This window comes from Panthera onca, chromosome D4 (assembly GCF_046562875.1).
Source record: "Panthera onca isolate mPanOnc1 chromosome D4, mPanOnc1 haplotype 2, whole genome shotgun sequence".
Lineage (NCBI taxonomy): Eukaryota > Metazoa > Chordata > Mammalia > Carnivora > Felidae > Panthera > Panthera onca.
The window spans coordinates 12055192-12571910 of NC_138351.1; the positions used below are offsets into that span (position 1 = coordinate 12055192).

The following is a 516719-nucleotide window of genomic DNA, read 5'->3' on the forward strand; positions in this document are numbered from 1 at the left end:
CAGCCCGGTCCCCTCCATTTCTACATAACCGCTCTCTGGGATGACGTCCATCTTGAATTTGGTGTTTATCGTTCCTGCGCACTTTATAAATACATCTTTTATTCAGAAATAGTAGCTACTATTTTTCAGTGGTTCTGAGGCACACTTTTTTTCACATTTTAATATCCCTGACAGCAGGATGCTCTTATAATTAACGACATTCTGTCGGCCAGGTGACCGCTGCAACACGGCCATACTGCCTGCACATTCTCCAACATCCAAGGTGTCAGGAAAGTGCTTGCAGAAAATTCTGGAGACAGTAAGAGGGCACTTAGTTTACCCTTAGGAACAAAATGGTCGTGAGGAGAGGGTGCGGGAGGTGGCGAGTCAGAGATGTTGAGCCATGTTCCAGGAGCAGGAATCTGAAGGTTAGCTATACGTAGCTGCAAAGATAGTTTAAGAACTCCGTGCCAATGACTGTTCGTTCTTCTATGGATTCTTTTCAGAAATGTTGTATCCCCAATCCTCGGGCCGGACGGAGGATTTATTGCACGGCAGAAACACAGATGTCAGTAACAGTCAAAAAGACGCAGAAGAGGGGACGTCTGGCTGGGGCATCTGACACTTGATCTCGGGGTCGTGAGTTTGGACCCTACATTGGGCATGGAGGCTACTTAACGAAAACAGTTTTTTTAAGAAGATGCACAAGAGTCAGACTTTAAATATGGAAAAGTTTCAGGAATCCCTTAAATTGAGTCCACTTACATTTTCCTTTCTTAACGCATGCAAAAAAAAATATCTGGTAAAAAAAAAAACAAAACCCTCAGATATAATGAAATCACAAGAGATAAGAAAGCATTTTTTGTCCGTTTCATTTTTGGCATTTTTTTTGTCTTAACGGTGCACAAAACAATGGCATCTCTTAGAAACTTTAGCTACAGGGTGTCCAGTTGAACCTGTATTTCTGCTAACCAGATTGTTTGCTCAACATTAGGCTTCTGAGATTTTTCAGTTTGATAAACGTAGCCTCCATTCATTCATCTTAACTGCTCTATAAAGTTCCCTTGTGTAAGTATGGCATGTTCTATATGTCCATTTTACCCATTCTCCTGTTGATGGGACTTTAGATTGCTTCTAGTTTTTGTTTTTTTTTTGTTTTTGGTTTTTGGTTTTTTAATTTCAGACAATGCAGCTATAAGCATCTTGTTCATACTTTCCTGGGATCAGAATTTCTGGATCCTGGGGCAGACACATCTTCCACTTTACTAGACATTCCCTAATTGGTCTCCAAAGTGTTTGTCTGATTCATCTCACTAGTACTGTTTGCGAGGTCCCAGTGCAAGAAAGCCTTGACTGGGTTCCCAGTCGCCTCTCTGAATCCTTACAACTCGTCCCCCCTACATAGTCCAAGCAACCCCTAACACCACAGCAGATCAAGCCACGAGTCTGCTCCAAACCCTCCAGTGGATTTTCACTGCGCTTCCCGACAAGATCACACGGCTTCCCTGGCCCTAACTTAGCTCTGCAGCCTCTTCTTACCCCTGTGTCATACCAGACCCGTCCCTCACACTACAATCCAGCAACTTCATGATGTTTTTAGTTCCTCACGCAAGACCTGCCTCTTCTCTCCCCCCAACATCTGCACATGCCATTTCCTCTCTGGAATGTTCTCTCCGGTAAAACCACACCTGCTCCACCCACCTCCCACTTTGGCTAATTCTACTCAAACTTCCCCAACTCTTCCTCCTCAGAGCCGCTAGTCCGTCCCCGTCTCTTCCCCCTTCTAGAGCATGTGCCTTTCCAGTGTACAATGTAGCATATTTTACAGGAGTTTCCCCGATGTGACATCCTCGCACAATGCTGAAATCACCTCTCATTTTGACCTCCCACTAGACTTTCAGCCCCCCAAAACGGTGATGGAGGGGACAGTGTCTACCTCGTTTACCGCTGTCTTCTCACCTAGTAGATAGTTTACATAGCGTTCAACGAATACCGTATTTGTTGAATAAAAGCATGAATCAAGTCAGCTCTGGAATACCCAAGTCATTTGGCCCCTGGTTGCTTGCATAGCCTCCCCTATAGGTTTCCTTCCCATCCTAGAAATTTCTTCCTAAATCTTCAGATTACTAGCGGAGAGCCAGGTGGGTTGCCCCAAGCCACTAGGAGGGGGAAATAGCAGAGAAGAAATTTGGAATCTGGGTGTCAAATTACGGAAGTTCCTTTAGCCTCATGGCAGCTGACAGCCAGTTCTAAGCAGGCTCTTGCGTCGAGGCATGTGCGCGTACAAATCTGTAATGCGTGACGGGGGAGGGAAGCAAGGAGTCCTCTGGGACAGTCCTGTGTGCCGTCACCTACAATGCACAGCTTGGGTGATGGAAGGCACATCTGGATTTGTCTGAGAAGCAATTAGCCCTGCTATAAATAGGATGGAAACAGAATGGAGAAGGTTGAAGTTAATATAGAGATACTAAAAATAGTCTGCGATGATTCTGAACCAACGTGCTCTAGTTTTTCGGTGTTTTCTAAGGCAAGAAAGGAGTTTGACAGATCCCGACAGCCCTCTCCTACAACTCAAGGAAAAGGGGAAAAAAATTAGCTTTAAAGATGTCTATACTGACTGTGGGTTTTTGGCAGAATAACACAATCCTGAATTTAGGAACCCGGCATCTTCCTTCTGAGTGAGGCAACAGAGGCTGACATCTCCTAGCTCAGCGGCTCTTACTCTCTGGGATGAGTCCAAAAAAACCAAAAAACAAAAAAACAAAAAAAAGAGACACATGTGGCTGGGCTCCACACGCACAGTTTTCTGATTCACTCGGCCCAAGTGCGGCAAGGAATGTATGTTTGTAAAAAGTTGCTGGAATAATAGACAGGAATGAAGTCCTGATACTTGCTACGACCTGAGGGACCCTCAGAATGGGCAAATCCATACAGACAGCAGATTCATGGTTGTCAGGGGCTGGGGGGAGGGGTAGTGGAGAGTGGCTGTTGCATGGGTGTGGGATTTCCTTTTGGGGTGATGAAAACAGTTTGGGGCTAGATAGGGGGGATAGTAGCACAACACCAACAGTGGAACTAAGTGACAAAGAACCGCGTGCTTTAAAATGGGGGGCGCCCGGGTGGCTCAGTCAGTTAAGCATCCGACTTTGGCTCAGGTCACGATCTCATGGTTCGTGAGTTCAAGCCCTGTGTCGGGTTCTGTGCTGACGGCTCAGAGCCTGGAGCCTGCTTCGGATTCCGTGTCTCCCTCTCTCTGTGCCCTTCCCTCACTCGTGCTCTCTTTCTCTCTCACACAAATAAATAAAAATAAAAAACTAAAATTCCTAGGTGATGTTGAGACTGCTGGGTCAGGGACCACACTTTGAGAACCACCGACCCAAGCTACAGGCACAGAGAGGGGAAGAGACTGAAGGAGGGCTGAATTCTGAAGTGAATGGCAGCATCTATGCTTTCCCCCAAGCAGGTCTGTGACAGAGAACTCCAGAAGTCTGAAGCGCGTTGTGACCTTGAAATCTTTGTTCTCGGTTTGGGCGTGGACCCAGAGGTGTTGGCGTCTTCCACACTCCCAGTTCAAGCCCCGGGCCACCTAAGCAAAGGAGGTGGCTGAAAACCACTGTTGCCCTTGTTAGCTGCTTACTTACCTTGGGCTGCAAAGAGGAATTTATAGTGTGAGGGAACGTTGCCCAGTAGAGAAGCAAAACGTTTGGATGTGGTCACCAGCGTTCTGTGAGGCTGACCTCACGTGCTGGGGAAGGAGAGGGAACCATTCTGGTCCTTCTGATGGTCCTTGTGGCCCCGTATGTTCTGTGCCCAAGAAATATAGACAAAGACCATAGCTGCTCACCACGCCGAGCGATAACTACAGCTTTGGCGAAGTGTCCTTTCTCCTTGTTTCTTCGAAGGGGCAAACGTGTGTTGTTGTCTGTAGACCCTTGATCTCCCAATCTCCCTTGCTGGAACATCTACTCTGGTCCATGTACCCATACTATGGGGAGTAACGGTTGCCAGGAGCTAGGGGTTGCTGGGGGTGGGGTGACTACACCAGAGTGGGGCAAAGAATTTGGGCGAGGGAATGTAATTAATTGTTCTACGTTTTGATTCCGGTGATAGTTTCATGATGGCATTCACTGGCCGAAATTCCCCAAATCGTACACGGAAAAGGATGAATTTTATGGCATGTAAAGTATACCTTCATCAAAAAATAAACTCCCCTCCCCCCCCCCCCCCCCAGTATTACAATTCACTTGTTCTGGGTTGGAGCCCAGGGATTGTTTCATAAAAGCTCCCCAGGTGGGGAATATCTGCTTCTGTCCAATATGGAGTGACAGGGACCGGATTTTTCCTTCCCACCTGAGACAGCTTAAAAAAAAAACCTAACAGACAAAATACATGAAACAGTAGTTTTCAAGTCATTGGACACCAACAACCAAGGACAACGATCCCTGCAGTGGAAGGGAGATAAATTATTTATTGTCTTGATTTTAGTGATGGCTTCATGGATGTATACATATATTTAAATTTACCAAGTTGCTCATTATTCATATGTGCAGTTTATTGTACATCAGTTATACCTCAATGAGGGTTGTGGGTTTTTTTGTTTGTTTTTTTGGGTTTTTTTGTTTTTTTTTTTTTTTGAGTTCCTGAGGAGATTCCAAGAGTATTTATAGGTAAAGTCAAGAGCCATCAGCCCAAACATATGACCTTACTTGGCCCTGGGATCTAACCTCCTTTGTCCTAATCATTTGAGTCCAACGTAATGTAGTAAAAGAATATGAAGTATTAAAGTTCATGAGAAGACATGCTTTGCTTCAATGGAACTCATCTTGGAACATAAGTTGGCATTTGCAGGATTTTTTTTTTTGCTAATATTTTTTGCTAATGATTCTTCTGAGAGCTCCCTGGAAAGAAAGAGGAGCTCAACCTTCTCTAACGAATTTTTAAAGATTAGGACAAAACACGTTAATAATGACTCCTAGGCAATTACAATGTGTATTAAAAGCCGTAAAACTATTCAGAACATTTGACTCAGAATTTAAGCAAGTAGGAAACGGGTTCAGTTAATAATATAATACTATAGTATAGTATTATACTATACTATAATAGCGAAACACTATAATACCATACTCTAATACTATAATAGCGAAACACGTGAATGAACTCTGTGTCCACACAAAGGAAGTTGCCTGGATTATGCTGTGCCGGTCAGAATAGAGTTGGTCCGGTTCAAACGATGCTGTGAAAGAACACCTGATGACAAGAAAAAGTCTGTCCGATAGGATGCTTTTGGTTCCAAGTAGCAGAAGGTTTTAAACAGCATGAACCGCAAAGCTCTTTATCTTACCCTGGAACAAGATGCCCAGTTTGGGGATGGTTGCAAGGTTGGTGAACTCAGAAGCTTGGCAAGGAGCAGCCGTGCTGCTTCTGACGATCTTTCTTTGCCCTGGCTGAACCTCTCGGGCCGCTCCCTCACCTCTTACACCTGCAAAATGGGCTGCCCTGGGTTCAAATATCTCCAGCCGTGAAAGGGAGAAGTTTCTTTTTGCAGGGCAGTTTTTTTTTTAATTTTTTTTAATGTTTATTTATTTTTGAAAGAGGAGAGAGAGAATGAGAAACACAGCGTGAGTGGGGGAGGGACAGACAGAGAGGGAGACACAGAATCCGAAGCAGGTTCCGGGTTCCGAGCTGTCAGCACAGAGCCGATGCGGGGCTCGAACTCGGGAACTGTGAGATCATGACCTGAGCCGAAGTGGAACGCCTAACCGACTGAGCCACCCAGGCTCCCCTGTTTTTTTGTTTTTAAGAACGTTTTCCAGGAGCTCCCCGAAGATTTCCCTCATGTCTCTTTGGCCAAAATAATGTCACACTTATTCCCAAGCCAATCACTGACAAGACCAGGGGAATGATCAGGAGTGGCCTAGACCATTAAGTTTCATTCCCTCAGGCTGGAGAAGATCCCAGCCTTCCCTCGGGCACAGGGCTACCCTATATCTGACCAAAATCGGGGCTGGCTGGCAAAGCAGAAAGGAGAGAAATGGCTATTAGCTAGGCTAACGGCAGGTAACACAAACAGTGAATGTTGATAGAGTTCCATTTTTAGAAATAAAAGTGAATATAGATAGGCCCAGAAAAAGAGAAATGCTATCCATTTTTAAATGTTATCATCTCCAGTTGGTGTGATTACAGAGAATATTTGTTTTTCTTATGTCTGCTTTTCCTTTTGTCCCCTAAATTTTCTGTAATGAATACGTAAGGCACTTGAGCAACAACAAAAACCCTTCAGAAATGTTCTTGTAAAGTATTTACAGCCGTCACCGGGGCTTTTTGAAAAGTAAATAGGAAGAGCAGTTATGTAAGATCAAACCCAGGGAATTCAGTTGAGGTTGGGCTCTGTCTGGTGCAGCCTCCAATGCCTGGGACCTCTTGCACCCACGGGCATCTGTAGGACCCTGAGGCCCCGCAGAGAGGTCAGCAGGTCTACTTGAGGGGGCGCCCCCTGCTGGCTGGAAGACTGTCACCAACCAGTTCTCTTCACCAGCACAGACCAGATTCTTTTTTTTTTTTTAATTTTTTAAAATCTTTATTTATTTTTGAGAGAGAGAGAGAGAGAAATAGAGCAAGAGGGAGACACAGAATCCTAAGCAGGATCCCGGCTTCCAGCTGTCAGCACAGAGCCCTACACGGAACTCGAACTCACAAACTGCCAGATCATGACCTGAGCCGAAGTCGGATGCTTAACCAACTGAGCCACCCAGGCACCCTGCACAGACCAGATTCTAAGCCAGTCCTCAGAGGCTGCGGGGCAGAAGAGTTACTGTAGACCAGACTAGAGAACGGAGTTACCCAGGGACTCCCGTCCCGGCCACAGCAGGAAGACAGGACCGGAAGTTTGGAAATGGAATGCATGAAAAAGAAGACGAAAAAGCAGCGAGGTCACTCTCTGCCCCCCGAGCACACTTCCAGTGACTTCACACGTAAGCACATGCATGTTATGGCCATGTCAGACTGGAATCGTATCCCGGTCTATCCTAAGCATCACCAATGGTCACTTCTCAGTTCAGACCTGGGACTCCAAGGATTGAAGGAGACCAAGAATGACCAAAGTTGGCCAATACTGAGAAAAGGCATTCAACGGCCAAGACGTCCCATGACATTCTACATTTAGTCACCAAACCTCTGAGCCTCTCTCTCCAACCCAGCCAAACCTGGCATCTGCATCCAGCCCACCGCTGGGGGAGTTAACAGCGGTGGCCCCAGGGGCAACCAAAGACACCAGCTCTAGAGTAACTCAGACCTCCGCTCCTGTCAGACTCTGCCACCTCCTAGTTGTGCAAATTTGGAGCAGCTCCTTCACCTCCCTGTGCCTGTTTCTTCACCTGTAAAATGGGGATGGGGCGCTTAAGGCATTAAATGAGCTGGCTCATGCAAGGTGTGGCAAACCTCAGCTCTGCGTAAGCCAGTGAGGACGCCAGAAGGGTAGCAGTTGCCTGCCGTTCACCTCTTCCAGCTACAAGGAATCCCCTCCCGCCTCCTCACCTTGGGCCCTGAACACAGAGATTAATCAAGTGCTCTGGGGCCGGGACTCGGGGGCTGTCAGATTCACGTTTCTGAATCGAGGTTTTAATGGACGAAGATCCCAGGGGCTTGCTCTTGCCGAAAAGGAAATGGTTCTTTGAAAATTATACCCAGCTACCTTCACCTGCTCACAGCCGGACCACCTGAGGCTGGGGAAGTGAGCTCTGGCTGTGGGGAAAAAACAAATCGTGCGGAAAGGAGAACGTAGGTTTAAGGGCAAGTCTGTCTGGAAGGATTATGTGGGCGGTGGGAGGGATAAAACCAGACAAGGAAGAAACAGAAAGCAGCTAGGGCTAGACAGTAGAGTGAATCCTCTCTCTGGGAGAAGCTATAACTTGGATTTCTTTCCTTCAGAAACGTTGATTTCTTGGCTGTTCCCCATGTGAGGGGTTAGCCCAGCTCGGGGAATGGTGCACAGGAGCTTGGGGTGAGGTGGATAATAAGTTCTCTGCGGTGAAATTTCTGGACTGTGCTGCATTCATTCCACATAAAACCTCTCAGTCCTGCAGTAGACGCACAGGAATCTCTCTCCAGTGGGGAGAGTATTCGTGGGTGCTTCTCTGGACACCGAATTCTGGTTCAACAGCTCTTGAAACTGTCCTGATTGGGGATGGGCGGGGTGTGGGGGGGAGATGTGGAGCATGTGAAGGTGAGAACTCTCAAGGTCATGTTTACTTACCTGCATTGCAAAAACTAAAATTGGGCCCCCCCCCCCCGCCCCCAGAGCTCGCCAAGCTGTTACGAAATACTCCATGACAAAATGTGGCCAATGTGTCAGAGCCTTGTACTTGCCCCCTTTTCAACCTAAAGTATTTTGATGCGTTTCCGGATTTCACTCCTCAGGAAGAGCCACCTCCTAACCTGTCACCTGCTTCCCCTGGCTTGTGCCTCCACGTGTTTAAATAATCTGCTACCACCGAATTTCTTGAGTCATCAAGCTAAGGCATAATCTGATCTCCTACTTTGCAAGGCGAAGATTTAACCCTTGGCTAATTCCCCCTCACCCCTGGCCCACCTCTATGTGGCAGTTAGTTTAAAATTTCTGATTAAATGGAGAACGGCAAAAAAAAAAAAAAAAAAAAAAATTCTTACAGGCATGTTAATATTCTTCCTGCGGAGTCAAATAATATACTATGATTTTATTTCCTTGCCGTTTGCAAAATTTTCTTGTTCTTGGAGTTAATAATTACCTTATATTTTAAAATTTCCTTTGTTTTTGGTTTTTGGGTTTTTAAAATTTTTTTTTTAATGTTTACTTATTTGTGGGAGAGAGGGACAGAACATGAACAGGGGAGGGGCAGAAAGAGAGGGAGACACAGAACCTGAAGCAGGCTCCAAATTCTGAGCTGTCAGCACAGAGCCCATTGTGAGGCTCAAACTCCCAAACCATGAGGTCATAACCTGAGCTGAAGTCCGACACTTAACTGACTGAGCCACCCAGGCGCCCTTAAGTTTCCTTTGTTATCCAGCTACTGTTGTTAATTCTTAAACTTGCCAACAGAATGTACTTTCCCACCAGCCCTATTTTCCACATACATCAGGTTTCCTTCCAGTTAAATATTGTTCCTGGCTAGGTTCCCCTGGAGCCCTATCTTCCTGCTCCAGGCCAGCCAGAGGCTCCCTTGGCTCTGCCCGGACATCAAACTGGGGCTGCCCTTCTCACGAAGTCCTACTATCTTGAGTTGGGGTCCCCTGTTTCCTAACACAGTCATTTTGGTAGAGTACTTTCAGAGAAGGGATACAGAAGATGTAAAAGTTTTGTGAAAATGACTGTATTCTATCTTCATACTTGGTTGCTAGTTTGGCTGGGTATAGACTTTTCCTTCAGAATGCTGAAGGCATTGCTCCTTTGACATATGGCTTCCCATGTTCACGTTTGGAAAGTCTCATGCTACTCTGATTTCCAATTTTGATCTATTTCTAGGGATGTTCTCTTGATCCCTCCGAAGGGGAAGAATATATTGAGCATTTGTCATACATTAGACACTGTGTTAGAAGCTTTACATACTCTCGCCTTGCTTAGTCCTCACCAAAAATAAACAAACCTGAGATAGAAATTACTTTTTCTCCTCTCACATAGGGTAACTGAGACTCAGAGAAAGTAAGTGTATTGCCCAACACATGGGGCCAGTCATTACAGGGTATACTATAATGAGGACTGCAAAATCTCAAAAAAAGTTTCTCCTGTCACGCATCCTCCATGATTGTCGGGGAGCTCTGCCTGTCACAGGCACTCACGGACCCCATTTCCGGAAGCTCTGACTACACACGTGCTTCCCTAATTGATGCAGCAGCAGGAAGGGAATGTGGCAAATCTCATAATGGTTCTTACAGTTTGTGCCTGGAAGTAACACGTTTCATTGGCCAAAGCCTGTCACATGCTATACTGTACGTTCAAAGGCTGTGAGAGTATTTCCAGAAGAGAATTCTTTCCTGGCAATTTTTTCCGAAATGCTTCCCCCTGCCCCAATTCCAAAGTCCCAGTAACATTTAGCCAAGAAATTGGGAAAACAGGAAAAAGCTGTGATTCTCCTGTAAGAATTAAAATATAAGAATCAACCTAGAGATGTTACTGGTCCAAAGCACTCACTCGTGGCAAGGTGAAAGCAAGACCAAGAAACGCTAATGTGTGGAATCAGAGGTTAAGGGTAACTTTTCCAGGAACCAGGCCAGGAGCACCCCAGAAGCCAAGAGCATCTCATGAGTCAGTCTTTCTAGCTGCTCTTGCTGTGGTATAAGTGAATCTTCATGGCTCTGTCTGCTACGTGAGCCATTCTTACACATAAAATAAATATCAGTAAGTTTGTATGCATAATATACTTCGCATGAGTCCTATGAGTTATGTTCTAAGAAATCAGTTTTGGAAACAAAATATATCCTTAAATTGGCAATTTCAACACATGATTCTACTTAGTGCTGTTAACTTTGGTAGGAGATCTGAATGTTATGTTGTTGGAACACAACCCAGCAACATGCACTGGTGTTTTCCAGTGTTTGAATATTCCCTCCAGGCACAGGTCTTTGTAAACACTTAAATGGAAGAAATGCAAAGAGCAGATGATGTGAATATTGTGGAAAACTCTGACAGGAAATCAGAAACTGAACAAAGATCTGCGTTAGTCAAGCAGTATCTATTTCAACAGCAAAATCAAAACCAGGGCAAGAAGATAAGAAAAATAAATATTTTTAATTTTCATCATTAAAAAAGGAAATAAACTTATATGAAGAAGTAGGTACTCTAGAACTTGACTCAAAAGTACTTTTGGATGTACTCCTAACAGTTAAACAAATGTGAAGGCCAAAAAGGAAATTGGTCAGGCAATTAATGCCTGTGTCTTCTAAATTTTCCTTTTAATAGTCATACTTTACAGAATTATATGTTGCGTTGTATTCAATTTTTATAGCAGTTTTCATCTGACATTTATCGTGTGTATCTTTCCCTTCTTTTAATATGTTCTATTGTCAAATTTCTGTATAAGGAAAAGACTGTTTTTGCTTGTTATTGAAATACCCAATCTTATCACAAGAAATCAATTCATAATAATAAACCATGCATTTATTATATACTTTTTAGTGGAAACTTCCAGCAGCATGATTCTATTAAAAAAATTGATCCAGTGGTTATTATGATTGCACATTATTATTTAAACAAGTAAATAGTCTCACGAAAAATAGAGAATAATTTATGATTTCAGAATTCTTGGGAATTCTGATTTCTTATTCCCAAATCCCAAAGACTGATGCCTCTCAGGACTCTGGAAGTATTAAGCAGTGGAAGATAGAACCTGTCGAGAGCCTGAGATTACCATAGTCAGAGATTTTTGGTGGGGCGCCTGGGTGGCTCAGTCGGTTAAGCATCCGACTTTGGTTCAGGTCATGATCCGTGGTCCACGAGTTCGAGCCCCACGTCAGGCTCTGTGCCAACAGCTCGGACCCTGGAGCCTGCTTTGGATTCTGTGTGTCCCTCTCTCTCTTCCCCTCCCCCACTCATGCTCTGTCTCTCTCTCTGTCAAAAATAAATAAACATTAAAAAAAAAATTTTTTTTTAATTTGGTGACTCGTACTAAGTTTCACTTAAATGGTAGGCTGGAACCCAAATCTTTCTTATTCCAAAACTCATGTTTTGTCCTCTACCTGAAACTTCCTCTATTGTCACTGTGTACTAGTATTCATTCATTCATTCATTCATTCATCCAACAAGAACTTATTGGACCTCATGTATGCAGGAATCATACAGGTCTAGCCTGGAGATATATCAGTCAGTATTTGTTGACTGCCCGATTACCAGTCCCTAAAAAGTGCTCTAGCAAGAAACATTGGTTCTGAAGGAATGAGACATAGGATAGCCCCCCTTTTGATGGGGAATAGAAGGTAAAGTCAAGAGAAGGACAGGGCAGTTGGAATGGAATGTTTGGTAGATGGCTGCTGGAGCCTCCTCTTTGCTCTGTGCATTCTCACGAGCGCAAGGGAGGAAAGGAGGAAAGTCCCAGAGACGGTGGGCTTCTGAAAGAAAGATGAGAGGTCTTCAAGACAGTGAGGGGGAGTGCCGACTTTGGCATCTCACAGTCCCGAATTCAAATCCTAAGTCCGTGGTCTCGTCAAATCGCTGAAGTGCTCAGAGCTCTGGTTTTCTCATTGGAAAATAGGAACAACAATTCCTAACCTCAAAGCGTATCATTTGAGTTAAATATATTTACTTACAACACATCAGGCTCTTGGTACAGCATTTGGAACATAGCAAATGCTCAGTGAGAGCTATTCATCATATTTGATTATCATTTTGCCTGATCCTCAATAGTCTTGAGAATTTTCGAGTATTTATGAGTAATGTGCCATACAGAGCTTTAGAAATTTCCTCAATGAATCAAGAGTTCTTGCCTAAGGGGAGACTATTTAAAATGCAGCCTGACTTTCTAGAGGGAGAAAAAAAAAAAAAAAGACCTGAGCTTTCATATTTCCTTTTCCATTCAGTGGTGGGAAAGGTTTTTCTTAGCTTGTTTGTCCTGAAACCATGGATACCGCATAAAAATAAAAGAACGTGACTGCCCTGGGATATGAGATGCATGTGGTAGTCAGAAAGCATAAATAAATATATCTGATATGTTTCCAATATCTTTTCTTCTAAGGTAAATGTGGAACCCATCTCTCCCCAAGCCTTTTGCGGGGTCATGGCACGCCCTCTGGTGGCCCATCTCTTTCAATGGCTTTACCTGCCCCGATGAGCAATCTTTCAGAAGCCGTCTCCTGGTGAGTACTTCTCTTGTCAACTGAAAAGCAGGATCCACAGGGTAGGGGCCACTCTCTACAGTCAGAATCCTAGAAACGGTCAAGTCAGCGCTGTTTGCATGGTTTTCTAAGGGAAGATTGCCTTGTGGGTGGACACTGATGAGTTGTATATGTTTTTTCAAGAACACATTCCATATATATGTCACCTTGTGCCTGTCTTGATCTGTCTGGCCAGAGTCGAGGCTAGTAAGAGGTGGCACCACGATGACAAATCCCCCTGGTGAACTGGGCCAATTCTAGGCTGGGGGGGGCCTCATATGCCATGGCGGGGAGTTAAGACATATCACTTTAACCAAGTGATCCTTACTGCAGTGGGGAGCTACCCAAAGGTTTAAGGGGAAAGGAGAAGGGGCGTGATCAAATTTCTATGGCAGAAAGGTCACTCTGGCTAAAGTGAGAAGAACAGATTGTAGGTCACAAGATCTCGAAGGCCCGTGGACAGTCAGGAGGAAATGGCAGAAGAGCAGGTGTGGGATGATGGTAGCCTGGCCCAGGTGGTACAACAGGAGACAAGAGGCTGAATTCCTGGCGATGTTCGGAAGGTATCGTCATGTTAACCTTGGCTGTCAACTAGATGTGGACAGTAAGGAAGAATCAGGGGTAGAGAATGCTGCTCAGATTTTTGGCGGGGACAACTGGGTAGAAGGTGGCGGTATTTAATGACATTAGAACTCTGGAGGAGGCCCAGGTTGGAGGGGGTGACCCCCTCAGAGGAGTTCAGGTTAGGACATGTTCACGTAGAACACGTGGAATCTCCAGGTCGGGAATGCCAGGTCGTCTGCTCATCTGACTCTCGACCCGAGGCCCTTTCCACTGTGTATGGCCGCCCCATCCTCCAGACATAGATCATTCTATGGAATGGTGGGGAGGAGGTGCTGTCAGGGACTTTAAGTCCCACTGGCCCAAATGATTTGCCTTAAGTATCTCTTTTGGTCTTAGGGAAGGAATAGTGGAGAAGTGCACAGAGAAAACCTCAACGTGACAGTCTTCCTTTTTTCAATAGCATCTCCCTGCCATAGCAATACTGTAATTGACTCAGGAAAGGGCCATCAAGAGATGCTAAAGCCAGTTTGTTTGTAAACCAATTATCTACACCGTCTAAAAGTGTCTCTCTACAGATTTATTATGACAAAGGGAAAAAAGTTACCCTAAGAGTGAAGAAATGTGGTAGCACCACCAAATGTCCGTTCATTGATTATTTATCAATTATAAAGAGGGAAAGATTCCTCTAAAGTAGAGAACTCACGGGGCACCTGGGTGGCTCAGTTGGTTAAGCGTCCAACTTCAGCTCAGGTCATGATCTCACAGTTTGTGAGTTCGAGACCCACGTCAGACTCTGTGCTGACCGCTCAGAGCCTGGAGCCTGCTTCGGATTCTGCGTCTCCCTCTCTCTCTGCTCTTTCCCTGCTCGTGCTCTGTCTCTCTCTTTCCTTCAAAAATAAATAAACATTAAAAAATGTTTAAACAAAATAGAGAACTCACTTTGACCCCATGACTGACAGTTAACCATGGACAGACTGACAGCAGGTGCTTCCTAACATGATGTCCTGAGAAGGACATATCATGTGCAGAATTTAAACTCATTCAAGGGACATGCCACACAAACCCACCTCAAAGGGCATGCCAGAAAACCACAGGCCTGTACTCTTTAAGAATATCATACGATAAGGGGCGCCTGGGTGGCTCAGTCGGTTGGGCGGCCGACTTTGGCTCGGGTCATGATCTTGCGGTCTGTGAGTTCGAGCCCCGAATCGGGCTCTGTGCTGACAGCTCAGAACCTGGAGCCTGTTTCGGATTCTGTGTCTCCCTCTCTCTGACCCTCCCCTGTTCATGCTCTGTCTCCCCCTGTCTCAAAAATGGATAAAACGTTAAAAAAAATTAAAAAAAAAAAAAAAAAAAAAAAAAGAATATCATACGATAAGAGATAAAGGTCGAGGAACTTCTCTGGAATAACAGAGACCAAAGAAACATGACAGTGAAGTATCCATATGGAATCCTAGATTAGGAAAGCATGTTATAAAGGAAAATATCGGAGAGACTGGGAAAAATTGAAAACAATCGTGTTCATCAATAGTGTTCTATCAACGTTAAATGTCCTAACTTCAATCACGATACTGTGCCCTTATTCTTAAGAGTCACTTGCCCGTATGTTTACCCATTCGGGAAGGGTCAGGGTGTCTGCAGTTTACCCCAAACATTTCCTGTCCTTGTCTTTGCAGGCTACTGTAACAAAATAGCACAGAGTGAAAGGTACACAACAGAAATTTATTTCTCAGAGTTCTGGAGGGTAGAAATCCAAGATCATTGTGCAGCGTGACTGGGTGAGGGTCTGCGACCTCTCCTTATACCCGGACACGGGGAAGGGTTGGGGAGCACCGTGGGGTCTCTTTCATAAAGGGACTACTCCTCAGGAGCGCTCTGTCTTCATCGCGTAATACTTCCCAAAGGACTCACCTCCTCATAGCATCCCGTTGGAGGTTAGCATTTCGACATAGGAATGGAGGGGCAGGGCACAAACATTCAGCCGCTGGCAGCTCCTGACAATAATATGAATACGTATGCATGTATATGGAGAGATAAAGCAAGAATGGTAAAATATTACTACCTGACGACTGTGAATAAGACTATAATGTTCCATGTACTCGTTTTGCAATGTCTCTGGGGCTTGTTATTATTTTTACTCCAGATAAAAGGAAAAGACCTACCTCTGCCCAACCCATCCACAAAGAGAAGAGATTCTGAGCACAGAAATGTAACCGGTGTCTCTCGTTTAAAGTCAAATACAACAGTATTATCTTTTATAGCCACTAAATTCCATCTTGATGAAATGTCAAAATAGGAAACAGGTGAAGGAGTAATTTCCTGCTTCGCCAGGCTCTTAAGAATGTACAGTATTTGCTGTCCATTTAGAACCTGCCGGGTTTAGAGAGGAATTTGTTTTCTTTTCAGTGGAGGCACCTCAGATGAAAGCTGCTGAGGTCCAAAGAGCAGCGAGCTGGGCTGCTGGCAGGCGTTCCTGGGTCTGTGGGCGCCCCGGGAACCAGGCTGGGGCGGGGGCACCCGCACCCGGCTGTTCCTGCAGGGGGAGGTGGGGACCCTGCGGACACTCCTGTTCCCGGGGGGGGGGGGGCTCTTTCTGGCTGTTTCTCGCTGCCCAGGTGAGCTGGCGGGGAAGTCCGGGAATCAGAGTGCTGAAAGGGATCTTGGAAGGCACCTTAACTCTCTCTCCTGCCCAGCTGTGGATTTGAGCTCCCCTTCGGGGTCCCTGCCACGTGGTCGGCCAACCTTGGCCGGATCGTAGGCAGTGGCTAAGAACCCCCCGGCCGGCCCCTCCGTTTTCAAACAGCTGAAGTCACTTGAACATCCTTTCTCATAAGAACAAGTACCAGAGCGAAATGTCTACTTCGATGTTTCGAGGCCCCTGGTAAAACATTTCTAAGGAAAAAAACGTCAGAACAGGTTAACTCACATTGACTTACGGTCCATAAGTTAAGTCTTACAGGACTATCTATTTCAGATCCTTCAGCAAGGCTTCTCTGGGTAACATCTTTCAGAAGTAACATAAAATTACGGATCAGGGTGCTTCTTCATCACCTCCTGAGACATGCTCATTTTATGACTATATTTTTTTAAATTTTTTTTCATGTTTACTTATTTTTGAGAGAGAGAGAGAGCACGCGTGAGCAAGCAGGGGAGGGGCAGAGACAGACACACACACAGAATCCGACACAGGCTCCAGGCTCTGAGCTGACAGCACAGAGCCCGGTGAGGGGTTCGAACCCACGAACCGTGAGATCGTGACCTGAGCTGAAGTCGGAGGCTTAACTGACTGAGCCACCCAGGCGGTCCATGTTTTTTTAATAAAACAAAAATAGGCAAAATAGAATGATACGTATACATGTAGTATGCCTATATATACGTGCAGAGAGCACGTTTGCGTGTGCAGAGGTGGGGATGTGGGGGGATAAGGCATTCTGAGGAGTGGGTGTGGGCGAGGGAAGGGGGACAGGAGGAAAGAGGAAGGCTTTTACTTTCCACCTTACATGTTTTGTCATGGTCTGAATATTTTTTTAGAAGAGCGTGTGCTATTTTTATCATTAAAACGTGTCTCTCAAAAACATTTAAAAAACAACAGAAAAGAGAAATCACTTAAATCAAGCTGAAATCCTGTGGCCCAGCATTTCCATTTTGTACTACACTGTGGGCAACACAGAATAAGCCTGTTCCTTCTTGCACACAGCAGCAAATCAGGTCCGTGAGGCCACCCCCCGGGGCCCTCTGTTTCTCTTCTCCAAGCTGCGTGTTCCCATCTCCCTCAGCTGCCGTTCAGTTGACAAGGTCTCAGGTCTCCTTGACATTCTGTCCCCCTCCCCTGAGCTAGAGCGGATCAAGGGGGCTCAGAGAGAAATCCGTTCAGAAGTTCAAATGGCAGTTGGTTGTCTGTTGAAAATTAGCAAGTCCGTGGTACCCTGTGTTCATGCACGAACTTGGCCTAACGTTGTGGGGTCTCGGGTATTCTATTAAGAGATGCGTCAGTGACACACAAAAGCAAGTCTGCAGGGGCCCTGTTATCAATACCACCACGAGCTCTGACCGCACTTGTAAAACCTGGCCGACTTACCAACGCGAGCCCAGCAAAGGTGGGCAGCAAAGAACAGCAAAGGTGATGCCTGATATCCGAGTCAGTCTTATCCAGAATAAAGCCTCTGGCACAGCTTGAAGCCGCTCGTTCTGTGTTCATTTACCATTGGAATGACCATACCTTCTGTTTGCCTGGTTGAGTCCTGCTTTAATGCCCATTTGTCCTTGCATGACGATTAATAATGTCCCTTTTACTCTTAAAAGTCTTGGCAACTTGAGTGATGAGATATATACGGTCACCCCACTTACCACACATCAGAATAATAATAGTAGAGACATTTTTGTCACGTTAGAAGAGGAATTTCCCCCTGGCTTTGGTGATACCCAAAGCACCCGTGAACATTCCATATCCATAGATGCCAAATTTCAGGAAATGAGACGGCCGCTGGTGTGGGTGCTCCTGTCTGAGGTTCCATAACCACCTTGGAAACGGCAGCCCCCCAATTTCATCCTGGGAAGACCAGAACTAGATTCCGTGAGGTGACTGATTTCAACTGATCATCTTGCCCAGCCCACTTGGCAGCAAGCCTTCACTTGGCACTCCGTCTCTACCTCTCCCACCCAGGAAAATTTATTCCCCCAGGAATCAGGAGCGTTAGCAACCGTACTCACAAGACCGGCATGTCCTATCGGCACGTAGCAAAGAAGAGAGCACATAACAAAGCGGTCAAGAGTATTGACTCTGTCACTTATGTGGGCAGGTTTCTTAACCACTCTATGCCTCAGTTTCCCCATCTGTAAAGTGAGGTTGACCGTGGTCCCTACCTCGTACAGCTAACAGGAGATTCGAATGAGTTTGTTGCTTTTTGTTGTTGTTGTGTTTTTTGGTGTTTCAAGTTTTTATTTAAGTTCCAGTTAACTTACAGGGTAATATTAGTTTCAGGAGTAGAATTTAGTGATTCAACACTTAAAAAAAATTTTTTTTAACGTTTATTCATTTTTGAGAGACAGAGACAGACCACGAGTCGGGGAGGGGCAGAGAGAGAGGGAGACACAGAATGTGAAGCAGATTCCAGGCTCTGAGTTGTCAGCAGAAAGCCCGAAGCGGGCTCTAACACATGAACCGTGAGATCATGACTTGAGCCAAAGTCAGACGCCCTTAATCCCCGTCGCCTGTTTTACCCATCCCCCACCCACCTGCCCTCTGGTGACCATCATTTTGTTCTCTATGGTTAAAGGTATGTTTCTTGGTTTGTCTCTCTCGTTCTTCCTTTGCTTGTCTGTTTCATTTCTTAAATTCTACGTATGAGTGAAATCAAATGGTATTTGTCTTTCTCTGACTGGCTTATTTTGCTTAGCATAATACTCTCGAGCTCCATCCACATTGTTGCAAATGACAAGATTTCATTCTTTTTCATGGCTGAATAATATTCCAGTGTGTGTGTGTGTGTGTGTGTGTGTGTGTGTGTGTGTATACATACACTCTACATCTTCTTCCATCTCAATCAATGGACCTTTGGCTTTTTCTATAATTGGGCTATTGTCAATAGTGCTGCTATAAATATCAGGGTGCATGTATCGCTTCAAATGTGTATTTTGGGGTCCTTTGGGTAAATACCTAGTAGTGCAATTGCTGGATCGTAGAATAGTCCTACTCTTAACTTTTTGAGGAACCTCCACACTGTTTTCCAGAGCGGCTGCACCAGTCTGCATTCCCACCAGCAATGGAAGACGCTTCCCCTTTCTCTGCATCCTTGCCAACACCTGTTGTTTCCCGAGTTGCTAATTTTAGCCATTCTGACAGGTGTGAGGTGATACCTCGTTGTAGTTTTGACTTTTCATTGTTTTAAAACATTGCCTGGCACCTAACCCGTGCTACATAAGCCTTTGGCAAACGGTAAATAGAGTAACTTGACCTTGATTGCATGGCTTCAGACTGGAATGATCAGAGGGAAAATATAAATAAGATGTGTCTGAGTGGGTCTGCTTGGGCCATTTGAGAATCCATCTGGGCTCTGTTTAGGAAACATAACCAAAGAATAGAGTTTTATCAGCCGAAGCATCCCACCCACTGCAAACACGGAGGAAATTGTCCTTTCATAGATTAGTGCTCTGGACACCTGCCTGCCTGCCATTTCCTCCGTGTCAATAAAGGCTAAAATAGACCGACCTCATTAGTGCTGGGAGGACATGAGCAGTTAAATGGTTGCTACACGAATCCTGTTCAAAGGCACAGTGTCAGAGGAAGAAACAACAGTTAGGCCTCGTTACTGACGTTCCTTCATTTACAGGAAGCCTCAGTGGGTTTATCTGGGGCACACAATTGAAGTACACCTTCTTTATCATTTTCTCCCGTGAGGTCTCATCAGTGTTTGTGCACGGGGCAGACTGGGTGTTTCAAGGAGCTGGAGTTCTCACTATGCTGAACATGATCAACAACATACAGATTATCTTCGAACCGGGTCATCTCTGAATCTGCGCTCTCTCTCCCCATTCTCTTGTTTTCCCTCCCCTCAGCTGGACCTCCCCAGCCCCCACCCCCACCCTCAGGCCTTAGAAGCCAGCCTGGCCCCAACCTCCCTTTTCAAGCCAGTTTTCGAATGCTCAGTGGTTAATTTACCCCCTTTCTTTTCCTACCTTCCTTTCCTGCATGAGCTAATTTGGCAAATTTTCCTAGTCATATGGCCATTCTGGGGAGTTTCAAGGGTATTATGAGTCAATTTCATTAATTCCAATCTTAGAGTTGAAGAGTCGACCTTGTTCTTTTTTTTTTCCTTTTTTTTTTTTTTTTTTAGGTACTAAGGAGACCTCTCACTTGGCCTCCGACATACTACTATTCTCTGTGACTGGTCATAGATTTTGCTTGTTTTTTTCTTTTTAATATATATGTATATATGGTACTTAGATGAAAGAAAATAAAAACAAGGGGAAAAAAAACCCCACTACTTTTGCTCTGAATTTAGAACCAAACTCTAATTCCTCTTCCAGACTGTCATGACCGCAAGGAAATGAGGAATATCCTCCCATAAAATGTTTCCCCTCCTGATTTCTTTCAGATGCTTCAAAGCAGTCAGGAGTTTGAGGTCTTTCTTTGGCCAAAGTCTGGTTCAGGTCATATATTCTCTGGGTGCCTGAGGCTGGGCAGTGTAGAGGAACAAATAACATTAGACATCTGTGCTAACTAGGACTGCCAGATTTAACAAAGGATGTTTGAATTTCAGGTACAAACGAACACGTGTTTTAGTATAAGTCTCTGTCGTTCAAATTGGTAATATCTGCAATATATGTCTCGTATAGACAGACTTATACCAACACGTATTTCCTGCTCATCTGAAACTCAAATGTAACTGAATGCTACAGTTTGGTTTTGGTTTTGGTATGTTGGCTACCCTACTCCCACCCCACAAGGTCAAAGCCCCTTGTCAGGGGCCCCTGTAAGCATACACAGATTACGCTCATGCTCTGACACACACTTCTTGTCCCCCTTCACCTGCCCCCCCAACCCCCCGCCGGTTAGGGTCTAGATAGTGCAGAGGGTGAAGAGAGGTATTTCTCCGAGGGACTGAAATTCCCCAGGGATGGAGAAGCGTTTGTTAGATCTCTATGACAGTCGTCAGCACAGGTCCCTTGGAGAAATTTCAGGAATTCATGCAAACACAAAGAAAACTCTCTTCCATAAACACAAAGCACACATATTACTACTGTTACCATTTTGGTGGACAAGAGAGAGAGAGAGAGAGAGAGGGCACATTGATACGGGTGGCCCAGCATTCATTCTGCCTTCTTCAGGGAGCCACACCCACATTTTGTTCCATACATGGCCCCTCAACCCATAGAAAATCATTTCAAGTGGGACTGCCAATCTGGATGTCACGAGCTCTGTTGGCAAGACAGTAGGCAGATGACCAAGGTGGTATTTCTATCTCCCACTAAGTGAGCCTCACAAACTGAAAATGCTGGATGTCTTTCCTTCCAAGAGGAAAACAGCGAGGAGATCGCCCATTGGTTCCCATCACACAGACGCCCAGTGCATCACTGGGTCCTGGGCCTTCTGAGAATGAATTCTTCAGCTTTCCTTTCAATTCTTTTATAGTAAATTGATTGCATTGATGGTCCCAATTGGTCACCTCCATATTCGTGCTAATTCCAGGGGTAGAATCCTATGAAGAGGTGGAGTCTAGTTCTGCACCCCTTGGGTCTCGGATGCCTTGTGATTTGCTTTGGCCTGAATACAGGGGAGGCGAGGGTGTTCCAGCTCAGAGCTTACTCTTCCAGAGGCCCTGTGTGCTCTTTCAATGTTCCTAGAACCCTGACTCCACTCTAAGAACAAGAAGGGCCTAGGTTGCTGAGGGATGAGAAAACATTGGAAGGAGGGTCTGGGGCCTCACTGCCGAGAGAGATATGGGAAAGAGCAGCCTACATTACGGAGCTGAATAAACTGATTTTTTTAAGCCACTGTATTTGAGATGGTTTGTTATGCAGCAGTAGCTAACTGATACATCCATGAACTTCCACATCCGTCCAATAAATTCTTTTTCTTGTCAGCCAGAATGAATTTCTGGGGCTGTGAACAAAGAAGTCAAATTGAGACTTTCCATTCTTTTACCAAAATATAATCATATGCTATATCCTCTTTGGGAATCTCGCTATGTCCTTTAGCAGTTGATTTTGAGCATCTTTCCCTAACAGTAAACTGGGCCCAGGAAAGGAGGAAAATCTACCCAATGCCACTTCTGAGCCTCTGCCCAAATCCTTTTACATCATGACATTATGGCCATTGGCCAAACTTCCATTTTTAGATATCCCTCGCATGACCTGTTCAGCAGGAAATGCCTTTGTTCAGTGAGAGTGTTGGACAGTATAATGATTTTTCACAGCTTGCTGGCCAAGAGAAGGACAGAGTCATGCCTCAGAGGTGCTTGAGAGCATGAACATTTCCAGGCACTGTTTACCTCTTTGGAAAAAGAAGACAGTAATTTTATTCAAAGTGTTCTATTCTCTTCAAAAGGATAAGATATGTGGATGGAGAAGACAGAAAAAGAGATAGTCCCTATAATGACTTTATTTTCCGAAAAAAAAATCTAAGTAATTGAAGTTCTCCAGTCCTTTTTTTCCTGGTCATCCTATTTCCAACATCTGCTTTTCCTTTTGTTTTTCACTGAATGGTGCCTTAACTTGACATATTATTTGTTTGGAGGAGTAGGACAAGGGGAGAATGCGATGTTGGTCTGATAATCTGAATCTTATGCTAATGGAAATACATTAAAATATCCCCCGCCCTGCCCCCAATAATGAGTGTTTGCCAAATGGATCTCCTGCAATTCTGCACATCTTTCTGTTGGAGGGAGTTTTCTGAATGCATCATCTGCTTTGGTCCTTTCCAAAATGGCGTACAACCAGAAGTCTATTATTATCTTGATTCTTTCTCCTTTGTATCTGATTTTTTGCTGATAATAATAGCTAGCACTGGGGTACCTGGGTAGCTCAGTTGGTTAAGCATCCAACTCTTGATTTGGGCTCAGATCATGATCTCGTGGTTCATGAGATCGAATCTCACATTGGGCTCCATGCTGACAGTGTGGAGCCTACTTGGGATTCTCTCTCCCTCTGCCTCTCTACCCCTCTTCCCTGCTCGCTCGCTCTCACTCTCAAAAAAAATCAATAAACTTAAAAAAAAATAATAGCTAGCATTTATAACATTTTCCTTGGCATTTCACTCACCGAATCCTCACAAAACCTCTATGAGGGAAGCGTTATTTCCCCAAGGCTTAGGGAAGGCAAGTTAGTCATACAAGGCCCTGTACGTAACAAGTATCAGAGCTGGGATTTCAACCCCAGTTTGTCAGACTTCTCAGTCAAAGTGTTTTAACTTGTTGCTATACTGCCTCAGTCACTTTGGGATTTTAAATAAAGACCAAAAAACCACAAAACACATTAAATCACAATATGGAACCCATACTTTTTTTTTTTTTTTTTTTAAGGTGAAAGCAGTAAGTGGTCTTAATGAGCTTCTTTCCGATCCCGCAAGGGTAGGATGTTGAAATCATACCTGATCCTGTCTTTTCCACCCGAAGCAACTTTCCCAGTTTTCCACATAAGCCTGAGGGGACAGGAGAACACACAGTATCTCCCTGAATGAGACCATGGGGGACCGCGATACAGAACCTCACGCAGAAACTTGAGAAACATTCACAATGTTAACTGCGGACAATTGCACAGGTACTTGAGGGGGAGAAAGAATGGATGGTATGCTGAGCAAGCTCTCTCCTTTTTGAAGTGGATTTTATCTTAAAGGGTGGATATTTATGGAAAACACAAGATCACCTACAAGAAAAGCCAAGAGCACGAATGACAGCCCATTCTATCAATCGGCGTATCCAAAAGAACTTTGTGTAATTAGGGAAATGTGTTCTAGCTGTGGTGTCCAATATGCTAGCCACTGACCTCGTAGGACTATCAATCCCTTGAAATGTGGCCAGTGCAGTGGACGGGACTGAATGTTTAATTTTCACTAATCTTAGTTACTTTTAATGAGCTGGAATTTAAATGTTAATCGCTACATGTAGCCAGTGACTTATTGGACACTATAGGTCCAAATGGCTACAGAAGTGTCGTGAGTCTGGTAGGTGGAGGTCGGTGGGAAGGTTTCACGGAGACATATTTTGAGCAGCTTTCAAAGTGGAGTAGGGAGGGAGGAAAATGCAGCTGGAATGAAAAAGAAACAAAGAAACAAAAGCCTTGTCATACTAGAGCGCCGGAGGTTACAGATTCAAACGCCTACCGTAAGGACCATGAAAGCCACATAAACAAGGGAAATAGGGTGCGGTTAAGAGACAGTAGAGTGCAGTGGCGACTGTGGAAAGTTAGAGACACTACCTGCATCTAAAGCATCAATCGCTACTCCGCTCCAACCAGTTACCGCCATACAGAAATGCAGACCCACTGGTGACTATCTGCTTATGTTTTGAGAGAGGTCAGAAATTCAGAGTTTTATGTTGCCGTCTAGTTTCGAACGTTGGCACCTGCATCAGTGTGGGCTAAACATTTTCAGCAGACGTTGTCGGTGGCCTCCTCGTGTCCACTCGGCACTTGTCTCCGCCCACCAAGCTGCCTCCTGAACACAACTTTAAGTCTTGCTCAAAACACTGTATGCGCACTGGGCATTTGTGCAGGGTATGCCCGGTATGTTGAAGAATTAATGCTTTTGGAGGCATCATCCCACCAACGACAGACACACGGGGAGTGCATGAATCCCCAGTCTCTTCACCCCTCCGCTGAGACAGCCCTGAGGCGTCTTCTGGGTTTCCCCCAGCGTTCCCTTGTGTGACTGAGCTGCCCACAGTAGACGCTGGCAGACAATGTATCATTCATTGGTTTCCACTCCTTCCCCATCCCACCTCCCCACGCACCCACCGATGTTTCCAAGGGATCACCTCCAAATAAGCCACTTGCACACGAATCCATACCTCATAGCCCGATTTTAGAGGGACCCAAACAAAGACACGGTTGTCACACACAAACTCAACATCTCAGTGGTGTTGATGTTCCCTCCCATCACAGCCAGTGCAGGTCACGGTGGAGACCCTGTCAGCTCCTTCAGGGGCAAAGGCTCCCGTCTTCATGAGGATCTACATCTGCTACGCTAGTTTCCCTCCGTGCGTCCAGCTGCGGATACAGCTCGAACACTGGGGGAAGGATTTGCCATGACACTGCCCAGAAGCGTATATTCCATTGGCAGAACTTAGTCTCGTGGTCCCTGCTCTACGCTGGGGAAGCTGGGACCTGTGGTGTAGCCGTGCACCGTTACAAAAGTAGCTGGTGCCGTTGCAGCTCGCTTAGACTTTGAAAAACACCGTTCTGGCCAAAGAAACCACGTATGTCTGTGCACCCCCGTCAGCTTGCCGTTCACCAGTTTGCAATTTCTGGCCCACGCATTATTACCTAAAATTGAGAAAAAAAAAAAAGTGCTAGTAAGTTACCCGAGTTGTGAACTTACACAGAATCAAGCATCACACCTTTTTCCCAGTTGGGTGATAAAATAGACGTATGGAAATCAAATCAGTTCTTCATTGACTAATTTAAATTTTTTTTGACATTTATTTATTTTTTGAGAGACATAGAGAGACAGAGTACAAGTTGGGGAGGGGCAGAGAGAGGAGACACAGGATCCGAAGCAGGCTCCAGGCTCCGAGCGGTCAGCACAGAGCCCAACGCCGGACTCGAACTCACGAACCATGAGATCATGACCTGAGCCCAAGTCGGCGGCTAAACTGACTGAGCCACCCAGGCGCCCCGATTCATTGACTAATTTTATAATTTCTGGGGGGAAAATAATTTCACCTCTGATAGTTCTTCCGTGAACAGAGGCTCCCAACATGGTAGCCTTTCTTACTTCTTGCATCTCTGTGAAGTGTTTCTCTATCTGTAAATAAAAGGTGATTTAAACACAGTCTTATGCCCCGCCCCCTTCCTTTTGGACCCCTCACCCCCTTGCTCTTGACACTCCAGTCATGCTTTTTTTTTTTTTTCTCAAACTTGCCAAACTTTTCCCCACCTCCGTGGCTTTGCAGATACGGTTCCCTCTTAAAGGAATGTGTTCCTTCTCTCCACTCCTCCCATTTTCCCATTCTTTACCTAGCTGGCCCCCACGTATCAGTCAAGTCTCAGGAACAGAGTAGAAATGTTCTTTCCTCAGAGATGCTTTCACTGACCACCTTAAAATCAAGTCACTTTCCTCTGCCCACGGTCATTCTCGTTCATTCTGCCTGTGACTGTTTGGAACCATATTTGTCTATTTCATAGATGTTTTCCCCAGAGACTGCTCACTGCGGCACCACACACGCAGCACCTAGCAGGGTCTGGGGTGGTGCTCAAAATAGGCTCGAATAAATAAATATCAAGGAGAGTCCGCGGCTTTAAAGAATTTTGTGGGGATGTCTTTTCTCACTAAAATAGCGCACCCCAATCCGTTTTGCACGTTTGTTGAGCTTTACGGGGATTTCAGCAAGAGGAGTATTTGTACAACGAATGCTACCTGAAGCAACAAAAGAAAATAAGAATTCTTTCTTTAATCCCAGAAATCCATGAACCTATTAGTGTTTTCTAAAACTGGCCTGGATAAAACCCGCTGTGAACATTTATGTCAACAGGAGGGCAGGGTTGAAAGCTCTTTGAAAAAGTGAGGAGGCGTCACAGTGGAGAGGGTTATTTCCCAAGAGCATAATTGGCCTAAATAATCTACCAAGTTGTTCAGGGAAGAATAACATTGGGAGTTAGCTTCTGTTTCTCCCTGTTTTGTTTTGTTTTGTTTACCTGTGTACTCCATCCATCATTCTGAATGATACTCCCAAAGGTAGCCCCACCTTCCCCCCCCCCCCCCCCCCGAGATAGTGGCCTGTGTGGAAATAAACTAAGGGTGTTACATTAAAAGTGGGTGGAGGTTTTTTCCGAGGGCATTTTCTCCTTCATGTCTGTGCTACATTTTGTCTTTAATTGTTCTAAAATGGCCCTGGCGGCATTATGCAGAAGTTAAAAGTCAGATGGCCAGACCATTCGGTTCCAGGTCCCGCACCTGCCAGTTGTGATACCAAACGTGTCACTTAGTCGGGTCTCAGCCCCGATCCCTCATGTGTGAAAGGGGAATGTTGGCACCTCTTTCGAAAGGTGACTACGGCCATGCATGAGTAATGCAACACGTAGACCCTCTAGAAAAGGAGAAAGAGAAAAAGGAAAACTTACCTTGAATCCACTATGAACTTGTTACCAATTTATGTACCATAAACTCTCTGGGGCGCACCTATTTTTTTCTGGAAACGTCAAATGAAAGGGTGGTGGGTTATAAGACTTCTGTGGTGCTTTGGTGGTAACATCCTGCAATTCGTGGTAAATGACAAAAGACCCGGAGGTTCTGCTTTTGCTCGAGATTGTGTCACGCCAATCTCCAAGTGCACACTGCAGCTGTCTATCTAAGAAGCAGTGACTTGTTTAGTTCGAAATGTGGTTTTCGGTTTTGGGTTTTTGTTTGGGAGGGATTTGTTGCCAACTGGTGGGATTTGAAAGCGTTTTCCCCGTGGGAGGCAGATTCGGAAGTCTGGCCTGCTAAGACTCTTTTGGAAGCTGAAACTAATTAAAATATTTATTTTAGCCCCAGTAGCTAAGACGCAGCAGGGGAGGAAGTCCAACATTCATTTTTATGAAAGTGTAATTATACTCACTAACCTTTTGTGTACCCTGTTCGGCAACTGCCCCGGGGCCACCCCACCTCAAACACCTGCCCGGTGTGTGAGTATTTGGTAGAACAGTACTTAATGCCTGAGCCCAGGGCATGCGGGGCTCCCCACCTCCACCAAAGACAATAGAGCCTTGTTATAACTTTCATCACCTATAGACTCACCTCTGGGTGAAGTATTTTCCTAGTTTCACCTTCAGTGAGAGCCATAAAGCTATGCAAAAGAGAAAAAGGAGAAAGAAGCTAAAACAGAAAGCAGTTGCCCATTTCTGTATGTGGTATCACAGAGATTGAGTAAGACAGGAGACTGTGTAAGAGCCCTCTGTACTTCCTGACCACTTACACAATCCTTGACGAAATGTAGAGTCACGTTACAAGACAAGCTAATGTAAACATGCCCTGTTTTTAAATGGTGACAACTAATAATGATTGCACTTTCCATGAAAAAAGTGCTCAGGAGCCTGGGTGGCTCAGTCCGTTGGGAGTCCGACTTCGGCTCAGGTCATGATCTCACAGTCTGTGAGTTCGAGCCCAGCGTCGGGCTCTGTGCTGACAGCTCAGAGCCTGGAGCCTGCTTCCTGGAGCCTCGCTCTCTGCCCCTCCCCTGCTCATGCTCTGTCTCTCTCTCTCAAAAATAAAATAAACATTAAAAAAAAAAAAATGAAAAGAAAAGAAGAAAGTGCTCAGGGGATGAGCCTGGTAGATGACCCAGAACTAGGAACACTCAGGATGTCCAAGCACTGGGGCCAGAGGGTTCACTCGCATTCCCGTGTTACTCCTCCCTACTCTCCACCATAGGTGTTTCCATGAATGCTTTACGAAGGAGGAAACTGAGACCCCAGGAAGGTCGGTGACTTGGGAAGCGGTTCTTAGCGGGCTGAGAACATACACCGAGGGGTCCCATGGACCCCTGAGGTTGGAGCCCCCGCTCCGCTAATGACCAGTGTGACTTTGGGCAAGGTACTTAATCTCATTAAACCTCCATTTCGCCATCCCCAAAAGGGAGGTGATATGATAATGAGCTACCTTTCCTGTGAAGATTCATTGAGTTAATGTATGTAAAATACCTGGCGTGTCACCTGTCACTGGAGACTCGGTGATTCGCGCTTTGTCATCACTATCCTCAGTGACGGCATAAGCTTGGAGGGAGCACGAGCCAGGATACCAACCTGGGTGCAGTAGGGAGCAGTGCGAAGCCTGCTTGGGATTCTCTCTCTCCCTCTCTCTCTGCCCCCTCCCCCTGCCCCCCAATAAATAAATAAACTTGAAAAGCAAGAACTGCCGAGAAGCAGTCCTCCTGCCTCTGGGACACACCCTACGTGGGTCCTTGGACTCCTACCCCAGGCTTTTAAGAAAAATCTATTTGATGAGCTAAGAAGTATTTGTTTTATCAAGGGGAGAGAGACTCTGTGAGGCTTCTAGAATTCCCAGCCTTGATGAGGAAAAGGACTTACAGTGTATGTATTGTATTGTTACGGGCCACCTCCCCATTTTCTTCCCCCAAGACTTTCCTCCCACCCTTGGGCCCTCTCCTCCCTCTCCACCTCTTGACATCAGCTCATTCTTCAAGGGCCAGGTCAAATCCCATCACCTCGGCGTGATGTCCCGATTCCCCCTCTGGACCGCTGAAATGTTTATCTTTAGTTTAACACTTAATTGATTTTTCTGTTTCTTACGGACTAACCTCCCTCAAAGAGATTGTGTACTTCCTTTGTCTCTCCGGTAGGGTTCGATACTACGTTGAAAACCCAGGAGGCTCTAAATAGAGACGTGTGGACGGGTCTCGGCATTTCTGAAACGCCCGCCTGGTAGTGAGAACTGAACTGTAAACTTGGCACAGAACTTTAAGGCTTGGTCCCCACCCCTCAAGGTACTTTCATCTCTGAAGAGAACAAAGCTCGCAGCCTTTCGTAACTGGGAGACACTGTGGCAGAGAGGGCAGTAATGTGGGTTCTAGTTAATTCCCCCTGCTTCGCTTAACATTAAAACGGACATAATCGCAGTACCAACTTCACGGAGTCTTTGTTGGGTTTAAACGAGGTCACGCAAGTCAACTTCAGCGCAGAGCTTGGCATTGAGAGTTCAGAGTTAGTTACAGGTCGGTTCAGAAATGAGGAGAGCAGTTGTCCAAATGCAAGTACTCCAGAGGCTTACCTGGACGTATTCCAGGTCCAGCCCAAGCTGCCGTCAAATTCTTTCAAGGCTTTTAACGCTAAGTGTGAGCCCACAGTAGGAACAGACACTCTGCCCGTGCCATTTCCGTGCCCTGGGGGAGAGAGAGAGAGGGAAATAGCGCTGAAGAATTGATAGGAAAGGAACTCGCTTCTGGGTCTGGGAAGTCGCAGTGGAGGGGTGGCTTTCAAAGTCACGGCCATGTATTGTTTTTTGTTTTGTTTTGTTTTGTTTTTTGCCCCTGAAATAGAGGGGTGGGTAAATTGGGGACACGGAAAGCAATAGGGTCCCAGGTGGCGAGCCCAGAGAAGTTGGTTGCTGTGTCCTCCGCGACGGGGCGAGGGCTGAGCTCACTGGGCTGCGGTGGGACTGTGTTTGCTTTTGTGCAGCAGAGGCCCTTAACGCGGGCAACGTTTCCTAAGGCCGCTTTGAGGACAACAAGCAGGCAGCTTTGGTATTACTGAGCTAGAGTCAGCTGGCCTCAGAGGCATCGTGGGGAACAGCTGTGCGGCTCTGGGAGCAGTTGTGTCCTTCCCTGGCGCAGAGGAGGGAGGAAATCAGCTCTCCGGGCAATGCCTTTGGTCCGCGTGAATGTGCTCTACAAGGCGGGGTCCGCGGTCCCTGGAACAGGTATTGACTTGGTTTCTGGCGGTCGCTGGCCTTGTTGGAAGCACCCACGACGATAAAACGGAGCTTCCCACTGGCTGCACTTAGCAGGGGGTGGGGGTGGGGTGGGAGGTACCACAAATGGTTAAAAGGGGGTTCTGGTTCAAAAGCTCCTGTTCCAAATTTAACCCGTGTGTTTGTGAACTTCTGGGGGGGGGGGGGGTCTCAGGTTGATCCTATTAATATGCATCCCTCCAGCTGGGGGAAGTTACAGTGCTAGGTTGCACTTGGTTGAACCATGGTTTTGGATGCGAGCTTGCTCCTCGCCTGAATGAAGATAAAAGAGAACCGCCCACAAGTACAGATTCAGCAGAAGCACGTGTTGAAATACACAGAGGAAGCTTTGCAGGCTCAGCAAGGATTAGCTGAACCTTTCAGGAAGGTGATAAGGAAGACGCCCCAACGACAATAACAGCTACGCCGAGAGCATTTCCGGCTGGCGGCCGCCGTGCCCTGCGCTCGAGAGGGTTCCTGCAGTACCTCAGTTCTCGCCCTCGCGCTGCAGGAAGCTAGTAGGATCTTCCTCCATGCACCTGAGAGGTCAGGTGCATGCCCAGAGTTATTCCAGACGGAAGTTCAGTGGCAGGACTTGGGTGCAGGTTGGCCTGACTTTGGAGTCTCCGCCCTTTCCCCCAGGCTGTCCCCATTAGCGCTGACACAGGCTTCGCTGACACCTGTAAGGACCGCCCAGTTGCTGGCCAGCTCACAAAATCCCCAGAAAGCGGGGCGGGGCACAGAAAGAAATACAAAACCAAGTGTGCCTGCAAAATAGTTCTGGAAGTTCTGAAAAAAAAAAAAAAAAAAGTACCATTTGTGTGGTCACTCATTGGATGAGATAAGGGGCATCTCCCAAAGAAAAGAGTCATCCTTCCTGGGGTGGAGACCGTCTCTGCTTCCTGTCCAGAGCCCTTCCTTCAAAAGCCTGCACCTCGTAGACAAGAGGGGCTGGGTGGCATAGGACAAATCAGGTCTGGAGGCTGAAGGTCCCGAGTGAGAGTCCCAGCCCTACACCAGACGAGCTCAATGCCCTGGGCGAGTCACCTCACCTTTTAGGGACTCAATTTCCTGGACTGTAGAAAAGGAATAATACAAAACGCAAGTATAACGTATCCCCTGGCCTACTTCACAAGGTCCCGTGGAGATCAAACTAATTATATGAGCCTGCTGTAAAACACTCGAAGAAACGTCTTCATTGAGCTTCATTCCTTGGAAACACTGCAGGACAGCAGGGAGGGGACCTCACTGAGGATTGAGAGCTTGGGGATGACCTTGCAGAAGAAGAGGACAGCTACACAGTCTTCTGGTTCTGGAAGCCTTAAACAGGTCCACTCTCATTTTTAGGGCAGATCATAATCACGTTTGAAAGCCGGAAGAGTGAAGGATGGGATCCAAGGTTCTGTCCAGCTCTGTTTCAGTGAAAGTCGCCTTGCCAGCTTCCGTCCCTGTAAGCCCCCTGGCTTCCTCCTCCACGGGACTCTGCGCACCTAGGGAATGACGTTTCCCGGGGGCAGGGAAGCATAATGGTCAGGCCCCAGGGTCTGGATTGGGAGTTCTTAACTACCACCGATTTCTTCACCGCTCTAAACCCGTTTCCTAAGCAGAAAGAAAAGGAAGATGATAGTAATACCTACCTTAGGAAGTCATTGAAAGTATCTGGGGCACCTGGGTGGCTCAGGAGGTCAAGCGTCTGAGTCTTGGTTTAAGCTCAGGTCATGAGCTCACGGTCAGGGGATCGAGCCCCATGTCGGGCTCTGTGCTAACATCCCGAAGCCTGTTTGGGATTTTCTTTCTCCTCCCCTGCTCATATTTGCTCACTCTCTCTCTCTTTCGCTCTCTCTCTCTCGCTCTCTCTCTCTCGCTCTCTCAAAATAAATAAGTAAACTTTAAGAAAGCAAATATTTAAATAAGATAATTCTTGGGATGGAGACCATATCTGCTTCCTCTCTGGAGTCCTTTGCTCCAAAGCCTGCACCTCACAGGCACCGGGGGAATGTCTCAGGGTGCTGAGCCCAGTAGCTGGGAAATAATCAGTGGCTATTATTATTATTATTATTATTATTATTACCTTTACAGTTACGACTACGTGTCATTGCTGGTCTACATCCTCACTCCCAATACACTTGTTTAGTGTCTTAGAAAGTTTAGTGTCTTAGAAAGAGATTTTAAGGCCTTGGTAAAGGTTAGTGAAATCAATGAACCAAAAGCTGCTAAAATGTTCTAAGGCAAGGGGCGCCTGGGTGGCTCAGTGTGTTAAGCGTCAGACTTCGGCTCAGGTCATGATCTCGCGGTTTGTGAGTTCGAGCCCTGCCTCACCTGCTTCAGATTCTGTGTCTCCCTCTCTCTGCCCATCCCCTGCTTGTGTTCTCTCTCTGTCTCAAAGAATAATTAATTTTTTTTTAAAGTTCTCTCTCTCTCAAAGAATGAATATATTTTTTAAAAAAGGTCTAAGGCAAGAAGTCAGAAGCATCACCTTCCCTGAATCCAGCTTTCCCCCCAATGATCCAAATTGAAAACATGAATTAAGGCAGAGAGAACCTGCCTTACAAGATTATGCATCAGTGACATTGAAGGAATTTTATAGTTTATTTTTATATTATATGTTTATACTTATATATATTTATATTTTGATTTCTATTATATTTCAATTATATTTTATATTTATATACCCTCTCAGTCCAGAGTATTGGAAAGAGCTTTTTTTCTCTCTTTTTTTTCTTTCTATAACACACTCATTGTCATTTACTATCAATTGCCTTAAATTTCCAGGCTTGCTTAATCCCCAAATCAAGCCCCTGGCATCCCCCAACAGAAGGGTATTGGATGATTGCAAGTCTTCTGAAGTTTCCTGATTCAGCCTCCAAGGACCATGAATTTAAGAAACTTCAACAAAAATGTCATTCTGTTTTCAGGATTTATAGGTTTGGGGGAAATTTTTCTTTCTGGGTGGGGAGGAAGGAGGGAAGAAAGAAGGCTCAAAAGCATTTCTCAGATTTCCCGAAATAGTGATGGAGACTCCCCACCCTTGAGGCTTCCTTTTTCTCTAGAAAAACAATGCTCCTGGTGTTTCCCAAGAGAGCCCAGAGGCTAGCCCTAAGCAAACAGATGTCAATGATTCCACCCTCCATTTTGCTGACCGAGTTGCTGGAGCTTAAAGAAGAGGAAGTAAGTTACTTCATGCGCACATCCTGGTAACCTGTAGCCACAGGTCAAATTTCACGAGATCTGTTGAAAATGACCAAAGACACTCGTCTTGGAAAAAGATTTGAGCAGCCATTTTGTCTCAAGGAAGCTCCTTGAGTCCAGTGTAAAGTAGTTGCGGGTATGTCTTGGTTGAGTATGGCGTTTCCTTGAAATACGCAGACCTTTCTGGAAAAGATCGCTGGGCAGAAGAAAGGAAGGTGCTTTGTGGTGAGGTAGAAACAGGCATCGCCTTTCAGCCCCAGCAGGTATTAGCCCTCCGGCTGCACAGGAAAAGCCTGGAAATCCCAGAGCACCAGCTTGGAAGTCCCACACGCTACATATTTGCCTGAGCATTTTTATGCTCGTATCAACACTTGTCCTTCTGTTTGTGTAGATTAACTTTAAATAAACGTGTTCTCTTTTTGGGTGGCATTTCTTGTTTCATGGCTCTTGATTTTTTCTCTCCCTTCTGTTTCGTAATCATTTCTATTCCTCCTGTGACACTTTGAGAGGAGAAAACCTTTAACTGAGGGATGATGTTGTGATCACCTTGAGGCCACAAACACAGGGGTTCACCTTAACTTGGAGCATGCCTGCCTCCCTGCTCAGACTGGTTCTGAGCTGATTTGTCAGAGAGCGTCTTCTCTGGTGAGGCTCGTAGCCCAGCATGGCAGTAAGAACCCCACGGTAGGCAGAGGACGCCTTGAATCTCGTCATTGCCAGTTGAGTGTTCCATAATCTCACGCCAGCTACGTCACGCCGTAAACCTCAGTTTCCCGGTCACTAAAGGTGGGACTACAGTAGCTTCCGTGTCACAGGGATATTGTAAGGATTGCATGATTTGATAAAGGTTCAGGAGACCCTAACTCCAACTGCGATACCTTATTGAGGTCTTACTTACCTACACATCTGAGAGAGAAGACGAAAGGAAGTGCTTCAGATTTTATGACATCTTTACCACGACCCGCACTTTTCCTTGAAATTGTCATGTCTTCCAGTTTGAACCACGCCTTCTCTTCAACCTCCTTAGGGTTACCCTATGACGTCTGCTTTGGCTCCCTTTCTCTCCCATCTTCCTTAGGAAGAAACCTTGGGTGGGTCAAGGATCCCCTCTCTCCTTCCAACTAGGTCCTTCCCATCAGTATCGGAACCCCTCTTGGTGCCTCCATGTTAGAAAATAACCTTCCTGGACCATGTGTCCCCCCCACCCCCCCTGCTACTACTCCACTCTCTCTTCAACCTTTAACCAATTGTGTATTCATTGCTGCCATTTTTCATGTGTGATCCACAGCGTAGAACATCATAATCCGGTTTCCAGCCCAAATATTCCTCCAAGAGTCTTGAGGCCCCTGGTGCTCTCTGTGTGGTTAAATCCAAAAGCCATTTTCAGTCTTCATCTCGTTGACCCCTCGTCAGCACTGGGTATGGTCCTTCTTGTTGGTCTTTCTTGGCCCTGAGACAATGCATCTTGGCTCCCCTTCCACCTCTCTGGATGCTTCTATTTTGTCTCTGTTTCTGGCTCCTCCTCCTCCCCCTTTCATTAAATGTCAAATTTCCTCAAGATTTGGGCCTAGACCTTCTTGTCACTTTGTGCCCCGTCTCCAGGAAATTGTTACAAATTATGATTTCACTTATCTCCACATCAGTGGAAACCGACTTCTATCTGCAGCAGAGTGCTTCTGTGTCATCCAGTCCTACAGGCTCAGCCACCTGTTACGTCTCCACTTGGAAGCCATTCTTCGTCAGCGTGCCCAAGACCAAGTTCATGATCTTTCCCAGCAAATCTTTTCCCCTTCCTTTGTACGTTAGCTCCACGAAAGGCACCGCAATCCATCCTGTGGGTATCATTCTTTAGGTCTTCCTCTCCCTCACTCCGCATTGTTAATTTATCACCAAGACCTACTATACCGTCTGCTTCAGAAATAACCTCTCAAAATAATCCCGACTCCTACGCTGCCCTCATGTTCTGTTTTCCCAGCCCGGTTCCTTTCGCCACCACCTTGTCAATGACTTCCTATTGATCACAAGAAAGTAGCCAGGATCCTTATATGGTATGGCAGAGACTACTTTTCTAGCATACCCATTTTCCCCCTCTTCACAAAGACGTGATATTATGGGATGGCATCCGATCTCTCACCCACACACATACACAAGACATTTCTAACCTCCTAGACAGAGAGGAATAACCTGTAAGATGTAAGCAGAAGCTGTCAAATGGAAAGGCTAGGAAAGCCCTTGCGAAGCACTTCTAATTCTTCGTGCCTAAAACGTGGGTATGATGACTAGAGCTCCAGCAACCATCTTGAGACACAGAGGACGGATGTTAGAATTAGAAATGGTAAGGCAGAAAGATGAAGGAAGCCTGTGTCCTGGTGACTTTGTGGAACCACCGTGTAAGGCTTGACTGTCTACTTCTGGGTTTCTACGTGCGTGAACAAAATCCTTGGAGTTTTAAACACTGTCATCGGATTTCTGGCTCTAGCAGCTGAGCTCAGTCTCTGGTTGATACACACGGTGTTTTCAAGGCTCTCTGTGGGCTGGTCTCTTCTCTGCCCCACCAGCTCTCTTTGCCCCAGTCCTGCCCTTACGTTCTTCGGTATACACCAGCCTGAATTCTGTTGTTCACATACGTCACGCGGGCTTTCCTGACCAAGGCCTTTCCATAGTCTTTTCTCTGTCCCTAGGACTTTCCTTCCTGACCCTTTATCATCCAGCCTGACCTAATTGACCTCTACCCATCCTTCAGATCCCAGTTGAAGCAGAACGTGCCTAGAGGAATCCTCCCTAAGAATCCCTCTCTTCCTCTTCACTCCCTCCCTCCACCAGCCTAGAATAGGTTTCTTATTACGTGGTGTCGCAGAATTCTATTCTTTTGTTTCAGAATACCATTCTTAGGTTTAGTAATTAGTCATTTATTTATGCAATTATTTGGTAACTCTCTGTCTCCTCTATTAGCCTTGAACTTCATGAAAGCAAGGGCCACGGCTGTTTTCGTTTGACATTTTATTCCCAGCATCTGGCCCAGTCCTTGGCACATGTGTGCATATGTGTGTGCCTCTGTGTGTCTGTGTGTGTATTTGGCACCTAATAAATACTGTCAAGTGAATAATGAACTCCTCTAGTCCCCTTTTCATAATCTGTATCAAGACCCCTCATTCTCCTTTGCCTTAATCACTTTCTTGCCAAAATTTCCAACTACCTTGCAGTAACGTTTTCATAGTGTTTCATGGCTTCAAAACACCTTCATACAAATCAGCTCATTTTCAGTCTCTCCAACAGCTCTGTAAGATACTTACCCAGGAGCAGAGCTTTTCCCAAACAAGACTTTGAATGTAAAATCAGTTATTAGTAAACTGCTTGTTTGTTTTTTAAGAAAGAGAGTACGTCCACACACACAAGTGGGGGAGAGGCAGAGGGAGAGACAGACAGGGAGGGAGAGAATCTTAAGCAGGCTCCAGGCTGAGCACAGAGCCCGACTTGGGGCTCGATCCCATGATCCTGGGATCATGACCCGAGCTGAAATCAAGAGTTATTCGCTTAACTGACTTAGCCACCCAGGCGCCTCATTACTAATCTGTTGAAGTGGTCACCCAACATTTGTGACCACGTTCCCTCTCCTTTAAATCTTAAGCCTCAGCCATAAGCTGCGATTCTGAGAATTTTTCAGCCGGTCTGTAACCATCTATATATATATTCAAGCTGGAAAAAGATCGGCTAAGGAATAAACTCTTAACATCTCTCCGCCCATCCCAGTAGGGCTTTCTTTCTCCCCTTCAACTCCCTTGACCTCAGGCCCCAGGAGATGCTGCTGCTTCAGGCATGCTTTGAGAACCACTGTTCCAGGGGCTCCTCAAGGAACGAGAATGTATTTCTGTAAAGGAATCTGGCAGGGGAGGATTTGCTGCTCTGCATTTCACAGCAGGCTGCAGAGCGGGTCAACTTAGGCACAATTTCTAGCTCCCCAAGGACAAAACCGTAGAGTCGTGACAAGCCTGAGGACCACAGAGCCACTGCAGATCACCCTGTGGGGAATGAGGGATGCACACCATCATCCTGCCCGGGGAAAGCCCTGGTCGGTGGGAGGCTTGCCCAGCCTCCTGAACCTCCCCCTCTCCCAAGACTATGGGTCTCAAAAGACCACAACAGTACACCTGTGTGCCGCTGGGTTAGCCCGCGTTTCAGCTTCTGTTTCACAGCTCCCCCAGCCCAGGCCGTGTGACCCTAGCCATCCACCATAGCCCGAAACCCTTGGCAGTCTTACTCTCCTTGGCAATCTCGCTCTCCGTGTATTTTATGGAGCATCCCACCAAGATGCTCACCTTGCTTCCCACTTTTATCCTCTGTTTCCCCTCCTCACATAGCCTGGGGAGATTGGTTTGTTCCTAAAGTATGGTTGTGTCTACTTCCATGATTGATTTTGAAAACCTATTTTGGATGAAAGGCCCAGGACCAACATAAAGTCTCGGGAGGCTTCACTATTTCTTTCACCCATTTGACAAATCTGTATTAAGTTCCAGGCCATGGGATACACCAGGATAGACGACAGACATGCCAAGAAAGAAGCATGTCTTCAGGGCCCTGAGGAACCTCTCCGAAGCAACCATTTCTTTATCTGGAAAATGAAGGTAATAATGATCATAATAACCTTATCTTCTGCAGTTGTTAGTGGTTAAATTAGATAATATATATATATTTTAGTGGCATGCTAAGCACACCCTAAACACTTGGCACGACCTGGTTGTTATTAAACCAGATAGAAAGATAACAATACCGGTGTTTCAGTTGATAGGCAAAAGTGTATCATGCTTTATCGAGGTTCAAATAAAAAAGTGTTCGAAGAGGAAAGTGTAAAACTTTGTTACGTCTCCCATCGCCAACAGTACCATTCTTTGTTTTAAAGTTTATGGACTTATTTTGAGAGAGAGCATGCACACAAGCGAGGGAGGGGCAGAGAGAGAGAGAGAGAGAGAGAGAGAAAGAAAGAGAATCCCAAGCAGGCTCTGTGCTGTCAGTGAGGAACCGACCCAGGGCTCGACCCCACGAACCATGAGATCACCAACATTACCACTGCAATATTTAGTCATGTTATTACCCAGGCCTTGCTTAAGGTAGATTGTATATCACCTGTAAACCAGTATAAGTTGTGTCTTTACTGCATTACCATCTGGTGCATGTACTGTTATTACCACCAAGGAATAACTAGTAACACTTTCGATGTCCTTACCGTGTGCCGGGCATTGCTCCTAAAAGCTTTGCAAGTAAGACCTCCTTTAAGCCTCGAGACTACACTAGGAGATAGATGCTCGTTTTCATTGGACGGGGAAACTGATACCCAGAGAGTTGAGGTGACACAGACAACTTCACGTGGCCCTTCCAGTACACACGGAAAATTCTTTCCATTTACGTGGATACGTGTGTGTCAGAGGAAAAGGTACCAAGCACATAAGCGTTCCGGATCGCACGATGAAGAGAATTCTGCTTCTGCCTGCTACGTTTCTTTTCCTCCTCCCCCCACCACGGCAGGTCTCAGCTGGCCAGGCGGTCCACTGTGTTAGACTTCTGTGCCACTAAATGATTAAGATGGCTGGAGGGAGAAAAGGACCGAGGAACTTGAGTTGGGTGTGAGAATAGTCTGAGGAAAGGAGCGTGGGCATTGCCACAGTGTGTGTCGAAAGTGGGTGCAAGATAAAAGAGGAATTTTGAGAGCTCTGCATTCTAATGTGTTCTCGAAAGACAAGTAAATATCTTGAGTTATTTTTGAATGGCTTTTTTGGATGCCAGTCTGGGCTCCTTTGATGGAGAGAAGGCTTTGAAACTAGATGACATAGATGAACAACTCGTAAACACGATAAGTGTATATTTGAAACATTAAAACTACCAAAATTCTCCTCCTGATTTTACGTGACCGTTCACGATATCATACTGTTGGCGACAACAGACTTTGTTCTAGGATACAGACTCTTACATTTGCCAGGGGTCAGAACACATAGAAATTACAGTGCCCTTTGCAGAATGCCATGAAATATTGATAGGTCTAATTTCCTTGTAGAATAGATCACTTGAGCAAAGTTATCAGTTGAGCCAAAAACTGATCATGGGATATGAGAGCTAGAAAGTACCTCAACGAGATGGATACACTCAGGATCATAGAAAAGTTTACTTCCAGCAATAAAGACTTCATTACATAAACTCTGCACAGGTCTTTACATCTTAACTGATACGAGCATTTACAGTATCTTTAACAAATTAAGTGTATGGGTTTTCGGCTACGATAGGTTTCCTTCTAATTCATCCATTTTTAAGTAATAGCCAAAACGTCATTCTGGGCATACACATGTTAGAAATACGCTGTGGAAAAAAATTTTTTTAATTGAGAAAATGGTCATTCATTGCCTAAGAGTCTTCTGCAGATTGCGTGTCCCTTATTTTCTATTGGTGGTAGGACCTTTTAGCTCAGGTCACTGAGAACTGTGTCTTGTGGGAATAAAACACAAGAACCTGGGAACAAAGGTGGTTTGGGTACAAAGGTGCTTACAAAGAGGTCAGTTTAAGTCCTGCACCTGTTGAAGTCAGGCACTGATGTGCCGTTAACCACATAAGTGTTTGGAGTGTGTACATCTGATTGTGCAATGTATTTAAGAACACACATTTTCACTCAAGAATTCCTATAATTCTTTGCTTCACGGGAATCATGATGTCTAATGACGTTACCAACCATTAGTCAGAATGTCTGACCCACATGACGTACCAATTTTTTTCAGTCAAAAGCTAGGTGTTTTGATTAAGTTGTGAATTTAGATGTTTACACTGATACGGATTCAAGTGATGTTTTGGGAAAAGTAGAATTAGACAGTGGATTTCCATATCTGGCATTATGCCAAACTACATAGCCAGAAAACCCTTCTAATACAGAACACATAGGATTTTAGATAAACTATAAAAACATTCTCTTAATTGACTAGTACCTGCAAAAAAAAAAAAAAAAAATATATATATATATATATATATATATATATATAAAATAAGGAAATAAAAACAACCAAGGAAATTTTCAGTAGCCAAAAATAAACAAGGAATTGACAACCAGAGGGATCAACAAATAGATCTGACACTATGCGAGCTTGAGAAAGAAGGGTCTCAGTTACTTAGGTAGGGTCTTATATTTTAATAGCTTTGGGTCCCTACAAAGTGGGGAGTTGAAAATGAAATTTCTACGTAAAGCCATGACTCCAGAAGAGTTACAACTTTGCCCAATGGCACAGGGAACTTCTTCGTTTCAATCTAAAAACTGGTGGGGGGAAATGTCTCTCTTAAGAATTTATTATCACATGAATGTCCTCACATGGGTTAGGCATGGGTTCAGATCTCAAATTAATATGACCCACATCACTTAGGAAGCCATAGTTGAAAAATAAAAACCAAAGTGGTTTGTGGTGGGTCATACCTGTAAAAGTATGCGCAAACCTTCTCTGGAGGGGATACACAGGGTTTCAGATAATGGAATTGTCTATTAGTACCTATAAGTTTTTAAATAATTAAAACTTAAAAATATATGGAAAAGAACAGCTATGAAAAGTGAATAAGCTGACTTGAAAAACTGGCAAAGAAGAATTTCTAACAATGTAAATGTAGTTAATAAAATTTTAAAAAGGGAATAATACAAGCTAAATGCAGATGAAAAGAATATGAATAAACTGGAATACAGGACAGAAGAAATTACTTAGAAAGTAGCACAGGGAAAGAGATTAAAAGTATTAAAGTTAGGATAAGAAGAAACATTTAAAGAATGAGAAGTTCTGGGGCACTGGATGGCTCAGTCCGTTAAGGGTCTTGATTTTGGCTCCGGTCATGGTCTCACGGTTTGTGATTTCGAGCCTCGCATCAGCCTCCATGCTGAGGTGGAGGCTGCTTGGGATTCTCTCTCACTGCCCCTCCCCTGCTCTGTCTCTCTGCCTCTCTCAAAAATAAATAAATAAACATTACAAAAAAAAAAAAAAGATACCTAGGAAATCCAGGACAAGGTAGTGAGAATTACATGTACTTATTAGATAGAAGAACATACAATGACCAGCGAAAGTAGTTATTCTTCTGTTCAGGAAGAGCAATGAAAAGAGCCACTCTCTATGCTCGTTGGGAATGTGGTTACCGGGGAGAAATCCTTATTTAGAGCAACTCTCTTAAACTTATCAAAATACACTTTAACTGGGTTTTATTAAAATGGTGCTTTTAAAAAATGATAGTCCATGGTAAGGAAGTGAACCACTTGGCACTCAACTTGACATCCTTTCAAATTGCGAACAAGAAAGCTATGAAGGCACAATAAGATAATTCAGATAATTAGCCTCTGAAGCTAAATGAATCTTTTACCAAAGGAAAAAAGGAATACAAGTTACTTTTCAAACAGGTCGCAAGGTTTTTTTACTTTAGATCTATTTTATTTTTAACGTTGTATAAAATGCTAACTTTAAGAAACTAGAATGACTTAAAATATTACATTAGGGACATCATGATGGGGAAAATACCATTTAAAAAGTATTCAAGTAAAGGGGGTGCCTGGATGGCTCAGCCAGTTGGGCACCCAGCTTTGGCTCAGGTCATGATCTCACAGTTCTTTGGTTCAAGTCCCACATTGGGCTCTGTGCTGACAGCTCAGAGCCTGGAGCCTGCTTCAGATTCTGTGTCTCCCTCTCTCTCTGCCCCTCCCCCGCTCACTCGCGCGCGCGCACTCTCTCTCTCTCTCTCTCTCTCTCAAAAATGAATAAACATTTAAAAATTAATTAAAAATATTAAAAAAATAAAAGTATTCAAGCAGGGGCACCTGGCTGGCTTAGTTGGTGGAGTCCGCAACTCTTGATCTCATGGTCATGAGTTCAAGTCCCATGTTGGGCCAAGAGCTTACTTAAAAAAAATTTTTTTTTAAATAATAAAATAAAATGTATTCAAGTAAGCACATGCTTATTGTAGAAATTATGGGCCTGAAGTAGGAGGATTCAGAGTTGGAAAAATATTGATATTGCCTCTTTAAATTATTTTGGGTTGATACATTAATGGCCAGATGTTAAGATTATTTTCTTGATTTTTTGTTAAGTGTTCCTTTCTTAAGAGATTTTTCCTTTTGGAATTGAACTGTGTTTTTACAGTTACCAAAAACACATCCTTACAATATGCTATTGTTCATAAGTAAAATTTAAGAATAATTTTTAAAGAACAGATTTATATTCATGGATCAAAAAGGAAATTATAAAGGAAATCAGAATTATTTGAAATTAAACAGTCCTCATTTGCAAATATCTTCTCCCAATCTAAAAGTTACCTTTTAGTTTTGTTGATTGTTCCCTTTGCAGTGCAGAAGCTTTTTTTTTTTTTCTTTTTTTTTTCTTTTTTTTTTTTTCTTTTTTTTCCGGAAGCTTTTTATCTTGAGGGCGTCCTCATCATTTTTGCTTTTGTTTCTCTTGCCTCCAAAGACGTATCTAGTAAGAACTTGCCTCAGCCAATGTTACCGCTTTGTTCTCTTCTGGGAGTTTGATGGTTTTCTGTCTCACATTTACATCTCTCACCCATTTTGAATTTATTTTTGTATATGCTGTAAAAAAAGGGTCCACTTTCATTCTTTTGCATGGTGTCGTCCAGTTTTCCCAACACCATTTGCTAAAGAGACTGTCTTTTTTCCATGGGATACTCTCTCCTGTTTTCTTGAAAATTAGTTGACCATATAGTTGTGGGTTCATTTCTGTGTTTTCTATTCTGTTCCATTAATCTATGTGTCTGGTTTTTTTGTGCCAGTACCATACTGTTTTGATCATTACAGCTTTGTAATGTAACTTGAAGTCTGGAATTGTGATACCTCCAGCTTTACTTTCCTCTTTCAGGATTGCTTTGGCTATTTGGGGTCTTTTGTGGTTCCATACAAATTTTAGGATTGTTTGTTCAAGCCCTGTGAAAAATGTTGTTGGTATTTTGATAGGGATTGCATTACATGCGTAGATTGCTTTGGGAGTATAGACATTTTAACAATATCTGTCCTCCAATCCATGAGCATGAATGTTTTTCCATTTCTTTGGGACTCTTAATGTTGAGAACAAGCTGAGGGTTGCTGGAGTGGAGGTGAGTGATGGGGGTGCGTTAAATGGATGATGGTTATGAAGGAGGGCACCGTGGTGAGCCCTGGGCATTGTATGTAACTGATGAATCACTAAATTCAACACCTAAAACTAATAATACACTTTTGTTAAGTAACTGGAATTTAAATAAAAATGTGAAACTAAAAAAAAAATTAAATTAAATTAAATTAAATCAAAACAAAACTCTGGGGGGCCATACTAGATGCAGCTGAAAGGAACATGAAGTAATCCAAAGAAAGAGGGACCATATAATACAAAAGGAACACAAATCAATGAAATTGAAAACACATGTTGGTGTTTGACCACATGTTGTATTAATGACTGTGGTGTTCTCTCTCTAACCCTGAATCCCCTGAGAGGTGAAGAAAAAGTCACAAATATGAAATTTTCTCCTTTATTAATGATAAACTACTTACAGGGTATGACTTGCAGCAAGGGCCAAATGCGTCCCCCAGTACTCTCTGCCCAGCCTCCCTTTGTAGAACTTGGAACTCCACACTAGAGACAGCCAGATGCACTATTAGGATTGTTATCTTACACGGGTTTGGAGAGTAGAAAGAGATCCAGTTTCTGGTGTTTAGGATTTTTGATGGTTTACAATCACTCAATCAAGAAATGAGTCCCAATAATGGATACTCAAGATCACCTCCATGCAGAGGAGTAAGGAATATGAGAGAACATCAGGATTATTTAGGGAAACCTAATCACATGTAAACCATAAGTATTTCCTTCTAGTAAATACAATAGAGAGGATCAACCACATCAAACATTTTAAGTTTAATAAAGTAGACACATTTTGGACAAAGTTGAAAAAATAAAAAGGATATAGATAGAGCCCTAATATATATATATATATATAATGCTTTATTATATATATGCTTTATATGATACATATATATGCATTATATTATACATATATATATGTTCCATGTTAATACATATATATATTAAGTGCCGTATATATATGTATATATATATATATATATATATATATATATATATATACACACACACTCATATGCTTAATATATATACGTATTAACATGGAACAGGTCATATATATATATGCTTTATAATGACCTGTTCCACGTTAATACATATATATATTAAGCATATAAGCATATATATATATATATATATATGGCACTTACTATATATATATATGTATTAAGATTGAACAGGGAATATAAACTAAGATAAAACAGATATTAAAATAATAAAGGACTTTTCTGCCCTCGGACACCGGTGAGTAAGCACGGTTAAAGTCTCCCCTCCCACCGCCATCATGTCTAAGTCAGAGTCTCTCCCAAAGAGTTTGAACAGCCGTGGAAGCTTTTCATCGGAGGTTTGAGCTTTGAAAGAACCGATGAGAGTCTGAGGGGCCACCGTGAGCAGAGAGGAATGCTCACGGACTGTGTGGTAATGAGACGTCCAAACACCAAGGACGCCAGAGGCTTTGGGCTTGTCACGTTTGCCACCGTGGAGGGGTTGGATGCAGCCGTGAATGCAGGGCCACACAAGGTGGATGGAAGCGTTGTGGAACCAAAGAGGGCTCTCTCAGAGAAGATTCTCGAAGACCTGGCGCCCACTTAACTGTGAAAAAGATTTGTGTCGGTGGCCTTAAAGAAGACCCTGAAGAATATCATCTAAGAGATTACTTTGAACAGTATGGGAAGATGGAAGTGACTGAAATCATGACGGACCGAGGCAGTGGCCAGAAGAGAGGCTTTGCTTTGTAACATTTGATGACCATGACTCCGTAGACAAGATTGTCATTCAGAAATACCATGCTCTCAGTGGCCACAACTGTGAAGCTAGGAGAGCTCTATCTAAGCAAGAGATGACAGGTGCTTCCTCCAACCAAGGAGGGCGAAGTGGTTCTGGAAACTCCGGTGGCGGTCGTGGAAGTGGTTTTGGTGCGAATGAGAACTTGGGTCACGGAGGAAACTTCAGTGGGCGAGGTGGCTTTGGTGGCCGTCGAGGTGGTGGTCAAAATGGTGGCAGTGGGGACGGCTACACTGGATTTGGTAACGGAGACAGTTTTGCAGGTGGTGGACGCTATAATGATTTTGGCAATTCCAATCAATCTTCAAATATTGGACCCATGAAAGGAGGAAAGTTTGGAGACAGAAGCTCTGGCCCCTGTGGCGGTCGAGGCCAGTACTTTGCCAAACCACGAAACCAAGGTGGCTAATGGCGGCTCCAGCAGTATCAGTAGCTATGGCAACGGCAGATGGCAATGGCATTGGCAATGGCAGCTTACTGCTGGGAAACATAGCTTAGCAGGAGAGGAGGGCCAGTGACGTGACGGGGAAGCTAGAGGTTACAACAGATTCGTGAAGTCAGCCGAGCACAGTGGTGGCAGGGCCCAGCTGCTACAAAGAAGACATGTTTTAGACAATACTCATGTGTATGCGCAAACAACTCGAGGGCTGCATCTGTGACTAATCGTATAACAGGTGACTTTAGTTTCTGTTCTGTGGAAAGTGTAAAGCATTCCAACAAAGGGTTTTAACGTGGATTTTTTTTTTTTTGCACCCATGCTGTTGATGGCTAAATGTGATAGTCTAATCGTGATGCTGAATAAATGTGTCTTTAAAAAAAATCATGATGATAAAGGAATCATGTGAACTTTAAACAAACAAATTTAAAAGTTTAGGAAAAAAATGGATAATTTCCCAGGAAAATACAATTTTGTATGGCTGACTCAGAAAGAAATAGCAACCCAAATGGACTTAGAATCATTAGAGAAATTCACTCTATATTAAAAATCTACCCAACACTCCCCCATCTCCCACCAGAAAGAAAGAAAGAAAGAAAGAAAGAAAGAAAGAAAGAAAGAAAGAAAGAAAAGAGAAGAGAAAAGAAAGAAAAGGAGGACAAGAGGGGCACCTGGGTGGCTCAGTCAGTTAAGCCTCCAACTTTGGCTCAGGTCATGAGCTCCTGGTTGTGAGTTCGAGCCCCATGTCAGGCTCTGTGCTGACAACTCAGAGCCTGGAGCCTGTTTCAAATTCTGTGTCTCCCTCTCTCGCTGCCCCAACCCCATTCATGCTCTGTCTCTGTCTCTGTCTCTGTCTCTCACTCTCTCAAAAATAAACATTAAAAAAAAAAGAAAAGAAAAGGAGGACAAGGAAGAGTTGGAAGAGGAAAAGGAAGGAAAGAAGGAAGGAAGGAAGGAAGGAAGGAAGGAAGGAAGGAAGGGCAAAGAACCATCACCGAATCCAAAGAAATCACAAATGGTTCCAGACAATTTGGACCACCCAGACTTTTCTCAAGGATGACTTAAATTTCTTCTCTGAGGAAGGGCAATTCTATTTTCCTTTAATTTCTTGAATTTTCTTTGGTAACATTTGCTTTCTTTTCATCAAATATTTAAAGGGAGGGGAACAGGCTATGAAAATATAGTTCCTTCATTAATAGAAAAGTGGCCAATGTGAGATAAATTTTGTATGTAACTCCATTTTAGGGGAATAGTCAATATTAATTTTAAAATTGTGTGTGGGTTGAGGGGGGCCACTCTACACCTATTAGAATGGCCATTTGCAACAACATGGATGAACCTAGAGGACGTCAGACACAGAGAGCCAAATACTGCAGAACTCACTCGTATGTGGAATCTGGAACTATCAGACTTAGAAACAAAGAATGGTGGTTACCAGATGCCAGGGGAAGGAGATTATGGAGAGATGTTGATTAAGGGGTAAAAGTCTCAGTTGTGTAAGATAAATTCTGGAAATCTAATGTACAGCAATGTGGCTATATAGTTAACAATATTGCATCGTATAATTGAAATTTGCTGAGAGGGTAGATCTCAAGTGTGCTCACCATGCACTTGAAAATTATAACTGTGTGAGGTGATAGATATGTTAATTAGCTTGATTGTGATAAATATCTTACGAAGTATACAGTCATCAAATCATCGAGTTGTATACCTTAAATATATATGATTTTTAATTGGATTGAAAAGAAATTCAGTTATGGCGTCAGCTCTGTGGCAACACTTTCCATTGCTAGGGTAACATCCACCAGGATGCGGTATATGCTCTAAATTACCAGCCAGTATATGGCGATGTTTCTCTTGTGGCCAGGAATCAAGGGGGTAGAAATGGGAGTCACTCCTTTCTCTACTGTCCTTAGGGATCCATTAGTAAAATGTTTGGCTTTTGTTCCACAGCTTTGGGATCTACTGATTTAAAGGTAAATCCCAAAGGAGAAAGCTTCCACTAGGAAACACAGCAGTGGGTTTTTGACTGGAACCTCACATGCTCTACTGATTGTTTTAGGCAACTCATGCCAAGGAACAAACTAGCAACGACAACAACCAGTCTCCATACTTGCTGACTGGGGTGATTGATAGATCCTGACCATCAAGGAGAAGTGAGGTCAGGGAAGAGTATGGCTGGAAGATAGGAGATCCTTTAGGCTGCCTGTTAGCCTTCCGGTGTCCTGCAATAAATGTTAATGGAAAACTACAACAGCCAGTACAATCAGGATTGCTAATGGCCCAGACTGTTCTGGAACGAAGGCTTGTTTCACTCCATCATGCAAGATTATGACTAGCTGCCCTGCTTGCTGAGGAAAAAGAAAATACAGACTATGGGGACGCCTGGGTGGCTCAGTCGGTTAAGCGTCTGACTTCAGCTCAAGTTATCATCTCACAGTTCGTGGGTTTGAGCCCCGCATCAGGGTCTGTACTGACACCTCAGAGCCTGGAGCCTGCTTCGATTCTGTGTTTCCGTCTCTCTCTGCCTCTCCCCAGCTTGTGCTCTGTCTCTCAAAAATGAATACACCTTGAAAAAAATTTTGAAAAAAAAAGAACATACAGACTATGGTAGCAAAAGAGAAAACTAATAAGTACCAGCTATGACTACATGACCAGTTGTAGAAATGAGGAAGATAGTATTTATTTATTTTTATTTTTTTAACATTCATTTATTTTTGAGAGAGAGACAGAGAGACAGAGCACAAGCAGGGGAGAGCAAAGAAAGAGGAGACACAGAACTGGAAGCAGGCTCCAGGCTCTGAGCTGTCAGCACAGAGCCCAATGTGGCACTCGAACTCGTGAACCATGAGAGTTCATGACCTGAGCTGAAGTCGGATGCTTAACCGACTGAGCCCCCAAGGCTCTCCTAGGAAGGTAGTATTATAACTGTCCCTTGCTTTGATATGAACATATTCATAATAAATATTATCCATTGTAATTTTTCTAATCCTCCTACTTTTTAACATAGGATTGTTAATAGCAGTGAACTTTATATCCCAGTGTTTAAATTCAGGGCTGAAGGTGACACATAACTCGGCTAGGAGAGGTCTGAACATCATCCAGTGAGGGACAGCAGTGACACGTGAGTGTCTGTGTATACCTCTTTTGGGGAAAGGGTTTGCATCTTCCAGCTGTACGTGGGACAGCTGCATCATGTTATATAGAAGCCTGATTTTACTGTTGTCTTTACTTGAAAATTCAATGTGGTTTAAAACAAGAGAGAGACTTGTATAGGCACACCAGGGGGGAGGAGTGCGTTGTGGCCGTTTGTATGGCACCACCTTGTAAACTTGGAGCTCCATTTCCCAGAATTCCATTGCGTGTATGGTTCCAGGTTGTAGTTGGCCAAAAAAGGAACCCGTGTGAAATTTAGGAGGCAGAAGTAGGGTAGCGGTCATTATTCTCCAATGGTCATTTTGTTGGCCGCTATGATGACAGATGGTTGTAGAGGTGTCCAACAGTTTCCGGCTGTAACTCACTCCCACCCTCTTCCATTGTATGCCCAGCTCCTCTTCGGAATTTCTGGCCCTGGTGACCAACAGCAGCCACTGACTCCCCTCCAGATGCTTGACTCGGATCCCCAGAGGTAGTAGCAGCTTCCCTCAGACCTTTCCACGAACTCCCCCTTTGCAGCTCCCTTCCGGTAGCTTGATGGGCGTGGCTTTTCAAAATGACCAATTGGTGATGCCATGTCTGACCCTCCAACTTTCTACAGCTCTTCCCACGCAGGAAAAAGTTATTATTTTTCCATAAGAAGTCCTTTATCCTGTAACACACAAAATGACTCGTCTCCCTCCCTGAACTCCGACTGCTCCAGATGAAATCAGACACATCATGAGCAACTTCTTGGCCGTATCTATAAGAGAGACTTCCCCTTCTTTATCCATTCCTTCTTCCTACTGCCTGGAGTGCAGACGTGATGGCTGGAGCTCTAGCAGCAACTCTTGGACCATGAAGGAGCAGTCTCACTCTATGGACGGAGGAACAGCGAGAGAAGAAGCCAAGCTGGTGATTGTGGAGCTGCCATTTACACCCGCTTCCCTCTGGCTTTTTGACATGGAAGGAAATACATTGCCGTTTAGTCTGTTCTAAGTGCAAGTTTTCTATCACTCATACCCCAAACTAGTCTTCTCTGGAATACTGCCTGAAGATTTTTTCTTTTTATTTGCTGCATGATATTCCATCAGATTAATATACCTTATTATATTTAACCATTTCTCCTTGTGGACATAGGCTCCGAGGTTTACTCCAGCGTTCAGATATTATAAATAATGCGGCCGCAAATATCTTTGGGAATATATCCTCTGCCCTTCCTTATTTATAAACCTCTCCCTCCACCCATATGTGGAGGGAATTTTGCAGTCCCCATCTTTGTAGGGAGCGTCTGGAACACTAGAGTGCTCCAAGTATGTTTGAGCAGGGATGGATAAGTGAATGAATGCTCCACGACGCTAGTCATGGTGTTGCAATGCTCAGTCTGTCACAGGCCTTCCCCAGTGCTCATCCTACTGACCAAGTTCTTACCTAGGATGCCACATCCTACAATCATCTCAAGCCCCCCCCCCCCAAATAAATAAATAAACAGCACCAAGATGCAAGCTAATGTTCGTCTTAATATCAAATCCGTGCATTTTGTGCCTCCATCCATCCATCCATCCATCCATCCACCCATTTCTTCAAGAAACATTTATGGAGCCTCCCTGTAACGCATCAGGTATAGTATCTGATGCTGGGGATGCAATAATGGAAAAGACCCAGTCCTTCATCTCAAACAGGTCACAGTCTAGTTGGGAGACCGTTGGAAAAGCAGTTACAATGCTGAGGGACAAATACTCTGATGGGATAAGATCTAGGTGTCATGGGTTAAGGGAAGGCCCTTCAACACAGTCAGGGCAAGGGGGAGAGAGGATATAGAATTCTTCAAGGGGTGAGCTCCACAACGTGGGGAGGAAGGTGGAGAATATTCCCAGGAAAGGAGAACAAGGCCCTTTCATGGATCGTGTGTCCTTCGCCGATGGCCAGTACCTACTCTTAACTTTCTTGAGCCTTGTCCCTCACTCCTAGTGACTCAGAGATACCTGGTGTGATGGTTCAGACTCCCAATCTCACTTCCTACTGTGTTCTTTAACTATCTTGTGTTCTTTGTCGTCTTTACCCCTCCCCAAACTTGGCCTTGAGTTTGTTTTCTTATTTGAGCCTGTGTTCGGTTTCCTGGGGCTGCTGTAACAATGAACCGCAAATGGCAGTTTAAATAACAAGAGATTTACCATCTCACATTCAGGAGGCTGAAGTCTGGGATCAAGATGTCAGCAGTGATGGTTTCTTCTGAGGGCTCTGAGGGAGGGTCTGTGCTCAAGTGTTCTTTGGCTTGGAGATGGCATTCTTCCGGAGTCTTCACGTTGTCTTGCTTCTTTGTGTGTTTGTCTCTGGATCTAAATGTCTTCTCACTGTAAGCATACCATCGTATTGCATGGGGGCCTACCCTCATGACCTCATTAACTCAATTATCTGCAAAGCTTATTTCCAACTAAGGTCACATTCAGAGGTACTGTGGTTAGGACTTCAGTACCTTTTGGAGGGATACAATTCAACCCTCCACAGAACGCGAGATCTCACCTCCTATCTAATTGTTCCTGCTCTGTCCCACCTGCTGCAAGGTGACGTTTAGGAAAACCACCACCAAAAAGTCCTGATGGTCCTGCTTGTGATTTTTTTCATCACTAATGTCCCCATGTTGTGGCTGGTGTTTAATGAAATTGACCACCTCCTCTGTGGGCTGTAACTATAAGGCCGAGGAAATGAACGACAGAGAAACCGATCTGACCTGGCAGTGAGGCCATTTCCAGGTAGCTTTTTGCAGATCCCCACTGTGTACTTCATTCTCATAAGCCATATGCAATTAAGCAGTGAGCCCCCCTGAGTCAGGCCCTGCTGCTCCCTATTGTCGAAACGAACATCTGGGGTAAGTAACGATAGCTGGATCACAGGCGCACATGAGGCTGCGTTCGGCCGTGTAGGCGGGGTGCAATGTCAGCATGAATGTCTGTTACAGGCTGCTGGGGGGAGGGCTCACTTGAATAACTGCTCAAAAAGGGAGGCCTGAGAGCACAAGTGAGCCACCCACCGCTTCAACAGAGAAGCAGACGCTTGCGGCTGGGAGGTTTATTAGTAAACCTGTTCCAGAGCCTCTTAACGAGCGCGCCTGGATGAGTTTCCCAGGATCCGTATTCGTGTTAGTGTCCCACCCACCTGCCCCGGGCCCTCCCAAAGGTCACCTTCAGATTCACTGAATGGTTCCCATATACCTTGAAGCCTTCTCAAACACCTGTCTCTTCTGCCTTAGGACTTTCTGTGGCCGGAGGACCATCTTCCCCAAGGGCAAAGCAGGCTGGGATCCCTGCAGAGTTAACTTCCAATTTCCCAGGTACGTTCTGCACCTTGTCTCAGAGGGTCTCCAGCCGAAATGAGCCTCTGTTATCCACAGTGGCACCTGCGAATTAACAAACTCACCCTTTATTGGGTTCCCTCCCTTCTCTGGTTTACCTCCCCGTGTTTCCTGGGATTCCCTCCCAAATAAACTACTTGCCCCCAAATTCTCATCTTAGAGCCTGCTCTTGAGGGGACTCACATTAAGTCAGGGCTTATAAACCCCCGAAACTCTAGGCAAACGTATGCATGCCTGCGTACTTTTCTGGGAAAGGGTACACGATTTTCATCAGCTTCTCAAAAGTTCTTACCCAGCACCCAAATAAGGGTAAAAAAAAAACAGTGCTCATCATTTCATGGATAAGAAGAGTTATTTCTGTCAGGTTTAATCAAATCACTTTCAGCCTGGGAAACCAAAGGGAATGGAGTTAATATTTCAACTTGTTGACAGAGCAGCTTGATGGGAAGCAGGATGTGTGGGAGTTAAGAACAGGAAAGATGTTAACATACAGTCCCCATGTGCTGTTTCCTAGGCCAGTGATTGTCTAGGGCTAATCTGGTGTGTGGTGGGGGGGGGGGGGGGGAGGTGTTATTTTATGTCAAGGGGAGAATGGCCAGTCACAAAAAGACAAAAATTATATGATTCCACATATATACAATTCATGGAGGTAGAAAGTAGGACGGTGGTTGCCAGGGGCTGGAGGGAGGGGTAAATCGGGGGGGAGTTGCTCAACGGGCATAGAATTTCAGTTTTGCAAGATGAAGAAGTTCTGGAGTGTGATTGCACAACAGTGCGAACATACTTAATTCTATTGAACTGCATGCTTAAAAATGATTGGAGTGATAGTTTTTACGTTTTGCATATTTTACCACGATGGTCAAAAAAATGTTTTTAAAAGATGTTACTGAGCTCAGTAAACAACAACCCACAAAGGTACTGTGACCCTCCCCCGCCCCGCCATATTGGCACTCGGTCTTTTCAGAGATTGGCGCTCCCCCACAGTGTGTAGTAAGGACCTCAGGGACTCAGCATGGTCTATGTGGGGGGAATACGGAAAAGGAGGTGAGGGGGTGGCCTTGCTCCCTGACCTAGGCGTGACTTTAAGCAAATCCCTTTGATGTCTTGGTGAGTCGAGGACAACAGTCACTGTTGCGAAGCATCCTGGGTAATTGCCAAGAGAGTGTCCACTCAGGAGGAAGGGGGCCAGGTGTTGGGCTGAGAAGCTGCTCCAACAGGAACAACGGAAATGAAGAAGAGGGAGGAGAAAGGTCAGTGTGTTGTGTGAGGAGTGAGTACCAGGGAGGCAGATAGGAAACAGAAACTGGGGATTGGAAATAGCCAGGAAGGAAATAAGGATGAGGAAAGACCAGACAGTGAACTACTGGCAAAGATGCTTTAGACCGATGGGTCTCTCAAACTGTGGTCCTTGAACCCTGAGGGGTGTGGAGACAGATTCTTGGTTCTCAGTGCTCAGTAAGGATATTTAAATGTTGTTTTCCTCTTATCATGAGAGCTAAACAGTGATTTAAGTATATCCTACATAATATGGCCTTTGTGTGTACGTAATTGCTAAGCAATCCCCTCAAGTTAGAGACCTTGACTTGTATTGACTTCTAGAGTTTGGCCTCTGTTGGATGGGCTCTTAATAGCATGGTATCTGCCACTGTCCTCGTGTCCAAGACCTGTAGGGTCATAAATGGCCCCTGGAAACCTTTTCCAGAGTACGATTTTAGTCCCCCTTTTATTTAGGTATTGAGGCTCAACGTTTGCCGTTGTGAAAATGACGGGGATTTGCGGTAACGCACTGTTGTGACTGCTGCCGGTGGATGGAAAATGCAAGTGAGATGCTGGAGTCAAGGACCCAGCAAAGGACACTTAGCTACGCTGCCTGAGCAAAGGTCTTACAGGAGTGTGAAAATCCTAGGTGCAAATCCTAGAGCTGGTGACATAAAGAAAACTTGACTTGCGATCAAATTGTTTCTAAAATGTTCTTTCTTTTTTTTTTTTTAATGTTTTTTTAATTTTTGAGAGAGAAAGAGAGAGAGAGAGACAGAGAGAGGGAGGCACAGAATCCGAAGCAGGCTCCAGGCTCTGAGCTGTCAGCACAGAGCCCGATGTGGGGACCGAACCCACGAACCGTGAGATCGTGACCCGAGCCGAAATCAAGACTCAGACGCTTAACTGACTGAGCCACCCAGGCGCCCCTAAAATATTCTCTTTCTAGTACTTACAGGATTTTGTGAACATTCTGATTGTGACCTCTTTACTAAACCCAGAAATTTGTTTTTGACGTCTGCTGTGGAAAAAAAATCTTGAGACGTTATTTCCCTCCGCTGATGCCACCAGTAATTAGATCCAAGAATGCATTTGGTCCAGGTTTTGATAATTCAGTGGAGCTAACAAACTGTAACGTGAGTATGATAACTTTTCAGAGTTTATAAAGCAATGCAACATTAAAATTGCCCTTTAATTTGGTTAAATGTAAGATATGATTACGCTCACGTAAAGAAAACAGTACTGGGGAGCCTGGGTGGCTCAGTTGGTTGAGCGTCCGACTTCGGCTCAGGTCACGATCTCACAGTTTGTGGGTTTGAGCCCCGCATCGAGCTCTGTGCTGACAGCTCAGAGCCTGGAGCCTGCTTCAGATTCTGTGTCTCTCCATCTCTCGGCCCCTCCCCTGCTCATGCTGTGTCTCTCTGTCTCTCAATAATAAATAAACATTAAAAAATTTTTAAGGAAAAACAGTATTGTTATTAATATGATTTTACCTAAGAACAAAAGCAATAGATTCAAACTCAGGCATCATGGTACCAAATGCCCGGTACCTACATTATCAACTTAGTTTGAGCAGAACAATAATTTCCCAACTGTTAATTTAATATTATAAACATAAAATTGATTGAATTTCTTGTTTTGGTTTACATTTAACTTAACCCACCCCCGCCCCCCCGCACTTTGTCTAGTATGTGAAAGTTATGGGCACAATGAGACTCTATACCTAGGTTTACTTGTAACATTAGTTAAATAATGTTACAGTGAACCCTGGGAAATCTATTAGACTTTGTCTTTTCAGAAGAGCTTTCTTTGTACGTTACTCAGTCTAGAGAAATACCGTCTTAGGGCCTGCAAGGAAGGCCATGTCAACATACACTAGGTTATCAGTGTTGGGAGATCATTCTCTAGGAGACCCTCATGTGCTTGTGCACATCTTGTGAGCAGCATGAAAATGCTGATCCTCTAGCTACTACTATTGCTGTGAGTAAAAAAAACCACCTTTGTCTCTGACCCAAGCGTTTTGTGTCTTCTGCCACAACCACGAAACTATAGCTGGCTGAATTGTTATCTTTCCAGTAGGGCAAAATCTCAGATCCTTCCTGGTTCTAGATAGTTAAGCTGGCCACATGCAGGAAATGGGTCTGAGCTATGACCTGAATGATGAGTACAGTGTAACTAGATAGATGTGAAGCTGCCATTCCACTGGATGAATGTCACAAAGACTTGGAATGGAAATTGGTTGTGGCCTTTGGTGGGGTGGTGAATAGATTAGCCTGACTAGAATAGAGGGTTGGAGCAAGGAAGCACAAAAAATTAGATTGGGAAATTAAACAAGGGCTAAATTATCATGTATTGAAATGTTATGTGAAAACAAATCCTGTATGTAATAGAAAACCTTTGAAGCCTTCTACCTCTGAATAATTGGTTTATTTGTTCACTCATATACTTAAGCTTCTAAGCAAGGAGGCGACATAATGAATGTCAAAGTATGATGGTACTGAAAGTGAAGTATGGTGTAATAAAACATCACCAGATTTCTTATCCTGACTCTGCCACTTACCAGGTGTGTGACCTAGGGCAAGTTATTTCTGAGTCCAGTGTTTCCATCTGTAAAAGGGGGGTAGTAGTCACCTTAGCTTAGGGAGGTATTACAAAGATGGTAACTAATGTCCCTAAAGTGCTTAGTGCAATGCAGTACATAAGGGGTCAAAAATTGGTGAAGATTCTCAGCCAACTATGTGCAGAATATAGATATGAGAACATAGACCTCCTTTTTTTTTTTTTGAAGCTATAACAGCTATATAAGGATAAGATCATTAGGACCCAGACTAAGATAGTGATGGTGGTAACAGAAAGGACCTTGAATAAATGAAAAACTAGTAGAGCTTGGAGATTGGTTGGACATCATGAAAGCCAGCATTTTGTTGAGTACCTCCTATGTGCCAAGTGCTATTCTAAGCCCTTCAATATAGTAATTCAGTTCTCCTAAAAGCACTATAAGTAGATATTCTTAGTCTTGCCATCTTACAGTTGAGAAAGCTAAAGCTCACTGAGATAAAACGACTCACCTAAAATCAAACACCTGAGAACAAAAGCAATTGACTCAAACTCAGGCAGCACGGTACCAAAGCCTGGGTGCTGAACTTTCATGCTATGCTATCTCCGCAACATCGGAAGAAGCAAGGAAACAGTCAGTGAGGACTCCTGGTCAGAAGTTCCAACAGCCCTGCAGCATGTGGTTCTGATGCTTGCTCTATTTTGCCTTTTAGTCTACCTTGTAATTTTTTCTTGCTGGCCAGACATGATGTACTGTGTGGAAGGAACTACTGCTCTAAATAGGCATTTAGTAATGAGATGGTGAGGTGTGGGAAGTGTTCTACAGTCATGTGATTAGGTCTCAGTGTTTGAGTGAGCCTGTGCCTCTGGACTGTGAACTTCACAAGTGTTTCTCAGGGTTTTTTTTCTCCTCACATGGGACAGGTTGACTAGATTGGGCTGGAGTTTGGTATTTCCCTCTCAGTCAGTTAGCCTCTGATAATACCCTGGCAGGTTAGGCTCCTGAGGGCACACCTTGTTAAGAACAGAGTGCTCTGGGTTTATTTCAAAATTATTCCTTTTTCCTTCCACCTGCTGAAAGCCCAAGGGGATTTTTCTCCATATATACTGTGGGAACCTAGTTGAGCTCCTAGAGGTAAATTTCCCAGTACTGTGGAGACCCCAAGTGGGTCTCCCTGGAGTTTATAACTCTCAGATTTGTCCACAGTGAGCATACATCAACTCATCAATGACAGTTCAGGTTTTCTTCCCCCCAGTGGTATCCACTTGTGAGTCTCAGCTTTGGGAAACCGTGACTCCCTCTACACCCTTGTCTCTCCAGCCGTGGGGGCAGCAATTTGCCCTGTGTCCTCCAAGCATCCAAAAACAGCCGTGGATTGTTCAGTCTGCTCAGCTGTTTACTTGTTGGAGGGAGTAGTGACTTCCAAGCTCCTTATAGACCTGGAAGCTGGAAGTCTTCTTCACTGGTCTAGGACCTGAGGAGGGCAGGAGGGACAGAAGCTTGCCCTGAGAAAATGTGTGTGAGGGGGAACATCAAAGTGGGGGTGGCCTGCAGGTGTCTTTGTGAGAAGCTGGAGCTGAAGGCGGAGATGTGAGAGTCGCCTCTAACACAGGAGATGTGTTCCCTCAACATCGCCCTCTTTCACTGTGAAAGGAGTGTGCCCTTAGGTAGAGACTGCCTGGCACAGCTGACCAGGAATTGGAGAAGAGTTAGGGACATCTGGCATCTCTGGGACTGGGGTTTCAGGGGGTATTGTTATATCTTATATCTCCTCAGAAGGACACTCAGGCCCCTTCCGCCATTAGTGACTCTATTGTCCAAGAGCAAGAAGGTAAGACCATGGGTTTTTCCCTTTAACCCCCGTCATTGCATGGCCTGCCATGGTTGACTCTTCATTTCCTCATGATAGACATCATGGTAAAATGGAAAAAGTCCCACAGTTGGAATTAGATGGATCTGCATTGAAATTGCAATTTCACTCTGTAACTCACTCTGTAACTTCACTCTGTAACTCACCAGCTCAGTCGTTTTCTGTAAGTTAATCATAAATCATTGAATCTCGGAATTTTTTTAACTGGCAAATGAGAATAATAATACCTTTCTTACACAGCTGTTTTGAAATAACTATGGAAAGCCTTTAGTAAGTGTCAGTTACCTGCCCCGGCTACTCCATCCCCTCCCGGGCTGGTTTTAAGCCATGGCCACGAACTCTTCGACACCCTTTCCACTGAGAGGTGGGGTCCGTGTCCCCTCTTCTTGAATCTGGGCAGGCTGACGACTACTTTAACCAATTGAGGAGGGTGTAAGTGTCTTTATGTGACTTCTGTGGTCATGAAAGACACTGCAGCTTTTTTGCTGGTTCACGGGAACACTTGTTCTCAGAGCCTGAGCTACCACGTAAGAAGCCTGGCCACACTGAGGTTGACATGTTGGAAAGCCCATGGGTAGGTGGTCTGGTGGACAACCACAGCCGAGCCCGGCCTTACCACCACTCCCAAGGCACCAGGCAAGTAGTAAAACTGAATTGACCCTTTCAAAGCAGCCCAGCTTCCAGCTGAATACCACAGACTGACCTCTATTGATGACACATCAGTAGAAGGATCACCCAACCAAACTCTGTCCAAATTTCCAACCCATAAAATTGTGAGATACAGTAAAATGATTGTGTTGAAGCCATTAGGTTTGGGGGTAGTTTGTAACCCAGCAGTAGTTAACGAGAACAACCCCTTTTATCCCAATCCCTCCTATCCTCGGCCTCCTTACCTAAGATTGCCAATCCTGAGTGTTTTCTGACTTGAATCTCATCCTTTCTTGTATCTCATTATAAAAAAATCTGATTTGGGGCGCCTGGGTGGCTCAGTCGGTTAAGTTTCTGACTTCAGCTCAGATCACGATCTCATGTGAGTTCGAGCCCCATGTCGGGCTCTGTGCGGACAGCTAGAGCCTGGAGCCTGCTTCGGATTCTGTGTCTTCCTCTCTCTCTGCCCCTCCCCCGCTCACTATCTCTCTGTCTCAAAAATAAGTGAGCATTAAAAAACATTTTAATGTGATCTGAGGGCAATTCACTGCATCTCCCTGCACCTCCTTCCATCCTTCCTTCAGTAGGAATTTCCTGGGTGTTTCCACTCTGCTCGATGTTAGGTGCGACAGTGATCCCTTTCCCTTCTGTCAAGGACCAGCACACTTGTTGAAAAGACCAGAGAGTACGTGATTTAGGCTTTGCCAACAACTACCTAACTCTGCTTTTGAACCACAAAAGCATTCATAAATGTAAGCAAATAGGTATGGCTGTATTCCAGTAAACATCACTTACAAAAACAGGCATCAGGTTAGGTCGTCTCCACCAGGCCCAAGTTTGTTGACCCCTGATCCAGGTGATTAACACCTGGCCAGGAACCTGTTACCTCTGCAGATATCTAGTTGCTAGAGAAAGAGCATCCACCCTCTCCCCCTTTCAACTCCAATAGGACCTAGGACGTAAGCCGAGTCTTGGTTGACGGAGGGTGGATGTTCAGATACAGAGATCATGACACCAAAGTACAAACGAGGATGTTGAAGAGGCTGATTGAGCAGCAGAGGAGAATGATCCTAGAAGAAAAGTGATAGGTAAGGCAGGAATGCTGGAGGGCCTCATTTTCTGAAATTGAAAGCGCGTTTCTTCGGCTCACTCATTTTTCTCTCCAAGAGTTGTAAGGACAAGTCAGATAGGATAAAATGGCCGTGAGCTTCGTAGATGCCTGCCAGGTGTTATTAAGGCGATCGTCTTTGGGTTTCAGGAAAATAGCTTCTTACAGTAGATGTCTTTGCAACACGGTGTAAAACCTCTCCCCCTCCCTCCAGCAGAGCTGGCATTCACGGGAAGGAACCAGAATAGCATGTAACGTTCCATCAGCTCTTCCAGCAGTGAGACTAAATACACACAAACTCTTCCAAATTTATACCTGCTGCGAACGTGAACAGTGACACGGTGTCGTTCTGCTGTGGGGTTCGTCTGGACGAATCACAAAGAAGGGTTACGCACGCCCCATCACTTTCCTGCCTTTTCCAACTTCACCATCATGCCTTTGTGACCAAAACCACAACTCTGGCTTCACTTTCATTCTCCTTTTTCTGGTAGCTCTGTCGTGACGATAGTGAATCCAGATTGAGATGGAAATTGAAAATTCAGAGGAGATACGATGCAGGTTTATCTGGCTCTCTCGGCTTTTTATCTTTAAATCAACTCAGTTTATTTCAGTTAAAGGGGTTTATTGGAAGGTTACACAGGGACATAAAGAGGGCAAGATATCTTCTCAGGGCTGCAAAACCAGGCAATCTCGTGAAAGATTAGCAAAGTGTGGCACCCAACGGTAGCTCCAATCCTCCATCCAAAGGTCAGGGAACCTAAGAGCGGGGCTTTGTCTTACTGTTTTCCTGCTGTCTTCTTCCTTAGTGTCCTTTGGCTTCTAACTTCACTGCCGACTGCTGACCCTTTCGAGCTCTCTCCTTCCCATTCCGTATGAGAAAGAGTGTGATTTGGATCGTCTGTATCCTGGGAAGAGTAGAACAACACCTGCAGGAAGGATAGTGCAGGACTACCAGACAGCCTGTCAGTGTTGGCTTCGGATCAGTTTCTCGTGTTTGGTTCCATCAGCTGAGGCTGGTGGGGGGCGGGGCAGGGGATGCAAAGCCTTATGACTTGGCTGTACTCATAGACTCCTCTCTAGGACCCACCTAAGCCCCAGGTCCAAGCCATGGGCACCAAGAGGCGATGCTCTAGGACCTCCCTACGCTGCCCCTTCTCATCCTGTGTCCCCAAGTTTCCTGACTCTGAGTCTTCTCTTAATCATGATTCCACACCTGGCCACTCATATTTGCATTGGCTTCTGACTCCTCGAGAACCTTCAAAGGCGGTGGCTCAGCCTTACTGTGCCAACTGTCTCTGTGTCACATTGCCCTGGAAATAAATCCTCACCCGGAGGGGCCTGCTGGTGTGGAGGGCACAGTCCAAGCTGCTGAAACAGAAAGACCTCAAAGTCCAGAGGCTTAAATAAATATGAGCTTACATCTCTTCCCACTCACGGTCCAGAAGTGAGCGGTCTATCATTACCTGCTCCCTTTCCTACATGGCTTCCTTCTTTGGGTCCCAAGATGGCTGCTCCCGTTAATGCCCTTTGCCAGCCAGTAGAAAGAGGGGAAGGAAAACAAATGGGGAGTGTATACCCTTAGAAGGGGGAAACCCCGGCAGTTGCCCACATTACCTCTGTCGACGTCCCACTGGCAAAATCCTAGTCACGTGACTCCCTCCTGGCTTCTAGCCAGGCTGGGAAATGCAGTCTCTGGACGGGCAGTTGTGCCCTTCTAAAACTCAGAGTGGGCGTGGGTGGGTAGGTCGTTGAAAGGAACGAGAGAGAATGAATTCTGTAGCACAACAAGGGGGCTCGGCTGCAGGGAACAACTTCTGGACTGAGCCCAGGGGCGGATCCAGATTTTATGGGACCCGAAGCTCAGGCACCTCCTGAAGCCCTCTTTTGGACAAAGAAAGCAAACTGATGACCACAGGTTTATGAATACAGGACTTTGGAAGAGACCCATTCTAGTGAGGGACCAGAAAGCTGAAGCCTTATCGGCTTCATGGTCAACCCGCCTCTGCTCGGGTACATTCACCACTGTCTCCATCAAATCCTCCCTACTTGCACAAATGGCAGGTTAGACCCCCCTCTACAGGCTGGATTTTCTAAGCTTTCAAAGCCACTGCCAAACGTGGTGGCAGCATCTTGCTAAATGGTAAGAAAACAAAGCAGAACATGTCCTAAATTTCCTCTTCCCGGTGCTTTTGCTCTAGTCTCTACCGATGCAATGAGGCTGGCTGGGGGGCTACCCCAGCAAGGGTTGAAGACTGCTCTGCCTCTAATGGTGTAACCGGGGTGTAGTCCTAAACCGCGCTGCCGTGAGTTCTCCTCGGGTGCAGTCTACTCCCCAGCCCCTGACTGGTGGAGAGACCTCCTTATTTATGGACAATTATTCCGTGCAGACACGATACCGTAAGAAGCCCGTTGGGCAGCTGCTCGTGGAAACTCTTACTGTGTCTTCATTTTCATATCAGTGAGCACGCTGTAGGAGACAAAGAACAGACTGAGGACCATGGCATTGTCGTGCACACAGTCAATCAAGACCAGGCTAATTAGATTTTCCAGGTGCTTGGATACGGTGGGACTGCGTATTACACAAATACATAGATAAACATTCCCCAGCCGCGAGGACCAAAGGACTGCCGCAGAAGGCTGCAGAATAAGTCTTTCGAAAAGGCTTCCGTTCTCTTGCTTGCATGTTCTTTCTCGTTCAGGGAACATAATGAAACCCCAATACAATCGAAATGCCTGGACTTGTGCGTTATTAATGAGTTTTATGGAGTATAGCAGTGTCCCCCCCCCCCCCCAAATGAAAATCTGAAAATATACGTGCCAAAGGCTAGATGAAATCAAGTATATAAATACTAGCACGTGGAGAAAAATATTCAAGAACAGTGTGATGCATTCATGCCATCACAATAGCAATCAGGGACGGTGATTGCTGTTCATATCGGCATTCATACCGTCCCTTGACTAATTTTAATCTCCTTGACTTTATATGAGAGATTTTTTTTTTTAAATCACGTTCCTCATTCGTTAAAGCTATAGCCTGCCCCTGGCTATTGACTGTGTGGCACATACACTCCTCCTCCGTGGCCTTAGCATATCTTCCCCTTTCCAAAGGTTAGCTGACACCAGAATCTCTAAACGTAAGAACGCTGTGGCTTTGTGACTTCTTTTTTTGTGAATGTGGACATCTGGGCATTTGCGTGGTCACTGTACTCGCATTTCCTCTTACGTGTTGTGTGGATATCCCTCGGGGGTCCATCCTTAGTCCTTCCCTCCTCTTCCTTAACATTCATACATCGGTGATTTTTCGTGCCTTATCGCCAACTCAAAACTCTCCTCTTTGAACTTTGAACGGATCCTGTGGAGTATCTCCTCTCAGGTGGGACACAAGGACTACAATCTGAGACGGTTCCAAATATGAACGCACTGTCCCTCCCACCAGTTTGGTCTTCCTCTCATGCTTCCTAGCTCCATGAATGGCTCCGTCACCCCCGCGGGGTTGGGAGTCACATTTCACTCCTCCCTCCCATTGATCTCACTCTCCATGTTCAGTCCCCAGGCTGTGTGGATTCTACCCCTCCATTTTATCTCACACCTGCCTACTGCTCGTTCTCCACTGGGGAACCTTCAGCCAGAATTTCATTATCTCTTGCCCAAAGTACTGAACAGCTTCTGCTCTCCCTGCTTCCCGCTGTCAGGGTGATTTTTCTAACGACACGTGTCAGTTCTATTCCTGCCTCGTCTGAAATGTTTCACAATTCCCCACAGCTTTGAGGATAAGGCCAGAGTTCCCTCAGGATGGCCTACGACACCCTTTGTTTTCCATCTCTCGCTTACATATTTGGCAAAACCAATGTGCCTCAGAGCTTAGAAAAGTCAGTGCTTTCTTTGTTCTCCGAAAATGTCTGCGGTCTCCCCTTCTTAGAGGTCTCACCACCTCTGAGGAGCTTTCTTTCACCCTACCACCCTGGGTTTGGTGCCTCTTCTCTGTGCTCTCATCCCCCACTGGGTCTCCCTGTCCCACCGTTCCTGCCATACTGCATGGGGACTGCCCAGTCTTACTGGCTTCCCCCGCACCTATACCAGGCCCCTGAAAGGACTTGATCTCATCAGAAAGAGACACTGCCTTGTTCTTCTTTGTGTTGCTTACATCTTAGCATGATACTGACCCACAATAGGCGTTCAAGAAATGCCTATTAAATTAGTGAATTTGGTAAAAGAGAATCAAGTGTTAGATAGGTGGGATCAATGGCTGAGAATGTCTAGAAATTATGCGTTATAAAATCCACTGGGCGTATTCTCTTCTACTCTTTGCGGTGTCACTTTCTACCCTCTCAGGTCCAAGTTTCTTATCCCTTAACCCATAACTAAATGTGTGATGTGCACCTCCTCTGTGTCAGAAATGTCACAGTGCACCAAGGATATCTAGGATGTAAAGTTGCCCGTGGGATTATCTCTCCCTCAAGAATCTCATAGTCCAGGTTAGAGACATAGCTAAAAACAACTAATTATATTGCAGTGAGATCATTGTTAGTAACACAGGTGATATAGGAAGACAAAGGAAGAAACATCTTGTCTCTCAGAGACAGAAATAAGGAAGAGGTGATATTTGAATCTTGAAGCCTGGGTTGGTGTTTACCAGGATGATGAAGGTTTGGGCATGAGTATGTTACAGACGGAAAGGTCAGCCCCAACATTAGGTGACTGACTGAGTTCTGGAGATGGGAGGTGGAGGGCTTAGCTGGACAAAGTCACGAAGGGCAATGCCCACCATGCCAAGAACTTTAGACTTGGCCTTCCAGGAGATGAGGAATCACTGAACAGTTTTAAACAAGTTTAATCCATTTTGCATTATTGAGGGACCATTTGGGTAGCTCTGTGGAGAGTTTTAGAAGAAGAAAGAAGCAGCGGCAAGATTAGTTAGGAGACTATTATAGGGTTGCAGGTCAGGTGTTATGGCAGCTCCATATCCTAGTGGTTACACATGTGGCCTTCACATCCCAGCTCTGTTGGTTGCCAGCTTCAAGTTACTGAACTTCTCTGTGCTTCAAGGTCCTCATCTGAAAATCCGGCTTGTCATAAAACTGATGAGATAGCCATCCAAGACTAAATGCACAGTCATACAAAGTGCTTAGAACAATGCCCACCTAATTCTATGAGGGCAAGAACCAAAAAGAACATAGAATAGAGGGACCAGGTCCAAAAAATATTTGGCAGGGAAAATTGAAAGCATTTGGAATATGACAGTATGTGAAGGTAAAGAAATGGGCAACTCAAGGATGAGTCCCAGGTTTCTGGCCTTCGCAACTGGGTGAGTGGTGGTGCCTTTCAGAGGAGGAAGAACAGGAATTGTTCGAAGGTCAGGGGTTGGTAGTGAGTTTTAAGAACGGTCACCTGTTACTTAGCAATGTCACAAACATTGGGTGCCTGACAATACACTGTACCGAGCGATGACTCCGAATTCCAAATTTTGTGAAAATTGTTCTAATTTTGTTGAGTCCAGCTTCAAACCTTTGAAACTGCAGATTTATCCTGATTTGCACACATAGTTTGTATCCCACAAGCAGAGCAAAACTAAGATACTGTCGCCGCAAAACTTCAATTTTCCATTTCAGGAATCAGGCTGTTTGTAATTCAGTTTTCCAGCAAACACTTACTGTTTGTTAAATCAAGAGCTAATATGCCTACAAGGATTAAATCTTCGACAGGGCAATTATACAAGGGACGGTGAGAGAGCCATGTGATTCTTTAGCTCACCTTCTTGGTGACTCAGGAATTTAGAACAAATTCCCTGGTGTGATTCATTTGAACCCACACCTAATCTGTCATACATTAAAAAAAAAAAAAATTATCATTAGGTGATACTCGCTCATGAGAAAATCAGTGAGCATTATGCCATAGAATTCTTATAATTAAAAATGATCCTACTGAGGGTCTAACAGAAGGAAGAATAAAACATCCTCCACATAGAAATTTTAAGACTTTAAGGAATCCAATTCAATGATCAGAATATGCAGTGTGAACCTGTGTGTGTAATTTCTACTTTTATTTTTTCATCACATATGCATCGAACAACTGCTTTCCCTAACGCTCTGCAGGGTGCAGGGCACGCGACAGCATTCCAGGCAAATCCCCACACGCTCTGATGGAGTTCACGGTAACGCGAGGACATCAACACAAAAAATAAACCGGAAAAAAATTTTTTTAACGTTTTAATTTGTAATAAACGCTGTGATGGAAAGAAGGGGCTGAGCCTGGGGCTTACGGAGAAGGAGGAGATAACCCTGAAAAGACTTGGGGGAAAGCTTCCGAGAAATTGGGAATAGCACACGTGCAAAAAAGCCTGCTTAGGAATTCAAGAAAAAGACGAACACGGCTGGAGTTCAGCAAATGGGATCGGTGCAGGTGACAGCTTCAGGAAGGAGCTTGGCAAAAGTTTCAATGTTTCTTTCAATACATGGGGGAGGGTTTCCATAAGAAGGAAGGTGGCTGATGTTTTCAGTTTAACCACACCCCGGGACCTGGGCAAAATGTTGCAGCTATCCATATCCTCGACACACCGTAGGTCATAATAACAGGCTGCCATTATAAGGGGCAAGATTCTTTCTTGGCATTTCCCACACTGGCACAGGTAGTTATGAATCTAGAGAGCAGGTAAGGGCACTAAGGACTCCTCTGGGGTCCTGGAATAGTTCGGACCTTATGTTCAGGACGTGTTTCCTCCTGCTCTTGACAGGCTTGGGTAGCAGATTCCATCGCTCTGAAGGAGAGCTTACCTTGATCTCACTTGTGAACTGATGCTTAAGTCAGGAAGGCTCGGCCTCTGTTAACCCACATTCAAGATTCACGTCCGGGGGCACCTGGGTGGCTCAGTTTGCTGAGTGTCTTTTGATTTGAGCTCATGTCCTGATCCCAGGGTCATGGGATCAAGCCCTGTGTTGGGCTTTGTGCTGAGTGTAGAGCCTGCTTAAGATTCCCTCTCTCTGTCTCTCTCTTTCTCTCTCTCTCTCCCCACCCTCTCTTTCTCTCAAATAAAAAAAAAAAATAAGAGAGATTCACATTCAAAAGGAATGCTGAAGAACTGAAATGGAGCTCACAAACAAGATTTTGGGAAGGTAAGTGGATTTTAAAAGAATGTAGGATTCTCTAGCCAGACTTATCAAGGAAAAAAGAGAAAGGGACCAAATAAAATCAGAAACAAGAGAGGAGAGGTAACAACTGACACCACAGAAATACAAAAGATTACAACCGAATTCTACAAAAAGTTATATGCTAACAAAATGGACAACCTAGAAGAAATGGATAAATCCCTGGAAGCATACAATCTTCCAAAACTGAGTCAGGAGGAAGTAGAAACTCCGAACAGACTGATAGCTGTTAATGAAATTGAATTGGTAAATCAAAAAACTATGGGAAATAGATGTCCAGGATCAGGTGAATTCACAGGTGAACTCTACCATTTAAAGAAGAGTTAATACTTACCCTCCTCAAACTATTCCAAAAAATAGAAGAGGAAGAAAAGCTTCCAAATAGGCTTTATGAGGTCAGCATTACCCTGACACCACAATCCAAGACACCACACACACACACACACACACACACACACACACACACACACACGAAAACTACAGACCAATGTCCTTGATGAACATAGATGCAAAGATCCTCAACAAAATATTAGCCAACCACATTCCACCACATTTTAAAAGAATCATTGGCCATAATCAGGTGGGACTGATTCCAGGGATGCAAAGATGTGTCAATATTTGCAAGTCAATCAATGTGATTCATCACATCAACAAAGCAAAGGATAAAAATCACATGATCATCTCAGTAGATACAGAAAAAGCATTTGACACAATTCAACGTCCGTTCATGATAGAACTCTCAACAAAAATGGGTTTAGAGGGCACGTACTCAGAACAATAAAGGCCATATATGAAAAACCCACAGCGAACATCTTAATGAAAACAACCCTGAAAGCTTTCCCTCTGAGATTAAGAACAAGACAAGGATGTCCCACTCTCACCACTTTTAATCAACATAGTACTGGAAGTCCTAGCCACAGCAGTGAGACAAGAAAAAGAAATGAGAAGCATCCGTGTTAGTAAAGAAGAAATTAAGCCGTCACTATTGGCAGATGACATGATATTATGCATAGAAAACCCTAAAGACTCCCTCAAAAAAAAACCCAGGAAGTAATAAATGAATTCAGTAAAGTTGCAGGATACAAAGTTAATACCCAGAAATTCATAGCATTGCTATGCACTAATAGCAAAGTAGCCCAAAGAGAAAATAAGAAAACAGTCCCGTTGACAATTGCACCAAAAAGAATAAGGTACATAGGAATCAACTTAACCAAAGATGTTAAGGACTTCTACTCTGAAAACTATAAACTATTGATTAGAGCAATTGAGGACAACACAAACAAATGGAAAGACATACTGTGCTTGTGAATTGGAAGAATTAATATTGTTAAAATATCCGTATTACATAAAGCAATCTACAGATTCAGTACCGTCCCTATAAAAATACCGACAGCTTTTTTCACGGAACTAGATCACCTAATCCTCCAATTTGTGTGGAATCACAAAAGACCCTCAATAGCCAAAGCCACCTTCAACAACAGCAACCACAACCACGACCAAGCCGGAGGTATCCCAATTCCAGATTTCAAGATCTACTACAAAGCTGTAATAATCAAAACAGTATGGTACTGGCAGAAAAACAGACACATAGATCAAGAGAAGAGAGTAGAGAATAGAAAACTGAGAAATAAACCCACACCTAAGGCCAGTTGATCAATGACAAAGGAGGCAAGAACATACAACGGGAAAAAGGACAGTCTCTTCAACAAATGATTTTGAGAAAACTGGACGACCCTGTAACACCATACACAAAAATAAACTCAGAATGGATTAAAGACTTAAAAGTATCAAACTCCCAGAGAAGAACAGAGGCAGTTATTTCTCTGACATGGGCCATAGCAACATTTTTCTAGATATGTCTTCGAAGCTAAGAGAAACAAAAGCAAAATTAAACTGTTGAGACAACACCAAAGTAAGCTTATGCACAGTGACGGAAACCATCAATAAAACAAAAAGGCAACATAATGAACGGGAGACGATATTTGCAAGTGATATAGCCAATAAGGGGTTAGTATCCAAAATACATAAAGAACTTACACAATGCCAAAGATAATAATAACAATCTAATTTAAAAATTGGCTGAGGACCTAAAAAGACATTTTTCCAAAGAAAACATACAGATGGCCAGTAGGCACATGAAAAGATGTTCAACATCACTAATCATCGAGCAATTGCAAATCAAAACCACAATGGGATATCACCTTACACCTACCAGAATGGCTAACATCAAAAGAACAGATAACAAATATCAGTGAGAGTGTGGAGAAAAGAGAACCCTCGTGCACTGTTGGTAGGAATGTAAGTTGGTGCAGCCACTGTGGAAAACACTTTGGAGGTTCCTCAAAAAATTAAACATGGAAGTACCGTATGATTCAATAATTCCACTCCTGGGTATTTACCCCCCAAAAAACAAAAGCACTAATCTAAAAGGCTATATGCACCTATGTTTGTTGCAGCAATATTTACTATAGCCAAGATATGGAAGCAACCCAAGTGTCCATCTGTAGACAAATGGACAAGGAAAATGTAGTACACACATGCGCGCGCGCGCACACACACACACACACACACACACATCACAGGAATATTACACAGCCATAAAAAGGATGAGATTATGCCATTTGCAACAACATGGATGGACCTAGAGGGTATTATGCTAAGTGAAATAAGTCAGCCTGAGAAAGACAAATACCATATGATTTCCTCGTGTGTGGAGTCTAAAACCAACCAAAAAACCCCCCCAAAAACCACAAATAGACAAAAAGCAGAACCAGACCTGTAAACACAGAGAAAAAACTGATAGTTGCTAGAGGGAGAAGGATGGGTCGGGTGGAGGGATGGGCAAAATGAGTGAAGGGGGAGAGGGAGATACAGGCATCCAGTTCCATAATTAATAGGTCATGGGAACAAAAGGCACGTCATGGGGAACATAGCCAATGATATCGTACTAGCAACATATGAGGACAGAGGGTCGCCACACCCGAGCGTTGTGTGATATTGAAACTTGTCGAGTCACTACACTGTATACCTAAACTAATGGAACATTGCGTGTCAACTACACTCAAATAAAAATTAATAATTTAACTTAATAATTTTTTAAAGAGGACGTAGGGTTCTCTGACCCCTAGGGACAGTATTCTTGTTGTTTTCAGCATCTAGCTCAGCAGTTAGTTGGTACCAGCTGGCTGGCTGGCCGAATAAGCAAATACACTTGGCATGAGTTAGGACCCAGCCTGGCACAAGAGAAGGCAGCTTGACTCTAGAGGCAGCCAGACCTCGCCGCTCTGGGTTTCTGGGACCCTCCGCTTCTGCATCTGTAGTGCGGGAGTGACGATCCCTCTTTGGGAGGTTGGATGAAAATTGGAGATAATGTCCTGAAGCATCTGGTATGCGAATTAGCATTGATAATTTGGTTGCTATTTTTACTGTCATCATCTCAGGCTCCACACTTGGTGTCTTTGGCTCTCATCCATCTTCTAAACCGCCCGGTTGGGGTTTCGTCCGGTCCCCTCTTGTTGCCAGCTGGTCATCTCCTGGTTGGGTTGTGTCACTCATTTCTTGTCGATCCCCGCTCAGCCCTCCACAGCGGCCCACAAACCCACCCCCAGCCTTCCGACCCTCCAGCCTCCCTCCCATTTCCCTAAATAAGCCAAATTACTCGAAAATTGTTTCCTGTCTAGAACCCTCTCTTTTTCTTTCTCCACCTTCTCATCCTTCAGGGCTGGGTGACATTTGGGAGGCCCAACATGTGAGTCTTGATTGAAAAGAAGGAAGTCAGTCGACCGTGGCCGGATTTCCCATCCTATTTACCAAAGGTGCTACTAGGGGCTTCTTGGTTACCGAAGAGAGTACCGCACCTGCTCACAAGAAGCAAATAGGTGTAAAGCTTCATGAGCCTAAGAAATGCGCTGGCAGTTGGTAAAAACCAAAGATGTAGTTAAGTAAGAAAGCTCTCACGTGGATTATTAAGCTTCTGAGCAAAGCTGCAGAGAGGTGGTCCAGGAAAGGGGTCCACCAGACAGCAGTGTGAGTAGGAAACCCTCTCTTGTATCTCAGTAGAGACAAAAGTGATTCTGCGTGTGTTGTCTGTTTGTGGAGAGTCATTTGTAACTCACCCGGTAAGCAAACGCCTTTTTTCTTTAAGATGGAGCTAGGAACCGTGCCAATAAGGGAGAAATTAAGTGTCAGTATGTGTGCTGAGTACCCTGTAACAGAGACCTCAAGCCCTGTTCTCCCATCCGTCTTCCAGAACATTGTGGCCATGTGATTTTAAGCCTCTTCTTGAGGGGGAGTCTGGCCAGCTCTGGAGGAACGACTCCAAGATGCTAGCATCAGTCTCCCCAAAAAAAAGCCTTGCGAGAAAGCCCTAGAAGGACGCCCAGAGTTAACAAGCCCCACCCGTGCTCTGAGAGATGCTGGTCAGCATTTTAACTCCCAATTCCTCATCATGAGCAAACAGCCAACATTACCAGACAGCTTAGGAAAGCCTCCAACAATGAGATGAACAAATAAAAGCATAGCGAGAAAGGCACAAGCTATTCAGGGAGAAGAAAACTTCATCTCCATAAACTGTAATAAATATCCACAGAGAGAGGAGACAATGCCTCCATGAAATCAAAACGCGATGCTGTAATAAAGGAAAATTTAGAAAACAAAGAGAGCTTTTGGAAAAAAAAAAAAAAAAAGCTTTGAATAGCAGAAATGAAGATCGTTCAAAAGAGGGAATAGAAGACAAAGCTGAGAAAATCTCCCAGACAGTAAAGCAAAATGACAAAGAGGAAAAGATAAGAAAATAGAGGAGCAGTCCAGAAAAGTCCATACTTAAGTGACAGAGGATTTTGTGGTAGAAAACACATGGGGGGGCAAAATCATTGATGAAATAATTCAACAAGCATTACGGACGTTAGGTTTACCTGTGAGCTGGGCGGCCCGATTAAAGAACTCACGGCACAATGAACGAGGCTAGAGCCACACCAGTGCACATCGTTGTAAGTTTCCCGTGACACTGGAAGCAAATGTGGCACTTCCGAGGTCCAGAGAGGAAAAAAAAATAGGTCACCCCCAGGGGGACGGCCGTCAGAACGGGTTTAGACTTGCCGATGGCAACACTGGAGTCAAGAGAGTGGAGCCACTCCTCCAAAATTCTGAAGAAGAGCGGCTCTGTGCTGGAATCCCACCCTCACCCAGACTGTCTTTGTGTAAGAGGGTAGAATAAAGACACTTTCTCGAGTGCGTGACCTCAAGAGATTTGCCTCCCATGTATGCCCCACCAAAGGAGGGAGTACAGCTTGGAGCAGAGTCCAGAGAAGGTGAGATCCAGAAAACAGAAGGTCCAACAGAGCAAAGAGGTGAAACCACTCCCCAGGAGCGTGGCGGAGGGAGAGCTCAGAGGGACGGCCCCGCCGAGAGGTACAGGGCAGCCCGTCCGGCTGGAGCAGCGTGGCAGAGAAAGAATGCTGTGATCAGCATGATGCTTTCTGCCACTGTCCTGTCTTTCACTAAAGGGGACGTGTCTGGGTGAAACTGGCATCGGTTCTTATCTGCGCTTGGCCTGTCTCCCCTCCCTGCCCTGCTCCCTGGATCAGCGGGGGCACCTGTAACACACCAATGTGATCTGCTTTGTCCTATTCTTTTGTTTTTCATTGTGGCGAAAGTAGGTTTACCTATTTATTAAAAACTTAACCCCTTTAAATGTACAGTTCGGTGGTGCGAAGTCCATCCGTGGGGCTGTGTAACCACTCTCCAGAACTCTTTTCATTTTCCAAACCTGAACCTCTGTACCCATTCAGCAACAGTCCATGCTCCCCGCCCCAGCCCCTGGAACCATCCTTCACTTTCTATCTGTATGACTTTGACTGTGCTCCATACCTCATAAAAGTGGAATTATGTAATATTTATCTTTTATAGCAAATTGTTATTTCCCTTAGCATGATGTCCTTAGGGTCCAGCCATATTGGAATGGGAATGGGAATCTCCTTCCTTTTCTAAGGCTGAATAGTATTCCGCTGTGGGTACATAGCAGATTTGTTTCTTCATTTATCCACTGATGGACGTTTACGTTGCTTCCACCTTATATTGTCAACACTGCTGCTGTGAACGTGGGCACACAAATATCCCTCTGAGACCCAGTTTTCAATTCTATGGAGTATATATACCTAGAAGCAGAATTGCTGGGTCATACGGTAATTCTATTTTTTTTTTCCAGGTGTGTTGAGATACAGCTGACATATAACGTCATGTAAGTTTAAGATATAAAACGTATTGATTTGATACGCAGACGGACGGCAAAATGATTCCTAGTGTTAGCTCACACCTGCACCGCATCACATAATTACCACTTCTTTTCTGAGATGACAACATTTAAGATCTACTCTTAGCAATTTTCAAATATAAAATACAGCATTATCAACAGTAATCACTGTGCTGTATATTGGCTCTCGAGAACTTACTCATCGTATAACCGAAAGTTTGTTCCCTTTGACCGACATCTTCCCATCCCTCCACCCCTTAGCCCCTGACAACTATCATTCTAGTCTGCGTTTCAGGGAGTTCAGGTTCTTCAGATTCAAATATAAGTGACACCCACTTATTTATCTCTCTTCATTTAACTTTTTTCACTTAGCATAATGCCCTCAAGGCCCATCCGTGTTGTTGCAAAAGGCAGGCTGTCCTTGTTTCCCACGGTGGACTAAACTTCCATTGTGTGTGTATGTGTGTGTGTCACGTCTTCTCTATCCATTCATCTCTTGACGGGCACTTAGATTCTTTCCATATCTTGGCCGCAATAAACGCGAGAGTGCAGTTACCTCTTCCAGGTCCCGATTTCATTTCCGCTGGATAAATACCCAGAATTGGAACCGCTGGATCATATGGCATTTCTATTTTTAATTTTTTGTGGGGGGATCTCCGTACTGTTTTCCGTGGTGGTGGCACCCACTGACATTCCCACCAATGGTGCACGAGCTTTCAACTTCTCCACATCCTTGTCAACGCTTAGTAGACATCCTAATGGTGTAAGGTGCTATCTCATCATGGCTTACCATGCTGGGGAGAGCTGGGGGAATCCGTGGTGAACTTAGAAGATATTAGAGATCACATTCTTTGACCACATTTCTAGTAGACATCGAGTGTCCGGACCATTCCACAATACTGCCAGATACCCCAACTGTGGTGATCTGGATTGAGTTCCCACAAAATGTCCGTTTGTCAAGTGGGACCGTAAGAATCCTCGATCTCACTTAACACCGAATTTTGTTCATGACTCAAAGGATGCAGGCAAGAAAAAGGCACAACCAGAACCTTCTTCTCCTGCTGGGTCCTCAAACCACCAGCTGCCAAACGATGTCCCTCCTCCCGCATTAAGACACATTTTGGTGTCTGAGCAGCTGATGAGTTTTAAACCGTGTGGACGACTGCTCTCAAAGAAGGCTACATCTGTTTGGAGCCTCGTGGCTTTTTAATTCATTAACTATGCAGGTAGGAAGGGTTTACCTGAATACCCCCATTCTCCAGGCAGCCACAGCCCTTAATCCAAAAAGTACACATTTATTTACAATACCCAATCTAAACAGAGCAGGGGATTCCCGTTGAAAACATTTTTTACATAGTCCTTCCCCATATCTTTCTCCTCCTAAATATCACTGCCGGGATTATAGGGAGGTCTGGCTGAGGCGTCTCAGGGAAGGAGTGAATTACAGGCCTGTGCTAACCCTTTTTCTCCCATTTCATCCCCAGGACTCAGATATGACCTTGCCCGCTGACCTCCCCCCTAGTCACTTCCATGCACGCCCAGGAACCTGCCCACGGGCTCTGGCTCCAGGACTCCATAGTTTATCCTTTCCCGAAGCCTTCATCCCACAGAGGTAAGATCACCCTGTCCTTAACACAGCTAGGCTTGTGCTTGCTACTCGGCATTTTAAAACGAAACCATATTTTGTTTAGATATATACATAAACATGTGAAATCTGTAAAAAACAAAACAAAACCAAAAACCAGCAAGGGACTGATGAACCCAAAGAAAGGTAAATGTTTACTTCAAACATGGGAGGGAGGGGTATGATTAGGGAAGGATGCACAGGAGGCATTTTTTTTTTTAAGTTTATTTATTTATATTGAGTGAGGGAGAGAATGCGTACAGGAGGGGGCAGAGAGAGAGAGAATCCCAAGCAGGCTCCGCACCGTCAGGGCCGTCGGCATGGAGCCTGACGCAGGGCTCGAACTCTCAAACCGCGGGATCGTGACCTGAGCTGAAATCAAGAGTCGGACCCTCAGCCGACTGAGACCCCCAGGTGCCCCTTTACAGAAGGCTTCTAAAAGAAGAAGATCTAATTCTTCTCCAGGATATTGTGGACCCGGAGCTTTACTGGTTTTCCAACTGTACAATTTTATGCTCTTCTCGATGCATGATACGTTTTACGATAAAAACGATTGAATTAATTATAATTTCCTGGCGTCATGTCAGTAGTGAGAGGCGTGTCAGTGAATTCGTTTGGAAGCAAGCCCATCACTTTGACATGCGTGTTCTGTGAGATGTTCCCCAAAGTCACCATAGGATGGGGGGGTAGTGAAGGAAAAAAAAACCTAACCCAGGAAAAGGCAAGGCCCCTGACAGTCTGCCCTACTGCCACCATAGCTGTGCTTCAGAGGACAAGCCACTTCCTCTCTCTGGTCATCAGTTTGCTCATCTGCAAACTGGGATACTAATAGCAGGATAGTAGGGAATATGGCTCAGCTGCTGCCTTCATGGAACTTAGCAATCGTTGGGACAGAGAGGCAAGTACATGTAGGTTCTACGGGTACTAGAATGGGACAAGCAAGAGGTACAGTGGGAGCAGAGAGAAGGGATCTCTACAGTTTGAAATTAAGGCGGTGCCACATATGAAATATGTGCTATATGATTTTTAAGGGAAGTTTCTGTACTTTAGGGTTTAACTAGGAGGCTGCAGACATTGTAACTTGCAAAAGACAGCTAAAGGATCACTCTTGCTTCCTACCTCCACACGTCCTGCATACCCACCTCGATGACGTTACTTTTCCCTCTTCAGTGCATCGATTCGTGTGTTTGTCTCTCCCACTGGATCATGGCCTCCCCGAGGGCAGGGGTTTGTGTTACTTATCTTTGTATCAGAGATGCTTGGCATGTACATTGCTGTTTCCCAAGGACTGCGAATCAAGTGTCGCCCTTTTATCATGGCCTCTCCCTACCTCCGGTCCCTCTCTGTCTCTCTGGTCTCTTCTCATACCGCCGTCCCCTGCTCAGTACACTCCAGACACTCTGGCCCTCCTTCTGTCCCTTGATCATGCCGAGCTCATTTTCACCCAGGGCCTTTGCACTTGCTGGGGACTCCTCCTGGAGTGCTCTTGCCTCGTTTTGTTCAGCTCAGATTATACGCCGTCTCCTAGCACCTTTTTTTCCTGTCTTCCCACCTGTCCCCTAGGCCCTATTATCTCGACTTATTTTCTCCAAAGCATTTGTACTACCTGTAATTAGATGATGTATTTACCTTTTATTTGTGGTCTCTCTCCTCCATCAGAGGAGTGGAGGGACCTCCAGTGTCTGTCCTGTCGTTTCTGCCGTATCTCCGTTAGCTAAGCTATTGTCTAGCATATGGTAGGTACTCAATACATTTTTTGAATAAGCAAGTTCATGGACAGGTATTCTATAACTATTTCTGTAACTGAGATGAATAATGTCTTCCCGAAGAATTTTGCAATGAAGAAAATGGACTCAAGATTAGTATGCTAATATAGTGCCTGACACATAGGAAGCACTCAATAAATATTTATCCACTGAATGAATATACAGAATACATAAATAGCTCTTGCAAACCAATTTTAAAAACCCAAAACCAATATATAAATTAGCAAAGGAAGAACTTTTAGAACTAATGGGTTTAGCAAGGTTGCAGGATTCAAGGTCAATATACAAAAATCAATTGTATTTTGGGGCACCTGGGTGGCTCAGAAGGTTAAGTGTCTGACTCTTGATCTCAGCTCAGGTGTTGATCTCAGGGTCATGAGTTCAAGCCCTGCATTGGGCCCCATGCCGGGCACGAAGCCTACTTAAAAAGAGAAAAACAAAACATAGAGCCGAATTGACTGAAAGACACGTACCCTGTTCATTGGTAAATGTCTGTCCTCCCTAAATTGATCTATCCGTTCAACATAATCCTTATCAAAATCTCAGCAGGATATTCTTATAGGTGTCAACAAGCTGATTCTAAAAATGACGTGAGAAGGCAAAGGAATTAGAATAGTCAGTACGTTTCTGAAAAAGAGGAACGAACGGGAGGAGGCATGCCACCGGATTTCAAGAGTTGCTATAAAAAGCCAGCAATCAAGACAGCGTGGAATTGGCAAAAGGATGGACATATAGACGAACGAAACAGAACACAGAGCCCAGAACCTGACGCGTACATTATTGATCAACTGATTTTTTTTTTTTTTACAGAGATGCAAAGGCAACAGAGAAAGATAGTCTTTTCAACAAAAATAGTACTTGAATAAGACATCCATGTGCAAAGGGGCGCCTGGGTGGCGCAGTCGGTTAAGCGTCCGACTTTAGCCAGGTCACGATCTCACGGTCCGTGAGTTCGAGCCCCGCGTCAGGCTCTGGGCTGATGGCTCAGAGCCTGGAGCCTGTTTCCGATTCTGTGTCTCCCTCTCTCTCTGTCCCTCCCCCGTTCATGCTCTGTCTCTCTCTGTCCCAAAAATAAATAAATGTTGAAAAAAAAAAATTAAGACATCCATGTGCAAAAAGAATGAACCTTGACCCGTGTCGTGCACTGTATACAAAAATTAATTAAAAATACATCAGAGAGGAGTGCCCGACTGGCTCGTTCAGGAGAGCGTGTGACGTTTGATCTCGGGGTTGTGAGTTCGAGTCCCCTGTTGGGGGTAGGGATTACGTAAATAAAAAAAGTTTTTTTAACCTAAAAAAAAAAAAAAAAAAAAATACATCATAGACCTAAAATGTAAACCTGAAAATACAAAACTTTTGGAAGATAACATGCAAAAAAAAAAAATTCTTGTGACTTGGGGTTCTGGGAAGATTTCTTAGCTATGTTACCAGAAATATGATCCACAAAAGAACAAGCTGATGAATTTGAACATCATCAAAATTAAGAACTTCTGCTCTGCAAAAGACACTTCAGAGAATGAAAAGACAAGCTAAAGACTGGGAGAAAACATTTGCAAATCACGTATCCACCACAGGACTTAGATCCGTGATCTATAAAGAGTTCACAAAAGTCAATAATAAGAGAACAAAACCCCATTTTTAGAATAGCCAAAAGATTTGGATAGACACTTGATCCAAGAGGATATATGTATGGTGACAGGTGGTAACCACATATAACATGATGAGCCTTTTGTAATGGATAGAATTGTCACATCACTATGTGTGCACCTAAAACAAATGTAACATTGTATGCCAACTCTCCTTCAATTAAAAACATTTTTTTTTAATTGGAAAAGAAATAGTTACTATTTAAAAAAAAGAGGACATATGGATGGAAAGTAGTCACGTGAAGAGATGCCTCTCACCATTAGGTGTTATGAAAATGTAAATTGAAACTACAATGAAATGCAATTTTACATACGCCATTTTGGAAATCTACGTCTGATGGCTCCCAACGGTGTGGAAGATGGGGAGAAACCGGAAGTCTTGGGCCCTATTAGTAGGTGTGTCAATTAGAATGATCTCTTTAGTTTGAAGTTTGGCACCATTTAGGTGGAAGATTCGTATACCCCAGGACCCATCAATTCCACTCCTAGACAGATTGAGAAAAACACGTGAAGTTGTGCACAAGAATGGTGCACATGAACGTTCGGGACAGCATTGTGTAGTAACGGGGGAAAATGTAGAAGATATGAAACAGGAGAGTATATAAATTGTGGTTTGCCCATACAACGGTGTATCATATTGCGGGAGTTACCAAACCATAGCTCTTGAGTCCAATCCAGCCCGATGACTGTATGTGTAAATAAACCTTTATTGAAACTCAGCCACCCCATTCCTTGACGTTGTCTCTGGCTGCTTTCATATTACAATGGCATTGGGAAGTGCTTGCAACAGAGACTGTATGGCCTACAAAGCCTACAATATTGACTGTTTGGTTTTTATAAGGAGTTTGTGGGTGCTTGCTATACAGCGATGCAAAGAGATGAATCGGAGATACATATACTGTATCAGTCAGGGTTCACCCAGAGAAACCGAACCAGTGGGAACCAGAGGGAGACATACGGTAAGAGGTTTATTGCCAGAAATTGGCTCATACAACCGTGGACCCGGCCAGACAAGTCTGAAATCCACAGTACACGTCATCGGGAAAGACAGACTGGAACAGCCGCGTGCGAGCTCAAGCTGCTGTCCACAGGTGGAATTTCTTCCTCTTCAGAGAAGCCTCGGCTCTCCTCTTAATGTCCTTCAACCGATGGATCGCATCGGGTCCACCCAAATTATCTAGGAAAATCTCCTTGACTCGAAGACAGCTGATTGTGGACTTTAAAGCACATCTATAAGATACCTGCCTAGTAACACGTAGGTGAGTGTTTCATCGAGTAAGTGGGGAGTGTAGCCAAGTTGACACACAAAAGCAACCATCGTGCGTGCCAACAAAGAAAATCTTGTAAATAGAATGCTGAGCACCGGCAACACAACGTTGCCCCATGGTATGTGAGGTATGGGGAACCTTTACATAAAAGCTTAAAACAAGCCAACAAGAGAACAAAGGTGATGGATACATAGGTCTGTCAAACCATGTGAAGCAATGATAAACAGCTACTTTTGATCCTGACTGCCACCGGTGGGAAAGGAAAGGGATGGAAGTAAGGGTGGGTGTGCGGAACCTGTGATTTTTATATATTCATTTATTTTTAATGTTTACTTATTTTTGAGAGAGAGAGAGAGAGAGAGATTGAGCATGAGCAGGGGAGGCGCAGAGAGAGGGGGAGACGCTGAATCTGAAGCAGGCTCCAGGCTCCGAGCTGTCAGCACAGAGCCTGAGGCGGGGCTCAAACTCACGAACCATGAGATCATGACCTGAGCCAAAGTAGGATGCTTAACCGACTGAGCCACCCAGCCGCCCCTATCCGTGATTTTTTTTTTAAAGGTATAACACTCCAAAGCAAGTAAGGCTTTTAAAAAATCTTGCTAAGTTTGGTCTTGCTATTGCAATTGTTTATTGTATCATTGTGTTTTTAAAATTCTTTTTAATGTTTATTTACTTTTGAGAGAGAGACAGAGCACAAGTGGGGGAGGGGCAGAGAGAGAGGGAGACACAGAATCCGAAGCAGGCTCCAGGCTCTGAGCTGTCAGCACAGCTGACAGGGGGACTTGAACCCACGAATTGCGAGATCATGACCTGAGCCGAAGTCAGACGCTTAACCAACTGAGCCACCCAGCGCCCAAATTGTATTATTGTTAATACCTGTGTGTGTGTTTGCAATCTTCCACAATACTTTTTTTGAAATCATAATGATTGCCCTTCTTCAGACAAGCCTGAAAAGCATGTTCACACTGGATAGATAGTCAAGTTTGAATTAGAACCCCACTGGATAGGATCAGAGAATAGAAGCTTCTATTTTTCCCCTAAATGCCAGATACACCTTGGGTGGCTGCTTTGGGGATTTTTTTTTCATAGATCAGTGTCTCAGGGAATGAGCCTCACCTCCTGGGAGCTAAGTCAGGAAAATCATGGTGTTCATGGTACTCTAAGCCTGTGCCCAGCGGAGAGCGCAGAGCAGGGTGTGAGTCATTCTTACTGGAGCATTGACCTTGGCTGACCTCCACAGTGTCAAGGTCTATAGCCAAACAGAACTCCTCACTTAAGGAACTAGAGATAAAGAGGCGGGTGGCCAGTCACATGGCACATGGCCCCTGTTGGAATGAGACTTGTCACACCTCCCAGGGGGCTTTCAGCAGGACCTGCCCATGCATTCACAAGCTAAGGCACACGGTGCTGAGACACCCGGGGCTGAGGGTTCTTCCTGAACAACGTCAGATGACTTCTGATTTCATAAGTGGTGTTAATGTTTTTTATGCTTATTTATTTTTGAGAGAGAGGGAGAGAGAGCATAAGCAGGGGAGGGACAGAGAAAGAGGGAGACACAAATCTGAAGCAGGCTCCAGGCTCTGAGCTGTCAGCACAGAACCTGACGCGGGGCTCAAACTCACAAACTGTGAAATTCTTCAGCGGTTTTATACACAGACCCAGAGAATACAACCTGCCACATGCCTGCAGCAGTGGACCGACTGACATTTCATACGGCATACCAACATAAGTCTTTTTGTGAAAATTAACTCTGTTTTTACCGTGAAAAAGAATTCGTGTCTTTGCAGAAATTCAGCATATCTGAAAAAGCAAGAGAGGAGAAAATATTAGTCTCCCAAGAATATCCTGATACTATGGTAGCGGTAGTCTTTGTTTTTCTTTGCCATATGTATGTATATTTTCCTGCACTGAAGTCATCCTTTCGATAATGATTATTGATCAGCTACTGCGTTCCACGCTTTCTTCTGGGCGCTAGAGATATATAAATGAACCAAACAATCAAAGGGTCCTTGCTCTTAAGGAGCTAAGAGTGAGGAGGGCCAACCATAGACAAGTAAATGCATTAAGACACAAGAGAAATTTGGATAATATGTGGTGTAATGAAAAAAATAACGCCGGATGACACTGCAGACTTATAATGTGCTGTTCTAAGCCCTTCACTTCATCCGTATTATTACATCCGGTAAAACTTGTGCACCTGCGCGCGCTTTAGAGGGAAGGTGGTTACCGTAAATCTTAGAGTACAATGGTCAGGGAAATGCTCTTGGAGGAGATGACTGAGGAGTGGAGGTGCGCCTGAACAGAATCTTACAGCCTGGGGGTTAGGAGCCTTCTTGGAGAGGGCACAAGAAGTTCAAGTTCCCTGAAGATAAAATAGATTAGCATGTTGGTGAAACAGAAAGCAAAAGACGAGTATGGCTGGAATTTGGAGACGAGAGGGACAGAGTTGTCAGCAGTGACACCACGGATGCGTATTTTGTGATCAGGCCGTGGAGGGCCCTGAAGTCCACAGGAAAGGAGTTCCAGTTTTATTCTATGATACTGGAAAGCCTTTGGAAGATTCTAAGCGGCAGAGTGGTAAAACGCGCTATCTATCGCCTTAAAGATCACGGGGCACAGCGTTCGGCACATGGATTTGAAGGAGGCAAGAGCCAACACAAGGGGATCAGTTCAAAGGTCCCTGTGGTCGTCCAAGCAAGAGGCTGTGGCTCCTCGGACGAGGGTTAGGGCAGAACAGACGAACAGAAGACGAGCCAGTTAGGATTTTGTGAAGGTGACACTGTTTTTAAAGTTCTAGGTACGCCATTTATTTTGCTGCACTTCATAAAATAAGGACTTGAAATTTCTTCTGAAACAGAATTTTAAGACCTAGCAGCCACAATTACGGAAACCAAATTGGAGAACAAGCAGGGGAGCCTGCGAATGATACATCCCAGGAAGATGGCAGGGTGACCCCAGGACTGCCTTCCTTGGACGCTCCGAGGAAATTTTGAAAGCGGCAGAACGAGGCAAGTTTCTCCAGCTGTTCCCCCCCCCCACACACACACACCCATTTTACCCCCTATTTTCATGGTCTCATTTCGGTATGAGTAAAGGACAGCTTTTGTTACAGCTGCTACTCATGCAACAGCGGAGACAATCAGCTGACACATCTCCTGTGCCTGACTTCCCAGCATCCTTACAGACACGATCTGAAGGTCAGGGACCCTCTTTGCTACAACTTTGCCTGCCTTAAGTCCATGGAAAGTTGAAGGCAGCTACAGGCAGGGCTTTACCAAAGGCTAGAGCACCTGCATTACTGGTTGTGACAAAGAAGCCGCTCCTCCTGCACCTTACTATCTACAGTAATGATGCCAGATATCTTTTTTCAAGTCTCCCTTGTGGAGAGATTGCCAATCTCAGAGTATCGTCTTGGTCCTTAGATTTTCGCTCTAATGACCACAGGATGACTGCCTCTGTTTTCCAACCAGACTTGGCTACCATCTGGGTTTTTCGGATTGAATCCTCATGGTGTAATTTAACCCAGCCCTCCATTCTCTATATTTCCTATAAAGTTGTAAACCCCAACACACGTAATCCTGACAACTGAGACGGGGCCATCAATGTGCCTGCTTTACGGAGGAATAAACTGAGGCACAGAAACGTTCCATTCCAGAGGTCATAAAGCCAGGGTTTGAATGCAAGCAGATGCTTTTAGCCTGCATACTGAACACAAAGAAATATATCAGAAAAGCACGAAGGCAAGTCCCCGTGGTCGAGCATTCTCCGCGAACAGATAACTGGCGGGTTTGTAAGCCTAGAAATCGATTAACTCAATTATCAACAGTTACTGAGTACCCGTAGTGCATGCTGGGCTAAGCTGTGGGATACAAAGGTGGACCGGACCATGCTGAAGATGATGAGGGCTATCATGCCTGAGGGCTACACAGAGCCTGCTGTGTACCAAGCCCCATGCTAGGTGCTGTGGAGACAGTGATGATGGTCACAAAGTGAATTTCCTGTTGGAGCTCATTCTCATGCAAGATACACGGTGTGTTAAATGTTGTAATGGGGATTGTTCAGAGCTGTGCAGTCCAATCCAGGGTCACATGTGGCTACTTAATTACAATTGAATAAAATTTAAAATTTAATCCCTCAGGTGCACTGGCCACCTTTTTTTTTTTCTAAACATTTTTATTTTCAAGGTTTTTGGAATCCATTGCCACATTTTTCCCCCGAAGAGTTTTGCCAATTCATACACACAAAAGCAATTCACTATAATCAGTGCCTGCCTCGAGCTGGTCCTTGGGAATAAAAGGCAGATCCTCGTGTAAATTCCAGTTTTTCCACATCCTCGCCAGCATTGGGCTTGAGTTTTTTTTTTTTTTTCTCTTTTTAAAAAATTTTATTATTTTCCTAATATAATTTATTGTCAAATTGGCTAACATACAGTGTGTAAAGTGTGCTCTTGGTTTTTGGGGTACATTCCCGTGGTTCATCGCTTCCATACACCCAGTGCTCATCCCAACAAGTGCCCTCCTCAATGCCCAGCACCCATTTTCCCCTCTCTCCCACCCCCCATCCACTCTCAGTTTGTTCTCTGTATTTAAGAGTCTCTTATGGTTTGACTCCCCCCCTCTGTGTTTGTAACTATTTTTTTCCCCTTCCCTTCCCCCTGGTCTTCTGTTACATTTCTCAAATTCCACATATGAGTGAGACATGATATCTGTCTTTCTCTGCCTGCCTTATTTCACTTAGCCTAATACCCTCCAGTTCCATCCACGTTGCTGCAAATGGCATGATTTCATTCTTTCTCATTGCCACGTAGTATTCCATTGTATACATAACCCACATCTTCTTTATCCATTCATCAGTTGATGGACATTTAGGCTCTTTCCATCATTTGGCTGTTGTTGATAGCGCTGCTATAAACATTGGGGTACATGTGCTCTTGTGTCCTTTGGATAAATTCCTAGTAGTGCTATTGCTGGGTCATAGGGTCGTTCTATCTTTAATGTTTTGAGGAGCCTCCATGCTGTTTTCCAGAGAGGCTGCACCAGTTTGCGCTCCCAGCGCAAGAGGGTTCACGTTTCTCCACATCCTCGCCGACATCTGTAGTTTCCTTTCATTTTAGCCACTCTGACCCGTGTGAGGTGGCATCTCACTGTGGCTTTGATTTGTATCTCCCTGCTGATGAGTGACGTTGAGCATTGTTTCGTGTGTCTGTTGGCCATCTGGGTATCTTTGGAAAAGTGTCTACTCATGTCTTCTGCCCATTTCTTCAGTGGATTATTTGTTTCTCGGGTGTTGTGTTTGGCAAATTCTTTACAGATTTTGGATACTAACCCTTTATCTGGTATGTCATTTGCAAACATCTCTTCCCATTCCATCGGTGCCTTTTCATTTTGTTGATTGTTTCCTTTGCTCTGCACGGCCCCCTTTGAAAGTGCTTTAGTTTTTTTAAGGGCATGTTACTTTTTCCTTTTAAAAACAAACAAGCAAACAAACAAGCCTGCTTTATTGAGGTGAATTTGTATGCCATTCAATTCACCCATTTCAAATGTATAATTTGATGGTTTTCATTATAATCACAGAGTTCTACATTCGTCATTGCCATCAATTTTAGAACATTTTCATCCTTCTCCCCACAAATCTAGCATCCATTAGCATTCATTCCCCATTTCCCCACCAAGTCCACCGCTCCCCAGCCCCAGGCAACCACTAACCCACTTTCTGTCTGTGTAGATCTGCCCATTCTGAACATTTCCTAGAAATGCCATCAAACAATGGGGCCTTTTGTAACTGGCTGTTTTCAGTTAGCATAATGTGTTCAAGGTTCATCCATGGAGTAGCACGTATCGGTGCCTCATTCCTTTTTACTGTTGAATAATATTCCGTTGTATGGATGTATTCCATTTTGTTCATCCATTCTTCAGTTGATGGAGATTTGGGGTGTTTTCACCTTTTGACTCTTGTGAATAATGCCATGTAAACTCTCGTGGGGACGTGTGTTTTCATTTCTCTTAGGTGTGCACCTGACAGTGAAATTGCTGGGTCATAGGTAACTCTGCGTTTAACGTTTTGAGGAACTGTCAGACTCTTTTCCAAAGTGGTTGTACCTTTTTATATTCCCACCAGCAGGGTATATGGACTCCGGTTTCTTCCTATCCTTATTAACACCTGTTATTATGTTTTCTGATTCTAGCCATCCAACAGGTGTGAAGCGATGCTCATGGTGGGTTTGATTGACATTTTCCTAGTGGCTAATAGCACTGAGTATTTGTTCACGTGCTTAGCCATTTGTATACCTTCTTTGAAAACAAAATATCTATTCCCATCCTCTGCCCTGTGCATATGTTATTTTGAGCTAAAAATAGAGTATAAAATGTTGTAAAGCATAGTAAGCAAATACTAAATGCTGGGGATGGTCGTCTCTGGGGAAAGAAAATGGAGTCATTTCTTTTTTGCTTTTCTCAATTTTTACAACACACGTAAGCTTTTGTCATTGGCAGATATTAAATATTTTCCCCAATTCTTTGTCTTTTCTGATGTGAAAAAGTAGCACAAGATTGTTTTTGTTTTTTTAATTAGAGACAATATCAGCCTGAAGGTAACAGTAGCTAACACTTCAGCAGATGTCCCTCCAGGACATTTTTCTAGGCTTTCTGTACGTGTATGAGGCTGGAGAATACACGCAAGTTCACGTTATGCCTTTTGTTCTAATCGTATCATAAACGAGCCCTTGCATATTAAGTAAACCTCTTGAACTGTGTCTTCTGAAAGTCTCTAGAAAAAAAAAAAAATGCCACGGTATATCTCTTGGTGTGCAGAATGGTCCTGAAAAAGGGCGTCTTTCCCACAGTCATGACTTTAAAATGAAGGGGAAAAAATGAAGGCACACACGGACACACTCTGTCCCCCAACCCTTGGAAACTGCAAGCGCAGTAGAGCTTGGGGAGCATGTAGCCCGTCCTTTGCTTCAGTCGGACCCTCCCCCTGCTTCACGCAGGGAAGGACAGAGAGGAGCCTTACACAGTCCGAGCCAGCTGGGCGGCTGTCCAAAATTTTCTAACTCCTATCTCCATGGCGTGGCTGTGCTTTTTGACTTAAAGTGTTTGTAAATCCCCACCACACTCTAAACTCCCATATTTTTTCCTCAAGGATTATTTGTGCGAGAAAAAAACCCACATTCCTCTTGCTTGCCCCATCCTCTTTCTCGTGAAGTCACCTGGGCCATCCGGACAGGCTGACTGCAGACAGAGCTGTGCTGCTTTTTGCCTTTCTTTTCCCTGCTCCCAAAGGCTCCAGGGATTCCAGTGGCAGTGGCTTCAAAAGCTGATGGCACAGATTCCATTTTTTCCCACGATAACGGAATCGACAGCACTCTTTGCTAGAAGACACCTTGACACTTGGCTTCAAGTGCTTGATTCTCGGTAACAGTAAAAGCTGTGGACTCTTTACGTTCCCGTGCGTGTCCACAAACGTTTCCAAGACAGGGTTGCCGTCCCCCAACCCCCCACATCCTAGGCTGCTTCCAACCTAGACACTCAGGGAAAACACTAAGAAACAAGAATAGAAGAAATCTGACGGCTGAAGACCCTCCCCTCAGCTCGCAAGCAGAGCTGTGCGAGAATAAGTTTAACGTGAAACGATTTGTCTTTATTCGGCGCACTGGGGAGAGACTATAGTGTTCTCCTCTCCTTCCCAGGCACAGGGCTGCAACAGATTTTTCCGGGCGTCTTGCTGGTGGGTGTTATGAAGGCCCAAGTCTGACCAGCGGAACGTAGGCGGATGTGATGTTTATCCCTGACATCTTAAATCTTTTGCCCTCTCGTCTAATTCAGCGGGCATTTGGGAATCGACGGTTGACCATTATGCTGCCACAAGATGGAAAGACCCAGGGTCCCCGAATGACTGCGTGAAGCCAATTCTGCCACCAAACTGTGTTGAACAGAGGCATGAACGGGCAACGAACCCTTACTGTATTAATCCACATTGGTTGTATCTTAAAGCAGTTGGCATAGCCTGCTTAATAGATTTCCTTTTTCTATCCCCCATCCCAGCAAAACGTTCTAGGTTGCCGGGACAGCTTGTGGACCGTGTGCTTAAAGAGATGTCAGGGTAAGCGTTCCATTTTGCTAGCCAAGCATTCAAACGTCGCCAAGAGACGAGGCTAGCCGGTGAGGTTCTGCCAAAATGCTTCCAAGTCAGGGAAGCCCCTGCATTTTCTGAGAAATAAAAGGAAAAATGAAGGTTGTGCTCCTGGTGCGTTCACACCGTGAGGTGTCACAGAGACCTTGAGACGTCTTAATGTGGGCTTTGCCGGGTGACGAAAGTGAACACCCCCTTCTCTTCCACAAGTATTTATTGTGTGGTTAGCATCATGCCCCCCATCTCGCCTCAGAAAGCAAGTCTGAGAAATTCAAGAGTTGGCCCTGGACGCTGCCCCTCCACGCAGGGGGGACCTCAGATGGCGCATGGCAAGTGAACTGCAAGAATGTGTCAGCTACGCCGATGTGATGTCTCGGGTGGACGGCTACTGCCTGTATTCAGGGAGCTTAAGTGTCTCTTGTATCCATTCCCTTCCCTTCCCGGGTGACTCCATTATTTCTTGGTACTCTTTCTAGACCTGTCACCCTTTCGTGGTGACCCATTTGGTATCACGTAGGTTCGCTGTTGATGAGAACTGTTTTCGGTGTTGCAAGGAGGTCAAAAACAAACAGTATTTCCCGGGTTAGAACAAAGAAGGCTTTGGCTTGAATGAACTTTTGCTTAGTCACGAAGAACCCAGGGCCCGGCTCTGCTCTGGGGATAAGACGACAGCCTGGGTTTCACTCCTGGTTCCACAGTTGGATTTTGTGACTTTTACAACACACCGTTTCTTGGGGCGTAAGAGTCGCGATGCAGTTTGAGGAGTTTTGAGTGACACGACTGATGTATTTCAGCCTCTTTTCCCTACTTCAAGCTTCCCCCCCCCCTTTTTTTTTAAGTTTATTCATTTATTTTGAGAGAGACAGAGAGAAAGAGTGCAAGCGGGAGAGGAGCAGAGACATAGGGGGACAGAGGATCGGAAGCGGGCTCTGTGCTGAGAGCAGACGGCCTGATGAGGGGCTCGAACTCACAAGCCTGAGATCGTGACCTGAGTCAAAGGCAGACGCTTAACCGACTGAACCACCCAGGTGCCCACCCCCCCCCCCCACTTCAAGCTTTTAAACCTCTCTTTTTAAGCCTCTCCAACCCAAAGAAGGTTTCTTACTCTCTTATGCAGACCTTGACCTTCAGCTTCCTGAGAAGCCACGCTCAGACCTGATGTACCAAATGTGTGTATACATTTTGTGTGCCTTTACACTACTTTCTGAACTGCTGCATGGTTTTCTGTGCTGCCGTCCCCTCTCTGTTCTCTTCCTTCGTTCTCCCCTCCGTTCTGACACTGTCTCGTTTTTCTTGTTCACTCTTCCAACCAAACCCCGTTAAGTCTATGCTGGTTTGTTTTGTGTGGTTTTTTTGTAACTTCTGGGCAAAGTGAAAATTCACCTAGAAAAGCTACCCACGTGAGTCTGGTGGTAACAGGAGAAAGATGCCACGGAGACAAGGAGTAAGTGAACACAGAAAACAGATCGTACGGGCTGGTGGAAATTCGGCTAGAGGTTTTCACGGCCTGTGCCTGTTTTTAAACGCGAAGGCAACGGAACATCAAATTTTTTCTTCATCTTAGGGTTTCCCCCCACCCCAGCATGAACCTTTAATTGGCAGCCGTTTTCTTTGGGGAGTTATTCACGTGCATATGGTTTTCACGCGATGCCCATCTCGACGCGTATCATTTAATAAGTGGAATAGGGTGTGCAGCTGCTACAGGGGCATGTTTTCTACCTAAAAAAAAAAAAAAAGTTAGGAGAAAAGTAGTGAGGTAGTGGGAGTTGGCCGAGGTACACGTGTACTTCCTGCGAAGGGTTCCGCGTCCTTGACTCTTCACCCGGCTCAAGCCTTGGCACCGAATGTGCTACAGAAGGTGTCTAATGACCAGAGACCGTTAGGTTTCCAAGTGACCTTTCTGAGCCTCCTGTCTCACACTCTTGGGATACAGACCAGGAATCTCAACCCAAAAGAGGATGCAGACTTCACTGGTATGGGGACAGAGCTGCGAGGAGAAAACAGCCACTGGGGCTCCTCGCTCGGTGTTCTTCTCAAGCCTGAGAGGAAGGAGGGACAGAAGGCGGATGGGATTGAGGAAGCAACGAAGCAACGGGAAAAGAGAGCCCAAGCTCCAGGAAAGGGAAGATGGTCCAGGAGAGAAAGAAGAAAGGGACTTGGGGCTGAGGTGCCCAAGCCTTTGCTAACCTGAAAAGTAAACTCAAAGTTAGAGACCAGAGGGTCCCCAGGGGGGATCCGGTCCTCTGAAAGGAGCATCTCACATTGTACAGGGGAGTCGGCGAAGCATTTGGTTTGTCTGCTTAGAAAGGAAGTTTCTAGAAAGAGAAGGCATTGTGATGTTAAGATGACCCTTCAGAAGCTGTGAAGGCTGTAGTCTCTACTCTCCTACCGTTTGATGCCCCTGGAGGCTAGGCATGCCTTTCATGTGGATGCTTGAGTGGTTTCTTTCTAGTCAGAGAATTAATGGCAGACCGAGTTGCTAGATCTACCCACGGCCGATCAATGCTTCGCAGATTCCCTCTGGCCATCCTTTCTGGATCTCCCTTAGATATCACTAATGAAAAAGTCAAATACGCGTTAAGCAACCTAGAAGAACCCACACTTCCTCATTTCATAGAAAGGTCCAGAACGGAATTGTAACTAGCCCACAATCCCCCATAGCTTAGAAGAATGTATCCAATGTGGTACCACAATCACCCTAAAACATAGCGGGCAGGACAGTCTCACCAAAATGGCTGTGACCAGGCCACTTTATCCCTGTACGTACACGCTGCCCTGCAAAATGTAGGGTGTATTTCCCCTCCCCTTGAACCCGGTTGCTCTTGTGACTGCTGTAGCCAATAGAATGAAGCAGAAGTAGCATTCTAGAACTTCCACGCTCAGTACCAAAGTTCCAGTTCCTCCCTCCAGGACGCCAGCTGCCGTGTAAGAAGTCTGACCCCCTTGCTGAAAAGACCACATGCTTTGGAAGCCACATGGAAAGAGACAGGGGCACAGATGTGTGAGTGAAGCCTTCTCAGACCTTCCAGCAGCTGGCTGGTTGCAGCCAAGTGAGTGACACTAGCCGGTGCCCAGCTGACTCAGAATCATGAGAAATAGTAAATGGAGGTTGCTTTTGGGTTTCGGTTTTGGGGTGGCTTTTCATGCAGTGATGGAGGACTGAAGCGACTGCTTAAAAGAGGCACCACGCATTATTTTTCACGGACCTGGGAGTCGGGGGCGGGGGGTGGTTCTGCAGATCTGGACCGAGCCTGGCCAACCTCATCTGGACCTGCCTGGGCCTCTGCAGCCTGTGGAGGGCTCGCCAGTCAAGGATGGCCTCAGCCGTGATGACTCATCTCTGTAGCACAGGGTCTTTTATCCTTTAATGGAGTTGTCCTCCGGCGGTGGCAGAATGCCAAGAACAAGAACAAAAACGCACAAACTTTTTAACAAATAAACTTTTCAGGGGGTGCCTGGGTGGCTCTGTTGGTTGAGCGTCAGACTTCGGCTCAGGTCACGATCTCACGGGTTGTGGGTTCGAGCCCGGCGTGGGGCTCTGTGCTGATGGCTCAGAGCCTGGAGCCTGCTTGGGATTTCGTGTCTCCCTGTGTCTCTTGCCCCTCCCTCACTCGTACTCTGTCTCTCTCAAAAATAAACATTAAAAAAATTGTTTTAAATAACAAACTTTTCAAGACGAGTTTTAGATTCACAAAACAACTGAGGGGAAGGTGCAGAGATTTCCCGTATCTTCCCTGCCTGTCCCCCACATGCTGAGCCGCCCCCCTGTATTAACAACCCCCCCCCCCCCACCAAGAGTGGTACCTTTGCTATGGTTGGTGAACCTATGTTGACACATCATTATCAGCCAAAGGTCACAGTTAGGAATTTGTGCTGTACAGTTTATGGTTCGGACTAATGTGTAATGACAAGTATCCACCACTGTAGTATCGAAACAGAGTAGTTTCACTGCCCTAGGAATCCTCCTTGCTCTATTCTTCAAACCTCCTCACCTCCAACTCCTGGAAACCACCGATCTTTTTCCTATCTCCATAGTTTTGCCTTTTCCAGAATGCTATATGACCGGAATCAAACAATATGTAGCCTTTTCAGATTGGCTTCTTTCACTTAGCAATATGTATTTCGATTTCCCCTTTTTCTTCTCCTAGCTTGATAGCTCATTGCTTTTTAGCATTAAACAACATTCCATTGTCTGGATGTGCCAGTTCGTTTATCTGTTCATCTACTAATGAACCTCTTGGTTACTTCCAAATTTTGTCCAAATTATGAATAAAGCTGCTAAACACTCTGTGTGTAGGTGTTTGTTTTTGTTTATTTTCAGGATGCTATTTTTTTTAATGTAATTTATTGTCAAGTTGGCCAACTTACAGAGTATACAGTGTGTTCTTGGTTTTGGGGGTAGATTCCTGTAATTCACTGCTTACATACAACACCCAGTGCTCATCCCAACAAGTGCCCTCCTCAATGCCCATCACCCATTTTCCCCTCTTTCCCCTAGTCAACCCTCAGTTTGTTCTCTGTATTCAAGAGTGTCTCGTGGTTTGCCCCCCTTTCTGTTTGTGACTATTTTTCCCCCTTCCCTCCCTCCACGGTCTTCTGTTAAGTTTCTCAGGTTCCACATATGAGTGAAAACATGATATCTGTCTTTCTCTGACTGACCTCTCTCGCTCGGCAAAATACCCTCCAGTTCCACCCGCATTACTGCAAATGGCAGGGTTTTATTCTTTCTCATTGCCAAGTAGTATTCCATTGTGTATATAAACCACATCTTCTTTATCCATTCATCAGTTAGTGGACATTTAGGCTCTTTCCATAACTTGGCTGTTGTTGATAGCGCTGCTATAAACATTGGGGTATATGTGCCCTTGTGTCCTTTGGATAAATTCCTAGTAGTGCTATTGCTGGGTCATAGGGTCGTTCCATCTTTGATGTTTTGAGGAGCCTCCACACTGTCATGTAGGTTTTTATATGGAACTAAGTTTTCAGCTCCTTTGGGTAAGGACCAAAGAACAGGACGGCTGGATCATACAGAAAGAGTGTGCTTCATTTTGCAAGACACTGTCAACTGTCTTTGAAAGTGGCTGTACTGCTCTGCATCCCCACTAGTAATGACTCAGAGTTCCTGTTGCTCTACATCCTCGCTAGCGTTTGGGACCATCAGCGTTCTTCCGTCAGAAATTCTAATAGGTACGTAGAGCTATCTCGTGGCACGAACAATTTTCAAGGCTTCGCTTACATTAAGTCTACTGATGTTCTACTGGCCAAAGTAAATCGTACAGGTGAGCCCAAGGTGGGAGGGGACTACAAAATTGAAGAGAAAGGGCCTGGATAAAGGGAGACCATTAATTGGAACCATTAAGGCATCAAATCTACCATAAGGAATCTGTGCATATTTCTCACAGGGGAGTATTAAAGGGCAGTAAGATGTTGAACTAAAACCTAGAAGCAACTAGAAAAGTCACATTTGAAATTAGGTAAAACAATTAGATGAGCGCTTTCTAATTTGTAAATGTTTCCAAGCTTTCTGCCAAGTCGCTCTTGCTCTGATATTGATGTTGTTTTATTTCCATTAGAGGGTGACGTTCCCCAATTTCTGTTGATATCTATGGAGAGACAGAATTGGGAAGAAATGCACGTCTCATGTAGGACCAATCACTATGCGGTCCCTTGTTCCATGAATTAATTCACAGTAATGATAATGTTAAGACTCTTGGCAGAGTTCCTTAGAATCCTGTTTAATAAGAGCTTTTATTTTTTAATTTTTAAAAATGTTTTTATTTATTTTTGAGAGAGAGAGAGAGAGAGCACGCGCATGAGTGGGGGAGGGGCAGAGAGAGAGGGAGACACAGAATCTGAAGCAGGTTCCAGGCTCTGAGCCGTCAGCACAGAGCCAGATGTGGGGCTCAAACCCACGATCATGACCTGGATGCTTGCTTAACCGACTGAGCCACCCAGGCACCCCAGTAAGAGTTAGCTTTCTAATTAGCCAGTGGGCAGTCTGCTTTGTGACTTCTCTCTGGAAACCTAAGGCTGCTGGCTCAACAGAAGGGAGGTAGTGGGAAAGAAGGGCTGTGTTACACGTATATGCATATGCATCTGTATGTAATGTGCGTGCTCCCCTCTGATCCACCGTGATTTCAGTGTTTTTACCTGTTCTCACCTCCCCTGCATTCCCAGGAAACACTGAAAACGGACTTTACATTTGCCCTTCCCACTCTAGGAAGCAGCTTCGTTTTCCACTCCCTGGATTTCAGAGCGGCCAGAGGAGCAGAGAAGGGGAGACTGGGATCACCATTCCCAGATCCTAGCCAGCCTACTACTTACAGCGGTGTGGTGCTGCCCCCTATGCAGGGATTCACTGCAGGCAGATGAAGGGTCCTTGGATCTGTTCTTCCTCCAGCGCCCCCTCTATCAACTCCAAACTGAACTTTGCTAATCCAGTGCCTCTGTTATTTCCTGTTCAGGAATTGGGAGTCAGGGAACCTGTTTTCTGGCTCTTGGGTCACTTAATGTCTTTGGATAGTAGTTTTCTCTTCTGCAAAGGGATCAAGCTGAACCAGATGTGTGTTCCTGCTCTGAACTTCGAAGAGTCTGTGATGCTCAGATAAAACCACGACAAAGTCAGGGCACCTGAGCAGCTCAGCTGGTTAAGTGTCTGACTTTGGCCCAGGTCATGATCTCGCAGTTGACGAGTTTGAGCCCCGCGTCGGGCCCTGTGCTGACAGCTCAGAGCCTGGAGCATGCTTCGGATTCTGTGTCTCCCTCTCTCTCTCTGCCCTTCTCCTGCTCTGCCTTTCTCTCTCAAAAAGGAATAAGCGTTAAAAAACATTAAAAAAAAAAAAAAAAAAAAAAAGCCAGGACAAAGTCCCAGGATCCCCAACACGTGATGCCCTAAAACTCCCAGGAATGGCCAGACACATCTAGAGGAGGTAGGCTGGAAAAACTGTCCAAGAAATAATTGATATTTGCATTACCAAGGAATGACTATGCTCCATTCCAAGCTGATATTAAAACCATTACAAACTTACCCAAGGAAGGGGGAGAGAGGTACAAGAAGATTTCAAAACCAAAAAGAGGTGTTCATTTGCTGAGAGCTTAGGAAGCATCCTTTCAATCAGAAATTGTCACTCGCTAAGCCAGGGATATGTGAGGATAGGGGCCATGAAGTGCTTTTTCTCCAACGGAACGTATCCCACGTTTTACATCAGTGTTGTGGTTTTTTTTTTTTTTTTTTTTTTTTTTTTTCTAAACAAGGAAAAGGAAGGAAATGATGAGGGTGAGAAATACCACTAGCTTCCATTCATCTGGGAAAGATCCTGTGGGTACCTTTCAGTTCCTATTAAGTAAATTCAGCTATCGTTTTCAAGACGGCCTTTTCCCCAGAGCGTCCGTACATCTGTCCCCTACCCTCTCTTCTCTCCCCCAACATCTGGTGAGACTGCAGGTGCCCCCACGCCCGCTCAGCGCCATCAACACGATGGGTCCCCTACTCCCACCACAGCCCATCCGCTCTTGACCTCTCGACTTCAGCCCTCCAGCCTTCTGGAGTCCCTCCAGCCTTCTCTCTCCCGGGACCCCTTCGCCAACCTACCCTACCTGTTGGGTAGGTCTTACTTCCTGGGGACTCCTGCCGTCATTGCAAGGGGAGACACCGGCGCCTTGGAATCCTAGCTGCCCCTTCCTGGTGCAGGGGGCACCTGTGCTTAAACGCTGGCTTCGCGCAAGCACAGTCCAGCGGGCAGGCGACCGGGCGCTGCGGAGTTCAGCGGCCTGAGGAAGGCCGGGAGGGGGGGGGGGGTGACCTCTCCGAAACACGGCTCTGTTTAGCGGGGCTCCAAGACTTTAGAACGGCCGGGGGGCCCGTGGCGAGCCCTGGAGAAACCCGCCAGACCTAGGGGCCCGCCCCGGCCCCGCTCTCCGTCCTAGGCACGCGGCGGCCGGACGGAGCGCCCGGCCCCTCCGCACCGACTCCCGCGCCCAGTCCGACTGCGGCGGAGGCTCCCGCCGCCGCCGCTGCAAGCCGGTCTGCCTTCCCTGCAGGGCGTGCGGGGATGGAGCGAGGGGGTGGAGAGAAAAGGGGAAGAGCCTGGGCGGCCGGCGGGCGGGGCCTGCAGCCTCCCCGAGCCGCGGCAGCCGCCGCGCCGACTGCTCTCTCCGCGCCTCGCTCCGACTCAGGCGCGCACTGCGCCGGGACCCGCGCCCGCGCCCGCGCCCGAGCCCTGGGGGCGCCGCCGCTCCTCGGCTCCCGGCCCCCGAGCGCGCCGCGTTGAGGCCGCGCCGGGCAGGGGGGGCTCCGGCTGCCGGGGCTTCGGCGGCCCGCTCGCCGCTCCGTGTGGCCGGAGGACTGGCGGGGAAGGAAGGGGAACGCGGGGACACACACACTCGCCGCGGCGCGCGCGCATTGCACACTCGCCGCCGCGCGCCCCCGCCGAGGCGCGTCCCGGGCGAGTTTGGCCCCGCGGCTCCGGCCCGGCACCTGCCGGCTCCGCGCGCCGCGCCCCGCCCCCGCCCGCGCCGACCCTCCGGCCCCTCCCGCCCCTCGCCGGCACAGATCTCCCGGCGCCGGGGGGGAAGCAACTACATCCCGACAACTTGCAGACTGTGGCGCAACTGGTCTCGACAGCAGAGGCGCCCGAATGCTGCCCGGGTGAGGTAAGTTTCCTGCGCGTCCCCGGCCCCTCCTCTCTAGACCCTCCTCCAGGGCTGGGGCTGGGGGGGCTCCGCGTCCTGACCAACCCCGGAGGTCTCTCCACGTTCGCACTTTGTCGGCGTAGTGCTGGGGGTAGGGTGGAGGTTGTGCGTGGCCACCCAAGCGGGACCTTCATTCCGCTGGGGCCACGGCCGCGCGCTCCCCGCGAGCACCCACTAGCTCGCCGCCCGGATCCCCTCCGGCCGCAGTAACCCTCGGGGACCTGTCTGGGTTCACCTAAGGGGGAGCTTCCCCCCCCCCCCCCCTTTTCGGAGGAAGCGGCTGAGTTTGGCAGCAGAAGGTGGGATCTCCCACCCTCCCCGGGCAATAAACAGAGGCGAACTTGTTAGGCGCCCCTGGGATCTCAAGAGGGGCTTGCGAGTCGGTGTTCTGGTCATTTCTGGCGCCGAAGCCGGATTGCACAGGTGCGGAACGGTTGCAGCCTATATGCAGCAGCCGACTTGGGCGTTTCGCGTTATTCTCTCCCCCAGCCCCGTCAACGTGACGCTTCAGCAGCTGGGGCGAGGGGTGGGAATGTGGGGGCAACGGAGAGGGAGAATGCCAGGGCTCGATATGCCAGGCCGGTGCCCGGAGTCGCCAAAACTGAAGACAACCAGTCTGCTTATCTCGCATCTATGCAGATGAGCCCGTTGTATTCTTATCCGCCCCCCCTCCCCCCTCACCGCCCCGGTTCCCTGGTCTCTGGTGCCCAGCATGGTCGGGTAGAAACCTGTTCCAGAGAAGTTGTTTGGATAGGCTGATGAATTCTTTCATCTGATGTACAAAAATCAGGGCTCTCAACGAGGAAATGCTAGTTACTCTGATGCTTTTTAAAGGCAGAGTGTTGGATACTCGAAACACCCACCGACCCCGTCTTCGCAGGACCTTTCCAGCCTCCCAGGGGCCCGAGCTCTAAGGTGAATGACCCTTGAGAGACAGGTTGGGCCTCAGAACGTGTTAGTCTCCTGCAAAGAAAAAAAATCGGGTCTCCCCATCAGCACTCCTCAGCATGGGTTTGGGGATCCTCGGTTGCCCCTCCGGGGGAAAAGCATCCACCCAGACTTGTCCCTTTTCCGCGGAAGGGCTGAAGTGTTCTGCAGTTGTTGGAGAAAGGCCCAAGGGTTGGTTTCATCCCCCCTCTAATGTGATGAAGTAGAATAACGTTCATGGAAGCTTCGGGCAGAGCATTTCCAGCTGAAAGGAGGCCCTGGGAAAAAAAACCTTTCTCAGCCAAGCCCATGCCGGTGGCACGTTCGTTGAGTGAGCCTTGCACCTAGTCTCGGTGCTGAGGGGAATGATGCATTCCATGCTCCGTAATGGGAGTGGAGACTTAGGAATACCGGGGAGAAAGCGGTGAAATCTGAGCCTCATGAATAATGACATCTTAGTTGAGAAAGAAAACTGTTCAGAACTGAATGGTAAAACCACATTACATTTTTGTCCAAATTAAGACTAGAGGAAATCTAATAATAATACCTTGCATTTTGAATCCGTGCCTTGTTGTTAGTGAATGTTTTTCAATGCTCATTAAATTCTAACCATTTCTGGGGGAGGCAGGGCAAAGATTATTAAGCACATACTCGCAGTGGGAACGTGAGGCCCACAGATTCAGGGACTTACCAAGGTAACAGGAGGCTGGAATTAGAGTCACAGCCACGTTCTCTGAAATACACCACCCCCCCCTCCCCCATCACCTAGTGCTGGCTCTGAACTTTAAGGTTTTCACGATGGCCAGAGTGCTTCTGCATTTCTTGTGGTCTGTGCTGTCTCACTGTGAATCACTGTTCACATTTGACAGATGAGGAAACTGAGGTTTAGACCGGGATGGGACTTTTCCATGGTATCCTGCCTAAGCTAGTGGAGGTTACAAGATAACAGAGCTCTTGATGTCCCGTCCACCGCTTTGCAAATGATGCCATCATTGCGCTTCTGATGGCGATGAGGGGACATCACGGATACTGCAGTACATTGGGGGACTATTAACCGTGTCTGCTGGTGACCTGAGTTCTAGTTCAGGCAATCTTTTTGGCTGTGTGACCCCAGGCCAAATCATACCACCTCTGAGCTTCAAGTGTCCCACATACACAGTAAGAAATTAAAAATGAATTATTTTTTTCTTTCTAGTCTTAGCATTTTATAATGCTTATCGATGTGTTTTTAATCCATCTCATCATTTTCTCTAGGGGAAAGAAAGTTTTTTTTCACCCTGCCTTGAGTAAGGGATTTAGCTAATTATCTCTTCCCCTTGTAATTTACTCCCGCTTCCCACTGACCACGTCCCACTTAGTGAGGGGGAGAAAATTCTGAGGGCACTTTAACTTAGCATCCCTATTGTTTAGTGTTACTATTTGACTTGGAAATATCCTGCTGGGCTGATCTACTGTAAAATACATATTAAGATTCACTTGGCTATCCCAGTCAACTCATACCTTTAGTATATTTTTAGCTTTGGAGTTTGTATGTAGTAACACTCAAGAAATAGCTGTTGAATGAAGGGGGTGAGTGAAATCACTCATAAGGAAAGCACATGCTGTGAAACAAAGCAAGTGTCTCGCCATGTAAATTCCCAACATCTGCTGACCCATAAGGTAATTTACCTACAGGAGGTGCGCCTCCTGAAGCTGGCAGAGACAGGTGCCTGTTACTCTCCTTCCTGAATACATCATATAAAGAAGAGTTTTTCTTTCTCCATGTAGGCAATAGACTCATGTTGTCTCTATCATGCTCTTTTGCTCCCCTTTCCCTCCCTTAGTTGCTAGTAATGGGTAGCTGGCTGTGCATTGCTAGACATTGACTTATGCCCTTTTGTAAGAGTCTTGAGATGGAGAAACCTACCCCCTTTTTTTTTTTTTTTTTTTGAGTAAGTTTCAAGCAGCTGCTAATACTGGCTAGAGGTTTCACAGAGGAAACCTAATTAACAAAACCAACCTAGTTTCTGTTCCCTTTAAGGGTCCTCTTTCTACCCCTCCTTCCCATATACACAGGAGTTGTGTTTTTATTTTCAGAAGAATGATGAAGAATTAGAATGGTTCTTAAATATTATGAACAGATCCAGCCATTGGGATTGAGGTGTATGTCTTCGTGATAAAGAATTTAAATGTTAAATAGTTCAGAGACTTGTCGCTTTTACGGGTAAGACAACTGAGGAATCGAGAGGTGAATTGGCTTACTCAGGGTCCCACCTATGTTTTGCAAGAATTCTTAGGAAGGTTCACATTTAAGGTTGCGCTGGGGGTTCTGTGGTGAAGGTGCATTCTTGATTTTTAAAAATCATGGAGATTAACCGAAAACTTCTCTTTACTAGTAATAGTAGAGTGTCATAATTTTAAACGATTTAGTATGGAGATTTGTAAGTTTCTCATCCAAGCAGACACCATTAGAGAGAAAATGTTTGTCTGTTTTCATCTATTCACTCTGATTCTCCTGACTTATGTAGATCATCAGACTCAGAATTAATACTTTGTTGCAACCAGTGCTTGAAGAAAGGGAACAGTTGGAATAGAAATACAAATGTATGGTGGTTTTCCAGGCTTCTTTTCCTGGTAAATAAAACCAGAAGCCAAAGGTGGCCTTGCTGTAGAGCCAGTGAAGTCATAAATATGTATACGTTTAATTTGCATTTTCATTTTGCTTGTACTTCAGTTAAATGGGAGTCCGGAGTTTGATATCCTGGGGGGAAAAATACATTTTTTTTTTTTTTACTATGGCTAGAACCTTCATTAGCTACACTGTAAAACATCAAGTCCTAAATGTATTTGTTGCAGAAATGTGTTCTTTGTATCAAGTGTATTAACCCGAGTTGGAAAGAGTCCTTTCTTTTTTAGAAGCTGCCCAGTTAGAACTGTACATTATGTAGCTCAGCTGTTCATTTGTGGATTCATGTATGGCAATTCTCAATGCAAGGAAAATTAGGGAGGAAACCTAGCCTTCGGTTTTATTTAATATTTTTCTTTCTGAAAAAAACATCTAAACCTAGTTTAGTGATGAAATTTTTGAAATACTGTATAGAAAACCATTGGCTGCCATTGACGAAGTATTTTATTCAGCCAGGCTCCTTTCAGTATAAAAGATGAGGCCCGAGAAAACACGCTTGATTTTGTGTATTCCAGTTACAATCGTATCTACTTCTGTCTGGTTTTGCAGGAGGTGTATAAAGGAGACCATGATAGAGGAACATACAGGAATTGTACTCACAGGTTACTCCTGGGTAAGGTGTATTTGAAATACGGATAATAATCGGCACGTGGTTACATGTTGACTCAGCCGGCAGCGCCTTGGCATTATTTTAAGTTACAACTTGTACTTGAATGGAGAGCTGCGCAAAGTATGTGTTCTTCTGGTACAAAGTCTTCTGTGTTGTTTATGGGAATGAATGAACGACAGGTGTGCAGTATGTTTTGGGGAGTTTACACAGTGGGCGAGCAACTTCTGGAGACCTACTTGTTTTCTCTAAGAGTTTTAAAAAGGCACTTGCAAAATTATGATGAACTGCAAAGCATTGAGTGGACAAGGTTGCTTCCACTAAAAATGGGTGAGTGTGTATTTCAGTTGAGGTTCTGCAGGCAAGGGTTGGACTTTCAGGCACGGAGGCGAGTGGACTAGAAAGTAGAATTATCTTGAATCGGAGCTCAAGTTCTGGGATGAAAGATAGGACTGTAAAAAAAATTTATTTGGTAAGAACGAGGTGATATTTAAGCTTTTTGTCCAGATCTGGATCTTTGGTCATAACATTTGTTGATAAAGTAGGAAACAAAAACACTGGAGCGATGAAAAGCAATGTTATGACCTGCTTGAGGGAGTAGTAAGCCTTTCATGCGTGTTTAGCTAATATTTATCAGTGGGAAAGGTTGGGCACCAGGTTTTATTTTTGTATTCTTGGGACTTAGCACGGGGCTGGCAGATAGTAAGGGTTTAATAAATGGGTAGTGACTGGTGTATGCATTCAGACAAATAATGCTCTTCACACCTCTGGGATGTTTTCATAATTATTGTAATGATTTTATTTTTTTCAGACCATTTAAAAAACATCAGTAGTTTCAGCAGTTGATAGGGGTCCTTCATTTTTCATCACATACAGTGTTTATTCACCAGACCCAATCTTTTTAACCAACATGCCTGGGAATGATTTTTTTTTTTTTTACTTCCTCTTTAACAGAAATAATAACCTGGATATAAAATGTGCCCTTTCTTTTATTATTTACAAGTACCAGATTGACATATTTTTAAAGCACCTGGAGTGGGTTAGTAGTGAGTTTGGTTCAGGTACACAGATAAGAATGGACTTTCTCTAAGTTGTTGTGGTTTTTTTTCTTTAATGTTTGTTTATTTTTGAGAGAGAGCAAGAGGGTGAGTGAGGGAGGGGCAGAGAGAGAGGGAGAAACAGAGTCTGAAACACGTTCCAGGCTCTGATCTGTCAGCACAGAGCCCAACGCGGTGCTGAAACTCACTAACTGTGAGATCATGACCTGAGCCAAAGACGGGCGCTTAACTGACTGAGCCACCCAGGTGCCCCAAGCTTCTCTAAGTTAATGAATTTAAGCATGCCTCTTCTTGGGACTTTGGCCTTCTGTGATCATCTGACCTAAAGAGAACCTTCTTCCTCTGTCTTCTTCACTTCTCACAATGGATACTTGTACATGTATGTGTTTTACTTGTTTTTCTACCACCTTTGCCCAAACTCCCGCTCAACTTAAGAGTAGAAACTACTTGGGGCGCCTGGGTGGCTCGGTCGGTTAAGCGTCCGACTTCGGCTCAGGTCATGATCTCACAGTCCGTGAGTTCGAGCCCCGCGTCAGGCTCTGGGCTGATGGCTCAGAGCCTGGAGCCTGTTTCAGATTCTGTGTCTCCCTCTCTCTCTGCTCCTCCCCTGTTCATGCTCTGTCTCTCTCTGTCTCAAAAATAAATAAACGTTAAAAAAAAAAAAAAGTAGAAACTCCTTGAGGGCAGAAGTCCTGGTTGTTTCACACGATTTCTCAAGTATTTGGTACATAGTAGGTGCCTGCTTAGTATTTGAATGAATGAATGAGTCCCATCCGTGCTGTGCAGATGAACTGGACCACCCCTGAGGGCACTGGAGTCGAACAGGTGCAGCTCTAAGACAGCTCTTAAGCGCTTGCTGTCGTAGCTCCACGGGAATGCCGACTCCTCCAGGGGGAGGAAACAGAGCTTGCTTAGGTGACTAGATTGTGGCTTGAGTATGAAGCAAGGTCTCTGTTTCGAGAGTTGAGTTATTATTATTCCTTTCTCTTCGCTCAAAAATGAACGGCAGCAAACTGTTAAGAACTTCTCAAGCGAAACCAAACATTCCAAAACTGTTAAACCAGGGCCTCAACATCCCTAACTCCTAAGTACATGCGGTGCGTATCTAAGCCAGCTTGTGATCATCTACGGGGCAAGTCCTAGGACCCTTGAGGTGAAAACTTTTCAAGGCTCAGCTGATGTTTCTTTTTTTTTTTAAATTTTTTTTTTTAACGTTTATTTATTTTTGAGACAGAGACAGAGCATGAATGGGGGAGGGTCAGAGAGAGGGAGACACAGAATCTGAAACAGGCTCCAGGCTCTGAGCTGTCAGCACAGAGCCTGACACGGGGCTCAAACTCACAGACCGCAAGATCATGACCCGAGCCGAAGTTGGCTGCTTAACCGACTGAGCCACCCAGGCGCCCCTAGGATTTTTTTTAATATATATATAGAAAGTATTTTTTAAGTTTTTATTTTTTAAGTTTCAGTATTTTTAAGTTTATTTGAGGGAGAGAAAGCACACTTGGGTGGGGGGTGGGGTGCAGAGAGAGTGGGAGAGAGAGACTCCCAAGCAGGCTCTGTGCTAACAGCACAGAGCCCAGATGCTGGGCTCGATCTTACAAACCGTGAGATCGTGACCCGCGCCAAAATCCAGAGTTGGGCGCTTAAGCAGCTGAGCCATCTGGGCACCCCAAAAGCTCTTGATAGTCATGGCCCTGCTAAGTAATGGGTCCTGCCAGGACTGGGAGACAGACCAGGGTATCTAGGTGATGAAGGGTGAGCCATGCTCTATGTATAACTTAGGTTTGGATGTGACTCCAGGAGGATAGCAGGTAAAGGAATCATTCCATGAGCTGATGGTTGTCTGGGAAGAGGAGACTGGCGGTGTTCTGACAATTTCCAGGGTATTTCAAGCCAGTTCAACATGCTAGAGATTGAGGGAACACCTGGCCCAGACTCTGCCACTGCTGTGGGGCGTGCAAAAAAGTATAAACATGGTCTGGCTCAGCTCTACCAAGAACTTAACGTATCCCAGGCACCTGTGATGTGAAGTGCTCTTTCTTGGATCTGCATCGTGCACCTGAAGGTGGGCCCAGCATCCCTGTTAACAGTGGAGGACAGGGAAACCTGTTCGGATGATCACAGGCTCATGAGCACCGAGCCAGTAAGAGTGGGGCTAAGGTTCCAGTCACAGCTTTTCTGACTTAAAATTTTTTTTTTAAATATTTTTATTTATTTTTGAAGGAGAGAGAGACCGAGCGTGAGCAGGGGAGGAGCAGAGAGAGAGAGGGAGACATAGCATTTGAAGCAGGCTCCAGGCTCCGAGCCATCAGCCCAGAGCCGGACGCGGGGCTCGAACTCACGAACTGGGAGATCATGACCTGAGCCGAAGTCGGATGCTTAGCCGACTGAGCCACCCAGGCGCCCCGTGGCTTTTCTGACTTTAAAGCCCACATGCTTTTCTCTGCTTTGTGCTGTTGCACCACGAAATGAAGTTTTGGGGGAAGAGCTTAAAAAAGGAAGACACAGGGGCGCCTGGGTGGCTCAGTCGGTTAAGCGTCCAACTTCAGCTCAGGTCACGATCTCACACTCCGTGAGTTCCAGCCCCGCGTCGGGCTCTGGGCCGATGGCTCAGAGCCTGGAACCTGCTTCCGATTCTGTGTCTCCCTCTCTCTCTGCCCCTCCCCCGTTCATGCTCTGTCTCTCTCTGTCTCAAAAATAAATAAGTGTTAAAAAAAAAAAAGGAAGACACAAGTGAATCTAGAAGTTGTTTCTCCCACCTGAGCCTCTCTATAAGCTCCGGATTACGTAATTAACATTACGGACTTCGTGCCTGGGTATCTCAAAGGCACCTCAGATTTGACTCGTCTGAGACCAGGAGGCTGGTCTCTCTCCATCCCTGGTCCTCTCTCGCGGTTCCTTAGCTCTGTGATGGGCCCTGCCGTCCACCAGGTCACACGAGGCCGACATTCGGGAGCCGTCCTTGATCCCAGGGCATCCAACCTGTCCCGTTTCTGTTGCTTTTGCTTCCTGTGAGCATCTCCCCCGCCCGTCTGTTTCTCATTGTTCCTGCTGATTCCGTCCTAACCTAGCTTCTCATCCCTCCGCTGGATTCTAGCCAGAGCCTCCCTGGGCCCCTGAGTCCTCTTTGGCCCTCCCCTCGTCCATCACCCTGCTGCAGCCAGGCCAGTCGAGGTGGCCTAGACTGTGCCGGCCGCATTCTTGTTGCCCACGTGCGTCCTTGTCCTCAGGGAAGCAGACACATCCTGGCCTCTGTGGCTCTCCGGGTAGGTGGGCTGGTGAGCTCCTGCACAGCCTCTCAGGACTTGCTCTTCCACACTAATCTCTGCCCATGGCTTTTCAGTTGCTCAGTCACAGTTGAACCGTGAGTAAAAGACCAGTATTAATCTGTCTTAGTTCAGGCTGCTGTCACAAAGTACCACAGACGGTGCGGCTTAGAAACAACAGCGGGTTATTTCCCACAGTCCCGGAGGCTGCAGTCGCAGATCAGGGCACCAGCCCGGTCCGGGTTTGGTGAGGTCCCTTTTCTGGTTGCAGACTTCTGACTTCTTGGACCCTGACTTGGTGGAGAGAGGATGAGAGGGCTCTCTGGGATTTCTCTTCCTCAGGACATTAATCCCATTCATAAGGGCCCCAATCTCAGTAACTAATCCTTTCCCGAAGGCCCCACCTCTTAGTACCATCACACTGGGTTAGGATTTCAATATATGAATTACAGGGAACCCAAATATCGAGGCCATCGTACAAGCCTTTATGGCCACGTCATTGCCCTTTAAGAAATCATTCTGTGTTGAAACCCCGCATCCAGAGACCTACAAACAACAAATACAGTCCAAAGAAACGTCTCATGAGAGAAAAGTGCACTACACGAGATGTGTTCTGGTATTTTCAGAGATGTTCCTTCCCGCTTTAACTTACGAGCCTGTCCTGTTACACGGGATCGGTACGTTGCAGTGGTGAAACACCGCCTTTATACGGGGGTATTGTCTCTCTTTTTTCGTATGAGCCTCATCCCAAAGTTCTCACTGACTTATTTTAGCAAGACCCTGAATACTGTAAGAAAAAACGAACCCGGCTTTAAAAATATGTTAAGAACCATTTGACAGTGTTTTTTATTTTTTTCCTGCCTGAAATTCACTGAGACTTTGAGACTGCCCATTTTAATTGCCTCCCCAAGCACAAAAGGAAAGGAGCTTAAACCAGAGAACCCTGGGCTACTCAGAACTCTTAGACGGGCTGTTTTGCTTCTGGAGTGAATTTCCTGATGGCTAAGAGTTTGCTCCTTGAAGTCTCTTAATCTGTCACATCTAACATTAGCATGGAACATTCCCGCAAAGTTGTCACAACCTTCCCCAGTTCTTAAGATTATACAGAACAGAGTGTGTCTTTTGTACTATAATAAAGCGATAGCTTTGGATCTATTCAGGGATGAGAAGCTCTTTGCCCCTGTACCAAACAGCCCCACTTTACCATCTTTGAAAATTGCATCTGCCTTTTCTTGAAAAAAAAAAAAAAATTGTTTTGGGCTTATTTCTGTGACTTTCAGCAGTGATTGCCCCTTCATTCATTGTTTGCTGTTGAGAATCTGTTGTGATCTTGGGAACCAGATAGCACCCAAGTTGTCTGAATGATTTCCCAAATAAATTCGTATTAGGCGCTGACATTGATATTTAACAAAAAGAGAAAAACACAGGTTTTGAGGGGGGACCTCAAGAGTTCTTGATGTAAAGGAAGCAAGATTTAGTTTTTCCTCATTCACTTTGTTTTTTTTGGCCAATAAAGAGTGTGTTTTTCTTACCCTGTTCTGTGGCTGTTCAGATAAATAAATTTCTACCTCTTAGGCTGAGATACTCATGGTTTCTTTTTTCTTTTTATAAAATATTTATGTGTTTCCTACATGATGGCATAGAGCACACTTGCTTGACTTCTTAATTTAACTTAAATGGAGTTGTAATTTATGGGTGTTTTGGTGACACCTTCATTTTTAATCTTTGATGCCTTTAGAGGTAGTAGATAACTGAAGATATTTTTCTTCCCATTGGAGAAGTGCCATAGAAAAATTTCCCCAGTTTCCTGATGTACTTCTTCCATTGGAAAATAGACTTAAAACCTGCACTAAAACCAGGAAGGTGAATATGAGATAGTTAACTTTTTTTAAATGGAGAAATGTAGCTTATTTAAAAATTTTTTTTTCAGTGTTTATTTTTGAGAGAAAGAGACAAGAGTGTGAGTGAGAAAGGGGCAGAGAGAGAGGGAGACACAGAATCTGAAACAGGCTCCAGGCTCTGAGCTGTCAGCACAGAGCCCGACGCGGGGCTCGAACTCACGAACTGGGAGATCATGACCTGAGCTGAAGTTGGACGCTCAACCGACCGAGCCACCCAGGCGCCCCAGGGAAGTGGAACTTACTTTTAAGGAGTGAGGTGAACCACACTCTTTGTAGGCTTAGAAATGCCTTACAGAGGAACAAAAAAACCCAGGAGTGTTGTCGCTTTAGCAAGCTATATTTAAATGATGCCTTTTTATTGTTTTTCCCAAGACATGCAGTTAGACGACGTAGCGAAGATTCGTGGAAAGTGGAGTAAATGGGAATTGTCTCATGCTGAGGGTTAAGAGGGAAACATGACTTTTGTTTATGTTTGTAGAAAACAGAATGGAAATTCAGCCTGTGAGATTTGTGGAAGGTTGGGCCCCATTACTCAGTTTTGTGGTTTGTCAGAAACTCCCTCTCCTAAGTGGCTATTTATAAATGTGACCATGATGCAGCATTTCATCTTGTGCAAACTTTATATAAGACAGAGTCACTTGCCGCGTAAATCAGAAGACGTCTGGAAGCGTTTGGAAACTGAGTGTTAAGCGTCCTACACGTGCACCTAGCAGCTCCGGAGACGATTATTAACAGTCCCTGCAGTTACATTTTTACTGGTTCCTTCCTTGTCTGCCTTCTTCACTGGGAAGTGATTTCCCCAGGGGGGAGGGACTATGTACGGGTCACTGCTGTTGTCCCAGCACCTAGCAAAGTGTCCAGTGCAAAGAGTGGTTGAATGGATGAGTAACTGATGTCCTTAGGCTACAACTGTTTTCAAATTGCCAGCTCCCCTTCCTCTTTTAATTTTATTTTTTTTAGTGTTTATTTTTGAGAGAGAGAGAGAGCGAGAGAGAGAGAGACAGAGTGCAAGCGGGGAAGGAGCAGGGAGAGGGAGACACAGAAGCCAAAGCAGGCTCCAGGCTCCGAGCTGTCAGCACAGAGCCCGACGCGGGGCTCGAACCCGCAAACCGTGAGATCATGGCCTGAGTCGAAGTCGGACAGTTAACCAAATGAGCCACCCCCCCCAGGTGTCTCCTGTAGCTGTCACTTTTTAAAACACGGAACCCATCTCCCTTCCCAAGTTCTCAATTTTCATCAAAGATCCCCTCATTCTTTTTTAACCTATTTTCAGAACTTTCACTGACGTTTATTTTCCTCACCCTTGTTTCCGTGCAGCTTCCAAGTCCTGAGAAATTAAACAAAAGCACGTTGTTCTCTGTTCTCACTTACATTTCCTGTACGAACACCTGTTACTTGGACTATTGTGGCAGATTCCCCATTGGCTTCCACATCCCCCCTTCTATTAATCATTGATAATATCTGCTATCAGAGATTATAATTTTGTCACCAGCAGGCCCCCAGATGCTTAAATGCTTTACCGTGCCTGAAATCTCAGCGCTGTTGTTTGGTCCACAAAACCATCCGTACTCTGGCCCTTACGGACCATTCATTATCATTGTTGTCCCTGCTGTCCTTGTAGGACTATAGTGTGACTGCAGGTACCATTTCTTCTTCTTTTTTTTTTAAGTTTCTTTATTTATTTTGAAAGAGCGGGCGCGCGCGCACACACACACACACACGCACACACACACACACGCACACAGTAGAGAGAAGGAGAGAGGATCCCAAGCAGGCTCTATGCTGACAGTGTGGAGCCTGACTTGGGGCTCAAACTCACAGACTGTGAGCTCGTGACCTGAGCCAAAATCAAGAGATGGACGCTTAACCCACTGAGCTCCCCAGGTGCCCCTACAGGTACCATTTCTTGAATGCTTACTCTCTAGCAGGCACAGCATAGAAGAAGACAGGTCAGAAAGGTTTTCGGTGCATTTTGGAGCCGTGTAACTGCATGTTGTGTAGGGTTGGTGTGGGTGGAAGGAGACAGGGCTGCAGCGGGGTGTTGAGGCCAGACCGGGGACATCTTCTTAGATGTGTTAAGGAGTGTGAACTTTTCTGAGCAATGAGGCAACAGCTAGAAGATTTTCAGGGACGAGTGTTGAGCTCGTGTTTTATGTGACATCAGCAACGTGGGCCGTAGTTTGGGAGATGAGGGAGGGGGAGGGACTGGAGATGGGGTCGGGGGTTAGTTACAGGGGAGATGAGGGTCCAGTGAAGGTAGAGAGGGAGGGGAAGAGTGAGCAGATTGGAGATGTCATAGGGAGAATTGATAGGACTGGGTGACCGCTCGCATGTGAATTTTGAGGGAATAGGAGCCGTGGAAGATGGTTCTCTGGCTTCTGGCTGGAGTGGCTGCAGAGGTTGGGGAGTGATGGTCTGGTTCTGTGAAGAGGCCGCGTGTAGGCTTTGGCAGTGGCAGGAGGGCTGTGATGAGGAGTCCGGCCTTGAACTTGAGTTTGAGGTACCCATGGGATAGCAAGGTGGAGTGTGGCTGTGAGGGGAGAAGTCTATGGTGGGAACACTGGCCGTGATGGTCCCTGGCTCCGGGCGGCATTTCAGGTCATGGGAGTCGATGAGATTGAAATCGAGTAGAACACCAGGCAGAAGGTCTAGAAGGAAGCTTTATGAGTATGGCTCTAAGGAGAGAGCCTCGGGATGGGGACAGTGTTACGGGTGCTCACCAGTGTCTGAAGCTGTGGATGAAATGAGACTTGGCTGAATGGGTTTAGAGACAAAGAAGAGAAAATGTCTGAGAACCAGCCTCATTCACTTATCTTCCTTTGCAGCTTACTTCTCTGTACCTTGGCTTCTTAGATCTATTCTTTTTGGATCTTTCATTTTCTTTTCCGTTTAAGGGAATGGCATCAGATTTTCATGACCGCCCCCCCCCCCCCCATACGTACCATGGTTCTGGAAAGCTTCTCTGACCCCACCATTTCCCACACTCAGTTGCCCTGAAGGGATTTCTTGGCACACGTTCCCTTTGGGTTTCTTGCTCTTCTGACTTTCCGGGAGCTTTCCCTACGGGCTGGCTTTTCATCTGTTCTCAGCTTTATCTCACCAAGCAGATGCAGAGGCCTGACAGCATGGACCACGTCTTCTGTCTCTCCGTGTTTCCCACCCTCCCTGATGGCTCCAGTGTCTTCCACGTGTTATAGCCACCCCTTGTGATTGACCTGTATTCCATTTGATTTTATTTTTTAAAATTTTTAAAAAATGTTTGTTTATTTTTGAGAGAGAGAGAAACAGAGCACGAGCAGGGGAGGGGCAGAGAGAGGGAGACACAGAATCAGAAGCAGGCTCCAGGCTCTGAGCTGTCAGCCCAGAGCCCAACGTGGGGCTTGAACTCACGAACCACAAGATCATGACCTGAGCTGAAGTCGGATGCTTAACCGACTGAGCCACCCAGGTGCCCCAGACCTTTATTCCATTTTAGAAGACTGAAGTATAAAGGTGAATAACTCAAAGTTCTTTAAGGATTTTTACCCATGCTTGTGCCTTGAACTAACTTGAAAGTACCTGCTTATCATGGGTTTGTAGGTAGGATGTTCCGTCTTTCCCCGAAAAAATGAAATTTAGCTGACAGAAAGGTCCACAAAATGAGGGTCGAAGTCTGGTCATTTTTTTTTTTTAATGTTTATTTATTTTTGAGAGAGAGAGAGACAGAATGTGAGTGGGTTAGGGGCAGAGAGAGAGGGAGACACAGAAGCCGAAGCAGGCTCCAGGCTCTGAGCTGTCAGCACAGAGCCCGACGCGGGGCGCGAACTCACAGACCGTGAGATCATGACCTGAGCCGAAGTCGGACGCTCAACCGACTGAGCCACCCAGGCGCCCCAGTCTTGTCGTTTTTTATTCTAACTATTTAAATGTTGAGAGGAGGAGGAGAGCTCTCCGACAGCTCCCCTGTGCCTACCCTTACTTCACACAGAGTGTATCTCCTGGCTTCTCTGGGTCCTGTTTCCTGTGTTTTTAGACAGCATTTTGCATACATTTGCCCAGGCTGAATCTGGATGTGGTGAGAGTTCCAGCCTGAGAAGCGAGGGTTCTGGCTCATTCCGCCCTTCTCCTGACATTCTGATGACCTCTGGTCAAGTGGCTTGACAGTCTTGTGTGAGTTTTTTCCCCCCTCATCTGTTGAATGAGAATCGATACACTGGCTCCTGGCTAGTTCAAAGGCATGTCGTGAGGCCACACGAAATGAAGGCCTTTGAGGTTCTTAGAACAAAAGCCTCATGCACATGATTTCGTAAGAGCTGCAGAAGGAGGTGAGGCTCTGGACAGCCCCATTTATAGCCCGTGGGTAAGCAGTTCTGACGCCAAGGATGTAACATCTGCTGTGACTGGGTTCCCATGAAAGAATTCTCCTTCCTTATTCTCAGGGGTCAAGGGTGACAGGTGGGATGCTTTGCCAAAGCCTGATGAGAGTTCCAGAATTTAAACCCATCCTCGTCATGGATGAGGAGAGCAGCATACCTTTATTTTTAAAGGTGGAGGGCTGTCAAAGTGAAACTCAGGTTTAGTTGTTAAAGAAACTGAATGTTCGTAGCAGCAGATAATTCATAGGACACGTTCTAAACTAGAACATCTGCTCAGTGTATTAAACAAGTTCGTTGCTTACTCATTTTCGATTGTACGGTGGATGGTTGTCATCATCCCACCTTACTGCGCTCGCCTAACGCCGTGCCTCACATACACAGATGGTCAGTGTTTCCATGAATGCCTTTTTAGGTGGTGTAGGAGAAGATCCTAGAAGTCATCCAGAAAGCACTTTTATTTTAATACCTATGGGAAGTTGTTCAAAGCTCAGTGGACATCCCCTAAATGAGGAATGAGATGAAAACTTAATGACAGAAAAATTTGTGGTCTGATGACCTATATCAAGTGGCAGAGGGGTTTGATGGCAGTTATTGACATGGGTTAATACCGGATCAGAAATGAAGGGAACTCACAGAGTTTAACGTCGTTGGAACAAGGGTTGTGACGTGAGATCTGTAGTCATGACTTCGGGTCAGGGGCCAAAATTTGAATTCCTTACTCAACCTGGAAGTTGGCTTAGTGGCATAATCATAATCATACAGGTGCACTTTCTTGGTTTTCTGCCCTTATAGTCAGACTGTGGCCTAAGCCCGGTGGACTTGGTTATGCTCGTAGGCTAGATGGCAAATGGTAGCAACCTCCACAGAGTAAAAGTCTCACTGGCAGGAGGTGGGATGACATGAAGGCAGAGAGAGGTGAGAAAACAGGTGCTAAAGTCCTCATCTCCTAAAACGGGGGACTAAGATAGGCTTGTTAAAAGTTGGTGGCATTCCAGAGTTGTGCCATCTTGCCTTCCTACCGTCGGCGCGTGAGAGTTCCAGTTGCTTCGTATTTTCATCAATACATGATACACTCAGTCTTTTTCATCTTTGATATTCTAGTAAGTGTATAATGGTGGCTCATTGTGCTTTCACATTGTAGTCCCCTGATGGCTAATGATGTTGAGTATCAAGTCATGTTTATTTGACGTCCTTACATGTTCTTGGGCAAGGTACAGAACTCGCGTATTAATTCTAGTAACTTTGTTGTGGCATGCATCGATTTTTTTTTTTTTTTTAATGTAGACAATCACGTCTGTGAACAAAAGCAGTTTTGCTTCAGTCAAGGAAAAAAATGGGTGGAGACACCAATGAAGACTTGAGTACTTCACATTAGGAAGGTAATGAGAAGAATTAAAATGGTATGGTGGAAATTCCTATCATGAATCAAGAATGAGGCATTGAAGCATGTGATCAGGTCATGGAGATGACCACCAAGAAGCCGAAACAGAAAATTTTGACAACAGTTGTCTTGGTAGAATTGTGGCAGGAACGGGAAAACGCGGAGGCGGTCGTGGTCACGAAGTTCTCTGTGTCATTTGGTATGTTACCTTGCATGTGCCTTTCTGTGATAAATCATTGGTATGTTGCGAATTAGAACACAGAGGTAAAAAGTAACATGAAGCAACTGAAATGGGTAGAGTGTAAGAACTGAATATTGTAAGAAATGCCGGAGGAAACCGTCAACGATCGGAAAGTTGTATAAGGGAAGGAAGCACCCTCACGTAACCAAGCTGTCGAATACCTAGCATTTACCTGGGTACTCAGTACATTCGAGGTACTTTCTAAACAATAAACATGCATGAACTTGTTGAATGTTCGTAGCGACCCGTGAGGTAGGTTCAGTTACCATTTTGTAAGTGAGGAAACCATGGAGTGGAGACATTAAGTACAGTTTTGGAGGCCACACAGCCAGATTTCAGAGCCGGGTGGTCCAGCTCCAGAACCATCCCTCTGGATCAGGTCTCATGGAGGACAATGGGCATGACACCCCCCAGTGCATCGGGTGCGCAATCCTTAATGCTACCATGGTTCGTTCTCTGAAGTCTTCTAAAGAGGTCCCTGACTTTAATTCATTCGCAGTTCAACAGATGTGTGTGTCATTGCCTGTTAACACAGTTCTCGCTAGTAGGATTATTCCTTTCTAGCCGGGGAGGGCAGTATATAATTTGTAATTAACATATGGTGTATAATTTAATACATAACTTTAATAAGTTCATTAGTGTATTTTGTACACGTGTAATATATGATATTTACTCGTGTAATCTAATACAAGATGCTGTGGGGAAAAAACTAAAGCGGGACAAGGCGTGGAATAGAGGTAGCGGTGGGAGGGGAGTGTTCTTCTCCAAGGGAGGTCAAGGAATACCTATGAGCACTGTCTTAGCTCCAGCTGCTGTAACAAATGTAGCACCACTGGGCGGCTTCAATGCAGACATTCACTTCTTTCAGTTGTGAAAGCTGCAAGTCCAAGATCGAAGTGCTGGTAGGTCTGCTGAGAGCCCACTTTGTCCTTTGTAGGTGGCCGTCTTCTCGTTGTATCCTCACGTGGCAGAGAGGAAGCCTCCCTCTGCTGCCTCTTCTTACAAGGGCACTAATCCCATTCACCAGGGCTCCACCCTCATGACCTCATGACCTCATGACCTCGCAAACGCCTTACCTCCTAGTACCATCACCTCCTAGTACCATCACGTTGGGGTTAGAATTTCAAGGTGGGAATTTGCGGGAGAGGCACAAACATTCAGTCCATAACAAACAAAGTTCTGCACGAAATAGACGAGCACACTACACAGGTTTGGAGGAAAGCATTTCAGGCAGAAGGGACAGAAAGTGCAAAAGCCTTGAGCTAGGCAGAGTTCCTCGTGTGAGTACTAGGTGGAAACCGGTACCTCCAGAGCTGAGGGAATGGAGGGGAGAACCCGGGGCCATGGCAGATAGAGTCTCCTACACGTGACAGTGACTTTGGGTTTGAATTTTGTGTGATGGGAAGTCCTTAAAGGGTTGAGAAAAGGAAAAGGACGTTAAAAAAGAACATTCTGTGTCGTCTCTCACGAAGAGGCAGTGTGTTTCCAAACTGATGGCGTTTCGCTGGTCAGTGAAAGTTTGCATGAAGGATTTGCTAGAGAAGTCTGGTCGTCTGTGGACAAGGGAAAATTCCACTTTCGCAGTACTCCCATATGCGTTCCTTAAAGGTGATTTATTGACCTGGAGGGTAGTTAAGTGCGCCTACATAGAGATGGTGACTCATGGTACTGTTACTGATTGCCTTCTAGGTGGAATAAAGTGCATATGTTTAAACACCATTAAAAAATTGTGTTTCCACTGACGGTCGATGGGGAGAGGTGGATGGGGGAGGGGCTGAATGGGTGATGGGTATTAAGGAGCAAGGGCGCTGGTTGTGATGAGCACTGGGTATTGAATGTAAGTGACAAATCACCAAATTCGACACCTGAAAGCAGTATTACATTGCATGTCAAGTAACTAGAATTTAAATAAAAACCTTAAGTTAAAAAATGTGTTCCTGGGCTATAAAGGAATAATTGCAAGGATATACTCGTGGACTGATGTGTGAGGTGCGTATGGAGAGGTACACGTTTTTGAAGGAAGGGTTTAACTTGAATTTAAAATATTTGGATAAATGGAAATTCTAGACATCCAAATACATTCATTTTTTTTCAATGAAATGAGAAAAAAATCAACTTTTTTTTTTTTTGCATCTTCATGCATGCTTTTTTATTATAACCATTCTGGGTGTGAGGGATCATCTTACTGATTTGTGGTTTCGATTTGCAGTTCCCTAATTATTAGTGATCTCAAGCATCTTTTCTTATGCTCATTGGCTACTTGTATATTTTCCTTCGTGAAATGTCTGTTTAGATCCTTTACCTATTTTTAATTGGGTTGTCTTTTTATTATTAAGTTTGAATCCTTGTTATGACATTCTAAACGTTTATTTATTTTTGAGACAGAGAGAGACAGAGCATGAACAGGGGAGGGGCATAGAGAGAGGGAGACACAGAATCTGAAACAGGCTCCAGGCTCTGAGCTGTCAGCACAGAGCCCGACGCGGGGCTCGAACTCACGGACCGTGAGATCATGACCTGAGCCGAAGTCGGACGCCTAACCGACTGAGCCACCCAAGCGCCCCTGTTATGACATTCTAGATACAGGTGCTTAACAGATGCATGATTTGCAAAACTAGACTCCCATTCTGTGTATTTGTCTTTTTGCTTTTTCATGACGTCCTGTGAAGCATTAAATTTTTTTTATAAAATTTCTTTTAAAGTTTATCTTTTTATTTTTAATTTTTTTAATGTTTTATTTTTTTGAGAGTGAGAGAGACAAGAGTGTGAGCAGGGGAGGAGCAGAGAGAGAGAGGGAGGGAGGGAGACACAGAATCTGAAGCAGGGTCCAGACATGGGGCTTGAACCCACAAACCATGAGATCATGATCTGAACCAAAGTGGGACACTTAACTCACTGAGCCTCCCAGGCTCCCCTTAAGTTTATTTATTTTTGGAGAGAGAGCAGGGGCACTTGCGTGCAAGTGGGAGGGGTACACGAGAGAGAGAGAATCCCAGGCAGTCTCCATGCTGTCAGTGCAGAGCATGATGTGGGACTTGAACCCACAAATGGTGAGATCATGACAGCCAAAATCAAGAGGTGGACGCTTAACCCACTGAGCCACCCAGCTGCCCCTGAAGCATTAAAGTTTTTAACTGTGATGAATCTAACCTATTTATTTTTTCTTTGGTTGCTTGGGCTTTTGGTATCCTACCTAAGAATCCTCTGCCAAATACAAGGTCACAGATTTATATCTGTGTTTTCTTCTAATTGTTTTATAGTTTCAGCTCTTACAGTTTGGTCTTCAGTCCATTTAGAATTAATTTTTGTATATCGTATGGAGTAGGGTTCCAGCTTCATTCTTTTGCATGTAGATATCCGTGTGTCCCATTAACATTTGTTGACAAGACTATTCTTTCCCCACTTAGTTGTCTTGGCACCCTTGTCCAAAATCAATTCCACCATCTATAAAAGGGTGTATTTCTGAACTCTCATTTCTGTTCCATTGATCTATGGGTCACTTCTTAATGCCAGTACCAACTATATTGCTTCCTGTAACTTTGTCATCAGTTTTGAAATCAGAAAATGTGAGTCTCCCAACTTTGTTCTTTTCCAAGACGGTTCTTCTTTTGCAAGATTGTTTTGGTTCTTCTGAGTCCCTTGAGTTTCCATATGAACGTTAAAAGCAAACGGTCGCCCATTTCTGTGAGAAGGGATTTTCACAGGGACTGGATTGCATCTGTAGATAGGGAAGTATTGCTGTATTAACAAGATTAAGTTTTGCAGCCCTTAAATAGAGAGTGCCCATTTATTTCACTCTAATTTCCTTTAAAAAAAATTTACCTGTTATCATTATAACACCTTACAAAATTTACGGATTTTATTTACTTATATGCTCATTTCAAAAAGGATTTGAGGTGGCTGACCAAATTGCTTATGAATATAATAGGGTAGAAACAGTTGAGGAAATCTGGGGGAGGGGAGGCAAGAACCAGGAAAATAAGACTGAAAGAATAAGGTTAGTAAATAAACACGTGCCTCAGCGTATTGAGTATTTGTTGGGATATCACTTTTGTCCCAGGCTTTCCCGTGGCTGGCTTTTAGCATTTAATGTGAGCTAGTATAGAACCAAATGTAAAGAAATAGAAACCTGGAGGCATAAACTGTCACCTTTCTCCCACGCTCAGCTGTTATGGACATCTATGCGAATAAACCTTGGCTTTTCTTTTAAATCTCCGGAAAATAGTTTCTTCCTCTCACGTCCACCATTTCCAGTGGGAAGTTCATGGACCTGCCCGCTTACTGCAGAGAAGTGCCCCAGGTCGCTGTTTTGCGTCTTGTGCACACTACATTCCAAGGAAGAGAGAGGCTTTTTCTCCAAACTCAAGTGCAGAAATTACAGTAGAAAAGAATTAGCCTGGGTTGATGGAAAGTCTTTAAACTTCCCTTCTCTGGTATTTTCCACTCTTTTAATTTTTCTTTTTAATGTTTGTTTATTTTTGAGACAGCACGAGCAGGGGAGAGGCAGAGAGAGGGAGAGAGACACAGAATCCGAAGCAGGCTCCAGGCTCCGAGCCATCCGCACAGAACCCAACGCGGGGCTCGAACCTGTGAACGGCGAGATCATGACCTGAGCCGAAGTCTGCTTAACCGACTGGCGCCCCCAGACGCCCTACTTTCCACTGTTGTAATGTTTCATGTTCTTGCTCCAAAACAGGAAAGAGCCTTCCGCACCTCTGGTCCTTACCCACGTACACTTTGCACTCTCTGTGGTGGTGATTTTATCCCAAGGGAGGTGTTCCCTTAGCAACCAACTTACCAGCTCACTCAGTTAACATACTTCCTATCTGTAATCAATACTCATTAGTGCTGAATCACTTCTTTGCTTTCCCTTGCTGTATTTTTTTCCTTAATTTATTTTTATTGAAATATAGTTGACATAGAATATTATATTAGTTTCAGTGTATAACCTAGCGATTGGACAATTACATACATTACAGAATGGTCACCATAATAAGTCTAGTTACCATCTGTCACCGTACGAAGTAAGGACAATATTATTGGCTGTATTCCTTCTGCTGTACTTTATACCCCCCTGACTTATTTCTTTTATAACTGGAAGTTTATATGTCTTAATCCCCTTCGCTTATTTTGCCCATCTGCTACCCCTCCCCTCTGACCATCAGTGCTCTGTGTTTATGAGTCTATTTCTGTTTGTTTTGGTTTTGAGATTTCACATACACATGAAATCGTATGGTACTTGTTTTCCTCTGACTTCTTTCACTTAACACAATGCCGTGGAGGCCCATCCATGTCGTCACAAATGGCAGGATTTCATCCTTTTTTTATGGCTGAGGAACATTCTAACGTACCTGTACATCGCAGTTTCTGTATCCATTCACCTGTTGATGGTTGTTTCCATATCTTGGGTATTATAAACAGTGCTGCAGTGAACCTGGGGGTACATATATGTGTTTGAATTAGTGTTTTTATTTTCTTCGCCTAAGTACCCAGAAGTGGAGTTACTGGGTCATGTGGTAGTTCTGTTTTTAATTTTTTGAGGAACATCATACTGTTTTCTGTAGTCGTTGGACCAGTTGAGATTCCTAGCACCAGTGCACGAGGGTTCCCTTTTCGCCACATCCTCACCAGCCCTTGTTATTTTTGGCCTTTTGGTAATAGCCATTCTGACAGGTGTGAGGGGATATCTCCTGTACTTTGGGTTTGCATTGCCCTGATGATTAACGATGTTGAGCATCTTTCCAGGTACCTGCTGGCTACCTTTGGAAAAATGTCTTTTGAGTTCTTCTGCCCATCTAACTGGATTATTATTTTCTTCTCCTCCCCCTCCCCCTGTGACTCCCCCTCCCCCTTTTCCTTCTTTGCTCCTTCTCCTCTTTTGCTACTCATTTCTATGAGTTCTTCATATATTTTGAATATTATCCTCTTACTTAATACATGACTTGCAAGTACCTTCTCCTATTCGGTAAGTTGCCTTTTTATTTTGTTAATGGTTTCCTTGGCTGTGGAGAAGCTTCTTAGTTTAATGTCTGTTTGATGTTAGTTTGATGTTTGTTTGTTTTTGCTTCTGTTGCTTTTGCTTTTGGTGTCAAATTCAAAAACTCATTGCCAAGACGTGTATCTGCCTTTGTTTTCTTCTAGGAGTTTCATAGTTTTAGGCCTATGTTCAAGTGTTTAATCCATTTTGAGTTAACTTCTGTGCATGATGTAAGATAGGGGTCCAGTTTCATTCTTTGCATGGAATGTGTAATTTTCCCAGCATCATTTATTGAAGAGACTGTCCTTTCTTGATTGTATATACTTGGGCTCTTTCTCGTAATTGACTGACCATATATTCCTTTGATAATTTCTGGGCTCCCTATTCTGTTCCATTGATCTATCGGTACTCTGTAACTGTACTGTTTTAGCTACAGTAGCTTTGGAATGTAGTTTGAAATCAGGAAGCATGATGCTTCCAACTTTGTTCTTTCTCAAGATTGCTTTGGGGTATTTTTATGGTTCCATGCAAATTTTAGATTTTTTTTGTCCTATTTCTGTGAAAAATGCCATTGGAATTTTAATAGGGATTGCATTGAATCTGTATATTGCTTTGGGTAATATGAACATTTAAAAAATATTACGTCTTACAGCCAGAGAAGATATTCTGAGCACAGAATTGCTTTCCATTTATTTGTGTCTTCTTCAGTTTCTTTCATTAATCTCTTGTAGTTTTCAATATAGAGGTCCTTCACCTCCTTGGCTGAATTTATTCCTAGGTATTTTTATGTGGTTATAAATGGGATTGTTTTCTTAATTTCTCTTTCTTGTAGTTTGTTATTTTTTGAGGGAATCCTCAGGGTTTGCTTTATATAATGATTTGTCATCTGCGAAGAGTGACGGCTTTACGTCTCTGTGTCCAATTTGGATGTCTTTGGTTTCTTTTTCTTGCCCAATTGCTGTGGCTAGGACTTCCAATACTATGTTGAATAAAAATGGCAGCAGTGGGTACCCTTGTCCTGCTCCTGATTTTAGAGGAAAATCTTACAGCTTTTCACTGTTCAGTATGATGCTCACTGTGGGCTTGTCACATGTGGCCTTTATTACATTGAGGTATGTTCCCTGTAAACCCACTTTGAAAGTTTTTATGATAAATGGAAGCTCGGTTTTTTGTTCATCTATTTTCTGATTTCTGCATCTATGGAGATGGTAATGGGATTTTTTCATCTTTGATTTTGTTACTCTGGTGTTCACAATAAACAATTTGTGGATGTTAAACCATCCTTGCATCCCTGGAATCAATTCCACTTGATCATGGTATATAATCTTTTTAATGTATTGTTGAAATGGGTTTGAAAAAAATTTTTGAAGAGTTTTGCATCTATGTTCATCAAGAATATTGGCCTGTAATTTTATCTAATTTCTTAGGTTGTGCAGTTTGTTAGCATAAAACTGTTCTTCATAGTCTCTTATGATCTCTTTTATTTCCGTATCATCAGTTGTAACATCTTCTCTTTCATTTCTCATTGTTTTAATGGTCATTGAAGGGTAAGAGTAAATCCTTAATTTCTGTCATGTAGAACAAAGTATATTTGGGTTTATTTATGGGAGATAATAAAATCTCCAGTCTAATTTATTTTCCAAGATACAAAAGAAAGATAAAATCTTAACATGTTCGGTTGTTTTGAGAGATTATATTAGAACCAATAAAATTAGGATTTTTGAAACACCTATTGAAGTAGAAACACATCGACACACACACATGCACACACACGAGAAGGTTACTATCCAGAATGTATAAGGTGCAGATATAGCTATGTTACGACTAGTCTTTATTTGGATAAATGGCCAAAAGTTAAGTACTTTATCATTTTTATACATGAGAAAGACCAGTGTGTGCACAAAGAAGCAAACATAGTAAAGATACAAGAAATGCCACCTGAGGTCAACTGGGATTTTAAAAAATAATTAAAATGCTAAGTTAGAATATTGGTGTGGCTGTGTAGACTTGCAAATACACACAATTGGTAGCATTCAAATCAGTGCATATTTCCTGAAGGGTACCAAAATTATTTAACAAAAGTTATTATAATGAACGTACTCTTTAATATAGTAATTTCTCTTGGCAGGGGAAAAATATAAAAAAAATTTTGTTGGAACAATATTAGTTTTATTTAAAAATTTTTTTTCATTTATTTATTTTTGAGAGAGAGAACACAAGTGGGGAGGGGCAGAGGGAGAAGGAGACAGAATCCAAAGCAGGCACCAGACTCCGAGCTGTCGGCACAGAGCCCGACACGGGGCTCGAACTCACAGACCGTGAGATCAAGACCTGAGCTGAAGTCGGACGCTCAACCGACTGAGCCACCCAGGCGCCCCTAGAACAGTGTTAGTTTTAATGAAAGGCTACAAATAACTTTATTCTCTAACATCTGGGGAGACGATTGGACAAACTGTAATAGAACGATACGCTCTTCTTTGTATTATAGAATACTACGGAAAAGCCCCTGGAAAATAAATATAAAGTAGGGTATAGTGCTATAAAAGAGGATTTATAATTCAGTACATGGATAAGCAAGAGAAAGCGTAGAGTACTTTTATGCGATTTGCTTTGATGCTTTTGTTGACCTTTTTATTGGGTGTATTTGGTCACATACGAATATGATAGGAGGATCACGAGAACATAATTCACAGGCTGTCGTATGATGGAGAAGATAACATACAGGGTCAACAAGATTTGGAGCACCTGATACCACCCACCAGGACCCATTCACCAGTGACAGTCCCTTCCCTGCTTTCCGTACGGATGAGGATAGGGCAATTGAAGAAATACTCCACAAGACTAATTTGGGATGAATGCCAATTATTATTATTATTTTTTAAGTTTATTTATTTTGAGGGGCGCCTTGGTGGTCAGCCGGTTAAGCGTCCGACTTCGGCTCGGGCCATGATCTCACGGTCTGTGAGTTCGAGCCCCGCGTGGGGCTCTCTGTGCCGACAGCTCGGAGCCTGGAGCCTGCTTCGGATTCTGTGTCTCCCTCTCCCTCTGCCCCTCCCCTGCTCACGTTCTGACTCTCTCTGTCTTTCAATAGTAAATAAACGTTATTAAAAAAAATATTTTTTTAATAACGTTTATTTATTTTGAGAGAGAGTGCGAGCAGGGGAGGGGCAGAGAGAGGGGGAGAGAGAGGATCTGAAGCCGCTCCACGTGGTCAGCACAGAGCCCAACAGGGGGGCTCGAACTCCCAAATGGTGAGATCACGACCTTAGCTGAAATCAAGAGTCAGGCTTCTAACCACCCAGGGGCCCCAGGACTGCTACCAATTCTTGAGAAATGGCCCATATCAGCAGATGAGACTCACTTGGGGATTAAAAAGGTTTTAGATCTATTCTAACAGCCCATATCCTATTCCATTTGGAAATTGTGTCAAGAAGAAGTTTCTCAATTCTTAACCGATTTCACACTTTAAGTACTATGAGAACTAAATTGCAGGAAAGCAGAGGATTTGAGTAAGCCCACAGGAGTCACTGGAATGGAATTTGACCTGGACTATGTTGAGAAATAAAACTCTTGAGCTTGTCATATCAGGTGTATTGGAACTGACAGTAAATTCCATGGATTTCATTGGGTGCTTAAAGTGGGTCCTACCCACCTTGTATATACACTCGGTACAAATACAGATCAACTAGAGTGGAAACAGGAAAGGGATCAGTGATTTCCTGATTGTTTTGAATTGCTCTAATGTATCTTCTCTGTTTTTTTTTCCCCCGTGAGAATTATTCCTGAGATGGGACAAGATTGGGGCACCTCCTTTACACTCTTAGTTGAAAATTGTTCCTCCTTACTTATCCTTCAATCATTAACAGGTAAACAGATAACCATCTCTGGAGCCATCCCTGTTAAGGAAAGTTACCTTTAGCACAAGCCTACGGACTCTTTTAAATATGTGTGATAATTTCATTTCAAGGGACATGGGTCATGTTCGAATGCTGCTTTCGAGCCTTAGAGTTAGTCTGTTCTAGACTAACTCTTGATGTCTGAAAGTTGCGGTGTTTCAATTTAACATCAGTTGACGAGTCTCTGTTCTACCAGTATGATTTCTGATACTTGTCCTGTCTGGGTAGGATGTGTACGTTTTGCCCTGCAAGTTTCCCAAGAGAGGGAAACTTGACCTTGCGTTGTGTACGGTGGACAGAATCTAAGATGAGCCAATTTCCTTTGTCTTCCCAGCAAAGAACAGCCTGTGAAATGAAGCTGATGTCGCCTATTTCGACGGGTTATTGGGAAGATGGGCTAAAATAAAGCAATATTGGTAGTAGGAATTAGGTAAATACTGAGTCGTTTGTTTTGTGCTTTTTATAACAGGTCTCAAGCTTTTTGTGAGGTGCTGAGGGCAAAGGGGGTAACATTTAGAGTGGGGGTGAGGTGGGGAGGGAAATTGCAAAACAGATGAGTGGGTTTCGCCCTCAACAGATTTACAGCAGATTAGAGGAGCCAGGCACTGTTAATTAGGGGTCGATAGGAGTGCTGAGTATGGCAGGGTTGGGGGTAAAGCCAGCCCAGGGGCTCTAAAGTAAGCCTTGGAGGTGGCAGGGGAGCTGGTGGTTCTCCAAATCTGAAGACGGGCTGGTGCCAAGGGCTTACAACATGCTGTGAAATTGCTTTTACAGGGGTGCCCGAGTGGCTCAGTCTGTTGAGTGCCTGACTTCAGCCCAGGTCACGATCTCGTGGTTCACAAGTTCGAGCCCCAGGTCGGGCTCAGAGCCTGGGGCCTGCTTCGGGTTATGTCTGTCTGTCTGTCTGTCTGTCTCTCTCTCTCTCTCTCTCTGCGCCCCTCCCCTGCTCACACTCTGTCTCTCTCTCTCTCTCTCTCTCAAAAATAAATAAAAACACTTAAATCAAAATAGAAGTTGCTCTTAGTGCTGCACTTCAAAAAGTGTTAAAATGTTAGAATTATGCTCTTTGCTTGTGCACATGGCCTTTTCTTTGCAGTGTTTCGGGAAGTATTTCATAATAAACAGATTGCAAGCCTTTTTATAACGTGGAGGCAAGGAGACTAGGAGACGAGGAAAGGAGCGAGCCGGGTTCCAGCACCTTCCGGCTCATCCTCCGCTTCCGGGGCTCCTGTGCTTCTATGTGAACCAGGCCAAGAGGGAGTTGCTTCTAGAAGCTCTCGAAATCTTTCCTGTGACCCTGGGGAATCAGTAGTGGGGTGGAGGAGATAAGCATTTTCTTTAAACCGCTCTTACGGACTTAGCATTCTCCGGTGTGTATTTCCAGTTATCTGCAGGCATGTCTCCTCTTTCCTGCGGGGTTGTAAGTTCCTTGAAGGAACGAGGGTTGCCTGATTATTTTTTTAGGAAATAAAACGTTGTCCAGAACGGTTATCTTGACCTCAGAATCATGTTGACGGATGGAGTCCCCTGGATCACTTGCACTTACTTGTGGCAAAGTTCTGTTCAGGAGTTTCTGGAACGAATCATCCGGGGTTTGGCGTATCTGGGATCCGAAGGAAATTCATGCCCTTGCCACTTCTGACTTCGGCTCCACTGCCAGATCCCCTTCGGCCCACTTGGGCAGCGGCGATGGTACGTCTCACGTGGTCTTCATTCATATTTCTTCCGAAGCTCCCAAGTGTGGCCACCTCCTGTTGGCGAAAAGGACCTCAGAAGAGGGGGCGCTTGGTCTCCAGTCTGATAGCTAAGCCAGGCAGTCAGTTGGGTCTGGTAAACTGAAGATAGCGGGGCCTAAAGAAAATAGTTAACCCATCTAACAGGTGCGGCAAGGCCAGTAGTTTTTCCCCGGACGAGGCATTCTGGGGGTGCTCAGGGTTAAGTAGCCCCTGGCCTGAGAGAGACGTCAGGAACACAGCAGAGTAGAGAGGTGCGCCCGCCCCTTTGGCAAAGCCTGGTAATTCTTGGCTGCGTGGAGTGGGCGTTTCAACTGATGGCTGCCGCCGGGGTCGGGCATCCTTTAAGCTTGTCATCCGGTGGTGACCATGAAGAAATTGGAACCTCGGACCAATTCTGATGCTTTGCACCTGCGGAGGGAGGCCAGCACCTTGTTCCTTGTAGTAGAAAGGAAGGGTGTTTGATTTAGGTGTAGACCACAAGGTGACCGTAAATACTCATGTACTTGGGTAATTGAATCGGCGCTCACTTATTTTTAGACATCATGTAAGAAGCTGGTCACCCAACCACAAAACTGCCAGTGGGAGATGGGAAGCAGATGGCCGGAGAGAACCTTGCTCTGTGTTGTACGTGCTCACACAGCACGGTGCTGGGGGCTGGTTACTCCTCTGGCCCGATGCCTTGTCTCTGCCCAGTCTCCTCGAAGCATGTGAGCTAGCCTGGCATTGCAGCCGAAACGCTACAGCCTTGCCTGTCTTAGTTTTCGCTGTTTGTCCAGCGTGTGTCCCTCGGTCCTTCGCACTGGCCAACGTGTGAAGAACGATGGCTGACCGTGGTGCTTCCTAAAGAAATTTGAATCAAGTGCTCTCTTCCTTGAGTCCCGTTGTCTCTGCTGTACACAGACTCCGTGTGACTTTTAGGTTTGGGGGGCACAATTAGATAAACGTTTTCTCAGTCAGTTTGGGGCCTGTAGACCAAGGGTTGTTAACTTCCCTTCTGAGATCACCACTTACTAAAATACCTAGACTCTGTAAGGGATCGTTTAGCTGGTAAGATGCAGCGAGATGTGCTGCGGTGATTAAGAGCATGAATCTGGATTCGCATTCAGCCTCTGTTTCTTCCATGTGACCCCGGGAAAGCCACTCGGCTGCTTCACTCGTCAGCATGTTCGGCTATAAAATGGGGGTAATTGTGTGCCTCTGTCGGTGAGTTGTTGTCAGGTGGGATTCTTTGGAAGATTGTCTGAGAAGCCCTCAAATGTTTGCTGGTGTTGACTGGACAGTTAGAATGATCAGCGCGCCAAAGGTAACCGGAAAAGTAGACGAGTTTCACCCCATGGAGGAACTCAGAGTGGAGGTGAGGAGGTAAGATCGTGAAACACAACCAGCAGGGCCGGGAATGCGAAATAAGACGGGGCTACCGAGAGTTGGGAGAAGGGAAGGGTCACTCCGGTCGGGGAGGCACACAGGATTACTGCAGCTGGAAGAATGACCAGAGAAGGGGGACGTGTCCCAAATGGGGGAGGGGACAAGGACAGCAAGAGCAAAGGCTGAGAGCTCCACGTGACCTTACGGCTGGGTTAAGAACTTGGCCACTGAGGACCAAAGGGTAGCAGGCAGGTGATTCTGGAATATGTCATGTGGACTAGATAGAGAAGATCCTACTCTTTTCCCTATGCTTTTTTTTTTTTTTTTTTTTTTATTGTGCTGACTGATACTTGCTCCCCTGGCTTCCTGTTCAAATGCCCTGAGACTCTCAAAGGGATGGGATTGTCTCTGCAGTCTGTGGAAGGCCAGAGGAGAAACTGGGTTGATAAACAAGGAAGAATGGGCTTATCTTCAAGCTATAATTTAATGGAGAAGCCATTCTACATAGCATTGGGTGAGGTTAAAAGGGGGTGGGAGGGAAGTCCGTCAGTTTGTCGTGGGAACCTTCTGCTAAGCAGACAGATGGAGGCTAGGGCTGATGGGAGTTTGTTAACACCACCTGCCTAAGTGGAAGAAGCAGTAGGGGTGATTGTCTCAGCATCTGCTGGGTGGCTAAGTGGACTCAAAGTCCAATACCTTTTGGTTTTGTTGGAGTCACTTGGCAGAATACAACGGGGGAAGTCACTGCATGGGACTTACCACTGGCCACTCAGGAAGAATTACTGTAGGATGTGGAAGACCAAGGAACCTTTGAAGACAGTGCTGATGATCTGTTGGAATTACTTGCAGTGAACCGTTTAGAACTTTTTTAGATGTAGAGAATTCTCAAGACTACAGCGTAGAGTGTGGGCGGCGCTCTTAGATGAACACGGTGCCCGCGTCCCAATTCCTGAACCAACATCTCTGCGTTATAATCGACTGAAGTGTGCACTCTATTCACGTTTGCTGATTTTCCCGACTGCCCTTTTTGTGTTCCAGTTTGCATCTGGGATACCACATTACATGTAGTTGTCGTGTCTCCATGGTTCCTAACGACGGTGCCAGTATCTTAGATTTTTCTTGTTTTTGATGACCTTGACAGTTGACAGAATTACTGTCCGGTGTGTTACAGAATGTCCCTCAGTTGGGATTTGTTGCATGTTGTCTCATGATGAACCCAGGGTAAGGTGTTTTGGGGAGATACTGTGCTGTTCTCATCACATCATAGCAAGATTACATATCCTATTAACATGACATCACTGTGATGTTGATCTTGATTGCCTGGGTGAGGCAGTGTTTGTCAGATTTCTCCACCGTAAAGTTATTCTTTCTTTCCTCCGCCTTTCCACACTGTACTGTTTGGAAGGAAGTCCCTATGTGCAGCCCACACTTTAAAAAGTAGGAAGTTACGGTCCTTCCCTTGAAGGAAGAGTTTCTGTAAGAATTATATGGAATTCTAGGGCACCTGGCTGGCTCAGTCTGTGGAGCACTTGACTCTTGATCTTGAGGTTGTGAGTTTGAGCCCCACATTGGGTGGGTAAAAAAAGAAAGAATGTGGAAATCTTCTGCATGGGAGATTTGTCTATTCTGCCCCCATTTGTTGATTTTTAAAAATTTTTTTAAATGTTTGTTTACTTTTGAGAGAGAGAGAGAGCATGTGCGCAAGTAGGGGAGGGGCAGAGAGAGAGGGAGACCCAGAATTCGAAGCAGGCTCCAAGCCCTGAGCTGTCACCACAGATCCTGACGCGGGGCTCAAACTCGTGGACCGCGAGATCATGACATGAGCCAAAGTTGGATGCTTAACCGACTGAGCCACCTAGATGCCCCATCCCCCCATTTGTTTATTCAGTCATTTATGTCTCTGTGGCCTCCTCTATGTTATACTTTTTTAGTTGTAATCTGATGCTGCTTTACTTTCTTATGTTGTCCTAGCTTTGGCCCCCATTTTTATTTGCTCTTTTAGTTCATTTCTGTATCCCTGACATGCCCCCTATCATTGTGGGGTCTTGTTTGTTTGCTTTCGCACCTCCTTATTTCCTGACATTCTAAGCACTTGGGGCTCGTCCTGTGTGTTTCCTGTCTTGAATCTCTTGGAATCTGAAAACAGAAGAACAACTCTGGTCATGAGACATGGGGCTAGGGTGTTAGGAGGGCGGAATTTAAAACATTCAGTGGAAATACATTGGATCTCATGGATTTTAAGGGACATGTGACCCAAAAGGGCTGAGAGTTTCTGAAGAATGGAATTCTGGTTGCACAAAAACTATGAAACTTGATGAGACAGATGGGAGACGGCATCTGGGTTCAGAGGATACTTGATGACTAACTTGATTTTTAAAAGGCTTGTGCAGAAGACTTGTGATTGAACAGGGAGTTTCCATGAAAGGCATCACTAAAAGTTACTTGGCTGGTGGTTTGTGAAAACAGTATTGTGACAGCACTAAACGAAGTGGGTACAGTTCACCTTCAACCGAGCTACATATTTCATTTCTCTGAAGTCCTCTCTAATCTTAAGTGAGTCCCTTAACAAATATTCATGGAGGCATCGGGGTGACTCAGTTGAGCATCCCGTTTTTGATTTTGGCTGAGGTCATGGTCCCAGGGTTGTGGGATCAAGCCCCACATCAGACTCCACACTGAGCGTGGGACCTGCTTCAGATTCTCTCTCTCTGTCTCTCTCTTTCTCTATTTCTTTCCCTCTCCCTCCCCTCCCCTTGCCCTCTGCCCTGCTTGCATGCTCACTCTTTGTCTCAAAAATTAAAAAAAAAAAATATATATATATGTATACACACACACACACACACACACACACACACACACACACACACAAACATACATATTTCTGTAACACCCACCGTGTGAACTCACTTAGGCTCCAGGAACACCCCAATAGGCCAAGCTGCTGATGTCTGCGTTGTTAAGGAGTATACGTTCTAGTTCGGGGAGACGTATAACAACGAGGTATTTTTTAGAATGACAGATGGTAATACATGCCACAGGGAAAAGTAAGCAGGATTAGGGAATTGGGAGGTGGGCTCTGGGATTCTTACTGAAAATAAAGTCGTCAAGGAGAGCCTCGTTCATAAGGTGGTGACCTTTGCGCAGCGACTGGAAGGAAGTAAGGTAATGAAGCATTAAGATACAGATGACGTAGCCCCCCCACTATTCTCTTACACAGATGACACCAAAAGGTATCCCAGTGTGTAATGTGTGTGGCGTGTTATTTCTAGTCGTACTCGCTCACAATGTTCAAACTAGAAGTGAACACAAAACTGAACTATCACTTTGTAACAAACACACCTTGAAGTGATAAAAGGCAGTGCTGGTGAGGTTGTAGGGAAATAGACATACCCACCTTTTTACAGATGATGTAAGTGTTTGGAGAGCAGATCCAGGAGACGGCCCTGCCCTGCCCTTTGTCCTAGGAAACCTACCCCTGGATATGGTACTTGAGGCAGAGGGAGCAGGGCGTGTGGAAAGTATGAAGGAGTGTGCTTGGTATGTTCTAGGAATAGAAAGTTGGCCAGTGAGGCCGAGGTGGCGTCAGCAAGGTGGAGAGCAAAGGCGGGAAGCTCGGAGAGCCGGAGGGAGTAGGAGCCGGCTCGTGCCTGGGTGGAGGTCACTGCCAGTCACGTAAAGTACGCGTGGGTGCCTCTTCCCAGAGCCGTGTGCTGCCACGGACCTGGGCTCTGTATGTTCTTCTCGGGACTTGGGCTTTTTCTTTGCGATGACAGAAGCCATTGGAGGGTTTTGAGCAGAGGAGTAAGGTAAGTAATTCCATATTTGAAAAGGACCATTCTGGGTCTTAGGTGCTTGTGGGCAGAAGTGGGGGGACCGGTTACGAGGTCTTTTAATCTATTGATATATTTCCAACTGTTTCTATAAATCTTTTTTTTTTTAATTACTTTATTTATTTAGAGAACGAGCAAGCGAGCCGGAGAGGGGCAGAGAGAGAATCCCAAGCAGATTCTACACTGTCAGTGTAGAGCCCAGTGCGGGGGTCGAACTCAGGAACCTGAGCTAAAATCAGGAGTCCCGATGCTTAGCCTCCTGAGCCACCCAGGTGCCCCAGAACCTCAGTCTATCTGTATGTATTTCACAGAGTAATAATCGCCATGCCTGCCGTTTCCCCATCTGTGTGTGTTAGCAGTTTTCTTCCGTTGCCATACGCTCCTCTGTTTTATCATTTTTAGTGGCTGCCTGGTCGTGTATTAGTGTTGCTGCTGTAAAAATTTACCATAAATGTAGTGACTTCCGAGGACACAGATGTAGTATTCTACGGTTCTGATGATCAGAATTCCTACAGTTGAGGTATTGGCAAGACAGTGTCCCTGCTGAAGTCTCTAGGAGAGAATGTTGTCTTGCCTTTTCCGACTCCTGGAGGCCTCCACGTACTTTGGTGCATGACCCCTTCCTCTGTCCTCAAAGTCAGTAACAGACCAACCTCAAATCTCATCTCTGAGTCTCTCCCCTCTGCTTCTCTTGTCATGGCTCCTTCTCTGGCTCTGGCCCAGGCAGGGCCCGCCTCTTAGCATGGCCCTTTGTGATGTGTTGGGCCTGCTTGGATAATCCAGGGTGATCTCTCCATCTCAAAATCCTTAAGTGAATCACATCGGCAAAGTTCCTTCTACCACGTAAGACCACATATTCACAGGTTCCGTGGGTCAGGCTTGGACATCTTTGGGAGGGGACGTTATTTGGCCAACCGTGGTTGAGGTTTTGTAGTTCATTTAACCATTTCCATTGTTGGATATTTAGACTGTCTACTCTCTCAATATCTATTGGATATTTAGACTGTTTGGGGCCATGATGATATTTCTGAGGGGCATATTTGTTTACTTGGACCTTCTTTGATTTCAGATTTATTTCAGAATGAGTCCCTTAAGATAAACATTCAGGTGTAGCTTTCCTGGTTTCCAAAGGGCATAAACATCTTTTGTATTTGCCCTCCAAAGGCACAGTTAACGTTATCCTAGGTCCAGCGGGTATGTCCGTTTTCCCTGCAAACTCACCAGCATGCTGTTGAAAGGTGGGTTTCCATGGCTTTTGCTACAAGATGACATTTCGTTGTTGTGTTAATTTCTTCACTGGCCAGGTTGAACCTTTTTGGCTTGGCCTACGTGCAGGTGTGTGTTTGAGGCCGTACAGTGTGTAGTATGTCCTTTGTAGTTTGAAAATAGTGTCTTCGTTTGTTTTGCTTCTTAGTTATAGCTGGAGCTAGAAGAATGGAGACAGAGAGAGACTAGTGCATAAATGAGAGGATGAGGCTGACATTAATACATGACACATACAGACCTATTTTGCTTCCCTTCTCCGGCAAAGAGAAAAATGATCTTCACAGTGAAAAGGGAAGAATTAAGGGGGATGTAGAAGACGGTGAAAGAACATCTGGTTAATCTGAAGGAGTTCAGATCTCTAGGACCTACTAGATCATATCTGGAGGTGTCGAAGGAGTTAGTAGTTACCACCTTTGAGACACTGCCAGTGATCGTTGAATAAATTTTGCAGGGGGGAGACATTTCAGAAGTTGAGAAACATGCAAATGTTCTTCTGTGCAACTTTTGAAGGAGTTTAATTCCTGACACGTCAGCCTATGACTCGTTCCCTTGCAAATATTCTGGATTACCATGCATGTGCGTGATTTGCAGACCCATAGAAGAGATTGTATTGATCCCTAGAAACCAGCATCAATTTACTAATGTGCAGTCACTAATTGATCACATTGCCTTTTTAAAAATGTTTTCATGTTTATTTATTTTTGAAAGACAAAGTGCGAGCGGAGGAGGGGCAGAGAGAGACACGGAGACACAGGATCTGAAACAGGCTCCAGGCTCCGAGTTGTCAGCACAGAGCCCCACTCGGGGCTCGATCTCACAAACCATGAGATCACGACCCGAGCCGAAGTCGGTCGCTCAACTGGCTGAGCCACCCAGGCTCCCCCACGTTGCCTTTTTCGAGAAGTGTTCTAGATCGGCAGAGGAAGAGAGAGCCATAGACGTGGAAGCATTTGACAAAAACCTTTCACACATTTCCTTACGCACATAATAGCGGTTGGAGGATGGCAGAACGATCCAGTAAGTTCACAGCTGAGTCTATTCATATGCCATAGCTCAGTTAACGATTGAGTGACAGCTTGGAAAGAAGTCCCCAGAGGCAGGACTTCAGATTTTTCCTTGGCCCCCATGTAAGAAAGATCCTTAGGACTTGGATAGAGATCTTTAAAAGCCCTGTATTTTATCTGGCTGATGACACAAAGTTCAGTGGGCCAGCTAATAAACCAGTAGAATAAATAGTCATGCTATGAAATATATATTGTCCAACTATGACAATGGCTCTAAACCATATTTAACAGAAATAATGAAAATTTCTTAAAAATGGAGGTTGCTTTGAGAAATGAAGCTGCAGTTGATTTTCCTTCTTTTATGGCTTTCCTGAATTTCCCCCCAATTAAGAATAAAAGCAGTAATAGTTTTCTAGCAAAAACAAGTTTGATTCCTGTTTGATGGGAGAATGCTGGGTGCTACCTATGGTTCATGTGAGAGCACAGAATAATGTGAAAATTGCTGGAATGATAGGAAAAGATCCAGGTGCTAACCCTGGCACTGCCGTGAGAGAGTTAGTTTTCATCCTGGGCAAGCAGTTGGCCTCGCCTTTCTGGGTGTGAGTTTTCTTATCTGAAAGGTGGGGACGGAAGGGGGGTGGGGTGACCTTAATCGCTCTGCCCCATTCCCGCTCTCCTGTGGTCATCAGGCACTTACAACTTGGTCCTCGTGCTCCTCAGCGAGTTGAACAAATTTCTAGACTAAATGGAACCTTCCAGATGTTTCTGGATTAAACAGACTGTTACAGGCCCTGTGTGAAAAGGGCTCCATTTACTTTCAATCTGCAAGTTCTTTCAGATCTCCCTCCTTCAGGGTCCTATGAGACTCCTTATTTTCAGCCCTTCAATTCAGGGTTAATTAAGCACTACCCTTGAACCCCTTTTGATCAACCAGCCAAGACCAACATCTGTTCTTGTTTAGGGCTCAGACCCACCCCTTGGGATTTCAGAATGAGCTGGAGCCTCTGTTTGACTGGGTCTGCATGGCTTTACCCTTTACCCAAGGAGGACTTGCCCTCAGCATCTGTGTCCTCCATCGGGGCACCTCAGACCATCCTGGTCAACATCTGCTCTCGATCACAGACTCCTCCAGCCTCTCCCTGGCCATCACCATTTTGATTTAGCCGTATCCGTCGTGAACATTTAATTTTGAATTTTTAAGCCTCACGTTTTATCTTCCCAACGTAGATCTCCATGTTATCAGTCCTAAAGGGGTTGAGCGGTTTCCTTGTGTGTCTGGTCAAATTCTTCCCTATCATTAGTCGTCAGATATGACCCAGCGTCGGTGTTTCTGCTTTTATGGAACATGACGTCTTAGACACCTTTGTACAGTCTAGCCTTTTGGCTTCTTTTGTCTTATTTCCTTAAATTCTCGCAGTTGAGGTCTGTGATTGAGGCCCAAAGCCACATGGTTCTTGTTTCGTTTTGGTCGCCTTTGTTTTGACTGACTGCAAAGCAGACAGGCCACTTGGGCACACTACGTTCTTCCGTGAAAACTTGAAGGTATTTCAGAATTGCTTGCTTCCGCTGAAACATGTCTATGTCCGTCTCCTTCCAGGGCTTCCCTCAATACCGAAGTCATTTGGGGGGCAGGAATAGAGCGCACCCTGAGGTCTCTCAGGTGGCAGTACTTTTCAGCCTGCTCTTACCTAGATTCTTTTGGGGCTTCGTCCACCTTGGATTCTTCCCACGGTCAGCATTTTTTTTTTGCATTTTTGCAGCTCGACTCGGGCACTCCCAGCTCTGCTCTGCCTGTGCATGCTCCAGGCTTGGCAGCTAACTTCAAGTTCTAAGTCTCGGTTAATTACTGCTCGGCCCAGGCGGCAAGGCGACGGGCATATTGTCCAGGTTCCGGCATGCTCTCTCCCTGCCTGCCATAAGTGGATCTTGGGTTCATGCGTTATGTTTCTGGTTAGCCCGTAGGGAGTCCGTATGCTTGTCTGAAAAACAATTCTTTAACTTGCCACCTGTAGCCGGTCCTTCTCTGCTCCTGTGTCCTTGGAGGCCATGTCCCCACCCCCTTTGCCTAGAAAGCTCTCCCAGCCCAGCCAGCTGGAGATAAGCAGAGCGAAATGGAAAGCCACTCCTGTGTGGCCCCAGGCTGCTCTGTACACGTGCTTGCGTCAAATGTCTGAATTTTCTTCCTTAAGTGAAAGGTTTTAGAACTGATGCTTTTGTCAGATGGAGATGATGCTTGTTCCTAACAAGCTCCCTATTTACAAATAGGAAGTACCTAAAGCCTTTAAGGTGTGGGTGCTTCTAAAGAAGGTTTTCAGTCTGTCTGCTCTCCAGACCTTTTTGGGGCTGGGTAAACGTTAAGTAGTGTGGACGTCTGGGTGGCTCAGTGGGTTGGACGTCCAGCTTCAGCTCGGGTCGTGATCTCACGGTTCGTGGGTTTGAGCCCCGCGTGGGGCTCTCTGCTGACAGCTCGGAACCTGGAGCCTGCTTTGGGTTCTGTGTCTCCCTCTCTCTCTGCCCCTCCCCCACTCATGCTCTGTCTCAAAAATAAATAAAACATTAAAAAAAACTTAAAAATATTGCTGTATTACATCTGCTTAACATGATGCCACGGAGTGGAAGTGAAGTGACTATTACGTGTGTAGTTCGCAGCAGTAGAAGATAGAATAGCCCGTTTCTTAATTGTTCCAGAGATGCCTGGCTTCAAAGGATAGGGGTGCGTTCTGATACAGTTTGACCTTGAAAGTCTCTAGAGGTGGGCTTCTGTGCAATGCAGGCGTAAGGCCTTTGTAACCAGGACGCAGGTTCACTAGCTGTGACAAAGTCACTGGGGCTCCTGTAGCAACTGACTTGTTTGCATGTCATAAAACTATGATATAATGCTAGGCAAATATTTATTTAGCGAGAAGTGTAGGTGTGCACAGTAAGTCTTGCTCTTTCCTTATGGAGCATTTCCTTATGAAGTTCGTTCGTCCCTGACTCTAGGACACTGTGATATCATGGGAGTGGCACAGGCCATAAATGTCACAAGATCTGAGTTCAAGCCATGATTTGGCTAAGTTGTCTGCCAGTTGCAAGGCTTGAGGTTTGTAAGTCACCTGAGGGTCCAGACGTGTTTTACCTACATGATTGGGAGAGATTGGGAGAAATACTGAATTAGGTCATTTCTTTTTTTTTTTTTTTTTAATTTCTTTTTTTAACGATTATTTATGATTGAGAGACAGAGACAGAGCATGAGCGGGGGAGGGGCAGAGAGAGGGAGACACAGAATCTGAAGCAGGCTCCAGGCTCTGAGCTGTCGGCACAGAGCCCGATGCAGGGCTCGAACTCACGGACCGTGAGATCATGACCTGAGCCGAAGTTGCACGCTTAACCGACTGAGCCACCCCTAGAACACACAGTTCTTTTTTTTTTTTTTCTTAATGTTTATTTATTTTTGAGAGAGACAGAGACAGAATGCTAGTGGGTTAGGGGCAGGGAGAGAGAGGGAGACACGGAATCCGAAACAGGCTCCAGGCTCTGAGCTGTCAGCACAGAGCCCCAGGAGGGGCTCCAACTCCCAAGCCGCGAGATCATGACCTGAGCTGAAGTTGGACACTCAACCAACTGAGCCACCCAGGCGGCACCTGAATTAGGCCATTTCTAAAGACTTTTTTGCTTTTCCGTATCTAATCAGTGTATCTAAATGTCATTTCACCTCTCCTCTTACAATTATTTGCCCATTTCACCAGGCTTGGAAATACAGAAAATTACAAAGGAAAAATATATATATATAACCCGTATTTCCATCACACAGACAAAATCATCATTTACATTTTAAAGTATTTCGGGGCGCCTGGGTGGCTCAGTCGGTTAAGCGGCCGACTTTGGCTTAGGTCATGATCTGGCGGTCCGTGAGTTCGAGCCCCGCGTCGGGCTCTGTGCTGACCGCTCAGAGCCTGGAGCCTGTTGCGGATTCTGTGTCTCCCTCTCTCTGACCCTCCCCTGTTCATGCTCTGTCTCTCTCTGTCTCAAAAATAAATAAACGTTAAAAAAAAAAAAAATTTAAAGTCTTTCCTTCCAGTCTTTTTTCTAAACAGATATAGGTAAGAGTGGCTAAACCATAGTGCGTACATATATGTCACAAGTGGGATCATACCATATGCACATTTTCATAAAGTGGTTTTTGTTTCATTTAACATCGTACTGTGAGTATTATCTCGTGTGGTCCGAGTAGTGCTGTGTTTACGTAAAACTACGTAAAAGCTTGGTCATTTCTGCAGTCTGTTCCAAATGTTCTCTATTCGAGAGCCCATTACAGGCACTCTCCAAGCCGAGCACACTTGTCTTGCAAACATCCTGTGAGTACACACAGCCAGGCTTTGCCGTCATCCCAAAGAATAAGCAGTAGGAAGACCCCAGAGCGCTTTGTGCCCGTGGCAGGGGGTCAGGTGGGCACAGCCAGGGACCAGAGTGAGGGTGACGGGGGGCTCCTAAACAGTGACATACGCATGGGACCCAGCAGGGTCTCTGGTGTCTTCAACAGATAGTTATGTCTGGGCACAACTTGGTGAAACAGAGCCGATGGGGATAACGGAAAGAAACTTGGTAACTAACCAAGGCTTTCCTGCCTGTGCCCTGCTCCGCCCCACTTCTCGCTGCCTTGGTTGGACACCCCTCTGCCCCTCCCCCACGTATCTCCTTCTCCTCCACGGGCCTGTTGCATTTTGTTCATGCTGCAGATAAGGTTCTTATCGTATCGTGACTGGAAGGTTTCTTTTGTAGCAGTTGCTGGGTGTGGGGAGGGGTAGGGTAGGTTACAAGACGTGCCAAGCGTAGGTCTCCCCTTCCTACATCACTGAACTTCAGGGTAGAAAGACAGTCTAGTTAAGGTCAGCAGAGCCTGTGAAGATGCGCAGTCACTGAATATTTTAAAATCGTTTTCTCTTTCTTGTTTGCTGGTGCGTAGCGTTTCAGCTGCATCACGGGCTGTATGGTTTTGGCGGGCTTGCACCCACGGGGGTGCCTGGGGTAGGACACACTCCACTGCGCGGGAGCTTTTACAGATGCTCTTAGAGGCCCCTTCTGGTTCTAAAATTCTGTGATTTCTAGCATCGTTTCTATGGGAAGAGGCATTCCAAGTTCCAAGCAGCTGAGCTGTGGATCTCCCCTCCTTTGAGTTGCGAAACCCCCATGTATGAAAGCGTCCTTGAATATGCAGGTAGGTGTATATAATTCCTTTTATGCGTACGCAACCGTAAGACCGCTGCCGAATGAAACCTCCACCCTTATGTGGCAGCCACTGCCTTCAGAGCCTCCAGCCATTAGGTTCTCCTCACAGTGCATGTTTGAGGTGGGCATTACTGCCTCCATTTTACAGATGTGGAAGCTGAGGCCCAGCGGAGCTAAGACATGACCGCAGGTCTGTCCAACTCCGAATCTTGTGACCTGTCTTCTTTGGTGCCTGCTGCCTCCATCCCTGCGCTAGCCAGCCTTCCTTCTCTCTGCTTCGTCCCCAAAGGTCCTTCCACAAGAGAGGTGAAAATTAATTTTTTTTTTTTAATATGTTTTGATGTTTATTTTTTATTTTGAGAGAGAGAGAGAGAGAGAGAGCGCGCAAACGGGGGAGGGTCAGAGAGAGAGACACACACACACAGAATCCAAAGCGGGCTCCGGGCTCTGAGCTGTCAGCACAGAGCCTACGCACGGGGCTCGAACTCACGGACCGCGAGACCGTGACCGGAGCCGAAGTCGGACACTTAGCCCACAGAGCCACCCAGGTGCCCAAATTCTTTTAGCTGTATCTGTGTTAAAGCAGTACTACTCGCTTTGAGAGACCCGACTCGTTGATTCTCGTAGATGGAGTCATGGACCACGATGGGGGTTTTTCACTCTTTTCTCGGTGGGCAGTGAACGGGCAGTTGACGTGGTCTCAGAATCTGTAGAAAGAGTAGCCTGAGGGAAACCTTCTGTATAACCTAACACTGAAGTATCCAATTAGAAACATCAAATAAACATACCAAAGCTCATCTGTAGGAAATAGACTGGGGTAGTCAACAATGATGAAAAGCAGCACCCCCCCCCCCTCTTAAAACATATGTACACTGTTCACATGAATCTAGCTTAAAACATGAGCCGGGATATTCATGTGTTCATTTGCTTACTTATCCATCGGATTTTTGAACCCGCCTATGTCCCAGATTCCATGCCAGGCCCCCGGGGACACAAAAGTAGATGAGACCCAGTCCCTGCCTTCAAGGAACTGAAAATCCAGTGGACAGCGGGCCCAGGAACATCTTTTAAAATTATCTCGGTTTTAAATACGCTCTCATGAGGGTAGGGCTTATGAGCGAGGACGAATCTCCTTTACCTGGTAGAGACTTGGCGAATATTGACAATCACGGAAAGGGCGAGCCAGTGTGTGTTGATCGGCAAAACCCGCTGAAACATACTTACGTTGTAACTGGGGACTTCTGCACGGCTTACCGAAGGTGAGTTCTGGATCACGTTTGACTGCTCTGCCCTCTTGAGATGTGCTCTTCGTGACACAAGGCAAGGGGAGAATGAATGCAGCAAGGTAGGCCCCCGTCCCGTGCTTGATTTCCTTGGGTTCACTGCTGGGTACGAGTTGAGGCTCTGCGCTTCGTAGCTGGATCCCCATGGAAGGAATCCTATTAGGGTGGTGTCCGAGGACATGCTCAGGAGGCTTAAAATTGGGAACTTCTTTGGAGCCTGTTGCGTGAGGATCAGAGTTGAGCTCAGTGGTGCTTCCTGGTGGCCGGGATCCCTTCCTGAACCACACGTGTGTTTCTGGAAGAGGAGGAGGGTGTAGGGGATGCGAATCTCTTCTGTGGGCTGGAAGTCAGTAGGCTCCGTGTCTACAGCTGCCGGAGGCTCTGTGTGGCTCCGCGGGGGATGCAGGTGATACAAGGTGAGCCCAGGAACTGCGGTGGCCCCCGTGTTGAGGCTGGGGCACGATGGACCTCATTTTCACCAAGTCTGTTTTCCGCAAAATGTGCCGCCATGACGAAGTTCTCTGTGTAATCCTCCTCAAACAAATAGATGTCGTGGGATGCTGTCACGAGACCACTTTATGTCGTCACCCACTCTCCCGTTAAAAGTTATTCAGCAGAGAGGCACCTGAGTGGCTCGGTCAGTTAAGCGTCTGACTTTGGTTCAGGTCATGGTCTCATGGCTCGTGAGTTCCAGCCCCACATAGGGCTTTGTGCTGACAGTGCCTGGGAATATTCTCTCTCTCTCTCTCTCTCTCTCTCTCTCTCTCTCTCTCTCTCTGCCTTTTCCCTCGCCACCCCACCCTCTAAATAAATAAACTTTAAAAAGTTTTTCAGCAGAAAGCATTTTTCCTCTGTTTGGATGAAAACGTATCACATGACCGTGCTGATACGTCTTACGTTATAAAGAGTCCCCTCTTAATTTGCCAAATACTTAAAATATCTAATACCATGTAATAGTCAAACCTCCCAACTTCATTCACATTTATACCTGTTCCCCCTCCTCCAGCTACGGCCTCTTGCTGGGAGAAGGGTCTGTGGTTGGACGCTTTCTCTCTTGCTTACTCAGTAGCTCTTGCTTCTGGGTAGGGAGGGTGTGAGAAGGACGGGACGGGGCCTAGGAAAGTTTGTATTGGCAGACAGTGTCACAGTAGAGCTGTTTTTGTGTTGCGGGTTTTTGGCATTGGATCTTGCCCTTAGGGGGCCCTTCGGTGCGTTCTTCAGAAACATCCTGCCATCCTGTCTGTGGGGACCTCCTCCCTCCAGCCACCTTGGTTTGGCTGCTGTACAACTCTATAGTCTCGTTGCCACTCCTTTCTCAGTCTCTGGAAAGCTCACTGGTCCACTCGCTCTCCTATCTGTTGGGTTCCATTGCCATCCACTTGGCCTCATTGGGCGGAGACTGGCAGAGCCCCCTACGTATGCTCTTGGCACGATCCGAATCTGGGCCATGGCACATGCACATCCTTGGTCCCCACAGACTTGGGGATTGCATGCTGTTCCCAGTGTAGGTGTTGTGCCACTTGGCTTGTCCATCATCAGCCAGCCCGCCCGCCCATCCCCCGCTTTCGATTTCTCAGGCCAGAGTCACCAGCAAGGTCGTGGTGTCTCCCATATTGTGGGAGTCTCGTGCTCTCCGGCTAGTCCCACTGAAGGCCTTTGCCGGACCGGAATGGGGAAGCCGGCTCTTCTCAGGCCCTCCCTCTGGGACCAGACTGCCCACGACTCGTTCAGTCATTCCCTCCTTGTAGCCACCTGCAGCCTGACGTGTTTGCACCCTCGCTCTGGGTGAGTTCAAGAGCAGTGAACTTGGTTTGGGGCTGTGTCTTCTGAAGAAGTGCATCCAGGCCTGGCGCTTCACCTTGGAATGGGATAGCCATCTTATCCTGGTGGCTTAGTTGACACGTCCCTGTTAGCATCCTGGGATACGTTTTTGGGAGGCAGTGCTTATCCTCTCTCTCACTCTTGGAGGCTCACAAGGTGCACAGCATAGAAGAGGCTTCCAGGCCTCCTGCCCGCTTGTCTGCAGCCTCTTCGTCTCCTGACCCTCCTGCTCCGAGGCCTGTGCTCACACTGGGTCTCCCTACTGGAAACTCACTGCCAGTTCCCTGCTCCTTCTTTGCAATGCTGGCTCCCCCTGAGCTTTCAGGGTTCTTTTTTTTTTTTTTTAAGTTTATTTATTTATTTTGAGAGAGAGTGCAGGGGAGGGACAGAGAGAGAGGGAGAGAGAGAATCCCAAGCAGCCTCCACGCTGTCAGTGCAGAGCCCGACACAGGGCTCAATCTCATAATGGTGAGATCGTGGCCTGAGCCGAAATCAAGAGTCGGTGAGATCGTGACCTGAGCCGAAATCAAGAGTTGGTGAGATCGTGACCTGAGCCGAAACCAAGAGTCGGTGAGATGGTGACCTGAGCCGAAATCAAGAGTCGGATGCTCAACCAATTGAGCCACCCAGGCACCCCGAGCCTTCAGGAATCTTAAATGTTGCTGCCTCAGAAAAGACTTTCTTGTCCCTCCCCCCCATCTAAATAGATCACCCCTTAATTATCTATCACTGCACCCTGTCCCCTTCATTTTCCTCACAGCCCATATTACAGATGATATTTTTTCCAAATAAAAATTCTACAGACTCTCCCATCAAATTGTAAGCCCCGTGAAGAAGTCCACGTCTGTTTTATTCAGTAATACCTACCTAGTTGGTGCCCGTTAAATATCTGCTGAACAAATGAAGGCATGAATTAAAAAAGGAAATGTGGCTTAAGCTATCATTTCCCAAATGGATCTCCTCTTTTATGTTAACTCTTAACATCTGGGGTCTTGGTTGTGTGGGATTCTGCCACGGAGTTTAGGCATGCTGATAGGAGCCTAAACTTCTGGTTGTGTACTTTTCTGGTCATTAATGATGCCCCCCACCCCACCCCGCTCACTCTCATGACCTTCCAACAAGAACTTTGTTTTCGGCAAGCGGGGCAGGGCCATCGCCCCATTGTATAGATAAGCACACCAAGGGGAAGGAGTTAAGTGTGGGTTCCCCAAAGGGGTGAATGGCAAGCCTGGGCCAGAGCTCAGCACTCCCAATTCCGTCCTGGGCTTGTTCACTTCAGTCTCCCCTGCCGTCCCTGTTGTCACAGCCGTCCTCCGGCCGCGGTGCCTGACTGTGGCCCCAAGCACTGCTTCCAAATTGTGGGAAGGCCACAGAAGCGCAGCCTTCATTTGAAACGAAAAGACTAGTTCCTGATCCACAGCCCATCTTGCGTGGTGCAGAGGATGAGGATTTTTCTTGCAGATTCTGCCCTAAGAAAGCGGTACGTTCGCAGGTTTCAAATCCCCTCCCTGTCCTTGGCCTCCACAGCTGGAAGTTCATGCGTGATGGGAAGGTCGTCCTCCCAAGGGAGAAGTACAAGCTGGATTTTGAAGGAACGTGTGAGGCTTGAAGTCGGCTGGGCGACCGCCTCCCCTCTCCTTCTTTCCCCGGGTTGCCCCACAGACGGTCCTAACCCCAGGCACAAGTCCGAGAACTTCACATTCTTCCTTTGAGGAGGTTTACTCCACCCAGGGCCATCCAGACTCCCTAGGGCAACATATCGCCCTAGGCGATATGCTTGCTTCAGGAGGAGGGAATCTTATCTCCGACATGCACATTCTCTGGTGTGTCCTATCTGGTTATTATCACATCGAAACTGCAGCTGTTGACGGTTGTGTAATTACTGTCTGTTGATTATACAGTAATAGACCGCCAATTTCATTGGTTAGTGATTACTGCTTCCCAATGCACACGAAAGGCCACGTTTTACTTCACGCTGGCTTCTGAACGGTCATCAGTGTTCACCCTCCTACTAATAATGCCTGATATTTGAAATGTCCTCCGGAGTTCGCTGAGCACCTTCCATTTGATGATCTCCTGGGAAAATGCAAGCAGGCACCTTAGGTTAGGGGAGTGGGAGGTAACGCTTTTCTCCGTGGTGTTAAGTAACTTTCAATGTTGGCATGATATGGCTATTTTTTTTTTTTTAACAGCGCGCGTATCTTAGGTTATTAGCAAAAATTAAAAAGTGGCTTTGAGTTTGTAGGACTTCCAGCTCTTTAAGCCTCCTCCTTGTCACAGTCCAAAAGGTAGAGTCATATTAGATGGACCCTGTCCAGGATCGTATGAAATAAACCCTTGTTTCCCGGCCAGGTCCTAGTACCCTCAGATCTGAACCAGAATATGATTTAATACTACATTGTAAAGAAGTGGGTTGTCTACTCTATGCTAAGTTTGCTTAGCATAGAGGCCTCCACTGAGTTATTTTGATTTTTTTTTTTTTTTTTTTAGTGTTTATTTTTGAGACAGAGAGAGAGCGTGAGCAGGGGAGGGGCAGAGAGAGAGCGAGACACAGAATCCAAAGCAGGCTCCAGGCTCTGAGCTGGCAGCACAGAACCTGACGCGGGGCTCGAACTCACAAACCGTGAGATCATGACCTGAGCCAAGGTCAGAGGCTTAACCGACTGAGCCACCCAGGCGCCCCTATTTTGATTTTTATGGAGGTGAGACTCATGCGACCTAAAATGTCACCATTTTAAAGTGAAAAACAGAGGCGACCGCCACTATCTAATTCTGAGACATTGCCATCCCTCCCAAATAAAACCACCTGTCACTAAGTAGCCATTGCCTAGTACCTGCTCCGTGTAGCCCTGGGCAACTAATCTGCTTTTTGTTTCTGTGGATTTAACTGTTCTGGGTATTTCGTCGAAGTGGAATCACGCAATACGGGTCCTCTTGGGTCTGGCTTCTTTGGCTTAGCGTACGTTTGCAAGACTCACCCACGTTGTAGTAGATATCCGTACTCTATTCTTTTCGCCGGCTGCATACCCGGTATTCTTAATGTCACAAGTTTTATGGGGTTCTGAAAATTCCAGCACTGACCCCCTGTAGACCCACCATATCCTTCTCTTGGTTGGCATTGCCTTTCTATCTCAGTAAGCTTGGGATTTCAACCCATAATAACGTGCAGATCCTGAAGATGCATGTGCAGGTAAAGCCATAATCAGTTGCATATCACTCAAGCAAGACTCAGGAAGAAAGCTGTAGGCCATTTTCTGTAAGGATTACAAGTAATTCTTTGGATAAGAAGAGCTTCTTGGGGATAAGAGATGTGCGCTAAATTATGTCGAGGATATAATGGATACAAACATTCTCAAGACTCTCGCATCATGGAAATCTGTGCTTTCGTGATTTTTATTGGCAGTGCTTAAAGCACCTGTCGATGTTTTTAAGTTTCTTTGCATTGGTTCCCACTCAGAGCTTGGGACCTGCTGGTTTAAGATCTTTTCTTCGGCCTTTGTAGGTGGAGTGATATAAAGAAGAACATGAGCTTCAGAGGCGGAGACAGCTGGGTTCGAATTTCACCTACACCCCTTGTTAGCCATTGGTCCTTGGGCAAATGACCTGAGGTCCCTCAGGGGTCAGCGGATGTGTTGTCACCCCCTTGTCCTGAGCTGAAAAATCGCTCTCAAAGAGACCCGCGTCCTCGTCTCTGGAATGTGTGTTACTTAGAAAATAAAAGAATCTTTTCAGAGGTGATCCATTTAAGGATTTTGAGATGAGCAGACTATCCTGGATTATTATCCCTGTGTTCCTAATGCCATCCCAGCGTTCCTAATAAGAGAGGCGGGGGGATGACACATAGGGACACAGACTGAGCAGATGATACATAGACACGGAGAGGAGAAGGTGAAGTCGAAGGCAGAGACCGAAGTGATGCGGCCACCAGCCAGTGAGTGCCACTGCTAGAAGCAACCAGAAGCTGGAGGAAGCAAGGGCCAGCTTCTCCCATGGAGCCTTCCGAGGGACTACGGCCGCTGACACTTTGATTTCAGCCCAGGAGTACTGGTTTTGGACTCCTGGGCTGCGGAGGTGGGAAGGAGTACGTTTGTGTAGTTTGAAGCCGCAGGTTTGTTGTGCTTTGTTTCAGGTGTTGTTGGGAAACACGCCTCCTTCTTTGCTAAGCTAGTGTGTGGCTGCATTTAGCTGGCGTGTCACAGTTCGTTTTCCTCCTTTCTCTCCTTGCGTCAAAGATGGTGTTTCTCGAACTTTGTGTGCAGCGGTTAAAAGTTTTCACTCCAGAACTACGTTTGTCAGCCTTGTCGCCATTGACCTCCTGGGCCAGATACTTCTTTGTGATGAGGCTGTGCTTTGCATGGTAGGATATTTAGAAGCATTCCTACCTGGCCAGATACCAGCAGCACCTTCTGTCCAGTGGTAACAACAAAAAAAAGTCTCCAGGCATGGCCAGATAGCACCTGGGGGACAAAATAACTGTGCTGAGCACCGCTAACCTAGATTTGATCTCAGCTCCTTCACTCAAGAGCTGTGCGTTCCCAAGTAGGCTAGACAACCTCTCTGAGCCTCCGTTTCATGATCTATAAAATAATACCAATATCTACCTCACAAAGTGGTTGTGAAGGTAAGCACATTAGGTAACGTACACCAAGGCCTCAAAATAGCGCCTGGTACCTAGTAAAGTGTTAAATAAGTGAAAATTTTTACATTATTAACGCATGCTCCGCCACACCCGTTTATCACGCTATTTTGTGTAGTTTCCCTTATAGAAATAATGGGCTTTTAAAACCTTTTCCATGTAGTAACTTCTATTACAAAGATCAGGGTTTGAAATTAAATATGCTTCTTTCATTACCCGCCCCTTCCCACCCCACTGCTCCCCAACTCTGTGCCTAAGAGTTGAGGAATCGTGGCTGAGTTCACACGCTCGGATCGCCTGTCAGCCGTGCTAACTCGCTGAACTCTTTCTATGATCCCGGTCCGTGAGCTGTAACAACAAGAAAACCCCTTTCCATCTGTCAGTGATCGTTCTATTATTCTGTAATTACGGCTTTCTCCTTCGTGATGTAACTGTTGAATTCACTTATAGACGTGTCAACGTCTCTATTCAAATGTGCGAAATATTTAGCAGCGTTTAGCAGTTTTTGGTGAAATGCTAGAAAGTGTTTTGAATAGATCCCATCATCTACTTTTGTAAGGAAGAGGAATGTGCTCCAACTGTGGTTTAGGCCATTGTGTCTCTAAGCACGGGGGACACTGCACAAAACAAAGACTCCCTCTTGTCACTGAGCTTGCGTTCAAGCACAGAATAATAATAATATGCATGATGATTAAATGGTAGGGTATATTGGAGGGTGGTAAGAATTTAGGAAAACAAGCAGTCTAGGGTAGAGGGGGGTCGGAGTTCTGGATAGGCACTTGGGGACAAGACGTGACCTTGAATAGGTTGGGAGCATTTTTCACTCTTCATAGAGGTGAATGAAAATGTCTTTGTGGATTGAGACTGATGTTTGCAAATGGACCTCTGCTTTTGATGAAGAATTGGGATACCTGAGTCTTTCCAGGGTGCTAAAACTCTGTTCCTTCTCCACAGTGCTGCCTGGGAATGTCTTTGAAGGTTAAGCCATGGGGCTTTGGTTTATCCCAGCTGCCGTGGGAATTCTGCATGGGAGCTGCCTCGCAGCTCAGAGCACTGGTATTTACGTCAAATAGATTATCTTTTTAATTCTGGTTCTCTACGTCTATAGTGGATGACTTTGGGCAAGTCACTTAATGTCTCCAAGCCCCACCCTCCTATGACCGTGGTAAGGATTAGAGGAAATAATGCATCGAAAGCGCTTAGACATGTGTCTAGACCATAACAAATCCTCCGAAAATGCGGGCAGTTTAGTTTTCCAGTTAGTACATAGAAAATGTCTAAGGTAGTATGTAAGTATTCGTGGTAATTGTAATTGTTTCAAATCTGTGCTGCCGCTGCTCTAATAAACCCTGCCTGCAGAAGGGAAGTCTACATCGAGAGCCTGTGAATTGGTTTTTCGTGAGCTTGGGGTCCAGACACACTTTGAGTGCTCTGTGCAAAATAACCTGAAAGGAGTTTGAAATGAGAGAGTGGAGGCAGGGCATCATTCAGGTAATAAAATCCAGCTATCAAAAAAAAAAAATGTGATTAATCAGTTATCATGGATGGTTCCATTGATGGACTTTTGTCTCTTAGGTAGCGGCGTGGCTATTCACTTAGCTGGTAGGTGCTTAGATAGGCATTTGTTAAATGATGGAGAAGAGCAAGTCACCCCGTGATGCTGAATGACTGCAGATGTTCCCGAGGGAGGGAGAGGCTTGATTGGGAAATTGTCAGGACCGGGAACAGAACATACACGGGATGCCCTGCTGTACCACCAAAAAAGCCCTAGAGGTCATGGACTTGGTGGTTGTACCACACTGTGATGTGCTAAGTGCCACTGAATCATTCATTTGAAAATGGTTGGTTTTGGGGCGCCTGGGTGGCTCAGTCAGTTAAGCGCCCAACTTTGGCTCAGGTCATGATCTCGCGGTTTGTGAGTTCGAGCCCCACGTCAGGCTCTGTGCTGACGGCTCAGAGCCTGGAGCCTGATTCGGATTCTGTGCCTTCTTCTTTCCCTGCAACCACCCCCCCCCCCCCCGCCCGCCCCACTTATGCTTTGTTTCTTTCTCTGTCTCAAAAATCAATGTTAAAATTTTTTTTCATATTCTATGAATTTCACCTTAGTTAAAAAAAATGAATTTATGACAGTGCCAGGACTAAGACCCCAACTCCGCCATCCCCATGTCTAGTCTTCAAAAAAGTCAGCAGAGAATAGGGCATCTTATGCTGGGACCTATGGAATAACTGTTCTTTAACTTTACAAATGTGTTAAAAGCTTGATGTTTCAGATATCCAACATTTGGGGACTGTTTGCTTGTTTGTAAAATTCAGCCCTGATACATTGTTGACATAGATAGAAGCCAATGCAGTTTCCCCCTAGTATTTATCCCAGTATCTTGCCCGTAGTAGCTGCCCAATAAATCGGGATTGAACTGAATGTATGTTGTTTTCAGTGTTGCCGTAAGTTTAGGTGTAGTACGTCAGTGGAAATGGCGTTGGACTATGCAATATTAGCGATCTCGAAGTTCACCTTGCTCTCAGTTGGGTAACCTTGAGGTGGGGCCACTCATATTGTTAGTGGCAAGGCCAGGATGTTGTGTTTTCCTCCCAGTTTTATTGAGATTTGATTGACATACAGCAGCATTTAAGGTGTGTGCATAATTATTTGACTTACATATATTGTGACATGGTTACAGTGATAAGTTTGGTTAACATCCATCATCTCCTATAGATACAGGCAGAAGAAAAAAAATTGGTCTTTTCCTTGTCATAAGAAGCCTTGAGTAAATACTCTTGTAACAACTTTCAAATATACCATATGGCATTGTTAACTGTAGTCACATTGTACATTACCTCCCCAGTAGTTCTATACCTTAAAACTGGAAGTGTGTCCCTTTTGAGCACCTACATCCAGATCCCCGTCCCCCCACCCTACCTCTGATAAATGCAAATCTGATCTCTGTTTCCTATGAGTTTGTTTTTTTTCTTTTCTTTCTTTTTGGATACCACATATAAGTGAGATCATACAGTATTATCTTTACCTAACTTATTTCACTTAGCATAATGCCCCAAGGTCCCACTGTGTTGGCTTAAATGGCAGAATTTCTCCTTTTTATGGCTGCATAATACTCCATTGTGTGTGTGTGTGTGTGTGTGTGTGTGTCTGCGTGTGTGTGCACCATATCTTCTTTGTCCATCCATTTGTTCCCACATCTTGGCGATTGTGAATAATGTTGCTCTTGAACACAGCAGTGCAGATGTCTCTTTGACCTACTGTTGTCTTTCCCATCAGATACAGTCCCAGAAGTGGAATGGCTGAACCTGACTGTAGTTCTTGTTAATTTCTTGAGGAACCTTCATACTGTTTTCTGTAGAGGCCGCACCGCTTTGGAATCCCGCCAGCAGTGCACAAGGTTGCCTGTGTTCCCAGGTTGTTGTCTTTAAACTTAGTGTTTGTGAAAACATCCGTAGGTAATCCCATCAGCGATAGCACTGGAATATGATTCGTTTCCTTTTTTCTCCTTACTTTCTCTCTAAGATTCTGGCAACCCAATCACGTTTCTAGGAACATAAGACCCAGGTTTCATCTCTTCTTTTTGCCACTGCTTAGCCAATGTGTGTTTCAGCCAGTTCTTCTCCAAGTTTCTGCTAGCTCACCTATCAAGTGGGAGGAGTAGGGGCCAGGGACTGGACTAGACATCCTTCTGAGGCTCCTTTTGATTCCACCTGCCGTGTCAGGAATTAGCTGGTGAGTTGGTGTTGAGCTGACTTAAAGATGAGGGGTTATTGCAAGTTCTGTTTAAATCGGACCTGTTCTTCATACTGTTTTCATGATAGTGGTTGAGAAAGATCCAGAAGGAATTAATATAGCCGCGGAAGAGGTGGCAAAGGGTCATATCTGGAGTGCGGACGAAGATTCTGCTGTATTTTAAGTTCATTGTAACAACAACAACAAAAAAAAAACAAGAAAAGAATCACAGGAAACATACTGCTTTGGAATTTGCTTCTTAAAAACTTAGGATGGTTGGTGCCCAGCTGACTGTCAGTGGGGCATGTGACCCTAGATCTCGAGGTTGTGAGTTTGGACCCACATTGGGTATAGGGTTTACTTAAAAAACAAACAAACACACACACGTATTTATTTATATGTATATGTATATACACATAATTTGAATAATAAATAATATATAATAAAATCTAAGATGGCATGTATACATTTTCTGTAACTTTTTTACTGGTTGCATTTTTAACAGGCATAGTATAATGAGTACAGATTACTAGTATTGGCAATGTAATTTAACCATTAAGTGTTATAAAATACTTTAAATAAGCTTTAAACATCTCCAGTCATTTCCATGGGATAAATTCCTGGAAATGCAATTACTGAATCATTTGAGGTTACAAAATGATAGGGTTTTTTAAAATTTATTTTAATTTTTTTAATGTTTATTTTATTTTTGATGGAGACAGAGCATGAGTGGGGGAGGGGCAGAGAGAGGGGGAGACATAGAATCCCAAGCAGGCTCCGGGCTCCGAGCCGTCAGCACAGAGCCCGATGCGGGGCTCGAACTCACAGACCGTGAGATCATGACCTGAGCCGAAGCAGGACGCTCAACAGACTGAGCCACCCAGGCACCCCAAAAATGATAGGTTTTTTTAAACGTACATGACCAGATTTGTTTCCATCAAAATTGTATTTATCTAGATTTTAGACCAGCAATGAGATTGGCCAGTTTCCTGCTTGTTGGAAAACATTTGATGTGATCACTTTTTAAAAATCTTTAACATGTTGATAACAAAAACACTGTATGAATGCTTTAATGTGCATATATTTGATTTTAGGTATGTTTGAATATTTTGGCTGTTTGTATGATTGCTTCATAAATTGTTGTATGTCACGTGCCTGTTTCTAAAAGCAAGATTTTAAGTTAATTCACAAGAAATTTTTATTGGTTAAGGTTATGAACTCCTTTTCTGCCCTGTGTTCAATTTGCCTGCCTTTTGGTTTTGTGTTTAGTAGTTTTACTTTTCTCGAAGATTGATATTTTATGCTGTCAAATTGCATAACATTTTTCTATATGAATTTGGCCTTTGTCATGCTGAGCCAGGCCTTTTCCACACCATTATTATAGAAATAGTACTGTAATTTTCTTCTAGTACTTCCGTGGTTTTCTTTTTCACATTTGAAAGTTATTGCACCTGAACTTTCTTTTGGGTAAGGCAAGAGAGATGGGGATCAAGTTTATTGTTTCCAAAGTGAACAGCCAGTTGAGCGACCTGATTTAAAATTCATCTTTTTGGCATTGATTTGAAATGTCAAATGCTGAGTTCTAGACTATTCTTCAACACTTTGCTGCTAAGAACAAAACGCGTTTCAGTTCCTGTAGCTTGAGAGCACATTTGGGTGACATGTGGTAGTACAATAGTTATTCATCCTCTTGCCCCCCAAATTTATTGAGTATTCTGGACAATTCTTCTAAAGGAAATTTAGAGTAATTTTATCAAGTTCTAAAGAAAACCTCCAGTGAGGTAGTAATGGGAACTGAGTTTCATTTCCATATTTCTTTGGGGAGAATTGTCATCTTTACAATTGAGCTTGCCCCTTGGGAAGGATGGCACATGATTTCATGAGTTCAAGTCTTCACTTGTGTCCCGCACTAAAGTTGACATGGTTTTCTTTATGTTACTTCTGTTCACCTCTCTTTAAATGTACTCCTGTTTGTTTGGTGTCTTTTTCCTTGATAAATGTGAGTTTCATCTCCATTATATTTCTTAGTGGGTTATTTTTCAAGATTAAGGATATCACTGATTTTCTAAGAATGTTTATTTATTTTGAGAAGGAGACAGAGAAAGAGAGTGAGGGAGGGGCAGAGAGAGAGGGAGAGAATGCTAAGCAGGAGCCATGCTGTCAGCAAGGAGCCTGACACAGGGCTCGAACCCATGAACCGTGAGATCATGACCTGAGCTAAAATCAAGAGTCGTATGTTTGAGCCACACAGGTGCCCTAGGAAACTATTGAACTTTATGTTTTGGCTCTGATTTTTTTCCCCCTAGGCGATTCTACTGGATTTGATAAGTGGATTGATTATTGTTTTTCCAAATAATGTTAATTATATCTTCCAGTTCCCATCATTTATAATTTTGTACTGCTTCGGCTAAAACTTGGAGAAAAGTATTCAAATAACAGAGGTGATGGGAGGCATCCTTACCTACTTTTTGACTTTAAAGGGAATGTCACTAGCGTTTCACCAGCCTGTGTGATTAGTGGATCTCTTCCCACAGGACCTTGGCAATTCCAGTCTCTTTCTTCTCCAAATAAAGTACAGTTCATAACAAGTTACAGCTGTGTGGCCTTCTTGATGTTTAATGGTTAAACTGTGTGCAAATGGTAACTACGTTTGCCTGGAGTTCTATGACTTCTAGGTGACCTCATCAGTCCTGTAAAGCAATACCTTTTCGCGTAGATGCTCAGTGATACTTGGCTGCCCTGCTGAACTTTGCAAAAACCTGTAAGAAATGATTTGGAATACATCACACTCAAATTAGAGGAGTGGGTTAGAAATTCCTATAATGCAAAGCCTTAATTTTGTATGCAGTATTATTAAGGTGTAGACGCACCACGTAGTTCAATGGTTTACATTTCATTCCTACGTCAGCGAAACAGAGTTTAGTTTCAGCGTGTCTTACTTTGGAGGCTGCTCTCCTAAAGAACCCATTTCTGGTTTTCGTACTGGTCCTATTTTTTGGATTAGCTGTGTGGTACTTTTGAAAGCACATTTATGAGTGTCCTTCTGTTTAATGATGTCACAAGCAGTTTATGTATTGCGTGTTAATGTATTATGTGCTAGGGTCAGAGGAGCGTGTTAATTCAAAATATGTTCAAGTACCTTAGTAATATGGACTCTTTATTTTTTTTTTAAGTTTATTTATTTATTTTGAGAGAGTGTGTGTGTGTGAGCAGGGGAGGGGCAGAGAGGGAAGGAGAGAAGAATCCCAAGCAGGCTGTGCACTGTCAACACAGAGCCCGATGCGGGGCTCGAACTCATGAACTGTGAGATGATGACCTGAGCCAAAATCAAGAGTTGGATGCTGGAGCCACCCAGGCACCCCTGGATTCTTTATTTTTTAACACTCCCCCCTACCCATACAAAAAGAAACGGGGGGGGGGGGATATTGGCCTGTATAAATAATTCAAGGTTGCAACGTGTGCAAAATCTTGAAAAGTGTAAGGAATATAATCCTACGAATAGAGATTACCATTGTTGGCATTCACGGTAGTTTTTCCTTCATCTGTGTAATTGCCGTCATACTGTATATCTAGGTCTTCTCACCTAAACATTATAAATAGATGTTTCTCCTCGATGCGTAGCGTTTAAATAGGAAAACAGGGCAGTTGGGCTGTGGGAGTCTGGGGAGAGATGATCCTTACAGATGGCCACAGTCCTGAGGATGAGTCCCAGGGGATGACCTCGGCATGGTCTGCCACCCTCCTGAAACAATCACGGACCCAGGTATCCTCAGCGAGCCGGGAAAGCAAAGCTGAGATTATCCCGCATGACCTCTGGGAGGCTTAGGGTCGCCTGAACAAAAACCCTCCTTTCCTCTGAGCAGCCCGGTGGCTTCTGGAAGCTGGCCTCACTCTCTGAGCCACCATGTAGATTTTGCTTTGACATCTTTGATCAGTCATCTGACACAGGGAGGTATTACCCGCGTAGATGCGCTCCTGTTTTTTTTTTTTTTAAACTTTTTTTTTTTTTAACGTTTTTATTTATTTTTGAGACAGAGAGAGACACAGCATGAACGGGGGAGGGGCAGAGAGAGAGGGAGACACAGAATCGGAAGCAGGCTCCAGGCTCTGAGCCATCAGCCCAGAGCCCGACGCAGGGCTCGAACTCGCGGACCGCGAGATCGTGACCTGAGCTGAAGTCGGACGCTTAACCGACTGAGCCACCCAGGCGCCCCAGACGTGCTCCTGTTGTACGCAAAGAATAGCATGTAGAGGGAGAGCAGATAAGTTGCCTTATTCCTAAGGCCGAATTCCAGGGATTTTTCTTTTAGGGCCTTTGGCCATGTGATATTTTACATAAATATTTTTAAGAACCCTGTTTGCCAGATCAGCATATCTCCCGCTGTGGTATAATATTAGTTCTAAAAACTTATAGCTGATCCATTACCAAAGCCAAAAAAGGGGGTGGTGGGAGTGCTTGAATTAGAAATTTAATGTGAAGAATTTGTGAATTGCTGGTATTTTCATTTTGTAAGTGTGGCACATTTGTGGAAGAAATAGGTTTCTAAAAATGTGTAAGTGGCTGCTCTGTGGCCCATGTATTCCTTCTTAGTTTACAGTTGTTTTACAAGGTCGTCTGTAAATTACAAGCCAACCGACAAATAAGTGAAGTTTTAAGCAGAGTAATTTTGTAACTTTTTTTGGGGGGGGGGCAGGCATCCTGTACTCCAATTGATTGGAAATAAAATTAGGGGCGTGTGGGTGGCTCAATTTGGTTGAGCATCCGACGCTTGATTTCAGCTCAGGTTATGATCCCTGGGGTGTGGGATCGAGCCCCACATCGGGCTTTGTACTGAGTGTGGAGCCTGCTTGAGATTTTCTCTCTCTACTTCTGCCCCTCTCCCTGCTCACATCTCACTTGTGCTCTCTCCCCCCCTCTCTCTCTCCACAATTGAATGAATGAATGAATGAATGAATGCATGAATAGGAAAAGAATTTTTTTGTATCTTGGACATTTTTACAAAGTTTGGAGATTCTTATCATGTGTTTGTATGATCCTTTGCCACCTGTTCCTTCTATAATTTCTTCTTCACATCAAGCAAATAGCTTGTATTTTTGCCTGTGTTTCCATTTTCTAGAATTTCAGGTTAACATATACAAGTGTGGCAATTTACTCCTTTAGAACAGCACTGTTTGATAGAAAATACAGTGAGAGGCACTTACATCATTTTAAATTTTATAGTAGCCACGTTTTACCTAATACATCAAAAATATTATTTCAACAGCCACATGAGAACTTAATGATATATTTTATATCTATTTTTTCTTCAGACCAAATCTTCTAAATTCCAGCATATATTTTACACTGAGAACACATTCAGACACTGGATTTTCATCAGAAATACTGGGTCTTTTCCTGAGATTTCATAAGTTTTCAACTGAAAAAGTAGACTCCCATTCCCAGGTGGTCTCAAACATACGTAACAGTAACATAAACCAGCAGAGTTTTAAAAACTTTTTACATTAAAATTCAATAAAATTAGGGACACCTGGGTGCCTCAGTCTTTTGTGTCCAACTTTGGCTCAGGTCATGATCTCACAGTTCATGGGTTCAAGCCCCGTGTCAGGCTCTGTGCTGACAGCTCAGAGCCTGGAGCCTGCTTCTGATTCTGTGTTTCCCTCCTTATCTGCCTCTCCCCTGCCTGTGCTCTCTGTTTCTCTCTTAAAAAATAAATAAATGTCAAAAAAAAAGTTTTTAATTACATAAAATAAAAAATCCACCTCCGTTACACAATTTCAAGTGCCATTTAATTTTATGCATGGTGTCGAATCCTAGTTATTGGTTGCATAGGGAATTGGAAGAGAACTGGCTTGAGGAAGAGGAGACTCCTATTGGATCTGTGATTAGCTGTGCGATCTGGAGTATACAGGGCCTGGAGGTCTTCATTTATAAATTAGTTACAAGGAATGGACCATATATGTTCTTCACTGCGGTCCCTTTGATGCTCACAAAATGTGATGAATCTTGGATGCAGAAAGCCTCAGAATGCAACATAACATCAACTTGAATGTATTTCAGACCACTGCTGTGAAATAAATCGCTTTCAAGTGTTATGTTTCACGACACATAGCTCAGGTGGGGGGAGAGAAGGGAATGGCCACATCGGCCATGGTAGTCCATGGGCGCTCTCTGCTCTCCTTCGAGGGGGGGCGGTAAATGTCCACGTGCTGTAGAAATTATAGAATGAGTGTATTTCTTTTCTCATGAAATTGCCTATATTCATTTCCTGTTGCTGCTGTAACAAATTCCCACAGATTTACTGCCTTAAAACGACAGATTTATCTTAGAGTTGGAGAGGTCAGAGGCCCAACATTGGTCTCCTGAGGCCAACAGTGACGCACCAGCAAGGTTGCCTTTTTCCTGGAGGCTCTGGGGGAGAATCTGTCTTCTTGCCTTTTTGAGATTCTGGAGGCCAGGAGCATTCCTTGGCTGATGGCCTCTTGCCGTCCTCAAAGCCAGCAGTAGCCAGGACAGTCTTTCTCACAGTCTGTCATTCAGACACCAGCTTTCCTGCCTCCCTCTTGCCTTTGAAGGACCCCTGTGGTTCCCCTGGGCCCACCAGATAATCCAGGATAATCCTCTTTTAAGGCCAGCCGATTAGCAACCTTAATTTCACCTGTATCTTTAATCCCCCCACCCCCCACACACCCTGACTTGGCCTAATCGCAATACAGTCACAGGCTCTGGGGATTAGGACATGGCCATCTTCGGGGGACCGATTTTCTGCCTGCCACAGTGCCTCCGAGGTTTCATAGATTTTGCCAGTAGTTTCGCAGCTGCTCATTTTTGTTGCTCTGCTCCCTTTTCCTTCTCCAAGACAGGCAGCAGTCATAAGGCAGGAGTCAACTGAAGGAATGAGGGCTAAGTAGTGACGTCGAACGGCTGACGCAGAATTTCTCTTCCGTGAAGCCTACCTCCATCTCCAGCTGTTTGTTGAAACTAATTAGATGCGGAAGGTTCTCTTACTTAGGACCATGTTCCCATCCATGGGATGATAGACTGTAACCTTCTAAAGGGAATAGGGATGTATTCCCTAAGTTTATTTTTCTTCCTTTACCTCTCATCAGAGACACCATAAATGTTTGCCAAAGGTCGGCATGAAGTTTTCTGTCTCTGCTGCGCAGGTGGTTCAAAGTTGGGGAGTGTCTTTCTTCTGAGGACGGAATCATGATGTCATAATCATAATGTGAACGTGCTCGTTAAAATGGAAGAATTGGACTGTATTAATTTGCACTTCAGTCCACTCTTCTGGGTAGATTTTTATATTCGGCTCTCGCTGTAATTCTTTGTGTCTCTGGAAAAAACGCCATATCCATTTCCAGATGCGTTCTGCCATTATCAAAGGCTCAGAGGGAAATCTCCTGCGTGCGCCGTGAGCATTCAGAAAAAATGTCTAAGAAGCTGATACGGAGAAGATAAGGCAGAGATTTCTGAGTGTACTGAGTAAGCACCAGCAGCCTTTACCTTGAACTTGACGGTGTTATTTAGACTTTACCTTCTGCTGCTTTAGAGGGTAGTAGCCTGATTGGGAGACCTCCGTGGTTAAGCTCCGTTTGATATGATCATGATATCTGTCTCAGCCACTCACTCAGCAGTGTTGATGAGTGCATACTCTTGTGTGTCACGTTTTAGAAAGCGATGGGCTTACTGTCCTTAGAGCTGCCATACTGTAAGAGGCTAGGAGTCACGATTTGTGTCACTGTGTTGTCTCCAAGAATGGCACCCCTCGCAGTGGTGCAGTGAAAGACAGCGATGCTGACATTGCCCGTGAGAGAGCCCCTAGCCTGGTGGGGAACAGATTTGCATCGAGTCCCTTAGTGCTTACATTACGTGTGCGTGGGCACCTGCCCAGGAGCACGGACGAGAGAGTGTCTTAACTTTTCCTGAAAAAGTTGGGGTATCTGGAAGGTCTCCTGGAGGAAGCCCAGCCTAAACCGAGTGTGGAAGAATGAATAGGAGGTGGTCAGATCGGAAAAAGCCAAGACGGTGCTCTGGGCCACGTGAGCAGTGTGCAAAAGCATATGGCATTTGCAAGACCTACGACTACTTCGGCGTGAGTGAGGTGTGAGATTCGTGTGGGAACATGATGAGGCAGAGCATTTAACCTTCCTCTGCCTCAGTTCCTCATTTAGTGAAACAAAGAAAACGTTAGCCACCTTTTGGGTTCTTGTGAGTTTTAAATGAACTACCCTAAGTAAAATGCTTAGAAAGGGGCTCACATGGGAAAATCACTTGGGACGCCTGGGTGGCTCAGTCGAGCAAGCCTCCCACTTCGGTTCAGGTCATGATCTTGTCATTCGTGAGTTCGAGCCCCGCGTCGGGCGCTGTGTCGACAGCTCGGAGCCTGGAGCCTGTTTCGGATTCTGTGTCTCCCTCTCTCTCTGCCCCTCCCCTGCTCGTGCTCTGTCTCTCTTTCTCAAAATCAAATAAAACACTTAAAAAAAAAAAAAAAGAAAAAGCACTTAACAAACGTCAGCTATGGATGAAGACAATCACAGTCCTGTCATGTGAGGTTTGAAAAGTAGGCAAGGTCTGCATAGCGAAGGAATTTCAGTGTCCTAATGCTGGCATGGGGAAAATTATAAAGGAATTTTTTTTTAACGTGCTTCACAGCTTTGTAGGTTTATAAACTCTGTGTCGTCCTTTTTCAAGGCTAATTAGACCCTCGTGAGTTGACTCATCCCACTCACAATCACCAGATTGAAGGGCCACCTTGTTCATGTACGTGCAAACGTGAAAACACTCATCACGCTGCGATAATCATGGCCATGGGGTGGTGTATCTTCCTCCCACGAATGGGCCAACTTTTCTTCAGCTCGTCTGTTAAGGTCAGATGGTCTGTAGGTGAGGATGAGGGTCAGAGCAAATGCAGAGGAACATTCGAAGGGCTGGTTTCAGCAGATGATGTCAACCCCGTGGGTCAGTCCGGCTCATGAACTACGTGTCTGTTAGATGAAGATTCTCCGAACACGGGGTCCGGGGCCCCACCTTCTCTGGAGAGGCTCGAGACGCCACACTTCTCTTCTCTCTCCTTTGATACATGTCCATCTTTTCTGATACATTTGTTCCCCTGCTTTTTTCTTTCTTTACCTTTGTTTCAGCTTACTTGTAGGAGATGTCGCGGTTTTCCAGTTTATCTGGATTCTCTTTAAGGTTGGCTGCTCTTTGATGAGGCTTTGGGGTTTGCTTAATCTCAACAGTAAAAGTCTCCATAGTGGTCAGTTTTTCATTGTGTGCACGAGCTAAATGGTGGATTATTTCTGGGAGTATGTATTCATTTGAGCCCATCACCCATGGAGGGTGAATTCAGAGAGCTATTACTGATGTAGAGTGGCCTGTCCATTTCTTGATGTCATTGTATTTCCCTAATCTGTTGTTCTGGTCATCTCTCCCACTAAACTGTGGAATCCATTATATCCGGGGACCCGTAGTAGAATGAATGAGTTGGTAGGGTAACCGTTGTATCTTAAAGTTGTTGTATTTGTATCGTAATGAACATTCTTTCATCAGAGTACTATTGTAGGACTTCAGCCTTTTAGGATCTTTTACTGAATGCTTTAGGAATAGAAAAAACATTTATTTTACTGGATTTTCATGCTACCATTTAAAGCTATAGTGTTATTTTATACATTTTTATCAAGCATTACAAGGTCAGGCTGATTAAGCAATACTTAAAACAAAAAGTAATGTTAAGACAGAATTATTCTAGTTATCCTTGGTAAAGGAAATCTTTTCTTGCCCTCATGTCCGTTATGTGATCTCCTAATCATAAATAGCAACGTATCCAAAAAAAATCGATCTCAGGTTTCCAACTGTAATCACGTTGATTTCTTTAATCATAGTTATTAAAAACATGGAAGCATTTTACATGTTCGTGTGTATTTTAAAATAAAACCAGTGTTTTTTAAAAGGTGGAGAAGACCCATGTAAATTTGCTGCCTTATGGAATATATGTTCTGAATATTGTTCTTAAACATTGAAACAAAAACGCTTTGATGGAATGCTACATTCAGTGCTCGTTATCTTGAATTCACTTGCAGGTCATTTGTTCTCGACTGTTAAAAAAAAAAAAAGTGAATGTTCTTGCTCCAAAGGAAATTTTTGCTCCAAAGGAAATCAGTCACAATTGTTCCTAACGGGTGCTTATTTAAAACGGAGAGCTCTGGCAAAAATAAAAATGAAAGCTCTGCGAGAGACTGCACTCAAAATTTTTAATGTTTCAGACGTTACAGATGTTGACATTTTGATGAACCAGAGCCTGCCTCCAGTGTTATTTTAGTGGTCTGTTCCATGGAGCTGTGAGAGATGAGACAGTAGTATAATGAAACGTTTATTAAAATGCTTACAGTGCACGGAAAAGTTGGGCGTGGCTTGTGCCCCACTGAATTCTGTGCTCTAGCAAAAACATCGTATAATAATGTTCTGGTCCATATTTATGTTAATGCAACATGGAGATAATGGGGGTTCTCCCTCACTTGGAATAAACTAAAAGCAGAATTTCAGCAACTTTCAGCAACAGTACCAGACCTACTGCTAAAAATGCAAGGCATGTTTTTCTTCTTCTTCTTTTTTTAATTCTCCAGGAAAATAATAGGACCTACAGTGTTAAGGAAGAAATAGAATTTCATATGGCTGTTTTGTGTATAGGTAGATACTAGATCATATAAAGCGATTTCTTCATTGATTGCAAAGGACCAAAAAGCACATGAAAGAAAATATCCTATTTGTTAATAGCTTTTTAAAGGCAAGCAGGCAAGCAGAGAAAGAAAGAGGAAGGAAGGAAGAAAGAAGGAAGGAAGGAAGGAAGGAAGGGAAAAGCGCTACATTTTGTTACCTAAATCTCAGTTTGAGGAGAGCTATAATACCAAGGTTGGAGTAGATGTAGAGAACACTCTGTTGGGAGCATCGATTGATGTACACTTTCTCAAGGGCGAGGGTGTTCATCAGAAGCCTTGAAGTACATAACTTCCCATCTAACAGTTCCACCTCTGGGAATTTAGCCTAAGGAAAGAATTGAACGATGGGGCCTTAAATAAATACACACACACACACACACACACACACACACACACACACACACTGATATTCATTGTAGCATTGTTTGTAAAAGCAAAAATTGGAAACTTCTCCAATTTCCATGAAGATGATCAGATTATGGCTCTTTTATCCCTGAATACTTTAGAGCTGCCTACAATGATACTATGGAAAGATGGCGTAATATGGTAAGTTAGTTAAAAACTAGTGTGGATAATACAGTGTCATTGATGGTTACAGAAAAAGAGTGTTAGAGCTCGGGTACCTGACAAAATTAACAGAAGCTATCACTGGATAGTGGATGGCAAGAAATCTTTGTTCTTGGCTTATGTTTTTTCTTTGCTTATTTTTTTACGTAAGGAATAGAGACTTTTTTATACGCAAAACCATTTTGTGAAACTTACCTTTGACTATCACTTCTATATGCATAATTGGATGCGCATCACAAAGATGTTAAATAATGTTCAACATAGCACTATTAACGGTTTTTAAAGAAAAATTTTTAAATGTTTTTTTATTGGTTTGAGAGAGAGCACGTGCAGGGAGGGGAAGGGAGAGAAACTGAGAATCCCAAGCAGGCTCCATGCTGAGCAGTGCAGGGCTTGATCTCAGGACCGTGAGACCATGACCTGAGCTGAAAACAAGAGTCAGGTACTTCCCCGACTGAACCACCCATGTGCCCAATGGTTCTAAAAATTTTTAACATATATATTCCCTCTTGTCAGGAATTTAAGTAAGAAAGTCATGGTATAACAATGGTATAAAGCATGGCATAACAATGCTTCATAGCCATTGAAATTATAGATCTGTATGTATTGATACGGAAAAGATGTTCGCATCATGTAACAAGGAAAAAGCAGGGGAACAAACATAGTGGGTAGGTAAGGAAAGTAGGTATGTAGACAGATAAAAGTCTGCAGTGTTTTTCATGATAGTCGCACTAGTAGTCCTTTCTGTGTGATGGGATTATGGGTCATTTTCAACTTGTTCTACGTCTCTTTATTTTTTCAATTGTTTACAACGAACAGATACTCCTTTGATGACTAGGGAAAGTAAAAATCAACAAAATTAGAGGCAAACAAGGAGAAATTACCACAAAATGCCATGAGATACGAGGGGACATTCTGTGGAGATAGATGAGTGGGTGGTGTTTCTAGGAAAATTTACTTTATCAGAGTGGTTCCCAGCAGAGAGATCCGAAGTCAATAACCACGTAAGAAATGAAAAACCTACCAAAAGGTGCTTTCTCAATTCAAAGTGCAAGCCCGGATGGCCTCAGTAAATTCTTCCAGCATTCAAGGATATTATTAAATAGGGTGAAGTTACAAATTATCGATGTCCCGCTTTCGTGCGGGACATTTGGTGTAAACCAGAACCATTCTGCGTAAACCTGGATACATTTTCCCACCACGATTTCAGTGTTTTCTATGCATACGGCAAAATTCAAACTTGGGAGTTTAAGATGTTAAAGCGATCTTTATGCCAGAGCTTTGCACTGGTAGTGTGTGTGCATATGTGCGTGCGTTCATTCACACACACTGAACGTCAGTCATGCTTATGAATATCGATGCAAAACCCCTCAGTGAAATACCACCAAATAGAATTTAGCAGCACATTAAATAAGTACCATAATCGAGTGGGGTGCATCCCGGGAATGTGTGAGCTTGGTTTCACACTAGACCAAAAAAGAAAATCTGTGTGTTCATCTTTCAGTGCCAAAAATGCTTTGCTGTAATTCAGCGTCCAGTGATACATTGATTGTGGCAGTGGTTACGTGACCGTACACGTTTGTCAAAACTCCTTAAACTGTATTCTTTATGAGGGTGAATTTTAGGGATTGCCTGGGTGGCTCAGTGGGTTGAGCGTCCGACTTTGGCTGAGGTCACCATCTCCTGGTTCTTGAGTTCGAGCCCCGCGTCCGATTCGGTGTCTCCCTCTCTCTCTCTGTCCCTCCCCTCTTGAGCTCGCTCTCAGAATAAATAAGCTTAAAAAGAATTAAAACTTGGTACAATTAGAATAAGTAGAATGAAACAGAACATCGGAGTGGAGGTTGCAAACTTCGCTGTTATTTGTAGGTGTTTGAAGTGCACACCTGGAAAGTAGGGAATCGGCGGAAAAAGAGAATCAGTGTGGCCAGTTGGAACGGGTGCCTGGTGGGGGAAGCGGCAGGAAGAGAGGGAAAAAGTGGATGCATACATCATCCGCTAGCACAGGTGTCTGAAGTATCGCCCACCATCATTCATAGGCAGTGCCCCACACCTGGCCCCTGCAAGGCAGTGCAGGACATTCTTTCACCTGCAGGACATGACTTTGTCCTCTCCTAGAGAGCATGTGGCCAGAGACAGGGGTTGAGCATAAATAAAAATGACAAGGACCTTACGAAAGGAGAAGAGGAGTGACAGTCGTGGGGCATAAGGGCTGAGCTTAAGCCAGACTTGCCTTTTTGTTTTTTTTTATTCGGTATTAGTGTTAGCTTTTCATTTTTTTTTTGATCAGTGTTAAAATGTGTTCACTCTTCACTTTTTAAAAAATTGAACGTCTCTAGGGGGGTCTGGGTGGTTCAGTCAGTTGGGCGTCCGACTTCGGCTCAGGTCATGTTCTCGCGGTTCATGAGTTCAAGCCCCGCGTCGGGCTCTGTGCCGACAGCTCGGGGCCTGGAGCCTGCTGCGGATTCTGTGTCTCCCTCTCTCTCTGCCCCTCCCCCACTCATGCTCTGTCTTTCTCTGTCTCAAAAATAAATAAACATTAAAAAATTTTGAAAAAATCAAAGAATAAATGTTAGAAGAAAATTTTGAAAAAATTGACATCTGTCGACTGTGAGAGTCCACAGTTTTAGAAATCTGGATTTTCAAACCCCCCCTTTTTTTAAATGTTTTATTTTATTTTTGACACAGAACGAGTGGGGGAGGAGAAGAGAGAGGGACAGCGGATCTGAAGTGGGCCCTGCACTGACGGCAGAGAGCCCGATATGGGGCTCGTACTCACAGATCGTGAGATCATGATCTGAGCTGAGGTCAGACTCTGAACCACCCAGGCGCCCCCAACCTCTTGAATAACTGGAGGCTCCAGCGTCCACGGCCGCCCTCCTCTGCAGGGGCAGCCGTCTGCGGGAGCTGACTGGTAGCTGCCTGCTCTCCTGAGATGCCCGAAGGTTCTCCAGTCTGCTGAGTGCAGTGCTGTCTCCCGGTGCTCTCGTCCATCTGTCCGTCTGCCCTTGGAAGCAGTTCAGTTGCGTCTCCCAGTGTTGGTGATAAACTGAAGAGCGATTCAGGGCAAACTGGGTTCTTAGTGGTGAAGCCGTGTCCATGGGAATCGACTAGTCCTCCCGTTGGGAAAAGTGATGGAAGAAAAATTGGAACAAACGATAAGATTTTTACTGCATTGAACACACAACTTGTTCATACCCAGTGATAACGTCCTTAATTCCCCCCATCGTAGTTTTCACATGGAAAAATTGTTATTTTTTGAAATACCAGATGGAGGGTTCGTCTTGGCGGGGAACTGGCCATCGCCCACCTCTTCCTCAACATTCTTCCTTCCGGGTTCTGCGGTTTGTGCAGAATTGCTTTTAGGCCAGGGTGATCCTTCTCTTCTTTGACGATCATTAAGGTTAATTGAGCCTTTAGATTTTATACATTCCACAAGCAAATTCTACTTAACGGGGCAGGCTTTCACTGTCGTTTATGCCGTGGGACTTTTTGCCTCTTGTCTCCTGTGTCTGGCGGCCAGATCTGTTGGGTATTCTAGAAGCAATAGCAGCAGTGGCCTTTTGCCTACATTTTTCTAGAAGGAAGGTGGACGGTTTTATGTTGTCAGTCATGGAGCTGGTTCAGTGTCAGTAGCGCCCTGAAACTATGGCTGTTCTTGATGAAGAAAAGAATGAGATAATTTCCCCCAGATCTGACTGATCTAGAGCTAAAGGTTATTTTATAGACTTTAAATAAATATTTGCAATCTGTTACTGGTGTCCTCCTCATTCACCTCCTCCACCACAGCAGGCTTTTTCTCTCAATTATATGTATTTTTTCCTTTCTTCTTTGTACCACCCACATTCCTCTTACCAATCGTCTTTTCTCAGGAGAGAAAAAAAAGTTTAAGCAAGTCCCATCCCGTGACCCATCGTTGGTGACATTTTTTTGCTTGTTTTCCTCTCCGTGTACGTGAAAGCACCTTGCACCCGGGTTCTCAGTGTGAATCAGCCAAGTTCTTCAGTGCTTAGTCTGTGTGGCTCCCCCCACCCCCACCTTTGTCACCTCCTCCTCCGGGCCCGGCTCCTTCCATCTTGATTTTTTTCTTTTTTTGCACTCTCTCCCTCTGCCTCTACCAGAGTCCTCTCCCCACGGTTACCAGGTGTCTCCCAGACACTAGAAATGCCCCCCCCCCCCACAATCCTTCTATTCTTCAGCATTTCCGCCACATGGGACAAGTGTCAGATGTCCCATGTGTAACCAGCAGCACTCGTGGGATGTGCGCAGAACTCTTTATTTTTGCCTCTTGGTGTAAATTTATTCAACGGGGAAAGGTCTGCTCTCGTGAATGTGAGACCCAGGAACCTTTCCGCTCGCTCGTGGGCGGTGAAGTGTTCTCCTGTCACTTGAAGTCACTGTCTGCAGCTGGTGTCGCAGATGTTGGGTGCCTTGCAATTGGCAAAGAGTCCAACTTCACGTTAGGGGCTCCCCTCCCTGGGTGGAGGGTGGCTGCAGGCAAAGCTGCTGGGCTCCTGAGGAGGGCATGCTTGTCTCGTCCCCTGCCTTTGGCCATCTTGCTGGGGCTCTCACCTCCCTGGGTCAAGGCAGGAGGAGGAAGGAATCCAGGTGATAGAAGAACAAAAATTCTCGGTCAGAGGTCTTACCCAGCTGGTACTACCATAAAATGGCTTCTCGTGTTCCGGGTTCAGCAAGTTAAACCAGACTCTCTGGGCGTGTTTTGGGTTCAAGGAATCTTCACAGACCGTGGGTCCTTCCTCTCAGCGGAAAGCAATCTTGCTCGTCTCCAGAACTCTTCGTACTTTGATAAGGACTTGGGAGCCGTAGAGGTGCTCTCTCCGCCTCCCCCCGTAGTTTCTAACCGTTGGAGCACATCAGACTCACTCGGGGGCACAAAAAAATTTTTAATAGAAATTCCAATACCCCGCCCCCGGCCTAGTGAGTAGCAATCTCCAGACTGGGACTCTGTTGTGTTTGTTTTTCAAAATTCCACAGGTCATCCTGATGCTCCCCGAAGGCGGAAGACACAAGAGCTAGCCTGTATTATATTTACTCATTTGCAACCTACCTCCTTCCCGGACTCTCAACTTCCTTCGGGGTCCTTTTCATCTTTACAACACCCTCTACAGAGACTTAATCATAACAGACTCTGAGGACGTGTTTTGTGGCACGAAGAAATTTGAAATCTCAGGGTTCTGGCAGAGAAGCTGTGTTACCAGCATTGGTTCCGTCTTCAGACTGAAGCGCGTGCAGTTTTAGTGCTCAGTAAATATTGGATGATTTGCTGGCCAGGTAGTCGGTGCCCAAGAAGGAGAAGCAGGAGACAACAATCTAAGTAAATAAGATATGATCCTGGTTTGGGTTCCAGGATCTCTTTTGAGGAGTGTCCTGTCGGGCTGTGTTCTAAGAGCTTTGTGCATATCACCTGCATTACTGTTCACCACAATCGGCTGCTAGAGGGACTGTTCTCATTTTTTAGGTAAGAAAAGTGAGGCTCAAGGAGGGGTAAGTAATTTGATCCCCAAGGTCACACCTTTGTAAGTTACAGTCAAGATTTAAACCCAAGCTTTCTGACTTCAGAGCCCAAGTTCTTTTTAAATTGTTTTTTAATGTTTATTATTTTTGAGAGAGGGAGAGAGACAGAGCGTGAGTTGGGGAGGGGCAGAGAGAGAGGGAGATAGAATCGGGAGGAGGCTCCAGGCTCCGAGCTGTCGGCCCAGAGCCCGACGCGGGGCTCGAACTCACAGACTGTGAGATCATGTCGTGGGCCGAAGCTGGACACTCAACCGACTGAGCGATCCAGGTGCCTCTAGAGCCCAAGTTCTTAGATACTGTGTTAGAGCACTTTTCACTGAAGGCAGGGGAGGAGGGAGTAAAGCTTTAGAGAAATTTGGGGAGATACTAGGGTTAGCCGCCTCCTCCCTTCCCTCCCTTCTGCCCTCCTTTTCCGTGTGCCTTTCTCTCTGTAGTCTGCCTGGCTGCACTCTTGCCCTTGAGGAGCATTAATGAAAGAATCGAGGAAGAGGAAGAGGGCGTATGGACCTTGATGAGATGATTTCAGTTGATTCACTCCGGCAATGTTGAGGCAAACTGGGTGGGAGTGGAGGCATCCTACCTGACCAAGCCTCACTGGAGTCCTGGCATTAGGGGTGGGGCACCTGGGGGAGGGGGCGGGGACCCAAATGCTTTAGTAACAAAGGCAGAAGGGAAGGACACAAGGTACTAAGAAGGTAAAACCGAGGACATGGAGTGAGCAAAGACAGGAAGGAGAGGAGAGATCTAGATGATGTGGAGTTTTGACTTGCGGGGGGAGATTGTGGCGTAACTCATTTTTAACACCAGCAGACTGGGGGAGGGGAAGAGTGAATTTGTTCATCGAAAGGTGTGAAAAGTCCACGTGGGGACAATGCCTTGTAGGTGGTTACAGATTCCAGGCTCAAGGAGGGTCAGCCATATCTGGGGACAGAAACGTGAGCCATCAGTAGAGTGGTTGCAGTGAAAACCATGGCCGTGGATGCTGTTGCTTGGAGAAGGACTCTGAGGTGCAAGGGAAACCCACGGGGCAAACATCGCAAAATAATCTGTACAAATTTAATAAAACATCCTGACTCTGTCCATCCTGGATGCCTTTTTGAGCCTGAAGAAATCGTTGGCTCTCGCTGAACCTCAGTTTACTTGCTGGTCAGTTTTGGTACGCCTCATTTCTAAAGCCTCCTTCCGATCGGATATTCTGCCATTCTGACCCTTGGCACTGGTGCTCATGACTGCTTTGGGATAACAGGGCATTTAGTAATGGCCTGATTTTGTAAGGTCGCTAGGACCCGTAAGCCCTCGCGGTTCACGGAGCCCTCATCTGTCTGGCAATCAGAACGATGGTCCTGTGCACGTCCAGCCCACTGACCTTCTTGGAAGATCACTTGGAGTACCATTAATGGGGCAGGTGTGAGGAATCCAAGGGTATTTTTTGAGAGGCAGTAGGGGAGATTAAGAGCTCACCTCTGGGGGCGCCTGGGTGGCTCAGTCAGTTGAGCGTCCGACTTCAGCTCAAGTCACGGTCTCGCACCTTGTGAGTTCGAGCCCCCCATTGGGCTCACTGCTATCAGTGTGGAGTCCGCTTTGGATCCTCTGTCCCCCTTTCTCTCTGCCCCTCCTCTGCTCGCTGTCTATCAGAAATAAGCATTAAAAAAAAACCCACTCACCTCTGGGCTCCCATTCCTCTACCTGTACCACTTAACCGGTTATGTCACCTCAGGCAACTTAGCCTCCTGAGAACCTCTATAAAATAAGGATAATAATCCTAGAGGTGGTTTCGGGCCTGAACAGGGTGATACACAGTCCTTATGAGGAGGGTCCCTGGCATGCATGCCTTTACTAAATATGTTACTATTCTATGATGATGACAATGACAAAACCATTGGTGGAAAGCGTCTTAAGAAATCAGTCTTAGGGGCACCTGGCGGGATCAGTCGGTTAAGTGTCCGACTTTGGCTCAGGTCATGATCTCGCGGTCCATGGGTTCGAGCCCCGCGTTGGGCTCTGTGCTGACAGCTTAGAGCCTGGAGCCTGCTTCAGATTCTGTGTCTCCCTGTCTCTCTGCCCCTCCCCACTCATGCTCTGTCTCTCATTCTCAAAAATAAATAAACATTAAAAAATTAAAAAAAAGTTGATCTTAGACTTTGGCTTTCAAAAGGAGAAAGAAAAATCTGTACCATTTCTTAGTAGGCGGGAACTTTCAGAGGGCTGAACCCCACAGATGGTAAAAAATACACTTCCTGTTAACAAATGGACTTGCGTTCGGTTTAGAAATGAGCTGGTGTAAAACTGAAGGAATCTGAGCACCCCTGCCCTTAATACTTGTTCTTTTTGCTATGTTTACTTGTCCTCTTACCCTTAAAGGACTGTGGGTACAAAGAAAAGAATAAATGATAGACGTCCCTCTGTGTCAGAGAGGTTAAGGGACTCTTGGCTACACATTGGTCACCTTCTAAAGCCAAAAAAAAAAAAAAAAGTGGCCCTGAATCATGTTGCTTCTCAGCCTCTAAGTCTGGCTTCCACCTTCTTTGGAACATTCGACCTGCTCCTCAGAACATGCCTACGGAGGTCAGCCACCTGGAGGGAAAGACACATCTGGAGGAATGGTGACTCCTGCAAACTTCTCGAACCTTTCTGCAGTTCCTTCCCCTGTACTTCTTTCTGCTTGTTTTGTCCGAAAGAGGCCGTGTTCAACCTGTTTGTCGGGCATCGCCAAATATGTGTCCCTGCACAGCTTATTATATGCCAGGAAGGACAGTAGCATGACAGCAGTAATTCAAAACAGGGTTTAAAATGAATAAATAAGAATAAGCCACTGGGATTAGTCGCCATTGAAAAGTTGAGAGCGACCAGGGAGGGTAGCCGCAGCCTCTGGGGATTAACAAATGGCTTGCTGTAGGAAATAGTATTCACTGATCCGGCCGCATTTTTACTTTTTAACTTACTGACGGCCTTTCTACCGCCCTGGGATCTGTCTCTTCTCAGACCCAGTAAAAGTCTTAGAAAGGAGGTTTATTCTTATTTCTCCTTGTCAGAAACCGTCAACCTGACTGATGATGAACCTTTCCATTCATACTTTTTAAACCACAGAAAACGTCTTTTTCTATAAATGACGACAATCTCAGGGAAGAAGCCAAAGAGAATTTTCTTGCACAGAACCAAACTAAAAGGCGACAAAAAAAAAGGGGGGAGCCTTCTGGTGAGAGGGGTGGAAAAGTGGGGAGGACCACTTCGTGATCATGGCACTGAGGATTGTAATAGAGAGGAACCCATTGGTACAGGGCTTTTACTGTTTGTAAGGCCTAGTATAGACCTCATGCCTTTGATCCTTACAAAGAGGTTGTGTCCCCACTTCATAGATGAGACAAGTGAGGCCCAGAGAGGTTGACAAACTTGCCCAAGGTCATAGAACTACAAGTATAGTAGTCTGACTCCAGATTTGGCACTTTTTCCCTGTGGTCACGCTATGTACTGATTTGTCGTGCCTTTCTGGAGGCTTCTGAGACATGCAACTGGAAGGCCCAAGTATGTAAACCCAACTAGATTTGTAGCCTTTGTGTGTTTTGCAGCGAACTTTATACACGATCCATAAAGCCTTGAATTATTGTTTCCTTCTTGCCAGATGGATCACTCCTGCGAGTGAAAGCTAGCAGACAGGCAGAGAGAAGCGTATAGCCACAGAAAGGTATACCCGTGCTGGCCTTGGCTTACAGTCTAGAAGTCTGGCCAAAGTGAAGGCACCGAAAAATGGATGCTGCCTAAAACACATAAAACCAGTGAGGGACAAGTGAAATCAACTCCTTTTTCTCTCCTATTGCAAGACTTAAGGCAGTAGAGTGTGGGGGCTGGATGGCTCTTTGTAATATCTTCCTTGATGTTCTCCTTTGGGAAAACTGAACAAAATAACTACAATTCACATTTACTTCTTTACTTGAACTTTGCTGAGGGTCTAGGCTATGAGACTTCTTCCATTAGGGCTTTGAGGCCCCTTTATACCATTTGGCCTGTGTGCATATGATGGGCCTTGCTCTGTGTGAGTGTTCTGATGGCTTTGAAAAATAAAGTGGTTATGAAAAATAAAACGCAAGAGTGGTTATGAAAAATAAAACGCAAGAGTGGTTTTAACGTCCATTGGTAAACTTCTGCTCTGATTTTCTTTTTAATTTTTTTTAATGTTTATTTTTCTTTGAGAGAGGGAGACAGAGCACGATCGGGGAAAGGGCAGAGAAAGGGGGAGACACAGAATCCGAAGCAAGCTCCGGGCTCTGAGCTGTGAGCACAGAGCCGGACACGGGGCTCGAACCCATGAACCTCAAGGTCATGACCTGAGTTGAAGTCGGATGCTTAACCAACTGAGCCACCCAGGTGCCCTGACTGTTCTGATTTTCTAATCCTTGCTGTCACTTTAAAGTTTTTTTTTTTTAAGTTTATTTATTTTTGAGAGAAAGAGAGAGAGAGAGTGAGCAGGGGAGGGTCAGGGAGAGAGGGAAAGAGAGAGGATGCCAAGCAGGCTGGAACTCATGAGCCACTAGATCATGACCTGGGCCAGAATCAAGAGCCAGCCGCTTAACTGACTGAGCCACCCAAGCGCCCCTTACCGGAAAGTTTTAAGGATTAGGTGAAGCAACCTTGAGGGTAAACACTGTAGAGAATATCTATACTTCTACTTCGCATACTCTCAGTAATTAGAGATGGAATGGTTGATCAGTTTCTGATGTCATCTTGTGTTTATTTTTCTTTCATAAGGATAACTAAAGAAGTTCCTTGTGGTCAAAATCATGTCCTTAAATACAGTTCTCATTCTTGCCATATATGAGGACAGCCCCTGCCAATTTCCTGGACTCCGTTTACTTTGACCATTCTATCTCATGAATTCAGCTAGGGGGGTATCACAGAGCTGACTTCGAACAAACACACAGTTGAGAAAGTCCAAGGCTATGAAATGGGCTTCGTTTCCTCCTTCCTGCTTTCTTAGAAATGACCAGCTTTGAGGGCACTGTGGGAACAGGATCACGGAGAGGCAGCGGTTGTGTTGATGATCCGTAACCAGTTTCAGACAGGTATCCAGTGCTTACGTGAGGCTGCTAGTGTTTATGACCCCAGTGAAACGTAGCTTGAGGAGTGGGTGTATGTGGGGGGGGGGGGGGGGGGCGGTGCATGTGTGTCTTTGTCCATTCTTCTGGCTGGCAAGGCCGGCTGGCTGTTCTTAGGCTGATACTGTTGTGTGTCAGAGAGATTTGGAAGAGATTCTAGTTTAGACTCGTGATTAGTGTGTGAACAGAATATCTTCCTTTCAATTGAAATATATTCTTACTTTCTTCCACCCTCCACTTAGATTTCAGCTTCCCATTCTCTTCCTCTGCATCGGTAACATTTTGAGGTCGATGATTCCTGATTCCTTATACGGTACAGTGTATACATTTCGAGTATTGAGTTTAATGAATTCTCACATGTGTATATACCTCTGTAACCAGCACCCATATCAGGAAATGGAACACTTCCTTGTGCCCCTCTCCGTCAGTTGTCCCAAAGGTAACCAATATGTTGACCTTCTACCACTAGAGATGGATTTGGGCTGTTCTTGAACGTCATAAAAATGGAATCACAGAGGATTTGTTCCTTTGTGTTTGGTTTCTTCCATGAGGTATCATCCTGTAACTCACTCATGTTGTTAAATAAATAATTCCATTGTATAACTTGATTCACCCATTCGACCGTTTATGGACATGTGGGTTGTTCCCAATTAGGTGCTTTTACAAATAATAATGCAAGGAACATTCGTGTACATGTCTTTAGGAGACGTAAGCATGCATTTCTCTGGGGTATATACCCAGGAGTGGAGTTGCTCAACCACAGAGCATACATATATTTCCTTCTGGTAGACACTGCCAGCATTTTTCCTAAGTTGTTGAACTAGTGGACACTGCTGAGTTTCTATACTTTGAAAGTCAAGTTTTCCTCTGCAGTATTTTTTTTCTGGGTTGGTGATGCTAGTAACTGTTGAGATATTTGAGATATTTGCTAGTAGATGTTGAGATATTTGTCATTCCATCTAAGAGTATACATATAGGGGCACCTGGGTGGCTCATTCAATTGAGCGTCCCACTCTTGACTTTGGCTCAGGCCATGATCTCATAGTTCGTGGGCTCGAGCCCTGCTTATGGCTCTGCACTGACCACAGAGCCTGCTTGGGATTCTCTCTCTCCCTTTGTCCCTCTCCCCAACTCACATGCACTTCCTCCCTCCCTTCCTCCTTCCCTCTCTCTCCCTCTCACCAAAAATTAAAAAAAATAATAAAAGCATGTACACACACACGTTTGTATTTTAAATTCATTCAGTATGGATCCAGAGGTAGGTATTTGCCTTGCCATATGCTTGGGGCTTAATAGTGAAAAGCTGCCCCTAGGAATTAAAAGGAAATTATCTGTTAGTTTAATATTATCATACAATTAACATACAATATTAATCACAATAAAATTTAACTATTGAATAGAAATCTGCTTTTATGACTCAGGAGTGAGCATGAATATCAACTATGTACGTGTAGTATTTAATTCATACCAGAGTGAAACCAGAAGGATGAATTGACTCAGGGACAGTCTCCTGAATCCTGCCTCTGGCATTATTCATTTGCAGCGGGCTGAATTGCATTTTATGGTGGCTGTTTTCTCTCATTTATCCCTTTGAGAGGAAGCAGTAACTAAATATATTAAACACTGCTTGGAGTCCTCAGCACTGAGCATTTTAATTCTATCAAGAGTGTATCAGCATATGATTGAAAAAGAATGGAAACTTAGGGCTTCAGTTTCTCAGTTCACCTAACCGTTAGTTCAAGAGATCAACCTGTGTGGTCTGGAGGGCACTTTAATAATAATGTCGATAAAAGAAAACAAATTGTCCAAGTAAGTACTCAGAATCAGTGTAAAAAAGGGGTGCGTGGGTAGCTCAGTCAGTTGAGCATGTGACTTTGGCTCAGGTCATGATCTTGCAGTTCTTGAGTTCGAGCCCCGCTTCAAGGCTGTATGCTCACAGCTCAGAGCCTGGAGCCTGCTTTGGATTCTGTGTCTCCCTCTCTCTCTGCTCCTCCCCCACTCATGCGCGGTCTCTCTCTCAAAAATAGATAAACATTATCTTTTCTGTGTAGAAAAGGCTGCTAAGCTGGAGTTTCACATAATAGAACTTTCTTCCATTTCAATGGAGCTGTACTAGGCCATTCAGTCATTCATCATTCATTCACACAGGGATTCACAACTACTCTTGAGTCCTACGTACTAGGCCCTGTTCTAGGTACTAGGCATACAGTGGGAAATAAAGCGAAGGCCTTGTTTTTGTGGTTGTGGAGCTGATCTTCTCGAGGACAAGAGGCAAGAAAACAATATATGCAAATATGTCATTTGGTGCTCTAGAGGAAAATACAGACCACGTAAGGGGTATGGGAATGAGTGTAGGTTTGGTGTTGGGCACCGCTGTTGCTATTTATAAGGGACGGTCAGGGAAAGCCTCTAAATGACATTTGTGCCGACACCTGAAGGGATTGATGTCCACTGGAAGAAGAGTAAGCCAGGAGGAGTGGGGAGCCTGCCTAGTGGGCTGAAAGACAGTAAGGGACCTCTGCAGTTGGAGGAAAGGCAGTGAGGGGGGCAGTATTTGGAGGCAGGGTCAGAGGGACAGCAGAGACCCACATCACATAGAGTTCTACAGACCGTTGTAAGGACATTGGCTTTTTCTCTGAATGAGAACTCACTGAAGGGTTCTCTTCAAGTCTTCCCTTGAGGATTACCTTGAACACTGGTTGGAGAATGGACTATAGAGACAGGGATGGGAACAAAGAAATGAGTAAAGATAGCTGGTAAGTGTATTCAGGCAGGAACCAAAGGGCACAGGTGTTCGATTTTGTGCATTTACCACCATCTCTTTGCTTTACTGGTAAAGATTATTGTACTTGTCCAGATAAGGATGAACACAGTGTTGGCACATTTGAGCCACGTTAGGAATACTTTAATAATACGCAAATTAGCAATATGCCGTGGCTCTTGGGAAGTTCTGTCGTTAATGCTTTTTTCTATTTATCCAATAGCAGTGTCCTTCTGAAAGGTCTTCCTCTCGTCTCTCCTGTTTTTATTTAATGTTGTACCATTCTTTGAGCCACTCACGCTCAAACTTGTCACCTGTGACGTCTCTCTCCATAGTCTACAAACACAGGGGGTCAGATACTGTTGTTACCTGCCTATCTTTCAAACCCATATCCTGTTTCTGCCATTCCCAACTTGAGTTTAGACCCTCCTTTTCACCTGTCTTTCAAACCCATATCCTGTTTCTCCCATTCCCAACTTGAGTTTAGACCCTCCTTTTCATCTCACAGCTGGCCGTCAGATTCCCCTTGTCCACTCCGTGGAAAGGGTAGCAAAAACAATGCAGGGTTTGAAGCAGCATCTTGATTCAGATTGGGCCATCCTGGTTCTTCCACGTACCTCTTGGGCATTTTGCAATTTTTGAACCTCAGTTGTCCCTCTACAGAATGAGCATAACAGTGTCTAATTGGTAGGATCGCAGTGAGGATTACGGGGGACTGTGGACTGTTGAGAGTGCCCGGCAGGTCCGAGGAGTGGATTCTTTCCGCTTCCATCCTTCCAGCTGGCTCCATCCTTGAGCTGCCTGGCAGGGCCCAAAGCGTAGGTCTCATTGTCTTGCCTCTTGCCAGAAACCTTTCGTGGTTTCCTTTTGCCTCACAGGTTAAATATGGGCCCTTTTGCCTGGCATTCAGAGCCCCGGTTCTCTCCCCATGACTTCCGTTTCCAACTTTGCCCCCATTACGGTTCTTCTCCGTGTATTTCATGTAGAGCAAATTCACCATTTTTATTATCATGCTGTCACTTCTGTATGAGAACATCTTCACTCTGTTACCCTGTCTTGGGTCCTGTTGTCTTCACAGAGCTCACAATTGGAAGTGGCTTGTCTCAGTCTTAAAACATCACTGCACTTGGAGGAGTCAGTGTGGTACCCCAGCTCTGGAGCCAGAAAAGCCAGATGCTTCTGTGTACTGTCATCCTGGGGATGTTGCTTAATTTCTGCAGCTCGATTACCCTTGCAAAATGAGGACAATAATACCTCCTTGCTAGGGTTGTGGTGAGGACTAAGCAAGGGACTACATGTGAAGCAGTCTGAATAGTGTCTGACACCTGGGAAGCTTAAGTCAGTTTCTATACAATTACAGGCATGAATAGCCAACATTATTGTATCATTAGGACCTGTATGTTATAGGGAACTCAAAATAAAAGCATTTTGAGATACAGTGGAGAAAGAGGCATGGACTAGGAACCAGAAGCCCTGGATTCTAGTACTGGTTCCCATTACGAAATAAGCTGTGTGATGGCTAGTATGTCAGTTAACCTCTCTGGACCTTACATTCTTCAGCCGCAGAAAGAGAAGGATGAACAAAAATCTCTAAGCTTCCTTTCAGTTCAGATAGCCACATGGATATCTGATAGCCACCTGCAATTCAAATCGACCAAAACGGAACTCTTAATTTCCACTTTTTGAAACACACTCCCTCCTTATCTCCGTAAATGAATGATACTACCATCTATCAGTGTAAGAAACCTGTGGGTTGCCTTTGAATTGTCTGTTCCTTTCATCATCTACATCTAATCTATCTGCCTATCCTTTTGGTTCTACTTCCAAAACGGATCTTGGTTCCATCCCTCCGCTGCCTTTCTGCTTCCACTCTTGCCCCCTTTCAGCCTCATTCCCACCGAGCCAAAGCGATATTTAAAACCTCAACCAGATAATAGCACTCTTCTGCTTTAAAGTCCCCGGTGGCTTTTCATTGTACTTAGGATGAGATCCAAACTCTTGTATGTCCTCCCACCACTCTCCCTCTTGTGCTTCAGCTGCCGTTTTCTCTTTTCCTGCCAGCTCCCCAAACTCACGTCTGCCTTGGGCTTTGCTGCTTTCTGTGCTTAGAATATTCATCCCCCAGATGTGGACGCAACTTGTTTCTTGGATTTAGATCTCCCCTCTAATTGCCCCCCTCCCGCTAGTGCCTTATCACACCATCCTGTGTTTTCCTGAGGTTTACCACTATCTGAAAATAGCTTATTTATCTCTCTCTGTCTTCGGTAGAAATGAAACGCCTTCATAGTAGGGCCTTTTTCCTAGCAGTGCTTCGTACATAGTAAGAATGCAAAATAAAAATACAAGAAGGAATAAGTATAAACCCATTTTTAAGGAGCTATCACAGTTCATATTAAGCGAAGGATTGTGTTTGTAGTTTTCCAGTGTGAAAACTTTCCCTTCGTTTAATCTCTCCTACTGAATGAAGATTACTGGGCACACATGCTTGTGCTAGAAATAGGACCGTGAAACAGTATAACGACACATTGGTTTCTTCCCCTGACCTAAATGGCTCTCCAATTTACCATTCTCTCCATCTCCTCTCTGACACTAACACCTTACTGCAAATACCATCTTCTGTGGCCTAGAGGACTGCCTCCCCTCCGGTCTTTTTCCTGTAGGTTCTAATCTCCCAGCCATCCGGACTGCAGACAGCAGCCGGCGAGCTTTGCAGTCGTTGCCGTACCCTTGCTTGAAATTTGAAAACCGAAGTTTTCCATTGTTCTCGGGATAAAGGCCAGAACCCGCCCTGGTCCGCTACGTCCTGTGAGGCCGGCCCTCGGTCTCCACCGCAGCCCACGCTCCCTCCCTCCCCTCCTGGTTCCCGCCTGCCACCAAGCTGGTACGGCTTCCTGGACGGGTTCACTACCCAGCACCCATGTTGTCTCCTTCGGAACTCAGGATATTGTCCCTTCCTCGGGGAAGCCCTCCCTGGTGAGGCCAAGCTCCACTCCCCCTCATGCAGCCCCCTATCATCCACGAGGTCTCTTTCAGTGCTCTGGTTTTATAAGCGCACACTCTGGAATACGGTAGCCTTGTAAACACGGGTAGCCGCGAGCTCGCAGCTCAATAGCTAATTGCGGAAGAAACGTACTGAATAGTCGCCCGGCCGGTCCTCGCCCCTCCCCCTAGGGCTGCGCTGAGGCTGTTACGCATTAAGCCGGCGCCGCGGGGAGAGGAATCTCACCGCGCCTGCGCGAAAGGGCACGCATGCGCAAAAGAACGAGCCCGCTGACAGATTTGCGGCGGCAGCAGCGGCGGCGGCCCTGGCCCTGGACTGCGGGGAATGGGAGTCCTAGGTCTCTGAGCGCCGCCCCCGCCTCCCTGCCCCCGACATGGCTCAGGAGAAGATGGAGCTAGACCTGGAGCTGCCTCCGGGTACTGGCGGGAGCCCGGCGGAGGGCGGCGGCACTAGCGCCGGCGGGGGCCTCAGGAGGTCTAACAGCGCCCCCCTGATCCACGGCCTCAGTGACACTTCGCCGGTGTTCCAGGCCGAGGCGCCGAGCGCCAGGCGGAACAGCACAACGTTCCCGAACCGCCACGGCCTGCTGCTGCCGGCCTCCCCCGTCCGCATGCACAGCAGCCGCCTGCACCAGATCAAACAGGAGGAAGGCATGGACTTGATCAACCGAGAGACGGTCCACGAGCGCGAGGTGCAGAACGCAATGCAGATAAGCCACTCCTGGGAGGAAAGTTTCAGCCTGAGTGACAACGATGTGGAGAAGTCCGCCTCCCCGAAGCGCATCGATTTCATTCCGGTGTCACCAGCACCGTCACCCACCCGGGGGATCGGGAAGCAGTGTTTCTCACCATCCTTGCAAAGTTTTGTGAGTAGCAATGGATTGCCTCCAAGTCCTATTCCCAGCCCAACGACTCGATTTACCACCCGGAGAAGCCAGAGTCCCATCAACTGCATTAGACCAAGCGTTCTTGGACCATTGAAAAGAAAATGTGAAATGGAAACTGAGTATCAGCCAAAGAGATTTTTCCAGGGCATCACCAACATGCTTTCTTCTGACGTTGCACAGCTGTCAGATCCCGGTGTGTGTGTGTCTTCCGATACCCTTGACGGAAACAGTAGCAGTGCCGGATCTTCTTGTAACTCACCAGCGAAAGTCAGCACTACCACCGACTCTCCTGTGTCGCCTGCCCAAGCGGCCTCTCCATTTATTCCAGTAGATGAACTTTCATCTAAGTGATTCACCCACCCATCTGAGACTCGGGGTGTGTTTTTTTTTTGCAATGGAGAGAAAAATCAAGTTGGAGCAAGCACTGAACTTTGTCAATTAATTTGAGGCTCTTTCCTATCTGACCCTTTTCCTTTTTTTGGAATTTCCTGAAATGTTGTTATTCTAGAGAACTTTTATGTCAGGTTCCTGCGGGATGCCCTTGAATTCAGTGTAGTAATATTTTCAGACGTTTTCCCAATAAGTGTGTTGAAGCATACGTCTTTATGCTGCTAATATGTTTAAATACATATGTTATCCCTTGATTTTTTAAAATAATTGAGAGCTCTATTTATTTATGGGATTATTAAGTTCTGATGCAAATATAAATGTTGAATTAATCAGCATAGTAAACTGATGTTTTAGAATTCCATATTTCATGCCCACACTAATTTTTAATATTACTTTTCAGTGATTGCCGATTTCTATTTGAAGAATAACTTACGTATTTACAGCAGTTTTTTAAAAAGAATGTTAGTTATAACACATCAACCCAGTGGTTGTCTCTTTTACCCAGGAGTCCTTGCATATTTAATTTTCTGGGTACATAAGTGGCTGGGAGGGGGAATGATGAGCAAAATATAAAAGCTTGCAACAAGTCTTTTAAAATTATAAAATAGTAAACATTTAAGAAAAGCATTTTCTAATGAAATTTTAATGGAAATTCTAATTAGTCATGCAAATGTCGCTACAGAAAAGTTAAAAAAAAAATTTTTTTTTTTTTTTAGACCAGAAAGTGCATTCTCTCGGGTATAATCCTGAAGTGACACGGGCCAGTGCCTTGCAGTCTCAGCCCACTGTACATAGGCTGAGACCAGGTTCTTTGTACCACTGCAAACTTAAAAGTTTTTCAAACATAGAAAACGTGGGAAGCTCTGCTGGACTTCACCAGGGCCCCCAGGCAGATAAAAGTCTCTCATTGATTGATACGCTTTAAAATATCCAATTGTGCCTCAGTGAAAATCCTTGCCACCAAGGAGCCAGAGCAACTTTTGGCCACCTTTCTGTCCTGCCCATCTGTCCCCTTCCGGGTTTTCCCTGGCTCGGGAGGGAAGCAGCTGTTTCCTTGCCAACAGGTCCTTCCCCCCCACCTCCCAACGAACTAGGGCATCACCGGTTAGACAGAGGTACAGTGTATCTTGGATTTCTGACAGTGAGCAACCACAGAACTGTGGGGTCATGTCAGGAACCTCTAGTTAAAGCTGTAGCTGGAGTCGACCGCCTTGGGATTGCCGACTGATTCAGGGTCAGTGATGTGCAAGAGAAAAATCAGTGGAGAGTCACGTAGGTAAATCATTGCTTAACTTAGGTTTCGTTTAGGTAGAGTTCTGAAATGTTCTTTTTCCTTGCCTTGTTACAACTAAGACAAAATATGGAAATATTTAATAACAAACGTTTCTATATTATACTTCCTATATCTTCCTTTACTGGATAGATAGAAAGAATGGCAGCAAAAGGGGAAGGGGAAAAAATAAAAGAGAGACCAATACAAAAAGCTCCGACTTTCTTTAAGTTAACTGCTTACAGAGACTTTTAACGATTGTGTGGAATTTTTACAGCTATGAGAATAAATGGAACTGGTCAACTTTTGAAAGTTGCCTTAAGAATTCAGTGCAATTATGTCAAGGGTTAGATTGTTTATATAGGCTTAAAATTCTCTGTTCTGGGTAATAGTTCACATGCTTCAGTCTTGATCTTGTTCCTCAAATTCAAACCTATATATCCAACTTACTGTTGGGTACCTTAACCTGCTTCCAGAGGTACTTTAACCTCAGCATCTCCAAAACAGAATTTATCATCTTCTCATTGAACCTGTTCCTGAATTACCTAAATTGATGTCCTCACTCTCTGATTTTCTAAACTAGAAACCATGAGAAGCGTTTTTGACTTTCCCTTTTTCCTGTCACATCCAGCTTAATCACTTAAGTTCTGTCTACTGAAATGCATCTCCAGCCTCTCCTCTTCTCTATTTCTTTTGCCTCTGATTGAGCTTATGTTCCAGCCTAAGGTGGTCTCCTCACCCATTTTCTCACCCTCCTTTTGACCCAGTCTCCACACGGCCTCCGAAGTGATCTTTGTCAAGTAGAAAACTTGCTTTGTTTTCACCTTCCTGCTTGAAAACTTCCTTTGCTTCCCCATTTCCCACAGTTTAGGGAATGCTTTCTCTAGCCTGGCATGTAATAAGGTCCTTCATGAAGTGGCCATCCTGGAAAACCACCGTACAACTCTGCTTATCCTATCCCAATACACATCCTTCTCACTTTGCAAACACTAGACTACTTGATGGCCCTTAAATATGCCATGTACTTTCATGTGTTCGTGCCTTTGGATGGATTGTTCCTTCTCTTTAAAATGCCATTCCTATCCTTTTCAGCCAGGCAAATGCTTTGGTTCTTTTTATTGCCTGTTAATTTTAACTATGAAAGAATGTATACCTGCTGATTATAAAAATATTTAAACAATGCAGTTATCTGTGGAGTAAAAAAATGAAAGTCTGCCGTTTACTATGTAAAATTCATCTTCCCTTCCCCTAGGTAATTTCTGTTAATTCAGTATATATTGTATAAGGTGTTTTACTCCTCATTTCCACGTATATCTGTACATAAATTCAGGAAACCAACATGTCATTGACATCTCTTTTCCTTTCTTTCCTCCTGTCTTCACCAAGTCTTAACTGATTTTCTCTTCCAGAATCTGTCACCTTGTCTTTTTCTAAACTGCCACCCTGACCTAGGCTTCCATCATTTTCCTCTTAGACTTCCAAAGTAGCCTCCTAATTCCCACTTGTCCCTACACCACTCACTCTGGTTGGCTATCCATTCGTTCTCCATACAGCAAGCAACTACAGTAATCCTTTTAAAATTGCACATGTGATCCTTCCATCCCCTAGCTTAAAGCTTTTCATTTGCTTCCTGGTGTACCAAATTGTATTGATTCTGGCCCAGGAGGCCCTAAGGGATCTGACCCTTGGTGCTCTGTCCCCTTGTTTTCTGTACCCCATTCTCACTGGCCTGCTTTCTTGTTAAAGACAGCATCTTCTCTGCTATTTTATGGTCCTTTTGCCAGATCGTTTTTTCTGAAAGTATAGGGAAACCTTTATTTCTCTAAGCTTATTTTTCTATATGGTTGGTAAATTTTAAATCAGATGTAGCTGTAAGAGTTTATAGAGACCATTTACATTATCACATTCTTGTTCGTAACGTTAGTCATCACTTTGTAAAATGTGAGGACTTAGCTCATGTAAGAATTATCCTTCAAAGAAACATGTTTAAGGTATTAGTATTGCTGTGCTATAAACTTTGTGCTCCAAGTCCCAAAGCACCTATCAACATTTAGTTAAAGTTCAGTCTTATGTAAGAAACGTCTGTGGTATAGTTCCCTTTATTATATTTGTGAAAAACAATGAAAATGGAAAAAATAATGAACGGTCACCAAATACGTAGATGTTGGGTGTCCCAACCTATAAACATACTTAAAAGATTGCTTATAATCAAGAATAATCTGTATCACGTTGTGTCCCAGTGATTCACGTTTATTACGTTAACAGGTCACAGGTCACAGGTCACACTCCTACAGCAAGAGACCACTCTTAGATATTTGGCAGTAAGGTGGGGGAAAGTGTCAAGGCTTATAAGGGAAACAGAATTAGGGATTTTTTTTTTTTTTTTTTTTGTATAGCCATGTTTATAGAGGAGTAGGAAACGTTTGAAGATCCAAGAGAGAGGTGGGAGACGGGAATAGTTGCCAGAACAACAAACCAAGGAAGATGTAACTTCTATTTCCTGAGTAGCCTCAGCAAATAGAAGAAGGGGTTGGCCTGAGAAAGGAGGTCTGAAGGCAGAAAGAAGAGCAGAAAGGCTAGGCAAAGATACCAGTACCTGCCGAATTGATTTGCTCTTGCAGAAGTTTATGGGTGGGGAAGAAGGTATCTGAAAAGTAGAAAGAACTTGTATCTGATTGCTTCTTTTTTTCCAATTATCAGGTAGTCTAGGATATTCAGGGGCAGGCGGGAGTAGATTCAGAAGCTTGAGCAAACACATATAAATATATATATGTCACACACACACATATATATATATGTGTGTGTATATATATACATACACACACACACAAAATTGTATATAAGGTACTTGCTATGTGGCAGGCACTATTCTAGGTACTAAACAAATCTATTTCATTTACTCCTTATCACTATCATCTGAGATAAATGCTGTTATCCTCGTTTTACAAATGAGGAAGAGAGGTTAGCGCTCAGGTTTCTAAATGGGGGGGGGGGGCAGGCAGCGTATAGTCGAGGTTAAGAGCACAGGCTGTGGAGCCTAGTGGCCGTGGTGAGGATTAAACGGGTCCGTATATCTAAAGTGGCGCAGTGCTGGGCAGTTTCTTTAGAAGTGTCAGCTGTCATTATCCCCGTGGTTATGGTGGTTGTCCTGATTGTCATCTGGAGAGGATGTGCCAAGGAAGCTTTTCTTGATCACCCTTGCCTGGTGAAACTCCTGCATTCACACCGGTAACAGTATGCTCTCTATTCAGGGCATCCCATCCTTTTATGAGCTGAGTGTTTTCCACGTTGGAGAGTCTTTCTCGTAACCACCATGTTCCTTTTTAACTTTCACCGTTCAATTCAAGGCCGTGGCTCTGGAAAAGGCAGAACAAGCCTTATCTCTCTTTTTTAGGCGATAGCCCTTCCTTGACGGATCAGAAACACTGATCCTCTGTAATTACCTTCTCTTGCTTCTGGATTTGAGAAATCTTGAGCAGTTTTTTCAGTGTATTGCCCACCCCTGGGAAATAGGGCTAGCATCCTTTACAGCGAAGATTTTTGCAAGATTGTGATCCCTTCGGTACGGCTTGCCTTCCCCAGTGGGAAAATGGAAGATGGCCTGCTAACATGAGCCATTGCCTGTAACGATAATTAATAAGAATTAGCACTCATTTATTGAATGCTAAATTGAGCCCCTAGACACTATTTCCAGTGCTTTGTATGTATGTTTCATACATGAGATGAGAAAAACAAGTACATTTTCTCAAGCCTATATTCCTTTTTTTTTTTTTCCTTTTGAATTTAGGTGTTTTTTTTTGTTGTTGTTGTTTTCTTATGTGCAGAATTTTTCCTTACTTGAGATAAAGCACGTTTCCAGCTGGCTAGTGCTGTCCCTTGTATGTTGAATCAAATGATGTGTTGATGTAAAATGATGGCTTTAGACGTTGTTATCATAGTAGAGGACGCTCAGAATTGTTTTCTTTAGTAATAGTTAAAAGTAAATTAGTATAGAAAGAAATTAGGATTTACATATTTCTTAACTGATTTGCTATTTGAAATAGGAAACCCCAAACCAAAATAAATTTTAGACTGTTTCCTTAAACACACACACACATATTTGTATATACGCTCTCTCTTATATATATATATATATATATATATATATATATATATATATATATGCTTTGTTATATTTGATTTATACAGTATCCTTGGTTGTCCTTAGATTATCATTCCTAGGTCAACAAAAACAAGACCATTTTGATGCCCCGCCCCCCAAATTAGCCCTGTAGGTTAGAAATGTGTATTTTTTCCTTTTGTAAATTGAAATATAATTAACACACAGTGCTATAGTAGTTTCAGGGATACAATATAATGATTCAACCATTCTATATATTAGTGCTCTTCGAGATTAGCGTGATCTTAATCCCTTTTACCTGTTTCACCCATCCCCCACCCACCGCCTTCCTGGGAGCCACCAGTTTGTTCTTTGTATTTAAGAGTATGGTTTTTGTGTTGGTTTCTTTGTGTGTTTTCTTTCTTAAATAACACACAGGAGCGAAATCATATGTTATTTGTCTCTGGCTTATTTCACTTAGTCTTATACCCTCTAGGTCCATCCATGTTGTTGCAAATGCAAGATCGCCTTCATTTTTATGGCGGAGTAATATTCCATTGTGCACACCACGTCGCCCTCACCCGTTCTTCTGTCGACGGATACTTGAGTTGTTTCCACCTCCTGACTTTTGTACATAATGCGGCAATAAACACGGGGGTACGTATATTCTTTTGAATTAGTGTTTTTGTTTTCTTGGGGTAGCTACACAGTAGGGGAAACCCTGGATTATAATTCTCATTTAAGATTTTTGAGGAACTTCCATACTGTTTTCCACAGTGACTGCACCAGTTTGCATTCCCAGCAACAGCGCTCACGGGTTCCTTTTTCTCCACATCCTCACCGACATTATTTCTTGTCTTTTTGAGTGGAGCCATTCTGTTGAGGTGATACCTCCTCATGGTGTTGGTTTACTCTTCCCTGATAATTAGTGATGTTGAGCATCTTTTCACGTGTCTGTTGGCCATCTCTATGTCAGCTGGGGGAAGATATCTATTCAGGTCCTTTGCCCATTTTTAAATCCGATTGTATGTTATTTTGGTGTCGCATTGTATGAGTTCTTTATTTATTTTGGATATTAACCCTCACCAGATACATCATTTGCAAACCACAAAACTGCCAGAAGGCCCCATAGGCAGTGATCTCTTTGACATCGGCCATAGGAACATTTTTATGTGTCTCCTCAGGCAAGAGAAACAAAAGCAAAAATAAACTGTCAGGACCATACCAAAAGAAAAAGCTTTTTGCACAGCAAAGGAAGCTGTCAACAAAATGACGAGGCAACCTACTGAATGGGGGAAAATGTATCTTTTTTTAGAGGAAAAGTAAGCAGGATTCAGAGGAGGATCCAAAACCTTTTATTGCCTAATAACAAGCTTGCCTTCTTTCTCTACAAGAATTCTCCCCAGAGGGCAGACATTTAAATTCAGAACAATTGAGCAATCTCTGAGAAACTTTATTATTTTTTTTAGCTTCACCTCATAGAAAATCAGTGCTGAATGAAAGGACCCCAAAAGGAAAACTTGCCTTTCAATACATTTTCGAATTTGTGCTTAGACTTCACGTTTCATGGTGACATGTCCCTACGTTAGACATTTTGAATTTTTTTAACGTTTATTCATTTTTGAGAGAGAGACAAAGCATGATTGGGGGAGGGGCAGAAAGAGAGGGAGAGACAGAATCCGAAGCAGGCTCCAGGCTCTGAGCTGCCAGCACAGAGCCGGATGTGGGGCTCGAACTCAGGAGCAGTGAGTTCATGGCCCGAGCTGGAGTTGAATGCTCCACCCACCAAGCCACTTGGGTGTCCCAGAAATTCAACAAATCTCTGAAAACACTTCAGAAGTGACTTTTAGTCCTATAGCTTGATTGTGAAGATAATTTTGTAACGGAGAATGTAGACAGATAACATCAAATACTCAAGTTTTGTGTATGTCCAGCCTAACGTACACACACATGTGCACATTCACGTGTTCGGAAGCACACACACCTGACCTACTTGATGACCCTTGATCTGTGTGCCCGGAGCCATATTTAGCTTTCTTCCCATTTTAGATTGCCTCTCGTTTCCCCCTCCTATTTCCAAGTGCTACCCTACAAGAGAAGTAACCTCTCTGTGCCTGAAATCAAGTTCTCTTTTATGGACGTCTGCAAGAAGTACTTACGGAGATGGAAAATCCCTCCTTAACAAAAAACCTAGGACTGAAACCAGAAAACAGAGAACCTCATTGCGTTTATGGACCTACGAAAGTTCGGCTCTGTATCAGTGCCAGGGATGTTCTGGGTTGTTTCCAGTTGCCTACAATGGTCTTCCAAGCCAAACTAACATCTAGGGCTTGGCTCACAAAGGCATGTTGTGAAAGAAGACAATTGAGAAAGATCTTTTATGCCTTCTGAAAGTAGAGTGGTTGGTTGAGGTAACCGTTCCTGTGGTTCGGGCGGTCCCTCCCCCTCGCTTTAGGGAGAAGGAACAGTTTTGCTGTTGGAGTGCCGGGAGGATTACGGGAATTCTAGAATGCCAGGCGGCCGTTGAGCGTTGGTATCTTCCGAACGGGAAAACGGGATGTTTGGGAGGGAGTGCGAGTGAAAGGTGGTGGGTGGGTCGGGTATTTCTGTTGGCATGTGAGCCAAGTTGGCACGTGAGCTCTCAAGTTCTCTTGGACTCTTGAGAGCTCCTTGTTGACTGGAGAGCGACCTTCACGGTGGTTTTCTTCATGGACCTTTGTTGAGTCTTTGCTCCACTCCTTTGGGGATTTGGAGTTGAATCAGGATCTGGTTTGTGAATTTTTTCGAGCGTCTTTCTTGAATGTTCTCTTCTTTTGAGTCTTCTGGGGAAAAAAAAACAACAACAGTAAATGCTAATAATAAGAATGATCCTTGTCAAGTTTCTTTGAGTCAAGAATTACAGTTCTTGGGGCTCCTGGGTGGCTCGGTCGGTTACGCGTCCAACTTTGGCTCAGGTCATGATCTCACGGTTCGTGGGTTCGAGCCCCGCATCGGGCTCTGTGCTGACAGCTCGGAACCCGGAGCCTGCTTCAGATTCTGTGTCTCCCCCTCTCTCGGCCCTTCCCCCGCTCACGCTCTGTCTCTCTCTTAAACATAAATGTTAAAAAAAAAAAAAAAAAAAAAAAAAGAATTACACTTCTTGCTGCGCTTTACCGTGCCAATTTCTACTGGGTTTCTAACTCTGAATTAAAATTCTATACCTATCTATATAGTCTTCCTCAAGGCCCCATTTTACCACACTGCTTGCTACAAGGTATTTCTGAAATGCAGCATGAAATGCTACCCTCCAACTACAGGATTAAATCAAATTATGCAGCGGGAGTGTAAGAAGACCTCCCCACCTCCATGTATCCCCTGAATTCCAGGACTCTAGCTACACTGAGCTTGCCTGAGGCCCCCCGCGGCTTCGCGTTCCCATCTGCTGCCTGTGTTGTGGCAAGCTGTGTCCTCTGCTGAAAGTGGCTCTTACTCCCTTCTTCTTCCACAGTCTGTACCAACCTTCTTTCATTAACCCCTTCAAAACTTAGTCCAAGAGGTACATGTTCCAGAAAGCCTTCCCTGATGGCCCCCGCCTCTCCAGCCCTGGTCAGTGAGATGGCTTTCTTCTCTGATCCTTTTCTACCTGGTGTTTCCTTCTGTAAAGTCATTAACAGGTTGCCTCGTATTTGTGTGGTTTCTTGTCTCTCTGCCATGTGCATAAACAAAGCCTCAGCCTTTTATTTTTGTCCTTACTACCTGTGCAGAGCACATTATTGTTGCTGAAACTTACATTGAATGGATGATTATTGGATGGATAAATGGATGAACGAATGGTACAGACTATTTTTAAGGAAGCCGGCCGTGTGGCTAAACTCTTTATAGTTTGCTAAGAGACTAGAAATTCACTTTTTGAGCGCTTTTGACTTGAGCATCTATCACGTGCTTCACACTGGCTAGCCTCTTAGAATACATCAGTGGACGAAACAGAGACTCAGGCCCCTGTAGAGCACATGTTCTGTTTACATTCTAACAGGATAGAGGGAAAGGTGACCGCAAACATAGTAAGTACATAATACATAGAGTGAGGAGCAGTACGGAGGTCAGGGCGGCTGGAGAAGAGTTACTGAAGGGCAGGATAGTCGGAGGGGCTTAGAGAGGTGCACAGGAGGAGGGATTGTTGCAAATGTACGTGATGTAGGGTCTCGTGCACCGTGGAAAAACATTGGCTTTGATTATGAGAGATGGAGAGCCGTTGTGGAACTTGGTGCATACAATTGACATGATCTGTCCTAAGTTGTTTTTTTTTTTAAGTATGAAATTTATTGTCAAATTTGTTTCCATATTGGAAACAGGGCTCATCCCAACAGGTGCCCTCCTCAATGTCCATCACCCACCCTCCCCTCCCTCCCGCCCCCCATCAATCCTCAGTTTATTCTCAGAGTTTAAGAGTCTCTTATGGTTTGGCTCCCTCCCTAACTATTTTTTTTCCTTCCCCTCCCCCATTGTCTTCTGTTAAGTTTCTCAGGATCCACATAAAAGGACCACACTTGCTGGGTTGACAGTAGGCTCTGAGAGGCAGGCGTAGAAGCAGGGGCACCTGTCAGGAGGCTTTCTGACAGTCCAATAAGAGATAGTGATGGCTTGGTTGAAGGTGGTCGCATTGGAGGTGGGGAGAAGTGGTTAAACTCTATATTTTGAAGGTAGAGCCACCAGATTTGAGATGGTCACATGATAATTCCAAGGTTTGGGGCCTGAGGAACTGGGGGAATAGAGCAGCCATCATTGCCTGAGATGTGGAAATCTATGAGTGCAGTCAGATTTTATTTTTTTTGGCTGGGTTTGGACGTGGGGGGCATCAGTACCTCCATTTTGGATGTTAGGCACATGATCCTTTTTAGACATTCAAGTGGAGATATCAGGTGAGCAGTGAGATATCTGAGTCTGCAGTTCATGAGAGGGGGCTGTGTTGGAAATACACACTTGGGAGTCCTCTGCCTGTGGAAGGTACTTAAAATCAAGAGCACCCTTGAGATCCCTAAGGGTCAGTCACATGGAAGGCAGCTGTGCTCACCACTGTGCCACCAACGCAAGGGTCAGTCACATGACCATGTGCCAAGAATAGAAGAGTAAGAAATGAACCTTGGAGCACTCTGTAACGTTAAGAGGTCAGGAAGAGGAATGAGAAGGAGCAACCAGGGAGGTAGGAAAGCAAAGACAGTATGGCGTCCTGGAAACTTGGGTGAAGAAAAGTGTGAAAGGTGATGGAGCTGTCTGGGACGCCCATCGCAGCTGATCTGACAAGGAGGACTGATGGCTGAGTGCCGATTTGGTAACATGTATATTACGGGCGGCCTCCCAAAGAGTCCTTGCCTTGGAGTGGTGGTGTAGAAGCCCCATCAGAGTAGCGGGAGCCAAATTGGAGTGAACCACATGTCTCAAGAAAGAGATCGGATCCTTGAGGATAAAGACGAGCCAAAGTAAGGGTCATCCTTCCTCTCTTTCTTATTGGGAAACTGTTTTTAAGTGTTTCCCAGGAAGTGTCTTTACCTATATATGATTATAGTCTGGGGGGAAGAAAACAAGGCCAAGTCACAATTTCTTGACTTGTTTGTTTGTTTTGCATTATTGTGAGGGGGGAAAAATCTGTAAATGTTTTGACCCCAAACATGACTAAACTGCAAAAGCTAAAGGCTTAACTGATTGGCTTCCTTCATGAATTCGTCGGATTTCGTTTTATTCCCTTGTCGTCTATTTTTGATGGCTTTTTTCCACTTATAAACTGAAATTGAGTTCCACACCCGTGACACAATTACTTCTGTGAGTTTGGCCCAGTTTCTTAACCCAGAGACATTTTCCTCTTCAGTGAGTGCTGTTATTTATTTATTTATTTTTAAGTAGTTCATTGTCCTCTTAGATTTTATTCAGGGACCGATTTTTTTTTTCTTACTCCTTTTCAAAATTCTTGCCGAACGGTGGGAGAGGACAGCGCCAGTAATGATAAGGAAGAAAGAATGCCTTCCTCACGTGGAATGGCTCAGACCTCATTCTAAGTATAAAATACTGTCAAATTCATTCTTGTGGGTTGGGCGGCGTGTCCCGATCCTTCATAAAAGAGGACTCAGGGACGTCCAAGCCTTATTTGTACCCGGGACGGAACAGTGCCTGCTCTGGGGTCCGCTCTGTCCTGATACTGCATTTCTGTCTTTGGAGACTCCAGTCAAGTACTGCTCATTCCGTGGGGCCGCCTCTGCTTCTCTCAGTAGTGTGGGTTTCCTCCGAATCACCGTACTGCCTACTGCCTGGGGCTCTTTGTCGTTTTCAGCCTGTGTTTGGGGGTGGGGGGTGGGGGGTCCTAAAGTAATGGTTCCACAGCACAGTTTCTGCAGACTGGTAGAACTGCATTCCAGACCTAGCCTTCCCACTTCCCAGCTCTGTGATTTTCCGCAAACTGCTTAATCTCTGTGCCTCTTAGTCTGCTCACCTGTTAAATGGGAATAGCCCCTAGCTCAAAAGTAGTAAGGATTAGAGGGATTATAAGGCATGTAAAACTATTTACCTGGAAACTGGTAGCTTGAATGAGTGGCAGCCTGAAGAGTATGTATCATATATGAAATAATCCCCTATCTTGATGGTACATTTCCTGGAAGAAAGGGACACTGGCTTATGTATCTTTCCTCATACCAATGCTTATCCTTAGGAAGAACTCAGTAAGTGTTTATTATTGGTGGTCGTTGGTGCTTGGGAAACCGGGCATGTGTACTCATGGAAAACTGCGATATGCGTGTAATAATGTATTTGATTATTGCATACCGGTGAGTGCTTCAGGCTTTTGGAAATCTTCTAGACTAAAATCCATATGGTGCACAATCTTCGGGAGTGATGTTACAAATTTTATGGTACATGAAGTCGATAAGCTTTCCTTCTAGTTTCCCAAACACTCATGAAAATGCTGAGTTTCTTCCTTCTTGACATTTCACAGCCTAGAATAAAGAAATGTGCTTTAACTTTGACACAGTCTATGAAATTCTGTATAATTAGACGAGGAGCTTAGATGACTTTTAAGTAAACTTTTTTAAGCCACGTATTTCAATACTGTGAAAGAAGACTAAAGGCAAGTATCCACATAGGCTAAAATACACGCACACACCTACTTTCTAACGATAAAGCAATATAGGTTCCTTTTACAAACTTCAGAAAATTCCAACAAGCAAAAAAAAAAAGTACACTGCACTGAGACGCCCCTGTGTATACTCCCATGTGGATTATTCTGCGCTTTTCTGTGATTGAAAATGCGTATGTAATTTTCGCCCCCAAATGGCATCATACTGTATACTCAGCCCCATAAACTCTGCTATTTCTCATGTAATATACAGTTAATGTTTTAAATATGCCACAGCATCATTTTATCATCTGTGGCTGTCCCATGTTGTAGTTAACCAACTCTCTTTGGCCCTTTAGAATGTCTCCAGTTTTCTCTCAGTTACAGCGTTTTGATGTCCGTCTGAACAACTCTTGAAATGTAACGACCCTAGAACTTTCTTGGACTTGCCCATGTAAATTAGCTGACATGTTCATTTCCATTAAGTTTTGTCCACTCTAGAAACTTTTTTTTCCAAGTCAGTTTTGAATGATTTATTAACAGTCACGTTTGGAGCTTATGTGTGTGACTGGAAAAGGAAAAAAAGTGTAGTTCTCAGAAAATAAGTGTTGCAGATTTTTTTTTTTTTTTCATGAATCTGCAACAGCCTTTTTCTCATTTGATCCAGACTAGAGAGTTATGGCAGCGTCGTCAGGAAGATGTTGCTTTTTATCTCCTACACTAGAATGATCCGTAATTTGGGGCTAGTAAGGTCACCAGTAGGTGGGTTGTTATGCTTCTGTCATTTCCCCGGAAGAAAGACTGAAACATAGGGAGTGGGTGGTGGTTGGTGAAGGAGGTCAGTGTTAAATAGGTATCTACCCCACACACTTACGGCCACCACTGTTTCCATCTTTCATAGTTCTGGCAACTTTAGATCCTAATTTTCTAAGTTATCCAAGATACCACATATTACCTCCAACGGCCCATTGAAACATCTCAGAAATCTTGACATTGAAACTAGTATAGTTCTGTTTCATGCACTTAGAGATGACAAATGACAAAATTCCTTCATGAAGTTATGTATTTTTTTTATATGATTCTTTTTTTTATTATGAAATTTATTGTCAAATTGGTTTCCATACGACACCCAGTGCTCATCCCAACAGGTGCCCTCCTCAATGCCCATCACCCACCCACCCCACCCTCCCACCCCCCATAAACCCTCAGTTTGTTCTCAGTTTTTAGGAGTCTCTTATGTTTTGGCTCCCTCCCTCTCTAACTATTTTATGAAGTTATATTTTTATTTTTTTTTAATTTTTTTTTAACGTTTATTTATTTTTGAGACAGAGAGAGACAGAGCATGAACAGGGGAGGAGCAGAGAGAGAGGGAGACACAGAATCTGAAACAGGCTCCAGGCTCTGAGCTGTCAGCACAGAGCCCGATGCAGGGCTCGAACTCACAGACCGTGAGATCATGACCTGAGCCGAAGTCGGACGCTTAACCGACCAAGCCACCCAGGCGCCCCTGAAGTTATATTTTTAAGTATTAGGGTTATAAAATGTGGTCACCAAATTTATAGGTCTTCAGAGAAGGAATAGTAGAGGTGACTTAATCATTCATCTTACAATAATGTCTGATGAATACCTACAATGTAGCTGGCACTGTGCTAGAAGCTGGTGTTACAAAGAAGGATGGGCAAATCCTTAAGCTGCTCTTTGTAGGGTCCACGCACTTACAAATAACTACCAAACAGTGCTAATACTTTGTTGCAATATGTAATAGACTTATTTCCCACGTGGTACAGGAATCCAGAAGAAGGTAATAACAAAGGTGTTGCTAAAGGAAGCAACTCTATTTTGGCAGGTTGATAAGTGAATGGGTGTAAGAGGAGACAAGGGGAACCTCAGAAGAGTTACCCAGCTGTGTGAAAGAGTATATTCTAGGAATTTCCAGCAAACAAGAATCGCAGTCCTCATTTAAAACAATTAATTCTTGGGGCACCTGGGTGGCTCAGTCGGTTAAACCTCTGACTTTGGCTCAGGTCATGATCTCACATTTTGTGAGTTTGAGCCCCGTGTCGGGCTCTGTGCTGACAGCTCAGAGCCCGGAGCCTGCTTCAGATTCTGTGTCTCCCTCTCTTTCTGCCCCTCCCCCGCTCACACTCTGTGTCTCTCTCCTTCAAAAATAAATAAACATTAAAAACAATTTAAAACAACTCTTGAGTTTAAAATTTTTCTTTACTATTTTCATGTTTGCTTATTTCTTTGTGTCTGGTTTAAAAAAAAAAAACAACCCTGATTGTTTATTGGCATATTCCTTTTTATAAGTTTATTAAATCATTGGATCCTAAAAAAGTAAATGAAACAGACGTGCCTTAGTAGGGTGTTCTTGTAACTACCTCCCATCTCAGTGACATGCTTTTTTTTTCTGCCTTGGATTTAATAGGTTAGAATTATGACTGCAGATTCCAGGAGATAGAAGGATAGACTAGACATAGAATATGTAGTTTAAATTATTTACTAAATTTTTCATTCTCTTAGTACTACTCTGAAACACGGTCAAGATTGCTGTGTATATCTGTTGATCTCAGCATTGGAAGAGCCTCATGGGCTCTACGTTCTGAGATTTGAAACAAAGTAGATTTACAGCAGAAATGAACCAGAGGTTTAAATAGATATGTTGTAAGAGAGCCATAATGACCTTAAATATTTTCCACATTAAAGAAGGCATATAGTCCTATGATGTTACTGCCATAATTTTTTTAATAAATGAATTTGCATTCATAATTTTTTTTTTTTTAATTCTCCATGGAGTGCTACGTAGCAGCCAATGGGAATACTTGAAGAAAATAATCTTTTGGAGTCCGGATTTGAATTAAACTGCCTCCAAGTATAATGATTTATTTATTAATTTTGAGCTTGTTTTATAATCAAGGATTTTTAAAAATTTTCTTGGGATTTACTTATTTATTTTAGAGAGTGAGTGAGTGCACAAGCAGGGGAGAAGCGGAGAGAGAGAATATCTTAAGTAGGCTCCATACTCAGCATGGAGCCCTACAGTGAGACCATGACCTGAGCTGAAATCCAGAGTCAACATTTAACCAAGTGAGCCATCCAGGCACCCCAGCAAGGATTTTTTTTTTTTTAAGTTTAAGAAGCTTACTTAACTAACAAAAGTTGGGAGAGTAATAAATAGGGTGTATTTCTAATATGGTTGTCACATTGTTCACTGGGTAAATATTTCTTGAGCACCTACTATGGGCCAGATCCTGAGCTTTCATTAACAATTTTACGTCTAGTTTCTAAAAGACACATTAATCCCCTGGCTTCATGGAGTTTATATTATTGTGAGGGGAAATAGACTTCCTCCTTTACCCCGCAGAAAGAGAGACTCACATACAGATAGTGAAATCATTTACATGCCAATGACAATAAAGGTTGGGAAGGAAATACACAAGGGGCTGAGAATTTGAATGGTAGAGAAGCAGTTTGGGAGAGGGTGAAGGGAAGGACAGCATGAGGTGAGGTTGAAAAGCAAGGTCAGCAGAAGCTCTTACAGGGTTTTAGAGGCCAAGGTGAGCAGTTGGAATTTTATTCCGAATGCAATGGGAGAAGCATTAAAGGTGTTTTGGGAAGGGAATGATCTGAAAGATTTTCTCGGATGATCACCTGGCCCTGTGGAGAAGGGAGGCAGGGAGACCAGGACGAGGCAGTTGCGTTAGACTAGGCGAACGGTGCTGGTCTCGGGGCTGAAGGATAGCAGAAGGTGGAGAGGAGAGGTGGTTCTGAGAAATCAGCAGGACTGGGGGAAGGGCGGGGGAGGAGGGCAAGAGAGAAATCCGGGATGATGCCTAGTTTACTGACTTGAGTAAAAAGGGGCCATTGGACGGGCTGGGGAGGTCAGAAGCGACGGGAGTAGAGCGTTGGTGACCCTTCTATTATTCCAAATGCTTTGGCATGGCACACAAGACCTTCCCTGCAGAACCTTCTGGAATCATGCCAGTATCCCTGTATAGGCACTGTAACACATAACTGCTAATTTCCAGAAGACACTATGTTATCTCACCTCCACGCCTTTGCAAATGCTGCTCCTGTGCCCTGGAAACACTCATTCTAGCTTCTTTCTACCTTGCTGTGTGCAAGCCATCGTTTCCGATACGACTTAGGTGGGCCCCACCCCCTCAGGGGAGGCTTTCCGGAGTCCAGGCCCCATGCTCCTTCCATACGCTCCTCTGAGCAACCTGTGTCCACCCTGTCTGAGCACAGACTTCATGGTTTTGTGGCTGCTGGGTGGACCTTTGTCTCCTAGGCAGTACTGCCCTGGAACCCAGGCAAAGGGGGGCCCTTCCCTGGAACCCCTAACCTAGGTCTTGTCCTCGAAAGGGCCTCTCTCTGGCCCTTCTCTGACTGCGCCCCTTCTCCATGGGGCAGCAAGTCTGAGAAGCCCAGGGGATGTGCCCAGCAGAAGCGCATGTATTCCTGTCTGTGCCATGCTCCGTGGAACCAGGACCCCACCTTCCAGAATTCTCTGCATTAATGATACTGAGCCTCCTTTGAGGGCCTCTTTTCCAGGTCCCTCCTCTTGAAGGGCAGCCATGGCCCCAGTGACTACACCCTTGAGTCTGAAGGACAGGGAGCATCTTCCACAGGGCTGTCCACACATATGCACGCAGGTCCCTTTGAGACGTGGGACGGAACTGCGGTGGGGAAGAGAGGGTGGCAGCCCCAGGGTCAGGGGTGAGCCCTTTCTGGCCCCGACTGTCGAGGAGCCCCGGAATTGTGAATCTGTAGCCCAGCCCAAAGCCCAGCCTTTCCACATCAGGTCTTTTGGAGGAATTGAAAACAGTGACGCTGGTGGGGATGGAGGTATGTGTGGACAGCGGGTGACCAGGGGACGCTGGCGAAGGGGGAGGAACCACACAGCATACCCCATGCGGGCCCAGACCCTGCACGTGTCAGGGTGGGCCTTTCCTTAGACGGCCGGCGTTTGACCTTCAGGCCATGCTTTCTCTGGCACAGGACCTACGCAGGCACATACGTGTGTTTCTCACGGAATGCTCCAGGCCTCCAGGACTTCTCTGGCCTCGTGATGAATCAGGGCGGTCTGAACCTCCTGGAGCCCCCTGGGCCCCACTGCTCCTTCTTCCTGCTCGTACTGGCCTTCACCACCCATGCCCCTAAGCTGCCCGTGGACGCGGCCCGTATCAGGAGGGTGCGGGACTGCTGTGTGTGCTTCTACGAAGGTGCCTGCCGAGGAGTGAACGAAGGCTCCTTTCCGGCCCCCGCTAGCTGCCCGGCCCTGAACCTGCCGATGCCAAAGGTCCTTTATCTTCGCAGGGGCTGAATCTGCCCGGAGGAGATGTGTTTTCTCATTTTCTCCAGAGAGTTGGGTTTTTGCTGATAAGTCAGAAGGGCTTTTTTTTTTTTTTTTGGTCATTCACATGGAGGTGTTGGAAGCTTGCCAGGGTCATGGCAGGGTAGAAAATGTGGGTCTCCCCAAGATCTCCATTACTGTTAAGTTCTTGAGATGCTTAAGCTGTAACCATTCCAAGTGCCAGGATGTTGGGAGGGATGGTCTCTGTACCTGCATCCCTTACCCCTCCCCCCGATCAAGTCCCAAACAGGAAGCTATTGATCCAATCACAGGTGTCCCTGCCCATCCCCAGTGCCCAGGAGCCTCTCTTACTTAGCACCTGCTGCTGCCACACAGATAGATGGGTCCGTAGGTCTGCTAAGCCGTCCCTCTGTCTCCGGATCCCTCTGCCTGCCTTCTGATAAGGTGAATTGACCTTGTGTTTGGAGGTGGGAGGGCGGGGGGCAGTGTACTTCCCTTGAGCGAGGACACAGCCCTGTGTATTTTGATGAAAGCCCCAAGTAGAGGTCTGCAAAGGCAAACGGCGGGCCTGGGCAGGAGGGGGCATGAATATTCCAGGGATACTTAGCAATGTTAACACTAGGGAAAGGGCACGTATTCTTTCTGTTGGATTGCTAAGAATCGCAACCTGGCTCCGCCCTTCCCAGATTTCTTTTACTTGGGCTCACCTTGAGGTTCATCCTCTTCCGTGATGCTGAAAAAAGGTGTGTTTAGTTCTGAGACATCAGCGCAGCGGTGAGCTTTGCGGTGGCCCGCCGGGTGTATGAGCTTTGAAATACCCTAAAGGTGAAGATCTGGAATGTTCCCCTCCCCCCCCCACTTTCAAAATGATTGGGAGTGAAGTGGTTTAATGACAAGATTCAGAGTCACTCCTGTGAAGTGAAGGCACCACTTGACAAGAAGTCTTTGCCAGAGTGGACAGATAAGCCCAAATCCTGAATTAGGTCTTCCCTTAAAGGTCCGGGTTCTTTGCAGACCCCAGTGCCATAGACAAACCCACTAAGGTCTGCAGGTGGAGAACAGCTTTGCTCAAGAGAAGCCCGGTCTCAGGGTGACGTCGCTCCTGTTTGGGGCAGCTGCTCCACGGGGGTCCTCACATTTTTCTCTTGCGTCTGATGCTGTGTTGAGTTCTGATGGAATGAAGGATATTTGCCCCCGGGGTGTTATGGCCCATTTCAGCCTCTTGGGCCCTTCTAGAAGCAGTGAGGGGGTGGAGAGCAAAAAAGTCAGCATGTGGGCGTCACAAAACACATATCAGAAGTTGCTCCACAAGATGGACTTTGGGCATCTCCGAGTGGTGAGACCGCTGGTCACGTCAGTTTTCTTTGTGATTCTGTGGGTCACCTGGTATTTCTACGAAGATGTGAGGTGTATTTTTTTAAGTTTATTTCTTTGAGAGAAACAGAGATAGCATGAGGAGACAGCATGAGTGGGGGATGGGCAGAGAGCGAGAGAGAGAGAGAGAAGGAAAGAAGGAGAGAGAGAGAATCTCAAGCCGTCTCCACACCATTGGCCAGAGCGCCATGCGGGGCTCCAGCTCGTGAAACTGAGAGATCATGATCTGAGCTAAAACCAAGAGTTGGAAGCTTAACTGACTGAACCACTCAGGTGCCCCCAGAAGGGTGTGAGTGGTACTTAGGATCAGATTTTCTAAGTTACTCCACAAGAGAATCCATTCAAAGCAACTGAGACTGTCTTGTGTAAAATGGACCTAAAACAGCAGGAGAGGGGAGGAAGGGAGAAGGGAGGAAGAAGGAAAGCTATCTCCTGGAAGTCTCTGTGTCCCAGATTGATCACTGTCCCTGTTTTTCATCTCGTTTTATCACTCTGTAAACTGAACATTGATGGATCATCCAATGCTAGAAGGGAGGAGAAGAAAACATTAAGCATTGACTTAACGTGCAAGCCCCGATGAGAGGACATCTTCTGTGCCCTCCAGATGGCGTATCTAAGAAGTGTAGTGGACAGACTCCTAGATACAAGCATCCGGCTTTCAACGTCCAAGTCTGTCCGCGCGCCGGGCGCCGTGCTGGGTTTTGTGATTTACACATAAATACACGGAGGTTGTTGCCCTGAAAGGGCTGTCAGTGTAGAGGAAAGAAAAGAACACGAAACTGATGATGGCAGTCAGTCAGTGAGACCGTCGGGGCAGGTCCACGGCATCTTGGGAGCACAGATCAGAGGCAGTGAACCCGGATTTGGGAGGGCTAAGCGTGGACTTCCAGAAGGCAGTGGTGCCTCAGCAGCATCTGGAAGACAGGGAGCCCCTGACCGGGGGAGGGGCAGGTGCCGCTGTGAAAGCAAAGACAGGAGGAAGGCTACCGGAAGCCATCCCATATGGGCAGCCGCTGTGGTGGGGCTGGCCGTGGGGAGAGAGGAGTTAGAGATCATGTCAGGAGAGGTCAAGTACTGTGCCGGAGACTGAGTTCTGCCCCGAAGCGGTGGGAAAGCCTCTGCCGGATTTTAAAGAAGGAGCGTGGTGTGGCCAAATTGGCATCCTAGAAAGGTCCCTTGAGCCGCGGTGTGCCCCAGAGAGGCAGACTGACGAGGCTGAGGCGGTGATCTGTGCAAGAAAGGATGACGTCTCACTTATGATGGTAGCAGAGAAAATGCCAAGAAGGGGTCAGAATCAAAGGCCATTAAGGAGATTGATTGGAGAGGTGGATGGGCTGGGATGGGGTGGGGGTGGGGGTGTCACAGAAGAGTCGGGATGGCCATCCCTTGATGTGGGGCTTGGATGGCCCAGTGGGAGATGGTAGTGTCCTGTGAGGGGGGCAGAATGTGAGAAATTGGGAGTTGGAGCTTCTAGGATTTGTAGAGCCTGTAAGACTCTGTAGGCACCGTGAAAGCCACCAGAAATAAATAGGGATGCAGAGCTCAAGAGAGAGATCTGGGATCCAGCGTTACTCGGGACTTAACACAAGGAGGTTATCTTTGAGGCCATTGGCAATGGAAGACATTATTCAAGAGTGAGAATAAGAGAATACAGAAGATCCCAAGGAACGTGAATAGTTAAGAGGGAGCCTGCCAGAGACAGAGAGGTGTTTGGAGAATTAGGGGAAAACAGGAAATGTGGAATCCGTGCTCATGCTTTCTCTCAGGTCCACCGTCCGTGGACAAAAGAGCAAATGATGGGTCACAGAAATGACCACGCTGACTGCATTTGCCTCTTTAATTTTTTTTTCATGTTTTATTTATTTTTGACAGAGAGAGACAGAGCATGAGCGGGGGAGGGGCAGAGAGAGAGACACAGAATCCGAAGCAGGCTCCAGACTCCAAGCTGTCAGCACAGAGCCCGACGCGGGGCTCGAACCCACAGACCGTGAGATCATGAGCCGAGCCGAAGTCAGATGCTCAGCCGACTGAGCCACCCAGGCGCCCCTCATTTGCCTCTTTAACAGATGTCCCAGGACATCTGCATCCGCCAGCCTGTCCTTCCCAGAACATCTGGGAATACGAGGTTCTCGTGTTTCTTTCACTGGGTACATTGCCTCCCCCAACAGTACCAGGGCCGTGTTGGTAAAGAACACCGGCGTAGGGGTTTAGGGAAAGCCAAGGACGGTGTTGGCCGAGAGCAGAGGGGCCCTCGGCCAAGGGGGACTGGTCGTTTGTCACTTCAACAGATATCCCAGAACCTACTGTGTACCGAGCCCTCTCAGGTCAACGCTTCAGAAAAGTCCAGGAAGATAATGGAAGAAACCACGTGGGCAGAGCCGCAGTGTCGTGTGGCTGTGGGGGAGGCCAGATTGCTGTGCCCCTGGAGGTGAACAGAGAGGTGGAAGTGAGGGTGGGGAGCGTGTGTGTGTGTGTGTGTGTGTAGAGGCCCTTTCTGCCCCAAGGGAGGGAGAGGGGCCGGGGAGCCACCTGAGCACAGTGGGAGCCCAGACCGCAGGGCCCCCAGCGCTCTGGGTCACCTCTGTGGCCACGGAGATTTTGGAAGCAGAGCAGTGACAGGGGGATGAGGGCAGCTGGTGGTGCCGATGACGACACTAAAGTTTTGGAGCGTGTACTCTGTGCCACTTGGTCCCTCCTCACACCCGGCCCGGGAGAAAGGCCCCTGTTGTTTTTCCCCACTGCTCCGACGTGAGCACGAAGGCCCACGGATGAAGTGACTCGAGCAGGCCGAGCAGCTGTTGAAGCTGGACAGTGTGACGCAGAGCCTGTTCCTGTGACCGCCACGTTGCCACCATCTGTCCCACCGGCGGGGAGGGCGACAGGTGGAGGGATGGGCCGATGACCTCAGCGAAGCCTGCGGCAGCCTCCTGAGAGCAGATCTTTTGTCTTTTTCACCGAAAGTCTGGCTCTGAGGATCAGTACCCCCACGCAGAGTTCAAGGGCGCAGCGGACGCGTCCTGTGGGTGCTGTGGACACCGGGGCCCTTCCAGAACCCAGCTGCTGGCTGGGGAACCTGGCAGGGCTCACAGGGCTGGACGGCCAGCTGGCGGTAGTGCCGTCTCTGCCTGTCTTCTGGAAACACAGGGTCTTATCCGTGTGTCTGTCCACAGCCTCGCCGAACTGCCTGTTCGCGGTCTCACTCACCTGTGACTTTGGCTGGCTCGACCGGACCGGACGAGGCCAAGGCCACTACCGCTTGACCGCCTCGATCCCCACGTTGTAGAATGTTCCCTGTGTGGCTAATCTGTGGTTTGGCCTGAGTCAGGTTCCCTCCTGAGCTCGTGGTGCAGCTGGGGTGGAGGTGGCGAGGGGACCGTCGGCACAGAGGGGCCGCTGTTCACAAGTGCCGTGATCTTCGTGGGCAGTGAAGCTTGAAATCTCGGTCATGTTTGACCTCACCTCGTATTCCCCCAGGCCCAGTTGGTATCCAGGTTCTGGTGATGTTTTCATTGTCAACGCCATGCAGGGCTCCTTCCTCTCAGCCTCCAGCTCCACCCTAACCTTCTAGATCCCCATCACCAGAACACCTGCCAGATGCGGGCCTTCAATCTGACACTCCCTTGCCTTTTCGTCTTGTCTCCTCTTAATATTAAAGCCTTCAGATGCTCTGTGATTTGTCTGACCCGTGATCGGCTCCCAAGGCCATGCAGCCTGGAGCTGATTACCGTCTCCACCTTGATTCCCCTCCATTTGGTCACCCTGATCTTCCTCTGTCACCAGATGTCCCCTTTCACACTCCTGCCCTGCCCTCTTACCTGTCACCTCCCTGTCCTCTGGACAACGCCTTTTACCCTTGACTCTCCAGTTAAATTGTGGGTCCACTGCAAACAGCTCTCTGCCCAGTGTGTCTGAAAAACACTTGGGAACTTTAGTGATTAATAGCTGATTTATAATCTCTTGGCCTTGGTTGGTTTTTTTTTCCTTTTTAATTCTTTATTGCATTTTTTAGAACATTCCATATGAGTCCTCTGACTGTGATAATGGAATATTTGTTAGAAGCAAAGCCAAGTAAAAGGAATTAACTCCTAATCCTGTTAAAGACTTTCTCATTATTCCGTGTGCTTGTGTTTTGGCTTCTCTTTGAAGCGCTGTGACAACAGGGACCACGTAACTCATTATGTGTCCCCCAAAGTGCCTTACATACAGGATTGCCCGAATACACGTCCGAGGTGGTGCATACCCTCCCGGGTGAGGAGTAGGTCACACATGGCCATCTCATGACTCGGGTTTTCCCTGTCTCTAAACATTTGTGTCTTTGCCTCCTTGGAAACTGCTCTTCCTACGTCTTGCAGTTAAATCCATTAAGCCCAGAACCGCAGACAGTTCGGGGGCAGACTGTCGCTCCCTCGGTGGCTTTCTGCCCTTAGCAGCTTTTCCTACGGGCTGTAGCCACAGCCCCTCTACACCCTTCTGTGTTCTCTCAGAACCCCCCCCCCCCACAGACACACAGGGCCCCCCACCCCCAGCTTCTGTAGGGTAAGGTCAGCTGTCTTTCATTGGCGCGCACGGGAGATCTGTTACTTGGGCTTTTCAACAGAAGAGGAAATAGACCCAGAAATGCTTGAGAAACTGCTGTAAGCTTCTGAATCCAAATATTTTCTTTCTTTCTTTCTTTTTTCAAGAGAGAGCAAAAGTGGGAGAGGCGCAGAGAGAGAGAGAGAGAGAGAGAGAGAGAGAGAATCTCAAGCAGGCTCCATGTGCAGGGCAGAGCCCAACATGGGGCTCGATCTCATAGCCCTGAGATCATGGCCCGAGCCCAAATCAAGATGCTTAACCAGCTGAGACACTCAGGTGCCCCTGAATCCCAATGTTTTCTACCAGTCGTAACTGGCTTTAAGTTTGCATATGGCTTTCAGTTATTATTAATGTAGTAATTTAATAGTTCCTGGCGTGTGGTCTTAGGGGGAAAAGATGTTTACAGTTTAGAAATAAAACATGGACAGAAAGCATAATCTGGTAAATTAAAGAAATGAGACAATTTATTTTTTTAACTTTTTTTAATGTTTATTTCTGAGATCCGGGGGCGGGGGGTGGGTGGAGGGGGGGTAGAGAGAGACAGGGAGACACAGAATCCGAAGCAGGCTCCAGGCTCTGAGCTGTGAGCACAGACGTGGGGCTCGAACTCACGAACCGTGAGATCATGACCTGAGCCAAAGTCGGACGCTTAACAGCCTGAGCCACCCAGGTGCCCCAAATATGAGACAGCTACTTTTTTCTGTCTAATGTTGATAGTGAAGGCTTGGTTTGACAAGGTTTATGAATACTTTTAGCACAACCTTTGTTGGAAACACGAATTACGAGTGGTTCGTCTTTATGCTGAGCCTTTTGTCCTTGCCATTTATAGCTATTCTGTTGATTCACTTGGTGAGCTCCATTCTGAGAGTCGATGAATGTGTTTCATGAGAGAATTATAAGAGCCCTGCAATTTGTTTTGATTGGTCTCCATGTTGATTCATAGCGAGCAGGTGCCATCGTTTGGAATTGGTTTTGGCAGTGGCTTGGTTACATAAACATTAGATACGTGAAATGAAACCCCGTTTAAATTATTTTCATCAGGAAGAATAGGGGGAACTTTATGTCGAATCCAAGAGCACCGTGGGTCTGTTTCTACAGCTTTGGAACATAAATTTGTGCAGCCGACCATATGTCTGCACATACATGTGTATAGGTGGCCTCCCTCCATTGTGCAGCCATTTCTTTGACAGTTTCTGTGCATAGTCTAAAGAAAGAAATCCGACCCTGTGCTTTCTTAATATAGCAGAATTTTTCCAGTCTGAAAAATCTAGGCATTTCTACTTTGGAAACTACGTCAAGGATCGTTTTCCGTTTGGTGCATGTTGGTTGCTTATTTTGAAGCCTTGGGAAATAATCCATCACAGTCTTAATCCTTGATTTTTCCCACTTGCTTATTATTGTTGTTTATTGCCTAAGCCGCATTAGAAAAGCATCAGACCTCTTCAAGGCACTGAAGAAGGACCGGTAATATTCTTAACCTCCCCAACAGAGCTATTTACAAGGCTGACATTTTCCTAAGAATGGCTTTTGAGGTTTTCCTGAATATACATACATTTTCACAAGTGTATTTTTCCTCAGTCAAAGGATTGAACATGGACTTGGGATCACCAGTAGAATGAGCATATGGAAATCTCTTTGTAACCCTTTTAAGTAACATCCTAACCTTTGGGCTGCTTTTGGGTAAATTCCTTAAACGCAAGTTGGACATCTCATGCACACCCACGAAAATATGTTAAGTATCTCTTTCATGCTGCTGGGTCTTGCTCTGAGCAAGCTGCCCTGAAGCCTGGCATCTTCCTCACTCTGCCTCTGAACCTCATGTCCCCCAAAAGCTGCTCTAAGTCCATTTTCAGTATTCTTCAGAAATGAAGCTTTCCGGGGTCTCTCCGGGCGGACTCGGGCTGTTCCTCTTCCAAGAACCCCAGAGTAAAAACACATGCCGGGTTGTAGTGTAGCTGTCCCCATGTCTGTCTCTCCTACTAATGTGACTTCTGTGAAAGATCTTTGTCTTGATGGCTCCAGGGCCAAGTTCAGTGCCTGACATGTAATGCTCAATAAATGACTGAATGAATTGGATGAAAGAGGAAAAAAAAAAAAAAAAAGAACGCGTGAATTAATTTGCTGGCAGATAACGAAAATGAACTCAGAAGAGCACAGTTTAAACAGAAGTGATTGACATTAGCATGCGGGCATGACCAAGGCCCCAAATATTTTTTAATTGCTTTCCCTATTGGGAAATGTTCTAGGCAGTGTTACCATATGTAGCCTGAATGGCATGAACGCGTTTGACTGTGACTATCTGATGGCAGATCAGATCCCATAGGGCGAGTTGCCCTTGTAACGAGCAAAGAATTAAGGAGCCTCCTCCTGGTTCCAAGGAGGATCTGAGAGGAGGCCTCACCCAAGAAGTGGCAGTGGCTCCAAACCGCAGGCACTGGCGAAGGGAGTCGGCAGAATTCATGGCGGAAGAGAAGTGGGTGGGACCCACGGTCACACAGAGTTCGTGGCGCACATGGGCATCGACACCAAACCTGCAGAGGCCTATTCTGGTGTTTTTCCCATCTGTCCCTGTTGCCTGGCTTCATCGGTGTTTAATGGAGTGCCTGTTGTTATGAGCAGACCAGGAAGGACTTGGGGGCAGTGCCCCTCACGTCTTGAATCTACAGGTTGGCCTGTTTAGTTGGGTAATTAGGTAATGAGCCGTTGGCACCCCCCTCCGCATTTGGTCTTGCATGAGGAGCAGACTCAATCGGCGGCGAATGAAAAGTACTGATGTCTGTGGCCCTAGCTGGAGACTCGGAGGTGCAAAGGGTCACCGCTAACTCACCTATGGTCCCCAGGTGTCACAACTCTGCAACTTGGAGTAGCCGTGGAGCTTTCAAAAGCTCCCCTGCCACCCGGTAAATTCTGAAACGCCCTCCAGGTTGAGACTCCCTGATGTAGAACGCGTTTTACAGAAAATCATCGTGTAAATAGATATTGTGGCCTAACCTTTGGGCTGCGTTTACAAATTGAAAGAGGAAGTGCACTGTTGATTAAATGGGCTTCCGATTGTTTTTGTCAGACAGCTAGCGGGGAGAGTGTGGCTTTGTGGAGAGAACTGACTTGAAGGCCCACAAAACTCCGGATCAGATCTCATTCCTGCCCCCACGTGACCCCGGGCACGTTGTCCCAAGTCACAGTCTCACTCTTAGACTTAACGTAGAGGCCGCAGAAGGTAGCCATCTACTTGAAGGCCTTTGCAGATCCCCAGAGTCATAAAAATAGAAGTGTCCCAGCTCCTGGCCTACCTCCTAATCCACATTTCCTTTGAGATCGTGTTTCTTAGGCAGATCATTAGCACATACCTGCTTTCCCACGTTCATTACTGTTTTCTGTGTCATTCTGTGGTCTGTCATGGGCCTGTTTGTTCTCAGAGCCCGAGGTCACTCTTGTTCTTTTTCGGACCACTGGCCAGTCATCCCCCATAGGATGCACGTCTCAGGATCCTCATGTTCGATGGTTTTCGGTGGGCTGGCCCCTGGGAGCCATACACAGGGGTTAGCAGTTACAGGGGATAAGAGAGAACCTAGGGAGTTTCCCCCCTCTCTCTGCTTCAGGGAGCGTCTCCATCAGTGACTCTGTCTTCCCCATGCCTGTAAACATACCTCTCCGTCTGTGGTTCCAGCTTCTGCCGATCAACCTTCACCACACCGTTCTGGCCCCAACAGATAAGCTCCACCTTTTGTGGTTCATTAACACCCCTTTCTGTTGGTGTGCCTCTGGCCTTGAAAGTGGTGGTGGCTTCCTGCTGATGGGAATGTCTGCATTGCTTCACCATTTTTGCTTCACTTTCCAGCTCACCTATCACATTTAAAATCAACTCCGTGTATTAAGTTCCCTCTCTTTAACGCACCCAGAATGGTTTCCGTTTTCCCTACTGGACCCTGACAACTGGCTTGAAGTAATAAAGCGTGTCGATTGCCTTTACTAGTCAGAATGTCTTAGATGACCCCACGCCTGTGCCGAGAATACGGATTCCACAGACCCACCACACAAAGGTGGCGGTTTCGTTGCTTTGCTGTGTGATCCAAGAAGCTGCATTTTCACAAAGCTCCCTGGGTGCTTGTGAGGGCCAGCACTGGTATAGAGAACCGTAGAGCCAGGCGGAGATGGAGGTGCTTGGGGAGATGGTCTCTGTGTGCCTACACCCGCTAAGGGCTTCACTTCTACAGACCAGCCTTACAGCAAGAGAGCCTGCCTTGGGAAAATGAAAACTGACTACCTCCCGTGGATGTTATAGGACAGTCCGTTACGAGTGTCGATAGCACTGGCTAAAGTGGGATGCTAAGGGATTGTTTACAGTGGTAAATGAGCTCATGGATGGGACGGCTTGTCACACGTGGTTGTTGCTCAACAAATGACCGTGTGTCTTCTTCCCTCCGATTAAATGAAAGCTCAGAAATGGAGAAAGCTAAAGGGGTGCCTGGGTGGCTCAGTCAGTTGAGTGTCCGACTCTTGATTTCAGCTCAGATCATGATTCCAGGGTTGTGGGACTGAGACCTACATCGGGCTCCATGCTGAGTGTAGAGCCTGTTTAAGATTCTCCCTCTGTCTCCCTGTGCCCCTCTCCCCGACGCGCACCCTTGCTCGCTGTCTCTAAAAAAAATTTAAAAATTAAAAAAAAATGTAGAAAGCTATGAGATCATGTAAATTATTTACTCCTGAAGCTAACAGAATCCAGATACTAAATATCAGAAAGGATAGATAAGCAATCAAATAGTCAAAATTCATTGCTTGGTGTATATTTCTGTTATCTGAAATGGTGTCTCAACAGTCTAACCATATGACACTGTAAGTTGGCTGTGTTCAATGTCAGAAATAATTTAAGAAAATAAGTCCTAACTGGGAGTCTGTATCAGATCACATGTTAACACATTTCGTAAGGAGACCTGACTCTTACGATTATGCCCTTACTTGGCCACTAAGAATTCTGCATTCCAGGCTCTTGCCAGAGACTGTAACTTTGAGGGCTCTACTGTCCAATTATTATCAAAAGGTTGGTTATGAGAAATACTTTTCAGGGAGGATTGCCTGAAGCATATGCAGTCCATTCATTCCTCATTGAGATAGCCTAAATATTATTCATGGTGTAAGTCAAGTCATGGGATCTCAATGTAATAGCTTCTTGTCAGTTTCCCTTTGCTTGGCAGGATTAGTGAAAAAAGACACATCTATCCTTATGGAGTTTTTTTAACTCTGTGTTAAATGCAGAGACTCTCAGATCAAGAATACAATCCCATTTACGATTGCACCAAAAATAATAAAATAGTTACCTAGGCATAAACTTAACCGCAGACGTGAAAGACCTATGTTTCGAAAACTGTGAAACATTGATGAAAGAAATTGAAAATGACACAAAGAGATGGAAACCTGTCCCGTGCTCATGGCTTGGAGAATCAATATTGTCAAAATGTCCATGCTACCCAAGCGATGTATAGATTTAATGGAGTCCCCATCAAAATACCAACAACTTTTTCACAGAACTAGAACAAATCCTAAAATTTGTGTGGAACCACACAAGACCCCCGAATAGCCAAAGCAGTCTTCAGGTGTTATACTCTCAGATTTCGAGATACACTACCAAGCTGTAATAATCAAAATAATATGGTACTGGCACAAAAATAGACATACAGATCAATGGAGTAGAGAATCCACAAATAAACCTTCACTTAAACTATGAATTAATCTACAACAAAAGAGGCTAGACTATACAATGGGACAAAGACAGTCTCTTCAACAAATGGTGCTGGGAGAACTGGACAGCTACATGCAAAAAAAAAAAAAAAAAGGAAGAGGAAAAAGAGGAAGGAAGGAACTCGACCACTTTATTACACCCTATACAAAAATAAACTCAAAATGAATTAAAGACCTAAATGTGAGACCTAAAACCATAAAACGCCTAGAAGAAAATACAGATATTTTTTTTTTTCTAGATATGTTTCCTGAGGCAAGGGAAACAAAAGAGAAATCAAACGATTGGGACTACACCAAATTAAAAAACTTTTGCAGAGCAAAGGAAACTGTTAGCAAAACAAAAGAGCAGCCTACGTATTGGAGAAGAGACTTGCAAATGGTGTGTCCTGTAAAGGGTTAACATCCAAATATATAAAGAACTTCTACAACTCAACAACGCAAAAACCCAAATAATCCAATTTAAAAATGAGCAGAGCACTTGAATAGACATTTCTCCAAAGAAGACATCCAGATGGCCAACAGACACATGAAAAGATGCTCAGCATCATTCCTCATCAGGGAAATGCGAATCAAAATGTCAATGAGGTATCACCTCACACCTGTCAGAACAGCGAACATCAAAAAGACAAGAAATAACAAGTGTCAGTGAGGATGTGAAGAAAAAGGAACTCTCATGCATTGTTGATAGGAATGCAATCTGGTGCAGCCACTGTGGAAAACAGCATGGAGGTTCTTCAAAAAATTAAAAGTAGAACTACTGTGTGGTTGAGTAATCCCACTACTGGCTATTTATCCAAAGAAAACAAAAGCACTTTGAAAAAATAGATGCCACGCCGTGCTTACTGCAGCATTATTTACAATAGGCAAGATATGAAATCAACACATGTTCGTCAATAGATGAGTGGATTAAAAAGTGGTATATGTAGACCATGGAGTATTGGCTATATCAGCTATAAAAAAGAATGAGATCTTGCCATCTGCAATAACATGGATGGACCTAGAGGGTATAATACTAAGTAAAATCCATCAGAGAAAGATAAATGCCATATGGTTCCATTATATGTGGAATTTAAGTGGCAAAACAAATGAACAAAGAAGACAAAAAGAAAAAAAAGACTTACAAAGAAAACAAACTGATGGTTGCCAGAGGGAAGGTGGGTAGGGGGATCCATGAAATAGATAAGTCATTGACTCATTATATTGAACACCAAAACTCATAACAAACACTGTATATATAATTATACTTCAATTAAAAAGAGAGAAAAAAACTCTCATAGGTTTCTAGACAGAGAAAACCAGTCAGTTACCACGACAGGGGCATCAGTCTAGCATGAAACTCCTTACTTATAATCCAGAAAGCAAGAACACAGCAAAACCATATTTATAGAGAGTTGAAGGAACAAAGGACTGAGCTAAGAATCCCATCACCAGCCAAGAGATCTAGTCATATATGAGGCCAAAAGAAAGACATGTTTAGACATGGAGGGACTCAAAGCGGGCCATCCATGTGCCACTTGTGAGGAAATTACTTAAGAAATGTTCCAGGGGCACCTGGGTGGTTCAGTCTATTAAGCGTCCGACTTCGACCCAGGTCATGATCTCATAATTTGTGAGTTCGAGCCCCTCGTCAGGCTCTGTGCTGACAGCTCAGAGCCTGGAGCCTGCTTCGGATTCTGGATCTCGCTCTCTCTCTGCCCCCCACCCCTGTTCACACTCGGTATCTCTCAAAAATGAAGTTTTTAAAAAAATGTCTTAATACCTCCTGTAGACGAGGAAGAGAGAGGAGATGTCATGGGTTGGATTCTCTGAAAGCAGGCAAGGAAACAGTTTTTGCATGCAAGATATTTATTAGAGGTCCACACCTGTGTTAGGAGTTGAACTGTATCCTGCAAAAAAAAAAAAAAAAAAAAAAAAAAAAAAAAAAATATATATATATATATATATATATATATATATACATATATATATATATATATATGTATATATACAAGTTCTAAACCCTGGTATCTGTGAACGTGACCTTATTTGGAAATAGAGCCTTTACTCATGTCATCAAGGAAAATGAGGTCAGGAGGGTGAGCCCTAATCCAATATGGCTGACGTCCTTTCCAGAAGAGGAAGATGCCACATGAAGACAGACACGTGGGGAGAATGCTGTATGACAGGACCGATGCAGCCACAAGCCAGGGAACACCAAGGGTCAGTGGCCACCAGCAGAAGCAGGAAGAGGAAGGGAAGGATTTTACCCAGAGCCTCGGAGGGAGCATGGCCCAGCTGACGCCATGATTTGGGACTTGCAGCTTCCAGAACCACGAGAGAAGAAATTCCTACCATGTGAAGGCACACATGTGGAGACTAATACAGCCTGTGAAAGGAAGAGGTGGGGTGAGCAGAGGGAGAAGCCCGGCTCCCCTGCAGGACCCACGAAGCGGGCCCGACTTGGCCAGGAGCTGCCCCACCATTCGGTCACAGGATGTGGGCAGCCCCGGGGAGGCCATCACCTCGCTGAGGTGGCTCTTGACAGGGGCAGACCCTGACGGAGCGGATAGGAAAATGTAGATTTTCTTGATGATTTGAAAATAGAATGATAACTAACCAAATATACATGGCATGAACTGTTGTCATTACTAGGAAGAAGAAAGTGGAATTGCAAGTTGGATTAATCCAGCAAAGAGGAAATGAATAAAAATAAATGTGGCAACAATAAATGTAGTTAATAGTAAATAAGTATATTGGAAGCAAGCCAGATACAATCCTATCTCAATAGATGTGAATTTGTTAAAATCCCCTTTGAAATGACAGACTCTTAAATTAGCAAAAACAAAACAAAACTCCAGTTTTAGGCTAGTTTTAAGGAACACAGATAAAACAAAATGACAGCTAAAAAAGTTCAATGGACAAAGATATGCCAAGTGTATGCAAGTAAAAGGAAAACAGAAGTGTACATGAACCACAATGGAACTCAAAACTAAAATTATTAAGAAAGGATCCTTTTCAAAGTAAAGAGGATATTTCACCAGGACACTATTATACATACATTATACACTAGTCAGCATTGTTGTGGAAAAGTTAAGGCAAACAAATAAAACAAAAAAAATTACAGGAGAATATGATAGAACTATAACTATATTATCGTAAGCCAGCCAGGAATAAACACCCTTATTGAAACATCTTTAACATTCTAGAACTTTCTCTGAGAAAGAATCTTAGAAGTTGGGCCGAACTTGGTCAGTGCATTAATGGTTCTTTTTGAAGGGCCGTTGCTACATTCCTGTCTATAAGAAGGTTGAAGCCGTCAGTCGAATGGCGCAGGAAGAGTCCTTGATTATTGACATACTTGTCAGCATTGGACGTTCGCCATCTTTAAAATGTTTTCCAAGTTGGTGGGCAGGTAGTAGCATCTCAGTTATTATAATTCGTGTTCTCTTACCACTCAGCAGGCTTATCCCTTTCACAGGTTTACCAGTGATCTAGATTTTCAGTTCACACCCTTCACTTATTTTGATCCTGTGTGCTTTGTCTTTTCCTTCGTAATCAATTTGTAGAGTTTCCTAGTACATTAGACACTAACCCTGTCATGTGAGCTGCAATGTAGTACAAGCAGGGGAGGGGCAGAGACAGAGGGAGACACAGAATCCGAAGCAAGCTCCAGGCTCTGAGCCATCAGCACAGAGCCCGACGCGGGGCTCGAACTCAACAAACTGCAAGATCATGACCCGAGCCGAAGTCTGATGCTTAACCGACTGAGCCACCCAGGCTCCCCTACCGTCTGCATTTTTAATGACTTCCAACAGACTCAGTCTGGAGCTCTTACCTCTTTTATTTTATACTTATTTACAAATATTCAAAATCCTACCCTAGTTCATGACCTTTAACTTTGACATTATCAAATTTAAAACAAATGACAAGCAAAGAGAAACAGGAAATTTGGTGAATGTCCGTATGCCTTGGGGGGCAGAACAGAACCTGGGATATATGGTTCGTGCTATTGATTGCTGCCTGTGGTTCAGGGTTTGAAGAGCATTGTTTTCCTTACTGTTAAGTGTGAAGTGCTCATTGCATAATCCTTGGAGAATGTAGAAAAAATACAAAAATGGAAACCCGAAGCATTCATAATCCCATCGTCCACAGATAATCACCAGTGCTTCTGTGAATTTCTTTCTTCCTTCTTCCAGGCACATATAGAAATATATAGAATTGTACATAATCTCTCTAAAACGTACTCATCTTGGCTCCCATAGTTATGAATGATGCACTTTAACTGGTTCAGGAGCATAGCAGGTCTAGGAACAAATGGTAATTACCACTCTGTCCATTTCATTGCCCATTTGCAGTTTACCAGAACATTCCCAAGCGTCTCATTTGCCTCCCCTGCACAGATGTCCCAGTGAAGAGGTCCGCGTGACCTTTGTTCAACATCGCCCTAAGAAAAGTCATAGAGTACAGGCAACATTTCATGGCATCCTTTTATCATTATTGCCTATTTTTTAATGTGTTAGAGAAATTGCTTTTTAAAACTGGAAGTTTACCTATTTCTCTTCTCCTCTTTTCTACTGTCCATTCAGGGGTGACCTACAACATAATAAAAAGGATCATTTCATCATCTGTCCTGCATTCAAGCCCGTTAGTCAACCCCTCCCTATGGTGGGTTTTCCAAAGACCCTTCATTGTTGCTCTTGGAAGTTTCTCGGTTTTCAGAGCTGCCAAGTCTTAGAGGTTTAATGACTCAATGGCATCCTTTAGGGGACTCTTCATTCTGTTGCTTCTCTTACACCATTGACAGGTAAAGAAAACTGTGCCCTTACTGTCATTAGTGCGTAATAAATGGGAGACATGCACATACCCTAGTGAGAAATGGGCTAGAGCTTCAGACAGATGATCCACCAAAGGAGTTCAAACAACCAAGTAAAATGACAAAGTTGTCTGTCTTGCTTTGAAACATACACAGGCAAAATAAGATGATATTTTTGCCCAGAATTGGCCAAGTGTTTAATTTGATTTTAAATGATGACCCTTGCTGCTGCGAGAGATACAAAGTTAGATATATTTTACCCAGTAAACATCGTTCTGTGAATCTTTAGCAGCTCTGATGGACTTGCCGTTGGAAATTCTAAGAACACAGAAGACAGTTTTACTCACAACAAAAAGCATCCTGAATGTCCGTTAATAAATATTGAACTATGATACATTTTTATGATAGTTATTCAGATGTTAGACCTTTTTCCAATTAATATTTAGTGATGCAGACAATGTTTATATAAAGCGAAAAGGGCCCAAGTACAAAGATGTATGTAATGTATGACCCCAGTTTTGTTAAAAAATAAACACACATTTGAAAAAGATCAACTGGTAAAATAAGTGAATATTAACAGTTAATAGGATTAAAGGTGATAGTTTTACTTTTTCTTATTCAAATAAAATACCTGTTTTACTTCTCTTAGGGAAAAAAAAACATTATGTGAAATTTTCTTTTAATGTTTATTTATTTTTTGAGAGAGAGAGAGAGGGAAGGAACAGGGGAGGGACAGAGGCAGAGGGAGACACAGAACCCAAAATAGGCTCCAGGCTCCGAGCTATCAGCACAGAGCCCGATGTGGGGCTTGAACTCATGAGGTGTGAGATCATGACCTGAGCTGAAGTCAGATACGTAACCGACTGAGCCATGCGGGTGCCCCACAAACATTATTTTTAAATTTGAACCCCAGACATTATTTTTAAATTTAAAAGTATGTTTAGTTTTTAAAATGACTGAAAGATCATGAACACTTATACATTTGATTAAAAAAACCAAGGAACCTTCCCCATATATTATGAAACTTAATTCCAAGTTAGTTTGCAGAGTTTTGGGAGTAGTCTGGTTATGTCAGGAAAATGAAAACGTGGCATATTCAGTAGTGTTTTACATCTTTTTAAAAAAAATTTTTTTTTAATGTTTATTTTTGAGACAGAGACAGAGCATGAATGGGGGAGGGGCAGAGAGAGAGGGAGACACAGAATCGGAAGCAGGCTCCGGGCTCCGAGCCATCAGCCCAGAGCCCGACGCGGGGCTCAAACTCACGAACCGTGAGATCGTGACCTGAGCTGAAGTCGGACGCTCAACCGACTGAGCCACCCAGGCGCCCCAGTAGTGTTTTACATCTCAAAAAGGGCTTAAAATGCACATGGAGATTATGTCTATTGAAGTATGTACAGTCTAAAAGTCTTTTTCATTGATGAAGGAGGTTGTGTTGAGTTAATGACATGGCCATTTATTCCATGCCAACTATATCTAATGTTACCACACCGCTGGCACCTTCCAAAGAATCCTGCGTGCATTGTGATTGTTGGTGTTGGACCCCTCAGTTATGTCTTGATCACCTTCCTTCAGGGGATCAGCTCTCTTCCCATGCATAAAACACCCAAGGAGATTGAATCAGATGCTGCCTGCATTGATCTAATGGTGTGTTATTATCTTTCTTAGCAATTTATTCATTCATTCGTTCTATAAATATTTATGAAGCACTTACTGTATGCCGGGTACAGTTTAAGTGTTAGAGGTACATCGTTGAACAAAACAGACTAAAGTCCCTGCCTCTGTGGAGTTTAAATTCTTCAGGAGGAGAAAGACTGAAACAAAAACCCACTGTAATAAATAAGGAAACTCTATTGTATGTTGGATACTGATGAGTGCTATGGGCAAAAAAGAAAGGGAGGGAGAGAGGAAGGAAGGGAGAAAGAAAGAAAAGAAAGAAAGAAAGAAGGAAAGAAAGAAAGAAAGAAAGAAAGAAAGAAAAAAGAAGAAAAGGAATAAAAGAAGGAAAGGAAGAAAGAGGAAGGAAATAAGGAAAGAAAGGAAGGAAGGAAATGAAAGAACAAAAGGAAAGGAAGGAAAGAGAAGGAAGGAAGGAAAAAAGAAAAAAAGAAAGAAAAAGAAAAGAAAAGAAAAAAGAAATTAAGGAGAGTTAAGGGGAATCAGGAGTATGGGGTATTAGGGCAGGGAGGTACCAAATAGGATATAGTTTAAAATAGGATCATCAAGCTAAGCATCAGATAGAAGTTGACATTTGAACAAAGACCTGAAGGAGATGAGCAGGTACCTGTAGAAGACTGTTCAGGCAGTGGGAATAACTCAAGCAAAAAGCTTTAGTGTAGCAGCATTCTGGTGTTTGAAAAAAAGCAGAGTACGTGAAGCAGGGGAATGGAGGGGGAGTTCAGAGGTGCTAAGGTCAGAGGAGGAATGGGAAGAGGGTGGGTAGATCGTACAGGACCACATCCACCATTGCAAGGACTTTGGCTTTTACGCTGGATGAAATGGGAAGCCGCTGCAGGGTCTTAAGAGAAAAGGGACATGGAATGATTAGGTTTAAAGACAGATCACTGGGGCTGAGAGTAGCTTGCAGATGGGTGTGGATGGCCCTAGCAAGCCCTGTTGAGAGACCCAGAGGGGGTAACACATGCTCCAGATGATGGTGGCTCTGCTCATGAACACAGAGCAGGAGTGGTGACAGGTGACTGGATTCTGGATGTCTTTCAGAGGCTTTGCTGGCAGGTTGACTATGGTGTAAGAGAAGGAGGACTCTAAGATTTGGGGCCTGAACAGCAAGAGGTTGGAGATGCCGTTAACTGAGATGGCAAAGGTCCAAGGGAAGGAAGGGAGGGAGCGTCAGGATTATGGTTTTAGATTTGCAGATTTGGAGGTTTCTGGTAGATACCCACATGGAGACGTCAAGAAGACTATTGGATATGCAACTCTGGAGCCCAGAAGAGAGATCCACATGGTATTTGGAGACTCTCAAGAAAGTATGGATAGAGAAGAGAACCAAGGAGTCAGTCCTGGGGGTGCCTGGGTGGCTCAGTCGGTTAAGCGTCTGACTTTGGCTCAGGTCATGATCAGGTTTGTGAGTTCAAGTCCCACAGCGGGCTCTGTGCGGACAGCTTGGAGCCTGGAGCCTGTTTCATATTCTGTGTCTCCTTCTCCGTCTGCCCTTCCTCCACTTACACTCTCTCTATCTCAAAAATGAATAAAAACATTTTTTAAAAATTTTAAAAAAAGGAGTCAGTCCTGGATACTCCAATATTAAGAGGTTACAGAGAAAGAAAGGAGAACCGTCTAAGGGGACTGATAGGTCAGGCAGAATGGGGACTTAGAGTTAGCCATTGGATTTGGCAGCATGGAGGTCCTTGGTGATTTTGATGAAGACGTTCACAGTGTAGTGGGGAGAGCAAACCCCTGATTGAGGTGCATTAAAGAGAGAATATGTGAAAAGGAATCAGGGGTTGAGAGTAGAAACATCTTTTTCAAGGAGTTTCGCCGCAAGGAGGAAGTGGAATCCAGAAAAGGCTTTTATTTTGTTACGGTGGAAGAAATGGCAGAGCGCTGATGGGGTAGAAATAGAGTGAAAGATTGAAGCCGCCGAGAGGAAGGGGAGAATCGTACGAACGAGGTCCTTGAATAGGTGACAGGCTCTGCACAGTTTAAATAAGCTTTTCTTGTTTTAGAATTACTAACTGTTGTCACATTCATTGCCAGCATTTCCGCCTTGTTGCTTGCCTTTTAATATGTTCATGATCTATTTTGATATTAAGTCGAGAAATTTGAGCGGTCAAATCAACTAAACTTTTTTATTGTGTAACTTTTATGTGTATAAAAATGTTTGCCTACGCAAGGGTCCAATATTAGTTAAATACCTATATATTCGTATAAAGTAATTGCGTAATTTGAGCTTTTCCAGGGGGCATGACCTAGCATTTGGTTTGCCTTTTTTTTTCAATGAGCCTGAGACCTTTCAGGTATTATAATTCCACTTATACATTATTCAAACCTCACCAAAATATTATGAAGAGACTAAAAAATCAATTATTTTTTAAAAAATGTTTATTTATTTTGAGATGGGGAGGGGAGGGTGTGAGAGAGAGAGAGGGAGAGAGAGAGAATCCCATTGTGGGGCTCCATCTCATGAACTGTGAAATCATGACCTGAGCCTAAACCAAGAGTCAAACACTTAATTGACTGAGCCACCTGGGTGCCCTGAAAATCAATTATTTTTTAATTGTATTAAGCAGATATAGTGTGGGAAGCAGTAGCATGTGAAACATCTGTCCATATTATAGTTGATAGGTTATAATCCAGTTAGTTATATGGACACAAAGGAAATACAAATTTGTCTAAGAGAGTGCTTTGATGGGTGGGCAATCATAGGTCTGGTGAGGTTAGTTTGCCATGATCCATTCTTTAATTTCCTTGGATGTTTTTTTAGTCCTTTCAAGCCTGTAGGAGTCTTTTAGTCCCAATGCAGAGAAGTGGCTAGCAAATTCCTAGGTTTAATCCACACCATATTTATTAAAAGCCCAAGATTTAGGGGTGCCTGGGTGCCTTAGTTAGGCATCCGACTTCAGCTCAGGTCATGATCCCATGGTTTGTGAGTTTGAGCCCTGCGTCAGGCTCTGTGCTGGAGCCTGCTTCCAATTCTGTGTCTCCCTCTCTCTCTCCTCTCTCTCCCTCTCCTCTCTCTCTCTCTCTCTCTCTCTCTCAAAAATAAACTTTAAAAAAATTAAAAGCCCAAGATTTAAAATCTGCTTCAACAACCTAATTGTCCATCAGTAGATGAATGGGTACAGTAGATGTGGTACACACACACACACACACACACACACACACACACACACTGAACTGTTACTCAGCCATACCACAGGATGAGATCTTGCCACTTGAGACAATATGGATAGACCCAGAGAGTGTAATGCTAAGTGAAATAAGTCAGAGAAAGTCAAATACCAAATGATTTCACCAATATGGGGGGTCTAAGGAACAGACGAATAAGCAAGCAAATGCAGAAGCAGACCCTTGAATCTAGAGAAGAGACTGATCGTTGCCAGACGGGAAGGGATGAGGGGGACAGGTAAAAATGGGGACGGGGAGGGGGATATACAGGCTTCCAGAATGAGTAAGTGACAGGGATGAAAAATACAGCATAAGGAATTCGGTCAATGGAATTTTGACAGTGTTATAGGGAGACTGAGGGTAGCTGCACTTGTGAGCAGAGCAGAGCATCCAGACTTGTCACATCACTATGTGGTACCCCCAAACCTAATATAACATTGTGTCCGTTATACTTTAATTAAAACTTTTTCTTCTTAAAAAAATAAAATAACATGTGCTTCAAAGGGTTACAAGAAAGTCAGAAGTGTTACCCCTCCTTGGTGTATCCTAAGAAAAGACCCTTAAATGTCACGGTTCTGGATTAAGTAGTTCTTCTTGTTTGCCAGATAAGTAACTGGCTATAAAAATTAAGGTGAATTAAAAGGTAAGATGCAAAACTCTTAGCCTTACAAAGTGAAAAGGACGCATGTTTAAACATCTTACATATTCCAGTGAGACAAAAATATTTTCTCTAAAAGCATTGAAAGAAGTCACATAGGGAGTCAATAGTGTTGTGCATGAAAAATAGAAAACTTCTCTATGTCATAATTATAATATGAAAGACAGCAGCATGGAAAATATTAATAACGTGCTTGGATACAGATGAATAACCTTGATACATAAAAATCAATAAGAAAAACACTAGTAATAATAACCATAATGAGTAAAAATCAATAACTAAAACACTCAGAACCCAGCACATGAGCAGACACAGTAATAGAAACCTCAAAACATGAGCGGCTCCTGGGTGGCTCAGTTGGTTAAGTATCTGACTTTGGCTCAGGTCATGATCTCATGGTTTGTGAGTTCGAGCCCCTCATCAGACTCTGAACTGACAGCTCAGAGCCTGGAGCCTGCTTTAGATTCTGTGTGTGTCTCTCTCTCTCTCTGCCCCTCCCCTGCTTGTGCTCTGTCTCTCTCTGTCTCTGTCTCTCTCTCAAAGATAAGCATTTTTAAAAATTTAGAAAACTCAAAAGAAATACAGGGAGGTAAAAAAAGGCAAAAAAAAAAACAAAAACAGGTATGCAAACCATCTTAACATTTACTAATAATTTTCAGAAGTGCACATTAATATCAAGAGATGCTTTCTTTCACCTCTGAAATTAGCAAAGATAATTAAAATGGTAATAGTCACTGAAAGCATGTAATGAAACACGCACCCACTCACCGAAGATAGTGTGAATGGGCATATGCTGGGAAAGAAAGTTACTATTCTTCTAATGACCTTGATATTCTAGGAATCTAAGAAAACACTGAAATTGGACAAAAATAGAAGCACAAAATAATTCTTGTTGTATTACTTGTAGGCGTAAAACCCTTGGAGCGCCTCACCTGTCCTTTAACGTTAGCGTTGTCGAAGGTGAAGTACTAACATGCAGTTGTGTTCACACACTGGCGTGCCCTGCAGCCGGAGACAATGATTATTCCTACGATGAGATGTTTATAATCAAATGGGAAAACGCGTATTACCTAAATGTCTTTGAAAACTGCTGGGTGAAAGTGGTATCCGGACATTCTTAGCATAAAACGACGGGGAACCAAAGGTGGTAACGTAGAAGCCCAAATGTGAAGAGTGGAGTTGCCCAAGGGCAGTAGAATTGAGTACTTTTTTTGTCCTGATTTATATTTTTTGGTACTTTCCAGATACTTTTAGAGGAAGCGTCTATAATCAGAGGAGGCTTTTTTTTTTTTTTTTAAGACTTTATAGAAAGAAACTTGTGCGTATGATTTGGGCTTGGACTTCTATACTGTCTTTCTTAGAGCATATGGGAGCAAGTATTCTACCAAAATGGTTTAGCGGTAAAGATTTATTTTGTAAAGACTGGGGAACACAGATTTTTTTTCTTTTTTCTTTTCCTTTTTTTTTTTTTTTTTTTTTTTTTGGTTAGTATTCTGAGAAATCTCTTCCTTTCTTGGAGATCAGAGTGATAACAACACAGATGTAATTAACTGAAGCGGATTCTCCGGGTAACAGTATTATTAGCATATGGTGTCTCAGAGCCGAGTGGTAAGTTGACACAGGTACGTTTTTCTCCTGTAGATGTCGTCTGCTGCTGAAAATGGAGATGCAGCATCTGGAAAACAGAACGAAGAAAAAACTTACAAAAAGGTGAGTGACTGTTTTGTTTTCTTTCTTCGGTTCAGAAAGAGGAACGCGGCCGTTGCCTGGAAAGTTGCATATATCCGAGGCCTTGTTTCCCTCTAAACCAGTTGTGCGTAAATTACTGCCTTAGTTTCCTGTTGCCCTCACGGATTCAGTGGTTCAAACGACACAGAGGTATTGTCTTGTAGGACTACAGGTCACAAGGCCAACATGGGTCTCCCTGGGCCGGGATCCGGGTGGCTGTAGGCTGCGTTCCTTTCGGGAGTTTCTAGGGGACAGTCTGTTGTTCCCTTGTCTTTCCAGCTTCTCCAGGTTGCCTGTGTTGCCCGTATCATGATTCCCTTCCAACCTCAAAGATGGCAAAGACCAGCTGAGTCTCTCTCAGTCTGTGTCACTCTGACACTTCAAAGAACGCTTGTGATTATGCTGAGCCCTCCTAGATAATTCAGAATAATCCCTTTTTTAATTATTACTAGTTTTTTATTTGAGAGAGAGAGAGAGAGAGAATATCCCAAGCAGGTTCCACAGTCCGTGCAGAACCCAATGCAGGGCTCGATCCCCTGACCCTGGGAACGTGACCTGAGCTAAAACCGAAAGTTGAATGCTCAACTGACCGAGCCACCCAGGCGCCCCTAATCCCTTTATTTTAAAGTCAGCTGATCAGCAACCTTAATTTCTTTTGCAACCTTAACACCTCCTTGCCAGATGACGTATTCACAGATCGCCATGGGATGTGGACGTCTTTGGGGAGGGGTGGTTTTTCCATGTTGTACATTATTGACAGTTACTATGCTATATAGATCATTGACAGAGGTGGTTATTTGAAGACCCTTGAGAAGAAGGTTTTTCCATGTTGTACATCATTGACAGTTACTATGCTATATAGATCATTGACAGAGGTGGTTATTTGAAGACTCTTGAGAAGAGTCTTGAGAAGAAGGTTTTTCCATGTTGTACATCATTGACAGTTACTATGCTATATAGATCATTGACAGAGGTGGTTATTTGAAGACTCTTAAGAAGGCCCTTATGTGTGTGCAGTGTTCTGTGTCCAGTATGTGAATCTTTTTTTAAATAATTTTTTTAGATGTTTATTTTTGAGAGAGAGAGAGAAGGTGATCAGGGGGAGGGGCAGAGAAGAGGGGACAGAGGATCTAAAGCAGGCTCTGTGCTGACAGCAACAGCCCGATGCAGGGCTGAAACTCACAAATTGCAAGATTATGACCTTGAGCCGAAGTCACACGCTTCACCAACTGAGCCACCCAGGTGCCCCCAGTATATGCATCTTTTAATTGAGTTGCTACTTCCCACCGAAATTTTACACACTTTCTACCTTTGTATTTAAAAAAAAAAAAAAATTGTAGTATGAACTTTTGTCCCATCCCTTTGTAAGCCTCTCAGATTCTGTGCCTTCAGCCCATTTCACAAAAATCCCCTTCCAGACGTTCCAGGGTATCTTACCTTGCCATTCTTTGACTTTGATAAATTCTTGGCTCCTGGCGAGGAAGCTAATGTTCAAACATATTACTGGGGAGTATATGTTCCCAGGTACCACTGCTCCTGTTTTTAAATCGACTGCACATTTTACTTTTAAAAGTCCTTGCCCTCCTTCTGTCTTGCGAGTAGGAGGTTTGTATGTGCAAGGTCTATTATATCTTAACTTTTCCTTTTGCTTTTTACTCTTTCGTGGATAGCTAGCAAGAAGTTTTGCCATAAAGTACAGGAACCACCTGATCCAACTGCATATTCGAGTCATGGAATTAACAGGATATATTTCCTGTGCCATTTTCTTGTGGGAGAATATGCCCCTTTTCCTGGTATATCTTCTGACTTGCCTACTCAGCCAAACCTAGAAATATAAGCAGGGAGTTTCTGTCCAAAGTGATGACGTGGTGGGGGCAGAGTAGGGTGAAGTTTCCGGAACCAGGAAGTGTCATGTTATGTCATCTCAAACATGCGAATCTGGCCAGAGGCAGTGACGTCTCTGATAGCATATTTGACTCAACAGCGTTGGTAAGGTCTTAAGAACCGAAAGTCAGATATTAAGATGGCAAAGAATTCCAGTAAATAAGAGAAGATTATTTAATCCTGGAGGATTATTAACAGGACAGAGTTTTTTTTCTTGTGCGTGGTGGCAACCGGATGCTTCGAATGGTCTCTGATTTTCAGACGAAGATGAGCAGTGGAGGGAGAGGTGTTTAGCTTCTCTGAGAAAAACACCGAAAAGCATAGTTCCTGAGTCTTCAGTCCTCAGTAATTCGGTGTTGACGTGCACAGGAGGAAGAGGGACTACTCAGAGAAAGTATCGCTTCGCTAGCAGGGGACGGCTCTGCTGAACTACTCCATTAAAGTCTTCTCCATGGAGCAAAGACATTGTCACACTGGAGGTGTTAATCACAGCGTTCCCAGAGGTGGCTGGGGTCTCCTTAGCTATTGGAAACGTGTTTGTCTCTAGGCCCAGATGAACCATTACCCCGAATGAAAGAACTTGAGGCTCACGTAGGGAAACCCCTGGGTGTGAGCTCTGAAAAAGCGGGACAGGGCAGGAGATGAGAAGATATCATCCCTCTTTTCAAAAGTGAGGAAAAAGTACCTTCTGGAAACCAGATGTGAGACGGCTCCTCGGCATAATTTGAGCACGGATTAGTCAACATATGGTTTCCGTACAGTTAGAGAGGAAACACGTGTCTTGTACAAACCTGCAGAGGTTCATAAAGATATAGTTTGTGCCAAGTTGACTACATTTCTTATTCTGAGAGAGTCATTAAATTGGTCACAGACAAGAAAGAACTCTCAAGTTGAATGAATCTTGATTTGAGGGCACCAGGAATATTCTGGTGGCATCCTTTCAGACCAGCCGGAGAAGAATGGAGTGAACGTCATGGTGACTGGGCTCATACCTGGTTGGACTAATGTTCCCAACGGATGGCAGTTTTGTTTCCTGTTCTTTTGTGTCTCCCAGCCTGTGCACACGTTGACCCTGGGTAGCTTAATATTTTTTTGCGCATGATCTTAATGAAGACATGGAATTCGTGCTTGGCAAATGTGCAAATGACGAGACAGCTTGAATAGGTAACTAACAGACCACACGAATGTCATCAAGGCCACCATGCATTTCATTAAGTATTGGCCCTTTTACAAATGCTTGAAAGAGTTCTTTCCCAGTCCTGCCGGCCTGCCCATGAGGTATGCCTCTTTTTAATAAGGAGTTTGGATAATTCGTTGGATTTTGGCCTCTGACTAAAGGCAGTCCAGGTTAAGAACCCCCTGACCTGTGTGAGGCATGGGAAGGATATCAAAGGAGTTTATAAGGATCTTACAGTTGAGTGGGAGGGACAAGACAGGAGTTCTCTCCTTTAGAACCCAGTAGTTAATAATAAAGGGTTCAAAGGAGGAGAAATCACTGTGGGTTAGAGTCATCAAGGAGGCTTAGGCTTCCTGTATCAAGCCCCAGATTTACTGGGCAGCTGTCAGTAGCACTCAGCATCATGAGGAATGGGATTTCCACATGTTTTTAGGGAACCCTTGGTGTCCATGGAACAATGTTATAGTCTCGGGTCTTGAGTATTTGCACATGATTAGTTAAGCTGGCTGCTCTTCTGTTCGTTCTGGTGACCATTTCCCTGATCCATTGTCAGTTCTTGACAACCCGAGAAGAATAGCTAAAATCAGTGGGTGAGGCGAATATCTTCAGCTAAAGCCTGCAACAAGAATTTTGACTTTCCCTGCTTAACACGAACATGTGGCCCATAAGACAAGCGTTAAAGGCTGCCTGGCTTTTTTTTACAGAGTGTAGTATTTCCCTTCTCAGTTCATTTATGGAAGTGTCTTCCAAAAGAATTGTAAACACAAAAACCTACGGCAGCTAAGCAGGTAACAGGGGAGTGAACTAACCAGGGGGGCAAGTGGTAAAGAGGAGACATGTGTCTTCTGTATTTTTTTTTTAATTTTTTTTAGTCTTTATTTATTTTGAGAGAGAGACAGAGTGTGAGCAGCAGAGGAGCTGAGGGGAGGGAGCCACAGAATCAGAAGCAGGCTCCAGGCTCTGAGCTGTCAGCCTCCGAGCGCCGCCTCGAACTCATAAACCTCGAGACTGTGCCCTGAGCCCAACCGACTGAGCCACTTAGACACCCACCATACAGTTTATTAAAGGGGAAAAAAAGACATAGATGCACATGGAAAAATTAAGTAATGACCCAAATTGGTATTAAGTGCCAAGGCAAGTGGCCTTTCACATAATCTTCTAGCAAATACTGGTGAGGCCAAAGCTCATTACAGTCTTCTAGAGAAAAGTCCTTTTCTTCAACTGGTTCGTTAGCAGTGCATTTTGCTGGGATAAAAATTTTTTAGATGCCTCATTGCTTTCTGTCACGATGGAAAAATGCCACTCCTTAGGTGACTGTGAATTGATTGACCTACTCGTTTGTTTCACTGATGGGGAATCTGATGAGCACAGGCACAGAATCAGGGCTGAACGTGATTTGTGGGAGGGATCGAATAGCCCGGCCTGGACAAAGCCAAGTGTCAGTGTTTAGGGAAAGCGCAGGCGATTTAGGGGGTAAGGACTGGGTAACCTTAAAAGCTAGTTTGAGTTTGGATTTTGTGTTCTAGGCCAGCACTGTGCACTAGAACTTTCTGCAGTGATGGAAACGCCCTGTAATCTGCACTAATACAGTAGCGACAGGCTGCATCTGGGTGCTGAGGGTTTGAATTTGTGTCCAGTTTGTCCGAGGGATGAATTTTTAATTTTAGTTAAATTTCGACTTAAATAAGCGCTTGTGGCCAACAGCTACCATGTTGGACAGCTGAGTCGCAGATAGTGAGGTACCATGACATGGTTTGGAGACGAATGACGACAAATCTCAACTAAGGCTGACCTGAAAGTTTTCAGAGTAACGACTAGAAATTTTCTACTACTGATAGTAATGTGAGGAAGAGATTTTTTTTTTTTAATAAGGTGAGAAACTTAGAAGGAAGCAGAAGTCAGGACATCCGTTCACTTGAGATTGTTTTAAACTCAAGTAAAATACTGATGCGGGAGATAAGAGTTTTCTCGGTATTTTATACACGGAAGAAATTGCCCACCCCTCCCCCACCCGTCCAAAACAAAGAGATGTCAGAGTGCATCTAGGTCACCTAGCAGTTCTTTGTCAGGATCTCTCTGAGATTTAATCTCTCAGAGATTAAAATCTCTGGCCACGTAAGGTCCCAGTTCTGTGACTTGTCCCTGGGAATCAATCAGTGTTTCCCAGTCACCTGGGCTTGGACTGACGCAGGCAATTGTTACTGCCGCCATTTGCATTGCTTCCTCTCTCCAGGCTCCTCCCAACGTCATTCCACACCTCTTGCCCCTCCCTCTTTTACTTCTCCTTCCATCCTGGGCCTACCCACAATAGTATCCCCCCTCCCCCTTCCCCAAGATCCGGGTTCTGATGCCTATTGGAGGCTGCCCTGGGCGTAGAGGTTGCCTACCTTCGACACCAACAACCCAAGCGTAAAACTGTCTACCTGATTTTCACCATGACCTGCACCCAGAACGGCAGACTAGGACCCAGTGTTCTTGACCCAAGAACCCTAGTTCTTTCAGTTTTGTTTTGTTCTGTTCTTTTTTTTTTTTAAGGCCTTAGTTGTCATTTAATTGCAGTGTCTCTGCCAGTTTCCCTATCAGTGGAGGTAGGCAGTGATGAGGTAAGAGGGAATAATGCTAGCCCTTTACCACATTATAAGGAAAGATGGCTTTTATGACTTTTTAAACCTAAGGTCATGACTAAGCAAGGTAATGACTCTGAGAGACTTTGATCAAAGAGGAAGCATTTATTGAAATACGAACTCTTTTGTAAAATATCTCTGGGAACATACACAGGCCCTGGTAACCTTGGCTGTCTCCGGGGAGAACCAGGTGGTGGGAGTCTTGAGTTAGGGAAAACTTGTCTGTATAAACCTGTATATATGTTTAATTTTGAACCGTGTGAATATTTCACCTATTCGAGCATTGAATCAGTGACGTTTTAAGATGGCAGTAGGGGCTGATATGTGTTCCATGCCCTGACTGTTCTTTTTTTCCTTCAGATTCTAGAAAGCCATCGCTTCCAGAAAGCAAGATACTTGCTTTGACCTCTGGTTGCACTACCCTCTGTAGCTTAGCGGAGACCTCTTTTTCTGTGCGTTGAGCAGCATTTCTCACGGATAGCAACCACATTGGTCTCTAGGAAGAGTGATCCTTCAGCATTCCAAGTGTTATTTCTAGGCACCTTAATTCAAAACACTCTAACCCAGCGGTTTTCAACCAGCACCACTTTGGCCCCCCAGGGAACATTTGGTGATGTCGTGAGACATTTTTGATCGTCACAAGTGGAGGGCTGGTGCTCCTGGCATCTAGGAGGTAGAGCCTGGCGATGCCGTGTCCTGTAATGCACAGGACAGTGCCCACAACACAGAATTATTGCAGTGTTCGTAGCAGCGAGGCTGAGAAACTTGGCCCAAACCAAACTCTCCTTTTAAAAGAGGGTGGATAGGCGCCTCACTCTTCTGGATAATAGTTGTGTAACCTGAGGCATTTTCCCTAATTGATGTGAATCTTAATTTTGCTCCTTGAGGAAATGTCACCAGTACCTACCCTGACAGCCTCATTGTGGGGTGAGCATCAAACACAGCCTGGGAATACCAATGAGTGACATCACTGCCTTTATTAGCAAAAGCAACATCTCTCGGCCTCTGATTTCCAGTCAGATGCGTTCTGTTGTGCGTGGCTGCCTCCCGCAGTGCTGGCCCTGGCGACTGGTCACTTAGCATCCTGCTGCTGGCTCCAGTCTGGCCTGGGCATGGGGGAAGCACACAGTGAGGCCCAGAGCAGGACCTCGTGGCCTTCCATGTAGCCGTGGCTTCAGAATAAGAGAAAGACGTGCTCCTGATGGGGGGCTGCCATTATGGGTTTTTATCATTTGTTTATTTTTATTTCTTTTAATATACTTTTAAAGTGTACTTATGTTGAGAGTGTGTGTGAGTGAGCAAGCCAGCGGGGGATGGGCAGAGAGAGAGAGAGGGAAACACAGAATCCCAAGCAGGCTCTGCTCACAGCACAGAGCCCAACTCAGGGCTCGATCTCACAAACTATGAGATCATGACCTGAGCGGAAACCAACTGAGCCACCCAGGTGCCCCTGCCCTTTTTCTTTTAATTGAGCAGCGAGCGGATGAGCTACGTCATTCAGAGAAGGGAAATTTTTCGGTAATCCCATTAGATTTAGAAGCATGTAGAAGCATAGACCATTACCATCCACCCTGCTGGGCAGATCCTCCCTCCAAACCTTCTGCTTCCGGATAGTATCACCTGTGCTTCCGTGTTTTTCCAAACTAAGTCCTAAAGCACGTGATGACCAATCTGCCTTTATGACTTCCGGGCAAGACATGGCAGGTGATTCAGCAAAGTCAATAGGTGGCTTCCAACAGGCGGAGAAGCCAACCCTCCGATCACGGTGTTTCCTTGGACTGTTCATTTCTAAGTGACCTCCTTTGGCCTTGGCATTGGAAAGAGCGTCCAAGTGGTAAGTCACCCAGGTTTGCTACACTTCTGCGTTCTGATTAACTATGGAATTTCCATCTTGTTTTGGTCCCTGATGCCAGTAAACGTTGTCTTGGTGTCTCCAAAACACCCTAAAACGTGCCATACAGCTTTCTTCGGGGGCGACAGGAACCACTCCATTGTTGAGTGTGGTGTTAATGGCAGGTGGGAGGCTGGGGTTTTCAGTGCTTCTGCGGCCTGCTGGGCCATCTGAAAAGGAGCCCCTGCTCTCCAAGCACAATTTAGCTTTTGCTTTCAAATTAAATGGCTTTATAATATACTCTGGTGGTCTACATGCCTCCCTGCACAGGTTGGCCAGCAGGGTTCTGATCTGGCCAGCATGCCTCTTGTCCCAAGGCCTATGGCTTGTCCATTTTTTTTTTCCCAAAGATTTTAAGTAATCTTTACACCCACGTGGGGCTTGACCTTACAACCCTGAGATTAAGGGACACAGGCATCCCTGGCTTGTCCACTCTTAGCACTACCACCCCATTTCCCTTGCCTGGATAGATAGTTCACGGTGATTTTTAAAGGCGTCTCTTAGAAGTTGCTTAAGGCGGCGCCTGGGTGGCTCAGTCAGTTAAACATTCATCTTGGGGTCAGGTCGTGATCTCACACTTCATGAGTTCTGGCCCTGCGTCGGGCTCTGTGCTGACAGCTCAGAGCCTGGAGTCTGCTTCAGATTCTTTGACTCCCTTTCTCTCTGCCCCTCTCGTGCTCGCCCTCTGTCTGTCTGTCTCTCTCTCAAAAATAAATATTAAAAAAATAATAATAAAGTTGTTTAAGCACAGGGAAATGAAAAATTCTAGAATTCTTTATTCTGGAAATCCAGAAAAGAAGGCCAGTAACATAGGAGAGGTTCTAGTCTTCTCTCTACTTACAGATACTAACAGGATAAATGCCATGTGCTTATTCATAGTTTTGCTGTCTTAGGGAGTTAGAATCATTGGTTGCTGGAAGAATCTTACTTATCAAATTCGATTGAGTTTATTTAACCAGAAACCTATTACTGTGGCAAATTAAAGCATGTTATTATTAATTAGAAGCAATTTTAAAAGCTGTGTTAATAATGAGGGGGGGCCTGGTTAAACGTCCAACTCTTGATTTCGGCTCAGGTCATGATCTCACGATTCCTCACATCGAGCCTCGTGTTGGGCTGTGTGCTGATAGGGCAGAACCTGCTTGCTATTTTCCCTCTCTCTCTATGCCTCTCTCAAAATAAATTAACTTTTAAAAAGCTATGTCAATAATAAGAGCAACATTTATCCAGTGTTTAGCATATGCCACACATCTGTCGAAGCACTTCAGAATTATTAACTCATGTAATCTCATCACAACCATTTTGCTACCCTATGGATGAAAAACTGAAGTTAAGTTGCCCACCCCAAGGCACCCACATAAGTGGCAGAATGAGGCTGGGATTTTAACCCCAACTGTCTCTCTCTCGGGTATGTCAGACCCAAACCACTGTAATATTTTCTGAACCTTATGGTTCCTATGACATTAAATGGAAAGTTCTCATTTCTCCGCTAGAAGAATAGAAGCCAGGGGGTACAGGTAAAACTAGCCCCCTTTGGATTGGGAGCACAATAGTAGCGAATCATTCTGAAAAGTGTTTTCCCCGATTCAGTGGTTCCAAAGCCAGCTGTGCTTGTATGTTTCTCCTCTGAATACAGAATCTGAGCTGTAGCCGCAAAATAACTTTTTCTAGAAGGTACATATTCATTTTAAAATGAAAAACAATCTCATCTCCGGGTACTGGGTGAAACACTGGAAATAAAATGACAAAGTGCTAATTTCAAAAATCATTCTTGAGCACCGAACTAAAAATTGACAGTGAAGTATGAGATCCACCTGGAGGGGGTGATATATTTTGACCTGTCATATTAGGAGAGGAACACGTTTCAAACCTAGCTGTGCCATAGAAAGTCACAGGAGGGGTAATAACTCACTAACGACTTGCTCAATAGCAAAAAAGATCTGATAAAGCATTGGGTTGGAGGGTGAATACTTTGAAAGTTATTTTCCTGCATGAGAGTCACATTTCCCCAGATGGTACACCTGTGTTTTCTGGCAAGTTCGCTGTCTGCAGATCCTGTGTCTGTAGCTTTTATCGTAACACAGGAGGAAGATGAGGCATTCCAGCTCTCAGCACAGAAGCCTTCCCTGAGACAGTCAGCGCATTCTTAAGGAGAGAACAAGAAGACAACGGTTGTGGTCTCTGGGGATGTAAATTTAAGATTCCTGCTGTGTCTTTATCTTTTTTGCCTAACCCCCCCCCCCCCCCAGTTTGTATGTACATCCTGACATCCAGAGACACAAGTTGGATTGAGTTACAAGGAAAATGTTGAACTCTTCATAGAATCCAGCTGTGGGGTTTTTTTTCCTCAGTGAAGATCACCCACTCTTACTTTTACGGGAGTGCTTTTTCTTCAGCCAAATCTGCTGCTGCCCACTCTGCATGATGGATCAGGGAGCGTTTCGTTTTTGAGCACACGGCCGACATACGGGCTGTCCAGGTGACATTCTAATTCTCCTGGGCTACTTTTTCATACTGTGACTTTGTCATTTTTTTAAGGACATGGTCGGTGCCTGGAATATAAGACACACATTTGCTTGTACGTCCAAGCATTCATTCATGTATTCAGTTGACAAATATTTATTTAGGTTGGCACTGTGCTAGGCCTTGGGGGTAGGACAGAAGCCTAGACGGAGCTCTTCTTCCCTTCGCTAATAATGCTTTCATTCTCATGGTAGAGACAAACCGGAAGAAGTAAACAGAATAAAGCAATTACTAACTTTTAAAGTGCTCCGAAATAAACCCACACGTATATGGTAAATTAATTTGTGACAGAGGCAAGAATATACAGTGGGGAGAGGGTAGCCTCTTCAGTCACCGGTGCCAGGAAACTTGGACACTTGGGTGCCAAAGAATGAAACTGGACCCCTTTCTTACACCATACGCAAAAATTAAAATGAATTTCAGGGTGCCTGGGTGGCCCAGGCGGTTAAGCATCTGACTTTGGCTCAGGTCATGATCTCACGGTTCGTGGGTTTGAGCCCCGCCTCGGGCTCTGTGCTGACAGCTCACAGCCTGGAGCCTGCTTCAGATTCTGGGTCTCCCTCGCTGTCTACCCCTCCATCTCTGTCTCTATCAAAAATAAACATTGAAATGAATTTAAAACTTGAACGTAAGACCTCAAGCCATAAAACTCCTAGAAGAGAACATCGGTAAGCTTTTTGACGTTGGTCTCGGTGATGCTTTTTTGAACCTAACTCCAAAGGCAAGGGCAACAGAAGCAAAAATACACAAATGGAGCTGCATCAAACTAGAAAGCTTCTGCACGGTGAAGGAGACCACCCGCAACCTGAAAAGGCTATCTACTGCCTGGGAGAAGATATTTGCCAATGATAATATCCAATAAAGGGTTTAATATTCAAAATACATAAAGAACCCAAACAACTCAGTAACAAAAAAACCAAACGATGTGATTGCCAAACAGGCAGAAGATCTGAATAGACATTTTCCGAGAGAAGACCTAAGATGGCCAAACACATGAAAAGATGCTTATTAGCACCAGTAGTCGTCTGGAAAATGCAAATCAAATCCACAACTCGCATCTGTCAGAATGGCTGTTGTTAAAAAGAGAGGAAATAACAGGAGTTGTTAAAAGGCATTACTCACGCACTGTTGGTGGGAATGTACATTGGTGCAGCCACTGTGGCAGACTATATGGAGGTTCTTCAAAAATGGAAAAATAGAACTGCCGTTATGATCTAACTTGCGGCTATTTGAAGAAAACAAAAACACGTATTCGTAAAGATAAATGTACCCCCATGTTCCTTGCAGCAGTATTTACAATCGCCACGATATGGAAACAACTTAAATGTCCATTGGTAGATAAATGGATAGGTGTGATACACAAACACACACACACACACACACACACACACACACACACACACACACGCACACACACTGGAATTCTACTCATCCATAAAAAAAGAATGAAATCTTGCCATTTGTGACAACATGGATGGACCTTGAGGGCATCATACTAAGTTAAATAAGTCAGAGAAAAACAAGTAGTGTAGGATTTCACTCACACATGGAATCCTCTAAAAACGAACAAATAAAACAACTCATAGATACAGAGAATAGATTGGCTGGAGGGGGGAGGCGTAGGAGGTGGCCACGATGGGTGATCAGTATCCAGAAGTACAAACTTGCAGTTATAAAATAAATCTCAGCGATGTAATGTATGGAACGGTGATTAGGACTATATTATTGTATTGCATGTATAACATATAGATTACTGTGTTGACTATAATATCGTATTGTATATTTGGAAGTTGCTAACGGTAGATCCTGAAAGTCTGCATCAGGAGAAAAGTTTCCTAGCTCTGTATGGTGACAGGTGGTAACTAGACATACTGTGGTCACTTTGCAATATGTACAAATATCAAATCATTATGTTGTACCTCTAAAACTAATACAAGGTTATATGTCAATTGTACTTCAATTTTAAAAAATGCTATGAAGAAAATCACCAAGGGCAGGGGTGCTACTTTTTAGATAAAGTATTTAGGGGAGCCTCTTTCGATGAAGTATTCAGGGGATAAAGTATTTAGGGGAGGTGAGCTGGGGGCTGGGATCACAAGTGTGAGAAGGAGCCAGCCAACAGAAGAGTGGAAGCAAGAATGTTCTTGACAGAGAGAACAGCATTTGCCAAGTCCTAGAAGCAGGAAGGAGCTTCACGGATTCCAGAAACCGAAGGAGAGGCTGTTGTGATGGAACGTAGTGAGCAAGGAAGCAGAGGCAAGATGGGATGAGAGCAGTGGCTCTGAACTTGAGGCCCCTATTATGTCCCAGGGGACATACGACCTTGCTGTCACAGCTGGGGACGCGAGAGGGGTGCTACCAGCATGCAGTGGATTAGAGTCCAGGGTCGCAGTTACACATTCAGTGATGCACAGAATAGTCCCCAGGTCCGTCTGGCCCCGAGTGCCGAGTGCTAAATTGAGAAATCCTAAATTAAAGAGATAGGTGGTGGCCTAAGTAAAGATGTACCCCAGGCCAGACCGGCCATGGTTGCCTATGTGGGGGGGTGCGAGGGCATGATAGGAATGTTTGGTGAACCCCGGGTTCTAACTCAAGCACCTGGGTGGATGTCGTGGTCATTGATCAAGTCGGAGGGGAGTGGTATCAGGAAAGGCTTGGGAAGGAAGATCCAGTCTCCCAGTTGGGACATGTTAGTTTGGAGATATTTTGAGCCAGTGAAGGGGGGAATTTGGTGGACCCTCCGAAATGTGGATTTGGAGCTCAGGGGAGAGGTCCGAGGTTCCGCTTCTCGTTGTTGAGCCGTGGATCCATAGGAATTGGTGAGATAGATGGAGGAGAGGCCCCAGGACTGGCAAGCATTCACATTTGGAATACTACCTCTTAAGGCCCTCCTTCATGGAGTTATATTCCCAAAATAAACACAGCTGGCCAACTCATTCCCTTACAGTCTCCCGTGGGCCTTCCGTTACGTACAGAGAAAATCTACACTCCGAAGCACGACATACGAGTCCTTTACAGTCTGTCCCCAGTGGGCTTGTCTTGTCCCATCTCCTGCTGTTCAGTTCACGCCTAACTCCAGCCACGCTGAGTATGTGGATCCCGGCTCCCTTCTATCCGTGCTGATCATTCTAGAACACCTTCATTCCAGAAGCAGTTCGACCATTGCCCTTCCCCATGCTTCTAGGCGCTGACTGTTCATTACTCCTTCCCAGGCCTCCCTCAGCACCCTGCCCTTAACCTCTGTTGTATCACGGATGACTTTTGTTTTGTAATAATTGTTTGCAGTGATAGCCTGCCAAATGCTCACCTTGAGCAGCTAGAGAGCAGGGGCCTGGCCCAATCATCTTGACATCCGTAGGGTCCCATACAGTGCCTGGCCCACAACATTCAAGAGATGTATCACTTTTTTTTTCTTAATTCTAAAATTGTCATAGACTTTGCAGAGAGATATGTTCTTGAGCCTACAGTTCCGGATCTGCAGTTAGAGGTGAGATTTGTTGGAGGGTAGAAAGGTAAAGGTGGGGGGGGGGTGGTTGTGTGCAGAAAGGGGTGGAATTTATACTTTGGTTATTCGGATGGGAGAAAGAATACTTTGAAAGAGCTCAGTTCAGTTCTCTGGGCTTTTTGTGTTTCAGAGATGATAGTGATTATCTGTGTCAAGTGCATGGCTCTTTGAAACTTGGCTGTTAAGTTTTTGGCATCCGTAAGTCCCCTTGTCTATAATCTGTAGACTGCTTATGATCAGCCACTCATGGAAGAACTTCAGCAATGAAATTTTAAAAGGCAGTCTCTTAACTCCATCGTTGAAAGGTTCTTTTCTTTCTAGATGTTGCCCCACTTAGAGGCTGCCCCTAGGTAGATGCTGGTGACTGCCAGGGAGAAGCAGGATTTGACGGTGGTTGGCCGTCCATTTCTCCAGTATGGAAGCCATAGTGAACATCCTTTTCTTTGTAACGTGGAAGACATAGGACCCCGTGATGTTTTAGAGCTGCTGTTTCAAAGGGAACGAAAGGGAGTAATAGCCTGGCACTTTCCAGAAGCCGTTACGACCCTCACAAAATAGTGGCGGTGTATAGATGTTGAAGCTGCAGTCAGGACCCAAGGCAGGGAGTGATGGGAGCCCTGGCTGCCATGCTGTTCCTTTATCCCTCACCACCCCTGGGCTGAGAGGGAGTCTGGCCAGGGGGCCAGGCTGGCTCTACCATTTATGAGCTCAGCTTCATGCGGGACACTTAGTGTCAGAGCATAGCAACAACCACGCTGTGGTGTGACCGGTAAATCTGATGAGGGATGAGAAGGCTCTCGGAAGATCGAAGTTGGCTGTGCAGATATTAAATTGGTACTATTGTCGCTGGATCCTTAGTCACCCCCAGTGGAGCTTAAGCCCCGCAAGAGCAAGGACTTGGCCAACCAGGTAGAACTCAACACGGAGCGAAAGAACAGGTTGTTCTTCACCTTCTCCGTGCTGTGACACTGCTCGAATTGGGAATTCCAAACGGCGTGGGACCCTGTTCTGTATTGATGGCCGTCCCTGCTGTGGAATATTGAGGTGACAGTTGTTTTGAAAGAGCAGCGGGATTCTGTGGCAAAGGTTCATTGAAGTCGCCTTAAAAAAAGGGGGGTGTCCTATGTCCAAAAAGGAAAAATGTTTCCTTTGCTTTCCATTTCATTAAATAAAAATGAAAACTCTTGTATTATAGCTTTACCATCTTCCCGATCTGATTTAGTTTTAGGAAACTGATTTAGGCTTCAAGAGTCCCTTCTCTTCGTCTTTCTCTGCCTTTACGTGTTCTAGCTGCTCTTCCCAGACCAGTGGCATTCTGGGGGGAACCAAATGTTATTCTCTCCAAGGATGTAGAGTGCAACAGAACGAGGTGAGCATGTGTCATTGAAGACAGCAGGATGTGGACGATGGGGGTAGACGGGGCGTGTTGCGTGCGTTTTAAAGAAAAGCCTGGAAAAACCAAGCAGCACAAACGGCACAGTCGTCCTCCAAGATTTTTTTTATACTTTATTTTATTTTATTTTATTTTATTTTGGCTTCTTTCATTTTGTTTATTCTAGAGAGAGAGAGAAAGAGAGAGAGAGAGGAAGAAGGTCAGGGAAAGGGGGAGAGACAGAATCCCACGCAGGCCCTGTGCTGTCGGCACAGATTCTGACGTGGGGCTCGATCTCACAAACCGTGAGATCATGACCTGCGCCGACATCACAACTTGGATGCTTAACTGCCTGAGCCCCCCAGGCGCCCCTTTTTTTAAAATTTTTAACTTACTTATTATAAACTTGGAGGCAAATCTGTTCCACCATTCCCTCCCCTGGTGTTCAATGGGATGTTAAATTTGGATATATCTATGATATTGTAAATTAGGAGTATTTTAAAATTGTAAACACAGAAGAGATTTTGAAGCGGTGAAGTTCCATTTGTGAGCAAAATCAAAGGCTAAATAAAGTCTCTGAGATTCCGTTAGGTCAGAAAAATCTTATTTTTCAAGGAAGTATTCATTGTAATAAAAACATTAAGTTTCCCTTTCCTTTGGGAATTGGAGGTATGCCAAGTTGATCTGCAATTTTTTTTGAGAGAGAGAGAGAGCGAGAGAGAGAGAGAGATGGAGTGAGGAGAGGAGGGGCAGAGGGAGCGGGAGAGAAAGAATCCTAAGCAGGCTCCATGCTGTCAGCACATAGCCCATTGCAGGACTTGAACCCGCAAACCATGAGATGGTGACCTGAGAGCCAAAACCAAGAGTCGGGCGCTTAACTGACTGAGCCACCCACGCGCCCCCAAGTTGACCTGCTTGGATGCTGATCTCCACACTTTTTATTCGTACATTTACTTCTAAGCAAGTTTGTGTTTTTAGGCATATTGGATACTTCGATTGACATGCATATTGCTAATTTTTTAATTTGTTTTGTTTTTTGTTTTTTTCCTGGATTGTGGAAGTCCTGAATTGCTTCAGGGGAATTTACCCTTGGGTGGGAAGAAGTTACATAGGAGTAGCAGGAGCTACATAAAGCCCTTGATTGATCCAAGGAAAAGGGTGTCTTGCTCAAGATGCCAGGTAGCTGCACAGAGGAGGAGAAGCACCTTGACCCTCAGAATCCTTGGTGCACAAGGCAGAGTGTGGCTGAATCTGGGTTAGTGGGCCACAGCCCTTCACCCATAGTTTTCCATCCTCATGAAGGAAGAATTTAAACTGGCAATCTACTATTGAATAGGAAACAGATATAATCATCCGCATCCTTCCTGCTTATAGACCCAAACTCACCCGTCCCAGGGTCACCTGCACTGGAGATAATTGGGCACCCAGTAGCCTGGAAAGAGCAGGCCCCCCTTTTTAGCCCCAGAAGGTCTGTCTCCCTACTCGGTAGATAAACCTGGGCGTGTACACATGTTAGGTACACAGCTGTAGCCCTAAACACGTGGGATTGGCCTGTGACCTCTCAGAATCACGTTATACGGTGTCTGGACATTGTAGCATTATTTCCTGAATTGCCTTTCAAAAATCGATCTCAATTTACACTGTCCAGCTGATTTGGGAAAGCACATATTTTCCCTGGTTGTCACTAACGCTGAGTGCTATTCATTTTAAAAACCTTTGCCAGCAAGCTAGATGAAAATGCCTTAATTTTCCTTTTAATATTCATTCATTTTTATCACTGGTAAGTGTGACTATTTTTTTTTCCGAATAATTTTAATCCTTTGGGAGTTACACATTTTATTTATGAGAGGTACTTACGTATCAAGGGCTTGCATTTTTCTTGAAAGTGTTTTTCTGGTTCTAAATTAGTCTTTTAATTTTGCTTATTTTTTTTTTAACTCAAGCTTTTACGAAATCAAATTTTTTAATATTTCCCTAAAGGCTTTTGTCTTCACTCTCATTTTTAAATTTTATGCTGGCAGTACTTTGTTTTCACTATAATATTCATAATACAAGACTTCCCAAAGAATTCTTAATTTTCAAAAGTTTCCTGATGATGTGTTTACATGGATTCCTCTAATTAAGCTTTGGAATTATAAGATTATGGCTTTTAAAAAGATTGCTATTGTGATTGTTGTTGAAATTGGTTTAAATTTATTAATGAATAAAGAGAGAAGTAGCATCTTTAACTGTTAAGTCTTGCCTTCCAAGAGTTCAGCGTCTATATGTTTGTCTTTTATGCTCCTCAGTAAATTATTTTCTTCCAAGATCTTGTAACTATTTTTTGTTAACTATATTCCTAAGTAATTTATGTGGGATTTTTAAAAATATTATTTATTTTTGAAAGAGAGACAGAATGCAAGCAGGGGAGGGGCAGAGAGAGAGGGAGACACAGAATCTGAAGCAGGCTCCAGGCTCTGAGCTGTCAGCACAGAGCCTGACACGGGGCTTGAACCCATGATCCATGAGATCGTGACCTGAGCCGAAGTGGGATGCTTAACCAACTGAGCCACCCAGGTGCCCCAGGATTTTCTTTTTGTTCTTACTCTTGTGGGTTTTTTTTCCCCTTCCCTGTTATAAATGGGATTCTCTTCTTCTCATTACATTTCCTAGCTGGGAATGTGTAAGTTCTCGATGTGTGTGAGTTTGCTTTGTAAACTGTCAACTTCATTTTTGAAACTATTCTCCTAGGTCCATGATTGTTTCTTGGGTATGATAGGTAGCAATCATATCATCTATAAATTATAGTTTTTCTCTTTCTAACTGCTATTTTGAATTTAGCTTTCTTGTCTTATATTATTGGCTTGGTCTTCCATAATCGTATCAAAGAATGTTAGTGATAAAAGGACTTGTCTTGTTCATGATTTTAAAAGCCAAATGGCTATTATACTGTCTCCCAGAGTCCATTCCGCTATTCACATGGATTATTAATAGCTATTTACATAAAAATCCCTTAGTCAGGGGGTGCCTTAGTGGCTCGGTTGAGCGTCTGATTTTTGATTTTGGCTCAGGTCATGATCCTGGGTTCATGGGATCGAGCCCTGCGTCAGGCTCCACAGTGAGTGTGGAGCCTGCTTGGGATTCTCTCTCTCCTTCTGTGTGTCTGTCTCTCTCCCTCTCTCTCTCTCTCTCTCCTTCTGCCTCTCTCCCCTGCTCATGTGCTCTGTCTCTGAAATAAAAAAATAATTTAAAAAATGAGTTAAAAAAATCCCTTGGTCAGATACATTTGGGAAGTGTCATTCTTCTTCCAATAATATAATGTTGTCATTTAGCTCAAGAACTGTTTTTCGTGTTGAGAAAGTTAGTTTCTTACTCTGGTTTTTCTAAGAATTGTTTAAAATCTTAATTGGATATTGACTTTTTTACATAACTGATTTATGCAGACCATGGAAAGGCAGTCATTGAAAGCATAGTCAGCTTGTAAGATACTCTGAGTACTTAAAAGTAGTAATATTAAACTTTTTCTTAAAACATTATTTAATTTGGATTTGGTATCAGTCTGGATAGATGGAATAACTGTAGTATTTGCTTATAATTTGAGGCCGTTTTTAGAATTTCTTCCTTATAAGCCTTTTGGCCTTTCCCCCAGACCAGAGCAATCTATGTGGAAATTATCCTGAGTTAACACACAGGCTGTTCTGGGGTAGGCAGGTTGCTGAAATCCATCTTCCTGAGAAGTTTTGTTTGGGGCAAGGGAAAAAAAATAGACTTTTGCTTATTAGAAATTTTTTTTTGCCTGAAATTCTTCGTTTATTCATCTTAACTTTACTTTTGAATGTAATTTCCTATTATATTTGGGCTTCTGTTTCTCCCCTTGTAAAATTTGGAGTGTGGATGACAGCTAAATGCCATTTATGTTTCTTGGGTTTTTTAAATAGATTTGTTTTGGGTTTTGTTTGTGTGTTTCTTGATTCTGTGATTATTCCCGGCAGCAATTTCTTTATTAAGGGTATGCAAGATGCCACAGAAAAGTGCAAAAGAAGGGAGTTTACATTTTATTTCTCATCTGTGTTAAGAGTGTCTCAGGTGGTTTTCCTTTTGGTGCAAAGGTGATAATATCTTGCGTATTTTCCCACCCTTCCTTAAACACCTTTTGGATTAGAAACTCAGATCATTCTGTGGGTTTAAAAAAGATGAATCCTCTGTGGCCAGAAGTGGAGATTTCCTCTTTCATGTGGAGTCCAGGGAAAATGAATACACTGGAAAATTACCAAAATTGCCAAAGGTTTCAATCTTGTAGGAATAGAAAGTTAAGTGTGCATAAAGCACGGGACTGTGTCCCCACCCCACTTTCTCTTCAAGCCTAGGGGAGTCTGGCCACGATCAGAGTCTCAGATGTAGAAGTGGTCTTGTGGGGCGAAGAGAAGAAAGGCTAGAGGGCTGAATTCCTTTTGGATGCTACTTTGGTCACCTCTAGTTCAAAAAGCTCCTGTAGAGACCATCTCTCATCCAGAAGGCCAGATGTGTACTCATGTCAAAGCCATCACCCTGTTCATTCAACAGATGGTCATCTAGGGCCCGTTTGGTGCCATGCGCTGGGACCGCAGGCGTGCAAACCGATCTTAATTTCAGCCCTTTGCAAATTATCAGTGAAGAGGACCTTGAAAATTATTACTTGTAAGTCTTCGGTTTAAAGAAAGAGATATTCAGCCAACAGTCGGTCCCCTGGTTCTGACTTCAGTGTATTTAAACTGCACTATGTGTGTGAGTATTGTGCTGGTGGGTAAGTGTGACTTCTGCCTAAAAAACAGAAGAGTGACCTAGCCCAAACCACTCTGGGTAGGTCCCAGTAGAACAACTTGTATATAAATAGATTCATCCTTTGGGGCTAGTGGGGCAAAGGGTGAGAAGGTTGGGGTGCCTTGTGCAGATCAGACCAAAAAGCGTCGAGGGTGTTGTAAAATGTGTATGTGTTAGGAGTTCGCTCTTGCTGCTGTAACAAAATACCGCAACCTTGGTGGCCTAAAACAACACAAATTTATTATCTTAACAGTTCTGTAAGATACACGTGGAGCACAATATCAAAAATCAAAACGGTTAAAATCGATAGCTGAAATCAAAAAGGTATCAAAAAGACCGCATTCCTTTTTAGAAGCTCCGGAGGAGAATCCATTTTCTTGCATTTTTCCAGCTTCTGGGTGCCACTTAGTTTCCTTGCCTCGTGGCCCTTGTTTCAATCTCAAAGTCAGCAAGGGCCACTTAGTCCTTTTCACATTGTATTTTACTCGCTTACCCTCCCTTTTGCCTCTTGTGTTTTCACTTTTCAGGACCCGTGTTATTATAGTGGGCCCATCGGGGTAATCCAGGACAGCACCCCCCATCTCAGGTTCAGCTGGTTACCAACCTTCATTGCACCTGCAACCTTGTAATGATTTGCCTTCTTCTTTTTTTAATATGAAATTTATTGTCAAACTGGTTTCCATACAACACCCAGTGTTCATCCCAACAGGTGCCCTCCTCAATACCTAACCCCCCCCTCCCCTCCCTCCCACCCACCCCCCATCAACCCTCAGTTTGTTCTCAGAGTTTAAGAGTCTCTTATGGTTTGGCTCCCTCCCTCTCTAACTTGTTTTTTCCTTCCCCTCCCCCATGGTCTTCTGGTAAGTTTCTCAGGATCCACATAAGAGTGAACACATATGGTATCTGTCTTTCTCTGTATGACTTATTTCACTTAGCATCACACTCTCCAGTTCCATCCACGTTGCTACAAAGGGCCATATTTCGTTCTTTCTCATTGCCAGGTAGTATTCCATTGTGTATATAAACCACAATTTCTTTATCCATTCATCCGTTGATGGACATTTAGGCTCTTTCCATAATTTGGCTATTGTTGAAAGTGCTGCTATAAACATCGGGGTACATGTGCCCTATGCATCAGCCCTCCTGTATCCCTTGGGTAAATTCCTAGCAGCGCTATTGCTGGGTCTTAGGGTAGATCTATTTTTAATTTTTTGAGGAACCTCCACACTGTTTTCCAGAGCGGCTGCACCAGTTTGCATTCCCAGCAACAGTGCAAGAGGGTTCCCGTTTCTCCACATCCTCTCCAGCATCTACAGTCTCCTGATGTGTTCATTTTAGCCACTCTGACTGGCGTGAGGTGATATCTCAGTGTGGTTTTGATGTGTATTTCCCTGATGAGGAGTGACGTTGAGCATCTTTTCATGCGCCTGTTGGCCATCTGGATGTCTTCTTTAGAGAAGTGTCTATTTGTGTTTTCTGCCCATTTCTTCACTGGATTATTTGTTTTTCGGGTGTGGAGTTTGGTGAGGTCTTTATAGATTTTGGATACGAGCCCTTTGTCTGATAGGTCATTTGCAAATATCTTTTCCCATTCCGTCAGTTGCCTTTCAGTTTTGTTGATAGTTTCCTCTGCAGTGCAGAAGCTTTTTATCTTCATGAGGTCCCAGTAGTTCATTTTTGCTTTTAATTCCCTTGCCTTTGGAGATGTGTCAAGTAAGAAATTGCTGCGGCTGAGGTCAGAGAGGTTTTTTCCTGCTTTATCCTCCAGGGTTTCATTTGCCTTCTAAGGAAACATACTCAGGCTTCATAGGTTCATAGGGATTAGGACCTGAACCTATTTGGAGACCTTTGTTCTGTCTACCACAATGTAACAGTGTCCTCCTCTGAGTACATAGGGCCCTTTGCCATCCCTTTATCACCTTCTTTAAGTCTGTCCGAGACTCTCAACAGACACTGCTTGAGCCCCTGAGGCATGGAGACTGTCTCCCATCTGTATTTCCTTCCGCCCCTCTCTTTCCCCTCACACTTCTATTTAACCAGAGTAAGAAACACACCTCCAGGACCTAAATCTCCCAGTAATAAAGTTACATAGGTAAGAGATCGTCTTACCAGGTGTAAGCGTGGAACAGGGCTTCCAATGCTACCATGTGATGGATAATCAAGAATGGCTGACGTTCCTACCGTAACATGAAGCAGTCGGTCTTTGAACACAGTTTTTAAAATCAGATTTTGAGCTCACTGCTAGAGATAGTCTCCTTCATTTCCTGTATTATTTTGCATCTTCCACAGTACCACGTGCATGTTATTTCTTCGGTGTTTACAGAAGCAGGTCCCGTTTATGAAGCATGTCTGGAAGGAGGAAATGATGGATGGAAAATCTCTACATGGGATATAGAGTCAAGTGATCTCTGGATTGGGACCCAGGGCTAGAAATATGTTGGTGACTTCACATGTACCATGGGACTGGTATTTTCCAGCATCCAGTTTGGATAGACTTGAATGGATCTTTTTAATATCTCTTTGAAAAGGGAACATTAGCTGTCCTCAGAGATTTAACATTGGGCATAAAATAGGAATAAGATCATCACGTCTGATGACAGGATTAATCCTTTTTCTTGAAAGCAGAGTGGATACCGTGTGCGCGTTTTGCCGTTGCTGACGAAAGGGGTATAGTCACCATCACTCAAGGTGGAAATAGCAGAAATGATTAATTTAGAACAGAGAAGGATTGTGGGGTGGGTGGAAGTGACATTTGTCTGCATTATATTCTTAGAAACTTAGGCTGGTAGAGTTGGAAGTGCGTCTGAAAAAAACTGTTCATTAACATAGAAGAAGATAGATGCCCAAATACTCCAGTCGGTGGCCAAGAGCGTGCTGCGTGCAACACGCAGAGTTGGAGCCCTGGCGGCCAGTATCTGGACCCTTCTCAGTGTGCTGTACTCTTTTGCAGCACCCTTGACAAATTCGTGGGGTGACCAGGCCAAGCCATGAGCCCCAGAGATGCGCTTCGTGTCGATTTCCCCTTGGGCGTTTCTCACGCGCACATGGCCGAAACATTCCCTATGCAGTTTGCCCTTGAGAACTAGAGTGTTGCCTGCTGTATGCACAGTAGCCCCTGCGTTTGTGTGTACGTGTGCATGCATACGTGGAAGGCAGAGAGGGTGGGCAGGCTTATTTGTACACACATGATGCCAGCCGCATTTTTAAGGACCAGGATCAGGACAAAGGCGAACAGAGTACTTTCCTGTCCTGCTTCTCCATCGTTGTTTTTTTCATTTTTTTAATGTTTATTTATTTATTTTTGAGAGAGAGAGAGAGAGAACCTGTAGCAGGCTATAGGCTCTGAGCTGTCAGCACAGAGCCCGATGCAGAGCTCAAACCCACAAACCGTGAGATCGTGACTTGAGCTGACGTGGGACGCTCAACCGGCAGAGCCACCCAGGCGTCCCTTGTTTTTTCCTTTTTTAATCATTTCATTGCTAGCATTTTGCACTTGGATTGATGAAGCAAAATATGAGTTAAAACAACTGTGAAGTTTTGGGGCGCTTGGGTGGCTCAGTCAGTTGGGCATCTGACTTCAGCTCAGGTCATGATCTCGCACTCTGTGAGTTCGAGCCCCACGTCAGGCTCTGCCCTGACCGCTCAGAGCCTGGAGCCTGTTTCAGATTCTGTGTCTCCCTCTCTCTCTGCCCTTGCTCCCCCCGCCCCCCCACGCTCTGTCTCTGTCTCTCTCAAAAATAAACATTTAAAAAAATTTTTTTAAACAACTGTGAAGTTTGAAGACCCCGTTCTTGATAAATAGAAGGCATTCCATTGTCGTGAATGACATACACAGACAACATAAAGTGACGTGTATTCACCGCAAATAAAAGGGTGATTTATGCTGGTGGATAGTGTGAGGGTTTTGTACTTAGATGAAGCTGTGGTTTTCAATTGGGGCTCTTTGCCCCGCCCCTTCCCTCGGGGGGCGTTTGGCAACGTGTGGACACATTCTTGACTGTCAGTTTGGAGGAAGTGATGCTTACTGGCATCTAGGGAGTAGAGGCCAGTGCACAGGACAGCCCTCCACATACACAACAAAGGGTTATCCAGTCTCAAATGTCCGTGGTGCCAAGGTTGAGAAACCCTGGCCTAAAGGAATCTATGGCTTATCTGATGCTTGGCTTTAGAAGGCTATGTCGGGAGTTGATGAACTTAGAAAGAGCTTGGCTTGTGGAGTAAACATACCAGGAGAGTGCCTGGCCCCGGGAAATTTCTGTAGGGCATCGGTTTGCTCACCCGTTGCCAAAATGCCACTTGCGAGTTCTCTCGGGCTTCTGTCCTCGGCGACAGAAATCAGCTTCCGTCTCCTCTTGACATCTGTGGATACTGTGGTTGAGAACTTAGATGTACTGTTTCGGTTTGGGGTCACGATACAGTTTCCATAACCAAGCACAGAATTCCAGAAGAGGATTAGGAATGTGAAGACCGAGGAACGCCTTACCCTCGTCCATTCTTTATCATGACAGCCCAGTCAGGGAACCCGAGGGCAGGTGAGGAAGTGGACCTCGGTGTGGTCAAATCGTGGCAGAGACCATTACAACAGCAAATAATTGGGGGGGGAAAAAAAAAGCAGGGGTTGGGGGAGAAACGGGAAAGGGAGAAATGACTAGGAGGCCGCTAGAGCCCTGCCCGGGTGCTGTGTTCTACTCACAGACGGAGGGTAAGAAGAATGATCTGTATTTCCTTGTTCCTTTTGGAATCTTTGAAAGAAAATTTCCATACCGTTTGGGGTTTTTCCCCCTTGCCAGGTGGTTAAATTCCAAACAAATTAAATCATGGGATAGAGACACAGGTATTTCCAATAATGCTCCTGTTGGAGGGCTGGCTGAGGGCAGGTGGTTTCCCTCCCAGGAAAATAACACCCCTTTGCCACGGAAGCCTGGAAGGATGACGAGCTGTGGCCCCGGGGCACCAGAACCACCTGCACGTTTGGGTTGTGGCGGTCGGTGATAGAGACTGGACCTGCTTTCGCTCACCTCACTTCACAGTGAGACATGAACCCCTCTTGGGAAAGGCTATCCTTTGACCCGGCCAGACTGGAGAAGTTTTCCCCAGGTCATGTCCTGTATCTGGTGTGTCCGTCTCACAAGCCAAGCTGTTTCTGATCAACCTTCCAGTAACAGCCTAAGGCCAAGGCCTATCAGATACTGGTTCTGGGAGGGAGGTGAAATGCTGGTGCCCAGGGACAGGACCCATCAGAGTGGCCTAAAAGAGCGGAGAGTAGAGGTGTGGCTCAGAAGACAGAGACAAGGTTGAGAATCAGTCAGGCCTTTTGCACAGAGACCCAAGGAACAAGGAAGAGAGAACAATACAGAAATTTCTCGACAGACAACTGCTTGCTTTTGTGCGTCCTGAACTTTGGCTGCTGCAGGGCCTAACGAGGGGAACGCCCCACAGCAGGCGTGATGCCTCCCTAGGCTCATAGAATCTTAATGTCAGGATGGCCTTCACTTCTCCAGTAGCATCTGCTCAGTCGTTCAGCCAGTACCGAATTGAGTGCTGAGCGCAGCAGACATTTACTTGGTTCTTGTTCCTTTAGTTGGTAGTGAAGGTCATTCGTCAGTGCGGAGTCAGGGGTCTGGCAGCAGAATCCACCACGGTTTCCTCCGTTACTAGGAAAGGGCGAAGGAAACACCCCTCCATTGAGCAATGGGCTATGGGTCAGGTGCTTTCACTTGTGCTGTCCCAGCAGGTCACTTACCAGCCGGGGCCATCAGGGATCCATTTTGGGTGGTGCCGTTAGAAGACTCGTTGGTTGGGGGTCAAGTCCAGAGGTTGAAAAGAAACTGGCTAAGCACAGTCCCATCCTCTGACGGTCCAGAAAGGGGTCACAGTCTGGTGGTGAGCTGCGGTGGGAAGAATCCTGAACGAGGGGTTCATCAGCGGGCAGCTTTGACCCCGGTCCTTTTGACCTTAGGCGACATCAAAACCATTGTAACAATGCTCTCTCGGGGTTCAAGAGAAAAGGCAGAAACAAACAGCCCGTGGCCGCTCCCCCGCTGGCACTTCCGGAAATTGCACATGCGCGAAGCCAAGGTTGCTTCCCCTGGTTTCCCTCGTGAGAAAGGACTTCCCTGTTCTCCTTTCTCAGTTCGGTCTTAACTTGAAAGACTTGTCATCTGAAGTAGACGAAATGCGCTGCCTTTGTGCTCTATTGTTTAATGAAGTGGCTGTACCTGAAAACAAAACAAAACCCAGAGAGATAATGTTGGAATAAATTAGGTTAAAATTTCCAGAGCAAGTGACTTCTGCTTGCTGACCGTATACACTGGAAAGTGAATTCGGTTTGGCCTAGACATTTTTACACGTGATCTTGGCCATCATCTACTCAAATGCCGTCGTTTGTAGGGGAGGAAACTGAGACCCAGCGATACCACGTAGCTTTCTCAGAGTCTCACAGCCCCCCACCCCTCGGCATCGGGAGGGGCCCCAGACTCCGGTTTTTCTGCCTCTTTCCTGATACCAGAGGTCTGTCCATGTTAATACGGACATGTTGTATGGACATGTCTGTCCATGTTAATACGCAAATTAATACGGTGGGCCTTAGGAAGTCGGGGCAAGAGTCGTTGTCCGTGAATGTTTTTTCTTCTCTTTTTCTACCATTGGTCAAAAAGCTGGTCGGTGGCGAAGCGGAGAGATCCAATTAAGTGTCTTTTCACTTGTGTCTGGGGGCCGTTCCCCCCCCCCCCCGTCTGCACCCCCAGCGTCCAGCACCAGTGGCAGGAGGAGGGAGGGAGCCTGGGACAGTGAGATGGTGGAATGGTGCCACGGTAGGAATCTGGAAGAAGCTTCTCTGTGAGCCAGAGCTGTGGTGAATGCAGAAGCATGTGAAGCAGGCAGGGCCCCCAGTAGAGCTTCTCAGGACTGCAGGGGGAGATCCTGGCCCCTGCCACCCATCACTTCACCTTGGTGACCTGCAGCCCCCTGGCCAGGGACTCTTTTTTTTTTAATGTTTATTTGTTATTTAATGTTTATTTATTTTTGAGAGAGAGAGAGAATAGAAGAAGCCAGAATCCCTAGGAGGCTCTGTGCTGTCAGTGCAGAGCCCGACACAGGACTCGATCTCACGAACCATGGGGTCATGCCCAGAGTCAAAACCAAGACACTTAACCAACTGAGCCAGTCAGGCAGCCCCTGGCTGGGGACTGTTGTATCTCCCTTTGCGGCTGGATGTCCGGCTAGGTTTTGAGAGGGCTTCCGTTCTCCAAGGAGCTTTGAGACCTAAGGAGCTTTCCTGGCAGAAGGACTGATCCAGGAAAATCACAGTGATCTGGAAGTCAACTATGGAGACGTACAGAAGGCAAGGGAGTCACAGCCATCAGATGTGGAATGGGGGAGCTGCGGGCAGATGGCAGAGTCCCCAACACCTAACATGGCTGGGGTTTTTGTTGTTTTTCTTTTATTTTCTTCATATTTTTTAACATTTACTTATTTTTGAGAGACGCATAGCGTGAGCGGGGGAGGAGCAGAGAGAGAGAGAGAGAGAGAGACAGAATCCAAAGCGGGATCCAAGCTACGAGCTGTCAGCGCAGAGCCTGACACGGGGCTCGAACCCACAAACCATGAAATCGTGACCTGAGCCGAAATTGGACACCCAACCGACTGGCCCCCCAGGTGCCCCTTGTTGTTGTTTTTTAAATAGGGTTCTAAGATAGGGGATTTTAGAAACTAAAATCTAGGGTAGTTCTGAGAGAGTGTGCAGAGACAAAATCACATCTTGAATACAGTGTACTCCTAGATCTTGAAACAGCGAGTTTACGTGGGCAAAGAATGCTTAATCCAAACTTGGAAGTGAGCTTAGTATTTAAAATGATTCCCTAATGTCAGTGCTGTAGCATGATTATAGAGATTCTTGCAAAATACATACCTAGCCTCTGATATATCAGTCTGTACACTTGTAGTGTATAGGGTGTATAATCTTTCTGAACTTCAGTTTATTTTTCTGTAAAATGGAGGTAATAGATTTATGGCAAAAAAGTTATGTTAACTTGACCTGGCACATAACTTAACAACAGTTACTGCGAAACTTATGGCAATATTATATAAACATATCTCACCAAAGAAATCCTTATATTCGAGGCTTTCTATCCTAAAAAACAATCTTTTGTGGGGGGCGTGGGTGACTCAATCGGTTGAGCATCTGACTCTTGATTTTGGCTCAGGTCACGATCTCATGATTCATGAGATCGAGCCCCACATCAGGCTTTGCACTGTGCAGGGCCTGCTTGGGACTCTCCCTTGCTCGTACTTTCTCTGTCTCTCAAATAAAGATTTAAAAGAAAAACAATCTTTTGGTATGAAGCAAACACCTACGTTCCAAATTTATAACCCCTTCAGATAAATACTGAACATTTCAGATCTTTTTGTTTATACTTCTCTTGGCATTGTTTTTCTATGGCTTTCCAGAAATATGGGCAGAGCTACTGAGCAGGCAGTAATAATACAATAAATAATTACTATTATCATCTCCCATAATTTTTTTTAATGTTTATTTATTTCTGAGACAGAGAGAGACAGCATGAGTAGGGGAGGAGCGGAGAGAGAGGGAAACACAGAATCTGAAGCAGGCTCCAGGCTCCGAGCTGTCAGTACAGAGCCCGACGCGGGGCTCGAACCCACGAACCGTGAGATCATGACCTGAACCGAAGTTGGTCGCTCAACTGACTGAGCCACCGAGGCGCCCCTCATTTCCCATAATTTAATTGTGAATGGAGAGATAGCTTCACTTTGCATTCATTCAGGGAAGACAGCCTGATCGTAGACATTTAAAGAGAGGCCATTTTTTAAAATCCCTTTATCAACATCCCTCACCCCTTGGGTCCTCTACCTGCTCGGTGGAGCCTCTAGGAAGTATTGAGGGCCTGCACAGAGAAAAGTGGTTCAAGACTGGAAAACAGCACATCACTAGCAAATGATGCTTTTCGTTGTCACCCTGTAAAAAAACACTGTAGTTGTGGTTTGTTTCCTGTATGATTCTGTCACATTAAGCAATCAAATCCATCCCCTTTCTTCCTTTTAAATCTTAGGTCCCTATATAGGGTATATGTTCTGTATAGATGATGGGATCATCTGTTGTAGGATATATGTGAGATATGTATCCTTAGAAAATTCCCTCTGGCCCACTCAGAGAGTTCATCTTGAAAATTAAACCAAGAAGGAAAATTAAAGTGAGAGAAATTTGGAAGGAAGAGCAAAGCTAGTTTTCTTTCTTCTTAGGCCTGCTTCTTTATCGTTGATCGTTGTCCCCATTTTACCTGTCTTTCTTTACAGAGCAAAAAACTTAGTTATTAAGAAAGTTAAGGGGCACCTGGGTGGCTCAGTCGGTTGAGCGGCCGACTTCGGCTCAGGTCATGATCTCACGGTCTGTGAGTTCAAGCCCCGCGTCGGGCTCTGTGCTGACAGCTCAGAGCCTGGAGCCTGTTTCGGATTCTGTGTCTCCCTCTCTCTCTGACCCTCCCCTGTTTGTGCTCTGTCTCTCGCTGTCTCAAAAATAAATAAATGTTTAAAAAAAATTAAAAAAAAAAAAGTTAAGTAATGCATACAAATCTAGGCGCAAACGGGAAAAAAATGAATCCAGGGATCCCCGCCCCAGGAAGAAGTTTCATTTCTGGCTTTGTTCTCCTTGTTTGAGTGAATGGGTAGCCAGCAAGCCCTCCTGTTTCCTGAAGTCCAAGAATATACGTCTTGAATTAAGACGTCTTAATATACGTCTAGAATTAATTACCGAGGAGTAACCAGCGGACCCGCTGACTCTATGAGAGTGCCGGGCACTGGGCTATTTCTCTTCCTGAGCTGCATACATACGTCTCTTGAATACTGAAGACGTCGCTTGGTGGAACGAAGGGGAAAGGTTGGAGGAGGTGTCTTGGCGTCGGTAATAAAAGAACAAAATCTTATTTGCTGCAGGGGTTTGCAGAGGTATAGTAAGTTGCCCTCAAGGTCTTTGCCTCCTTGAAGGAGTTGTAACTCTCCTCTCCTAATCCCTGAAATGGTAACAGCAGTTCTGTATGTGTGTCTGTGTGTCTCTTCGTCCATCCATCCTTCTCATGCAGCAAGAGCTTTGGGGGGGCAGGAGACCTGGGGCGGGGCTAGGGGTTCATGTCCTCTGGGTAGGTGGGGATGATGTAAGGCCAGCAAGGATGGTGGAGAGAGTGCGGTTGCTGAAGCCTTGGGCGGGGAGGGCTTGGTTGCTTGTCTGGTCGCTGTCTTATGTAAAGCCAGGAGATGAGCCTAGATGCTCATTTTTTCCCGAAAGATCCCCAAATGCCGACATTGCGCTGAAACCTTTCTGCTTTGGCCCCACCTGGACTGCCCTTCAAACCAGTGCCCGTGTTTCCATGTGCCTTGCCTGGCAGAGTGCTGTGAAAATGTCTCCTGGGGACTCTCTAGGGATGAGGTGTGGCTCTGACCCACCTCCACGCCTCTGGGCAAACCACGCATCTGCTGGTTGGTGGAGAACACAGATAAAAAGGATGGAACCTGGCTTGGTTATGGCCTGGAAATAGACCCACACCGCCAAGTTCGTACCGTGGTAGTTAGACTTGCCGTAGAATTGAGCTGGGCCTGTGCTAAACCAACTGGCTAAGCTGGCATCTCTGTATTTCTGTGTCCAGTCCTGATGTCGGATGTGATGGTCGCGAACACAGACTGGGGGTTAGCCGATCTGCCTTCCAGGGCCAGCTTCGTCACCTCCTCACTTTGTGGCCTTGAGTAAGCTTCTCTGTCTTTCTGAGCCGGTGTCATGGTAAATACATCACGAGCAACAGTTTTACCTTCCTTGTAGTGTTGTGGGGATAATGTACACCAAGGAGAAAATGCCTCCCGTGCACTTAGTACAGCACCCAGATCTCAGTAAGCACCCGGGAAGCGCCAGGAGCCAACAGAATGGTGACGTGGTCTTCGTATGCTGCATTACCTCCCCGCTCCGGAAGGAAGGAAAGAAGCAGAGGTGTGGCAGGAAAGGCACCATCCTGTGAGACAGTTCCAGCTCCACATACCTGATCACTTCTCAGCACAGAGAAGGCCACCTGCAAGGCCCCTTCTAACGATACAGTGTAAGACTCTAAAAGGACAGGTAGCATCTTGACAGTTCCTCTGTATCTCTGCCCGGGTATGTTTCTCTGCCTCTCCCTCCCCCCAGGCTGCTGTTACGTGTTCCCCCAAAAGAGCCTCCTGTCCCGGTGAGCCAATTACAGAGCACTATATCGCTATTTGCAAGGAAAAAAAAAAAAAAAAAACACAAAACGAATAGAAGTATAAATTCTTCTAAGGTACTACTTTGTCTTTTTTTTAAATGTTTTTATTTATTTTTGAGACAGAGAGAGACAGAGCATGAACAGGGGAGGGGCAGAGAAAGAGGGAGACAGAATCTGAAACAGGCTCCAGGCTCCGACCTGTCGGCACAGAGCCCGACGCGGGGCTCGAACTCACAGACCGCAAGATCATGACCTGAGCCGAAGTCAGACGCTCAACCGATTGAGCTACCCAGGCGCCCCCTACTTTAAGTCTTAAGAACTATCTGGAGAAATGCAAAAACTGTATTATGGTAAAAAAAAAAAATAAATAAAGAAGAACCATTTGGTAGATGATTAAGAGATGGTTACTGTTTCTGCCCTGTGAGAGCTTATACCTTCAAAAATAAAAACTCCGGACAGCAGGCATAGAATCTTCCTATTTCACAATTTCCAGGGGCATTATTTTGTAAATGAACGTGAGCTTTAATTAATATAAAATAATTGAGTGTGGCTAGTAGTGTGTCACCATAAAGAAATGAAAATTATTTCTATAACATTTTTTTTTTGTGTGAGAGAGAGAGAGACCGAGTACGAGTTGGGGAGGGGCAGAGAGAGAGGACACAGAACCTGAAGCGGGCTCCAGGCTCTGAGCTGTCCACACAGAGCCTGATGCGGGGCTCGAACTCATGAACTGCGAGATCTTGACCTGAGCCGAAGTCAGATGCCTCACTCAGCCACCCAGGTGCCCCAAGAAATGAAAATTATTCATTTAGAGGCAGATAATAGAGTGAAGATGCAAAAGGGTCTCCCTAGTCTCGGTGATCAGGAAAATGGGCGCTAAACCAGCAAGATTAGCAAAAATGAACAGTATCAATGGTAGCTCTGTTGGTGAGGGTTTGATGATAAGCACATTCGTCTTCTCTGTTGGTGAGAATATAAACTGATGAAATCTCGTTTGGAAAGCTTTCTGGCAGCACCCCACCAAAAGTATAAATGTGCGTGTCTTTCCATCGAACGGTTCTTCTTCTAAGACTCTATGCTGCAGAAATAAGAAAGAAATGGGAGTGAATATACAAGCAGGAGTATTCATTGCAACATTATTTGCTCTTAGAACAAGAATCCTAATTGCTTTCAAAGGAAAACGGTTCAAAGAGTTGTGTTACACGCGAACCACGAAACTCTCTATAACCATTAGAGACGTTGAGATTCTGGGGGCGCCTGGGTGGTTCAGTCGGTTAAGCGTCCGATTTTAGCTCAGGTCGTGATCTCACGTCACGGTTCGTGGGTTCAAGCCCCAGGTCAGGCTGTGTGCTGTCAGTGCAGAGCCCGCTCCAGATTCTCTGTCTCCTTCTCTCTGTCCCTCCCCCACTGTCTTTGGTGTCCACTCTCTGTCTCTCAAAATTAAAACTAAAACATAAAAAATTAAAAAAAAAAAAGAATCTGGGGCGCCTGGGTGGCTCAGTCGGTAAAGCCTCCGACTTCTGTTCAGGTCATGATCTCACGGTTCATGAGTTCGAGCCTGCATCGGGCTCTGTCCCGACAGCTCAGAGCCTGGAGCCTGCTTCGGATTCTGTGTCTCCCTCTCTCTCTGCCCTTTCCCCACTCATGCTGTGTGTGTGTGTCTCTCTCTCAAAAATAAATAAACATTAAAAAAAATTTAAAAAAATCTGTAGAGACAGACATGGAAGGATATTGTATGAAAACAGCAAACTGCGGTAGAGCACAGATAGTAAGATCCATTTTTATTCTTTAACACACACACACACACACGCACGCATTTTCATTGTGTAGAGAAAAAAGTCTAGGACACACACAAAAGAAGTGATGATAGTTAACCCCGAGGAGCAAGATCGAGAAGGGCACATTCATGTTTTACTTCCTTTTTTTTGAGAAATGCATTAAAGCTATTTATTACCAAGCTATAGATGACAGGTGGTAGGCAGGGTGCGGCGGGAGGAGCTGACTGGTCCTTTGGGCTCCTTCCCTCTGTCCTCCTGGGCCTGGGCTCTGAGTGCCTCCAGCAGGTGCTCCCTGGCTGAGGCCACCTTTGACTACATGTAGAGAAGCCGCCCATGGACTTAGCATTTCCCTTGAGTAGGAGTTCATAGCTGTGCAAACTCCTGCCACGGGACCTGGGCAGAGCCATCCCAGTGACCTGAGCCAGGTATTTGGCCACGGTGGCCACTTGTCCTCAGGGTTGCGGTCTCCCTGCTTTACTTTCTGTAGTTAAGAGTTACTTGACTTGTACTCAATGAGCCTGAGTTAGTTTTTTTTTTTTTTAATTAATCATTGCTCTCTGTGTAGACTTTTCTCTTTCAAAAAAAAATTCTTTTTTTATCTTTATTTATTTTTGAGAGAGAGACAGTGTGTGAGCAGGGGAGGATCAGAGAGAGAGGGAGACACAGAATCCAAAGCAGGCTCCAGGCTCCGAGCTGTCAGCACAGAGCCCAATGCGGGGCTTGAACCCACGAACTGTGAGATCATGACATGAGCCGAAGTCGGATGCTCAACCGACTGAGCCGCCCAGGTGCCCCTAGACATTTCTCTTTGAGTCTGAGATGTTTTTGAGCCTGCATCACTGTTCGGGTAAAGAACATTCACACCTCATTTCACAGGTTACAAGCCCTCGGAATACGGGTTCAGTTACGTATAAAAGCAAGAACAGAATGACCATGGCTCACACAAAGTGGAAGTTTATTTGTCTCATGTATAACAGTTCAGGGGTAACTTACTTCCTCTGCAGAGTCTTCAGGGGCCCGAGTTTCCATCTTGTTTTGCTGTCGTTCTCATTGTGCGGCTTCCAGATACCATCAAGGAGGGGCTGCTTCATCTCTAGTCACCTCCTCTGCAGAGGACGCTCTCCCTGCTAACACTGTGACCTGGGAGGGGTGCCTGGGTGGCTCAGTCGGTTGAGCGTCCGACTTCAGCTCAGGTCATGATCTCGCAGTTGACGAGTTCAAGCCCCGTGTCGGGCTCTGTGCTGACAGCTCAGAGCCTGGAGCCTGCTTCGGATTCTGTGTCTCCCTCTCTCTGCCTCTCCCCTGCTCACGCTCTGTCTCTCTCTGTCTCAAAAATAAACATTAAAAAAAAAAACAAAAAAAAAAAGTGTGACCTGCGAGCTGGCCACATCATTTCCTCTCACTAGTCAGAAATTAGTCACCTGACTACACCTAGTTGCAAGAGAAACCAGGCAAAATACCTAATTAAAGTTTCTCTTACTGTATAATAGGGTCTCTTGACATTGGCACTCTTGACATTAGGAGCTGGGTAAGTCTTTGTCAAGGCGGCTGTGCTGTGTGGTGTAGGGTGTTAGCAGCATCCCTGGCCTGCCCAATTGATGTCCGTGGCACCTCCTAAGTATGACAACCAAAACTGTCTCCAGACACTGGCAGGTGTCCCTTGGAGGACGAAATCAGCCCTCACTGAGAACAACTGCTAAATAAGATGGACAGATAGATAATGCAGACAGTTAGCAACATCTGTCATTAGGACTGTGTTGTTCCTCCCCAAACAGTGCTTAGCGCCAGCGAAATAATTTCCCTTTAAAATCAACAATTCCTAGGGCACCTGGGTAGCTCCGTTGGTTGAGCATCCGACTTTTGATTTTGACTCAAATTACGATCTCACGGTTCGTGGGTTCCAGTCCTATGTTGGGCTTCCCTCTGGCAGCGTGGAGGCTGCTTGGGATTCTCTCTTCCTCTCTCTTTGCCCCTCCCCTACACACTCTTTCCTTTCTCTCTCTCTCTCTCTCTCTCTCTCTCTCTCTCTCAAAATAAATAAATAAACTTGAAAAAAAATCAACAACTCCCTTACAGGAAATATAATACTGTAAGACTAGTGAAACTTGATTTTGGTTGATTCTCAGGAGGTGAAAAATTAATCCTTTTTTGTTTTTATTTTTTGAATCTAAATTTGTAGTTTTTATCAAATAATGTTTCTATTTATTTTTATTTGAATATACAGACTTTGTTCCCTGGTGTGTCCAGTGTTAAGGATATTATACCATGGCACGTTTATGATGCATGTCTCAGCATACACTAATATTTTGAAAGGATTACTCTGGCAACATTCATAATGCTGTTCTATCCTAAATCAAAAATCTCATCTGCAGTTGATGGCATATCTCTTTTAAGGGCAATTAAGTGCATATAATTTACCACTGCTGAATACCTTAGGAGTACAGTATTTTTCTCTTCGTGAGAAGTGTTTGCTTAATATGCTTTTCCATATTCTTTGTTCTGCCTTTTCTCACATGTTTAGAGAATCAAGTCTTCCTTCAGATAAGTGGATACACAGGGATTTTTGTTAAAAGGCTGCTTAGTAATAAGAGAAAGTTAAATATAAAGCAAATCTGTCTGGGGCTTCTTCCAAGGGCGATTAGTGCCCAGTATGTCAAAACGACCTTGTTATGAGCCAGTTTCACGACCTAGAAGGTCTGTACAGGCACAGCGGAGGATATAATTATTCTTACTCAGTATCTCCAGCATTCTTCTTTTTGAAAATGTAGATGGCTGCAGAAATTTTATCAGAAAAGTAGTTGCCAACCATGAAAGTAACAGAATACCCCAGAAGTCATTTATGAAGCCACACTTACTGGGATAAGGGAACCAATGGGTCTGGCTGTTGTATGAACAGGGACTGGGTGGGGAGAATGGTGTTAGACGTGGGCCTAGGAGTGTAGGTGGGAAGCCAAATGGAGAATGGAGAAGGTCAACATTGAAGGCATGGAGACCCACCTAGATTTGTGGAGAGGCACTCGGATCTCTAGTGTGGCCAGGACAGCAAGCTGTCCCCCCAAACTTGCGGTCCCTCTGCCATAGCCAGACTTCCTCGTATCTCGGTGAGGCCGTGTGATTGATCCTTGCTGATGGACTGTAAGTGGGTCTTTACCTGGAGGGTCTGGACGGTGAATGGATGACAATACATTCAGATTGGTAATTCGAAGAGTATTTAGGGAAGGCACTGTTGGCAAAAGTGTGGGGGAAGAGTACAAGGAGACTACAAGGGACAGCATGGTATCTCGAGACCAGAACTAACCTCGTTGTCTGCCTTAGGCCTGAGTGGTAAGAGAAGGGTACAGTTTCTAGAACCCCAAATAGGAGTTATCTGGGGAGGCTCACAAGAAAGGAACTATAACTTTCAGGACATAGCAGTCTAAGTCCAACCTCCCACTCCCTCCCCACACCCCACCATAGGAAGGAAAGAAGGGAGTAAACACCCTGGCTTCATTTCAAACATCCCATATTCTTCTGTGGAGGTGTCCCATTGGCCAAATCCAACTGGAAGACAAGGCTGGGAAGCCCTCGAATGTAGCCGTACGGGGAGTGTGCCAGGACACAGAGTAGGGTGCGGAAGGATTGGGGAGCAGACCTGGGGTACGCAGTCTGCTCTGGGACTCGTGGCAACGGCGGTAGGAAGTGGGTGTTCCTTCACCATTCCTGATCCTCCAATCAGCCCGCTGGGTTTGTAGGACATTGAGACCCTAGGGGATGTCAGAGCCACAGTGATACAGGACACCGCCCAGCAGGGGAAAGCGGAACACCGATCAGGGACACCCACAGTGGATTTTTCCTGATTAAGAAATAAAGTTGTGTTGCACTAAGACACTAAATTTCAGGGATGCGTTTTTTACAGACGTTAGCAATGGGGGATTTTTAAATTATTATTAGCGTAGTTAGAATGAACAGGAATTAGATTGTAGAAAGTCCTGCAAGCCCATCAAGAAATTTAGATGCATTTCTCTAAGTAGTCCAGAAAAAACAAAACAGTGAAGGTTTTTAATGCTGGGAGGTGGGTAGTGTTTGCTGTTGTTGTTTTAAAGCCTCAGAAGGATGAATCCAACAGTCAGGTGGTGGGTCTAATGGGACACAGTGAGCAATCAGTTGAGGTACCCATGACCAAAACCCGTGTTGTCAGCAGGACCCGTGATTCAGTCGAGGCCAGGAGAAGCTGAAGGGATGGCCTTTTAATCACAGTCCAAGATCAGATGCCGGCCCGCCACGAAGAACTTGAGGAGGGAGGTTGTCTAAGACCCGTTTAGTGATCACCCCGCTCTATTAAAGAGCTTGGCTGGTCCACTTTGAGATGCGGAGACTGGAAAAGGACTTTGGAGAGAGTTGTGGTTGTGAGTAACTCTCAGAATGCAGAGTGTCAGGTGAGGATCTGCCCATCATCTGTAGCCCAGGGCAGGGGGCTTTGGTGAGACCACTGAAGAGTATCGTATGTGTTCCCTGGAGCCTGGGGGATACGATTGACTGTAGTACTTCCTGGGAAATTAGAAGAACGAGAGAATCGTGGGGTCAGCTCTGATGGTGGCCAAGCAAAGAGAAGGCCCTTAGGGAGTGTACGAGGAGTTTCAGGATAAATGATATGTAATCAGTTGAGGGCACTGAGCCGGTGATAAAGCTGATGTGTGGTCATCTCTGAGCCTGGTCGAGTGAGCACCTGGGGGAACTATCAGCCAGAGGAGGCGTGCTCTCCCCGCTAAAGGTGAGGACATAAGCACCATGGGAGGAGGTAACTGCAGATCCTAGGCGAGCACGCCACAGAGAAAGAGAGAGAGATACCTAGCAAGCCTTTTAAGTGCCTGGGATGTCCTCCAACTCTTCAAGCAAGACCTTCCTGCCCCCCCCCCAAAAATCAGTCAGAAAAGAGAAGCCCCCCATGGGGCACCCGGGTGCCTCAATCGGTTGAACGTCCGGCGCCGGCTCAGGTCATGATCTCGCGGTCTGTGGGTTCGAGCCCGCATCGGGCTCTGTGCTGACAGCTCGGAGCCTGGAGCCTGCTTCCGATGCTTTGTCTCCCTCTCTCTCTGCCCCTCCCCCACTTGAGCCCTGTCTCCTTCTCAAAAATGAATAAATGTTAAAAAAATTTTTTTTAAAGAAAAGAGAAGCCCCCCCAACCCTTCCCACCGCTGGCAGCCAGCTTGTGCCAGACCAGCTGGGGGAAGGGAGATGGCTACAGAAAGTATATTTAAGGTTTTTATTACTAAGTGGACTAGACCAAATACTGACATGAGACCATTTTTGGTTATCTGACGAGCAGAGGGACCTTTGCTTTGGTAAGTGCCAGATCTAACCTTGGGCAGGGGAAGATGTAACCCTAGAATAAATTTAGAGAAACCATGGGAGACAAAAACAAGGTTGGTAACGATTATGTTTCCTAAGAGTGTAGCAGTTATGTGGGGTTCTAGCATTAAGGCCTGGATTAAAGAAAATGAAATTAAAAAATGAGAAATTCCAACGTACATGTGTGTGTGTGTGTGTGTGTGTATGCATATATTTCAATTCATGCCTCAAAAGGTATTTGTAAACATAGTAGCAGTTCCTTGATTGAAAGACTTTTCTTTTCCCACATATAACAAAAAACTTAGAAAATTCACGAAGTACATGAGTTGGAAGTAGAAATCACCTATTATTCAACCACCCAGAGGTAATCATACAGTTTGATATATAGTATTTCCTTCCTGTCCTTTTTTCCTTTGTGGATGTGTATATCTACAGTTGTGAGGTTATCTTTTTCAAACTTGATTATATGTAACTTGCATCCTGCCTTTTTAACTTAACATTTTATTTTTCTAAGTTAAAAGCGCATTTTATTTTTATTTTTTTAATATAATTTATTGTCACACTGACTTACATACGATACCCAGTGCTCATCCCAACAAGTGCCCTCCTCAATGCCCATCACCCACTTTCCCCTCTCCCTTACGCCCCCCCATCCACCCTGTTTGTTCTCTGTATTTAAGAGTCTTGTGTTTTGCCTCCCTCCCTCTCTGTTTGTAACTATTTTTTCCCTTTCCCTTTCCCTTCCCTCATGGTCGTCTGTTAAGTTTCTCAAGTTCCACATATGAGTGAAAATATATGATATCTGTCCTTCTCTGACTGACTTAGGTCACTCAGCATAATACCTTCCAGTTCCATCCACATTGCTGTACGTGGCCAGATATTATTCTCATTGCCAAGTAGTAATTCCATTGTATATATAAACCACATCTTATGTATCCATTCATCAGTCGATGGACATTTAGACTCTTTCCATAATTTGGCTATTATTGAAAGTGCTGCTGTAACATTGGGGTACAAGTGCCCCTATGCATCAGCACTCCTGTATCCCTTGGGTAAATTCCTAGTAGTGCTATTGCTGGGTCGTAGGGTAGTTCTATTTTTAATTTTTTGAGGAACCTCCACACCATTTTCCAGAGCAGCTGCCCCAGTTTGCATTCCCATCAACAATGCAGGAGGGTTCCCATTTCTCCACATCTTCACCAGCATGTATAGTCTCCTGATTTGTTCATTTTAGCCACTCTGACCGGTGTGAGGTGGTATCTCAGTGTGGCTTTGATTTCTGTTTCCCTGATGATGAGTGACGTTGAGCATCTGTTCATGTGTCTGTTGGCCATCTGGATGTCTTCTTTGAAAAAGTGACTATTCATGTTTTCTGCCCATTTCTTCACTGGATTATTTGTTTTTCAGGTGTTGAGTTTGGTAAGGTCTTTATAGATTTTGGATACTAGCCCTTTATCTGATATATCATTTGCAAATATCTTTTCCTATTCTGTTGGTTGCCTAAAAACACATTTTATTTTTTTAATTTTTTTTTTAACATTTATTTATTTTTGAGACAGAGAGAGACAGAGCATGAACAGGGGAGGGGCAGAGAGAGAGGGAGACACAGATCAGAAACAGGCTCCAGGCTCTGAGCCATCAGCCCAGAGCCTGACGCGGGGCTCGAACTCACGGACCACAAGATCGTGACCTGAGCCGAAGTCGGACGCTTAACTGACTGAGCCACCCAGGCGCCCCTAAAAACACATTTTAAAAATATGGTTTAGGGACACCTAGGTGGTTCAGTTGGTTGAGTGTCTGACTCCTGAATTCTTTTCCAGTCATGATCTCACGGTTCATGGGGTCAAGCCCCATGTCGGGTTCTGTGCTGAAAGCATGGAGCCTGCTTGGGATTCTCTCTCTTCCTCTCTCTGCCCCTCCTCTGTGTGCGTGTGCACACGCTCTCTCTGTCTCTCTCAAATAAATAAACTTAATTTTGTCAAATATTCTAGATGCAGAGTTGGACTTATGAATCAATGATAACGAGAGAAAAGATTAGAGAATTTAACCCATAGCTTTCGAGATCCCACCAAGTTGTATTCATATTACCAAATAAAAGGACCACTTGGTTGAGACTCTGGTCACTTCTTTCTTCAAATTCTCTTCTCTTGGTTTCTTGAAAGCCATGTTTTCTTATTTTCTTCCTACTCCTGCCATCACTCCTATGTCACTGCGAAAGGTTCTCCTTTCTGTCTTCTCCCTAAATGTTTCACCAAGCTCCAGGTCCTTCTAGAATACTCCTCTGTCAACCCCCAATGCCATTTATATGTGGAAAACACTTATTCAAAGTTTCAGCCCAAACCTCTCTTCTGAGCTCCTGACTTACATCTTAACATCTCTGACTGGGTGTCTCACTGGCATCTCAAATGGAACACTTGATCTTCCCCCGAAAATATGTTCTCCTCCGTCTCCCCACCTCAGCCGAGCAAACTCCGTCCTCTCAGTTGCTCCAGAGAACCACCAGGATGTTTCAGGGCTTTGCTCGCCCTCATCACTAGCTCATGGCAAGTCTTAGCTCCTTCCAAAATATCTCTCGCATTCATCTTTCCTGTCCATCTTCTTGTCTATCACCCTCCTTAAGCCATCCACATCTCTTTGAAGCACTACAGCAGCCCCCTAACTCCTTTCCCTCTACCCAGCAGCCAGAGCGATCCTTTTAAAATTAGAAAGCTGTTCCTTATCAAAACACACACACACACACACACACACACACACACACACACACACACACACACACAAAACCCTTATCATGGCCTGTAAGGCCCAGATCTGGGGCCAGGGTCTTTCCAGCCTCTAGTTCTCACACTTTCCATGGGGCCCACTGCTGTGTATTTACCATGGTTTGCTTTCGGGTCCCTGAACTGCTGCTCTTCTCTGCCTGGAAATCTGTTCCCTTGACCTCCTAGTGGGACTCTCAGAGTTGCTCAAGGGCCAAGACCCTGTCCAGGCCACTTCTGTATCCCCATTTGTAGAAGAGCACCTGGCATGTGGGGGGCCCCCAGCCAGCCCTTGTCGACAGGACCTGCTGACTGGCCCTTCTTACCTTTCAAGTCTCTGCATGTGTACCGTTCCTCAGGGATGCCTCTCCTAACTCCACCTTTCCAAATTGACCTCCACCCTGTTGGCCTCAGTGACATCACCCTCTTGTTCATATCCCTGACTGCTCTTGTCATTGTGTGTGTGAGTCTTTGCCTAATGTCTGTCTCCCCCACCAGACCAGAAGCTCCCATGAGAGCAAGAACATTGTGCTATTCTCTCCAGCACCGGTGCCTGGCTCAAAGAAAGTTCTCAGATCGCTGTTAAATGAACGAACAGCATCTGACTGAATGGCATTCTGAGGGGAGCTCTTCTCTTTACCTGGGGCAACCCCCGGGGAAAATGCTAGAAATCAGCCCTGAACTGGAGGATGATCTGCAGAATCATGGCACCCTCACAGTTGGCTATGTCCCAATCCCTACACTTTGTGCATTCGTTAGCTTACATGGAAAAAGGACTTCCCAGATGGGATTTGGTTAAAGATCTTGAGATGGAAAGATCCTCCTGCACTCTCCTGGCAGGGCCTCATGACAAGGAGGCAGGAGGTTCAGAGTCCACGAAGGCAATGTGACAAGAGCTGAGGTTAGAGGGAGAAAGAGAGTTGAAGATGCTGCTGTCTCTGAAGACGAAGAGGCCCCAAGTCAATGAATGTGGGTGGCTTCTAGAGGCTCGGAAATTCAAGGAAACGGATTCTCCCCTGAGCTTCCAGAAGGAACACAGCCCTACCAGCACCTTGATTTTAGGACTTGTGACCTACAGAACTGTATGATGATAAGTTTGTGTTGAGCACACTCATTTGTGGTAATTTGCTACAGCAGCAGTAGAAACCTAACACACAGAGGGACTGGAGCATTGGTTTGAACAAGTGGAAGATGAGAGTGCCCCCCTCTCCCGTTCAGAAGGCTTTAGGTTGCCCACCCATAAACCATCCCATTTCTGTACTCCTACAGCTCGTTTCATGCAATCTTTCCTACTTTCTTTCCCTTTAATTCTACCACTGGGGCAAAGAAGCCTGTGCCTCTGTTCTTGAGTATAGGTTCAGAGATGAGGGGAACACGGACCTGGAGGTAGGGGTTCTCCCTGTCGGACAAGGATTCCCACCTCTCGCTGTGAAGAGCTGTCGCTGAGCTATTTTTTCATGGCCCAGTCTAAGGCCCCTTGGCAGTGAACATCTCTAATTTAGAATTAGACTCTCTAGGGGCCTGGGTGGCTCCTAGTCGATTAAGCATCCGACTGCGGCTCGGGTCATGATTGTGAGGTTTGTGAGTTCGAGCCCCTTTTCGGACAGATTCTGTGTCTCCGTCTCTGTCTGCCCCTCCCTTGCTCATACTCTACCTCTCAAAACAAACGTTAAAAAAAATTTTAGAATTAGACTCTCTAGATCTCTGTGTGGTTTTGGAAAAACACATTCTGAAAAAAGAGAACACGTTAGACCCCTTCCTTGGGAAGAATGCACCCAACCAGAAAATGTCATTTAGAGTTTTAGGGCTTCGTGGACCTGTAAGGTCAGCTTGCTCAAAGTATCGTGTGTCTGTCTGTCTGTCTGTTTGGGAGTGTGAAAATCTCTTTTTATATCAAGATGCAGGAGTCCATGGAGGTCAGGAAGGAGTAATACTGTAAGACAGGGTTGTTTGTCAAGCTAAAGGGTTTGGACTTAATCCTATAGTGAGGACACCAGGAACCCATTAGAGGGTTTTGCACAAGGTGGTAACATGATGAGATCTATACTTTTGACAAAAATCACTCTGGCATCATCTATATTGGCTCTAATCCCGTAATTAGTTCATCGGAACACCTTGGAGGAGAAAGTGCCGTTGACATGAAATGTTTTCATACTTCCTTTTCAAGCCACCGATACCGGATGGCACATTAAGTGATCCGGTTTCATAGACAATGTGCTGGAGGAAGCAGTCTCCCGTAACCAGTGTCACGTCGGTTAAATCTTACTGTCGTCAGGATCATTGCTTCCCTGATGGTGGGTTTCCATAGATGTTGTCAGATTGTTACTTACCACCATGATTATCTCATTGTGGGAGGACTTTCCGGCTTCAGTCAGATCAGATCGTCTCCAGCAGAAAAATTCAGGCTCGTAAGATAGTGGAAGATGGTGGAGTGCTGAACCAGGCGTCTTCAGAGACCAGAGCATCATTCCTGGCTCTCCCACACCCTAGCCAAGGGACTTAGACCCGGTTAATTTCCCAGACCCACACTGTCTTTAGCTGTCAAATGGGCTTTATAAGCCCTCCCTACCTGCAAAACAGTCGTGAGGATCAAACATTAAAAGATAGCACTTTGAAAACTCGAACCTATCACACAAACCCAGAGCTGACGTTCGTTTTCCCCTTAGGATTCTCGTCAGCCCTGCGCAAGGGTGGGTTAGGAAAGAGGAGCTATGGAAGTATCAGTGGTCTACTTTCGCGGTCTTCTGTGGTTCTTTTTTCTGACTATGCAAAGCTTTAGAGGTTGTTCTAGTATCCAGGCAACGTGTTGCCTCCACTTAGCCCATGCAAAGTCCTGAATTAAAAATAGGCTCTGTTTCGCTGTGTTCCGAAATCTAGAACTACATGTTCTAAAGGAGTCAAAGGTCCCTGGTGGAGCTCGAAGGGAAAATGGTCATGTCCTAGCGCTGTGAGAGCATCAGCCAAGTCCTACAGAGAAAACTGGAGAGGCTGAGTGTGTGTGGAGCCACGGACTTGTTACTGGGTCGCTGGTCTGTTGGCTGGAATCCCGAAGGACCGAAGAAGGGCTTATGGCGCACGGTTGGCAGGGAAGGAATGTGCTGGTTGTCCAAGAGGAACCACTAGCCCTATACACGGGTTCTTTGTCACCATCATGGTTTACTAATCTGCTATCCAGAGACACTCCAGGTAGCATTTCAGTTTCACAGTTTTAAAGCACATCTTACGAGTGGCCGTGTTAGAAAATACGACAGCACGGCCATCCGCCTGCCGTGACTGCTGCCCGCTGGGAGAACTTGAGGTACTGGGTGGTGCCTTTACTGCTGGTGACTCAAGAAACCACATGCCCCAGTGAACACAGACATTCCCAGGAAGTGGGCAAGATGCTTTTTAATTCTCTGCAAATGCATGGGTGCCAAAGCATCGGATTTTACATGGAGGTGGGGAGAAGGAAACCTCAAGACTTCATCCCTCCCTTGGCAGCAAAATACCACACACACCCCCACCGCCGTTGCTGGTGGTGACATTAACAAGTGACATTGACCCGTATTTATACTGGTTTACCAAGCGGTTTACAGCTTTTCTTAGGTTGACTCATGGTTGGGTGTGATTAGAAGCAAATAAAATATTTCAGCCCTGGCATATTAAAAGGAATGGCTTCCGCAGGACTCCTTCCTCTGCTGAGGTCAAACAGCTAGACTTAAGAGGGAACTTCAGACTTGCATCCCAGGCTCATTTTGGGAGCGGGGATGGGGGATGAAAAAACAGATGTGGAAGCATCGTGGGCTTTGCAGCCAGAGTGCCATATGCTAGCGATGGGAGTGGGACAAGTCACTTCACCTCGCTGCGCCTTAAATCCCCACCTGTAAAAAGGGCAAAATCAGGGATCTTGACCTGCTAGGTGACGGTGTAGTTGCTTTTAACTTGGACTCCCCACGTGTGAGTTCCACTTGCACCTCGTCACGAGCTGTGTGAGGATAAAAGCACTCAGAAGAGTGCCTGCCACTCAGTGAACGCTCTGTACGTCTGCGCTACGATTACGACAGATTGTCGTTACATCATTGTGCGTCAAGTACCCCGCGCAAAGTGTTGATCGAAAAAATACGACCTTTTGTTACCATTTCTGTTATGTCTCCCATCAGAGCGCTTGAATTTTAAGGAGGCAGAAAGGAACGTAATAGCATCACAAGTCTGTTTTTTGGTGTAACTAAACAGACGTCAACAGAGCCCTTTCCCGAATCTTATTCCTTTGAGGATTCAAAATTTACTCTCATGCCATCGGAGAAAGATTTGTCCAGTGTTCCTTAGAGCAAGAGCGAATTCTCGAGCCTCACCCCAGACCTTCAGAATCAGAAAGTCTGGAGATGCAACCCATCGGTCTGCTCTTGATTTTGGCTTGGGTTGGCCATGCCCGTTGACTGTTTTTTTAAGACTGTTTTTTTTTTAGAGTAGTTGTAGGTGAACAGAAGCATTGAGAAGGTTCAGCGATTTCCCACCTGCTCTCCGCCTCCCACTATCAACATCCTCCCCCACAGGGTTGGGTTTGTTACAATGGATGAACCTACCTTATCACCTGGAGTCCATAGTTTACATCATGGCTCGCTCGTTATGTGTGTTCTGTGGGCTTAGATACCTGTGTCACGGCATGTAGCCATCATTACAGTATCATAAAAGGTGTTTTCCCTGCCCCGAAAACCCTCTGTGTTCTCCCTGTCTTCTCCCAACCCCTGGCAACCGTTGCTGCTTTTCCTGTCTCTGCGGTTTTGCCTTTGTCTCTTTTAAGTATCTCCGTGATTCTCGTGCTTCCTAAAGTTTGAAAACACCAGGTATAGACTTCTGCTGCTTTGACCACCTTCTGTAGTTGGGGTTCAAGGAGGAGGGTGGTCAAGAAACCATTGGTTATACTCCCTCATCTGTCTGACAGGTGTCCCGGCCCCAGAAGGACTAGAGGACTGAATTAAGCAGAAATACCGAGAGTTCCGGGTAGCAGTCAGGGGTGGGGAGGGACGAGCGCTTTGAGAGCACAGGACTCTGTTGATGGTTCTGGAACAGAACACGTCGGGGTGTCGGGTCCTCTGGAAAGTGCTGATGTCATATCTTGGGCCATACTGCTCTGAGTGATGGATAGAAATGCCTTTTGAATTTGTACGTGAGGTTAAAGTGAAGAAAATCCATTTCAGTCTTCCAAAGTCAGAGGTTTTGGTACAAAAGGTCACTGTTGCCAGTTGGTGGCATTGCAGAACTCGGGGAGCGAGAATGAAAATAGCAAACTTTTTTGTTTTTGAAGCCTAGTTGCCCTGGGGGCTTGAGTCCCAGTCTTTCGCCATCTTGCTGCCCTGGAATCTTGAAGAGGCATGTGGAAGAAGAAAAACACCGAGCCACTCTCTGCCTCCTCTAGGAAGGAGGGCAGGGAGTTGTGCTCAGAGTAGGGGGGATATCATATTTGCAGTGGGGTGAACAAGCCACCAAATGATGACTCCATGGGGAAGGGTTCGTAGAGTTGCAGAGTGGAAGTGACAGAGAAGCTCGGATCGATCCCGGCCTCCGGTTTGATCCTTGATCCTCAGATTTCCTGAATCGTGGAGATAATCCCTTCTTAAAGGCTTCAAAACTGGCTGTATGCATACAGCTCGCAGACCCTTTAAACCTATTTGGATGCCGTTCTGTGATCACAAGCAAAGGACATACAGAACCAAGCTAGGTCGTATATCCTTTCCACCCCACCCCCAACACTGGTGTCCTCTAGCCAAAGTGCCGTGATCCACAGTCACCCGAGGTTGAACCCCAGACAAGCCACTGCAAGCACAGGGCTAGGTCCCCAATAATCACTTGGTGACTTCACCTGAAATGGCCACACTTGCACAAACATTGAGAAGCATGCCTTCTGGGGCACCTGGCTGGCTGGCTGTTAAGTGCCCAACTTCAGCTCGGGTCACGATCTCGCCGTCCGTGAGTTCGAGCCCCGCGTCGGGCTCGGTGCTGACAGCTCAGAGCCTGGAGCCTGCTTCGGATTCTGTGTCTCCCTCTCATTCTGCCCCTCTCCCTCCCTCTCCCAAAAATAAACAAACATTTAAAAGATTAAAAAAAAAAAAAGAGCATGCCTTCTAATTTTCCTAAATTGAGTTACTTTGCTATTTTTCCTATTTTATTGGCTAAAACGACACACACACACACACACACACACACACACACGTATGTGTATGTATGTGTACACATATATGTATATACATTATTCCCCATTAATGTATATACATTATTCCTACACAGGTCAGTGTAGGAAATTGTGATTGTGGATTCATGGCAAAACTAGTAAGCAATTTCCAAATTAAATTTTATCCAAAGGCTCAAATTACTTTTTGCTGTCTCATTTCTTGTGAAGATAAAGTACTCCTCTTGAGGGCGCCACCTGCGTGGCTCAGTGGGTTGAGCATCCAACTCTTGGTTTTAGCTTAGGTCATGATCCCAGGGTCAAGGGATCAAGCCCTGCGTCCAGCTCTGTGCTGAGCCTAGAGCCTGCTTGGGATTCTCTGTATCTTCCTCTGCCCCTCTCCCCCACTTGCGCGCATGCACATGCTCTCTCACGCGCTCTCTCTCTCTCTCTCTCTCTCTCTCTCAAATTAAATAAGAAAATACACTTCCTGATCCATAGGTGTGTTATAGAACTTCAGATTTTTAAAAAATGTGGCTATACCATTTCTTTTTTGGTACAAATTAGAATACCATGTGTTGAAAGCATCCTACCAAATTTCTAAGCTCTTACTAACAGAAAGGTGGAGATTTGGGACTGTAATTTGACCTTAGAAATATTTGTAGGAAATACTACCACAAGAATAATTTCATATCAAGAAGGGCCCTTAATAGACCCACCGTCAAAAGAAGGAACCTGTCCTGTTTCCAAACCCAGCTTCCTCACGGTTGAGGAACAAGAAAGAAAATCTAACCCCCTTTTCCTGTTTCTGCTGCTTGTGACCTTGAACAAGGCCCTGACTGTTGAGGCTGACCCTGAGACCCTTGTTTTCTTTGCAGACTGCATCATCTGCTATCAAAGGTGCTATTCAGCTGGGGATAGGATACACCGTGGGCAATCTCACTTCGAAGCCGGATAGAGATGTTCTCATGCAAGACTTTTACGTGGTGGAAAGTGTGTTCCTACCCAGGTAAGAACATTTCTGTTTGTGAGGATTTCCATGCTAAAGAACCTTCCTGGTGGCCTCTCCACATTGAAGACTTTCCTACCAGTGAATGGGTACATGCACGCGTCGGGTCTTTAACAGGCCCAGAAGCAGCACCAAGGATTGTCACTTTCCCTTGTGCCACGTGGGTTGCGTTTATTTTTATAGGGAGACGGTAAGTAGGTTCTATGTAATGATGGTAACGCCTGGAAGATTGTATGAAGATTTGAGATTCGACGGGAAGGAGTGCAGTACTCAGAGTAATGGCTGCGTAGCGTTAGAAAAAGAGGGCATCTGCTCTGGAAAACAGTGTGGAGGTACCTCAAAAATTAAAAATAGATCTACCCTAAGACCCAGCAGTAGTGCTGCTAGGAATTTACCCAAGGGATACAGGAGGGCTGATGCATAGGGCACATGTACCCCGATGTTTATAGCAGCACTTTCAACAACAGCCAAATTATGGAAAGAGCCTAAATGTCCATCAACTGATGAATGGATAAAGAAATTGTGGTTTATATACACAATGGAGTACTACGTGGCAATGAGAAAGAATGAAATATGGCCCTTTGTAGCAACGTGGATGAAACTGGAGAGTGTGATGCTAAGTGAAATAAGCCATACAGAGAAAGACAGATACCATATGGTTTCACTCTTATGTGGACCCTGAGAAACTTAACAGGAACCCATGGGGGAGGGGAAGGAAAAAAAAAAAAAAAAGGAGGTTAGAGTGGGAGAGAGCCAAAGCATAAGAGACTCTTAAAAACTGAGAACAAACTGAGGGTTGATGGGGGGTGGGAGGGAGGGGAGGGTGGGCGATGGGTATTGAGGAGGGCACCTTTTGGGATGAGCACTGGGTGTGGTATGGAAACCAATTTGACAGTAAACTTCATATATTGAAAAATAAATAAATAAACACACCTTCCAAAGTTTAAAAAAAAAAAAAAGAAAAAGAGGGCATCTGAGAAGCAACGGCTGATGCCAGGATTTTGCGTCCCGTCATTCACAAGATGGGCTGGGGGCCCGCAGTTGGGCCTCCTATCTGGGTTCAGTCGCGTAGCTCTTCCTCCGTGAGGCCTTCAACTTAGCTCTCCTCCAGAAAACTTAGGAGAATCCCGCCCGTTTGACACCATAGGTGGTGTCAGAAACACCCCGGTTGACCCTACAGGTCACCTCCAACTCGATCGTGTTTTGGGGGGGAAATCCGTTCAACAAATCAATCTGGGGCGGATGGTGGAGACAGTTGCGTATCTGTGTGAATACACGCGGTGCCACAGAACTGGCCACTTACAGGTGGTTTAAATGGTAAGGCTTCTGTTACGTATTCTTTGCCAAAAGAAAGTAAATAAGTTAAAATGTGTTAAGTCTCGTGCTCGCTTAGGATAGGAAGAGAAGTAATCGTTATTAAGTTGGAAATGTCCCCGCGACTGCAATGGCCTAGCAAATAAAAACTCAGCTATTTGACTTGGGGGTGCAGGGCAGTCGCTTTGTCTTCGGGGCTCTGCGGATAAATGTGTAAGACACAGTTACATTTTAAAATATAAGTATTGCTCCCCAAACGAAGCCACTTTGGGTATGAGTTGTTACTTACTGGGCTCGGGTGAGAATGGCTGGGGAGAGCCTTTGACCCTCAGTATCTTCGTTGCTTTATTTTTTTTTCAAGTCTTCAGGGAAATGGTACTTAAGTTCATCTCTACATCTAGTTGTCAACTGTCCCGAAATCAACCCATTAGGTGGTGAACCGAGACAGCCTAGTTTTGCTTTAAATGCTCTTGGTTGAAGAATACAGTAGATCTATCAGGAATTTTGAAGGTTGCTTCTCTAGGGTCCTGGGCAGCCACCAGAGCTAGCTTCCAGACAATGAGAACAGTGACAGGTGCTCCGTGTCTGCTGGTCTCTTCTACCCACCGTGTCCAATCAACAGAGCCAGCTTTGGACGGGCCCCGGGGAAAAGCGGGGCCCGAGCATATGGGCCCCAGACCAGCACCCTCAGGATCACGTCGAACTTTGTTAAGAAGTCAGATCCTTGGGCCCCACCCACATCAACTGAATCAGGAACTTCAGGGATGGGCCCGAGAAATCTATTGAACCATCCTTCCAGGAGATTCTAAGCACATAATTGTTGGAGAACCACTGACCTCGCGTGTGACTTCCCATGTGACAGGGATGATCTTTCTCGTAGCTACCAAATTTTGTTCTTGGAGTTCTTACGTGATTTTTGCAACTAATGTTAAACTCCAGATGACTTTTCAGCAAACGCCTAAAATATCAAAATTACATCTGTGTCCCAAGTAAATTATGCGTGACACTCTATGAGATACTTTACAACAAGGAGCATGTAACTAGGTTTTCATGAGCTCTTTCTTGGTGCCATGAATCCTTCTGTTCGTGGATGACTTATTAAAAGTATACTGTATCTTGATGATTAAGGCAAAACGAGGTCACCTTTTTCTTCAGGAGTAGAAAAGCCAACAGTGTCCATGCCTAGAATTTGTGTCTTTGACCTTCACCCTCTAGGCCACGGAGAAGCATCAGCCCCTGTGTGGCACCCATGTCGCTGGGGGAGGGGAGGCTTAGCTAATGACCCTATTGGGAGGAACCCACTGTCACTTAAAATGTATCATTTTAACATATATATAGCTTTTTAAGCATCAGTGTGATAGGAAGCATTTGATGCAGACAAGAATTTCTTTTAGCAAATGCCATATTGTTTTTTTTTAAATAACATACACACTCTGGATGTGTTTCCATGAAAACGGAAGAAATGGATGTGGGTCTTGCTTCAGTTTCCTCATCTGGGCTGTTCGTTAATTTTGCCAAGGGACTGAGCCCAGCTCTTCTCAGTGGAGGTGATATTGGCTCTTTTGGATAAGACAACACTTTGTGCCAGGGTACACGTGTTAGGATATTTGTCACCCCTGAGGCCTTGCCAGTAATATCTATCTCTTGGTTACTCTCGCAGCCACAAAGCTCCCACAGAGTGATGAGTCAATTCAGTACCTTGGCCATGGCGACCGTTCCATGGATATAGACCCCCTGTGAAAATTAACAAACTGTACTTTATGTCAGCTACACATCCGTAAAGCTGCCAGATAAAGTTTCCTCCCTGGCCATCCATAAACTCCCACACTTGCCTGGAGACAGGAGGAAGGGGGAGGAGGTGGGCAGGACTGTCTCCGACCGTCCAAGTCTTTGATGGCTCTACAACGCAATGAATCTATCTGGGTCATAGAGAAAACTCATTGCATTGGGTGTCTTGAGATGTTCTAAGTTACTGCCACTGTCTCCCTTAGCAACGAAATGTGTCATGTTTGTTTGTTTACTTATTTCAAAGTGGTTCACAGTTATTTTTAGATATTATATCCTGTTCCACACATCATTTCATTTTGTAGATGGAAAAAAAAAAAAGCCGCTGGACTTGGGATTTGAAGGATGATAGAAAATCCCTTTCAACAGGGGCGCCTGCGTGGCTCAGTTGGTTAAGCGTCCAACTTTGGCTCAGGTCATGATCTCATGGTTTGTGGGTTCGTGCCCCGTGTCGGGCTCTGTGCTGACAGCTCAGAGCCTGGAGCCTGCTTCGGACTCTGTGTCTCCCTCTCTCTCTGCCCCTCCCCTGCTCGTGCTCTGTCTCTAAAAAATTCAATAAAATGTTAAAAAAAATTGTTTTTAATCCCTTTCAACAATCTGGTCCCATGATCTTCCATAGTCAATGTAGATTAGTAAGAGAGCTATGACCACATCGTAATCTTTTGATCCCAGGTTCTGCAGTGCAGTCAGAAACTCAAGGTTGTAGATAAAATGGCATGTGTAAAGGGACTAGGAAGAAAGAGGAGGATGTTTTCTAATGTTTTGCCATGCAAACATGACCCTGACATGGCAAAAGGAAGCAAAATTGATGAGTGCCAGCCGTGAACCGCCCATAGTTTAACTGACATAACATTTATATGATACAGCATATAGCATTAACTTATTGTTACTATCTTTCAACTTTACCCAAAAATCCATTTTACAGATGGAGTAACTGAGGCCCGGAGACAGGAAGTGTCTTAACCCAAAGCTATACAACCAATAAATGGTGATGTCAGGATTTGAACTCAGGGACAGCCGACCCTAAAGTTTTGTTTTTCCTTACACCGTGGCAAGAAAGCACGGTAACAATAGTTCCGCTTGTTTGAATCAGAGAAAGTACCCAGCTTCCACCTTAGAAAGTTTTCCCTCCAGCCCCTTGACAAGCAGCTTTAATCCTGTCCTCCGTTCCGCTTCAAGAGACGCCATCCCGGCTTTGTCTGCAATGGAAAATAGGGCTTGAAAGCTGGCAGTAAAAGTTTATATATCTTTCCATATTCAAGAGTAATCATCTACCCAAAGAATTTATAAAAATCTCTTGCATTTTAATCTCCTCCCTCATAAAATGGAGTTCAGTTTGGCGAACACAGATTGCTCTCTGTATGCACTCTTGGGGGTGGATGGGAATAGCCAAGGGATACCCTCATTGGGCAGAGAATTACCCAGAACTGCTGTGAGGGTGCGACATTTTTCTACGTGGCAGGCAAACATAGAGGTCAGCAGTTCATGTGAGCATTGCCAGATTTCAGTGCTAGATGTTAAGGTTTTGACAGATGAGGCAACTGCCTGCATTTCAAATAATACTGACGTAAACTCATCCAAGAACCCATCTCTCTCTTACCATGGGTCAGCACACTCCAGCCCATGGGACAGACCTGGCTCCTTGCCCCTTTTTGTTAATAAAGTTGCCTTGGAACACAGCCACATCCATTCATTTACATATTGTCTGTTTTCCCACCACAGCAGTAGAGCTGAGTGGTTGCAACAGAGATTCTTTTTTTTTTTTTTAATTTTTTTTAACGTTTATTCATTTTTGAGACAGAGACAGAGCATGAATGGGGGAGGGTCAGAGAGAGAGGGAGACACAGAATCCGAAACAGGCTTCAGGCTCTGAGCAGTCAGCACAGAGCCCGACATGGGGCTCGAACTCACGGACCGCGAGATCATGACCTGAGCTGAAGTCGGACGCCCAACCGACTGAGCCACCCAGGTGCCCCACAACAGAGATTCTTAAAGGATTGCCAGCCCCTCATCGGTACAGACATTCTCTAGCCCGTCTACTGTGTGGGTAGATAACACACAAATCATCAAAGAGGATGCGTGGCTGTTTCTGGACAAGCCAACCAGGATGATGTCCTTCCAAGTCAAAACTCTTCAAATATTCGTTCAACGTTTATGGGGTAGGGACGGGGAGACACCGATTTCCTACTCATAAAAGGCGCATACCTCTTCCTTTAGTTCCAGATAAGAGGTTTATTGTGTGTAGTGATTGTTATATAACATTGTAACTTACTTGAAATTGCCTTCAAACACTATTTCCCAGGATGGTACCAACTACTTGGGAAGTTCAGCATATAGACAGTGATATCCCGTGTTCCAAGTACATGACTGCCCAGGATGCAGTATTTGGTTGTGGAGTTTAAGCTGCTTTCATCTGCTGATTTTTAAAGATTGGCTGTTAGCTGGCTGGCCTTAAAAGATGGTGTGGCCTTCTGGGTGTCTCAGTCGGCTAAACGTCTGACCTCTGCTCAGGTCATGATCTCACAGTTCGCAAGTTCAAGCCCCGCGTCGGGCTCTGTGCTGACAACTCGGAGCCTGGAGCCTGCTTCGGAGTCTGTCTCTCCCTCTCTGTCTATACCTCCCATACTTGGGCTCTGTCTCTGTCTCTCTCTCAAAAAATAAATAAAACACGAATCTAATGTTCTCATCTTGTTTGTTCCTGACCAGCTTAGGCCATTACTGTTGTTGTTTTGTTTTTTTTTTTTTTTTACCTGCTAAATGGGAATCGCCAGGTAGTGGCTAGCGCTTCCTTCAGACTTCAACATTGTATAATTCTAAACGTCCATTGCCACTAAGAAATACGTTTTTGTAAATTTGTTTAATGTTTATCTTTGAGAGACAGGGAGAGACAGAGCACCAGCAGGGAAGGGGGAGAGAGAGAGGGAGACACAGAGTCGGAAGCAGGCTCCAGGCTCCGAGCGGCCAGCACAGAGCCTGACACGGTGCTCGAACCCACGAACCGTGAGATCAGGACCCGAGCCGGAGTCGGACGCTTCACCGACTGAGCCACTCAGGTGTCCTGAGAAATACATATTTTTAGATTTAATAATAGCAGTGGTGGGGCGCCTGGGTGGCTCAGTCGGTGGAGCATCCAACTCTTGGTTTCAGCTCAGGTCATGGTCTCACAGTTGTGAGATTCTCGCTTAAGATTCTCTCACAGTCTTGGTCCCCCAACTGCATAAGAATAAGCCATTTGAAGAAAAACACCAAGGAGTAGAACACGGGGGTTTTATCTTACTGTGTGAACATTGAAGCTAATGTCATGCATTCTAATGGAATCAATGACTTTGATTGCATGAGCTACCAAGGACAGAAGAGGGTGGAAGAAATAAGAAACTGACAACACTCTCAGCCCCCTGAAAGCAGCCCGATTCGGAACCCAAGGATCTGTACTTGCTTTTACTTGTTTGCAAGGGGGCGGAGGCATGTCAGTGGTCACTTTGAGCCTCTTTGATTTTCTCTCTTATTTCTGCCCAGCCAGCATTTTCAAGTTACTCCATGTCCTAGGAGTTCCAGAATTATTCCTCTTGACAATCCCATAGGACCTGGAACTGAGTATATGTCCCCTGAGACGTCTCAAAATACCGACTGAGGAAATGTTCGGATGCGATGTCCGGGCAGCACATGTGCATTGTGAATATTCAACTATTCTCGCTTCAGGAAACAGCAACTGTTCAGATGAGTAGGTGATTTGGGGCCGTTTCACACACGGAGCTGATGCAGAGGTGACGGCTCTTATCCCGGGCAGTCCCGGTCCCTGCACCACTGCCCTGAAGGGCAAGCCTTGCTGCTGCCTTAGTGCAAGCTTCACCTCTGCAGATAAGATGTATTATCTGATGTCAAGCCCTGACAATACAAGCCAACTACTTCCGCTGGAAGTCACCAGAAGAAGCCGTCATCTGTGACCACGCGAGAGGAAGAACTGGCCGAAGTGGATATATTGAATAGATAATCTCCTAAATAGCTTTCAAGGGTGATTTTTGACGATGATGGGTTTTTTTTTAACTAATTAATTTTGAAATTCCAGTGTAATTAGCATACAGTGTTATGCTGATTTCAGGGGTACAATATAGTGATTCAGTAATTCTATGCATTAGTCAGTGCTCATCAGGATAAGTGTACTTTTTAATTCCCATCACCTATTTCACCCCTGCCCCCAGCTGCTTACCCCTCGGGAGACCATCAGTTGTCTATAATGAAGAGTCTGTTTCTTGGTTTGTCTCTTTTCTTTGTTCGTTTGTTTTTTCAATTCCACATAATGAGTGAAATCATACGGTATTTGTGATTCTCTGACTTGCTTCACTTAGCATAATACTCTCTAGATCCATTCACATTGTTGCAAATGGCAACATTTCATTCTTTTTATGGCTGTTATATTCCATTGTATCTGTCTATATCTCTAGACTATAGTGATTTTTCTTTTTTTTTTTTTTACCTTACCTGGTGAGTTTTGAACCTAACCTTCAGGTAAGAATCAACTTTACTATTTTACCATTTGTCTTAAAAACTCACTGTTTTATTCAGAAACTACTTACTGTCAGTGATGTGCTGGGTACCGATACAAAAATCTGTACAAAAATCTGGCTGCCATGGACACAGTTAAACTGTTGTAGGTTCCAAGTGTTTGTTGCATGCTGAAAGCGTTTTTCTTTGCACAGGCTTACTCGTATCCATAAAAATTAGACCATGACAGAGTTGCCTTAGAGCCTCAGTGACCCACTTAGAATGTGGTAAAGAGAGATCTTGAACCTCTCTACAAAATTGTATTAATCTACTGAATTGTTCTCATTTTTCACAATGAAAACTTTTAAGTACAGGTGGATTAGGTGGCTTGTCGGATGTTGGGTGAGATATATTATAGTTGTAGTCAAAGACTAAAATGAATGATAAACATCAAAATTCAGGCTAGTGGATGCCTCTAAGGAGAAAGAGAGTTTTATGATTAATAAAAAGTATAGAAGGCAGTTCAACTATACAGATAATATTTTATTTCTTAAGCAGCATTTTAGATTCATGAGTATTCACTGGTTTATTTCTTTATACCTTTTATGTGTCATAAATATTGCACAAAAATTTTCAAAGATGAACCCAGAAGAGGGGGGAAAAAAGATAATGATGTCTCTGGGAATGCACATCAGGGTTTTAAAATCGCTAAAATATTTAAGGTCTCTTTTCCTATAAATATGGATGTAAGAAATAGTTCAGATTCAGGACTCCCCCATTTCCAGTGTGATGATTTTGTGAGTGACATTTTTAAAACCATTTCACTTATTCCTAGTTTAAAATCTTTATCCAATGTTTATGGTCAAAAAAAAATGCATTTTTCAAATCATTCCATGCACTAAGCCCTGAATCTTCTACCTAAAGCATTACAACTGGTTTCACTGAGGACGATGGAAAATCACAGGAGAAAAGTCACAGGCACAGGGGGATGATGAAGAATTTTCAGGCTGAAGACACACTGGGATTGGCAGGGAATATGGGCTTGGAGTGGCCCCTGCTGACTTAGCATCTGGTTTGACCTGATGGCCATTGCCCTTGGACATGAGCTTAGAGAGACCCTCAACTGGGGTATGTTTTTCTAACAGGGAAACTGGCCCGGGACTAGTAGAACTACAATTTGAAGTCAAAATTGTCTTTACTAATTCATTCATTCATTCTCTCTCTCTCTCTCTCTCTCTCTCTCGCGCGCGCGCGCGCGCTTTTTTTTTTTTTTTTAATATTTTAACTGCAGTGAAGGGAGCAATCTGACCCCAGCACATCATTACCCAGACTTCAGATTTAAGACCTATGCTCCACTGGCATTCCGATATTTCAGAGAACTTTTTGGTATCAAGCCTGATGATTACTTGGTAAGAACCTGTCGTTTTCCTTCCTTCTTCAGAAACGTGTGATCTAAACATTTGTCTCGTAGCAACAGCGACAAGTCGTGTGTGTCTCTTATTTTAAAATGCTCTGGAGCCTCGTAAAAGGTCCAAGTTTTATAATGATGATAAATTTAGCTTCAGGCAACATGATTTGACTCTGCAGCCCTTACTGATAACTACAGAATCTGCTATGGTAATTGATATTTAAATAACTGTGGTGTTGGTTTCTACGTCAGATCATTATTCTAACAGATATAATTAGTTATAAATACTCCTGTGAATTTTGCTGATTGCATTCTACTTGAAAGCCTTCCTGTTTTAATTGCCTTACTTATTCCATTCATCTCAAACCTGCCTTGGCCTGCAACCATATTCACCTTGACCTACAATTTGAACAGGATTTTAAAGGTGCTGGATAGGCTTGTTCTCAACATCTTTTGATGCAAGCTCTTTTTAAACGTGTTTTTATTTGGTGCAAGGGCATATTTTATCCTTAGAATTGTCGTTTCTGTCCATCATCTTTCTGGCACGCAGCAGGTGTAACACAACAGCTTTTTTGTGAGGTAGTCTGATCTGACCTCCTGCTCGAGGAACCCGGAACTTCCTTTTTGTTTCAAGAGAAAAATGGTTTATTTCATAATTTGATCACTGTTAACACCCTGGGGCTCTTCACAATCCGTTTTCAAGAAGCTGTAGGAAGGATGCCATCAAATATTTATTGTTCGTCCTTTCCTGAATGATCTTAATAAGACTTGAGCCAGATCCTGGAATAAAGCTTTGCACGGGAAGTATAGCAACATTTATCACTGGGAACAGAGACTATCGAAAGTGCATTGTATAATTTGGCTGAGATGCACATAATAAAATTCAAAGCTCATTCTCTTCTGCGCCGATGAAAACCTGAGCGTGACCCTCTTCTTTTTTTTTTTTTTTTTCAGCTTTTATTGTAACTCCAGTTAACGTGCTGTGTTACATTAGTTTCAGGTGTATAATATGGTGATTCACCACTTGCATACATCACCTGCGGCCAGCACAGCAGGTGCACTCCTTAATCCCCATCACCTGCTTCCCCCACCCCCACCCCCACCCCTCTCCCCTCAGGTATGCCTCTCTTCTTTAGTTGCGCCCTAAGAAACTCATATGACTTCTGCTCAGTGAGATGATGCTGGCTCCACAAGGCACGTTACCAAGACTTCACAGGGCAGTGGGAACTGAGTAAAAGTCCCTGGGCAGTCCTGCTCCCCTTAAATGTGTCCATCCAGGTAGCTTTCTGCCTCGCCACGCCCCTTGAGCTGTGATGTCAGGTGTCTCTACCCAGCCTGCCCTCCCCAGCTACTCCAGTGCACGAACCCATGCGTTGGGGGGAGGGGGGGGGGTGTGGATAGGTACTAGAGAAGATTCTTTGGTTTCTGACCATTCTCTCATTACTGAGTGTCACTGTCATTCAGGAAACATGTTGATGGAACTCAGTGGCGTCTTGATGCTGTTTTATTGAAAATGAGATTGTGCTCTCATCTGCCACACGTTAGAAATCTCTTGGGTTCTCCTTCTGAATTTCCTTGAGCTTCTGCTAACCGAGGAGATGGCATTTGCTTGCATTTCATAGCACAGATCCCGTCATTGTGATGAGATGGCCAACTGCCTCCCCTTCACCTGTAGGTCTGTCTTTGGCCCTCCTGGGGCCACTGAGCTACATGCTGGGAAGGCAATTTTCGCGCTCATTCTGTCTGGCAAAAGGGCTTTCTTGGGGGAAGGCCTTTTTCTGATCAATGGGGCCACGGCTTACAGAGTTTCCTAGTGAGCCTTTAAGTTGGCAAAGTTACTTTCATCACGGGGTTCGAGTGTGTACAGAGGAGCCCAGGAGACTAAGCTGATAGCTTTGCAGAGCAGAAGTCTTCCTTCATGGAGCTGGCAAAAGGTAGATTAATCGATCATCGGATACTTCGAACGCTTATGCAACAAAAATACTTTGCCACCGATTATAGGGAAATTTGAAAGTTAGAAGCCATGACCCTCAGGGAACTTAGAATCCAACCGGCAAGATGACTTTATGTGGGCGAAACATCAGTTCTACCAGACAGCAAATAAAAAGACTAGACGGAAATAGCAAACAGTCCAGGATTTCAGAGGAGGGAGGGGGTCGGTCTCTTTCTGTCGCATAGAGGATCAGGAGGGCGTGAAATGGTTTAGCTCTAGTGACTTAGAAATTGGAAGGGATTTGAGTCGGAGGGAAAGAAGGGAAGTTGACTGCACATTTGATGATGTTGAGCAGTAATGTTTTTGGTGGGATGATGGTATTGGGGGTTCAGTTTCAAAAGAGGAGTCTTTGTCTTTTAGAGATGCATGCCGGAGTCTCTCTGGAGGAAATGAGTTGATGTTCTGGGATTCGCTTTGAGAGACTATGAGGGAAGCAGGCAGAGGAGTGATGGGGGTATAGTGGAAACAAGATTGGCCATGAGTTGATAATTGCAGAAGCCAGAAGAGAAGCATATGGATATTAATTACACAATTCTCTTTGCTTTTATGCAGGTTTGAAATTTTCCGTAATGAGAAGTTGGGGGGAGGGGCAGGGAGAAAAAGATAGGAACAGGCAGGTAAGAATGCTTTTCTTCGATTCCATTTTTCCACCTCCCATATCAACACAGTCCAGTAAATGCACCCATCTCTGGGACCTACGAGAAACAGAGGGCACTGGCCCTGTAGCTAAACATGGCTACCTGGTCCCCAATGGTTATGGCCATCTACCTGCCCCGCACTGAGACACCCCCCGGGGACACCCCCAGCCCAGAACTAGAAGCTTACCTCCAAACCACTTAATCTGAAAACCCCAGCCAGTGATCTCAAGTGTGGTAGAGGAGGAAGGGGTTTTTCACCTGACATGACAGGCTTTCCAGAATTAGATACAACCATCAGACTTTTTAGTCCAACCTTTCATTATAGATGAACAGTCTAAAGCTGGGGTCGGTGAAGGAGGCACCCAAGGTTTTCCACGTTGGTAGGCGCAGACCCCAGACCAGACCTGGGATCTCCCAGCCCTCCCCCGGGCTCTTTCCCATTCCCCAGCTGCCTCTCAGCCCAGAGTCTCAGACCTCTCATTAAATGTGTTCACAGCGTAAGACTCCCTTGACCATGAAACCGTCAGCTGTGATTATCCATTCTGAGACACCTCCCCAACGGGGTCAGACACCCTTCACGAAGCATTTTTTTGGAAGAGTTAAGCCCAAATAAAACACAGGAAAATCAAATAAGACCTCCCTTAAAAAAAAAAAAAAAAAAAAGGATACCGTGCAAATGCCAAAGTACATCCTGGCGTCTGTCAAACTGGGGCTAGTTGAACCCAAATTTGTGAAAATAGACTGATCTAAAAGGGGAGAGAAGGTAACATGATAGAGTGATCGGTGACTCTCCAGCCGGGCCTGATGCTGATCCCCCTGATATGTGTGCATTTCCACTTAGTGCTGTGGTCTTGTATCTGGACTTTCGCCTGAATTACTCTGTTTACGTTCTCAGTACCATTAACATCCGCCATCTGCATACAGATTACAAGTTTCATGTTGGAACATGCATAATTTGGATTGTGAGACCGCACACTGAAGGTGCTTGTGCATACACAGCCCAGCAGCCTGGCTGTGCCTCCTTCCTTCCTTGTTCCAAAATAAACGCCTCTCGAGGGAAGGCCAAGGTCCCCGGAGCATTTTTTTCCCATCTCTGCTTGGGCAGCAAGCCTTCGGTTTGATTTCCTTCTCCCCCAGGTGCCGGAGTGGTCCAAAATCCAGGGTGATTTGTATGACGTCTTTCCAGACTCACCGGCACCAATAAGAGCAGGGTGAATATTTAACACTATCAAGGGAAAGAAATGGCAGGAAAACTTATCTGCACCCCACTGTGCAAGTTTACGTTGTTACTTTGCCTTGGCGGGGGCGGCGGGGCATTAGGGGGTGGGGGGGCAGCTGGATTGCACTTTGTAGTCTTTTCCAGCGGGAATAGTCAGGAGGCCCTACAGGAAATAGAAGGGAGACAATGAATGCATTGGAACAGCTTGCACAGAAGAGAGAGCCTGAAAGGAGGTACATAAAATGCAGGGTACACGTGGGGCCTTGTTGATCAAGGCTAATTAAAATGTTCCCGTCTCTCCTCTTTATTTACTCTTAAATGGCAACATTTCAGAGCAGGTTGCTTAGCGCAGAGCGTGGTAACCAAGAGATAGGGTGAGGTATCACGGGATTATACACGAGGACGGTAATATTCTCGATTGATATCAAAATGCCAGTTTCTTGCACACCACTGCACTGCTGGTAGTGACCCCCAGCGAGTTATTAAGAAATGCCAAAGCGATTTATTTTTCCCTGCATATCAATGTATAAATTACCTATTAAAGGAGGATTTGACAAGTAACCAATGAAGTATTTTCCCTATAATGTCACTGCTTCTAGAAGAATTTGAGGCTTTAATTAGAAGCAGATGATTAGGTCTGAATCCAGCTTTCTCTCGACCGCTCTTCCTGAATCACCCCCTAATTTCTCTATTTGCAGCCTCTAATTTCTGCATTCTGTGTTGTTGTTCGACTTCCGCAACATTAACTCCTGTCTATAGGAAGGCTCTGTGCGGGGAATTCAGAGCCCGTAAAACAAAGAATCAGAATTCCTAAAGAGAGTCTGGGGGTCTGCCTTCGCTCTTTAGAAGAGCTTGGGGTCCACACCTTTATTTTCCAATGTCTCAAATCTATGATTTTACGAGAGACCCATTTTTCTTCTTGACTCACTGTGTCCCAGCGGATCTTCGGGTAGCCTCCTCGTTGCTGGAGCTCAGCCGAAACCCTTAGTACAGTTTTTCCTCACCTAGAAGGTGTGGACTCACTCGCCTGTGTGTGGTCATGTGATAAGACATAGCCCAGCATTAAATCCTTAGCGACACCTGGGTGGCTCAGCCGGTTAAGCCTCAGACTTCGGCTCACATCACGATCGCACGGTCCGTGAGTCCGAGCCCCACGTTGGGCTCTGTGCTGACAGCTCGGAGCCTGGAGCCTGCTTCGGCTTCTGTGCCTCCCTCTCTCTCCCAAAAATAAACAAACATTAAAAAAAAGAAGAAGAAAGAAAGAAAGAAAGAAATAGGAACAGCAGTAGGTACGTGGTCACTCTTTGCCAGGGTTTTGGAAAGCATCCCCTTTGAAAACCTTCAGCTGCTTTCTTGTAGACGTTAGTGTCTTTGTTTCGGCGATGAGGTTCCTTGGACTCCGAGATGCCAAGGTACTTCCTCCAGGTCGCTGAGGTGGCCGCTGGCAGAGCCGTGATGTGAAAAAAGGTGATTCCAAGTCGCACGCCCTTCACACTCAACCAGCTCTCCAGGTGGGTCAGGAAAGCACCCTCTGCTTCCGCTGTGCTTTTACGGCCTCCTTTGTGCAGTCTTATTTTTCCTCGTCTCTGCATCACTCGTAATGACCGAGGCATTCTAATGCTGCTCAGCAAGAAAGCCTCAGGAAGCAAGCCCGGGGCCGCCTGGGCGGCTCAGTCCGCTACCCATCCGACTCTTGATTTCGGTTCACGTCACGATCTCACGGTTAAGAGATCGAGCCCCTCGTCAGGGACTCTGTGCCGACAACACACAACCTGCTTGGGATACGTTCTGTCTCTCTGTCTCTCTCTCTTCCTACCCCCGCCTTGCGTGTGCTCTTTCTCTCTCTCTCAAAATAAATCAATCCACATGAAAAAGAAAAAGCAAGCCTGGAGGAAAGAAGGAGAAGATAGAAGGCAGCACGCAGTTACTTCTTTCTTTTCTTGGAAAATTGTGTTTCCCTCATCCACGTGCTGCCGAAGCAAGAGAATTTAAAGTCACCAGTTAGAACTGCCTTTTAAGTGTTTTTTCTCCCGGTTTCTCCCTCCCCTCTCCTTGTCCCCCACTCCCCCACCTCCTACTCCCTCCTCTCAGCCTTTTCTGTGATGGACACTTAAATATCCAGAAGCCCAAGGTAGAAAGCTTTGGGCAATGTTGCCAACGTTTGCACCCTTAGGGTGCGACTGTTTAAACCCCCGCCTTTGCCCCTCACCAGGACTGGTCTCATCTCACACGCTGGGTCTTGACCTTTTTCTCTACACTCGGTGTTTCTCTAAGTCAGTAATGGGGATCCTCAGTTCATGAACACTGAGCTCCGTAACCAGACATTGACTTCTCTTCTGGGTTTGTTTTGACGTTTTTGGTGAGATCGACAGCCCTTCACCTTAATTGGTGAAGTTCAGCCCTTCGTCCGGCAAAATTTCGTGTCGTGCCTGCTGTGTGCCAGGCACCGATCCTGCCCTGTGTCACCGCGTAAGGTACGAGTAGCCGGTGCCCTTGTGGAGTTCTGCAGGCTGGTGGGGACTCGGGATCCTGAACAGGCACGTGAGGGATTTTGTGGTCACTTCCACGATGAGAACCAGAGATGCGGTGCCAGGAAGCAGACACGCTGTAGATGCACGGGAGCGGGAAGAGGGCTCCAGAGTAAGTGCTCTCCAGTCCCACACGCGTCCCTGCACGCGACGTCCCACAGCCGCTCCCTTGCTGTGCACCCTGCGTGTTCCTTTTGTCCACCTGCGGTGGCTTCTCAGCACAGTGGACAGAGCGGTCGGTCCTCTGCTCCAGACTTTCCAACGGCTTTCAGCTCCCTTGGAGCAAAGTTCCAAGTCCTTGCAGTGACCCGTGCCGCCCTGTGCGGTCTGGCCCACCTGCCCTCTGGCCGCTTTGCTTGCAGCCCTCCCTGCTCACTCTGCTCCGGCCACTGGCCCCCTGGCTGTGCCTTGAGGTCCCCAGATCTCAAGACCTTTGCATTTGGAGCTCCCCTCTCCCTGACACGCCCTTCCCCCAGACAGCCGCAGGCCTCTGCTCAAGTCCCCACCCCCTCCCCCCCCACAGTGAGGCTTTAGTGACCCAGCCTTCTTGAAGTTTATGGCAGCCCAGTCCTCAGTCACGGCTGGGACTCTGCCCCCTTTCCGTGCCTCATCTTTCTCCACAGCACTTACTGTGTTCTGATGTATAATTGATTTACTTGGTTACCGTCTGTTTTCTCCTCCTGAGCTCTAAGCTTCATGAGTGCTTGAGACGTAACAGATGCTCAGCAGAAGTTTTCTCAGTGTTAAATGAATACATGAATGAGTAATAGTCAGCCCGGTGAAGGTAGAATGGAAGTTGTTTGGGATAAAGGAAAATGCAGAATCCTCGTAGTTGAGTGTCGCTGGCACATTTGAGAATATGGGAAGCACCTCTTCGTGGCTAAAGCTAGATTTTAAGGAGGGAAGTGATGAAAGAGAAGGTTGGAAGGACAGGTGGGGCCATGCATGGCCTTGAAAGCTCTGTTAAGGGATTTGGGTGTTCTCATCTATCCAGACGTCGGAAACCATCAAGATGTGACGGCATGGAAGGACTTGATCAGACTGGCATCTTAGAAAGATCTCTGGTTTCCTGGTGGAAAATGCAGGAGAGAAATGGAGAGTGGATAGTTGAGGCAAGGTGGAGTCTCCCATAGCAATCAAGACATGATGTAAAACCACTGAATTGAGGGTATGAGCAAAAGAGATGGCACGAAGCGGGCAGATACCATCGCTAGTCTGGGTACGAAAGATGAGGAAATGGGGGGCATCGAGGTTGATGCCCAAGTTTCTGGTTTGGGAACAGAATAAATAATGTTTCCGATCCTTGAATTAGGGAAAAGAAAGAGGTTGAAGGGATGCACATGATGTAGAGTTGCCATGTATAGTTGTTTAGGGTGTGCACTGCCCAAGAATACCTGGCTAAGCTGAAGAAGTAGAGGCTGGAATCCAGCCTTTCTTTTACTTATCAGCCTTGTATATGACCCAGAGCTCCATCTTCCAGAAGAAAAGCACCTCTTTCTAGTTACTACAGAGGCATCATAGGGGCTGACCATAGCCCTGAGATGAATTTGACTTTGAACTTGTTACAAGTGAAGTGCTTATGGTGTAACCAAATAGAAATATCTACTGAAAAAGTTAGGCATACGGGGGCGCCTGGGTGACTCCGTCGGTTAAGCGCCGACTTCAGCTCAGGTCACGATCTCGCGGTTCGTGAGTTCAAGCCCCGCGTCGGGCTCTGCACTGACAGCTCAGAGCCTGGAGCCTGCTTCGGATTCTGTGTCTCCCTCTCTCGCTGCTCCTTCCCCACTCCTGCTCTGTCTCTGCCTCTCAAAAATAAATAAACATTAAAAATGTTTTAAAAAGTTAGGCGTACAGGTCTGGAGCATCATAGAGATCTGGGCTGGAGCTACAGGTGTTGAAACCATGTGTGGATGACATCTTTTGGGAAAGCAAATAGAATGGGTGTTAGTGTTCAAGTGACAAATACACAGTATAAGTTGTACCTTCGGTCGTTATTTTATGGGCACTTGGTGAAAACAAAACACCTTAGACAACAGTACTGTTGACGTTCGTTCGTTGGAAAGACATGATGATTCATGATTCTGTCATATGACACTGGAGGTGAGAAGGCGTTTCTGTTTGTCATAGAATCATTAAGATAAATGGATCAATTAAATTTCTAGAAATCCCAGAGAGCCCTCTTAGTGTACATGGAACCTCCTTTGGAAGCTCATGGAAGAGAACTTTCTGTTTCAGAATGGCCAAGATCATAATCCTACGATTTTCCTCCTTGGAAGCATCATGTATGCTAAATGTATTTTTAATCATTTATTTATCTACTCTTGTAGTATTCCATCTGTAGTGAACCTCTAATAGAGCTGTCCAACCCCGGAGCCAGTGGATCCTTGTTTTTTGTGACCAGCGATGATGAATTTATCATCAAAACCGTTCAGCATAAAGAAGCTGAGTTCCTTCAGAAGCTACTGCCAGGCTATTACATGGTAAGTAACCGTCCCATCAGTAAACTCCTACTTGAGATTTCATTATTTTCCACCACAGTTCCCCCCCACTCCCCGCCGCCATGCTTTTAAAAAAAATTATTTAGTTTTCTTTATCTGTGATTTATTTTTTAAGACTTTGTTTATTTGGAGAGAGACAGAGACAGGCGTGAGCGGAGGAGGGGCAGAGAGAGATTGGGAGAGAGAGAATCCCAAGCTGGCTCCGCACTGCCAGCAGAGAGCCCAACACGGGCGGGGCTCCGTCTCACAAAACCATGAGATCATGACCTGAGCCGAAAGCAAGAGTTGGACGCTTGATCAGCCAAGCCACCCAGGCGCCTCTTTTCCTATGCCTTTTTACAGTGACCCTGTGCCACGTTTCTTTCCCTTTGGTGAGCTTTGGGGTGTGTTTGGATTATACTGCAACGGTTATCGGATAGATTTTACAAGGTAAAGGAGCCTTGTTGTAGAGCAGAGTTGACCCACACCGTCCTGGGTTCAGATCCCAGCTCAGCCATCACCTAACTGCGTGACCACGAGTAAGTGACTTAACGTCGGAGCTGTAGTCTCCTTAGTCTGTGAAAGCTGGGAAATGCGTGTCTTTGACAAGTGTTGTGATGGAGGAAGGGTACAGGATGCGGGATAGAGGAAGCATTGCATCACAAGACTCTTGGCGTCCAGTACGTGGTAGGAATATGAGTGGTTAGCGCTCATCGAGCGCTAAGCTGTGTGTGAAACACAGCTGTAAAAATACTACTTAAGGGGCGCCTGGGTGGCTCAGTTGGTTAAGCGTCCGACTTCGGCTCAGGTCATGATCTCATAGTCTGTGAGTTCGAGCCCCGCATCAGGCTCTGTGCTGACAGCTCAGAGCCTGGAGCCTGCTTCAGATTCTGTGTCTCCCTCGCTCTCTGCCCCTTCCCCGCTCATGTTCTGTCTCTCTCTGTCTCAAAAATAAATAAAAACATTAAAAAAAATACTACTTAATTTCAGAATCTGCTGGAGACATTAAATGTTGTAAATTATACACATAAATAGAGGGGTCAAAAATCTAAATAAAAATCTTAGTGGAGAGCAGACACAGATTTTAAAAGGTTTGTTTGCTCCTGGGGCACCTGGGTGGCTCAGTTGGTTAAGTGTCTGACTTCGACTCAGGTCTTGATCTCACGGTTTGTGAGTTCAAGCCCCGCGTCGGCCTCTGTCCTGACAGCTCAGAGCCTGGAGCCTGCTTTGGATTCTGTGTCTCCCTCTCTCTCTGCCCTTCCCTCTCGCCCTCCCTGCCTGCCTCTCTCTCTCTCTGTCTCTCTCTCTCAAAAATAAGTAACATTAAAAAACCTTTTAAAGGTTTAATCCTAAACAAAACGGAAATTGTTTTAGAGCATATGGTCTATGTACTTTGTATTAGAGAAAACAGAAGATCCAGAAAAGCCAGAAAAATGCAGCCAATTTTAATTCTTTTTCCAGAGCTACATATTACTAACATTTGGTGTATGCCTTCCTGATATATTCTATTCATACACACATTTTTAAATAATATAAAATTGGGATCAAACTGACATTGCACTTTACTCACCTGCTAAGTGAATAAGTCTTAAACTTCTTTAGTTCTAAGCTTAGATAGAACTGCATTGTCCAATATGGTAGTCCTTAGCCAGATGCAGCTTTTAATTTGAAATCAATTAAAGTTAAATGAAATTGTAACCTTTAGTCAAAAAAGTGGTTTATCTGAATCTTACTTGTAAGCTAACATAACAAATAATATAATTTACCCAGTTAACAAGAAAAAATGTGAACATCACGTGATGATCCAAATAAATGTTGGGTAGAAATGAAGGCGTTCAGAATTCAGCATCTCTTCCTAATTAAAATTCTTTCAACTGGGAGTGAAGTTTTTTAACATAAATAAGTGAACACACACGTACGATGCACTCATCAGTCTCCAAGAGTTCACCTAATGCCTCATGGAGAAGAACAAGGGCCCTTTCGTTGGAAATAAAGATAAAGGTGTCCTATAGAGGTCCTGTCTGGTGTATTTGTGAGAATTTCTAGCAATAACTTTTGAGCACAAAAAGAAATAGAAGAAAAGTATAAACACAGTTCTCTATAAACAAAACAGTTAAAAAGGATAAACTTGGGGCACCTAAGTGACTCAGTCGGTTAAGCGTCTGACTTCGGCTCAGGTCATGATCTCACAGCTTGTGAGTTCAAGCCCCACGTCAGGCTCTGTGCTGACAGCTCAGAGCCTGGAGCCTGCTCTGGATTCTGTGTCTCCCTCTCTCTCTGCCCCCCGCCTTGTGCTCTGTCTCTCTCTGTCTCTCAAAAATAAATAAACATTAAAAAAAAAAAGGAGCAAAACTTCAAGAAAATTAGCCAGCAGTTTCTAGAGATGACGAGAGTCCAGATTTGCAGGATATAAGATAGGTCTACACACGCCACTGTGTTCCATTATGCAGATCATACAGAGTAGGAGAATAGAAGGAAAAAAAAGGAGATCCTGTGTATGACAACAGGAACTTGTAGTGAACATGATTAGAAGAATAAAGATCCAAATAAATGAAAGCATACTATAATTCTGATAAGGAAATCAAGTTATAGTAAGAACTATAATGTGTAAACAATAACCCCAAAAGAATTTTTTTAAGTTTGTTTATCTACTTAGAGAGTGAGCATGAGCAGGGGAGGGGCAGAGAGAGAGGGAGAGAGGGAGAGAGGGAGAGAGGGGGAGAGAGAGAGAGAGAGAGAGAGAGAGAGAGAGAGAGAACCTCCAGTAGGCTCCACGCTGTCAGCACAGAGCCCAACTTCGGGCTCGAGCTCCCGAACTATGAGATCATGACCTGAGCCGAGATCAACAGTCTGACGCTTAACTGCCTGAGCCACCCAGGTGCCTCCCCCAAAAGAATTTTTGTAATAAGAACTCTAAAATGCTTGCATCTGTAAAAACAAATATGTAAGATCAATATGAAAGAAACTACAAATTGTTATTCAAAGACATACAAAGTTCTGAAATAATGAGACACGCGTCGTTCCTGAACTCAGTATTGTAAAGATTGCAGTTCTCCCTCATCAGTTTAGAAATCCAATCTAATTGCAATCGTGAAGGCTTCTTTGAGAAAACACCAAGTGTCAGCTGACCCCGGTGCTGCCGATGAGCCTGGGGGGTCTGGGGGCCCTGGAATGGGAGACCACGGTGGCTTCTGTGGGGGTCGAGGACAAGGAGTGGATCCCGGTCACCAAGCTGGGCCACCTGGTCAAGGACATGAAGATCTGGAGAAGATCTGTCTCTTCTCCCTGCCCATCAAGGAATCTGAGATCACTGACTTTTTCCTGGGGGTGTCCCTCAAGGAGGAGCTTTTGAAGAATATGCTGCTGCAAAAGCAAACCCGTGCTGGCCAGCAGACCAGGTTCTAGGCATTTGTGGCCATCGGAGAGGACAATGGACACGTCGGTCGGGTGTTAAGTGCTCCAGGGAGGTAGCCAGTGCCGACCGTGAGGCCGTGATCCCTGCCAAACTTGCCAGGGACCTGTGTGGTGAGGTGACTCGGGGGACAAGATCGTCAAGCCCCACACTGTCCCGTGCGGGGTGACCGGCCGCTGTGGCTCTGTGCTGATGCGCTTCATCCTCGACCCCAGGGGCACTGGCACTGTCTCAGTCCCTGAGCCCAAGAAGATACGGACGATGACAGTACTGACGACTGCTACACGCCAGCCAGGGTCTGCCCTGCCACCCGGGCAACTTCACCAAGGCCACTTTTGATTCCCAAGACCTACACCTGTCTCTTCCCCACCTCTGGAAAGAGACTGTTCATCAAGTCTCCCTATCAGGAATTCACTGGCCATCTTGGGAAGCCCACACCAGAGTCTCCGTGCAGAAGACCCAGGCTCCACTTGTGTTCGCCACATAGTTTTTATACAAGGAAAACAAAGTGAACTAAGTCTGTGTTGAAAAAAAAAAAAAAAAAATGCCAGTGGGATTTTTCCCTGAACTGATTCATTTGAAAACGAAAGCAAAACAAACAAAAGAAAGTGGAAACAAATATCGTTTTAAGAGCATTTAAGAAAATAAACGGTGGAAGGGGAAGGTTGTAAGAACAGACAAAATAGTTTTGATAAGAATTAAAATGGTGGATCTGCCGGAACATGTACCAAAAAAATCCATAAACCTGCACTAATATTAAAGATGTGGAATTAGTATAGTTCTAGACAAATAGATCAATCGAGTCAGATAATTCCTATTTTCAGATCTTTCTCACACACACACATACACACACACACACACGAAATAATTCCATAGGGAGTAAAAACCAAATGTAAGTGAACAAAACTAGTAAAAATTTGGAAGAAACTAGAAGAAATTATAAGCTTGGGGTATAACATCTATATAACAAATATATAGGAATATATATAAAAGTTGGGAATTGGCGGGGAGGGGGGGCACCTGCATGACTCATTGGTTGAGGGTCCGACTTTGGCTCAGGTCATGATCTCACAGTTCTTGGGTTCAAGCCCCATGTCGGGCTCTGTGCTGACAGCAGCCTGGAGCCTGGAGCCTGCTTTGTATTCTGTGTCTCCCTCTCTCTCTGCCCCTCCCTTACTCACACTATGTCTCTGTCTCTCAAAAATAAATAAATGTTTTTAAAAAGATTTTTTTTAAAAGTTGGGAATTGGAAGAAGGATCAGGGGTAGTAGGGAACCTTTTCGTGACATAAATGCCCTCCAGCAAACTTCTTAATTTCTCTCCTACTTTTAAAGTGAAACACTAAAAATAGGCATGCATTTCTTAATAGTAGAAAAGATAACATGACTGGAAGAAAATATTTGCCCTGTAGAGAATAGGAAAATGCTAAATATTCAGAATATATTGAGAAACTCCCAACAATAACCCAAAACTACAGAAAAGCAGGCAAAGGATATTAATGCATAATTCTTTTGGAAATGGCCAGAAATAACATTAAAATGTTACATTTCTCTAATAATCCATGGTATTCCCATTTTTCAGAGAACAAGTGTCCGTTTTTTAATGATCTTGCTTACAGAGCCTTTAAAGCTTGATAGTTTGTGGCCCTGGTGACGAGTGACAAGAAACAGATGCTCTAACAAAGTGTGGCTGTGAATCGGTCTACCCATTTTGGAAGATACTTTTTCAGCAGCTATTAAAATTTTAAGTGCTCATCTTTTAGACCCCAGCAGTGAGTTTTCTTTTTAGCTCCTTTAGAGCATAGTCACACATGGCTCTAATCCATTCTTTCCCTGTTTTGAGTTGGGTCTCATTTGGGACACTCTTTTCAGTTTAGCCACTTTTAATACCATGGGTTTAGAATGATCAAGTTACTGTTCCAGTGAACCACCTTAAGAGCCAGATCAGAAATAGCAATATTTTAGTAATGGCCTTTAAAGTTTATTTATTTTTGAGAGAGAGAAACAGAGTGGGAGCAGGGGAGGGCCAGAAAGAGAGGAAGACACCGAATCTGAAGCAGGCTCCAGGCTCTGAGCTGTCAGCACAGAGCCCGACGCGGGGCTCGAACTCACGAACCGCGAGATCATGATCTGAGCCGAAGTCAGAGGCTTAACCGACTGAGTCATTCAGGCGCCTCTAGTTATGGCCTTTAATAAAGATAATCACATTCCATTTTTCATTATCATATTGGACGAAAGCACATATTTGATGGAGCATTATTTTATGAAAATTGGAGATTTAAAACATTTTTTTCCCTTTTTCTCTTTTTAGAATTTGAACCAGAATCCGAGGACTCTTTTGCCAAAATTTTACGGACTGTACTGCATGCAATCGGGGGGCATTAACATCAGGATCGTGGTAATGAACAACGTCTTACCGCGCTCCATGAGAATGCACTTCACATATGACCTGAAAGGCTCCACGTACAAGCGAAGAGCTTCCCGAAAAGAGAGGGAGAAATCCAACCCCACCTTCAAGGACTTGGATTTCCTGCAGGACATGCACGAAGGCTTATATTTTGACACAGAAACTTACAACGCGCTCATGAAAACACTTCAGAGAGACTGCCGGGTAAGGAAATACCATTGCCGGGATTGCCCTGGGAAAGGCTTCTGTGATAATGTCACCTTGGTAAGGAATGTCCAGAACAGACGTGTGGAATCCCTTTGTTAACAATCCCAGTGCCCATCCATGCTTCCTTGATGTTGAAGGAATTGGTGGACGATAAGGGAATTGTCTAGGAGTGTCTATGAATTTTAGTAAAAAGCAAAGTCAGCTTTCTTTGATAAAATTAAACAAGAATTTTTTTTTTTTTTTTTTTTTTTTTGCTTTCCATCCTCCCCTGTGGTTAAACCGGAGGGAAAAGGAATTGGGTGTAATGCAATGATTAGCAAGAAAAGCCATATACAAATTTTGGCACAGGTAACATTCCAACCAGGGAGAGAAGTTCCCTGGATACTTGGTGTGGGTGCAGTACGCTCGGTGAAATTATTTTGGGCCATCATGAATGAGTCCCAACACTTAGAGCAAAGACCATAACATGGAAACTTTGCCTGCAGGATTGTCAGAAGGAAGGAAGAATTCATAGTCCCTCAGCCTGCCACTCTTAGGAACAAAATAACAAGACCCAAAACCTGGGAGAGACTTTTCCCGATAGGGTGAATTTACAGAAAGTAGGTAAAGGTTCCCTTGGAGAAAACGATGGAAGTGGAACTGGGATGGCTTCTGAAGAAGGATGATCATCTGATGAACACGTTCTCAGAAAGAGCGTTTTGTGCCCCAGGTGAACCTGGGAATACCGTCTAGCTCCAAGCTAAGTTGGGCATAGCGGAGGTGGCCAGGGCTTTCTCTAGGAGTGGATAGGCTTCTGGGACGTATGAGCTGTGTCTTCCAGACTGTGGCTTTCCGGACCTTGTGTGGCCCTGGACAGACGACCCACGTTGGTGCACCGGGGAGGGGGCGAATCCTTGCTGAGAAACACAGTCCTACTATTTATGGGTCGTTTCTTTCTACCTGTTAGGATGTGAATGACGATGTGCAAAGGTATGTCATTGAGTGGGTCGTTTCATTGACAGCGAAGTTACTCCGCAGCGCCTATTCTTAATGCCCAGTGCGCCAGACCAGCCTAGGATTTTTTGATGTACGTTTCCTTTCATTTTCTCAACATCCGTTTGAAGTTTGTAACCATTCTCCTTCCCATTTTAACTGGTGAATCATCAGGCTCTTAAAGAGGGCAAGCAACCTGCCCAGCGTTACTTAGCAAGTCAGGGGCGGCGCCCACACCTCCTTGGGTACAAAGTATGTGCTGTTCACAATTGACGCGTAATGGCTCGCTGTAAGGAGTTTTTGTTTTTCATTATCTTTTCACAAGTCAAGGGAACTAAAGCAAACCAACAACAACAACAACAAAAATGTCCAGCTGAGCTATTCAGCTATCTGGGTGGATATGAATGATTCATGTTTTTCTTTAAAAAAGAAAAACGAACACACACACACACACACACACACACACACACACGTTTGAGTAGAAACCTTTTCCTGTGCTTTCTCTGCCCTCACAGGATGTGGGTGAAAAGTGACTCTCCGTTCCCTAGAGTTTAGTACAAGCCTCTCCAATTTTAGATTTTCTTTCTCTTTGTGTGCCTGTGTGCTTCTTGCCTCTTTAATATGGAAAGCCATTTTTTTCTGTGTCTTCTAAAACCACAGGTTCCTATGCCAAAAAAAAAAAAAAGGCAGGGGGGTAGGGAGTCAAATGTAAAAGAGCTGTTGCACGAGACTTGCTGTTTATTAGTGTTTCTTGAGCCCAGTACTGACAGGACGAAGTCAAACATGTCTCTTCATCAGGAATGAGACCCTGGAGATTGGCTTCTTTATTTTTTATTTTTGGAAGATTTGTTGTCTTAAGGAAGGTCAGTGAAGAGGTCCTGAAGCCAGCTCCCTCTCATCCACCCCCTTGGGTCTTGACCCTGACTCAGACTGTGGAACTTTTTTAAACGATACACAACACTCATCTCCAGAAAGGCTTTGCTCAGGCTGGTGTGGGAGCCTTTAAATGCCTCGCTGTGAGGGAACCCGAGTCCCTTCCATGATCTCCCTTGACCATGACCACGACCTTTGTGATCTGGAGTCAGCCCCTGGCTCCCCGAGCAGAGCTGCCTTGGGGAGCTCAGGCGCATTTCCAGAATGGTGGGTCTCAAGGTGTAGCAGTCACAGGCCGCTTGGCAAAACGGATGAAAGCTGTGAACCGTCTCCCCAGAAGAATGCCCATCCGCTCCCCAGTTCCTGCGACCCCTGGAGCCCATCACAACCCACCCGCCTCCCCGAAGGCTGAGTCCCCGTGCCAGAGCCAGGCACGATCCTCTCCCTCTCTCTGTGTCGTCAGGTCCTCCTCGGAAGGGCCAGCCCTTCCCAGGCAGACACGAGAAGCCTCCTGACCTCGTGCTGACCTCTCGCTTCCTGCCCATTCCACTTCTTCCGGTTTTTGGCTTACCCCCTCATCCCCAGGATCCCATTTTCCTTGCGTGAGCACCGGCCAGAAGACACCTGCGTGGTTCGTGGACCCAGCACGGCCTGGGCCTGTTGTGCCCTGCTCCCCACAGTCTCCTTCCCCGATTCCCGGCTTCCCCAGTCTGAGCTCGGACCCTCGTCGGTAAGCCTGCCCCCCTGGGATGGTCCATCCCTGGCTGGCCCCTCCGCACAGCACCTTAGCCTCGGAGCTCTTCCAGAAAAACCGAATGGACTTCATCTTTCCGTACGGTTGAGACAAAGATTCTTCCCAAAAGGGCAGGGGATCCCCATCCTGGGGCCTCCCCAGTCTCCATGTTGCTGTTCCTTACCGGCGGTGTCTGGGGAACATGGACGTGTGAATCATCAGGTCCCCTTTCTGGAAGCATTTCCTCTCCCTGGGCCTCACTCTGTGCCTGTTGTGACAGCCCTCGGCACCCGTAAGTGAGCTTGACCCGGGATCCGAGTCGTGATAGTGGAGTACCATCAGGACACCATAGGTCACTTGCTGTCGAAAACAGGAAGTAGGATTTATTCAAACCATCCCCATGCGATGTAAGCTGAGAGGCAATTCTTTCTCTGGACTCAGTAAGTCACCATGTCCCGTCCAGTCCGCCTTCTAAGTCTTGGATCTTGCCCCCCCGCCCCCCACCTCTTTCTGCACAGCCGCGGCCTTTATTGAGACCCCGACGGCTCATTGCTGGGAGTTTTGCAGTAGCCTCCTCACTCCTTTTCAAGATCTCTCTCTTCCACCACATCCAAGTGCTGCTGCCACAGTGATCAGAGGACCACCTGCCTGTGCACCAAAGCCCACTCTTCCTAGCTTGGGCCATTACCATCCTTCCTCCTCTGGCCCCGGCCACCTTCTCCGGACGCTTCTCCAGCTCCCTTCTCAGCCTTCTCTCACCTCCATGCAGAGCCCCTTCCTTCCGCAGCCTTTCCCATCTCCTGGACACATTCTGTGAAGGTTCTGGCCTTTTCCTGCGTGCCTCTCTCTGCTGGGCTCTCCCTCCCCGCTTTCCTTCACCTTTCTCCCTCACCTGCCCCCCTCAGGACCGCCGCCCTCACTTGCTCTGAGACCACCATGCTGTGGCTCCCCAAGCACCCCGGATTCACATCTTTTGTGGCATTTAATGCGCTGTTTTATTTATTCACATGCAGGTCCGTGAGCTTGAGAATCAGACCTTCATCTGTCTTTGTATCTCCATTGCCCGGCGCTTAGTAAATGTTTACTGAGATACGTATTTGAACAAAGGAATAAGCACAGTAAACTATGTGATGACAAAGAGACACATTTAGGTTACATCTCCAAGAAAAAGCGGCCTTTGGTGACTTCTGTGTGTCTGGCTGAGTTTTGAGTGCTGCTTGTGGAGGAGGAAATATCCACTTTCACTGATGTGGCTGCCCTGTGGTCACAGAGATTATAATGTGATAAAGCACATGATCTCCATTTCGAATCCCAGTCAAGGTACTGAGTGTCCCTGTATTAAGCCCTTTGTATAATAAAAGTGTATTTCTCTTTCAATTGTTTTTTCATAGGAACAATATTGGAGAAGTCATTAGACTTTAATACTGGCCCCTGTCTCCTTTAGGTGTATATCTGATCTGCCCAGCTAGACTGTCACTGTCTCAAAGGCCACAGCTCATTCCTTATATTTCTCTGCAGGTGCATTACCTGGCTTATTGTATGCACTCAGTACCTATTACAAGATAATGTAAAAAACTCTTTTGAATCGAAATTTATGTGTTCATTTTGGAAGAATAATTAGGAACTATTTTTATCTTCATTTTTAATTTACTGTAATTATTTCTTCTCCGACATAGCCTCTCTGTGAAAAATCTAAAGAGTCCCATATCGTTTAATTAACTTGATAAATTATTACATCCTACAATATTTATCGATAACTCGGGGGAAATGACATTGTTGCCAAGTATATTAGTGAGAACTTGGGTTTATAATCCAAATATTTCTGATTCCTTCAAATGGGAGTCCTATCAGGCACAGTCTTGGTCATTAATGACCCAAATGACTTAGGTTACATTTATTGTCATTTTTTGTTGAGCGGCAAAGTTATTCATTTTTAAATAGCGTGGAACCAATTTTCTTTTTTCACACAAATGGCTGCCACCATAAATATTAATAGATTTTCAGAATTTAATGAAGCCAGTCTTAAGAATACTGAGACTTTTTGATGTGCAGAGTGGGATCCATCTAACTATGTGTGGGTCTAAATTTGCAGATCAGGTTCTTCTCAGCTATGGGCACGTTTGCCTGGGTTACCAAGTAGCTTATTTTCTATACTACTTAGTTTCGCATTATGGCTAGTGCTTACCCCTCAGCTGTAATTTTGTTCAGCATTAAGATTTTACACTTAGTGTACACAGTTTTTTTTTCTTTCTTTTTTATATCAGTCACCTTCCCAGTTATCATTAAAGAGGAAAAAATGCTGGGACACCTGGGTGGCTTGAGTCGGTGCAGCGTCTGACTTCAGCTCAGGTCATGATCTCCCAGTCCGTGAGTTCGACCCCTGCGTCAGGCTCTGTGTCGACAGCTCAGAGCCTGGAGCCTGCTTCAGACTCAATGTCTCCCTCTGTTTCTGCCTCTCCCCTGCTCATATTCTGTGTCTGTCTCTCAAAAGTAAATAAACATTCAAAAATTTTTTCAGTAAAAAATTTTGTTTCAAATAAAAAGAAAAAATGCTTATTCCTCATATAAGAAAAACTATGTAAGAAGGAATATATATATATATATATATATATATATATACATATATACATATACATGTACGTATATGTGTATACATATATATACACACACACACACATATATATATGGTCTTATATAAAGACCTTATTTTTGTTAGGTACAGGAATATCACCAACTCCACATCTCTGTACCATTTCTTGAAAGATTACTTGCCCCAAAAAAGGCATAAATAAAGTCACCATCTTTCAAATTATGTTTTACAAACACTCTAATCCCATGATGTATTGGATTTGCTCCATTGTTTTAGATTATAAGTTTTGCTCTGTATGCTATTATTGTTTTGATAGCATTGCAATATAAACACAAGGCAAAGTCAACGTTGGTGAACAAATAAATAAAACCAACTCCTACTATCAAAGATTGTTTGAGCTGGAAAGAATCATAAAGGTCCCTGGGAAATAGTAGAACACTGCCTTCCACGCTCTGGTGTCAGAGAAAATAATTTTGGACCTAGATGTCTGTGCCTGGCCAAGCCAGATTTCCTTGTGAGAATAAAGACATTATCACGTTCTCAGGGACTTAAAAAAGGTTTCTACTTATAAACCCTCTTTTACAGAAATTTTTACTTTGAGATAATTGTACATTCACATGTAGTTGGAAAAAATAACACAGAGAGATCTCATATACTCCCCACCTGGTTTCCCCAGTGCTAACATCTTGTATGACCTTAGTGTAACATCAAAACCAGGAAGTTGACATTGGTTCTGTCCACTGACCTTCTTCAGATGTTACTAGTTTCGTATGCACTCTTGTGTGTATCTGTAGGTGGGCATATGTATATGTGGTTTTATGCAATTCTGTGCATATATAGATTGACTTAACGGCCACAGTCAAGTATGGAAAGGTTCCTTCACAGAGATCCCTCCTGCTACCCTTTTAGATATAACTGGAGCCACCGCCCTCCCCCAACCCCTCCCAACCCCTTGCAACCGCCAATCTGTTTCCTTTCTCCGTAATTTTGTCCTTTCAAGAACGCCATGTAAGTGAAGCCGTCCAGGATGTAACTTCCGAGATTGGCTTTTCTCACTCTGCGTATCCATCCAAGTTACTGTGTATATCAGTAGTTGCCCCTTTTCACTGCTGAGTGACGTTTCATGGTGCGGATATACCGCCATTTAACCATTCACCTGCTGAAGAACCTGGGGTTTTTCTCTAGTGTTTGATTATTAAAAAAAAAAAAAAAAAAAAAACAACAGGTGCCGTGAACATTTCCTTGCAGGTTTTTACATAAGCGTTATTCATTTCTCCGGCAGAAGTGCCCCGTGCATCTGCTGTGTCACATGGTAAGCACGTGTTCACTTTTGTCAGGAACTGCCATGCTCTTTCCCAGAGAGCCTCTACCATTTTACATCCCCACCAGCAGCGTATGATCTCATTTCTTTTCATCCTGTCCTGCGTTTGCTGTCTTCCGTATTTTTTTATGTTAGCTATTCTGGTAGGTGTGTGTTTAAGTCTCTTGTTTAAGAATTGCTTGAGTATATGCTCTGGCAAAACAAAAGATAAACCCAATGAGGCCGTTCGGAGATGCAGGGAACAGTGGCGAAAAAGGAAGCTGAAAAACTTACGGTTAAGTTGAGTGGTTGATCAGTAGGGTTTCCTATGAAGGAGAGCCTGAGGCACAGGACTTGGCCACGTGTGTTTCTAGTAATAAGCCTTTCTCTGAGACTTTGAATGCTCACAGGACTTCATCTAGATCTATGCGATAGCCATGGATATTTCTCAATTATTCTGTAATTGCTTCGGTATGTGTTTAATGTTTGCCCACTAAAATCTGCCCTTTAGGAGAACAGGAGCTATATGACTTCGTTTTGTTACCTTTAAACCACTTAACAAAACAGCACTTGGCCCCATGTTGGTCTTTTGGGAAAGCCTTAGAGATAACAGTTTCTTGAGGGTGGTGCCTGATGTCCCAATTTAAGACAACACCACACCTGTTCATCAGCCCTGGAAAGGGGTTGATGTCTGCTCAGGCTTTTGCTGGTGGCCCCAGGTCCGTCATGATGCAGGTGGATGATGGCAGGGAGCTTCTGTTGGCAGTGGGAGAAGGGGGAAAGTGGTCAGTATGAGAGAGTTCTGGGGAAGCTACAGAAGCCATTGCATTGTATTGCTTTTCTTCTCTAGCTGTTCTTGACTTTCTGCCAACTCGGGAGGTACCTCACCTTGAGCCAGACAAGTAATTCTCAATACTTGGCAAAACCAGCTGCTCCAGTTTTTGGTGGAGGCAGGGTCCCGTCTTAGATGCAGCGTGCAGATACTGAAGTAGCTGAGCCTTTAGAACACATCATCCATAATACGTAATCCGAAAACACATGCACAGGATAAGGTACTTGACATCCTATCTCCTGGATTTCAAGCCATTTTCAAGGCTCATTGCGTCCGCAGGTTGGACCAGTTGACATTGATTGTGGACTTGCTTCGTATTAATTATAGGTGGGTTCTCGTTGAGCCTCCCCATGGCCCTGTGGCATAAGTGAGTGCCATGATTCCCTTTCTAATATGGAGAAATGGAGATGCGGGACAGGTGACACCTCCCGGGTCCCCAGAGCTCACGTTCTGGGACCCAGCTCACACACAGGCATCTCTGACTCCAGACCCAGGCCCTCTTACCAGTGTGCTCTCCATAAGGAGCCTCTAGGTACCAAAGGGGAACATCTGCTAAAATGAAAACCGTAAGTCCCACCACGGGTTTGAAGAGGGTGGGCTTCAAGTGCACGGTGACAGTTTTCCCGCTCCGACGCAGAGCTGGTGGGAAAGGTGCTGTAGAGAAAAGACGCTACGAATGCAGAGAACTCGGTTTGGAGAGGGCAGTGGGTTAACGTGCGACCTTCTTCACCGAAGGAGGGAGCGAGGAGAACAGTGACCGAGGAACACAAAATAAAATCAGGAACCCAAACATTTAATTTTAAAAGTTTAATGGAAAGTGTAATCAAGCCCATTAACACCTCCCAACTGTTACCAACATGCCTGTGCATCAAATCCGATTGACTGAAGAGCAGGACTTCTTTCTGAGAAATGTGACAGTTACAGTGAAGTATATGGTTTGACAAAGATTGTTTTTCACCTCGTGTGGAGAGGGAGACGAGGCTTTCGATGTGCTGTTGGGTCCTGCGTGAGCAGCTTTCAAGAATGCTCCTCGACTGCCAGCAGAAATGGCAGGATTTTCAAGCCAGTGTTTGTTTTTACCCTCCCTTCAAACCAAATGGAGCCTTGTAAAAATTTCTACAGAAGAAAAATAGGAGGCTGAAAGCATCTTCCTCGCCCCTAGGTAAACTCCTTTTCCTTTGCCTGAAAGATCACCTAAAATGAGAGAATTTAAGTATCCCCAACATATGGCGGTGGTGGTTCTGTGCCTAACCAGCTTTCGTTTTAAGTAACTTGTCACGCAGAAATAGAAATATATAACAGTTCAACTTAATAGAAGCAGAAGTCCTTGGGCTTATGAAATGGAATGCTGCCATATCTAGTATATAAGGGTTTTCTGCTCGGGTGTGCGAAGAACCTGCCTGTCTTTGATTTTCTAGTTGACCGTAAATGTAGAGGTAAGGTCAAGCAAGGTAGGTTCCCGAATGGAAGGACTCACAAAATATCCGAGGGGAGGAAGGAGAGTGAAGGAAATGTCCCCACTGGGAATCCTGGGAAGCCTGAGGAGAGCCACAGCAGGAAGGGGAAGTGACCTCAGGGGGATGTGACCGTAGCAACTCTGCCTTTGAAGATGGGTCTGGAAAGCCTTTGAGGTTGGCCAGTGTGGATCCGGTTGTGGATTCCAGTGTGAGTCAGTCACATGGATGACCGTGTGAAGTAGAGCAGGACCGTCAACGCTCAAACCAAAGGAGACAAAGGACAGCAAACCCTAGTGGCTTCTAAAATGGTGCTGAGAAGCTCCATAGCTTAGGAGAAACTTCTGGAATTTGGTGATGGACGGAGTTGCAGAGGCTGAAGGAGCGTTCGAGAGTTTCCAAGGTCTGGGAAAATGTTACGAAGTTTAGAAAATGGCTCAGAACTATCTCGTGGCATGTTACCCAGCTTGCTGTGCACCCGTCACACGTGATCTTGTCTTCCTCCCGGAAACCTTCACCTCCAGCAAGTAGAAACACTTCCAAAGGGGGAAATCGGTTTGATTTCGGCGGGACTTTATTCGTTTGACATCCGTGCTGAGTCCCCGCGCTGCTGCGGGAACCCGGGGCCCGCGTGATGGCCTTGTGAAAGGCAAGGTACTTCCTGGGCCACGTCCTAGTTCCAGCGCTTTCCAGGAAGACGAGCACATGCTGGCTTCTGAGAGGCTTTGGCTCACGTAAACAGCTGCTCATCCCCGTCAGCGGCAGTCAACACTTTCCATCTGGCCCCCTCCCCTGCAAGTGAATGTTCCTTTGATGTCACCAGTGTTCTTCCTTCAAAGACATTTTTTAATGTAGTGCTTTGATCAGGCGAGTAGAACTCTTCTCTCCTCACTTTCATCCCTTGAAATTCTGCCCTCCTGCCTGGCGAGGAATTTCTGCCTCCCCCACAAGCGTGAAGTGGCCAAGAACAATCTGTTATTTATGAGTTTATGGATTAAATTTCAACTTTTTATTTCAGATGGACACACCTGTGCCCCTTCCTACATGTCTGCTTCAAAAAACCCGTTTCCAAAGGGGGTGCGTTTGCCCCTGGACACGTCGGCTGCCCATAGCTCTTCAGGATGCAGGGAAGTTAAACCCTGATGGTTACCTTAAATACCGGTGCCCAAACCTGAATGTGAGCCTGCTTGGAGTCCGTGTCTCGCTGACTTCCTCCCTTCGTTTCTCCACACGAAGACCTCGTGTGTAAACTTTGCCCGTTTGTCCACGTTCTGCCGGCTCCAGCCGTTTCCAAAACCAAACGTGCTGGATGCCAGCACTCTGCTCCCCAAGTTCTCGTTCTCACGCACCTGCTAACCTGGCTTCAGACAATGACGTGCATCCTCAGGAGGTAGAGATTAGACATCCGCTGATGGTCCTCTCTCCGAAACAGCTCCCCACCTTCTTTCTAGATTATTTGCAATTTCAGGGGAAGAAAAAAAAGCAACAGCCTCATCTTCACAGAACAACGAAAGCAGTGATCCCAGGTTGCAGATTTCCTTTTCTATGCTCAGATGTGCAGGGGAAAGTCGAGTTTTTTGTTTTTTGTTTTTTAATTTTCCGCTACACTTGCTCACTAGAACCCACCTCCACAAACGTAAGCTTACACATTTAATGATGTTTCCGTCTCTTCTCGTTTGGTCACCTCCGCAGTTTAAATATTCTCCTTGTTCAGAGTTGAGCTCTCTCTCTCTCCGGGCAGGTGTAAGCCATCCCTCTTTCATTCCTCCATTTTTTTAGGGAAACACCATTGGAGTTTCTATCGCTCGGTGATACATGGAGACAAGAACATTGCCTCAAGCTCCATAACTTTCTGTATTTTGTTTTTCCCTCTCAAATCCTCATGCTTGTGCCCCATGGAATGTGGCATTGAGTCGCCCTCTTAGACGTTCTTCAGTTGTGACCGTGCACATGCTACTATTTTAAAAACTAAATTGTAATGCCTCAAGACCCCAGAGACTTTCTGTAACTTGCAGGGTTTTCTGTCCCTTCTCCAAATTCGCCCTCTAAGCATGCATTGGGTGTTCTTTTAGGCTGTGCATTGCTCACCGCCAATGGTGACTTTCCCAAACCCAAAACTCCTCCTGCCCCGTGGAACCTTTCGTGATCTCGGAGCAGGGACTGGCTTGATTTCCCTGACTTCAGACCACACCGGCATCTCATTCGACAAATCCTTTGTCACCTCCCTACTGAATTAATCCCATGGCATTCAGCAAATAGTTTTGAATTCTTGCTCTGCATAAGGTTCTGTGTGAAGTCTGTGGGTACAAAAAACAAAAAATGAATAGACTATGGTCCTTACCTTTAAGGAGCATAGAGTTTACAGTTTAAATGCAAACTGTCAAGTGCTTATTTATGGCAGACAGGTACTCCCGTTTTTCTTCCCTCTCCTTGTCCATTAGAGTGAGCAGAGAGAGGGAAGGCGGGGGGTACTTTTTCCCCTTTACCCGGAGAAGAGGAAGACTGTAGTGGCTCATGATGAGGATCCGGGAATCTCACCTCATTCATTGAAGTAGGTGTGGAAACGTGCAGCAAGTGTGGTTTGTGAGTCTCCTTGAGCAGCTGGCCCAATGCCCAGAAGATACATAATCAGAAGGGCTTGGCAGTTTTAATACATTAGGGGTTTTTTTCCATTTTTAATTTTTTTGTATTTTATTTTATTTTTAAACATGAACTTTATTGTCACATTGGTTTCCATACCACACCCAGTGCTCATCCCAACAGGTGCCCTCCTCAATACCCATCGCCCACCCTCCCCTCCCTCCCACCTCCCATCAACCCTCAGTTTGTTCTGTTTTTAAGAGTCTCTTATGCGTTGGCTCTCTCCCTCTCTAACCTCTTTTTTTTTTCCTTCCCCTCCCCCATGGGTTCCTGTTACGTTTCTCAGGATCCACATAAGAGTGAAAACATATGGTATCTGTCTTTCTCTGGATGACTTATTTCACTGAGCATGACACTCTCCAGTTCCATCCACATGGCTACAAAAGGCCATGTTTCATTCTTTCTCATTGCCACGTAGTATTCCATTGTGTATATAAACCACAATTTCTAAATGTGTTTACAAAATAATTTAAGGCATCTTTAGTTGTAGAAACAAAGTATCTATGAAGAAAAAACCCAAATTCACCCAAAACCGAAGTTGGTGTATAGATATGACTGTATATATGGTCATATATAATCTTTTAAAATGGTACGTGGCTATCTCTGATGCCTATAAAATACACTTTGAGGGGCGCCTGGGTGGCTCAGTCGGTTGAGCGTCTGACTTCGGCTCAGGTCATGATCTCACGGTCCATGAGTCCGAGCCCCGCGTCGGGCTCTGTGCTGACAGCTCGGAGCCTGGAGCCTGCTTCCGATTCTGTGTCTCCCTCTCTCTATGACCCTCCTCCGTTCATGCTCTGTCTCTCTCTGTCTCAAAATATAAATAAACATTAAAATAATTTTTTTTAAATAAAATAAAATACACTTTGAGTATTGCAAGCGTTTCACGTGAGCACAGAAAGCAGTGGTACGTGTTAATCAAGCACAGCCCAGAGGTCTCAATCACTGCATTAGACACAGTGCAAAACACATCGTTGCCGTAAGCAGACTAAGGATTGAATATTTATTTCAGTCTGGTTTCCCCACCAAAATTGAAGAGCTCGTCACAGCCTATTTTTTCTTTTTATTGCATTAGCAAAGCGCACTCCGAGCCTTATTGAGGAAATTAAATTAAATTTAAAAGGCAGTATTCAGCTTTAACTGACTTGCACATACAGGTAATTCAGAAGCCGGACTCCAAGGGACCTACTTTGCATGGAATGACAGACCCTTGGGTTCATTGTTCCCTAAACCAGGGCGTCCAGGAATGTCTCCTTTCGTAAAAGCTACAGGAGACTACCTTCAGTTGTCTTATGTTGTTGAAATTCACACGAGTGTTTTTGCCAATCACGTATTCTTTATTCAAGCGCGAGACTATAGGCGAGGGGGGGAACATTACTCGGGGCCTTTGATACACCTTCCCGTCAGCTCCACGTTTTGTTGACTTGGTTATTCTTTAGACCTTCTGTCAGTGAGTGAGCAGGTGAGGTGAGGAGCAAACATAGCAAGTTTCCTGCTTTAACCCCTTAAGTTAGGATCCCAGATAATTAATTTTCATCTTTGTGCCCTCTCTACCTGCCACCAGCCGAGACAGTAGTAAGCGAAGTCCACATGGAATATAAATGCATTTCACCTAGGGCTGCCCCGGGTGGCTCAGTTGCTGAAGCACCCAAAACTTCGGCTCAGGTCATGATCTCACGGTTCGTGGGTTCAAGCCCCACATCAGGATTCTCTCTCTCCCTCTTTCTCTGCCCCTCCCCGACTTGTGCGTGCTCTCTTTCTCTGTGTGTCTCAAAAACAAATAAAAAATAAAATGCATTTCACCTAAGCACCTCAGTAAATTAAACTTTCCTTTTGAAAAATTCAAATATACACAAAAGGGGACAGAACGCATGAGGAACCACTATGTTCCCTGTACCCAGCTTCAGGAATTTTCAACTCCTGGCCAATCTTGTTTCATCTCACTGCCTCCTGCCCCCACCCCTCCCAGAATTTGAAGCATGTTCTGGGTATCCCATTATTTGACTCAAACATTAAGAATCCCTAAAAACTAAAGACTCCTTTCTTAAAAAAAAAAAAAAAACAACAACTATAATTTCATTATCGTATCTTTACAAAATTAGTTAATTCTTACTTGTCAGTATTCAAATTTCTTTTCTTTTTTTTAAAGTTGGCTCTGCGCCCAGGGTGGAGCCCAACACTGGACTTGAACTCATGACCCTGAGACCAAGACCTGAGCTGAGATCAAGAGCCAGACGCTTAACCAGCTGAGTCACCCAGGACCCCCCGAAACCTCTAATGGCTTCAGAAACAGTTGGGTTAGTTTGGATTAGGATTTAAACATGGTCTACTTGTGGGGCGCCTGGGCGGCTCAGTCAGTTAAGCATCCGACTTCGGCTCAGGTCATGATCTCGCAGTTCTTGAGTTCGAGCCGCACATTGAGCTCTGTGCTGACAGCCTGGAGCCTGGTTCGGATTCTGTGTCTCCCTCTCTCTTTGCCTCTCCCTCACTCGCATTCTGACACTTTCTCTCAAAAATAAATAAAACATTAAATAAATAAGGTCTACTTGTTAAGTAGCAGCCCCCCTGCCCCAACCCCCTCACTTGTGTTTGTAACTACCTCTGGCGTCCGTAGGTTTGAAAACACTGTGGTCTTTATCCTTCTGACAACACAGAGCATGTAATCACAGTAAATACTTTTAGTACTGAGGATTTTTCACAAGCATTATCATCTTGAAATGCAATATCAAATTCTTATGTCGGAGTTATAAGATGTAGTACTGTAGATTCTTAGTGAATATTTTGGTTTTCTGTTGCTGGCTCACGTGGATAGCACAATAAAAAGTACACATTTCTGCTATGATCAGGGTGCACATCAGGGACCACAAAGCAAAAGAAGCCTTTGGTGGGTGGAACAGTCTGGTATGTATGATAGGAAAAGTGTAGATACAACCGAGCGTGATTCCATAGAGGGCCACTGACAGTGTGCTTCATTTTTCAGAGGGGAGATGTGTTCTCGATGTTTTATGGAGATCGTGAGTATAATTTTCAGGAAGCAAAGAGTTGAGATAGTCTTTGAAGAACCAGGAAGATTTGAAAAGATAGTAAGGACCTTCCAGAAGACACAGCATTAGCAGTGCTATCAGGGGTTACATCTTTAGGGCACATTTATGGGTAGTTAAGGGATTTCAGCTTGACCAGCCTGGAAGATATGTCAGTACAGATCTTAAGTATGGGATAGGCAGTTGTTGGCTGGGGCCACCGTCGCAAGGACCTTCAGTCACAAGGACCTGAGTGATGGTGAGAGACTGAAGGTTTTTGACCTGGTCAAGTGAGGGGGGTGGTCGGGAATCCATGGGAAGGTGGAGGGAAAAGAAGTTGAAATCAAAGCATTAGCACAAAGGAATGTTCCAATTAGAAGCTGCAAGACTAGGCAGCTTAATGAAAAGAGAAGGAGTCAGGGAGTCTGAAACCCACATCAGAATGATTTCGAATAAAAAAAAGTAGGGGAAAGAACTGCTTTGGGGGAAAAATAAGCCTTTACGGTTACAGCAAGGCAGTTGCATAGAAGTTTCCGGATGTCCAGAAGCCCAATGCAAATACGCAGGGCTGAGCTCAGGAGTGAGTTTGGCCTAAAGAAAAGATCTTAGGAATTGTCTGTAGAGAGGTGATAGCTGGACGTGACCCCCTAAAAGATGTTCACGTTTTTTCCACTTCTCCCTCCAACTCCCCTGCTGCCATCTGCGTTCAGGTATCCTCTCTTAAAAAAAAAAAAAAGTTTTTTTTATTTGATTGGAGCTGATGTTACATTCGTTTCAGGTGTGGCATGTAGTGATTGGACAAGTGTAAACATTAGGCCGTGCTCACAAGTACAGCTGCCATCTGTCACCATCCAAGCTATCACCATACCGTCAACTCTGTTCCCCGTGCTGTGCCTTTTGTGACTTGTTCATCCCACAGCTGGAAGCCTGTGTCTGCCCCGCCCCCCCTTCCCCCATTTTGCCCTTCCCCCTACCCCTTCTCTCTGGCAATCATGAGTTCCCTTTTGTTCTTTTTTTTTTTTTAATTTCACATATGAAATAAATCATGTATCTTTCTGTCACTTGTTTCACTTTGCGGAATACCCGTTAGGTCCGTCTCTGTTGTCACAAATGGCATTATCTCATCCTTTCTATGGCTGCATAATATTTCATCGTGCGTATACGCATATGCATCTTTCTTATCCTAAATTCGTCTTTCAGTGGACAGTTAGGTTGCTTCCATACCTTGACTATTGTAAATAATGCTGCACTAAACATAGGGGTGCAGATACCTTTTTGAATGAGTGTTTTCATTGTCTTTTGGTAAATACCCAGTAGGGGCACTATTGGATCATGTGGTATTTCTATTTTTTTAATGTTTTTGCTTATTTTTGAGAGCAAGAGAGAAAGATGAGGGGAGGGGCAGAGGGAGAGGGAGACAGAGGATCTGAAGCGGGCTCTGTGCTGAGAGCAGAGAGCCCCATGCGGGGCTCAAAAGTCGTGAACCGTGAGATCCTGACCTGAGCCAAAGGCAGATGTTTAACCGACTGGGCCACCCAGGTGCCCCTCTATTTTTAGTTTTTTAAGGAACTTCCATACTTTTTTCCATTGTGACTACACCAGTTTGCCTTTCCACAAGCAATGTGCCCAGGTTCCCTTTTCTCCGCATCCTCACCAATACATGTTATTTCTTGTCTTTATTTTTTAAGTTTATTTATTTTGAGAGATCGGAGGAGGCCCAGAGAGAGAGGGAGAGAAAAAAAATCCCAAGCAAGCTCAGCACCATCAGCACAGAGCCGGACATGGGGCTTGAACCCACAAACCATGAGATCGTGACCCGAGCCAAAACCAACAGTCAGATGCTTAACCTACAGAGCCACTCAGGCACCCCTCTTGTCTTTTTTATTATAGCCATTCTGATAGGCGTAAGGCAGTATTTCATTATGGTTTTGATTTGTATTTCCCTGATGATTACTGATGTTGAGCATCTTTTTATGTGTCTCTTGGCCATCTGTATGGCGTCTTTGGAGAAATGGTCTATTCAGGTCCTCTGGCCATTTTTTAGTTGGAGTTTTGGTTTTTCGTCTTGAGTTGTGTAAGTTCATATATTTCGAATATTAACTCCTTATTGGATATGTCATTTGCAGATACCTTCTCGAATTCAGTAGGTTGCCTTTTTGTTTTGTTGATGGTTTCCTTTGCTTTGCAAAAGCTTTTTAGTTTGATATAGTTCCAGTAGTTGAATCTTGCTTTTTGTTTCCTTGCCTTAGGAGAGACACGTAGAAAAATGTTGCTATGGCTGATGTCAGAGAAATTACTTACTACCTGTGCTCTCTTTAGGATTTTTGTGGTTTCCAGTCTCACATTTAGGTCTTTAATCCGTTTTGAGTTTATTTTTGCATATGGTATGAGAAAGCAGTCCAGTCTTAATGTTTTGCACGTAGCTGTCCGGTTTTCCCAGCGCCTTTTATTGAAGAGACTGTCTTTCTCCCCAGTTGTAAGTTCTTGCTTCCTTTGTCATAGATTAATTGACTGCATAGGCGTGGGTTTACTTCTGGGCTGTCTATTTTGTTCTATTGATCTGTTTTTGTGCCAGTACCATTCTGTTTTGATGGCTACACTTTTGTAGTAATATCTTAAAATCTGGGAGCGTGCTGCCTCCAGCTTTGTTCTTCTTTTTTCAGGATTGCTTCAGCTAGTCAGGTCACAAAGTAATTGCTGTGGAGCCTAAGTATCGTCTCTTATCCAAGCTATTGAAACCCTTTAGTCAAAAACAGGCACCCTTTGTGTGGGGTATCTCTACAGTTTCCTGACTGTTTTCTTCCAGGCCTTATTCCAACCTGTAATTGGAGTTTGTGTGATTTTGAGGATGGTATTGTTGTCTATTTTACTTAGCTCTGAAGTCCTGGCAACTTCATTGTGCCTGGGACAACACTAAACACTCACTTCTAGTCGAGTCGAGAGCCCATGAATGTCGCCACTGAGAAGCAGAGAAGAAGAATGTTGAGAGAATTTCAGTGAACATCTTTGGATCATTGTCCTGCGGATGATCCAGAGGAAGTCGGGACTTGGGATCACGATCCAAAGGAAAGACAGACCGGAAGGCAAAGAACAAGAGCTGAGGGCACGTGGAGATTCCGGGGGGCGTGGTCAGCCCGGATGATTGCACGGGCGGGGGGTGAACGGCGACGGTAACAGCTAACAGTTATCGGGCACTCTGTGTATGCCAGTTGCTGTCCTAAGACTCAACGTGGATTAACTCAGTCTTCGAAGTAACTCCGTGAGGCTGGAGTTCCCGTGATCTCTCTCTTGCAGATGAGGAAACGGGGCCCAGCACAGTCCATACTTTGCCCCGGGGGCGAACGAGTAGGGAAGCCATGGGTCGACCAAGCCCACCTGCCCCCGGAGCACAGAGTCTTAACCACCGTGCAGCTGCTGTCGCTCCTCGTAGCAGGGGGACAGAACACAGTGCGGGGGGGCAGTGGGGCACAGCAGGTGGAATAGAAAGAGGAGGACCAGGCAGTCTTTGTCACATGTGGCCACGAGGAGAGGACAGAAGTGCCTGTCGTTCTGCATTAGGACGTTTCCCACACCATGTCACCAGGCCTCCAGAAACCACATGTGAATTAAGAGCAGTCCCCACCTGTCACCAGCCGTGAGAACACGGAGAAGGTGCTTTCTTCAGGAACATATAGTTTTGCTGCCGTCCTCAGGATGCTGCTTTGACCTTGACTTTTTACTATCTTCCAGTATCATTATTGCCTTAAAATAGTCCTTGGGAAAGAAGGGGGAAGCCAATCTGACTTTGGCAATAAAAGCGTTAGCGATACTCCGTCTTGATTTCGTTTTTACACGCGTCTGTGAAATCAGTCCTGCTTTCTTCTTTTTACAAGTGGGGAAGTAAAGTCTCACCAAAGCTAGACAGAAAAGCACCTGTGTTTGCATTGCAACCTGAGTTTTGCACAGCAGCCGCACGGGCGCAGGATCCCCCAGCGACAGCCAGGTCAGGCAAACATTCTGGGAAAAAAAAAAAAATGCGCCTCAGTGACAGACTTGACTGACGGGTGTCTGTCCTGTTGCAGAATGTTGCACACTCTCAAAGCCCACACATGCAAAGATTTTGGCAGATATATTTGATTCCTTTAATTAAGGAAGCAGGAGGATATGCATAACAACGACTTTGTTCCTAATTGATGTGGGTCTGCAATGCACATGACTAAAATCTGTTCCCAGGATTTTTCATTACGGAAGTTTTTGAATTTGACTTAAAATACATGCCTGCATATTTATCTTTTCCTTCCTTAACATTTTTTTTTATATAAGTGGTGACTTTAACCTGTAATCTAATTATCATGGCCAACTTCCCACACATGGGAATAGAACTTATCTTTTTTAAGCCTTTCACTCTGAAAGCGGGAGCCTGGCCTGCTCAAGACAGTTCAGGGTCCTTCAGGGACTCCCAACAATCCAGTTTAGGAGTACAGGGAAAAATGATTCACTTTTAAAAATTTACGTGTAGGGGCGCCTGAGTGGCTCAGTCGATTGAGCATCCGACTTCGGCTCAGGTCATGATCTCACGGTTCGTGGGTTCGAGCCCCGAGTCAGGCTCTGTGGTGACAGCTCGGAGCCTGGAGCCTGCTTTGGATTCTGTGTCTCCCTCTCTCTGCCCCTCCCCTACTCGCTCTGTGTCTCTGTCTCTCAGTAATGAATCAACGTTAAAAAATTTTTTTTAAATTAAAATTTACATGTAGCTTTTTCTTAGTTAATTCTCCCTTGAGGCTTGTTTTTGTTTGTTTTTTTAAGTAAACCAGATAGATACTTGGCCACTTACAGCATCAGGGGTTCAAATTGGACCCCAGCTTGACTTTGTGTCACTTAGAAAGTGCACGTGTCCTCTTTGGCCTGTCCTGAGGCAAGAGAAGTGACTGGAAGTACCAACCAAACTGTATAGGTTGTACGTGGCATTGAAAATATAAGAAAAAATGTTTCATAAAGAAAGCTTTTGAACAGGCACAGCTAACTTGTGGACGCTCTGCAGGGACAAAGAAAGAAAGATGATGGTGTCAAGATTACCTTTCCATTTTCCCGCCTCTCAGTTTACCTCTCTGGATGCCCGCCAGGAACATTCACACTGTTGTCTCGCGGTCTGATGAGCACTTGCTTTTGAAGCCAGTTTGCCGCCCTGAAGGGACTTTTACCAGTGGGTAGTTCGGGGGCTGTGCCGGGCATGAGGCTGTGATTTTTTTGCCCGCCGAAATCAGGACTCTTCCCCCCGACGGATCGTGCGGTCATCGCTTTATACCCATTGACCAGAATTGCCGTTCTGTCAGCTGATCTTTTCCTCGTCGGCCTTCAACCCAGAACTTTTGACAAGGCCCACGAGGGCGCTGGTGAGCAGGCTGAACGCACAGTTGTATTTTCAGTGGCTTTCTGTGCATTTTTATTTTCAGAAGTGTAAGGTTAAGGGCGTTTACTTCCGAGATGACGTCTGTCATCTCTCACACTAGTGTGAGCAATGAGTCACTATGACTTGAAATCAGGATGACGATCGCAAGCAGTTAATTCGGCATTTTCTTTGTACCCGGAATGTTCCTAGGCTCTTTCTCTGCATGTCCGTGTTGAATTTTTACAAAGCACCCCATACAGTATACAACATTATTGTCACCACTTTATAGAGGAGGAAGCAGGCAGAGGGGGGTGATGTAAGCTGCCTAGGCCACACTCTTTACCTTTTATGTCCTTCCCCCGGACGCGTGCGCACTGACAAATGTCATTGGGAAGACTGGTGGCGATTGTCGTGCAAGGTCTCTGATGCCACATGGGTGGGCACTGTTCCCCAGCCATCTTTGCGGTGTGGCTGAGAATTGCAAAGCCCAAGGACCTTGTACCCTTGTTGCTATCTGAAGAAAGCATCCAGTATCTGTGAGGGTTTCTCTTCAAGAGGCTGGGTCCTTGGCAACCGTGATGCAGAACTGTTTTGTTTGCTTATGTGGCTCCGTGCCACCGTGTGGGGGCATAAGGCACCGATAAACCTCTGTGGGGAACCGACCAGTGAGTCTGAGGCTCACACGTTGGGTCAGTGGTGAGGAACTTTTCCTGCCACCCTTCCCGCCTCCTCCAATCTTGGCCTCCATTTCTTCTTAGGGTAGGGAGGCTCGGTCTACACTGCTGTCAGGCCACTCTCTGATCTCATGGGTTATAAAGTTCCATGGCCAAAACCTCTAAAATAGAAAGATTTTCCTCTCAGCTCTTGCCTGCCTCCTTTCTTTTTTATTTATTTATTTTTAATTTTTGTTTTAAATGTTTATCTATTTTTGAGACAGAGGGAGACAGAGCGCAAGTGGGAGAGGGGCAGAGAGAGAGGGAGACACAGAATCCGAAGCAGGCTCCAGGCTCTGAGCTGTCAGCACCGAGCCTGATGCGGGGCTCGAACCCACGAACCGTGAGATGATGACCTGAGCCAAAGTCAGATGCTTAACCGACTGAGCCACCCAGGCACCCCCTTGCCTGCCTTCTTTCTTAATTTAGTAAACCATAAGATGAATAGTTGATGCTCATGTACAGCCCCTTTCATTCTTCCTCATTGATGGCAAAGATGTACGAGACCCAGGGATAACCGTATTTCTGGAAGGCCTCCTGTGCCATAGTTCACAAATCCCGTGACAGATGGTATTCATGAAGTGGCAGCCACAGGTGTTTGAATACTCGGGCTCGACCCCTGTTCCCTGTATCATAAATGTCTGATCAAAAAGCAGCTAGGCCGAGGGGGAATGAGAAGCCTTAGAAATGCTGCGTATTCTGTCTCTGGTTAAACAATGACTATAGACTCTGATCCTCAGAGGCGGTTCCTAACTAGGGTACAGTGACAGATTATCATGTTGTTCTGCCATGCAGGCTTGGCTTAATTTCTGGGCTTTTTTGATTTCCCAAACAGCTTTGTGTGAGAAACGCCAGGCATTTAAAACCCTGCTGTACAGGAGATTCATGTACAAAGCACAAGGAGGAGAACTTTATCATGGAGGAAAATGCCCCATTTTCATGCGCTCCTGAATACTTTTCCTCCACTAAGGAAGCATCCTGAGTGTCAGAGCCCCACCTACGCTGGGAAGCCGTGTTGACTGCTTCTCCCCTTGACCTTACCTCCTACCGTTTTCCTGTCAGAACACCTCTACCTCCTTTGTCTGGCGGCCTCTGCTACTTTTATTTTTATTTATTTTTAATTTTTTTTTAATGTTTATTTATTTATTTTGAGAGTGAAAGGGAGAGGGAGAATCCCAAGCAGGCTCCATGCTGTAAGCACAGACCCTGATGCGGGGCTCAATCCCACAAACATGAGATCATGACCTGGGCCAGATCAAGAGTCTGACGCTTAACCAACTAAGCCACCCAGGTGCTTTTGAGATCTTAATTTTTAAAAACACTTGTACAGGGGGTGCACCTGGGTGGCTCAGTCAGTTGAGCGTCCAACTTCGGCTCAGGTCATGACCTCGCGGTCTGTGAGTTCGAGCCCCGCATCAGGCTCTGTGCTGACAGCTCAGAGCCTGGAGCCTGCTTTGGATTTTATGTGGGGGTCTCTCTCTCTCTCTCTGCTCCTCCCCCACTCGTGCTCGCTCGCTTTCTCTCTCTTTCTCAAAAATCAATAAACACGTTTTAAAAAGTTTAAAAACAGTTGTACAGGGAACCGAATGGCAGCTTTGAAAGACACGCTTTCCAAAAAGTTTAAAAACAGTTGTACAGGGAACCGAATGGCACCTTTGAAAGACACGCTTTCCAAAGGAGACCACCGAACTCCAGCAAGGTCAAGATTGGGAGAACAGAATCCAAACAAAAACGCATTCCGGCTGAGTCTTCACGCTGAGGAGGCTTCTAGAGACCAGTACCCGTTGGTGTCTGTGCTCCTCGTGCTGAAGAGTGTGGCTGCTGGAGTTGCCTGCCCGGGTTCCTATCCCGACAGCACCACTCATGAAGTGTGTGATATTGAGCAAATCACTTCCTCTCTCTCTCTCTGTCTCGATTTGTTCGTAAGATAGAGACAATAATAGTACCTAACTCAAAGAGGTGTGAGGGTTGAATCCAAGGTGACCTACTGAGAACCTGGCCCGTGGGAAGTGTTCAATAAATGTTATGGGTGAAACATTTATGAAGGGTTAGGAAAAGATGTGCTCCCTTTAAATTTGCATAAAAAATATCATCTTGGAGCCATTGTGATAATCCTTACTAAACAGGACCTAATAACAACCACAAATGTTTTTATTTTGATTCTTCCTCTGTCAGCCATGTGTCTGCTTATCTAGAGCTCTCTGATCCTCCCCAGATGAGACTTAGGAGCCATTTCAGTTGACTGGCCTGCTGGTTCTTGTTCTTACTCAGGTGCTGGAAAGCTTCAAAATCATGGACTATAGCCTTTTGCTGGGAATCCACATCCTGGACCATTCCCTCAAAGAGAAAGAAGAGGAGAACTCACAAAACGTGCCTGATGCTAAACGGTCGGGGATGCAGAAGGTCCTCTATTCGACAGCAATGGAATCCATCCAGGGTCCAGGGAAACCAGGAGACGGGATCATCACAGAGAACCCGGACACGTAAGTGTGGTCGCCTACCTGCCCACCCTCCTGGCCGGGGGAGCCCATGTTGGTGAGGTAATTAAATGCAGTCATGTTCCTTTCCTGGTGGCTCTTGGAGAATGGCTTCCTATCTGGTGCTAAAATGGATCAAGCAGCCTTCGTTTCTCTTCCTCTGCGGATGACTAGAGGAGTAGCAGCTCTTTGGGTTATTATCATTCTCTGATGCGCGCGGTTTCAGTGTTTCAGATGGCCCCATTTTTGAACAGGCTGGAAATGTTTCTACCCCTATTTACTGCATATTCAAAACAGGCACCACGACAGGAGACTATGAATTTGAATAAACATGCGTTGAAGCAAACATGTGACAGGAATTACGTTCACAATTCAGAGCCACTTATCCACATAAAAAGATTCTGCTGTTGTAGGTCCTGTACTCTGGCAGATGTAGTCTCTTGGCCTCAGCCAGATGTGATGGTAACTGCAGGATTAGTTGGCACAGAGAAAGTGCTTCTTGACTAACAGAAACAGCTACAACCAAAGAAAGCGATTGAAATGGTTGACTATGTCATGAGTGTTCACCAGCTGTGCAGGAGACTGAATGAAGGGCATCATTTTCCTAGGCCATAAGGGGCTGCCTTCTGGGGGTCTCCAACAATGACTAAATCACAGGCATGTTTCACCTTTAGAAAGGAACTCCATACGTATTAAAGCTTTAAAAATTCCTTTCTTATGAATCTGTCTCAGTGTCCAATAATCAATTAAACCAATTATTCTCTATCAGTATAGTGAGCTACACAGCCATTAAAAAACGCATTAGCATTGAATATGAGGAAATGTACATCGTTTAGCAAATGAAAAATGCAAGTTGTAAAATATGCTAACTTAAATGCTTTTGCGGGCTAATAAATACATATACACATACGTTTCCCCTGGAAAGGTGTACCAAATGCTAATAGAAGTCCTTGGCATCCTTGGAATGTGTTCTTTTGTATATTTAAAATCTCACAGTAGATATATAAAAGTGTTGCATTTTTAAAACGTAGTGTTTTGGGGCACCTCGGTGGCTCAGTTGGTTAAGCGTCTGACTTTGGCTCAGGTCATGATCTCACAGTTCGTGAGTGTGAGCCCTGCATTGGGCTCTGTGCTGACAGCTCAGAGCCTAGAGCCTGCTTCGGGTTCTGTGCCTCCCTCCCTCCCTGCCCCTCCCTTGCGCTCTCTCTCTGTCTCTCTCCCTCTCAAAAACAAATAAACATTTTAAAAAATGAAATAAAAAGCAGTATTTCAGTATATTTTGAAAATTCATGCTTGCAGTTTTAAAATAGGAAGAATTTTTTTGTTTGGATTCTTCTCATCCAGCTGTCCAGAGGTGACAGCTCTGGTTTCACTCTCCTGTGTGGGAAGTATATCATTCTGGATTCCCAGGAAGACTCTACCCAGGGGCGGGGGGGAAGGAAAGAAAGAAAGAAAAGAGAAAAGGAAAGCAAGTCCAGAATTCTTAAAGTTGTCCATTTTTATTTAGTCTATTTTAGAAATTATGTCCACTTCCTAATATATGTTGTAAAATCTTCTCTCTTTTGCCCTATCAACAGAATGGGAGGCATTCCAGCTAAAAGCCATAAGGGAGAAAAACTACTTTTGTTTATGGGCATTATTGACATTCTGCAATCATATAGGTAAGTAATTTGGGGAAGAAGCCTTTATTTATTTCAAAGTAAATCAACAAAAGGCTTTGGGAGTGATTTTATATTCTCATTTTTGTTTCTGTCTGTTTACATTTAGGTTAATGAAGAAGTTAGAACATTCCTGGAAAGCGCTTGTTTATGATGGGGTAAGTGACTTACCATGTTCCTTGTTAAACTATATATTTCTCTGATTTCTCAGACTTCAACGTATGTGTAGGAAGTCACATCAGCAGACCAGACGATGTTCTCTTTTTTGTTGTTTTTTTTTAACATTTATTTCCGAAAGAGAGAGACTGAGGGTCAGCGGGGGAGGGGCAGAGAGAAAGCGAGACACAGAATCCGAAGCAGGCTCAGGCTCTAAGCTGTCAGCACAGAGCCCAATGCGGGGCTCGAACCCATGAGCCTTGCTATCATGACCCGAGCTGAAGTCGGTTGCCTAACCGACTGAGCCGCCCAAGTGCCCTAAAAGGATGTGTTGTTTCTATGTCAAATCTCCAGGACCCTCTTACAAGAGGATGCTGGGGAAAAGGGGGAGGGAGACTGATTGCAGAGCCCCTGGGAAGAACAGGAGGACCATTGAAATGAGATTCTCGGTTCTCACCGGAGTAAGCTGTGGAGCGATCTGAGCCTGACTTTGGTGGGACACAGCCCTGGATGTGAACCCTGCATTCACCACTTTACTAACCGTGTGATCCAGTCACATTGCTTGTTATTTGGCCTCCCTGGGCCTGGTTTCCCATCTGTACCAGAGATATAGTGATAGCCCTCACAGGGCTAATGCAGGGATTAAATAAAATAATACACTGTCGTGTTCGACACAATGCCGAGCACAATAAAGACGGAAGAAGTGAAAACTTACATACAAGTTGTTACGGATGTACGTGACTAAGACTGAACGGTGTGAGGGTCTCTTAGACCCAGAGTTGCATAGCAATCAAAAAAAAAAAAAAAAAGAAAAGAAAACAATCAATTATCCAGAGGTATTCTCCCTCCCCCTCTCCCTCCTGCCCACTCAGTACACAGACACGTTCCTATCTACGTGTTACATGCGAAGTTTTTGCTACTGATGGAACATTTACTGGCCTCGGCCTCCCTCAGTTAATAACCTGACCACAGAATATATTGGGCAGAGGTTTGCTCGCACATTTTTTAAAGATGTTCGCAGCTGCTTTCCTTTGAAAGAAGATAAATTATAGATATTATTCTCTTCCTTTATTGGAAAAGAGCACTGACTTCCTCACTTCTGTGGAAGGCTGGTAATAACCTCTCTGCATGAAAGATCTGCATTTTGTCCCCAGGCTGAGGAATGGGCTTTGTCAGAATGCACTCGTAAACAACAGGTTCACAAGTTTGCTTCTGAGAAGTAAATGTAGGCTTACTATTTAAATCGAAGATTCCTTTTGTTTAAAGGCCAAGATGGCGGACTAATATTCTCCCTTCCAGCTGACAAAAATAGAGACTGTTTAATGCCTTTTTTAAAATATTTATTTATTTTGGGGAGAGCATAAGCGGGGGAGGGGCAGACAGAGGGGGACAGAGGATCTTAAGTGGGCTCTGGGCTGACAGTAGGCAGCCCGACTGATGTGGGGCTCAAGCTCACGAACTGCGAGGTCATGACCTGAGCCAAAGTCACATGTGCACCCTAGCCACCCAGGTGTCCCAAGACTGCATAATGCTTTAAACATGGAAAGGAAAACAGCCAACACCCTTCCCGTTCTGTTTCCTAAGACGACTTTAATTCCCTGTTACCAGACTAAGATTTCTGATCTGAATGGCCTAGTACTCAACTGGTCAGATGCATCTAAGAGGCCCCTACCTTTGTCTAGTTAAAATATATCTTCCGTGTTTTGGTGGTGGTTTCTTTTTTTTAAGAGAGTCTCTGTGTTGATTGTTTACTTGTGGAATTACAAGCGGTAAATAAGACTCACTTTTGTTTATTTGCAAACGTGCCTCTTATTTAAACAATGTTTCTTCATACCAAAAGAGAACCACAGCCCAGCTTCTCTTGGAAAGAGAAGGTCTGGGTCTTAATCATCTTGCACCATAAGATATTCCTCAATATCTTATGCACTTGTTGTGAATATGTGTCCACTTCAGACAGGAGCTGCCAGAGTACTGGGGGGGGGGGGGGGGGAGGGGGGGGGGAGTGCACGTCAAACCAGTAGGAAATTCCCACCACGTCTGCAACATCACTGTCTAGGGGACCTTGGCCAAAGAAGGTTCCTCTACGCTGTCCTTCATTACATGCTAATTACAGAATTACCTTATGCCTCATGTAATTCCCTATTTCACAGATGAAAAAAAACGGAGGCACCAAAACACTGCCTTTCTCCTGGATCACACAGCTTCTTAAAGTTAGAACTAACACCAGAACCAGGTCTCCAGACCCCTGGTCCAGTGTGGGTTTTTCCCTCCACACCTGGAGCGGGAACTTCATACCATCTAAATTTAAACTTTCAGAACTTTTTTTTATTGGAATCCACAAACTTAGAATCAAAATGGAACATTAATTTGTTTCTGGAAATGTATATCTTGGAGAGCAGGTAAATGATCACTGAATAAACATACAGAATTCGCTTCTTCATCCATCTCCTGCCCTGGATTTGTAATAAAACGCCCCTTCAGTCCTGAAGACTCCTGCCAAGCATGAGAGAATTGAGTTAACAGTTTAATTCAATTCAATTCTATCTAATTAGTGGATAATTCAGCATAACGGAGGTCATCAGTCAGCCGTGTCCCCTCGGAATCTTCCCCGTGTTTTGCACCATTTTACTAGGAGATAAAACCAGTGCTCCTTTTTGACCTAGATGCCATTTTTCCATTAGGGTTGTTTTGCTTATTTGTGTCCCCAGTTTTTTTTTAAATTTTTTTTTAACGTTTATTTATTTTTGAGCAAGAGAGCGCACGAGCAGGGGAGGGGCAGAGAGAGAGGACACAGAATCTGAAGCAGGCTCCAGGCCCTGAGCTGTCAGCACAGAGCCCGACGCGGGGCCCAAACCCACAAACCGTGAGATCATGACCTGAGCCGAAGTCTGGCATTTAACCGACTGAGCCACCCGGGCGTCTATGTCCCCAGTTTTTGTCCCCAGCTCAAACCGTTCTCCTTCATTTCAGCTGAGACTTGAGGTGCTCGTTGCCTACGTGTGAAACAAAGAATCTAAAAGCCCCACATGGCACACAATGCAATCAGAATCAACTTATTACATGTTTTGCTTTATAAAGCAGCATCTTTTTGCTAGCTCTCCCCAGCCCCCCTTCGTACTCTGTTTCATCATGAGTATCCACAATCTTTGCTCAGATTGTCTTTGCCTCCTTCCGCAGCCTGACTCTTGGGCACCACAGGTCACAAGACTTTGCTCTTCTCTGGCTCTCAACATCCACACCTTCTGGTTAAAGACATGGGCTTAACAGAGAACCGATTGAATTAGATGGTTCTTCTAGCTTAAAATGAACTGCAAGATAAACCTGTGATAACTGATTTGTATTTTCAGGATACTGTTTCAGTTCATCGACCAAGCTTTTATGCTGACAGATTTCTAAAGTTTATGAATTCCAGAGTTTTCAAGAAAATTCAAGGTAAGGTTCTTAGAATTTTTTTTTTTTTACTTTTAGCACTTACTTGCTGACTTTCTGGTGTGTATCCTTCCAAGATTTTTAGTGGAAGGTTTGGACTAATTTATCTCCCAAAAGCTGTGATCACTTAATAATTATGTAATTACCAGTAATTTACTGATGCCATAATCATTAGAGTCTTATTGTGGAAAAAATTAGAAACTGCCTAACTATCCAGTCCTGTAATTTACAGATTATATGATGCATTAAATATATTATGGTACAATCTAATGGAATAATATGTACAATAAAATTCATATTCTAAAGGTACATTTAGTCCTTATAGACATAGATTTATTCACACAGACACACACGTATATGTAGTTCATTGGTTTGCATATGTAAATTCACAACAAATGCTAATGGAATATATAAAAATCTGATACATTAACAAGAAAAAGGATGAAAACCAAACGATCATCTCAACAGGTGCAGAAAACGCACTGGACAAAGTACAGTATTCATTCATGGTAAAAACTTTCCACAAAGTAGGTTCAGAGGGAACATACATCAACATCACAAAGGCCATACATGAAAAACCCACAGCTAACATCATACCCAATGGCGAAAACCTGAGAGCTTTTCCTCTAACATCAGCAGCAAGACAAGTATATCCACTCTCACCACAAGCAGTGCTCAAATCTTTGGGCCTCAGGGCCACTTTACGCTCTTTTCAATGATTAAAGACCCCGAAAAAGCATTTACACTTGTGGGGCTATGTATATCACTATTTAGCATATTAGAATTTAAAATTAAGGAAAGTTTTAAATATTCATTAATTCTTACAAAGTAACAATTTCAAAAATTGCGTGTAAAAAGGTCAGTTTCAACAAAAAGGTAAAAAAAATTTCACATAAAAAATAATCATGAAGGGATGCCTGGTGGCTTAGTTGGTTAAGCGTCCAACTTCGGCTCAGGTCATGATCTCACAGTTCGTGGGTTCGAGCCCCACATTGGGCTCTCCTGTCGGCTCATGCCCTTTCTCTCTCAAAAATAAATAAACATTAAAATAATAATAATAGTAATAATTAGGAAAAGCAATATTTTCTAAAACAAATAATTGACTGAGAGAAGTGGTATTATTTTACATTTTTTCAAAGCCCCAATTCTGGCTTAATAGGAGACATCTAGAATCTCCTATCAGCTTCTGAATTCAGTCTGTGGCTAGATGTCCTGTGGCATCTAGAAAACTCATTAGAGAGTGAGAAAGGCTAATTACGCCTTAATATTGTTATGAAAATAGGTTTTTTTAGTTATTTTATTTGTTTTTGTTAAGTAATCTCTACAGCCCTGTGGGGCTCCAACTCATGACCCCAAGATCATGAGTCACAAGCTCCACTGACTGAGCCAGCCAGGAGCCCCTGAAAATAGTTTTAACATTGAAGACCTTCTAAGAGGGTCTCAGGAGCCTCTAGTACTCCCTGAACCACATTTGAGATCCTCCAACTTAAAAGTTTTAAAATATTATGTTGGAAGACAAGAGGTGAAGGTTCATAAAAGTCAGCAGACAGAACCTTAAAGCAGAAGCCAGTGCGCGTAATCCCTTCACACCTAGATAGCAGGTGTCGCCATTGTCTTCATAGGATGAGGAGTCAAGGTGAATGTGACTTATTTGGGCCACTTATTTTCCAGTAAAATCCATTTTGATCAGTTTTTAAACATTCAAAATTTCCTCCCCTCCAAGAAAACCCAGGTCTGGTTTTATCTCTTCTCCCCCTCACGTCAGCCAGGAAATAGAATGCTAGCGAGCGAAGAAATGAATACCGCTTAAGACAACTTCAGAGAAAAGAAAGACACCTTGGGTTTCCTGCTTTCTCCTTCTGTGACCTTGGGCAGGTCACAGCTTTTCAGCTCTCTATTTCTGGTCCTATAAAAGGGCTCAGACAACCGTTGTCTCCCTCAGACAACCGCTTGGGTAATTTGAGATATGGAGTGTGATGTTAGTCTCCAAACCCTAAAACCCTCTACAAAAGTTATTTATGATGATGATCATATGATTATGGTTATAAGACTGCTCACAAGACACACAGACTTTTCCTTCTCCAGAACTGGAGAGAATGCCCACCATTCTTCCCCATTTGTGTGTCCCAAAGTCCTTGTCCAATTAAGTTCTTGCAAGCTGCCTACGGGCAGGCCCCAGATGAGCGTTGCAATCTAAACTCTGAGCTTCCCAAGGCCAGACGCAATTATTCTAATGCATCAGCTGTCAGGTCCCCCCTGCATGCAAACCTCCACAGGTGGAGAGACACTGCCAAATACCAGTTCAGGCAAGGCATAAACAAGCCGCAACTTCTCTCCTCTCCAAGGAAATTCTTTAATAACTGCGTTGAGCCAAGAAGAATTATTGGAACGAGGACTGAACAGAGATGGGGATTGTGTGGCTGCGGCTAAAACAGCTCCCAGTGATGTAGCCGAAGTACAGGCACAGCCTTCAGCGAGCAGGATTGATAGCGAAGTCCATTTGCCCTGGTTCGGGTTCCCAACACACTTCTGAAGTTGTAGAATGCTCTTGGGACAAAGGTCAGGAGTGAACGGTACATCTGATATAGCCGTGACCTCGAAAAGACCCAGAGGGCAGGAAATTTCAGTGGAAAGTCACTTAAAAGAAAAAAGCAACCCGAAGTAACTTGACTAAATTAGGCTTCCTGAGTATAAGATTAAACATTGGCATGTTTAGAAATTCCTAGTCCCAAGTTAATAAAACCAGGGTCATGAGAATTCTCCTTGCTTTACCATCTGCCTTTACCAACCCACCCGACCTCCTCCTAGCACTAGGAAAACATTGCTTGGAGGCAGAAAAATTCTCCTTTAGCCTCAAAACATTTGAATTTCACCTCGGGTGAGACTTAACTTCAAAATCTGGAGCTGTATTCCAGTTTGCATGGACTCTAGGCCCTTGTAATCGAAGTCAAGTCACTGCGGACAAAAAAAATTGCCCAAACGCCAACAGTTTTGTCTCCCTTTCCTCGTGTATGTAAATCAAAGTTTCTTGTTTTATTTCTCCTCAAACAATGACTAATAAGGTAATAAATAAAACCTTAATTAAAAATATTAATGTGCTTTTACAGTAAGTATCTTTCTTTGTCACTCCTTTGTCCTTCCTGTCTAGCTTTGAAGGCCTCACCTTCTAAAAAACGGTGCAACTCCATCGCTGCCCTGAAGGCAACCTCCCAAGAGATCGTGTCCTCAGTTAGCCAGGAATGGAAGGATGAGAAGCGGGATATGCTGACCGAGGGGCAGAGTTTCAGCAGCCTTGACGAGGAAGGTAAAGACATTCAACTTAAAAAAAAAGGTGGGGGGGGAGGAGTTCTTCTGATCTTATTTATATAGGTGATGTGGATTCACAATAGAACAATTAGAACATTAGAGGGGCGCCTGGTGGCTCAGGCGGTTGAGCGTCCAACTTGAGTTCAGGTCATGAGCTCACAGCTCTGAGTTCGAGCCCCGCGTCGGGCTCTGGGCTGACAGCTCGGAGCCTGGAGCCTGCTTCGGATTCTGTGTCTGCCTCTCTCCCTGCCCCTCCCCTGTGCAGGTTCTGTCTGTGTGTCTGTCTCTCAAAAGTAAATACACGTTAAAAAAATTTTTTTAAAAAAACATTAGAACATACCTGCTCTCAGAAACAAGACCTGGGGGCACCTGCCTGGCACAGTAGGTAGAACTTGCCACTCTTAATCATGAGTTCAAGGCCCATATTAGGCGTAGAGCTTACTTTAAAAAAAAAAAAGACACAAATTGTGTTAATGAATTTTCTAAAGGATACTTATAGTATGACTCGCTTACTATAAATTTTTTAAACACGTAAACAATATAATATATGGCTTAAGGTAAAAAATGTTAGAAATACACTAAGATATTCAGAAATAAGGATCAGTCACCCCACTACCTGGAGGTGACACATATGAACATCTTTGTGTTTTTACTACTTGGACCTTGTTCTGTGCATGTGTATAATGTGTGTGTGTGTGTGTGTGTGTGTGTTTCAAACATACACATTATATGCTTATATGTATGCACATATACATATACACACACTGTAACAATGAATTACCAACTTATTTAGGTCTTTAATGAATTTAATAAAAGTTTTAGAACTTTCCTCTTGCTTGTCATATATCCCTACCTTTTGTTAGATTTCTTCTCTAATGGGTAAAGATGTAGACCTGTATTTTCTATCTTTCCAAAGGGTATCTTTTGAAGATGTGGGTTTTCTGGCGGTTTGTTGCTGCGGTGTTAGACCTCACCTCTTTGCTCGTTCCTTTGTCACTTGCTAGCTAGAACTCCTGGTACAGTGATGAATAGAAGCGGTGACCGGGCGGCCTTGCCTTGTCCTGATTTTAAAGGGAAGGCTTCTCACATTTCACTGTTGAGAAAGAAGTTTGCTGTATTGGATACCCATAATCGGGTCAAGGAAGTACCTTTTTATTGCTGGTTTGCTAAAAGTTTTTATCAGGAATGAGTATTGAATTTTATCACATACTTATTTGTCTGTCTGCTTGAATTGATTAGGTGTTTTCCTTTTCTAATTGTTAAAGAGGAAGTGACAGTTTCAACTTCTTTTAATCTATGTATTCTTCTGGGAATCCCAGCAATTCCTGAAAATTTCTTCTACTTAGATTAGCTCTCCAGGGGCGCCTGGGTGGCTTAGTCGGTTGAGCCTCTGACTTGGGCTCAGGTCATAATCTCATGGTTTGTGAGTTCGAGCCCTGCCTAGGGCTCTGTGCTGACAGCTCACAGCCTGGAGCCTGCTTCCAGTTCTCTGCCTCCTTCTCTCTCTGCCCTCTCCTGCTCACACTCTGTCTTGCTCTCTCTCTCTCACAAATAAACATTTAAAAAAATTTTTTAGGGGCGCCTGGGTGGCGCAGTCGGTTAAGCGTCCGACTTCAGCCAGGTCACGATCTCGCGGTCCGTGAGTTCGAGCCCCGCGTCAGGCTCTGGGCTGATGGCTCGGAGCCTGGAGCCTGTTTCCGATTCTGTGTCTCCCTCTCTCTCTGCCCCTCCCCCGTTCATGCTCTGTCTCTCTCTGTCCCAAAAATAAAAATAAAAAGTGTTGAAAAAAAAAATTAAAAAAAAAAAAAAATTTTTAAAGATTAACTCTCTTCTCGGGGTTTTCTTTTCCTCAGAGTCACTAGGACAGGGTGATGCTCCTTCTCCCCTCCTGCAGCACTTACCCACATGTTCCACGCTGGGATTCTTTCTTTTCTCATCTCCCTAGAAACCAGCTCAGACCCAGATACAGTGATACCAACAAAAGAGTTAATGAAATGCGCTTGCTCCTCTCTCTGGCTGGATGGCTGCAGTTTGTGGCAGCCGTGACTCCCTTTTCCTAAGCACCTCTGCACCAGCACTGTCCCTCCCACACTGCTGGTCTTCTTAGGGCACACAGAAAACTGTAAGGTGTCTACAGTCTGGGAAATAGGATTAATGGATTTTTAAACTGTATTGGTTCATCTTTTTTTATTTTTTTTTAATGTTTATTTTTGAGAGAGACAGAGCATGAGCGGGGGAGGGGCAGACAGAGAGGGAGGCACAGACTGCAAAGCAGGCTCCAGGCTCCGAGATGTCAGCACAGGGCTCGAACTCACGAACCGCGACATCATGACCTGAGCTGAAGTCGGATGTGCAACTGACTGAGCATCCCCCGGTGCCCCATAATCTTTCAAATAGGATGCACCATGTGACTTCTGAAGTTAAAGCAACAAGTCTAGTTGTCAGTCTGGGGGGGAGGAAAGGGGTATAATACATACACTACATAACATACAGAAAGTCTGGATGGAAACATTGGAAGTAGGGCACATGTGCTTTTCTTCAGCTGAGCTCTGGGACCCACTGTTTCATATCTAAATGAGTTTATCTGGACAGTTCTTTCTACAGAGTTTTTATCATGCTGTGTACTTGGGGCCTTCCATTTTCATAGTGCACCAAATTGCCTCTAGTTATTAATCGTCTCTTCTGTGCCACTGTCAGCATATCTTGGTTGTATTAGTTTTCTGGGGCCATGTAACAAATTACCAGAAAGCCAGCCACTTAATAGAACCTCCAGTGATTAGCTCACAGTTGTGTAAGTGAGAAGTCTGGAAAGGCTCCCCTGGATTCTCCGGGCACCGTTTATCAGGGATCTGAAGGTATCAGCTGGGCCGCGTTCTCATCTGGAGGTGTTGGGAAAGAAATCCTCCCAGGTCATCGTGTGGGCAGAATTGGCATCCTTGCGGACCCCATGCCTGCCTGTCTGATAGCTGTGGGCCACATCCGGCCCCTCGAGACCGTGCACATACCTTGCCAGGCAGCCCCCTCCCATCTCCAACAGCCCTTCTCCAACAGAGAATTTTGTACAAGTGAATCCTTCTCTCACTTCCAATCCCTGACTGCCAGACACACATTTAAAAGGCTCAAGTCGGGGCGCCTGGGTGGCTCAGTCGGTTGAGTGTCCGACTTCGGCTCAGGTCACGATCTCACGGTCCGTGAGTTCGAGCCCCGCGTCGGGCTCTGGACTGATGGCCCGGAGCCTGGAGCCTCCTTCCGATTCTGTATCTCCCTCTCTCTCTGCCCCTCCCCCGTTCATGCTCTGTCTCTCTCTGTCTCAAAAATAAATAAACGTTAAAAAAAATTAAAAAAAATAATAATAATTAAAAAAATAAAAATAAAAGGCTCAAGTGATCGGGCGCCTGGGTGACTCAGTCTGTTAAGCGTCTGACTCTTGACTTCAGCTCAGGTCATGATCTCGTGAGATCGAGCCCCACGTCGGGCTATGTGCTGGTAGTACAGAGCCTGCTTGGGATTCTCTCCGGTCCTCTCTACCCTTCCCCTGCTTGCACACACTGTCTCACTCAAAATAAATAATAAGAAAAAAAAAAGGGAGCTCAAGTGATGAGGCCAGGCCCATCTGAATAATATCCTCTAAGCTGGAGTTAAGGAATTAGTAACCTAATTACACCTGCATAATTCCTTTTGCGGTGTCAAATTTATAATTACAGGAGCCAAATCACATTCACTGATATGACCCCCACTCAGAGGGAGATGGTCCAAGCATACATATCCCTGGGGATCATCCTAGAATTCTGTCTACCATGTTAGTTTCTTAAAAAAACTGAAGGATATAGGAGCTTGAGGAGATAGTTCTCTGTTTTAAAGAGCTGCTCCTAAGAGATTGGGGCTCACCAGTGTCTGGCCCAAGTTGCTGGACAGGTCGCTCAAACAACCTCTGGTTGATGAAGTCAAGCTGGGTGCACCCAAAACTGGAGTCTTGATGAGCTCTTTTCAGTCCAGCCCCATCTGCCTTATATTGAGTAGCAATCCTTTCAAATCTGATGGGCAGTGATTTTTCGGACCCACTTTTCAATGTTATTGAGAGTTTCAGTGTTTTCCTCTATATTGAATGAGAAGGTGGGATCAAGCATATTAAAGGTCACTAGTCAGTTGTCCTATAACATTGAAGGCCTCTCTGATTTTTGCATGTTGAGTGATTGGGGTACCTGCTTTTTTATACAGTCTGTTACCATCTGTTACTCATCATGGTAATTCTTTATTTTGACCAGAATAGGACGCAGAGATGTACCGTCTCACACATTTTACTTTATTTTATTTTATTTTTTTTTTTTAATTTTATTTTTTTTTAATTTACATCCAAATTAGTTAGCATCTAGTGCAACAATGATTTCAGGAGTAGATTCCTTATTGCCCCTGACCCATTTAGCCCATCCCCCCTCCCCCACCCCCTGCAGTGACCCTCAGTTTGTTCTCCAGATTTATGAGTCTCTTCTGTTTTGTCCCCCTCCCTGTTTTTGTATTATTTTTGTTTCCCTTCCCTTATGTTCATGTTTTGTCTCTTCAAGTCCTCCTGTGAGTGAAGTCATAGGATATTTGTCTTTCTCCAACTAATTTCGCTTAGCATAATACCCTCCAGTTCCATCCACATAGTTGCAAATGGCAAGGTTCCATTCTTTTTGATTGCCGAGTAATACTCCAGTGTGTGTGTGTGTGTGTGTGTGTGTGTGTGTGTGTGTGTGTGTATCCCACATCTTTATCCATTCATCCATCGAGGGACATTTGGGCTCTTTCCGTACTTTGGCTATTGTCGATAGTGCTGCTATAAACATGGGGGTGCATGTGTCCCTTCAAAACAGCACACCTGTATCCCGTGGATAAATGCCTAGTAGCGCAATTGCTGGGTCGCAGGGTCGTTCTATTTTTAGCTTTTTGAGGAACCTCCATACTCTTTTCCAGAGTGGCTGCACCAGCTTGCATTGCCACCATCTCACATATTTTAAAGTGTGTCCGGTCTCCTGGTCCAGAGTCCAGCCCTTCCGTGCCTACCCCCTTTCCCTCTGTGCCTCGCTCCATCCTTTCATCTCCCCCTCTTCAAACCCCACATCTAAAACCTCACACTCATGCGATAGTGCCTATTAGGACCATTTTCCATTCGTACGCTTCCTAAACATGCACAATTTTGAGCCTGTCGTGCCAATAAAGGGATCCCAGAAACACCTTAAAGTTATGTCATATTTATTATCGCCTGTCTTTGTTTAGCTTGGGGGAATGATGAAAAAGAGTCTAGGTACACATGGTGATGCTGGTTAACAACAGTCTGTTGTATATTTGAAAGTTGCTAAGAGACTAGATCCTAAAAATTCTCATTACAAGAAGAAAAAAAAGTGTTGTATTGTGACTACTATGTGGTGATGGATGTTCACTAGACCATGATGATCATCTCACAATGTACATGTTTATCAAATCATCACGTTGAACTCTTAAAATTAATACAGTGTTATATGTCAATTATATCTTCATAAAAATTTAAAAATGAAATATTGGGGTGCCTGAGTGGCTCAGTCAGTTGAGTGTCCGACTCTCAATTTTGGCTCAAGTCCTGACCCAGGGTCATGGGAGCAAGCCCCGTGTCAGGCTTCGTGCTAAGTGTGGAGCCTGCTTAAGATAGTCCCTCTCTCCCTCTGCCTCTCTGCCACCCACTCTCTCTCTCTTTCTTTTTTTCTCAAAAAAAAATAATAATGATGATGATGATGTCTCCCTAGGTTAAAAAAATCACCCATTCTCTCTTTCTTTCTAAAAAAAAAAAATAATAATGATGTCTCCCTAGGTTAAAAAAAAATCAGTGTGGGCCTAGTTATAAAAGTTTAAGGACCAGGATTTGTCCATAACTGTTATGTCCGCAGTGTTCTAATTTTTTTTTAATTTTTTAGCATGTATTTATTTTTGAGAGAGCATGAGCAGGGGAGGGGCAGAGAGAGAGGGAGACACAGAATCCGAAGCAGGCTCCAGGCTCTGAGCTGTCAGCACAGAGCCCCACGCAGGGCACAAACCCATGAATCATGAGATCATGACCTGAGCTGAAGTTGCACACTTAACCGACTGAGCCACCCAGGTGCCCCACACAGTGTTCTGTTTTTAAAGCAACTCTGTTCTGTGTGACTGACCTGTCATTAAAGCACTGTCTCTACCAGGCTGAGCAGTAAGGGATACAAATTTGTCCAAAGTTTAGGTTAGGATGATTAAAAATGGTCTGGGAAGCATGTGTTTCCCGGCTGTTAAAAAGTCTGAGTACTGGGGCGCCTGGGTGGCTCAGTTGGTTAAGCGGCCGACTTCGGCCCAGGTCACGATCTCGCGGTCTGTGAGTTCGAGCCCCGCGTCGGGCTCTGGGCTGATGGCTCAGAGCCTGGATGCCTGCTTCCGATTCTGTGTCTCCCTCTCTCTCTGCCCCTCCCCTGTTCATGCTCTGTCTCTCTCTGTCTCAAAAATAAAAGTTAAAAAAAAAATTAAAAAAAAAAAAAAAGTCTGAGTACTTAGATCTAAATTGAGGAGGATAAATACGTGCATATCCCAGGGAGGGAGAGCAGGTGCCCTGTGTGTTTCTACATTGGCCAATCATCCTGTTAATCTCTGTCACATTATCTCCTTAAGCTCCTACGAGCTTTTGATGTCATCTTTTGAAACAGTAAATCACTTTCTTAGGTTTTTCAAAGAACATTCATAATATCATTTCCATAAGCTGTTTTGTAAATTAATGCAGTCCCCTTTCTGTTTAACCTGTTTGCAAGGAGCTGTCTTACGGGTCTGCTGTAGTTCAGACGAGTGAGGTGAATTCATCATTTAACTCGCAACCTGATCTGCGAAATGAGTGCTTTTGACTCGACTCCACTGCATTTACTACTGAGATTCACGAGTCTCTGTTCTGCTTTTGTCACCCAGCCCTGGGATCCCGACACAGGCCGGACCTGGTACCTAGCACTCCTTCACTCTTTGAAGCTGCTTCCTTGGCAACCACGATTTCTTCTTCTTCCTTATATGTCAATGAACATTGTCCACACGACAGGACTACGCTCTATTCAAACAGGTAAGACTTCGCGCGATCACATTACCCGTCTGGCTGTTACCCCCTTAGTGCCACAGTTACACGGGTATCTCTGAACAAGCACATGCTGTCCCTGACAACCAGGGTGTGACCGTCACCTCCCCTGTAAGTGAGAAGAAGTGAAAACATGCTTGGTTTTTACTATGTCAAGAAGCACCTCTAGGGGAAAACCCTTCTTGTGTTTCTTCACAGTTAATCATTATGTCCTATAGACATTATATACTCAGTTCTCGGGAAAAAGATGGATGTTTCATCATTTCATCATTTCACCGTTTCTTATGAATGGATTTTTTAAGCAGGTGTTCTTGGTTAATATTGCACATAGCTGCAAAGATATTTGAATATTCCCTTTTCGTTCGAGTGACCTTAGTGGCCATGGTAGAAACAATACCCCCCAAAGTTGTCCCCATCCTAATCCCTGGAACCTGTGCCTTATATGTTACCTTATAGAGCAAAAAGGACTTTGCCAATGTGTTTAAGTTAAAGATCCAAGGCGGGAAGTGTATCTTCAATTATTAAGGTTGTCTCAATGAAATCGCTTGAAATGGTCTTTTTTTTTTAATATTGTTTTATTAACACTACAGTGGTAGGCAACTTTATGCTTCTGTTTTTTCCTGGATCACTGAGTCACACAGAATTCAAAATCCACTAGGAGGCTGAGAGCCTTTACATTAAATGTATCCTCCCTAAAAATCCTTAACTGTATGCCAGTCTGTCCTCAAGCAGTAAAATTCAGTTATGCACAGGTCTTTGTAAGGGGAAGACAGAAAGGTTAGGGTCCGATAAAGAGAATTGCAGAAGCAGAGGGCAGAGAGAGATGTTAGAAGGCCCCATGCCGCTGGCTTCAAAAGGCGGAGGACAGGGCAGTGAGCCCAGGGAAGCCAGCAGCCTCTAAAAACCAGAAAAGCCTAGGAAACAGGTGCCCCCTTAGAGCCTTCACCGAGGAAGACAGATCTTCCAACATGTTGAATTTCAGGATTTCTGACCAGAGCTGTGAGAGAATAAGTTGTGTTGTTTTAAGCCATAAGTTTGTGATAATTTCTTATAGCAGCAATAGAAAACTAATACAGTGACTCTCAAACATGCTATGATTTAATGTTTCAGTGTTGGGGGGGGGGGTGGTACTATTATCTCCTAAATAGAGAGTCACTTAGTTATTAAATACTTTGGCTTTTTATTTTTATTTCTTTCTCTGTTTATATTTAGAGGGAGCGTGTGAGGGGGGAGGGCCAGAGGGAAAGAGAGAGAATCTTCAGCAGGCTCCACGTTCTGCACAGATCCGAATGCAGGGCTCAATCCCACGACCTGAGTCGAAATCGAGAGTCAGACGCTTAACTGAGTCAGCTACCCAGGCGCCCCTCGATACTTTTGCTTTTTAAACAAAACATTGTCAAATATTGATTCTAGCAATAGGAGATGATATCTTTACACAAAGATCACAATGTTGCCTATGGGCATAGCTGATTGATTTTTCTCTTTCTATATATGCAATTTTGGTTTTTTAAATTTTTTTAATGTTTATTTTTTTTTTTTTAGAGAGAGAGAGAGAGACAGTGCACAAGCAGGGGAGAGGCAGAGAGAGAGAGGGAGACACAGAATCTGAAGCAGGCTCCAGGCTCGGAGCTGTCACCTCAGAGCGTGACACGGGGCTCGAACTCACAAACTGCGAGGTCATGACCTGAGCCAAAGTCGGTCACTTTACGGACTGAGCCACCCAGGCACCTCTGTATATACAATTTTGTAACTAGCTTCAGTTGCTGGACAGGGACTGCTCTGTATATGTTCCTGATAATTATCTGTTAAATGTTGAACTGGCTCTTGTCAAAAATCTGGCTCTTGAGAATCAAGATTGGATTCGTGCAGGTAAAGTCCTTCTGGCACAAGTCATTTTCCACCTCCACGGTTGCAGCGTGGCTCACTTCCAGAATGAGGACTCCGTATGGTAGGCTCCTTTTTAACATACGCATATTTGTAGATTCCAGCTTGGTCTGGAAGTTAAGGTTTGGTAATTGGAGCTTCTGTAGAAATTTCTTCCCTCTTGCCGTTTGCTGCTCTCTCTGCTAGATACCGGTTGGGGGATAGTGGGTGAGGCAACCAGTCTTGGTCTGGAGAAGTGGAATGAATGGCAGGGTGAGCCTTCAGTCTTAGTAGGGCTTCAGTTTAGATTGCTCGGGTGGAAAAGCCAACAAATGAGGCTCCATTATAAATTACTCAACTCATCTAAACTGTAAAAGAAATTTGGTTCGCTTCCTTAGGCTAGAAGAATTTAAAGTGACCTAGTGGTGATGTGTACCTGAATGTTCAAATTTGTGACATAAATAGTCAAGCGACAGCTTTCCTATCTGTGTGGTATAGCTAAACACCATTGTTTTGCTCTCACGTAGAAATAGCGGCTCAAAAAAATGGCTGGAAAGTCACAGGAAGCTCCTTGCAAGGTCAAAAAACAATTCCACATGAAGGCCTGGTGGTTTCTTTTTTTTTTTTTTTTTTAACGTTTTTTTATTTTTGAGACAGAGAGAGACAGAGCATGAACGAGAGAGGGTCAGAGAGAGAGGGAGACACAGAATCTGAAACAGGCTCCAGGCTCTGAGCTGTCAGCACAGAGCTCAACGCGGGTCTCGAACTCACAGACCATGAGATCATGACCTGAGCCGAAGTCGAAAGCTTAACCAACTGAGCCACCCAGGCGCCCCAAGGCATGGTGGTTTCTTATGTTTGCTACTGTTCTCATTATCAGGGTCACGTAATTGGATATGCTATTAATTTATCAGAATTTTCAGCACAAATACAAAAGGGGTTTTGGCTTGTGGGTTTGTTTGTTTGTTTGTTTGTTTGTTTGTTTGTTTTGGTGGCACTAGTCGTTAGTAAGTATGCAGTATCTTGGCCAGAAGTATTCAATTCTTGGGTATTCATAAAGTTCCCCCAGCGTCTGGAACTGTCTCCTTCCTAGCCAGCGTTGCAAGCTACCTCTGCATACTCCAGGGCTGTGGTATAATTCTTGGTACTTTTACTTATGAGGATGCTGGTTATCATATATTGGATGGGGAAAACAGTGTTATCTGTGATATTTTTCCCTTCCTTTTTTGAAGTGAACTGTTGGAGATAAACCTTCTTTGGCATGGTATCTCCAACTTGCATTTTGATATGCTTAGCGGGCAGGTGGCAACAAGAAACCACTCTGTCTTAGACAGAAAGAGATTTGATACGGGGAATTAGGTGCTTGCAAAGTCCCTGAAAAGGCTCTGGGCTAGACATCAGGAAATCGCTCCTGGATAATGCCACTGAATGGGCCCACCAATAGCCCCGCAGCCTTGGCCGCAGTCAAGCAGGTGCCCTGCCAACAGAACGCAAGCTAGCGAAAGCATTTTGGTGATCCCTGAATGTTTTTAAAATAAGCTAACATTTGGGGCGCCTGGGTGGCTCAGTCGGTTGAGCGTCCGACTTCAGCTCAGGTCACGATCTCACGGTTCGTGAGTTCGAGCCCCAAGTCAGGCTCTGGGCTGATGGCTCAGAGCCTGGAGCCTGCTTCCGATTCTGTGTCTCCCTCTCTCTGTGCCCCTCCCCCGTTCATGCTCTGTCTCTCTCTGTCTCAAAAATAAACGTTTAAAAAAAAAAATTTTTTTTTAAATAAAATAAAATAAGCTAACATTTAAAAATCAAGCAGTTTTGGGGCGCCTCGGTGGCTCAGTCGGTTAAGCGTCCAACTCTTGGTTTTGGCTCAGGTCGTAGTCTCACGGTTCGTGAGATCAAGTCCTGAATCGGGTTCTCTGCTGATAGTGCAGAGACTGCTTGGGATTCTCTCTCTCCCCCCTCTCTCTGCCCCTACCCTGCTCTCGCTCGCTCTCTCTCAAAATAAATAAATTTGAAAAAATAATGATAAAAATCAAGTCATTTCACTAAAATCCCCTTTTGAAAAATCAAAAGGGCCCGTTTAGTCTGGGCCCCTCTTGGCTCTGTTGCCTTTGGCATTTATCCGCTGGAGGGGGGAAGCCTGGACCCTGCTTCCCTCACCTCTGATGTCTCCTGCCTGTTCCTCTGGGCATTTCTGGTTTTAGCCTGGAGATAGAAAAGAAGCCAAAGACGTATCTCCTATCTTAACCACTGCTTTAGGGGAATCATAAGGAAAAGGGGCCAAAAAGGCCCAGAGGTGCTAAACAGAAACCTCTAGCCTGTGAACTCCTGGGAATCAGTATCCCTACCTCCCCCCCACCACCCCCAACCCTAAAATAAACAAACATGATTCTAAGTCTCTTCTGGCCTGCTCAGTTTTAAAACCTAATCCAAATAGCCTGGAAAGAAAATGAGTTGAATATTAAACTTATAATTCACATCAGGTTTTTTTTTTTTTTTTAATCTGTGAATCATTTTTGTGTTAAGGCACAATGGCCTGTTTTGTCCATTTTGACTCTGTGCCTTACCTGTCTGCACTTAAATAAGCCATAAATACTGCAGCTAGCAATGGTCATTCTGTCAGTCTTTTTAAAATCCTTTGAAAAGTGTCGATTAGTGTCTGGATGTGTCCACACCTGAATTGTATGTTGCAGTGGGAAAACTGCTCTCTCTTCAAATTATTCCGCCTTTTAAGGGACTAGTCTCTGTAACGGCAAAAACTCCAATTGCAATCTCTTCTTCCCCTCCTCCTCCTCCTCCTCCTCCCCCTCCTCCCCCCCCTCCTCCTCCCCCTCCTCCCCCCCTCCTCCTCCCCCTCCTCCTCCTCCCCCTCCTCCCCCTCCTCCTCCTCCCCCTCCTCCCCCTCCTCCTCCTCCCCCTCCTCCCCCTCCTCCTCCTCCCCCTCCTCCCCCTCCTCCCCCTCCTCCTCCTCCCCCTCCTCCTCCTCCTCCTCCTCCTCCTCCTTTTTTGTTTTTTGTTTTTTTGGAAGTGTACTCTAAAAATTGAGTAGGAAGCAAAGAAAAGGTTGTATTTTTAAAGTATATATTTAACCTGATGATTGGGAGTCCCTGTTTTCACAGTACAGTTTGGTGTTCGGGCATGTAGTTCATAGTGATGGAGGCAAACTCGGGTGGGCACGTGCTTCCCAGTCAAATGGCGGGATTTAAATTTTGAATCTTTGATCCTTAAAGTCTTCTTTCCTAGGCAGAGCTCTGTTCTTTTAGAGGGGGTATAAATGAGCACTAAGAAATGCAGAGGCAAACGTGTTTTACCTCAAAGATAAGAACAACTTAATACTGTGGAAATTCGCTACATGCAAGAATTTTATTTCTTGCCATGAGTCCCGGCACCTTTGGTAGCAAAGCTGACGGTCTGATCCTGCACAAGTATCGAAAGCCCTCCTGCGTCCCAACCTATTTATAGCTTCCCCATCAAAAATACCTTTACCTTTGGGGCGCCTGGGTGGCTCGGTCGTTAAGCATCTGACTATCGATCTCGGCTCACATCATGATCTCACAGTTCATAAGATCAGGCCCCGTGTTGGGCTCTTCACTGACAGCGTGGAGCCTGCTCGGGATTCTCTCTCTCTCTCCCTCTCTCTTTGCTCCTGCCCCGCTTGTGCGCTCACTCGCTGTCTTTCTCAAAATAAATAAACATTTTTTAAAAAAGGGGAAAAAATGTCTTTACCTTGATCACTGCTCTGGCTGCTCTCCTGTTTTTCTAGTGACTGTTTCAAATAGCTGGCTCATCCTAGAAGCATTTGGAGTGTTACAAGAAGGGCAGTTATGTCACAGGAGAAGCCACTGGTCATCTGCACATAGAGGTGACAGCTGGCAAAGGCCCCCTAAATGTTGAGTCCAGCATCAGAGATCTCAGAGGCTGACCCAGGGGATCTGACTGCAGTTCTCTGCCATTTTTTTCCTGCCACTAGAATCTCATAAAGCCAGGAGAGCACGGGAGTGACCATACAGACATGTCTAAAAGACCAGGAAAGAGAAGTGCAGAGACATGCACATTCTGTGACCTGCTGCCACAAGGTCACACAGTGTGCTGGTAGGATTTAACTGGAACACGGGTCTCGGAGGCCCAACCTCACATTCTCTCCTCCGTACCCCCCGTTCACTAAAGCCTCTTGTCCTTGTGCTGTTGTTCTTGCTGTGTGTGCTGTGCGCGGGGAGGCTGATGGGCCGGGGTTTCCTAACATGAACTCTGGCTTCATGATTGAGCCACTTTTTTGCCGCTTAATAACTGAAGTATTTCTGTTAGACAAAGTGGTGGGTCTATATGAATGTCTACCAGTGACGTTTGTTCTAGAAGTCATTGGCTAAGTTTGCTTATTAAGAACATCACGATGGGGTGCCTGGGTGGCTCAGTTGGTTAAGCGTCCGACTTCGGCTCAGGTCATGATCTCACAGTCTGTGAGTTCGAGCCCCGCATCAGGCTCTGTGCTGATGGCTCAGAGCCTGGAGCCTGCTTCTGATTCTGTGTCTCCCTCTCTCTTTGCCCCTTCCCTGCTCATGCTCTGTCTCTCTCTGTCTCAAAAATAAATAAACATTAAAAAAATTTTTTTAAATAAAAAAGGAACATCATGACTAGGTGGCTCAGTTAGCAGGGCATCCAGCTTTTGATTTTGACTCATGGGTTCTTGGGTTTGAGCCCTGAGTCGGGCTCTGTGCACCTGACAGCATGGAGGCTGCTTGAGATTCTCTCTCTCTCCCTCTCTCTCTGCCCCTCCCACACACTCTCTCTCTCAAAATAAATTAATTAAAAAAAAACCATCATGGCTATGGGAACTTTTCTATCATAGCAGTAGTCGTATTTCAAACCATCGATAATGATAGGATCACAATAGTATAGTAATAGCTAATTCTGGGACAATCCTAAGAGTCTGTGTTAAGTTGTTTACATGCATTAAAGGGATTTAATTCTCCCAAGCAACCCATTATGGCCATCATATTGATTATCTCCAGGCACGCTTCACAATGTTAGGTCACCCCCCAAGGTCGAACGGCTGCCAGGTAGAGCCATGGTCTCCAGGCACAGCACTGACACAGAGCGTGAGGCCCCAGCCTCAGCCCCTCACCGGCTGCCCTCACCTGTGTTGTCCCGGCTCTGACCACGTGACCTTGAGACGACGCTGCTCATGGAAGTTGGGTAACACCCACACAAGTTGTCTCCCTCCTCCGTTTCGTGCGTTTTGCCTTTTCTTCTTCCGTGTGATTGTTAAGTGAGGATTTTCACTTCTCCAGATGTGAGAGACCAAGGGTTCAAACGCTAAAAATATGACCTACTAACTTAAGTCCACAAGAAACCTGAAATAGCTGTTTCTTCAAGTTTTTATTTCTAGCTCTTCGAGTAGACTTCCGTGTCATTACATGATCCCAGAGAAGAGACTTTTGTCAGGTATCTTTCTGCTTGATTTAGAAAATCCCATATCTTGCATTGACCTAATAAGGTTAAGAAGGGACATTTGTGACTTAAGAGATGAGAGGAGACGAAGGTGGGTTGCAAGAACTTTCTAGCAGTTCCGGTCCTCTAACAATAACCTCAAGGGAGGGACAGCATGTGCCCGTGACATCTGCCGTGCACCTAGCGGCTGCCTGCTGAACCGGGTGCCGATCTGGGCTGCACCAGCCCCTCAGGAGGTCTCTGTAGCCCTATCTGTAGATGCTGAATATTCAGTATCCTCTCCAGACCCTTTGCGCTTTTATGGTTCCTCATCCGGTTCGTCCTTCCTTGCAGACAGACCACATCACCACCACTGTTCCCCACCTCCGGCCAACAACCATCATTATAAGTCACCATTTAGGACATTAGCCCCCAAAACAGCCCCTTCGACGTCTCTAATGTTGGGAAAGTTACTTTACCTTTCGGGCCTCGGTGTCCCCACTTGTGAAATGTGGATTATCATACAACTGCCCCAAAGGGTTGTTCTTACCATGAGTTGAAATGGTAATTGGAAAGCCCTCACTGGTACCTAGTAAACACCATCAAAGTGTTTGTTAAAATAAAATAGCAAGACCTCATTGTTTTTGTCAAAAGGCCATCCAGAGTGCTTTGTTGGGTAGCGTCTGGTCAAGGAAATGGAAAACACATTTGGAATTTCAAACAGAATTTATTTTTTTTAATGTTTATTTATTTTTGAGAGAGGGAGAGAACCAGCAGGGGAGGGGCAGAGGGAGAGCAGGACAGAGGATCCGAAGCTGGCTCTGCGCTGACAGCCGACGGCCCGATGTGGGGCTTGAACTCACGAACCATGAGATCATGACCTGAACCAAAGTCAGACACTCCACCGACTGAGCCACCCAGGGGCCCCTCATACAGAATGTAGTAAGAGGAATCGGTTACCCGCTGTGACCGGAGGCGTGTAAAGGGGACGTTGCAGAGAAACCCAGGTAAGTAACTGCAGGCTGCGGCTCCCGGCACCTTACAGAACATAGACTCACGAAGGAGGCCCCACCTGGGGACCTGCTGCCCCCATAAGAGCAGGGACATCGGAGTAGGACATCACCAGAATTGCTGGGATAGCGGCAGGGACACAGCTGCTGCCGGAAACACTGCCCTCGGAAGGAAGGAAGGAAGGAGCACGAGAGAGAAGAGGACCGAAAGCTTCTCTCTGCCCATCCATCACCTCATCATCCTCAGCCCGCAGAACCTGGCACTGGAGCCTGAGCGGTGTAGTTCGCTGACTGTTGGCCGCAGCTTCACAAGGTAGAGTTGAATTAAGGTATCAGTGGCAGCCACAGCCCACAGGGCAAAGACTGGAGATGCAAGGTCACTTAAAAAGAGAATTTGAATGATCAAAGCTTGATACAAAGGCAGAGAGTGCATACAGGAACAGGAATCGATCTGGACTCTATACGCTAAAAGGAATCACAGAGCCAACTTATTGCCGTGACGATATAATCGTCGTATGTAAAACAGACGTAATTTTTTTCAAATCAGCTGTGTCACTGGGGATGCCAGTATTTACCAGCAAGCCTGTCCAATCATCGATAATGCTTTCCCTGCCTCTGCGCTAGAACGGATGCTGGTGGTAAATGCCTCTAGAAATGTGTCCGCGTGGGATAGATAAAAAGCTTCTTGAGCTCAAGAACTCCACAAAGAGATTTGTAAGCCTGGGGATGCTGGGTGAGGACCTCCCCCCACCCCCCCTCGTCCTCCCCGCCCCCGATAGAGCAGCAGATACGTGTTCAAGGCTGGGCATCTGTCGCCCATGCCCTAGCCAGACACTTTTATTGCTGGTAATACCCTACCTACCCCATCACATCAACTGAATATAACTCAGTCTGGAGTGAACACACGCGAGGGGCTGGTGGATACGGTGTCCCTTCTGTTCTTCATATAACGAAGAAAAGGATTTAGTCACCTCTTCCCTAGTGTCGGGAAACCAGGTGACCAAGCAAATGATGATGCGGGTTTGGGAAAGAGTAACTAACACCCTTCAGGATCCTCAAGCAAAAACCTGCCTTGTTACCCAGGCTCCCAGGAGAAGATCTCATTTGGGGAATTAGGACCATTTTAAGCCCTGCTGGGATGACAGGCAAAGCAAACAGTGATGTCCCCTCCCTTTCCAGTTGTGACTGAGGCACCTGCAGAGAAAATTGGAGCTTGATAGAAGCTTCATAATATGCCTGCCAGTTTAGTTTTCCCCTCCTCAACCTCAGCACAAAAAAAAAAAAAAAAAAAAAAAAAAAAAAAAATCACATAGTCTGCACCTGGATTTTACTCGATGCCTTTTTTTTTTCTTTTTTTGACAAATTGTGGAATTGCTTCTGAAGTGATTAGCTTTTCAAACGACCCTTCATATATTTTGGCATGGGCAGGAAATTGAAGTGAATTTTTCAAATATCTGACATTCTATGAGGAATCATTTAGGATTCAGCATTAATTCAAACACTCATTTTTTCCCCTGCTCTCTTTTATTCATTTATTCATAAATTCGACAAATATTCCTCGGGCCCCAAACATGCCAGACGTTGTGCCAGGGGCAGACGTGATTCCTCTCCTCCTGGAGATCAGAGTCTAGGGGGGGAATGTGTCATTACACAACTGTAGAGTATTTAGATTTTTTTTTTTTTTTTTGCTGAGGTATAATTCATACGTAATGTTATTTTAGTTGCAGCCGTGCAGCCTAATGATTTGACAGTTGTCTGTATTGCACAACAGTCACCACAGTAAATCTAGGTACCATCGGTCACCACACAGAGTCACAAAACAAAGCTTTTTTCTTGTGATGAGAACTTTTAAGATTTACTCTGTTGGCAACTTTCAAGTTTGCAAGACAAGGTTGTTGACACGCTGTCCATACGCTGCATACTACATTCCCCTTACGACTTATTTTATAACCAGAAAGGTTTTTTGTTTGCTTGTTTGTTTTTGAGATAGAGAGCCCAAGTGAGGTGGGAGGGAGGGGGACAGAGAGAGAGACTGAGAATCCCAAGGAGGCTCCACACTCAGCCCAGAGCCCAACTCGGGGCTTGATCCCACAACCCTGGGATCGTGACCTGAGCCAAAATCAAGAGTTAGACACTCAACTGACTGAGCCACCCAGGCACCCCTATCACTGGAAGTCTGTACCTCCTGACCCCATCACCCGTTTCACCCACCCCTCCAACTCCCCTCCCCATACTGTCTTCTCTGTATCTGTGAGTTTTGTGTGTTTGTTTCATGTTTGTTTACATTCCACAGACAAATGAGATCATCTGGTATTTGTCTTTCGGTCTGACTTCACTTCACTTTAACATAATACCCTCAAGGTCCATCCGTGTTGTTGCGAAAGGCATTTCAGTCTTCGTGTGTGTGTGTGTGTGTGGCTGAGTAATGCTCACATTTTTTGATGAATTGGTACATGGCAATATTTCTAGGTGCCTTTTGTGCAGTCAGATTTTTTAATGGATCCAGTTTATGGACAAGTCATATTGGAAAAAAAGGGGGAGGGGGGCAGAATGCAGCCAGCCTGACGATATCCTCAATTATCAAAACTGATCTCCCCCATCCATTTTCTGCCCCTTCATTCTTACGCCAAAAAAGCACATCTCTGTTTCCCTTGACTTGAGCCACTAACGCTGCATCTCTGGGAGGATGGTTTGCTGGAGAAGTATCTCTGTGGCCTTCCCTGTCCCAGGCCCTCCTTCATGAAACCTCTAGAGAGATACCTGTGCAGGTGTGATTCGGCCCCACATCCCGGTCCCTGCGTGCTCCTCAAGAAATTCTCAGGCACGTGCGAGTCACAGAAAAAAAGTTCTTGGAAGATAATCCTCTCCCTCTCCATCTTCCCTGAGGGGCAAAACAATTTCTTTGCCTTGTTGTTCGGCTGAAATACACACGGGCTCATTCAAGGAATTAAGAGAATATAATAAGAAATTCCTGAAATGTAAAATCACAACAGTAGGAGTGAGGTTTCAGGTGATAGTGGGACAGGACCTCCGTGTCTTGCTCACATCTCAGACCTACCTGGACACATCCGAAGCAGGGCCTCCCTTGCCGTAAATCTATTTTAGATTAATGACCCCTCTGGAGAACTCTCCAGCCTGCCGCAAACCCTCTGCCCAGCTCAGCCCTCTCCGGCCCTAAGCCACACGACGCTACGTTTCTGTTCAGCAGCTGTTCTTGACCTCACTGAGTCTACAGAGATCCTTGACTCAGGGGCCGAGAAAAGTCGGTCTCTCTAAGATCCCACGGGCCTCGTGACTCTCTCACTCAGCTTAGAGGTCATTTTGGTCCTTCTCGGCCCCTGGAAGTCACCCTGTCAATCCTGACCATTTCCCTCCATCCATTTGGTTTGGCCCCATCATGTTCCACTTCTGTTCTGATTAAGCCAGTCTTGTGCATCTTGGTCTGTCGCCCTAGATAGCCCCCCGCCGTGTGGCCCCACGCAGGGCAGCACACAGGCTTGTCCATACCTACCACTTAGCCGTTGTCAGCTGCTGCGGCCTCTCTCTGAGGCGCCCCTTTGGCCCACTCACTGTGTTCCCATTTGCCTTCTGAGCCGTCCCGTCGTGTCGAGCTCTGTCATCACACATGGAGTATTGGTGACTGCCGAGGCCTGAGATCAGTGGTGAGTGAATTTACGCCAGGCCCCTGACAGCCCTTCTCCAGCAACGGGTCCTCTGGTGCCAGGTTCCGCCACATTCCTGAGTTTAATTTCTTCTCTGATGCACTTCACATAATACACAAAAAGGAACAAATACCATTTCACGCAAGGCAAGAAGAGAGTTGATCCTTTGTTTAATCCTCTGTGATCTGTGGAATTATCTCCACAGGAGCTGGCTCTGTCTCCCTGTAATTTAAGTGACTTGCTCATCTTTGGGGGAAGAATTTCACCCAAATGCAGAGAGGGAAACTTGGCTGCTGGGCGCTCGTTGATTTCAGAGAAACGAACAGACCCAGCCCCCTACAAGTGTGCTCAGTGTATCTCGCAACCAGCCTTTTGCTCTTAGCGCACGGTGGTCATGGGGGTGGGGGTGGGGAGGCGGATTAGGTAAGGGTAATGAGGGAATTAGGAGGCAGTGATAAAATCTCAAGTCAGAATAATATTAATCTAAAATGTAATTATTTAATAGCCTGTTTTCAAGGATAAAGTAATAAAGATGAAATATATAATGATGTAAAGGACCTCATTAGTTTTCTGGCCACCCACATTAAAAATTAGCATTTGGAAGGTCACAAAAGAACTTAAGAAGGGCCAGACTTTCTTCCCAACAAAGGCTTTGGCTGAAATGAAAATGTCATTCTAACGGGCCGCTTGGAGGGCTTATGCATTAGCGTTTCTCTGACGTTCCTCCCGTTTTTCCTTATCACGATGGAAGTGTGCTTCCTTGTACTTAATTCATCTGAGAAGACTTGTTTGGTCTTTTATTTACACATGAGTGCGTCTGGGTTGGTGCCCTAGTAATTCTCACTGCTGTGCCTGGCCATCTCCTTTGTCATCCCTGAGCTGTGACAGGAGAGAAGGCAGGCATGCCAAGGCCAAGGCCGAGCACCTTGTGACTTTTCCCCACCCACCCTCCCAATGCTTTTCCAATCTTAGTGGCAAAACTCACCCCGTAAGACCCATAGGGTTTGGGGAACAGCAGGGTCCTTTTGGCCTTGTGCCAGCCTTTAATTGTTTTGTATCCAAATTATATGTGCCAGGTTTAACGAATAGTTGTATACAGTTTGTTAGGAAAAAGAGCAGGTCCTAGCACACGTCCCTTTACACTCCCCGTCCCCAGATGCAGCCACCTTCAACTCTTCTAGCTGGTTCCTTTGGCATTTAATTCCATATCTCTGGGTAGCATGCGACTGCTGCCATTTCTTGATCTTTCTGGTGTAGGCGTTAGCTTCCCACCATCGAAGACGGAGATGGAGCTGTGTTTTCCCCACCCCACACCTACCACGTGCACACACCCCTCTCACTCGTCCACCTCTTCCTTCTCCAGTAGGTTTACATCATGCTCGCACCTCGATCTGTATTGAGTGTTTTAGTAAGACAGTGTGAATACCCCTGTGTGCTTTCCTTTTCTGTCCGACTCTTTGTTCTCCCTGCAATAAATACCGTCTCGTTCTGTTATTTACCTAGCTTTCTGTTTGTCCTTCCTGGGAGCCTAGACCCTGCCCCGGCTGCCTTCTTTGTTTTTCCAGTTGTTCGGATACGTTAGGTTCTGTTAATTTCCTTGTCTTGTAGAAGTTTCCCCCCCAAAAGCCTTCTTACCTTCTCCATTCTGGACTGATTGCCCTCTAGGGCCTGAGGCATATGTGTTATGTTGGGATCTGGGGATCCTAATCACCTCTTGTCTGTATTGGTTCCCCTGTTTCTCATATCCTGTATTTTCCTTTTTTTTTTTTTTTGGGGGGGGGTTATCACTTCATTTTGGGGGAACCCATCATTCTCCAGTATCTTTCTAAGAAAAGGATTTACGGGAGGCAGAATATTCAAGGCCTTCTATGGCTAAGAAATGCTTTATTCTAACCCCAACACTTGACGGATAGGTTGGCAGATCTAGAACGCTCTGTTGCAGATTTATGTTTTCAAAATCGTAGAACCTTCGCTGCATTATCTTCTGGTTTCTGGTTACTGTTGAGAAATCCCTTGCTTTTCCGATTCCTGATCTTCTGTATATGGCCTCTGTTTTTCTTCAGGAGTTTGTAATGTCTTCAACTTCTCTCTTTTTACTCAGCATTTCATGATCACGTGCCTGGCCGTAGGTCTGTTTTCAGCCACTGAGTGTGGGACACTCAGAGGGACTTTTCAGTCTGCAAACTCGTGCTTTTGAGTTTGGGAAAGTTTTCTTAACTTTTTAAATTTCCTCCCTTCTCTTTTCTTCTTTCTGCAGTTCCTTCTATGCATGTAAGATATACTGGATTTGTTTATATTTGTTTATTTTTCTTTATTTCCACCTGTGTGTCCTTCAGTCCCACTTTCTCTGAGCACTCCTTTGCTTTTCCCCCAACCTCCGCTGTGTTTTTCATTTCTATCGTCAGATTCTCCAAGAATCCTTTTGTGTTCCCTGGGGTTCCCTTTTGTGGCAGTCTTTTTTTATTTCATGCTTGTAATTTCTTTCCTCTGTGAGGCTATCACAATTGTGGGTTTCTTGGTTTTGCTCTGATTTTTGTCTTTTCTCCCTTTCTGGTCTCAAGTGTCCTGTGGGCTGCATTTTCCATTGGTTCTGGCCTGCATCTTTCACGTTGGAGGTTTCCCTCAAATTTCTGGAAATCCTTGCTCATTGCTCAACCACAGGCTTGAAATGGGAGAAGAAGTTGTTGCCCGGAAGCTTCAACCTCTGAACCGAGCTTGATGACCAAGCTTTATAAAAGGTGGTCTGTCTGGCCTCTGGGAACCGGTGTTAACATTTGCTCATCTCTGCTGCCGAGCTGGCCAGATTCCCCAGTAGAAGATGCTTCTAGTTTCTTGCTCAGAGGGGAAGGACCTGACTGTCAGCCTTCTGAGACCTGGGGCAGGAAAGAGGTTTGGGTGTCTCAGCATCTAACATGCATACTTTCACTTCATTGCTCTCTTTCCCCTCCCCTGCCAGTGGTGCCCGTGGGCCCAGATAGCCTGTCTTCTATGCCCCCATCAGAAGCAGGGGGAAAGTACCTTCTAGTCTTCTCCTGGGACAGGGCAGAGTATCTCCCTGGCTATCTGTCTCTTAGCTTCTCCAGCGGTGGCTTCAGATTCGGCGGTCTGGGTTGGCTCTCACTACCTGTCCATGTGTTTTCCAGGCTCCCAAATGCTGGAGATTTTAGGCTCTTCCCTTCTAGGCTAGATCTCCTTCTAACCTTCATTACAGTCTTCGAGGGGGTTCAGGTGACAGTACAGTCGCATGGGGTTTGTTGCATCTGCCTCTGCTGCTTCGTCTGTAACCAGGAAAGGCCCAGAGCCTTGCTGAGAGAGGATCCTGAGGTTGTCACGTCGTAGCAGAACTCGAACTAGCAGGTACCCTTCCTGACTCCTTGTCCACGGCAGCCTCTTTCAAAACAGACACGCTCCTGTTGGAGTGTGTTGGATGCCAAGTCCCCAATCTGGGACCCTCCAGATACACCTGAGAGGCCTCCTGGGTGCTCACCATCAAGTCTTATCCCACTGAGCACCATCACTGCCCCCATCCACCCTCCGTGGCACCTCACTCTGTCCTGTCCACCTCCTGCTGGGTCACCTGCTCTCTGCACTGGAGGCCCACAGCCCCTAGAGCTCTGTGGCACAGAGGGGAGAGCCCCCTAACTTGTTAGAGGGGGACCCAAAGCAATACTGCTTGGGCCTGGTGTTTTGCAGACTTTTAGTAAAGCAGGTCTTTCTGGCTCTTAAATTTCTTTTGCCTGCCCTTCCCTGCCCTTCCCCTGCTGTCCCTCTCCCTCTCTCCCTCTGTCTCAGTTTCTCTGTCTCCCTCTCCCTCTCCCCCTGGTAATCAAACCCGGGTCCGTGGAGTTTGCTTTCCACACATAACTAAACATACCCTCTGATACTAAAGACGTGACTCCATTCATTTGCTTTGGCAGAACATTCTTATTCCTCTGCACGTACACTTGCCCCCGGGCCGGCCCACAGCCCCCCAGTCCCATCTAAATCCTGCACGTGGACATTGCTTTGTCTCAGTTCTCAGGCTGGGACCCTTACCACGCCTGTTAATATTTTCTCAAATACTTTAATTCGGTATCCTCAGGCATTTCAGTGCAGGGGGGAGGGGGCCTTCTAGCCACAGGAGAAGACGCTAGAGAGGATGGAAAAGATGGAAATCTTTGCTCTCGGGAAACCAGAATACTTGTGCCGATAGGTGTGCACAGTGAGCCAGGAGAACAGCTGGGACAGACAACTTGCTCAGCACCGGCTGTGATGCCCACAGCAAAGGGACGGTGCTGAAGACAGAAGCCACACGTCCCGGACAGGCCTGTCCATTTCTTTGGTGTGATAAGTGCTCGGCAGATGTTTTTGTTTTTTCTTTTTCATTATCCAAATGCACCACTTGACGTGCTTATGTGTATTTGAACTAAGAAGGGAAATTGTGTTATCAACAAGTTTAATTCCAGGCAAGCGTGTACACATCACCATCCTCTGGCCACGTTTGGAACAATAATTAAGCGATCTTCCTCTTCAAGTGCAGACAGATGCTTGGAGCTCGTCACCTCTGGCACCGTGACAGCGGCGTTTTTCCGTTTGCTCTCATGTGTCACTCAGTCCCATGTGCCCTTCTGTGGTTGAGACCTTTAAAATTCACTCCCTTGTCTCAGTGACATAAAAACCATTCTTAGTAAACAAGGGGTTCCCACATAAAGCCCTCTCGGTGTCTGGAGACCCGAGGAACTGGATGTTTTTGTTGAAGAACACACGGAGCCCAGGCGTAACTGGAGCGTGGCACCTCTTTGCCAAGACAGGAAGGAGAGTCACCTGAGAGCTGGCCTCAGATTGAAATAATTACATGGATTCAGGGCAATGCTGAGAGCTTTATATTTTTATAAAGTCTTTTACTCTGTCATTATGGAAGACTTTTTTGGAAAACTGGTGAGTTATAGGAACTTAGTAATCGATGCCCAATTTTTACATCTTTTGTTTATGGTAACAATCCAGAGAGCGTGAATGTCTGCTCTGTTCCACGTAGTCTGCCAAGCACTTCATAGATACTATTTTGTTCAGTGCAGCTGTCAACCCTGTCAGGTAGGCATTGGTGGCGTTAGTAAAAGGGACTTACTTAGAAACACACATGACAGGAACATAGGAAAGCCAATTATTGGGGCGCCTGGCTGGCTCAGTCGGTTCAGCATGCAACTTTTGATCTCCCATGTTGAGCGTGAGATTGTTTAAAAATACAATCTTTAAAAAAGTAAATCTAAAAAAAAGAAGTTGGTTATTATCAAGGTCATTGTGCACCCAAATCAAAAGCATAAGTTGGCCCACAAAGTGAACTTCTAGATACTAATAAAAATTTTTTTAATTTTTTTAATGTTTATTTAATTTTGAGAGAAAGAGTGTGAGCGGGGGAGGGGCAGAGAGAGAGGGAGACACAGAATCCGAAGCAGGCTCCAGGCTCCGGGCTGTGAGCACAGAGGCCGACACAGGGCTCGAACTCATGAACTGTGAGGTCATGACCTGAGCCAAAGTCGGACGCTCAACTGACTGAGCCACCCAGGCACCCCATGTCATAATTTTGATTAGACCGATACTCACCTGATTATGTCATAAACACTGTTCACCTCTCCTCTTGTGAAGTGTCATTACTTTTCTTTGTATTTTTCCCAAAAATGAATGATCCGTTCTGCTTTGCTAACTTGGTTGTCTGTGTGCTTCTTGCCAGTTGAATCTTCTTATCAGGTGAGGAAGCCTGTCACCATGTCTGATTGGTTCAGATGCATCGGACAGTATATCCTTGTCTGCCCCTGAAGACTGTCTCCCCAGAGCCTCTTGATCTGACCCAGTCTTCTCGCTGTGCCTGGTGTGCAGCTGTCCTGGGAACTTCCTTCACCTTTGCTCTGGGGATTCCATTTGCCTTTGGTATTGGCTCCCCTGCTTATAGTCCTCATGTCTTCCTCTTCTTGGTTTGTTGCCTTGTTTTTGTGGAGCACATCCTCCAGTATCTTTCGAGATAAGGTCTCACTGGAAGTAAATTTTTTGACATGTTGCATGTCTGAAAATGTTTTCATGCTAAGCTTGTAAACTATTGTAACTAATAGTTTAGCAGGGTATAGAATTTCATCTTGGAAGTAGTTTTCCTTTAGGCTTTTAAAGGTATTGTTTCTATTGTCTTCAAGCTCCCCCTGGTTGCTTTGAGAAGTTCAAAGTCATTTTGCTTCCTGATCCTTTGCATGTGACCTGTTTGCCCTCCCTCTGAAAGTTTAAGCATTCTCTGTTTTTCCTGACAAATTGGACTGGAGTGGGTCTTATTTTCATCCATTGTACAGTATACTCAGTGGGCCTTTTAAGTCTGCACACATCCTTCACATGTAGGACATTTTTTTTCTTTTCTTTTTCCTTTTTGTTTTTAGATCTGGGATCTTTTCTTAAGGATTTCCTTGCATATGTTTTCTCTGTTGTCTCTTTCTTTGTCTCCTCGTTTGAAAATTGTAATTGCTGGACTGGCCTTCCATGTTTCCATTATTTTTCTCTGTTTCTATCTCTTTTTGCTTTGTGGTGTGTGTGTGTGTGTGTGTGTGTGTGTGTGTGTGTGTGAGAGAGAGAGAGAGAGAGAGAAAGATTACATCAGATTTTCATACGACTCTGTTATTGAGTCATTTCTACTATTATAATTTTTTTTTTTTTTTAACTTTCAGAGACCTCTTTCTCATCTTTATGATTTCTTTTTTTAGGTATCATATTCTTTTATTTAATAGTTACAGTAATTTACCTGAGGATGTAAATGATGGTTAAGACATGAACATTTTGGCATTTTCTGCCCCCTGCATAATCTCATTTTCCCACCAATTAGCTGTTTTCTGTATTTTCCATCTCTTTTACAGTAGTGACTTTTCTCAGATTTCTGGTAACCCCTCGTTGTCTGCCCTGCTCTATGGAGACGGAAAGTGAATAGTAGTTACCTGCTACAGAGTAGCTGGGGGAATGAAGGGTGCTTGCTCATGAGAAAGGTTTTCTTTCTGGGGTGATGAGATGTTCTAGTTAGTCATGGTGATCGTTGCACAACTCTGAATACACTAAAAACCACTGGATTGTGCACTTTAAATGGATCGTTTGTGTGGTGGGTGTATAATATCTCAGTAAAACTATTTCCAAACAAAGTGGGACACTACCAAGATGATTTAAAAGTTCACAATGTGTGATTGGGGCTTGTTGTCTGCGGGCTTCACTGTAGGCTGATCTGGCCAAGCTATTTAGTTAAGGGAACCTCTGATAACAATATCTTTGGTGTTGGGTTTTTCTTTATCCCCCCCCTTGGATTGATTAGATTCCCCAGGAAAGATTGCACCAGTCTCCTTAGGCTGAAGGATAAAGGCTGACTGCCAGCATTCTGGGCTGACTTCCAGCATTCTGGGAGCCGAGTGAGAAGGCTGCCTTTCAATCCAGCAGGCTAATACCTACTGAGTCTCTTCATTTCCACTGTGGTTGCTTAGCCCCTGGTAGCCCCCAGTCCAGAGACCCACTATTCTATTCTACCCACTTGAGAGAATACATCTCCTTTTTGTTGTTGTTGTTGTTTTTTACCAGAATTGAGAAAGGGCAGTTGCCCCCTGGTAGAGAGTGAGGGGAGATGATGTGTCTGCCTCTTCATCAGACTTGCAAACAAACGTACCTATCTTTGCTGACTTCCCTCTTCACACACATGCCCGCACACACACACACACTCACACTCACACACACACACGCACGCACACACACATTTTCAGAGATACTTGGCATCCCTAACTCCTGGGCTTTTTGAGGGTTCTGTGGTTTCACGCTGTTACCTCAATTTTACGAGTTTTGGGGTGGGAGGCCAAGGCAGAAGAGGTGTTCACACCATCTTTACCTGAACACAAATACATGTTTGGCTTCTCCACTTATTCAGGATCATAACAATATATGTGACTTGCTCATTTAAAATTCTGATTTGCAAATAATAATAATAGTAATAGTAATAATTATTAATAGTAATAACAATAGGGGTGCCTGTGTGGCTCTGTTGGTTAAGCGTCCGACTTCGGCTCAGGTCATGATCTCACAGTTCGTGGGTTCGAGCCCCACATCAGGCTCTGTGCTGACAGCTCAGAGCCTGGAACCTGCTTCGGATTCTGTGTCTCCCTCTCTCTCTGCCCCTCCCCCGCTCACACCCTTTCCGTCTCTTTCTCTCTCAAAAATAAATATTAAAAAAACTAAAAATAATGATAGTAATAACCCAGAATAAACATTTGCTTCTGGACACATGCAGAATCCAGATTTGCATGTATTCCTCTGCTCCCAAAGGAGAATATATTTTTCATATGCAAATAGGAAAATGAGTTCCCTCTGGAGTCACAGAGCCAGGCAAGTGCGCTCACAAACCATATAAAGCTTACGATGAGGTGATTTAAGATAAATGGATTAAAAAAGCTTTTGCTCAAGTCACGAAGCTTTTCTTTACTTCAGCAAATGGTTCGCGTTCTTACGTTCCTCCTGCCTGGTAAAGCTTGCGCAAACTGTACCGTTCATTTTGCATAGATAAAACTGGATGTTGAATACCTACCTTCAGTGCTCTCTTCACATGGTTCTTTAATTCAAAGGGAGTCCTGCAGCTCATTGAGACTAAAGCTGTAGCTCAGGGTGTTCAAATGATTGGGAGCCCAGTGGCCACACTTACCGCCCACTGTGATATTTGACCTTAAGGCTGGGAGCTCATGTAATTGCTCTTCTGCATTTCTGATGCCTAGAATTGCCCCTGGTGTCCCATTATCTTTTCTCACATGCTCATCAAGTGAAAAACCAAGAGAGGGAACTATATGTAGTCAACAACACAACCATGTCGTATATATTCCAGAGAATTCTAAATTGTCTCCACCTTCAAGTAAACATGTCAGTGTAATACAACCTTGGGCTGAGGTCTGCTTGTTAATAACCATGATCTCTAAGATTACCAGTCTCTAAAACCTTAGGATTCCGTTTTTCAGCCCAAAACGCCCCCCTTCTTTTATTCTTAAAAAGAACCTGTATCACTCCATTAATAAAAGAAACTTATATTTGATTTAGATTATTAACCATGGTTGCTTGACCTTTCCAAAACATCACAACCATTCAGGACCGGCTACATGATTTGCGGGATCCCATGCAAAACTAAATGTGGGGCCCCTTGTTCAAAAATTCTTAGTAATTTCAAGATAACTGCAGCATCGCGGCAAGCAAGGGGCCTCGAAGGGTCACGTGCCCATGAAGCCAGCCCTGCAACCGTTTCTGGAGGGAAGACCCTTTTGATGTTTCTTCCAATAATAGTTTACTTTGGGTCAGCTATTCAGGGACTGTGCTTCCCCTGCTCAGAGCCTTTTACTATGATAGCAGTTGGGGACATTGATTCCCCAGCCTTCACCTAAAACTCTGCACTCCAGGTATAACCTGGAGTTGAATCATGCAGCTGTTAGACTTGAGAGAGTGGTTCCATAGACGCTGTGTTTCACACTGTGGGCATGCAGTGTTTGCTGATGGTGATTTCCAGGTGCTGTGACAGTAGCTTTCAGTGGGTGACATTTTTCAAGCTAAATTAAATCTTGAGATCTGATCCCCAAAGGAGAAATAAAGACCTTGACTGAAAATGTCTCTCCTATTTCTCAGCTACTGGCAGTCGGTAGAGCTGCTGATTCCTCCCATCACTTGTTTTCCTTTGCCAGTAAGTCACCCTTCTCCTTGGAGACAGCTTTTGTATTCAGGCATGTCCCAGGTTTCCTCGACTTTCCCGGTTTGAACGTGAATCCAATAGAAGTTTAGAAATGTATGTGGCTCCACTCTCACCTGTAGAGGCACTTTACGTGGACACCGTGGGCTGAAATGTCTCTTAAGGGTTTCCAGGAGGCTGGTTTGATGCCATTGAGCGAAGGCCTCACGAGAAGTAAAGGGCCGGGGGCACCTGGGTGGTTCAGTTGGTAAGCGTCCGACTTCAGCTCAGGTCATGATCTCACGGGCCATGAGTTCGAGCCCCGCGTCAGACTCTGTGCTGACAGCTCAGAGCCTGGAGCCTGCTTTGGATTCTGTGTCTCCTTCTCTCTCTGCCCCTCCCCTGCTCATGCTCTGTCTCTGTCTCTCTCCTTCTCTCAAAAGATAAACAAACATTTAAAAAACAGTTTTAAGAGAAGTAAAGAGCATGAGTTATTCATCACAAGTAGGCATCCAGGCTTTGGGATCTCTGAACAGGGGCACGTATTAATACGCTGAGCTTTGCATAAATTGGCATCCCAGGTCTGTGGTTGCCTCGCTGGGAGGGGTGGTCCCCTGGACCCTCCCACAGAGTCAGCAGGACCTGACCCAGGGCTGACCTGAGTCCCCTGCTGTCCTGGGAGCTGCGGGAGCTGGCACGAGGAAGCAGGCTAAGAGCTTTTCTTCCCAAGGGGGAGAGTCACAACCCATGGCCTCGCAGTTACAAAGAGGCGATTGTTCTGTGGGAGGAAGAGGTTTGAGGGTGACATTAAAGAAGTGGGCTGCTTCTGAAAACGTAAGCCTCTCGCTGGGGCTGAATGACCGTCCGGGAGAACTGCTGTCCAAGGCAGACAAACGTCACGCGGCTTTCTAGAGTGCCTTCAAGCTTCCTCGGAACCCTGCAATGCTGGGTTTCTCTTATGGTAACTCCCAAGAGGAGAGTGCTCGATGCCAGCAAAGACAGAGCCTCGTGGGCAAATCTACACATATTTAACCCCTGTCTTTCCTTCCTTATGAACAAAGCAAAAGTAAACCAGGAAGCGTGTTGCCTTAAATCAACCTGAGGCTTACACTTTTCACACTTGGCACAGCGCGCTTCCTCCGAGGAAACCGTAAGGATTCTCTAGCCACAATTTCCAGTCTGGACAGGCAAGCTAGCATTGAGGCTCTTGAATTAGAACATCACTTTCGTGGCCACCAGCTACGTGACGTAACTTTCCAGGCCTCAGTCTCCTCACCTGTGGTGAAAAAATAATGACATCTACCTCACAAGATTACCGTGAGGATAAAGCAGGAAAATGTATATGACGCCTATCCCGTATGGTGCCTAACATGTAACATACAGGGGCACCTGGAGGGCTCAGCCGGTTATGTGTCCGGCTTCGGCTCGGGTCATGATCTCACAGTTCGTGAGTTCGAGCCCCACGTCAGGCTCTGTGCTGATGGCTCAGAGCCCGGAGCCTGCTTCGGATTCTGTGTCTCCCTCTCTCTGCACCCCTCTTCTGCTCATGCTCGCTCTCTCTTTCTCTCTCTCTCTCAAAACCAAACATTAAAAAAATAAAATACAACATATACTCAGATATCCATTTTTTAATAAGATAGTCCTGCAAACATTTTTGTAGACATACCACAAAAAGTAAGTCACTGTGCCCAGCCAGCAGGATCAGAGGATACCTGGAATTCTCCTGAGTCCCCATGAATGAGTAATTCCATACTTTATCTGTATGACCCCTGGACCTCCAATCTGAAAGCTGGTTCCCACTAGGGACTGGTTCTAACCAGTGCCTCTAAAGCTGTGATTTAATTTGAAAGTTCAAGGAGAAGTACAAGGGGGCAGAGGGTGTCCCTGGAGAGGCCGATGTTCTAACAGAGTTGACTTCACCCTTGCCGCTTCTGATGGAGAGTCTGGTTTTCCAAGACCTAGCCTTTAAGCTTGAATTAATATCACTTGGGGATTAGGAATGGTTTAAGGAAACTAACCCGTTTCTGAATCACTAGCACATAGGAAACACACAAAGTTTGTCCGGTAAGTGAATGATGGAGTAAATGAGGTTAATCTCAAACCTTTGAATTAACCATAAAATGATACCAGAGTGCTATATTTGCTAAGGATTAAAAGACCCAACCCGTTTCCTCAGTGGTTCCATACATAAGCCATCCACATCAAAAAAAAAAAAAAAAAAAAAAAAAAAAAAAAAAAAAAAAAAAAAAAAATATATATATATATATATATATATATATATATGTATCTGTCCTCCATTAAAAAGAAAAAGTAATTAGTATTCATAAAGTAAAACAATGGGAATATGTCAGAAGGCAGAGGGGACCACTGAAAGAACTCTCAATGGCTAAAACTGGAACAACAAAATAACATAGTATTGAATTATAACTCAAAGAATAAATATGAGCCCATATTGATGTTAGTATATGATTGAATGAATGATGGTGAATGAGGGAGAAGAGTCACATCTCCATTGCAGAATTCCAAATAATTTATGTAGCTTCTCTGCCCTCAAAGAGGTAGACCGTGGCTCCCCATACCTTGAGTAAGGGCTACATTTGGTGGTTTGTAATCAGGATACAGTATGGAAAGAAGGGTCGGGGTAACCTTGCCACGGAGACACCTGATAAACACCATCTTGGCCAGGCAATCCAGGTTAACGTCATCACGGATGGCATGTGAATAGTATATACCCTTGATAGGAGGTGATGAAAATAGTACTTTACCTCTGTGATCTTCCTCCCCAAAACCTATACACCCTAACCATGGGAAACATTACCCAAACCCAAATCATGGGCCACTTTATAAAATGGCTCTTAAGTACTCCTCAAAAGTATCAAAGTCTTTGAAAACAAGGAAAGTCTGAGAAACTATCACAATGTCTAGAAACCTGAGGAGATGTAATGTGGTACCCTGATAATGTGACCCTGGAACAGAAAAAGAACATTCAGGAAAACTGACAAAATCCAAATACAGTGTGAAGCTTAGTTGTGCCTTTGTTGTTGTTTTATTTTATTTTTTTAGAGCACAAGCGAGAGAGGGATAGAGGGAGAAGAGAGAAAGAGAGTCTTAAGCAGGCTTTGTGCTGGGTGCGAAGGCTCGGTCCCATGACCCTGAGATCATGTCCGGAGCTGAAATCGAGAGTCGGATCCTCAGGGAGGTGCCTGAGTGGCTCAGTCGGTTAAGCATCCGGCTTCGGCTCAGGTCATGATCTTGCAGTTCATGAGTTCGAGCCCCGTGTGGGGCTCTGTGCTGACAGCTCAGAGCCTGGAGCCTGCTTCGGATTCTGTGTCTCCCTCCCTCTCTGCTCCTCCCCTCCTCACACTCTGTCTTTCTCTGTCTCTCAAAAATAAAAAAAAATGTTAAAAAATAAAAAAATTATAAAGAGAGTCAGACACTCAACTGACTAAGCCACCCAGACGCCCCCAGAGTTTAGTTTAAAAAAAAAAATGAGGGGCGCCTGGGTGGCTCAGTCGGTTAAGCGTCCGACTTCAGCTCAGGTCACGATCTCACGGTCCGCGAGTTCGAGCCCCACGTCGGACTCTGGACTGATGGCTCAGAGCCTGGAGCCTGCTTCCGATTCTGTGTCTCCCTCTCTCTCTGACCCTCCCCCGTTCATGCTCTGTCTCTCTCTGTCTCAAAAATAAATAAACCTTAAAAAAAAAAAAAAAATGAGTTGGTGCTTTTTCCCTCAAAGTGACTTCACCAAAATCCACACCACAAGCCTGCGTTATAATAGCACTTCGTTATAATGTGAGTTTAAAGGATCATGTTTAAAATTACCTCTTGAGGCTTTATTTGAAAGAAGTCATACTCATTATACAACGTGTACATAGAAGGACAACTCAGTCTTCTAATAGTGTGGGTCTTTTTTTGCAGCTGGGCTTAACTGTGATTAATGTATCAGGCAGATTATATTTCAACCTGCCATGGAATCTGCATCCATGTAAGGCTGGATATGGATGACCTTGGCTCTTACAGCTCCAACTTCCAGTCTCCAGAATTTGGGGACGGATCAAAGATGTTTTTCAGGCATATGTGCCAAGGGTAAGGAAAAGTTCCTTGCTTATATTTAGCTATCCATACTGAACATGCAGATAGCTGTGATTTTTTTTATGCCCCAAATGTAGAAAACCAGGCTTGTGTATCTTCCAAGGGGAAGGTTCACGTCCGACCGCACTCCATACACTGCTGCCTTAATGAAACTTACCCGTAGACTTGACTTGGCAACATGTGTCAGCATCGTTACGCTGCTATGCTCTTTTTACACCCACGCCAGCCTTTTCCACCCTCAGGAAGATGAAAGTCAAAGCAAGAAGACATATGGTTTCTCTGAAATTGATTCTGTGCACACTAGGGATTTTTATATCTGAATAAACAATCAGCCGGTCCCTTCCTGAGCACGTGTTACATTTCCTCTGAACTCGTAAACTTTGCTTAGGTTTCGTTTGCGGGACTAGCCCTGGGTAAACACGTGCAGCTTGGTCCAACTTAAGGAAGAATCAAGTACCATGTAGAGATAAACTACGTCCCCACGTATCGTAGGTCGTCCTTTTCTTGGGGACCTGCATGCCACTTAATAATGATCTCTCCTAAGAGATTATATATAGTTCCTGGATGCTCCAATTGAGTTTCCGATCAGCTCCCTTCTTTTAGGGGAGATTAATGGGTAGAATGCAATGAGATAGGAAAATTAAAACTGCGTAAGGCTGCGTCCTCCGTCATTGTGGTACATGTAACAATTCTGTAGAAATAATAGATATCAGCTAGGATTTTTTGCTTGCAAGCGAGAGAAACGTATTGTAAAGGCAATCACTGGGAAAATCGCAGTTCCTAAAATGCTTAAAATTCTGGCTAAAACCACTTACATATATAAATAAATATTACCTTAGATGTACTCCCATAACTTTTTCTACCTCTGTAAAAGTGGGAATAATCATCCTATCCCATAGAATTGTGTTTTGTTGTTGTTGTTCTCGGAAGCCCTCTCAGGGTCCTTTGCAATCCCTGACCCCTTCTGCCTCCCCAAATGTCGCCTTTATTCTGACTCGTAACACCGCTAACATTTCTGTGTTAGTTTTGCCCGGCTTTGAACATTATGTAAACGTAATCATACAGTATGATTGGGTCTAATGTCTTTGCCCAATATTATGTTTGTGTTTTAGCCACGTTGTTTGGTATGGCTATATTTATTCTCATTGCTGAATAAGAGCCATTATAGTACACAAATATTTATCCATTTTTTTTTTTTTGAGGATGGACATTTGGGTTGCCCATAAAGCTTCTAAGGATATTCTCCTACATGACTTTGGGTGTCATATGAATGCATTTCTCTTCTTTTAAGCTTATTTATTTTGAGAGAAAGAGAGCATGAGCAAGGAGGGGTAGAAAGAGAAATCACAAGAAGGCTCCACGCCCGAAGCAAGGCTCAATCTTACAAAACATGAGATCATGACCTGAGCTGAAATCAGGAGTCGGATGCTTAACCAGTTGAGCCACCCAGGCACCCCCGTGTGAATGCATTTCTCTGGGGTCTATACCTAAAAGTGGTATTGCTGGGTCATAAGGTAGGTGTGTGTTCATAAAGTTTTCAACTCAGACTGCCCCCAGCAGTATGTAAGAGTTCTGGTTGCATTACATCCTGGCGGGGGCTTGGCATTAACCATGGAACTGTTGGAGGTTGAACTCTGAATCGTATCTAGTAGCTCGTTGAGAGCTTGTCCTGGTAATGACTTAATAAAAATTAACTGTATTTCCACACTGTTGGGAAATATACATAGCATCTGCAGCCATTTTCCATGCTTTTGCAACAAGTGATATTTCGGTACGCTTTACTAGTATCGTTTTTATCTTATGGGAATCTTAACTGGGTGGGACAACGTGTTAGACAGTCCTCACTGAGCTGAACTCTTTTTTGCGTGTGTTTAAAGCTTTGCTAGGTGAAGTGTCCTGTCCCAGCTCCGAGTTGCATCCCTGAGACATGGAAAGCACCAGGCCCTGCTTCTCGCAAGCTGTCGCCTGCTCTCTTCCCCGTTCAAAACCAAGACAGGCATCAGTCCTGCCTGGATCACTCTGGGGTTTTATTGGCAGTGTTAAAACGTTTATTCACTTACCAGCTTGCCAAATCTGGGTCTTGCAGCCTTCTCAGGACCTCCTCTGCTTCCTGTATGAAACTGTGATGATAACACCGACCTCAGTGGGTTAAGTTGTGAATGAGGCAGTAGGCAGAGCCAGCTTGGTGCCTCGGTGAGAGACAGTTATTACTGTTATTAGGGGTGATGGCTATTGTTGTTGCCCGATCTTAGGCACAGCGTGCTTAAAACTATGGAATTGTTTCATTGAACTGTGTTTTTACTTTTTTTTTTAAATTTTTTTTTCTTAATGTTTTTATTTATTTTTGAGACAGAGAGAGACAGAGCCTGAGCAGGGAAGGGGCAGAGAGAGAGGGAGACACAGAATCGGAAGCAGGCTCCAGGCTCTGAGCCATCAGCACAGAGCCCGATGCGGGGCTCGAACTCACAGACTGTGAGATCATGACCTGAGCCGAAGTCGGACGCTCAACCGACTGAGCCACCCAGGCGCCCCTGAACTGTGTTTTTAAAAAAGACCACAGACTCAGAATTTTAAAATAAGACTTAGCCGTTTATAGGAACAGCATTAACAGAAGGTATAAGAAAAGCAGTCACCAGCCCAGGGACTCGGACCACCACCCCCTATTTTCCTAACACATCAACATTATAAAATATCTCTAGTGCCCAAGTACATCCTATGCCTCCCCCTCTGACTCCTTCTGGGAATGGTTTCTGATCTACCAGAAAAGGGAGGCTTGTTCTTTCGAGTTCTTACACTTCAGTAAGGAAGGCTGATAATACACACTTGAGAGAAGGTCAGATAGACTTTTGGAAACTGGGGAAATCACGGCATTTGTTCAAAAGAACTAGAGGCACCTGGGTGACTCAGTCGGTTAAGCATCTGACTCTTGATCCCGGCTGAGGTCTTGATCTAAAGGTCTTGAGTTCAAGCCCTGCGTTGGGCTCCGTGCTGGGCGTGATGCCTACTTAAAACAAAGGGGTGGGGGGTGGGGGGTGGGGGGGAAGTGTGACCTTGGAAACCTGTAGGAGGGTCTAGTCTTCATGGTTATTCAAGAGAAGAAATTCAGGATGTGTTTGTTGAGTTTTTAATTTATTATGAGACACAAAATTCTCTTGATATTGGAGCCTGATAGCCTCGCTTATAAAAACTGACTATTATTTCACCCAACACCTTAACTTTATAGATGAGGAAATGAAGGTGCATAGAGGTGATGGTATTTTCTCAACATCGCTTAGAGAGGTAGCAGCAGACTCAGGATCGGAATTCAGGTTCTTCATCCCTGGATCCAAGTGACCTTTCCATCGATGTTTTCTTAGATCTTAGATTTTATAAGAGAGGATGTTGACTTTCTAAAATCGTTGACTGGGGAAATTTAAAACTGTTCAAAGGATCATTTGTTCTTCTTTAAATTGTTTTCCAGTGAAACTCCGTGCCATCTAGAATTATAGCTAGGGTTAATCATGGGTTGTCAGGACCAGGCACTGTGTCAAGTGTTTTAGATGCTTGTTCATTATGTGCTCGTAACAGGACTGGCCTAAGCTTTAATGATTACGGCGGGTGTTTGGTTTTCTCTGGCAATTAGTAGGAAATTGTCGTACGTACGCAATACTGCGCAGAGTGGATTGTGTGAGATCACCTTTCCCACAATTCAAGGAAAGGTTTTGGTAAGACAAACTAGGTCATTAATACCAAGACAGATGAACTTTTATTCATCCAAATGTTGTGGATCTTATTTCCTTAATATAATCTTCCATGCACACAGGTAGACGCTCCTTGTTAGTTTTCAGGTTTCGGAGCCAAAAACAATGGGTCCCAACTCTTCAGAGTCAAAATACCCGCGTAATTGTGTTTTTAATGGGAGTTGATTAAGAAATGACACACGGACCTATGAATTTGAGTGCCTCTCGTAATTATTCTGGAGTCCCACTGGGCTCTGCGGTTCACTGACGAGTAACATTTTGCCCGAACCAGTGGGGATTCCCGTGGAAACAGCAACTTCAGGAGATGTACAAAAAAATCGCTCCTGACGTTTTCCTTTGCCTCTGTCGAGCGGTGTGCGGGAGCCTGCTCCTTCTGACTCGCGAAAGGCATTTGTCAAATTTTGTGAGCCGTTGGTCAAGCACAGCCATCACTGGAAATTAAACTGGGTAAACTTAACAATTACAGGAGTTACATTTTTTAAGGGTAGTCATCAACGCTCATCCATTCTTGGTGACTTTACTACGTGTCTTTTATTTGTATCTTTTATTTGCTCCTGAAGGCACTTAGATACGCGGTGTCTGTCTAGTGGAAATACCGTATGGTGGTGCGTTACTGTGCGTTTCTTCCCGTGACGTCACGTTGGTAGACTGACGTCGAAGTATTTACTGCACAGCAGTTGTCAAGCGCTGTGAGTCAGGGCTGCGTTTACACTTTTGTCGATTGTCTCTTTTTTTTTTTTTTTTAACTTGAAAAGCGTCTGGGAGCTGTAGCCATTGCCCGGCCAATGGCACCAAACCTTGAGGAAATACTCTTCCAGTATTTGGAATGCTTTCCCATTCAGGAAAGATGTAGCCCATATCCTCGACAGAGGAGTGAGATTCGGACACGTGCCTGTACTTCATTATCGTCTTATTCGTGTAAAGGAAAACATGAACCAACATCCTGGTAGAACTACAGAGTCATCATTTGCAGTCGTAGGTTGGCTGTAGATGCAGACATTCTACAAAACTCCACAAAAGCGTTCTGTGACAACCGGTTATATGGAAAGTTAGGGTAAAAATGAGTACATCTTAGGGGCGCCTGGGTGGCTCGGTCGGTTAAGCGTCCAACTTCGGCTCAGGTCATGATCTCGCGGTCCGTGAGTTCGAGCCCCGCGTCGGGCTCTGTGCTGACGGCTCAGAGCCTGGAGCCTGTTTCAGATTCTGTGTCTCCCTCTCTCTCTCTGACCCTCCCCCGTTCATGCTCTGTCTCTCTCTGTCTTAAAAATAAATAAACGTTAAAAAAAAATTTTTTTTTAAAATGAGTGCATCTTATTATAATTTGTAAACTGGGTGCTACACCTTCTTTGTCAGTCAAATGTATAATACAGATACATCTCTTTCTCCCAGAACACTGGTTCTTACACATTTATCAGTAGGCCACTCCCTTGGTGCCAGGGAAGTCCGTAAACTGTCTGTTTCTTCGTTATCATCTTCAGTGATAAAACTAATAACAGCTAAAATGATTAAATACAAGCAACAGACTTGCTACTAATACCCTATTGAATCTTCACAGATGCTCTTATATTGCCGGGGACGAAGAGACAATGCGGAGGATAAATTTAGGCACCTCCAGCTTTAGTGGAAAAGAGGCCATTTAATAGTTAGCTTCCGAGGGCAAGGAGCATGGCAGACACTTGCATATAAATTATTCGTGTCTACCTGCAGTAAATGAGGAACGTTCTGCTCTACCACTATTGTACGGGTAAAGAACTGCTCTAGTCCCAGCCGAGTAACAGTGGTGAGCGGGGAAGGCCTGAGTTAATGACCCAGAGCTTTCAAGTTCCTCCCCCTGAATCATCTCAGATGCAAGAGAACAAGTCTGACTAAGGAAATGGTGTGAAACGACACATACTGGGAGAGCATTTTTGTGAATCGCCATTGAGAAGTTTCCCGTAGATAGGATTTAGACACACATACGCAAGACGGGCATTATCCAAACTAAGCCGAGTTTAAAGCAGATGCCAAAAACGCGTCACTTAGACTTCTTGGAAGGAGGTGGGATGAGTGGGGAAGAGTGTCATTTCAGTGCAGCTTATAAACATGAATATTTGTATTTACAGAACGCTAGTCGCCGCATTAATGTGTCATGAAAAGGCAGATGTGTGAACCGTGTGAGATAATGGGCGGGCTTATGTTGTGGTGTTTTACAAAGTGCCTAATCACTTCTTAGCTGACCTGTGCGTGCTTTTTCTGGAAGGCAGAGTTTATTGTGGGTGACACGTGGCGAATGGCTGTGTGTCTGACCCTGGTATTCCGGCCTCCTAAACACCAGCCAGGTCCAGCCTCCAGAGCCACACTGCCAGCCTTTCTAGGCGCTCTCGACCCGGCTGCAGGGCAGAGCCCACGCTGAACCTCGAAGGCATAGACGGGGCCTTCGGCAGTGACCACCGTCTGCCTCCTCGTTTGTTGCCACATCCCAAACTAGATCATTCTGGTCCCCCGCCATTCACGGAAGCACACGACACCATTTCTGGGCTGCATGTCAAGTCTTACCATGCTTCTAAGCCAGTATTTCCTTTTTTTTTCCCCTCCTTTTGTTTTTAGATTTCAGTATATATCACAACTTAATAACATTAATTTTGAATGCCTGTGACACATCTCTGCAAAGTACTTTTGTGAAAAGTTTACATAGGAAATAGTACATGTGCAACTCGTCAAAGTTTTATGCCAAATACATTGGCAACTTATTCTCCTACTTCCTGTTCTTTGCATGTGCGATTACAAACTGTTCTCCCCTAGAATTCGTTTGCTTTTATAACATACAATTAATAAAAAGGTATATGTCAGGGCACCTGGGTAGCTCAGTCAGTTGAGCGTCTGACTCTTGATTTAGGCTCGGGACATGATCTCACGCTTCATGAGATCGAGCCCCAAGTGAGGGTTTGCACTGACAGCATGGAGCCTGCTTGGGATTCTCTCTCTCCTTCTCTCTTTGTCCCTCCCCTGCTCACATGCACACTCTGTCTCTCTTTCTCTCTAAATAAAGAAGCAAGCATTTTTCAGTGTGTATCTTTAAGACCTCTAATATGATTTGATCCATACACACAGTGAAATTACCACTGTGGTCCAGCCAGCTAACATACCCATCTCACGTTGTTATTTTGTTTGTTGGTTGCTTTGAGACCGAGAGCTTGGTTCTCCTTGCCCACATGTTAGCTTGTCTGTTTCCTTCCCCCCGATAGGGACTCTTGAAGGTAGGGACTGTGTTGTTCGTCTCTTTGTTTTTTATTGGTTGGTTTGGATTGGCTGCGGGGGAAGGGGTTGTTTTCTATGAGGTCTCCTCTCTTAGTACCTTTCAGATATACAATGCAGTGTTGTTGACTAGAGTCACCGTACGTGATATCCTCCCTCAGGACTTCTTTCTCCTAGAGCTGGAAGATTGTGCCACCGTGTGCATGTGTCGTGTGTGTGTCTGTGTGTCTGTCACGGGAGCACCTGAAATCCACTCTCAGCAAATGGCCAGTATATAATACAGTTGTATAAGCTGTGGTCAGCTTGTTACATCTACACCTCTAGACTTCCTCATCCCACAGAACTGCGACTTTGCCGTCTTTGGCCAGCACGTCCCATCCCCTTGCTCTTGGCAGCCCCCGATGTACTCTGTGTTTCTACACAGCTGACTTTTTGAGACTCCACATAGAAGTGAGATCATGCCGTTGTTTAGTTTCATTGTCTGTAAGGCAGTATTTCTTGAGGTGTAATCACCTGCTTCAGAAACAGGTTGTTTAAAACATCACTCCCTGGGCCTGTGGGTGACCCTAATGTGTATTAAAGTTTGAGGACCGCTATTTAAGTGGGTAAATTGACTTTGCTTTTAAATCACTTAGGTTTGGGGTGCCCGGGTGGCTCGGTTGGTTGAGTGTCCAACTTCGGCTCAGGTCGTGAGATCACAGTTCATGAGTTCAAGCCCCGCATCAGGCTCTGTGCTGACAGCTCAGAGCCTGGAGCCTGCTTCGGATTCTGTCTCCCTCGGTCCCTCCCTACTCGTGCTCTCTCTCTCTCTTTCAAAAATAAGCAAAAATTTTAAAAAATACAGCACTTAGGGGTGCCTGGGTGGCTCAGTCAGTTGGGCGTCCGACTTCAGCTCAGGTCATGATCTCACAGTCCGTGAGTTCAAACCCCGCATTGGGCTCTCTGCTGACAGCTCCGATCCTGGAGCCTGCTTCACATTCTGTGTCTCCCTCTCTCTCTCTCTGCCCCTCCCCTGCTCATGCTCTGTCTCTCTCTGTCTCAAGAATAAATAAAAACATTAAAAAAATTTTTGTTTTAAAAATAAAGCACTTAGTTTTGTTCCTTATATTATAGGAAGGGTCTTGGGACGAGGAGTCACTGCCTGAGATTAAAGCCCAGTCATGATTTGAAAGTGAAAATAAGGGGCGCCTGGGTGGCTGAGTCGGTTGAACGTCTGACTTCGGCTCGGGTCATGATCTCGCAGTTCGTGAGTTCGAGCCCTACGTCGGGCTCTGTGCTGACAGCTCAGAGCCTGGAGCCTGCTTCGGATTCTGTGTCCCCCTCTCTCTCTGCCCCACCCCTGCTTGGGCTCTGTCTCTCTCTGTCTTTCAGAAACAAATAAACATTAAAAAAAAAAAAAAGAAAGAAAAGGAAAATAAGTCCAAGTTGTTCCTTTTAGAGATGCCAATGCTGAACACCTCCCAAATCTTCCCAGCCAGGTACCGCCCTTTCTCTGCCCACTGGAGCACTTCCGATTCCTCTGCCCCTAAACTGCTTATGTTTCTAATGACTCAGGACGGGGTGTTGCCCTATCCAGCAGACACAGGTAGTTTATGCGACATTTCCCAGTCATTCAAATCAGAGCTTATAATTAGTCTGGCACTGGCCTAGCCACACACGAGAAAACTTGTCATTCCGAACATCTCTGAAGCCAGCAGCCACACTGAAAATCAATTCTGCTTGTGGTTTTCCGATAGCCCTGAACGGTTCTGGTTACAATACACGTCTTTGAAAGCAAAGCTGCCTTATCATCTGTTCTCATATTATTTTTTCCAGCAGCTTCTGCGGACTTGATAGTAATTTGGATGCTGACCAAATGAGGCCACGTTTCTGCTGAGGGTAGTCATTTCAGCCCTCTGCATTTTTAGCCCATTGGTATACAGAAGGCCTGAGTAAACTCTAAAAGCTAAGGCGCAAATATTACCTAAAGATTTCTGGTAAATAATAAAGGCTCAACAAATGCTTGGTGGATTTTACTGAGGGTAGGGCCTTTCTTTTTAAAGCTAGAAAACGTAATGTCCAGTAGAGAAGAGGAATAGTACTTTTCTCAGATCCCCCAAAATACTAACTTCCTGAAGGTTAAGGTTACTGGTGTTAAGGGGGAAGGGAAGGGAGAGTGAGTTTTAGTGAGCCAGCCTATTTGCCAAGGCAAGGTTTTCCTGGAAACGTTTATACCCCTGTATGGGGTCTCTAGGAATGCTACAACCAATTGCCACACGCTCGGGTGGCTTCCACGGCAATGTATTGTCTCAAGGTTCTGGAGACCAGACGCCCGACACGTTGGTAGTGTTGTTTCCTTCCAGAGCCACTGTGGGAGAATCTGCTCCATCTTGTCCCCTGGTGGTCTGCAGGCTTTGGCATTCCTTGGCTTACAGAAGCATCACCCCGGTCTGTTCTTCGGGCTCACAGGGTGGTCTCCCCGTGTGCCTGCGCAGACATCAGTTAGACTGCATTAGACCCCACCCTACTCTAGTGTGAACTCGTCTTCGTTATATCCGCCATGACCCTGTTTTCAAATAAAGTCACATTTTGAGGTCCAGGAGGCCAGGACTTCAACATAGGAATTTTAAGGGACACAATTCAACCCGTAACACCATCTCTCTGAATGAAGCTTTGCTTTTCTGGACTATTTTTTCCAATCCTTGTAGCAAGTAAGTGTAAAGAGCAGAATATCTGGCTGCCTGACATCATCTGTAGTAGGAGTTAGTTACATCACTGAGGTGCAGTATATTGCCCTGATGTTGGGAATGAATTTCTTCCTGTTCAGTTTTTCTGAAACTGACAGCAAAAGGCACCTCCAGCACCTTAGACAGCAAAAGGCACCTCCATTTCAGCATCCTGATTTCAGACTTTCTGATATGCTACTCTGATCTCAAGCTTTGGTTTCTGGGGAAGTTGAGAGATGGCCAACTGGGCTTAGAATCCAAGCTTTCCAAAGCTGGAAGGACCTCATCAAGTTCAAAGCCCTGATGTTTACAGAGGAGGAAACGGGAGCCCCGGTATATTAAGTGGGTCTCCTCACTCCTTAGCTCCTGTGTGTCCTCACAGCACACACAACTTGTGAGTACCAAGAACTCAGCTACCCTGCCTCTTGTTCTGGGTCATTCTTCCACGTCCCATATTGCTTCTCCCAGCTATGGCGGCCATGGGCCCCCTGGGATACAAAAGGTCTCAAATTCCTGGTGCCTTTGTGGTGCTTTGCTGAAGCTAGAGCACAATCACCTCTTTTCAGTGCCTGCCACTTACCTGGGGGTGTTTTCATGGACTGCTCATATTAGAATTTGTTTTATCCCCCTAAGCTTTACCTCTGGGACCTACTTAAATAGATTATCTCTCAACTCCATGCATAAGCACTCTGGGAAGGAAATTAATTCTGATACTAACGTCTGCCAGATTGAACAGAAAACATGTTTTTCCAAGAGAACAGAAATGATTCATTGTAAAGCCCAGGAGAAATTTCTTTGATTGTCAAGGTTTTTAATTTTTGGTTTTTGTTTTTTTTATATTTTATAATGATGATATATGTACTTACTTGCTTTTTTTTTTTTTTTTTAGCAATCATTATATATTTTTCCTATTTTTTTCAAAGACTTAAGTCATTGACCCAGCCATGTATAAACTATTTACTGACTTATGTTTTGCTTTTAGCACAGTCCCTGGAACAAAGTAGGCACTCAGTCTACTTTTGGAGGAACGACTTAGTTTCAGAGTAGAAAAGCAGATACAGTTTTCATGCTGACGGTTCATTATTGGAATATAATTTGTATATGGTAAAATGCACAAGCCTCAAGTGTGTCGTTCCACAAATTTTGACAGATGTATACACACAGGTGACCATCACCAGATCAAGATAAAGAACATTCCCTTCACACTAGAAAGTTCCCTCCTGCCCCTTCCCAGTCAGGACGCCCACGGTCATGGAGACATTCTCCTTTGATTTCACGCAGAAGCTGAATATCTTAGAAGCACAGCAAACGCCTATTTCTCTGCAGTAGTTGGCTATTTGGAGGCAATATGTGTAGGGCGTGGCTCCAGTCATCAGGCCTGGGTGGAATCCAGGGGCCACCATTTATTAATGGTGGTTTAATAATTCCATCATTATTAATGGAATAATAATGTGGTTCGAGGACTTCGTCTGAATACTCACGTTACAAATAGGAGGAGACCCAACCTAACAGGGTTATCTTGACCAATTAAATGAAATAATGCATTAAATGAAATAATCACAGCATCGACATCGATGTCAGTGACCAAGGCCAGCTTAAAGGCGTATGGGAAGAAAAATAAATTTCCTAGAAATACATGGTGGGAGAGGTCCCTGAACTTGAAGGAGGGTTCCTTTCTGGAAGAGGTTTCTTCCTCTAACCCCTCCCCACCCCATGCTCCTCATTCTTGCGTGTGTTTCTCAGCTGCTGGGGGCGGGGTGGTTGGGGAGGGGCGCTCAGCTGCCCCCAGCTCTTAGAACCGGGAGCAGCGGCACAGATTCCTGTTCCCCGAACTCCGGGACCTGGCGGCCCCTCGTTCACTTGTCTCTTCACCTGCCGGGTCAAAGTGCCGCCCTGGGTGCTGCGTCTGCCGCAGGCTTGGCACCTCGGGCGCTCACCTCTGTGAGGAGACAGGCAGGTTCACCCAGAGCAGGAGCCCCACAGGGCAGCCCTCAGTGGATTCCCCAGACAGTGACCGCTCCGACCGCCCCCCCCCCCCCCCCCCCCCCGCCCTGGGTACACGCGGCCTCCGCGTCTAAAAGTAGCAGAAGTGGGAGAGCACCGCGCGGCCCGTGGCTGGCCCGCAGAAAAGGCAGAGAGGGAGCAGCAGATCTCTCTGGAAGCCCCCTGCGTGGTTTGGGATCTGGGTGGCTGAAGCATTCGAGATGCCCTGACCGTGGCCGAGGGCTCCCCACGTGTCAGGGGGCCACCCCGGGGAGTCTCGCAGACCTGCCTGCACGCTCAGCCCAGGAGCTCACCCTGGAGGAGGCGCGCCGCCCTGGCACCTGCAGGCTGACTCTACCCGGGCTGCAAGCAGGGCCCATGGTTCAGCGTTCCCCACCCCATGGCTGCCTCAGCCCCCCACCCCCCAACCATAGCGCCGAGAGGGGAGCTTTTCTGAGAGGGGCGGGGCGTTGGCTTGATCATCGGATCGCATCAAAAGTGCGTGCCCCTACGCGGCATCCCTCCCTCGGCCCGAACAAGTATTTGCAGCCTGTAAGTGAGACTTGGCTGCCCTTGTGGGTTTTCTCTACAGGGAGATCTTTCCTGTCCGCTTTTCTCATCAGTTAACGTTCTGGCGGCTAAACTCAAAAGAGCAGAAACGGATTCTTTGCAAAATGTTACAATAAATCTGTGCAGGCAGGTCGCGTCCAAGCCCCACCCCCACCACGGACCAGGTGCAGTTTGAGAGGTGAAACTCAAGGTGCTGCTGCTTTGCATTTGGACGGAAGAGCATGACCCTCTGACCTGGTCCCCTGGATGACCCCATGAGGGGGGCGGGGCCTGTCACTCCCGATATACACGAGGAAGCCCGGGCTCAGTGTCAGGACCTGCCCAGACCAATAACTAACGATCCCAGGAGCAGGGCTAGTAGTCCATTCTCTCTCTCTGGGTTTAATCCCCATGGCAGGGAGTCCATTTCTAAAGGACAAAAACACCCCCCAAGGTGAAGCAGCCTAAAACATGGTGAATCTAAGCAAAACTAAAAAGATGACTCCATTTTTTCTAATATAATTTATTGTCAAATTCATTTCCAGTGCTCATCCCAACAAGTGGTCTCCTCCCTGCCCATCAACGCCTTTCCCCTCTCCTCAACATCCCCCCCCGCCCCGCCCCCGCTCATCTACCCTTGGTTTGTTCTCAGTCCTTGAAAGTCTCTTATGGTTTGCCTCCCTCCCTCTCTGTAACTTTTTCCCCCCCCTCCCCCTCCCCCATGGTCTTCTGTTACATTTCTCAAGATCCACATATGAGTGAAAACATGGTATCTGTCTTTCTCTGACTTACTTCACTTAGTATAATACCCTCCAGTTCCATCCACATTATTGCAAATAGTAGGATTTCATTCTTTCTCATTGCTATGTAGTATTCCATTGTATATATAAACATCTTCTTTGTCCATTCATCAGTTGATGGATATTTAGGCTCTTTCCATAATTTGGCTATTGTTGAAAGTGCTGCTAGAAACATTGGGGAACAAGTGCCCCTGTGCATCAGCACTCCAGTATCTCTTGGGTAAATTCCTAGCAGTGTTCTTGCTGGGTAGCAGGGTAGATCTATTTTTAATTTTTTGAGGAACCTCCACACTGTTTTCCAGAGCAGCTGCACCAGTTTGCATTCCTACCAACAGTGCAAGAGGGTTCCCATTTCTCCACATCCTCTCCAGCATCTACAGCCTCCTGATGTGTTCTTTTTTGCCACTCTGACTGGCTTGAGGTGATATCTCAGTGTGGTTTTCATTTCTATTTCCCTGATGAGGAGTGACGGTGAGCATCTTTTCATGTGTCTGTTGGCCATCTGGATGTCTTCTTTGGAAAATTGTCTATTCATGTCTTCTGCCCATTTCTTCACTGGATTACGTGTTTTTCAGGTGTGGAGTTTGGTGAGGTCTTTATAGATTTTGGATACTAGCCCCTTGTCCGATAAGTCATTTGCAAATATCTTTTCCCATTCCATCAGTTGCCTTTTAGTTTTGTTGATTGTTTCCTTTGCGGTGCAGAAACTTTTTATCTTGATGAGATCCCAATAGTTCATTTTTGCTTTTAATTCCCTTGCCTTTGGAGACGTGTCAAGTAAGAAATTGCTGCAGCTGAGGTCAGAGAGGTTTTTTTCCTGCTTTCTCCTCTAGGGTTTTGATGCTTCCCTGTCTTACTTTCAGGTCCTTCATCTATTTTGAGTTTATTTTTGTGTATGGTGTAAGAAAGTGGTCTATTTTCATTCTGCATGTTGCTGTCCAGTTCTCCCATCACCATTTGTTACAGAGACTTTTTTCCATTGGATACTCTTTCCTGCTTTGTCAAAGATAACTCCATTTAACCTTGTGGTTGCAAATATTTTTCTTTACACAGCCCAGCAAGCGTGGTTTTGAATCCAGAGTGGGGAAACAGAACAGTGACTCCCTGTTGGCCAGGCATGAACAATATTTCCATAGCCCTGATAATATAAATCTGCATGTCAGTTTTCTAATTTTAGAATCAATCCATGGACAAAGCAGGAAAACTGTGGTTATAGCTACAAGATAGAATATAAACGTTAACAGATATGACAAAGTAGAGAGGAAAAACTTTTTAAGTGTGTCTGAAACAAAGCGAGAGAGGAGGGCAGGAACAAAGGTGAAATAATATGAGAAGTTAAAGATACATGGCATATGCTTAATGGAATTTTAAAAGGTTATTAAGTGTATCATTCATAGTTACATACTAAATATAAATAGCAGCTATTGGGAGGAAGTGCCGTGTAGGAAAGGTGTATGTCCTTCCTATTGAGGGTTGAGAACCACCAGAAATGCTAAAAAGAGAAATCACTGGGGGCGGTTATTTCTGCCATGTTAAGTGGAAAAAGTGGCTAAATATGGGGGAAAAAAAAAAAAAGACAATACCATTGTCCAGCTACTTTTATTTCCTGCCCCTCTCTTCAGTGCTGAGATGTTTCCAAAAGAAAATGGCTTAAATAAAACCACGAGAGAAAGAACACTAAAATCTCCACCTAAGTGGCACCTAAATGGCTCAGTCAGTTAAGCTTCCGACTTTCGATTTTGGCCCAGGTCATGATCTCGCAGTTGACAAGCCCCGCGTGGGGCTCTGTGCTGACAGCTCAGAGCCTGGAGTCTGCTTCCGATTCTGTCTCCTTCTCTCTGTGCCCTTCCCCCGCTCATGCTCTGTCTCTGTGAAAAATAAATAAACATTAAAAATAAATAAAAAGTAAACGTTTTTAAAAAGTGAAATCACTCAAGGAGCTGCCCCCCACCAAGGAAGGGGGTAGGTTGGGGGTCAGGACAGGAAAGTATTTTCATCTTATGTCATTTATATCATGTGATATATTTTTTGTTCCTTTGATAAAAGAAGATGAGAAGATAAAGGCACTGAGAGGTTAACTTTATTTTATTTTTTTAGTTTATTTGGAGAGAGCATGAGCAAGGGAGGGGCAGAGAGAGAGGGAGACAGAGAATCCCAAGCAGGCTCCTGGCTGTCAGCGTGGAGCCCAGTGCAAGGCCCAACCCCGCGAACCATGATATCATGACATGAGCTGCAATCAGACACTTAACTGAGCCAGCCAGGCGCTCCTGAGAGGTCAACGTTTAAAGAAAAAAACTGTGGATCATACCATGTGCCCCCTGAGCAAATGCCCCCTTGAGAATTAGCCATAAAACACTCATTATGTCTGCAAACAGAAATCAGAGTGTTCCAGGCTATAAAATCATCCATGACTGTTTTCAGCAGGGCAGGCTGGCTGGTGCTCTCCAATGAAGCCAAAGTAATGTTGCTCGTAACATTGTGTGACATCAGAGAACCATTAATGTCTGTCTCTCCGCCGCCGCCCCCCCCCCCCCCCCCGTCCCTGCAGGGGGTGAAATGCCCCCTCCCGAACAGCTTCCCTATGACAAGTTTGCACCGTGTGCAGAGAGCTGAGCCCTGAGCAGCTGCAGAGTATTGGCAGTTCCTTTGGTTTTACAAGGGAAGAACAGAACTGGGGAGATTAACAGTTTCCTGGATGCCTTGTTGCAAATTAGTCTCAATTAGCCCTCAGTCTGAACTGAGGGAATTGTGGCAAAAGTTGATGGTGCAGAACCCAGGCAGGCAGCCAGACTCTTCAACCCAGCCAAGTAACATCGTTTCTAGAAATGGATCTTCCGGAGCTGGAGGCTAAGGAATGGCAGGTCCTCTCCCACAACCACTGGGCTTTCAGGGCATTGCTCCCAAGAGAGATGCTCTCACTTACAGTGACCCCTAAAAAGGACTTTGGAAATCTGTCAAATTAGAAATTGATTCCAATTTCTAATGCCCAGGAAATCTACAGTGCAGTAAGAAAACAGGGCTAAGGAGCAAGAATGTCCCCTAATGTAGGAATGGTAGAGAAACAAACATGAAATTGACCAGTGGCTCAGGCATTTAAGGGAAAATTCTCTTTAGAACTAATCTTACCTTTACTCCTCAAGGCATCTCCAAGGACGGAGGAAATGGCTGCAGGCAGTGGATCCAGGTGGCTCTGTTGGATGGTTTATTCTTGTATTATCTCCCTATTTAAAAAAAAAAAAATTTTAATGTTTATTTATTTTTGAGAGAGAGAAACAGAGTGTGAGCAGGGGAGGGGCAGAAAGAAAGGGAGACCCAGAATCCCAAGCAGGCTCCAGGCTCCGAGCTGTCAGCACAGAGCCCAACATGGGACTCGAACCCACAAACTGTGAGATCATGACCTGAGCCAAAGCCAGACGCTTACCCTACTGAGCCACCCAGGCTCCCCTCCCTATTTTAATAATTACATTTCATTAATTTTTTGAAGTAGCAATGGACGTTTGCATGCACATTCAAGGATACAGTGGAAAGGTTCTGTGGCACAAATAACTTTGTATTCTATGTGAAGCACTTCTTGATTAGCAAAGATACAGCTTTATCTTCAATGGTGTCTCTGACCTTTATTAATCTCTTGGCTAAAAACATAACAGAATGTTAAAATGAATTGTTTTTATTATCAGCTTCAACTGAAGCCCAAAACAAACCTGCAGGACTTGAAAAGCAAGTGGCCAAAAACCAGTTGTGCAACTGGTAGCTGACTACCCCTCTCCCACCTTTAAAAAGGGTTAGACAAGGGGCGACTGGGTGGCTCAGTCGGTTAAGCGTCGGACTCTCGACTTCAGCTCAGGTCTTGATCTCGTGGTCTGTGACATCAAGCCCTACGTCTGACTCTGTGCTGACAGCACAGAGACTGCTTGGGATTCTTTCTCTCCCATTCTCTCTGCCCCTCCCCATTTGCACGCTCGCTCGCTCTCTCTCTCTCTGTCTCAGAAATAAACATTAAAAGTGTTTTTGAAAAAAATAAAAGAGGGGCGCCTGGGTAGCTCAGTCGGTTAGGCATCCGACTTCGGCTCGGGTCATGATCTCGCCGTCTGTGAGGTCAAGCCCCGCGTCGGGCTCTGTGATGACAGCTCAGAGCCTGGAGCCTGTTTCAGATTCTGTGTCTCCCTCTCTCTCTCTCTGACCCTCCCCCGTTCATGCTCTGTCTCTGTCTCAAAAATAGATGTTTAAAAAAAATTTAAAAAAGAAAAAAATAAAAGAGGTTAGAGAAGCCAAGAAATGAGTGGGGCAGTTAGCCTGTGATCATTAGAGAGAGCTGTCAGGGAGTGGGGTACCTGTCCCGGCCCAGGAGTAGGTACTTCAGTGGGATACTACAGAGGGCAGGATAGTGTCCCATGGAGTAGAGGGGACATACACGTGTCCCCTAGTGTCCAACTCATGCCTGAGAGCCTTAAAACTCCACTGGAAGAGCAGGGAGAGTTTGCTGTGTACAGATGGTCTACGCCCCTCCCTCCCTTGTATCTCTTTTCTGTGCTTGAAGTATTTGCCTTCCTCACTACTATGTAAATTCCATGAGGCAGAGACGTTGATTTTCATCTCTGCTCCCTCCTGGCCCCTAGACCACAGCGTGCATAAAAGGGTGTTTGTGTGGTACATGCAGGAGGCTAATCCCTCCAACAACCTTGCATGTTTGATACTGTTCTCATTTTATATGTGGGAAACTGGAGCTTCTAGTTCCAGAGTTCCAGAGAGGTTAAAAAAGTTACCCAGTATCACCCACAACCACGCACATGAGCCAGAATTCAAAACTGTCTCGTTCCAAAGTTCCCAGTCTGCCTGTGCTGCGTTATCAGCTCAGGTATCTGTTTTCCTAAAATGCATTCTCCCCTTTTCTCAGGCGGTAGTTCGTACCTGACGTAATAGTTTTAGGGAGGTAACATGTCAGTTCTGTGCTCGGATCTCACTCAGTATGTACTGAATAAGGAGGATAGCAAATATAAAGATTAGTGGATTGGTCATGTAGCTCAGTGCCAAGATGTATTAATGTCAGATTATTTTGAGTGCATTTAATGGGACTTAAGTGTATCAATGCCTGATGATTGACATAGGGCTGTATGTATTTTACAGAGTTCTTATGTCATTTTTTAAATTGAAATGTTGGAAGCTTAAATAACTTGTTAATTATGTGCATTTACCAAAATTTCCCATCTTCATCATTTAATTTTTTTAATGTTTATTTATTTTTGAGAGACACACACACACACACACACACACACACACAGAGTGCAAATGGGGGGAGGAGCAGAGAGAGAGGGAGACACAGAATCCAGGCAGACTCCAGGCTCTGAGCTGTCAGCACAGAGCCCGATGTGGGGCTCAAACTCACGGGTTGTGAGATCATGACCTCACCATGTGAGATCATGACCGAAGTCAGACGCTCAGCCTCCTGAACCACCCAGGCACCGGTCCAGAACTCTTTTCATCTTGCAGAACTGAATGTCCCCATGAAGTGACTCCCCATTCCCCCAGCCCCTGGCAACCACCGTTCATTCATCTTTCTACCTCTGTGAGTTGAATTACTCTAGATGCCTCATGTAAGTAGATTGATACAATATCTGTATTCTAATGCCTGGCTCATTTCACTTGGTTCCATGTTCTATAGATTCATCCATTAACATGTCAGAATTCACTTCCTTTTCAAGGCTGAATAATTCCGCCTTGTGCGTATGTATCACATTTTGTTTATCTGTTTCCTCCATCGGTGGACATTTGATTTGCTTCTGCCTGTTGGCCCCTGTGAACAAGGGTGTATTTGTTCACTAGGGCTGCCTTAACAACGCAGCATTGACTAGGTAGCTTAAACACCAGAAATGTATTTTCTCATACCTCTGGGGACAAGAAGTCCAATATCAAGATGGCAGCAAGTTTGGTTTCTTCTGAGGTCCCTCGCGTGTCTTCACACAGTCTTTTATACGCCTTTTGTGCACGTACACATCTCTTAAGGGCACCAGTCATATTGGATTAGAGCCTTTCCCAATGATCTCATTACCCTTAATTACCTCTTTAAAGACTTTATCTATAGACACATTGTAAAGTACTGGAGGTCAGGATATGAACGGGGGTGGGGTGGAGGGCGGTCAGGGGAGACACAATGTTTAGCCCGTAACACGGGGTGAACAAATATAGGAGACTCCGTTTTCAGTTTTTTGGGGGGTATATACCCAGAAATGGGATTGATGGATCATATGGTAATTGTTTTTCACTTTTTATTTTTAAAGTTTATTTTTGAGAGAAAGAGAGACAGAGTGTGAGTGGGGGAGGGGCAGAGAGCGAGGGAGACAGAATCCGGAGCAGGCTCCAGGCTCCCAGCTGTCAGCACAGAGCCCGACACGGGGCTCGAACTCACGAACTGTGCGATCATGACCTGAGCTGAAGTTGGTCGCTCAACCGACTGAGCCACCCAAGCGCCCCCAGCTCTTTCTTTTTTTTTTTTAATGTTTATTCATTTATTTTGAGAGAGAACACACTTGGGCCAGTGGGGGAGGGCAGAGAGAAAGGGAAAGAGAATCCCAAGCAGGCTATGCACCGTCAGCACACAACCCAATGCAGGGCTCGATCTCATGAACCGTGAGGTCATGACCTGAGCTAAAACCAAGTCTGGCACTGAATCGACTGAGTCACCCGGGGAACCGCAAGCATCCGACTCTTGATTCCGGCTCAGATCCTTATCTCACAGCTTGTGAGATCAAGCCCCAAGTCCGCTGTCTGCTGACAGCATGGAGCCTGCTTGGGATTCTCGCTTCCCCTCTTTCTCCGCCCCTCCCCCACCTGTAGACCCTCACACATGGGTGTCACCAAGCATGCTCTCTCAAAATAGATAAAAATAAACTTAAAGAAAACTCCCACCCAATAGTGGTCATTCCCTGTTCTCCCCCCACCTCACCCCCACCCCACCCCCACCCCCGGCAACCACTCATCTGCCTTCTGTCTCTTCTAGATTCGCCTGTTCTCTACAGTTCATGTAAGTGAAATCATACAATATGTGGTCCTTTAGGACCAGTTTCTTCCATTTAGCATAAGGTTCTCAACATTCCCCCATGTTGTCGCACACATCTGACCTTTGTTATTCTTCTGCTGAATGACATTCCATTGTAGGACTTATTTACCCGTTCATCGACTGGTAGACATTTGGGTTATGAACACTTTGGGGCTATTCTGAAGCCTGCGTCCTGGGAGCATTCGTGTACGGGTTTCGGTGCGGACGCATGTTTTCATTTGTCTTGGCTGTTTGTCTAGGCGTGGGATTCCTGGGTCGGTTGGTTTTCAGGACCCCCCACCCTGTTTTCCAAAGCAGCTGCACCTTTCTACAACCTCGTCAGCAGTGGAGGAGGGCTCCCGTGTCCTCACATCCTCTCCGGCTCTTGTTAGCATCTTTTTTTATAGCCATCCTCGTGGGTGTGAAGGTGGTATCTTGGTTTAGTTTTTCCTTGCATTCCCCTAATGAGCGATGATGTTGAGCATCTTTTCATTGGCTTATTGGCCATTTGTATATCTTCTCTGGATAAGTGTCTATTCAGATCCTTTACTCATTTTTCAACTGGGAGATTTGCCTTTTTATTGTTTTAAGAGGTCCTTACGTAACCTGGATTTAAGTCCCTATGAGCCTCATTTTCATCCCCCAAATATAATGATGCTCAGAATGTTCTGTTGGAATAGGAAAGAATCCTGATACATGTGAGAAACAGTACAAATAGAGTGGGGTTTTTTTTTTTTTTTTTGGTATCTGTTTGATTTTATCTAATTTGATCAGATAATAACAGAGGGAATCTGGTATTTCTTGTTTTCTATAATATAACAGTGTATTTTTGGTAAAATAATTGATACATGTACCTGTCAAATCCCACAGGATACCCTGTTTTTCTCAACCATGCTAGTAACTTACTCATAGTTACCAAAAATAGAAGATAAATGTTAGATTGAAAAATATTTAAGTTTACTTCCAGGGGAGTGACTGGATCACAAAAGGATGGGAGAAAAAGGAACACGACTTTTAGCTATATTTTATGCTACATGTATTGCCATTAAAAAATTTTTTTAATTTTAAGAAAAATCACTTCCAGGGGCACCTGGCTGGTTCAGTCCACAGAGCATGCAACTCTTGATCAAGAGTTCAAGCCCCACTTTAGGCACAGAGCCTACAGAGCTTTCCAGAGCCTCCACAGAGCCTCTGGAAGTGAAAAATCACTTCCAGAATCTTCTTGGTTATACTCTTAAATATCACAACTAAAAACTCAGACAAGAAGGGGAAAACTTAGCTTTGAACTTCACCAAATAAATTCTATGTTCATAAAATTCCCCAGAAGCCATTCGAGACTTTTTAATTACATAAAAATAAACTATGAACCCCAAAAATAGGGATAAAAATCAAAAGTCATACCACACTCACATGTTCTCTGACCACCTTGTTTTTTGGTTTGATGTTTAAGTAGATAATTCGTCTTTTGTGAGTGACAGTATAGCAGCTGAAAAGCAAACGTCATTTAAAACCCATCACTGCATCCTTACTTTTGGTGCAAAAAATAACTTGAGCAGTATTCACGGCTACACAGTGCTTCTCAAAGCAGCTTCCCTTGCAGGCTGACAGTTTACCAAACCAAGAAATCTCCAAAAGTTTACAGAATGGGGCGCCTGGGTGTCTCAGTCGGTTGAGCGACCAACTTCAGCTCAGGTCAGGGTCTCACAGTTTGTGAGTTCGAGCCCCGCATTGGTCTCTGTGCTGACAGCTCGGAGCCTGGAGCCTGCTTCGGATGCTGTGTCTTCCTCTCTCTCTGCCCCTCCCCCACTCACACTCTGCCTCTCTCTCTCTCTCAGAAATAAACGTTAAAGGTTTATGAAGTCAACAGCTCCATGGAGAGAGGTCACACTCACCCTGCTCTTTCAAGTCCTTCGGGACAAACTGTGTGTCCCACACTGTGGGGTTTTTGAAAACAAAGAGGACTTTTTTTTTTCTACAATGTCCAGAATGTAAGAGAAAACCTGTCCAGGCAGAGTGCAGTGGCTTTTACCCCTTCATTTTCACGTTCCCCCGCATCACCAAATGAGAGGCCCACAGGAGACTCCCGTGCCCTTCTCACTACTTTCGTAGTATTTTTACAGTTATTGTTTCAGTATCTTTTATGATCAGAAAAAATGCAAATGAACCTGATTTATTAAGACTCATACAATTCTAGTGATCCTTTTTTTTTTTTTCCAGTACTGAAAAGGTCAGGATTTCTAACTATGTGACATAGCTTCAACTGATGGGTAAACATGTACAGAAAGAAAATGATGTGTCATTCCCAGAGTAGGGATGGGCAGAGGATTAGAAGGTCCTGTCAGTCTCCTGTTGAGCTGGGAGGCTCCAACAAAAAATTCAGAGGATGGCTTCGGACTAGAGTTTTCAGAAGCAGTGAGCTAGGAGCGGGGCCCTGCAGGGTGGCAGGACCTGGTCACAGGGCAGGTGAGAGGGAGCAGTCTTCCACACTCCCGCTCTCGTCCCCTGGCAGGTGGGCTCCACCTGGCGATGGCCAGCCCCTTGCCACAGCTCACCGGGCCCCCATAGTCCTCTCCTCCACTGCTGTTGGCCACGCTGTGTTCTTGCAAAACCTTCCCGTGGAAAATTCCCAGTTTAAAGATCTAACTTGCGCATTCCTGAGCTCCTAGCTCGATTCCCAGTGTCACTACTATCAAAGTGGGTTGATTACTTCAACAGGTGCCAGTGGCTCTCCCATCATGACAAAACAAGGTGGTTTTCCCTCGTACCTCACTCACGAGTATGCCTGTCTGGCCGCCTTCCTTTGCGTCTCTTGTCCTTCCTGTTACCAAAGGCACACGTAGGCTGTTTTCACCAGCACATCACAGAGTGCTCGGTGCCTACGTCAGTCATCATCAGGCAGAGTGTAGGCCTTGGACAACAGCATGAGCCTCACCTTGGAGCTTATTAGAAATGCAAACTGATGGGCCGCCTGGGTGGCTCAGTCAGTTAAGTGTCCCAATCTTGGTTTCAGCTCAGGTCATGATCTTGCGGTTTTGGGAGTTTGAGCCCTGCATCAGGCTCTGCACCAACGGTGCTGTGGAGCCTGCTTGGGATTCTCTCTCTCCCCCTCCCCTGCGTGCACGGTCTCTGTCTCAAATAAATAAACTTAATTTAAAAAATGCAAACTGATGGGCTCTGTGTCAGATCAACTTCATCAAATCTGGGGGTATAGGTCCTAGGAAACTGGGTTCTAACCAACCCTCCAGGGGATTCTGATGCCCACTTACGTTTGAGAACCATGGTTACAACTGGACCTTCCCCACCTAAAAGGAAAAGAGAACAGCAGAGAGAAATCATCACTACGGATGGTGCACAAGGTTATCTTTATCAACTACCAGAGCATGAATACTCCAAGTGGAAAATGTAGGCAGTGGGAACCAATTTCTCAAAGTCAGAGCTGAGCCGTGTGCCTCTGGATTATAGCTCCCCACCCTCCCGAGGCTGGGGACCCACAAATCACTTCTCAGAAATTTAAAGTATCTTGGAGGAAAGTAGACAGAAAAATCTGCTGGCACCACCGAATTCCTTAAACTCAAGTGAGCCTATCTCCGGGCAGGACCTTATTTCCTTTGAACTCTCAAAATCATTTTTTTTTTTTATCCCGAAAGCCCTTCCCAAACTCTGTTTCTTTAGCCACAACTTTGCAAGTATCCGTGGATTTTGCTCCTGAGGCCACGTGCTCATCATTCTTCTTTGTTTTTCCAGTAAAGGGTTACCTTCCAGTTCAACATTTACCTTGGAAGAGGGGACCATCTACTTGACTTCGGAGTCCAATGCTCTGGAAATGCAGGATGATAATGCCTCTGTGCTTGATGTCTATTTAGTAAGTAATTTTCATTTCTTTCCCTTCCCTTCTGGTTGACAGACGGACCCAGGCCTCAGCCGACACAAGAACAGGCATGCTTGGGTTTTTTTTTTTTTTAATTTTTTTTCAACGTTTTTTATTTATTTTTGGGACAGAGAGAGACAGAGCATGAACAGGGGAGGGGCAGAGAGAGAGGGAGACACAGAATCGGAAGCAGGCTCCAGGCTCTGAGCCATCAGCCCAGAGCCTGACTCGGGGCTCGAACTCACGGACCGCGAGATCGTGACCTGGCTGAAGTCGGACGCTTAACCGACTGCGCCACCCAGGCGCCCCCAGGCATGCTTGGGTTTTAAACAAACAGTGGCACCCTGTCACTTCTGTAAATGGCGTGTCTTTCCACAAGCCATGCTCTCCCACAGTTCGCGTAGAACATCACACAAAAGAATAGGTAGGGTGAGACGCAAAATCGGCGTATGTAACCAGCGAACAAGTCCCCTGCTCATGAGGCAGGGTGTGGCTTCTCCATGTTATTCTCAACAAAGTCAGGCCTTCTTTAACTCAAATGTGTATCCTCTTGTGTGTAAATCTTCTCGAATTCTGGATCACTGCCTTGGTAAATTGGTAGCTTAAGAGGCACAGAACAGGGTTGTGGGGGAAAGTCAGCACTCAAGAATCTTGGCTCTCTCCCTCAGTTGTCACCAACCAGCTGCGTGATCCGGACAGGAACCTCTCTGTGTGTCCTTATTTGCCAAAGGAGGGAAATAACACCCGCCTCTCGAGGCTGCTTACGGGATGAGGAGTGATCCCGTGTGTGAACACCCTTTAGTGCCTGCCAAGTTGTCTGCAGTGGCTTAACTGAGTTATTAGATGAGGGCTGGAAAGATACACGATGGACTCAAGTGTAAAAGAGGAGAAGGGGCATTTACCCTACGAAGTACCTCCCACACGCATTCCCCACGTCCTTGTACACCTGCACAAAAATCCCATGAAACAGGCTAAGTGTTGATTTCAGGTTTTCCACGCATGTGTGTGCAAGCTCCATGTTGGGAACCAGCATAGGAACACCCCCACACGACCATTTCACACTTGTCCCTATGCCCCAGCCTAGCCCTGTATTCCCCTCAAGTATACTCTGGAGGACATCAGTCACCGAGAATGCTACTCATTATCCCAGAGGCCTCCAGTGTCTTCCCTCCCCTCCCAGAGTAAGATCCACAGTCCTCAAGGCCCTGCATGGTCCGATCCACCCTGCCTCTCTGACCTCCTTTCCCTGCCTCTATCTTTCTTGCTGACACCATTCCAACCACACTGGCCCTGGTGTTCCTCCCGTAACCAAGCATGTCTCTGCCTCAGGACCTTTGCATTTGCTATTACTGTCTGGACATAATTTGTTGTTCCATGCTTGCTCCCGTGCTTCCTTCAGTCTCAGCTCAAACATCTCCCTCTCAGATAAGCTTTCCTTGACCTCTTACATAAACTAGAAGCCCTCTCCCCACAACAACCATTGGGAAAGGACCTCTGAATATCCTGATTGTGGCACTAATAGAATTTTTTTCCACTGGGCACACTCCTCCCACACTGCCCCCACTTTTTAAAATAAGCTATGATGTATTGTAAAATCCTTACCGAAGAGCTGGTTCCTCTCTACCACCAAGAAGATAGGGAATTAAGTAGGAAAAAAAAAAGTTTATAGTAATTTTTTGGTCCCAGGGCAAGTTTGGTTTTATCCAGAAGTAGAAGTTGGGAAGTCTACAACGAAAGAGCAAGTGAAATCTCATCTTCATGCGCTAAGAGTTTGTGCTCCTTGTGTGTTTCTTTTAAAAACCAGATTTGCACCAACTGGGGGCACGGGATACTGCTGTGTGCAATGTAAGATCACAAGGTGGTTAAATGGCCCTGCTAATGCCAGTCCCTTATCTGTTACCCTTATTCCTTTGGTAGAAAGCTTGTCTCCTTAGTCATTTCAGCTGTTCCTCCCTGGTATTAACAGTTTCATTTATAAGGAACCTGCTTATGTACTTTTATCAGTGTCTGATTTTACTGTGCTGCTTCTGTGCCTTTCTTGGACACTGACAAGCACAACATTTCACTGAAGGATAATGCTTGCCTCAAGAAGCCACAGGGAAAAGCCACAATATTAATGGTTGGTTGTATTGAAAACACTTGAGCAGCACTTAGAACTCAAGGGATCTGGGAGTTTAGAACTGAAAGAGACAGTGGTGATAGTTACCTGGTGGCTGTGGTCATCTGCCCAGCCTTCCCCGCACAGGGTTCCTTGTGGTTCAGCAGCACAGGAAGTGAGAGGACTCAGGCAGCCAAGGCAGTAGAAATTCTCACCAAGCTTGGAGAAAAGCTGCTCTAGCCTAATCCTATTTTGTAGCTACTAACCCTAAGCCCTTTAACATTTTTCAGTGTTTCCTACAAGCCTGGCAATGTCCTAAATACTTGGTCTTAAGCCACTTAATCCCCACAACCCACGAAGCAAATGGAGCTCCGTTGTACAGAAAGATCATCAGTTTGCCCCAAGTTATGCAACCAAAGAGTGACTGATTAAGCACTGGGATTCAAGGACCCCACTGGGGGGAGTCTACCCCAAAGCCCCTCACTTCCTTCAGTCTCACCGTTGGTGTTCACTTAAGTAAATTTCGATCAAAATAATGATTTTCCAGAACAGAAACAAATGAGAAGAGCAGCAGTATTTTACATCTTTAAAATCCCTAACTTCTGGTTTAATAGAAGAGGCTGGATTCTCGTGTTGTTTCCGCCTCAGTCTGTCGTGATCGGGCACGTCTTCATACGACCCTGTGTGCCCACCAGAGGGCATGGGAAGGAAAAGGCAGGTGACCTCTGATTATTATTTACAAAGATGTGATGGATCCCCAGAAATGGTCTCCCACCCACTGTCCTAATCCTTTCAGTTAGCCCCTTCCCCTGCTGCAGAACCACATGGGACATAAAGGAATGACCCAGAAATAGGCACCTGGGTTCTGTGCCTATCTCTGCCTCTCACCAATCGTGGACTTTGAATTGACCACTCTTTTAGGGCCTCAGTGTTTTCATCTATAAAATGGATCATTAACTCACCAGCTCTGGCCTGCCGTGACTTCCTCCAAATTACATGGAGTTGTGGTAAAGGAGGTTTTGCCAGAGTCACAGCAGTGGTTTCTCCAAATGTTGCTGTCTCATCACCTTCTCTACCCTGAACCTTCACGGTATTTAAACTTAAATTTTTTGGCAATGCATCTAGAAAGTGCTGCACCATTGATTTGTAATTCCAGGTTGTGTTTTCACGCTGGAGGTTTTTATTTTTTATTTCGCATGCCCTTTCAGTTCCAAAAGGATACAGCTCCTGGGCCACCCTTTGCAGTTTGCCTCCACACTCTGAAAGAGTGAATGGAAAAGATAAACAGGAGAAGAGAAGACCTTTTTTCGTCTTCCTCTGGACCTCATTAGAATCCTCTTAATCAAAGGCATCCTTACTTGAAGGGCATTTGGAGGCTTTGGTGGTGACATTGTTTTCAGCATTTAACCAGAGATAGGCAGGTTTCTCTTATGCTTCTCCTCCTTTAGGATACAGTGTTTCTCTACAGATAGATACAACCTAATCCCCTGGTGCTATTATTTATTAATATATAATACTGTGTAGAAACCTTTAAAAATAGATAGGATTTAAAACCACATCATGTATGCACACCGGGTAACCTATGAAATTCCTTTTAAGGATCCACCCACATTATACACTTGTCAGTTCAGCCAGCTATCCTGCTTTCCGCTGTGATCTGACATGAAATTGAAAGCATAGTTTACCTGGAAAGGCAGCTAATTGTCCCATCACCCTTACTAAAGCATTGGGTTCAGGTTCCGTGTTTCCACTATCCTGCGTTCCTTTGAAAAAGACCATTCGCCTTCCCTCCAGAGAGTTCCAGGCTCTCTGCTTCATTTGCAAATATTCAAGTCAAGGGAGTTGTTTTTCAGGAGGGTTTTATGCAGTGACCAAAGATGCGTCTGCCATTGAATTTTGAGTTGATGGCACAGATGAGGGTATTTAAAAGAATACAACAGCGATGAACAGGCTCTGTTGATTGAAAATGGGCAATCATGCCGTCTTCATAATAGAACTAGATTCCACTTTTTGAATAGTCTCAAATATGCTAAGGCACTGACGCTGTCCCCGTAGCGGTTATTCCACGTCCTAAGGCAGCTTCTTTGCTTGATGTAGAATGCAATTTAAGGAGAAGGGGAACAACCAACCAAACGCTGCTGAAAAATGTTACGGGTCTGACTAGCTGAGCAGGGATGGGTCCGTGGGGGATCATGGGATTGCTTTAAGAACACAGAAGTTTGAAAGATGCCACTAAACAATGACTTTCTTCTCTTTAGTCTCCAGGTTCTACCCTTTTCTTTTTCACACCTTCCCTATTAACATCTTCTCAATAATATGTGCTTTCATCCAGAGAGGTGTGTCTGCAAGATGGCTGTTTGAGGTGTAAAAATAGCTGTGGGCAAAGGAGAAGAAACAGTTAAGCCATTTCTTAGCCTTGCCTGGATTGGAGATTAATGCTCTGATGTGCAGCTGTTGGACAGCTTGATTATTTAATGTGTCTTTAGGGTGGCTAATAATACTCTTTGATCACAGGACGAAGAGTGGCAGAGAAGTGAAAATGATTGAATTAACAGCTTATCGTAGCATTATGTATCAGAAAAGCCTGACCAAAAAAAAAGAAGAAAAACACTTTAAATTAGGTCACGGGGGTCTTAGAAAATCCACTGGAGCTTTCTGGCAAGAGAAACAGCATTTGTGGATTTCGCTTCACTGGCATTGAGCTTAAAGACTTGTATGCGAAGTATCAGGTCCCTTTATTCACTCCCATTTGAGCCAGACTGGCTGCCGCAAGGGGTGTTTATTTGAAATGGGGCAATTCTGTTGCTTCTCAGCAGAGAGCTAGAATCCCCATCTGCCAAAGAGGCTGCTTGGGATCTTGGCAGATTTTAGTGAGAGCAGAGAAGGAGGATGAGGAGGAAGGCAGTGCCCTTGGCTTGTAAGGCATTTAACCAGAATGCAGTTTCCTTCTGCCATATGACCACATTGGGAAGAAATGGAGAGATTTCAGCAAGAGCAAAGTAGCTCCCTTTGTTTATTCCCAGAAATGCTTGGCCCCCTTACGTCATTGACCAAATAATACTTGTAAGACGTGCAGAAGAACGGACAAATGGATTCCCAGCTCCTAGACCTATGGCAACTGTGAGCGATTCCCATACTGACACAGTTTTCAAATTAACGAGGCAACCCATTGGTCTGGGATAGGAGGACTCCCATAGGATTGTGGTTTTTATATATAAAAAAAAAAAAAAAAAAAAAAAAAACTGTTAAACTACTGTTTAAGGATTAGCTAAGGGCATTGGTAGTCACCCAGGCATTCTGGCTTTTCAGTTAAATTACACCCATAATTAGCAATTGAATGACAGGCTGCAGGGAGGGTAGCAGAGATTTGTTTTGTTTTGTTTTTTTCCTTTCTGTTGGGTCCTAGCTTTGTAGTGCCTCCTGGCCTCACTGGCCTGCTTGATTTCTGCCTTGAGGTTAGCTCTGCCTGAGGCACCTGCATCCGGGGCACCCCGAGGATCACCCCATCATTTTTCCATCTTTGCCTCCTGGCGCTGGCTTCTCTCCACCTCCCCACTCCCTCTAGAATCTCCCTAACGCTTCTCTCTGGGATTTCAGTTTCCATGTTCTGCTGTGTCAGGGGGAGCCAATGTTTGCTACTCTCCCGAGCCTTTCCAACTCTTGGGCAAAGGGAACAGTCTCCAATGGTGTGACCTTGGAAGCCGCCAGGCATGGAGCCTGCAGGAACAAACTCCAAATGAACCCACACTAGGAACAGATGGGTTTAAAGAAAGCAAATTACAACCTATCCATGGACCGAGTGAACAGGGCTGTCCTCATTCCTACCATTTCCCTCTTATGGGATCTGAGGAGGAAGGCGGCACATTTGGTAGGGCGGAGAAGGTGTATGCATTATGCACTGAATAAAAAATAAATAAGGAGTCCCTGAGTGTGGCGAACGGTATGAGGAGGACTGAGGAGTGGGGCTCTGAGGGCTCGGCTTGCTTTGGTTTGTCTCTACCAGTGTTAGCTTCCTAGGGCTGCCCTAAAACCCAGTACCCGTATCTGGGGGGCTGCAACAGAAATGTATCATCTCACAGTTGTGGAGGCCAGAAGTCCAAGATCAAGGTATCAGCAGGGTTATGCTCCATGGGAAAGCTCTAGGAGGGGATGCTTCCTCCCTTCCTCCAGCTTCTGGTGGCCCCGAGGGGTCCTTGGCATTCTTTGCTGTGCAGCACTAATCTCTGCCGATGTCTTCATGGAGCCTTGTCTCTGGGTCCCCTTCTTGTGGACCAGAAAGCAAAGCTAAGGTGACCCCCAGGGGACTCCTACCACACTCCCAGGAACCCAGCCAGAGACTGTTTTCCTCTTGCAGCAAGCCCTGCTGCCACCTAGTGGTGGAAAGGCACCTGTGACCACGGGGCGCAAGGAGTGACACAAGTCCTTGAATCCTAAGAGCAAGTGTGCCTGCCGTTCACTGGGCTCTGTCCACACTGTGGACTTTCTCGCAGACCCTCCGTGCCGTGCGTGCACGACCAGCGGGGCCACGTCCTCCAGCTGACAAAGGCAGCTGCCTCGGACGGGCCCCGCACCTGCCACCTTTCAGGTTGCTCTGCAGTCCGTGTGAGGAACAGGTGCACCACAGGAGGGGCTCATCTTCCCCGGGGTCCGAGCTTGACCTCCTCAGCTGTCAAGCCAATTCTTCCGAAGCCTCTTGGAAAGGCCCCGCAGCGGTTTGGGGATTCAGCATAGAAAATGCTCTTTATACTGTTTTCAGCAGCAACTTTAACAGAGGATCGACAAATACAAGGTCGGAAGATCCTTTTCTTCACTTTGAATCTTTGACAAGCCACCCCTTGCAGCCTCTCAACTCCTAGGTGGCTGTACTTCTCGAAGTAACCCCCAGTAAGGGATGGCCTTGAGTATCTTACAGATTTTTCACTTAAAAAAGAAAACTTTCTAAATCCCAGGAATGGTTACCATACTGGATTAGAGGGCTGCTGTAACAAAGTACTACCAACAAGGAAATTTATCATCTCCCAGTTCTGGAGGCCAGAACTCAAGAGAGGAGGGGGGGGGGGGGGGGGGTGTTTCCTTCTGGGGGCCGTGGGGCAAGGATCTGTTCCAGGCCCCTCACCTTGGCTTCTAGATGGCTGTCTTCTCCGTGCCTTCACATGGGCTTCCCTCTGTGTCAGTCTCAGTGTCCAAGCTTCCCCTTTTGGTAAAGACATCCATCATATTAGGTCACTAGGGCTCCCCCTAGTGACCTTCTTTTAAGATCTTGAGCTCTATATAGAGCCACATTCTGTGGTTCTGGCTGTTAGGACTTCCACATAGGAATTTTGGAGAGATGCTATTCAACCCATAATTGCTTCTGTTGTCTTTCTATAAAGATAAAGGGTAGCAATAGAAATGCGGAGGCACAAAGGCTTGATGGGGGAACAGCTTCTGGTTCCTGCCCTCTGCATGGAGGCCAGGGGCCTCTGTCCTCTGTGCTCTCCTTCCCTACCTAGGTGGAAGAGAATTCAGTAGTCTCATCCCAGAGCACTGCTCCTTTTCAAATAAAACCAAGATTATCTTCCTACACCCAACGTTTTCCAACTGCAGCATGAGCAGGGCTCTGAGTGAATTGGGTTGAGGCCCCAGGGCTATAGGATCTACTAGGTGATAACAATTTTGGATTTACAGTTAGCAGAAGTCACTCAAATGCTGGAAAGTCCAACATAGAACTGCCAGCCTGTATGCATCACTGATGCCCTCAGGCTTCTCTCGGGTTTTTGGGAAACAAATTAATCAGCAGGGAACTGTGTTAAAACAGTACAGTGGCGATAACAGTTTAAAAAAAGAGGGGCCTTCATCTTAAATTCATTCCCCTGAGACATCCACAGTGCATGCCCGATTTTTCCTCGAGTGTTCTCATCTCACCAGTATAGACACACCTCTGATTATAGGTTTTACAAATTCGAGGTTTTTGACAACTCTGCATTGAAGAATCCCATTTTTCCAACACCATTTACTCGCTTTGTGTCTGTGTGTCACGTTCTGGTAATCTTTGCAGTATTTGCAAACTTGGTTTGCAATCAAACTTTGTCATTGCATTTGTTTTTATGATCTCTAATAGTTTTAGGGAGCCACTAACCACACCCACCTCAGCGAACTTAACGTTGTGTGTGTTCTGCTTCACCAATCAGCCGTCCCCCTCTCTCCCCCTCTCCTGGGGCCTTCCTAGTCCCCGAGACACAATGATACTGAAGTTAGAGGCCACTATAGGGTTATTAACTGGCCTAAGTGTCCAACTGAAAGGAAGAACCCCATGTCTCTCACTTTACGTCAAAAGCTAGAAATGGTTAAGCTTAGCAAGGAAGCCATTTTGGAAACTGAGATGGCCCAAAAGCTTGGCCTCTTGCACCAAACAGCCAAGAGGACAAGCTCCTGAAGGAAATTTTAAGTGCTATTCCGATGCACATCTAAGTGATAAGAAAGTGAAACAGCTGGTGCCCCTGGGTGGCTCAGTCAAGCATCCGCCTTCAACTCACGTCATGATCTCGGGATTCGTGAGTTCGAGCCCCACCCCGGGCTCTGTGCTGACAGCTCACAGCCTGGAGTCTGCTTTGGATTCTGTGTCTCCAGCTTTCTCTGCCCCTCCCCCACTCAGGCTCGCTCTCTCTGTCTCAAAAATAAACTTTTTAAAAACTGTTTTTAAAAAAAGGGAACAGCCATATTGCTGATATGGACAAAGTTCTAGTGGTCTGGATAGAGGACCACATCACCCCCAACATTCCCTTAGGCCAAAGCCTAACCCAGAGCAAGACCCTAGCTTTCTTCAGCTCTATGAAGGCTGGGACAGGTGGGAAAGCTGCAGAAGAGAAGTCTGAAGCTGGCAGGCGTTGGTTCATGAGGTTTAAGGAAGGAAGGCACCTCCACAACATACAAGTGCAAGGTGAGGCAGCAAGTGCTGATGTAGAAGCTGCAGCGAGCTCTCCAGCAGATGGAGCTGAGATATTAACGAAGGGGGCTACACTAAACAACAGTTTTTCAATGTAGATACAACAGTCTTAGAAGAAGATATCATCTAGGACTGCTGTAGTTGGAAAAGAGAAGTCAATGCCTGGCTTGAAAGCTTCAAAGGACAGCCTGGCCCTCTTGTTAAAGTCCCATGAGCCTCTAAGTTTAAGCCGGCACTCAGGTACCATTCTGAAAATCCCAGGGCCCTTAAGAATTGTGCTGATTCTACTCTTCCTGTGCTCTCTAAATGGAGCAAAGCCTAGATGGCAGTGTATCTGTTTACAGCATGGTTTACCGAGCATTTCAAGCCCACTGTGGAGACCTAGTGCTCCGAACACAGTATTCCTTTCAAAATATTACTGCTGACAATGCACCGGATCACCCAGCAGCTCTGAGGGAGATGCACAATCAGATTGCCGTTTCCTTGCCTGCTGACAAAACATCCATTCTGCAGCCAATGGAGCAAGGAGTCATTTTGAGTTTCAAGTCTCAAAAAATACATTTCATAAGGCCATAGCTGCCCTAGATAATGATTCCTGTGATGGATCTGGGCAGAGTAAATTGAAAATGTTCTGGCAAGATTTACTAGATGCCATCAAGAACATATGTGATTCATGGGAAGAGGCCTAGAATATCTGCCTAAATTCAAGTTTGGAAGAAGTTTATTCCAGTCCTGAGGGAGGACCTTGAGGGAGTCCGGGTTTCGGCGGAGTCAGTAACTGTGGATGGGTGGGAATCTCAAGAGGGCTAGCACCTGAAGATGGGATTGAATGGCTGCAATCTCCTGAGAAAACCTGAACACGTGAGGCACCATTTCTTGTAGATCAGCAAAGGAAATGATTTCTTGAGATGGAATCTGTCCCTGGAGAAGGTGCTGTGCAGATTGTTGAAATGATAGCCAAGAATTTAAACTATTAGGCACACTTAGTTGATAAAGCAGTGGCGGGGAAGACTGACTACAATTTTGAAAGACGTTCGGCTGTGGGGACAATGCTGTCAGACAGCATCACCGTCCTCCAGAGAGACGGTTCAGGAAAGGAAGAGTCAGCCGATGCCACCAACTTCATTGTTGTCTTAAGAAATGGCCCCAGCCACCCCAGAGTATGCCTGCAGTCTCTCTGCTGGTCGGCGTGGAATTCTGATAGGGCATTTATCGGTTGGCAAGAGGCCGGGCATGCCCTGTGCTGCCCGCATCTTGGATTTCAACAGACATTCTGCCAGACTGGGCACAACGTGGTAGTTTTCATCCCAGTTGGACATGCCCTTTAAGAACATTTCACATTCGGCGTCACAGGTTCTTGGTGAGAGGCCTACTACAGTCCTTGGTTCTTAGCCAAGTATTTTCACCTCTGATCCCAAGCCTAATTTTTTTTTTTTCTTTAAGTGTCCAGGTAGGCAGTTTGGACCATAACGTCTCTAAGGTTCCTTCCATCTATGAGATGCCATAGTCGTGTCGCTTAACCTAGTCACGCCCGGTGTCCTCGCTTCCGTAGCACTAGCATGAAGAGTCATCTCCCCCGCCACCACCCTGCTCCAAGAATGTGGTGCGCTTTTCTATCTCTGCAGCTGTTGGACAAAGAGAAAGCCCCCCTCCAATCTATCTTCAAGAGATTGTGTCTTGTGAAGTAACCCCCAACATGAGGTAGACAGGAATACAATAAAATGTAAATAGAGCCTTAGCTAAGGAAAGGAAGAAAAAGATTCAAAGCTTCCCAGAGTCCAACAGTGACTGTTTTGTGTTTGAAATTCAGGGAGTGCTGAGAAATCAATCTAGTGAACCCAGAGCTGGAGGGGAGTCCAGAGCCCCTGGGATGAGGTTAGGGTGAGGCATTGTAAAGCCTTTATGCGCATGTGTGTGGGCATGCCGGGGAGCTTTGGCTACGGTGAGGCAGGACTAGTTGTGCTCTCAGGGCAACAGAAGCAACATTAGCCAGAAGAAGAATAGAAAATAGAAAGGAAACAAAGCAGGAATGTGGTAAAGAGAATTCAGAAATTGCTGAAGAAAATGGGGGCTTGGTGCAGAGAAAGGGAATACAGGATTATTGCCTATGTTAGCCTGGAGAGAAAAAAACCAAATGAGTGCTTTCCTTGTCTATATGGTGGGCAAAAATTTCAATTTGAAACCAAAATGAAGCTGTATTTGGAAACCATACAGGGAAAGAGCCTACTTATGTGGGGCCCTTGGGCTATCCCCCAAGGTAGATGTAGTTAAGAAAGAGCATCACCCCAAGGGTTCATGGAATGTGGAGACTTCATGGACCATTTAGTGCTGGTCATATTGGCCAGCTTGGGAAGCTCTGCCTGGCCACCCCATTCTAGGTGTTACATTTTCTAAATGTAGGTTTAATGACTTTACAAAATGACAGTAAGGACATGCCTAGCACAAGTTACTTTGGAGCATTTAGACCATTTACATTTAATTAAAAAAGATAAGATGGAAGCATGAATAAATAATCAAGACAGTCTACCTGCTGCCTACAAGAAACTCAACTTCAAGTTGAGTCTTGACCTCAAGGCATATATAGACCAGTGGAGGGATGGGGAAAAGCCAGTATATCAATACTTAAAATAGACTTTAAAAGAAAGACTATAATAAGAGACAAAGAAGGGCATTACCAGGGTGATAAAGCAATCAATTCCACAAAATAATGTAACAGTTGCAAATATCTATGCACCCAACAGTGGAATGCTGAGTAAATAAAGCCACTATTAAACATAAAGGGAGAAATCTGCAGTAATACAGTAATAGTAGGCGACTTGAACACCCCACTTAAATCAATGGGTAGATTATCAGGTAGAAAATCAGTATGGAAACAGTGTCTTTCAACAACACATTAGACCGGATGGATCTAAATATATACAGAATGAATAAAGAAAATTTGGCATAGATATAGAATGGAGTATTACTTGGCAATCAAAAAGAATGAAATCTTGCCATCTGCAACTACGTGGATGGAACTGGAGGGTATTATGCTAAGTAAAATTAGTCAGAGAAAGACACAAATCATATGACTTCACTCATATGAGGACTTTAAAAGACAAAACAGATGAACATAAGGGAAGGGAAACAAAAATAATATAAAAACAGGGAGGGGGACAAAACAGAGACTCATAAATATGGAGAACAAACTGAGGGTTGCTGGAGGGGTTGTGGGAGGGGGGGATGGACTAAATGGGTAAAGGGCATTAAGGAATCTACTGAAATCATTGCTTCACTATATAATAACTAATTTGGATGTAAATTTTAAAAAATAAAAAATTTTAAATAAAGGGAGGGAGACAAATAAATAAATACAGAACATTCCACCCAAAAGCATCTGAATACACATTTTTTTCAAGTGCACATGGAACATTCTCAAGGATAGATCACATGTTAGGCCACAAAGCAAGTCTCAGTAAATTTAAAAAGAATGGGAAAAAACACAAAATCCATGGAGGCTCAACACCATGATACTCAACAGCCAATGGGTCAAAGAAATCAAAGAGGAAATCAAAATACATAGAGACAAATGAAACTAAAACCAACAGTCCAAAGTCTTGGGGACACAGCTATAGCTTTTACGAGAGGAAAATTAATACTAATACATACTTTTCTCAAGAAAAAAATATCTCAAGAAAAAAAATCTGGGGGCACCTGGGTGGCTCAGATGATTAAGTGTTCCAACTCTTGATTTCAGCTGAGGTCTTGAACTCACATTCGTGAGATCGAGCCCTCCCCCCCCCCCCGCCCCCCCCCCCATCAGGCTCCATGCTGACAACACAGAGCCTGCTTAGGATTCTCTCTCTTTCTCTCTGCCCCTCCCCTGCTGGCTCATGTGCTCTATTGAAATAAATAAACTTAAGAAAAGAAATCTGACCTTACATTGAAAGGAACTAGAAAAAGAACAAACCAAGGCTAAGGTTAGTAGAAAGAAGGAGATAGTATCAAAGCAAGAATAAATGAAAAAGACTAAAAACACAAAAGAAAAGATGAAACCAAGAGCTGGTTCTTTGAAAAGATAAACGGAAATGATAAACATTTACCCAGACTTTGCAAGAAAAAAAAAAAAAGAGACTCAAAATCAGAAACAAAAGAGAACCACCAACACTACAGAAACACAAAAGATTCTAAGAGTACTATGAAAAATTAAATGCCAACAAATTGCACAACCTAGAAAAAATAGACAAATTTCTATAAACAATCTTGCAAAACTGAATCAGGAAGAAGTAGGAAATCTGAACAGGCTGATGACTGACTCAGTTTCATTGCTGGTAATCAGAAAACTCCCCAAGAAAAGTCCAAGACCAGATGGCTTCACAGGCAAATTCTACCAAACATTTAAAGAAGCCTTAATACTTATTCTCCTCAAACTAGATCAAAAAATAGAAGAGGAAGAAAAGCTTCGAAATACATTCTACAAGGCCAGCATTACCCTGATACCAAAACCAAAGATACTACAAAAAAAAAATAAAAAGGAAAACTAAAGGCCAATATTCGACTAACATAGATGCAAAAATCTTAGCAAAATATTAGCAAACCTCATTCAGCAATGCGTTAAAGGATCATTCACCACAATCAAATGGGACTTATTCCTGGGATGCAAGGATGGTTCAATATTTGTAAATCAGTCAACAGGATACATCACATTAACAAGGGAGAAAAATCATACGATTATCTCACTAGATGCAGGAAAAACGTTTCACAAAATTCAACATCCGTTCTAGATGCAAAATTCGTGTTAGAGAGATCATACCTCAACCAATTAAAGCCCATGTAGGAGAAACCCAAGCATGACATCCTACTCAACAGTGAACAAGAGCTTTTCCTGTAACATTAGGAATAGACAAGTCTACTCTCACCACTTTTATTCAACATGGTAGTGGAGGTTGTAGCCAGAGCAAATCAGACAGGAAAGAAAAGGCATCCAGATGGGTAAGAAAGTAATGAAACTGTCACTGTTTGCGGGTGACATGATGCTATACATAGAAAACCCTAAGATGCCACCAAAAACCTATTAGAGTAAGTGCTGTCAGTAGAGTTGCAGGACACAAAACCAATACATGGCAAAGTTGAGTTTCTGTACCCTAGTAACAAAGAAGCACAAAGAAAATAACTCTCTTTACAACTTCAACAGAATCAAATACCTAGGAATAACTTTAACCAAGGAAGTAAAACACCCGTACTCTGCAAACTATAGAACACTGGTAAGAGAAATTGAAGAGGACACAAACAAATGGAAACATAGTCCATGCTCATGGATTCTAAGAATATTGTTAACATGTTCATTCTACCCAACTCAGTCTACAAGTTCAGCGCAGTCAGAACATCAACAGCATTTTTCACAGAACTAGGACAAGTAATACTACAATTTCTAAGGAAGCACAAAAGACCCCCAATACCCAAAGTAGTCTTAAGGAAGAAAAAATTGGAGATAGCACAATCCTAGATTTTAAAATACAGTGCAAAGCTACAGGAGTGAAGACAGTGTAGGACTATCCTAAAAATAGACACACAGATCAATGGAACCAAATAGAGAGCTCAGAAGTAAATCTATGCATTTAAAGGTCAGTTAACCTATGACAAAGGAGGCAAGAATGTACAATTAAGAAAAGACCATCTCTTTGATCAGTGGTGCTGGGGAAACTGGATAGCTACAGCAGAAGAATAAAATTGGACCACTATCACACCATACACAAAAAGTAACTTAAAATGGATTGAAGACCAAAATAGGAGACCTAAAACCATTAAATCCCTAAAAGAAAACAAAGTTAGTAATTTCTTTGACATCTGCTGTAGAAACCTTTTTCTAGGTAAGTCTCCTCAGGCAAGGGAAACAGAAGCCCAAAAAACTACTGGGACTACACCAAAATAAAAAGCTTCTGCACAGCAAATCAAACCATCAACAAAATGAAAACGCAACCTACATTTGTAACTGATATATCCCATTAGGGGTTGATCTCCAAAATACATAAAGAACTTGTACAACTCAACACACACACACACACACACACACACACACACACACACATTTCATTTAAAAATGGGAAGACGATCAAAAAAAAAAAAAATTGCGAAGAGGATCTGAATAGACATTTTTCCAGAGAAGACCTACAGATGCCCACAGACACAGAAAAGATGTCCAGCATCACTCATCACCAGGGAAATACAAATCAAAACCACAGCAAAATATCACTTTACACTGGCCAAAATGGCTAGAATCAAAAAGCCAAGAATTAAGTGTTGGTAGGACGTGGAGAAGAAGGACCCCTCATACGCTACTGGTGGGAATGTAAATTGGGGAAGCCACTGTGGAAAACACTACGAAGGTTTCTCAGAAAGTTGACAATAGAAATACCTTATGATAATCGCACTACTGGGTATTTACCCAGGGAAAATGAAAACACTAATTCTAAAAGATCACCATGCTCCTCTATTTATTGCAGATTTATAATAGCCAAGATATAAAAGCAACCCAAAGATGGCAGTGTATATTTCTCAGCCATAGAAAAATCATGAGATCTTGACATGAGCCACAATGTGAATGGACCGAAAGGGCATTATGCTAAGTAAAGTCAGACAAATACCACCTGATTTCACTTGTATGTAGAATCGAAAAAACAACACAAGACAAAAAGCAGAAACAGATTCAAAAATATAGAGAACAAAATGATGGTTGCCAGAGGGGAGGACGGCAGGGAATGGGCAAAGCAAGCGAAAGGGAGTGGCAGATCCAGGCTTCCAGTTGAAGAATGGTTAAATCACAGGAATAAAAGGTATAGCAGAGAATCTGGTCAGTGGTATTGTGGAGGCAGACGGTAGCTACCCATGCGGTGAGCAGAGCAGAACATACAGACTAGTCGAATCACCACATTCTAGATCTGAAACTAATCTAACATTGTACATCAACTACGCTTCGATAAAAAAATTATTCCAAAAAAGTAAACATTAGGTTGAGGGTGTGAGTTTCTTAGGCAGAAAGTTGGTGGGGGGGGGAAAAAAGGAAGGCTTGGAAATAAGCCTTGAAAGGAGACCTCAGAAATGAAAGGCGTGTCTCATCTCTGATGCCCCCTGCACATGGTTCTGAAAAGTGAACTTCAGCTCTCCCTATTGGGAAGCCCACCCAAAGTGCCCCACTTTCAGGGTCCCGCCTGGGGTATCTGGTTCCCCCTACTGCAATCCACACTTGGAAAGGGCTTCTCGTTAGCAAACAGACTGCTTATGACTTGCTCTTTGATTTCTGTGTCTGTGCTTTAAGTCTTTTTAAAAAAAGCTTTGCGGTCTTTGACCACAAGTGTGCTTATTGTGTGGTTTCAGTCACTGAAGTAAGCACTTGAGCTTCAGCAGAAATAAAGATGCATTTCTGTCACACACTCTCAGACGTAAACACGTACGTGGCATAAATAACGCTAGGATCAGGCCACAGGAGCTCAGATCTTGGCTTAACGATGGGTTTAGGTCCCACAAAAAGGTGACAGTATCACAAATGCAAAGTGCACGTAAGACACCCCAGTTCCTGAACATCGTGGCTTAGCCTGGCCTGCCTTAAAGTGCCCAGGATACTTACATTTGCCTAAAGTTGAGCTAAATCATCTAGCACCAAGCTTATTTTATAAGAAGGTGTAATTTATCAAAAACTGCACTGAAAGAACAGGAAGGTTGTATGGGTACCACGAGCACGTGGCTGCCTGCCACTGCCCAGCACCCTACGAGAGGATCATACCACACATTGCTAGCCCCAGGAAAGATCCAAGATCAGAATTCAAAGCTGGACTCCCACCAAATGTCTACGGCTTTCGCACTATCATCAAGTCGAAAAAAATCCTAAGTCAGACCATCCTAAGTCGGGGGCTGTCTGTACCTAAATACTCTTTTACTTTTCCCATCGGCCATTATCACACCTGTACCTTCAGGTCTCAGAATTTCAAATATTACGTATTCTCCAAGTACCACACGCGTAGGAAGAAACCTTGCCATCGCTGCGCACACACAACAGTTCAGTGGGTGACGGCTCAGACGACGTTGTCTGTCTGTCATCCCTTTTCTGAGATCTTGCCGGGTTCTCTTGCCAAAACACCAGTTCCCATTTCTGTTTCTAAAGCCTCAAGGCCAGGGGTGGTTGCATCTCAGGGCACCCCAAAAGTTGCTCGTCTCTGGGGCAATAATACAGTGAAAATCCCATCTTCGATGGGGGGTGGGGGTGCAGCTGGAGGTACCAGCCTGTGCGCCCCATTGTGGAAAATCAACTCAAAGTCTTAGTCTCCTTCTAGGATCATCAGCTGGTGCTTCTTTCCAGTGACCGGTAAGGACTTGAGGGGTCTAATTTGAAGGAAAATTATAGCACATCCCCTCCTAAATAAGAGGATACGAAAATTGCTTTCTGCAGACTTCGCACTGTGGCCGAGCGAAAAGACACTATGCTGTCAGATTCCACACAGATTTAAAGACCTGTCTCGCCACCTTGTTTTATTATAGTTCTAAGTTAGCACAAAACAGACCCTTTCATGTAACCAATCATGTCGTCCCAGGATTACGTTAGGACATAGAGAGTTGGCAGTTCTTACCGCACGTGGACATTCTTGTACCCTAGAGGTGACAGTAGGTGTTAATACAAGTTTAAAAGAAACTTATACAACACCCTCACTTTAATAAAAACAGGTGAATATTAAGGATTTTTCATTATTTTTAATAGTAAGGACAGTATATTTCATTATAATTTTTAGTGTTGATATTTGAGAGAGAGACAACAGGGAGGGGCAGAGAGAGGGAAACACAGCATCCTAAGCAGGCTCCAGGCTCTGAGCTGTCAGCACAGAGCCCAATGCAGGGCTTGAACCCACGAACCGTGAGATCACAACCTAAGCCAAAGTTGGACCCTTAACCGACTGAGCCACCCAGGTGCCCCTAGAGAGTGTATTTCATTATAAAGCCTTTGGTTTTTTACTAAATTATCAATGTAACCCAATTTGAGAGACACCCAAATACTACTTTTTTTCAAATAGTGATTTATATACGGGAACTATTGACAATAAATTTGTTAACCATACTTAATACAATCTTTTGGTTTGAACACAACAATGGGATGTGTTGACACAGCCCACCATGACTGCCCAAGTCCCCCCAGCTGGCCAGCCCATGTCGAGTGCGTTCTGGATGCTGGGTCTCCTGCCTCACCTGCCGAGAGGCTGGCCAGCCTCAGGCCTCAGTGACAGCAACCACCCCTCCTTCGGTGATCACTCCTTTCTTTACTGTGGTCAGAATACACTTCCAAGTCAAAGCTAAACTGGTTTCCATGAGTCTGCCATGGTTGTGGTCTTAGAGCCATTTAGTCTCACTCATTGGTCTCAACAGATGGGAAATTACACTCTTGTCCCTGGACTGGGACATACTGATCAGGGTGTCCAATGGGAAGAGATTGAGAAGGGTTAAGCTTTTGCTACTCTACTCCACACATTCTGATATTCTAACCCCCACCCCGAGGATCCAGGCCATCTGTGCCCCTATTATTGAGGACATGTATCTTAGGACTAAATGAGTACCCAACTCTTCCTTCCCCGTGGCCTTCAGTAGTTGGAAGACAGCTTTCATGCCCAGGTCTCTACTGGGCATCTCTAGGTCTCTACTAGACCAAAATGCCCAGGTTTGTAACCATTTTCATGGGGTCTTGGGTTTGGAGCCCTTCCGTGTTGGGTCATCTCGGCCATGTGTCCACCTGGGTCATGGCTTTCTCCAAGTTTATCATTAGAAACCAGACACAGACTTCCAACTGTGATCTAGAGAACAAGAAGAACAGAACTGTCACCTCCTTTAGTCTTTTGTTTTTTAAGAAAGCAAGAATGATAGGGGCGCCTGGGTGGCCCAGTCAGTTAAGCATCCAACTTTGGCTCAGGTCATGATCTCACAGTCTGTGGGTTCGAGCCCCAGGTCAGGCTGTGTGCTGACAGCTCAGAGCCTGGAGCCTGCTTCAGATCCTGTGTCTCCCTCTCTCTCTGCCCCTCCCCTGCTCACACTCTGTGTCTCTCTGTCCCGCAAGAATGAATTAAAGTGTTAGAAAGAAAAAAACAAAGCAAGACTGATAAAGCTGATCAGTAGGAACGTATCATTTTACATGGATTTTTTTTATGTCCCTCATTGATACGCACCACACTAAGGGATCAGACTGAGTCTGAATAAAGTCCACTTTACAGACATCTGTCCTGAGAACGTGGGCAGCTTCCCCTCTGCCCACTGCTGTGGCTCATGACCCCTGGGCTATTTTTGGAAGATGATTTAAGTATTAATTAGAGCAGGTTATACATTTAGGCAGGCAAATCTTCCTAACTTAGATTAATAGGAAACAAAATGGAAACTATTAAAAATTACAAATCCCAATAGGCTTAAATTACATGATAAAATATTCCTTTTTAAACAGAATCTTTGACATAGCCTCTTAATTTTCAAAATCATTTCAAATGCGTTTGCTTTTTCAGCCTCCAAATGAAGGTGTTGGACCACACATTCCAACACCTCCGACCTTCTCAACTATTTTGAGGACACAAGCACGCGGCTGACACTAAAATCCCTCTTTAATCTGTGTATGTAGCTTGTGTGTGTGTGTACCCACAGTCACATACATACATGCACTGTATTTCCCCCCAAAAAGTTTATCCCTTAAACTACCCTGTAAGGTAGGATTTATGACTCCCATTTTACAGCTAAAACAAGGTATAAAGAAGGTTAAGTAGGGTTGCCTAGGGGGTTCTGTAGGTTAGGGGTCCAACTCTTGATTTCGACTCAGGTCCTGGCCTCACCGTTCCTGAGTTCGAGCCCCGCATCGGGGTCTGCACTGGTGGTGTAGAACCTGCTTATGATCCTCTCTCTCCCGCTCGTGCTCTTTCCCAAAATAAAAAATTTTTAAAAGAAATTTCTTTGCATAACATCCTGTAGCTGTAGTACTTAGGAAACCAGTAGGTTTAACCAGCTACGTCTGCCTCTAAAAACTGAACCTGGTACTGCCTTCCCCAGGTAGATCTTGGTTTAACGGTCATAGACTGAACCGGCAGTCTCTGACCTTAAATGGTTACCATTTTAAGTTAAATATTTGCTGGATATAATTTTACTCCCTCGTCACGAGGACAGTGTTTGAAAACGAACACGGCACTCATGAGTCAAGACCAGGTTCAAGTTGTTCTGATTGGCTTCAGGCCTGCTGTAACAGCACATGCCCCAAACCCTGTGCCCTTAGAGGTCAGGGGTGCACCTTAGCCAGCGTTGTTTCCTTCTGAGTCTTAGCACAGTGCTGTGCTGTCACAGGAACTCGATACACTCGGTGTCATCAGAGGCCACAGGTCCACCAGAGAAGTGAATGCTATGATAATCATCACAGAAGGACCCCGAGCCTAATGCACCCTGACTTCTACCCGCACATTTCCCAGGCACAAGGCTTAGGCCTAATAATGACCTTGTGTTCCCTTTCGTGAGGAACAGTTATAAATCAAGGCCAAAACTTAGGTTTACAGCTGTTTTTTTTTTTTTTAACCTCCCCAGTAAGTGAAAATGGTGACCATTCCACAGTTGTGGAAGAGAAGTTTCTCCACTCCGGAATTACCCAGAGGAACTCGACTGACCCTCCTGGCACACAAGAAACAATCAAGTGGATATAGGAGTTTGCAAAGTGTGGGGGGAACCTTGGTCCATAGGCTGATCAGCAGATGTGATGTGAAAACCATCACACTATTCTATCCTTTGCTGTTGCTTGCTGAACTGCGAAGAACTTCATGAACTATATTCAAGCTGCTTTCTAGGCCATTGCCAATCACCATTTTGGACTTGGAAGTGCTATTTTCCTATTGACACTTGCATTATTTCATTTTGCATGCATCCAGTGGTTATACATGAGCAACATATATAATCTGCTCATTTTTAAAAACATCCATCCATGCAAAATGGTAAATAAAGTATAAAGTCTGCTCTTTTTTGCAAAATGATAATCATAGCCCATGTCATTAAAAGTTTAAATTGGTTTCATATCAAGATCGGTGTAATAGGTCTGCATATACTTTATAGGAAACTAGCTTCTATAAAGATTTTTTCACTGTTTACTAGTGAAATGAGAAGAGCAAAGCTATTTATAAAAGGCCTTATGTCGTGTACATACGTTGTCTTTGAAATATTTGTGATTTAGTTTATTGCTTGTAAAAGAGAAATTATATAATTTATTTAGTAAATACTATTGTAAACTATAGTTTTATTGAGAGAAATAAAATATTTTGTTCTCAATTGTGGTGGGACATTAATTCTGATGGTTTATGGTCTTTACATTTCTTTTATTAGTTAAAAACAGATAACCTAGGGTGCCTGGGGGGCTCTGTCAGTTAAGCGTCTGACTTTGGCTCAGGTCATGATCTCACGGTTTATGAGTTCAAGCCCCTCATCAGGCTCTGTGCTGACAGCTCAGAGCCTAGAGCCTTGCTTCAGATTCTGTGTCTCCATTCCTTCCTCCCTGTCTCTCTCTCTCTCGGAAAGATGAATAAACATTAAACAAAATTAAAAAAAACACATAACCTAGATATTTCTCCATTTTTAGACATTCAGGGATCCTTTATCTCTCATGATCAAAGCAGAGAACATTCTCTGGATCCTGAGAGAAGATACAGTAGATTCTGTTCAACTTGTTCAAGAGAATTTCTCAAACATCCTGGTGGATTAGGGTGCACTATCTTATACTGAGGTAACAAATAATCCCAAAATCTCTGGATAGGGGAACCAGAGCAGCCCCCTTCTAGAACATGGCATTTGTATGGCAGAAGACAAAAAAGTGACAGTGGAAGCAGGCAAGAGGAGCTCATAAAGCTTCTGCTTAGATGTAGCTTACATTCTCTTGAATGTCACCTTGTGACATGGCACTGGCCCAAGTAAACGACACTGACAGGACTGATGCCAGAGGAATGGGAAGTCTACTTCTCACCAAGGAATTGACTCGGCAAAGAGGTACGGTGAGTATTTTAAGCTATTATTGCATCTACACCATCTCATGGGTTTCCCCAGCCGCAGAGGCTTACGATGGAGAAACACATCATTGGAAAGCAGAATGACAAAGGCTACAGAAAGCCATTCCTGATGATTAAGATGCTCAGTGTAAAACACTTCAAAAGTTCAAGCCAACAGATTCTTAAAGGCAAACATGGTATTCACTTTTGTAACTATAACCTGAAGCCATGGTTCCTCAGTGTGAGTAGTAATTTTACCTGCAGAGTTGGTGCTGGGCATCTATCCTGGGTTGGGATTTCAACATAGAATTCTCATGAAGCCAACAGCTGAGGACCCTTTCCCTCTTTCCCTAATATTCCTGTCCTAATGAATTCCCCCACCTCAGGTAGAGGTTTACCTAGCTGAAATGCCACTCTCTCCCCTCACCCCAATCTGTAAATCTACCCATATCTGGCCTACAGACTCTTCCGTGTGCCCTCCCCTGGTGCCATCAATGCCTCTCCATTGGTGTCCCGAAATTCACTTCTTACGACTTGTATCATCCTGGATTCGTTTTGCCAGTTCTTGTATTTCACATAAATGGGATCATATGGCATGTACTTTCTGTCAGGCTTTTTGGTGTCCCTGTTCAACACTATTTAAAATTCATTTCCTTTTATGTAGCAGAGGCTCATTCTTTTTCACTACCGAGTAGCATTCCATTGTATGAATTCCACGGTTTTCTACACAGTTGCCGATTGGAATGTAGGCTGCCTCCGATTTAAGACTATAAACAAGCATGAACGTTGGAAGATGGATGACAAGAACTCCTAGACGTCTTCCTTCACACAGCTGCTAGACGCAGACAATTGTGACTTCTAACACCTGTACTGGATATGGAAGAATTTTCCGTGAGGAATATCCCTATCAGGAAGGAGATGATCATCCTCTAATTTGCCTAGGACAGCCTGAGATTATGCCCGACTCTCAGGCATGACGACAGTACATTCTTTTACTCTCCCCACTCTTGCATTTGGACCACCACGACATTACTTTACCAAAGGAGAGAGTTTACAGATCATAACACTGGCGATCTCCCAGCGGTTGACTTAGCCAGGGCACCGTACAATGAGTTTCAGCTACCAAGCCTTCCCCTGCCACCAGTGCTCGTGGCATTTAGTCCCCACTCTTCATGAGCAGGCAGCTAAGGATCAAGAAACATCTGAGGAAATTCTCTAAAACAGAACAAACATACCCACAGAAAACTGAGGACAGAGGGAACAGAGTATATGAAGCAAATTTGGAGGAGCCTGGCCGGCTCAGTCAGTCAAACGTGCAACTCAATCTTGGGGTTGTGACTTTGGGCCCCACGGTGAGTGTAGAGATTACTTGAAAATAAAATCTTTAAAAAAAAAAAAAACAACAAAACTTCGAGACAAAGAAGAATTACCATTACATCTTTATAGGTAACAAATTATATGGCATCCATTAAACAAGATCACGATGCTATTACAAAAATGAACATTCACAAAACATCAAGGAGCTCTTGGAAAGTCAAAGTATAAGAGTGGAAAGTAGAAATTAAGAGAATGATCGGGGTGCCTGCCTTGTTCAGTTGTAGACTATGTGACTCTTGATCTCAGGGTCCTAAATTCAAGCCCCATTGGGCATAGAGCTTACAAATAAACAAAAAAAAAAAGTGATTGGAAGATAAGACTGAGGAAACATCCAAACAATTTTTTAAAAGAGGAAAAAGAATTTCAAAATTTTACAGACTATTCCACCAGATCATATATCCAATGTTAATTCTACAAAGAGAAAACATAGACCATGGAGGTAAAGAAGGCTTCAAACAAATAATTTAAGAAAATTTCTTCAAACTCAAAAACATGACTTCCCAGATTGAAAGGGAATGAATGCCCATAAAGACGGACAAAAATGAACCTGACCATGCAATTTCCAGCCACCAGGGATGATCATGAGACTCTCTAGACCTTCAGAGACTAAAATTAATTTTGTATAAAGCTCAAGGGTCAGAATTGAATCAAAGTTATCAACAGCATCACTGAAAGCTAGAAACTAATGGAGCCTTCAAACTTCTGAGAGGAATTTATTTCTAATCTATAATCCTATACCCTGTATGTTACTTAGGTTTCTCTCGACAAATAGGAGCGACATAGACATAGCTAATAGATGTAAGAAATTGGCTCACATGATTGCGAGAAAAGGCCACTGTGAAATTCAAATGGCAGGTTAGCAGGCCGGATATGAAGGTGTTGATAGAATAGTTGTGAGGAATCCTTTCTTCTTTTCTAGAAAACATCACTTTTTCCTCAAAGGCCATCTCTTGATTGGATGAGGCCCATCCATTTAGCAAGGGTAATTTTCTTTACTTAAAGTCAACTAATTATGGTAGTATGCTAAGCAAAATACATCAGTCAGATAAAGACAAATACCATGTCATTCATTTGAATTTTAAGAAACAAAACAGATGAACATGGAGTGGGGGGAAGAAAGGGAGGCAAGCTGTAAAAGACTCTTAATGATAGAGAACAAACTGACAGTCACTGGAGGGGAGGTGGGCTGGGAATGGGCTAAATGGGGGATGGGCATTAAGGAGGGCACTTTGTTGTGATGAGCACTAGGTGTTGAATGTAAGTGATGAATCACTAAATTCTACTCCTGAAACCAATATTACACTAGGTTAACTAACTTGAATTTAAATAAAAACCTATCAATATAAATTACTGTTTTAACAAAGTCAACTAATTACGGACCTACAACCACATCCACAAAATATTTTTTAGCAATACCTACATCAGTGTTTGATTAACTAACTGGGTACTCTACCCTAGGCAAGTTGGGATGTAAAATTCACCACCACCTCATCAAGACAAAAAGCTTCTGCACAGCAAAGGAAATGACCAAACTAAAAGGCAGCCTGTGGAATGGGAGAAGATATTTGCAAATGACCTATCAGATCAAGGGTTGGTATCCAAAATCTATAAAGAACTTCTCAAACTCAACGCCCCGAAAAACAAATCATTCAGTGAAAAAAAAGGGCAAAAGACATGAACACTTTTCCGAAGAAGACATCCAGATGGCTAACAGGCACGTGAAAAGATGCTCAACGTCACTCACCATCAGGGAAATACAAATCAAAACCACACTAAGATACCACCTCACACTGGCCAGAGTGGTTAAAATTAACAACTCAGGAAACGAGATGTTGGCGAGGATGTGGAGAAAAGGGAACCCTTTTGTGCAGTTGGTGGGAATGCAAACTGGTGCAGCCGCTCTGGAGAATAGTGTGGAGTTTCCTCCAAAAATTAAAAATAGAACTACCCTACAAGCCAGCAATTGCACTACTAGGTATTTATCCAAAGAATACAAAAATGCTGATTCCAAGGGTCACATGCACCCCAATGTTTATAGCAGCACTATCAACAATAGCCAAGCTATGGAAAGAGCCCAAATGTCCATCGACTGATGAATGCATAAAGAAGATGGTGTGTGTGTGTGTGTGTGTGTGTGTACATACATGAATACATATACATATATATACACAAATATATGTATATAATGGAATATTGCTATATTGTATATAATGGAATATCCATACAAAAATAACTTCCATCTTCCTTTTACCTAGAAGCTTCAAAATGTGTGTTTTGCCAAAATGAGATAATGAACCAAGAGAAAGAATGCCATGAAAATGAAAGGCATAAGATCCAGAAAATAGGACAAACAACCCAAGAGGGAGGTGAAAGGAATTCCCCAAGACGAAGGTAAAGGGATATCCCAAGATGTCAATAATGGAGAAGATCCAAAAAACACTCAAGATTAGAGGTCAGATGGCTCTGGGCACCAGTTCTCCAAGAAGGTGAAGATACCCAGGAGATTTATAAAATGAGGGCATAAAACTTTAACTCTCCATACCCTGGAATTTGATCCTGGAGTTGGACCGGGGGTGGGGGGTGGGGGGAGCTTTGGATGACATTAACAGAAAAACTGGAGAAATCTGAATAAAGTTTGGAAATTAATTAACAGTGTTGATGAAGGTTCATCTCTTAGTTTGGGCAAAGGAATCATAGTTCTAGAAGATGTTAACAGTAAGAGAAACTAGGTCAAGGGTATATAGGAACTATATTCTATCTTTGCAAATTTTCGGTATATCTAAACTGATTCCCCCCAAAAAAGTGTATCAAGACTGAAAAATAAATGGTCAAAAGATTTAAACAGACACTTCAAAGAAAATATATGAATGGCAAATAAGCACGAGATGCTCAACACCATTAGTTATTAGGAAAATGCAAATTAAAATTATAATGACATTTCACTACCCATATATTAAAATGGAAAATTTTTTCTTAATTGACAATGCCAAGGGCTGGTGAGAATGTAAAGCAATTCTAACTCTCGTATTTTTCTGCTAGGAATGCAAAATGGGACAGCCATTCTGGGGGGAAAAAAAAAACCTTTTCAGTTTATCATAAGGTTAAACAGACCTTGGAAGCTTCTGGCAGATGGCAGCCGAGTAGGACTATATGCTCACCTTGTCCCACAAATACAACTAGGTAACTATCATCTCATCCGAAATACCCCAGAAATCGATCTGAAGACAGGAAGAACAAACTTGACAAGTGAAGAAAGAGAAGAGGTCACATCAAAGAAGGTAGGGAGTGAGGAGAAGCAGCTCAGGAGAGAAAGAGATCATGGCTGCTGTGATGAGCAGACAGCTGTGGCCACAGTGTGGCCACAAGGCGAGAGACGGACCGGCACACAGAGGAGCGCGCAGGGCAAACAAATCCCCACAGCCAGTGGCTTGAAAACTGAGAGGGCCTGAATTTTGTGAGCTCTTGCGAGCAAAGGGGCTTGAAGCTTGAAGTGTAAAGGTGAGCGGGCTTGGCCAGGATACGGTCCAGAGATCCTCGCGCTGCTCTTGGGAGAGAAGGCAGGCCAACAACCCACACCTCCAGCATGGGATCTGGTCTGAAGAGCACCAGGGGCGCAGAGTGGGGACGTTAGTTGCTCTTCCCAGAGCACGAGCTGGCCAGCACCACGTCACCTACCCCTACCCCTCAGCGTAAGCATAGGGCCACGTGCAGGACCCAGCCCAGCACGGACACTCACCACCTAACTTGATTACACGGAGCCCCGCCCCCCATGCCCTAGGGTCACCGCCCCTCCCAGCCTCATGTGCCTCAGTCCCAGCGCGGAGGGGGCACCCGCCCCCACAAGACGGGCCCCAAACCCCTGCTCATCCTTGCATCTCCTCACCTGGGACTTTTGCAAGGCCTTGGTTCCAGCAACAGTGGTGCTAAGTCCCATTTCACCAACGGAGCAGGGCACACCTACGTAAAATGCCCCGCATTCAGGCCGGGGACCCAATACTGCCCACGACAGGCAAAGAGAGCCTCTGCCGATGTCTGGCTTGAAGGATCAAGGGGCCAGGACACAAAAGCAGAGCTCACGCAGCACCCATTAGAGACGCTCCTGGAAACAGGGCCCTGGGGACAGAGGACACAACCCTGCAGGCCACTGTAGGAACTCTTCTTCGTAAGGACATCACCCTCAAGAACAGATGGTGTTGGGAAAACTGGACAGCGACACGCACAAGAATGAAAACAGACCTTCCTACACCATATACAAAAAATCAACAAAATGGCTCAAAGACCTACATGTGAGACCCAAACACCATAAAAACCCTAGAACAAAGCACAAGCAGCATTTTCTCTGCCATTGGCCATAGCAACTTTCTTCTAGATAGGGTCCACTGAGGCAAGAGCAACAACAACAAAAATAAACTGTTGGGACTACATCTGGGGAACCTGGGTGGCTCAGTCGGGTAAGCGTCCACCTTCAGCTCAGGTCATGAGCTCACGGTTCACGGGTTCAGGCCTTGGAGCAGGCTCGGTGCTGACAGCTCAGAGCCTGGATCCTGCTTTGGATACTGTGTCTGCCTCTCTCTCTGCCTCTCCCCTGTTCGTGCTCTCTCAAAAATAATTAAATGTTTTTTTTTAAAAAGTCAATATAGAAGCTTCTGCACGGCAAAGGAAACTATCAAGAAAACTGAAAGGGAACCTACAGCATAGGGAAAGATATTTGCAAATGACATAGTATCCAAAATATATCAACAACTTATACAACCTGGGGCACTTGGGTGGCTCAGTTGGTTGGGCTTCCAACTTCGGCTCAGGTCGTGATCTCAAGGCTCTTGGGTCCGAGCCCCAAGTGGGGCTCTGTGCTGACAGCTCAGAGCCTGGAGCCTGCTTCAGATTCTGTGTCTCCCTCTCTCTTTGCCCCTCCCACATTCTCTCTTTCAAAAATCAATAAACATTAAAAAAATTTTAATGGGCAGAAGACATGAACGGACATTTCTCCCAAGAAGGCATATAAATGGCCAACACACCTATGAAAAGATGCTCATGTTACTTAGTATCAGGGAAATGCAAATCACAAGTACAATGAGGTATCACCTCACCCCTGTCAGAATGGCTAAAAGTAACAATACTAGAGACGCCAAGTGTTGGCAAGGATTCAGAGAAAGGGGAACCCTCTTCATGCACTGTTGGTGGGAATACAAACTGGTATAGCCACTCTGGAGTATAGTATGGAGGTTCCTCAAAAGTTAAAAGTAGAACTCCCCTACAAGCCAGCAATTGCACTACTAGGTATTTACCCAAAGGATACAAAAATGCTGATTCAAAGGGGCACATGCAACCCTGATGTTTACAGCAGCATAGTCAACATAGTCAAACTATGGAGAGAGCCCCGATGTCCATCAACTGAAGAAGAGATAAAGAACACAGTGGAGTATTACTCAGACATCAAAAAGATGAAATCTTGCCATTTGCATTAAGGTAGATGGAGCTACGGAGTATTATGCTCAGCAAAATAAGTCAGAGAAAGATAAATACCATATGACTTCACTCCTATGTGGGGGAATTCAAGAAATAAAATGGAAGAATACATGGGAAGGTGGGAGGAAGAGAGAGGGAAACAAACCATAAGAGACTCTTCACAATGGAGAATGGAGGGCTGATGGAGGGAGGTGGGTGGGTGATGGACATTTAGGAGGGCACTTGTGTTGAGAAATGGGTGTCATATGTAAGTGATGAAATCACTCAATTCTACTCCTCAAAATAGTATTACACTGTATGTTAATCAACTAGAATTTAAATAAAAATTTGGAAAAAAAAAAAACCAGAATTATCCTATAATCCACTAGTTATACCACTATATATTTACCTAAACACGAAAACACTAATTACAGCCCTATGTTTATAGCAGCATTATTTACAAGAGCCAAGGTATGGAAGTAGCCCAGTGTCCATCGATTGATGAATGGATAAAGATGGGGTATGTACAGGGCCCCGGGTGGCTCAGTAGGTTTAGTGTCCAACTTCGGCTCTGATCTAGTGATGAGTTCGAGCCCCAAATCGGGCTCTGTGCTCCGAGCCTGGAGCCTGCTTTGGATTCTGGCTCCCTCTCTCTCTGCCCCTCCCCCACTCATGTGCTGTTCTCTTTGTCTCTCAAAAATGAAAAAACATTAAAAAAGATTTTTTTAAGATGTGTTACGTACATATGTACATGTACACACACACACATGGAATATTATTCAGCCAGAAAAAGGAATGAAATCTTGCTGTTTGTAATGGCATGGATGGATCTAGAGAGTATAACGCTAAGTCAAAGAAGTCAAAGACAAATACCATCCATAGGATTTCATTCTTATGTGGAATTTAAACAAGCGAAAGGGGGAAGAGCACATAGAAAGAAACCAAGAAACAGATTCTTAACTACAGAGAACTGATGGTTACTAGAGGGGAGGAAGGTAGGGGAATGGGTCAAATAGGTGATGGTGATTAAAGAATATGCTTGTTTTTTGTTTTTCATGTTTATTTATTTTTGAGACAGAGAGAGGGACAGCACAAGCAGAAGAGTGGCAGAGAGAGAGAGAGAGAGAGAGAGAGAGAGAGAGAGAAAGAGAAAGAGAGACAAAGCCTGAAGCAGGCTCCAGGTTCTGAGCTGTCAGCACAGAGCCCGACATGGGGCTCAAACTCACAAGCCATGAGATCATGACCTAAGCTGAAGTCGGGCACTTAACTGACTGAGCCACCCAGGCACCCCAGGAATACACTTCTTCTGATGAGCACTAGGTGATTAAAATAAAAGCAAACAAAAAAAAAGTACCTTTATCATATGACCCAAAAATTCAACTCTTGATAATTTACCTCAGAAAATTGGAATTTTATGTTCACATGTAATAGACAATGGGGAAATAGTCTCTTCAATCAATAGTTCTGGGGAAAACTGGTGCAGCGACTCTGGAAAACAGGATGGAAGTTCCTCAAAAAATTACAAATAGAACTACCCAAGGGGAGAGTCAAGATGGCAGAGAAGTAGGGGAACCCAAATTTCCCTCATCCCTCAAACACAGCAGTATTGAGGTCAGAACACTTGGCATTCCAGGAATCCAGGCCACAGAGTGACAGAAACACCTCCATGAGGGTACAGGAGATGGTGGGACACAGGTGCATGTTTGTGAATTGGGAGAAATAAAATCGATGACAAAGGCACGGACTGGGGGAACCCCTTCAGAGGAAGGCAAAGAGAGGCTGTGCAAGTGTGGGATTGTATTTGGAGAAGAGGAAAACCTCTCTGGACCACGGACTAGGGAACAAAGAACATGGAGAGAGCCAGTGTCTACTTTGCAAACAGCCTTAGGAGTGAAGAGTAGAGTTTTCAGGGGTGCACGACTTTCTCCAGACTGCAGCCACTGCAGAAGGTCATACCCAGGGGAAAGAGGGAGCCAGCCCCGGAGGATGGTAGCAATCGTAGGGGCACATTGGGAGAAAACAGTCCCTTTCCTTGGGTACTGTGAGAAGAGGGTATATTGCCCCTCCAAGGACAAAAGACCCTGCAGGCACCAGCCAGAGGCCCTTTGTTGGCTGGGCAGAGAGGCGCTATTCCGGAAGCTGTCCATGCAGAGCAGGATCTTTTAAGACATTGGGGCTTGAATCTCAGGTGAGCACCTAGGAGGTGCAGGAGACTGTGGAGCAGGACAAGCCGGTCAACTCGTGTAGCTCTGAGAGGACTGCCTAAACAGTGTGGTTTGGGACACCCAGTCCGAGAAGGAGAGATTGTGTTGTCACCATTTTTCTCCCCATCACCAACATGATGGGGCTTCAAGAAACAGGACAATGGCCCCCAGTGGAGGCAGGAGCTGCTCACACCAACCCCCACCCTTGACTGGTAACTGCTAGACCAGAGTGAAATTGACACTGAACAAACCAGATGGCCTCTCCTCCAGACCAGCACAGCCTTCAGTCCCAGGCACCAACAGACAACTATCCTGCCATATATATAAATATAAATATATATATATTCTCACTGTATATATATATATATAAATATAAAACTAGCCAAAATGAAGAAACGGAAGACTTCTCTTCAAAAGAAATTCCAGGAAGAAATGACAACCAGAGAATTGCTCAAAAACAGATATAAACAATGTATCTGAACATGAATTTAGAATAATAGTCATGACACTAATAGTTGGGTTTGAAAAAGCATGCAAGTCAGCAGAGAATCTATTGCTGCAGAGATCAAGGACCTAAGAAATAGTCACGATGAATTAAGAAATGCTATAAATGAGATGCAAAATAAATTAGATGCAGTGACAGCAAGGATGGAAGAAGCAAAGGGAGAATAAGTGAAATAGAAAATTATAGAAACTGATGAAGCTGATAAAAAGAGAGATAGGAAATTACTAGTTCACGAAGGGAGTAGTAGAGACCTAAGTGATTTCATGAAACGAAATAGTATCTTTATCATAGGAGTTCCAGAAGAAGAAGAGAGAGAGAGAAAAAGGAAGATGTTTATTTGAACAAATTATAGCTGAGAACTTCCTTAATCTGGGGAAGGATACAGACATCCAAGCTCAGGAAGCACAGAGAACTCCCTTCAAAATCAACAAAAACAGGTCAACCCCATGACGTATCATAGTGAAACTGGCAAAATACAAAGATAGATAAAGAGTGAATATTGAAAGCAGCTAAGGACAAACAGGCCTTTAATCTACAAGGGTAGACACATAAGGGTAGTTGCAGACCTGTCCACTGAAACTTGGCAGGCCAGAATGGAGTGGCAGGAAATATCCAATGTGCTGAATAGTAAAAATATGGAGCCAAGAATCCTTTTCTAAGAAGACTGTCATTCTGAATAGAAGGAGAGAGAAAAGCTTTCCCAGACAATCAAAAACTAAAGGAGTTCACGACCACTAAACTAGCCATTCAAGAGATCCTAAGGGGGACTCTGTGAGTGGAAAGCAGAAAGGCCACCAAAGACCAGAGACATTACCACAAGTATCAAACCTACAGTTAGCACCATGACACTAAATCCGTATCTTTCAATAATCACTCTGAATGTAAATGGACTAAATGCCCCAATCAAAAGACATAGGGTATCAGAATGGATTTAAAAAAAAAAAAAAAAAAAAAAAACCCACAAGATCCATCTATACCCTGTCTACAAGACACTAATTTTAGACCTGAGAACATCTGCAGATTGAAAGTGGGGGGATGGAGAACCATCTATTATGTTACTGGATATCAAAATAAAGTTGGAGTAGCCATACTTATATCAGACAAACTATATTTTACACCAAAAACTGTAACAAGAGATGAAAAAGGACATTATATCATAACTAAAGGGTCTATCCATCAAGAAGAGCTAACAATTGTAAATGTTTATGCCCCAAAGTGAAATCGCCCAAATATATAAATCAATTAATCACAAACATAAGCAAACTTATTGATAATACTATAATTGTAGGTGACTTTAATACTCCACTTATAGCAGGGGACAGATCAACTAGGCAGACAATCAATAAGGAAACAATGGCCTTGAATGATACACTAGACTAGATGGACTTAACAGATATATTTCAAAACTTTTCATCCCAAAGCAGAATACATATTCTTCTTGAGTATACATGCAACATTCTCCAAAACAGATCATATACTGGGTCACAAAACAACCCTCAAGAAATATAAAAGGACTGAGATCGTACCATGCATATTTTCAGATCACAACGCTATGAAACTTGAAATCAACCACAAGAAAAAAAAATTGGAAAGCCTTTAAATACGTTGAGGTTAAAGAATATCCTACTAAATAATGAGTGGGTCAACCAGGAAATTAAAGAAGAAATTTAAAAATATATGGAAGCAAATGAAAAGGAAACTTGACAGTCCAAACCCTTTGGGATGCAGCAAAGGCAGTCCTAAGAGGAAAATACATTGCACTCCAGGCCTATTTCAAGAATCAAGAAAGATCCCAAATATAGAGCCTAACCTCACACCTAAAGGACCTAGAAACACAGCAGCAAAGCAAGCCCAAAGTCAGCAGAAAAGAAATAATAAAGATTAGAACAGAAATCAACAGTATAGAATCAAACACACACACACACACACAAAACAGTAGAACAGATGTATCTCATAGCTGGCTTTTTGAAAAAATTAGCCATTTGATAAACCCCTACCAGATTTCTAAAAAAAGAGAGTACCCAAATAGATGTAATCATGAATTAAACAGGAGAGATCAGAACCAACACCACAGAAATACAAACAAGTATTAGATAATACTATGAAAAATCATATGCCAACACACTGGACAATCTGGAAGAAATGGACAAATTCCTAGACACCCACACAGTATCAAAACTCAAACAGGAATAGAAAGTTTAAACAGACCCATAACCAGCAAAGAAATTCAATCGGTTATCAAAACTCTCTGAACAAGTAAGAATCCTGGGCCAGATAGCTTTCCAGGGGAATTCTACCTGAGATTTAAAGCTGAGTTAATATCTATTTTTCTCAAGTTGTTTCAAAAACTAGAAATGGAAGGAGAGCTTCTGGACTCATTCTATGAAGCCAGCATTACCTTGATCCCCAAACCAGACAAAGACCCCACTAAAAAGGAGAACAAAAGCCCAATATCCCTGATGAACATGGATGCAAAAATTCTCAACAGGATACTAGCAAATCAAATTCAACAGTGTATTAAAAGAATTATTCACCATGATCAAGAGGGACTCATTCTTGGGCTGCAGGACTGGTTCAATATTTGCAAAATCCATCAATGTGATATATCACATTAATAGAAGAAAGGATAAGAACCATATGATCCTGTCAATAGATGCAGTAAAAGCATTTGATAAAATACAGCATCATTTCTTAATAAAAACCCTCAAAGTCGGGATAGAAGGAACATACATTAAGATCATAAAAGCTATATACAAAAGACCCACTGCTAATATCATCCTCAATGGGGAAAAACTGAGAGCTTTCCCCCTGATACCAGGAACATAACAGGGATGTCCACTCTCACCACTATTGTTAAACATAGGGTTCAAAGTCCCAGCCTCAGCAAATAGACAACAAAATCAAATAAAAGGCATCTAAATTGGCAAAGAAGAAGTCAAACTTTCACTTTTTGCAGATGACATGCTACTCTATGTGGAAAACCCAGAAGACTTAACCAAAAAAGTGCTAGAACTGATCCATGAATTCACCAAAGTCTCAGGATATAAAACTGATGTACAGAAATCAGTTGCGGATCTATACGCCAATTATGAAGCAGCAGAAAGAGAAATCAAGGAATCAATCCCATTTACAATTGCACCAAGAACCATAAAATACCTAGGAATATGTCTAACTGAAGAGGTAAAAGATCTGTTATGCTGAAAACTATAGAAAGCTTGTGAAAGAAATTGAAGAAGACACAAAGAAACAGAAAAACATTCCATACTCATGGATTGAAAGTATAAATGTTGTTAACATGTCAATACTACCCAAAGCAATCTACACATTCAATGCAATACCAATCAAAATAGCACTAGCAATCTTCACAGAGCTAGAATAAACAATCCTAAAGTTTATATGGAATCAGCAAAGACCCCAAATAGGCAAAATAATGTTGAAAAAGAAAACCAAAGCTGGAGGCATCACAATCCCGGACTCTAGCCTATACTACCAAGCTGTAATCATCCAGACAGTATGGTATTGGCACAAAAACAGAAACATAGACCAATGGAATAGAATAGAGAACCCAGAAATGTACCCACAAATGTATGGCCAACTAATCTTTGACAAAGCAGGGCAGAGTATCGAATGGAAAAAAAAGACATTCTCTTCAGCAAATGGTGCTGGTCAAACTGGACAGCAACATGCAGAAGAATGAAACCGGACCACTCTCTTACCCCATACACAAAAATAAACTCAAAATGGATGAAAGACCTAAATGTGAGACAGGAGACCATCAAGACAGTAGAAGGGAAAGCAGGCAACAACCTCTTTGACCTCAGCCGCAGCATCTTCTTACCCAACACATATCCAAAGGCAAGGGAAATAAAAGCAAAAAAAATGAACTATTGGGACCTCATCAAGATAAAACCCTTCTGCACAGCAAAGGAAACAATCAACAAAACTTAATGGCAACTGAAAGAATGGGAGAAGATATTTGCAAATGACAGATCAGATAAATGGTTAGTACCAAAAATGTATCAAGAGCTTACCGAAAAACAAATAATCCAGTGAAGAAATGGGCAGAAGACATGAGTAGACACTTTTCCAAAGAAGACATAGAAAGACATGGAAGACAGGTGGCTAACAGACACATGAAAAGATGTTCAACATAGTTCATCATCAGGGAAATACAAATCAAAACCACAATGAGATACCACCTCACGCCAGTCAGAGTGGCTAAAATTAACAACTCAGGAAACAACAGACATTGGCGAAGATGTGGAGAAATGGAAACCCTCTTGCAGTGCTGATGGCAATGCCAACTGGTGCAGCCACTCTGGAAAACAGTGTGGAGGTTCCTCAGAAAATTTAAAAATAGAATTACCCTATGACTCAGCAATAGCACTATGAGCAATTTATCCAAAGGATAAAGGAGTGCTGATTTGTAGGGGCACATTTACCCCAATGTTTATAGCAGCACTATCAACAATAGCCAAATTATGGAAAGAGCCCAAATGTCCACCAACTGATGAATGGATAAAGAAGATGTGGTGTGTATGTGTATATGTGTGTGTATACACACACACACGTATACATACATACATATATATATATATGTATACACACACACACACACAATGGAATACTACTTGGTGATAAAAAAGAATGAAATCTTGCCATTTGCAATAACATAGATTGAACTGGAGGGTATTATGCTACACGAAGTCACTCAGAGAAAGACAAGTATCATATGATTTCACTCATGTGGAATTTAAGAAACAACAGATGAACATAAGGGAAAGGAAGCAAAAATAATATAAAAACAGAGAGAGAGAAACCTTAAAAGACTCTTACATACAGAACAAACTGAGGCTTGCTGGTGGGGTTCTGAGTGAGGGGGGAGTTCTAAAGGGGGAGGGGCATAAGGAGGACACTTGTTGGGATGAGCAATGGGTGTTATATGTAAGTAATGAATCACTAAGTTATATTCCTGATATCATTATTACACTATGTGTTAACTAACTTGGATTTAAATTTTTTTAATGAAAAAAAAAGTTCTGGGAAAACTGGATAGCTCCACGTAAAAGAATTATACTAGGGGCGCCTGGGTGGCTCAGTCAGTTAAGCGGCTGACTTCGGCTCAGGTCATGATCTCGCGGTCCGTGAGTTTGAGCCCCGCGTCGGGCTCTGTGCTGACAGCTCAGAGCCTGGAGCCTGTTTCGGATTCTGTGTCTCCCTCTCTCTCTGACCCTCCCACATTCATGCTCTGTCTCTCTCTGTCTCAAAAATAAATAAACATTAAAGAATTATACTAAATCACTTCCTTATACCACACACAAAAATACACTCAAAATCGATCAAAGACCTAAAGATGAGACCTGAAACCATAAACTCCTAAAAGAAAACATAGGCAATTATCTCTTGAACATTGGCCTTAGCAACATTTTTCTAGATCTGTCTCCTCAGGCAAGGAAAAACAAAAGCAAAAATCTATTATTGGGACTACACCAAAATAAAAAAAGTTTGTACAGTAAAGGAGGACATTTACAAAACAAAAAGCAACCTGCTGAATAAGAGAAGATATCTGCAAATGATACATCTATATCTGATAAGGGGTTAATAGTCAAAATATATGAAGAATTTATACAACTCAACACCAAAAAAATCTGATTAAAAAAATGGGCAGATCCGAACATTTTTCCAAAAATATACATACAGGTAGCCAACAGATACATGAAAAGATGCTCAGCATCACTAGTCAGGGAAATGCAGATCAAAACCACAATGAGCTATCACCTCACCGTTGTCAGAAAGGTTAGAGTCACCCAGACAACAAGTAACAAGTGTTGGTGAGGATGTGGAAAAAAAGGAAGTCTCATACACTGTTGGTAAGAATGCAAACTGGTACAATCAGTGTTGGAAAACACTACAGAGGTTTCTCAAAAAATTAAAAATATTAGTACCATATGATCCAGTAATTCCAGTAATTTACCCAAACAGAATGAAAACACTAATTTGAAAAGATACAGGCACCACTATGCTTATTACAGCTTTATGTGTACTAGTCAAAATATGGAAGCAACCTAAGTGTCCATTGATAGATAAGTGGATAAAGATGGGATTATATATACAGATATAGATATAAGTGGATAAAAATGTGATTATATAAATGTGTGTGTGTGTGTGTGTGTGTGTGTGTGTGTGTGTGTGTGTTTATAATGGAGTATTACTCAGGAGAAAAAATGAGATCTTCCCCTTTGCAACATGGATGGACCTATAGAGTATTATGCTAAGTCAAGTCAGACAAAGATACATACCATTTGTATTTCACTTATAAGTAAAATGTAAAAACAACAACAACAACAACAAAACAAAATGAAGAAGCAAATCTGTTAAAACAGACAACTGGTGGTTGCCAGAGGGAAAAGGATGGAGGCATGAGTAAAGATGGGTCAAAGAGTGGGAGGTACAGGCTTCCAGTTACGGAATGCCCAAGTCACAGGAGGAAAGGTACAGAATATACCTTCTTCTCAACTGCAGATAGAATATTTACCAGGAGAGATCACAGGATCGGATGTAAAACAAGTTTCATCAAGTTTAAGAAGACCAAGATCACACCAATTATCTTTTCCAACCACAATATGAAACTAGAAATCAACAAAAACAAAGCTGGAAAATCTACAAATGTATGAAAACTAAAGACACACACTTGCACAACCAATGTATCTAAGAAGAAATAAAAAGGGAAAAATTTTAAAAACTCCAAACAAATGAAAATGGGAACACAACATATCAAAACCTAGGGGATGACGCAAAAGCAGTTTTAACAGAGAAGTTATAGCAATGAGTGCATCTGTTAAGAAATTACAAAGATCTTCTAGGGTCATGTGACCACGATTGGTGAAAAAGGTCATCCCTGGCTCCTTTGCCTTTCACAAGAACTAACCGCTATTCAAAAACAAGACACCGCTGAGACCAGAGTATGGCAGTCAGGCTGAAGCATCTACCCTCTGCTTCACCGAGACTAACAGAGTACATTACAGGCATAGGAGGAACACCTACACGCTGACTGTAGCCTCCCCAAGAAGTCTCCTCTGGGCTTATAGTTCCTCCAGTATAAAAAGAAGGCCCAGGATGGACTTACAGCTCCTCCAGAATTGTGAGTCACTTTTTAGGACGTCCAACTTCAGTACCACTCCACAAAAATTGCAGGAGTATATTCAGAGCTTGACCACTGGCAATTTGATTGTGATGGAGAAGGAGGGAGAATCTGCCAACAACCAGATTCCCAAGGAGGGGAATCTTGGCAGCCTGAGTTCCCACCTGTGGCACTCAAGTGGTCCCAAGCAGGAGTTTTGCTCATCTACAGAACCAAGATGGTGATGCTGTCTATTGAAAGGAACTCGGTAGGGTGCAAGTCTGCCTGATTTGCATGCTCAAATAAGTTCTAGGCTTTGCCAAGCCTAGAGACTGGTCTGTCGCTGGCCACTCAGGGAAGCGGAGTCAAAGGCTGGTCCGCTGCTAAGTGTAGCTGCCAGCCCCGCCTCATCAAAAAGGCTGGCAAGAACATCTGGAAGCTGCACAGCTCAGCCATGCAGAAGCACAGAGTGTGCTCCCCCAGTAATTCCATTCAGCCAGGGAACTTGGGGTCTGGGTCAGCTTCAGTCAAAACCACAAACCAAGAGCGTTACCACCTTGAATCTGTCTGTTCTACTTTTCTCAGGAAGGGAACCCTGCCCATTGCTCATACAGCCTTCAGCTTGTCTTCATCAGAGCACATGGGAAGCTATGTAGTCCATTCAACAAGCCTGCTTACAGTGTCACTTAAACAGAAAGTACAGCCCATGGCATTCCCTATCTGCAGAACAAAACCAGTGGCCTTGTATGGCTATGAAATTCAGTGCACAGTCTTGCCTTATTTGGGTCTCCAACCACTTAGCCATGCAGACACTGGGCCCCATCCTGCTGCCCTGCCAAGATAGGAAAGCTAATTCATAGCCCCACCTACTGCTGAGTGTAATAACCAGTCCCGACAACCTAGTAAGTGTGACCAGAGAATCCAGTCAACTGCAGGGTCCATCCTACAGCCTTGCTTGGGTGGAGAACAAAGCCAGCAGTCCTACCCAACATCTCTCAGCTGGCACTCCCTCATACAACCTTAAGGCTTGGACAGTGGCCAGGCCCCAAAATAGACCCTGATAACAGGCCCCACCTGCCCGAGGATATTATAGGCAGACATGTCCTGAAAATGAAATTCAGCTGAACAGTAAAGAATTGTCTTTGCCAGAGTAAACATGTAAAGCCTGGGAGAGGAGACTGCTTATTCAAATGCACAAATACCAAGGTAAGGAATCTAGGAGCCCAAAAAAGTAAGGGAAATCTAAAACCACTAATCAAGTTTTAATAACTGACCCTAAACAAACCGATACCTATGAACTATCAAAAAAAAAAAAAAAAAAAAAATCTTAGAACAACACTCTTGAGGTTTAGTGAACTACAAGAACACACAACTTTAAAAAAAAAAAAATAGGAAAACAATGCAGGGACAGAATTAGAAGTTCAAAAAAAGATACCATCCAAAACAAAACAACAAAAAACAAAAAACAGCCCGAGGCCAGAAGATAAAAATTACAATGAATGAAGAATGCAATCAAGTGCTTCATGGGTGCTTGGGTGGCTCAGTCAGGCGACCTACTCTTGATTTCAGTTCAGGTCATGATCTCACAGTTCATGGGTTTGAGCCTGCATCAGGCTCTGCATGGGCAGCATGGACCCTACTTGGGATGCGCTCCCCCTCTCTTTGCCCCTCCTTTGCTCATGCTCTCTCTCAAAATAAATAAACTTTAAAAAGAAAAAAAAAAAGAAATCAGTGCTTAAAAAGCAGACTCCACCATTCACAACGAACAATCTGTGACATGGAAGACAGTGAATCATGCAACTCTTGATCTCAGAGTTATAAGTTCAAGCCCCATGTTGGGTATAGACATTACTTAAAAATCAAATTTTGGGGGGCATCTGGGTGGCTCAGTCAGTTAAGTGTCGGATTCTTGGTTTCGGTTCAGGTCATCATCTCATGGTGCATGGGATCGAACCCCACATTGGGCTCTGCGCTATGCAGAGCCTGCTTAGGACTCTCTCTCTCTCTACATCTCTCTGCCCCTCCCCCCTCTCTAAAATACATAAGTTTAGGGGCGCCTGGGTGGCGCAGTCGGTTAAGCGTCCGACTTCAGCCAGGTCACGATCTCGCGGTCCGTGAGTTCGAGCCCCGCGTCGGGCTCTGGGCTGATGGCCCAGAGCCTGGAGCCTGTTTCCGATTCTGTGTCTCCCTCTCTCTGCCCCTCCCCCGTTCATGCTCTGTCTGTCTCTCTCTGTCCCAAAAATAAAAAAAAAAAAAAAAAAAAAAAAAAAAAAGAAAAAAAAATAAAATACATAAGTTTAAAAAAATACTATCTTTTAATAGAACAGCAAAGTGGGGGTACTTAAGTGGCTCAGTCATTTGAGTGTCCAACTTCGGCTCAGGTCATGATCTCAAGGTTCTTGAGTTTGAGCCCTACAGTGGGCTTGCTGCTATTAACCTGTCAGCACAGAGCCCGCTTCAGATCCCCCTCTTGCTAACCCTCCCCCACTTGTGCTCCCCCCAAAATTAAATAATTTTTAAAAGAAAAAACAAGGAGGATAGTCCAAGGAACCAAAAGGAAAAAGAAAATGGTAAAGAAAGAACTTATGAGACATCCATCAAAAGAATGTCATTATTTTTTCATTTTATGTTTATTTATTCTTGAGAGAGAGAGAGACCGGGTGCAAGCAGGGGAAGGGCAGAGAGAGAGGAGGAAACATAAAATCCAAAGTAGGCTCCAGGCTCTGACCTGTCAACACAGAGCATGACACAGGGCTCCAACTCACAAAGCATGAAACCATGACCTGAGTTGAAGTCAAACACTTACCCGACTGAGCCAAACACACAGCCCAAAAGAATATTTGATTTTAAGGAGTTTCAAGAAAAAAAGAAAGGGACAGAAAATAAATATACCTTATAAAAAAATTTATCAAGTAATAATGACTAAAAACTTCCCAAACCTGGTAAGAGAAATGGACATCCAAACCTGAGGTCCAAATAACTCCAAAGAGGTTGATCCCAAATAGTGCTAGACCAAGACATGTTGTAATAAATTGTCACAAGACAAGGACAAAGAAAGAATTTTGAAAGCACCAAGAGAAAAGAGAGAAGTTACATACAAGGGAATACCCATAAGACTGTGAGTGACTTAAAGCACCTTAAGAATGGGATGATTTATTCAAAATATTTAAAGAAAAAAAAGAAACCTATCAACAAAGAATTATATACCCAGAAGAGTTGTCCTTAAGAAATCAAAGGCTTTCCTAGCGGCGCCTGGGTGGCTCAGTCAGTTAAGTGTCCGACTTCGGCTCAGGTCGTGATCTCACGGTTTGTGGGTTCAAGCCCTGCGTCGTGCTCTGTGCCGACAGCTCAGAGACTGGAGCCTGCTTCAGATTCTGTGTCTCCCCCTCTCTCTGTTCCTCCCCTGCTCTGACTCTGTCTCTCTCTCACTCTCTCAAAAATAAAGATTAAAAAAATTTAAAAAAAAGAAATCAAAGGCTTTCCCAAATAAACAAAAATTGAGGGATTTCATTACCACTAGACCTACCTTACAAGAAAAGATAAATGAAATTCTCTGAGTGGGAGTAAAGGGACAGTGATCACCACCATAAAAACCTAAGAAGGTAGCTTAAATTCACTGGTAATGATAAATATATAATCAAAGTTTGATTCTGTAATATGGTTATAATGAAATGTAATTCAATTACAACTCTAGTTTAAAACTAAGGAACAAGTCTTGTAAAAATAACCATAACTACAATTATCTGATATTAGTTAGTTACAAAATACGTTTTAAAAATATAAACTGTATCATCAATGACCTAAAATATGAGGGGCAAAAGTAGTTAAAATGTCAAGTTTAGGAATTCTATTGTAGTTACAATTTTATCAGTTTAAAAGACTTTTAACAGGCGCCTGGGTGGTTCAGTCGGTTAAGCATCCAACTTGAGCTCAGATCATGATCTCACAGTTCGTGGGTTCAAGCCCCGCATCAGGCTCTGTGCTGACAGCTCAGAGCCTGGAGCCTGCTTCAGATTCTGTGTGTGTGTGTGTCTGTGTGTGTCTCTCTCTCTCTCTCTGTGTCTCTCTCTCTCTCTGTGTCTCTCTCTCTCTCTCCCCGTCCCCTGTTTGCGCTGTCTCTCTCTCAAAAATAAACATTAAAAAATTTTAAAAAAACGTTTTAAGATATTTTATGTAAGCCTTATGGTAACTTCAAGGGACAAACCTATAATACTTAACATTAAACAACATGATAAAAAGTCAAAGGAAACGGCTATCAAAAGATATCAAAACATTTTCTTAAAAGACAGCCGCATAAGAAACAGGAAAAATTAATCTATACAACAGCCAGAAAGTAACAAAATGGTAACACTAAGTCCCTACCCATCAATAATTACATGTCAACAGTTAAATTCTCCAAAAGACATACAATGGCCGAATTGATCTTTTAAAAACATCCAGTGATATCCTGCCTACAAGACATTCACTTTAGCCTTAAAGGTGTACATAGATTAAGAGTGAAGGGACAGAGGTATGTTTGGCTGGCTCAGTTGGTGGAGCAGGCAACTCTTGATCTCAGAATTGTGAGTTCAAGCCCCACATTGGGTATAGAGATTACTTACAAATAAAATCATTTTTTAAAAAGTGAAGGGATGGAAAAGATATTTCAAGTAAAAGGTGATCAAATAACAAAAAATGACAACAAAAACAAGGTAGCCACACTTTAATCAGACAAAAGAAGCTACAAATAGTAAAGAAACTAAGAAGACCATTATATACACTGATACAGGGCTCAGTCTGTCAAGAAGATACAACCTTGTAAATATGTATGCACCCAACATAGAGACACCTAAATGTATCCAGCAAAAACCAATGGAACTAAAAGAAACAAAACAGCAATACCCCACTCTTAGCAATTTCTCTGTAATTCTGAGAATCAATAAGCAAACAGTGGATTTCAACACTATAAACCAAATGGACCTAAAACACATACAGAACATTCCTCTGACAAAAACAGAATATACATTGTTCTCAAGCTCACATGGAACATTTAGAGAACAGACCACCTGTTAGGCCACAAAACAAGTCTTAGCACATTCAGGAAGACTGGAATGATACCAAGTATCTTCTCTGAACACAACGGCATAAACCTAAAAAATCAACAGGAGGCAAACAGGAAAATTAACAAATCCGTGGAAACTTTGAACCACCAGTGATTCAAAAAAGCAATTCAAAGTAATAAAAAGCATTCTGAGACATGAAAATGTAAACACAACACCAAAACGTAGGAGATACAGCAAAACCAGACCAAGGACTTACGTGGTGCTACCACAGCATAGAAGATCTTTTCCCTTCTCTCCACTCTGTATGTGTCATCAGTTCTGAAGTAAGTCTCTTCTAGGCAGCATATAGATGGGTCTGTAATCTACTAAAGATTTAATCCATTCATCTCGTGACTGGAGCATTTAGACCATTTACATTTAAGGTAATCACTGACAGGTACGTACTTCTTACTATTTTGTTCATTGCTTTCTGGTGGTTTTTGCTGTCCTTATCTGTTCCTTACATCTCTTGCACTCCTCCCTTTTTATTAGTGACTTTATTTAGTGTTATGCTTGGAGTCCCTTCTCTTCATTTTTGTGTTTCTACTCTAAGTTTTTGGTTTGTGGTTACCATGAGGTTCATATATAACATCCTAAGTATTTAGCAATCTATATTAAGTTGATAGTTGCGTATATTTGATCACATTCTAAAAGCACTACATTTTTACTGCCCCCTCCATATTTTACACACGTCATATTTTACATCTTTTTATTTTGTATCCTAACTTTTTAGATCTATTTTTAAATTTGTATTTTAAGCTTCATACTTACAGTGAATCATCTATTCCCTTCATTCTGTTTGTATTTACCCATGAAATATTTTCCTTTCCTAACTTTCTTACTTCTAGTTTACAGCCTCTTCACTTCTGCTTCAAGATTCTTTTAGGGGCACCTGGGTGGTTCAGTTGGTTAAGCACCCACCTTTGGCTCAGGTCATGATCCCACGGTTTGTGAGTTCGAGCCCCACATGTGGCTATCTGCTATCAGCACAGAGCCCACCTTGGATCTTCTGCCCCCCCGCCCCACTTCTCTCTGCCCCTTCCCTGCTAGTGCTCTTTCTCTCTTAAAAATAAGCCAACATAAAAAATTTTTTGATAAAGATTCTTTGGAGAGAAGTGGAGGGGCCAAGATGGCAGAGCAGCATGGAACTTTTTTTTGCCTCTCTCATCCCTGAAATGCAGCTAGATCAACACCAAACCATCCTGCACACCTAGAAAGCTGATTTGGAGATTAACGGAACAATCTGCACAACTTGAAACACAGAACTCAGCAGGTACGTGGTGAGGAGAGGTGAACTGGGGAAAAGAGAAGCCGCGGAAAGCAGTGAACTGTTTTTGCTTGTGCAGAGAGGACAGAGATGGGGGGAGAGTATAGGAAAAGCACTTCCCCCCACCCTGGAAAGCAGCTGGAGATAAAGAGAAACAGTGGACTGAACAAAAAAGGGAGAAAGGAGAAAGGGACTGGAAAGGACTGAACAAATCAAGGGAGAAAGGAGAGACGGTTTAAATTCCAATGAGACTCTATAAACAGGGAGAGCACAGAGTCTGAAACCCCACAGCTCGATACCTGGCAGAACTCTGGTAAGAAGGGCGAACCCCCAGGAACAGACAGAGAGGTCTGAGGGGTCCTCAGGCCACACAGGGAGAGGTGGTTTCCCTGATGGGAGGATATTTGGTAGAAGCTATGCAGCCTCCCCACAGGCAAAGGCCCCAGTAGACCCCAAATAACAGCCACATTCACTGGGGTTGGAGCAAGGATGGTCAAGGGTGAAACATGGTGCCAGATGTGTGTTGTGATTTACCATGATCCCTGAAACACAACTGCCACATGATCACACGAACTTTTTCTGGGGTGGGCTGGCACCCACTTGCAGTTTCTGGGCATCTGCACCAGCAGGGTTGCACGAATGTACTAGGGAGCAGGCCAGCACCCTGCCATTGCTCAGTGAGACCCTCCCCCAGAGAATCCGAGCTGGCCAAAGCCCCAGGTCCCTCAGAAGTGAGGGGTTTGGAAACAAATCCCCATCTGAGATAAATTTCAGGAGGGAGGTGTCACCTGGTAGGCTGACTGCTTGGTCATGGACAGTGCATACAGCGGAGTGGATCAAAGCTGGAGACAAACAAGGGATGCTTGATTACCAGCCTACAAGAGCACAGAGTTCTGATACTAGAGACTGGGTAGCTGGGTAACACCATTTTTACCCCTCCCGTGCATGGGCATACATGCCTACATGTGCCACAACATTCCACCCCAGTAAACTAAGCAGTGCCGTCTAAAGGAGAACCGAGCCACTACACCAAACCTAGCCCAAGTGGGCCAACTGTGCTCTACACCAACACCACACATCTCTCCGACTGCTTAGTTTGCAGACTATAAAGTGCTTTATAGTTTGAATTCTAGGGGAAATGATGTCATTTCAATCATCTTTCATTCTGTTCGCTGGTCCATCTGTTCAATTTTTTTCTTTTTCCTGAATACAGGAGGAGAAAATTTTTTATTTTCTGTTTTTAAAACAAGATTTAATTTTTTCTACTATATTTTTTACTTTTTTGTAAATTTTTAAAATTCTATTTTACTTTCATTTCATTTTATTCTATTTTATTGCATTCATTTTTTTTATTTTCAAACATTTTCATTTTTTTCCCCCTTTCCCCCCCACTTTTCTTCTCTTTCCCCTTTTTTCTCTATTCTATCAAGCTTCTTTCAACAACCAGACCAAAACACTCCTAGGATGTAGCATCCTTTATTCGATTTTTTTGTGTTGTTTTTAATTTTTTAATTTTTATTTTTTGTTGTTTTTTTATTTTATTATTAATTCTTTGTCTTCCTTCAAAATGAATGAAATGAAGGAATTCACCCCAAAACAAAGAACAGGAAGAAATGACAGCCAGGGACTTAATCAACACAGATACAAGCAAGATGTCTGAACCAGAATGTAGAATCACTGTAATAAGAATACTAGCTGGGGTTGAAAAAAGCATAGAATCCCTTTGTGTTGAGATAAAAAGTAAAATCTACTCGGGACGAAATTAAAAATGGTATACCTGAGTTGCAATCTCAAATGCTGCCACAGCGGCAAGAATGGATGAAGCAGAGCAGCGAATCAGCAAGATAGAAGACAAACTTCTGGAGAATAATGAAGCAGAAAAGTGGGAAACTAAGGCACAAGAGCACGATATAAGAATTAAAGAACTCAGTGACTCATTAAAAAATAACATCTGAATCATAGGGGTCCCAGAAGATGAAGAGAGAGAAAAATGGGTAGAAGATTTAAGTTAGCAAATCATAGCAGAAAACTTTCCTAACCTGGGGAAAGACACAGACATCAGAATCCAGGAAGCACAAACTCTCATTAGATTCAACAAAAAACAAGGCAGCAACAAGGCATATCATAGTCAAATTCACAAAATACTCAGGCAAGGAAAGAATCATGATAGCAGCAAGGGGAAAAAAGTCCTTAACCTACAAGGAAAGACCCATCAGGTTTGCACCCAACCCATCTACAGAAACTTGGCAGACAAAAAAGGAATGGCAGGGTACATTCAATGTGCTGAATCAGCAAAATATGCAGCCAAGAATTCTTTACCCATCAAGTGTGTCATTCAAAATAGAAGGAAAGATAAAAAATTTTCCCAGCCAAACAAAAACTAAAGGAGTTCCTGACCACTAAACCAGCCCTGCAAGAAATTTTAAGTGGGACTGAGGGGAAGAAAAACAAAAACAAAAAAGACCAAATGTAACAAAGACGAGAAAGGACCAGAGAACACCACCAGAAACTCCAGCTCTACAGGCAACATATTGGCAGTACATTCATATCTTTCAGTACTCACTCTAAGTGTCAGTGGAAAATTAATTAATTAATTAATTAGTGTGTGTATATGTATGTATGTATATCAATGGACTAAATGCTCCAATCAAAAGACATAGTATAACAGAATGGATAAGAAAACAAGATCCATCTATATGCTGTTTACCAAAGACCCATTTTAGACCTAAAGACACTTTCAGATTGAAAATAAGGGGATGGAGAACCAACTATCATGTTAATAGTCGCCAAAAGAAAGCCTGTATAGCTATATGTATATCAGACAATCTAGATTTTAAAATAGACTATAACAAGAGATGAAGAAAGGCATCATATCACAATTAAGGGGTCTATCCACCAGGACGACCTAAGATTTGTAAACATTTATGCTCCAAGAAATGTAAACATTTATGAGAGCACCCAAATATATAAATCAATTACAAACATACAGAAACTCATTGATAATAATACCATAATAGTAGGGGACTTTAACACCCCATTTACAGTAATGGGCAGATCCTCTAAACAGAAAACCAACAAGGAAACAATGGCTTTGAATGACACACTAAACCAAATGGACTTAACAGATATATTAACAGAATATTTCATCCTAAAGCAGAATACATATTCTTGAGTACACATGAAACATTCTCCAGAATAGATCACATACTGGGACACAATTCAGTCCCAGATTGAGATCATACCATGAATATTTTCAGACCACAGCACATGAAACTGGAAATCAACCACAAGAAAAAATTTGGAAAGATAAAAAACCACTTGTAGACTAAGGAATATCCTACTAAAGAATGAATGGGCTAAGCAAGAAGTTAAAGAGGAAATTAAAAAGTACATGGAAGCCAATGAAAATGCTAACATCACACCCCAAAACCTGAGACACAGCAAAGGCAGTCATAAGATGGAAGTACATAGCAATCCAGGCCTTCCTCAAGAAGGAAGAAAGGTCTCAGATACAGAGCCTAACCTTACGCCTTAAGGAGCTGGAAAAAGAACAGCAAATAAAACCCAAAACCAGAAGAAGACAGGAAATAATAAAGATAAGAACAGAAATTAATGCTATCGAAACCAAAAAAACAGAACAGATCAATGAAACCAGGAGCTAGTTCTCTGAAAGAATCAACAAAATTGATAAACCCCAGCCAGATTAATCAAAAAGAAAAAGGAAAGGACCCAAATAAATAAAATCAAGAATGAAAGAGGAGAGATCACAACCAACACAGCAGAAATAGAAATAAGAGAATATTATGAGCAATTATACATCAGTAAAATGGGCAATCTTGAAGAAATGGATAAATTCCTAGAAACATATAAACTACCAAAACTTAAACAGGAAGAAATAGAAAATCTGAACAGACCTGTAACCAGTAAAGAAATCGAATTAGTAATAAAAACAAAAAACAAAAAAACAAAAAAACTCCCCAAGAGTCCAGGGCCAGATGTCTTTCCAGGGGAATTCTACCAAACATTTCAAGAAGAGGTAACACCCATTCTTTTGAAGCTGTTCCAAAAAAATAGAAATGCAAGGAAAACTTCCAAACTCTTTCTATGAAGCCAGCATTACCTTGATTCCAAAACCAAAGACCCCACTAGAAAGGAGAACTACAGACCAATTTCCCTGATGAACATGGATGCAAAAATCCTCAACACATAGTAAAAGAATTATTCACCACGACCAAGTGGGATTTACACCTGGGATGCAGGGCTGGTTCAATATGCACAAAACACTCGATGTGATACATCACATCAATAAAAGAAAGGAGAAGAACCATATGATCTTCTCAATAGATGCAAAGAAAGCATTTGACAAAATACAGCATCCTTTCTGGAACGCTCAAGAATGTAGGGATAGAAGGATTATACCTCAAGATCATCAAAGCCATATATGAAAAACCCACCACTAATATCACCCTCAATGGGGAAAAACTGAAGAGCTTTCTTCCTAAGGTCAGGAACACTACAGGGATGTCCACCCTCACCACTGTTATTCAACATAGTGCTGGAAGTCTTAGCCTCAGCCATCAAGTAACACAAAGGAATAAAAGGCATCCAAATCAGCCAGGAGGAACTCAAACTTTCACTGTTCACAGACAACATGATACTCTATATGAAAAACCCAAAAGATTCCACCAAAAAACTGCTAGAACTGATCCAGGAATTCAACAAAATCACAGGATATAAAATGCACAGAAATTGGTTGCATTCCTATGCACCAATAATGATGCAACAGAAAGAAAAATCAAGGAATCGACCCCATTTACAATTGCACCAACAACCATAAAATACCTAGGAATACACCTAACCAAAGAGGTGAAAAATTTATACAGTGAAAACTATGAAACACTTATGAAATTGAAGTAGACACCAAAAAAAAGGAAAAATGTTCTATGCTCCTAGGTTGGAAGAATAAATATTGTTAAAATGTTGATACTACCCAAAGCAATCTACATATTCAATACAATCCCTATCAAAATAACACCAACATTCTTCACAGAGCTAGAGCAAACAATCCTAAGATTTGTATGGAACCAGAAAAGATCCCGAATAACCAAAGTAATCCTGAAAAAGAAAACCAAAGCTAGAGGGATCATAATCCCAGACTTCAAGATGTATTACAGAGCTGTAACCATCAAGACAGTATGATATTGGCACAAAAACACTCAGATCAATGTAACAGAGAACCCAGAAATGGGCCCACAAACATATGGCCAACTCATCTTTGACAAAGCACAAAATCCAATGAGGTAAAGACAGTCTCTTGAGCAAATGGTGCTGGGAAAACTGGACAGTGACATACAGGAGAATGAATGTGGACCACCTTCTTACACCAGATACAAAAAGAAACTCAAAATGGATGAAAGACCTCAATGTAAGACAGGAAGCCATCAAAATCCTTGAGGAGAAAGCAGGCTAAAACCTCTTTGATCGTGGCTGCAGCAATTTCTTACTCAACATGTCTCTGGAGGCAAGGGAAACAAAAGCAAAAATGAACTACTGGGACCTCATCAAAATAAAAAGCTTCTGCACAGAGAAGGACACAATCAGCAAAACTAAAAGGCAACCGACAGAATGGGAAAAGATATATGCAAACAACCTATCAGATAAAGGGTTAGTGTCCAAAATCTATAAAGAACTTACCAAACTCAAAACCCAAAAAACAAGGAATCCAGTGAAGAAATGGGCAAAAGACATGAATAGACACTTCTCCAAAGAAGACATCCAGATGGCTGACACATGAAAAGATGCTCCACATCACTCACCATCAGGGAAATACAAATCAAAACCACAATAAGATACCATCTCACACCAGTCAGAATGGTTAAAACAAACAACTCAGGCAACAACAGATGTTGGCAAGGATGCAGAGAAAGAGGATCTCTTTTGCACTGCTGGTGGGAATGCAAACTGGTACAGCCACTCTGGAAAACAGTATGGAGGTTCCTCAAAAAATTATAAATAGAACTACCCTATAGCCCAGCAATTGTACTACTAGGTATCTACACAAGGGATATAGGTGTGCTGTTTCGAAGGGGCACATGCACCCCACTGTTTTTAGCAGTGCTATCAATAATAGCCCAAGTATGGAAAGAGCCCAAATGTCCATCGACAGATGAATGGATAAAGAAGCGGTAGATATATATATACAATCGATTATTACTTGGCAGTCAGAAAGAATGAAATCTTCCCATTTGCAACAATGGGAAGATTGGATGGAACTAGAGGGTACTATGTTAAGTGAGATTAGCCAGTCAGAGAAAACCAAGTATTATATGACTTCACTCATATGAGGAATTTAAGATACACAACAAATAAACATAAGGGAAGGGAAGCAAAAATAATATCAAAACAGGGAGGGGGACAAAACCTAAGAGACTCTTAAATACAGAGAACAAACTGAGGGTTGCTGAAGGAGTTGTGGGAGGGGGGATGGACTAAATGGGTAAGGGGCATTAGCAAGGACACTTGTTGAGATGAGCACTGGGTGTTATATGCAGGGGATGAATCACTGGAATCTACTCCTGAAGTCATCATAGCACTATATGCTGACTAAATTGGATATAAATTTTAAAATAAATTAATTTTTTAAATGATACTTTTAATCTTTTGACTTTTTTTTGCTTTTGTTTTTGTTTTGTTTGTTAAGGCCAGTGTAGTGGTGATGAACACCTTTAGTTTTTGTCTGGACAGTTCTTTTCTTTTTCAATTCTGAATCATGCAAAGCAGAGTATTTGTATTTGTAGAATTTTCATTTCCACACTTTGAATATATCCTACCATTCATATGTGGCCTGCAATATTTTTGTTGAGCCATCAGTTTATAATTTTATGGGGTTTTCCCTTATAGGTAACTAGTTGCTTTTCTCCTGCTGTTTAAAAAAAATCCTCTTTACCTTTAACCTTTGACATTTTAATTCTTAAGTATCATAGTGTGGATCTTGGGTTCATCACTTTAAGGTTCTCTGTGCTTCCTGGACCTGGGTATTTGTTTCTTTACCCACAATGGGAAATTTTCAGCCATAAATCCTTAAGTTTCATGCCCCTTTTCTTTTTCTTCTCCTTCAGGTATACTGAAGAAAATGGAAGAGGACATGAACAAACAAAAAGATATATTATTCTCACATATTGGAAGAATTGATATTGTTAAAATGTCCTTATTACCCCAAGCAACCTACAGATGCAACGCAATCCCTATCAAAATGCCAATGGCATTTTTCACAGGACCAGAATGAATAATCCTAATCCACAAAAGACTCTGAATATCCAAAGCAACCTTGAGAAAGCAGAACAAAGTTGAAGGTATCACAATCCCCAATTTAAGATAAACTGTCAATCTATAGTAATCAAAACAGTATGGTGCTAGACACAAAAATGGACACATAGCTAAATAGAACAGGATAGGGGCGCCTGGGTGGCTCAGTAGGTTAAGCATCTGACTTAGGCCCAGGTCATGATCTCATGGTTTGTGGGTTCGAGCCCCGCATCAGGCTCTGTGCTGACAGCTCAGAGCCTGGAGCCTGCTTTAGATTCTGTGTCCCTCTCTCGCTCTGACCCTCCCCCACTCATGCTCTTTCTCTCTCTCTCTCAAGAATAAATAAACATTAAAAAAAATTTTTTTAATAAATAAATGGAACAGGATAAACAGCCTAGAAATAAGCCCACAGCTATATGGTCAATTAATCAATGACGAAGGAGGCACAAATATACAATGGAGAAAAGACAGTCTCTCCAATCAATGATGCTAGGAAAACTGGACAGCTACATCCAAAATAATGAAACTGGACCACTTTCTTATACCATACAAATAAATCCAAATGAACTGAAGACCTAAATATAATACCTGAAACCATAACACTTGTAAAAACAAAACAAAAACAAAAACAAAAATTAAAAAAAAAAACAAAAAACAGGCAATAATCTTTTGTACATAAGCCTTAGCAACATTTTTTCTGAATCTGTTTCCTCAGGCAAAGGAAACAAAATCAACAATAAACAATTAGGACTACTTCAAGCTAAAAAGATTTTGTACAGAAGAGAAAACCATCAACAAAAAGGCCACCTACTGAATGGGAGAAGGTATTTACAAATCAAATATCCAATGAGGGGTTACCATCCAAACTATTAAAGCACTCCTACAACTCAACACCAAAAGATATTGTATAATAATAATAATAAAGCAAATTTTTTAATGGGCAGAGGATCTAAAGATACATCTATCTAAAGAAGACATACAGGGGCACCTGGGTGGCTCAGTCGGTGAAGCGGCCGACTTCGGCTCAGGTCATCATCTCACGGTCCGTGAGTTCGAGCCCCACGTCGGGCTCTGTGCTGACAGCTCAGAGCCTGGAGCCTGTTTCAGATTCTGTGTCTCCCTCTCTCTGACCCTCCCCCGTTCATGCTCTGTCTCTCTCTATCTCAAAAATAAATAAACGTTAAAAAAAAAAATTAAAAAAAAAAAAAAAAGAAGACATACCAATGTCCAACAGACACATGAAAAGATGCTCAACATTACTAATCATTAGGGAAATGCAAATCAAAACTACCATGGCTATCACCTCATACGTGTCAGAATGGCTAATAAGAAAAAACAAGTAGTAAGTGCTGGTGAGAATATAAGGAAAAAGGAGCCTTTGTGCACTGTTGGTGGGAATGTATACTGGCATAGCCATTCGTGAAAACAGTACAGAGTTCCCTCCAAAAATTAAAAATAGAAATATTACATGATCCAGGAATTTCAGTAATGGGTATTTCCCCAATGAAAATGAAAACACCAGGGGTACCTGGGTGGCTCTGTTGGTTAAGTGTCCGAATTTAGCTCAGGTCTTGACCTCACAGTTCGTTAGTTCGAGCCCTGCATCAGGCTCAGTGCTGACAGCTCAGAGCCCGGAGCCTGCTTCAGACTCTGTCTCCCTCTCTCTGCCTCTCCCCCACTCATGTTCTGTCTCCATCTCTCAAAAGTGCATAAATGCTAAAAAAAAAAAAAAAAAAAAAAAAAAAAAAAAAATTGTTAATAAACATTTTTAAAAATTAAAAAAAGAAAACACTAATTCAAAAAGATAAATGCACTTCTATGTTTACTGAAGCACTATTTTAAATACGAATATATGGAAGTAACCTAAGTGTCATCAACAGATGAACGCAGAAGTGCCTTCCTGGCTCAGTCAGGAGAGCATGCAACTCTATCTTGGGGTTTTTTAAAAAAAGATCCATACATAAAGATGTGGTAGTAATAATAATAATAAAGATCTAATAATACAATACTAATCAACCACAAAAAAGCATGAATTCTTGCTGTTTATGACAAGATGGATGGATCTACTGGGTATTATACTAAGCAGTTCGTCAGACAAAGACCAATACCTTATGATTTCACCTATATGTGGAATCTAAAAAACAAAACTAACAAGAAAAAAAAAATCATGGCGCCTAGGTGGCTTAGTCAGTTGAGCGTCCAACTCTTGATTTTGGCTTGGATCACGATCCCAGGGTCATGGGATTGAGCCCTGCCTTGGGCTCTATGCCGAGTATACAGCTTGCTTGGGATTCTTTCACTGTCCAACTCTTCCTCCCTCCCCTGCCTGCACACTAAATCAATAAATCAGTGAATCGTAGTCTGATAACCTGAAGGTCAGCATGATGGTTTAATCTCAAAATTACAAAATAAAACTGCCTCCAAGCAAAGAAAGGAAAGAAACCAAAGACACAAGCACATGGAAAAGTACACAATTTTCATGGAGTAAAAACAAAAACAAACAAAAAAACACTGTTAAAATATCCATACTACCCAAAGCCATCTATAATTCAATGCAGTATCTGTCAAAACTCCAACAACACTTTTTACAAGTAGAAAACACAGTTCCACAATTTATTGGAACCACAAAAGACCCCAAATACCCAAAGCAATGCTGAGAAAGAAGAACAAAGCTGGAGGCATCACACTTCCTGATTTCAAACTATGCTACAAAGCTATAGTAATCAGCACAGTATGGTACTGGCATAAAAACAGATACATAAACCAATGAACAGAATCAAGAGCCCAGATATAAACTCATGCATATATGATCACTAATATTTGGCAGGGGAGCAAAGAGTAAAGAGTCTCCAATAAAAGGTGTTGGGAAAATTGGATATTAACATGGAAAAGAATAAAAACTTCTATCTTAGGAAAAGTCAACTCAAAGTGGATCAAATACTGTAAAACTAATACTGTAGAACTCTTAGAAAAAAACATAGGGAATAATGTACTCAACATTGGTCTTGGCAATGATTTTTTAGACCCAACACCAAAAGTACAAATAACAAAAACAACAATAAAATCAACAAATGGGCCTATAAACTTCAGAGGTTGTACACAGCAAAACTAACAATTACCAAAATGAAAACACCACCTACAGAAAGGGAGAAAATACTTGCAAAACATATTGAATAAGGGGTTATTATCTGAAAAAGATTAAAAAAAAACTCACAAAACTCAGTAACAAAAAAAAATAATTCAACTTAAAAATAGACAGAGAAAGTAAATGGACATTTTTCCAAAGAAGACATCTAAATGCCAACAGATCCATGAAAAGATGCTCAACGTCACTAATTATCAGGGAAATACAAATCCAAACCACAGTGAGCTATCACCTCACGCCTGTTAGAAGGGCTCTCATCAAGAAGACAAAACAAACAAACAAACAGATGTTGGTGAATATATGGAGAAAAGGGAAAGTTCGAACACTGCTGGTGGGAATGTAAGTTGCTTCAGTCACTATGGAAAAAATAGTATAGAGATTCCTCAAAAAAATAAAAATAGAATCACCATATGATCCAGCAATCCCGCTTCTATATATATATGCCCCCCCCCAAAAAAAAATCAATGCAGATTATCAAAAAGATGTATGCATTGTCATATTTATTGGAGCTTTAGTCCCAATAGCCAAGATATGCAAACAACCTTATCCATTTATCTATTGATAGACAATTAGGAGTATATACTACAGGGACATCTTGGTGGTTCAATCATTAAGTGTCTGACTGGATTTCAGCTCAGGTCATGAGCTCACAGTTTGTGAGACTGAGCCCTGCATCAGACTCTGTACTGACAGCTTGGAGCCTGCTTGGGATTCTCTCTCTGCCCTTCCCCCACTCACATTCTCTCTCTCTCTCTCTCTCTCTCTCTCTCTCTCTCTCTCTCTCTCAAAATAAACATTAAAAAAAAGAGGATGTGCTACACACATGCAATGGAATATTGGTCATGAGAAAGAATGAAATCCTGACATTTGCGACAACAGGGATGGACATTATGGCACATGATGCCAAAGACAAATACTCTCACATGGAATCTAAAAATAAAAATAAATCCAATAACAAAAAAGACTATAATGGTGTTTACAAGTGAATTGGGGCTAAGACTAATGATGTTTAAGTTTACAAATTTAGGGGCACCTGGATGGTTCAGTCAGTTGAGGGTCCAACTCTTGATTTAGGTTCAGGTCATGATCCCAGGGTGGTGGGATTGAGCCCCATGTTGAGGTCCTTGTCAGGACTGGAGCTTACGATTCTCTCTCTCCCTCTGCCCCCAATCCCTGATTGCATGCTCTTAAAAAAAAAAAAAATCCAGGGGCGCCTGGGTGGCTCAGTCGGTTGAGCATCCGACTTCAGCTCAGGTCACGATCTCGCGGTCCGTGGGTTCGAGCCCCGCGTCAGGCTCTGGGCTGATGGCTCGGAGCCTGGAGCCTGCTTCCGATTCTGTGTCTCCCTCTCTCTCTGCCCCTCCCCCATTCATGCTCTCTCTCTCTGTCTCAAAAATAAAGAAATGTTAAAAAAAAATCCATCATTAAATAAAAGTTTTAAAAGGTTATATTTATGAGTACTAAAATAGCTATATTTCTTATACAGTTTAATAAATACGGTACTAGGAGTATGTAATGTGATAACTATCATTACAACAACAATATAGATGTATCAAAGTAACATGACAAGAAGTATACCTTAAATTTACACCATGTTAAACATCAAATTTATGCAATGAAAAGAGGAAAGAAAAATACTGGGGAAGTGGTGTAGGAAAGACTCAGGTATTTCAGAGACCCTTTTAGATCTGTAGTCATTATTTTGCACCTTAACAAAATGCATTATATGTAATTTTAAAAAGTTATTTGAAATACATGAACTTTAAATAAAAAATGTGACAGGAGTAAAATAAACTTATTCTGATCATGAGTGAAGGTGGAAAACAAAAGAGGGAACTGTTGTGCACTGACGGTGGGAATATAAATTGGTGCAGCCTCTATGGAAAACAAAATAGAGGTTCTTCAAAAAATTAAAAATCTAACTACCATAGGATCCAGCTAGTCCATTTTGGAGCATTTGTCCAAAGGAAATAAAATCACTATTTTTTTTTTAATGTTTATTTATTTCTGAGGCCGGGAGAGAGAGACAGATCATGAATGGGGGAGGGGCAAAGAGAGAGGGAGACACAGAATCTGAAGCAGGCTCCAGGCTCTGAGCTGTCAGCACAGCTCCAGGCTCTGAGCTGTCAGCACAGCACAGCCCCTGATGTGGGGCTTGAACTCATGGACCATGAGATCATGACCTGAGCCGAAGTCGATCACTCAACTGACTGAGCCACCCAGGCACCCCTAAAATCACTATTTCAAAACGGTATCTGCACCCCAATATTCATTGCAGATTTATAATAGGTGAGACATGGAAACAACCTAACCATTAATGGATAAGTAGGATACACACACACACACACACACACACACACACACACACTCTTAGTATTCAGCCATAGAAAGGATATTCTGCCATTTGCAAGAACGTGGATGAAACTCAACAGCATTATGCTAAGTCAAATAAGTCAGACACAGAAAGACAAACACTGCATGAGCTCATCTCTCTGTGGCATCAAACAATCTAACTCCTAGGGGTGCCTGGCTGGCTCAGTGAGTAGAGCATGGGACTCGTGATCTTGAGGTTCTGAGTTCAAGCACCATAGCTTACCTTAAAAAGAAAACAGCAGTGCTTGGGTGGCTCAGTTGCTTATGCTTCCAACTCTTGCTATCAGTTCAGATCATGATCTCAGGGTTCGGGAGTTCACGCCCTGCATCATGCTCTGCACTGACAGTGCAGGGCCTGCTTGGCATTCTCTCTCTCTCTCTCACTTTCTCTGCTTCTCCCATGTGCTCTCTCTCTCAAAATAAACTTTAAAAAAATTAAAAGTGTTTTACTAAGTTTCCAAGTGTTTGGTAATTTTAAGAATTTTCCTGTTGAGTTCTCCTTTAATTCCACTATGATCAGAGAATGTACTTTGTAGGACTTAAATCCTTTTAAGTGTATTAGCATTTGTTTTATGGCCCAGAATATGGTCTACCTTGGTGGACATTCCATGTTCTCTTGAGAAGAATGTGTAGATCATTGGGTAGAGCGTTCTAGAAATGTCAACTAGTCTGGTTGTTGATAGTATTGCTCAGGTCCTTTGATAGTCTTCATAACTGATAGAACAAATGGAAAATCATTAAAAGAACATACCACAGAAATGTATGGGAAGGCAGAGTGTGCAACAAGCCCTTCCTCACTCCCTCAGGCCACCAGGTCAAAAGACAGAGCCGGTGTGCACTCAGTGCTCACAGTGAGTTCTCAACGGCCCTCACCAGTGGATTCTCCACAACAGATTGTCCTAGGTCACAGATGCCTAGCTCCAGACATACCCATTTATTCTCCATCTTTCTCTTCACCTTGCCCCTTAAGTTTGAAAGGCAGTTCTGCACACCTATGTTTTGGTTTCCCCACTCAGACGAAGTCGCTGTTAGCCATTACAAGTGAACACAACATCCATTCGCCCAGCCCTGCAGGCTGGAGCCAAACAAAACGATGACAAACTCTTAATTGCTTGACTCCAGTTAGAAGGTTTCTACTGTGACTAAGTTTTTTATAATTCAGCAGATGTTGGTTAAGCAAGTGTCTACTGTGCGCAAGGCCAAGTTCTGAGTTTATGGTTTAATGTTAAGCCATTAAGAGGGGATTGACTGTATATTCAGAGAGGGTCGGGTTGGACGGGAAAGAGGAGAAAGCAAAGACCTAGGGACAGAGAACAAGACCAACATTCACCAAAGGGAAACAAACCCACATTCCTTCAAGAAATAGCAAGGGGGAGGGGAGGTTGGCTGCCCTTCTGTGTTTTGGCTCAAGGCAGCCCCCTAGCGGATGGGGGGCCAAGTCTTCTCCAAAGAATAACCTTAGATTGTTTTTGCTCTCCTCACAGTCAGTTGGCTAAAACCCTGCCCATGTCTGACTTAGCTCTGGATTATTCAATAGAACGAATACACAAAAAGAAATCACTGCTAATTTACCCTCAAAACCCAAGCCCCACGCCTTGAAAGTAGGCCAGTTTGGTAGAAGCAGTCATGCACCATTCCCTAAGTTCATATGACATTAGTCACTGAAGCTCACTTGGAAAAACACAGGGGCTCGACGGAGCACAGGCTGCATACTGGAAACAGCTCCAGAGTAAGAGGTCAGAACATCAAGTATTTAGCTGTACCAGAACCAGCCCACAATAATTACACGAAGTTTCTCTAGTTTTTGTTCTGCTTTTCTTCTCCCCCTGAAGAAGCAGCAGGGTCCTCGGCCTGGAGACCCCTTTGCACCCACCTAAGCCTCTTCTCATGGGAAAAGATTCGAGTAGCAGGACACAGGTGTGTCCGCTACGTCCTGCTGGGGGCCGGGCTATGGAGCCCAATGAGCAGGTGAGAGCCGGCCCCACTTCCCTTGTGCCCATCAGAAAGCCATCACGATGATCCCTCTTCCCGAAAATTCTTCACTGGCCATCGCACCAGCTGATTCTCCTTTTTACCATTGACGTAGTTGTTTCCAAACGGCTCACGGTACAAGGCTTGTGGGATTCAATTTTAACTTGGTCTATAAATTATTTTAAAATCTTTTAATATTTATTTTTGAGAGAGAGAGAGAGCGTGCGTGCCCCTGCTAGCAGGGGAGGGGCAGAGAGAGAGAGAGAACAGAGAATTTCCAGTGGGCTCTGGGCCGACAGCCAAGAAATCACCAACCCGGAGATCATGACCTGAGCCAAAGCTGGACTCTCAAGCGACTGAGCCACCCAGGCGCCCCTCTATCTATAAAATATTTTATGAGAACAAGGAAAAATAACTTCCCCAGAATTGAAACAAGAACTACAAATGTCTATCTCCATAGAAATTACTTATGTAATCCTGCATGTTCTGGTCCCGAAAAAGATGTTTATCATAACTGCATTTTGACAAGCCAGCTTCTCGTTTATTTTCCTCCTATTAGCAGGATGGTGTAGAACAGTTTTGAACACCACGTGTCTGTACAAGCAGGAAGGATATACATAAAATGTGGACTAAAAACTGGTATGGCCTCTGTTCTATGAAAGACGAAAAATTCCATTATGGGAGTCAGGAAGTTTAGAAGGTGGACAAAGTTCCTGGTCACTTCTAAAGTACTGACTGCATTTCTTCATCTTGGTGATCATCCCTCGATTGGTATGACTGATTTTGTTACTTTTATAAAAATAGGTTGACACACATGATCATCAGCACTATAATGTTGTCAGGATACAGAAAGTCAACAGTCCTAATATAGCCCCACTTATTTGCCTAAAAAGATTCCTTTTTCTAGTTCAGTTTTTATTGCAAAAACTTTTTTTAATGTTCATTCATTTTTGAGACAGCTCAAGCGGAGGAGGGGCAGAGAGACGGGGAGACACGGAATCGGAAGCAGGTTCCAGGCTCTGAGCTGTCAACACACAGCCCTTCGCGGGGCTCAAATCCACAAACCGCCAGATCATGACCTGAGCCGAAGTCGGAAGCTCAACCGACTGAGCCACCGAGGCGCCTCTATTTTTTTTTTTTTAATGTTTGAGAGAGAGAGAGAGAGAGAGAAAGCATGTGTATGCAAATGGGGGAGGGGCAGAGGTGGAGGCAGAGAGAATCCCAAGCAGGTTCCATGCTGGCAGCAGAGAACCCAAGGCAGCTTGATCCTAGGAATTGGGAGATCATTACCTGAGCTAAAATCAAGAGATGGATGCTTAACCAACTGAGGTACCCAGGTGCTAAAGCTTATTTATTTTTGAGAGAGAGAGAGAGAGACAGAGTGTTTGACCATGTGGGGCGGGGGAGGGATGGAGGTTCCAAAGTGGGTTCTGTGCTGAAAGCAGAGATCCCTCCCCCCCCCCCCCACTCCTGACACAGGGCTTGAACTCACAAATTGTGACCATGACCTGAATGGAAGCCCAAAACTTAACCAACTGAACCATTGTGGAGTTCCTAAAAATATCCCTTCTGATAAGAAAATGTTAATAGTGGTTACTTGTAAAGAATAGCACTAGAAATGTAGGGAAATGTGGATTGGAGTAAGGGAAATTTTTATTTTTCACTTTACAAACTTCTGAACTGCTTAAATTCGTGTTCACCATGAATTACTTTACTTACTATAAAACAAGGTAGAACTACAAGTTTTGAAATGGGAAAAACCTGTAAATTAAATGAAGGCAGTAAGTTACATTAACATGAAAAGGAACAGTTAATGTATACACATACTTTACATACATATTTACATATATACCTCAAAAAAGACTTGTAAAAATATACCATAATTTCATCGTACTTACCTCTGAGAATGAGAGCAGAGTGAAGAATAATTTATTATTCTATGTTCTTCCTTATTTGGCTTTTTACAAGTGCATTTACTTACACGTTACTTGCAGTAAAGTGGGGACAATTTCTACAAAACTTTTCCCCCTACTTTAGAAGCTCTCTGCTTTCTCCTGATAACGGCGCTGGGATCTGCTTTTATCTGATTCAGATGGGCTTTCCAATCACAGGACCCACCCACCTGTCAAGTCAGAGATGGGCACATGACCCAAGACAAGCCTATCAGTTTCTCTCTCTCAGAAATTTGAATCTGGAACTACCTCACACCTATCACTAGCTAAAATCAGCAACTCGGGAAACAACAGATGCTGGTGATGATGTGGAGAAACGAGAACCCTCCTGCATTGTTGATGGGAATGCAAACTGGTGCAGCTGCTCTGGAAAACAGTGTGGAGGTTCCTCAAAAAGTTAAAAATAAGACTACCCTATGACCCAGCAATAGCACTCCTAGGAATTTACCCAAGGGATACAGGAGTGCCGATTCATAGAGGCACATGCACCCCAACGTTTATAGCAGCACTAACAACAATAGCCAAATGACGGAAAGAGCCCAAACGTCCATTAACTGATGAATGGATAAAGAAAATGTGGTTTATATACACAATGGAATACTACTTGGCAGTGAGAAAGAATGAAATCTGGCCATTTGCAACAACTGGAGGGTATTATGCTAAGTGAAATAAGTCAGGCAGAGAAAGACAGGTATCATATGTTTTCACTCATATGTAGATCTTGAGAAACTTAACAGAAGACCATGGGGGAAGGGAAGGGAAATAAATAGTTTCAAACAGAGAGGGAGGCAAACCATAAGAGACTCGTAAATACAGAGAACAAACTGACGGTTGATTGGGAGGGAGGGGAAAATGGGTGATGGGCCCTGAGGAGGGCACTTGTTAGGATGAGCACAGGGTGTTGTATGTAAATGATGAATCGCAGGAATCTACCCCCAAAACCAAGAGCATGCTGTATACACTGTTAGCCAACTTAACAATAAATTATATTTTTAAAACATGAGAGAGAAAGAAAAAAAGAAATTTGAATCCAGAGCCAAAACACAAGGGGGCTGCAGACATTTGCAAATGAGTCATCCAAAGCTGGCATCTTATAAGGCTGCCCATGTGCCTCTAGGGCTGTTAACCATCAAGCTTCTTTGGCACCTGACCTGTCCTTCTCAGCACTGGTTTTTCAATTCTTCCTGATGTGTCCTTCCAGTAAATTTGTTAAAATATTTTTTTAAAAGCACATGGAGAGAAAGGGAGCACAAATTTATTGAAACCAATAATGAATTTAGGGTTGATCACATTAAGTCCACATTTCCTATAGAACATTCAGGTGACAATGTCTAACAGACTATTAGAAATAAGTATTTGGAAATCAGCAGAGAATAAGAATTAGTGGCATATGTTTAAAAGGTGTAAGAGTGAGGGGCACCTGGATGGCTCAGTCAGTTGAGCATCCAACCCTAGCTCAGGCCATGATCTTGCAGTTTGTGAGTTCGAGCTCCACGTTGGGCTCCGTGCTGACAACTCAGAGCCTGGAGCCTGCTTTGGATTCTTTGTCTCCCTCTCTCTCTGTTCCTCCCCCACTCATTCTCTCTCTCTCTCTGCCCCCCTCAAAAATAAACATTAAAAAAAATTTAAGAGGTCTAAGAGTATAGCCCAAGTGTGTGATCCAAGGGAGACAAGAGGGTTAGGGATGGGACTGCGGGAAACACCACCATTTCAAGAAGGGGGAAGACATATCAGACACTACCATTAGCCCATCCTGGTGGAATCTGATGACGCATGTCATACCCAGTCCTTCTGAGACCTTGAAGGTGATCCCTCCTGCACACCTCCTGACGGGGCATTGTTGCATGCTTACAAAGCGTATGATGCCTGGTCATTGTCAGGTCACTTCTAGACAGTGGAGCCATGGTACCAAGTAAGAAATTATCCCCAGGACAAGACGCTAGATCCAGACATGTGGACCGTGAAATAAGAAGGTTTTGCAACCATTTAAGGTAAAACAACAGAGGACTTTCTCGGTGACCTCTTCCCACCATTACCGTAACACGTAATTCATGGCAAAGAGTTGGGGCCCTCGAAGCAACAGAAGAGCACTTTATGCTTCCCTTCAGAGGTCTCACCCGGACCACTCGATGTCCGGTGACATAGCTCATCTACCAATAACACCAGAACAGGCCCCCGGTGGTACCGAGCATTCACGCTACCCTGTGCCCCCGTCCGCCATATAAATCGGAGGTCACAAGTGATCCGGCCCAGGGGGTTAACTATACACTGGAATCACCTGGGACATTTATAAAAATTGATTCTTCCTCCTGCCTCCGGAGGTTCTGATTTAATTGGCCAGAGGTGTAACCAGGGCCTTAGGAGTTTTAAAAGCTCCCCAGGTGATTCTGATGTTCAGCCAAGGTTCAGAACCCCTGAAGAAGACCATAAATATGTTTTGTTTGACCTGTACTACGGTAGCCCGTACAATATATTTTAAAATTATTTTCCAACAATTAAAAATCAGTAAATTGCATGTACCCCAAATCATCCCGATTTCGGTCTCCTGTTGGAATCTCTGTCCACAGTAGGCCTGCATTCCCACAGGACACCATTCCGCTGCAACGAGTTGCAGTCACAACTTACGGTGAGCATTTTCTCGGCACTCCCCAGTCCTCCCCACCCTCCCCACCGTCACCAGGCACAGGACCAATGACGCTGCTGCTTACCATCCTGCGTGTGCTGTGGGTGTTCCTACATCAGGGTCAACAGAAGCCCAACACTGCCGCGTCCCAGCAGAAGCAGAAAGGAAAGGCAGTCAAGAGGGCCGTGCATTTCAAAGGGCGGCCGCCCACTTCAGGTACCCACCCAGCCCCTCCAGCTTAGGGGTATGTGCCCTTGATTGTTTTCCCAGCAAGAGCACCAAGACGCTTCATAGCCTATATAACAAAAACCTAAGTGAGAGATCCCAGCTGTAATTATCTTAATAATTAGCTCTCTAATACAAAAAACAAAACAACAACAACAACAAAAAAACGCTGCGTTACACAAGTAAGAAAAATAGGGTTCACAATGGCTCCAGAGAGGGAACCCCAGAAGTGAGGAACTCCAGGAAGTTTGAGGAAATTTGTATTCAATATAAGGGACAAAGGGAGCTGAAGCCAAACCTGACGTGTGAGGTACAGAAGCACCAACCTAAGGAGGGGAGGGGAGTTGAAGAGAAGGGAGGAGAGGAATGGGGAGGAGAGAGGAGGGGAGGGGAGGGGAAGAGAGGAGAGGAGACAGGAGGGGAGGAGAGAGGAAGAGAGGAGAAGAGGGGGGAGGGGAGGGAAAGAGAGGAGAGGAGGGAGGAGAGGAGGGGAGGGGAGGAGAGGAGGGGGGAGGGGAGGGGGAGAGAGGGGAGGAGAGATTACTACTTTAGAGGTGGAGTGCAGCCTTCCTCCCCAGGAGTTGGGGCCCAATACAGCCAAGCTTGATTTTACTTGAAAAAAGTAAAGGCTGCCTTTTCAAGGCTGCCTACCATTGGTACTTTCCAGATTTGGCTTCTGGGGCTGTGCATACTCTCCTCTCAGCCTGCTCTCTTTCCTCCCTGCTCTCATCTGTTGGGCCAGCTCTTCATGAGGTCAGGCTCCAAGGACTCATGCCCTCACAGTCCTCCCCTCACCAATGGTGGTGGTGGGGCGGGGGGTTTGCTGGGACACTCCCATGTGCTCCTACAGTGCCCTAGAATTACCCTATCACAGCACTTAGGTGGCTTTTGTAGGTACTTTTAAATTATCTCTCTCCTCCCAAAAATCAACTCAAAATGGATTCAAGACTTAAATGTAAGACCTGAAAGTAAGACTCATAGAAGAAAACAGGAGAAAACTTCATGACATTTGCCTTGACCATGATTTCTTGAACAGGACACCAGAAGGCACGAGCAACAAAAGCAAAAAGTAGACAAGTGGGACTACATCAAACTAAAAAGCTTCTGCAACAGCAAGGGACACCATCAACAGAGTGAAAAGGCCGTCCACGGAATGGGAGGAGATATTTGCAAACCAGATGTCTGCTAAGGAATGGATTAATATCCAAAACGTATAAGAAACTCCTACAACTCAAAAGCAAAAAATAAATAAAAACAGACAAAAACAAGTAACCCAATTAAGAAATACACCAAAGACGTGAATAGGCAGTTCTCCAAAGAAGAAGATCTACAAATGGTTAACAGATACATGAAAAGATGCTCATCATCACTCATCAGAAACATGCAAAACAAGGGGCACCTGGATGGCTCAGTCAGTTAAGCCTCCGACTCTTGATTTCAGCTCAGGTCATGATCTCACACTTTGTGGTTTCCTGTGATTGAGCCCCGTGTTGGGCTCTCTGCTGACCATGTGGAGCCTGAGAATCCCTCTCTCTCTGCCTCTCCCCTGCTCTCTCCCTCTCTCTCAAAAAAAACCCTTAAAAAAAAAAAAAAGAAAAATGCAAATCAAAACCACTATGAAATATCACCTCACACCTCCTGTCAGGAGGGCAATTATCAAAAAATCAAAAGACAACTGTAAGTGAAGATACAGAGAAAAGGGACTCTTATGCACTGTTCATGAGGATGTAAACTGATGCACTCTCTATAAAGAACAGTATAGAGGTTTCCCAAAAAAATAAAAATAGGATTTCCATATGATCCAGAAGTCCAGTTCTGGATACATATATTTAAAAATTGAAATGGGGATCTTTTATAATTTTTTTTTTTAACGTTTATTTTATTTTTGAGACAGAGAGAGACAGAGCATGAACGGGGGAGGGTCAGAGAGAGAGGGAGACACAGAATCGGAAGCAGGCTCCAGGCTCTGAGCCATCAGCCCAGAGCCCGACGCGGGGCTCGAACTCACGGACCCGTGAGATCGTGACCTGAGCTGAAGTCGGAGGCTTAACCGACTGAGCCACCCAGGCGCCCCTGAAATGGGGATCTTGAAGAGATATCCGTACTTCACAATAGTCAAGCTATGGAAACAACCTAAATATCCATCGATGGATAAGTAGACAGTGATAATGTCTCTATACATACAATGGAATGCTATTCGGCCATTAAAAAGAAGGAAATCCTGCCATAGGTACAACATTGGATCAACCTGGATAGCATTATACTAAGTGAAACAAACCAGTCACGGTGCACAATCCCACTTACGTGTGTTATCTAAAATAAACTCATGGAAATAGTAGAATGGTGCTAGGAGCTGGGGGAGGGAGAAAAGGGGAGTTGCTGTTCAGCAGGGATATGGTTTCGGTTATGCACGATTAGTAAGTTCTGGCAACCTGCTGTACAACATTCCGCCTATAATTAACAATACTGTACTACCATGCAGTTAAAATTTGTCAAGAGGATAGATCTCATCTTAAAAATTCTCACAATAAAACAATTTGGGGGGTGCCTCGATGGCTCAGTCGGCTAAGCATCCGACTCTCGATTTTGGCTCAAGTCATGATCTCACAGTTTGTGGGTTCAAGCCCTGCAGTGGGCATTGCAGAGCCTGCTTGGATTCTCTCTCTCTCTCTCTCTCTCTCTCTCTCTCTCTCTCTCTGTGCCCCTCCCGCATTGGTACATGCACTCTCTATCCCTCTCAAAATAAATTTTGCAAAAAAATTTCTCTCTCTCCTGCAGGAGCTGCGTGAGAACCTGTTTGTTATCAATCTTGTTTACCACTCTGAAGTACAACCATGGTGCAATAAATAATGATGGATGGATGGATGGATGGATGGATGGATGGATGGCTGGCTGCAGACATAAATGAGGCAAACATGAAACTGGAGGGGAGAACATGAGTGAGACAGAGGAAGTGGAGATTCTTACTCAGAGAGCAGGATCTTGTAGTTGAAATTTAAGGAAGAACCATTTAAAATGACAGTCAAGTCCAGGGTATAAACTTAGATATTACTCAGGATCCTGACTGAAAAAGGAAACCTCGCTGAGGCAATCCATAGAGAAAATTAATCCGGGGAGCTCACTGGAAAGGTGACAGAAGAGCTGAAAGAGCTCCTGGGAGAAATGACACAAGCTCTGGATTAGAAAATGCAGGAAGCGCAGACCTCATCAAAATAAAAAGCTTCTGCACAGCAAAGGAAACAACAAAACTAAAAGGCAACCGATGGAATGGGAGAAGATATTTGCAAATGACATATCAGATAGTTAGTATCCAAAATCTACAAAGCACTTATCAAACTCAACACCCAAAAAAACAAATAATCCAGTGAGGAAATGGGCAAAAGACATGAATAGACATTTCTCCAAAGAAGACATCCAGATGGCCAACTGACACATGAAAAAATGCTCAACATCACCCATCATCAGGGAAATACAAACCAAAACCACAATGAGACACCACCTCACACCTGTCAGAATGGCAAACGTCAACAACTCAGGCAACAACAGATGTTGGCGAGGATGCGGAGAAAGAGGATCTCTTTTGCAGGAATGCAAACTGGTGGGGCCACTCTGGAGAACAGTGCGGAGGTTCCTCCAAAAATTAAAAATAGAACTACCCCACGACCCAGCAATTGCACTACTAGGAATTTATCCAAAGGTTAAAATGCTGTTTCGAAGGGACACATGCACCCCAATGTTTATAGCAGCACCATCGACAATAGCCAAAGTATGGAAAGAGCCCAAATGTCCATCGACGGATGAATGGATAAAGATGTGTTGTATATGTAGATACAATGGAGTATGGCTTGACGATAAAAAAGAATGAAATCCTGCCATTTGCAACAATGTAGACGGAACTAGAGTGTATTACGCTAAGCAAAATAAGTCCGTAAGGAAAAGATAGGTATCATATGATTTCACTCATATGTGGAATTTGAGAAACACAACAGATGAACACATGGGAAGGAAGGAAAGATAAGATAAAAACAGAGAGGGAGGTAAACCGTAAGAGACTTCTGAATACGGAGAACAAACTGAGGGTTGCCGGAGGGGTGGTGGGGTGGGGGATGGGCTAGATGTGTGATGGGCATTAAGGAGGGCACTTGTTGGATGAGCACTGGGTGTCATATGTAAGAGACGAATCACTGGGTTCTACCCCTGGAGCCAAGACTACACTGTACGTTAACTAATGTGTTGGTGACTCACGATCCACACACATGAGTTCACTAATTGTTCGTGGAGCTTCACATCAGAAATGGTTCCTATTAGTTCCCATGGCTTTCACTCAGGCAGGACAAGCGTGCTGGAAGGAAAGGGGGTGGGGCGGCACCAGGAAACCTCTGATGCAATTCTTCATTGTCGGGAGACTGTTTCCTTTCCCTCTTCCTCTGGCAAGGCCCTGTCCAGAGCCCCAAGGCCAGGCTGTCTCTCAGTTGGTGTTTTACAAGCAGGGAACGGGGAGCAGTTGTCCCCACCTTAAGCTGAGCCAGCTCTGAACTCTCCCACAATTAAAAATAAATTACCACAGCGTAACCACAGGCGCCTGGGTGGCTTAGTCAGTTAAGCATCTGACTCTTGGTTGCAACTCAGGTCATGATCTCACGGTTTCGAGAGTTCAAGCCCCACATCGGACTCCATGCTGACAGTGAGGAGGCTGCTCGGGATTCTCCGTCTTTCTCTCTCTCTCTGCCCCTCTCCCACGCATGGTGTCTCTGTCTCTCTCAAAAATAAATAAACATTAAAAAAAATTTTTTTTAATTTTTAATTTTATTTATTTTTGAGAGAGAGAGCGTGAGCAGGGAAGGGGCAGAGAGAGAGGGAGACACAGAATCCGAAGAAGGCTCCAGGCTCCAAGCTGTCAGCAAGGAGCCCTATGGCTAGAACCCACGAACCGCAAGATCATGACCTGAGCTGAAATTGGAGGCTTAACCGACTGAGCCACCCCAGCGTCCCCCAAGAAATTTTTTTTAATAATAAAAAAAATACCACAAATTTAGCAGCTAAAAAAAGGAAAGGAGAGGAGAGGAGAGGAGAGGAGAGGAGAGGAGAGGAGAGGAGAGGAGAGAAGAGGAGAGAAGAGAAAAGAAAAGAAAAGAAAAGAAAAGAAAAGAAAAGAAAAGAAAAGAAAAAAGAAAATGAAACCCCAGCATAACCCCTTCTGGGTCCCAGGGTCCTAGGCAGGGGTGCCTCCTGCTGGAGACTGGAGAGATCTGGACTAGTTTTCTTCAGGAACGTCTCCTTCAGGGAGGGGGGTCAGGACCATCAAAACTCCCTTTCCCTCAACTCCTACCTCAGCATAATATATTTTAACAACACACATAAATTCATTTCAGTTCATCAACAAGTTCACCTCTGAAAAACAGAAGTAGAAGGAGAACAAAGGTGCCAGTTACTTTCATCTGGAAGTCCTGACCTTATATACTCAGGCTCTTGCCTAAGGCTGAGGAGAGAGAGCAAGGAGGGCCCTGTGTCCCACAGAAAGTACTGGAGGGGGTGACAAGTGCATCAGGCTGGGGGAGAGGAGAGAGCTGGCACGCTGTGATGGCCAAGGGTAAAGAAAGGGTAACCCCTTCTTCTTTCCCCTTTTGCCAGACCACCCACTCCTCTGCCCTGCCTGAGTGGTAAGGGGAAGCACCTAGATCAGCTGGAGGGACCCAGCTTCTCAATGATCCTGCAGTCCCCCGAGACACAGACCATTGTCGGTTCTCTGCAAGCCAAAGTGGTCCCAGGGTGCTCTCTGCCCTTGGGGGCCACAGGTGTATGAACATAACTTTTTTTTTTAACATTTATTTAATATTGAGAGACATTGAGACACAGAGCATGAGCAGGGAAGGGGCAGAGAGAGAGGGAGACACAGAATCGGAAGCAGGCTCCAGGCTCTGAGCTGTCAGCACAGAGCCCGACGCGGGGGCTCGAACTCACAGACTGTGAGATCATGACCTGAGCTGAAGTCAGACACTCAACCAACTGAGCCATCCAGTCACCCCTGAATAGAACTCTTAACTAAAGGCAGCATGGCCTACCATGAGGCCAAGCGTGTGACTCGAGTTTGCTAACGGCTGTGTTTGGCACATAGAGTTTCACTTAATCCTCAGGGAAACCTCCGAGGGAAAGGTGTATTCGTCCGGTTTTACAGATGAAGAAAACAAACTCAAAGGTTAAAAACTAGGCCAAGGACACATAGCCAGGGGCAGAGCAGGGACCTGAATGCAAAAATAAGGCTTTGGGTCTTTAATTCAAACTTACACTAGAACAGTGATAATTCTGTCTCCCTCTAGGGACATTTGGCAAAACATTTTTGACGGTCACAACTGGATGGGGGAACACGTACTACTGCCATCTAGTGGGCAGAGACCAGGTATGCCGCTGAACTTCAAATGCACAGGACAACCCCCACAACAAAACTGTCCTGTCCACAATGTTAGTAGTGCTGCTATTGAGGGACTCTGCTCTATGACAGTGATTACGTTTGACTTGTTAGTTGTTATTAATTATATCTCAAGAATGTAACCTGGGAGAAAAGTCATAAGATGCAAACGATTCTTGTCTAGGAAGGTAACCCAGACGCCATAGATGCACATGTCTGAAGGACTCTAATTGATTGTGTGTCTGACTTCACAATCTTGTTCCAGATCAGTCTTCCATCCTCTTTAAACCAGCTTCGCCTTCCTGCTGGTTCCGCATTTCTCTAGGGTGGCCATTAAAAAAATGCCACACAGTAGGCTGGCCTACACAACAGAAATATATCTCAGTTCTTGAGGCTCGAAGTCCAAGATCAAGGTGTTGGTATAGGTGTCGGTTGGTTTCTTGAGGCCTCTCTTCTTGGCTTAACAGGTGGCTCTTGTACTGCCTTTTCACATGGTCTTTCCTTTGTGCTTACCGGGCCTTGGTGTCTCTTCCTCATCCTTTAAAGAAATCAGTTATATTGGATTAGGACCCCATCTTCATGACCTCATTTAATCTTAATTACCTCTGTAAAAGCTCTATCTTTAGGGGAATCTGGGTGGTGTGGTTGGTTAAGCGTCCGATCTTGGCTCAGGTCATGATCTCACAGTTTGTGAGTTCAAGCCCTGCATCAGGCTCTGTGCTGACAGTGCAGAGCCTGCTTGGGATTCCCTCTCTGCCCCTCCCCCCCCCCTTTCTCTCTCAAAATAAATAAACTTTTTTAAAAATGAAATAAAACCTCTATCTCCAAATCCAGTCACATTCTGGAGTACCAGAGGTTAGAATGGCATCATATGAGTTTTGAAGCACAGTTCAGTCCATAACACTTGTCTAATTAATCTGAAACATATATAAGAATTATGTTTAGAGAAAGAATGAAATATGGCCTTTTGTAGCAAGGTGGATGGAACTGGAGAGTGTTATGCTAAGTGAAATAAATCATACAGAGAAAGACAGATACCATATGCTTTCACTCTTATGTGGATCCTGAGAAACTTAACAGAAGACCACGGGGAGGGGAAGGGGAAAAAAAGTTAGGGAGGGAGCCAAACCATAAGAGGCTCTTAAAAACTGAGAACAAACTCAGGGTTGATGGGGGGTGGGAGGGAGGGGAAAGTGGGTGATGGGCATTGAGGAGGGCACCTGTTGGGATGAGCACTGGGTATTGTATGAAAACCAATTTGACAATAAATTTCATATTCAAAAAAAAAGAATTATGTTTAAATATGTTAATGTATTTGCCTTGCAAATACATCTGAATCCACAAAACCCACGTTTCTACTGCATCAGGCTGCTTCCTTGAAGGCTACTGGTGTATCAACACTAATTCAACAAGAAGAATGACTCTCTAAAGGAATACTTCAGATATATCACATGCTTCTCTCCTCTGTCCCCTCAACCAGCCTCCACTAAAAGTGTTCTGTACAGTGAGAGGTCTCTGCCTGAAGCTTTCTTCATTTGTCAACTAAAGGTTCAAACACAATCACGCATGGCCCCAAAGGACCCTGCAGGGACACTTTCTTAGCATATAAATCCAAACCTCCTTTTTTCTGGCTACTGAAAGTGTCGATAATTAGCATATTACTTAACTAATTTACAAGTTTCTTATGTATTGTCAAAAATATTTTGGAATTACTGATCAATTAATTTGTTGACTATCTTTATGAACTTAATCTCTTTTAAGCTCAGAGTCGTGTATCAAATTGCATTCCAGAACTTGGATTCAGATTCTGGTCCCATAGTCAGTCTCTTGAGACAAACTGCTATTTCTCATCCGTCATTGTAGAAAAATTTGCCCTGGGCAACTGTCGGAGAAGAACATCCTGGGCAATTTCTCTTATCAATCAATCCAAGCAAATGCACCGGACTGGCTTTTCCCCAGAGCTGAAGTCACCTCCCGGCGGTAAATTCAGTGTTAGGCTCTAAGAGCACGAAGGTGAAGCCCGAGGCCAGGCAGGGAGTGAGAAGTTGGAGACAAGTTTTTATTACCAACGGCGCACGGAGGTAGCGCTTATTTCCTAGCTCCCTGGCAAACTCCCACGCCCTCTAATATGCCCTGCCCCCTGGCAGCTGACCAATCAGCTTAGTCCACCCCCTTAGCAACAGCGATTGCTCCAAGGGGCGGGCCTATGATCCCACCAGAGCCAATCAGAGCCTTTCCTGGGATCGACGTCCCCAAACCAGGGAAATTGCGGCTGTAAACAGCCTGTAGAGCAAGAGCACTGGACCAGAAAACAGGAGGCCTGGCTTCCCCTGGCAGTCGTCTGGCTCCTCAAATTCTGACGTGCTCTCAGAGTGAAGAGCTGCAGATGTTGTGCCATAGCAAGCAAACTCTCAAACTTGCACAGTTCAAGAAGACCCGCCAAGTGATTTTCGAAACCGGCTGGATCTGGAAGAAATTAAGCCGAGGACAAACCCCTGTCCCCTCCCAAGTCTTTAGGGTAGGGCATTCTCTTTCCTAGTCTACGTAAAGCTCAGCCAGATCATTCCGGCTCCTGTGTTGACACAGAACCTAAGAGTATCTCGGCCACTGGAGATCTTAGAACGTAAGTTCCATGAGACCAAGGAGTCTTGCTTATTTTGTGCATCGCCATACTCCAGCATTAGAACAGTGTGCAGGCATCAATAAAATCCTCGATGGAATAAACTCTGACGTCTCAAAGGTTCAATGACTAGCCCAAGGTTGCCCCCAGCACGTCACAGTTGAGCCTAAGACTCAGTGACAGAGAAAGGGAAGAGTAACCGTTGAGTTCGTACTACGAGCCAAGTACCATTACCACAAAATCTGTACGCTATTTCATCTAATTCACACCACACCGTGTGCCGGGTACCCCCAGTATCCCTATTCTGCAGGTGAAGCTCAGCTAGCAGGTCACAGAGCAGGGTTATCCATCCATTCCAGGCAAACAGTAACTGAGCACCTGCTACTTACCCAGCACCGTGCCTAGCGCTGGGGAAACCAGAGGTGAAGAGAACAGACGCGGAGCTTGTATGGTAGTGTGGCGAACGTTCAGTTAGCAGGTAACACGTGAACAAGCAATGGATTTGCCATTTGGGAGGCGTGCTGTGGAGGAAATCAATGGAGGGGAGTGACGGAGGGAAACGGGACAGAGGGAGAAATCTCCTTTAGGTACAGTGGTCCGAGAGAGGCTCTTTAAGGACGGCACATGCAGACTGAGGCCTGCAGAGAAGGGGCCCCCTGTGATCAGCTGGAGGAAGAGAGCTTCAGCCAGAACAGCAAGAGCAAAGGCGTAAGGCACAGCAGGGCAAGGCAAGGTTAAAGACCAGGAAGTGTGGCAAGAGGGTACAGGATGACTTTGAAGGGGTAAGCAGAGGTCAGCTCTCTTTCCCCAAGAAATATATATGTTTATATATAATTCTATCATATTGATTATATAGTTGATGTTAATTAATAGCTACATACCAATTATCGAACACTATGTTCATATACTAACTATATAATACTGATTCTACTAGAGTGATTATATAATTATATATAACTTGTCTATATTTGCAATACATATTACATCATAAAATACACATATAAGGGTATATTGATAATACAAACCATGAAATTTATATAAAATATATTTATATGAAAGCACATAGATAAAATGTATATGCAATATACACACATTAGCATATAAGTCACTGTATATAAATTCTTTAGGTGTTATCTATAAAATATATAAAATTTAATAAATGTATATAAAATTTTAAATTAAAGAATGAATTATATAAATTATAATTCTCTCTTAAGATAAATAAACTTAAAAAAAATTTTTTAGTGTAGTTAACAATGTTACATTAGTTTCAAGTGTACAACACAGTGATTCCAAGAGCTTAAACGTCACGCTGTGCTCACCACTGCCCCTACCGTCTCTCCCCATATATCGTTATCACAGTACCACCGACTCCATTCCCGGTGCTGTGCCTTTTATTCTGGTAACTTATTTCATTACTGGAGGCCTGGATCTTCCTCTTCCTCTCACCCATTCTGCCCATCCCTCCACCTCCAGCCCCCCCCCCACCCTGCCCCTCAGTTAGTTCTCTGTGTTTACAGGTCTGATTCTGATTATTTATTCGTTGGGTTTGTTTGTTGAGATTCCTCATATGAGCAAAATCATAGGTGTCTCTTTCTCAGTCTGACCTCAGCACAGATTGTGAGGCCTTCATGTTCTCTGCTCTGCTACCCGGAGCCTGCTTCCTTGGCTGCAAAGACAGGGCAGTGACATCCGCTTCGCAGGGAGCAAAACTTGGGAGCACGTGCCGGGGTCTCCCGTATGCCAGAACATGCTAAGCACACTGGTGAATACTAGTGCCAACTCCCCAAGTATGTAATAAAGTTGTGAGGGTATGAGAAAGGCCCCACTATCAGTGCAACAGCGGCTGGCGCTGGGGCTACTAACCAAAACACTTCCCTTCGCTCTAGTGAGGGCTTCTCAGCCCTGGCACCATTACCATTCTGAACTGGATAATTCTGTGTTGCATGGGGCCATCCTCTCAGTAGCATGTTATCAAACAGCATCCCTGGGCTCTACCCACTAGATGCCAGCACACACCCCCCCCAACCCTCACTTCGTTTTAACTATCAAATGTATCTGCAGATCATTTACAGGGGGGACATGGCCTCTCCACGCCTGGAATAGGCATAACAGGTGCTCAATAAAGGACTTACAGTTAACTGAAGGAAAGACAATATCTCTCATCCAAAAGAATGTCCTGGACAACCTCTCTGATAGCCTGTCAGATCCCACCCCTCCTATTTTTCAAGGCCCAGTGCAAATGCCACTTCCTCCATGAAGGCTTCCTTGATTGTCCCCACCTCTGCTTGTATACACTCTCCCATCCAATGCTGATATCCGATAGTTTGGGTTCCTCTTTGAACCTTGTCATTTAGTGTCCCACACATTTACACGTGTTTTACTTCCACTATTCACAAAGTACCAAGGAGGCTTTGGAAAAACTTTAGCGCCAACTATCGATCTCCTCTGCCCACTATCTTCCCCATAAAAATGACATTCTCTGGTATGTGCACTTGCCATTTTCTCAAGCATATATAAGCTATGAAAGAAATGTTCACAATCTGTATTCCTTTGCAACATACTAAAGTAAAAATGTCTTTTAAGGTGTATTAACAACTTAATATTTACCATACACTTAGCAGGGTCTAGGACTTGTCCCCCCACAAAAAAACACTTTACATAGATGAACTCACTTTACCCTTAAAATAACCCTAAGAAGTAGAAACTTTAATAAACTCCATTTTACAGATGAGGCACAGAGAAGTTAATGAGCCTGCGCACTGGTCACAACGCCGGGAAGTACAGAGTTCGCTTTTAAACCAGGCAATCCCTCTCCTGTCTGCCCGCTCCTAACTGCTACAACCTGCTATGGGCAAGCGGCTTCAAGACCTGCACCCCATCCAGTTCGTGGCAAGACTGCAGCTCTCAAATCCTTCCGGGCTAGAAATCAGCAGCAGGTCACTAGGTCTCCGACACCAGGGACCTTGGTTACGCATTCACTGTGTTGCCTAAGGGGTAAGCTGTGTGCTCTGCAAGAAGCGCGCTCTCCATTTGCGTGAAACAGAGGTAGTACCGCGCTGGGAAGTTCTTCCTGAGGTCTAACCTTGGGCCATTTCCCACAGCCAACAGAAGAGGGGACCTGAGCGCCCGGCCGAGCCGCGATGCCTTCCACCGGCGGCCACCAGGTGTCGCCGCGGCGTCCCCCGAGCGGGAGGGCGGAGCGGCCGCGGACTGCGGGAGCAGCATGTGGACGCTCGGGCGCCGCGCCGCCGCCGGCCTCCTGGCCCGCTCGGCGCCCGGGGGCTCAGCCCGGGCCCGCGCGGGGGCCCCGGCGCCGAAGAGGGACGCCCCGCTCTACGGCCGCCGGGGTCTGAGAGTCCTGACGGCCGCAGCCCACGTACCCAGCCACGCTGTGAGTACCCGCGCCGCGCAGCCTTCAGGGCCGCACGCCGGAGGGGGGAGGCCGCGCACGCTGAGGACGCTGCGGGCACGCGCGCCGGGCACGCGCGCCCCGTCCGCTCCGGAGGAACCGCGGGCCGGGGACGCGCTCGGCGGGGGTCGGGGGGGCCGGACGGCGGCGGAGCGCGCGGCTCCGGCTGCCCAGGGCGGTGCCGCCCGCTCAGCCTTCTGTTTCCCGGGGTCGCATTTGCACCGGCTTCTGCTTTCGGGTGGAAGGGGCAGTATCCTGCCATGCAACTGCGGGGGAACGCAACGCAGGGGGCCGCAGATCCGTTTTCGGAGGCCGTGGTTGTCTCCAAGCTCGCCACTTTGCTTTTCGAGAACAATTTAAGCGATACTAGATACTGTACTGGATGCTGTAATGTACCTATATATGTGTGTGACATACAATATCAGTATGGCACATAAATATATATAAATAAAATAAAATAGTACAGGGGTGCCTGGGTGGCTCAGTCGGTGGCCCACTCTTGATACGGTCATGATCTCTTGGTTTGTGAGTTCCCGCCCCACATCCGGCTCCTTTCTTAACATCGCAGAGCCTGCTTGGGATTCTCGCTATCTCCCTCTCTCTCTGCCCCTCAACTGCTCCTCCCTTTCTCTCTCAAATAAATTTAAAAAAATAATCAGTACAGTATAATAGTACCAATATAATAATATGTATACACACACACAATTAGAGTGATGTTTTCAAGCACGGGCTTTTCCGAAAGAAATGCTTCCTCAAGCGAGGTGGAAATGTCAAGGCTGCGGAGTACAGTAGCTAGAGCAGCAAAGCTTTTGGAAAATGACTGGGCCTGCGTTCCAAATTCTGGTTCGATTCACCGGAGCTGTGTGACCACTGCGGATCTGGAACCTCTCTGAGGATTGGCTTCCTTTTCTGTGAAGAGATTTAAAGGGTAAAGCCCATTTGGCCTAACTGGTGTAAGGATTACTTTGGATTAACATATATAAAGTCTTCAGCCCTGAAAGTTAATTCCCCTGGGGAATGCAAAGGAGCGTCTGACCCAGTAACTCCCCAGACTTGAAAGGAGGAAGCTGAAAGAACGGCTGTGGGGTTGAGGAAGACTGCAGGGCAGGATGGACACGGTGTTTAATCAGGGTCTTGAAGATGGCCAGGGAGGGAGGGGAGGGTATTCCCGCAGGAGAACCTGCCTGCCTGCGGGAGGAAAGCAGTCGGACATCCGCTCTGAGTGGCTGGTAATGCGGGTTGGGTTGTCCACGCAGATGGAGGCAGGTGAAATCCAACTCAGAGTGCCTGTGGAGCTCTGGAATTTGGACTTTATTTTTAAAATTTTATTTATTTTGAGAGAGGTCGAGCGTGAGCAGGGAAGGGGCAGCGAGAGAGGGAGAGAGACCGTCAGAAGCAGGTCCAGAGCTGTCAGAGCAGAGCCAGAGAGAGGGCTTGAACTCACCAACCGTGAAATCATGACCTGAGCCAACATCAAGAGTCCAGTACTTAACCGACTGAGCCACTCAGTCGCCCTTGGAATTTGGACTTCAGACTTAAACTTCCCACCGCCCTACTATTTGGCTGTGTTTGAAGACAAGTTAGGATTGGTTGCCAATATTCAGAGTTGGGACCTTGATACTGGGTTCCCAGGACTCTCAGGAAAAATAGGCAGTTATGGCCATGCTGGTCCCACGATGCCCCAGCGCAGAACACAGACACTTGTTACCCCTCTCCTTCTATGCCGCTCCCACGGGGAGCTGCCCTAGCTTGTACTTGGACCCCTGCTGGTGTGGGCCAAGGGTTGCCAGCAGTTTTTCATTTAGGACAGTGACAACATACGGCATGGTCTTTTGGGTGGCATTTAGTGGCTGAAGGGCTGCTGACTCAGCAGCGTGCCCAACTCACAGCCAGCACCCAGGAGGCAGGCACTGGCACACACTGGGATTGGGGGTAACTGGGAGGTTGGGAGGTAGTTAGCTCCCTGGGTCACCCATTAGGCCTCCTCTGCCACAGTCACTTAATCAGGTTTGCTGAACTTGTCTATCACGCGGCTCCCTCATCCATTCCTAGTACTTGAAGAGTTGGCTCAATGACGGTGGCAACTGGGACCGCCATGTTTAATTTTGTCAAGGCGTTAACTGTCCCCAGGTTGGCCCCGAAAGTCCCCATGCACTCCCGAATCCATCAGGACCTGGCTTCCTTCTGGGGGCCTCTTCCCATCCTTATTTTCTCTACTGCCATTCCTACTTCTCCAGCACTGTCCAACAGACATGGAAGGGGAGCCACATGTGTAATCCTAAATTTTCTAGAAGCCACATGGAAAAAGTAAAAACAAGCAGGTGAGATTAATTTCAACAACACAAAGTGGCACCTGACTGGCTCCGTCAGTGGAGCGTGTGACTCTTGATCTCAGGGTCATGAGTTCAAGCCCCATGTTGGGCATAGAGCTTACTTTTTTTAAAAAAAAATGTCAACAACACATTCATGTAATCTAGCTTTTCACAATATCATTTCAACATTTAATCAATACTGAAAAGTCATTGAATCACTTAACATTCTTTTTTAGTACTCATTCTGACAAATTCAGCTTGCACACTTCAGCACCTGCCAGCTCAGATCTTAAGCTGAATTGCTTGTGGAAATGTTTCATTTCCATTTCTCAGAGTTCACTATTGAAAAACAAAGTCACACACTCGAGCTGTTCCAAACATGTTTTCAGTTTTCCAGAAACTTGACTCAAGTATCATTTTTAAATGACGATCGTGTAAGGTTTACACTCCAGGTCCTTGGTCCCACCAGCCACGTTCCAGGCGCCCCATGGCCACGCGTGTGTGGCTCGCGGCTTCTGCACACACACAGCTCTGGAGTACAGCGTGTTAAGCTTCTGATTGTCGGTTCTTAGCTCTGGCTGCTCGTCAGAAGCCAGGATCCCCAGAAATGCCTTCCATCTAAGTGTGCGGCTCCGTGGCCCAGGGCTGCCTCTGGTTCCATCATGCAGCCCCTGACCCTACTGAGAATGAGAGTGGGACGGAGCTGGTCCTCCAGCCTTTTCTTTGTCACACAGGAGGCCCCTCCAAGGAGGAGATAATGTCATCACCTCTGACCTAACTTCATCAGCCCCTGCTGCAGCCCTTGCTGCACACCTTGGAAGGCTTATAGACATTAATTTTTGTAGAGGGACAAGATCCTCACCTATGATCCCATGATCTTTTGACCTTAGGCCTGGCAAGCAGGTTATGCCCTAATTAACTTTGTTTTGTTTTTTTTTCTTTTTTATTTATTTTTCTTTATTTATTTTGAGAGAAAGAAAGAGCACATGGCAAGGGGCAGAGAGAGGGAGACAGAGTATCCCAAGCAGGCTCTGCACTCTCAGCGTAGAGCCCGACAAGAGGCTTGATCTCACGAATGATGAGGTCATGACCTGAGCTGAAATCATGAGTTGGATATTTAACAGACCGAGTCACCCAGGCGCCCCGCTTTATTTAGGTTTATTTGATTTATTATTATTTTTTTTAATTTTTTTTTTAACGTTTTTATTTCTTTTTGAGACAGAGACAGAGCATGAACAGGGGAGGGGCAGAGAGAGAGGGAGACACAGAATCGGAAGCAGGCTCCAGGCTCTGAGCCATCAGCCCAGAGCCCGACGTGGGGCTCGAACTCACGGTCCGCGAGATCGTGACCTGAGCCGAAGTCGGACGTTTAACTGACTGAGCCACCCAGGTGCCCCTATTTGATTTATTTTGAGAGAAAGAAAGTGCGAGTGGGGGAGGGGCAGAGAGAGAGGTAAAGAGAGAATCCCAAGCAGTCTCCGCACCGTCAGCATGGAGCCCCATGTGGGGCTCGAACTCACAAACCCATAAAATCATGACCTGAGCTGACGCTGGATGCTTAACTTACTGAGCCACCCAGGGGCTGCATCCCTAATTCACTTTAAATTCATTTTTATTGTCTTCCACAGACAATGTATGTGCGTTTATACATACAACAGTGTATATAAAATATCTATCTTGTTTAAAGGTTAATAACAAACTCCCATGTTTTCACCACCAGATGAAGAGAGTGAATATTGCTGGGGCGCCTGGCTGGCTCAGTCGGTTAAGCGTCTGACTTCGGCTCAGGTCATGATCTCATGGTTCATGAGTTCGAGCACCGCGTCAGGCTCTGTGCTGATGGCTCAGAGCCTGAAGCCTGTTTCACATTCTGTGTCTCCCTCTCTCCCTGCCCCTTCCCTGCTTGTGCACACTCTCTCCCTCACTCTCTCTCTCTCTCTCTCTCTCTCTCTCAAAAATAAATTAACGAAAAACATTTAAAAAAAAACGAGAGAGAGATTAGAATATTGCTTGTTCCTTGAAAGCTCTCCCCGCTCCCCCCAGTCCTCCCTGAAGGGAATCTGCTCTCCTGAATTCTGTCAGGCATCCCCTCCTTTTCTTAGAGTTTCACCCCCTACATATGTCTCCCTAAAAAACATTTTGCTGCGTTTATTCCGCTGTGACTTCTTCCTTGCATTCAGGGTTGTTTCTGAGCCTCATCGATACTGATGTGCACAGTTGTCATTTATTCGTTTTTCTCTGCCGGGTAGTAGCCCATTGGGTGAGTACATCACACTCTGTCCAGTCTCCTTCTGGTGACATCCGGGTGATCCCGCCGTGGCGCTGCTGGCACGGATTGTGCTGTTGTGGGCGTTCCTGGCCACGGACAGAGGCCCTTTTTGGATGAATTCCCGAGAATGGCATTGGCTACGTGAGGAGCCAGCAAATGTTCAACTCACTTGATGCCACAGTGGTTACACCAGTCCACGCTCCCCGGCGGTGGATGAGAACTGTGTCACTCTTCCAGTGTTGTGCTCTGCCGCGGGGGGCCCCCGGAGTGAGGGCTGTCCTCCCTGCTAGCCCCCCAGGCCGGGCCTCACTGGGGCTGGTCCTCCATTGGGTCGTGCGGTTCCAGGGCTGGAGCCAGAGACTGTAGGCCTAGCAACCATCTCGAATCTCCTCCCGTGCTGAGCTCAGGGACCGACTGAACCCTGGAGACTCAGGCTTAGCAGACCCATCACAGAGCAATAGTCCAAGGGCTCCAGGTGGCTTGGAAGCAGGGAGGGCGGCTGCCGGGAGGCTGCAGGGGGGAGCACCCCTAACACAGCCCTCAGAGCTGCAGATTCCATCTGCCTCCCTCTAGCAGAGCGGGGCTTCTTCCCTGATCCCTGCCTCCTGAGGAGGAAACAGAGGGTCTGAATGGTTAAGCAGGTACCCAGGGAATGTTGGGTTGGGGAGAACGGGTAAGAGACCAGCAAGATGTTTCTGGCGACAGTCCCTTCGATGATTACACACAGCCGAGTGTAGACTTCCACTCCTGGCTGTTGAATAACTTGCATTAGCCCGAACCTCCCACCAAGGACAGCCATCAGAGATACAAAAAGCAGAGCCAGGAATGAAAAGAGAAAAGAAGGCTGTGTGAAGGTATCAGAGAGACATGACAGGACTTGAGAGGACCCTGGAGAGGAGGGAAATTCTGAGCCCCTAGTCTCAAACTTCCCTTACATGCCTGAAACTCTGTACGGTTCCCAGGCGTACGATTCTTTCCTTTGTGGCCCGGACCCTAGGGCCAGACAGCTTTGGGTTCAAATCCCAGCTCCTGCGCTTGTCTCTGAGTCTTCGTGTGACTTTGCTCAGTTTCCTCATCTGTGAAATACAAATACAGTCTCATCTTCATTTTTCATGGGTCCTGTACTTGTGAATTCACCCACTCAATAAAATGTATCTGTAACCCCCAAATCTATACCCAGGGTGATTCTGCAGTCACGCTTGGGCGCACGCAGAGCAGCAAAACACTGGAGGCGCCCCCCCCCTTGCATGTTCCCACCCCGGGTCAAACAGGGTGACTCCCTGCTTTTTCTCTCAGCCCCCACACTGTAAACAAGTGTCCTATTCACCGGCTACTCAGTGGCGCGTTGTTTGCATTGTGATTTTGTTGCTGATTTCACCGTTTAAAATGGCCCCCAGCCTAGTGCTGAAGTGCCGTCTAAGCCCAAGAAGGCTGTTACGTGCCTCGCGAAGAAGACAAGTGCCCCGGATCGGCCCCATTCACGCCTGAGTTACGGTGCCGTTGGCCCCGAGCACAGTGTTCATGAATCAAAAATATATATTAAACAGGATGTCTTTAAAATTTTTTTTAGGGTTTATTGCTTTTGAGAGAGAGACAGAGAGAGAAGACAGTGCAAGCAGGGGAGGGGCAGAGAGAGGAGACACAGAATCGGAAGCAGGCTCCAAGCTCTGAGCTGTCAGCACAGAGCCCGATGCGGGGCTTGAACCCACGAACCCTGAGATCACGACCTGAGTGAAGTCAGATGCTCAACCAACTGAGCCACACAGGTGCCCCTTAAACAAGATGCCTTGAAACAGAAGCACATGTAAAACAAGGTTATGTATTGATCGGTTGGTCAAATATGACCTGAGGCCAGCAGTACCCTAAGCCTGTATTTCCCTTAGGAGCAGCTCACTAATCTAGCATTCTTGGTGACTTTATAGAGCATAACTGTCGCGAATCACCACTATAATAATAGTACTTGCCTCACAGGATTGTAATGAGGACTAACCACATCCATTTCTATCAACACCAAGGGGACGGTGAACACTCTAGAATGTGTGGCTATCACGCCGGTTCTCTCACTTCTTCAGAGCCAACCTTTTAAAATCATGCCCACTTTGGGGCGCCTGGGTGGCTCAGTTAAGCATCCAACTTCAGCTTGGGTCACGATCTTGCAGTATGTGGGTTCGAGCCCCGCATCAGGCTCTGTGCTGACAGATCAGAGCCTGGAGCCTCCTTCAGACTCTTTGTCTCCCTCTCTCTGTGCCCCTTCCCGGCTCGCACTCTGTCTCTCTCTCTCTCAAAATAAACATTAAAAAAAATTAGTTAAAACCATGCCGTCTGGGAGCGCCTGGGTGGCTCAGTTAGTTAAGCGTCCGACTTCGCTTCAGGTCATGATCTCACAGTTCATGCGTTCGAGCCCCACATAGGGCTCTCTGCTGTAAGTACAGAGCCTGCTTCAGATCTTCTGTCTTCCTCTCTCTCTGCCCCTCCCCTGTTTGCATGCACACATACTCTCTCTCTCAAAAGTAACATTAAAAAGTAATAAAAAATCAAATCAAATCATGCCCTCTGTGCTCTGCATTTCTGTTTCCCCCTTGTCTGCTCACTTCTCAGCCGCATGCCCTCTGTCTTTTCCTTTCTGAGTTTGCCAAGGACATTGATGGCTCATGAGAATAACAGCCTTGAGCCGTGCTCCAGAGTGACCTTTGGAGAATGTGAGTCTTGCCACGAAGCCCCTCAAGCCCTTGGATGTCTTCCCAGGATGAGGTCCAGCTGAGTGCCGTCACAAGGCCCTGTGGCCCCTTCTCCATCATCTCCACTGCATATGTATCACTTTTCTCTCCCTTTATAGGCTCCATCCCCTCCCACACTGGGGCAGGTCCCTCAGCCGGGGTCCCCTCTGGTGCCTGTCACTCTCCTCTGGTTATGTCATCTGGCTCTCCAGCTGATCAGTTAGCACTGGCTGCTTCAGAGACAGGAGCCTGGACACTCAGATGTTATGGACTGGGATCAATCAACACGTCCCATGGTCTCCTGCAGATCATGTTAATGAGACCTGCCAGTCTGAGGTCCGATCCTCTCTTCTGGACATCAGCAGACATCTGCCTCTTACCATTCATTGTTGCTTGTATTCATCAGACTCTGGGAGCTTTGCTGATGCCTCCCTGCCTGGCCTGTGCTAGTCACCTAGAGCAATGCTGCCCAGTAGAGCATCCTGTGGTGGTGACTGTGTTCTGTGTGCCACTAGCCACACGAGACCTCAGGACGCTTGACACGTGGCCAGTTCAACTGAGAAACTGACTTCTTAAATTTTATTCCAATAAATGTAAATGTAAATAGCTGTCTGTGGCTCAGAATTATTATTTTGAGCAGCACAGGCTTAGAGAGAGCCTGAGAGAACTCCAGGTAATGTATGTATGTAAAGAACGTGAAAACATTTCCTAAGAAACACTCCTGGAGGAGCCCCATGGTTGGCTCCATCGGGAGAGTGGGCAACTCTTGATCTCGGGGTCAGGAGTTTGAGGCCCACGTTGGGTTACTCAAATAAATTTAAAAAAAAAAAAAGAGAAGAGAAGAAAGAAAGAACTACTCCTGGAAAACTTGAATGTGGTTATTCTCGAATGTAGGAGTGGTGAAACCATGCATTCACGGACTGTAATACACTGAAAAATGGTAACGTTCTTCTTAACTTTGGCTTTTAGAGTTTGTGCGGCCACCGCCTCGGTCAGACTGTGAAGGTCAAAAACCAGAGTGTCTGTCTGATGAACATGAGGACAGCGGGAACTTTGGGCGACCCTGGGTAAGATAAAGCACCTTGCACATCAGAGACCTCTTCCCCTGTGCCCTCCCTCTCTCTCAATACACGACATAGGCCTACGTGCACATATTATCTTTTTTTAAATTTTTTCCTTTTCTCTTACCTTTTACCAAAAAAAAAAAAAAAAAAAAAAAAAAAAGAAGCCCATCCCATACAAAGCCTGTTATCTCCCTTAGCGGCAGCATTCATAAGCATCTTTCCACGTCACCACCTACCTACCACATTATTTTTAAGGAAATAATATGAAGCTTTCTGGATACACCGACCATAGTTCACTTAACCCATCCCCTGTTGCTGGACATTTAGGTTGTCTCCAGAGTTTTGTTATCATTCTCTTGGGTGACTTAGCAATTAGGGTAGGCCAAGCCTCAGTAACAAAGAGACCCAAACCTGTAACAGCTCAAGCCAGTGGTCTGTGTCCCTGTGTGCAGACATCCCAGGGTGGGCATGCCTCTGTGCAGTGATTCGGTCAGCCAGGCTATTCCACCCTCCTGTGACTTGTCAGTACCTTACTGTCCCCTGCACGGTGGAGGCCGGTCACCCCGCCCATCCCACAGAAAGGGACAAGGGCATGGAAGCCCTGGAAATGGCTTGTCACCCACTCACATTTTAGTGGGAAGGACATGGGCACATGGCCACAGCTATTTGCAGGGGACGCTGGGAAATACAGCCCAATGGGTAGGAGGACGCAGTGGCTTCTGGTGCAAAGCTCCCCAGCACTGCTCCAGTCTGCCCCCCGCCACTGGTGTCCGCATGGACCCTCCTTTCACACGAACGCACACACACAAACACACACATACACACACCCAATGGAGAGGGGCTGGTTCGCTTCCTCATCAACTCTTGATATTTCCGGTCTCTTCTATTTTAACCATCATTCTGGTGGCATCTCGTTGTGATTTTTCTTTTTAACGTTTATTGATTATTAAGAGACAGAGAGACACAGAGCGTGAGCAGGGGAGGGGCAGAGAGAGGGGGAGTCACAGAATCTGAAGCAGGCTCCAGGCTCCGAGCTGTCAGCACAGAGCCCGACGCGGACTCGAACTCACAATCTGCGAGATCATGACTTGAGCCGAAGCCAGTCGCCCAACCAACTGAGCCACCCAGGCACCCCTCATTGTGATTTTTTTTTTAATGTATATTTTCCTGAAGATCGATAAAGTTATATACCTTGTCATATGTGCACTGGCCATTTGGATATCTTTCTAAAAATGATTCCCGTTCAAAGTTTTTTTACCCTTTTTTTCTATTGGGTTTTCTTTTTCTTATCGACTTGTAGTTCTTTCTATATTGTGGAAATAAGCCCTTTGTCAGATACATGTAGTGCAAATAATTTTCTCCCACTTTGTGGTTTGCCCAGTATAAATCTTAATAACAAAAGCAATGGAAATAAGCACAATGTCCGGCTGAAGGAGTCAGGTTCAATAAATAACATAAAATACCATGAAAATCTGTATGGGCTAATATGGAACAATTTCCAGAATATATTAAATAAAAACTGCACAGTGCTTCATTTCTGTATTAAAAAGAATATAAAGGGGTGCCTGGGTGGTTCAGTCGGTTAAGCATCCAACTTCAGCTCAAGTCATGATCTTGCGGTTCAGGAGTTCGAGTCTCGCATCAGGCTCTGTGCTGACGGCTCAGAGCCTGGAGCCTGCTTCGGATTCTGTGTCTCCCTCTGTCTCTGCTCTTCCCCTGTTCATGCTCTGTCTCTCTCTGTCTCTTTCAAAAATAAGTAAATGTTGGGGCGCCTGGGTGGCGCAGTCGGTTAAGCGTCCGACTTCAGCCAGGTCACGATCTCGCGGTCCGTGAGTTCGAGCCCCGCGTCAGGCTCTGGGCTGATGGCTCGGAGCCTGGAGCCTGTTTCCGATTTTGTGTCTCCCTCTCTCTCTGCCCCTCCCCCGTTCATGCTCTGTCTCTCTCTGTCCCAAAAATAAAAAAAAATAAAAAATAAAAAAAAAATTAAAAAAATAAGTAAATGTTAATAGTAGACCCTCCCTAAGGTCTTTTAAAAAAAAAGAGAATATAAAATTCTGGACAGATACAGAAGAGACTGTTACTCGTAGTTGACCATGGATGGGGCTGCTTATTTGGGAAAAAAAGTTTTCTTCCTTATAAACTTTTTCATGTTGATTAACTTTTTACACTGTACATGTTAACTATTTTCCGTGTATTTTTTAATTTAAGGAAAAAATAAATATGTCGGGGCGTCTGACTTGCTCAGTCAGTGGAGCATGTGACTCTTGAATCTCGTGAGTTCAAGCCCCATGCTGGAGGTAAAGCTTACAGTGAATGGATCAATCAATCAATCAGCCAGTACAATGAATCAGTCAATCAATGAATCCATCAGCCAGGTTGACATTAATAAAATGGAGCTGTTTAGGAAGCATGTGTTTTGTGTTTCCCCTGCAGCTCTCTGGATGAGACCACCTACGAAAGACTGGCAGAGAGGACACTGGACTCCTTGGCAGAGTTTTTTGAAGACCTCGCAGACAAACCTTACACACTGAAAGACTATGATGTCTCATTTGGGGTACCTCTTAGCTCATTTTCTTTTTCTTTTCTTTCTTTTTTTTTTAATAACTTTTTTTCATGTTTATTTTTGAGAGAGAGAGAGGCAGAGCATGAGCAGGGGAGGGGGAGAGAGAGAGGGAGGCACAGAATCAGAAGCAGGCTCCAGGCTCTGAGCTGTCAGCACAGAGCCCGACGTGGGGCTTGAACCCGTGAACCGCCAGATCATGACCTGAGCTGAAGTCGGATGCCTAACTGACTGAGCCATGCAGGCGCCCCTTTGCTTATTTTCATTATTCTGCTTCTTCCCTAAGAATTCTAGCTCACTAAAATAAAGAATTCCCCTCTAGGGGAGCCAAGCATCCAGCAGCGTGCGGTTACGTGTCGGACCGAAAGATTGGAGACGGTGTTGGAGCCTTGCTCCACCAGGCTTGTGACCTTGGGCAAGTCACAGCCTCTGTTTCTCCTTAAGTCCTATTTCTTCTTGCAAACAGTGGTTCTCAAGCTCCACTCAATACCTATAAAGGTAAATGGGAGAAGAACCCAGGCGTATGTTTGTCTAGCAAGAGGCCTCTGATGCAGGCCTGGGGAAGCCTGAGCTAGACTTCTGCTTAAGCAGGATGTGTTCAGAGCACGCAGACCTGGGTCCCACTCCTGGAGATTCTGATTCATAGGTCAGGGTGTACTCTCAGGAAGCAAATTCTTGAAAAGCTCACCTGGGATTCTAATGTGCACCCTGGGTCCCACCCCTAGAGATTTTTATCTGGGAGTATGTCCCAAGCAAGGCACGGGAGCTTTTTAACGTTTTTATAATCAGGGCACCTGGGTGGCTTAGTCTCTTGAGCATCTGACTCTTGATTGCAACTCAGGTCATGGTCCCAGGGTGGTGGGATTGAGCCCTATGTCAGGCTCTATGCTGATCATGGAGCCTGCTTAAGATTCTCTCTCTCCCTCTTCCCCTCTCCCCTGCTCGCCAGTGCTCTCTCTCTTTCTAAACAAACCAACAACAATAAAGTTCTGTAATCAGTCCGTCCCCAGATAATCCTAATATGCAGCTGGCGTGAGCCCCAGATCCCGGAAGCCAAGGCAGTGCTGTTGTGCACCGACTGACCACCGGGTGGCAGACTTGAGTAAGGGGCCACCTTTGGATTTACAATTCTGTTGAGGCCTTAGGGACCAGCTCCCTCTTGGCCAGGAGAAAATCCCCCACGGAGGTTAATCCTCTTGACAGCAGTTAATTAATAGTTGGAAGTGTCATGAAGTGTGCATTTTGGATTAAACCATGGAATTATTTAGGACGACCAGCTGTCAGGCGTAAGTGATAGAAATGGTGTTGGATATTGCCGTGGAAACAGAAAAGGGACTCCACCGGATGGAGTAGGTAGCAGAGTCTGGAAGATTTCAAGCCTGGTTGTAAGGATAGGGAGGGACTTCGAGGTCAAAACAGAGGCAACGGGGCGAGACAGGATTGGATGCCTTCCAGGCGATTGCGGTCAGCTCAAAACGCAGCATCTTCCGGGTAGGGCTCTAGAAATGCCTGTGCGGACAGCCTCAGAAGGCAAGTTGCTCGGGAACCATTACAGACTGGCCTCCCCAGCTTGACTGCCTGTGGGCTGATGGAGCTGGGGCGTTAACAGCTCTCCTCTCCCCCGGCCTCCCCATCAGGGGCTGGCTGGACTTAGAGGGAAACCAAGTCTCGGGCTGACCTCGGCCTTACATACAAACATTCATTGACATTGGATAAGCGTCCAACTTTGGCTCAGGTCGTGATCTCATGGTTTGTGAGTTTGAGCCCTGCATCGGGCTCTGCACTGACAGGGAGGAGCCTGCTTGGGATTCTCTCTGCCCCTCCCCGCCCCTCTCAAAAGAAATACAATTTTTTTTTAAATGGCACAGAAACAGTCCCACCACTCATTCTTATAAGATTAGTGAGATTACTTAGTGACTCGGGTATTTTGCACGAGTGTTTTCATTAGAAGCACGTGGGGCAGTATTCTTGGAGCGGGATTCTGTTTACCTCCCTGAATCAGGCAGCCAATGTTCCTGGTGAGTGGTGGGCCACAGGACCTTCCTGAATCTTCCCTGCGGAGTCTCTCTCTAAAGAGTGACCCAGCTGCTGGGCTTTCTGTAAACCATTCCAGTAAGGGAGGCACCTGTGTTTTTCTGGCCAGAAAAACCTTCAGTATCACTCTCCTCAGCAGGGGAAAATTACTTCTAACAAATCATTTGCTAATTAGGAAATTCTCTAGTATAGATGTAGAAACTAAAGGCTTATATAGTAGCTGCCTCTGTTATTGGGACTTCTGATAAAGAACTTTGAAATGCTGGGGTGCCTGGGTGTCGGTTAAGTGTCCGACTTCGGCTCAGGTCACGATCTCACGGTTCATGAGTTTGAGCCCGCCATAAGGCTGTCTGCCGTGAGCACAGAGCCCGCTTCAGATCCTCTTTCTACCTCTCTCTGCCCCTCCTCATTCCCTCTCTATCTCTGTCAAAAATAAACAAACATTAAAGATGAAAAGAAAAGACACTTAAAAAAAAAAAAAAGAAGAACTTTGAAATGCTATCTACCCTGGGGTGTGAATTCCTGATTAGTCTCCCAGGCGCTACCTAACTTATATATTCCACATATAAATCTATTGAAACTACATTGTAGGCAATAGAACACCTGTAACACTATCACTTGAGCTTTGTTGGGGTGCCATCTTTCCCTGTCCCCAGGGTCCGGTTGGGCATCACCTCCCCTGGGAAGTCCTCCTAGATGCTCCAGGCAGATACCGCCCTTACCTTCTTGCCCAGCACGCTGAGAAGGACTCCATGGAGCACCGATCGCCCCGTGTTCTGTCTATTTACACATCAGCTCCCATGGCTAGACCAAGCGCCTCGGCAGCCAGGACACCGTCCATTCTGGGTGTCCCCAGCACCCGCAACACGGCCAAGTTACATGACAGGGATTTAACAAGTGTCGATTCAGTACGTACATGGAACGGCGCCCACTTACTTTAACAAAACACACTTCCACTGATGCCGGTCAGCATCATCGGTATTTTCCCAACTTGCTACTGGCCGAGTGGACAGATCAAAGTGGTAATCCAGACAGGCATAAGAATACGTTCGTTCCGTTTGCTCCCTGTGCAGTAGGAGACGTGAGCAGCTCCTGACTGTTGCGTCTTCCTGTCCGTGGGGTGGGTAATGTTGGGGGTCAGTGTCTGGGTCCAGGCCTCACCCCCACCGGCACTGCCATTAGAGGGGACACCACCAGAGCGGAAAGTACCGCCCGTCCCTAGGCCTCTGTGGCGTCTGCTGCTCGTGACCGGCGAAATCTGACCAGAGAGCACCCTGCTCTCTGAGGGGTTGATTCCAAGCCACCTTCCTTTTGTGCCTGCTGGAGCCCTGGCCCCTGACATTTTGATGAGAATTGGTTTGCAGTCATGTTCTTTACTCACTAAGCTGTTGGCATATCGCAGCCAGACATTTCTTAACCTTTTCTGGGCCTTCTCCGGAGAAAATCTTCCCCGAACACCTATGAGTACAATTTCAGCTTTGCAGCGGGGGCTTTCGCAGATACCTGAACACTACCTCTGGGTCCCAGGTCACGGACCCTTGCTCAGAGGCAGCATTTTATTGGCTATGGAGACAAATCATCTAGCTTCTCATCCTGGATTTGTATTTTCTTTCCAAGAGTCCTTTAAAAAAATTTTTTTTGGACTGTTTATTTATTTTGAGAGAGAGAGAGAGAGAGAGAGAGAGAGAGAATCCTAAGCAGGCTCCATGCTGTCAGTGCAGAGCCCAACGCAGGGCTCGAACCCACTAACCGTGTGATCATGACCTAAGCTGAAATCAAGAGTTGGATGCTTAACCCACGGAGCCACCCAGACGCCCCTGGCGAGCGAGCGTCCTTAAGCGAATGAGCTTAACTCCTGGGAGTGGCAGGTTCTTCAGCTGTAGAGTGAGTGACATCCCTCCACCTCTCCGATTTCTATTAGGGATTGAATTTTAAAATGCTACACGCTCATTATTCTTACTCTTTAAGAGGAAGTTGTATCTGTATTTGAAGTATGGGAAGCCACGTACACATGAAATCGCCTGACTCCGCCTGCCATCCCGTGTGTGTCTGTTGCTACAAAGTGAGCGAGCGACAGCGGAAATTGCTCCTTTTGCTGCCATATGTGGAGGGCTGATACTGACTGGCAGGAATAAGCCGCCACCCGCTGCGGCCAAGGGCTCTTCTGATTGTGTGGTGCCCAGGTCAGCAGCGACAGACTGTTTCAACTCTCTCCCCACTTCCCCTGCCCTCCTCTGCGTTTAAGTTGGCCCACACTCCCAAAGCAGTCTCCGATTGCCCCTTAAGGAATAATGCTAATGAACAAAAAGCCCGCTTCATCTGGTCTCCTTGGGGCCGGTTCTGAAAGCATTAAAACTCCTGGTGACCCAGTAAGGCAGCTTAGTTTCCTTCCGCTCCTTCCCTCCTCTTGCCAGTTTCCTCTGGAAACAGCCGCTGGCTCCACAGGGGAAAAGTACTGACACACAAAGAACAGGAGGAGGGTGGGGACTAAGTGCTGAGACCTTCTGCCTTGTGTAACCTGGCCCTTAACGTCACGCACGTTATCACCGTGCCTGGTCACCCTCCGCTCCGTTCCCGCCTCCGCCGATGTAGGTTTGCGTCCATCCGGTATTTTGCACAGAGAACGGATGTGCTGCACACTGAAGGCGCTTGGGTGAAGAGACAAATCGGGGCGCCTGGGTGGCTCAGTCCGTTAAGCACCGGACTTTTAGCTCAGGTCATGATCTCACTGTTCGTGGGTTCGTACCCCGCGTCAGGCTCTGTGCTGACAGCTCAGGGCCTGGAGCCTGCTTCGGATTCCTGTCTCCCTCTCTTTGCCCCTCCCCAACTCGGGCTTTTTTTTTTGTCTCTCTCTCTCTCTCTCTCTCTCAAAAATAAATAAACATAAAAAAAAAAAAGAAAAGACAAATCTGCACTCAAGGTGCTTGAAGTGGTGGAGGAGAGGGGGTCTGTGCCCGGCTAACAGGCGGGTGGCTCAGATGCAGGGAGGAAGGCACAGAAGGGCTGTGGGGGCACCCACGCACAGGCTCTGGCCCCAGCTGCGGGGTGTCAGGGTAACCACGCCAGAAGTGCCTCAGCTGGGGCTGCTGGTCTTGGGGGTGGGGGGGGGGAAGGGGTGCTGCAGAGAAGCTGCTGGGGCCCGCAGCGGGCGGGGAGGTGGTGGGAGACAGCTTGCAGCCTGTGCATCTGGAAGAAATCTCACAGTTGCTTTATGAATATGCTCTTTGTGAAGGAGCAGCCAGTTCCCTGGAATCCTTGCAGAAGATTTTGAGTTGGAAGGGGCGCCTGGGTGGCTCGGTCGGTTAAGCGTCCAACTTCGGCTCAGGTCATGATCTCACGGTTCATGAGTTCAAGCCTCGCATCGGCTCTCTAGGTCAGCACAGAGCCTGCTTAGGCTCTGTCTCCCTCTCTCTCTGCCCACCCCCCTGCTCACGCACGTGCTCGCTCTCTCTCTCAATGAAACAAGAAAAAAAAAAAGGTTCTGAGTTGGAAAGAGATGATTTTGGCTTTGAGCAAATAGGATCTGCCACCCCTGACTGGTCTCCTGTTCTAAGGCACGACAGTGATCAGGGGTGTGCACAGGGAGCACCCACGCCCCTCCATCGGTGCACAGAGAGAGTCTCTGAAGGAGGCAGCACAGATGTTGTCCTGAGGAAGGGGGCAGGGCTGAGACTCGGACCCCACTCTCTGTTCTCTCCTCTGCACCTACCCCTCCTTCATCGTGGGGGACAAGGAGGCACGGCGGGGCATTGAAGGACCAGATAGGTCACACTGGAAACAGTGAACATCTTGAACCCCTGAGCCCGGTATCTCATGAAAGAATAAGCCATGAAAGTATGTACGGGGGGAGAAGGAATGGGGAATGACTGCTTTTGGCTGCGGGGTTTCTCTTTGGGGTGATGGAAATAGTCTAGAATTAATGATGTTTGCACACGTTATGAAATACTAAATGAAATGAAAATGAAAAACACGTTGTGAAATACTAAAAACTACTAAATTGTACAGTTTTTTTTTTTTTTTTAATGTTTATTGATTTATTTATTTTGAGAGAAAGAGAGCGGGGGGAGGGTTAGAGAGAGAAAATCGCAAGCACGTTCCACTCGGTCAGTGCAGAGCCTGACGTGGGGCTCAAACCCACGAACCGTGAAATCATGACCTGAGCCAAAATCAAGAGTCAGACACTTAACTAACTGAGCCACCCAGGAGCCCCCGAATTGTACCGTTTTAAGACACATGTAAGTAAATGAAAGGTGGTAGTTCTACCAAAATAGTAAAGGTGGGTTTCAAGAAAAAAAATTTTACAAGACGTACTTATGGGGCACCTGGCTGGCTCAGTGAGTGGAGCATGTGATTCTTGATCTTGGGGTCACGAGTTCAAGCCCCACACTGAGTGTACAGATGATTTAAAAAATAAAAAATAAACTTTAAAAACAAACTTATGTACCCTTTGCTCCCAGCCCTTTTCAGAATGCATTTAAAAACTGGCAGACATGCCTGAGAGTGAACAGCTTATATCCGTGGTTCATGGGATTGAGAGAGCACTTTGTGTTATGTAAGGAACAACCTGTTTTGGACCCACACAGACCTGGACTTAAGATCAGCTCTCTCAGTTCCTACGTATTCCTTATTCCCCGGTCCCTGTGTCCCTCACCTGTAAAACGGGAATAACGATTCCCATCTCTGATGGTCACGACCACGGTGGAAACACTTTTACACAAAATGCCAAACACCAAGCCTGGCACAGAGTGGGGTACTAGACGTTAGTGGTTACTACTTTTATTGATGTTTTCATTTTATTTACACTCTCTGTATTCCTGATGTCTGTGCGATTTTTGTTTCTTTTTTAATCAGAAAAAATGTTATTGAAAATAGCCTGGGTGGCTCAGTCGGTTAAGCATCTGACTGCGGCTCAGGTCATGAACTCAGCTCGTGGGTTCGAGCCCCACATCGGGCTCTGTGCTGACAGCTCGGAGCCTGGAGCTGGTTTTGGATTCTGTGTCTCCCTCTCTCTCTGCCCCTTCCCTGCTCGCACTCTGTCTCTCAAAAATAAACATTAAAAAATAAATAAATAAATAAAATATATATATATAGCCCAATAGAGTCCTCCTCATCCCTTGCCCATCAGTTAAATTATTATTATTATTACTATTGTTATTATTATTACTGTGGTCTACCTTTTTAATAGCTCTTTGTGTTTGAGAACCAAACACAAAGTGTTCTCAGAAGCATTCGGGGCCTCTTGATTGGACAGGGGCTCTAGAAGCCCAGAGAAGGGTGGCCGTGTGTTTGCACGGGTTATGCCTCGGGCGGGGAGCCTTGAGAGAGCCTCCCTCCTGCACAGCAGCTCCAGTAAAGGGAACTGAGCTGTGTAGCTGCTGCTATAAGATCCTGCACATTCTAAAGAGACCTCAGACCTTGGGAGTAAAGGGCCCCTTTGTTGAAAGAGTGTTTTCAAATTTAAATGAGCACTTATTGAGCGAAGATGGACCAACTCGTTTTTTAAAGAATTCAGGCCTCTTGTAGGGGAAAATAAAGCCCTTGAGAGCAGCCTGTGAGATGTGTGGGAAGGGTCTGAGAATAAAACTAGCCTGGAGTGTCAGCCTTCTACTAGCAGAGCAAACGTTATCGCTCTTTTTTTTTTTAATGTTTATTTATTTTTGAGAGAGAGAGAGCAGGAAAGAGGCGGGGGGGGGGGGTGGGGGAGACAGAGTTTTTGAAGCAGGCTCTGTGTTGACAGCAGAGAGCCCAACGTGGGGCTCGAACTCACGAACCACGAGATCATGACCTGAGCCAAAGTCCGATGATTAACCGAGGGAGCCACCCTGGCACCCCTAAGATTGCTCTTGTAAGACAAGCAAAGCAGGTAGTTTACTTCTTTCTTTCTTGCATTTTTTCCTTGTTTTGGTAATGAACTTGTCCTGTCCGATGTTTGGGCTGACATGGCTCTCTGGTGGAGTTGGTGTCTGCCTTTTTTTTTTAAAGTAGGCTCCATGCTCAACGTGGGTCTTGAACTCTCAACCCTGAGATCAAGAGTCAGATGCTCCACCGACTGAGCCAGCCAGGCGCCCCGGTGTCTGCATTTTTTAAAGCCCTCTTGTGTGTTCTGGCTGGTAGTTAAGGGAACCAAGGTAGCAGGCGGGATTCGGGGCCTCCCATTTGCCAGCTGTAAGACCTCAGACAAGCTGCGGCTGTGTCCTCACCTCGAAAGGGGAATAATGATAATTCTTGCCTTGCTGGCCTCGCAGGGAGTAAGAGAAAGCAGGATGAGGTCCAAGGATTATTGTGATTAATCACAGTCTTGCCCGGAGAGCAGTGTGCTTTCCACATGACCTGCCGATTCTATACACGAAAGACGTCTCTTCAGGGTGTATATATATTGTGTGCTTGTATAAATGGACCGTATCCAGGTCTGAAGCAATTGTGCCCAAGAGCTAACTTTGTCTTTTATTTTCCTCCTGATCCACTAGAGTGGTGTTTTAACAGTTAAACTGGGTGGAGATCTAGGAACCTACGTGATCAACAAGCAGACCCCAAACAAGCAGATCTGGCTGTCTTCACCATCCAGGTAGGTCCCGAAGTCAAAGCCTGGCGGTGTTCAGCTCGCGTGCGATGTGGTGTCGCGGACCCTTTAAAGGGGGTGCCACTTTGTGGGCGGGCGCTTGTAAGCACACCTCTCCCGATGCTTTGCGCTCCCCCCATCCTTGTAGGATGGTCAACTCTGCTTCTGTACCTTCTGTCTGCCAATCATCTGGCGGATATTGAGATGTCCGTGAGATCAGAAGCAAACAGTTTAGAACTTTTCAGAACCTGGCCCGGACTGTCTTTCTCTATTAAATCATTGCCCGGCCTTTTGAAAAGCCAACTTGTGATACTGCAGCATTGGAAGGAGTTACCCTTCGTCTTCAGAGCAGGTTAAAGTTTGACCTCTAGCTTGTTTTGAGCATCTCCGCTAGAGGTCGGTTGAATTCCCTCCACGGAATTAGGCGGCTTGGCCTGTGGAGGTGGAAGAGCCTCTTAAGCTTCGACTCCAGGGCATTGAATCCCTCCTGCCTCTCCCACTGACCTTTTTCAATCCAGTGGAATAAAAGATTGTGTTGTAGGCCCCCCGCCCATGCTGCATCTCAAGGCCTGAGAACGTGCACGCAGAGAGGGTCCCTCATCCGTCTGGATCCATCTGGATCCATCTGGATCCGTCTGGGTGGTTGTTAGAGAGTTATAGAGAGACACTCACAAAAAGCTCTCAGACCAGCCTTCCTGGGCCATTCGTTAGCACTTCCAAAGAGAACACACACTGTGAATTGGGAAAGGTCCAAATATAACCAGGACGGAGTTCTTTGAAAGCCCAGTAGTATTTGCATTAAAAAAAAAATTGTAACTGTTCTCCTGTCCCAACGTTCACATAATTTTTAGGCAGTTAATATTATACTGTTTATCATGCAAGGGTGTGTAATTATCGGTTCAAAATAAGTAAAGCGTTGTGCCTCCTTCACCCCAACCTCATCGAGGAAGTAGGTTATAATTTAACAAAAACAATCCCAGAAATCACTCATTTCTAGCAAGGCCCCTTACAGATTGCATTGGTTTTTTAGACCCAGCCAGTTTATTTGAAGTTGGATGTTTTACCCTGTGTGGGCCAATCACACTGTTCTCTTTGGCCTCAAACAGTTGTCCCAACCCCCACCAGAGTGGTGATAACTGTCCATGCTTACCTTCACCCCCGGAGGAACTGGACGAGAAACTGGGTGAATCAATTCAAACGCAGCCATCACCTTTGGGGACCGGTGGCTGTATAAATACCGGGCAGGCCACCGGATCCCCCGGTGATGGCTCAGTTCCCTCCATGTTGTATCTGGAGGCTGAAAAAGCCCGCCTCGTGTTTGGACACACCTGCCAGTGATGGGCTCCTAGCCCAGGCTAGTTTAGACTGTCATTCTTGATGGGAATCTGGAAAGAAAATCTGCCAAGGAGCCACATACTATCACAGGTGCTGTGTTCCCCAAGGAAAAAAAGGGTTATTTTCCACTGGACTTTTCACGCCCAAAATAATCTTTCATGGGGCTGCATTTCTGATATTTTGGGGGCTTTTTTCAGATGACAGCTTTTTGGGGGGTGTAGAAACATTGGCCTTCCCCGGCCACCCTGCCCACTCGGGGAAGTTGTAGGACGGGATACAGCAGAGGCCTGGGTGGGCACCGGGATGCCAGTGTCTTGACTCCAAGCCCTGGGGGGCAGTGGAGGGGTCTGGGGGGTTCTCACGGTCTACCTGGCACTCCGGCAGCAAATCGGACACCGGGGCCAAGCGTGTGTTCCGTGGATTTGGTCCAGACTGTCAGCTCTTGGTATGTGGCCCAGATACTTTGTATGTAGCAGGTTGTGCATATTGAACCAAGCCCTCTGTCCTTTTGGCTTACCCCTCTCATTTCCATTATTAGGCAAGGTTCAAACCCCAGCATTTGGTTGATAATACAGAGACCTTTCATGTTTTTATAGCCCCCAAAGATGCTCCCCTTCTAAGCGTCCTTCTTCCCTGGCAAACTCCCCCCAGTCTTGACTTCGGGAGATCTCTGCCTGAGTGTGCAGGTGAGCCCAGCGCCCCTTCTCGTGGGCCCCTGGGGTTCTCTGCTTCACCCCCATTGGGGCATCACGGTGGACCAGCACTGTCTGCTGGCTTGCCCACCCCCCCCACCCCCTGCACTAGGCCGAGAGGAGGCAGGACTGATGGGCACAGTTCTGCACCTCTGGAATGACACCACACGTCAAAACCCAAGCTCGCCCAGGCCCACACAGATGCTGCATCCCAGCATGAATGGATGGATGGATACTCTTGTTCCCTGGGTGAGCTTGAGGTGGAGGAACTCTCCATTTCGTTGGCTTAAAATTGAATTAAGGAAGGGGCGCCTGGGTGGCTCAGTCGGTTAAGCGTCCAACTTCGGCTCAGGTCATGATCTCGCTGTCCGTGGGTTCGAGCCCCGCGTCGGGCTCTGTACTGACAGCTCAGAGCCTGGAGCCTGTTTCAGATTCTGGGTCTCCCTCTTTCTCTGACCCTCCCCTGTTCATGCTCTCTCTCTCTCTGTCTCAAAAGTAAATAAACGTTAAAAAAAAATTGAATTAAGGAAAAAAATATTTTTTTTTAAATAGTTTAGATGTTTGCCAGGGGCTGGGGAGAGGATTGTGAGGGAGTAACTGCTCAATGGATACACAGTTCCCTTTTGCGGGGTGAAGGGTTTTGGTAGATAGAGGTCGTGGTTGCACATGTTATGAAGGTACTAAAATAATAGTAAGAAGAAGAATATTGGTAAGGGACAAATCATGCCAGTGGTACACAAATGGCCATAATTTTAAAAAACACTCTGGGGGCGCCTGGGTGGCTCAGTCGGTTAAGCGTCCGACTTCAGCTCAGGTCATGATCTCGTGGTTCGTGAGTTCAAGCCCCACGTCAGGCTCTGTGCTGACTGCTCAGAGCCTGGAGCCTGTTTCAGATTCTGTGTCTCCATGTCTCTCTGCCCCTCCCCCATTCATGCTCTGTCTCTCTCTGTCTCAAAAATAAATAAACGTTAAAAAAAATTTTTTTAAATAAATAAATAAAATAAAAACCAGTCTGGAGTGCCTAGGAGGCTCAGTCAGTTAAGTGTCCAACTTCAGCTCAGGTCATGATCTCATAGTTCGTGGGTTCAAGCCCTGCATCGGGCTCTGTGCTGTTCAGAGCCTGGAGCCTGTTTCGGATTCTGTGTCTCCCTCTCACTCTTTGCCCCTCCCCCTCACACACTGTCTGTCTGTCTGTCTGTCTCTCTCTCTCTCTCTCTCTCTCTCAAAAAGAATAAAGTAAACTTTAAAGAAAAAAAAAACCCACCGCCTCTGACATAGCACATATCATACATGAGTTGGGAAAAGCAAAAGCTCAGAATGTCATCTGCAGACTCGTGGAGAGGGTTCAGACGTTTTCAGGACTCATGAATCGTTCCGGAGGGTTCCCTGTGTACTTGGTCTTAGAAAGAAAGACCCCGAGACAAGACAGGCGTCTGCCTTGTGAAACGTACTAGCTGGAGCGTCAATGCGGCCGGTGTCTGGGTGGCCGCGTGTGGGGGTCAGCATCTCTCCGCGCAGACCCTCTGAGGATCTGTTGTGTCTTGCAGTGGGCCGAAGCGCTACGACTGGACCGGGGAGAGCTGGGTGTACGCCCACGATGGCGTGTCCCTCCACCAACTGCTGACCACCGAGCTGACGGAAGCCTTGAAAACCAAATTGGACTTATCTTCTCTGGCCTATTCCGGGAAAGGCACCTGACGCCCAGCCCAATTCCAAAGACGTTAAGAGCTGTGATGCCAAGACCCCTCCTTCGTCCTGCCGCCGAGTGTCTGGTTTTTTTCCATTGCCACCTTTGAGGACACTTGCATTGCTGGGAATGGCGCCCTAGAAAGAATGCGTGGCCTCCCACCCTCCCCCAGGTTCGGATGTTTAATTTCCACAGTTTGTTTTTGGATTTATTGTCCGGTTTCCTCCCTCACAGGATATCACTTCTCTTTTATAATCGTCCATATGCTCCTACATTTGTATGTAGCCTTACAACCAGGAAAAATCAGAAGGGAAACTTCCAGGAGAAAAGTGACTTGATTTCACTATCCATTCTTTGAAGGACTCAACTGCAAAAAGCCACGTGAAAAGCAGCTGGCCGGCCTCATCTTTCTGTCCCCAAATGAGCCTCATTAAAGAGTTGCCTATAAATGCTCCCTGCCACGCCTCTTGAAATTGTAAACAGGGGCGCCTGGGCGGCTCCGTCGATTAAGTAACCGACTTCAGCTCAGGTCATGATCTCACAGTTTGTGAGTTCGAGCCCCACGTTGGGCTCTGTGCTGACAGCTCAGAGCCTGCAGCCTGCTTCAGATTCCGTGTCTCCCTCTCTCTCTGCCCCTCCTCCGCTCTTGCTCTGTCTCTGTCTCTCAAAAATAAATAAATGTTAAAAAAAAAATTAAAAAAAAAACAATAAATTGTAAACACTTCTCAGCCCTTTGGAATGAAAGTGTCGTTGACATTCAGGAATTCTCAAACCAAAGGTCATTCTCTCTTTGCACTTTGTGTCTGCCAGGGTGTGGACTGCTAGAGACTCAGGGTGATGTGATGCCTTTTCTTCCACAGAGACACACACACACGTCCATATGCACACATTTCATTAATTGTGTGTGTGTTTGTATATTTTTTAAATGTTTATTTTATTTTTGAGAGAGCATGAGCAGGGGAGGAGCAGAAAGAGACGGGGACAGAGGATCTGAAGTGGGCTCCATGGTGACAGCAGAGAACCCAACGTGGGGCTCGAACTTACCAACTGTGAGATCATGACCTGAGCCAAAGTTGGATGCTTTAGTTGACTGAGCCACCCAGGCGCCCCTGTGCGTGCGTGCGTGTGTGTGTGTTTAAGTTAAAGGTGCTTCTAGAATCAGCTGCTATAGCACAGGTCTGAGAATGCAAAGAATCTCCCAAAGACAAGAGGGGAAAAGGAACCATCTTCATAAGCTCGTGGGTGTAGTATTATAAGCTAGGTCAGTAGTATAATCAGCTAGGTCACGGGGGTGAGGAGGTGCTTTGTAAATTATGAAGAACCACATAAATAAAAAGATGTTCATGTTAACGTAAGGAGCCCCTGTCCTTCCCTTGGCTCAGGTCACCCTCTTCTTGGGAAAGAAATGTTTCTCAATGACAAGTATGTGCAAACCTGTGGCATCATGGTTGTCTGTCTCTGGGTGGGTTTCACAAGCTCCCTGGACCTCGGTTTCCCCTTGTGTTAAATGAGAGGGTAGAACCGCATAGAATATAGTCGTATAGTCACTTCCCTGGGTGGCTCAGTCAGTTAAACGTCCGCTTCGGCTCAGGTCATGATCTTCCAGTTCATGAGTTCCAGCCCTGCTTCAGGCTCTGTGCTGACAGTTGGAGCCTGGAGCCTGATCCGGATTCTGTGACTCCCTCTCTCTCTGCCCCTCCCCTGCTCACACACTTGTCTCTCACTTTCTCAAAAATAAATACACATAAAAGAAAGAAAGAAAGAAAGAAAGAAAGAAAGAAAGAAAGAAAAGGAAGGAAGAAAGAAAGAGAAAGAAAGAAAGAAAGAAAGAAAAGGAAGGAAGAAAGAAAGAAAGAGAAAGAAAGAAAGAAAAGAAAGAAAGAAAAAAAAAGAAAGAAAGAAAAAAGAAAGAAAGAAAGAATGTAGTCAATTCCCAATCCAGACATTCAGTGGTCCTGTTAACAGGCTGGTTTTATTTCCTTCTGGTAGACAAGGAGATGACAATGAATGATTTTTTTTTAAGCTGTAGAGTAAATATGGTTATTGGTTTGCTCTACTTGAACTTCAGTTGAATTCAAGTTCATATAATACCCATCTGATCGTGTCCTTGCCGTTGGCAGCTTGTGCTGTAGACTGAATGTCTGTATTCCCCTGAAATTCCTGCGTTGAATCCCAACCCCCAGTGTGATGGCATTAAGAGGTAGGGGCCTTTGGGAGGTGATTAGGTCATAAGGACAGAGCCTCTTGAATGGAATCTGTGCCCTTATAAAAGAAACCCCAGGGAGCCCCTCACCCCTCCCACCATGTGAGGACTCAGTGAGAGGACAGTCATCTATGACCCGGGGAGCAGAACTTCACCAGATACTGAATATGCTGGGCCTTGATCTTGGACTTCCCAACATCCAGAACCGTGGGAAATAAATTTCGGTTGTTTATAAGTTACCCAAGGCTATGGTATTCTCTTATAGCAACCCAAATGGACAAGACACCTGCCACACCATAGTACCTTATTTTAATCTTTACTGATCTGCATGTTACACATGAAAAAAACAAAGCTCAGGAATATAAAAAATTACCCAAAGTAACCTGTTTGGTTACTTTTTAAGTTTATTTATTTATTTTGAGAGAGGGAGAGAGAGATCATGAACAGGGGAGGGGCAGAGAAAGAGGGAGAGGGAGAATCCCAAGCAGGCTCTGTGCTGGCAGCAAAGAGCCCAGCTCAGGGGCTTAGGCTCAGGAACTGTGAGATCATGAAAAGAACTTTTTTTTTTTTTTACGTTTTTATTTATTTATTTTTGACAGAGAGACAAAGAGCGCAGGGAAGGGGCAGAGAGAGAGGGACAGAGAGAGAATCCCAAGCAGGCTCCATGTTGCCAGCACAGAGCCAGATGGGGGCTTAAACTCACAAACTGTGAGATCGTGACCTGAGCCCAAACCACCAGTGGAACACTTAACCGACTAAGCCACCCAGGCGCCCCAAAAAAACAACTCTTAACAATAGAACGATATAAACAAATGCTAAATGGATATTTAAAAATTTCCTTTCTTCAAAATAATTTTATTTTTTAGTTTAAGTGTCATAGGTCAGTACCAGTGAGAAAAAAAATAAAATTGTGTGTGTGTGTGTCTATATCTTGCTTTTCACGGAAGTTTCACTATCTTGCTTACTTGAAATTCAGTTAAGTGATGCACTCCCCTATCTGAGACACAACATAAAAAAATATATTTAAGAGGCGCTTGGGTGGCTCAGTCAGTTAAGCGTCCGACTTCGGCTCAGGTCATGATCTCGCTGTTCGTGAGTTCGAGCCCGACACGGGGCTCTGTGCTGACAGCTTAGAGCCTGGAGCCTGTTTCAGATTCTGTGTCTCCCTCTCTCTCTGACCCTACCCCATTCATGCTCTGTCTCTCTCTGTCTCAAAAATAAATAAACGTTTAAAAAAAAAAAAAAAAAAAAAAATATATATATATATATATATATATATATATATAATCAGGGTGCTATAACCAAAGAATGTAAATTAGGGATCTGTGCCTTTTTTTTTTTTTGAGATAGGGAGCGGGGAAGGGGCAGAGAGAGAGAATCCCAAGCAAGCTCTGCACTGTCAGACTGGAACCCAACGTGGGCCTCAATCCCGTGAATCAGGAACCATGAGATGGTGACCTGAGCCAAAATCAAGAGTCACATAGATGGAGTTAGCCACCCACGCGCCCCAGGGGATCTGTGCTCCTAATACTTTCCTTGTGGGCTAGCTCTTCAGACCTATTTACTTTTACTTTACATACAATGCTGACTGTTTTAATTATTTAGGTTCTAAGGCCCTGGGAGATTCCTATCTAAGGTGTGAAAGAACTACAGCCCCAAGAACAGCCACAAGGGAGGAATAAAAACTTTCTCCGAGCAGCAAACTGGAAAAGCACCACAGTGTGAGGCCAGGAGCCTCCCATACCTCAGACCCAGGAACACTATCACGTTTATGGGATCACCCACATTAAGGATGAGTTTTCAGGGAAAAGTTGTAAGTGTTCAGTATTACATGTTAAAGGAGGCAAGAAAATATGCGATATGGGGCGCCTGGGTGGCTCGGTCGGTTAAGTGTCCGACTTCGGCTCAGGTCATGATCTCACGGTCCGTGAGTTAGAGCCCCGCGTTGGGCTCTGTGCTGACAGTTCAGAGCCTGGAGCCCGTTTCAGATTCTGTGTCTCCCTCTCTCTCTGCCCCTCCCCTCTTCATGCTCTGTCTCTCTCCATCTCAAAAATAAATAAACGTTAAAAAAAAAAAATTAAAAAAAAAAAAAGAAAATATGCGATATAATTTTAGAAAGTTTTCTATTATGATTAGCTTCAATATACAAAAATCAGTATATAGAGTGGATAGACCCTTGGCCACTTGAAAATGTAACTACCCAGAACGACTTATTTTCCTCTGCTTTGAGGATACAGAGAAACACTGGGGTATGTAAAAGAGAACTTGAAATTTTTTTTATTAGAATTAAAAAAATTTACCCAAACTCTGCTACTGACTTGTTGACATCAGCCTCACATTTCTTACCTGTAAAATGGGGATGTCTAACCTGTGGCACCTGGGCCCACATGCGAAGCACTTAATACATAATAAACACTATCACATGCCCAGCACGATTTCATATTCAAATTTGGGAGTTTCCCCCAAAGTATTATCTATGACATCCTCTACACAGCCTCAGACTTAGTCAAAATGCTCATTTTGGTTACCTTGGTGATAGATTCTGATTTCCTGGAACAATTCTTCCTGCCTCCTTACAATGCTTATGTATATATTTTTAAGTTTATTATTTATTTTTGAGAAAGACAGAGAGAGTGTGAGCCGGGGAGGGGCCGAGAGAGAGGGAGAATCTCAAGCAAGCTCCGTGCTGTCAGCGAAGAGCCTGATGCAGGGCTTGAACTCACGAAACTGTGAGATCATGACCTGAGCCGAAGTCAAGAGTTGACCAACTGAGCCGCCCAGGCGCCCCTACAACACTTATATTTTACTCCATCTTCTGCATAGTTTCTAAAAACAATTTGGCCAACTTTAATAGATTGTATTAAGTCGTAAGTTTACAATATGTTTCTTAGCCTCTGCCTGCCATCATATGCTACTAAGCCCCATTGCTACATCTAAAGAAGGACCCACACTCCTAAATGTGAAGTTTGCGTGGACTGGCCGTGCAAGCTTGCCGAGGAAACCTGGCTTCACTGCTCCAAGGTATACACCAAGATGAAAATAATTTTAGGTCATGTCCAGTTGAATTCTTGGCATGGATTTATCTTCTGTAAATGAAAATAGTCACATACCAGAAGGGGAAGAAAGGCCTCTGGTATGACTTACATGAATTTTTCCTCTCGTTGAAAACTATGACTTCGTGACTATCTTTCTACGTACAGCTATTGTTAGACATTACATCACATTACTGTTAGACATCTTACGACAGTAAGAAGTGCTTTCAAATCCTCAGTTTGACCTCATTATCCATAATATCCTAAAGATCCCAATTAATGGCCCCTTTGGAATATATAAAACTGAGGTCATCATATTCTGATGTCTGCTAACAGAATGTGAGTTCACACAGTCCATCTTTTCTGGATATATTCATTAAGATGTAGACTGTCTTAACTCCCAAGAAACTGGGTAGAGAAGGAGGGGTGCCTGGGTGCTTCAGTCGGTTAAGCAACTGACTCTTGATTTCAGCTCAGGTTGTAATCTCGAGGTTCGTGGGTTCGAGCCCCATGTCAGGCTCTGCGCTGACAGTGCCGGGCCTGCTTAGAATTCTCTCTCTTTCTCTCTCTCTCTACGCCTCCTCTGCTCATGCTCTCTCTCCCAACAATAGATAGATGATAGATAGATAGATAGATAGATAGATAGATAGATAGATGAAAGGAAGGAAGGAAGGTAGGAAGGAAGGAAGGAAGGAAGGGAGGGAAGAGGGAAGGAAGGAACAAAAGAAGGAAGAAGGAAGAAAAAGAAAAAAACTGGGTAGAAAAGGAACATACATCACCATAATAAAGGTCATATATGGCATGCCCACAGCTAACATCATACTCAAAAGTGAAACGCTGAGAGATTTTCCTCTAAGATCAGGAATCAGACAATGATGCCACTCTCACCATTTTTATTCAACACACTATTAGAAGTCGTAGCCAAAGCAAGTAAGCGAGAAAAAGAAACGAAGGAAAGGAAGAGGTAAGACTGCCACTGTTTGACTGTCACTATTTGCAAATGACATGACTATACAGAAAACCTTAAAGATTCCAACAAAAAAAGTTTGCAGTTTTAAATAGTTTCTGTAAAGACTCAGGACACAAAGTCAATACACAAGAATCAGTTGTGTTTTCATACAGCAACAGTGAGTTACCTGAAAGAAAAATTAAGGAAGCAATCCCACTTACAACATCAGAAGGATTAAATACTTAGGAATGAATTTAACCAACAAAATGAAAGATCTGTACACTGAAAACCAGAAGACATTGATTAAAGAAATTAAAGAAGATACAAATAAACATAAAACTATTCTGTGTGCATGGATGAAAAGAACTAATATTGTTAAAAAGTCCAAACTACACAAGATCTGCAGATTCAGTGAAATCCCTGCCAAAATTCTAGTGGCATCTTTCATGGAAATAGAACAAATAATTGTAAGTTCTGTATGGAGCCACAAAAGGCCCTGAATAGCCAAAGCAATCTTAAGAAAGAAGAACAAAGCAGGAGGCATCACACTTAATCATTTCAAACTATACTCTAAAGTCATAGTAATCAAAACGATGGGGCGCTGGGTGGTTCAGTCGGTTAAGAGTCCGGCTTTGGCTCAGGTCATAAACTCACAGTTTGTGAGTTCGAGCCCCGCATCGGGCTCTGTGCTGACAACTCAGAGCCTGGAGCCCATTTCAGGTTCTGTGTCTGTCTCTGTGCCTCTGCCCTGTTTGTGCTCTGTCTCTGTCAAAAATAAATAAACAAAAAAAAAAAATTATTTTTTAAAGTGGTATATTATTGGTATAAAGCAAACACATAGGTGAATGGATGGCATTGAGAGCCCAGAAATAAACTCACACACATATGGCCAATTAATCTTCAGCGAAGGAGCTAAGAATATACAATTAGGAAACGGATATATCTTAATAAATGTCGGGAAAACTAAACAGCCACATGCAAAAGAGTGAAACTGGGCCCCTTTTTATACCAAACTTAAAAATCAACTCGAAATGGATTAAAAGCTTGAACCTAAGACCTGAAACTATAAAACTCCCAGAAGAAAACACAGGGGTTAGCTCCTTGATATCAGTCTTGGCAATAACTTTTTGGATTTGGCATGAAAAGAAAAGGCAACAAAAGCAAAAATAAACAAGCGGGACTACATCAAAATAAAAAAACTTTTGCACAACAAAGGAAACCATCAACAAAATGAAAAGGAAACTTATAGAATAGAAGGAAATATTTGCAAACCATATATCTGATGAAGGTTTAATAACCAAAATACACAAGAAACTCATAAAACTCAATAGCAAAATAAACAAATAAATAACCCAATTCAAAAAGAGCAAAGGACCTAATGAGACATTTTTCCAAAGAAGACAAGCAAATGGCCAACAGGTACCAAAAAAAAAAAAAAAAAAAAAAATTCAACCTCACTTATCATCAGGAAAATGTAAATCTAAAACCACAGTGAGGTATCAATCACCTCACACTATTAGAACAGCCATCATCAAAAAGACAAGAGAAAGGGCACCGGGGTGGCTCAGTGGGTTAAGCATCCAACTTTGGCTCAGGTAATGATCTCACAGCTCGTGAGTTCGAGCCCCGCATTGGGTTCTGTGCTGACAGCTCAGAGCCTGGAGCCTACTTCAGATTCTGTGTCCAGCTCTCTCTGCCTGTCTCGTGCTCACACTCAAGAGATAACAAGTGTCAGTGAGGATATGGAGAAAGAAAAACCCCTTTGCACTGGCAGTGGGAATGCAAATTGGTGCAGCCACTCTGGAAAACAGTATGGAGGCTCCTCAAGAAATGAAAAATAGAACTACCGTGTGCCCAGCAGTCCCACTTCTGGGTATATATCCAAAGGAAACAAATCCATTATCTTGAAGAGAGAGCTGCATTCTGTGTTCATTGCAGCATTATTCCTAACGGCTAAACTACAGAAACAACGTAAATGTCTGCTGATGGTTGAATGGATAAAGAAAATGTGGTACATATAAGTGTGGGTGTATGTGTGTATATATGTACACACACATATATATATACACACATACACAATGAAATATTATTCAGCCTTTAAAAAGAAGAAAATTCTGTCATTTACAACAACAAGGGTGAGCCTGGAGGGCATCATGCTAAGTGAAATAAACCAGACAGAGGATAACGAATCCTGCGTGGTACCGCTTATGTGTGAAATCTGCAAGTCAACCAATCAAATCAGTATTTTTTTCAAGTCAAATTCACAGAAACAGTAGAAAAGTGGCTGCCTGGGTTTGGGGGGAGTGGGGGAAAGAGAAGAAGGCTGGTAAAAGGGTAAAAATGTTCAGTGACAAAAAAAGAAATAGATTGTTTCTATTCTTGTAGAGATAATAAGCCAGAACTAGAGCGTTGACTCCAATAAACCAGAACAGATTTATTGAGCTGTTTACCGAAGACTTGCTTAAGCTGTTGGGTAAAGAGCTTGCACCCAGCAGGAAAATTAGCTCCCAAAGACTTTCTTCTACTCTGAAAAGTCAGGCCCCTTGAGGCTCCATCCAGGTGTAAATAAATATTAATGCAAGACAGGCTGCTACATTTCACTTCTGTTTCTCTGATGTGTGGGAACATTAGTAGCACCATATCTTGATCTTGAAGTTTTTAGCTTTTATTTCTGCCAAGTTAAGTGGAAAAGGTAGCTAAATTATACGGAAAAATAAGACAATGCCATTGCCCAGTTACTTTTATTTCCTATTCCTCCCTTCAGTGCTGAGATTTTTTCAAAAGAAAGTGGCTTAAAGAAAACCATAAGAAAAAGAAAACTGTAAAATCTTCAAGTTTCAGGGATGCCTGGGTGGCTCAGTTGGTTAAGCGTCCCACTCTTCTTTCTTTTCTTTTTTAATGTGTATTTATTTTTGAGAGAGAGCGCAAGAGGGGAAGAGGCAAAGAGAGAAAGAGACATAGAATCTCAAGTGGGCTCCACACTGACAGCGAGAGCCCAATGTGGGGCTCTATCTCACAAACTGAGATCGTGACCTGAGCTGAAGTCAGATGCTTAACTGACTGAGCCACCCAGGAGTCCCGTAAGTGTCCAACTCTTGATTTTGGCTCAGGTTGTGATCCCATAGTCATGAGATTAAGCCCTGCATTGGGCTCCACACTGAACATGGGGTCTGCTTGGGATTCTCTCTCTCTCCCTCTCTCTCTGCCCCTCCCAACTCACACACATGCTGTTTCTCTCTCTCTCTCTCAAAATAAATGTTTTTAAACAATTAAAAAAGAGTATAAAATAAATAAATAAGTGATTAAATGTATAGATAAAATCTCCAAGGTTCAAAATAATAGAAGCAGATGAATTTAGAATCAAAGTTGCTGTGTCAGGTTTCCCAGGCTGTGCACTGCACAAATCTAGGCACTGCTATTCACAGAGATTACAATAACCACCATGGTGCCACTCAGAGTTGTGCAAACTGTTCAGAGCATATCCCCTGATTGTGCTAGAATTCATCTCACCAGCCCATAAGCAAGTCTCCTCAAATGTTTCACCGAACATTCCTTAAATCTGCCCCTTCTACCTACCCACAATCAGGTCCTCATCATTTCTCACCTATATTATTATTGCAGAAGATATCTTGCTCCACCTCCCTCCCTTTCTCTCAGCCCATCTTCCATGCTGCCCCCAGAGGGAGCTTTCAAACGTGTAAATATGATCCCTTACCTTTGTAAAACCTTAGCAGAACCAGACATGAAGACTGAGCTTCTCTGACCTAACGCTGCATTGACACTGCAGTATAATTATGCCCTTATTGCCTGCAGTCGCAACACTTAAGCTACAATTCCAAACCACCACCTTCCTAAAAGCCGTGCTGTTTCACCCAGCTCTGGACTTGGCCAGCCTTGAACCCACGTTGGTCCTTATTCCCCACTTTTCTGCCTAGGGCATTTGTGTTACCTGAAAAATGTCCCTGGCACAGCCTTGCTGTGCCCTCCTCCACTGAGCCTCTTTACCTGGACCCCCTTCATTGTCCCATACTCTGTCAGTGCTCGGTATTTCTCCTTTCCACTGCTGATGGCAATGGGAAGGAACTAGTCTAGAACATGTCCCTTCTGCTGGATTATACACTCCACGAGGACAGAACTGTGTCTCCCCTGTTTACTGCTGTCCCCCCAGCAGCCAGCACGATTCCTTGTGCACAAAAAGGGCTCCATAAATGTCAAAACGAATGTGTTGTGATTACATGTTTACCAGTGTAGCCCAAGTAAATTCCAAATAAACCTAGTTCCAAAAGTGTTAACAAGAAATGTAAATTTTATAGAAAAACGGAAGGGAAGGGGGGCACTGTCAATGAAGGGTGCAGGGAAGGGAAAAAAATATTTTTCCTCTACCCATTGGGATTGTCAAGCTGGGGGCTCTATAAATTAGACTGACAAGACAGGGGCACCTGGCTGGGTCAGTCAGGAGAAAATGCAACTCTTGGTCTCGGGGTTTTAAGTTTGAGCCCCACATTGTGTGCAGAGATTACTTAAAAATAAAGTCTTAGGGGCGCCTGGGTGGCTCAGTTGGTTAAGCGTCCAACTTCGGCTCAGGTCATGATCTCACGGTCCGTGAGTTCGAGCCCCGAGTCGGGCTCTGTGCTGACAGCTCAGAGCCTGGAGCCTGCTTCGGATTCTGTGTCTCCCTCTCTCTCTGCCCCTCCCCTGTTCATGCTCTGTCTCTCTCTGTCTCAAAAATAAATAAACGTTAAAAAAAAATTAAAAAAAAAAAATAAAGTCTTAAAAAAAGAAAAGACTGGGGCGCCTGGGTGACTCATTCTGCCAAGCGTCCAACTCCTGGTTTCTGCTCAGGTCATGATTTCATAGTTCGTGAGTTCAAGCCCCGCTGACAGTGGTGTGGAGCCTGCTTGGGATTCTCTCTCTCTCTCTCTCTCTCTCTCTCTCTCTCTGCCCCTCCCCTGCTCACTCTTCTCTCTCTCTCTCTCTCTCTCTCTCTCTTAAATAAATAAATAAATAAATAGTTTGTAGTGCAGATTTTAGTTATTGTCCTTTCCACCAATAAGAGTTGTTAAATCCTTTTCCTGGCAAGGGGGAGGGAGATATATCTACAGCTGGAAATTTCCTTTAGGAATGTAAATTCCCTTTACAAAAGGAAAACTTGAGTCCTGTTTGTAGAGTTTTTCCTGAGTCTGCTGATTCTCACACTGGCCTTTGGCCCCAAATAATTCATACACCAAAAAGGCATATTTTGGAGTGACATATTCTGGTAACTTTCACTTAAGCCAAACAGTAAAGATGTACAAAACTATAAAATAATGCCAGTTTTTTAAACTCCATGTATTTTGTTGTGTTTTAAAAATACAGTTATCCTAAAATATGTCATTAATAATAATAGGTAATAATTGCCTTATTGTTCTTTATAAGTAACTGAACTAATACATATTTTTGAAAATTTCTCAGTTTTAACTTTAAATGTGGTAAAAATGGATAAATACAGCAAGCACACTGTAGGGGCCAAGGTTAGGCCAACTCAAGATGGGCCACTTTGGCATAAAAATTATCTTGAGTTAAAAAGCAATAGAAACCCTGGAGATCCAGGAAAAGCTCCTTACCTCCCCCATCAACTGCCTAAAAAGAATTTAGATATAGCACCTGCTCCAGAGAGAGAGCTCAGCACAGATAACTGTGGTTAATCTGAAATGGGTATGGTGGAGGAAGAACCCAGCAAGACCTTGTCGCATCAAAGTCCTTTATGCCCCATTGTTTCTGAGTGGCCCAGCAGGCGTTTGTTTACTAAACACTTTCTCCATTTCATCTTCCTGTGAATTGCATTCCTTCCCTTTGGGGTCCCAGACCCCTACCCCCTTCTCCTTAGTTCAGAATGACCAGTGTACCTCATGCCCGACTTTCCTCGGGATTTCCCTGTGTGTGTGGATTCCCTGTATCTACCTAATAAATGTGATTTTCTCCTGTGAACCTGTGTCATGTCAATTTGACTCTTCATCTAACTAGAAGGACCCTTGAAGAGGACAGGAATTCTTGCTCCCTGACACATACAAATAAAAGCTCTTCAGTGCCCTGTACAGCCTTTTTTTTTTTTTTTTTTTCTTGAACAGACTATTTTTAGGGCAGTTTTAGGGTCACAGCAAAACTGAGTAGAAAGTAGAGAGGTTCCCCATATGCCCCTTGTCCCCACCCTTCGCACATGGACAGCCTCCCCCATTATCAACATCTCCACTCGGGTGGCTCATTTATTACAATTGATGAACCTACGTTGACATGTCGTAATCACCCAAAGTCCATGGTTTGCATTAGAGTTCAACCTTGCTGTTGTACATTCTATGATTCTGGACAAATGCATGATGACATGTACCCATTACTACAGTGAAGGAGTTGAAGGCGACTCAAAATATGCCATTGTGGCATACTGACTATTTTGAGCAGAGAGCACTTGAAAAACAAAATGCCAGGAGAGACTTTCTCTGACCTCCCCTTATCTGCCTCCTTTTGTAGGCAAAAGAAAATTCCCTTGTTATAAATCCCCTCCCTAGGAGTTTGACCATCCTGGGAGGTTTGACTCCTATCTCAGGAGAAGAGACTAGAAGTCAACACCACACCCAGACAGACTTAGTCACACACACAATCTTATCTCCCATTTACTCTTCCAAAGGGCTCGTCCGTCTGTTCTAAAACATATTTACTCTCCCCTAAGTGACCTACATCCCCTCTCTTCTTCCCCAAGATCTTATATAAATTCCAATCTCACTGCTTTTCTTTTGTGATACCTCATGCACATGATAATAAAAATTAATGAATTTATATATATATATATATATATATATATATATATATATATATCCTCCTGGTAATGCACCTGTTGTCAGTTTATGTCATAAACCCAGGCTATTACACCTAGGAAGATAGAGGGAAATCCTTCCTCCCCTAGAATACTATTGTGAAAAAGAAAACCACAGGCCCAAAATGGCATCACTTTGGTCAAGTCACCGAACTGGGGTTGTAACTAATCTAACTGCAGTTTCAGCCTCCCCCGAAATTGTAGTCTTAACTGGTCAGTCAGGAATGTTCTGCTCAGTGAGGCAATCTGCCACGAGGACCCTCCCCATTCCCCAAAGGAAGATGAGGTAATGGGCATGGGCGTGATAAGACCCCCTGTTCTCTACCCTGCCTCCCCACCTGCCCCATAAGTGACCACGCCTCCAACAATCCTTTTCTCTTGCTAATAACTTTCTTGCCCCACCCTCCTTCTTATAAGAACCTTCCTTCAGGTACAATTCCTAGGAGCATCCCTCTACTTCCTGCCTGGCATGCTGCCCACTGTTTAATGAAGCCAGTTACAGCTTCAAATGTACTTGGTCGAACTTTGTTTTTAAAGCATCCTACAGAGTACTTCTGCTGCCCCGAAAATCCTCTGTGTTCTGCTTCTATAACTTTTAAGACTTTAAGGGATCCTGAGATTTTTTTTTTTTTAAGTTTGGAACCACTACACCAACCTAACATAGTGATCCCACAATCCGACCCCGGTTTCCTGAGTTTCTAGAATTAGCATGAGACTCCCAATTCTAGACTCTCAAGGGCCTCTGACAGCATCCCCTATGCTGTCACTGAAAACCCTCTCCCTATTTGGGCTTTCTACTTTTTCTTCTGCTCCCTGCTTTTAAGGGCCCTTTGTCCTTTTATCCAGTTTTGTGCATCACCTGCAGGGTCCTGCTTCTTCCAGATCCCATACTAGTCCTTTGAAAGGCAAAGGGACTCTTCCGTATGGCACAGGGGATGGATGAGGAAACTGAAGAGCCTTCTCATTGGTCTGCCCGGGGATTGAGCCATCCATAAGATAATGGGAATTTTCCAAGGACCTGACTCCTGTATCCTAGGCCAGGTTTGGCTCCAGTCCAGGAGGAGGAAGTAGGGAGCAGGAAACTGAACCTCCTGCTCCAGGTTGGCAGTGTCGGGATGGGCAGGGGGCTCTCCCCTGCTCTCTGCCTTGACATTACTTACAATAACGGCTTCCTACCTTCATAGGCTCATAGCCCTTAAAGCAAGTGCAGCCCTAGCTGGAGGAGCCTTTCAGGGGTTTTAGAAAAAACTAACAAGGGTAAAGTTTAAAGATTGCAAGACGCCATAAAAACATCACAGTGAATACCCTTTCAGACACTCATTGGAATATAAGTGGGGCTCAGCTTTCTTCCCTTCACAACTGACCTAGTCCTCATCTTTGTGGGTTGTGACCACTGTGGTGCCTATATGGGGTGTCTTTCGATTGGGTGGGGGCCCCCAAATGTGGGGCGATGATTGGGTGGAAGCTGGTGGCACTGAAAGGTGAAAGAATCCACCCAAGGCAGAAGGATCCACTCACTGAATACATTGCAAGGGAGCGGAGGGCGGGATAACGGAGAGGCTGTCTGCAACGAGGCCTTGGGAGGGGAGTGCTTTCAAGGAGGGAAAGTGAGGAGGTAGGTTGACGTATGGAAATTTCCCTCTTTTGGTAACTGTTAGCCCAATGGTCGGTTAGGACCCGTGGATATTTTGGGGTGGGTCGCCTGATGGGCTTGTCTCTACTCAGCCAGGTGGTCACTGTGGCCCCTTTGGCTTTCCATCGCTCAAGCCTGTGTGCCTGAAAGCGCCCTCCACAACCACCATGTGACTTGGGCGACAAACTCCAGCTTCCTGGTCTGCACCATTGTTTTAAGAACATTTTGCCAGGACCATCTCATGCCCAAAGTAAAACATGCACCCCTCTTAGACCAACTCCCAGCTCCCCAGAGGGATTCCTATAGAAACCAAAATCTGTGTGGCCTCTGCCGAGGCCATACAGATGCTAAATGAGCTTATCTGGAAAATCAGAACCACCTCCCTCAAGGGAAGTTGGCAGGCTGGGAGGGGAGGGAGGAAGTTGGAACTCCAAGGCTTTACTAATAACCCCTGTCTCTCCCCCAGTCCTTCCCTACTCCCACCCTCCCCATGACCAAGAAAAAGGAGTCCCTGGGGCAGCTTGAAAGGAAGGAGAGATTCCCAGGGGCTTTGGGAAGTGAGGTCAGAGTTGGGAAGGCAGGACATTCCCAGTGGAAAGCATTCAGGACTGCCTTTGGGCTGCAACCCTTCATAAATACATTCTTCTCTAAAATCCCATACATGGGTTTAGAAGACTAGAAGATGGGCCATTAAAGTAAATAGTATTAGTATAAAATTTTTTTTAAATAAATAGTATTACTAATATTAATAATCAAGGGTGTCAGTAGTGTTGAAAATTTTCTGGAACCCTTTCCTGAGTTGCCTAATGCCCAGAGAAGGAAAATAACAGTGTTTAGTCGTAAATTATATGATCAGTGAACATAGCTTTCAAGATGATGTGTCAGGGCTTGTGAACTGGGTTTGTTTTGGTCTAATTAGATGTTTGTCGTGTGTGTGTGTGTGTGTGTGTGTGTGTGTGTGTGTGTGTGTGTGTGTGTTTATGGTTTCATCACCTTTTTTTTTTTTTTTTTTGCCTCTGGCTCTTTCTAATTAAAAAAAAAAAAAACTTTGGGGCACCTGGGTGGCTCAGTTGGTTGAGCACTGGACTCTTGATTTCAGCTCAAGTCATGATCCCAGCTCATGGGATCCAGCCCTGCATGGGGGCTGTCCTTCTGCCCCTCTTCCCTGATCACATGCGCGTTCTCTTTCTCTCTAAAATAATAATAATTTTAAAACCACTTTAAAAAGATAGGAAATGAGGGGCACCTGGGTGGCTCAGTCGGTTGAGTCCAACTTCGGCTCACGTCTTGCAGTCTGTGAGTTCGAGCCCCACATCAGGCTCTGTGCTGACAGCTCAGAGCCTGGAGCCTGTTTCAGGTTCTGTGTCTGTTTCTCTGCCTCTGCCCTGTTCATGCTCTGTCTCTCTCTGTCTCAAAAATAAATAAAAGATTAAAAAAATGTTTTTTAAAGATAGGAAATGACACACACACGTTTGATGGACCTGTGTTTATGTTAAACAATTGGCTCCCTAAATTTACTGAGACAGGGTAACTGTTAAGGGCAAGGATTTTGCCTTTATCTAAGGATTCATTTACTCAACTGATTTTTATTGATTGCGTATTTGGTCCAGGCCAGGAGCTAGGATGCTAGGGTGAACAAACACATCCCCTCCCCTCAAATAGAAAAGTAAACAAATAAAATGCACTGGGTAGAGTTCTGATCACTGAAAATTGTAAATAGAGACTGCCTTGTATTTATACAGACATAAGTAAGATACTTTTTAAAGTATAAAAGGTAGTATAGTTTTATATAAAAGGTAGTATATAAATAAAGTTTTTTTTTAAGGTAGTATATATATATAAAGTTTTATATAAAAGGTAGTATAGCTGACCTTTGAACGACACAGGTTTGAACTGCGGGGGTCCACTTACATGCGGATTTTTTACAGTACAGTCCTGGGAATGTATTTTCTCTTCCTTATGATTTTTAAAAAAATTTTTTTTAACATTTATTTATTTTTGAGACAGAGAGAGAGCATGAACAGGGGAGGGTCAGAGAAAGAGGGAGACACAGAATCTGAAACAGGCTCCAGGCTCTGAGCTGTCAGCCCAGAGCCCGACGCAGGGCTCGAACCCACAGACTGTGAGATCATGACCTGAGCCGAAGTCGGACGCTCAACCGACTGAGCCACCCAGGCGCCCCTTCCTTATGATTTTTAAGTTTATTTATTTATTTGGGGGAGAGGGGCAGAGAGAAAGGGAGAGAGAGAGAATCCCAAGGGACAATCCCACTGTCAGAGCAGGGACTCAGTCCCTCGAACCTTGAGATCATGACCTGAGCTGAGATCAAGAGTTAGACGCTTCACTGACTGAGCCACCCGGGCACCCTCCTTCCTTATGATTTTCTTAATGATGTTTTCTACTCTCTCACTTTATTTTACTAATACCCATTTTACTAATACGGTATATAACACACAAAATATGTGTTAAGCCGCTGTTTATGTTACTGGCAAGGCATGCACTCAGCAGTAGACTATTAGTGGTTACTGGGGAGTCAAAAATGGTACTCAGATTTCGATGGCACAGGGATTGGCGCCCAAGACCCGTGCATTGTTCAAACGGTACACCGTACAAACTGTTCTGCAGCAGGGTTTTTGTTTGTTTGTTTTGTTTTGTTTTTGCTTTTTACTGTGCAATATATCCTGGAGGTCACTCTACCTAGTAGTTGTGCATTTTAAATAGATGCTTTGGCCATAAGTGAGCGGTAGGCAGGAGGACTGGGGACAGTGGGGAAAGGACTGCCGGATAGCATGTCCATGGCGAGGTGCCTGGTCAGGAGTGGGAGGCATCCAGGCCGGTGCTTCACCTGTTGGAAATTTCACTCACCCTCTTCACTTCTCTACAGCTGCTCTTGTGGAAGAGAAAAGGGTGAAACCTAGAAGCTATTTTATTTACCCTGAAGATATGGTGGGCTAAGCGCTGTGTTCAATAGATCATTACTGGTTTTCCATTATTGTGACAAATGCGATTTATTGTAAGGCTTCAAATCCCGATGTGTAAATCCATAGGAGGATGTTAAGCATCTGTACCCCTGTGACGTAATGCATAGAAAATTTAAGACCTGAAAAATTGTCAATGTCTAGCATTTCCCACCTTTCCTACCTTCAACTCTAGGATTCAATAATTCTAGGCATCCATTGGGTACAACTTTGATTTTGATAGATACGTAAATAAATAATAAAAGCATTGATTTGGAAGAGAGCAGAAAATTAAAATTTGGGGAGAGGACTTCTCTTACCTTAAAATCTTCAGTGCTGGGGCGCCTGGGTGGCTCAGCTGGTGAAGCATCCAACTTCAGCTCAGGTCATGATCTCACGGTTCGGTTCGTGAGCTCAAGCCCCGCTTTGGGCTTTGCACTCTCTCCCCCTCTCTTTCTCTCTCTGCCCCAGTGGGATTCTCTCTCTCCCTCTCTTTCTGCCCCTTGCTCGCTCACTCTCTCTCAAAAAAAATTTTTAAGTGCTTTATCAATGTGACTCACAATGACTATACTATTTATCGGGCAAAGGCTTGCCTTTTCTAATTGAAAGGATGATTTTCTAGGTTCTTCTCCCTGCCAGTACCCATAAATTTGATGAAGAGGTACAGGAATGGCTTTAGGTAACCTAAGCTGGTTTCGTTGCAAATGAAATGGGGGGTGGGGGAGGGGGAAACCAAACCCAAACAGTGGTGAGTTGGGAAATTTGTAACAAGTAGATCTCTGTGGGGGCGATGCCCTAATTTGTGTAGTTTGCCAATATCCATGGTGTAAGTACTCCTTCCATGGCTGAGAGTGTAACCCATTTGTTCCAATTTGCCTAGAACCTTCCCAGTTTCAGCGCTGAAAGTCCTGAGTTCCCGAAACTTCTCAATTCCCGGGAAACAGGGCGGTTGGTCAGCTGAATGGCTGCTTTCAGGCTCCCCATATGACATCCCTGAACATGGAGTTGGGAAGAGATGTACACATGGTTCAAGGCTTGTGAGGAACAGCCTCCCACATGCCACTGGCGGGGGTTTGCATGGCCAAGTTGTTCTCATTACCTCTCAATTCACCACCACCCCGGCGTGATTTCCTGGAGCTATATGAACAAAGTATGGCATGCTGAGTGGCTTAAGATGCGGAAATGTATTGCCTCACGGTTCTGGAGGCCAGAAGTGTCAAACCAACATGAGGGCAAGTCTATGCTCTTTCTGCGGGCTAGGGGGGAATTTGTTCCGTGCCTTTCTCTTAGCTTCTAATGCCATTCCTTGGCTTGCAGCTGTAAAACTAGAAACACTCCCTTCATTGTCACGTGGCATTCTTCCCTCTGTGTCTCTTGTCTTTGCTGGGGCCATCTTCTCACAAGTACCCCAGCCATATTGGATTAGAATGCGATTAAGTACCTCTGTAACCACCCTATTTCCAAATAAGTTCACATTCTGAGGTGCTAGGGGTTAGGAGCACAACATACATTTTTTGAAAGGACACAAGTCTACCCATATCAACCCCCTTCACCAATCTCACAACAACCCCCAATAATAGGTCTGAACTCAAAGTTTTAGAAATACAGCATTCTAAAACTTAAATCTATTTAAAATATTTTGCCATATATATATATATATATATATATATATATATGTGGGGGGTTTTAATGTTTATTCATTTTTTTTCCACAGAGAGAGAGAGAAAGAGAGAGAATGAGTGGGGGAGGGGCAGAGAGAGAGGGAGACACAGAATCCGAAGGAGGTTCCAGGCGCCCCTGCTGTATGTATATTTGTAATTGAATAAATAAATAAAATTTTGCCAATTGTAGAATCCTCGGACTCAATTTTTTGTCTTTTCTTTTTTTTTTTTTAAGTAAACTCTGCTCCCAACACGGGGCTGAAACTCAGGACCCCAAGATCAAGAGTCCTATGCTCTAAGGACTGAGCCAGCCCCTCCTCTGATTCAATTTAAAAATGCTTTACTGTGGTGCCTGCTTGGCTCATGGTAGAGCATGCGACGCTTGATCTTGGGGCTGTAAGTTCAAGCCCCATGTTGGGTACAAAGATTACTTAAAAATAATGTCTTTACAAATGTAAAGATAGGGGCTCCTGGGTGGCTCAGTTGGTTAAGCGTCCGACTCTCGATTCCAGTTCAGGTCATGATCTCCACAGTCATGAGGTCAAGCCCCGTGTCAGGCTCCATGCTGGGCAGGGAGCCTGCTTAAAATTCTCTCTCTTTCTCTCTCTCTCTCTCTCTCCCGCAGCCTCTCTCACACTATGTCTCTCTCAGAAAAATAAATAAATAAATAAATAAATACTTTGTTAAAATTGTTTCTCAGTGATGAGAACTGGGGTAAAATTTCATTTTCTTTACTCACACTTTCCTATAGTACCTGTGTTTTTTCCCCCCAAAAATAGTCCTATCATTTTTACGTTTTGACAATTAACAACGGATCTATAGTTTCAGAGAATGAAGAGAACCCGGTTATTCTATTTGCCCTGGGAAGGTGATCACTGATATCCGAGCTGAGGGGACACAATGGGACATGTGTGAAACGGGGTAGCACACAGTCTGAGAAGTCACTGTGAGGCCAGGCATGCGAAGGGGAAAGAAAGTACTCTCTGAAAGGGAACTCACGGAGTCTTTACTCCAGCATCTTCCCAAGGGAGTCCCGCAAATTCTATGGGAATAAGAATAATTTATGGCCAAGAAAATTGGGGACGCACAGCACTCTGACCCCTCTTGAAAAGTCACAATGCACACATCTGAGGAGTCTTGCAGTATAGAAACCTTTTTAGCCCAGAATTTCCTAGATGTTTGGATTCAGAACCCTTTTGGGGAACACACATTAATCTCCTAGAACTGGTGTTTTCCTATGCCCTAGTCCATCTCTCCCATTTTATAGATAAGAAAATTGAGCCTCAGAGAGGAAAACTGAGGTCACACAACCCATTAAAGCAAAGCTGGGACAAAAACCTCGGCTTCCTGGCCTCCTGCTCATTTGTTTGTCCCCATCCCCACTGTTTGCTACATTTCCTCTTGCTCAGGGTTGGTGAGATACTCTGTCAGGATTACTGGGGAAGAGGAAGGTGAGGAGGACATCCCCACAGGATTTAGGAGAGAAGGAGTCAAGCAATAGTTGGAGCCATAGAAGTAAATTTGTTTGGGACGGTCGTCGGCTTTTAGGTTTGTCTGGTTTTTGTTTTGGTTTGCTATCTACGATAATTCTCAGATAACTTGAATTTTTTACAGAAATGGTTATTCTCTGAGTTGCTCCTTTGTAATCCACAAATCAGCCAAGTGCTGTGTATGCAAATTGCAGCTTGCACACTGAGCTGAGTCTCCACCTTCTGTCCACCCAATCTTCCACTGGACTTCATAGGACTCTCAAGGGGACAGATGTCTGTGGTGACACAGACCAGACAATGAGCTTTCTTGTGGCTCAGCACTGATTTCTCCCTCCGTGCTGACACAAAGACAAATATCAACACCTCAAAAAATTAAAAACAGAAGTACTCTCCGACCCAGCAATTACACTACTAGGAATTTATCCGAAGGATACAAAAATGCTGTTTCAATGGGGCACACGCTCCCCCGTGTTTAGAGCAGCGCTATCAACAATGGCCAAAGTATGGAAAGAGCCCAAATGTCCATCAACTGATGAATGGATTAAGAAGATGTGGTATATATACACAATGGAATACCACTTGATGGTGAAAAAGAATGAAATCTTGTCCTTTGCAACAATGTGGATGGAACTGGAGTGCATTATGTTAAGCGAACTAAGTCAGTCAGAGAAAGACCAGTATCATATGATTTCACTTATATGTGGAGTTTGAGAAACTTAACAGATGAACACAGGGGAAGGGAAGGAAAATAAGATAAAAATGGAGAGGGAGGCAAACCATAAGAGACTCTTAAATACAGAGAACAAACTGAGGGTTGATGCGGGGTGGGGAGTGGGTTAAATGGATGATGGGCATTAAGGAGGGCACTTGTTGGGATGAGCCCTGCATGTTGTATGCAAGTGATGAGTCACTGGGTTCTACTCCTGAAGCCGAGACTACACTGTATGTTAGCTAACTTGAGAATTAAAAACCAAAAAAAAAAAAACCAAACAAAACCAAAAAAACCCCCAAACACCAACAAAGCTCTGCCTTCTTCAGTTTCAGGACTCACTTACCAAGAGCGCTCTTTTTCCGGTGATGACACACAGTAAACACCTGCCCTGCCAGCTTCCCTCGGAAATTCCACCAGCCCTAAGGGCTCAATCAGGTAAACACAGACAGGGCCAACTCTTCCCTCTGCTGATGGGCACCTGCCATGAAGTCACACTTGGCACCATTGGGTTCTGGCACGGCACGGACACCAGCACCCACCCCTGAAGCTGAGAAACAATAGCCTTAATAAAGGGTCTAGTGGAGGAGAGTATCATGTCCTGGAGGTACACAGTTGATTCTGGCAAACTCACTTTGAGTGCCTATTTTTCCTCTTTTTAAAAATACTGTGTTTTTCTTCTAAACATGGAGACTTTGGGGGTAAGGGAATAAGAAGATCAGAACTATGTCTTTGGGTTTTTTCTTTTCCCCCATCACCTATTTCACCCATCCCCCCTCCCCCACCTTTCCTCTGGCAACCACCACTTTGTTCTCTATGGTTAATAGTCCTTTCTTTGGTTTGTCTCTTTTTCTCTTTGTTCATTTGTTTTGTTCCTTAAATTCCACACGTGAGTGACATCATATGCTATTTTTCTTTCTCCGACTTATTTCCTTTAGCATTAAACCCTCTAGATGCATCTGTATTATTGCAAATGGCAAGATTTCATTCTTTCTTATGGCTAAGTAATATTCCATTATGTATGTATGTATGTATGTATGTATGCATGTGTGTGTGTATATATACTTACATACACACACACATCACTTATTCTTTATTCATTCATCTGGAGATAGATACGCTTGAACTGCTTCCATAATTTGGGTATTATAAATAATGCTGCAATAAACATAGGAGTGCATGTATCTTTTCAAATCAGTGTTTTCATATTTTCTGGGTAAATACCCACTGGTGGGATTACTGGGTCATATGGTAATTCTTAATTTTTTGAGGAACCTCCATACTATTTTTCACAGTGAGTGCACCAGTTTGCATTCCCACCAACAGTGCAGGAGAGTTCCTTTTCCTCCACATCCTTTACCAACACTTGTTTCTTGTGTTTGTGATTCTAGCCATTCTGACAGGTGGGAGGCGATATCTCATTGTGGTTTGATTTGCATTTCCCTGATGATTAGTGATGATGAACATCGTTTCTTTTTTTTTATTTTAATTTTTTTTTAATGTTTATTTATTTTTGAGAGAGAGAGACAGAGTGTGAGCAGGGGAGGAGCAGAGAGAGAGGGAGACACAGAATCGGAAGCAGGTTCCAGGCTCTGAGCTGTCAGCCCGGAGCCCGACGCGGGGCTCGAACTCACAGACTGTGAGGTCATGACCTGAGCTGAAGTCAGACGCTTAACCGACTGAGCCACCCAGGCGCCCCGATGAACATCTTTTCATGTGTCTGTTGGCCATTTATATGTCTTTGGAAAAATGTCTGTTCATGTCTTCTGCTTATTTTTTAATTGGATTATTTATTTTTGGGCTGTGAGTTGTACCAGTTCTTTATATATTTTGCATAATAACCTTTATCAGATATATCATTTGCAAATATCTTCTCCCATTCCAAAGGTTGTCTTTTAGTTCTGTTGATTATTTCTTTTGCTGTGTAGAAGCTTTTTATTCTGATGTAGTCCAATAGTTTATTTTTTATTTTATTTCCTTTGCCTCAGGAGACATATCTAGAAAACTGTTGCCAAGGCCAATGTCAGAAAAATTCTTCCTATGCTCTCTTCTAGGATTTTTATGGTTTCAGGTCTCACATATAGGTCTTTAATCCATTTGGAGCTTATTTTTGTGTATGGTGTAAGAAAGTGGTCCAGTTTCATTCTTTTGAATGTAGCTGTCCAGTTTTCTGAACACCATTTGTTCAAGAGACTGTTTTTTACCCATTGCATATTCTTGCCTCCTTTGTCAAAGATTAACTGACCATATGATCGTGGGTTTATTTCCAGGCTCTCTACTCTGTTTCATTGATCTATGTGTCAAAATCAGACCTATGTTTCAAAAAAAAAATAACCCAGATAACTCTAGAGTCAGTGTTGAGGGTAGACTCGATTGAAAACAAGACATGAGAATACTGGTTTCAGACCTACATTGTTTTTTTGTTTGTTTGTTTTTAAGGCTTTTTTTTTTAAGTAATCTCTACACTCAATGTGGGGCTTGAACTCACAACCCTAAGATCAAGAGTCACATGCTCTTCTAACTGAGCCAGTCAGGTGCCCCTGTTTGCTTGCTTTCACTCATTCATTCTGAAAACATTTAGGAGTATCTACAATGTGCCAAGCACTGTTCTGGGCACCACAAATATAGGAATGCACCTGCTTTCCTGGATCTCCCTTTCATCTAGGGGAATATAGATGATGGAAATAGGAATACTACTCAGTGATGGGTAGTAAAAAGTGTGAAGAAGAAAAATAGAGGTGCCAGGCTGGCTCAGTCCATAGGGCATCTGACTCTTGATCTCACGGTCATGAATTTGAGCCCCACGTTGGGTGTAGAGATTACTTAAAAAAAAAAAAAAAGGAAAATGAAGGCCTTGAGAAGGCTAGAACATGCTGGGTAGAGTTTTCTCTTCTTCTTTCTTTCTTCTTTCTTTTTCTTTTTTTTTTTTTTTTTTTGGTGGTAAAATGTACATAAGATAAAATTTACCATGTTACCCAAAAGTAATTTATTTAGTGGAGAGGCCGATGCAGATCCATGAAGAGAGACAATTCAGTGCTAAGCACAAACTCTTTAATCACAGAGAGGATTTTCATATCTGTATTAAAGAGCATGTGCTTTGTGAATGCAAATTTATGAGGCTGTGATGTCTACTGAGTTTCTGTTTAGAGTTATAGGACTTGCTCCTTTCAGATATGAGTGAGGAGTCATGAGTTTCCTTTGGAAGTTCCATTAGCTTAGGGAAACTGAAGATAGGAAGCCTCATTTAAAATCGAGCTGGGGGCCCCTGGGTGGCTCAGTCAGTTAGGCATCCGGCTCTTGGTTTTGGCTTAGGTCATGATCTCGTGGTTTGTGAGTTTGAGTCTTGTGCCATGCTCTGTGCTGACACTGCGGAGCCTGCTTGGAATTCTCTCTCTTTCCCTCTCTTTCTGCCCCTCCCCTGTTCTCTTTCTCTCTCTCTCAAAATGAATAAACTTAAAAAAAATAATAGAGCTGGAAGGGCACCTGAATAGCTCAGCTGACTGAGCATTAACTCTTGATTTTGGCTCAGGTCATGATCCGAGGGTTGTGGAATGAAGCCCCGTGTCTGGCTCTGTACTGAGCATGAAGCCTTCTTAAGATTCTCTCTCTCTCCCTCAGCCCCTCTTCCCAGCTAGTGCTCTCTCTCTCCCAAAAAATAATAATAAAATGAAATGAAATGAAATAAAATAAAATAAAATAAAATAAAATAAAATAAAATAAAAAGGAATTGGGAGGCCAGCAGGAAGAGCTCCCATGCCCTATTGCTCACCGTCAAGTGCAGACCCAACCAGAAGAGAAGGACCATGCATTCCCAAAAGGTAGAAGCCTATGTTATGACTGCAGCAGGAGGAAGGAAGAACTTCTCCTTGCCCAACAAACTCAGCCAGTAAGAAAATACCACAACTCAGCCACCGAGAAAGCATCACCACCTGAACTCTCACTTTCTCCAAAGGACTTTTGTCCAAAGTAGCCCCTCTCAACCTAATCCTTTTCTTTATAAAGTAGCTTTCTCCTCCTTTGATCTTCAGACTTGCCTATGGCTTGCCATAGCTTGCATGTCCCAAATTACAATTCCTCTGCTATCCTCAAATAAACCCACTTTGCTGGGAAAATAACTGGCTGTTTTACTTTTAAGGTCAATAGCTTGTTGGTACATATTTTGCCTATGACAGGAGCAATTAATCTTACATTAATGAGTACATTCCATTTTTCTGGGTACAGAGAACAACACGGAAAGGTCTATGTCTCCTCTAGTTGGTTAACAGAAATAACTTTGTTATTATTATTATTTTATTTTAGAGAAAGTGTGCAAGTTGGGGAGAGGGGTAAAGGGAGAACGAGAGAATTTCAAGCAGGCTCCGTGTTCGGCACGGAGTCAGACATGGGGCCCAATCCCAGGACCCTGGGATCAGGACCTGAGCCAAAAACAAGACACTCAACCAACTGAGCCTCCCAGGGACCCCAACAGAAATAACTTTAGACCTTAATCCATTCACCCAATATGATAATTTTGTCATCCATAAAACCTTCATGTATTCTGCATGATGCACCTAATTCCTGTTGAATCAAAGATCCTGCAGTGGAGGAAAAGAATTTTCTCCTATCTTTCTAAACTCTTGGCTGAGACCCCCTTGTAATAAAAGACAGATTAACAGGAGCACAATAAACAGAAATTTAATGACATGTATACCTGTTGTGTACATGGGAGAGACCCAGGAAAACTGAGTAACTCTCTGAAGTGGTCCAAGCCATCACCTTAAATAATCTCCAGTTAAACACAAAAGAGTTGGCAGATGGGGCAGAAGCAGAGGGTGGGGGTCACCAGGAAAAGCATCTCAAATAAGGGTAAGGTTGTTTTGTAGGCTTAAATCTTTACCTTCTCCATTGATTAGAATTTCTAGAGATTTAGAGACCTCCTGCTCTTGCTGGCACAGACAGGAAGGCAAATGTAAACTGCTGTTACAAAACCAAGTAACTCTCTCCTGCCTGCCTTCTCAAAAAAAAAAAAAAAAAATTATCTTAAACTAATCCTTATGCCAAAGAGACGTATTCTGGGGTGGCAAATTCTGCTTTCCTTCAATCCATCATGATTTCTGACTTATCTAGATATTTGAGATTAACTTGCTATGATAATACCATGCAGAAGTCACAAAACCAACCCTACCCTACAGCCACACAAAGGAAATTAGAAGATTCATTTAAAAAACCAGGGCGCCTGGGTAGTTCAGTCGGTTAAGCGTCTGTCCTACTCTTGGTTTTGGTTCAGGTCATGATCTCATGATTTCATGAGTTCAAGCCCCACATCGAACCTGCTTGGGATTTTCTCTCTCTCTCTCTCTCCCCACCCCCTTTGCCCCTCCCCCACTCATGCTGTCTCTGTCTCAAAATAAATAAATAAATTTAAAAAATTTTTAAAAAGAAAAAGAAGATTCATTTAAAAAACCGAACATGTTCTCCTTTGAGTTGTTCTTCTAATTTGCTTTCCCTGGAAACTTGCAGAGAAACAAGCACATTTGCCCCAGGTGGATGCTTGTTTTCTTACTGATATGAAAGCTGTAAGAGGAAATGGAGTTGTTTTTCCTGTAAGGAGGGGCAAGCCTTGTAAATATAGGCAGAGCCACTGCAAATTCCTAGGGTAAGAGCTTTGAGGTGTGTACAATGAGTTTGCAAAATTTTCTAGAAGGCTCATAGAGCACACAATAGTTAGGGCTGGATGATCTATGTTTGGGCAGGGAAAGCAGAGACTCAACAGCTTATAAAGATGCAACAATTACACTGTGACCTGCTGAGAACTTGTCAGTAACTGTTCATCTCCAGGAGGTTTATTTTTGCCGTCCGTATCCTTCATCTGAAACATCCGGGCTGTATGTTTTGGAATTCAGAGTTCTTTGGGAATACGGTCTGCATACTGTATAGCATTGCATAATACCTCCAGCAGTCTGGGGTAGTGCTCCAATAATTAAACCTAGGGATATATCCCCAGGGAGATGTATGATTATTTATACCAAGTAGAATACATAAGGACCATAAAATAGACTTCGATCATCAATTCAGGTCAGATTTTGCTGCCAAATTGTTTAGTACCAAACTTTTGGTTTCAGAGACAAAATTCTAAAATTTCAGAATTGCGGCTAAGGGACTGTGGACCTATAGGACTTTTCACTGCGTAATTCCAATAGCTTGCTTGAACCTATCTCGCGAGTGGTTACAATGCTATGAATCAAGGATCCGGGTCTGGGCAGAGATGAATTGCTCAACATCACACCCTTTCACAAAAAGCGCAAGTCTGTAATGGGAGGTATTTTGTTGAGGGGTATTTAGTGTGTATCATGAGACCTGAAAAAACGCAAGTAAGAACTAAAACACATTTGCTGGGTGCCTTTACCTGGCTCAGCAGAGGGCAGAAGTCCTATGAATCCTATTCATCTAGGCAGGTGCAGGCCACAGACAACCGGTATCTCCCAAGTGAATTTGAAAGGATCTTATTACCCAGGATCCTAAGAGGGTCGTTGCCTTGTTGCCTTGGGAACCATAGGTAAGGATAATGAAGTCAGGTCCTCATTTTAGTGACTCCTCAGCTCTTGATACAATGTCTTACAGACATGGCTGCCTCACGGTTGCCAGACCCACATTCAGGACGTATTTCTCCCGGACAGTCGACGCTGTGGTACCTGTGGCGGCTTCATCCCTGACAGAGAGCGGGGACCATGCTCTCCATACAGGCCACACGCTGGACTACCTCCGGTTTCTGTCTGCTGGGTTTCAGACTGGCAAGTGGGAGGCAGGGCAACCTGGACAATGTGGTTCATAGGATGGCTCGGGAGCCAGGTAAGTCAGTAGCTTTTGTTTTGTCCTCACTGTGGGTATTCACTATGCAAGGAGCATATAGAACTTTCTGGTGAGGATCGTTTAGTCATCTCAAGGCCAGAAATGAAATATTTTACTTCCAATTCATTATTTATATAGGGAATCATACTGTGTTGAAGAGACAATTTAATGTTTCTGCTCAACACATAATATTTATTGAGCACGTATTATGTGTCTCCGTGCCAGATATAAGCTCTGCAGAGTGGAGAGGCTAGGCTGTAGTGTGTGTGGGGGGAGGGTATATGTGTGACTTAGAATAGCCTTAGGAACCCACTTTGACTAATGTAAACAGGAAAGCTCATAGGCAGATTCGGCCAGCGTGGGCTTTTGCCTACACGATGCCCTAGACGCCTGAAGGTAGAGAAATCATCTCCAACCTATGAGGGTCAAAACTCCAGACAAAAATGGCAGAAAGACCGGAAAAGTCTTGTCCTCTGTTTGCATCTCAGAGATGCTGTAGCAGATATTTGTGATGTAAACAAAACAAAACAAAACACCCCAAAACCCAGAGGTCTATCTTGTTTGGCCACTGTGGTTGAGATTCTGTTCTCTGTACTGATCAAAATTCTGATACACTATCCTAGAACTTTTTTCTCTGCGGGTGTGTATAATTTCTAGCACTAACAACAATCTATGAGGCAGATAATATCCTCATTTTTAAAAGAGAAAAGAGGTTCAAGTAGGTCTAGTGAGCCTACCTCAGTCACACAACTAGAAAGTGACCACACGGGGACAGATGCCCAGGTCTGGGGACTCCAACACCCAGGCTCTTTCTCCACCTGTACCACGGGCCCCTCTGCAGACTGGCAGAGGAAGAGATTCCTCCAAGTCTCTTTTAAAAGTGCACGACGTTAGAAGATCTTGAACCAACACATTAACAAGCACTTGTTAAAAAGTTAAATGACTGGGGCAACTGGATGGCTCAGTCGGTTAAGTTGATTTTGGCTGAGGTTAGATCCAGCCCTGCGTTGGGCTCCTGGCTGGGCAGGGAGCCTGCTTGAGCTTTTTTCTCCCTTTCCCACTGCCCCTCCCCTGCTCGTGCTCTCTCTCTCTCTCAATAAATACATAAATAAGTAAGTAAATAAATAAATGACATGGCTCAGATCCCACCACTTTTCATAATACTTTTTCTTTGTGCACAATTGTTCTCAATCCCTGTTCATTAGCATGCAGAGCTATTCTGTATGTCCTACTTACTATTCTGCGTTTTCCAGCTAATAGTGTTTCTTGATGTTCTTATACATCCCACGATATTTTCAATAAAAAAAAAATTCCGAATGCAACCTGTAAAATGCTGAAAAAGGGCGAGAAATTATCTGTGCTATCCCCAAATAAAACAAATTCACTGCTTGCATTTTGGTTTATTTTGTTCCCGTCCTTCTGCCTGTGGGTTTCAGTTTTGCATAGTTGGCAATCGTGGTATGGAAATTTGTCTTCTGTCATTTATGCTGAATATTACGTTATTATCCACAGACTCCATGAGGCCAAAACCTTCGTTTTTTGTTCATTATTGTATCACCTGAGCATGATAGAGTAAAGCTGGTTCAATAAGCATTTGTTGGTGGAATAAATATTACTACATACTCATTTTTTTTAAGTTTATTTATTTTTTAATGTTTATTTATTTTTGAGAGAGAGACAGAGCGTGAGCGGGGGGGGGGGGGTGGGGGGGGTGGTCAGAGAGTGGGAGACACAGAATCTGAAGCAGGTTCCAGGCTCTGAGCTGTCAGCACAGAGCCTGACGCGGGGCTTGAACTCACAAACTGTGAGATCATGACCCGAGCTGAAGTCGAATGCTTAATCGACTGAGCCACCCAGGCACCCCAATACTGCTACATATTCTTCAGAGTTAACCTATATATGCCCACATAATTTTCCTTTTAGTGGCTATATCATCAATTACTTAATTTTCCCTAATTATTGGATATTTTCATTGTTTTCAATTTTTTGCTCTTACGAATAACGTGTTCATGGAAAGTCTTGTTCATGTAGCTTTCTCTGCATTTATCCTATTGTCTGAAGATGGCAGCCCAGGGTGAAATCACAGGGTCAAATGACTTGAACATTTTTTACGAGTCTTGATGCGTTTCATGAAAACGCCTTTTGAAACGGCGGGAGCAGTTTACAATGGCAATAGCAACGTAGCACCATCACCTGCCCTGGTCTGTGTTGTTTTTAAATTGCTATTGATTTAAGTGGAAGAATCCCTTAATCTGTGCATGCTTGTATAACCTCGCATTAGTGTTGCAGGCATAGTGTGCCAAATAAGTACTCATTGAAATGTGAGTCCACTGTTTCGCTCAGGTCCCTAATAGCCCCCCTATTTCCCAGTACATTATAAGCACAGGTGCAATTCAACCGTATATCTCTGGTTGGCCTATACATGTAAACACCAGTTATAATGATTACACAACTATTATTTTGTTTACAGGCTTTTTTTTATGGTTTAGTGCTCTTCGAGCATCACAGTAAAAAGAAGATGATTTTTACATTAGATACTATGAGGAATCATGTCCTTTTTCCTACAGAGTTGTTCAATGAATTTATCTCTTTCTGTGTCTCCATGTATTGCTAGTTTCATCTCCCCACCCCCCCCAGAAATTCATAGGCAATCCCACCTCCAGGGATTTTCAATATACTTTTCACATGTGTTTACACTTACTTTTCACCAGGAGCTTAGCTGGAGCTTAACAGTAATCTTTGGACTGTTAACAAGTGATCAACAGAAAGTATTATTTCTTTATGAGCTGTTTGTCAAAGTCCAAAGACTAACATCACTGAGTGCCAGAAAGCAGGCAGTGTTCCAATTACTTAAACTGCTATTTAAAAATTTTTTTTTAACGTTTATTTATTATTGAGAGATAGAGAGACACAGAGAGTGAGAAGGGGAGGGGCAGAGAGAGGGGGAGACACAGAATCTGAACCAGGCTCCAGACTCCGAGCTGTCAGCACAGAGCCCGATGTGGGGCTCGATCCCACAAACCGTGAGATCATGAGCCAAGGTCGGATGCTTTATCAACTGAGCCACCCAGGCACCCAAAAACTGCTATTTTTTTAGAAACAGTTCCCAAAGCTTTGGCCACAGAAAGTATCTAGAGGTAACCCCTGCCTCTCAAGAGAGTTTAGGAAGGACTTAAAATATCATGCCAGGGGCATCTGGGTGGCTCAGTCAGTTAAGCGTCTGACTTCAGGTCAGGTCATGATCTCACGGTTTGTGAGTTCGAGCCCCGCAGAGGGCTATCTGCTGTCAGCACAGAGCCCGCTCAGATCCTCTGTCCCCCATTCTCTTTGCCCCTCCCTCATGCTCGTTCTGTCTCTCAAAAATAAATAAACATTTAAAAATAAAATAAAATATCATGCCAAAATAGAGTGGACTATAAAGTTAAAGGGGCTCAAGGTAACTGTTGCAAGGATTGCTCAGCATGGAGAAGGGATTGGTCTTTGGTTACTCCTTTTGCCTGTCTTCTCAATACCCCGACTTGTAGCTATACGGGAGGCATTTACCTGCCCCATTTCTGCCTCTGCTTGGGGAGAAGGTGGGGCTGCTGCCTGCCTTGCCCCATGGAGGAGGGACCTGGGATTTCTCCAGACCCAGGAGCAGCCTTGTGTTTAGACCAGACAGGTGTGACTGGGGGTGAGGCTGGGATAAGGAGTGTTGAGAGAGCATTCAGGGGCCACGTGGCCCATGCAACTGTGGCCAGGGTGTTTCTGAGAGCTGCAGCTGCTTCGTTCAATGTGCGGGACGCTCCAGGGCCCCGTGAGTCCCACCACTAGGTCCCACCAAGACAGACATCCTCCTTCCCATTAGGATCCCTACAAGTGTCAGCCAAAAGATACCTGGAAGCTCTTCTAGTTCATTCCATTCATTTATTTTACTTTGCTTTTAATTACACTCAAAACAGTACCCAAAAAAGCAAGACAGAGAGCGAGTGCAGGGGAGGGAGAGACAGAGAATCCCAAGCAGGCAGCACAGAGCCAGATGTGGAGCTTGAACTCACGTGAGATCATGACCTGAGCTGAAATCAAGAGTCTGGTGCTTAACTGACTGAGCCACCTAGGGGCCCTAACATTTTTTCTTTAAAACAAATTTGGGGGTGGGGGTGGGGGCCCTGGATGGCTCAGTCAGTTCAGCCTCTGACTCTTGATGTTGGATTAGGTCATGATCTCCCGGTCCTGGGATGGAGCCTTTCATGGGACTCTGCAGAGCCTGCTTAGAATTCTCTCTCTCCCTCTCTCTCTCTCTCTGCCCCTTCCCTTCTCATGTTCTCCCTCTCTCTCTCTCAAAAATAAACAAACATTGAAAAAATTGTTTTTAACTTAAAAAATTTTTTTTAAGTAAATTACACATGGGGCTTGAACTCATGCAGGCTCCACCAATTAAGCCAGCCAAGGACACCTTTTTCTCTCTGTTTTTAAAAATTGTATCCATATGGGGTGATGGAGGTTAGCTGGACCTATTGTGGCAATCATTTCACAATAGATGTAAATCAAACTACCAAGCTGTGCACTTTAAATTTGTACAGTGATGTAAGTCAATTGTTTTGCAGTAAAACTGGACAAAAATGCCAAACATACACAGGCAGCAAAGTCAAGATTAGAAACAAAACTCTTCCTGGGGCTCCATGGCATACCTATTGCCAGGAATGGAAACACTTGTCTTACCAAGGCAAGTGCCCCACTTTAGACTGTGATTTGACCTCTTCCCCATCCTGCCCGTCCAGCCCACAGGTGAAGCACAGTATTGATTTCAGAGCCTCTGGACGCAGAACACAAGAGCTCCCAGTCATGAGAGGCAAGAGAATAGGGCTTTGTCTCCCAGAAAGGCAAGATGGTTTCTGTGGGACTGCCTTGGGGCCAGTGCAGGGAGGGAACCGCTGCGGAGCTCCAAGTCAGAACCCAGAGTTCTTGCCCCATTTTCCACGGTACTGCCCCTGGGGCCCAGGGAGGTGACTCTTTATTTCTCTGAGCAGATTTTGCAATGTGTAGTCTTTCGAGTGGAAATGTGTATTAGTTACTGAAAAGGCTGTTTTGCCGATTATAGGAAAGCGCAGACAAAGGAATACATACAGCATGCACCCAGAATGAAAAGAGTGGGTGGGAAAAGGCAAGATAATGTCAGTTGCCAGCTATGCCAGCCAGAGTCCCTTTCTTCCCTACCTGCACACATTCAAAGAAAATCCAAAATCCAAATCTTTCAAGTGTTCATTTCAGCTCAGACACGGAAGGAAATTAAACAGGTATTTTAGTGTGTATGTGTGTGTGTGTGTATGTGTATGATAGGTCACCCAAACACATGTAGTATCAACATCAACCCCATATACTAGATTAAATCAGTGGCATGTAATTAAAACGTGTTTTTACTAAGTTAGGGAATATCAAGTTTACCCCAAAAATACCTCATCAATTTTTTTTTTAATTTTTTTTTTTAGCGTTTATTTATTTTTGAGACAGAGAGAGACAGAGCATGAACGGGGGAGGGGCAGAGAGAGAGGGAGACACAGAATCTGAAACAGGCTCCAGGCTCTGAGCTGTCAGCACAGAGCCCGACGCGGGGCTCGAACCCACAGACCGTGAGATCATGACCTGAGCCGAAGTCCGACGCTTAACCGACTGAGCCACCCAGGGGCCCCGCTCATCAATTTTTAGTGGTTGGTGATTTTGAATCAGGGCCCAAATAAGAAATACACACTGTATTTCATTGATACCACTTAAGTCTTTGAATCTATAGGTTTCTTCCCCCTCCATGTTTAAGGACTTGCTACTTGTTGAGGAAATTGGATCCTTTGACTTTTTGAGTTTCTCACATTCTGGATTTTGTTGATTGCACCCTGTAGTAGTGTTGTTTAACGTATTCCTCTCTTCTAGAAATTCTTTTAAACTGGTAGTTGGAGGCTCAGTCAGTCCAGCTTCGGCTCAGGTCATGATCTTGCGGTCTCTGAGTTTGAGCCCCGTGTCGGGCTGACAGTTTGCTTCGGATTCTATGTTTCCCTCTCTCTCTGCCCCTCTCCTGCTCACACTCTGTCTCTCTCTCTCTCAAGAATAAATAAACATTAAAAAAATTTTTTTTTTTGTCAGCACAGAGCCTGTTGCGGGGCTCAAACCCGCAAACCATGAAATCACAACCTGAGCCAAAGCCAGATGCCCAACTGACTGAGCCACCCAGGTGCTCCTAAAAAAAAAAAACAACTTTTTAACTGGTAGTTGGATCTAGAAACTTGGACAGACTCAGGTTTGCTCTTGTTTGGCAAGAATGTGTCATTTTTGGTGTTGTATATTTCCCTCAGATGGCACACAATGTCTGGTGACCTTCTCTGTGATGTTAGTGGCCATCGATGACTATTGCCCTGATCCACTATTTTATTAGGGTTTTGGAAGATGCTGGTATTTGTTGCAATTTTCAATCCTTCCTTGTTGTTGGCTAGAATAATCTCTTCATCAACTATTTAGTTATCCTGAGATACAGTCTGTACATGTTTTAGCCTGAATTTCCAAGAAGGAAGAGCCTTGAGACATGGGCTTTATTGGGGAATGTGATCCTACAGAAAGAAGTAAGGGGTGGGGAAAGCAGAGAAAGCCAACTAAAGGGATATTCAACTTTTTATTTATTTATTTATTTATTTTTGGGACAGAGAGAGAGACAGAGCATGAGCGGGGGAGGGTCAGAGAGAGAGGGAGACACAGAATCGGAAACAGGCTCCAGGCTCCGAGCCATCAGCCCAGAGCCTGACGCGGGGCTCGAACTCACGGACCGCGAGATCGTGACCTGGCTGAAGTCGGACGCTTAACCGACTGCGCCACCCAGGCGCCCCTAGGGATATTCACCCAGTAGGCTGCTGCTTCAGGCACCTGATTGGTTGATCTGTGTGACTTAATTTCTGAGAAGCAATGCCTACTGAGTCTCAGGATAATTCCTCTTGGGGGGGAGAAAGAAAGGAATATTCATACATCAGCTTCTAGCCCTCGCTGATCGCTGATCAAAGGCTAGACGATGAAACACGGGCGCCTGGATAGTTTCCATGAATCCCCACCCTGGCGTTGACAAAGAAGCACTGGGGTAGGAGGGAGGAGATGAGGTTATTTTCAGGTTGTTCCTGCATGAAGCTGGATAGAGACCACCTCGACCTTGTTGCTGCTGCAGTGACTAGAGTAAGAGACACGTGAGACAAAAAGGCAGGTGAAATGTGTTAATTCTTTTACAATTTACCAGCTTTCAAAATAATGAATTAGTTCTATTGCATCTGCAAAGGTAACCAGTTAGAGTTTTTTTGTTTTTGTTTTTGAGTATCATTATGACTTATAGACATATAAGTATTTGATAGGTCTCAATTCATTGCAGGTATGTTTCTTCCTGATGCTTAAAATTTATCACACTTTGGCCGGTGGGTGCTTCCACAAGTTGGCTCTGGATCCCATTTGATGTGAACCTTGGTTTTCGATAGCTTCCTTGCTTTCTTCATTGACAAGATATTCCACGCTTATTTCCGCTCAGGTCATGATCTCACAGTTCGTGGGACAGAGCCCTGGGTCGGGCTCTTCACTGACAGTGCAGAGCCTGCTTGGGATTCTCTCTCTCTCTCTGTCTCTGTGCCTCTTCCCTGCTCATTCTCCATCTCTCTCTCTCAAAATAAATAAATAAACATAAAAAAAAAAAACTTTAAAAAAAAGAAAAGAAAGAACTTGTTGATAGGCGATGTGGAAATGCAGTTTGGAACCGAAGGCCAAGAAAGAATTAGGAGTCTTTGGTGCAAAAAGGTGGTTTTATTTATTTTTTATTTTTTTTAAAGTTTATTTATTTATTTTGAGAGAAAGAGAGAGTACTCAAGCAGGGGGCAGAGAGGGAGGGAGAATTCCGAGCAGGCTCCTCACTGTTAGCACCGATTCCAACACGAGGCTCAAACTCATGAACTATGAGATCATGACTTGAGCCAAGATCAAGTTGGATGCTTAACCTACTGAGTCACCCAGGTGTCCCAAAAAGGTGGTTATATTAATGCACAGGGACAGGACTTGTGGGCAGAAAAAGCTGTACTGGAGTTGTGCCGGGTGACTGATTATATACTTCGAGTTGGAGGAAGTTAGGGAGAGCGTATGTACCTAAGGAATTTTGGAAGGTTTCCAGGACATTGAGGGGGCTAGCTATTGTTAGGAAAAGGTCATTTATTATTGTCTAATAAAACCTTACTTGTGAGACCCTTCAGATGTATATCTGAGGGGCATATGCTTGAAGGATAATTGCGAACATATATTTGAGGGGTAGAGATAAAGGAAGTCTCCAAAGGAATTTCTATACATTTAAAGTAGACTCACAGGACCCTGGGGCAGAGGGGGTGTCTGAATAACGTTACCCTAAGATTGCCTTTTGCCTTTAGCAAAGTGTCAACATGGAGGCAGCTGAGCTCCTAGAGGAAAGTCATTCTTGTCTCAAGGACTTGTCAATGGCTTGTAAGTTGTAAGGAAATTTTTTTTCTTTTGCTTTGTTTCCCCCATCAGTAGGTACCCCCAGAAATCTAAACTAAATGAACTTGATAAGAAGCACTGTCATTCATTCCATTATTCCTGGTAGAGGTTTGGGTGAGAAGGAGCCCACGAGGTTTCTGTGTGTGTGTGTGTGTGTGTGTGTGTGTGTGTGTGTTAAAAAACACAATATAAAATTGACCATTTTAACCATTTTTAAACATACAATACAGTGGCATTGAGTACAATTCATACTCGTGTGCAACCAATGCCACTATCCCTCTTCAGAACTTTTTCATCATATCAAATTGAAATCTGCACCCATTAAACAATAACTCCCCATCACCTTCCCAGGGTTTTTAACGTGACTAAATGAAAGAAGCACCTGCTTGCCACTTTCAGGCACTACGAAGCTTTCGCCTTCCAGGCCGAGCCGGGATTCATTCCCGTGGTGACTAAGCAGGCTCTCGGGTTAATGCTCC

The 516719-nt window shown here is 44.7% G+C and overlaps 3 protein-coding genes, 3 long non-coding RNA genes and 1 pseudogene across 11 annotated transcripts; 5 read left to right on the plus strand and 2 right to left on the minus strand.

Annotated features, from left to right (window-relative positions):
• The first annotated feature begins 12630 nt into the window (after positions 1-12630).
• LOC132663654 (uncharacterized) lies at positions 12631-93170 on the plus strand. Of its 3 annotated transcripts, none has more exons than XR_013551490.2 (5): positions 12631-12798; positions 52392-52472; positions 54709-54886; positions 74810-74937; positions 87453-93170. It is a non-coding gene; the product is annotated as an uncharacterized LOC132663654 (long non-coding RNA). The 3 variants fall into 3 exon arrangements; XR_009603189.3 differs by lacking the exon at positions 12631-12798 and adding an exon at positions 52088-52280; XR_013551489.2 differs by lacking the exons at positions 12631-12798; positions 54709-54886 and adding an exon at positions 52088-52280.
• On the plus strand, positions 45071-46088 carry LOC132663419 (heterogeneous nuclear ribonucleoprotein A1-like; annotated as a pseudogene).
• A 2735-nt stretch (positions 93171-95905) lies between the features above and the next one.
• On the plus strand, positions 95906-405068 carry PIP5K1B (phosphatidylinositol-4-phosphate 5-kinase type 1 beta). Of its 4 annotated transcripts, XM_060610120.3 has the most exons (14): positions 95906-96411; positions 218938-219006; positions 266902-267032; positions 275905-276022; positions 284727-284879; positions 290599-290898; positions 313665-313876; positions 315448-315531; positions 315638-315686; positions 319032-319116; positions 322262-322417; positions 329353-329497; positions 379025-379142; positions 381537-381782. In XM_060610120.3, the coding sequence occupies exons 2-14, from the start codon at positions 218938-218940 to the stop codon at positions 381672-381674; spliced, it is 1758 nt and encodes a 585-aa protein (XP_060466103.2). In that variant the 5' UTR covers positions 95906-96411; the 3' UTR covers positions 381675-381782. The 4 variants fall into 4 exon arrangements, with proteins under 4 accessions (XP_060466103.2, XP_060466101.2, XP_060466102.2 ...); XM_060610118.3 differs by lacking the exons at positions 95906-96411; positions 381537-381782 and adding an exon at positions 404808-405068; XM_060610119.3 differs by lacking the exons at positions 95906-96411; positions 381537-381782 and adding an exon at positions 399734-400465.
• PABIR1 (PP2A Aalpha (PPP2R1A) and B55A (PPP2R2A) interacting phosphatase regulator 1) lies at positions 176540-179131 on the plus strand. The gene has a single exon (XM_081790864.1). It carries the CDS (start codon positions 176647-176649, stop codon positions 177508-177510), a length of 864 nt encoding a protein of 287 aa, XP_081646990.1. The 5' UTR covers positions 176540-176646; the 3' UTR covers positions 177511-179131.
• On the minus strand, positions 228034-232406 carry LOC132663652 (uncharacterized). The gene is made up of 3 exons (XR_009603185.3): positions 231722-232406; positions 230246-230348; positions 228034-229152 (listed from the first exon to the last, which is right to left on the minus strand). It is a non-coding gene; the product is annotated as an uncharacterized LOC132663652 (long non-coding RNA).
• A 45043-nt stretch (positions 405069-450111) lies between the features above and the next one.
• LOC144613988 (uncharacterized) lies at positions 450112-455992 on the minus strand. The gene is made up of 2 exons (XR_013551487.2): positions 455880-455992; positions 450112-450712 (listed from the first exon to the last, which is right to left on the minus strand). It is a non-coding gene; the product is annotated as an uncharacterized LOC144613988 (long non-coding RNA).
• Positions 455920-479884, plus strand: FXN (frataxin). Its single transcript, XM_060610116.3, has 5 exons — positions 455920-456188; positions 464474-464571; positions 467002-467122; positions 475630-475727; positions 479296-479884. The coding sequence occupies exons 1-5, from the start codon at positions 456021-456023 to the stop codon at positions 479444-479446; spliced, it is 636 nt and encodes a 211-aa protein (XP_060466099.2). The 5' UTR covers positions 455920-456020; the 3' UTR covers positions 479447-479884.
• Positions 479885-516719: the final 36835 nt, after the last annotated feature.

Excerpts from the sequence above, each read along its gene's own strand:
- PIP5K1B (XM_078436041.2), top strand. The coding sequence starts at position 232,518 with ATGTATCACTTTTTTTTTCTTAATTCTAAAATTGTCATAGACTTTGCA. Across the intron at positions 315,532-315,637 it reads GACATTCTGCAATCATATAG|GTTAATGAAGAAGTTAGAAC; the intron begins GTAAGTAATTTG and ends GTTTACATTTAG. Across the intron at positions 329,498-379,024 it reads ACTACGCTCTATTCAAACAG|TAAAGGGTTACCTTCCAGTT; the intron begins GTAAGACTTCGC and ends TTGTTTTTCCAG.
- PABIR1 (XM_081790864.1), top strand. The coding sequence starts at position 176,647 with ATGGCTCAGGAGAAGATGGAGCTAGACCTGGAGCTGCCTCCGGGTACT.
- FXN (XM_060610116.3), top strand. The coding sequence starts at position 456,021 with ATGTGGACGCTCGGGCGCCGCGCCGCCGCCGGCCTCCTGGCCCGCTCG. Across the intron at positions 464,572-467,001 it reads GGAACTTTGGGCGACCCTGG|CTCTCTGGATGAGACCACCT; the intron begins GTAAGATAAAGC and ends TTTCCCCTGCAG. Across the intron at positions 467,123-475,629 it reads ACTATGATGTCTCATTTGGG|AGTGGTGTTTTAACAGTTAA; the intron begins GTACCTCTTAGC and ends CTGATCCACTAG.